General features: G+C 42.5%; 2 protein-coding genes across 3 annotated transcripts; one reads left to right on the top strand and one right to left on the bottom strand.

The window, feature by feature from the left end:
• The first annotated feature begins 169353 nt into the window (after positions 1 to 169353).
• Positions 169354 to 170728, top strand: BHLHE22 (basic helix-loop-helix family member e22). Its single transcript, XM_033932797.1, has one exon. It carries the CDS (start codon positions 169354 to 169356, stop codon positions 170209 to 170211), a length of 858 nt encoding a protein of 285 aa, XP_033788688.1. The 3' UTR covers positions 170212 to 170728.
• Positions 170729 to 192030: 21302 nt separating this feature from the next.
• Positions 192031 to 487332, bottom strand: LOC117355755 (cytochrome P450 7B1). Of its 2 annotated transcripts, XM_033934755.1 has the most exons (7): positions 487195 to 487332; positions 485829 to 485913; positions 322261 to 322397; positions 290224 to 290820; positions 289567 to 289773; positions 247776 to 247954; positions 192031 to 193894 (listed from the first exon to the last, which is right to left on the bottom strand). In XM_033934755.1, the coding sequence occupies exons 4-7, from the start codon at positions 290798 to 290800 to the stop codon at positions 193598 to 193600; spliced, it is 1260 nt and encodes a 419-aa protein (XP_033790646.1). In that variant the 5' UTR covers positions 290801 to 290820; positions 322261 to 322397; positions 485829 to 485913; positions 487195 to 487332; the 3' UTR covers positions 192031 to 193597. The 2 variants fall into 2 exon arrangements, with proteins under 2 accessions (XP_033790646.1, XP_033790645.1); XM_033934754.1 differs by lacking the exons at positions 485829 to 485913; positions 487195 to 487332 and adding an exon at positions 476529 to 477142.
• Positions 487333 to 576716: the final 89384 nt, after the last annotated feature.

Raw genomic sequence — 576716 nt, 5'->3', positions numbered from 1 at the left:
TCTTCTAGGCACTTTATGCTGTCAAAGAAAAAAATATTCTATACCTAATTTGATTTTAACACAAGACATTATTGTTATAAAGATATTAAATATACAAAGCAACTGAATAATGGAGTATGACAGGAAAGACAAAACGTCTCTAGACAATGAGAAAATCCATTAACTAAAGGCATTGTGCTGAAGAATAATGACAATAATATTGAAGTTTTGTTTATTTATTTTTAACTTCTTGAGCTATAGGGATAATATACTTTCATTTTCAAAACTAAGGTTAATAGATGAACCCCAGAGGGTGTAGAACTCAGATGGATGTCTTTGTTTAGTTTTTGTGGATTGCTTGAAAAAGAACAAAAGGACACATTTCTTAGGCACCGTGTGTCAAGTACCTGCAGTTGTCAGTGACTGGAGTTGGGGTGCTGTCCTTGGTGCTGATCGCAAAGCTTCTAATGTAAAACACTCTCCCACAGCCCTCAAATACAACTTATCTCTACCCAGCAGCCACCTTGGTGCTGTTGTGCAGAGGGCCATTGACTAGCATAAGATAAACTGAACGTAAGAGGTTCCGAGATAAGTAGCCAACATGTAAAAACAACGGAAGAGTCTCAATACTATAACAATTAACTTTGTGTTTGCATAGGTTACTGTGTTTAACAATGGTGCCATGCTATCTTATATTTGTTTCAGAAGTACTGTACTGTAGTTTCTCACTGAAAGATACATGTGTTTGCTGACATAACAGCGGGGGTTGCTGAAAAGTTCTCAGCCTAACCAACCAACTTCCTAAATTCTGAGCATTATTTTGCCACTGTACCTGAAGTGTTTAACTTATTTCGTTAAGTACCAATTTTGCAGAAACGAAATTATATGTGTTTTGCTGCTGTTGTTTCGTTTTACATTGTTTCAGATCATTGATTGAACCATATCCACCTCTTTCTCTTATTGGTTGGGCTGAGAACTTTTCAGCAACCCCTGGTAATGCAGAAAAAAAAGCAAATTATGAGCCAATAAAGGAGATCGTGTAGCTGAAGAAATGTTACTAGGTTTTCAGCAGAGCTGCAAAATAGAAGATCGTAATCGTTCGTTTAACAGAAGGTGAACTAAAGGCATTTTCAGAATGATTTAAATTAAAATATGTATATGGATAACCATTAAAGGCAATATAAGGAACCTGACAAACATTCATTTACTAAATGTAGGTAACACAAAGAAACTGAAGAAAATACAGTGACTACAGGGCCGCTTTAAAATCAGGAAGAAATTAAAGGTGACATTTCTGATGCAGGGTATTGTAAGATGACCTGACAATTATATATATATTTCAAGCTTCTGTAGTTTCAGATTTCTGTATTAAGAAAGTGTATTCTCTTCATATCCTGAATTCATTATTTTAATTAGATCTACATTTCTGAGTCAAAATTGCAAAAAACAATGCCCAAAATGGTCATACAGTACGGGGTGCTGTACAGTAGAGCAATAAGGCAAAGTTAGAAGATATCTAAACAGTTTATTTTTATTTTTTTTATACATTGATTTAAAAAGAAATCATGCGTGGCAGAGTTCAGTGGGTCTGCCATAGGAAAACTGGGAGAGGAGTGTTGCCCATTAAGGTATAGTGTGGATGTGAGCTCTTTATAAATTTAGACCAGTGCTATTTAGCAATGAATTTCAGAGTACAAATATACTGCATAAGCTTCATAAACTCATCTTTCATCTTAGCCTACATTATGATAAAATATTTATAACATCAATCCTTGCCCAGTTGCAGAATAATAATCTTCTAAGAAATAAGTACAAAGAAATTGGAAAGGAAGGAACTATTGAAAGAGAGAACTCAGTATAACAATATCGTATCACTTATCTACATATGTAATTTAATAGATCGCATCGGGGATTGATAACTGGACAAAACTGTGCTTCTTTTCATTGGCAAGGACGTGGCAAGTATTTTAGGCTCTAAATTGTCCTTCTGTCTGGCTTTAACGCATCTGTTTTTATCTTTGTGAACTTTTGGTATTCTGTACTTTGCAGGCCTCTATTTTCAATAGGAATAATTAGCAGTGGCGCAAAATCACATTTTAGTATGAAAAAATACCAACATTCATATCATAAAAGCAGATGGGGGTAGACAATTTATATTAATATATGCATACAATAACTGAAATTACTAGTGTTTCAATGTTTTAGTATTCCAACATTTATTATGTAAAACAATATAAGAGCACAATGAAAATATACTTTTCAACCAAAACAAATTATATTCAGCATTTCCTTTTCTCAGTAGAAAAGGCGATATTTTATTAGTCTCCATAACTACCAGTTTCCTCGTGGTTTTTTGTTTTTTTAAAAAAAGTTGCAAGTGGATTTGCAATTCTAATTTCCAAATCTGGAAATATTATATTGCCTACAACATTTAATTTAAGTAATTGACATGAGAAACTTACTCTGTAAAAAGTGGATACAGGGTGGACTTCGATTTCAAGGTTTATTAATAACTAAAATCTCAGAAATATGCAAATCATCCATGAAAGTTTGGAACTACATTGAACCCGCTCCTAAGTGTTATCAATAGGAGAATAATGGAAGGAGCGCCTTTGAAACTTTAACGCAGTATAACGTGTAAATGACTATTTTGATCTTGCTATCACTGAATTCGAATGCTTAATAAGGTAAAGCTAACCAGCCATCCCTATAGCAGTAATCAAATCTGAAACAAGTTCCTGCAAGGTCGGGTTCATGCTGCAGTATCCATTAAATTAGTATGTTTTCCTATTTGGGGAAAGCTTTGAGGGGTTTTTCAGGGAAGGGGGGGATGTTTGGTTAAATTTCTCAGTGCATTTTCGCAGTGCATTTTCAGTGAACATTTTAAATCAATAGGGTTTAATTGTGTTGGTCTTATGTTATTATTATTGTACTGATACACGTTCTGCAAACCCATTCATCCACTTTTACTGATAAAACAATTGATCTAATAATGTTTTACATATAGGTAAGATATGTAACCAAAATGAAATACAAATGTGGGTTATTGGTGAAATGTAATGAGATAATTCTTCATCATTTTAACAGAAGTCTTTCCTTCGTTGTAATAATATTATATGGAGGGGGTGCTGAAAAGTACTCAGTCCAACCGTGAACAATGTAAAAAAAAAAACCAAACCAACAAAAAACCTCATAGAATTTCATTTTTGCAAATTGGTACTTAACTAAAGAAGATAACACTCTTTTCAGCTACAGCGGCAGAATAGCATTTAGAATTTAGAAAGTTGGTTGGACTGAGAACTTTTCAGCACCCTCTGGTATGCTTTTGATGTGCTTCATATCCCTTGACGTGAGCACTGGGTTTCTTATTACCCTCTGCACGTCTGGTTTGAAATGAAGGGAAAGAGCCTGCTGTCAGCAGTTTTCCAGTGCATTATGGCTCCAGATCCCAGTTCAATCAAAGTTTCCCACTGAGACAGCAGTAGAGATATTTGCCTCCCTTCTCTCTCTGTAGCCAGAGTTAAAGCTGGAAAAAAAAAAGCCCTAGCCCTTGAGCTATTCTGTTGGAGATGGACTAACAGTTCACCTTTTTTTTTTCTTTTCTGTTCTTATACTTCTTGACTAGAAAGATTTACAATACATTAAATAGAACGAAGTTGACCAGTTGTAGAGCACCCTCTGCTGCCTGCAGGAAATACAAGTTTTCCATGCTTTGTTTTGTACCACGGAAAAAGATCACCAGCCAAAACTATTTTACCCAGTGAAGGAAGAAAACAAAGCTTTTGCTTTGATTTTAGTATTTTATAAAATCAATTTAATAAAGCTTTTAAAATGTATTTATGCATATAATTATTTTATTAGGTAACCAAAACACAGAAATTTATGGCGGATATAGGCCCATATAATTTGATGTTTATTTTAAGCCTAAATTATAAAGATACGTACACCTATGTGTCTTTATAAAATGGCATACAAAAACTGCAAAAATGATGGCTAATATGAATCTATGAATATTTACACCTGTTCAGTAGAACACATAAATATTTGTTCATAGAGTATGCAGAACACTTAGAGCTCCTTTTACGAAGGTGTGCTACGGGTTTTACCGCACGCACCAGATTAGCGCGCGCTAGCAAAAAATATACCGACTGCTCAAGAGGAGGTGGTAGCGGCTAGCGTACGCGCCATTTTCCACGTGTTAAGACCCTAGCGCCCCTTTGTAAAAGGAGCCCTTAATTATCCTTCCCTGAACACACCTAAACCTGAGTTGCATGTAATTCTTGTCATTGTATGCACTTTTATGTTAGGGGTGATTTTATAAGCTGTACTATATGTGTGTAGTATTGCATATACAGTACACTCATATGTGCAAAAACATGTTTCTAAAAGTTACCCTTTTGTGTGCATAGATTTTCAACTAGGTTCTAGCTTTACTCTTGTTTTCCCAATCACTTGTGCTTGTGCATGTCTTTTTAGATTCTGATATTTACATTGGGAGGCAGTTCTATGCAACTATATCCATCCTATGAAAAATATTTTTCTTGCTATGCCTCAGTTTATTCCCTTCAACTTGAAACCATCCCTTTCCTGAAACTTTCTTTTCCCTGTGTGTTATACATTTGAAGCATTTTAGGATGTCCATTGTGTTATTTCACATTTCCTTTTCTCTTTCAAGGTATATGTGTTGTTATTGTGTGTCTTTCATCTGGAGCTAGGCCTTTGAAAACTGGTGAAGTATCCTATATTATACATTATCAATAATTTTAACAACATTTTTTTCTTTAGGCTATACATCTCTCTTTATGAACCTATCATTCAATTGTTTTTCTCCGCTGTCTTGTTGCACTGTTTGACAACCTGGTACCTAGCCCAACCTGTTGTTAGTAATGTACGAGAGGCAACTGAAAAGTTCTCAGCCCAACCAACAAAGTTGGGGCAGTCTCCATCAAGGGCTATACACTTAGTCCAGTGATTTTCCATTTTTTTTTGTTCCATATTTTTCTGACGGAACAATAAAAAAATGGAGAATCACTGAATTAACCCCCTCTTCTATGAAACCGCGCTAGTGTTTTTTAGCGCAGAGAGCCGCGCTGAATGGCCCGCACTGTTCCCGATGCTCATAGGAACTCAATGAGCTTTGGGAGCAGCATGGGCCATTCAGCGCGGTTCTCTGCGCTAAAAACCAATAGCGCAGTTTCGTAGAAGAGGGGGTTAATTCAGTGACAGAGACAGCCTCAACTTTGTTGATTGGGCTGAGAACTTTTCAGTTGCCCCACATATACATCATGCAAAGTATGAAGTGTGTCCCTATATTCAGTGGCATAGTAAGAGGAGCGTGGTCTGCCTCGGGCACTGTCGTGGTGGGGGTGCCAGCTCATGTCCTCCTCTCCGCCCTTCCCAATTCTCCATCCCTCCACTACTGCACATGTGTGCCCCTTCCCTTCCCCTGTCCCTCTTTAGCATTCCTGGTGCGAACAGCAACCTCAACCTATCAGCTCTTACTCTGACATCACTTCCTGAACCCACACCTAAGATGTGACATCAGAGAAAGAGCCGATGCTGGCCTTAGCAGCAGGTTGGGGTTGCTGCTTGCACCGAGAACATTAAAGAGGTATGGGGGAAGGGAAGGGGCACACGCGTGTAGCAGGAGGGGGCTGGGAAGGAGCTGAATAGGATGTCCCAGGTGCCTCTCACCCTCACTACACTACTGCCTGTACTCTAAGCCCCTTTTTTTTATTGTGTTCAAATCACTTAAGAACATAAGAATAGCCTTACTGGGTCCATCAAGCCCAGTAGCCCGTTCTCATGGTGGCCATTCCAGGTCATTAGTACCTGGCCAAAACTCAAGGAGTAGCAACATTCCATGCTACCGATTCAGGGCAAGCAGGGGTTTCCCCCATGTCTTTCTCAATAATGGACTATGGACTATTCCTCCAGAAAATTGTCCAAACCTTTCTTAAAACTAGGTACTTCTTGCTCTTTTCTAAAACCCACAGTTTTTCCTGCTCCTTATAGTCTATCTGCAATTTCACATATAAACACTGATTAAAATCAGCCCTAGACTTAAGTGGTACTCCACTGATCATTTTCATCTTCCTAAAGAAAACTCTGTTTAGTACCATCTAATGTTATCTGTCACTCAGTCTAATTCACTACCATGGGACCATCCCAAGGCTATGCAGCTTGTTTTAGAGTTTCCTGTGTAGAATCGTGTCAAAGGCCTTACCTCAATTTCAGCAGACCACATCTATCGCTCCCCTTTGATTAAATTCTTTGGTTGCCAAACCAAAAAAATCAATTAGATTTGGTTGATACAACCTCTTGCTGGTGAGTTGAGTGCATGCTACCTCAGATTATCTTAATTTGCTAAAATTAAGATATGCCACAGTCCTGTCCTATGGGATTACTGTAAATCTATTTATTTTCACCCAATTGCATAATGTGAGAGTTTTTTTTCTGCTTATTGAAACAAATAATTGTTTTGCAGAGCTTCTGAGGAAAGGGCTTTTTGCCCTGAAACCAAGCCTGGTTGAACCATTGTATTTTTTTCAGTGGTGGAGATGAAAAATATTTTTAATGAATGGTTTATGATCGCTGTGGTGAATCAATGATGCAGTGCTCTACACAAGCTAACTACTATCTTTGCTGTTAGAAAGCATTGTTCTCAGTTTAACCTTTGGGCTGATATCACAGGGCTGTGGTTGTGGATACTGAAAAAATTATTTTGTTAATGTATTATATCTCTCATTACACATTAATCACAATTAATTTCGCACCCTTGTGAGTTCCTATGATGGTATGCAGATTAAAATGTGAGTAAGGTCTCATGCCTGTAAAGAGTCCGAAGCCAAGTTGAACACTGCAGTCTTGGCCTCTTTTTGAGGTCAACTCCGCATAACTCTTCACCTCACACTGAGGATTCACAATATCATTTAATACTACTTTATATGTTTTTTGTTGTTTTTCGTCAAGCACAGTTTCTCGTTGATATATATTGCACTTTGCATATTATATTGGATCTTTTGAAGTACCATAGCAGTGGTTTGGGTTTGTTATAGTCAATATTCAGAAGGCAGCTGAAGAAATCAAAGCTTTATTCCTCATCATTATAACTCAGACCCTGCAGCAGCAATCCTTTAGATTGTGGTTTATAGTTTGTGATTTGCTTTGCATCCCAGAACAAGTGGGGGCCTCAACCCAACCAATAAGTGCCGCTCTTCAGCAGTCACTTCTGCGTTTCTGGCTACGAATGTGATCTCCAACCTGCAGCCACACCCATACTTGGGTTATGACACTGAACTAGATAAAGGGATTTCTACACATCTCTATTTAAACTTCTCCCCCCCCCCTTTTACAAAGCCACATTAGTCTTTTTTTATCGCCAACCACAGTGGTATTAGCTCCGACGCTCATAGGAATAAAAAATCCTAATTCAGGTTCATAAAAGGGGATCTTAAATAGGTAGCAATATAACCCCCCTTTTACAAAACCTCAAAAGCATTTTTTAGCACAGGCTGCCACGCTGAATGCTCTGCGCTGCTCCCAACGCTCAGTGTCAGGAGCAGCGCAGAGCATTCAGTGTGCCAGCCAGCGCTAAAAACACTTTCTCAATTTTGTAAAATGGGGGTGAGGGGTAAGTTAGAGCACATTAGTGAAGAAACAATCATAATTTGAACATAAAAAAAACAAAAATTAATATTCCTCTGCTGAGTGAGATTATTTTTGTTATAGCTTTATATATTTATCAGAGATTGGGATACAAATTTGACTTGCTGATATCTAAGAAAGATGGTAAGTGGGATCAAATGGAAACAGTCCAAAAATACATATAAGGTGTGGATAAGAGAGGAAAAGGATCTCAAAAACCTGCTTGGTAATCAGGAATAAACCTCAACCACGTCTGACAAGGTTCCACGTTTCATTCATTGATCTTGAAAAGCCTCTCTCTCCTCTTTATTGAATCTCTTTTATTTTTTAAAAAAATATTTACCTTATTTTTCGGACCATAGGACACACCCTCCTGTAGAGGAGGAAAAACCAAGAAAAAAAAATTGGGTTCAGAATTTTTTTCTTCTTGGTTTTTCCTCCTCTACACGTAGGTGCGTCTGGTGATCTGGTGCGTTTGGTGCGTCTGGTGCTGGGAAGCCCACAGCCCAAAGCCCAAAGCCAATAGAAATCTCCCACAGCCCAAAGCCACCTGCAGCCGCCTGCAGCCCGAAGCCACCCACAGCCGCACAAATCCCAAAGCCGCCCACAGCCGCCCGAAGTCCCCCGGTACCTTTTAGGGACAGTGGTCCAGCACGATCTCCTTGATGGCTGCCTTTATCTTAGAAGAGTGCCGCACAATGCAGGAGCATGACCTTTGCGCTTCCTGCCTGGTCCCGCACCACTCTGTGATTGGCTGCAGTCAGTAACTGACTGCAGCCAATCACAGAGCAGCACGACCAGGCAGGAAGTATAAAGGTCGCACTCCTGCGTTGTGCATTGCTCTTCTAAGATAAAGACAGCCATCAAGGAGATCGCGCTGGACCACTGTTCCTAAAAGGTACCGGGGGACTTCAGGTGGCTGTGGGCGGCTTTGTCGTGCTGGACCACTGCCACTAAAAAAGGTACCGGGGGGGGGCAATAAGGCACCCCCCCCTTTTGCATCACCTTTTTTGGGGGGGTGGAAAAAGTGCATCTTATGGTCTGAAAAATAAGGTATTTGTTCTTTTTTAATATAAATGTTTCAAAATTGGATAAATATCCCATTCTTAAATTACCACATTCACTTATCTTAACTGATGCAGGCAGCCAAGGCACCCGTTTCGCCAGATATACCAGCAGCATGACTAAAAAAACATGAAGCAGCTGTTATGAACCCTTGAAAAAGCAGGTATATTGTATACAGAGGAAGGAGCCTAAGGCCCTGATTGTCTCAGATGCCTAAGGATCTTCCCAAAGGGAGGGTCCTTAGGTGTCTGAGACAATCAGGGCCATCAGCTCCTCCCCATACATCATATGGTGCATATGGAAGGCCTGCCATTTTCGAGAGGCGGGCCTCAGACCTGGAGGGACCGTGCTTTTCTCCAGCTTCCAAATGGGGGGAGGTTCAGGGGAGCATCCAGTGGTAGGAGGGAGTGGGTATCCCTTCTACCTTTTTTTCAGGAGGAAGGGGGAAGGGAGGGTATGGTTGTAGTGATCAGTGGTGCAGGGGTCCAGGACCGGATAGGGGCATGACGTGGGGGTATTTGGCCAGATAGGAGAGAATAGGCATCCCTCCTGCCATTTTTGCTGCCATAGGGCGTCATGGTGCTGGTTAATGGAGGTGGGGGTCATTGGGGAGGGTCCTTCAGCATGGGGGGCTTTTTTTTAATAGAGCAGATTGTGCATGTGTAACACACAATGTGCCATTAAAAAAGAAGAAATCCTAACAGCAGTGACAGGAGGCTGCTTCCCCTGTCACTGCTGTTAGGGCTCTGCGCATGTGTCAATCAATTGCTGGTTCACAATCGGCCATTGGCCAACAGCGATCCAATTGGTATGACAAATTATCTTTAGAGCATCCAGGCCTTTGTTTTAACTATGGGCTAGATTCACAAAGGAAACTGATTGTGTACCAATCGGTTTGCGAGCCCTTAGTGAGCAGATTTCCCTCCGGCCCAATTCACTAAAGTGTTTAGCGATCCCCTCCTGATCTGTCCATGCAAATGAGGGAAATGGCATGCAAATTTGGGAGGGCAGCGATTCACTAAACACTTTAGCTAACATCGATTGGGCTTGCTGAAGACCAGTCGCTTCTATCCTGGCTGACTCTCCTGCCCTCTTCTGCCCTTTAAAACCACGGGCTTGCAATGCTTTTTAGCAGAGCAAGCCCGTGGTTTTAAATCCGCCACTGCCGCTGCCATCGGGCCCAATGCTGCCCCACAAATAAGGCAGGAGGAATGCAAACTCCCTCCTGCCATCGCGAAACCACCATCGGCCCGACCCACCCCTTCCTGTACCTACTCGGGCTCTTTAAAATCATGGCAGGAGGGTTCCCACACCCTCCTGCCATATCTACTAGTATTCTCCCTTCCAACAAGTACCCCTAATCCCCACCCTCCCCAAACCCCCAAAATATTTGCCCCGCAGCCGCGTCAAAAATAATTATGGCAGGAGGGTTCCCACTCCCTCCTGCCATCGGTCCCACCCAAAAACTAATGTAACAACAGGAGGGATGCCAACTCCCTGATGCCACCCTACCCCCATACGCTTCTTCCCCACTCCCGGTCCCCTTCCCATCCCCCTCCCCATACCTTTAATGGAGCAGGAGAGGTGCTCAATCCCTCCTACTCCAATGCCTCCCGCGACGAGTCTGAGGCCTTAGGCCATGCCCTGGTGCATCGTGTGATGCACGGGGTGGGGCCTAAGGCCATGATTGGCTGAGGTGCATCCCACCTGCCGTTACCTTAGTTTTTGGGTGGGACCAATGGCAGGAGGGAGTGAGAACCCTCCTACCATAATTTTTTTCAACATGGCTGCGGGGCAAATTTGGGGGGGTTTGGGTCACTTGTTGGGGGGGTTAATTTTTTTTAATCGGGCAGCTGTTTTGCATGTTTAAAACACGCAAAATATCTACCTGATTAAAAAAAAATTTAAAAAGCCGGCAGAAGCCTTGACAGTAGTAACAGGAGGCTGTTTCTCCTGTCACCACTGTCAGGGCTTTAGCTATCCATGCAGTCTGTTGGGGGGGTGCCTCAAATCACCTCCATTTGCATGCAGATGGTTGGCGAATCGGTCGGCCTGCCTCCAATCGCACACGGATCACACACAGAGTGGAGGGTTAGTGAATCTAGCCCAGGGATCTCAAAGTCCCTCCTTGAGGGCCGCAATACAGTTGTGTTTTCAGGACTTCCCCAATGAATATACATTGAAAGCAGTGCATGCACATAAATCTCATGCATGTTCATTGAGGAAATCCTGAAAACCCGACTGGATTGCGGCCCTCATGGAGGGACTTTTAGACCCCTGATCTAGCCCTATATACCTATAGAATAGTGCCAATTACATGCATAACTTAGTTGTTAAATTAGCTGCTAATTGGCTTTAACTGCAAACAATTGGCTATAATTAGGGTTAATTGGTGCTAATTGTCTACCATCATTCCCATTTTCATGTTTTGACATTATGCATGTTAATATTGATATTATTAGTTTTTCCATCTGGCCAACGTTGAAAGGTACGGGGAAGGGGGGTGGGGGTGAGGGGGTCGTGGGGTCAGCCGGGGGGGTCGCGGGTCAGCGGGGGGGGACGATCGGTGGTTCGGGGGGGCGGTCGTTGGGGGGAGGTGGGTTGTGTCGAGGGCAGGAGGTCCTGGGATCCCTCCTGCCCGTTTTGTAGTGGGGTATGGGGGTAGGGGGTCGCCAGGGCCATGAGGGCTTGGGCTCCCACCTGGCCAGTTCTAGTCGGGGGGGGGGTCGCTGGGGCCAGGATGGCTTGGGCTCCCTCCTGGCCACATCCAATCGGGTGGGGGGGGGGGTCGCTGGGGCCAGGAGGGTTTGGGCTCCCACCTGGCCCGATTGTACATGAGGGGGGGGGGGGTTGCCGGGACCAGGAGGGTTTGGGCTCCCTCCTGGCCTGATCGTACTCGGCGGGGGGGTATGATCGCCGGGGCAAGAGGGCTTCCTCTTGCCCCGTTGTCGTCGGGGGGTGCCGCGGGTGCCCAGGGCAGGGGGGCTTGGGTTCCCTCCTGCCCCGATGTTGTATGTGTTTGGGGGTGGGGTGTTGGTGTGGATTCTGTAACCGGTGTTGTTTTTGACAGACACCGGTTACAGAATCCAGCTTTTAGGCGAAGGACTGGCTCCTCCTTCGCCTAAAAGCCCTTGTGTTGGACGTTTTGGGCTTATGCATTTTTTTTGTTCATTATGGGGTATAAGTGTAGACGTCGTGGGGGTGTACTTGTAGACATAGTGGTTGGCTGGGTGTTTAAACAGCTGAATGTAGAGGCAGGCCATTATCAAAACAAGGACATTTATTTTGGTTATGGACATTTTCCCTGCTTCTGCTTTCAACGTTTAAGGCCTTAGGCCAAAAAGGGACTTAGACGTTTTTCTTGATTATGCCCCTCCACGTGTATACTGCTCTAATTTTAGTTGAAGGGCAGTATAGTACAAGTATTATTAAGTATAATTTTTTACTCTTTCAAAAAGTACAAAGACTAGGAAACACTTAATGAAGTTACACAGTAATACTTTTGAAATGAATAAGAGGAAATATTTTTTCACTCAGTTAAGCTCTGGAATTCATTGCTGGAGGATGTAGTAACAGCAGTTAGCGTAACAGGATTAAAAAAGATTTGGATAAATTCCTGAGAAAACACCCATCTACTGTTAAGACAGTCATGGGGAAAGCCACTACTTATCCCTGAGATCGGTAGCATGGAATCCTGCTACTTTTAGGGGTCCTTTTACAGTAGCGGCAGTTCGGGTAGAGGAGTGATGGCATCGCGGTAGGGGAGAAGAGGCATCTCTCCTGCCACGATGGTTGCGGTGGGTGGGTGGGTAGGTTGCCGGGCCGCTGAACTGATCGCGCCAGCAGCCATCAGCTCAGCGGCCCCTTTTTCGGCACTTAGACCTGGTTTGACTTCGTCTAAGTCAAAAAGGTATAAGTGCCGACTAGGCAACCTGCCTACGGTTTTGCTTATACCTGCAGCACGCCTAGGTGTAGGTTGGCCCACCTCCCGCCCACCGCCCGCCCTTTCCCCTCCTCTAAACATGCCTCTTTTCTCTCTGCGTTTAGAGGCAGGGGAAAGGCCTAAGCTGGTTTTAGAAACGTCTAAAAACCAGCTTTGGTTATGGGTACTTGGACGATCAGGCTTTTTGATCGTCCAAGTAGCCATTTAGGACACTTTTTAGACGTGTTTTTTTTTTTATTATGAACCCCATAGGCACCAGCAGGGCCGGATTAATCACTAGGCCAACTAGGCACGTGCCTAGGACCCGAAACTGTGAGGGTAGCCCAGTGAAGGAGGGCGACTCATCTTGCTATTTTTCAACGGCAACGGGCCCCCCCCCCCCACGCAGTAATGGCAATGGGCCCCCAACACGCAGTAACGGCAACAGGGCCCCCCATGCAGTAATGGCAATGGGCCTCCCCCAAGCAGTAACGGCAACGGGGCCCCCCATGCAGAAACGGCAACAGACCGCCCACCCTCAGCAATGGCAAATGTGGTCGGATATGTTACTGGAAGGTCCCGTGATGGAAGAAGTGATGTCAGAGGGGGCTGGACCGGCAGAAGCAGTCATCGCAGGACTTTCCTGTAATACATTCGGCCGCATTGGTGTTGCTGCTGTTGCTGCAGGCGGGTGGGCCGTTGCTTGGGGGGGCGATGCTGTTGATGCGGGGAAGAGGCGTTGCCCTGGGGGAGAGAGATAGGAGGATGGAAGGGTGGTGGAGGGAGAGAAAGGGAGCAGGGTGCTATGGAAGGGTGGTGAGAAGGATGGTACGGAAGGGTAGTGGAGGAAGAGAAAGGGGGCAGGCAGTGGCGTACCTAGCGTATGTGACACCACGGGTCCATCATTTTTTTGACACCCCCGCCCCCATCAGTATGAAAAACATGATTTTAAGTAACAATCCACACGCCATACATGAATATCTAGGAAAAGGCAGGAGTGTGTGGCGCAGTTAGTAGGAGTGTGTGGCACAGTGGTTGAAGCTACAGCCTCAGCACCCTGGGGTTGTGGGTTCAATAAACCCATTGTAAAACTAAACAAGCCAGACTAGTACAGATCAATCCTACACAGTCAATCCTAACAGAAAACCATGTCTTTTCGAATACAGAAAACACCTTTGCCTAGTATGTAATTACAAACTAACCCCTCCCTCTTTTACAAAACTGTAGTGTGTTTTTTAGCCACAGTGGTAACAGCTCAGATGCCAATGCTAAAAAACGCTCTACAGTTTTGTAAATGGGGAGATAGAATAAAAATGCATAGACAAAGGTTAAACTGAAGCACCAAGAAGCTGGACTCTGCATACAATGCAACATCACAGAAACAGCGATGCATCTCACCTAAAGCAAAAATAAATAAATAAATAGAATTTTTTTTTCTACCTTGTCTTCTCTGGTTTCTGCTTTCCTCATCTTTTTGTCACTCTCTTCCTTTCATCCACTGTCTACCTTCTCTCTGCCCCTTCTATATGGCATCTTCTCTCTTTCTATTCCCGTTCTAGAAACTTTATGCATCCCCCTTCCATTTCTCCCTTCACCCCCATTAGTCTGGCATCCATCTTCCTCCCTTCCCTCCTCCAATGGTCTGGCATATCTCCTCTCCTCTTCTTCCCTTCCCTCTACTACACCCACATAGTCTGGCATTTCACTCTCTCCTCTCCCTTCCCCCCACTTCCATCAGCATCTGCCCCCTTTCTCTCCCTACAACCCAATTCCATGTAGTATCCTTCCCCCTTATGTCTCTTTCCCTGCAATTCCATCAGCATCTGCCCCTTTTTCTCCCTCCACCATGCTTCCATACCACCCTGACCCCCGTTCTCACCCTTCACCATGATTCCATACCACCCTGACCCCCTTTCTCACCACCATATTTCCATACCACCCTGACCCCCTTTCTCACCCTTCACCTTGATTCCATACCACCCTGACCCCCCTTTGTCATCCTTCACCATAATTCCATACCACCTGACTCCCTTTCTCACCCTCCACACCCTTCCCTTTCTCACCCTCCTATGCTCCTTTCTTTCTCCATCCCAAAGATCCTGCGATAACTGCTTCTGCTCCAGATCAAAGAGGTAAGTGACATTGGAGGGGGCTGGGCCGGCAGACGCAGTTAGTTGCAGCAAGATCCTGCGATGACTGCGGCTGATGGTCCACCCCCCACCCCCCTCACGACGTCACTTACCTCTTCCGGAACAGAAGCTGTAGACGGCGCAGTCATCGCGGGAACTTCGTTCACTTCAGCATGGCTGCTGACTCTGCTCTAAGTACGGCAGCCGCGCTTTGGTGCCATTTGGAGCAGCGTGGGAGGTTTTGGATCCGGCCGGCTGTGCACCCCCTTGGTATGCTACTGGGGGCAGGGTGGTATGGAAGAGTGGTAGAAGGAGAGAAAGGGACTGATGGAAGAGATATAAAGGGAAGGATACTGGATGGAATTGGGCTGAAGGGAGAGAAAGGTGGCAGATGCTGATGGAAGTGGGAGGAAGGGAGAGAAGAGAGTGAAATACCTGAACATGGGGATGTGGTAGAGGGAAGGAGAGGAGAGAGATGCCAGACCATTGGAGGAGAGAAGAGAAGATGATGGATGCCACACCAATGGGGGGAGGAAGAAGAGATGGAAGGAAGAGGCAGACAATTTCTGGAAGAGGCACACGATAGAAGATGAAAAGAAGAGAGTGACAAGAAGATGAGGAGAGCAGAAGCCAGAGAAGACAAAGGTAAAAAAAAATTCTATTTATTTAATATTTTGTTTTAGGGGACATCGCTGTTGCTTTAGGGGACATCGCTGTTTCTGTGGTGTTGCATTGTATGAGGAGTCCAGCTTCTTGGTGGTTTTATTTAACCTTTGTCTACGTATTTATATTTTATTCCCCTTTTTACAAAACTGTAGAGCATTTTTTAGCACTGGCTGTGGCTAAAAACCATACTACAGTTTTATAAAAGGGGGAGAGGTTAGTTTGTGATTACATATTCCATACTAGGCAAAAGTGTTTTCTGTGTTCTGTTTGTATGAAAGACATAGATTTTTTGTTAGTGTTGACTAGCTTTGTTTGGTGAAATGCATCAGGCATGGTTCTTGGGAGCACCTTGAATTAACCTGATTTGAATCACCTTATTTTTCTGCCAATCTTCATATGTTTCATATTGGATTCTTTGGTGGACTGCTTGCCTTGTTGTTTCATTGCAAGTTAACATACATGGAGTGGAACATGCTAGAGGAGTTACAGATTTGGTTGTTTATACATAGTGACATAGTAGATGATGGTAGATGAAGACCCGAATGGTCCATCCAGTCTGCCCAACCTGATTCAATTTAAATTTTTTTTAAAAAATTTCTTTTTAGCTATTTTTGGGCATGAATCCAAAGCTCTACCCGGTACTGTGGTTTGGTTCCAACTGCCGAAATCTACATCAAAACCTACTGCAGCCCATCTACACCCTCTCAGCCATTGAAGCCCTCTCCAGCCCATTCTCCCCCAAACTGCCATATACAGACCGTGCAAGTCTGCCCAGTACTGGCCTTAGTTCAATATTTAATATTATTTTCTGATTCTAGATCCTCTGTGTTCATCCCATGCTTCTTTGAACATATGGGTTACAGTTGGTTGATGTAGAGTGAGGCAGTTGAGAGGCATTGTAAACTTGGTTATTAATATAGACATATTTTGGATAGTATTACTGCTTTACACTTTTATATATGCATGGAAAGGGATCAGAGTTAAAGTCCTGGGTAAGTATGTGGGAAGGGAAGGAAGGGGGATTTGTTCAGAGATGTGCACTGGTATGCTAATCTTTGTTTTGAATTAAAAAAAAAAAAAGAAATATAAGGGAAAATAAAGAAGTAAATAAGAAAACAGATAAATGGGGGCGGGACAGGGGTGGGGCATGGATGGGGTGGGGTGGGGCATGGGTGGGGTAGGGGTGGGGCAGGGCCAGGGGGCCCCAGCATACTTGGGTGCCTATGGGCCCTCGAAGAATTAATCCTGCCCTGGGCACCAGAACAAGGGGGGGCTACAGGGGCCATGGCCTCCCCCAAAATTGGCATTGGCTCTGCTCCCCCACCTACCTCCACTTCTGGACATTGTAACTTTAAATTGTCGGCATGTAGCATATGTTCTTCTTTCTTTCTTTCCTTTCTCTCTCTTCCCTCCCCCCCCCAGAAACCTGTCTCATGAATTCAGCTCCCAACTCTCCCACACCTCCTCCCTTGTGTTTGTTATTTTAAATCTTTGGGCAGCATCAACGAGATCAGCATGCTGCCGTCAGCCTGCCCCGGAAGTCTTTATTCAGCAGCAATTTCCTATTTCCGCATAGGCGGGCTGCTGTTGAATAAAGGGTTCTAGGGAAGGCTGACGGCAGCACACTGATCTCGTTGATGTTGCCCGGCAGCTGCTGAAAGATTTAAAATAATAATGAGCAGGGAGGAGGTAGGTGTGAGGGATTCAGCAGCCGAAGAGAGAGGTCATGCCTTAGGGTCCTGCTGGGGGTGGGAAAGGAAGAAGAGCATATGGGCTGGCATAGGGGGCTGGGATAGGGGGTTGGGCTAGGGTAGGGGGTTGGGAAGGTAGGCAGGATAGATGCTCAGGAACTTGAGGGGGGTTGGGAAAGATAGATGCTGCACATACTGGGAGAGGGTTGGGGGTGAGAAGGTAGGGAAGGACAGATGTTACACGGGTTGAGAGGGGTTTGGGAAGGACAGATGTTGTGCGTAGTGGGAGAGGGTTGGGAAAAACAGATGCACGGGCTGTGGGATTAGGAAAGGAGGAAAAAAGATGTTGCACAGGTGGGGTAGTGGGAAAGGAGAAAAAGAAATGTCGCCGGTGGGGGAGGGAAAAGGAATGGAGAATTGGACAAAAGTGTGTGGAGTGAGAGGGAAAGAGAGATGATGTACATGGGGAAAAGAAGAAAGAGGGAGAATTGTTGGACATGATAGTGGTGGAGAGGAAGGAGGGAGAAATATTGGATGTTGAGAGGGAAGGGTAGGATAGATGGAAAGGGATGTAAGAGGGAGCAATGTTGAACCTGGTGGTGGAGGGAAGGGAGGAAGAGATGCACCATTGTGTTGGAGAGGGTTGATGGAAGGAGAAATTTTGGGTATGGGGATGGTGTGGAGGGACAAAAGATGCTGTTTCTATTCTTATGCTCTTTGCAGGGCTTTGTATTACTTCTTGATATATCTAGATGTTCTTGCTTGGCACTGAAGGGGAGTTTTCTGTAGCAGTTAGTGAGGTGCCCTTGCATATTTTAAAGTCATCTGCCTTGACCACAGAATATAAATGTTAATTAAAATTTTCTCTGTGCTTTATGTGGTATTAACATGCCATTATGTATTTTTAAAAAGATTATATTGTGTGTATGAAGAATGAATGGAAAAAAAAATGGCATTACAATTAGTATTATTATGGGGTGGGGTCTTGGGCAGAGCTTGGGTGGAGCTTTTGGGCCCCCTCCCCCAATAAAAATGCATTCCGCTATACAGTCAAATACTGAGGAATGGAAAGTAAATTACAATATGGTAAAAAAATAAGAGAAGTGAAGAATAGCTCTGCAATGTGTATCTGATATTAGTGCACACACATACACTCCATTCCTCAATGTACACCACTGTGCTGTCTTTCTCCTCTTCTCTTTCTGAGAGCAGAGTGGGGAAATCTTAACGATTTTTTGTTTTACCACTAATTGAATGATGCTAACACTTTGCAAGAGCTGCTGTTTGAAATTTTGATGCAAAGAGAAAAGTTTGAAGTTTTCCTGGTACAGCAGTTCCACTTGTGCGTTAGGAGACTTCTTGATGTGTTTCACTGAGCGTGGCAGCAAGATCAGCACAAGTTCATGGCTCTCCAAGGTACAGCTGCACAACCGGACTGAGCTACTGCCGAGACCTTCTGTGGCTGACAGATCAAAATGTGACATTCTCCAGAACTACAGTCAAGGCTGCTCCCGATTGAGATATAACAGTTGCAGGTCAATCTTTCTCTCATTGAACTGCAGGAAAAAAAACCCCTAACCTAGAAATCAAATCTATGTCTCTCCTTTGGCAATGGAAAGCAGCATTAAATTAACTCTCCTTGTCTCTTTTCACTTAATCAAGATGCCAAGTTATCCAGTTTCAGGAGGAAGACTTTAGACCTGGATTTTTGACAACACTAGCTTAATGCATCTACATAATTTCAGAGTCTAATATGATAGGTGAAATCATGTAGTCAGATTCTACAAATACCAGCATCCATTGAAATGCAAGTTCAGAAATAAAACTGGCTGGGGGTCAATATTTAAACAGGTTAAACCAGGCAGGATAGGCCTGTCGACCACGAGACGGTGCCATTTAGAGAATCACGGCCATGTCAAAAGTAGGCACCGGAAATGTAGGCCGGGGTTTTATAGCCTACATTTCTGGTGCCTTCTTACAAAAAGAATCGCAACCATAGAGGCATGTACTAGAGAGTTGTGTGGGGACAGAAATCACACCTGTCCCCACCCATCCCCACTGGAAATCAAATTTGTCCCTGCTCATCCCCGCTGGAAATAGAATCCTTCCCTACCCATCTCCACAAGTAATCTCTTCCATCCCCGCCAGTCCCCATAAACTTCAGAAGTAGTTATTTCATTTATGCTACTGAATTAAAGGCTCTGGTAGAGACCTATTTACAAATAAGCAAAGACACTTTAATAATTTGGAAATATTAATTGAGAAGAATACACACTTTGTAAATAGGTCTCTGCCAGAGCCTCTGATGGAAATGTAAAATATAAATACTCCAGCTGATGAGGACCTTCAAGCTATGTCAGTTGAAGAATTCCTCTGAAGGTGGCTGGGGGTCTCTTTTGCCAAGCTGGGCAGGCTGCAGAAGCATCCCTGAGTCACAGATTCTGGTACCTCAGTGGCTCAGGGATAATTCCAGTGACTGCTACGCTTGGTGGAGGGAAATTCTGGCCATATTTGGAGAAGGTCCTCAGCTGGTAGTGCTTAGGGATCCCCACCAGCCACAGCAAGGGTCAGCAGGTACTTCAACACTGGAGAAATAGAGAAATGTATTTCCTTTTCTGTTGGAACACAATACAAATACAACTGTTATATACATTTCCCAAAGCTAACATATTTCAGTCATAAATTCCTTTTTTAACCTTTGCTGTCTGTAGATTTATTTTTCCATCAAGTTGGTCCAGTTTCTCTTTTTTCTGCTTTCCTGTCTTCTGCAAATTCTTCTTCAAGCAATTGCTCCACATTGGTTCCTCCTACCATGGTCCAGCATTTTCCAGCATTTCTCTCTTCCCTCCCAACCATTGTACAATATCCTCACTCCCTTCTGTCCAGGATCATTCTCCCTTGTTTTTCCCTCCCCACTCCTGCACAGCATTTCTCCCTCTCTCCTCCTTCACCATGTGGAATGTCTCCCTTTCTCTCTCTCACTGTCGGTTTGGGGAGGGCTTCGATTGCTGGGATGGTTAAGATGGGCTGGAGTGAGTTTTGATGGAGACTCCAGTAGATAGAACCTAAGCACACTACCGAGCACAGCTCTGGGTTTCTGGCCCAGAAATATCTAAGAAAAAGGACCATTTAAATTAAATGATTAATTTATACAGCATGTACAATTGGGCAGATTGGATGGACCATTCAGGTCTTTATCTGCTATAATTTTCTATGCTATCATTTACTATGCTACTATGTTACATAGATGGATCAAAAATTGGTTGGCGGTTAGGAAGCAAAGGGTAGGAGTAAAGGGCCACTACTCTGACTGGAGGAGGGTCATGAGTGGTGTTCCGCAGGGGTCGGTACTCAGACCACTGCTGTTCAATGTATTTATAAATGATCTAGAAACAGGAACGAAGTGTGAAGTAATAAAATTTGCAGACGACACCAAACTATTTAATGGAGTTGGGACTAAAGAGGACTGTGAGGATTTACAAAGGGACCTGAACAAACTAGAAGAGTGGGTGACGAGATGGCAAATGAAGTTTTATGTAGAGAAATGTAAAGTCTTGTATGTAGGAAACAGTAACCCAAAGTACAGCTATATGATGGGAGGACTGGTAATGAGTGAAAGTACCCTAGAAAAGGACTTGGGGGTAATAGTGGACAAGACAATGAAGCCGTCGGCACAGTGCGCAGTGGCCTCTAAGAAGGCAAATAGAATGCTAGGTATTATCAAGAAAGGTATTACAACCAGAACGAAAGAAGTTATCCTGTCATTGTATAAGGCAATGGTGCACCCGCATCTGGAGTACTGCGTCCAGTATTGGTCGCCGTACCTTAAGAAGGATATGGCGATACTCGAGAGGGTCCAGAAACGAGCGACATGATTGATAAAAGGTATGGAAAACCTCTCATATGCTGAAAGATTAGAGAAACTGGGGCTCTTTTCCCTGGAAAGCGGAAACTTAGAGGGGACATAATAGAGACTTACAAGATCATGAAGGGCATAGAGAAAGTGGAGAAGAACAGATTCTTCAAACTTTCGAAAACTACAAGAACAAGAGGGCATTTGGAAAAATTAAGAGGGGACAGATTCAGAACCAATGATAGGAAGTTCTTCACCCAAAGGGTGGTGGACATCTGGAATGCGCTTCCAGAGGGTGTAATAGGACAGAGTACGGTATTGGGGTTCAAGAAGGGATTAGATGACTTCCTTAAGGAAAAAGGGATAGAAGGGTATTCATAGAGGGTTACTATACAGGTTCTGGACCTGATGGGCCACCGAGTGAGCAGACTGCTGGGCAGGAAGGACCTCTGGTCTGACCTAGTGAGGCACTGCTTATGTTCTTATGTTCTTATGTTACTGTCCACCAACTCTCTTTCTCTCATTCTCTCCCTTGCTGCAAAGAGTATGGGGAAAGAGAGAGAGAGAGATAGAGGGAGGATCCAGGGTGCATCTCTCCCCCTTTCAACTGCCATATCCAAATTTCTCCCTCTCTCATCACCCAGACTACGTGCAGCATCTTTTGCCCCTGCCCACCAGCCCCCTGCCCAACATTTCTCCTTCTATCACTCCTCTCTGGCACCATTGCAAATCTCTCCTTCAGTTCCTTCCACCACTATGTCCAATATTCCTTCTTCTTATATCCCTTTCAATCTGTGCCACTGTTCCCACTCTACCACCATATCCAACATTTCTCCCTCTCATCTTTCTCTTCCCCATGCATTTCTACCTTACTACTCTCCCTCCCTATTCCCAACAATTCTCCTTTTATTTATTTCCCCATGTGCACTCTATCTCTTTCCCTTTCACTCACACACTCATGCCTAACAATTCTCCCTTTCTATTCCCTCCCCTTATGTCCCAAGTTCGTGCCCCCTTCCTCCCTCCCTTCTGTGTCCGTTCATGCCCCCTCGCTTCCATCTGTGTCCAAACACGCTCCCTCCCTCCCTTCTGTATCCTGAGTTCATGCCCCCTCCCTGTCTCCTTCCTTCCGTCCAGGCTTTGTCCCAAGTTTGTGCCCCTCCCATGTCCCAAAGCACTTCTTCTCCCTACCTTCTTCCTTTCTCTGTCCCCCGTATCCTTTACATCACAACACGCTTGCTTGCTCACTCACTCCCTTCATTCTGTGACCAAGTTTGTGCTCCCCCTTCTGCGGGTATGTACCAGGGCCATCCAGGTGTGCTTCCTCCTTCCTGCCTTCAACCACACTTGCTTCTTCAAAGGGTCTCATGCAGCATACTCCTGTATGCTGCATGTGGCTGACCCGGAAGTCTTCCCTCTGATGTCAGCTCTGACGTACTGAAGTCTTCCGGTCAGCTTCAGTGGCATGCTGGAAGTGCTGCACATGGCTTTGTGGAGGGGTGAGTATGACTGAAGGGCAAGAATAAGGAGGTGTTTCTGAGGTAACATGTGGGAAACCCTCAAGGTGTCTTCACCACCTCTACCGGGAGATTATTTCACACATCAACCACCCTTTCTGTAAAAAAAAGTATTTCTTTAGATTATTTCTGAACCTATCAACTCTTAACTTCATCCCATACCCTCTAAGTTTCCTCAAGCATATTTATACCACATAGGTATTTAAACATGTCTATCGTATGTCCCCTCTCCTACATTTCCTCAAAAATATACATATTCAGATCTTTAAATCTGTCCCTGTATACTTTATGATGTAAACTACCAACCATTATAGTAACCTTCCTCTGGACCAGCTCCATCCTCTTTATATCTTTTTGAAGGTGTGGTCTACAGAATTAAGAACATAAGAAAGCCTTACTGGGTCAGACCAATGGTCCATCAAGCTCAGTAGTCCATTCTCACAGTGGCCAATCCAGGTCCAAAATCCTGGCCAAAATCCAAAGAGTAGCAATATTCCATCCTACTGATAAAGGGCAAGCAGTGGCTTCCCCCATGTCTTTCTCAATAACAGACTATGGACTTTTCTTCCAGGAACTTTCCAAGCCTTTCCTAAAACCAGCTACACTATCCGCCCTTACCACATCTTCTGGCAATGAATTCCAGAGCTTAATTATTCTGAGTTAAAAAAAAATTCCTCTTATTGGTTTTAAAAGTATTTCACTGTAACTTCATTGAATGTCCCCTAGTCTTTGTAATTTTTGACGGAGTGAAAAATTGATCCACTTGTACCCATTCTACTTCACTCTGGATTTTGTAGACTTTAATCATATCTCCCCTTAGCCACTAACCAGCTAAATTATGGCTCCAACCAACATCCACCCCCTAATCAAGCAGGTTAGGGAATGAAAGGTCAGTGGAAATATTCCACAATACTATCCAGTTAAGTGCAGCTGAATATTGGCCAGTTTAGTGGGGTTTAACCAGACAGGAGCCTCTGCTGCCTGATTTAACCCCTTTGAATATCAGGCCCTTGGTAGGGTTACCATATGGCTCCAGAAAAAAAGAGATGGATTGAGACATCTGGGTTTTACTTCCAGTGAAAGTAATGAAAGTAAAACCCAGATGTCTCAATCTGTCCTCCTTTTTCTGGAGCCATATGATAACCCTAGCCCTTAGAGACAAAAACACTTCAGCTTCACTCTTCTCCTGCTATTCCATGCAAAACAAGAAGGAAGAGAAAACAATTGGAGTACATGGATTAGGGCAGGGGTAGGTATGCAATTCAGGTCCTCAAGAGCCACAGGCAGGTTAGGTTTTCAGGATATCCAAAATAAATATGCATGAGATAGATTTGAAAACCTGACCTGCCTATAGCTCTCGAGAACCAGAATTGCCTTTCCCTGGATTAGGGAATAGAATGGTTCATTTATGCTTTCCTTTGTTCAACATCTCCCTTCTCTTTCTGTTTCCTGCATACTGTTGGAAAGGGAGGGGGCTAGAGCAGGAAGGAGAGGGCTGTTCTCTTCTTAAGTTTTACTGTCAACAGGCAGCGACTTCTGTGTTAATACACAGCAATAACCCTGATGCCACCCCCCAAAACTGCTGCTCTCTAAGCGATAACTATGTGATAGAAAAGTCATCCCTGATTTTGGAGTGCAATCAATTTCAAGAGCAAGAGTAAAAACTCACAATCACCTTTATCACTTTAACTTGCAGTTTGACCCCCAAACAAACAACCTGTTGGTGACTCAAGGAAGTCGCTTTCCTTTCTTTCTATAACTGAGTTGCCCGATTTCTGCAGAGGAGGCTTTTGCCATTTTTTAATTTACATCCCCATGTTTTTATATTTCTAGTTCTACTTTTTCTCATCTAAATCAGTGCTATAGAACATAAGAATAGCCTTACTGGGTCAGAGGTTATGGTAAAAGTGGATAGTGTAGCTGGTTCTAAAAAAGGTTTGGACAAATTCCTGAAGGAAAAATCCACAGTCTGTTATTAAGACATGGAGGAAGCCTCTGCTTGCCCTGGATTGGTAGAATAGAATGTTGCTACTCCTTGAGTTTGGGGTTTTGGACAGGTACTAGTGACCTGGATTGGCCACGGTGAAAACAGGCTACTGGGCTTGATGGACCATTGGGGCTGACCCAGTAAGTCTATTCTTATGTTCTTATCAACATGCTTCAGAAGAGGTGTCCAAAACACCAGGGCAGGTTGAAAACAATTTTGCAGCAACAGGGGCACTTGAAAAGTACTTTAGCTAGATTTCCCTGCTTCGTTCAGCCAAGTCTATGAACTGATCAGAAGAGGGAGGCACTAGTAACACAGGAAGCTGGGAAAGGCAGAGAAATGGGGGGAGGGAAACACTTCACCACTGCAAATAAATTTGCAAAAAAAACAACGGAGCTGCACCCTATAGAATCCAAAATAGCAACGCTTGTACTGTAGAAATTTTTTTTCTTTATATCTGTGGGCATAAATGTACAAATAGCAAACATCAGCTGGAAGTTCAGTGTCCTATAGCCATCTGGCAAACAGAACACAAATGTTGCTGCTATCAGCATGAAATGGGTAAATGCTAAAAAGAAATGGTATGCAAAATGACTTGGCTGGGTTCAATACAGATTTTCCAAGAAATATGTCAAAAAAACAAGAGATGCATCTTTTAAGAGCTGCTTTTATTACACACTACATGGTACTGTACAGGGTGCCCACAAAAACACTCCTTGATTTTAAATGGTTACAAAACCAAAATTTATTTGAATATTCTTTCACCTTTGAGGCTACAGTTTCATCAACTTATAAAGTTTCATATGGTATTGGTTAATTGCATACACTCGATGTGTACCCCATCTATTACTCGGCAAACATTGATGCGATAATCGAGCTCGGACCAGACTCTCCGAAGAATATCCGGCGTGATTGCGTTTATAACTTCAATGATGCGTTCCTGCAGATCATCCATAGTCACGGGTAGTGGAGATATGTACCCTCTGTCTTTCACGTACCCCTAAAGGAAAAAGTCACAAACAGTAATGTCGGGTGATCTCGGGGGCCACTTGAGGAACACCTGGTCATTTTGTAGCCTTGCATTCAGGGCAAGATTAACCAATAGGCCAAGTAGGCACGTATCTAAGGCCCAAAAAGGTCAGGGGGGCCCGATGAAGGAGGGCATCAACATTGTTTTTTCCAAACGGCGATGGGCCCCTCCAGCTTTGATCAGCAACATGGGCCCCTCCCCTGGATCAGCAACGCAGCCCCCTCCCCCCCCCCCAATCGACAAAGTATGACAAGCAAGCAACGCGGGTAAGAAAGGCAACGGGAACTGTAATTGTGCAAGCGGTGCTGCTTGCCAAAGCTTCCCTCTGACACAGCTTCCTGTTTCCATCTGGGCGCATGGTGGGGTGGGCTGTGGCAGAGGGCCCAGTGTACTTGTGTGCCTAGGGGCCCTCGACGAATTAATCCTTCCCTGCTTGCATTGTCTGAAGGTTGTAACTTCTGCACCAATTGCAGCTTATAAGGGTGAAAGTGAAAGCGATTGTATAAGATCTTGCTAACCATGCTTTTTGGGACTTGTGAGTCATCTTATTTATAAACATATTCCAATAAGTTTTGATTTTGTAACAATTTAAAATCAAGGAGTGTTTTTGTGGTCACCCTGTATATCCAAAGCCCTTTCTTGTTAAGGGGTCCTTTCACTAAACTGTTGTAAGCACTAAAGCATGTTTACCGCAGCTTAAATGTGCGTACTGTAGTCTGCTGAGGTGGCCCAAGATAAAGTTTCAAATGTGCCTTTGCTACCCCATATTTTTTAGTTTTTGGCTGAGAGGGTATGTCTAGGGGCAGACAGGGAGCATTTCTGTTCTAATCAGTTTCTCCATTGGGCACCTATAGGGCCTATAAAGCGGTCGCTGATTGTATGTCAATCACGTGACAGCACTTTATAGAAAATCACACCTCTGTGAAAGATAGACACCAGAAATGTAGGCCGGGGCAGTGGCGTAGCAAGGAGGGGGTAGCGGGCGTTCCGCCCTGGAGGTGGTCCGCCCCAGGCGCGGACTGTTCTTGGGGCGCTGGCATCCCTCCTGCTGTCTGCCCCTCTTCCCTTCCCTCTCCCCCCGTTATCATTTTTAACTTCGGTACACTCTCTGACGTAACTACCAGGACCCACACCTAGGAAGTGACATCAGAGAGCGCCGAAGCTGATGGTACTGGGGGGGGAGAGGGAATGGAAGGGGCGCACATGTGTCAGGGGAGCAGGAGGGGTGCGAGCACTGGAGAGGGAAGGGGGAGGGAAGGGGCAGGCGCGGCAGGGGTGTGGGAGAGGGGCACCTCCGCCCCGGGTGCCACTCACCCCCACTATGCCACTGGTCAGGATTTTCTAGGCCTACATTTCTGGCGCCTGCGTATGTCATGAATCGTGCCTGTGTAGATGTTTTACAGCACCTAACGCTACTTCCGGCATTAGCCATGTCAATAGTGGCTTTAAGTGCCATAAAGCACCTACATATGCGCAATTCTGGCACCTTTTATTTAGGCACCAGTAGGTACCATTTTTCACCAGCATTTTTAAACAGCATTTAATAATAATAATAAGAAGAATCAATTTATATACTGCAGGGCCATAAAGTTCTATGCGGTTTAAAAAAATTTTAAAAATACAATTAAGAGAGGAAATTAGATAACCATATAATTAGAAATAATACTAGGGTCCTCTTTTACTAAGGTGCGCTAATCGATTTAGCACGCGCTAAACGCTAACGCAAGCATGTTAGTCTAAGGACGCGTTAGCGTTTAGCGCGCTAAATCAATTAGCACACCTTAGTAAAAGAGGGGGGTATAATGATCTAGAAAGATGATCCATTACAATATCCATGTCAGTTAGTTGCCTAAATGTTTCAAGAACAAATATGTCTTTAAATGTCTCCTAAGTTCCACATTGGACTCAGAAAGCATAATCAGATGGTCCAGGTCTTTAGCCCATAATGCTGCCTGATATGACAGGCGGAAAAAACAAAATTCAAACGCGAATTTCTCCTGTGTTTATTGGTTGCAAAAGAGAAGAGCTCAATTAACTTAGGTGCTGGTAGAGTGCCTACCAGTGCCTAAGATTTGGCGCCTTTATAGAATATCCCCCTTAGTGCATTAGCATTAGAAAATGACACCGGGACAAATTTGTCCCCATCCCCACAGGAACTCAATTTCCCCATAAACATAAACATAAAAACTCACTTGTATACCGCAAATACCGTTAAGTTCTATGAGGTTCACAGAGATTAGCAATACAAATGAATAAACAACCAGTATCTAACTTCCAAAAGATTCAGTGTGAATATGTGAGTCCCTGTGAGTTTTTTCGCTGTCCTTGTCCCTTCCCCATTCCTATAAGCTCTGCCTTAACTGTACATGCCTTGAACACTTCTGATTTTAAAGTGTTTGTGGCTTGTGCAGATGAGGACAGAGCTTGCAGGAATGGAGCAGGGACAGGAAAAGAACTCGCCAGGACAGGATGGGAAAATAAGTTCCCGCATGGAAGGGGAAAAATTTGTCCCTGGGTCATTCTCTAATTAGCATTGCCATCGCTGTTCCCTCTAAGCCAGGAGTAGGGAACTCCGGTCCTCGAGAGCCGTAGTCCAGTCGGGTTTTCAGGATTTCCCCAATGAATATGCATTGAAAGCAGTGCATGCAAATAGATCTCATGCATACTCATTGGGGAAATCCTGAAAACCCGACTGGAATACGGCTCTCGAGGACCGGAGTTCCCTACCCCTGCTCTAAGCTGAGTAGGAGACCTCCACATATAGTTGTGCTAGTGGGTGGCACTGTTTCACTACCACATTTTCAATAGTAAGGGACAAGCGAGCTCTGCAGGACTCCAGGGAATCTGCCTGTCTCTAGTGATTGAATCACTGCCACTCACTGTCAGCAATACAGCTGGAAGACAACTGATTAGTGCAAGATTAGTGCTTTATCTCTTATAGCCTACAAAAGAGGAAGCAGTAAGGACTCACATACTATTTTTTGTTAATGACTGCATGCTAATGGCAACATTAGGTGCTGGCCACTAATTTGAAAAATGGAAAAGTGTCCATTTTCTGGTAGCAGTAGAAATGGCTTAATACATGGGAAAGGGTATTCTAAGGCCACTTTCTACTGCAACTTTGTAATGGGATCTCTAAAAGACCTGTGAGGTAAGAGGTGAGAAATTATCTTCCATCAATTCAATAGTTTGTTAAAAAAAAAATCAATAATAAGTCTATTAACATCCATTGACTTAGTACAAAACTGTGCAGGTCCATCTCATCACAAAAATTATGAAGATAGGGTTATGGTTCACCTCACTGCATGAATATTTCACTTGGGATAGACATTCAGAACTGATCCAAAAGGAACATTTGTTTCAAAAAGGGGTGGGGGGATTTTCTAATGGTGTTCATTAATGTCATTATTGTGTATTATCTATCACAGGGCCATGCTTCTCAATCCAGTCTTCCTTATGGAAATCCATCTTATGCATATTCACTGGAATAATCCTGAAAACCCTATTGTTTGGGTGTGCCCCATACCCCAAGAACTAGGTTGTGAAACACTGTGGTAGGTAATGCGTGATAATAGTATTAGGATAGATTGCTAGTAAACATAGAAATATAGAAAACATTGAAACATGATGGCAGATAAAGGCCAAATGGCCCATCCAGTCTGCCCATCCGCAGTAACCATTATCTCTTCCTCTCTCTAAGAGATCACGCATGCCTATCCCAGGCTTTCTTGAATTCAGACACAGTCTTTGTCTCTACCACCTCTTCCGGGAGACTGTTCCATGCATCTACCACCCCTTCTATAAAAAAAAGTATTTCTTTAGATTACTCTTTCTATAAAAAAAGTATTTCCTTAGATTACTCCTGAGCCTATCACCTCTTGAGCCTATCACCTCTTAACTTCATCCTATGCCCTCTCATTGCAGAGTTTCTTTCAAATGAAAGAGACTTGACTCATGCTCATTTATATCATGTAGGTATTTAAACATCTCTATTATGTCTCTCCTCTCAACCCTTTTCTTCAAACTATATAGATTGAGATCTTTAAGTCTGTCCCCATATGCTTTATGACGAAGACCATGAATTTATGAGTAAAAGGCTTCAAAATAATAAAGTCTTTATAGAAGGATGAATCATATACTGTACTTCAAAGGGCAGTTATAGATCAAACCTCCCTTGTACTCCTCCTATTTCTATGTGATTTTATCAGAAAGTTTCCCAGGCCCTCAGCGGTGCCACCATAGGTTCAATAAACTATCATAACCAATGGATTTATGCCCCTAATCGTCATCGGGTACCTGGTATTATAGAAGTCTGATATTTTGCCTATATTTGTGATTTTTCAATTTTTCAATAAGTTAAATAATTTAATAATTTAAATGCTTTAAATAGCAGAAGTGCTTAAATGATAAATGCTATGCACTTAGCTTGGGTGGTTAGCGACTCTGTCCCTCTAGGCTAACCACCCAAGCTAAGTGCATAGCATTTATCATTTAAGCACTTCTGCTATTTAAAGCATTTAAATTATTAAATTATTTAACTTATTGAAAAATTGAAAAATCACAAATATAGACAAAATATCAGACTTCTATAATACCAGGTACCCGATGACGATTAGGGGCATAAATCCATTGGTTATGATAGTTTATTGAACCTATGGTGGCACCGCTGAGGGACTTGGAAACTTTCTGATAAAATCACATAGAAATAGGAGGAGTACAAGCGAGGTTTGAACTATAACTGCCCTTTGAAGTACAGTTTATGACGAAGACCATGCAACATTTTAGTAGCCTTCCTCTGGACGGACTCCATCTTTTTAATATCTTTTTGAAGGTACGACCTCCAGAATTGTACACAATATTCTAAATGAGGTCTCACCGAAGTCTTATACAGGGGCATCAATCCTTTTTTTTTTTCCTACTGGCTATACCTCACCCTTTGCACCCTAGCATCCTTCTAGCTTTCACCATCATCTTTTCAACCTGTTTGACCACCTAAAGATCATCACATACAATTACACCCAAGTCCCACACTTCTGTCATTCATATAAGTTCTTCACCACCTAAACTGTACCATTCCCTTGGGTTTTTGCAGACCAAATGCATGACCTTGCATTTCTTAGCATTAAATTGTAGCTGCCAAATTTCAGACCATTCTTCAAGCTTCACCAGGTCTTTCTTCACATTATTCACCCCATCCGGGATGTCTACTCTATTGCAGATTTTGGAATCATCCACAAAGAGGAAAATCTTACCATATCTGACTGCTTCACCTTCTCTCCCAGAGCCACAAAGTCACTTTTGATATATTCGCAGGGGTACCTGGCAGTATAGTTAGTGCCAACATGGATGAGCAGCATCGAATAATAGTCATCAGGCTTGATGAGTCTCGGCAAACTCTCCGTAACATCAGATGCAGACAGTAGTTCAGAGGTTGCTGTGAAAACTCTTTTTAATGCTGAGCCTCTACAACCTCTCTCTTAGAACCAGGTTTACTGAGGGTTAGGCACTAGGCCAGCATTTCTCCCCTCAAGGGTCACCTGTGGACAGGGCAGGATTAATTTGACGAGGGCCCCTAGGCACACAAATCCACTGGGCCCCCCCTGCCCCACCCCCATTTATTTACCCATTTTCTTATTTACTTCATTTCCATTTTATTTATTTATTTCTTTTATTTAAAATTCAAAACAAACAATAGACTACTATACAATTTCTCTTCTATGCAACCCCCAAACATCTCTGAACAAATCCCCCCCCCCTTCCTTCCCTTCCCACCTACTTGCACAGGACTTAAACTCTGACCCCTTTCCATTATGTATACAAAAGTGTACTGCAACCTTGATGCATCCCACTTGAGCAAGCAAAGAAAGAGGGATAAAAGAAATAAAGACATGCAAATACCCACAGGAAGTCTTCTATTTTGGGTGAGCAAAGCCAGGACTCATGAGATAGGGGAGATAAAAAACACACCTGGCTACTGGAGAGAGAGGGTCTGGAGGTAGCCTGCTCGGGCAGTACAACTGTGAAGCTGCTGCACCCTGCAGGAAAAGAACTTTGGCGCCAGGAGACCAGGAGAATGCAAGTCAGAAGACAAGTCCATGAAGAAAGATGCCTGTCAGTGTAGCAACACCGTCGCCGACTTACAGCGGAACAGGCCGCACAGTCCAACCGACGCCTGATGGGAACAAAAAAAGTCACTCGCATGTGATGCGCTGGCAAAGAATGCAAGCAAAGCACGTGTGGAGGTGGGGCTGAGGCCGGGAGCTGGCTGCGGCTGTGCAGGACCAGGCAGGAAGCAGGTAGGAATCACCATCGCCAAATCGGATTGGGCAGTCCTCATTGGTGCATGACGTCATAGTACCACACCGGTGGGGCCCCTACTGGACCTACCCTTTAATCCGGCCCTGCCTGTGGAGTCATACTCTGGAATTGTTTTGTTATCCCAAAGAAAATGAAAATACATGCTTTTTGCTTGACCATATCAAACATTGTAGCCTGAAAATCCTGAGCTAAAGGTTCAACAATTCACTACTTTGAATACTCACTTTAGCTGTGCATTCACATTGTCAGGGTTATGCAGATGTTCATGACTGGACCACTGGGCTACAAAGAGCCCATCTGAATTGAAAAGAAAGCCCTTTGAGTGCTTCTGAGTCTCTTAGCTGAAATTGCTGATCTGAAAGTGGGAGAACAATCCCAGTAACAATTACACATATAAATAAAAACTTGCAGAAAAGAGAAAGAATTGCCGACAGCAACAATTAAAACAGAAAGAAAATCAGAACATCACAGTGTCTTCTATGCTTGTAGCAGGCTGTCAGCAGTATTGTATTAAGAGATGTTGATGCATTTTTTCATAGTATTTTAGATGCACTGCAATTTTCACGAGCAGCTCTTCATTTAGACTTTGCACATGATTCAAATTCTGATTTATGTTCCATTCCTTCAATGTGCACAACTGGAACATCTTTCCTAATTTAAAAGATAACACGACCACTTGAAGGCAAAGGTGCAACACAGTAGCCCAGAATCATGGCAATAGGACAGACTCAAGGGATAGCGGCACCCTGAGCCAACTTGCTTTGGCGGCGACCCACCCCTCCCCATCACATTACTTATGATGCCTCCTCCCTCTTCCCTCCTACCCCCCCCCCCAACTCTCCCTCCCTCCTTTTTTTTTGCGACGGCTCATTGCAGTGGCGAATTTTGACGTCGCTTATACTTTGTTGCTACTCTACAATTTTTTGTGACTTTTTTTGTTATCCCTTTTTTTACCATGGATCCCTGACGAAGGTTTGTCCAAAACACGGACTGTGTCGGGTCCCTTGATTGGTAAAAGGGTTTGCATATAATTATTTTGTCACAATAAATTTTGCCTACGTCTTGTACAGATCTGCAGTTCTGTTTTGTTTGCTCTCGGTTGTTTTTTACTGCAGTTTAGATTGGAACATTTTTTTTCTCTTTGTTCCATTCCTTCAATGTGCACAACTGGAACATCTTTCCTAATTTAAAAGATAACACGACCACTTGAAGGCAAAGGTGCAACACAGTAGCCCAGAATCATGGAAATAGGACAGACTCAAGGGATAGCGGCACCCTGAGCCAACTTGCTTTGGCGGCGACCCACCCCTCCCCATCACATTACTTCTGATGCCTCCTCCCTCTTCCCTCCTACCCCCCTCCAACTCTCCCTCCCTTCGGCCAGTGCCTTTTCATTCCTCTGCCCCCCTTCCCACAGGTCCAGCACTGCTTCCTCACCTCTCTCACTCCTCCACCGTCCTGAAGGGAGGGGGGAGATAGATGGAAAGAGATCAGATTTGGGGGGAGGGGAGAAGAGAAGGCTTAATCTGTAGACCAGGTGAGGTCAGAGGCTGGATATTTTGGCAGCCTTACCTGGTCTAATCATTAAGCTAATCCTGCATGGAATAAACACATAGGGACTGATATTCATATCGCAGAAAGCAGGCCACTCTCAGGGTCAGCACTGACCACAGACATTCAATACTGGGACATTTTGGATAACTGGTATTGAATATCCAGGGTTTTGGGCCACTACAAAGTTAACCATCTAAGTCAATATTCAGTGCTGGCCAGTTAAGTTTATGGGGGCCAAAGACAGGACTGCTATTTATGCAGCCCGATTTGGCCACTTAGCTGTTCTGTGCTGAAAATTGCAAGTTATTGTGTGATATAGTCAAATAACTTTTAGCCGCTAACATGGAATATTCAGCAGAGATAACTGGCTATCTCATGCTGAATATTTGCATTTAACCAGTTAAACCCCGTTTCTGGCTGGTTAAATAGTGCTGAATATCAGTTGGTTAGGTCTTACTGTCCTTTTTCCCTGTCAGTCCCAGTAGGCTCACAATCTATCTAATGTATTGGCATCCACTATCAAATAAGAGATGCAAGTTTGATTTGGGACATGTAGGTTACCAAATATGTATACTGACTAAGGCTAGGGGTTTTTAGAAACAATCTCCTCACTATTTAAAAACTATATTCAAGTGTTATGTTAAGTGCTGCAGTCAACATTTTAAGTCAACACTGATCAATCAGCAGTACCTGTGCACCAGCCCTGAAAATATGATATAAATTGCCCACAGGAAGGTATTGTGACAGGGAGAGTCCTGTCATGCTGGAAGAAACCCTGCAATGCTCTAAAACTATCCCTAAACTTATGCCTAGGAGCAGGCAGGTTAGTTATACTGCCCTGCAGAATTTATCCCCAGTGAAAGGTGACCTTGCCTAGTTCTAGTGTAGGGCATGCTAAAGACAAAGAACAAGTACCAGCATGCACCAGGCAAGGGATAGCAAAACCCACAAAGGGATTAGCTCCTGCAATCAGCTCTGCTGGGGGCAGGGTTAGGGAGCAGGGAAGCTATCCAGGCTCATTAGCAAAGCACCAGAGAACCACAGGTGTTTTGAGAGGCAATCAGCACCATGCTAGAGAAAATGGTGTGGTCTCTAGGCTAGGGAGGCAGCCACAAACTTACAACATTCTGGAATCTTTGGAGAGAGGCAGACCTATGCATGCCCGGATTCAGAAGGCAGAGACCAGCACTTCCCAAAGCAAGCAGGTAGAAAACCTCAGAACTAAAGCCTCTAATCATGCATCTGAAGATACTGAATATGATGTGGAAATGCCAGAAGAAATGTTATTAGGGAATATTGAAATGGAGCCTGAGGAATTAGGCATGTCTGAAGGCATGGTCACAGAATAATGTTTGAGGGAAGTAAAAGCTGTTTCTGATAATGTGGTGTTGCCTCATAAAACAAAGTAACAGAGAAATTAAGGATTACTGCTTCTGATTAACTAAGGGTAACCAAACAGTTAAGAAGCCCATGCTTTGGGTGAGAGGGCTAATTACAGCCTGAGAACTGCTCCAGAGACAAGCTGTTTGAAGTTGCCATATTTTCTTTTCTTGAACTGTAAAGTGAATAAGCATGGTGTGCTAACAGGCTGTTAGCCACCAAGGAGAGTTTTTGTTTGTATGTTTTGGAATTACACTACAATATGAAACCAGAAAATAAAGTCATCTTAAAATTCACACTAAACACCTGTACTGGACCTTTTTCATTCTGATGAACATAACCCTCTACCCTCCATGCCTCAATCAACTGCTCAGCTGAGGCTTGGGTGACCCAGGTCAGGGCGTGAACTACTCCAGTCCAGGTCTTACCCAGTCACAGTATCCACAGGAATGGATAATATTCAATATGGAAACATAGAGGAGAATTTTCAAAAGGCTGTCCAGCACATAATGTCCAAACATATGTCCATCTCGCATGTATTTTCCAACAGGGAGTGCATCAGGATTTCCTGTTTGAAAATACATGAGATGGACATCCAACATGAAAAGCCATTTTACACAATGGAGCATCTAACACAGGCAACATGGAAACACCATAAAATCAGGGGCAAGGACATCTGTCTAGCAGTGTTCTTAGGAGGAAGGAGTGGTGTAGTGGTTAGAGAAACAGCCTCAGCACCCTGAGGTTTCAGGTTCAAATCCCACACTGCTCCTTGTGACCCTGGGCAAGTCACTCAATCCTTCATTGCTACAGGTACATTAGATAGATTGTGAGCTCACAGGGACAGATAGGGAAAATGCTTGCATACCTGCTTGAAAACCCCTTAAATAACTGTGATAGGCAGTATATAAATAAGTAAAAATATTAAGGGGAAATGACCCACGAAGGAAGCAGTTGGATGGCCATGGAATAAATGGAGTGCTAAAGGAGGACAAAGCCATCGTCGACAAACTGAACACATTTTTTTGCGTCTGTATTTACTGAAGAAAATATACACAACATACATACATTTCCTGCATATAGCAGACAGGCTATGTGCAGGAAATGAATATGGGAAACTGACAGGGTTGATGGTCAGTCTAGAAGAGGTATGCAGGCAGATTGAAAGGCTTAAAAATGATAAATCCCCAGGACCGGATGGCTTCCATCCGAGGGTAATCAAGGAACTGAAAGGGGCTATAGCTGAACTGCTTCAAGTAATAGCCAATCTGTCGATCAAATCAGGAAGGATTCCAGAAGACTGGAATATGGCAAATGTTACGCCGATCTTCAAGAAAGGTTCGAGGGGAGTTCCAGGAAACTTTAGACCGGTGAGTCTGACCTCGATCCTGGGAAAGATGGTAGAGGCGCTGATAAAGGACCGCATCATTGATTACTATCTAATTATGACCAGCCAGTAAGGCTTCAGCAAAGGAAGATCTTGCTTGATGAACTTGCTGCACTTCTTCGAGGGAGTAAACAGGCAGATAGACAAGGGTCACCCGGTCGACATTGTATATCTGGATTTTCAGAAGGCATTCAACAAGGTTCCGCATGAATGACTACTTCGAAAAATTGCGAGCCATGAAATCGAGCGTGAAATACTCACGTGGGTTAAAAACTGGCTGGTGGATAGGAAACAGAGAGTGGGGGTAAATGGGCAATACTCAGACTGGAAAAGCGTCATGTATGGAGTGCCACAGGGTTCGGTGCTTGGACCCGTACTCTTCAACATATTTATAAATGACCTGGAATTGGTATGACGAGTGAGGTGATTAAATTTGCAGACAATATGTAGTTAATTAGAGTAGTGAAGACGCAGGAGGATTGTGAAGACCTGCAACGGTACATAAACATGCTCGAGAAATGTCCCGCGACATGGCAAATGAGGCTTAATGTGAAAAAGTGTAAGGTGATGCATGTCGGTAACAAAAATCTTATACACAAATATAGGATGTCTGGTGCAGTACTTAGAGAGACCCCCCAGGAAACAGACTTGGGAGTACAGGTCAACAAGTCAATGAAGCCATCTGCGCAATGTCCTGTGGCAGCAAAAAGGGCAAACAGAATGCTAGGAATGATTAAGAAGGGGCACCGGGCCATGGTACGCCCTCACCTGGACTACTGCGTCCAGCACTAGTTGCGGTACATGAAGAAGGACAGTACTACTCAAAAGGGTCCAGAGAAGAGCGACTAAAATGGTTAAGGGGCTGGAGGAGTTGCCGTACAGTGAGAGATTAGAGAAACTGGGCCTCTTCTCCCTTGAAAAGAGGAGACTGAGAGGGGACATGATCGAAACATTCAAGATAATGAAGGGAATAGACTTAGTAGTTAGAGACAGGTTGTTCACCCTCTCCAAGATAGAGAGAATGAGAGGGCACTCTCTAAAGTTAAAAGGGGATAGACTCCGTACAAGCGTAAGGAAATTCTTCTTCACCCAGAGAATGGTAGAAAACTGGAATGCCTCTTCCGGAGGCTGTTATAGGGGAAAACAAGACAGGGTTAGTCAAGTTCCTGCTGAACCAGAACATACATAGATGAGGCTAGTCTAACTTAGGGCACTGGTCTTTGACCTAAATGCCGCCGCTTGAGTAGACTGCTGGGCACGATGGGCCACTGGTCTGACCTAGCAGCGGCAATTCTTATGTTCATACAATGGCCACACAGACATCCCTGCAGAGCAGAGAAGCAGCCTAGTGGTTGGTGTGGTGAACTATGGATCAAGGAAAAATCCCATGTTAACTCTGAATTCATAATTGTGAGCCTGCTAAAAACTGAAAAATACCTACTGTACCTGAATGTACACCATTGCAATAGCTTGTAGGTGCCTTACATATTTTGGTACAGTAATAGGGGCATTTTCAAAACACTAAGATGTAAAAAAAAAACAGTGCCAGTTTCTGAAACCATTTTTCTGGACGTCTTGTGACACGTCCTAGCCACTGTGGCCCAGATTCTGTAACAGCACTGCTGTTGGCAGCCATCTTAAAAGCAGCCGATGATCGTATGTCAATCACACAATTGCTCCAGGTACACAATCGTGGCCCTGGCAAAGGTAGGCAAGGAAAGATGCAGCAGAGGAAAAGCCCAGCTGGGGGTGGCCGCATGCAGCCTTTTTACAGTGCTGCCTCTGCTGACTGGCTGCCGCTCCTGCTCTGGGAGAATTGCAGGTAAGAGATACCAGCTCTACAGGGACTATCGGAGGCCAGACCCACACAGAGGGAGGGAGGGTAAACTTGTTGGGGGGTAGAAGGTTGACCAAAAGTGTGGATCTGCATGGTGAAGGGCAGGGGAGGAGGGATGGATGGATGCTGGACCCATAAGTGTATGTGTATGGGGGGCGGGGGAGGAAGGGACATGGATACTACTCCTGCAGGGTGAAGGGCAGAGGAAGTTAGATAGATGGATGGATGCTGGGCCTATAAGTATGGGAGGGAGAGAAAGTGACCCAGACAAGAAAGGTAGGTAGGGGGGATGATAGAGAGTGGAAGAGAGAGTGACAGACCAGAAAGGGGAGATGGGAAGGAAGACAAAACTGCAGTTGGAGTGAGTGAGAGAACAGAAGAGGCTGGAACCTGAGAAGGAAAAGGCAGAAAGGAATTTCAGGCCTTAGGATATGGGAATTCTATTCAAAACACTACAAATAGAATTTGCAGAATTTTGTATTGTGCACAGAATTTTCATTTTGAACAGAATATTTCATTTTGAACAGAATATATATTTTTTTTAATGCAGAATTCTGCCAGGAGTAAAATTTTGGTTCTCATCCAACCCCAAGGTAAGTCTTGCAGTGTTCATGGAAGAATTTAATGTTGGTTTGTCAATGATCTATGACTTTAAGGCTCAGTCTCAGAAGATAAAGGAGTTTTATGTTAAGTAGGAGAGTGACAAGAATGCAGAAAAGAGTCATACTCTTCATACACTGAAAATGGAATAGCTTGAGTGCTTTTCGCTGAAAAGGTCCGAGGGTGGTTATATTTCTGGAACCATGTTGCAGAAAAAAGCGAGAGAATTTCATGAGAGAATGAATATTGAAGGTCAGTGTTTATTTTCAAATAGCTGGCTTACCCAATTCAAGGTTCATTATGGCATCCGTAAGTTGGACTCGTTAGGTGAGCAGAAATCAGATGATTATGAAGCTGCAGCTTCATTCTGTGAAGTGTTTAGTGAATTGGTTGCAGAATATGGTTTATTTTTATTATTTTGAATTAAAAAAAAAAAAAACCAACAACAAAACCACAGGTTACATCTGAAATTGAAAGACAATTACATCATTGAAAATTTTGAAGGAAAACAATTTTCATACAGGTAATTAAATACCAGTGCTTGTGTGAAACCACAATAAAGAGAACCAAAATGGAGTAAAAAGAAAAGAATAACAGAGAAAATATTTTCCAATAAGAAAATTAAAAAAGAAATGTTAGCTGGTATTCATATCATAAAGCGAGGATATATTAACCAAATATGAGCTAATCTAAGGGAGAAGAAATAGCCATTGGAACTGGAGCAATTCTAGCTTCCAAAATCTTTTTTTAATGTGATGGTTTTGAAAAAACATAAGTATGACTTTGATATTTAATGATACATTTACAAGAAAAGAAAAAAAAAAAAAAAAAAAGAAAAGAAATGAAGACAACAAAATGCCAGGATCTAAACTGCATATATACTAATGCAAGGAGTTTAAGTAACAAAATAGGGGAACTAGAAGCCATGGCCAATGCAGAGGACATAGACATCATTGGAATCTCTGAAACGTGGTGGAATGAGGAAAACAAATGGGATACAGCACTGCCGGGGTACAAGCTCTATCGCCGGGATAGGTCAGGTCAGAAAGGAGGAGGAATAGCCCTATACGTAAAAGAAAGCATACAATCGACAAGAATGGACACAGCGGAGATGATCAACAAACTGGAATCGCTATGGGTTAAAATACCGGGTAGGAAAGGGCATGAAATAAAGATGGGCCTATACTATCGTCCACCCGGGCAAACCGGAGATAGCGATAAAGAAATGGATGCCGAGATGAAGCGAGAATGCAAAAGCGGTTACACAGTTGTTATGGGAGACTTCAACTATCCTGGGATAGACTGGAGTCTTGGAAGCTCAAGATGCGCTAGGGAGACAGAATTCCTGGAGGCTATACAAGATTGCTTCATGGAGCAGCTTGTTAGAGAACCGACGAGAGGAAATGCCACTCTGGATTTAATCCTAAATGGACTAAGGGGACCTGCAAAGGAAGTGGAAGTAGTGGGACCGTTGGGAAACAGTGATCATAATATGATCAAGTTCAAGGTTGAAGTAGGCATACCGAACGGAAAGAGAACCATAGCGACATCTTTCAACTTCAGGAAAGGAAACTATGAAGCAATGAGGGAAATGGTAAGGAAGAAACTTAGGAACACTTCCAAAAAATGGCAAACAGTAGAACATGCCTGGTCTTTTTTCAAAGACACGGTGAGCGAGGCACAAAATCTGCACATCCCCAGATTCAGAAAGGGGTGCAAAAAGGGTCGAACAAAAGACCCAGTATGGATGACTAAAATAGTGAAGGAAGCGATAGGCAATAAGAAAAATTCATTCAGGAAATGGAAAAAGGACAAAACTGAAGGGAACCATAAGGAGCACAGGAAGTATCAAAAAGAATGTCACCGTGTGGTTCGAAAAGCCAAAAGAGAGTATGAAGAGAGGCTAGCCAGGGAGGCACGAAATTTCAAACCGTTCTTCAGATATGTTAAAGGGAAACAGCCAGCTAGGGAGGAGGTGGGACCGCTGGACGAAGGAGACAAGAAGGGAGCGGTGAAGGAGGAGAAAGAAGTCGCAGAAAGACTCAACATGTTCTTCTCGTCTGTATTTACAAACGAAGACACAACCTACATACCGGAACCTGAACAAATCTTCAATGGAAATCAAGCAGAAAAATTAACATCCATGGAAGTGAGCCTTGATGATGTACATAGGCAGATAGAAAAACTTAAAACTGACAAATCCCCGGGTCCGGACGGAATCCATCCCAGGGTTCTGAAGGAATTAAAGGAGGAGATAGCGAAACTACTGCAGCAAATTTGCAACCTATCCTTGAAAACAGGCATGATCCCGGAGGATTGGAAGATAGCCAATGTCACGCCCATCTTTAAAAAGGGATCAAGAGGTGACCCGGGAAACTACAGACCAGTGAGTTTGACCTCGGTTCCGGGGAAACTGGCGGAAACACTGATTAAAGAACACATCGATGAACATCTGGAAAGAAACAAACTTTTGAAAACAACCCAACATGGTTTCTGCAGGGGGAGATCGTGCCTAACGAACTTATTGCACTTCTTCGAAGGTATTAACAAACGGATGGACAGAGGAGACCCCATAGACATTATATACCTTGATTTCCAAAAAGCCTTTGACAAGGTGCCTCACGAACGTCTACTCCGGAAACTGAAGAACCATGGAGTGGACGGAGACGTACATAGATGGATCAGAAACTGGTTGGCGGGTAGGAAACAGAGGGTAGGGGTGAAAGGCCACTACTCGGACTGGATGAGGGTCACGAGTGGTGTTCCGCAGGGCTCAGTGCTCGGGCCGCTGTTATTTAATATATTCATAAATGATCTAGAAACAGGCACGAAGTGTGAGATAATAAAATTTGCGGACGATACAAAACTATTTAGTGGAGCTGGGACTAAAGAGGAATGTGAAGAATTGCAAAGGGACTTGAACAAATTGGGGGAATGGGCGGCGAGATGGCAGATGAAGTTCAACGTTGAGAAATGTAAAGTATTGCATGTTGGAAACAGAAACCCGAGGTACAACTATACGATGGGAGGGATATTATTGAATGAGAGCAACCAAGAAAGGGACTTGGGGGTAATGGTGGACATGACAATGAAGCCGACGGCACAGTGCACAACAGCCGCTAAGAAAGCAAATAGAATGCTAGGCATAATCAAGAAGGGTATTACAACAAGGACAAAAGAAGTTATCCTGCCATTGTATCGGGCGATGGTGCGCCCGCATCTGGAATACTGCGTCCAATATTGGTCTCCGTACCTTAGGAAGGATATGGCGTTACTCGAGAGGGTTCAGAGGAGAGCGACACGCTTGATAAAAGGGATGGAAAAACCTCTCATACGCTGAGAGATTGGAGAAACTGGGTCTCTTTTCCCTGGAGAAGAGGAGACTTAGAGGGGATATGATAGAGACTTATAAGATCATGAAGGGCATAGAGAGAGTAGAGAAGGACAGATTCTTCAAACTTTCGAAAAATAAAAGAACAAGAGGACACTTGGAAAAGTTGAAAGGGGACAGATTTAAAACGAATGCTAGGAAGTTCTTCTTTACCCAACGAGTGGTGGACACCTGGAATGCGCTTCCAGAGGGCGTAATAGGGCAGAGTACAGTACAGGGGTTTAAGAAAGGATTGGACATTTTCCTGCTGGAAAAGGGGATAGAAGGGTATAGATAGAGGATTACTGCACAGGTCCTGGACCTGTTGGGCCACCGCGTGTGCGGACTGCTGGGCACGATGGACCTCTGGTCTGACCCAGCAGAGGCATTGCTTATGTTCTTATGTTCTTATGTTCTTAAATAAGTAGCACCCAAAGACAAAACTTGCTAGCGCACACCCAGAAAGGTCTTGCTCCTGCTCTGTGTTGTCTTGAACAAATCTGGAAAAACCAGCACATTTGAACCACAGAATTTAACATCCTTATGTCGAAAATACAGTCTCAAAATCCAATTTCTATTGGGTTTTAAGGCAAAAATCACTATCAATGTTAATCTAGCAGCTATAATCACAGACTAGGAGTTTTGTAAGAACCCGTCAGATCTAAGTTAGATGTCTCATTCTTCTTTTTGCCTTTTTCCTTCTCCAACAAACCAGAGGTTAAATGAAAGGCTCTGGTTATTGGTGGCATAGAATCTCTAGGAATTTGTAGAATTTCCTCAAAATATTTTTTATCCATATTCATTATTGACAAATGAAGAGTTTTAGGAAAATTTACAAATCTCAAATGTAACCTTCTATTAAAATTCTCTATTGTCTCCAACTTTGAATGTATCCATAATTTATCTTTAACTAGCTGATCACCCGGCGTCGCCGAGATATCCCAATCCCAGGTATCACAATCTCAGCAGCAAGAATAGCCCTCTCTATAGGGCTGAACTTGGACATAAAGGGTATCTGGAGTGTCTCAGTGAACCCGAAAACTATGGATTACCTACTGCTTGCCCTGTATCAGTAGCATGGAATATTGCTATACCTTGGGTTTTGGCCAGATGCTAGTAACCTGGATTGGCCACCGTGAAAACGGGCTACTGGGCTTGAAGGACCATTGGTCTGACCCAGTAAGGCTATTCTTATGTTATCTTTCATATCCTGTAGTCGGGCCTTATGCTGCTGGACTGTCTCTGAAGCTCTAGATGTAGCTTTGATTGCACTTGGCCAATTACATTACGTTTCCTTGAAGGCATTGTTACAGCAATTGCAGCACAGTGTGACATCATTACCTAAGCTTCACACAATTGGACAAAGCAATATCAGTCTTTTCCCAGATAATAATTGATATGTATACCAAGTTTGGTTGAAATCTGTCCATGCGTTTCAGAGTTATGCTGGAACATACATACATACATCCGATTTTATATATGTAGATTAGTTCTTGCTGACAATCCAAAATTTTTTCTTGATTCTTTTTCCATTTCCTGTAAACTCCCAAAATATTTATCCAGTTGCTCTTGATGTTTCCCCATCTAGTTTTGGAAAGAAAGCAAACCTTCACCAATTTTATCCAAACATTGAGTCATCGAATGCTCCAATTTTTCAATAGTCTACAAACTTCCCCTAAGGAGGTAGTATCTTGCTCAAACCTCCTAAGAGTGTTAATTGTTCCATCCAAGACCATATAATCTGCTGTTAAAATACCTAGGGTCTCTCTTGACCTGACTAGATCATTTTCAATCTTCACCTCCTCCTCAAAAGGTACCAAAGGAGACCTCTGTGGCATAGTGGAACTTCATTGCTGTACACTGATTAGTGCATGATTAGTTCATGAGCTCTTATACCCTTCAAAATAGTTGGTGGTAAGCATCCATATGCTAATTCTTTTTAATAGCTGCATGCAAATGGCAACATTAGCGTGTGACCATTAATTTTTGTATTATCCATTCTACTGCTACACTCAAAATGGCCTCAGTGCATGGGAAAGACCTGTCTAAAGGCGCACTAAGGCCATTTGTAGCATTGCTTTGGAAAAAGGCTTCAGAGAAGTAAGATAGATCACAAGGTCAGAATTACAAAATTGCTCTGCAACAAGATTTTAACATCTTTCCATTCAGTAGGTGTCTCCAAAAGTTCCTCTTTCATGCATGAGGCACACCAAGAATATCCATCACAGGAAAATTGTCCAGCATTTTCAATAAATTTCTGCTGAATAAAGCATGACCAAGAAATGATTTCTTCAAGCTTACCCCACTTGCCTTTAGCAGTAAATGTTTTTATGTAAAGAATTCTCATTATCTTTTTAATGCACAGAGTTCTTGAGACACATTCTCCTTGGTATTCTGATATTGTAGTGATTTTAAGGTATGAAATTTATCATATTTCATGGTATTTTATTTATTGTTATATATTTATTTGGTTTAGCCTGCACTATTGTATGTACATACATATATATACATATAGGCCCCCTTTTATCAAGCTGTGTTAGAACATTTTACTACCAACCACTGCAGTAAAAGCTCCGACGCTCATAGGAACTCTAAGAGCATCTGAGCTTTTACCACATTGTCTGGTGATTTTAAAAATCCTAATACGGCTTGATAAGAGGGCCATAGATATCTATGTTTAATTCCATCCTGCCCGACGAGAGCAGGCAGTAGGGGTGGGGCTAGGGTGAGATTGGGGGGCGGGACTGAGGTATAACATGGTGGGGATGGGTGGAATTGGGCAGGCCTGGGGTGGGTCTAGGGGTCTGGATTTTCCAAACGGAAAATCTGGTAACCCTAAGCATGATTGCTCCCACACACACTCCCCCAGTGGTCATTGACCCCCCCCCCCCTCCCACACCCCAAAGATGTAGATGAAGCAGTACATACTTGTACTTATGACAGCTTCAGATGTTCTGGGCAGTCCTAGAAGAGCAGCAAACAGGTCTCTGGAGTAGCCAGGCCCATATTCCACTCTAACTACTACAGTTGTGGTGGAGCATGTGAACCCACCAAAGCCCACTGGATCATCATATAGGTGCCACCTACAGGCATAAGGGCTAATGTAGTGCTGTGCAGTTAAGTCCAGTAGGCTTTCGGTTGGTTTTGGAGGGGTCACCACACAATATAAGGAGGTTATGGTGAATGTGTACTTGGGACCTTTTATGCAAAGGGGTACTGCAGTGCACCCTGAGGTGCCTCACTGCTCTGCTGGGATGACTGTGAGGCCAGTCTACTAGAAATGATGGTCCCTCCTATTTTCCAATGGCTCATTTTATGTGTTTTTCTTTTGGACATGTTTTTTTTCCCCCAAAAAAATGGTTCAAAAAGATAGATGCACATCTGAGAAAATGGCCATAAAAAAAAAAATACACATTTTGCAATTTTGAAAACGGGCATGTCTGCTACATGATTTTTGTGCATGCTCTGCAAAATGTCTAAACTCGGATTTAGATGTCATATTGAAAATGCCCCTCCACATCATGTAACGGTAATATTTCTACCATAGGCTCCTATAATAATCCCAATGTGTATGTATGAGCTATGGCATTGTCCTCCAAACTGTTCAGCCGACGGCACACTAAACCCGGTGCCCCAGCCAGAAGGTACCCGGAAGTGCGTGGGCGCGATGACATCACGCACAAGCATGACATTATGAAGACGACATCCACGCATGCGCAGAGGCCCTCTAGCCGCGACCCTGAAGCTGTCTCTTTGGTGGGGGATCCTGGAGGAGGGTAGGTGCGGGGAGAGGAGGAGAGATGCCAGCAAGGAGGACAGTCATCGGTGCCGGCTGACTGCCTACAGGACGTTCCTCTCACCACAAGATGCATGTCCTATAAGCAGTCTCCTCCTTACCGGCATCTCGTTGGGGTGCACCTGGAATCTGCTCTGGCACACCAGTGTGCCACAGCACACAGTTTGCAATACACAATGATCAATGGGCTAATTTTATAAAAGGTAGCTATGTGAAAAGTCTAAAAAGGTGCCTGTTTTATAAAGGTATCTATGCAGCTTATAAAACAGGCATCTAGAGCTATCACAGTAAGAAGGTGTAAATGTATTAACATTGGCTCTCACGCCACCTCTTTACAGTGACAACAGGCACACATGATCAATAATAAAATTTAAAAAACACTGCAAAGCATACAGATCATGACAAAAACATTGGCTGCAACTTCATAACAATGCAAGTAAACAGGAAAATCTGCAAATATATTACCCCAGAACAATGCATCTCATAACCCATCACTTCAAACCAGTCAGTAACAAACTATCCACTTGCATGTAAACCAGAAAACTTTCAGTGTTACAGGGTCATGCCCACACTCATGGCAGTGCCACACAGAAGTGCCCCAAAACATAGATCAGGTCTCTCCTGAAGATTATTTCTACTGCCTAAACCCAATCATACCTGTATTCTACTCAAGCTGCGAAGGCAAACCAACCTCCAATAGTCCATATGGAAAGGAAGGGTGGAACAAAACAGTCTCCACTGCGTCAGTCTAACCACCAGCCTCCTGCTCTTCTCAATGTAACAAAGGGAGAGATTCACTAAGCCCTCTGATCCTGTCCTGACGATCACAAAACCAGTTTTATTGGTTTTGCGATCGTTCCCCGACTCCGACCTGATTCACTAAACTGCTGCCGATCAACTCTCCTACCCGATCCGATCCACCCATGCAAATGAGGGGAAATGGCATGCAAGAATAGGAAGGCATTGATTCACTAAGCAGAAGAAGAAACACTGATTGGGTTTGCCAATCCGAAGTGAAGCGACTGCTGAGGACCAGTGGCTTACTATCCCTGCCGACTCACCTGCCCTCTTCTGCCTTTACAAACCATCAAAATAAAATAAAAAAAACTGTAAAATATCTTTAAAACCACGAGCTGGCAATGTGCTTTTACCGGAATATATAAAAAAATTAATTCTTCCTTTTTTATATATATTCTGCAAAAAGCGCATTGCCAGCCCGTGGTTTTAACCTGGCAAAAGTGCCCCCAAAACAAAAAAATGTCCTTCCCCCCGCCATCACCACTTTCAAATTATGGCAGGATGAATTCCTGACTCCTTCCTGCCACCAGGCGCCCCCCTCCCTATTCCCAGTCTCCTCTCCACCCCCCTCCCTGTACCTGTAATGGTGCAGGAGGGGTGCTCAATCCCTCCTGCTCCAATGACTCCAGCAACGTATCTGAGGCCTTAAGCCCTGCCCCCTGCACGGGGAGGGGTCAAGGCCCTGATTGGCTCAGGTGCCTTGGGCTCTTCCCTTGGGAGGGGCTTGAGGCGTCTGAGCCAATCAGGGACTTCCTTAGTCAGTAACCTAAGGAAGTCCCTGATTGGCCATTGCTTTGCCAAAGTAATAGCCAATCAGGGACTTCCTTAGGCTACTGTCAGGGCTCTGCTCTGACTCAATCGCTTGGAGTCGGGAGTTTGCATGCAAATGATTTGTACCTCTGTGGAAATCATTTGCATGCAAAGAAGATAGTGAATCGATTGCTGTTTTAAAATCAACCAACAGCAATTGATTCCCTATCTTTAGTGAATCTGGGCCAAAGATCTTTCCTCTACAACAACTCCCACCACTACTAGATTTTCTTCACCTACCTATACCTCCAAACCAATTATATATGACGGATCTTCAAAAGTTTCCACACTTTTATTTTTTAAACACTATTTATTAAATATCTCAAAAGCAAATTACATCACTTTTCCATATGGTGAGATGGCTTGTCTGACTGACTAGTCACATGACATTATGTGACACACCCTCTTACCACTTCTTCCGCCCCCAACCATTTCCCACAAAAATATGAAAGTATGGAAACTTTTTGAAGAACCCTCGTAACTCCAGCTGCTGAGAACATCACATATCTTTAACCCTCAAATGCCCTCAATTCTACCACTTCCCATTACCACATAACACCCCCTCTAACACAGATCCTTGCCCCCACCAAAAAAAACCCAAACAAACACTCAGCCTCATAATTTGCCAGTACCACTGCTCATTATGGTATTCTCAGCCATGTTATATGCCCTCAGGGTTAGCCCGATTGACTGGTTAGACAGTGGTAGGATAGTCATCCGCATAAACCCAGACATTAATGCTGGTGCCCAGACATGGCCCATCATTGACTATCTAGGAATTATACTAAAAGGAGAGTGTGGCATAGTGGTTACCTCAGCACCCTGTAAATCATTTAATTATCCACTGCCCCAGATACATTACATAGATTGTGAGCCTGCCAGGACAGATGGGGAAAATGCTTGAGTACCTGATTTGTAACCTATTCTGAGCTCCTTTTAGAGGACAGGCAAAAAAACAAAAAGAATAAATAAGTAAAAATCACTTACCACCATCAACTTAATATGTTCACTTTAAAAAGACTTTGGAAATTAATCTGGATCCAAATATTTCACTTTCTATTTTGTTTTTGGCTTTCTGAACTGGTCAATAATAATGCTAATGATAAGTCAATCTTTTGTAAATGTCGTCCTAAGATTTATTTTTAAAAGATGGATTTTATCATTTGTACCCTTTAAACACACCACAATACAGTAGACTTTTTTTTTTTAAAAAAAAAAACAGGTTCTATTTGAGTTGAAAGAAAAACATAACGTGGAGTTTCAAAGTTGAAACCAGTCTTGTGGTGCCATCTAGAGGCTGCTCTGGAGTTAAACCTTAAACTATTGAAACCACATTATTATAATGTTCCCAGCAGCGCATCATTTACATTTCTGTCCCATCTAGAGATGCCTCTCAGCTATAGAAGAGCAATTCAAGTGAGGGATTTTCTTTCATGTCATCTTATACCATGGAAGTCATTTTAGAAGCATCTACATATGGAAATAGCATCATTTATAACTATTTTCTTGCTCTACACCGCCTTGAGTGAATTCCTTCATAGGCAGTAAATAAATCCTAATAAACAAATCCTAAATCTTAATAATGAATAAATATTGATTAGCTACACCTGTGAATGGCAATTTCAGAAAACAGCTATCTATATGTATGGATGGCTAGAATGCAAAGACTCCCACAAGGACAACCAGAAATCGCAATCTTTTTGCTTACCCGAAGATCACAGATTGCAAATACAGAACCTTTCTGGAAAGAACATTTAAGTTTCAAGCTAGCAGACAGCAAACCTGGCTAGGCGACTTCATTGATAGAGCCAGATGTACTTACTGTGCCTTTCGGAAAGTAATTAAGACTGCTCTGTTCAATAGATTTATTTCCTAGTCAAAATACTCCCTCCTTCAAAAACTATTACTCTTCATGCTAATTTTACGCTCCCTCTCCAATTGTATTCTTTACTCTCTGTCTGTTCAGTGTCTTCCTCTCCATTTGTATTCTGTAATTTGCTGGCCATGCAGCCCCTTCTCTGTAACATGTTAATACTATATTGTAGTTCGCTGATTGTTAAGATTATAATTCATTGGTCTTTAAGATTGTAATTCGCTGATTGTACAGCTCTCTTTATTGTGAACCGCCTAGAAGTCGTAAGATTATGGCGGTTTAGAAAAATAAAGTTATTATTATTATTATTATTATTATTCAAGAGGGTGTTATACGGGCAGGTCAAAAAAATGTATATGTGTTTTTTTTCTATTCTACAGTAGAATATACATATATGCACTGTAAATGTTATGGATATTTTAACTGCAATGTATACCTTTATCATTCTAGCATCATACAGTAGTATCCTGATTAACTTTAATACAGCTCTGAAAAGTAATACATTTTCATAAGAACATAAGAAGTTGCCACCACTGGGTCAGACCAGAGGTCCATCGCGCCCAGCGGTCCGCTCCCGCGGCGGCCCATCAGGTCTGTGACCTGTGAAGTGGTTCCTGACCATTTCTGTAACCTACCTCTACATCTATCTGTAACCCTCAATCCCCTCATCCTTTAGGAACCTATCTAAACCTTCCTTGAACCCCTGTATCATGCTCTGGCCTATCACAACCTCCGGAAGCGCGTTCCATGTGTCCACCACCCTCTGGGTAAAAAAGAACTTCCTCGCATTTGTTCTAAACCTGTCCCCTCTCAATTTCTCCAAGTGAGCCCTTTTACTTGTGGTTCCCCACAGTGAAGAATCTGTCCCTGTCCACCTTCTCTATGCCCCTCAGGATTTTAAAGGTTTCTATCATGTCTCCTCTAAGTCTCCGCTTTTCCAGGGAGAACAGCCCCAGCATTTTCAACCTGTCAGCGTATGAAAAGTTTTCCATACCATTTACCAGTTTAGTTGCTCTCCTCTGGACCCCCTCAAGTACTGCCATGTCCTTCTTGAGGTACGGCGACCAGTACTGGACACAGTACTACAGATGTGGGCGCACCATTGCACGATATAGCGGCATGATGACTTCCTTCGTTCTGGTCGTGATACCCTTCATTGTATACCTTTTTTATTTTCCCTGCATCATATTTTTCTTTGTCTAACTGCAAATGACTTATTTTTGTAACAACAGCTTGTTATTTGGGAGGAGGAAAAAGATAGCCCCCTCCTCGATATTCAGCAGTGTGTAGCTGGCCAGGAATGACTTCCGGCTGGCTAATTATCTCATAGCCAGCAATCCACCGACATTCAGCGGGAAACCGTCAGTTATCTCCACTGAATATGCAGATCACTGGCAAGCCTGGTGACTGGCTGTGTTATGCAACATAGCTGGTCACTGCTAATAGTCAGCGACATGGCTGGCTAAGAGGCGCATTTTCAAGAGAGAAAAACATCCAAAAAATGGCATATAATGGTGTTTGGATGTTTTTCATGCTAAAACATCCAAATCACTATTTTCAAAACCCATATTTAAGGTGTTTTTCTAGTCTGTTTGCCCCCGTTCATCTAAATTTCAAGGGAGCATGTTGAAGGCGTGTTTTGGGTGGGCTTAGGACTTAGATGTTTTGCAAGGATAATCAAACAAAAATATCCAGGGTACATAAGAACATAACAACTGCTACTGCTTGGTCAGACCAGTGGTCCATCGTGCCCAGCAGGCCGCTCACATGGCAGCCATTAGATCAAAGACCAGTGCCCTAACTTAAACTAGCCTTACCCGCATACGTTCTGGTTCAGCAGGAGCCTGTCTAACTTTATCTTGAATCCCTGGAGGGTGTTTTCCCTTATAACAGCCTCCGGAAGAGCGTTCCAGTTTTCTACCACTCTCTTGGTAAAGAAGAACTTCCTTACGTTTGTACAGACTCTATCCCCTCTTAACTTTAGAGAGTGCCCTCTCGTTCTCTCTACCTTGGAGAGGGTGAACAACCTTCATTATCTTGAATGTTTTGATCATGTCCCCTCAGTCTCCTCTTTTCAAGGGAGAAGAGGCCCAGTTTCTCTAAACTCTCACTGTATGGCAACTTCTTCAGCCTCTTAACCATTTTAGTCGCTCTTTTCTGGCACCATTTAAATGTTTGGAGCTAGACCTGTCTTAAAAACAAATAAGTGCCAAAAATGTTCAGACTGACTGGCCACTGGAGGGATTAAGGCATGACCCCTCTTATTCTCCCAGAGGTCACTGATCCCCTGCCACCACCCCAATATTGAAAGAAATGGTACATTCCAGTCTGTATGACAACTTTAGATGGGCACAAAGACACATCTGATTAGTGAGCATAATGTACAGGGAGTGGCAGGTACAACTCTGGTCACCTTTTTGAGTAGACCGGATGAGCCATGCTGATCCTATGACCTTGGGTGGGTCCATGGCCTCGGCTATAAATTTAGTGTGAGGTACAGTATACAAACATCTTAATGTGAGTTATGCATGTAGAGTATGTTATTATCTTACATTTTTATCATTTACTTTTACAGTGGCTCTAAGGCATGCATAAGTTCCACAAACGTCTTTGTTTCAGCCTGGCACTGAAACAAGTGATACAGGGGCTAAATTGTGCTTAACCTGTTTTGTTTTCTTAGTTCCGAATGTTACATTTCAACTTTTGGGGTTTGGGTCATTAATTGGCACCACTTCTACATGTATTTTTCTGAAACAAGGCCTCTCTATATAGGAGGAATTCTATACGTGAGTGCCTCCACTTAGGTGCTCCAAAGCCATATGAATGGAGTGCCCAGGTTATTTGGCTACTAGGTAATTTACATATTAGGGATTAGGCAACTCCTTTATATTTAAAATTTCATTGATTGCGGATAGAATATAGGATTAAATTTAAGATTTTTATGCTAGCTCATAAAGCTTTATTTGAACTGCAACCTCCATATCTTTCGACTTTGGTATTCCGTCGATTATTAAGATCATTGGATGACAATAGATTAGCTTTACCCCATATTTCTAAGGCCCATTTGGCATCGACTTAGAATTTAGCATATTTTTTTTATTTGGTTCCAGTTATATGGAACAGTTTGCTATTAGAGCTGAGGAAAAAAGAATCCTTAAAAACTTTAAAAGACATCTAAAGGCCCATTACTTTTGATTAGCTTTCCCTTGTTCAACTAACTGAAATCGTTTGTTATAATTTGCATAGTAAAGTATTTATAATGAGCAGGTGAGTGTATTCTTATCCTTGCTTTTCTCCTCTTTCTTTTCTGTTTTTTAATGGAGTTCTTTTCATTATTTATGATTCTATTGTAAACCGCTTTGGTCTCATTTATAGCCTCCCTGATATAATACGAGTTTTAATAAACATCCTCCCCCCTTTTACAAAAACCAAGATAGTGGTTTTAGCAGAGGCCGGCACGTTCAATGCTCTGCACTGCTCCCGACGCTCAAAGAGTTCCTATGAGCGTCGGGAGCAGCGCAGAGCATTCAGTGTGCCGGCCTGCGCTAAAAACCGCCATCGCGGTTTTGTGAAGGGGGGGAGGATAAACATTATACTGTAGAATATTAGCATAACCCAGTACCAGCATGTCTAACATTTAGACATCTACAATTATAGGGACATGTAATTTTCAGTATTCTGTAATTTAATGCATGGCTGGGAGCCCTACCCATTATTGATTTATTTATTATGCTTATAATCCACATATCAGACATCTATGTGGATAACAATACGTACATAATTAAAACAAAACATGGCATAATTCAACAAACAGAACATGGCGGATCATTATAAAATAACAGCATACAGTAAACAACTTCAAACCTATACCTTAAAATAATTAAAAACAAGCAGATACAACAGTACAACATGGCCTAATTTGAAAAGGCAATTTTATAATTTTGCAATTGCTTGGTTTTAATTATTTTAAGGTATAGGTTTAAGGTTGTTTACCTGCTGTTATTTTACCATGATCTGCCCATGCGCTGCCCAGATGTATCCCCCCTTGCAAACATGCTGTGGAAATTAAGACAGTATTTGCAGAATAGCACCTAGATATCCTGCTGGCACTCACATCCCCCCCCCCCCTGCTTTTACAAAACCACAGAAGCTGTCTTTAGCACAGCCTGGCAAGCTGAATGTTCTTGCTGCTATTGATGCTCATAGGATCTCTATGAGTGTCGGGAGCAGCGCAGAGCATTCAGCACGCCGGCCTGCGCTAGAAACCGCTTCTGCGGTTTTGTAAAAGGGAGGGTTAGTTATGCATAGGTGCTAATATTGTAGATAGTTACACACACAATATAGGCTGCATTCATTGGATGGTGCTCAAACTTTGGCACCCTTTATAGCGCATAGCACCGGGATCCATTTCCAAATTTGGGGCAAGGAGTTACACCAACTGAAACCAGGTGTAAATCCTGGCATGCAGGTTGGGGGGTGGAGCCACACTATTATATAACACTGCGTGCATTTTAAGGGAACGCCTGTAACCCACCATGCCTCTCCTGTGGCCACACCCACTTTGCAGATTTGTGTGGAAATACTTAGGCACCATTTTATAAATGTGTATGTGTGTTTTCACACTTATGTGCTATTTATGCCTTGTTTCAATGCCTTGCATCCATTATATTTTCCTGCACAAAATTTCAAGGCAGATGTAGCATCTAATATTTGGTGCTATGTATGTGGGATCCTAGATTATAGAATTGCCCTTTAAGTTGCTGGAACTTATATATTGAAGTGTCAAACATTAGTAATTCCATGTGGCATTTCCAGTATCTATACATGGAAAATGCCAAGTGATGCTGCTTTTTTTATGCATGTGTAGGTTTGTGAAATGGCTGCTCTCAATGTACATGCTAGCAAATACATGTAGATTTGCTGGTATCCTTATATGTATTATGCAAAAAGCTCCACATTCATCAGAGCTTTTTATAAAATCTAGGAGAACAGTGAATGCCCTAACTTGAATGGGCTGTCCTTTGAAATAAATGTCTTTTGCCGATAAGAGTGCACTATTAGGAAAGAGTTCACAATATGAATTACTCGTATGTTTACTAAGTTGCGTTAAGCAGTTAGCATGAGTTTTATGGCACACTAGCTGATGCCCCGGCGTTGCACGGGTATTTAACTATAGCAATAACACTGTAAATGGATTCAAATAAAGATACTTTATAGTGGTGAATGAAATGATTTTTTTTACAGCTTAATAAAAAGTACAATATTCAAATTATAATGTGAAATATTAGACAAAATGAATACAATACAACTAACGCAAAACGTGATTATAAACAACATTTTTAGTTTCACCTCCAGGAGCAAGAACATATAAATTCTTGGGTGAACCCACCCTTGAGCAAGCAACATAGAGTTGTGGGCCGAGAGACCCCCAGAACATATCACCCCAGGTAGTGAGGGATCTGCATACCAAGTTTCGTTCAAATCGGTCAAGCCGTTTTTGAATTACTGTGAGAATGGCAGCTTTTTACATTTTTTCCATTGACATGAATGGGTGAAATCTGATTTTCTGTTTGTAGCTCCGCCCACGTGTGCAGGTGGGCCGCGAGACCCCCAGAACATATCACCCCAGGTAGTGAGGGATCTGCATACCAAGTTTCGTTCAAATCGGTCAAGCCGTTTTTGCGTGATCGCGGCACATACACACACACATACATACACACATACATACCTCCGATTTTATATATATAGATTAAATGTTTGTGTAAACCCTTGATATGCAAACACAGGTTATGGTAAAAGTCTGTGTTAGGCTTTGTGGATAAGACAGGGGTAGAGCAGAGTTAGGGCTGTCCATGACATCTAGCACAGGTTACATACACACACCAGCCCTAAGAAGGCATAAAGATTAAAAAGTTGGAAACAGTATGAAAACATGCTAAACTTTAGCATTTTTTCCCCACATCAGGAGCATTTAGTTAGTCAGCAACTTGCATGTGTTTTGAATGCTAATGTACCATACCATGCAAGGGGACCATTTTATGAAGATTTTCTTGTACTAAGATTTCTTACTGCACTGGATTTAAGATAGAGTGGGAAAATCTTAAGTAAACAGTGCAGTTTAATCTATCAGATCTGTCTTTTAACTTTACTGTCACCTCCAGATTTTCTCCTGGAATTGAATCTCACTCTTGCTTCCCCCTCCCCCTTCTCTCTTTCAACTCTACACTTTTGTGTGTATGGGGAGGGGAGAATTTATTTTTTTTCATTTTCTCTCTGGTCATGCTTCTATGGGAAACTTATAAGAACTGTAATGGAAAAAGTGAAAAAAACGATCAATGTCTAACCAAAACACATTCAGTGACTGACACCTAGTGGTATGATTCAGGAATTGTAATTTCATTGATATTAAAGTATTCAATAATGACTTTCTGTCTCTTGATAAAACATGGCAAGTGGTTTCTGACATGTGCTTCTGTGACCTTCATAAAGTCCTGAAAGTTGCATCTCTTACAGAAACAGGACATTACTGTAATACTATGATTAGTACACATTCATCTGCATTAGTTAGGAGACAGAAGAAATCTTATATGAAGATTTATTAAAAACTGAAACTCACCTATCTTCCCTCCTCCCCTCCCCTCCCCCCCAGATAATTTAGCTACATAAATTGCATAGACATGCATGTTCTTAAATCTATGTTGTTATTTTCTATTCATAATGTGCATCCAATGTTCTATCTGCAATCTCTGTTTTAATGCGTCTCATGTATTCTACAATTCTTATCCAGAATTTCTTTTTTGATTTCCCCCTCCCCCCCCCCCCCCCCCCCATAAAGTAGATTACATGGACACTGAGTTAGCAGGTGAGGTTTCTCATCCACTTCAGGTTCATACAACTCCTCCACAGCAGCAGAGGCACATTCTTCATCTGAACTTTCGGCACATTGTGCTATAGATGTGGAAGGAGGGATTGGAACTGGATTCTCCGAGTCATGAGGAACGGGTTTAATTGCTGACGGGCAATCAGGATGCACAATTTTTTATTTATGCCTCTTTGTGAATCCAGCAATTTTTGTCATGCAAAAATAACAGTCTGAGTGTTGGTTTGTTGGTTCAAGCCACACCAGGGGTACAGCAAAAGGCATCTTCTGTTTCCCATTCAGCCACTGTGTTAATCCGAAATAGCAGAAAGTGTATGAGATGCTCGCGCTTTATCTTGGTCACCAACTTTACAGCCAAAATAATGCTTGTATGTACTTTGAAGTCTTCTGGCCAGATTCTTTCAACAATCTTGTGCAGTAAATTGTCCGCAGACATAACAGAAATTATCAGGATGGTTAACACAACCTCGCCTGTTCATAATAATTATATCTTAGACAAAACCAAACGAAATATAAAAATTCACAGGTAGAAAAAGCAGTAAAATCACTTTTTAGTATAAACTTTCAAATTACTGGTACAGTAGATGTGATCGATGAGCTGTCCTAAAATGCAAGATTGTGTTACAGAAAAAGTAAAATACTGATGCTTCACGGTAGCTTTATTAACGAAAATGATATAAACACAAACTGACGCATAACTTAAAAACAGTATGTGATAGATGAAAACTGATTTCAGATTTAGAGTCAGCATGTGACCCTTGTTAAGGTACAGGTGGCAGAACTCCAGTAGCAAAATGCTTGTTGACCAGTGTAAAGAATACTTTTATCTTCACTCCACCTCACTCCATGGAGCTCCAAGGGGCTCCCAAGAGGCAGGGCATGCCCTCTGGGCTCGTTCCTCTGGCCATGCCCTGCGTCTGCACACCACAGGAGCACCGGTCTCTTGTAGGGAACCATGAGACCCCCCTATGATGTCACTGGGGGCGACTTTAGTCTTGCCTGCTAATGTTGGCAACTTGGAGCAAGCCCAACAAATGCCAAAATAGCTGGAGAATTGGGCTCAAAGGTCCCCACTCAGGTATGCCGCGAAGTATGCTCTGTGACCTTTTGTCTAGGAAGGAGGAGAACCATTCTAACGTTACATCACAAATTCCAAAACTTCTTAGCCTGAATAAGCTATTAGAGCTAAAAGAGAATCCTTCAGAAAGTGGAAGAAGGATCCAACTGAAAATTATTTTCAGGCGGATCCTTCTTCCATTTTCTGAAAGATTCTCTTTTAGCTCTAATAGCTTCCTTCACCTCACTCAGTAACCACGCTGGTTGTCCATTTGGTCTTCCTTCCAAAGAGAGAAAATACAATAAAAAGACCATATGACCTATCCAGTATGCCCATCTATAACATTTATTATCTCTTCCTATCCCTGAGAGACCCTATGTGCTTGCTTCATTTTTTTATGAGGTTAGATTATATAGGGGACAGATTCAAAACGAATGCTAGGAAGTTCTTCTTTACCCAACGAGTGGTGGACACCTGGAATGCGCTTCCAGAGGGCGTAATAGGGCAGAGTATAGTACTGGGGTTTAAGAAAGGATTGGACAATTTCCTGCTGGAAAAGGGGATAGAAGGGTATAAATAGAGGATTACTGTACAGGTCCTGGACCTGTTGGGCCGCCGCGTGAGTGGACTGCTGGGCATGATGGACCTCAGGTCTGACCCAGCAGAGGCATTGCTTATGTTCTTATGTTCTTATGAGTGGATACTCCTATTATTATTCTTATCAGATAACGGGTGGAGTTTTTTCTGGCCAGTGACCGTTACGGATTTGCTTATTTGTTGAAGTACTATTAGCATTCCCTAGTCCTATTGGGATTTAACTGAGGCCTTTTTCTCCATTGGGAGGCCATTCCATGCACCCACCACTCTTTCCATGAAGCAGTATTTCCTTAGACTATTCCTAAGTCTGTCTCCTTTCACCTTCATCCTTTGCCCTTTCATTCCAGAACCTCCTTACATTTGAAAGAGCGTATATCCTGTGAATTTAGCCGTGGAGAAACATAGAAACATGATGGCAGATAAAAGCCAAATGGCCCATCCAGTCTGTCTATCTGCAGTAACCATTATCTGTTCCTCTCTCTGAGATCCCACGTGCTTATCCCAGGCTTTCTTGAAATCAGACAGTCTCTGTCTCCACCACCTCTACCGGGAGATTGTTTCACGCATCTATCACCATTTCTGTAAAAAAGTATTTCCTTAGATTACTCTTGGGCCTATAACCTCTTAACTTCACCCTATGCCCTCTCATTCCAGAGCTTCCTTTCAAATGAAAGGGACTTGACTCATGCGCATTTACATCACTTAGGTATTTAAACATCTCTATCATATCTCCTCTCTCCCGTCTTTCCTCCAAAGTGTACAGATTAAGATCTTTAGGCCTGTCTCCATATGCCTTATGACGAAGACCATGAACCATTTTAGTAGCCTTCCTCTGGAATAACTCCATACTTCTGATATCTTTTTGAAGGTAAGGCCTCCAAAATTATGCATAATATTCTAAATGAGGTCTCACTAGGGGCATCAATACCTCCTTTTTCCTACTGACCATACTTCTCCCTATGCAACCTAGCATCCTTCTAGCTTTCACCATCACCTTTTCAACCTGTTTGACCACCTTAAGATCATCACATACAATCACACCCAAGTACCACTCTTCTGTCATGTACATAAGTTCTTCAGCCCCTAAACTGTACCGTTCCCTCAGGTTTTGTAGCCCAAATGCATGACCTTGCATTTCTTAGCATTAAATTTTAGTTGCCAAATTTCAGACCATTCTTCAAGCTTCGCCAGATCTTTCTTCATGTTATTCACACCATCCTGGGTGTCTATCTATTGCAGATTTTGGTATCATCCACAAAGAGGAAAATCTTACTGGACAGCCCTGCAGCAATATCGTTTATAAAAATATTAAAAAGAATAGGCCCATGAACTGAACCTTGAGGCACACCACTGGTAACATCCCTTTCCTCAGAGTGATCTCCATTAATCACTATCCTCTGTCGCCTTCCACTCAATCAGTTCTTGACCCAGACTGTCACTTTAGGACCCATCCTGAGGGCACTCAGTTTATTTTATTTTATTTTTTATTTATATTTTATTAATATTTGTTATATCAATAACAAAAATCAGGAAAAGCAGAAAAAGAAACAATCAAAAAAACAACTTAAAATTCAAATTAAGACTTATGCCAAGTCCACATTAACAAGGGCCACTCAATACAGAAAGTACAAATTATATAAGAAACAATATATAATCATCCTTACATGCAAAATGACCAAATCCAATATGTCCTTAAACTTCTTCAACAATTACATTAGTATCTGAAACTTTCAGTGAAACCTTATCAGTCAAAAAATTCTCCAATTGTGACAAATCTACAAAAACAAATGCACTCAGTTTATTTATTAGACATCTGTCTGGAACACTGTCACAGACTTTACTAAAATCTAAATACACCACATCTAGCGCACACCCTCTATCCAATTCTCTGGTCAGTCAAAGAAATTGATCAGATTTGTCTGGTAAGACCTACTTCTAGTGAAACCATGTTGCCTCCAGTCTTGTAATCCACAGGATTCCAGAAACTTCACCATTCTGTTTTAAAAGCGTTTCCATTAAATTACTTACCACAGAAGTCAGACCTACCAGCCTGTTATTCCCTACTTCTTCCTTACTTCCACTTTTGTGAAGAGGGACCACATCCACCCTTCTCCAGTTCTCCGGTACCACTCCTGACTCTAGAGACTCATTGAAAAGGTCAGTCAGCAGAACCACCAGAACTTCCCTAAGTTCCTTCAGCACTCTCGGATGTATACTATCCGGCCCCATCGCTTTGTCTACCTTTATTTTAGCTGGCTCCTCACGAACACAACCCTCTGAAAATCGATCATGGTCTACCACTCCTCCATCCTTATTCATGTTTGTCTTCTGTGTCCCACTACCAACGCTGCAGCCGTGAACACAGAACAGAAGTATTTATTAAGCAATTTAGAGCACCAGATTCATCTGGTGTGATATAACATTAGCTGAGCTGATGTCACCGGCTGATAATATATATTGAATGATGGTGTGGGTAAAATGGGAGTGGGGGCAGAGGGTGAGGGGAATATATGATGTGTTGTTATAAGGATTGACAAGTTTATAAGAGCAGGTAAGAAACGGTTAATAGACAGAGCTTGTAAGAAAGAAAAATGATTAAGGAGGTTTCTAAGGTGATGGGGTGGAGCAGTCACGTGATTGGTTGGATGTTGTGGCAGGCTGGAGTGAATTCTGTGAGGAAAGGGGAACAGTAGAGTAGTCTCTTCAGGAAAAGATTATCCCACCCTCCCTCCCATTTGTGCTGGTGTTATGTTTTGTGTGGGGTGGGGTGGGGGTATACATGTTATATGTCGACTTGGGTGGGTTTGGTGGAGCTTATGGGGTTGGGGGGAGGTGGTCGCAGCTTTGGGTGAGGCGGAAAATGGGGTTTGTCCCAGTTGAATCTGGGAGATGAGCAGTTAATAAATAAATAAATGTAACCCTGGTATGCGATACCGCTGCGAGGAGAAGCATGGCTTTGCGTCACCGTTATTCATGTTTGGGGGAATGTTATAAATTTAAAGACTCAACGGGAGCTAGTTTCGACACTGAATAGCTCCCTGGGGGGGGGGGTGAAATATGCATTGGGGGTTTGTTGGTTTTTGGGCACAGATTGTATTGTAAGTGGAGATAATATTCAGATAGATAATAAAGCTGCGGCCAAATATTTATTCCAATAAAACTGAGTTGTATGATTATTGATTGATGGTGATTAGCTTTCAGTTGCAGGTGACGGGAATGCGAATGCTAATGTTAAGCCTTTTCTTTATCAGCATCTACATATTTCTCCCTTTCACCTTTGAGTCTCACAATGCCACTTTTACACTTCTTCCTATCACTAATGTATCTAAAAAAATTTCTTGTCTCCCCGTTTTACTGTGTCAGCTATTTTTTCTTCTATTTGCACGACCAGCCTCTCCTAACTTTTCCAGATATTTTTGCCTTGTCTTCCTCTTTCTGCGATCTTTTGTAGTTTATGAAAGCTAACCTCTTATTCCTTACCTTCTCAGCTACTACTTTTGAGAACCAAGCGGCCTTCATTTCCTCTTACTTTTATTTACATGCCTCACAAAAAGGTTTGTCGCTCTTACAAATACTCCTTTCTTTTTTGCTCACTGCATTTCCACTCCTTCCAGACATTCCCATCCAGACAATTCCTTGATGTAATCCCCCATAAATTTCTGTCAGGGAGTCTATAGGTTGCTACCACTCTCCCTGCTGGATAATTCTTCATGGTATTAGAATCACTTTAAGTTTCATAGCCCCTCCCAAAGGGAAAGTGACACAGGAGGGGAGGAACCAGGAAAGCAGCTTCCAGGAAGTATAATAGCCAGGGTCAGAGTTGGATTTAAGAGGCCTAGAGAAGTAAAAGTGATCTGCTGCATATGCCTTGACTATGTGGATCCAAATACTTTTCTTGGCTGAGGTAAGCCAAATTTTCTATTGAATACATGTGAGCCCTGTTCTGAGATCTAGCAGGGTCCAGACCTTGCAACCAGAAAGAGAGACTGTGTTTGGGGTAGGGATAATATAGAGGGAAATGAAGATCACAATTTTGAAAAAAGCCAAATTTTCAGATGTTTTTGGAATAATTGGAGAGAGCCCAGATCACGCAGCTAGACAGGAAAATTATTCCAGAGCTCAGTAATTTTGAAAAGAGACTTCCCTAGTTTTCCAGTATAGATGACGCCTTTCCTCATAGGAAAGGATAATTTAAGTTCATGAGTAGGTATGGTAATCTCAGATCTTGTAGAATTCCAAAATAGATGAAGTAAGGAAGTAAAGATGCCATGCAAGATCTTAAATGTAAAGCAAGCACATTTGAAATAGACTCTAGAAATAATTGGAAGCCAATGAAGTTTTAGCAAAAGCAGAGAAACATGATCAAATTTACTTTTTGCAAAGATCAGCCTAGCCGCAGTACACTGGATCAAATGAAGTCTTTGAATATTTTCCTTAGTCAGGCTTAAACCGCATAGAACTTAACGGTATTGCGGTATATAAACTGTTATTATTATTATTATTAAGAAGACAGCATTACAGTAATTCAACCTCGAAAGGATGATTGATTGTACAAGAACAGAAAAATGTTGTTGATGGAAGCAGGATCTCACTTTCCTGAACATATGGAGACTAAAAAAACATTTTTTCACCAGAGAATTAAGATGGTTATTGAAAGAAAGTGTTGAATCTATAATGACACCCAGGACTTTACTTGAGAATTCAGTCGGTAGTGAAGATCCTGAAGGCAACTTTTTCCAGCTCTGTCATTAAAGGGGGCCCACCTTCGCTTGTGGTCCCACAGTCTCTATCATATCTTCCCTCTCTCATCTTTCTTCCAAGTATACATATACTAGTTTAGGATGGGCTAGAAAGAGCTTCAACAAAAACTCCAGTAATTAGAACATGAGAACAGTGTTGGACAGACTTTTATAGTCTACTAGTGTTTAAGCCCGTTACAATAATGGGTGCTAGAGTAGATGTCTGTATGTCTTTTTTTGTTTTTTTATTTGTCTCTCTCTCTCTCCCTGGATGCTGTCTGTCATTCTTTGTGTCTGTGTCTCTCCCTGGTCCCCTGTCTGTGCGTCTTTCTTTCTGTCTGTCTCCCTGGCCCCCCTGCTTGCCAAAGCAGCCTCCTTTCCCTCTCCCCCTGTTGTGCCATGCCTGCCTGCTCTGTGGCCCCCTTATTTCCCTCCCCCATGATTGCTTTCTGCCCCCAGAACAACCATCCCCCCAAAGCAGCCCCCTTTCCCTCTCCCCCTGTTGTGCAATGTCTGCCTGCTTCTTGGCCTCCTTCTGTTCCCCACCCCATGATTGCTCTCTGCCCCCAGAACAACCATCCCCCCAAAGCAGCCCCCTTTCCCTCCCCCCCTGGCCCCCAGTTGTGCCATGCCTGCCTGCTCTGTGGCCCCCTTATTTCCCTCCCCCATGATTGCTTTCTGCCCCCAGAACAACCATCCCCCCAAAGCAGCCCCCTTTCCCTCTCCCCCTGTTGTGCAATGTCTGCCTGCTCCGTGGCCCCCTTCTGTTCTCCCCCATAATTGCTGTCTGCCCACAGCACAACTCTCCTCCCAAAGCAGCCCCCTATCCCCCTGTAGTGCAATGCCTGTTTGCTCCATGGCCCCCTTCTATTCCTCCCCCCCATGATTGTTTCCTGCCCCCAGCATAACCATCCCCCCAAATCAGCCCCCTTTGCCTCTCCCCTTTGTGCAATGCCTGCCTGCTTCGTGGCCCCCCTTATGTTCCTCCCCCCTCCCTGATTGCTGTCTGCCCCAGCACACCCCTCCCACCAAAGCAGCCCCCTTTCGCTCTCCCTCTGGCCCCCTGTTGTGCCATGCCTGCCTGCTCCGTGGCCCTTTTCTGTTCCCCCCATGATTGCTGTTGGCCCCCAGCACAACCATCCTCCCAAAGCAGCCCTCTTTGCCTCTCCCCCTGTTGTGCAATGGCTGCCTGCTTCGTGGCCCCCCTTCTGTTCCTCCCCCCTCCCTGATGGCTGTCTGCCCCCAGCACACACCTCCCCCCAAAACAGCCCCCTTTTGCTCTCCCTCTGGCCCCCTGTTGTGGCATGCCTGCCTGATCCGTGGCCCTTTTCTGTTCCCCGCATGATTGCTGTCGGCCCCCAGCACAACCATCCCCCCAAAGCAGCCCCCTTTGCCTCTCCCCCTGTTGTGCAATGCCTGCCTCCCTGCTTCGTGCACTCAGCACAACCCTCCCACCAAAATAGCTCCCTTTTCTGCCTGCTCCGTAGCCCTTTTTTGGCTTCCCCTCCCGTTCTTACCTCCGTCCATCCATCCATGGTTCCTGCCGCCGCTGCCGCTGCCGCTCCTGTTCCTGTTCAAAGCTGCCTGATGAGGTTCGCGGCCGGCTGTATTGAACCTTGCAGGCCGCTCTCCATATGGTTGCATGTTCCTTCTGACGTGATCACGTTAGAGGGAACGTGCTTCATGTGGAGAGCGGCCTGCGAGATTCAATACAGCCAGCCGCGAACCTCATCAGGCCGCTTCAAACAGGAGCGGCAGCGGTTGGTGCGGGAGGGGGGAGTCGTCGGGCTGTGGAGGCGATCGTTGGCTGGCTGCGGTCTCGGCTTGGAGAGGGCAGGGGTTGTCTGTCCAGCGTCTTCCGATTTGTGTTGCCGCTGCATCCGTACTCTTGCTGGCCAAGTAAGGCTGGGGAGTCGCGCATGCGCACTCCTGCAAGGCCACGGACCTACATGTCGGATCAGGGAAAACGGAATCACGCAGTTGAGTGCGCATGCGCGGCTAGCGTTTTATTATTTCAGATGGCCCATTAATACCAAAGAAAAACAATGATCAATTATTTTATATCACGTTGATTTAATCACGAATTGATAGAGTGTAATTGCTGAGCAGACTGGATGAAAATGGCTGTGAATCCTTACTTTGCCACTGTTTGTGCTTTGCAGAGTGATTTTTCTACTTTTTCCCCTGAGGGTTCTCCCGTAGGGATCTGAGGTTCGATTTTTGTGGCTGGCTGGCAACCTGAAGATTAACAAGTTTGAGATAAGTGATTTTTGGATATGTCTTATTACCTGCCTAAATTTGGACTCTGCATTTTCCTGGGACTTTTGAGGTGAAACTCTTATCAGATAATGGGTGAAGTTTTTCCTGGCCAGTGACCATTATGGGTTTGCTTATTAGTTTAAGTACTATTAGCATTCCCTAGTCCTATTGGGCTTTAACTGAGGATTGATTTGATTGGCCTAACATTGCTATTATTGTGCTCATTTTCAAATAGAATGGAGTGTTTATGAATTTTACATAGGCCAGGCCTTTCCGTTATCGTAAATTATAATAATTCTCCATGGGCTTACATAAAGTAGGATGTAACTCTGGTCGAAGCATTTTCTAACTATATACAGTGCTCCCCTGTGAATTTGCGGTCGGCGGTTCATGGTCCCGATCATTTGCAGTATTTTCCGACCGTGAACCGCTGACCGGGAGCGGACAGCTGGAGAGGCAGGAGAGAGCAGCCGGAGTGCCGGCGAGTGAAGGAAATCACTCGCTGTACACTCCGACTGCCTCTTCCTGTACTAAAGTCGGGCTAAGTCTTAATAATAATATTGTTATTTTTAGCTAAAGAGACATATGATCAAGAAACTGTTTTATTTTACTTTTGTGATTATGATAAACATACCGAGGGCCTCAAAATAGTACCTGGCGGGCCGCATATGGTCCCCGGACTGGGCAGGATTAATTCTTCGAGGGCCCTAGGCACACAAGCATACTGGGCCCCCCTGGCACTGGCCCTGCCCTGCCCCCGCCCTCACTCCACCATGCCCCGCCCATGCCCCACCCCCATTCATTTACCTGTTTTCTTATTTACTTCTTTATTTCCACTTATATTTCTTTTTTTCTTTTATTTTAAAATTCTAAACAAACAAAGATTACCATACCAGTCTCAGTGTAGTTTTAGTTCTATGCAAGCCACAAACATTTCTGAACAAATCCTCCTTTCCTTCCCGTCCTACCTACTTGCTCAGGATTTTAACTCTGAAGCCTTTATATACGTATATAAAAGTGTTCAAATGCATTATAAAGCAGTAATGCTATCTAAAACATAAGTCTATATTAATAACCAAGTTTGCAACTCCTCTCAACTGTCAACTTTAACCAATATGTACGTATAAACAACCAAATCTGTAACTCATCTGGTACATTCCACTCCATGTATGTTAATTTGTAACAAAACAACAAGGCAAGTGGTCCACCAAAGAATCCAACGTGGAACAAAAGAAGATCAGCAGACAATAAGGAGATTCAAATCAGGTTTATTCAAGGTGCTCCCAGGAACCATGCCTGATGCATTTCGCCAAATAAGGCTGATCAATGTTAACAAAAAACCATGTTTCATACACACAGGACACAGAACCACCCAAACCCAGTATGGAATAAGTAATCACAAACTAACCCCGCCTCCTTTTTTACAAAAGCACAGAAGAGGTTTTAAAAGTGCTGGCTGGCGAGCTGAATGTTCTGCGCTGTTCTACCGATCATAGGAATTCTATGACCATCGGAGCAGTGCAGAGCATTCAGCATGCTGGCTTGTGCTACAAACTGAAGGAACTGTACAGTTTAGGGGGTGAAGAAACAATGGTGCATATCCCCCAATATTGAACAAAATATAAAGATAGCAGATGTAAATTTGAAAAAAAGAGAAATAAGAAATCACTTTACAAATTAACAAATAAAAATAAAATAAAAAATGGAAAATAAGATAATATCATTTTATTGTACTAATACATTTTTTAATTAGCTTTCAGAGGTCAAACCCTCTTTCCTTAGGTCAGTAAAAGTATACTACTGTTACAGTATCCTGTCCTGACCTGAGGAAGGAGAATTTGGTCTCTAAAAGTTAGTCAAAAATGTATTAAAATTAGTCCAATAAAATGATCACCATATTTCCATTTTCTATTTCTAAACATGTATCAACACAGCTAAAATACTACTTTATCCTAAAGCAAATAAATAGAATTTTTTTCTACCTTTGTCAAGTGGTTTCTGCTCTCCTCATCTTCTTGTCATTCTCTTTCTTCCATCCACTGTCAACCCCTTCAAGAAACTGTTTGTCTCCCCCTGCCATCTCTCCTCCTGCCCCCCCCCCCTTTTGGTCTGGCATCCATCATCTTCCCTCTGTTCCCTCTTGGTCTGGCATTTCTCTCCTTCCAACTCTCCTTCCCTCCCCCCTGTGGTTTTTAGCATCTCTCTCTTCTCATTTCCTCCACTCAGATCTGATATCTCTGTCTCCTTCCCCGTTCTCTGGCATCTGTCTCTCTCCACTCACTTCCCTTTCCTTTTCTTCTCTAGTCTTCCTTCTCTATTTTCTGCCTTCATATAAATTAAATTATTTCTAACTATTCAGTCCTCAGTTTCCCTCTTTTCACTGTGTCTACCCACAGCATGTCACCTCTTTCCTTTACCCCTCCACTATCTCACTAACTCTATCTTCTTCCCCCATCCAGCATATGTCCTTTTTCTTTATCTCCTTCTTCCATCCAGTATGTGTTCTCTTTCTCCACTTCCATTCAGCATTTGCTCTCCCCTCTCAACTGACATCCATCTGCCCTCTTCTCTCTCTCCTTCTCCCCACTTCCATCATCTGCCCTTTCTCTATCCCCTCCTTCCTTCATCTGCCCCCTTCTCTCAATTCTCCTTTCCCCCCACTTCCATCATCTGCCCCCTTCTCTCAATCTCTCCCTCCACCCCAGGCCCATCTCCCTCATTTCTCATCACCTTTCTTTCTGATTTTGGCAACAAGTAAGATTGGCAACGGCACCCCCTTGCGATGGCACTTCAGATCGGCAATGCCCCCCCCCCAGCAACAGAACTCAAGATCGGCAATGACCCCCCCCCCCGGCATCCATAGCACTTCAGATTGGCAACGCGATGCTCAGCTCAAAGCTTCCCCTCTGACGCAGCTTCCTTTTTCCGCCTGGGCAGTTCGCATCAGAGGGACACTTTGGGCTGAGCATCATGTTGCTGATCTGAAGTGCTGTTGATGCCGGGGAGGGGCCCTTTGCTGATCATGCCTTCGCTGGGGGGGGGCCATTGCCGATCTGAAGTGCCGCCCGTCATCATTTGAAAAAAAAAAAAAGGCTCTCTCTTTGCCATCTTTCAGCGGACCCCCCTAACAATTTTGGGCCCTAGGCAGGTGCCTACTGGGCCTATCCTTTAATCTGGCCCTGCCCCCGGGTTGAGAGTTTGAGACCACTGGTCTAAAGCATTTATTATAGTATTGTAGAGAATTTCTGTCTGAATATCTAATTTTAATATATTGAAGTCAGTGAGAAACTCAAAGATGGTGAGATTAATTGTGGATCTATTTTGAATAGGCTACAAGATTTAAATGAGGGAATAGACAAATGGGAAGACATGGGTGTAGGAACAGTAAATGAGATCTTAACTAGGAGATGATCAGACCAGGGTATCACTGAAAGGGAACAAATAATTGGAGATAGTGATGTGTCTGATAACATCAAAATACAGTAGATATGGGGGGGGGGGGGTTCAATAATACTGACCAACACTTATTTTGGTGTCTCAAATGTTAGACCCATTTCTGGGTATATTTGACCTGCTGATTCCAAAAATGGCATCAGTTTACTCCTATAAACTTTGAGATATAGAACTCTTCGCTCTGCTCGTCCACTAAAAAATTAGGATATTTTAATATAGTGTTTAACCCCCCCCTCCCCCCTTTAACAAAATCATAGCACGGTTTTTAGCGTTAGCTATGGTTGTAATAGCGTCGATGCTCATAGAAATTCTATGAGAATCAGAATTGTTACCACTGTGGCCCATGCTTAAAACTGTGCTACAGTTTTGTAAAAGGAGGGGTAGATTAATATCTTTTAACCATGAAGGAAACATATAAAAAATTTAAAGAAAAGTGTACAACATGAAGTTCTACTTATTTCAAACCAAAAGCATAAGTGTATGATACAAACTTTCCAGTTATTCAACACACAAGAAGCTCCTTTTGTAATACTTCCAAGAGTGGGATCTACCAGGACAATCCCACATTCGATTACAAAAGTCTGCCATCATGTGTGCATCCCATCTTCCTTGCTATCTGGCTTCCATTGTTTTTATGTCTTGGTGAAATCTTTCACCTTGCTCTTTACTTAAGTCACCAAGGTTCTCTAGAGAGCGATCTAAGTGACAGTGCAGATAATGGACTTTAACACTCATGTTACAGCCAAGCCTGTTGAAATGACATAGCATATCCTCTACTAATTGTTGCCAAGAATGTTTTTCAATATGATTTGATTTAATTCATTGAGGCTATGAAATGTGTGTCATTTATAAATTGTCTGATCTGTGGACCATCAAAAATTCCTGCCTTCAGCTTTTCCATGGTAAGTCCAGGTAAGATATGTGCTATGTATTCAATGCACAAACCGTCTTTATTCAAAACATTTACAAATTGTTTCATTAGGCCTACCTTTATATGTAGTGGTGGCAGTATGGTTCTATCTCATGCTACCAAAGGTTCATTGATTACATTTTGTTCTCCAACCAACATATATTCCCTCAGAGGCCAATCTTTTTTTGCCCAATGTTCATGTTTGACTCTACTATCCCAAAGGCATATCTACCATCCCATAAACATATCTAAGAAACTAGTGCTGATGTGGTGGTCATCAGCGCCCCAGATAACCCCAAGAACAGGTAAAAACCCAAGGCACCAAGAAAAAAATGTTTATTTGATGGACTTTTGTAATCTATATTTTGTGATATGGCCAGTTGTGGCTCAATGTGAGTCTAACATTCCATGATACAAGATGTCAGGAGAGTCCTCAAGCAAATCAAGTAAGAAATGGAGCACCATTCAGTAATATGCATGTCTGCAATTTATGGTGAGTCTGCCCCACCATCCTGCAAAGTAAAATTTTGGAGCAAGTAGTTTAAGTGGGGTAGAGAGTCAATTGAAGATGACGCTTCCACTGGACGTCCTATGGAATGCAGATGAGGAATGTAGAGGTTCTAAGACTGGCTGCAGTTAGTAATAATACTGTCACAGCTTCAAGGTCTTCATAGCTACACTCAAGAATGAGAAGGTCTCGGGCACCTGTTTCACAGAATGTATATAGCAGAAAAACAAAGAGCACGGTATCCTTTGTTTTACACACAAGCAGCATGGCTAAGCTGTAGTATCAAGTCCAGAGTGCATTGCAATAGAATCCATGTTGGTTTGATTCTGGTATCATAGGAACACAAAAATGTGTTAGTCCTAGTTCTAGGGATCACAGTGGAACACTTTATCACACAGGGAGCAATTCTATAACAGGCCACAGTGCTCTATAATGAGTGGAGTAGATATGAACCACTTGTTCACTCTTTCCAAAAATACTAGAACTAGGGGACCTGCAATGAAACTACTAAGTAGTAGATTTAAAACAAACTGGAGAAAATATTTCTTTACACAATGTGTAATTAAACTCTGGAATTCTTTGCCAGAGAATGTGGTAAAATCAGTTAGCTTAGCGGGGTTTAAAAAAGATTTGGATAATTTCCTAAAAGAGAAGTCCATAGGCCATTATTGAGATGGTTTGGGGAAATCCACTGCATATTCTTAGGTTAAGCAGCATAGAATCTGTTTTACTACTTGGGATCTAGCTAGGTACTTGGGTTCTGGGTTGGCCACTGTTGGAAACCAGATACTGGGCTTGATGGACCTTCAGTCTGTCCCAGTATGGCAATTCTTATGTTCTTCTTATGTTCTCGGTCACATTCTCCTCATTTGAGCTCTTCATGTTCCTTCCCTTCATCGTCTCCAGTCCCCTCACTCACCCTAACACTCAAGCCTGAGACTAGGAGATGGACAGTAGGTCTGCTTCATATAGCATCCTCCCCCTCTTCTGAGGGGGAAGTCTTGTACATGCAGATTATGGTATGCTATACAATTCAGAGTAGATATGTCACTGACCTCTTAGATTCAAACCAGGATAGGAGGGTAAGGAGAAGAGAAATGTACTAGCACCATCACATCCTCTTTGTCCTTGCCCCTAGTATCACAGAGTGGGTTCATGGAGGACAGCGTGGCGTAATAGTTAGAACTACAGCCTCGACACCCTGAGGTTATGAGTTCAAACCCCATGCTGCTCTTTGTGACCCTGGGCAAGTCATTCAATCCTCCACTGTCCCAGATAGATTATGAGCCCACCAGGTCAGATAGGGAAAATGCTTGAAGTACCTGTATGTAAACTGTTTTGAATGTTGTGTAACTACAAAAAAGGCAGTATCCTAATCCCCTTTCCCCCTAGTCCAGGTGTGTCCAATGTCGGTCCTCGAGGGCCGCAATCCAGTCGGGTTTTCAGGATTTCCCCAATGAATATGCATGAGATCTATTAGCATACAATGAAAGCAGTGCATGCAAATAGACCTCATGTATATTCATTGGGGAAATCCTGAAAATCCGACTGGACTGCGGCCCTCGAGGACCGACATTGGACACCCCTGCCCTAGTCAATTAACAAGGTTACAACATTTCTGGTGATCAAATCCTGAACACATTTTCCCACAATGCCAGCAGTGAGTGGCTGAGTATTTTATAACAGTTCCAGGAGAGTCTTCACAGGGAAAAATATTTAATTTCAGAACATACAATTTGCTGATCCCTAAGTGGCATGTAATTAAAGATCATTTTTCTCCCAAAAATTATTAGGGTCATTGTATAACCTCTCCTATCTATTTAATGTGGTAAAGATAATTACACACTGTCAAATTCTAAATCAAATGTAGCTTTTTTTTTTTACTATTGTAAATTATTGCCATCAAGAAGAACTAGGCAGACCACAATCCCTTTAATGAGATACCAGGAGATTTCATGTTGATTAATATGTTCTTTTACCTAATAAAACATTTTTCTAACATTTGCACTTTCTAACTTTATTTCCACCCTCCTCACCTTACACACACACACACACTTATTAGTAGCTTAAGAATTTCTATGAGCTCTGAGAGTGGTGATATTAGTAACATGGAGGGGCATAATTGAAAGGGATGTCTAAGTCCGTTTACGTCCATTTCACAAGTCGTCCAAAGTCAAAAAGAGCCTAAGTCCCATTTTCGAAAGAGACGTTCAACGTCCTTTGACTTTCGAAAATCGTCCAATTATACGTCCTGAAGATCTGATCGTCCAAGCTGCTAAAACGTCGATCTTTAAAGTACATTTTCGTCCAACTGTCCGTCCAAGTCCAAAACGTCTAGAACAAGCCCTGTTGGACGTGGAAGAGGCCTGCAAAGTGATGGACAGAACACCCAGACAGGGCACCTAAATAGTGGGGTATCTTACAGGGCACTGCTGTGAACTTCACAAACAGGGTGCCATGTCTTCTCCTCACTACAGCTCCCTTATAGGTGACGGTGAGCCCCCCAAACCACCTCCAGAATCCCTAGACCCACTTATCTACCACCCCAATAGCCCTTATGGCTGCAGGAGTCACTTATATGCCAGTCAAAAGGGTTTTGGGGGTATATAGGGCAGTGCACATGTTTAAGTATCAATGCAGTGATTACAGGGGCTTATGGGCATGGGTCCTCCTCTCTATGGGTCCCTAACCCACCCCCAAGATGACTTAAGCTGCCTCTCTGCTGGACAACTAGGCTTTCCTATGCCAGGTGGCCAGGTGATGATGGTTTGGAAGCTGAATTTTAAAGTTGTGATTAAAATTTTTATGGGGGTGGAGGGGTCGGTGACCACTGGGGTAGTGTGTGGGGGTATTTTTTATGTGTTTTCAGTGCATATCTGGTGAGTTTAGGTGGGTTTTGTGACTTAGACCATGTTTCAAATGGTCTAAGTCACAACATCCAAGTTCCGTCGATCGTGGGCTGTATCACTTTTGGTTATACATGCTGTACGACTAAGTCTAAGCCAGCCCACGTCCCGCCCAACTTCTGCCCTCGACACGCCTCCCGAAACGCCCCATTTAGCTTTGGACGTTGAGCAGCACTATGAGGGCCTAAGTCGTTTAGAAATACGTCCAAAACCCGGTTTGATTATCGGTGCTTGGACATTTTGGACATCATAATCGAAACAGAAAAACGTCCAAAAACCGGCCTAAGTTGGCACTTAGACGAAATGTTCGTCTAAGTGCCAACTTAGGCTGGTTTTTGGACGTTTTTCTGTTTCGATTATGAGCCCCATAGTAAATGATGGCAGATAAAGACCCAAATGATCCATCCAGTCTGCCCAACCTTACCCTCTCTTTAAATTATTTTAATTTAATTTTTTCTTTTTCTTAGCTATTTCTGGGCCATAACCCAAAATTCTGGCAGGTAGAGTGCTTAGGTTCCATTTACAGATGTCTCAGTCAAAGCTCACTCTAGCCCATCTAAACCACTACAGAATTCAAAGTCCTCCCCAGCCCATCTTCAACCAAATGGCCATAGACCATGCAAGTATGCCCAGTACTGGCCTTAGATCTTCAATATATACCATTATTTTCTGATTCCTCTGTGTTCATCCCATGCTTTTTTGAACTCTGTCACTGTTTTCCTCTCAATCACCTCCCTCAGGAGTGCATTCCAGGCATCAACCACCCTCTCTGTAAAGAAGAGTTTTCTTACATTACTCTTGAATCTACCACCCCTCAACCTTAATTATGTCCTCTCGTTTTACCATTTTCCTTTGGAAAATATTTTGTTCTACATTAATAACTTTCAAGTATTTGAACATCTGAATTGTATCTCCCCTGACCCTCCTTTCCTCTAGGGTATATATATTCAGGGCTTCCAGTCTCTCCTCATATCTTTTGGCGCAAACCTCCTACTATTTTCATCACCCTCCTCTGGACCGCTTCAAGTCTTCTTATGTCCTTTGCTAGATATGGTCTCCAAAACGGAACACAATACTCCAAGTGGGGCCTCGTCAATGACCTGTACAGGGGCATCAACACCTTCTTTCTTCTACTGGTTACACCTCTCTCTATACAGCCTAGCCTCCTTCTGGCAACAGCCACAGCCTTGTCACACTGTTTCTTTGCCTTTAGATCTTCAGACACTATCTCCCCAAGGTCATTCTCCTCATCCATGCATATCAGCCTTTCACCTCCCAGCACATAAGACTCCTTCGGATTATTAATCCCCAAATGTATTACTCTGCATTTTTTTGCTTTGAATTTTAGTTGTCAGATATTAGACCATTCCTCTAACTTTTGCAGATCCTTTTTAATGTTTACCACTCCCTCTTTGGTGTCTACTCTGTTACAAATCTTGGTATTATCCACCAAAAGACAAACCTTTCCTTCTAACCCTTCAGCAATGTCACTCACAAACATATTGAACAGGATCAGCTCTAGCATCGATCCCTGAGGGATTCCACTACTCACCTTTCCTTCCTCCGAGCAAACTCCATTAACCACTACCCGTCGGGGATGAGGATTGATGTAGCAGTCATCAGATGCTAGCAGGCGTAGACTAAGATGTCCCACTGTGCTTGTTTAGTAATTCTCAAAATTAAGAGTTTTACATATTTAAACGATCAATAAGTTATTGGTTCAAAAAAAAACATTTTTAAAAGTAAAATAGGAAGATTAATTGATATAAAATATATAAATATATTAAAAAATTATAAGTGAAAAATAGTGAATTATCTGGAGGTTTTTTTGAGTTGATGATAGACATTGGAACCCCTTACTAACACGAACTTATATTGTCCTTTATGGCTGGTTCATGGGGTTACTGAGCCCCCTTTTCATCCATTTTAATTACCTATCTATGGCCTTTGGATCATATACATGTGCACATGCACGTGACATCGCATTTATGTCCGTGCATGTGCAGAGGTCCTCCCATGCTGCCTCAATGCAACTGAGGTTTGTGGGGGGGGGGGGAGTGACTGGGGGCAGAACAGGGAGAGGTTGAAGGCAAAACAGGGCATGGCAATGCATCCTGGATTTCAGCTAACAAAATCTGGTAACAAAATCTGGTAACTCTAATGTTGGAGGAGAAGAGGGAACAGAAAAAAAGTAAGTTTCTAATAACTTCTGTTTTAGATTTGGGCCTTGTCTGTTTTCTCCATTCTTTCTGAGGTATACTGGGATCAGGAGAAATGCCTATGCTCTAAGGAATGGGTCTCTATGGTCCAGGAGGGCCCAGGATTTAGAAGACAATCCAGAGATTTTGTCATTGAATTTAAGCGGTAGAAATGATTCACAATAGTTTTATCTAGGAAAAGGTGAAGGAAGAGAGGGTCAGCTAAGAATTATCTGGCACAGACCAAAGGATAAGTTTCAAAGGGTATGAAAATAGAAAAAGAGTTGAGGTCTGCCTGTTTACAGAAGAACTGGAGTCCAGTGAAGACATTATGGGGCTCATTTTCAAAAAGAAAAACATCCAAAAAGTGGCATTTGGACATTTTGGGCCAGATTCTGTAAAATACGTCTAACTTTAGGCGTCCAGAATGTGGATGTCCACTGACTTAGGTGTTCAATTAAAGTGGATAAGTCCAATTAATTACTTTAACAAGTATTAATTGAAACTTAGATGTGTAAATGTTGGATGTGATTCTACAAATAGACGTCCACAATTTTGTGGACACCTATCGGAAAAGTTGTGCCTAAAAATAGGCATGGGCGTGACTTATGCGTGGCATGGGAGTAGCTTCAATTTGGATATCCATTTACAGAATCACATGCCGCTCAGCACCCAACTGTGTCCACCTAACGCTTAAAATATAGGCATTGCAAAACCAGGCCTACTTTTGATCATGAGCTGGGTGCTAGGTAGACGTGAGTTAGGTGGATGTGACTTAGTTGGGTGTTCCATAGGCATCTGTTAATAGAAACATAGAAACATAGAAATAGACGGCAGATAAGGGCCACGGCCCATCTAGTCTGCCCACCCCAATGAACAAGACTTTTATTTTTGAGGTATAGAGGACTCCAGGTTAATATTAAGGTCAAAATATGTGTAATAATGCATCATTTAAACAAGGCACATGAAAAAATATATATATTGCATATTAAACCTTCTATTTTTGGGACCAAAGAGGACTCCAGGTTGATATTAAGGTCAAAATATGTTTTATAATGCATTACTCAAGCAAAGTACATGAAAAATATATATACACTGTATATTGCATACTAAACCTCATTTCCAAAAGGTTAAGAACATAAAAAGAAATACACTACTCACACAATGGCTGTAGTTCAGAGCAAGTGGACATGTCTGATGCACAATCTTGATATCATTGTGACATCATCAATATGTACCTAGATGGCAGAATGTTGCTAAAAAGTAATAGGAACCCCTGTCTAAAAGGAAGTACATATGGCTCAGTGGTTAAAAGCACTGCATCTATTTTTCAAAGGTTATGAGTTCAAATCCCCTATTACCTTCACAGCTTCTTATTTGCTCTAATTAGAGAGTATGGATTGTGGACTTTGCCATTTACATTAGCACTCTGCCCTTTCCAGGGTCCAGAGGGAAACTTATTTTTACCGAGGTGCCTATGATTGCCTAAGATATCATCTCACATGGCAGGAACTCCTGGCTAAAAGGAAACAGTGGTTAAAGGTATTGCTTCCACAGGTCATGGGTTCAAATCCCAAGTATAATCAGATACCCCAGAACATATTCCTATTTTTTAGTGGCATCCTGCCATCTATGTGCATCTTGATGATGTTACAATGATGTCAAGATTGTGCATCAGACACGTCCACTTGCTCTGAACTACAGCCATTGTATGAGTAGTGTATTTCTTTTTATGTTCTTAACCTTTTGGAAATTGGTTTAGTATGTAATATATATATATATATTTCATGTGCTTTGCTTAAGTAATGCATTATTAAACATTAAAAAAATAAAAGCCCCATTCACCTATATGCAATTTCTTCCATTCATTTTTCATAAACACACAATATAATCTTATTAACAATACATAATGGTAGCCACAAGATTTAAAAATGCAAAGCACACTAAACAGAAAAAATGTTAATTATTATTTATATTCATTTTTTTTTCAAAGAGGTCAAGGCAGATAACTTTAAAATATGCAATGTGTAGGGTGATTTCTGCTTCACCTAATGGTAGGCCTCAGACTCATGTCAAGTCATGAACCATCTTTGCTGCCCTGAAGCATTCTGGATGTGTTTACAAGAACTGTGTGTGTGCAGTCAAGGGCATTTGTCCATCCCAGCGTGTCCATCTCTTATGTGAACACGTAGGAGGGTTACTTTATGAATTATGCTTTGTGCTCTTATCATCTCTGACACATATCAAGGCCTCTGCACAAGAAGAAGACTATTCATTCTTGCTTCTCTGCTTTGATTGGTCCAGGAGGCTCATCTGACACAATCTAAGGATTGAGGTGCTTTCTTAGAGTTAATTTTGGATTTGGGTGAACTCAGATCTAAACTTGTGTTTCTCTTACTTTGCACTGTTTTACAATAAGAACTGATAAAAGATTCCCTCTTGTGACCAGCTCTCGGAGGAGAGTGAAGATGCAGAACTGTCTTATGGACATATCTGAAAGTGCTCTGGTTTACATCACAAAAAGGAACTCTGGCAAATATATATTACAGCTACACCAGTGATAAACAACCTTGTCTGAACGGATGAAGATCTACAACCTGCTAGAGGCTGAACAAAGAGAAATTCTATCATAAGAATTGCAACTTCTGGGTCAGACCAGTGGTCCATCGTGCCCAGCAGTCCGCTCATGTAGCAGCCCTCTGGTCAAAGACCAGCACCCTAACTGAGACTAGCCCTACCTGTGTATGTTCTGGTTCAGCAGGAACTTGTATAACTTTATCTTGAATCCCTGGAGGGTGTTTTCCCCTATGACAGACTCCGGCAGAGTGTTCCAGTTTTCTACCACTCTCTGAGTGAATAACTTCCTTATGTTCATACAGAATCTATCCCCTTTCAATTTTAGAGGGTTCCCTCTCGTTCTCCCTACCTTGGAGAGGGTGAACAACCTTCCCTTATCTACTAAGTCTATTCCCTTCAGTACCTTGAATGTTTTGATCATGTTCCCTCTCAATCTCCTCTGTTGGAGGGAGAAGAAGCCTAGTTTCTCTAATGCTTTACTGTACGGCAACTCCTCCAGCCCCTTAACCATCTTAGTCGCTCTTCTCTGGACCCTTTCGAGTAGTACCGTGTCCTTCTTCATGTAGGACGCAGTACATGCTGGATGCAGTACTCCAGGTGAGGGCGCACCATGGCCCGGTACAGCGGTATGATAACCCTCTCCGATCTGTTTGTGATCCCCTTCTTTATCATTCCTAGCATTCTGTTTGCCCTTTTCGCCACCGCCGCACATTGTGCGGATGGCTTCATCAACTTGTTGCTACTAAACTAACGCAATGTTCCAAGTCTTGGTAATTTCAAGTCAACTAATAAACAGACTGGATATTCAAAAGGATTTTAAAACTAGAAATAATTGTTAATGTACTCTCAGATATCCGCTGGGTTGATCATCAAAGATCTCAACAACCTCTTTCTGCGGAATCGAATATCAATCATCGAGTACCTTTGAATAATACCAAAGTGTTCCCAGGGAATAGTGGCTTTATTCAAAAGTCTCAGGGCACAGCGGCTACACCAAAAGCCTCACTAAGATAAGTGCATTATATTTATTTATTTATTAATTCACTTAGCACACTTTGGTATTATTCAAAGGTACTCGATGATTGATATTCGATTCCGCAGAAAGAGGTTGTTGAGATCTTTGATGATCAACCCAGCGGATATCTGAGAGTACATTAACAATTATTTCTAGTTTTAAAATCCTTTTGAATATCCAGTCTGTTTATTAGTTGACTTCATCAACTTGTTGATCAGAACTTCCAAGTCTCTTTCCTGGGAGGTCTCTCCAAGTACCGCTCCAGACATCCTGTATTCGTGCATGAGATTTTTCTTACCTACATGCATCACTTTATACTTATCCACGTTGACCCTCATCTGCCATGTTGATGCCCATTCCTCGAGCCTGATTATGTCATGTTGCAGATCTTCGCAATCCCCCTGTGTCTTCACTACTCTGAATAACTTCGCATCATCTGCAAATTTAATCACCTCACTCGTCATACCAATGTCCAGATCGTTTATAAAGATGTTGAAGAGCACAGGTCCAAGCACTGAGCTCTGCGGAACCCCACTGATGACGCTCTTCCAGTCCAAGTATTGTCCATTTACCCCCACTGTTTGTTTCCTATGCTCCAGCCAGTTATTAATCCATGTGAGTATTTCACCCTCGATTCCATAGCTCGCAATTTTCTGAAGTAGGATTCGCTGAGGCTCTATCCAGTGGTGAGACTGGAATTATCTTTTACAGTCCTGTTGGGTTAGATAGAATCTTGTTTTGAATGTACGGGAACTTTAGGTCCCCTTTGGTGATAAGCTCTAATAAATTGCTGCTAACTTATCAGGAATCAGTATTTTGTATAAGAATTAGTCATATATTGACTAAATTACTTAGTGATTACTGTGTACTAATTGTGTGCTGACATTTATATATATGTATTCAGAGATATTGTGAATAATTATTAATTTGTTATTTACTGCTGGCATATTTTTCTATCTTTATAATAAAACTATTTCAGATACTTTGGGTCTCTGTTTACTCGTATAAGGAGGCATAAGACGTAAACCGGCAGCAGTGGTGTGTATCCTAGACATGAGGTGCTTATGTGATAGATGTTTATCTGCACTAATTGGTTTATCACACCATAAATCTGCCTATAAATGTCACCTCAGGAACAGCTAGAAAAAAAAAAAGACAAATATAGTGCAAAATATAGACAGCAGGTATAAATTCTCAAAACTGATGCATTTTGATCACTAAATTTAAAATACAATAATTTTCCTTACCTTTGTTGTCTGGTGATATTATTAGTCTCTGGTTGCACTTCCTTCTGTCTATGTATCCAACACTTCTTTCTTTCTGCCTCCTGCATGCTTCCTCTCTTCTGGACTTCATTCCCTTCCCCAACCAACATCTCTCTCTGTCCCTCCATGAGTCCAAATTTTCTTCCTCTCTCCCCCCCCCCCCTCTCTCTCTCTCACTGTCCATCTGTCTTTCTCTCATTCCCTCCCTTGCTGCAAAGGGAGTGAGGAAAGAGAGAGAGAGAGAGATCCATGGTACATCTCTCCCACCCCCTCTACTGCCACATCCAACATTTCTCCTTCTCTCATCCCCTTGATCATGTGCAGCATCTTTCACCACTGTTGACCAGACCCATGCCCATTTCTCCTTCTATCACCCCTCTCCAGCACATACCACATAACTACCTCCATTCCCTCCACCACTATGTCCAACATTTCTCTCCCTTGCATCTCTTTTAATCTGTCCCACTGTTCTCTCTCCACAACCATATCCAACATTTCTCTCTCTCATCCTTTTCTTCCCAATGCTTCTCTACCTCACTCTTCTCTCTATGCCAAACTAAAATAAGCTAAACCTTAAGTTTATATACTGCATACTCTCCATAAACATAGAGCTCGGCACAGTTTACAGGTACTTTAATAAATGAGGTAAAAACATAATAAGAATTAGTGGCTATAAAGAGGGTAGTGAGCTTTACATTTTAGAGAAAAGCCAGGTTTTCAGATGCTTTCGGAATAATTGGAAGGAGCCCAGATTCCGCAGCAGGGCAGGAAGGTTATTCCAAAGCTCAGCGATTTTGAAGAAAAGAGATTTCCCTAATTTTCCTGCATAGATGACGCCTTTTAATGAGAGGAAAGATAGTTTAAGTTTTTGGGTGGATCTGGTAATGTCAGGTCTCAAAGAATTCCAAGATAATGGAATTAGGGGAGGAAGAATGCCATGTAGGATCTTGAATGTTAGGCAGGTACATTTAAAGTGAACCCTAGAAATCACTGGAAGCCAGTGAAGTTATGACAGAAGCGGGGAAACATGATCAAGTTTACTTTTTGCGAAGATCATCCTATCCGCAGTGTTCTGGATCCACTGAAGTCTTTGAAGACTTTTCTTGGTTAGACTTAGATAGATGGAGTTACAATAGTCCAGTTTGGAAAGAATGATTGATTGTACAAGGACAGCAAAATGTTGTTGGTGGAAGCAGGATCTCACTTTTCTCAACGTGAAGACTAAAAAAAACATTTTTTTATCAGAGAGTTGAGATGGTCATTAAAGGAAAGTGTAGAGTCAATAATGATGCCCAAAACTTTGCTTGAGAATTCAGACTGCAGTGTGGGACCAGAAGGTAGTGAAATGAGTGTGGGTAGCTGATCTAATTTTGGGCCAAGTCAAAGTGTTTTGTTTTGGACTCGTTCAGCTTCATTTGTATAGTGAGGGCCCAGGATTGGAGTTTCGTTATGCAAGCTGTTATATTTTCGGTGAGGTTAGTGAGGTTCGAATCTATCTCAAGAAGGACAAGGATGTCATCTGCATATGTATATAGTGTTTCAAAGTGTATATAAGAGTTTCAAAGAAGACATATAGACGTTGAAAAGAATAGGGGACAGAGATGATCCCTGCGGAACACCACATAACAGTCTCCAAGGAGAAGACATGATGCCATTCATGTTAACAGTATGAGCGGGATTGTAAAAATTTTGAGAACCAGTCTAAGACTGTGGAATCAATGCCTATCTCAGAAAGTTGGTAAATTAGGATATCATGGTGGACATCAAAGGCCGCAGATAGATTGAATTGTAGTAGGATAGCAAACTTATTACAAGATTGAAGTTGTTGAACCTTTGAGATTAATGAGGCCAGTAGGGACAAGATCAACCATTATGAAAAGCATCAAAGAATTCCAAAGAGCAGGTCTAGATAAATATAAGAGTCGTCTATTTATGATCCTAACAGGAATAGCCATTCAACTGATCACGAGTAACTGGAAGAACCATGATAGAATAAGTTACACTTTTTGTGGGTGAATTTGTGCACTACATACAGATATGAAAGAATTAATGCAGAGTGTAAGGGATTTAGTGATGCATTTAATAAAGTTTGGAGCCCATTGACTAAATTTGTAAAAATATTATAATGTATAATCTTATCTTTCCTTTGGTTCATTTATCTTTACACATCCATGGGGGATGTGGGGTAGGAGGGAGGGATGTAAATATTGATAGTGATATTTGGGTAACTCTATTCTTCATTTATATTATATATTATGTTATAATATGTTATTATTATATACAAGAAACAAAAATTTTTGAATGATATATATGTGTAATGATATGATAGATATTAGTGTAATGTATGTAATACATACTATTTCTTTCAATTGTATGACATTCTTTTAGATTAAAAATCAATAAACATTTGAAAAAAAACCCAACAAAGAGCAGGTCTAACATAGTAAAAGGCTCTTCTTCAGTTGCACGTAAACAGTTAGTGCCATTGAAAATAACCAGTTAGCACCGAACTCAAAATTGGCAATTTAGGGGGCATTCGGGGGGGAGGGGCAGAGTCAACGCTTGGTCAGTTAAGCACTGATATTCAGCACTTAACTGGCCAGCCCTATCTTTATGCTATAACTCATAGCCAATTAAATGCTGATACTTAACCAGCTATGTGTTAGCTGACTTCACAAAACCGGAAATTCAATGCCAGTGCCTGGACATGGCCCAACACTGAATTTCTGGGCTTAGTACCAGCAGCAGTCAGCACAATGCTAATTGCCGCCGGCTGAATGTCAGGCCCTCAGTTTATTGTTTTTATCAGACCCATTGATTCTAAGCCAGGAGGAAGTTGATGCTAATACTGTGTCTCTCAAGAGTTCTCAAGGTGGGAGCAACTGAGTGTTGGATAGACATAATTATTTTTCAGGACAGTTTGGGATTATCCCTTTTTGTCTCATTTGATTTTCTTTCTTTATGACTTCCTCTCTTTCCCTATGTCTGATTTTAGAGAGCTATGAGTTCAGGAAAGAATAGAGGATTAATGCATCATCAGTGTACAGAAAAGGATTAAAGCCTTGTGACTGAGGCCCCAATACGCAATGCTCTGACACCACGGTACAAAAAAAATAACAAAGTGGGAACAATTTTTCTAATCCGGGTGATGCTTAGCACAATAGCATGCAAATTATACTTCATGCATGCTAATGTTGCTTAGCAGCTCCGGTGAAAGGGGAAGGAACTGTGCCTGGTGCTTGCTCCCAAGGGCGATCACTAGGCCCGGATCCTCCTCCTGCCTGTAACCACCATTCTCCTTCCCTCTGCCCAGCTGATGGTGGCTCTGGAGCCACAATCAGGGAGCTGGCAGAGCTGATTTTCAGCTTTCCCCTGCCGGCTCCAGAGCTGTGATCAACTTCTTTTTATTTTAAGAAGGATGATGCTGTTGCACATGTGTTGGGTGAGCACAAAACGCACAACAGCTGCACCCATTAAAAAAAAATGATGGCTGCAGCCAGGGCCGGATTTAGATGAAAAGAGACCCTAGGCTATTCCGCTTATGAGGCCCTTTCACCTCCCATTTTTAAGTTTGTAAATTACATGAGAGATAATAAAATACATCATTACTGTGATATATATCAATATGTTAAATGAAACATGTTGTTATTGGTACTAACCTTTATAAAAAATGTGACATGGATAATTAATAAAAAAAAAAAGTCGAGAACATGTATTTGGACATTTATTCTCAGCACCATATATAGTACTTGTAACAATAAGTAATCAAACATAACACACAACATTGCCCCTTCCTATGTCCATAGTGCCCCCAGTGTGTCCTTCCTCACCTCACCCCCCCCTCTGATGCCCGCCTCCCTCCCATCCCCCTTCCATTGAACACCCCCCCATGCCATCCGGCCTGCCTGCCTTCCATTAACCACCCCCACCCCCTCCAATGCCAGCCTGCCTGCCTCCCATCCCCCCTTCCACTGAACCCCCCCCCCCGATGCCAGTCTGGGCCGCCCTGTCCTGACGGATCCATGTTTTGCCTCTCTCCCCGTGGGGCTGGGCTTTGCCCAGCTGTTTCCAGACTGACGTCTTTCCCTCCCCGATCCTCCTCCCAGGGCAAGAAAAAGAAAGGGAGAAGCCGAGTCGGCGCCCCGTTGCGGCCGGAGCCGGTTCTGATCCCGAAGCGTAGAATTTCTCCTTATTTTCGGTTCAGTGTTTTAGTGTTTACTGTTTTTAGAATAGTGTAATTTTAATTTTGCTAACAATTTGAATGTAGGCCCCTCTTGATCTTGAGGCCCTAGGCTGAAGCCTAGTTAGCCTATAGGAAAATCCCACCCAGGCTGCAGCTGAGCCATCAGCCCCTGCTCTCCCAGCCCAGCCCCAACAAATGTTTGCTTGTTTGTTTTATTGGATGCCGCTGTTGTGTGTCTCACACAAAACACACAGGACAGCCACCAGCAGGTCTAGACCTGCTAGAAAATTTTGCCCCATGGGGGTTTGGGAAGAGGCCTTTTGTGCATTGCAAGGAGAGCTCATTTAAATAATAAAGAGCTCCTTGTGATGCATTTGCATAAGTTTCTCGGTGGCCGCTATGTAGGGTTACCAGATGTCCAGATTTCCCCTGACAGGTCGTCCTTTTGAGGACATGTCTAAGGGTCCGGACGGCTTTTCAAAACCCGGCGCTTTGTCCGGGATTTGAAAAGCCTCCTCTCAATCGCGTCGGGCAGGATGCAGTCCGCACATGTGGGAATTGCCTCCTGCTTGACCATAGCAGGCAGCAGGGGGCAGAGCTGGGGCGGGACTGGAGATGGGTGGAGATGGGCACGTCTAGGGGGTTCGGATTTTACATTCGTAAAATCTGACAACCTTACCACTATGAGGATCAGTAGCAGCCACGGAGAACCCTTTTGTGCATCAGGAGGAGAGCTGTCCGCATCAGTAAGACTGCTTTAATGAGTCTTACTGCCAGGGAAAGCTTTTGTGCATCAGGGCCTGAGTGGAGGAATAACCTAATGGTTAGCACACTGGCTTGAAAACCAGGTTTAAGTCTCTCTGGAGTTGAGTTGTGGCCTAGTGGTACAGCTGTTGCCTCAGCACCCTAAGGTTGTGGGATCAAATTCTGGCACTGCTCCTTGTGATCTTAGGCAAGTTACTTAGTTTTCCATTACCCCAGGTACAAAATAAGTACCTGTACATATGTATAAACTGTTTTGAATGTGTAACCACAAAAAAGCAGTATACAAGTCTCATTCCCTTTTCTTGTGACAAGGCAAGTCACTTAATCTCCATTATCCCAAGTACTAAATTAAAAAAAAAGTACCTATATTTAAACTGTTTTCACTGTAACCACAGAAAGAAAGTATATCAAATCACATCCCCAGAGGAGAGTCAAAAGTAAAGAAAGATATTGAAGAGTGTTGATGACAGTAATGATCCCTGTGTAACCCACAGACTAAAAAATGTTCCTCAGACATGGACATGGGGGTTTGGGAAGGGGAAAGAAAGTGGAGGTGAATTCTCAAATATTTCTTTTTTTTTAACTTTATTTGGAAAAAGCAAGATTTAGGAACCTGAATTGAGAACTGAATTTACCACAGTAACATGTAAAGTACTACTTTACTTTCTCCACCAGGTGTCACTTTCAATCTTTTTTATTATCTGAAGTCAGAAGAGCTTTTGATACTGTTGCCTGAAAAAGGCTCATAAACTGAGCAGTCTAGCAACATTGTTCTCTCTGACCGAAAAGCTCCCAACCCAGTCTTCAGGCCACACTTAGCCAGTCAGCTTTTCAGGATCTCCACAATGAATAGCCATGAGATAGATTTGCATACAATGGAGTCAATGCATATTCACTGTGGATTGGGTGTGTTCTGAGGACTGGAATGAGAACTCCTAGAGTAAGCTGTGTGGGAGTTCAGCGGTCCACAGACATTTTTTTTTCCTGCTGCCTACAAATTTTTTAAAACCCATGCATTGGGCAGCTGCTCCAATGGGGCGATGAGGGTTTGCATTGCTGAACCAGTAAGAAAAATGATCAAAGGTGCTGAGCCTGATTTAACTTCTTCAGTGCAGCCCAGGCAGTAAGAGGCACCAATCCCAACTTGTTTTGTTTTTCCCAGATCAGCAGCACACAGTAGTCATGGCTGCATATCGCACTCACGTCTGGTGCACAGGCCATTGAGTTGTGCACTTGCTTCTGATCTGGTACATTGAACAAAAAAATTGCTTTTGAGATCAGTGGACCTTTGGTCTAACACTATATGGAACATATTATGTTATTCTGTTAAGATTTAACTCCTCTTTCCCTCATATACACAAATTATCAGGTGAACATCAGTGGTGTAGCCACAGGTGGACATAGGCACACCTACTTTGGTCTCAGGCCCACCCAGTAGCAGCACATCTACATGTAACTGGTGGGGAACCCCCAAACACCACCCCAGCTAAAAAAAAAAAAAAAAAAAAAACCCAAAAAACCTCCCAACATATCTCCTGCTGTATATCTTTTAGAGAGTTGATTTTCATTGGCAGTGAGCAGTGTGACCGATACACACTGCTTGCACCAACCCCACACCCATCGTTCTGATACAACTTCCTGTTCTACACAGACAGATTATGTCAGAAGGAAGGCTATGGGGTTGACATGAGCAGCATGTATCAGTACAGTTACCATATGTCTCCAGAAAAAGGAGGACGGATTGCATAGGCGCCAGAACAGGGAGGGTCACAGGGGCCATGGCCTCCCCAAAACTTTGATCCCTGATCCAGAGGTACAGCGGGCAGGAGCAAGCTTTCCACGCTCCTGCCCACTGCTAACCCAGTCAGTGGCAACTGATTTCTTCTGAACTGAAAGGGGCTATAGCTGAACTGCTCCATCTAATAGCCAATCTGTCGATCAAATCGGGAAGGATTCCGGAAGACTGGAAAATGGTGAATGTTACGCCGATCTTCAAGAAAGGTTCAAGGGGAGATCTGGGAAACTGCAGACCTGTGAGTCTGACCTCGGTACCGGGAAAGATGGAAGAGGCGCTGATAAAGGACCGCATCATTGAGCACCTAGACGGACACAATCTGATGAGAACCAGCCAGCACGGCTTCAGCAAAGGCAGATCCTGTTTGACGAACTTCCTGCACTTCTTTGAGGGAGTAAACAGGAAGATAGACAAGGGTGACCCGGTTGACATTGAATATCTGGACTGAGATCCAAGATGGCCGTGATGGAATGACTGTGGGTGAGACGCTCCCGGAATAGTTCCCCCACTTTACCTTTTTGCAAAAATGCCGAAGAGAAGGGGTAAAAGCGCAGCTGGAGCCTCGCGGCATTCAGATACCCCTCCTATGACAACTATAGATGAATTTCTGAGGCGCTTACAACAGGAGCCAGCCTTGTCGGGGATTCACCCGCTGGAAGAGGCGGCAGTGAACTTCCCCGGGCTTGAGTTGACGCTGAGCCTCGACATAAGATCCCCGCCTCCACAGCCCCAGAGAGTCAACTCACCGAGGGACGACAGTCTAACCGAAATGGTGGACTCTCTACACCGGGAGACTATTTTGAGCTTTGCCCCGGAAGAGCTTAATCCTGAGGCAGAAACAGCGGTGGAGCAGTCAGAAGAACAAGGCAGAGGAGAGAGAAGTCCCGTGACTGGAGGAATTCAATCAATACAATCAGGTACATTTGCTTCAATAAAACCTACTAATGTCACCCTGGATTCAATTTGGGACCTAGTTGCAAGCTTGGGACAGACTTTATCCCCACAAATATTAGAATTGGAGAAAAAAGTTTTGGAACAAAAGGAAGAATTTAAAGTTGTGAAAGAAGATACCTCTCTACTGAAAACTAAAGTGGATACAATTGAGAAGGAATTATTAGAAGTAAAACAGGTACAGGGTACTTTAATCAGAGATAATACAAATTTAAGAAGGAAAGTTGAAAGTTTAGAAAATACTTCTCGTTTAAACAATCTTAGAATTTTGAATTTTTCTAAAACTTCAACGATATCAGCAAAAGAAATATTGAAAAAATATTTAATTGAAATATTAAATATTCCTGAAGATATGCTTCCTCCTTTCCTACAAATATTTTATCTGCTGACTAAAATAAAAGAAGAATCTTCTCCGTTGGAACAAAATCAGAATTCTCGAATGGATGTAACAACAATTTTGGAAACATCCCTTAAGGAAATATTAAAACCTGCTACTCTTTTACCTAAGGTGGTATTAACACCTGATAAAAATTGGTTACTGAAATTGTTTTTCAAAAATAGAGACAAAGAATTCCTTGGACATAAGATACAGATGTTCCCAGATGTGACAAAGGAAACCCAAAAACGTAGACGACAGTTCTTGCTTCTTAAACCAAGGGTGTCGGCAGTGGGGGGAATTTTCTTTTTACGATATCCATGTAAATATATTGTAAAATATAGATCCAATACATACATATTTTTTTTGAACCATCTCAGTTAGCAGGTTTTCTCACCATGAAACGCCTTGAAGGGGTTCCAATAACATCAAGTTAATTAAATATTTACTCCTGTAACCACAGTCAGGAAATTGCTACCTTATTGTTTAATTGGATTATTCCATTTTCCTTTTTTCACTCATTAAGATTCTTGGATCTATAAATAATGGACTAAAGATTGATTAAGAAAATTATTTTCTTTGTATTATATATTCATTTATTATATATTGTAATGTCTTTCTCAATATTCTGAACAATAAGTTTTTTCTTGATTGTTTTTGTGTTAAATATAAATAAAGAATTAAAAAAAAAAAAAATAATAAAGAATATCTGGATTTTCAGAAGGCGTTTGACAAGGTCCCGCATGAACGACTACTTTGAAAAATTGCGAGCAATGGAATCGAGGGTGAAATACTCACATATATTAAAAACTGGTTGGCAGATAGGAAACAGAGAGTGGGGGTAAATGGATAATACTCGTCCTGGAAAGCATCAGGGTTCAGTGCTTGGACCCGTGCTCTTCAACATATTTATAAACGACCTGGAAATTGGTACAACGAGCGAAGTGATTAAATTTGCAGATGATACGAAGTTATTCAAAGTAGTGAAGACACAGAAGGACTGCGAAGACCTGTAGTTAGGGCACTGGTCTTTGACCTAAGGGCCGCCTCATGAGCGGACTTCTGGGCACGATGGACCATTGGTCTGACCCAGCAGCGGCAATTCTTATGTTCTTATGGGGGTGGGTTCTGGGGCAGAGTTCTACAATAAGATCCAAAAGATTCATCTTGAGCTCTCAACCAAGCTGCCTCCCCCTCCCCTCCTGTCACTTCTGCTAACCTCCCCTCAACACCTGTCACCCTCTTCTCCTTCTCTGGAATCACCGAGGAGGAAACTTCACATCTTCTTTCATCCTCAAAATCCACTACCTACTCCTCTGATCTGATCTCGCCCGCTGTCATTCCTCCTATTTGTCACATCCTCAACCTATCACTCTCCACTGCACCTGTCCCTGATGTCTTCAAACATATCACTGTCATACCCCTCCTCAAAAAACTCTCACCGGACCCCACATGCCCCTCCAACTATTGCCCCATCTCCTTCTTATCCAAGTTACTTGAATGTGCTATTCACCGCAGTTGCTCAGACTTCCTCACATTCCAAGCTATTCTTGATCCGCTTCAGTCAGGCTTTCACCTGCTGCATTCCAAGGAAACTGCCCTTACTAAAGTTTCAAAGGACCTGCTCCTGGCCATATTCAAAGGCCTCTACTCTATCATCATCTTTTTCAATCTATCTACCGCCTTTGATACTGTTGATCACCAACTACTCCTTGATACGCTGTTATCGATGGGATTCCAGGGTTCTGTTCCCATCTGGTTTTCTTCTAATCTCTCCTATTGCATCTTCGGTCTATGCAACGGTGGTTCCTCCTCCACAGCCATCCAGCTATCAATTGGTGTACCTCAAGGCTCTGTCCTGGGTCCACTCCTTTTCTCAATCTACACCTGCTCACTTGGAGTGCTGATCTCCTCCCATGGTTTCCAGTATCACCTGATGATTCCCAGATCCACCTCTCCGCACCAGCCATCTCTACTGCAACCCAGATCTGAATCTCAGCCTGCCTGTATGACATTGCTGCCTGGATATCTCACTGCCATCTAAAATTGAATATGGCTAAAATAGAGCTGCTCATCTTCCTGCCTAAGCCCACCTCCCTGCTTTCCCCATTCTCTGTCTCTGTGGACAACACTCTCATCCTCCCTGTCTTGTCTGTTCACAATCTCATTGTCATCTTTGTCTCCTCTCACTCCTTCTCCGCCCAGATACAACATATCTCTAAAACGTGTCTCTTTTTCCTGTATAATATTACCAAAATCTGACTCTTCCTCTCCAAATACACTACCAAAACCCTTATCCAAGCCATCATCACCTCGTGCTTAGATTACTACAACTCACTACTCTCAGGTTTTCTGCTCAGCCATCTTTCTCCCCTTCAGTCCATCCAGAATTTGGCTGCACGACTCATATTCATGTTACTCCTCTCCTAAAGTCACTTCATTGGCTTCCCATCCATTTCTAAATACAATTCAAACTCCTCTTACTTACCTTAAATACATTCACTTGGCTGCCTCTCACTATCTCTCTTCACTTAGCTTACTCCTATGTTCCCCCTCATAAGCTCCACTCAGCTTGTAAGTTCTTTTATCTGTGCCCTTCCTCTCCTCTGCCAACTCCAGACTCTGTCCCTTCTATCTTATTGTGCCATATGCCTGGAACAAACTGTCCAAATCCCTATGGCGGGCTCCATCTCTGGCACTTTTCAAATCCAAGTTAAAAACTCATTTCTTTGAGACTACTTTCAACTCCTCTCACCTTAGGTTCTTCATCCCCAACCCTATCTGTCTAAGTTAGATTGTAAGCTCTTCTGAGCAGGGACTGTCTATTAAATGTCATAATGTATAACGCTGCGTACACCTTTCAGCACTGTAGAAGTAAGTTTAAAACAAACTGGAGAAAATATTTCTTCATACAACATGTAATTAAATTGGTAAAATCAGTTACCTTAGCAAGGTTTAAAAAAGTTTGGATAATTTCCTAAAAGAGAAGTCCATATGCCATTATTGAGATGGCTTGGGGAAATCCACTGCTTATCCTTAGGATAAGCAGCATAAAATCTCTTTGACTACTTGGGATCTAGCTAGTGTCACAGGGCGGCCCCTATTCCTAGCGAGGAAGCCTTGCCAGAAAAGGGAAATGAGGTTAAAGCCCTTGAAAGTATTCCTAAGCCTGTTAAGGAGAGTCCCAAAGCAGCTCCTAGGAATACTTACAAGCCAAGCCTTCCAGCAATGAAATCTCCTAAAGCCCTGCCTAAAGCAGGCAGATCTGGTTTAGCTTTACCTAAGCCACTTATAGGAAAACAAGTGGAAAGACTACATCTCCCAGCAGGCATAGAACCAGGGAAAGGAAAGAGCAGGGCTAGAATACAAGCCATTCCCAATTAGGCTCAAACTGGTTTAGGCCAGGTGAAAAGGGCTCTGAGAGCAGGCTATCCTAATACACCTGCAGATCGTGTTTGACGAACTTGCTGCAGTTCTTTGAGGGAGTAAACAGACAGATAGACAAGAGTGACCTGGTCGGCATTGTATATCTGGATTTTCAGAAGGCGTTTGACAAGGTTCCGCATGAACGACTACTTCAGAAAATTGCGAGTCATGGAAATGATGGTGAAATACTCACGTGGATTAAAAACAGCATAGAAAACAGAGAGTGGGGGTAAATGGACAATACTTGGACTGGAAGAGCATCACCAGTGGGGTTCTGCAGGGCTCGGTGCTTGGACCAGTGCTCTTCAACATCTTTATAAACGATCTGGATATTGGTATGACGAGTGAGGTGATTAAATTTGTGGACGATACGAAGTTATTCAGAGTAGTGAAGACACAGAGGGATTGCGAAGATCTGCAACGTGACATAATTAGGTTCGAGGAATGGGCATCAACATAAGTGTAAAGTGATACATGTAGGTAACAAAAATCTCATGCACGAATACAGGATGTCCAGAGCGGTATTTGGAGAGACCTCCCAGGAAAGAGACTTGGGAGTTATGATCGACAAGTCGTTGAAGCCGTCCATTCAAAAAAATGCCACATTTCTAATCCTCTCTTCAACTCTTGCTCATAACCGGGAGACTTAGCCACTCTTTTCCCTTCTCTCTGTATCCTTCTCCCACTCACTACCAACACCACTCCAAACCCTCCAGCAAAACTGAGGTCTCGGCTTTGCCATCTTTAATGTTAGTTTGAAAAAAATCATGGGATCCTAAGGAAGGAGGTTGCTAGGCAAGCAGGAGGGAAGGGCGAGTTCTAGGGTTAGCAAGCCAAAGACACAGTAGATGGAAAGAGCTATGGAAACTAATAACTATGAGACTCCATCGGAATGCGAGGAGCAAGACAATGCAAAAGGAGAAACAAATGGTCACTCCTCACTGCCCACCACCCTAACCAGCAGATTAACCACGCCCCCTAACTGTATCCTTGGCAGTAGCGTAACGAGAGTGAGAGGCGCCCCCCCCCCACTCCTTCCCCCATTCCCGCCTGCTGCGCGTATCCCCCTTCCCTTCCCCCGTACCTCTAGTTGAATTTGTTGCTTGCGGCGGCCATTTCCTGTGTGCAGCACCCAGAAATGATGTCAGCAGGAGAGCCGATGGGGGTCGCGAAGAGCATGTTGTTGACTGTCGCAAACAACTTCAGCTAGAGGTACAGGAGAAGGGAAGGGGGGCACGTACGTGGAGGGGAGGAATAGGAAGAGGCGGGGAGGAGAGGAGGATGGGTGCCTGTGACCACCACCACCAACACGGCACCTGGGAAGACCTCCACCCCCTAACTATGCCACTGATCCAGGCATGCTGTTTCTTTGTCTTGTCTGTTTGGATTGTAAGCTCTTCTTCATGACTCTGGACAGCGCTGTGTATATCTGGTAGCGCTATAGAAATAATAGTAGTGAAACCCTATAGAATTAGTAGCTATAGAAATAACCCAAAAGAATAATAACCCTATATAAATAATAGCGCTATAGAAATAATAATAGTGAAACCCTATAGAAATAATAGTGCTATAGAAATAATAATAGTGAAACCCTTCTATTTTTCTGCTTTCCTTACATATGTACAGTGCTGTATACATTGAGAGCGCTTTGAAAAGAAATACTAAAAGCTCTAAATGATCCCACATCTCCAGAAGCCTAGACAGCCTGTGTTTTGCATATTGACATGAATACACTAACACAAATAAAGATTAGCAATTTTCTAACTGGACTGAACAAGCTGTAATCCTTGAGCTGTGTTCTACGATGTTTATTTCTCAAAACGCAACAGGACTTCATTATTTGAATTACTACATAGCTTTGGGATAGTCACTGATGGAGCACTATGTACGGACATAGAGATCCTAAATAATGCAGACTCAGGCTTGCTCACATCTTTAATAATTATGCCCACAAAAGAGAACAATTTTAAAGGACAAGATGTAAAATTAATGTTCTGAAGATTTTGCAGCACAAAATCTCTGTAGATATTCCTTTCAAGTTTTTTTTCCATAATCTCAAGAGATTTTTAATCACTTCAACAATCTGTGTTCTTCATGTAAAACGAGGCTAATTCTTTTTTAAAAAAATGAAAATATTAACAATGATATGATAGCTGTGTGCCTTTGATAGTGCTAGGTGTGAACACCATATCTCCCATGGAAGAATGTTTCAACCATACCCCACCATCCTTCAGCTTCCCCCCCCCCGGCCTCCTGGTCTTAGTTTCAACTAATTATGGCAGCTGAATAGAGGATTGCCGGTGCTGTAGTAGTCCTTACAGGCTGCCATTGTCCTCTATAGAGAATGACACGGTGGCGGTTTACCCGTGGCCACCGCATTTAGCATTTAGGTGACCCGCCGAAACGGGGAACGAAAACTAGCAGTCGCTGCGGTGACGAGGACAAGGCCATTCACCGCCCCGTGGGGCGGTGAATGGTCTTGTCCCCGCAGTGAGGCATGAAGGATCGCGCGGTCCCCGCAGCCCACACTCGCCTGCCCAATCATAGAAACATAGAAACATAGAAATAGACGGCAGATAAGGGCCCACGGCCCATCTAGTCTGCCCACCTTAATGTCCCTCCCCTACCTTTGCTCTGTGAATAGATCCCATGTGCCTATCCCATTTGGCCTTAAAATCAGGCACGCTGCTGGCCTCAATCACCTGTAGTGGAAGACTATTCCAGCGATCAACCACTCTTTCAGTGAAAAAGAATTTCCTGGTGTCACCTCGTAGTTTCCCGCCCCTGATTTTCAACGGATGCCCTCTTGTTGTCGTGGGACCCTTGAAAAAGAAGATATCTTCCTCCGCCTCGATGCGGCCCGTAAGATACTTGAACGTCTCGATCATGTCCCCCCTCTCTCTGCGCTCCTCGAGCGAGTATAGCTGTAATTTGTCAAGCCGTTTTTTGTATGGTAGATCCTTGAGTCCCGAGATCATCCGGGTGGCCATTCTTTGCACCGACTCCAGTCTCAGCACATCCTTGCGATAATGCGGCCTCCAGAATTGCACACAGTATTCCAGGTGGGGCCTCACCATGGATCTATACAATGGCATAATGACTTCCGCCTTACGACTGACGAAACCCCTTCGTATGCAGCCCATGATTTGTCTTGCCTTGGACGAAGCCTGCTCCACTTGATTGGCAGACTTCATGTCCTCACTGACGATTACCCCCAAGTCTCGTTCTGCTACCGTTTTTGCTAGGATCTCGCCATTAAGGGTATAAGACTTGCATGGATTCTGGCTGCCCAGGTGCATAACTTTGCATTTTTTGGCATTAAAGTTGAGTTGCCATGTCCTAGACCATCGCTCCAGTAGGAGTAGGTCGTGCATCATGTTGTCGGGCACTGAATCTTCGTCTGTTGTGCATTTGCCCACTACATTACTCAGTTTGGCGTCATCGGCGAATAATGTTATTTTACCTTGAAGCCCTTCTGCCAAGTCTCTTATAAAGATGTTGAATAGGATTGGGCCCAAGACTGAGCCCTGTGGTACTCCACTAATCACCTCCGTCATTTCGGAGGGGGTGCCGTTCACCACCACCCTTTGGAGCCTACCTCCAAGCCAGCTCCCAACCCATTTCGTCAATGTGTCACCTAATCCTATAGAACTCATCTTGCTCAGTAACCTGCGGTGTGGTACGCTATCGAATGCTTTGCTAAAGTCCAGGTACACGATGTCCAGGGACTCCCCAATATCCAGCTTCCCCGTTACCCAGTCAAAGAAGCTGATCAGGTTGGATTGGCAGGATCTCCCCTTAGTAAATCCATGTTGTCGGGGATCCCGTAGATTCTCCTCATCCAGGATCTTATCTAATTGGCGTTTGATTAGAGTTTCCATTAGTTTGCTCACTATCGATGTTAGACTCACTGGTCTGTAGTTTGCTGTCTCCATCTTTGAGCCTTTCTTGTGGAGTGGAATGACGTTAGCCGTCCTCCAGTCCAACGGGACGCTGCCTGTACTAAGGGAGAGGTTGAAGAGCGTGGACAGTGTTTAGCCAGCTCTCTCCCTTCTCCTCACCTTAGTTTGTAGGTTTTCTTTTTCGACAACCCGCACGCTATCAGAGAGCCGCGCACCCGCTGCTGCTCAGTTTCGATCTTCTGCTCTGATGCAACCGGAAACAGGAAGTTGCAGCAGAGCAGAAGATTGAACACTGAGCAGCCGCGCGTGCGCGGCTCTTTGGGAAAGCGTGCAGGTCGCCGAAAAACAAAACCTACAAACTAAGGTGAGGAGAAGGGAGAGAGTTGGCTAAACAGTAGGATTGATTGGGCAGGCGGGTGGTGGCTGCGGGGACCGTGCGATCGCTCGTGTTCCCGGCTCAAACTGGAAGGAGGGAGTGAAAGGGAAAAGGATTCTGGGCCAAGGCGATGAAGACGGAAAGAAAAACCCACAGCAGGAAAGAAAGGGAAGGACAGGCAGGTGAGCCAGATGCTAGAAGCAGGAGGGGGGGGGGGGAAGAAAGAGGGGAAAAAGCTAGAAGGGTTGAAAATAAGAGACACACTGGTATGGAAGAGGAAGATAGGGGAAATCTGGACACAGGAAGGTAACAGAAAGAGGGGAAATTATGTGCATGGGGCATAGGGACAGAGACATAAAGGGGACATGCCATGGGGATGGTATATGGACACAGGGGGGGGGGCAATGACAGATACATAGGGGAGATATTAGAAATGGAGAAAATAGGAGCACAGAAGCGAGATGGTTTGTGGGGATGGGACAGGGACCGAGCTCGCAGGCTCCAGTGGCTTGCACAAATTACATTGTAACGTGCCATGAAAATAAGAGGGAGGAAGGTAGATAGATAGGCCACGCGAGAGAAGCTGATGGGTAGTAGAAAGGAACAGATGGTAAAGGAGGGAGGGAAGGGTGGTGGTGGAAAGGAATAGGACAGACATTGAAGGAGGGTGGAGAGGAACAGACCCCAAAGGGAAATGTGGAAGACAGAGTGGGAAGAAGACAGATGCCAGACTATGGGGGAGCGGAGGGAAGAAGATGGGTGCTAGACCAATTGGGGGGTGGGTGAAGGGAGAGGTACAGTAACAGCAAATGGAAGACGCAGAGAGAAGACATACAGTGGATGGAAGGAATTGAATGAGAAGATGTGGAAAGCAGAAACCAGACAACAAAGGTAGAAAAAAAAATTATATTTATTTATTTATTTTTTGCTTTAGGATAAAATAGTATATTAGTTGTGTTGATAAAAATTTATAAACAAAACCCTGCCAGCTGAACATCTCTTTCTCTAGTTCAGCAGCAGGAACTTTGATTTATAAGAAAGGAATAAGCTAAATATTACAGTACTAAGGCTTATATGGATGCAGGGGGACGGTGACGGGGCGGTGAATGGGATGGCAGTGGCGGTGATGGGGCGGTGAAAGGGATGGCGGTGACGGTGACGGGGCGATGAAGGGAACAGCGGTGACGGGGCGGTGCAGAGGATGGTGGGCCGGGGACGGGGCGGTGACATGGACAGATTTTTTCCCCGTGTCATTCTCTGGTCCTCTGCAGCACTTTCCCTCTGTCGCGATCCTGCCCCTGACATCGGAGGAGGGGTGGGACCGCAGCAGAGGGAACATGCTGCAGAGGCTGATGGTAGCCTGCTAGGATCACTACAGCACTGGCAATCCTTTCTGCAGGCTGCCATAATTAGCTGAAACTAAGACTGGGAGGCCAGAGGTGAAGCCGGAGGATGCTGCAAAGAAGGGTAGAACATGCAGGCCTTCGGGGGGCAGGCCTTCGAGGGAGGGAGGAAAGGTGGGGGTTCAAAGAGATGTGCACATGCCGGACTGGGGAGGGAGGGGAGAAGAAATAATGGGTCTAAAAACAGAGAGGGAGATAGATGGTGGACAATGGGATTTAGGGACGGAAGGAACAGAAAGGGAGAGAAGTTGGACACAAGGGATAGTGTAGAGGGGGGATAGAGATACTGGATAGGAGGGTAGTTGGGAAGAGAAAGGGAGAGCTGGTAGACCCTGAGGTGGTGGGGAAGGAGGGAGAGATGCTGGATGAAAGAGTAATTGAGATAAGGAGAGATGGTGGATCTGGGTAGGGATGGAGTGATGCAGGGATGGAGATGAAAAAAAGGAAAGATGCCAGACCTCCAGGGGAGGTAAGGGAAACGGAAGGGGAAGACAGAGATGGAAGATGGATGGTTAGCATGGAGAAAGAAGAAAACGACAAATGGGCAGGAGACCCTGGCAAGCGAGATATCTGATTTGAATAATGACCACACAACAAAAGGTAGAAAAATAATTTTATTTTCTGTTTTGTGATTACAATGTGTCAGAACTAGTATTAGACCATGAATGTGAGCTAGCATTTAACAGAGAGAGGAAAAGTTTTTTTGTTTGTTTGTTTATATTGTTTACACCAAAGCACCAGTATGGTAGGAGAAGGCAAAGGGGGTGGGTGAAGAGGCTATAAAATAAACCTACCAGGATGTTTAAAAAAAACACAGCAGAAAAATAGAATCAAATTGAGAAATTGATTCAATAGGCTGAATCGAATGGAAATTTTTTTTTTCCTGAATCGGGCTGCACTAGTTACAGCAATGAGACGGGCAATGTTCCAGATCATAAAGTAACCATTAGAGGCAGTGCAGCTTGTGCGTGTGTATGTAATATCATGAACTCTTGTGAAATTCGGAACCTCTCCTGGCGGTGACAGCTTGATGTAAGATGGCGGTTAAGTCCAATGCTGGAAGAGGTGAGAGCTGAAGGCGGTTGCGGACATGGCCACCGGACACTTAAGGCACAAGTTTTCCAGGCACAAGTCAGATATTGATTCTCCCCTCTACAAAAAAAAGCCTAGATGATTCCATCATCCTCCCTTCCCTCCTCCAATGGTCTGGAATCTCTCCTCTCCTCTTCTTCTCTTCCCTCTCCCACACCCCCATGGTCTGGCATTTCACTCTCTCCTCTCCCTTTCCCCCACTTCCATCAGCATTTTCCCCCTTTCTTTCTCTTCAAACCAATTCCATCCAGTATCCTTCCACTTTATGTATCTCTCTCCTTTCCCTGCACACCAATTTCATCAGTATCTGCTCCTTTCTCTCCTTCCACCACTTTTCCATACCACCCTGTCCCTTTCTCTCCCTCCACCACCCTTCCATACCATCCTGACCCCCCTTTTTATCCCTCCACCACCCATCCATACCACCCTGACCCCCTTTCTCTTCCTCCACTACCCTTCTATGCTCCTCTCTCCTTCCAAACCAGCAAGGTCCCATGATGACTGCTTCTACTGCCTCTGCCTCCAGAAGACATAAGTGATGTCGGAGAGGGTGGGCCGGCAGACGCAGGGAGTTGTGGCAAAGTCCCACGATGACTGCGGCTGCCAGTCCATCTCTTCCGACATCACTTACATCTTCTGGAGCAGAAGCGGCAGACGGCAGTCATCACAGGACCTTCCTGCACTTCAGCGCGGCTGCCAACTCTACTTCAGAATAAGTATGGCAGCCGCACTGAGGTGCACGTGCCTTTTAGAGCAGAGCAGGAGGTTTCAGACCCAACCAGCAGGCTGTGCACCCCCCTAGGGTAGGCACCTGGGGTAGTCCGCGCCCCCACCCCACCCTTGGTACCCCACTGATAACAGTGACAATTAACGAAGTTGTCTTGACATGTCTATGTTATATGTGATAATCGGAGGGAAACAAGATTTTATGTATGTGATATGGAAACCGCACAGTTATATGCAGCATATAAATTTTTTAATAAATAAATAAAATTATCTTGCATTAACCTCAAGATTCCTGTTTCCTGTACTTTTAATACTATGCAGTTAATATGAGATATTAACCATTTGCACGGACCAGCTCAAACTATTAGCACATGTTAATTCACACATGTTGTTCATGAAATCTAATAAAAAAAGAAAAATAACAGACAGAAAGGAGATATTTCCATAACTAGTCACAGCTCTTTGACTGGAATTGTGGCCTATTTTTACATACAGAACTGTTTCAGCTCTATGATACCTAAGGGCCCTTTCTGAGTTCTACTGGTGAGGTCTGAAGACTGTAACAGAGAGCCAGAGAGAGAAACTGCCTGGTGAAGCCAAACACAGATGGAAAGATGCTTTGGAAGGAGAGACACTAAGGGCTCCTTTTACTAAGGTGCGTTAGCGTTTTTAGCACGCACTAAATGAAAAATACTAACGCAAGCTCTATGGAGGCGTTAGTGTTTAGCGCGTGCGGTATTGTAGCGTGTGCTAAGCGCACGCTAAAACCGCTAGCGCACCTTAGTTAAAGGAGCCCTAAGAGGCCGTCTAAGAAAGAGTTAGAGATGACCAATGCTAGAACCCATGCTGGAATTGCATCTTGTGCAACTAGAATTAAATGTGAGTACATGTGACAAGTGTGCAGATAGTCTTTTGTGTTTAGATAGGAATCCTGAACTATTTTTATCCTTTTCATAGCTAGTTCCCCAGTGATATCAAGGCTGCACAGATAGTCAACATGAGCAAGTGATACTCCATTAGAACTGAATCTTGGTTGTGTTAGAGTACCCCTTCCCCCCCCCCCCATTTTATCTTGTTAAGCTAGGTTAGTTGGTACCTGGTGTGAATTAAGAGACCCATGAAATGTAGCGATGGGGGATCAACACCACATGTCTAGTCCCAGTGGCGTAGCGAGGGTGAGAAGCGCCCAGGGCAGTGGCGTCCTCCCTCCACCCTTGTCTCCGATTCCCCTGCTCCTTCCCCGATCCTCCCTGACCATGTGCGCGCCCCTTCCCTTCCCCGGTACCTCTAGCTGTTCACTGCCATGAGCAACAAGAACTTCAACATGCTCCTCATGACCCCGTCGGCTCTCCCTCTGACATCACTACCTATGCGCGACACTCAGAAGTGACATCAAAGGGAGAGACGACGGGGTCGTGAGGAGCACGTTGAAGTTGTTACGGCGGTGAACTAGAGCTACAGGGAAAGGAAGGGGTGCACTCGCTTGGTGAAGGGAGGAGTGGGGGTGCTGGAGCCCCCACCAATATGGCTTCCAGGGCAGACCGCCCCCCCCACCCCCGCCCACTATGCCACTGGCTGGTCCAGTACTACCTATAGCAGGAAAGTGTGAGCTTCCTGGCTTGGATTATCACTGCCGCTTTAATTAAAATAATAATAATAACTTTATTCTTTTATACCGCAATACTCAAAAGTTCTAGGCAGTTTACACTAAAAAAGCTAGACAATCAGTGAAATAAAATAATATAGTAAAAATACAAATATTTGTAAAATAGAATTTCAATAATAAAACTCTCATTAAATAATAAACTTATCGAACAAAGTGGTCTTAATTAATTTCCGAAAACAGCAATAGGATAACATAGCTTGCTGAACTCTCAGGGACCCTGAGTAATTTTGAGCAACCTCAACAGTTGAGATCCCAGTAATCTGAGCTATTGCTTTACACTTACTTGGTAAACTGCTTTTATTTCCAGAAAAGCCTAGAAAACACAAATAGGCAAAAGATGTTGAAGAAAAGGACCTTGATCTTTTGAAGCTTTAAAATGATGCTGAGTGTTAGTGGTAAAAGAGATTCTTATCTAATGTTGAATTGTGGTACTGGAAAGCCTATTGAGAGGGGGGAAAAATTAGGAGCAGAGCAGTAATAGTAAAAGAATAGGATGTTAAGGGATTTATTTTCAAAGCATTCAGACTTACAAAGTTCCATAGGTTTTTAGTTTATTTATTTTTATCTGCACCAGGCAATTGTTCTAGGTGAATTACAAAGTAAAACATACATAATGTAACAAAATTTACAATACAAAAACATAAAATAAATACTAAAAACAAAAATTTATCATTTAAATCAGTGGCTCATACCTGTCCTGGTGGACCCCCCTCCCTCCAGCCAGTCAAGTTTTCAAGATGAATATTCATAAGGCAGATTTGCCTGTCATCTCTGTTGTAGGCAAATCTGCTGTTGTTATATGATAACATGAATTATAAGAGGTGAAATAACTCAGTGAAAACCTGAAGCAGTCGCAGCTCCTGAAGACGCTGATCCAGCGAAACACAGCCCTGTGTTGGGCCGACTGAACAACATGATTGTAGAGTCCAATGGTGATATCAGAAAGCATAAACTATAGTCATTGTGGTTGAGCAAAATGAGATTGTGGAAACAATTTGAAATACAGCAAGAGAACGTGTGATAATTGTAAAAACGGGACAATGTGGTTTAGAAAGGAACTGACACAGAAAAGGCTTTGTTCCAGTCCAGGTTTTTTGGCCCAATGGGGTACTCCCGTTGAGCTATTTTATAAAGAAAACAATAGTGTAGTGTGATTTGTTCACAGAGAGTGTGGTTTGGTAATATGTTATTTAAAATCAGTGTGATATAAATATATTTATTATGTGGTAATAAAAAATGATAAGTGCACTAGAAGGCTTCTTAAAGTTCATAGATATTTATTGTTGAGTTAGCTGAAGCTATTTTAAATAATTTAAAGCCCTGTTTGTACTAATGTATATTTGTTAGGGATATCTTGAAACCCAACTGACTAGGGGGTCCCCAAGACAGGTTGAAGAACCACTGATCTAAATAAATTGTACATCATCAAATTTAACATAATGACTCGTGCATGCTGATCTACAATAGTATATCTCAAGTCTGTTGGTCTAGAGCAGTATATCTCAAACTGCCATGGCACACTAGTATACCCTGGAGGATTCTGGGCGTGCCCCGAAATGCTGGCAAGGAGGAGAGGTGCCAGCTGACTGTGGCGCGAGGCACATCCTGTAGTCATTCAGGCAGTGCCTGAGCCTCTCCTCCTCACTGGTGCCTCTGTTCCTTGTCTTCACCTCTCTCTTCGGCAGCACCCCCACCCCCACCGACGGTAATAGGAGAATCAGGACTGTGGCTGGAAGACATCTGCAAATGCGCGGATGTCAAAGTGATGACATTACATATGCATGTGACATCATCCCATCAGCATCCATGCATTTCCAGGTGCCCTCCAGCCGCAGCCCCGAGATTAATGTGCCAGCATCTTAAAAAGTTTGCAACACATTGGTCTAGAGTAATTCACACCTCATGCTGCATAAACTTGTTCAAACAAGTATATATTGAGCTGTTTCCTAAACTGTAATAATCCTGTATTAGTTCTTAAATCCAATGGAAGAGGGTTCCACAATTGGGCTCCTTCAACATATATTATGGCATCATGATAACAAACCAATCTAATATGTTTAAAAAAAGGCACAACAAATAATAATCTGTCTGAAGATCTTAAATTATATAATGGTCTATAAAGTTGCAAAAGATACAGGAGCATCATTATGAATTACTTGAAATAACAATTCTTCGGAGATTTCCGGTTGACGCTCGAACATGATGGCAGCATGAGCAGTGAACTCTCACTTCCAACTGCAGAAAATCGATCCATAATCACACTTTGGGCACTCTTTATAACGCCAAAACTGCAATTTACGCTCGTCGTATATCGATCATATTAAATGGCTTCGATAAAAAACAAGTCATACCCACAACCAGCCCCTGGAATACCCCATCCTACATGACCACTAACAGGCCACTCTCCAGGGTCCCTTGCTAGGTCATTTCATTGCTGCCATTCCTCCTAGTGCTGCTTGATTCAGGGAAAAATATTTTGATTCAATTCAATTTGGCCTATTGAATCGAATTTTCAATTCATTTTGATCCACTTTTCCCGCCCAATCAGGTATTTTTATCAAACGTCCGGGCAAGTTTATTTTGTAGCCTCTTCAACCACAACCCCCCACTCCCCTTTGCCTTCTCCAGCCCCACACTGACACTGTGGTATAAGCAAAATAAACAAAAAGGCATTTTCCTCTCTCTGTTCCTAGTTCGTATTCGCTGTCTAACACCAGCTCTGGTAGGTTACACATTTCAAATCTGACATAATCACAAAATAGAAAATAAAATTATTTTTTTCTACCTTTTGTTGTCTGGTTATTTTATTATTCAAATCATGTTGGTCCCAGGCTCTGGTTTCTGTTTGTCTTCTGTTAACTTGCTCCCTTTGTCTCCTGCCCATTTGACATTTTCTTCTTTCTCTGTGCTCACCATCCATCTTCCATCTCTGTACCTTCCCTTCTACTGCAATATCCAACATTCTGTTTCCTTCCCACTGTCTACCATCTCTCTCTCTCTCTCTCTCTCCCTGCCTTATGCCCTGGGTCAAACCTATCTATTCCTCGCCATGCAACATCACACCCTTCCTCCCTTCCATTATCATGTGAAATATTTATTTCTCTCTTCTCATTCACCATTTCTCCCTGCCCTCCACATTATGTCCAACATTTCTCCCTCTCTTCCATACATGTCTCCCTCCCCTTCACCATATACGCAGTATTTATCCCCTCATCCCTTTTTACCTCTTTGTTGCATCTCCCCCTTCTCCTCCACCCCATGTCCAATACTTCCTCCCATCTCCTCTCTCCCCCATGTGCAGTAGCTTTCCATCCCTCCCATCCCCCTGTGCAGCAGCTTTCCATCCCTCCCTCCCTCCCTCCTATCCCCCTGAGCAACACCTTAGTATAGCTTTTCATAAACTGCACTGACATTGGGGTACTTGTGACAGCCAGCGAGGAAGGAAAATGCTAAGTGCTCAGCAACAGAAGTATCAATGCAAGGGAAATTCATTCTGGGGGGGGATACATGAGGGATAAAGAGGCAGGAAAGGAAAGAGGTTAGGGAGAAAGAATGACTGCTGGGGGAGTGTGAAGGTGTGTGTGAGGGGCAGAAGGGTCAGGGGGATGAAGAAAAGAGGCTAATTGGGAGACAGAAATATCAGATGGGAAGAAAGTTAGTGGTGTTGTCATCATGGTTGTTTTATAGCTTTATGAAATATATAGTTAAACATTCTTGTGTGTACTGTGTGCTTTTCAATAAAGTGTTCATTAAAGAGTATTTTGAAAAAAAGACATCTTTCCAACAAATGCATAGTTTACCTTCTTATTTTGGGGAGCAATGGCATAGTAAGGGGGTGCAAGAGGGAGCGGAGAACCCTGGGCACCATCTTAGCAGGGGTGCTGTCTCAGTGGGGTTGCTGGCACTTCTCCCTTTTAACCCCAGCAATGGGAGAAGTCTCTTAAATGCACCCCCACCCCATGTACCTCTTCAAACCTTCTCCGACAGTGAACAGAATCTCCTACCCGCTACTCACGCCAACCTCATCCATCCCTCTGACATCACTTCCTGTTCACTGGACCAGAGGGAGGCTCAGCTAGGAGATCCTGCTCACTGCCTGCAAAGAATTGAAGAGATAAGGGGGGTCAAGGAAGAGTGTATTAAGGGGTGCATGATGTGGCGATGCCGGGCACCTCAGCCCTTGTTGCAAACTTCCATTGCTACACAATTTTTAGGGGGCAAAGGGGAAGTAAGTCATATTGCAAAGAAGGGAGGGGGACCAGTTCAGTATTAGAACATGCAACATTTGAGAGAGAACCACGATCCCCCCACCAATGTCAAACCATACCTATGCTTCCCAACTAGTTAATATAGTTTTAACAAGTAATAAAGGGTGGAGGCTAAAATTAATCAATTTTATCTTATGCATGCTATAAATGACAGAACATGTTAAAATTGTAGAGAGCTAAGGATAAAAGAACTGCTTTCAAGAGGAAGGTTTTTTAAACAATTTCTTACTGTTTAGATAACTAATAGAAAAGGAATGAAGCCAAGCCATAATTCCATGACCATATTACAACTCCAGGATACTCTTAAAATTGAAGATGACAGAATTTATCAAACAAGTGATTTGAGCAATTCAGTGTGACCCATACACTCTAACCATGTTAAAAACTCATTCCTTATAATCCATTATCGGGAGAAATCTGCCACTTGTGTTGTCCACATACATTTTCCAAATAAATCTTTATATTATTCCATTTATTATGTAAATAGGAACAAAGTATATAAAGGTTTGCTTTTCATTCATCTCTGTTCCTACTTACATTATTGCCAGGTTTTAAGAGACAATTTTATCTAAGCTATAGATCATTAAGCTGAAAAAAAAAAAGTTTGCCCATTACTGCTGTTTTACCATCTTGCCCCATCTTGTCTCATTAGCAGGAGCTGATTGAGCATGAAGGTGTTCCCTAGCTGTCACTAGATAAAGTAGGTGCTCTTGGCTTTCATCTGTTCTGAATTCTCCTTGTCTCATTATCTTCACAAGGTCAGATTCTTTGACACAGGGATAGCTTGCTTAGCACTCCATCCTGGTAATTACTTGCCTGGGAACCTTAGCCATAAGGGCTGCGCAGAAAACATCAGTCCACAATTCATCCATCAGGTATTCAAACCATGCACAAACACCATTAGGATATCAATTTTATCATGAACTCTCCTAGGTTATAATTATATTGAACAAAATGTTGAAAACATTCAAATATGAGGGGGTGATGAAACGTTCTCAGCCCAACCAACTTCCTCAATTTTGAGCATTATTTTGCCACTCTACACAGGAACATAATAGCCTTACTGGGTCAGACCAATGGTCCATCAAGCCCGGTAGCCCGTTCTCACGGTGGCCAATCCAGGTCATTAGTACCTGGCCAAAACCCAAGGAGTAGCAATATTCCATGCTACCAATCCAGGGCAAGCAGTGGCTTCCCCCAAGTCTTTCTCAATAACAGACTATGGACTTTTCCTCCAGGAAATTGTCCAAACCTTTGTTAAAACCAGCTATGCTAGCTGCTCTTACCACATCCTCTGACAATGCGTTCCAGAGCTTAACTATTCTCTGAGTGGAAAAAATTTCCTCCTTTTGGTTTTAAAAGTATTTCCCTGTAACTTCATCGAGTGTCCCCTAGTCTTTGTAATTTTTGACAGAGTGAAAACTCTAGCCACTTGTGCTCGTTCTACTCTAGTCAGGATTTTGTAGACTTCAATCATATCTCCCCTCAACCGTCTCTTTTCCAAGCTGAAGAGCCCTAACCATTTTAGTCTTTCCTCATATGAGAGGAGTTCCATCCCCTTTTACCATCTTGGTCACTCTTCTTTGAACCTTTTCTAGCCCCACTATATCTTTATTGAGATAAGGAGTAAAGCCTACAGCACCTGGTATTCCCAGGCAGTCTCCCATCCAAGTACTGACCCTGCTTAGCTTCTGCGATCAGACGAGATCAGGTGTATTCAGGGTGGTATGGCCGTATCTGAAAAATTTTGTTAAGTGCCAATTTGCAGAAACAAAATTCTATGTTTTGACATTATTTCAGATTATTGATTGAACCATATTCACGTCATTGTCTTCTTGATTGGGCTGAGAACTTCTCAGCACCTCCTCGTATGTCCAAGGAAATCCCTCATGGATTTGGCCACCTTTTCAATGAAAGACTTGGTTAAACCTAAAACTTATTTCAGGCAGACATGCTGGAAAGATTCCATATGGTCAGATCATTATTTGTGTAATTTGAATTAGTATGTCAGGAGAGACAATCTTATAATGGTTCTGTGGACAAAAGGAAAGAGAAGATTATCACCAGCAGAGGAATTATCAATTCTGTGGGATTCTGGACACACTATGAATTATCCACCAAATTTGAACCAGATTCAAATTTCCCAAAAATGTGGAAAGATTTTAGCACTCAGATCTTAAACACTGTAGCTCCTTTAAAACAGAGACCTTCCAATGAATGATTTGATTCTGATTTACTAAAACTTAGGAATTAAGATAAATGAAAGGTTATGGTTAAAATCAGGCAAAGATGAGGTTAAATTGGAGACTTAAATTTAAAAAACTATAAAAATTTGATTAAAGAAAAACGCTCTAAGTACTACGCGCATAAAATAGGTTCAGCCAAAATCAATAGTAGAGAACTGTTTAAATTAGTCAATACTTTAACTGACACAGAATCTTTTCTGCGACCAGCCATGGAATGCCCTCCATCTCCTGAAGTCCTTGCAGAGTTTTTTAACAAAAAAATTTACAACCTGAGGGCAAACCTACAAGTTTCTATTAACAATCAAGAAGGTCCTCAATATGCTTATCCAAGAGACGACATGAGGGTGGACATGTTCTGGAACCAATTTAATATTCCATATTGGCAACAGTTTCTAAAACTGTTTAATAAATATACTAAATCTAATTGCATATTGGATTCTTGCCCCTCAACTATCATGAAAATGCTCCATTTACTTTCAAAGCTGAATTGTTCAAATGGATCATTGTTTCACTAACCAATGGAATGTTTCCAGATGAGATGGGTCAGATTCTGATCATGCCCATCTTAAAAGATCAAAAAGTTTCAATTGCCACCAAATCAAACTATAGGCCTATTGCAAGCATCCCTCTATTTGTTAAACTGATGGAAGGCTTAGTCAACTTAGAACTAGTAATCTATCTGGAAAAATTCAATATGCTTCATGACTATCAGTCGGATTTCAGACGAGGTTTCAGTACAGAAACCATTCTCGCATCACTGATTGACTATCTTCAATGATTTAGTATTGGCACAAGTGTTCTTATTCTCCAACTAGATCTAGTATGCAGTGCCTTTGATCTAGTAGACCATTAAATTTTGCTAGGCTGTTTAGATTCAATGGGACTTTCCTACAAAGTATTGAGTTGGTTTCATGGTTTCTTGACAAAAAGATCATATCAAGTTGTTAGTGATGGCAAATTTTCTCATACTTGGAGCAACCCATGTGGTACCCCAAGGAGTGATCCTTTGACACCTACACTGTTCAACATTTACATTGCTTCCCTTGGAACACTGTTGCAGAGTCTGTTAAAATTCCACATTTATGCAGATGATATTACTATTGTAATACCGCTTACCTCTTTCACTGCTGAAATCAAAAACCAGTTATCATCTATCTTGAAGCAGATCGAACATTGGACTAACAATTTTAAACTGAAACTTAGTACTGATAAAACTCTATCAAAATCCTGGGAGTTACGCTAGACCGTCATCTAACCCTGATCAAACATAGAGATTTAATAATAATAATAACAGTTTATGTACCGCAGGACCGTGAAGTTCTATGCGGTTTACAATGATTAAAAGGTATTACAGATTGAGTGGAATAAACAAAGTTCAGAGTTAGTGAATAACAGTTCTAAAGATCATTTGTTGAGGACTAAGATTGTATAGGTCAGTTACCTAAGTACATCAAGAACAGGTATGTTTTTAGGCGTTTCCTGAATTCCCTATAAGTAGTAGGTATGAGCAGTTGTTCCAGGTCTTTACCCCATAATGCTGCTTGATGTGAGAAAAGATGTTGGTGATGACTTTTAAGTTTACAACCTCTAACCGGTGGAGAAACAAAGTTCGGAAGTGAGGTTTTCCTGAATCTGTTGGTTGTGAAGGAGAAAAGGTAAAGAAATGCTTTCTTGCTTTGTGGAAATTGCGGACCATTAAAAAATACTTCGACTTTGCTTCGTTAAAACTGTTAGTACAGACAATGATTCTATCTATATTGGATTATTGTAATATAATTTATCTAGGATCTTTTAAAAAGAATTTATAAAGATTGAGAGTACAGTACTCCTCTGATATTTGTGAGGGTTCCGTTTCAGGAACCCCCGCGAATGCTGAAAAACCGCGAATATGGTTTTTAGCGGGGGGAGATAGGAGAGGGCACACAGAGAGGCAGGAAAGAGCAGTCGGAGCGCCGGCGAGTGAAGGAAATCACTCGCGATATGCTCTGCCTGCTTCTTCCTGCGTTAAAGTCGGGCCTCACCAATCAGAAGCTGCTTTGACACATAGCTCCTGATTGCTGAGGGCAGACTTTAGTGCAGGAAGAGGCGGGTGGAATATACTGCGAGTGATTTCCTTCACTCGCCGGTGCTCCAGCTGCTCTCTCCTGCCGTTGCGGCTGTCCTCTCCTGCCCGGTCATTCACAGTCAGAAAATCCGTGAATGACCGGGGGAACACTAATCCAAAATACAGCTGTCAGACTAATATTTGATTTGAAAAAGCAGGACCATGTTAGCCCGTATTACCACAATTACATTTGTTACCCATTGAAGCAAGGGTTTTATTTAAATTTGCTTGCATAGGCTTCAAATTGATATTTGGACTGTCTCCCATTTACCTTTCCTCCCATTTTGAGTTGTAAAGGCCTACAAAGGATACCCGTAATTTCCATCTTTTTCCCTATCCCAAAATAAAATCCTGCCGCTATAAGACATTCTTGGATCGGACACGTGCATTTCAAGCAGGCAAATTGCAAACTTGGTTAGATGAATGTATCCATCAAGCCTCATCGTTCTGTTCCTTGCGGAAAATAGTGAAGACTAATCTTTTTGATAAATTTATTATTTAAACCTGAAAGTCTTGAAACCTTAATTATGTATTTCACTACAGAACTATGTGTTAGGATCTAGTAAAGATTAATTGTTTTGATAAATTTATTATCTATATTAGAAGGTCCTGATGTATTTTTATTGTTTTTTGTATTGTGTTTTAAAAGATCATTTTTAATCATTATAATGTAAATTCCTCTTCGAGGAAGTAATCATGTATTTTATACTGTTGTACTCTTCACTGAATGTTCAGTATTCTTTTATGTAAACCACCTAGAACTGCTGGTGACAGCAGTATAAGAGACTAAAGTTATTATTATTATTATTCTACTGATTTTGCAATTATTTTCAAATGAAAAGGCCAGTTGTTAAAAAATACATTCAGCACTATATATAGGTGCCCAAATTTAAGAGAATGTCCAGCCGAACTTAGAATCAAAGTTTTCTGCCATAAATTCCATGAAATACCTAAATTTAAGTCCACAATTCTTCATCTAGATTTGAAGCTTTGTATAGGGCAGGGGTAGGCAATTCCGGTCCTCGAGAGCCGGAGGCAGGTCAGGTTTTCAGGATATCCACAATGAATATGTATGAGATGGAATTGCATACACTGCCTCCTTGAGATGCAAATATATCTCATGCATATTTACTGTGGATATCCTGAAATCCTGACCTGGCTCCGGCTCTCAAGGACCGGAATTGCCTACCCCTGGTATAGTCCCCACATTCAAGATAGTAACCTAACTATGGACAATGACCAACAATTTCTAAGTCACTCAGAAAGTGAAACTCTTCAAGGGGGGGACCGCACCCCCCTAGTGGTGAACCAGAGTTTGCCTTCCAGTCATTGCAACTGTTTCAATGCTGGTCACGCTCCAAGGGTGGTTACAAAAATAAATAAATAAAGATTGTTACAGTCTTTCAAATACTTGTATGAAGATTCTTTCTTTCTTTCTTATATTGTCAAACAAACATCACTTTGAAATGAATAAGTTATGACATAGTGACTTAGCTTTATGAAGGGTTAGGGGTCTCTACGTGGCCCCGTTTCGATTTCTTCTTCAGGAGACCCTATCATAAATGTAGTAAGAGTTGAAATCTGGCAGTTGAAATCTTTTGCACCGACAGCGTTCTTCGACGATGTTGCTACATCACGAAGTCAAAAAATTTCACAAGTATTGAAAAGGACTCTTACTACATTTATGATAGGGTCTCCTGAAGAAGAAATCGAAACGGGGCCACGCAGAGACCCCTAACCCTTCATAAAGCTAAGTCACTATGTCATAACTTATTCATTTCAAAGTGATGTTTGTTTGACAATATAAGAAAGAAAGAAAGAATCTTCATACAAGTATTTGAAAGACTGTAACAATCTTTATTTATTTATTTTTGTAACCACCCTTGGAGCGTGACCAGCATTGAAACAGTTGCAATGACTGGAAGGCAAACTCTGGTTCACCACTAGGGGGGTGCGGTCTCCCCTTGAAGAGTTTCACGTTTCTGAGTGACTTAGAAATTGTTGGTCATTGTCCATGGTTAGGTTACTATCTTGAATGAGAGGTCAGTTCACTTTTTTGGATCCTAGCATTTTCTGACTTCCACTAGTTTTTAACTAGTATTACCCCAGCGATTTCAAAAGGAAATTGATTTTTTACCCCTGATATATGGCATCCCGGTAAGAAAAAAGATATCAAGTCAGGACATTCACAATTTGCAGTGTGCTTTAAAAAAGACTTGCTGAAAACATAGAGTGGTATTTTCGAAAAGTTGTCCAACTTGGAATGTTTTGCCAATAATGTCAAAAAAATAACATCCATCTGGCAGCCATTTTTGAATAGGAGAAATATCCAGTTTTCCTGTTTGAAAATGAGCTTTTAAAAAGATGTCTTAGGGCTCCTTTTACTAAGCTGCGATAGCGTTTTTAGCGCACGCAGGATTTTAGCACATGCTAAACTCACACTACGCAGCTAGAACTAACGCCAGCTCAATGCTGGCGTTAAGGTCTAGGGCACACGGAAATTCAGCGCATGCTAAGCATGCACTAAAACCGCTATCGCAGCTTAGTATAAGGAGCCCTTAGTCCGAAAAGGTCTAAGAATAGCCTAGGGGGGGAGGGGAAGAGGGAATATTTCCTTCCTAAGGTCCAAATGAGCGGTTATGTGGGTCTGGGAGCAGAGGAAAATGTCAGTGGGGACATTTTTATTCAGGTATACCTGTGTTTCCATTGAAAATGAGAGAATGAATGTATATATTTTTTTTAGGTCTGCTCAAAACACGTGCCCTTCAAAATTATGCTTGCTCTGGGTACATGCATGTACTGTAAGTAGCAGCTTTTCAAAAACAGTTTCTTAGAAATGAAGAAACATGACAGCAGATAAAGGCCGAACGGCCCATTCAGTCTGCCCATCCAAACCATGTTTAGAAGAATTTTCAGCCAAACTTAGAATTCTAAGTTTTCTGCATACATGCACAGCCATTTGGATGTGTGCAACAGCTTTTAACATATGTGAATAGTACCTAACCCTTCCAAAATGGCCTTGTTAGACAAATAACTTAGGTGCCTCATGCTGAAAATCAAAGTTATGTACACAACTGGGTTTTTCCCCTTGTCCTAACTCCATTCTGTTCCACTTTTTAGGCACTTAACTTTAGGAGCTTACAGAAAATACTGTGGGTTAATACCTTTAGAAGGCAAGAGAATGCTGAAAGATTCCAGAGCTATAATGGTTCTCAAAATCTCAAAAGCATGAATTTGGAGGGCAACTATATAAAAGCCAACACACACCCTGGAACTCTGGATGCACAGCGGGCAAAACATCTCATTAGATGTCCAAAAAAGTGGCTTTGAAAATCAACACTTCAATGTTCTGTCAATTATGACCATTCAACAAATACCAAAATCATATTGAAAAAGGAATGTGTATAGCTCTGAGTTCTGGTTATTAGTGCATTCCCAAACAAATGTATTGGTTTGGTGGGACAAAGGCTGGGACTGGAATTATCCAAGAGGCCAAATAGTATAAGGAGTTCATAATAATAAAAAAAACCGTCTACCTACCCACTGCAATCATTGCAGCAGGAGAGATGCCCAATCTCTCCTGCCGCGATACATCACCCCCCCCCCCCCCGACAACATCAGGGCAAGAGGGAGCCTAAGCCTTCTTGCCCCGTCGTACCGCGCCTCCCCCTCCCCCCCCCCCAACAACATCGGGGCTAAAGGGAGCTCAAGCCCTCCTGCCCCGGGCACCCGCGGCACCCCCGATAACATCAGGGCAAGAGGGAGCCCAAGCCCTCTTGCCCCAGTGACCCTCCCACCTACACGAACAGACCAGGAGAGAGCCCAACCTCTCCTGGCCCCGGCGACCCCCCCCCCACCAACATGAACAGGCCAGGAGAGAGCCCAACCTCTCCTGGCCCCAGTGACCCCCCACCCCCCACTACAATGCGGGTTGGGCCCTTGTGCCTAAGGCCCCACCCACAGGAGGGGCCTAAGGCTCCTGGGCTATTCTGATTGGCCCAGGTGCCTCAGGCCCCACCTGTGGGCGGGGTTTCTGCTGCCTGGGCCAATCCGGCCCCATTCTGGACCCGACTGGCCTGCCGGACAGGCGGGCTTGGCACCCGTCCATCTGGCCAACATTAAAGGTACGGAGAAGGGGGGTGAGGGTGGAGGGGTCGTGGGGTCGGCTGGGGGGGTCCCAGGTTGGCAAGGGGCTCTCTCCTAGCCCGTTGTATCGGAGGGGGGTCACCGGGGCCAGGAGAGCTTGGGCTCTCTCCTGGTCCGTTGTGTTAGTCGGGGGGGGGGGGGGGGGCCAGGGCCAGGAGGGCTTGAGCTCCCTCCTCGCCATATCGAGTCGGGGGGGCATGATCGCCGGGAAAAGAGGGCTAGGGCTCCCTCTTGCCCCGATATCATCGGGGGTGCTGCGGCTGCTACGGGGCAAGAGGGCTTGGGCTCCCTCTTGCCCCGATGTTGTCGTGGGAGGGGGGGGTCACGGTTCAACAGGGCAAGAGGGCTTGGGCTCCCTCTTGCCCCAATGTTGTTGGGGGGGAGGAGGGGATTCATGGTTCGATATGGCCTGGATTGTTGTGGGCGGAGTATTCTGTAACCGGTGTTGTTTTAGGACTGGTTCCTCCTTCGCCTAAAAGCCCTTCTGTTGGACGTTTGGGGCTTAGGCATTTTTTTGGTTCATTATGGCCAAATAGTGTAGACGTCGTATGGGGTGTACTTTTAGACGTAGTGGTGATCTGGGCGTTTAGTAGAGGCAGGCCATAATCAAAACAAGGACGTTTGTTTTGGTTATGGACACTTTCCCTGCTTCTGCTTTGAACGTTTAAGGACTTAGGCCAAAAGGGACTTAGACGTTTTTTTTTTATTATACCCCTCCACGTCTCTACTCCATAATTCAGCCAATTCCAGATATTTGATTCAGAACAAAATCTTTACTTGATTCTTGTTTTGAAAGAGCTCAATTATATCTCCCCTCAGCCATCTCTTTTGCAAGCTTGGGAGTCCTAACCTCTTTAGCCTTTCTTCATATAAGAGGAGTTCCTTCCCTTTATCATCTTAGGCGCTCTTCTTTGAACCTTTTCTAACTCTGTTATATCTTTTTTGAGAAACGGCAACCAGAACTGAACATAATACTCAAGGTGATGTCACACAATGGAGTGATACAGAGGCATTATAATATTCTTGGTCTTATTTTCCATCATGTCCTAATAATTCCTTACATTCTGTTTGCTTTTTTGGCCACTATCGCACACTGGCAAAAGATTTATATGTGGAGGGGCATAATCAAAAGGAACGTCTAAGTCCTTTTTCATCTAAGTCGCAAGTCATCCAAAGTAAAAAACAGCATAGGATACATTTTCGAAAAATACGTCCAAAAAATATTTGTTTTCGAAAATCGTCTAACTATATGTCCAGCCACCTGATCATCCAGATCGCTAAATAATCCATCTTTATACCACATTTTCGTCCAAGTCCAAAACGCCTAGAAACAGACCTTTTGGACATGGGAGGGGGCTGCAAAGTGATGAACAGGATACTCACACAGGGCACCTAAACAGTGGGCTACCTTACAGGGCACTTCTGTGAACTTCACAAAAAGGGTGTCATATAATCATCTAACTACAGCTCCCTTATAGGTAATGGTGAGCCCCCCAAACCACTTCCAGAATCTCCTAGACCCACCTATCTACCACCCCTCAATAGCCCTTATGGCTGCAGGAGCCACTTATAGGACAGTACAAAAGGGTTTTGGGATTTTGTAGGGGAGTGCACATGTTTCACAATGCAGTCATTACAGTGGTTTATAGGCATGGGTCCTCCTCTTCATGGGTCCCTAACCCACCCCCAAGACCACTTAAGACACCTCTGTGCAGCTCGACTAGGCTTTCCTATGCCAGGCTGCCAGGTACTGATGTTCTGGAGGCAGAATTTAAAAGTTGTGATTAAGATTTTTATGAAGGGGGATCGGTGATCACTGGGATAGTGTGTGGGGGTCTGCACTATATGTTTGCAGTGCTTATCTGGTCACTTTAGGTTGGTTTTTATGACTTAGACCATGTTTTAAATGGTCTAAGTCACAACATCCAAGTTTCGTCTATGCTGTGTTATAAAACGTTCGGTTATACATGCAATACAACTAAGTCTAAGCCGGCCCACATCCCGCCCAATTCCCGCACTCGACACTCCTCCTGAAACGCCCCATTTAGCTCTGGTTGTTCAGCAGCACTGTGAAGGCCTAGGTCATTTTAAAATACATCCAAAACCCGGTTTTACTATCGGCACTTGGACGTATTTTGATTATGTTCGCCCAAGTGCCAACTTAGGCTGATTTTTGGCCGTTTTTCACTTTCAGTTATGAGCCCCATATTGGCTGCAATAATACCGAGATCTTTTTCTTGGGTGCTGACCCCCATGGTGGACCCTAGCATTAGGTAACTATGATTTAGATTATTCTTTCCAATATGCATCACTCTGCATTTGTCTGTATAAATTTCACCTGCCATTTGGATGCCCAGTCTTCTGATTTCCTAAGCTCTTCCTGCAATTTTTTGCAGTGCATGTGTTTTGTGTCATCTGCAAATTTAATCACTTGTTGCTCTGATTTCCAGTAGTGGAGTTTATTCGGCAATTTCTCCCTGCTGCCTGGAGACTACAGGTGAACCCAGAAACACTGATGTGCATTGCTAAAACAGGTCCAGGTAGAAACAAATGCGTGAAGCCACCTAAGACTCAGGAAACTGTTCAAAAGTAGTACTTCTCAACATAAGCAAGGTTTTTTTAAATTTTACAATGAATTTTAAATTGTTTTCTCTAAATGTTAATGGCTTCAATCATCCTGTCAAAAGAAAAAAAAAAACACTCAGTTTTTTAAAACAGCAAGATGTGGATATTTGTATGATTCAAGAAACTCATCTGTCCATAGGAGAATCTAAAAAACTGGAAGTTGGATGGGTCAAGCAATGTTTTTTTGCACTGGCGGTGGGTAAGAAAGCAGGAGTAGCTATTTTAGTCCATAAAAAATGTTCAGCTATATTTAATTTTAGCTCTGCAGACCCTTCAAGAAGGTGGGTTCAAATACAAATGACTTTGGGGAAACATGCTTTGACGCCGTTTTGTATATATGCCCCTAATTAGAATCATCCAACTGACCAATGCATAAGACATTTCTTTTAGGGCTTCAGACATGCCAATCGTTGTTCGCTATTATTTCTGCGATACAACCAAACTTTTTTTGGCTATGGCTCGATCCTATTAAGGAAAAGCTAAGTGAACTTTTTTATAAATACATATTTATTGAGAAACACTATAACAAAAGAAGAAAAAAAAGGTTAAAAAAATATTTAAAACAAAACAAAAATTATTTATAGAATATATGGGCAAATGAAGAAGCCACAGCCATAGCCAAAAAAAGTTTGGTTGTATCGCAGAAATAATAGCGAACAACGATTGGCATGTCTGAAGCCCTAAAAGAAATGTCTTATGCATTGGTCAGTTAGATAGAAAGTTCTTTGGAATTAGACTGATGTGAAGGAGGTGACTTTAATATTTACCTAATTAGAATCAAGCAGAAATCTTTAAGACTCTTCAACAGGTACTTCTGCCACTGGCTGCTTCTAATCTAGTGGTAACTGGGGACTTTAATGCTGTTATGGATCCATTGATACATAAACCTGTAGTTTAAAAGATATCTGGCGAATTCTCCATTTTAATGCTTGGGAATTTTCCTTTTGTTCATGAATCATTTTCAAGAATAGATTATGTATTTGTATCAGATCAATTAGTGCGGCAGATTACCAAAGCTGGCATAGATTCAATTGCTTTATAAGATCATGCTGGAGTTTAGATTGATTTATAATTTGTGGAACAAGATTTTAATAGACCTGTGAGGAGGTTCAATAATACATTGCTTGTATATTCTAACTTTATTGAAGAATTTCAATTAAAAATAAATGAATATTTTCAAATCCATGACTCAGAGGAAATCTCTTTGGAAACATTATGGGATGCTTTCAAAGCTACCATAAGAGGACAAATTATCTTGTATTCGACACATGTTAGGAAAAACGTAAATTGGAATTCTCTAAATTGGAACAAGAGATTAAGAATTTGGAGGCACAATTGGCCTCGAAGTGGGAACAAAATACTTTGCAGGCCCTCTTGAAAGTTAAATGCAAATATAATGAAATTTCCTCTCAAATGGCTAGGAAAGAGTTATTTTCTCAACAGGCCTTGTATTATGGAACTCGAATAAAGAAGGGAGAATGTTAGCTAATTACCTTAAAGCTAAAAAAAGGAAAGTAAAAATTGTGGCTATCACTGATGATAATAAGGAAACTCATTCTCAAACTGAAATGATTTTAAAACAATTTTTAAGATTTTATGAAGATTTATATTCTTCCGAGCCTTATTCAAATAAGGAACAAGAAGGATTAGAATTTTTAAAATTAATTGAGGGACCAAAAATTCCTGAGCATATAAAGGGAAATCTTGAGGAGCCTATATCACTGAAAGAATTACAGACAGCGTTGAAGTCCCTTAGAGTTGGATCCGCTCCAGGTGGTGATGGTTTCACTGCAGAGTTTTACAAATCATTCCAAATTATCTTATTACCTCATCTTTTAAATTTATATCAGGCTCAACTAACTAAAGGTTGCATATCAGGTACTATAGTTTTACCAAAGCCAAATAAAGATCCTAAGTTGGTTTCAAATTACAGGCCTATTTCTTTAATTAATGTAGTTGGAAAACTTCTGGCTAAGTTATTGGCTTTGTGCTTGGCCAAGGCTCTCCCTTATATTATTGGTGTGTATCAAACAGGTTTTGTTGCTCAAAGACATTCATCGAACGATACCAGGCTGGCCTTTCACATGTTAAATCTAACAAAAACTATGAAAAATCCGGCTTTCTCTGTATCCTTGGATGCAGAGAAGGCCTTTGATTGTGTAGAATGGCTCTTCATGTATCAGGCAATGGATTGGTTTGGTATTGGTTCAGGTTTTATACAAATGATACAAACCTTGTATAATTCCCCTTATGCAAGATTATACATTAATAATAATTTTTCTGAATGTTTTTGTCTTAAAAGGGGAGTTAGATAAGGGTGTCCGTTATCTCCTTTGCTTTTTGACATTGTATTGGAACCCTTGTTACTGGCTATTCAGCAGGCAAGGGAGATACAGGGTATTCCTTATACAGGTTGGGAATACAAGGTCTCAGCTTAAGCTGATGACATATTACTTCATTTGAGGAATCCTAAAATCACCATTCCGCATTTACTGGATCTGATTGATAGATTTGGAAAATTCTCTGGTTATAAAATAAATTGGAGCAAATCAGAGGTTCTCCCACTAAATGTATATTGTACAAAAGGATTATTTGATACGTTCCCTTTTCTTTGGAAGGAAGAGGGTATAAAATATTTAGGTATTTTGATAAAAAAATACACTGGAAGAAACTATGAAAGTCAATGAAAAATCTTTATTACTGAAGGTCAAAGAAATGTGTGAGCATTAGAACCCATTACATCTGTCTTGGTGGGGGAGAATTCAAACAGTTAAGATGATGATTCTTCCTGTAGTCTGTTACCAAATGGGTATGTTGCCAGTGTTTTTCCAGGGGTCTTTTTACAAGAAATTAAATAGTATTCTGACAAGATTTATTTGGCTGGGGAAAGCACAAGAATTGCCATGGTATCCTTACAAAAACCAATTGTGGAAGATGGGGTAAATTTTCCCCACTTTTATAGGTACCATCAAGCCTATATTATGCATCAAGATATGTATTGGATCCTCCCAGAGCTCATGGAAAAATTCCCAGATTGGTTGACGTTGGAATGGCAACTCATGTTTCCTCTAAGATTAAGCCATGTTCTCAGTATCAAAATGCCTAGGTTATATAAAGAAAATAGAATATTAGTAGATACATGGGAAACGTTAAGATATGTTAATAACTTAACCCCTATTTCAATACTTAAATCAACATATCAAACTCTATGGCTAAACTTCAAGATTCAAATTGGCGGTTTTAAGATTATCTGAAAATATTGGATGAAGGCAGGTATACATACTTTAGATTATGTTATTTCTAATGGTAAGCTGCTTGACTTTTCACAATTGCAACACAAATATGGTCTTAATAAATCACAAAATTATAAGTGGTTGCAATTGAAGCAGGCCATTCAGGTAGGGTTCCCTGAATGGAAAAATCTTATTGATAAGTATAGTTTGCCTTTCTTGTGTTTTCAGGTGGACTTTCTGGGACACCAGGCTGCTCAGTGATACAAATTGATATCTGGATTTATGAATAAAAAACCAAGGACTAGTCTTCGGGACATTTGGTGCATTGAGATTAAGTATCAAATTATTGCATCTCAATGGCCACAAATTTGGTCTTGGAAGATGAGATGTACAGTGTCTGCATCTATGAGACAAACTTGGTTTTTTTCTGTTACATAGAGCATTTTGGACCCCAGTTTGTTTGCAGAAGGTAGATAGCTCTAAATCTAATAGATGCTGGCACTGTCATCTTGAAGCTGGGACATTAGATCATTTGTTATTCTATTGTCCATTCATTCTTGCTTTTAGGAAAGCAATATGGGGTGAAATAATTTGTTAGAAAATCCAGTGGTCGGTAGACTGCAGGACAGGGTCCAGGAGCTGGAGGGACTCCGCATCTCAGAAGAACCGTGCTGGGCAACTGAGGACACCGCAAGAGAGAGCCACTTCGATGAACAAGTTAGGAAGCTCGAGAGATTCATCGAGGAGGCCTGCAGGATGGTGGAGATACAGGATCATCAGCAACACAGACAGGAACCAACAGATGGAAGACAGAAATCACCAGACACCGGGGGAGTAGGACCTTACGAAGAAACCGAGAATACAGAGGAGGCAAAGACTCACCAGAACCCTGAGGGAGAAGTGATGTATCACACTAAGGACACAGACCTGAGACCGAAAAGGAAGTTGAAGAAGGGAAATTCTGCTATCATAGTAGGAGACTCAATCCTGAGAGAAGTGGACAGTCATGTGGCAGGAGGAAGAGAGGACCGGCTGGTGACATGTTTCCCAGGGGCAAGAATGAAGGACATCACCGACAGAATCGAGAGGATCCTGGATGGAGCTGAGACGGAAGAGACAGCGGTGATAATCCACATTGGGACCAATGATGTCAATAGAAGACACTACAGCTGGACTGCACTAACTGACCAGTTCAGGATCCTGGGAAGGAAACTGAAGCTGAGGACACGGAAGATAGCTTTCTCAGAGACCCTGCCAGTACCGAGGGCGGATGCAAAGAGGCAGGCCAAGCTACAAGCAATAAATGCATGGCTGAGGAGATGGTGCGAAGAGGAAGGCTTCCACTTCATAAGAAACTGGACAACCTTCTGGGGAAAGAGCAAGCTCTACAGGAGGGACGGACTACACCTGAGCGCAGCAGGGACAAGACTGCTGGCAAACAACATCGAGAGAGAAATAGAGAAGGCTTTAAACTGAGGAGAAGGGGAAAGCCGACAGTTGACCTGATGTTTATGCTTCGGACAAGAGTATCCAGTAAAGATACTGAACAGGAAAAATGCGGGGAAGAGGTAAAAGTCAAACTACAGGGGTCAAGGGACCAAGTGAAACTAGAGATCAAAAAGAAGAGGAAACAGCAGGAGCTTGAAAAATGTTGGGAAGAACCTGAAAGCCAACTACAGGACAAAAAAGACGCACCAAAAGGAGAGGAGGATCAAAGCAAATTTCAGTGGATTGCAGCCCGTGAGGGGGACAGCAAGAAAAACAAATCACAAGAAAAAGTAACAGGAGTAAAAAAGAACCGGGACTTAAATTGCCTATACGCCAATGCAAGGAGCCTAAGGACCAAAATGGGAGAACTGGAGATCATGGCCAAAAGAGACGACCTAGACATAATTGGAATCACAGAAACATGGTGGACAGAGGACAACAAATGGGACGTGGTACTACCAGGGTACAAACTCTACAGGAGAGACAGGACTTGCAAGAAGGGTGGAGGAATAGCACTATATGTAAGGGACTCTATCCACTCGGCCAGGATGGATACGGCAGCAAAGGCTGAAGGATTGGAATCACTATGGGTCAAATTAATAGGGAAAATGGAGCTGACATTAAAGTGAGACTGTACTATCGCCCACCTGGAAAACCAGAAGCAAACCTCCATGACCTGGAAGCAGAATTGAGACGAGAATGCAAAAGCGGAATTGTGATGGTGATGGGAGACTTCAACTACCCGGGGATCGACTGGAGTATTGGTCACTCCAACTGCGCAAGGGAAGAGGAATTCCTAGAGGCTGTGAGGGACTGCTTCATGGAACAGCTAGTCACGGAACCAACGCGAGGGGACGCCACTCTCAACCTAATCCTCAACGGAATAGGGGGAAGTAGTAGGGCCACTAGGCAACAGTGATCACAACATGATCCGGTATAAATTAGAAGTAGGAACCTCAAGGGTGAAGAGAACCACATCGACAGCACTCAACTTCAGGAAAGGGAACTATGATGCTATGAGGGAAATGGTGAAAATAAACTCAGCAATAGCTCTAGAAAGATGGGGACCATAGAGGAAGCATAGTCCCTTCTCATAGACACAGTGCAAGAAGCATAAAACCTGTACATCCCCAGGTTTAGGAAGGGGTGCAAAAAAATCGAACAAAAGACCCGGTATGGACAACAAAAGAAGTAAAGAAGGCGATAGGTGACAAGAAAGTGTCCTTCCGAAAATGGAAAAAGGACCAAACTGAGGAAAACCGGAAGGAACACAAAAAACACCAAAAGGAATGCCACCGAATGGTTAGAAAAGCTAAGAGACAATACAAAGAGAAGCTTGCTGGAGAAGCAAGGAACTTCAAAGCGTTCTTCAGATACGTGAAAGGGAAGCAACCAGCGAGGGAGGAGGTGGGTCCGTTAGATGATGGAGACAGAAAGGGAGTGGTTAAAGAGGAAAAAGAGGTAGCCGATAGGCTAAACCGGTTCTTCTCGTCGGTCTTCACAAGTGAGGACACCTCCAATGTACCGGAACCCGAGGAGACCATAAGTGGGGATCAGGATGAAAAACTGGAGACCTTAGAGGTAAGCTATGAGGATGTCCTCCGACAGATAGACAGATTGAAAAGTGACAAATCACCGGGTCCGGACGGAATCCACCCAAGGGTACTAAAAGAACTGAGGATGGAAATAGCGGACACACTCCGACAAATCTGTAATCTATCCCTAAGCAATGGGAAGGTACCGGAGGACTGGAAGCTAGCAAATGTCACACCTATCTTTAAAAAGGGATCGAGGGGTGACCCGGGGAATTACAGACCGGTGAGCTTGACTTCGATTCCGGGCAAGATGATGGAAGCATTAATAAAGGATAGCATCTGTGAACACATAGAAAGAATGGACAGCTTAAACCGAGCCAACATGGCTTCTGCAAGGGAAGATCGTGCCAAACAAACCTACTGCACTTCTTTGAAGGGATAAACAGCCAGATGGACAAAGGGGAATCCATAGATATCATTTATCTCGACTTCCAAAAGGCCTTTGATAAGGTCCCCCATGAACGGCTACTTAAGAAATTGTCGAACCACGGGGTGGGAGGAGATGTACACAGATGGATCAGGCACTGGTTGGCCGACAGAAAACAAAGGGTTGGAGTGAAGGGCAAATACTCCAACTGGCAGAGGGTCACAAGCGGTGTTCCGCAGGGGTCGGTGCTGGGACCACTGCTCTTCAATATATTTATCAATGACTTGGAAACGGGGACGAGGTGTGAAGTTATAAAATTTGCTGATGACACCAAACTCTGCAGCAGAGTTAGGAACACAAAGGAGTGCGAAGACCTGCAAAGGGACCTAAGCAAACTGGAAGAGTGGGCAAACAAATGGCAAATGTGCTTTAACATAGAAAAATGTAAGGTCATGCATATAAGGAAAAGGAACCCGAGGTACAGCTACAAAATGGGGGGAACATTGCTGGGGGAGAGTAATCTTGAAAAAGACTTGGGCGTGCTAGTGGATACAACCATGAAATCATCAGCGCAATGTGCAGCGGCCTCGAAGAAAGCTAACAGAATGCTGGGCATCATTAAGAAGGGAATTACAACCAGGACGAAGGAAGTCATCATGCCACTGTATCGTGCAATGGTGCGCCCGCATCTAGAGTACTGCGTCCAATATTGGTCGCCGTACCTCAAGAAAGACATGGCGATACTTGAGAAGGTCCAGAGAAGAGCTACGAAAATGATAAATGGTATGGAGGACTGTTCATACGCTGACAGGCTGGACAAGCTGGGGCTCTTCTCCCTGGAAAAGAGGAGGCTTAGGGGGGACATGATTGAAACTTTCAAGATCATGAAGAGCATGGAGAAGGTAGACAAGGATAGATTCTTCAAACTACGGGGAACCACAGGCACAAGAGGGCACTCAGAGAAACTGGAAGGGGAGAAGTTTAGAACAAATGCCAGGAGGTTCTTCTTCACACAGAGGGTTGTGGACACATGGAACGCGCTCCCGGAGGAAGTGGTCGGGCAGAGTACGCTACGGGGATTCAAAGAGGGATTGGATGGATTCCTGAAGGATAGGGGGATTGAGGGATACAGATAAGGGTAGATAAGAGTATGGAAAGAGTATAGATGAAAACAAGGGGGCTATAGGGCTAAATCAAGATAACATGACAGGTCATGGACCTGATGGGCCGCCGCGGGTGTGGACTGCTGGGCGCGATGGACCTCTGGTCTGACCCAACGGAGGCAAATTCTTATGTTCTTATGTATTGTTTGGCATTTCAATGAGGGCTAAAAGCCAGGTATCCTCTAATAATAACAGGCTTTTGCTCATTATGACAGGGGTTGCCATACAACAGATTACGAATAACTGGAAAAATTGGAAGAGGCTGAATTACAGCTTTTGGTGGAACTCTTTATGCCACATATTCAAAATGGAAAGGATAATTGCTATACAGCAGGGAAATTTAAAAAAATTTCAGGTTATTTGGGAGCAATTAACAAAATATTGCAAAGATTGAAAGTATTGTATAGAATAAACATTAATTTTTTCCCTTTGGTTCATATACGTCCAGGGTGGGGTGAGGGATGGAAATATTTTATGATTCTTTTACTTATGAATAACTATAGGATACAAGGGAGAGGGATTATTGGATACAGTTTAGAATTTGAGGATATATTAAGTGTGATTTAAGTATAAATGATTGTATTATATGTTACACTTACTGGGGCTTTAAAAATGAAAAAAAGATTAATTAATATAACAAGTTATGGGGAGGGAGGGAAATTATTGTTTTATGTATTAATTGTGTATTTAAAGTGCCTTCTTTGTAGTGTTTATATCTAAATTAATTGTATGGCACTGTCAAAGTTTTAAAATCAATAAAGATTAATTTTAAAAAACATAAGCAGGGCTACTATACATCCTTTTTTAAGAGGACATGTTCTCCTTTTGGACTTCTTCAGATATCTTCTCCAGGTTTTTTAATTTTTTGGAAAACATCCTATTTTTCTTTTATATCCCTATGATCAACACATGTACCCACATAATGATACTCAAAAAAATGAGGGTAATCAAATTATCAAAGGTGATATATAATATATGCACTATCATTGATCACCTAAAAATATTTTATAAGTCTCAAAATATTGTGACCAGTCAGATGCAAGCCCTGCTAGAATTCTAGATAAACTAAAAAAAACCAGGGTAAAAGTAGAAACCCGGCATGAAAATTCCAGGATCTTCCAGGATGAGTTTGAGGAAGATAATATGAGCCACCACCAGGGGAGCTCTAGAGGCCCCTGGTCTGCTGACACTGCCAGATCAGGACACGCCCCTAGGGTTGATAAGCCAGCAGTGGCATTCAAACAGGGAAGCCGGTTAGGGAGGAAGTTTGGGTCTTGCCTCCCTAAAGATCCACCTAAGCCAAACAGGGACAACCGTCCTGTTCCCATGGATTGGACTGAGTCTGAATCAGCTAAGGACTTGCCAGGTCTCAGTGAGGAACCTATGCTGTGCTGGCTTGGAATGCAATTATCCTGAGAGTATGCAGGTGGACTTGGCTTGTTGCCACAAACAGTGAGTGTGATTGCTGTTGAACTGTTTATGTGCTGTTTTTCTTTTTCTTTTCTCTAAATTGTTGATTTTTGGTTTAGTGTGAGAAAGCTTGGAGAAGATTTGGGGAGAGGTTTTGCTTCCACCTTGGGAGGGAATTTTGAAAAGCTATCTGTATGCTTTAATTTGCAAAACCTAATGCTATCTCCTATTCCTGGCATTACCACCAGAGGCTTTATTTAGTTTTAAGCACTGTGGAACTGCTGAAACTAGTGCACTGAACTGTGTTGTTGTTGTATATTGCACAAACTACTTGGGAGTAGCCTTGTGCTGGCTGAGGAGAGCTGAATCCTCAGCTACTATTTGGGACTTTATTTTGTATTTTGCTTTGCTGGAATTTTGGCCTACTGACATTTACATCTTTTCTGATGAACTGTTTAACTTTATGTTTGAGATCAGTAAAGCATGAACCTGATTTGCATGAACCTGTTTGCATGAACCTGATTTGTGAGTTTTGATTTTTTGGTTAACTCCAGACCAGTCCTGCAGGGTGACTCCATGCCGGGTCACACGCCAATGAACTGTGTTTTGTAGCCGCCAGTATTCCTACTGAGCCCTGCTCTGGGCTACAGGGTGGGCCACATTATGTTCAATTCAGGAATATGACTTATACAAAGTGAACATTCAGACCCACAACTTTATCCCAGTGAACAAAGATCACGGAGTAGCTGTGCAGAGAGACCATCATAATGTTCACAGTCTCACCCACCAGAACCAGTACAGAGCATACAATAAACCAAATCTGTGTAGAAAAAAACTGTAATGACTTATCTTGGTTTATGGCGGGAAACAATCAACAGCTGCTCCGGGCACCTCCTTAAAGTTACAACAACATGCAAACAGATTCACCGACCCCCCAACCCGGGTTTCACCAGTTGGCTTCTTCAGGAGGGGTACTAAAAACAAAACAAACCAAACATCCTATCAGACACATGTTCACCGCCCCACTAAAATTGCTTCTAAACACTTTACCACCGCACAAAAAGACATAATAATCTCTGCTTTCAGCTTACCGGGACGGGAACTCCATCTTGCAAACAGAAAACACTACTGGTGTCAGGTCACATGCAGGCAGGCCACGCCCCTAAAATACTCCCACACATCCAAGTCATGCACACAGGGAAACCAAAACTCACAGCTTAAACCAATCAATTTCGTTGTTAAGACCATCAGGGGTCAAAGTGTGCCACTGAAATATGAATTTATGTTCATAATAAAGCAGAAATTGCGATACATCCCCTGTATCTTTATATGCATGCATTAAAACTGTGTATTTCAATTGTTCTGCTGTGTGTCTCTTCTCAAGCCAATGACTAACAAGGGGGGCTGACTGCCGTTTACACCGAATGTTGCTCAAGTGTTCAGCAATACGGATCTTCACCACACGCCGTGTATGACCAATATATAGGCCACAAGGGCATATAATACAATATATAACGGCGTGAGATTGACAGTTCGTCCCAGTTCTTAAATAGAATTTCTTACCCCCCCGAGTCAGGAATTACTAAATGGTCAGTATCCAGGACATGAGAGCAATAAACACACTGATGACAATTAACATGGGGACTAGTATGCAGATGACTCCTGCCCCCCTCTATGTTTAAGAATTTCAGCCATATTATGGCCCCGAGTGAAAGCAAACAGGGGGCTCTCTCTCATGCCCTCATGTACCTGGAGAACTGGCCAATGTTTTAAAACAATTTGTTTGATGACATAACTTTGACTGGAGTAAGGCAATCCACACACCAAGGCCCCTTGTGTTTTCTGTTTGCAAGATGGAGTTCCCGTCCCGGTAAGCTGAAAGCAGAGATTATTATGTCTTTTTGTGCGGTGGTAAAGTGTTTAGAAGCAATTTTAGTGGGGCGGTGAACATGTGTCTGATAGGATGTTTGGTTTGTTTTGTTTTTAGTACCCCTCCTGAAGAAGCCAACCGGTGAAACCCGGGTTGGGGGGTCGGTGAATCTGTTTGCATGTTATTGTAACTTTAAGGAGGTGCCCGGAGCAGCTGTTGATTGTTTCCCACCATAAACCAAGATAAGTCATTACAGTTTTTTTCTACACAGATTTGGTTTATTGTATGCTCTGTACTGGTTCTGGTGGGTGAGACTGTGAACATTATGATGGTCTCTCTGCACAGCTACTCCGTGATCTTTGTTCACTGGGATAAAGTTGTGGGTCTGAATGTTCACTTTGTATAAGTCATATTCATGAATTGAACATATTTTGAGACTTATAAAATATTTTTAGGTGATCAATGATAGTGCCCACATAATGATAGCCATTGCTGATCTCTCTGTCTTTTTGCTATTTCAGCTTGTCTGTGGTGTTCTTTGCTCACAGGTTTAAAGACAATAGACTGTTTTCAGTCCAATTCTTTATATGAGAGTTTGCAAACCATTGGACCACTGAGGAAGGCGTGTTCGCCGAAACACGGACCATGTAGGGCCCAGTTGGATTTTTATCACTGTATTTTTTATCATTGTACTTTTTTAATTGAATTTTCATGGTTTTATATATCAGTGTTTAATAAATTATCTCCAGAACATCTGTATCCACAGTTTTTGTTTTTGTTTTCATTGGTGGATTGTTTTCACTATGGATCATTGGGTCTCCCCATTTTTCTTTGTTATGCTGATCTCTGTCTCCCTGCTGGTTGAATCTGTCAAAGGAAGTTTGTTCGTGTAGCACAACTTTAAGCATATATCATGCAAAGACTTTCACATGAATCACAGAAGCCAGTCAAAGCTATTGAGGGATAGCCAATCTATTTTTTTGTGAATTTCTTTATTAACAATTACAAAGGAACATACAACCAAAAGGAGAACAGATAAAAGCAAGGCAAATCAGCCAGGTAATTCAACAAGCGAAAGAACATGGTAACAATGAGACAAAGTACAAAGTTCCCTCGATTGGATGCCCAACACAATTGACATTTTGAGTGATAGAAACCCCCAGACAAACTCAAACAAGCCCCACACCACCAGTCTTAAGTCACAAAAAGCACTCACCAGGCATCCCTACAGTCATACCCCCCACACAACGAAACCCCCCTTTTCCCCTGGGTAGATGTCACTCTGTTGATAAGTATGCTTGAGCTCAGACTCAATCAAACTCAAATCTGGAAGTTTTTGAAATTAGATTGTCTACTGCAGTACTGTAAGTCAGACACAGTTTCATGCATGTTCATTCACTAAAAGCCCTCTACACATTTCGTAGAAATTAAATATTTATTTAGCAAAGATAGCAATCAGTTTTACTTTTGTGTCCTCTTTTTTTCTCCACAAATATGGCAATCCTAAACATAAGCATATGATGAAGCAGGAGAAAACTTAAGACTTGTAGTTCATGTTGAAATTGGCAATGGCAGTTGAAATTCACTGTGAGCCAGAAACTGACCCCCCAATTTTTTTTCACGTTTGGATAGGGCTGCATTTCGATTAATCGTGATTAAAATTTTTAATCACATAAAGTGCTCCCATCACATTTCCTTCAATATAGACAGCAGAAGTAAATTCTCAGAAATGACATGTTTTATTTTAATTACTAAAATGAAAATAAATAATTTTTCTTACCTTTGTTGCCTGGTGATTTTAAAGATGGCAAACAAACAAAAGGGGAAGAAAACTTGCCTTGATGTGTAACAAACCAACAATAAAAGGCAAGAGAAATGTCTTAAAACAACCAATAGTCACATTTATTAGAATCAAAAGTTCTAGTATGTTTACTCGGCTGGATTACAGTGCTAAGGTCCCGACTAGGATCCCAGTTTTGGCAATCCAGAATGCTTTCTTCAGGGGACAGACAAGTAAACCAAGGTCACAGGAGCTGCAGTGGGAACTGAACTGGGCTTCAGTGGTTCTCATCACATGTTCTAAGAATTAGGCTACTCCACAAGAAAAAACAGCATTACAATCAGAAGTTGTCATCTCTCTCTGTAGTGCTCTTCCCAGCTGCTCGTTTGCTCACACCACACTGCTGTTATTCCTGGCGGAGTAGACTAGTTAAAACACGCAGCCCAGTCCAATTCCCACTGCAATTCCAGTGACCTTGGTTTACTTCTTTGTCCCCTGAAGAAGGCATTCTAGATTGCCGAAACTAGGATCCTAGTCGGGACCTTAGCTCTGTGATCCAGCCGAGCAAACATACTGGGACTTTTGATGCTCATAAATGTGATTGTTGGTTGTTTTAAGACATCTCACTTGCCTTTTTGTTGATTTTTAAAGATGGAACAAAATGTTTAGAAAAATAAAATCACGAAGCAACAAAGGTAAGAAAAATGATTTATTTTCATTTTAGTAATTAAAACATGTCAGTTCTGAGAATTTACTACTGCTGTCTATTCCCCTCCCCCCTTTTACAAAACCGTAGCGCAGTTTTTAGCACCAGACGTGGCGGTAACAGCTCCAATGCTCATAGGAATTCTAAGAACATAAGAATTGTCACTGCTGGGTCAGACCAGTGGTCAATCGTGCCCAGCAGTCCGCTCATGCGGCAGCCCTCTGGTCAAAGACCAGCGCCCTAACTGAGACTATCCCTACCTGCGTACATTCTGGTTCAGCAGGAACTTGTCTAACTTTGTCATGACTCCCTGGAGGGTGTTTTCCCCTATAACAGCCTTCGGAAGAGCGTTCCAGCTTTCTACCCAGCTTCTCTGGGTAAAGAAGAACTTCCTTACGTTCGTACGGAATCTATCCCCTTTCAATTTTAGAGAGTGCCCTCTCATTTTCCCTACCTTGGAGAGGGTGAACAACCTGTCCTTATCTACTAAATCTATTCCCTTCAGTACCTTGAATGTGTCGATCATGTCCCCTCTCAATCTCCTCTGTTTGAGGGAGAAAAGGCCCAGTTTCTTTAATCTTTCACTGTACAAGCCTTGGAGCTAATATCGCCTCAGCCGGCACTAAAACACATGCTACGGTTTTGTAAAAGGGGGGGGGGGGTATATTTGCCACTATAAACCGCTTAGAACCTAACGGATGTAGCGGTATATAAGAAATAAATTACATTACATTACATATATGAGTATAGAAGGAAATGTGAGGAAGGACATGCTTTATGTGATTAAAAATTTTAATTGCGATTAATCACAATTAATCAATGTGCAGCTCTAGTTTTGGCTAAAACTGAAATAGCTACTGAAACAGCTTAATTATTATTGGCTAAAACTGAAATTGTAGCCAAAACTCATCTCTTGGTTTCAGATAAATCCAAAACAATGCTAAAGTTGGTTATGTGAATGTAAACAAATGAGACCTGCTGGGGACTGTCAGAGCTTGCAGCCTGCAGACCTCTGTGTAACCCACGGAAGATTATTACCCTCTGGTCTCAGGAGGAAACTGGGAAAACAATATTTTCTCATGAACTACAAACACAGACTGACAACTGTGCAGTGGTGTGCGGTCAGGGCCCTGAGGGCACTGCTCTTAATTTGATTGGTTGAGGAGGCAGAAGCTGCTCAACCAATCAAATTAAAATCAGTACTGTCAGGGCCTTCAGGGGTTTAGTGAATCCCTTGAAGGCCCTGATCGCATGCCATTGCCCAGATGTCAGTATACAGTTCTTGAGAAAAGATTGTTTTCTGAGACTGGAGGGTAATAATCTCCTGTGGGTTTGGGAATCTAATGATACAGTATACAGTATTAGATTTAAGAAAAAGGATACTGTGGATTGAAATACATTATTGTGCCTAGGAAAGTCTGCCTCCTTCCGAATTCAGCATCACTCTTTCCCTTCCCTGGGTCCATCCAGCTTCTCCTCCGCTTCCCTACCAGCCTCTCCCACTGCCCCAATAGTCTCTTCATAGTATTCTACCCGGAAACAGCAACTTCTGTCTGAAGAGGTGGGAATGCTATTGAGAGAGGCTCTGGGAACTGGGAGAGGTGGCATGCCTTCAGCAGTGGTGCAGCAGCCTGTGCAGAAGGTATGGAGGGCTAAGGCAGGCAAGGAACTGGAGGTAAGAGTGGGAGGATGCCAATTGTGGTGGGGGGGGGGGGGACACTACAAAAGACTGTCAGGGCTGCATGTTGGAGACCCCTGATATAGAGCAATATACTTCTCAATGCATTTTCTAATATATTGTGGACCCCTTGTTGGTGGAGTGGTATAACTACATCTAGATAAGTTAGTGCAAATGTCACAGTACCTAGCAGGGTTCCCAAATAACTCCATGCAACCAAGGGATTCAACAAGAAAAGAAGTATAAAGTTTATTGAGCAATATTTTGTAAAGAATACTAGGTAAGTTCTTCAGAGTAGATACCAAGGCTGGATGGCATTCAGCTTTTAGTAAGCTTACAAAGGTAAACAGGATGTTGTATTTACCATTCATAGGAACTTAAGTTAAATGTTATAAGGCACAAACTATATCACACATCTACCCCTAAACTCGTATGACTTCTGAAATCTAGTGTTTCACCTGACCACATTTGGGGTTTCTTTCCTCAGATAAGTTAAAGTTCCCCATCTCATGTAGTGGTCACCCCTACGTGCTAGGACAATGGTCTCCTGTCCACAAATACTCTCAATCACTCCCCCCCCCTTACAGGTGTCACCGGGTATCCCTTAGGACAGATACACTACAATGCACACTATTGTTAACTTAAATACGCAGATCGAAAGTGTGTCTTAGTGCTGCCCGATTTCCGATTCAAATTGATTCACTTCCTTCCTCTGACATCAGGGGCAGGACCGGGGCAGAGAAAACATGTTACGGAGGCCGATGGCACGCTGCAAGGATCGCTATAGCACTGGCGATCCTCTCTGCAAATTGCCATGTAAGGACAATAATTCCAGCAGATCTGGAGATTTTCAGCTTTCCCTCCCCTTCTCAGTGGGATCAGCATCAGGTACAGAGATGGGAGAGAGGTGCAAGAGGTGGGGCGGGAGCAGTTTCTGGTCGGGGAAAAGGAGTCCCAGGGAGCTGGGGGAGCCTCTCATTACAGCGTCTCGTGTCCATATGATTGGTCCTGATCTTTCTAGACCGGGAGGCCATGGGGGAATATGCAAGCCTTCGGGGGTGGGGGTCCCGACCATGCCTTCGGAGGGGGCCGGCCTTCAGGGGAGGGGGGCCCTGGTGTAGAAGTACATGGAGGGAGGGAAGGGGGGTTCAAAGAGACGTGCATATACTGGACTGGTGTTGTGGTCTAAAAACAGAGGAGAGGGATAGAGATGATGGACAATGGGATTTAGGGAGGGAAGGAACAGAAATGGAGATAAGTTGTACACAAGGGATGGTGTGGTGGGAGGGTGGGGGATAGAGATACTGGATAGGAGAGTAATTGGGAAGAGAAAGGGAGAACTTGTGGACCCTGGGGTGGTGGGGAAGGAGGGATAGATGTTGGATGAAAGGGTAGTTGAGAAAGGGAAAGATGGTGGACCTGTTTATGGTGGGGTCCATCGCTGCAGCTGGGGGATGGAAATGAAAAAAAGGAAAGATGCCAGACCTCCAGGGGAGTGAAGGGAAATGGAAGGGGAGGACAGAGATGGAAGATGGATGGTTAGTATGGAGAAAAAAGGAAATGACAAATGGGCAGGAGACCCTGGCAAGCAAATTATCAGAAGACAACCAGAGACTGGTACCAATGATTTGAATAATGACCATACAACAAAAGGGAGAAAAAATAATTTTATTTTCTGTTTTGTGATTACAATATGTCATATTTGAAATGTGTATCTTGCCAGAGCTAGTGTTAGACCGTGAACGTGATCTAGGATTTAACAGAAAGGAAAAGTCTTTTTTGTTTGTTTATTTTGTTTACCCCACAGCGCCAGTGTGGGTAGGAGAGGTCAAAGGGGGTAAAGAGGCTATAAAAGGGGTGAAGCGACTATAAAATAAACCCACCAGGATGTTTAAAAAAAATACCCAATTGGGCAGGAAAATCAAATCGAAAAATCAATTCAATAGGTTGAATCGAATCAAAACATTTTTTTTCCTGAGTCGGGCAGCACTAGTTCAGAGTGTATAAGAGTATATTAGATCTGGTGACATAGCCATGGGTCTGTGGGGTGGGCAATAGCCCACCCACTTTAGGCTCAGGCCCATCCAAAATTCTCATGCCCTTGTTATAGCTGGTGGGAATCCTCAGGTCTCATTAGCACCATGGGTCCTCCGGAAGCAAGAACTCCTCCCTCTCCCACTTGCTCCAGCCTGCAGCACTGTCCAACACTACCCTCCCTCCTGCCACATATGCTCAATTTTGCACATGCACGAAAACATGTGCCAGAAAACCAAGGCAGTGGCGGCCACAGCACACAGCACACAGACAGATCCTCAGGCTGGAGCAAGTAGGAGAGGGAGGAGTTCTTGCCACCAGAGGACCCTTGCAGCTGGTGGGCCTTGGGGATCCCCACCTGCGCAGATATTTTTAATGCTTTGAATTAGCCAGGGGGAAGAGATGTGTCCACCAAGTTTGCTCACTAACCCACCCAAAATTTGAGGTCTGGCTACGCCTCTGATTCGATATCTATGTTTATGTGTGTATATTAGATCTATGTTTTATTGATAGCACTGTATCTAATCTAATGTTTCCTGGTCAGATCATTGTTTGATTTCCTGTAAGATTCCATCTATAGTTAGGAAAACACCCAATGATTTATGTCCAGCATTTAGTTTCAGAGGACATTTTGATTTAGAAAAATTGAAAGCATCTTGGATTTCTTTAATGGATGATTTGTATTCCTGTCCACTTGATGAGGCTGGTGATAAATGGCATGAAACTCTTGCTGAGTGCTTAGATTTGATTGCCCCTTTGAAAGAAGTGAAACTAAGATAAGTGAATTTTGTCCCATAGTGTTCTGATGAAATCAAGCCTTTGAAACAACAATTAAGATGAAAAGAGCACCAGTGGTGTAAGAATCTAGACTCTTATACATTAGTAGACTACTAATTTCACATAACAAACATTCAAATAATCCATATTAGATGCAAAAAAAAGAGTTTCTAGATATGGCAATTAAGGAATCAGCATCTTCTTCAAAAAATTATTAAAGGTGGTTAGGAAATTTACTGTTTCTCCTTCCCCTTCATCATATTTGTCTATTTCTTGTGAAAGCTTTTGTTTCTAAGACAAAAAAGATTTCCAATTCTTTTATGGATATTCCTTTTTATTGATTGAACTACCAGCCATTTCTAAATTTTTTGGCAGAATTTTCTTCTATGCCACCTAAGTAGATCGAATCCATTATAAATGGTCTTAACTTGCCTTTATGATCTCTTGATAGTTGCTCCTCTATCGTGTTAAAATCAATTAAAGAGATTTTCCTCCCTTTTTTTGACCTCACTGATCAACAGATCTTTGAAGGAGGGATTAGTTCCTAGTCATTTTAAAAAAGCTGCCATTCATCCTCTATTGAAAAACCAATCACTGGACCCTGAGGTGATTACTAATTACTAGCCTATTTTTAATTTGACGTTTGTTACAAAAATCTTAGAAAAGAAAGTGCTGGTGTAATTGCAAGTTTTTTTTATGGATTTGATATCTTGGATAGTTCACAATTTGGTTTCAAGCCTAAACATTCTACTGAGACCCTTTTACTGTCAGTATTTGATTCTATCCGGGCAGGATTTGACAGAGGTGAGTGCTTTTTTATGAGTTTTTTTAGATATGTGAGGTATGATTTTTGGTCATATGTTTAAAATCTCAAAGATAACCAGTTATGTGTTGGCTTGAAAAATGTCATCATTTTTCGAGTATATGTTTATATTTCTAAAGTTGATGTTTATGGTGCCACTTTTACAGGGAAATTATTTAAATGGTATCTAAAGATAGGCGCCAAATAGGTACCTAAATAAATAGATGTCTATCGCCCAAAATTAATTGGGCAATAGGCACCTATCTTCTCAAGGCATGATCCTACATAAGATAGGCACCTAACTCCAAAGTAGACATGTTTGGGGGGGACTTAGGCGCCTATAACGTGAGCTTTTAAAACCCTGGCCTACATTGTAGGTACCTAATAAATGCTTAAGTTTTAGTTAGGCATGATTCGGTAATGGATGCCAATGTGTGAATGCTCTAAAATAGTTGCCTGACATTAGGCGCCTATTGTTTTAGGCACCCGATTACAGAATCTGTCCCTTAGTGTATAAAAGTCCATTTCTCTGTATTTTAGAACAGTCTCTGCCAACAGTCTCTGAGAATGGTCACTATTGACCTGAAAGTCTCAATTCTAACTTCCATAGAGTTACCATATGGCTCCAGAAAAAGGAGGATGGATTGAAAGCAATGGAAGTAAGGAGGACTAATAGAGACATCTGGGTTTTACCTGCAATGAAAGCAATGGAAGTAAAATCCGGATATCTTAATGCATCTTCTTTTTTTGGAGCCATATGGTAACCCTAGACAGTACAAATAGCGCTGAGGTCCCCATATAGAACCATTTAATCAGATTAACAGGTTTCATAAAAATTACCCACCCTTCCTGTAAGTAAAGCTGTTTCCTGATGGTTCTTGGAGCTAGTGGAGCTGTCAGGACCTTAACTACAGTTGCTCATTGCCAACCCATAAGAACATAAGAATATCTATACTGGGTTTGACCAATGGTCCAGCTTGCATTCAATAATGACCAATCCAGATCATCAAGGGGCAAATTCTATAAACAGCTTCCCAATTGTAGGTGGCGGTAGGTGTCCTACAGCTGTCTAACCAGCCAGTCAGGATGCAAATAAAAATACTCCCCAAGGGAGGCTGCCTACATTGTAGGCATCTTCGCGAGCTTAGGGAAGTGCTTACGGATGCCTAAGCTTACCCAAGGCTAGGCGTGGACATGGTTTTGCCTGTAAGTGGCCTTAGGTGAGCTTAGTATGAAGATATAATCCATTAATTGTATTAGCTGCCACTCTGTTAGATACTTTCTATATAAAGCAGCTAGCAAACTTCTACTTATTGATTTTAAATACCTCAATTCTAAACATTTTTTGGTAAGCCTTAGGTAAGCTTAGGCATCTCCCTAGGGCTGTGATAGGTGCCTGAAATGTAGGCCAGCAAAATGCTGGCCTACATTTCAAATAGACATGGCCACTGAACTGATCGCAGCAAGGAAATATCCCTGCTATGATCAGTTTAGCTGCCGCAGTAGGGAACCCGTCCCACTGTGAAGTCGGCCAGCAGAGGGATGCCCAGTCCCTCCTGCTGCAAACCTCAAAACAATCCCCGGCAGGAGGAATGCCCAATTCCTCCTGCCACAAACTACAAAATAATCCCTGGTAGGAGATATGCCCAGTGGCTCCTGCCAGAGCCACCAAAGCCACCTCCCCACCCCCGAATGTCCATGGCAGGAGGAGTGCCCAATTCTTCCTGCCGCCACCCCCCCAAAGACATCCACCTGTAGGAGGGATGCCCAGTCCCTCTTGCCAGAACCCGCTTCCCCCCAAGCCATCCCCGGCAGGAGAAATGTCCAGTCCTTCCTGCTGGAAACCTCCCCCACCCACCCAAGATATCCCCCAGCAGGAGAGATGCCCAGTCCCTCCTGCCAGAAACCCCCTACCCACCCAAGACATCCCACGGCAGGAGAGATGGCAAGTTTTCCAAGTTTTATTTAAAATTTCTTATACTGTTCAATCAGACTTCTGAGTGGTGTACAATAAAAAAATTTTTTTTACAGCATTCAACAACAATACTACAGGTTAAAACCTGACAAAAATTGACGACTGGGGGAGTTAGTTAAACAAAAAAAAGACTCAAAACTAAGATGGATGAGAACAGAAAGAAAAAGGCAAGGATTACAATATTTTTAAAAAAGAGAACAAAAAAGGCACAAACGATAGGAAGGGGTCTATGTATGCACTTACGATAAGGATTTCGCCCTGATAAGGGCAGTTAAATATCAAAAGCATCTTGAAATAGGACAGTTTTTAGCTTAGTTTTGAAATGGGGTAGGAACCCCCCTCCCCTGAGACATCCCCGGCACCCCAAACCCACCTACCCCAAGCTCATCTGGACCCCACAAATACCTTTTTAGTTGGCCTACAGAGGGATGCTTACTCCTTCCGGCTGGCAGGCCCGCTTCCACTGAATGGCAGGCCTTCCCCTTCCTGGTGCATTGTGGGATGCATTGGGGAGGAGGCCTAAGGCCCTGATTGGCCCAGACACTTAAGGCCTCATAGGAGGGGCCTTAGGCACATGCGTCAACCGGAATATTAGGACTCTCTCCCAGTGCATTCTGGGATGCACTGGGAGCGGCCTAAGATTCTGATTGGTCAGATCCCTTAGGCCACTCCACATGGGCAACCCGATTCTCTAACCGGCGCCTGTGACATGGACGTCATTTAGAGAATCGTGGTGTTAGGCAGGCTTAGGCGTCTGTCTTGAGGACAGAAGCAATTCTATTTAGGACGCATGTGTGTGATTCTCAAAAGCCATTTAGGCAGCTTCTGAGACCAGGCGTCCTATACAGAATCTGGCCCTGAGTACCTTGCAGAAGCCACTCCCCAAGAAGCTGCTACCCTACCAACTGCCTAGTTTACCTAATGATTATGCTGGCCCTGAGAACAAACCATGCATGTGTTAGACTACACAGAGATACAATGATCCAAAATAAAAATAAATGTCAGTGAAGTTGAACTTAGTATTAAAATCAAAGTTTTTCCACACAAAGATAAATGAGATTTGATTGAATGAATGAAAGCTTAATAAACTTGGAAACATGATCTTTTACTTTAATAACGAGGGATTTTCTGTCAGATTTGTTATTTTGGTAGGATGTCATGCCCATGTCCTCCCCTTGAACCCAGGGAGAAACAGTTTTATATATCTGAACATAAATCAATAAATCAATAAATAGGACAACCCTGTAACCTCCAGAAGGTCTCTCTAAAACTGCTGCACTGCACTGTTCTTCTCATCGCCACCGCTTTTATTACTTACTACTCAGATTCAGAGGAAAGTTATTTTTCATGATTTTGCAGAACTCTGACTATTACGTTTACTAATGCAGCAACTCAATTTTTTATTCTTGCAATTTCAAGGTGTGCTAGTAAAGTGGTATGGTAACCATGTTCGTCCACTTTTAAAGGTAATAAATAAAATAAAACAAGGAAAAGAAAATCAGATGATATCTTTTTTATAGGACTAACAAACATTTTTTGATTAGCTTTCAAAGGCAATACTAGATAAAAGAGTCAATTGTAGAAGAATTACGAAGGGTTGATGAAAAGTTCTTAGCCCAAACAAGATGTGCAGCCATGAAACTTACAAGTTATTCCTCAAAAGATGACCAGAACTCCCTTCTACCAAGCTCTGCAGTTGGCGACAGCATCCTTCAGCCACCAACATCAGTGCCTTAGGGATGTTGCTGCTGCCTGCTAAGCTTGGTAAAAGGGAGTTCTAAACTAAACCTTAGGTTTATATACCGCATCCTCGCCACAATCGTAGAGCTCAGCATGGTTTACAAGAGTTGAGAGAGAAAGGAACTCCAATGAGGTTAAAGGGTATAGTGAGAAGGATATTTGGGGGGCTTAGGATGCCAAAGATGGAGTAAGTATTACATTTTTGAAAAAAGCCAGGTTTTCAGATGTTCTGGTCATCTTCAGAAGAAGTTTGGGGATCCTCATTAGCTAAAGTATTTATATTTTGAAGTAAGAGTAAGGCATGACAGAGAAAATTGTGTGCCCACCCACCTTAGGTCCAGGTCCACCCAAAACTGGCCGTCTGCTTGGTACTCACACTTCTGTTACTAATGTCATGCCTTTGCTTTTTTGTTTTTAACACGTTTGATCTTTGTACACTGAGTTCTATATTGGATGGAATGATAATGTCCCAGATGAGCACAACTTTTTTATTTGCCAAAATTCTTTCAGGATCATCATGCTCCAAGTGTTTTTCTGTATAATAACACTAAGAATCAATCTATGACTGCTGTTCTTAATCAGACTTTTAAATACGCAAAATCATTCATATTTTTTTTTTTGTAATTCTTTATTGATTTTTAATTCAAGTACAAAATGCAAAATATTTTACAAACCAGTATATATCTATCTATATATAGATATAGATAGATATCCTATATAATAAAAGGCTAACTCGCGCATGCGCACTCCTATTTGTGTGCTTCCATGATCTGTAGTTCAGTGGCCGCATGCGTGAGTCCCCAGCCTTCTTCCCAGCCTACCTTGGCCGTCAGCAGCGGCGGCTCATCTCCTGTGGGGACCTGATGTGTCCTGTGTCCATCCGTGGCCGCGGCTTGAGGCGTATACGCCAGTTAGGTGCATCGGGCGACAGGAGCGGCACTGAATGGCGGGAGGAGGGTTCATGGTCCTGCCGCCGCTGCCGCTCCTGTTCACAGCACGTCGCCGACTCCCCCCCTTCCCGCAACAACCGCTACCGCTCCTGTTCAAAGTGGCCTGCTGAGGTTCGCGGACGGCTGTAACGAACCTCGCAGGCCGCTCTCCACATGGTAGCACGTTCCCTCTGACGCGATCGCATCAGAGGGAACATGCTACCGAGTTGGAGAGTGGCCTGCGAGGTTCGTTACAGCCGGCCGCGAACCTCAGCAGGCTGCTTTGAACAGGAGGATCAGCCACCATGGGGATCATGAGAAGAGTCGCCGAAAATAAAACCTTCAGCCGCAGCAGGCCAGCACGCGGGAAGGGAAGGGGGAGGGGCCGAATGGAGCAGAGCAGCTCACGGTAAGAGAAGGGAATGGGGGGTGGGGGTAATGATTCTACTGCTTCAACAGGGACCTGGAGGGTAGGGAAATACCGCTGCTGCTTCTGCAAAGGAAAGTGGTGGTGGGGGGGGGATAGAAGGGAATGGGGGTGGGTGGGAGAAAATGCTGTTACTACTTCACAGGGATCTGGAGGGGAAGGGAAATATCATTGCTGCTTCTGCAAAGGAAAGTGGGGGGGGGGGAGAGACAGAAAGAAATACAGACAGACAAAGGAGGCTAGGGAGAGAGACAGACAGAAATAAAGACAGACAGGGGACCAGAGAGAGACAGAAAGAAAGACAGACAGACAAAGGGTGCCAGGGAGAGAGACAGAAAGAAAGGAAGAAAGAGACAGGAGCAGGGAGAGAGACATAAAGAAAGAAAGACAGCCAGCCATATATTCTAGCACCCGTTAATGTAACGGGCTTAAACACTAGTATAGATATATATATATTGAAGAGCACTTACATCAAATCAAATAATAATACAAAATATATCTCACCCTCCACCCTCCCTCCTTTCCTGGATGTGTGTGACAATCAAATAGAAATTAAAGCCTTATACAATTAATCAGATTTGACAAATTGCTTTAAAAATTGTATTATGTCCCAGTATTTCTGAATTCATTTTTTCATATCTATAACATTAACACAAAGGGCTCCTTTTACGAAGGGCGTTAGAGCTTTAACGCGCAGAATAGCGTATGCTAAAATGCCGTATCCGCTAGCCGCTACTGCCTCCTCTTGAGCAGGCGATAGTTTTTCGGCTTGAGTGCGCTAATCCGGTGCGTGAGTTAAAAACGCTAGCACAGCTTCGTAAAAGGAGCCCAAAGTTTCCCACCAAAAGGAAAAGTTTAGCCTGTCCCAGTTTTTCCAATTCCTGGTGATCATTTGCATGGCAATCCCTGTCATGATTATAAGAAGTCTGCTGTTATACCTGTTTTTAACTTTCAACAATATCCCACATATGATCACATCATAGGACAATGGAATTGATGTTCCCAATATCATAATAATTTGTCCCCATATCGATTTCTAAAAATTGAGTATCAAGGGACAATAAAACAACAAATGATCTAGTGTCCCTACTTCAAGATGACAATACCGGCGGCATCTATTAGACTTTGAACTGTCCAACTTTTGTAACCGAACTGGGGTCCAAAAAATTCTAGGTAACTAAAAAAACCAGGTTTGTCTCATCTTCCAAGTCCAAATCTGTGGCCATTGAATAGCAGAAATCTGCTGTTTTATCTCAATGCTCCAAATGTCTTTTAGACTTGTTTTTGGTTTTTTATTCAAATATTCAGATAGTAATTTATACCACTTGGCAGCCTGGTGCCCTTGCAAATCTGTCTGGAAACATAGGCCCGGCAAACTATACAGATTTTTTAAATTTCGCCAATCAGGCCTGAATAGCCTGTTTCAACTGCAACCATATATAAGCTTGAAACTTTGATATGCCGATATATTGCAGTTATAATAACTTTACCATTTTCCCATTCTGAATCACATCATCTAAAGTTTGAATGTCTGCCTGCAACCAATGCTTCCAAAGGATTTTAGACTTGCCGATTTGTATATTGGAGTTTAACTATAGGGATTGGCACGTGGATTGTTGTATTGGCGTAGACATTAAATTATTAATAAATTTTAATGTATTCCAGGTGGCAAGAAGAATAACATTGTCCTTGTATATTCGAGAAAGCTTGATACTCAAAATATGGTTCTCCATGAGTTCAGGAAGGATCCAATACATACCCTGACACAAAATGAAGGCTTGATGATACCTATAAAAATTTGGAAAATTTATCCCCCCCCCTGCCAATTTGTGATTTTTGCAAAGATACTAAGGTCTCCTTTAACTAAGCCGCGTTAGGGCATTAACGTGTGGAATAGCGCGCGCTAGACAGTAACACCAGCATTGAGCTGGCATTAGTTCTAGCCATGTAATGTGGGTTTAGCACGAGCTAAAATGCTGTGTGTGCTAAAAACGCTAACGCAGTTTAGTAAAAGGAGCCCTAAGGTTATTCTAGAAGTTTTACCCAGCCAAATAAATTTTGTAAGAATCCCATTTAACTTCTTATAAAAGGAACTTTGAAAATAAACTGGTAACATACTCATTTGGTAACAAACCAGAGGCAAAACCATCATTTTGATGGTTTGGACTCTCCCCCACCAAGAAAGATGTAGTGGGTTCCAATGCTCACACATTTCTTTGACTTTCAATAATAAGGATTTTTCATTTACTGTCATCGTGTCTTCCAATGTTCTTTGAATCATGATACACAAATATTTTATACCCTCTTTCTTCCAAAGAAATGGGAATGGGTCAAATAAACCTTTCACATAATGCACATTTAATGGAAGAACCTCTGATTTGCACCAATTTATTTTGTAACCAGAAAATTTGCCAAATCGATCAATCAATTCCAGTAAATGTGGGATGGTAGATTCAGGATTCTTCAAATGAAGCAAAATATCATCTGCATAGGCCGAAACCTTATAATCTCGACCTGCATATGGAATTCTCTGTATCTCCTTTGCCTGCTGAATGGCCAACAACAAGGGTTCCAAAACAATATCAAAAAGCAAAGGAACTAAGGAACTGGAGTTCTGTACATGATATAGGCGCCTCAAATTTTTCTTTCACATACTCAGGAATTTTTGGCCCATTAATTAAGTTTAAAAATTCTCTTCCTTCAATTTCTTTATTTGAATAAAGCTCAGAAGAATATAAAGCTTTATAATAATCCAAAAATTGGCTTAAAACATCTCCAATGTGGGTATGAATTTTACTTTTTCCATCTTTAATGGCCACAGTCTTTACTTTTCTTTTTTTTGCTTTAAGATAATTAGCCAATAATCTTCCTGCTTTATTCAAGTTTCCATAATACAGAGCCTGCTGCGAAAACAAATCTTTCCTAGCCAATTGTGAGGAAATCTCATTATATTTGTATTTAGTTTTCAATAAGGCACTCAAAGAGCTCCTTTTACGAAGCCGCGTTAGCGGTTTAACGCGCGTAACAGCACGCACTAATTTGCCAGCCGTGCTAGCTGCTATCGCCTCCTTTTGAGCAGGTGGTAGTTTTTCGGCTAATGCGGGGGTTAGCACACATTAAAAAGGTGCATGCGATAAAGCCGCTAACGCGGCTTCATAAAAGGAGCCCAAAGTGTCTTGTTCTCATTTCGAGGTCAATTGTGACTCTAAAGTCAAAATAGTTTTAAATTAAGAAAATTCTAATTTTAGCAGTTTCCTAATATGCACTGAATACGAAATTATTTGCCCTCTCACTGTAGCTTTAAAATCATCCCAAATAATTTCCAAAGAGATTTCCTCTGAGGTATTGAGTTGGACATACTCATTCATTTTTACTTGAATTTCCTCAAGAAAGTTTGAGTCTGCAAGCAGTGTATTATTGAATCTACATACAGGTCTAGTAGAATCTTCTTGATTAAACTGATATTCTATCCAAATTTCAGCATGATCCGACAAAATGATCGGATCTATGCTAGCCTTTGTGACCTGTTGAATTAAATGACCCGAAACAAAAAAATAATCAATTCTTGAAAACGATTTATGAACTTTGGTAACAAAAGGAAAATTCCCAAGCATTAAAATAAAAAATCCACCATATATCCTTTAAACCACATGTATGTACCAGATTATCCAGATCTAATGATTTTATTTGTCTACTCAGTTGTTTGTCCATTATTGGATCTATGACCGCATTGAAATCTCCGGCTACAATTAAATTAGTCATAGCCAGTGACAGAATTATTTGTTGAAGTTTTTTAAAGAAATCAACCTGATTAGTATTCAGTGCATAAATATTAAAAAGTGTCAGAATATATTTTCCTCAAATCATATTAACATAGAGCCATCTACCCAATGGATCAGCTCGAAAATTAGCAAAGTTAGCAAAGATATGCTTGTTAATCAGGATTGCCACACCTGCCTTTTTACCTACTGGTGGGGCACAAAAAACAATGCTTTACCCATCCTCCCTCCAATTTGGCCACCTCTAAAGTGGATAGATGAGTTTCTTGAATAAAATAGATATCTACTTGCTGACTTTTCAGGAAATTAAGAACCTTTTTTCTTTTGAAAGGGTGATTGAGTCCATTTACATTTAATGAAAATAATTTTAAAGCCATTTCCTTTTATATATAAGTACTATCAAATGGAACTGTAACCTCTTTTTTGCCGAAAAGATAACTAATTTTCCCACACAAATCAGGAATCCTAAACTACCCCCCCCTCCCTCCCCTAACCCATCCCATTAAGTATCTCAAAAACTTGGGTACGTGCATACAGACTGGCAATTACCATCCTCCCCCAGGCATCTTCCCAATAATTTATCCTCCCCATTTAATAAATAATACAAATAAATTATGATTTCCAACTATATTAAACTAAAATACAATTATACTATTAAGCATTAATATTCAGTATAATTCATTTAGCCCCTCTAGCATTTTAAATTAGAATAATTCATTAAACAAAATAGTATAACATTCAATGTACAATTTGTTTAAATAACTCAACTTAATAAATTACATGCATAGAAAAGGAAGTAACCCATGAACCACTACAACACTCCTAAATAATATGCATAAGTCTTACCAACAAATAAGGTAAGATTAAAACCTCCAATTCATCATAACTGAAGTGAATGAACTGACAAGTTAATTCATTCATAAGAAATCAAATTCACACACCATCCCATAAATAATAGATATCTGTCAGTAATAATTAAAATGAATTAGTCATTAAAAACTACCTCAAATGTAATAAATATGGCAAAATCTCAAATATTCTATTACTGAAATTATAATGCTTATGAAAATTTTGTGCTACTGTAAAAGAAATATAATATAATTATTCATTTAATACTATATTCAATCACACAGTAACTGACCACTCAACTGTACCCATTCATTCCTTTACTTTCCATTCACAACCACCCTGAAAATTAAAACTCCCACCCCAAATAACTACATATCCATTTGCCAATTCAAACAACCAGTTACCACCACAATCTATCCATGAGATGGAAACTTGGACTTCGCCTACATTCCCTTTCATGTAGTGTAGTATTTGGAAGTTTCTGCTGGTGGAGATTGCTGGTGACAGATTTTCTTGGATGAGTTCAATAAGCAAAAGCTGAAAAAAGGATAGCTAGCTGCCCAACTGTTGATGTCTAGGTAGGCAACATTTCATTTTATTTCCTCATAATTTCGTTTTAAGAAGCTCTGTTTCTCAGGACTGCTTTTTTCCAGGAGACCTGAAGGAAGTAGAGTTCCAGCAGGACATATGTCGCTTAAGGAATGAAGCTGGTGTTGCTTTCAAACTGTCCTGAGTGTATCATCTATGGCTTTTTCTCATTTACTCTTTATCAGAGCTTTGTGAATCCCAACACTGCAACTACTGTGCCCAATGCCACCCAAAGCCAGAATGATGCCGCAGTGAACTTTCTGCTTAGGGTTACCAGATGTCTGTGAAAACCCGGACATGTCCTCTTTTTAGAGGACTGTCCAGGATCCCAGATGGACTTTCCAAACTGGGCAGTTTGTCCAGGTTTTTGAAAGCCCCAACCTCTGGCCACATCTGGAGGGCCTTCAACAAGCATGCACGGATGATATCACATGCTGGAAGCCCTTCAGACGCAGCCTGGAGGTCGGGAAAAAGATGAGGCTTTTATCGGAGTGGGTCTAGAGGTAGAATGGGCCAGGGCTGGAGGTAGGACAGTGCGGGGCTGGAGGCGGAACAAAGTGGGGCAGGGGGCAGATGAAGTGAGGCTGGGGGGCAGAACAGGGCAGAGCCATGTGTCCAGGTTTGTCCATTGTTAAATATGGCAATCCTACTTCTGCTGGAGCCTACTGCGAATCTGACTAATCCCAGAGAAATAAAATATAACTTTAGGGAAACCCTAACTAGAATCCCAGATTCCAATTCCTTGCGAGCCAGTGCTCTCATATACTGCTTTCAATCACTCACTCAGGCTCAGTCTTTCATCCATCAGCACATCTGCCTTCACTATTCATTGCAGGTAAATTTAAACTCTTCACTCTTGAGAGTGCTGCAGCCTTTATCAGAGTTCTACGGCTGCTTTCTCTCCCTGCTCTACACTAGTACAGCTTTACTCAGCAGAAAAAAAGAGAATTCAGTTTCCAAGATCAGCTTTGGATAACTATTTACACACAGAATCAGACTCCAATCTCCAAAGTTCTTTTATCAGGAACAGTCAGTCCATCGCTACAATTATCAAGAATCTCACAAAATTACTCAGACCTGCATCAAAATAGGGTCAGGGGTGCTTTCCAGGCAAAGGAACCCTTCGGTCCCCTTTCCCTAGCTGCCTGGGCTTTTCCTGTAGACCCTCACCACACAAACCATTTTAAGAGAATCACTAAAAATGTTCTAACGCTTCAAATTTACACAGACAGCTCCTAATACCTAGCCTCTTACAGCTCTACTAAAAACTAAGGGGTTCATAATCAAAACGGAAATACGTCTAAAAACCTGCCTAAATTGGCACTTAGACAATCAGTGAGACAGGTCGTCCAAGTGCCGATAATCGAAACGGGTTGTAGATGTATTTAAAAATGACCTAGGCCTTCACAGGGCTGCTGAACGACCAGAGCAAAAAGGGGTGTGTCAGGAGGATTGTCGAGGGAATTGGGCAGGACGTGGGATGTCCCAGACTTAGTCATACTGCATGTATAACCGAAAGTTTTACAACACTGCCTAGACGGAATCTGGATGTTGTGACTTAGGCCATCTAAAAACAGGTCTAAGTCCACAGAAGGTATCCAAAGTGACCGGATAAGCACTGCAGACACAAAGGATGTGGACCGTCCTAGACTTAGTCGTGTCAGGAGGAGTGTCAATGGCGGGATTTCAGCAGGACATGAGCTGTCCTAGACTTAGTCATGTCAGGAGGAGTGTTGATGGTGGGATTTCAGCAGGACATGGGCCGTCCTAGACTTAGTCGTACTGCATGTATAACCAAAAGTTTTACAACACTGCCTAGACGGAACCTGGACGTTGTGACTTAGGCCATCTAAAACCAGGTCTAAGTCCACAGAAGGTATCCAAAGTGACCAGATAAGCACTGCAGACACAAAGTACAGACCCCCACACACTGCCCCAGTGACCCCATCCCCATAAAAATCAAAATAACAACTTTACATATCTGCCTCCAGAACATCAGCACCTGGCAGCCTGGCATAGGAAAGCCTAGTAGAGATGCACACAGGTGGCTTAAGTGGTTTTGGGGGGTGGGTTAGTGAACCATGGAGAGTAGTACCCAGGCCCATAAGCCACTCTAATCACTCCATTCATGGTGAAAAATGTGCACCCCCTAAAAAAAAAAACAACTCCTAACCCTTTTGTACTGCCATATAAGTGGCTCCTGCAGCCATAAGGGCTATTGGTGTGGTAGATAGGTGGGTCTAGTAGATTCTGAGGGTGTTTGGGGGGCTCACCATGACCTATAAGAGAGCTGTAGTAAGATGTTTATGTGCCCTATAAGGTACCCCACTACTCTGGTGCCATGTCTGGGTGTCCAGTCCATCACTTTTCTGGCCCCTCCTGCGCCCAAAAGGTATTTTTCTAGGCATTTGTGACTTGGATGAATTTTTGGATGAAAATGGGGTATAAAGATGGACGACTTAACGGTCTGGGCGATCAGACGGCTGGACGTACAGTTAGACGATTTTCAAAAAAAAAAAAAAAATATGTTGGACGTATTTTTCGAAAATGGACCTTTTCCCGTGTCCAACTTTGGGCGACTTGCGACTTAGACCCAAAACGGACTTAGACGTTTCTTTTGATTATGCCCCTCTAGTTGTTTTAACCATAGACAGTGGAATGCCTAGACTCTACATACATTATAACACCTGAGAAACAGAAAGAAATTAATTTCTTCCTGAACAGTGCAAAATATAGACAGCAGATATAAATTCTCAAAACTGACACATTTCAATCAGTAAATTGAAAATAAAATCATATTCCCTACCTTTGTTGTCTGCTTGCCCTATATTGGTAGTATGGAATATTGCTACACCTTGGGTTTTGGCCAGGTACTAGTGACCTGGATTGGCCACCGTGAGAATGGGCTACTGGGCTTGATGGACCATTGGTCTGACCCAGTAAGGCTATTCTTATGTTCTTACCTTTTCCCAATCTCTGGTTGAACTTTCGGTCTGTGTTCTTGTGTTTCCATGGCCTTCTTATCCATTTGCTGTTTTTCTCTCCTTCTTCATTTTCTGCCCTACATTCCCTACATGTGTACCATCTTCTCTCTCTTTCTTCTCCCCTATTCCCATCTATCCCATAAAAAGCATTTCTTCTATCTCTCTTCCCGCTTCCCCTCCATCCCTGTGTACCATCTCCTCCCTCTCTCTCCAGTGGTCTGACATCAATCTTCCCCCTTACACCCTCATATGGTCTGGCATCTTTCTCCTCTCCTTCCCACAGTCTGGTATCTCTTTCTTCTCTCCTTCCTTTCTCTGGTCTGGCGTCTCTCTTTCCCCTTCCAGTGGTAACATAGTAACATAGTAGATGACGGCAGATAAAGACAGGAATGGTCCATCTAGTCTGCCCAACCTGATTCAACCTAAAAAATTTTTGGTTTTTTTTCTTCTTCGTTATTTCTGGGCAAGAATCCAAAGCTCTGCCTGGTACTGTTCTTAGGTTCCAACTACTGAAGTCTCCATCAAAGCTCACTCCAGTCCATCTACACTCTCCCAGCCATTGAAGCTCTCCCCAGCCCATCCTTCACCAAACGGCCATATACAGACACAGACCAGTCTGCCCAGTACTGGTCTTAGTTCTTCAATATTTACTATTATTTTCTAATTCTAGATCCTCTGTGTTCATCCCACACTTTTTTGAACTCTGTCACCATTTTCATCTCCACCACCTCTCTCGGGAGCGCATTCCAGGCATCCACCACCCTCTCCATAAAGAAGAATTTCCTTACATTGCTCTTGAGTCTACCACCCCTCAATCTCAAATTATGTCCTCTGGTTTTACCATTTTTCTTTCACTGGAAAAGGTTATGTTCTACTTTAATACCTTTCAAATATTTGAACGTCTGAATCATATATCTCCCCTGTCCCTCCTTTCCTCTAAGGTATACATATTCAGGACTTCAAGTCTCTCCTCGTACATCTTTTGTCGCAAACCTCCTATCATTTTCGTCGCCCTCCTCTGGACTGCTTCAAATCTTCTTACGTCCTTCGCCAGATACGGTCTCCAAAACTGAACACAATACTCCAAGTGGGGCCTCACCAATGACCTGTACAAGGGCATCAACACCTTCTTCCTTCTACTGGCTATGCCTCTCTTTATACAGCCCAGCATCCTTCTGGCAGCAGTCACTGCTTTTTGCACTGTTTTTTTCACCTTTAGATCTTCGGACACTATCACCCCAAGGTCCCTCTCCCCCTCCGTGCATATCAGCCTCTCCCCTCCCAACATATACGGCTCCTTCTGATTGTTAATCCCCAAATGCATATCTCTGCATTTCTTTGCATTGAATTTTAGTTGCCAGATATTAGACCATTCCTCCAACTTTTATAGATCCTTTTTTATGTTTTCCACTCCCTCCTCGGTATCATCCATCACCCTTCTCCAGAATCTGACATCTCTCACTTCTTTGAGTCCTCTGTCCTTTCTTCCAGTGTAATGTTTTTCTTTCCCTCCTCTCCCTCTTCTTCCTTTCCTCATGTATACCATCTCTCTTTCCCTCGCACTCCATGCACCTATGTCCAACAATTTTTTTTTCACTTCTCTCCCCCACTGGCAGCATCTCTCTTTCTTTCATTTCCCAGCACCCCAACCATGCATAATCTGTCCTTCCCAACCCCCTCCCAGTCTGAGCAACATCTGTCCTTCCCTGTCTCCCCCAAGCCCGTGCAGCATCTGTCCTTCCCAACCCCCTCCCAGCCTGAGCAACATCTGTTCTTCCCTGCCTTCCCACCTGCCTTTCCAACTATCCTCCCATGCCATATCTCTCCCTTTCTAACTATCTTATCCTCTTATTCTATACATCTTCCTCTACACCACCCCCAGGTCTACCATCTCTGCCTTTCTCTTTCCATTTTCCCTTCAAGTACTGTATCTCATTCCCCTTTCCTTCACAGCACCCCATGTCCAACTACTCTCTTTTTCTATCCCTCCAGAACATTTCCCACTATCTCTATCACTAGTTCCCCCATGTTTCTGGCCCTATAAGTCCTTCCCCTTCACTCCCCATCTGGTACGTCTTTGAAACCTATCCCCCATTCTACTTTTAAAAAACAAAAAAAAAAAACCAGTCCTGGAGACTTACTGGTCCTGTATGTCCTCCCCCTTCCCCTACGCTCGCATTTTTATGAATGCTGGCTGCAGCAGCAACTCTGAAACGCATCCTGCAGCCTTCCTCACCGCGTTACTTGTGCCATGGTGAAAAAGTAAGTTGCATCATTGGGGCTGACCGCAGCACAAGGAATGCAGGGAGGGAGGTCACAGGCTTCGTTTCAGAGTCACTGCCGCAGCCGGCATTCCCCTGTAACGAAAATGTCAGCGGTGTTGAAGGTGACGTTGAACCGGCACACTTAGCTGCCCTGTTCACACCTCCCTAATGCTGGCCTGCAGCTCTGAACTTCCCCCACTCCCCCTCCGCCTCCCCCAGGCTGATATTATTTTAAATGTCCGGTAGTCACGGCACAGCGTCCATCAGATGAGACTTCTAACGTCGGCCTGCCCCAGAACTCTTCATTCAGCTGACACCCGCCTAGGCGGGAACAGGAAGTCTGAAGATTTTCGAGGCAGGCTGATGACAGAAGTCTCTTCTGGTGGTTGCTGCGCTGTGGCTGCCGGAACATTTAAAATAATAGCGATCCGGGGGGGTGGGTGTGGGGAAGTTGAAAGCTGATGGAGGAAGGGAGGGAAGAAGGAAGAGGAGGAAAGCTTGGGGAACCGAAGCATCTACAATTTTTGGGGAGGCCACAGCCCATATGCCCCCCCCCCCATTCTGATGCCTATGGTTTTAATTCAAACAAGCCTAGAAGATTCCCCAACTGCTAAATGGTTCTTCCTGGACTTGGAACACACACCTCTCCATTCCATGCATGGCACACTCAATAGTCATCCTACACATGTGCACACTCACATTTCCATACTCACACACACATCTACTCTCCCCAGCCTGCCTGCACCTCAGAAACTGCCTCTGGGCTGCGTTAAAGCCCAGGGGACTTGAAAAATTCAGCCACGGCTGACTCCTGTACTTTCTGCTCTTGTGTCTCAGAACACGAGAGCTGCTGGGATTCTGCTGAAACCAGCTACGCTATCCACTCTTACCACATCTGGCAATGCGTTCCAGAGCTTAACTATTCTTTCAGTGAAAAAAATTTCCTCCTATTGCTTTTAAAAGTATTTTCCTGTATTTCCCCTAGCCTTTGTAATTTTTGACGGAATGAAAAATCGATCCACTTGTACCCATTCTACTCCATCTCTTCTGGGAGACTATTCCACGCATCTACAACCCTTTTGGTAAAAAAGTACTTCCTTAGATTACTCCTGAGCCTCTCACCTCTTAACCTCATTCTATGCCCTCATACTCTCGAGGTTCCTTTCAATTGAAAGAGACTCACCTCATGTGTATTTATGCCACATAGGTATTTAAACATCTATCAAATGTCCCCTCTCCTGCCTTTCCTCCAAAGTATACATATTGAGATCTTTAAGGCTGTCCCCATATACCTTATGATGTAGAACATCAACCATTTTAGTTTCCTTCATTTGGACCGACTCCATCCTTTTTATATCTTTTTGAAGGTGCGGTCTCCAGAATTGTACACAATATTCTAAATAAGGTCTCACCAGAGTCTTATGCAGGGGCATCAGTACCTCCTTTTTCCTACCAGCCATTCCTCTCCCTAGGCAACCAATCATCCTTCTAGCATTCACCATCACCTTTTCAACCTGTTTGACCACCTTAAGATCATCATGTACTATCATACCCAAATCTCGCTCTTCTTTCATGCACAAAAGTTCTTCACCAGCGATCTGTGTAGTCGGTGGTGGGCTTGCCTCCGATCGGCCTACTTTGTATGTGGGCACATTGTGAATTGGGCGCCCGGCCATGGGTCGCCTATGGACTGGATGGGAAAAGGGAGGTTAGTGAATCTGGCCCTATGTGAGCCATACACATAGACTTACACCCTAAATGGCGAGATCCTAGCAAGGACTGTTGCGGAACGGGATTTAGGGGTAATCATCAGTGAAGACATGAAGACTGCCAATCAAGTGGAGCGGGCTTCATCTAAGGCTAGGCAGATCATAGGATGTATACGTAGGGGTTTCGTCAGCCGTAAGCCTGAAGTCATTATTCCGTTTTATAGATCCATGGTGAGGCCCCATCTGGAGTACTGCATACAATTCTGGAGGCCTCATAACCGCAAGGATGTACTGAGACTTGAGTCAGTCCAGCGAATGGCCACCCGGATGGTCTCGGGACTCAAGGATCTCCCGTACGAGGAACGGCTGGATAAATTACGCCTATACTCACTCGAGGAACGCAGAGAGAGGGGAGACATGATCGAGACGTTCAAATATCTCACAGGCCGTATCGAGGTAGAAGAGGATATCTTCTTTTTCAAAGGTCCGACGGCGACAAGAGGACATCCATGGAGAATCAGGGGCGGTAAATTGCACGGCGACACCAGGAAATACTTTTTCACCGAAAGAGTGGTTGATTGCTGGAATAAACTTCCACTTCAGGTGATCGAAGCAAGCAGCGTGCCTGATTTTAAGAAGAAATGGGATTGTCACGTGGGATCTCTACACAGAGTTAAATAGGGGAAGGTCATTAGGGTGGGCAGACTAGATGGGCCGCGGCCCTTATCTGCCGTCTTTTTCTATGTTTCTATGTAAAGAAATAGCACAGCAGCTGCAGCAGGAAGAGTGGCAAAAGAGCATTGGAAGTATTGGGGATAGGGTAGAAGGAACATACTGTCTCACAAACTCTCTGTTTCCTAGTTTGGCTACTTGGCTTTCTTCTTGCTTAGTTGCTGGATCCTTGCTTGCTTAGTAAAACTCTGCAACCACTTCCCAGGTCTCAGCTTAGCTCCTTGAGCTGGATGTTTGTTCCTTGGCTACCGGAGCAATATTCTGCAGGCAGCCCAGAACACAGTGGCTTAGTATGAGTGCATTCTCCTATGCCCTGATCTGCTAGAACATGTTCTCCAACTCAGCACATAATCTTTGATGTTTCATACCATGCAGTGGCATACCAAGGGGGAGGGGGGGAAGTCCACCCCGGGTGCACGCCCCAAGGGGGTGCACAGCTGGCCACCCACCAGGGAATAGGCTGCCGCCGGGGAAAGGCTTCCACTGCCGCCATCAGGAACAAGCCGGCCGAGTTCTCATTTCTTTTCTTCCCTGCGGGGCCGACCAACTCTCGCCACCCGATGTCAATTCTGACGTCGGAGAGGATGTTCTGGGTCAGCCAATCACTGCCTGGCTGGCCCGGAATGTCCTCTCCAAAGTTAGAATTGACTTCAGGCGGCGAAAGTTGGTCGGCTCCGCGGGGAAGAGAAGAAGGGCAAACTCGGCGCCAGCCTATTCCCGATGGCAGCAGTGGCAGCCTATTCCCCAGCGGCGGTGGCAGCATTTTCCCCAATGGCGGTGGCATGGGGGAGGGGAGGGAGAAAGAAAGAAAGGTGGGGGAACAGGGAGCCAGAAAGAAAGGGGGCATAGTGAAACAAAGAAAAAGAAAAAAATGGGGCACAGAGAGAGAGAGAGAGAAAGACAGACAGAGAGAAAGAAAGGGGGGCATGGAGAGAGAAAGAAAGAAGGGGGCAGGATGAAAGAAAGAAAGAAATGGGGCACAGAGAGAGAGAAAAACATAGAGAAAGAAAGGGGGCATGGAGAGAGAAAGAAAGAAGGGGGCAGGGTGAAACAAAGAAAAAGTTTGGAGAGGGAATGAGGTCTGGAGGAGAGGAAGCATACAGGAGGCTGAAAGAAGGGAAGAAATATTGGATGCACAGTCAGAAGAATAAAGTGCAACCAGAGACTGAGGAAATTACCAAACAAAGGTAAGAAAAATGATTTTATTTTCAATTTAGTGATCAAAATGTGTCCATTTTGAGAATTTATATATGCTGTCTATACTTTGCACTATGGCCCCTTTTATTAAACCACAATAGTGGTTTTTAGCGCAGGGAGCCTATGAGTGTCGAGAGCAGTGTGGGGCATTCAGCGCAGCTCCCTGCGCTAAAAACCACTATCGCAGATTAGTAAAAAGGGAGGGGGTATATTTGTCTATTTTTGTATAGTTGTTACTGAGGTGACATTGCATAAAGTCATCTGCCTTGACCTCTTTGAAAACCCGCGGAATATAAATGATAATTAACATTTTCTCTGTGTACAGTGTGCTTTGTGTTTTTAAAATTTTATTGTTGGTAGATCATTTTGATTTGGCCACGAAGGTAAGGGGGAGGGAGGATGCTGCTGAAAGACATCTAGTAATCCTTGCAGACTTGACTGTGCAGGGAATTATCTTTGTAAAATCATGTTTTGTTATGTGACTGGCATTATTTAGACTTTAATTTCTATTAATGAATAGAATGAAAATGATATAAAATTACTTGCTTGTTTTTATGTGTGGCATTTAAGGAAAGTGGAGAGAGAGTGGGTTGAGGACGCTGAAGGGAAATGGGGAAGAGAGAGTGGGAAGAAGACGCTGATTTATAAATTGACAATTGTACAGAATATTGTTTCTTTTTATACTTTAATATAATAAGTTCAATATAAAACAATTCAAGGCTTATGTGGATGGAATCAGAGGGTTTTTGGGGATGGGGATCGAGCTTACGGGGATTAGTCCAATAAAATAGTATTTTCTTATTTCTCATTATTTGTTTTATTTTTATTTGTTAATTTGTAAAGTGGTGATTGTTATGTATCAGTTTTTTCAAATTTACATCTACTGTCTTTATATTTTGCACAGTATTAGAGGACATGTATTACTGTTTTTGTGGTGTTGTAGTGTTGCATTGTATGCAGACGCCGTCTTTTTTCAACATCAAGTGTGTACACCAAAGGACTCAGGTACTGCACACTGCAAATAAAATCAATATAAAAAGCTCATCCTTCCGGTTTCCTGATGCAGCGTAGCGAAACACAGACTGTGTTGGAGCCGTGAACTGACCTTTTCAGATAAGTGGTCTACTGTTAAACAACTTTTGTAGAGCCATAACATTTGCCACTCCAGTAGAAGCAAGTATCCTTGCTCCATCCAATGTGTTATGATTAAAATTCAAGCACCTTTCCTGCAACATTATACCGCTGCTGTGGCGCCTTGCTGAAGAGTTTATAAGCACATTTAAATATTTAAAAGCCTTTAAATGTTATATGAAGATAAGCTCAGCGGCAACCTGATTCTCTAACCAGCACCTGTAACTTGAATGTCAGTTAGATAATCGGATTCTTAGGCGGACTTAGGTGTGATTCTCTATAGGATGCCCATGTGCGCTTCTCAAAAGCACCCAGCCCGCTGATTAACCGTTCCCCATAACTGTATCTATGACATCCTGTTTGTCTGTCTTGCCTGTTTAGATTGTAAGCTCTTTCGAGCAGGGACTGTTTTCTTACTCTTTGTGACTCTGTGTAGTGCTGCGTGCGTCTGGTAGCGCTATAGAAATAATTAATAGTAGTAGTGGAATCCAACCTAAAATTATAACAGGAAACTATGAGATAACAAAGCCCTGAAATCGTTTATAGTTTATTCTTTATATTCCACCTTTAAACAAGGCAGATTATAACCATACATATATAATTAAAATAAATAGCAGCAAAAGCCAACACAAAATAGACATGTCAAAAACATCAAAATTATCAGTTCATATAGAAAGAATCAACCATCATACTTTATTTTACAAAATAGATGATGCTTTAACAGTTGTTGGTTTGTTTTTTTTATAACTACACAGATCTTTTTGTTGCCTGATGTATACTGGAAGCTTATTCCATTCTACAGGTCCCACACATGAAAAAGTACTAGTTTTCACCATTTCTAAACATAATTTCTTATAAGTAGGAATAACCAAGTCCCAATGTACAGCAGAACGTAATGGTTGAGAGGGCACATAGGATGTCACACAATCCTATACATATTTTGGTGATTAGTGATGTACATTAAATAAACCAACAGTAACTTGTACTTCACTCTGTATTCCATAGTCAGCCAATACAACAATATAAAGTATGAAGTAACATGTTCATATTTTCCAATCCCAAACAAAGCACTAATTATAGAATTTTAAACAACTTGTAATGCACCCATATCAGAAGATGTCATTCCCAAAAGCACAATATTACAGTAGTCCAAACCCACCAACACAACAGATTGAAGAATTTGTTGAAAACAAGTTTTCTTAATCACATTTTGCAGATGTAACTTAAAAGTTAACTGGGGATCCAGGATCACACCCAAATAAAAAAACTTCCATGGAAAAATGCATAACTGTGTTCAATACATTCAATACAATATTAGAATCAGGATCAGAATGTTACAAAAAAGCATTATTTTAATTTTAGAGATATTCAGCATTAGCCTGTTAGCATTCATCCAGTTCTTGATGTTGTTCATTACATCATTCAATCTTTGCATTGCAATCGACAATGAGCCTTCTATAGGGAAAAAGAACTGAATTTGCATTTATGCAGAAGATATCCATTTCTTTTTCCCTGTAATGGAAGGTGTAGAATATGTGTAGAGAAAATTAGCAGTGTATGGAGAAGATAACAGTTTGGATGCATGAGAACAAATTGGTTTTGAATTTGAAAAGACAGAAGTGATGTTTGTTGGGAATGATGAATCATTGTTGAATTTGGGGGAGCTGAGGGTACAAGATGTGACTTTCCCTACCTCCTCTCATGTTAGGATGTTAGGGGTACACTTGGATGCACAGCTTACTATGCAGATGCAGATTTTGCACGTGGTTAAGGGAGCTTTTTTCCAATTGAGATTATTGTCTGGAGTGAAAGCTTTGATGTCCATATCATATTTTCGGACTGTAGTGCATAGTATGCTGGTGTCCAAGTTGGATTTATGCAGTGCAAATGATTACAGGAGTAGCTTGGAATGATCATTTTACATCGATCCTGAAACATCTTCAATGGTTGCCAATTGAAGCGAGAATTGAATATAAAGTCTTGGCAATTGTATAGGGTGACACCATGGTATTTAAAGCAGACGTTGAAACAGTATACCCTTCCCCCTTCCCATTCACGGTTTCGGCAATCGCGATTTCACATATTCACAATTTTTTGGGGAGGGGGTAAAAAAGAAAAAAAAAACATAGTTTAGCCTTCCTCCCCAGCGTCCTGGCCTTACCTGGTGGTCTAGCGGGCTTTCGGGGCAGGATCAATCTTCCTACGCTCCTGCCCCGTGTAGATCGCCAATAGGAAATGGCTGTGGGGAGTTCCCGTTGTAGTCTCGAGAGACTATGGGAACTCACAGCAGCCATTTCCTATTGGCGATCTGCACGGGGCAGGAGCGTAGGAAGATCGCTCCTGCCCCAAAAGCCCGCTAGACCACCAGGTAAGGCTGGGATGCCGGGGCGAAGGCGGGAGGGAGGCAGGGGTGGGTCAGAGCAGGACCAGAAGATATTTGCGGTATTTCACCATTCACGGTCTGGCTCTGCCCCTATCCCCCACGAATCCGGAGGGAGAAGTGTACACCTCCCAGATCTCTGTCTCAATAAGCTATGAGGTTATCAATTGAAGCACTTGGTGAAACCCACTATATTTCTGCAGCAGGTCTACACTTCTTGAATGCATTGCCAGGATATTTGAGACTGTGTAAGATGTCCTTTAGAAAGCAATTAAAAACATATTTATTTGTTAAAGTTTTTCATTAGTCTTTTGTGTTATGCCTATTTTATAGTTTGTATTGTGCAAACTTTTCATTAGCTTTATGCTATTTTTTTTTAGCAGATGTGCTGAGAGCTAGAGGGGAGTTGGAAGAGATAATGTTTGTTATTATAATATGTCTAATTGTATTTGATTATGTATGTTTATACTGTAATCCGCTTAAGCAATAAGCGGAGAAGAAATGTTTTAAATATAATCTATAAGAAACCTTAAGCTTTTTCATTAATCTCCACAATGATAGAAGATAGAGGTTAAACAAGACTGTCGAAAATGTTGATCCTTGTGGCACTCCTGTATTAACATCCCTACATTTTGAGACACAGCCTTTAACATAAACCTCCTGTTTTCTACCATGCAAAAATGACCAAAACCAATAAAAAACATTTCTACAGGGGATTCAAGATGGCGATGAGAGCGGACGCCTGAGAGTGAGGCTCCCTCTCTTGTTCTCGGCCGGCGTTGCTTTTTCTGTTGAATTAGCAGTTCTCTTACCTCAACATGGGTAAGAGAAAAGGAGCCCTCCGCGGCAACCCTCCAGCGGCGGCAGCGGCACAGCGTCTGGTGCAGAGCACAATCGAGGAAGCTTTGGCCCGATCGGGCGAATCAGCGGTGGCTACTTCAGGGGTGAGCCCAAATTCGTCGGGCGAACTCAGCCAGCAGCTTCGGGCGATGTTAAGCCCGGAACAGAGGCATCCACCCCCACAACCTGGTAGCAGTGCAGTACTGGGAGTTCCTGATGCATCATGGACCCGGAAGGAGTCTTTGATCCTCAGTGAAGGAGGGCTGGTAACTCCAAGTTCACCTGGAGCCGAAGAAGAAGCTGCAGTACACCGACAGCTTACCATACTGCAGGAGAGGAGAGAGGAGCATCGGGAGATCACTTTTGGGGTGTTGGAGAAGCCTAAGGTAATTGATATGGAGGCTTTATGGCAGGCTATTTCAGTTATGGACGCTAACCTCAAAATGTCTTTTTCCACTTTAAATACTGATTATGGGACAATCCACTCTAAAGTGGAGCAACAGGGTTTGGTCCTTAAAGATTTAAGTGAGAAAGTGGAAAAACAGGAGTCAAGAATTTGTGGAATGGAAACATTGGACTTGGAATTAGTAAAAGAAAGAACATTTATTGCTAGAAAAATGGAAAGTTTCGAGAACCAATTAAGGAAAAATAATTTGAGACTCCTAAATTTTCCAAAATGTCCCTTAATCTCACCAATGGAGATGGCAAGAAAGTATTTCAAGGAAATTTTGCTTATTCCTATTGAAAGTTTGCCACCTATTGTTAGAGCTAATTATTTTCAAATCAAGAGACCTGTGGAAGTTTCCACTCCTAATGAGATTCAAGGGACCAACAATGAAAATATGAACTTAACAACTTTTCTGGAAAACTCCTTGGAGGTTATAACGGAAAGGAAAACCCTGTTAATAACTCTCGCTTTGGAAAGTGATAGAGAATATATATTGTGTTTGTATTTTCGTCATATCAATGATCAGTTTTTAGGTTCTAATGTTCGAATATTTCCTGATATGTCTTTAAGATCCCAGAGGCGTAGGAAAGAATTCTTGGCATTAAGGCCAAGAGTCCTTGCCTTGGGGGCAAATTTTTTATTGAAATTTCCTGTAAAATGTTTTGTCTCTTATCAGAATAAGAATTACTTATTTTTTGAACCTAAACAACTAGTAGGATTTATAGAATCCAAAGAGCAAGTAGTGCCTATGACTGAGAATGTATAACCTGCCATGAATGGCTGTAGCACCGCAGATAATTGCCGCTTTCTAGGTTGGATAAAGATTGTTTCTATTGTTAATTTTTTGCTAAGAATCTCCTTTAAAAGATTGTGGACTAAATATATTGGAAGTATAAATGAATAACCAAAACACTGATTTAAGTGGAATTGGTTTATAAGTTTTCTTTTTAATAATTTATGTTAATCTGAACACAAGTAATGTATTGCTTGTTTGTATTGATAAAATTGAATAAACAAATAATTAAAAAAAAAAAAAAAAAAACATTTCTACAAAGTCCACGAGTCTATAAATCAGTATACTATGATTTAACATATCAAAAGCAGCTTTGATATCAAGAAATACCATCAAAAACCTCTTCCTCTGATCAAAACATGAAAACTCAACCAACGTAGCCACTAACAATGACTGAGTGCTATGATTCCTTCGAAATGCTTACTGATATGTATCTATTATATCATTCTGTTGTAAATGATCTTCTAATTGGAGATAAACAGCCTTTTCCACTATCTTTGATAAAGTTGTCAATGTTGATATAGGCCTAAAATTGGCACTCTGTGTAACCCCCAATTTTTGATCTTCAATTATAGGTTGGACTGTTGCCATTTTTAGCTCATTTGTTTCTTTTACTTCTGATACTTACCAATAAAAAGATTGGAACTTAAAAAAAAGAAGCACACCCTCTTTCAAGATCAAATTTACTGTGTTATCATAGATACTACTTCATCCCCCATACTTCTTAACAAATCTGGGGTACACAGATCACCAGAAGAAATTGTTGGTCAGCAAGATTGCAATAACATTTGGATCTTGTTTTTGCACTACTCTATCAAAATCCCCCCACTGGATGACATTATTTAATTAACATAAGAACATAAGCAATGCCTCTGCTGGGTCAGACCTAAGGTCCATCCTGTCCAGCAGTCCGCTCAAGCGGCGGCCCAACAGATCCAGGGCCTGTGCAGTAATCCTCTATTTATACCCCTCTATCCCCTTTTCCAGCAGGAAATTGTCCAATCCTTTCTTAAACCCCTGTACTGTACTCTGCCCTATTACGCCCTCTGGAAGCGCATTCCAGGTGTCCACCGCTTGTTGGGTAAAGAAAAACTTCCTAGCATTCGTTTTAAATCTGTCCCCTTTCAACTTTTCCAAGTGTCCTCTTGTTCTTTTATTTTTCGAAAGTTTGAAGAATCTGTCCTTCTCTACTCTCTCTATGCCCTTCATGATCTTATAAGTCTCTATCATATCCCATATGCTTTCTTCTTTCTCAGCAACTGGAATAGCCTAAAGAATAGTGTTCACTTGGGACTTAAAAAATAAACCAAATTCTTCAGCAGAAAATGGAACTAAAGGTGACGACTTACACTTATCCCTTGTCAAATTTTTCATTATAGTAAACAATTCCTTAGGTCTATACAATGAGGATAGCATATTAATGGGTAGGCGGTGATCTACAATGTCAAACACCGCAGATAGGTCAAAGAGGATGAGGACGGAAAGTGTTCTTTGGATTTGCCCACTAGAGACTCTAGCGAGGGCAGTTTATGTAGAATGGGCAAAAGTCCGACTGAAGGGGCTCAAGGATAGCTTGAGATGAAGGAAAGTCAAGACAATGGTGGTGAACAGCGCATTCAAGTAGCTTGGATAAGAAGGGGAGGAGGGAGTTGGGATGATAATTGGAGGAGCAGGTAGGGTCCAGTGAGGGTTTTTTGAGGAGCAGTGTAACTATGGCATGTTTAAAGGCTTTGGGTACAGTCACAGTTGAGAGGGATAGGTTGAGGATAGTGGGGATGATAGTAGGTGATCAGAAGATGGGAGGGGATGGGATCAGAGGAACAGGTTGTGAGTTTGGAGGAGAGAAAATGTGCAGTTTCCTCCTCTGTGATTTCAGAGATGGAAGAAAAGGTGGCAAGGGCCAGCAGAGGGTCCATAGGGCAGACGGGAGGAAGGAGAGGCGGAGGTTAATCTTGCTAATCTTGTCATGGAAGTACTCATCTTTGTTCTGGGAAGAAATTGAAGGAGGAGTTAGAGGTGAGAGCACTTTGAGTAGTGACAAAGAGATGGTGAGGGTTGGATCCAAGAGAATCAGTCAAGCAGGCATAGTAGTCTTGTTTTGCAAGTGAAAGAGCGGATTGGGTCAGCAGGAATTTGAAGTGAACAAAGTCAACGTGAGTGTGGGATTTTAGCCACTGACATTCTGCAGAATGGGCACAGAAACATAAGTAGCCAATTTTAGGCTTATATCAACATTGCCAGCTTTATCGAAGATAGTGGAAAAGGCTGTTTACCTCCAATTAGAAAATCATTTACAACAGAATGATATTCCCATAGTGTATGATATAGTTTGATCTTATCAGGAGTCATAATACAAAATGAAATTAAATAAGATAAAACTACGAAAAAGTACCTACCAGTGGAGTTTTTTCACCCATGTGGAACACAGCTGGTATGTTTAAAACGACGTTTCTTTTAGGTTTGTGAAGCTGTTCAGACATTTGTCAGAAGATGGCGCTGTGGAATTTAAATCACGAGTAGAAATAGCTCACACACCAAACACCACCTCAATAAAAACCTGCTTCATTTATCAAGCTTCTTTATTAAATATATGATGTTGCATATATTACATTGAGATCATACCAGACTATAGGCTATATTTGTCATCTGATTTTTAAATCTAATTTACAGTGTTATTTGCTTTCTGACCTCAATGGGACTGACACTTTTGGATAACCACTTACTTTTTTTTTTTTTTTAGCCATAAACGTGTAATCATTTTTTTTAAAAAACTGCAGTTCTTACAACAGAAATGTTATTTGACATTAATTATGAGAAATGCAATTGTAAACATAAAAACATTACTTTTCCTTTATGTATATATACCATGTTGCTGCCTCAACGTGGACTTTATACATATGGTTATTTAAGACTGTATTGTTGATTGATAATATCTTGTGGAATATTATTTGATGTATTATTATTTCGTAATACATAAGATTTATAAATCTTAATTTAAAAAAAGAAAAGAAAAGCGTGACTTGATGTAACCTAATGCTAATGTTTTCTCTTAAAGAGAAAATATAATTTATAACTTAGAAATCCTATAAAAAGAAATTTACATTATGAAGAAATTAACGCATGCTTTTCAAGTAAAGCACTAGAACGTTGCAGTTGCTTCCGACTGAAAAACCGCCACTGCTTTTACCGATTTCCATGTCATAAATTGTCAAAAAAAAGTCCCCAACTTTTAATATATTTAGCAGTGGAAGGGATGGCTAATGTTTTACAGCCTTGATTAATCCAATTTAAGATAGCTGTCACAGAGATGGTCTGTATCCATTTCTAATACCATAAAATGACCTGTCTCCCAAACCTCGCAGAACCTCATTCACTTAACCACTACTTGGGAGACAACTCTCTAAGATGACAGTTCTAAAAGATATGGCTGACACCTTCTTGGCATATTGAGAATAAACGAATGATGCTTGTTGTTGCCAAATTGATTTAAAACGTTTTAAACGTCACATTAGCATGGCCCTTTAGAAGCAAAACGTCTACAATCGTACAAAGCACAGAATAATTACCGTTTAACTCTATTCTTTTTTTAAAATGACATTATTAAAGAAAAGGAGAGAACTCTTACTTTAAGTTGTGTGTATGTGTGTTCATTTAAAACAGCTCCTGAGGCTGTAACCCTGGAACTGCTAAAATGATATAACAATTTTATGAGTTTAAACAGGTCTTTATTCAAGGTTGATTCATGCTGACAACATTTTGCGGCTTTTCTACTGCAATCCCTTTCAGCACCTCTAAGATATTCGTCTGTCAGTGCTAAGTATTGTCCCCGGACACTGCGCCTTCACTAAAATATGCATGATCAAGAGTTTAAACAGATAACCATTTAGAGAAGCAAGCCAAGAAAATATGTCCCGGATAGACAGGAATTAAATATTTGCATTCGGGCTGATCCACAGTTTAGTAACTACGCGAATGTGGCAGTAGCTGTTAGATACATCGATTCTAATTTTTTTTTTTTGAAAAAACTTTATTAATTTTCAAACTTTGACAGTGCCATACAATTAATTTAAACATAAACACTTCAAAGAAGGCACTTTTAAATACACAATTAATACATAAAACAATCATTTCCCCTCCCCCTCCCCATAACTAATAGATGAAGACATATTATGGAATTGGAATGTTATAATTAAGTCATTTTCTAATTTTTTTAAAGAGATGTTTAATGCAAATATTTGTCAGGTATGATGCAGCCTAGGCAATATTAATCCATTCCAACTAAAATTCCACAGCAAAGGAAAAGAAAAAGAATTTTAAGCATTTTCTCAAGAGATATACTGTATTTTCACAGGTTTTCACTCATAGCCTTGCAAGTTTCTAAAGGCACAGAAGACAGCCCGCAGTTTAGGACGACGTTAGCTTGCTGCTTTTCAACAAGGTTAAAGCTAGGAACATGTACAGATTGGACAAGTTTGAAAGAGTAAAAGGTTACAAAAAAAAAAAAAAGTGCTTTCCCATCAAACTTCACATGCACTGGAATAATGTTATATGCATTTTGCCTTTTAATACTGATCGTCTACCTAAACGCATATGTGAAAATCCGTGTCCTAAAACCATTTTTTTCTTTCTTATGTAATTAGTTTCCTTGTGTTCTTCGGATGCTCTTCCAGGAGACGAATCCTCTGCGTTGAAACCTTCCAAGTTGATCAGAAAGGAGAGCTTGAATAGCTCACAGAGATCATCTGTCAAAAGCATGCCAGGTCGATTTCTCCGCAAAATGGTGCACTTCGAGATGATTGCAAAAAGCAGAAGCCCCTCTTTTAGTGAAACAACCTGAAAATATTTTTTTTAAAGAATATGGGGTGGTTTTTTTTTGTTTTGTTTTTGTACCGCTGGGATTCCTCTATAGGCAAAAGAGTGGAAGATCTATCCAGCCTGAAAAGGACAAAACTAGATAAACATGGGGTTTACAGATGGTGGGGGGTCATTGTGACAAAGATGATTATCTTTGTGTGCACAGAAGAGATAAATGCATACGCATCTTTGCAAATATAAGCAGACGTGGCAGTGATTTACCCTTACTGGTTCATGAAAATTACATTTACATTTAGTTCTAAACTGGTAAAGAGTTGGTAATGTGTTTGCTTGTGATTAGACTGTGGTGTGTGACATCCAGCTGTATGTATGTGGGACTTTTTTTAAAGACAGTAGCCAGGTGCAAACATTTAGATAACGCTTTGTCCAAAACTAGCCTCATAATCCTCCAAGTTGTAACAGCTTTCCAAAACGACTATTATAACGCCATCTTCAACCCTGTAATTTACATAATACTGTGAATTTATTTTATTATACAGATACGTTTGTTACTACATCTTATGTGTTTTGTTTTTTTTCTCTCTCTATTTCCTTCTTAATTCCAAACGTTTCCTCTAAAATAGTGATAATGACTGGGGTGGGGGAAGGGAGATGACCTACAGCTGCATAAGAATTAAAACAGGTAACTAGGCACGGGACAGATGTGTTTTCCCTGCAGGGCTGAATGCCTGACAACTTCCCAGAAGCAATCAGCAATAGTTTACCGAGTTCATAAAATCTCAAAGACAATTCCCGGCATATAAACGATTATATCAATGATTCTACCTTCTACCAAAGTTACTGGAGATGTCAATGGAGAGCTTTTCATCCTAAAACATCTCTGGACAGTCTCGGTACTAGACACACACTTCAGGATTTCTTTCCCTCACAGTCAGTGTTCGATATGAGTGAGTTAATGCACAGATTGTCTGCTCTGTGGGTACAGTGGGTGCTAAGCATTCCTAATATTGAACAAGCTCCTTCACTGTGTCCACTGAGGCGTCATTTATATTGTATATAAGCACCCCCATCAATTTTTGGAAAAGTTGGCTCCTGTGCTCCCGTCAGTCAAGAACTAGAGCTCTACACTTTGCCCAAATTGTATTTGACGGGTCGTCTACCCAGAGGATATGCAAGAGTTGTCCCTTCCACTGTCAATCCCTTCCACGTTTCTCTTAAGCCAGTGACCTCAAACTCAAACCGTTTGAAGGGCCACATTTTGGATTTGTAGGTTCTTGGAGTGCCTCAGAAAAAAATAGTTAATGTCTTGTTAAAGAAATGACAATTTATAGTTTATAAATCTTTCCTTAATAATAATATTGTAATTTATAGCTAAGGAGACATATGATCAAGAAAATGTTTTATTTTACTTTTGTGATTATGATAAACATACCCAGGGCCTAAAAATAGTACCTGGCGGGCCACTTCTTAAGCCAATCTCTACCATAGGTTTCCTTTAGCCCTTTAGGCAATAACTCCTTACAAATAGCACTCCTTAGAAGTAGTGCGCCTGCCTCCCGCATTATGGGACACTGTACCTGTTGGGGGAAGGGGGCACTGCCTTCATTGTCATTACAGAGATGAAATAATTACATCAGCCGATGTAAAGGAGAGAGGAGACACGCCGAATCGTCACCAATTAGCCCTGATTATGATTTCAGAATCAATAAAAGCGCTGTTAAGAACAAGTGCCCTGGTGCTAGAGTCCACCAGAAGCACAGAAAGGACAGGGCATTCATCAGCGTGTAAACATTCAATTATTGCCAGCAAAGTAGCCACCGCCACTTTTAGTCTCTGGCTCTGACAGACCCGGTTCAAGTTTCAAGTTTCAAGTTTCAAGTTTATTTAGGTCTTGATAAATCGCCTATTACAGAAATTCTAGGCGATGTACAAAATATAAAAAAACAGGTTTAAACTTATTAATCCAATAATAACTAACATGACAAGAAGGAAAGGGGGTGAAGTTACAATTAGGGAATGTGAAAGAGGAAAAAACAAAAGGTAGGTGACATTTTAGCGCTGACGGATCCTAATACTTTTCCCTCCCTAAGCTGAGACGGATCCGTCAGCGCTAAATTGTCATCGAGGTCTGTCAGAGCCAGAAACTAACTACAAGTGGCACGGACCTCAGATTTTTAAGGACGTGCGGGTTTAGATCCGCGAGGTCTGTCAGGTCCGTGTTTTACCCCTCCCCTACCCCCCAAGTTCTTCCTAACTGGCCCTTGCCAGCACAAATCTAAATAAATGTGGCCAATGCTTCTACGTTGATCCTTAGTCATTTAAGTAGGCAGTGGCATAATGGCACCATGCAAAGCAGGGGTGTCAAAGTCCCTCCTTGAGGGCCGCAATCCAGTCGGGTTTTCAGGATTTCCCCAATGACTATGCATGAGATCTATTTGCATGCACTGCTTTCAATGCATAGTCATTGGGGAAATCCTGAAAACCCGACTGGATTGCGGCCCTGAGGAGGGACTTTGACACCCCTGATGTAAAGGATTATTAAAGCAGAGAGGACTCAGAAGGGGGGGGGGGTTTACACACACCATTCATTGAAAGGAATGTAACCAATATAAAACATGAAATTCACCAGGGGAATAAAAGAAAGGAGGCCGATAAGCAAAGCCGCAAAGTGCAGGAAAGTGGCACTGCTGCTTTCACCGGGGGCTTCACGGCTATCCTCCCCCCCCCCCTGGGAAGAGCTTTGCTGGTTCGCTTCTTTCTTTTGAGTGAATCCCTGGAAACCTCCCTGAGAACTGCCTTGCACTCATGATACACGTGTGAGATGAAATCTCGCTCCATTACTTTTGATACTCTGCGGCTTTTAGAGGATTTGGTTTCTCATTGTTCTTTCCAGGTGAAAAATCTAAAAGGTTTCTGCTATGCCCAGCTCTCACTTTATATATATATATATATTAAAGAAAAAAAAAAAAAAATCCTAGGTCTCCCAACTGCTCCGACATTATCATTCAAAAACAGGTTCTGTGGCAAACCTCATTTGTGAATCTATTACAGAGATTAATAGATTATTTCTCCCTTTTCAACTAATTCTCAGAGGGGAAATTTAACCATATGGTAAGGAGAGAATTAGAATTTCATCACATTACAGCAAAATGTAATGAAAAGAGGCCAACACCTGGGGCCAACTCTGAAAGACACAATTAAAAGGTTTTTTTTTTTAAAATGAAACCAGAGAAAACCAAAAAATTCATAGCCTTCAGTAATTCTGCCACATAAGAATGATTTACTGGTGGTGTTGGGAAATATTGTTTTTACAGATGTCACAAAAATGAAAACCTGCTACTAAGTGCTGTGTGCTTTCCGGGTGATTAAAATCAGATGAGAAAGAAAGCTTACGCCCCCAGTACTGGAGGAACAGTTAGAAAAAAAAAAAAATAGAGTCTCGTTTCTATATTAAAGGGCTCATAAGAGGGTCAGGGCTTAGTTAACAGGAAACAGAAAATGAACTTGTACATAATCCGCAATAATTAATTTTCAGAAATGACCCGATTCACATTTCTGTAGTATTGCTGGAACTTCTTTGGAAACTCGCTTTTCTCCCCAGAGAGGAGGAAATGGATTTACACAATAAACCGTTTCCACAAACAAACCTTGCAAAGTAGGTAGCAGGAGCCGGGCATTTGATGTGGCAGACTCACATGATAGCACCTTGTGCATTTGTTCATTTGTGACAATAATAAGGAGGGGGGGGGGGGATGCTGAAAAGTTCTTAGCCCAACCAAGAAGAGAATGAGGTTCAATCAATGATCTTTTTATTTTTTTAATCTTTATTGATTTTCAAACTTTGACAGTGCAATACAAATAATTGAACATAAAATAATGCATAAAACGCACTATTAATTACACAAGTAATACATAAAACAATCATTTTCTCCCACCCTCCTTCCAATTATTAATACAAGAAAACATATTATGTGACTACAATTATGTGACTTTCAATGATCTGAAACAATGTTTAAAAAAAAACAAAAACCCAGAATTTCCGCTACAGTAGCAAAATAACGCTCAAAAATTAGAAAGTTGGTTGGTTGGGCTGAGAACTTTTCAGCACCCCCTCTAAGGTACAGGTAACAGTTAAAAGCGCCTGCACGAGCCTAAGGGTTGATCTGAAAGACTGAGTCTCCCCCCACCCTTCAATTAGGCTATCCCATGTTGTAATTCCCCCATTAGGGTTGAATCTTTACTGCCCGTCCCCAGCTCAAACCAAAGTAAACTTTGCATCGGATACCACTGACCCAGTAGCGAGCATCCCCTCAAAGACTTCTGACGAGTGGAATACTGTATATAGACTAGAACTGGGTTAATGCAAACAGGGGAGGGCTGCATATAATTCCCAGGCAGAGACTGAAGAACTCGTGGAAGTCTAGAAGCAGCAATTGAGAAACTGTTCCAAAAAAAAAAAAAAAAAAAAAAGGGGGGGTGCATGGGGAGGATGGGGGGGGGGGGTTACTTCTGCAGTGCAGAGCTGTGTTAATCTGCCCAAGCAGGCAGAGAACATCCTCCGATCCGAGCGGGGCTTTTAGTGTGCTCACTCAAGAGTGAAAGTCGCCACACATGTCAAGCGAAAGGCAGTTGTTGGGTTTCCTAACAGGACACAAACGTCTTGCAAACATATGCGCTAAGCTGTGTATACAGATGGCAGGGAGAAGAATGGAGCAGGCGCCTTTTTATAAAGCCCGGGCTGCCGCCTGTCTGAGCGCGAGCGGCTGGAAATGAGAGGAGTCGCGCGACTCGGGGGCCAGCGAGCGCCCGCGACTGTTTGTTACCGTTTTTAATCCTATTAATTAGAACGTTAACCTGATTGGGCGGCCGGCTCCGTCCCAACAGGCGAGTCGTCTTCATAATAACCTACTCAGCGCTAATGAGGTAAAAGACTCCCCCGGCTGCGGCCGCAGAGCTCCTGAAGGGGGGGAAGACGAGATGCCCGGGCGCAGCACCCCAGCCGGACGACCAGACCGAGGCAGAGACGCTGCAGCGGGATTTTGATTTCTTCATTAGCCATTTCGTGTTGCCGTTGGTTGTTTTTTTTTTGTTGTTGTTGTTGTTGGGGGGAGGGAGGGGGGAAGAGACTTGATTTTTGTTCCCTTTTTGTGGTGCGCGTTCGCCGCCCCGGAGCGGGCTATGGACAGGGGGCTACACCGCGCGCCCGACCAGCAACCGCTCTTCCCGCCCCAGCACAAGAGCGCGCGCATGGAGCCCGCCTTCCGCTCCCCGCCGCCGGGGCTCGAGCTCTCAACCGCCGCCGCCGACCTCCTGCACCAGGTCCACCAGCAGCAGCAGCAGCAGCCGGGGGCGCCCGTGGGAGTCCTGGCGGCGGGCGCGGGGAGGGAGTCCCTGGCGCTCGCCGCCTCCCTGTACGCCGAGAGCCGCGGGGTCTCCATGGCCGAGAGCAGCGGCGGCGAGGACCAGAGCCCCGACGAGGACAGCGACGGCCGCTGCGAGCTGCTGCTGCGCGCCGGGGACGGGCGCGGCTCGCTCCACGGGGACGGAGGCGGCGGGGCCAGAGCCGACGGCGGGGGCTCGGGTGCCGGGGCGGCGGCGGCGTCGGCCACCGGAGGAGGCGGAGCGGGCGGCGGCGGCGGCAAGAAGTCGAAGGAGCAGAAAGCGCTGCGGCTGAACATCAACGCCCGCGAGCGGCGGCGCATGCACGACCTGAACGACGCGCTGGACGAGCTGCGCGCGGTCATCCCTTACGCGCACAGCCCGTCCGTGCGCAAACTCTCCAAGATCGCCACCCTGCTGCTGGCCAAGAACTACATCCTCATGCAGGCGCAGGCCCTGGAGGAGATGCGGCGCCTCGTGGCCTATCTGAACCAAGGGCAAGCGCTCTCGGCCGCCTCCTCGCTGCCCAGCTCGGCGGCCGTGGCGGCGGCCGCAGCCACGGCCGCCTTGCACCCGGCGCTGGGCGCCTACGAGCAGGCGGCGGCGGCGGCGGCCGGCTACCCGTTCAGCGCCGGGCTGCCCCCGGCCGGCTCGTGCCCGGATAAGTGCGCTCTCTTCAACAACGTGTCCTCGAGCCTGTGCAAGCAGTGCACCGAGAAGCCTTAAGGCGCAGGGAGCGCGCGGGGACGCCGGGGGCAGCGCCTGCTGTGCCAGCGCCGAGTGCGGGCTCCTTCCCGTCCGGGTGCCAGGGGGCAGCACGGGAGCGCAAAAACGGGAAGGAGGGCGAACTGAGGCCAGCGGTCACGCTAGTTTGCAAAAGAGACTTGGGGAGCAAGAGGAACTTCTGATGGTGCTTCCCCCCCTCTTTCAAAATGTTTTATGCCGAAAGCTTAAGACTTTACACGCAGACTTCTAGCCAAAGCGGACTAGAAAGTTACGATTGATGTCATTAATGCTTTGGAGGGGGAATGAGAGATACAGTGAGACACCTTCAATCGATTTTGGGTGGGGGGTGGACTGATGATTTCTGCATTCGAAGGAAAACTCCATTTAAAAAAATGAGTAGTGGAAAAGGATGGGACTGCAATGATTATGCCGATAATGACTAAATAATCAGAGAAGGGGTCCTTTGAAAACAAGGTCGTAAAAAAAAAAAAAATCTGAGCCAGGAAATAAACTTGAAGTTATAAACTTATTTAATCAAAAAAAAAAAAAAAAAAAAAGACTTGATTACTATGAAATAAAGAGACTCATATTTTTTATTGCCTCAATCTTAATTATGTGGCTGTGCACAGTTTGGGGGGAGAATGTTGGGGAAATGAACTGTGTGACTGCAAGTATTGATTTTCTTAAGTATTTATTCTCACCTTCTTACGTTTCACTTTTGTAATGGTAGATGACACTACATGATATTTGTTCTTCAATGACACTTCCACGCTTACAATACTTATGTATTAAGGTCATTCTTTTTCGTATTGCTTTTAGTCTGTTCCATGAATTTAACTTATGGTGCGTGCCGAGTGGTTCAAATGTTTATCTGCCTATAAGGTATATAAAATAATGGTAAAATGTTGGAGCTGCTTGATTTACTGAAGGCCATTTTTTTCAGCTGTATCATCCCTGTAATTTAAAATTTTGAGCTTTAATAAATTGCTTCAGTCCAAAAAAAAAAAAAAAAAATTCAGAGAAAAGATGCATTTTGAATAATTACCTTTCCCCCCTTTGTAGATAGTGGATTGTAGGTGAGGATATTTTTAACACTTGCTTTTAATTCTGGGCAACACCTCTGTTAGAAGCAATTGCTGGTGCAGTGGTGCACATACCATTTATCTATTTTAAGATGATCAGCTTGATTTTTAAATTGTACAAATGCTGCTTTTTTTTGAAAAAAATTTCCAAAATCAATAATTAATGATGATTATACTGTTTAGGCCAGATGAAATTTTGCAACGCATTTTCGAGGGCTCTTTGCCTGTATTCTTTTATTATACCAGATTTAAAAGTTCACATTTGCCACCTTATCAAAGATGTGTTTAGTGGTACACAAATAGGCCAATCAGATTACCACAGTTCCCCTGGACCCTATGTGTCAAATAATACCTGTTAAAGTATATGTATCTGAACTTGCTGATATCCTACTTTTCTCTGTCCATAAGGGCAAAGTTGTTGCCAAATCTTTGACCCTTTCTTATTGCCTTAGAAGGGAAGCAAGCGTCTTGTACCTGTTTTTAGTGATTTTCTGTTATGTTGTGTGTAAATCATGAAAAAACCCCTGCTTCCTGCTTTTTTTTTTTTTTTATTGTAGCTGAGACTAGGTGAGGTGTGAAACTACCACGGTTATGCTCTTTGTATTGGCATCAGTACCGGTAAAGTCTGGTAGGATAGGTAGGACACAGACAGGCTAGCCCAGCAATTCTGCTTCATTGATTCACCTTCTCTATTTTGGTCTGATAAATTATATCATGAGTAAGTCATATACAAGTTCTGTAACTGCTACATTCTTTGTCATAAAGGGTCTGTCGCGTTCCTTTACAGTGCAATAATGCCAACTACGTCCCTATTCTATATGCAATGTATAGTTCATAATCATTCTTACTTATTAATTGAGATTTTTGGTTCGGTAAGTTTCTACTTCTTTTCTTGGCTGCCTTGTTTAGTGCTGGTTGCCTGTCTTAAGACGCTCTATGGAAAGCCAACTATCAAATGTTATTACATAAATAAGTGCAGTAGAAGTCTTCCTCTTAATGAGATTCATTAACAATACTGATCGAAACGATCTAACAGGTTCGGTTTCGGTACTAAGATGCTGGAGAGTTGCCCAGCATGGATAGGCTAAGCCTTAACACGTTTCCTTTTCCCTGTTATGCTAACGGGTGAATTTTTTCTCTCTCCTTATTTGATGGGGTAACATATCCTTCTCATTTTACTCTGTTTAATAAAGGTACCGGATCTTCTTGTTCATGCTGTTCACTATGTTTGAAACGATGGGAGACAAACATTTTCTGCTCCACTTCCCATCCAACGAGATTAATGTGAACCTGTAACTTTTCGGGAGCCGTAACTGTAACGTGGCAGGGCGCTGGGGGAAGACTAAAGGGGGGGGGGGAATGAGGGGGTTTGAGCAGCCCCCAGGCCAAAACAGAGCTGTCTCTCAGCATTACTAGACAAAAGCGTGGGTGCGTCTAATTATGATTATTAAAACAATTTCCATGACGATGTCTAATATTATGTTAATTTGAAAACAACTGTGTATGAAAACTGTCGACTATAATACCTAAATTCATTTAATGAAACACATCGTTAAGGCAATTAAACCTCCTGGATGTGATTAAGGAACATAATTACGACACTGTTCTGCGCTATAATTGGGTGTCTTTAATCAAGGGGTAAAGTGATCAGCAACACAGCCATTAGTTTGTATTGTTCTCTCTCTGCTGTCCATCACTCTGATTAGAAATTAACCGCAGGCACCAGCAGCGGGGAATTTTTTTTTTAGCATATTAACACGCTGGGACAAATTTGTGGCAAGATTTACTTAATATTTCTCTTTAGAGGAATGCTGCCTTGAAATTTTTCGGCTGTAGTGCCAGGTTTTTCAATTATCTTAAAGAGCAAGTTTAAAAATATTAATTGTTTAATACTAGTAATAACCGAGAACCAGCAATTCCCTTGTATGAAAACAAATGTAATCATGTTATGGAAACATAACAAATGTGAGCAATGTCTGTAGGATTCCTATATTAATGACCAACTTCCTTTTTACATATAACTCGTTTTTCTACTATTTGCCATTTTGTATGGGCTAGTGACTGTCGGTCTGTTAATAAAGGTCAGAAATAGCAAGAATCGCATCTTTTCTACAGGCACACAAAAAAGGCGAGAGCGGATAACATCCGTTCTGCAGAGACAAGAATGTATGAGTCCATTCCTGCAAGTCTGGCCTTTAACCACTGGCCAGCTGTATTCCACTGACAGTCATTTGTAGGCACTTTTAAGCGTGTGACCTCCACTGCTTAAATTGGTACATTTTTAAAGAGGAAACCATTTTACTCAAATCATTTCAGCCAGCCTAAGTTGCCACCAACAACGTCATCGTCCAGATAGTTTTAACCCATCTTTCAACTGCTCCATAATGATCAATGCTATTGAACATATACGCTAGCTTCTCTTTGAACATATTCTGCAACCTGACCCCCATACACTTTTTTTTTTTAAGCCGAGCTCATGAGTATTTTTCCTCATTCCTGAGAAAACACCTAATCAGATCTACATAGAGAAATTAAGAAATACTCTCGATCACCTAGTAACCTGACCTTCAGATGAAGGTTGTGTGTGTGGGGTGTTTTTTTTCTTTCCAGTTTTGTGATGAACCCAGAACTGGGGCAGTAGAACATCTTTCCTTGGGAAAGTAATCAAGTTCTGATCCTCTCCTCTTAGTTCCCTGGGAACTGATATTGTGTGGGGTTCAAAAAGGGCAAGGCCCATCCCATTCTGCTGCCTATGCGCCAGAATGTGTGAGATTGACTCCCCCCCCCCCTTAATATAATAACTTACGATATGAAAATATAAGTATGTGTTAAATTGAATTCTCAACTGTTAATATTGTTCTCCGAGCACATTCACCTATTAGAAGGTATGGTAACTAATTACCATTAGAAAAAAATGGGATAATACACTTGTAGACTTTGACATGCAATTACAAAGGTTCGCATGCACAACATCAACAGTTGCAATAGATCTTCTGGAAAAAGTAAGGGAATAAATTAATGGGGGAGGGAGGGGTAAACTGGTGTGCACGGAAAGGATAAGAAAAAAAATAGCTGGCAAGCGTGTTTTCTTATTAAAAACCTTTCATCTCAAGATGATTTGGGTGGGAAAAGCGTATCGCCCATTTCTACATATAATTAAATCTTGCAAGGCAAACCTCAGAAAGAAACACATTTTAATTACAATGCAATAGTCGCACCACATAATCCGCTACTAGGTAGGTATCTACTGCAATTAGCATTTCCCGTGTAAAATTAAATAGGACAATAAATGCATCTATTTGCATTCTCCTTTAACAAGTAAATTCTAACTGCACGTCGTTCCCAGGCTGCAAGGTTAAGGAAAGGTTCCCCCCATCCCCCCCACACACACACACTCACATCACCTGAGACTGAAAGCAGCTGAGAACAAATGTACCAAGCATAACCCGAATCTCCTCTCCCCTCCCCTTACACAAAATAAACTGTTTTCTGTACCATTTTCCCCTTTGGGACTTTGAAAACCAATATTTGAATGACTGATATGGATGCCAAGTATCGGCCCGGATCGTATCTTACAGGTAGCACAGGTTTATGATCGTTAGGTGGGAATTTCTTATCCTATCTAGAGCGCTACTAGACGTACGCAGCGCTGTACATCCATATGTTTCTCTCAAATCATGATTATTCTTGCATTGGGGTAATAAAGTGATCAGAACACTTAACTGGGCTCTTCTTTTTGCCTTTGATGCAAAAACTTGTGCACGTCTGTTCTTTGTTCCCTATTTAGAGTATCAATGTTGCCTCTAAGAGTCGATGTATTGGGAAATTAATTTATATAACCTATAAGCCTTTCTGTGTTTTCTAACATTGGAAAATGATGACTTGGGTGACGTGGTCAAATGGAGGAGGGATCTCTTTCCCCCAGGAAGTATACCACAGTTTTCGTCTTTCAGTTATAAATTACTTTGGAAAGAAAAGCTTCTCAGCTTTGTTAAAAAGTGATACCTGATTCTGCCTAAGAGGTGTGGGGGGAAGAAGCGCCAACATCAAAGCTTCAAATTTATTTTCCAAACTTTATAGCAGCCCATGCTTTAAATAGATTCCAATACATAAGATTTTAAGAATATTAAAATTCTGAAACAGGAATGAAAGCAGATTTAACTACAGAGTACGATAAAGCACCGTCTTCAGTATTAATGCCATTTCTTATTGATCTTCCTACGGAGTAAAATGAGGAACATTTTTAGCTGTCAAATCTGAAATGGGACAATTGTGGTATAAACAGAAACGCAGCAAAATCGGATTGGAAAGTGCTTTCGGACATGTGTCTGGCAGTACGTTAATTATATATCTGTGTACAGTCCTATCTTTATTCAGAGCTGGAAAGAGTTAAATCTTTCACAAAAGAGTGCAGCTGCCCTTGTCCTTTCAACCTGATTGAGAGACATGCAATAAAACGAGACACATTTATGATCTTTCAAGCATTTCGCTGCTGCATTTTTTAAAATTCATGCATGCACATGTAAGTACGATGAGGTGGTAATCATTTGAAATGCAAAGAAAGATATGATTTAGATAAAACGTAATGATATCCTTATATAATAGCCTAAGAGAGAATGAAATGTGTTTTAGTTTGTCATTTTAAAGCTGGTCAATTTAAGTGTTAGCCAGACACAAATTCCTTGTCAACTTCTTTGCAATACGTTAAAACCTGCCGTTCAGATCTTATTAAAAACTATTAATTTAAAAGTAGAAAGAGAGAACAAAGTGCACTATTTTATTTTCTATTTTTTTTTTTTTAAACTCATTACAAATAAATCATTCACAATTCCAATTGTGCAGTAGAAAATGGGTCTTCTTTTAAAATTATAAAGGTAAAAAATATTTTATGAACAACTAGAGGAATGCACCAGAAACATTCTCACAGACTGCTTATAATGTATATCTCCATTCGAGTTAATTTCTATACATAGAGACAGACACAAAGCATAATCGAACAGTGGTGTAATAAAGTACTTTTAACTCTAAGCTGTAGTTCAATAAATTCACATATATAAATATACCCATTATTCTTCCTATTCCAGTGATCCTGTATCTGCTTCTGATGTTTTTACTAAATAAGATTAAGCAGTAGGAAGGTCCCCTCCCCCCCTCTCCCCGGAAATGAAAAACAAGATTATTTTTATGTGATTAGAAGTGAAGGCCACTGTTCTATCGTGTCTCTCTGCTCTCTACCTTTGCAAGTAGGGCTACGTATTCTTTATGGTACATGCTTATCTATAGTTCAATAATGTTAAACAATTGGGGTACCGTAAAGACGTGTACATTAAACTTTTTTAAATAGCCAAATCACTATCAGGAAACCAAGATAAGTCTAAATGCATAATGTAAAAGAAGAAATGCATGAATTGTTTGAAATAGAATATTTTATTGTGGTGCAAATGTATTTACCTTCAGTGCACCTCCTTATATAATCTTCGTGCCAAGTAACTTTAAAAAAGGGTCTACTTCACAAAACTAGAACTACAATGGAAGACCTTTTTCTCTAGTCAGCTATAGTGTAAAATGGGTAATAATAATTAAAAAAACCCAACAATTCAGAGCAATTTAGTAATGCAACTTTTTAATCAAGAGATCATCACATTAAATTTCACATTATAATGATTGCACACAAACAGGTGGATTACGCTCATTGTTAAGATTTTAGATTTACAGATCACTCTTTAATCCAGATCCAGTGGTATTTTGGTCTGTCATTAATCAAGTACCGTTTATTTCCCCAGGTCGTGCTTTATCGGTTTTTACAGAGGAAAATTTCAAACACTCTATTCATCAGTTGTTGTTGGTCTTAGGATCAGGTTATGCCAAGGCAGAGTCCTGAGTTGCTGAGTAAACCCAATTGCAAATACTTGGTGAATTAAAATACGGTAGATGACAAAGTCTAAACACCACAGTCTCTTTCAACTTGTGTTCCCTATCTCCATTACATAACAACAGTAATCTGGGTGATTAATACAGCAAGTAAGTTTTGTAAACAAATTTTATACTTATTATTTTGAAAGAAAATAATGCCAGATAATTTATATACATAATTAGTGTCATAGGAGTTAGTAGATTTACACACAATTGCATTTTTGCCAAGGTCATTGAAATATGCTGGATTTTGAATCAAAGCCAAGAAAGCCATTTCTACCAGGTTCTGTCCTAAATGCTCCTGTTAAATAAATGAAGGCACAGATTATAATACATTAATGAATTAAGAGTCCATTTCCCAAAGATAAAAAAGCCCTCGCCAAAAAGTGTGAAACACAACTTTGGAAAACGAGATCCTTGACCAACTAAAGATTTTCTTGTTAACAGCTTACATAACATGACGACATTTTTTTCTGGCCACAAAACAGATTTTCAAAATGCTTATGACAACCTGTCATAAAACCACTTCCTTCTGTATCATGGTCAGATCTAGAACCTTTTTTTTAGTTAGAGCTTGTTGTCTGCCTTGCATAAGGGAAGCTGCACGGAGAATGCCAGTTAAGGACAGGGTTTGTAAGGAACGCCAAGTCTCACAGTGCAATGCCATATGTTACAGTATGTACAGCAAGAGCCCAAACCCTTGTTTTTCATTTTATTAGTGATCTATAAGATTTCCTATTCTCCAGTCTCAATCTGCTTCATAGATCAGAATGCCTATCTCAGACGATTAACACAGAAATATGCGTTAAGTGTTCTACTTGAGGATTATGCAAACACAAAGAAATCAAAATGCGAACTCTGCATCACTCTCCAGCACTGCCACTATATAGCCTCAGCTTTTATACTCCAAGGGGGTGGGGACAACAATAATAAAAGGCACTATTTTATTTTGCTTCAACAGTTATAAAACTGCTGCCATGTTTTCCTTTCCTTCACATTTTGCAAACTTTCTGGCAGGGCACGAGCAATGAATCCCACTTTTAAGGATAACTTAAGTACATGTGGATCGCCGGACTTGATGGACCAAAGGTCTGATCCGGAGATGGCGGTTCTTATGTGTAGTATACAGAGCAAAAATGTATACAGAAACTGCCATGTTGCTTTTCCTAGCTTCAAAACAGTTCCGTCTTTGGGGAAAAGAAAACAGAAGCAGGTAAATCAGACCCTCTGTTTCAGAAAGCAGTTTCAAAAAGCTCAAACATATAAACTTGACTTTCTAAGCTCTGACACAATCAGAATACAATCCTTCCAAGCAGTGATTTTAAAAGGGAACGTGCATATGAGTTCGGAAGCCTGACGCTTATATTGCCCCCAGCAGGCACAGGTATATTCAAACCTGCTTTTGGAACCCTGCTGGGTTATGAATGTATACTTTGCATGTTGTAAAATATACGTGCAAGCCCCACATTTAGTTCAGTTCTATCACCAGAACACCTAGTGCTACTTTTATCAAGGTGCGCTACGGGGGTTAGCGCGTCGGACATTTCATCACGCGCGAACCCCTGCGGCAAGCCAAAAACTAACGCCTCCTCAAAGGAGGCGTTAGCGACTAGGGCGGCAGGCAGTTGAATGCGTGGTATTCCACGCATTAACCACCTACCGCACCTTGAGAAAAGGAGCCTATAAAATATGTGTACTTTTATGCTTGCATATAATGGAGAATTTTGCAAAGCCCACTTTTTACATGAAAAACTGTTTCACACACAGAAAGCCTAGCTAAAATTGATTTAAAATGCCCATGGGATAGTAAGATCAGGTTACCGTCTGTTTAGAGAATAAGGGGTCAATGCACTAAAAGGTGATGTTTGGTCAAATATTGCATTTATTTAGTTACTTATAACACCTTAAGTTGGCATTATTTCCACCCTATTATTACTAAGTGAAACTGCTGCCCTAAAAGTAGCACACTTGCAAAAAGTGTGCTCAAATGTACAGAGTACCTCATTTTTCCCCTTCCCCAAAGTACACACACACTTGTCCTGGGGCCCCCACAGCTGGCCATGTTTTGGGGATGTCCAGGTTGAATATGCATACAATATGATAAGTCTCCAGTATATGCAAATTTATCTCAAGTATATTCATTGTGACTATCCTGCAAATGAGACTGGCTGTGGGGCTACTAAATAGGTGAGGGAAGTCCTGAAGTAGATAAAAATGAAGAGAGCAGGATACAAGGATTGACACCACCTTCTTTTCAGCACCACTCCAGTAGCTTGATAGGGAGAGTAAGCTTATCATTGAGAAAGGACCTGGAGGTCCCTTGATGGGCCTGAAAACTTATTTGAATGTGTTTTGAATAGATTTGAATGACATTTACATTAAGTCAGGAAAAATCTGCATATGTAAAAAAAACAACAACCCAAAACCAGGAGGAAAAGCAGGAGAGGGGAGATTATGATAGAGATGTTTATACATGTCAATAATGCAAATGAGGCAAGTCTCTTCCATTTGAAAAGAAGCTCTGGAATGAGAGGGCATAGGATGAAGTTAAGAGGTGATAGGCTCAGGAGTAATATAAGGGTGCATGGAATAGTCTCCTGATAGAGGTGGTGGAGACACAGATTGTGTCTGAATTAGACAATGACATGAGGATAAATGTTTCCCCATCCCTGCAGGAACTCATTTTCCTGTCCCGTCCCCCGCCCCATTTCTGCAAACTCCGTCCTCATCTGCACAAGCCTCAAACAGGATTGTGCAGTTTAGGCAGAGCTTACAGGAATGGGGGAGGGACAGGCACAGCGATAAAACGTACGGGGACGGGATGGGGAAATTGAGTTCCTGCAGGGACAGGGAAAAATCTGTCCGTGTGTCATTCTCTAGACTGAATTCAAGAAAGTGTGGGGCAGGTGAATGGGATCTCAGGGAGAGGAAGAGAGTGGATACTGTAGATGGGCAGACTGGATGAGCCATTTGGCCTTTGTCTGCCATCATGTTTCTATTTTACTGCTGTGAACTTCACATAAAGGGTATCAGGTACATATTTCACCAGAATCTCCTTTTAGGCCCTCTTTTACAAAGGCACGCTAAGCGTTTTAGCGCGGATTTAGTGCATTCTAAATCAACATGTGCGCTAACGCATCCATAGGAAAACATGCATGCACTAGCGTTTAGCACGTGTTTAGCGCACGCTAATATTTAGCCTGCGCTAAAAAGCTTACCGCACCTTTGTAAAAGAGAGGAATGGTGTTTGGTGAGCCCACCAAAACTCCCCCCAAACCCATGTGTACCACTGCAATAGCCCTTATGGTTGCAGGTGTCACCTATTTGGCAGTTTTGGGTGGGTTTTAGTTAAGGTGACCATACGTCCCGTTTTGAACGGGACCATCTTGTTTTCAGACCCCCTGTCCTGTTGTCCCCACACACATCTTCAGGATGCCGAAATGTTCCGTTTTCAGGGACAGCATCCCGAAGCTGTGCTCGGGGACAATGGGACAGGCGATCACTTCCTGTCCCTACCTGCCATGCAAAAAAAAAAAAAAGTCTCCCTTCTTTTCCACCGGTCCGCTGCTATCTTACCGCCCTGCTGCTGCTAAAGCCGACACGAAGTCTTTCCGACGTCAATTCTGACGTCGGAGAGGACGTTCAGGGCCAGCCAGGCAGCGATTGGTTGGCTCAGAATGTCCTCTCTGACGTCAGAATTGACGTTGGAAAGAAGACTTTGTGTCGGCTTTAGCAGCAGCAGCAGGGCGGTAAGATAGCAGTGGACCGGGGGAAAGGAAGGAGGGAGGCTTTTTTTTGTGTGTGTGGCAGGGAGGGAAGGAGGTAGGCAGGCAAGCAGGCTGGCTTTGGCCAGGGAGGGAGGGAGAGAGGTAGACAAGCTGGCTTCGGGGGTGGGATAAAGTGTGGAACGCAGTGAGAGGGACATAGGAAGGAGGCACTGGGGGCACTAAAGACATGGAAAGGAGGCACTGGGGGCACTAAAGACATAGGAAGGAGCACTAAGGACATGTGAAGAAGGCACTGGGGGCACTAAGGGCATAGGAAGGAAGCACTGGGGGCACTAAAGACATAGGAAGGAGGCACTGTGGGCACTAAGGACATGGGAAGGAGGCACTGAGGGCTCTAAGGACATGGGAAGGAGGCACCGGGGGAACTAAGGACATAGGAAGGAAAGAGGGAGGGAATAGAAAGGGACAATTCTTGGGCCTGAGTGCAGAAAGAAAGAAATGAAAGAAAGGATGTACAGTCAGATGGAAACGCAACCAGAGATTCATGAAATCACCAGACAGCAAAGGTAAGAAAAATGATTTTATTTTCAATTTAGTGATCAAAATATGTTAGTTTTGATAATTTATATCTGCTGTCTATATTTTGCACTATATTTGTGTATTTTTCTATAGTTATTGAGGTGACATTGCATATTTTAGTCATCTGCCTTGACATCTTTGAAACCCCCCAAATATAAATGATAATTAACATTTTCTCTGCATGTAGTTTTTTTTAAATTTTATGAGTACCATTATGAATTAATAAGATATTATGTGTACATGAAAAATGAATGGAAGAAATTGGGGGCGGGACTAGGGTGGGATTGGGGTGGGGCTAGGGCGGGTTTGGGGGCGGGACTGACAATTAATAGATGTCCCCTTTTGATGAAAAAAATAAATGGTCATGTTAGTTTTGGTGTGCTCCCACTTTCCAAATAGTATGAAACAAGAGTTTTGAGTGGTAATATCTACAACAATGTTTTATAAATAATTATTTTGAATATTTAATATATAATTAAAAATTAAGGATGAAGGTTTGATCAATGAAAGAAACCACATGCTACAATTCCCTTTCGGACAATAACAATATTATCCTGGGAGTGGCAATTCTGAGATCTATACCTTCACTAATTATAAAATCACCATTAGAATTAGTGGTTTGTTGTTTTCAATAGATTAACCTTTTTTGTGGTGCTCCCACTTTCCACCATAAATGTAGTTGGTAGGGTGAGATATGGGCCTGTATCCTCCTCTCTATGGTTCATTACACCACCCATCAGACTACTCCAGATAACCCGCTTGCTGCTCTAGTAGGATTTCCCATAATATCTGCAGCTGTCATAGAGGCTAGTATGCACTGTTTCTTTCACATCTTTGGGGAATGGCAGGGGGATCAGTGATCACTCTGGGAGTGTGGGACTATCTCCAGGAGTCATCTGTCAGTTGGGGCATGTAAACGCTTTGAAAACAGGTCTAACTCCAAATGTTCAAAAGCCCATACAAAACATGCCTCTTACCCCCCCTCCCCAAATACACACTTAACATTTAGATTTCCTGGAGGGTGAATGCCTTGCAAGACTTCTAAAAACATAGTTTTGAAAATTGGCACTTGGTGGTTTTGGCAATTTAAACACCTAAATGCCTGTTTATACCATTTTTTGAACATCTGCATTTTTTGAAAATGAGCCCCGTAGTATTTTAAGATATTTTGTCTTGACAAAGGCATTTCTGGCCAAAACATCTGGATGTCAGGCATCTTTCTATAAAGCTCCTTTTTTGTTATACATGTGGTGTTTTTTGTAAAGGGTGACTATGGGATTTTTTATTTTTCTACAGTAACAAGGTAAATGATTATCTCCTTCCTTGTAAGCTGCAAAGCTTTATTCTGACTAACTCGAATAACTTAGACTACAATCACCATCCTATATAATAAAAGGCTAGCCGTGCATGTGCACTCCTATTTGCGTGCTTCTGTGATCAGTCTGTGGTCGCAAGAATGCGCATGCGCGCTTATACGTCACCAGCCGCCGATCGCCTCCACAAGCCGGGACCGCAGCTAGCAGCCGATCTCCGTTCGTCCAGCGGGGGGGGGGGGGGTGTCTGGGAGGAGAGGGATCACGGCTGCTCAGCGCCCCCACCGAGGAGCCCAGCAACTTTCCGCTGCCCGGGACCCGAGTCCTTTGCCGCCCCCCCTTCCCTTCCCGCAGGCCCGACTGGCGATTTAAGCAGCGTGTGCAGCAGTCTTCACATGCTGCTTCGGGCCCTTCTACTGCCCTGATTTGCTCTGCCATGTCTCTGATGATGTCATCAGGGAAGTGCCAGAGTAAATCAGGGCAGTAAAAGGAACTGAAGCAGCGTGTGAAGACTGCTGCACACGCTGCTTAAATCGCCAATTGGGCCGTGGGAAGGGAATGGGGGGGGGGGGCGGCAAAGGACTCGGGACCGCGTTTGTAGTCGGGACCACGGGAAGGGAAAGGGGGGTAGAGGAAATGCTAATGCTGCTGCACAGGGAACTGGTGTGGGGGGAAGGAAATGGAGGGGGAGGAAATGCTGCTTTGGACAGACAGACAAAGGGAGGAAGGGAGACAGAAAGAAAAGAAAGACACAGGGGCAGGTTCACAGGGAACTGGTGTGGGGGAGGGAAATGGAGGGGGAGGGAGTGCTGCTTCGGACAGACAGACAGAGGGAGGAAGGGAGACAGAAAGCAAAGAAGAAAGACACAGGGGCAGGGAGATACATAGAAAGACAGACAGACAAAGGGGGCCTGGGACAGAGACAGACAGAAAGAAAGACAGCGGGAGTCGCATCAGGAGGGGTGTGGGATGCGGCAGAGGGAACTATTCCAATGGGTGCAACTGGGCGGCTGTCGGGAACCTCTGATCAGGGGCAGAGCAAGGTAAGTGTATCATAGGGATAAGAAGGAGGAGGGGGGGAGAAAAAGGAAGGGACGCCTACTGCTGGACAGGGGGAGAAGGAAAGAGGTGCTGATGGACGGGGGGGGGTGAAGAAAAAGGAATGGAGGCCTAATGTTGGACAGGGGGAGAAGGAAAGAGGTGCTGCTGGACAGGGGGGAGGTAAAACAAAGGGAGAAGGGCTGCTGCTGCATAAGGAGAGCAGTGAAGGGGTGGTGGTGGACACAGGGGAGGTAAAAGGAAGGGACAATGGACAGGGGGAGCAGGCAAGGGGTGGTGATGGACAGCCAAGGAAAAAGAAAGACAGAAAGAAAGAAAGCGGCTAAGGAGAGAGAGAGAGAAAGAAATAAAGACAGACACACACACATATATTCTAGCACCCGTTAATGTAACGGGCTATAAGACTAATAATGTATAATACCTTCTAAATAATTTCTCAGGTAAGCTTTGCTATTATAAAAATGAAAATGTGTTACTGATGTCTATTCTCTCTTTAATGCCTAACCCCCTCCTTTACAAAACCACATTAGCGTTTTTAGCACCGGCCTCAGTGGTAATAGTTCAGACGCTCATATTCTATGTGCATCGGAGCTGTTACCACGGTGACTGACACTAAAAATGCTAGCACGGCTTTGTAAAAGAGGGGCTAAGTTGCCCTTTTACTAAGCTGTGGTAACAATAGGCCTTAGCGCACTCTTAAATGGGTCTTTCCTGCACACTAAGGTCATTTTTACTGCAGCTATAAAAACCTTGATTTTTTTTTTTTTTTTTTTTGCATTAATGACCACATGCTAACAGCAGTTTGACAAGGTTCCGCATGAAAGGCTTATGAGAAAACTACTGAGCCATGGAATAGGAGGAGAAGTGCATAGATGGATTGGCAAATGGCTAGAGAACAGAAGTAGAGAATGACACGGGGAAAAAATGAACACGTGCGGCTCGGAAAAAAGGAAGCCGGAAAACTCGAAATTTAAGGTGAGGTGGAGGGAGGGAGCTGGCTAAATGCTACGGGCGGGTGGGCGGTGGCTGCGGGGACCGCGCGATCCTTGATACCTCACTGCGGAGACAAGACCATTCACCGCCCCGCGGGCGGTGAATGGCCTTGTCCCCGTCGCCGCAGCGACTGCTAGTTTTCTTCCCCGTTTTCGGCGGGTGACCCGCGGCTAAAATGCGGTGGCCGCGGGTAAACCGCCACCGTGTCATTCTCTAAACAGAAGGCAAAGGGTAAGCATAAATGGGCAATTCTCGGACTGGGAGAGAGTGACTAGCGGTGTGCCCCAGGGTTCGGTTCTTGGGCCTATTTTGTCTAATATTTTTATAAATGACCTTGAAGAGGAAACAACATGCAATATAACGAAGTTTGCAGATGATACAAAACTATGTCGGGTGGTTAGCTCTCTAAGGGACTGCGAGGATCTCCAGAAGGATCTAAACCAGCTGGAAACTTGGGCGAAAAAATGGCAGATGAGTTTTAACATAGACAAATGTAAGATGATGCATCTAGGAAAGAAAAACAAAGAACATGAATATAAGGTGTTGGGGGTGACATTAGCCAAATGCGAACAAGAAAGGGATTTGGGGGTACTGATAGACAGAACCCTAAAGCCTTCAGCTCAATGTGCGGCGGCGGCGAAGAAAGCAAACAGGATGTTAAGCATGATTAAGAAGGGGATCACGAGTAGATCGGAAGAGGTCATAATGCCACTGTACAGAGCAATGGTTAGACCTCACTTGGAGTACTGTGTCCAGCACTGGTCTCCATACCTTAAGAAGGATATAACTCTGCTGGAGAGGGTGCAGAGACGAGCCACGAAACTGGTCAAAGGTATGGAGAATTTGAGCTACGAGGAACGTCTCGGAAAACTGGGTCTGTTCACCCTAGAGAAGAGAAGATTGTGAGGGGATTTGATAGAGACTTTTAAAATATTAAAAGGATTTGATAAAATAGACCATGAAGAAGCATTGTTAACATTTTCGGAAGTCACACGGACACGGGGTCAAAGCCTGAAACTGAGTGGCAGCAGGTTCAGGACAAACGTCAGGAAGTTCTGTTTCTCACAGCGAGTGGTTGGAGCTTGGAATGCTCTCCCGGAGAAGGTTGTGGCGGAGACTACTGTTCTGGGTTTCAAGCGCAAGTTGGATGCACATCTTCTTGAAAACCATATTGAGGGATACGGGAAATCCGGGTCTCCCAAAAGGTGTACTTAAATGGGCCACCGCGTGCGCGGATCGCCGGACAGGATGGACTTCGGTCTGATCCGGTGAAGGCATTTCTTATGTTCTTATGCTAACGACAGTCTGACAACCAGTTCTCTGAGCACTCAAGTTAATACGTGCATTAATTGTGTTGTGAACCAATTTTGGTATCCTCTATGTGGGAAAATTGGGGAAATCTCTCTTCTTCAGAATCACAGAGCTTTGGAATAATCTTACTACCCCACTACGGAATCTGGGCTCCTTCCAACTATTCCGAAAGCACCTGAAAAATAGGCTATTCACAAAAATGTAATGCTCTCTTCCCCCCTATACTCAACCTCCAACCCATTATGCTGTTCCTTCCTATATTAAGCTCTTGTAAACCGTGCCGAGCTCTATAATTATAGAGAGGATGCGGTATATAAACTTAAGGTTTAGTTTGCTAATTTTATTAGTGCCACTTCCAATTTTTTGTTTTTGTTTCTGCATATGCTAATGTTGCCATTTTTCAAAATTATCATGGGAGCACTTACCAACACCTATTTACTTATTTTGTAGGCAGGTAAGGGCTCCTGTGTTTTCTGTGCACCAACCAGTTACTATATCTACAGTCCATTACCAAGCACTAACTGGCTAGCACAGGAATGCCCAATCTCCACCCTCAAAAAAATAAAACATTTAGTGCATGGTTAGCATACACACATTCTCAAATTTCTGCATAATGCAACACATCCTACATTTTTGCTACATTAGGTGCATGTCAGCAGCTTAGTAAATAGGCTGATAAGTCAGGGCTTGAAAAATCCCAGGAACCAGGTCAGTATTGTGCTTAGAAATTGCACCTTGGTGCCCGGCATTTCATACACCAGAGCTGCCTCAAACTGCTTCTCTTCACTCTGCACAGTGATCAGGCTCTCGTATATTTGAGCTGTAAAGTGCAGGTTAGAAAAGTCTTGTGGTTTCAGGTCTTGCAGGACTTGAACCATGAGACTTCCCGAATTTCCTGCACATGGGATTCAAGTAAATGGAGAGCCTGATCACTGTGTAGAACCAAGAGAAACATTTTCTGAGATAAGAGCTGGTGGCTGCTATAAGACAGAGACCAAAAAATAGGTAAAGGCTGGGGGTGGGGTGACAAAATAGGTGAAGACTGGGGAAGGGACATAAGACAGACAAGTGAAGGGGGTTATGACAGACTGAGCTGCAGGCGGGGGAAGAGGGGAGCGGTATGAGAGCGACAGACTGAGTGAAGGCTGTGTGAGGTGGGGGGAAGTATGAGACAAACAGGGTGAAGATTGCGGGCAGGGATGAGAGAAACAGACTGGGTGGAAGCTGGGAGAGGTGGTATGAGAGAGAAGCTGATGGAACTCAACCTATGGTGATAGGTGAAATGTAGTCAATTACCTCTTTGCTTCACCTACTGTATCTAGAGCAGTGGTCTCAAACTCAAACCCTTTGTAGGGTCACATTTTGGATTTGTAGGTACTTGGAGGGCTGCAGAAAAAAATAGTTAATGTCTTATTAAAGAAATGATAATTGTCATTTCTTTAATAAGATATTAACTATATTTTCTGCGGCCCTCCAAGTACCCTATTTTTTCTGCGGCCCTCACAGTTAAAGTTTAACATATTTCCTTTCTCAAAACTGACATATTTCAATCACTATATTGAAAATAAAATCATTTTCCCTATCTTTGTTGTCTGGTGACTTTATTTTTCTGTGCTTTTAACTATATTTCCAGGACCTTCTTGTCCTTTGACTTTTTTTCTCTCCATCTTCACTTTCTGCCTTGCATCCATCTTAACATTCAATTTTTCAGCTTTTTTCTCAAAATCTACTTTTCCATGTCTAACCTTCCCTTCCTATCTCTCTCTCCTTCCATCCCATTTCCATGGTCTGACATCTCTTTCCTTCCTTTCTTTCTTTCCCCTGATCTGGCATCTGTCTCTTTCCCTCCCCCTCTATGGTCTGGTATCTCCTTTCCTTCTTTCCTTTCCCTCCCTTCCATCTCTTATTCCTCTCCTCTCCCTTGTCTTCTTCTCCCTCTTCCCCCATCACTTGCTTTTAATGCACTGGTTATCCTTTGAGATATTTGAACGTCTCCATCATATCTCCCAACTCTTCCTTTCCAATAGTTACATACTGTGGTCATTCAGTTTCAGTTCAGTGGGCGTATTGTGCAACATTTGTGCAAAGTTTCCACAATTTTGGCAACAATACTTTAGTAAGACATTATTTATATAATTATGGTCTCCCGACACGGAAAGCAGAGTGGTGGAAAATGTTGGTGTCATCCAGGATGTGGAGGTGAATAATTAAAAGGAAGAATCCCCTAGTCTGTTTTAGAGCAAGTCAGGCAGGAGCCTAAAGGTGTCCTCAGGTATCTGCATTTGTATATGGAAATAAGGCTAAATGGACTACCTTTGAAAGTCTTATTTTTCAGTGGAGGAGGGAGAGCAAGAGATGAAGGGATTGGTTAGAGGTCATGAGGATGCTTTCTTAAAAGCCAAAGTGATGTTTTGGTGGAAAGCGGTGATTTAGGTTTTTTTTGGGTTTTTTTTTTTTTTTATAACATCATCCTGAGTAGAAGAGTATAGAGAAATAAAGACTACAGGCAGGAATGGCTATTGTAACAATATCTGTCTCTGAACTTTCTTCTTAGAGGCAAAGACTCACACAGTATACAACAGGCCATTTCTACCTAGAAGCTGCTAAACTAGTCAGCCTCTAAAAAGGTCCTGGAAACCTTTATCCAATTCAGACTTGTTGCCTTCCCAACTTTGAGGAGTATGTCCAGACTTTATCATGCTAGATACAAAGACTTCTCTTATTGCTCTATTTTTCCTAGTTATTAGCCTGCTTGCCCTTTTCTGCTTCTCACACTCATTCCAGATATTTATCCCACTCCTATTTCTGAGATATCTAGCTTTTCAGTCCTAGTTATTATCCTTACTTTTTCATTTACCTCTCTTGAAAACTATGAGGTTCATAATCGGAACAGAAATACGTCTAAAAACCCGCCTAAATCGATACTTGGATGACCTAAAACACAGGTCATCCAAGTGCCGATAATCGAAATGGGTTTTTAGATATATCCAGAGGCATTTTAGGCCTCTGACTGCCGCTGTGCATCCAGAGTGAAAAGGAACGTTTTTTGAGGAGTGCTTAGGGCGGGAGGTGGGTATGATGTGGGACGACCTAAACTTAGTCGTCCTATAGGGATAATCAAAAGTTTAACGAGACTGCCTAGATGGAACTTATACGTTGTGACTTAGGCACAACACGTATAAGTGCCCAGAAGGTATCCAGAGTGACCAGATAACCACTGCAGGGTCAAAGTACAGATCCCCACACACTCCCCCAGTGATCACTAACCCCGCTCAAACTGCCATAAAAATCAGAATAAAAACATAGAAAAGCCTAGTTGAGCAGAACAGAGGTAGCTTAAGTAGCCTGGGGGGTGGGTTAGTGGACCATAGAGAGGAGGACCCAGGTCCATAAACCACTCTAACCACTGCATTCATGGTGGAAAATATGAGCCCACCACCACCACACCCAACTCTACTGTATTGCCATATAGGTGGCACCTGCAGCCATAAGGGCTATTGGGGTTGTAGACAGGTGGGTATAGTGGGTTTTGGGGGTGTTTGGGGGACTCACCATGACCTGCAAATGAGTTGTAGTGAGATATTTATGTGGCACCCTTTTTGTGAAGTTCACTGCAGTAAGGTGCCCTACTACTCTGTTGCCATGTCTGGGTGTCCAGTCCATCACTTTGCTGGCCCCTCCCACATCCAAAAGGTCTTGTTCTGGGTTTTTGGGACTTAGATGAATTTGATATAAAGATAGGCGACTTGGTGGCAAACGACTGGACATATAAGCAGACGATTCTCAAAAAAATATATATATATATATTGGACGCATTTTTCAAGAATGGACTTTGGACACTGCCGACTTTGGGTGACTAGCACCCTAGTACCAAAACAGACTTAGACATTTTTTATTATTATTATGCCGCTCCAAGCTTATGTTTTCCTCTTTCACTTATTTTCCTAACAGAATTATTTGTTGCCTTTTCATTGGCTCTATTTATTTTTTTTTTTTCAGTTATTTCTTATGTCCCATCTGCAAGTCCAACAGCTTTCAAAAGAGTGTACATTCAGATACAGTAGATATTTTTCTCTCCCTAGAGGGCTCACAATCCGAGTTTGCACCTGAGACAATGTTTATGTTTGAACTTTACTTGATGTCAGTGGCATAGTACGGGGGAGGGGTGATTCACCCCCAAGCACCATGTTGGTGGGGGCGCCAACACCCTACCTCTTCCCACTCCTCCCCTCACCGCGCATGTGCCCCCTTCCCCTGTACCTCTAATTCAGGGCATGGGAAACTCCAGTCCTCGAGGGCCGCAATCCAGTCGGGTTTTCAGGATTTCCCCAATGAATATGCATTGAAAGCAGTGCATGCAAATAGATCTCATGCATATTTATTGGGGAAATCCTGAAAACCTGACTGGATTCCGGCCCTCGAGGACCGGAGTTTCCCACTGCTGCTCTAGTTGTTCACCGTTGTAAGCAACAAATTGAACATGCTCCTCATGACCGCATCATCTCTCCCACCGAGGTCACTTCCAGGTGCCGCACATAGCGGGAGAGACGACGGAGTCGTGAGGAGCACATTGAAGCTCTTCTTGCTCATGGCGGTAAACAACTAGAGGTATGTGGGAAAGGAAGGGGTGAGCGTGCATGGTGGGAGGGGGGGTTCCAGGGAAAGGGTGGGGCACCACCGCCCCGGGTGCCTCACCCTTGCTATACCACTGCTTGATATACTGTATTTTCATCACAAAATTCAAAATGAAAAGAGCTACAAAGGTACCAATAGAAGAGAGGAAGAATAGAGAGGAGAGAGAGAAACAAACAAAAAAAACATTAACCCTTTACAGTAAAACCTTGGATTGCAAGTAACTTGGTTTGCAAGTGTTTTGCAAGACAAGCAAAACATTTTATTAAATTTTAACTTGATATACAAGCAATGTCTTGCAATACAAGTACATACAAAATACACACATCACAACTGAGCTGATGGTCTTCTCTCTCTGACGCTGCAGGAGTGTAGTGACTGTTCTAAATGAGCAAGGTCTTGTAATACAAGTACGTATAGTATTTTGTATTAACCTTTTCCTATCGTAATAAATTTTACGTTACGCTGGTTCCAATCGTAATTATTTTAGCAAAGTTTTGTATTATTCACCATTATCATTTACGGCTATTGTAAACACAATGGCCCAATAGATGGGACAAATGATAGATAGAAGGTGTACTGTATGTCCCATGCCATGGGACATACGATGGCACCGACATTTTTTGGAATGTCCCGTCATCCGGGACACACGATAGGAAAAGATTAAAGTTTTTGGGTTGTGGAACGAATAGTCTTGAGTTTCCATTATTTCCTATGGGGAAATTCACTTTGATATACGAGTGCTTTGGATTACAAGCATGCTTCTGGAACGAATTATGCTTACAAACCAAGGTTTTACTGTATTTCTTTAAGAGTAAGATGTCTAGTTATCAACCAACAAGATCACTGCGTTGTTGAAAACAAATGTCAACCCACAATATGCGGAAACCAATGCAATGGCCTTTTCATGTGCAGGGGTAAAACTATGAAATGCCCTTGTTAGCTAAATTCGGAAATGCAGTGATAGGAGCTCATTTAGAAAACTGTTAAAAACACAATTATTTGTTGATACATTTTTTCTGAGTACTGATTGTTGTTAAAACTAATGCTGTCTGTTTCTAGTTGTCCAGATTTGTTTTAACACTTTATGTATGTAATCATTTTTGTAAACCGTTTTGATATAAAACGGTATAGAAATTTTTAAAATAAATAAATAAATTTGGCATTGCTGCTCAGAAGCAACATGTGTTTTCTAAGACTCTTTATGGGAGATCTGCATCTCCACATGCCTGTTACTTGGCACTGTTGCTCACTTTCAACATCAAGTTACGTAAAGCAGCCGGTTTCACCATCTGCCAATTAAAGGGTTAAGAGAAAATTATCTATAGCTGAAGCCAGATAAATCATCTGGCTATTTAGCCCCTGGGAAAAAGCCAAAGTGAATAAATGGGACTTCAGCGTGACCCCCAAATTTTGGGTAGCTCCTCTCACCTTGGGTTCTGCATCCCCAACCCTATATGTCATGTCTGTCCAAGTTAGATTGTAAGCTCTTTCAAGCAGGAACTATCTATGGAATGTCAAAATGTACAGTGCTGTAGAAATGATAAATAGTAGTAACATAATAACATGGCAAATGGCGGCAGATAAAGACCTGAATGGTCCATCCAGTCTGCCTTGAAACTACATGCATTACAATTTCATGACTTTAATTCTCTTTTTACCTTTGTTTCTTCTGGGCCACAAACTTTAGAAGTCCACCTGGAACTGTCTTTAGATTCTAACTACTGGAGTTGCCGTTGAAGCTTACTCTAAGCCTATCCAAACCATCTCCTGTGTGGGATTCAGGCTGTGAAAGTTTGCCCATTCACATTCTAGTTAGAGATTCTCTGTATTCATCCCACACCTTTTTGAATTCTATCACCGTTTTCCTCTCCTCCACCACCACCCTCGGAGGGCATTGCAAGGCATCTACCACCCTCTCCTTGAAATAGAATTTCCTAACATTACTCCTAAGTCTACCATCCCTCAATTTATGTCCTCTAGTTTTACCAGTTTCCTTTCTCTGGAAAAGTTTTGGACCTATATTAATACCTTTCAAATATTTAAACGTCTGTATCACAGTAATACTAGTAGGATTGTTCAGCCTGAATGTGAAGGGGGAGCATTCCAAAGGAAAGGATCAAGGCAGAAAAAATGCAGGTTAAATGACTTGCCTAAGATCAGAAACATCTAATCTGCACCATTACATTTTTAACAGTAGAATACTATTTCTGTCCACCCCCTCCACCCCAGTTACTGTTTTTCATAAATTTCCATTAACATACATATGACAGCAAACAATGCACCAAGTTGAAAAATCCCAAATGGTAGCTAATGCTAATTAGAATTTTATTCAAACATTTATCCAAAGGAAATTCTGATGCATTTGGTAATCATGTTACTTCAACAACACTGAAGCAGCCACTTCTGAGGCAGATGCCACACAGCTGTCTTGGCATAAGGACAATGCGTGACATCTGCTGAAAAAGAAAGTGAGGAAGAAATTATAGTGTTATTAATACTCAATTACAATTCTGTAAACTAAGGGACATGAAGGTAAATTTATTTCCTTAGTGTCACCCAACATCAACGACAGAGAGTGGGTATGTGTGTGGGAGTTTGGGGGGGGGGGTCATAAGAGTTCTCAACCTTTAGTCCAATGCCAACACTTTTGTCCTCCCAAGAGATTTTAAGAGGAGGCAAATGAACTACACTGCTGTCTAGTTTTCTTTTCTTTTAACAGGATGGAAGAGGGCTGGCAATTTCTTGGTGCAAGTGTAATGATATCAAGCTAAGATCAACCACTCTGAAATCTTTGCTTATAACGAAAGTGGATATCAGAATCAGGGAAGAGAATGCCAAGGCCTGAGCGACTATTTTCAGTTCTTAGGTTTTTGTCTTCAATAAATTCCATGTCAAAATAAGACACCACTAAGGCCAGAAACTGCTTTATCTCATTGACTGCAAAGAATCTGCCTGGGCATTTGCTGGCTCCGGATCCAAATGGCATCAGATAGTACTTTAGCTTCTTTCCTCTCTTATAAAAGGAGTTTTTCTCCTTTCCATTTTCCACAAAACGATCAAACTTGAAGTCCTGTTAAAAACAAAACAAAAACATAATTAGTATATGGGAGGTTTTCACCACAGGTGGATTCCTTCTCCTACTATTCAAGAACCCCTGGACAAGTGAGAACCAGAACATTGTGATGTTATATCCATTTACTCTATAGGAATCAGTACTATGACTACAAAGGTGACAAAGATTATCCTAGCCTACAACCAGATCGCCATCCTAGGAGACTAACTTCACAAACTACCCAAATGAGACTGGATCCCCAGCGGATTTCCTCCTATCACTCTCTGACCTGGGCTTCTACCAAATAGTCTCCTCACCAACCCACTCAGCTGGTCATGACCAAAATGACTCATCTATTAACACAACAACCACCAACCTCAAAGCCCTCACCACCTTCAGAACATCACACTATTTCCGGCGCTTACCTGAACATTCGTTCGGTTCGGAACAAAGCCCAATTAGTCAAAGACTGGCTAGAAGAAACCCACTTAGACATCCTACTCTTAACCGAAACATGGCTAATCTCCGATCAGGATGCTATCATTGGTGATCTACTACCTCCAGATTATAAAATTATCCCTCTATCTAGAAACTCAAAGAGAGGAGGTGGTTTAGCAATAATCCTCCGAGACCACTTTCATTTCCAAATCCTTGATTCTAAACTAAACAATGACCTGGAAATTCTCACCTGCAAAATATCCAAAGAGGACCGAAAAGATAATCTGATCATCACGGTATTTTACATTCCCCCTAATAAATGGAACCTAGCTAAAGAAGATTTCTACGAATTCCTCCTTACAAACTCGGCAACCAGCCCCTACAATCTTATAGCCGGCGATGTCAATCTCCACCTCGAGCAGCAAGAGAACTCCAACGTTGCAGATCTACTTTCCTTCCTCACAACACTAGGCTTTTCCAAACCAACCCCGACTAAAACTCACAGGAAACGTCACCACTTAGATCTGATCTCATTTCTTTCCAATACTCCCACTACCCCCAGTGTAAATTTTAAAGGCGAAACCTGGGCTAACATCCCCTGGTCAGACCACCTTCTATGCAAGTTTGAATTATACTGGCTCAAAAAACAACCCCTAAAAAAACCAAAGACCACTCATAAAGAGAAAATGATATGGACAAGAGGACAACTAAACCTTGCAGAATTTTGGTCACACTACAGCTTAACATCCATCCCTGACTCAGACCCTAATTTCATCCTAGGCTGGAAAAATTTCAGCAACCAGGTCCTAAATGACATTGCACCACTGAAAGCCTGTAAGAAAAGACACCATTCATCAGCCAGCTGGTTTGATGCAGATCTATTAGCATTAAAACGAGAAGTACGCAAACTAGAAAGAATATGATGTAAATCAGGAAAAGATAATGACAGATACACTTGGCGACTAAAGGTCAAAGAGTACAAAACATTGATTAAAGATAAGCGCAGTAATCATTACTCCCAAAAAATTAACTCTCCCTCACTGGATAGCAAAGAACTCTTCAAATTAGTCAATTCCTTATTTGATATTAACCTACATTAACGCTCCCACACAGATCTCCCACCCTCCTCAGCAAACATAGCCGACCACTTTGCCACAAAAATTTGCACCCGGAAAATGTCTCTTGTAATTACCAGCACAGACCTTTCAATCAATCTACCTTCCCTAGGAAATGAAGGCTCAACTGCTGACATGACCTGGATTCATTTTGAAAACCCAGATTGGAACCAATTCCTTAAGCTCTACTCCAAATATGCAAAATCCAACTGCCTACTAGACAACTGTCCTCCGATCATTATGAAAACAGCTCCCCCCATTCAAGGCCGAACTCTTCACCTGGGTCTCTCACTGCCTGTCCAGTGGCTACTTCCCGTCGGAACTAGGCCACATTCTAGTGACTCCCATTATCAAAAACTCCAAGGAAACAGTCTCTTCAGTTTCCAATTACAGACCCATCGCCAACATACCTCTTTTTCTTAAACTGATGGAAGGTCTAATTAATCTTGACCTCATGAAACATTTAGAGAAGTTCAACATTCTACACGATTCCCAGTCAGGATTCCGCACAAACTACAATATGGAAACTGTCTTAGTGTCACTGACTGATCATCTCTTCCACTTGTTTTCTCTGGGAAAAAGCGCACTGATACTCCAGTTTTGACTTAAGCAGTGCCTTTGACCTAGTTGACCATGACATCCTGCTCAACTGCCTTGATTCTATTGGCATTTCTGGACAAGTACTAACCTGGTTCACAGGTTTCCTAAAAAACCGCACCTACCAGGTCCACCGCGACGGAGCCTTCTCCCAACCTTGGTGCAATCCCAGCGGAGTTCCACAGGGCTCTCCTCTCTCTCCATCTCTATTCAACGTCTACATTGCACCTTTAGGACATATGCTGTCTGACTTAAAACTGAAATCTTTCATATATGCACATGACATTACAATCATCATCCCCATAACCTCACTGACTCATGAAACTGAACTATTCACCTCATCCGTTCTCACTAAGGTAGAGCAATGGACCACACAATTCAGACTAAAATTGAATCCTGAAAAAACCAAGCTCTTCCTGGCAAGCCCTAACCACAAGCTAACAAATACCTCCTTGAAATTAAACGGGCTTGTTTACCCAATAAACCCTACCATCAAAGTCCTTGGAGTCATCCTGCACCGAGGCTTGACCTTTGAAGATCATACCAATGCTCAGGTCAAAAAATGCTTTAGCACCCTCTGGAAACTCCGAACTATCAAACACTATTTCGATTTCCTTTCCTTTCGCTTGCTAGTTCAGTCTCTAATCCTAAGCACCCCAAATTACTGCAATATCAACTACCTGGGATCCTTTAAGTAGATCACTAAGTGCTTGAGACTCATTCAGAATACTGCCGTCCGTCTCATCTATGGCCTAAAAAAGTCAGATCATATAAGCCCATTCTACAGAAAACTTCATTGGTTGCCGATCGAAGAAAGGGTCATCTTCAAATTTGCCTGCCTCTGCTTCAAAACCCTAACAGGCTTATCCCCAATCTACATGTCATACCACTTTGTATTCCCAAGCACCACTCACACACACAATGCCTATCTGTTTGCCTTCCCCTCCCTAAAGGGCTGCATCTACAAGAGATTCCTTGACAGAACACTGTCATTCCAAGCAGGCAAATGGAATAAATGCCTAACCACCCTCATCTTAAATACTCCCTCCTACCGATCCTTTAGGAGATCAATTCAAACCTATCTCTTTGATAAATTTATCTGACTCCTTCCGACCTTGTTGTACCTCAGAACTACTTATTGCATCCCTGACACCAATGTAATTTGAATCTATTCTTTGTAACATTCTCTGTAACATCTCCTCTGAAATACTTGTTGCACCCCTGACACCCATGTAACTCGAAACTACTCTCTGTAACATCACTGGCTATGCACAGTCTCTTCCTCTGTAAACCGCTCTGAACTTTTTGTGGTACTTGCGGTATACAAAAATAAAGTTATTATTATATTAATGAACTCTAGAACCTCTCAGACACCACTCAGCCTCATTAAACTCATTGTCCTAAGCTTTATGTGCCATCTCCTCACTGGTTCCATCAAAATTTGCAACAATGTAAACTTTATAGCATTTTACCAAGAGTAAACAAACATTTAGTTTTATGGTCTAGAAAGTAGGGAGAAATCAACATGTTTTGCTTTCTACTTTTTCAAGGCTAATCCCCTGCAAACATACAAGTTCATCGATTTAATTTTCATATGTCTACCTCAAAATTTAAGCATAACTCTTATAAAAGACTTAAAATTGCTAAGCTTTATCTTGCTGACATCCGTCTTAACTACATCTTCATTCAAGATGGCGGCAGTATTCTTACTACCTCATTTTAAAGCCAGACGTTTCAAGACCACAAGCGCTAGTGTCGGCCCACTTTGCATCTTCAAAGGCTTAGTACTTGACTTTTTAAGTCCTTACATGATATGGCACCCGTCTACATATCAGCCAAATTCCCGTCTTGTATCCCAAACAGACCCCTCCGCTCCCAGGAGGAAAAGTTTCTTCAAATACTCCCGGTTGGCATTCCAACTAGAAAGTGCCAGATGAAGGTCATACTCTCACTTCTTGCTGAAGTACTGGAATTGGCTAACTCCTAACATCAAATCCTTTGATGGAATTTTGAGCTTTAGGAAAGCAATAAAAACCTACACAAGCAATAAAACCTACACAAGCAATAAAACCTACACAAGCAATAAAACCTACACAAGCAATAAAAAACTACACAAGAAAGGCTCCAGGGTGGATATGGCAAACTACAGACCAGTGAGTCTCACTTCAATAGTGAGCAAACTAATGGAAACCCTAATCAAACACCAAATGGATAGGATCATGGACGAGGAGAATCTGCGGGATCCCCGCCAACATGGATTTACTAAGGGGAGATCGTGCCAATCCAACCTGATCGGCTTCTTTGACTGGGTGACGAGGAAGCTGGATGTTGGTGAGTCCCTGGACATCGTCTATCTGGATTTCAGCAAAGCATTTGATAGCGTGCCACACCGCAGGTTGCTGAACAAGATGAGTTCTTTAGGTTTGGGCGACACTTTAACCAAATGGGTTGGGAACTGGCTTGGAGGTAGGCTTCAGAGGGTGATGGTGAATGGCACTCCCTCCGAGATGTCGGAGGTGATAAGTGGAGTGCCACAGGGCTCCGTCCTGGGCCCGATCTTGTTCAACATCTATATAAGAGACCTGACAGAAGGGCTTCGAGGTAAAATAACATTGTTTGCCGATGATGCCAAACTGTGCAATGTAGTGAGCAAAAGCACAACAGACAAAAAAGCAATGACAGACGATATGGTGCATGACTTACTTCTGCTGGAGCACTGGTCTAGGTCCTGGCAACTCAGTTTCAATGCCAAAAAATGCAAAGTCATGCACCTGGGAAGCCAGAATCCATGCAAGATCTACACCCTAAATGGCGAGATCCTGACAAGAACTGTAGCAGAAAGAGACTTGGGAGTGATTGTCAGGGAAGACATGAAGTCGGCAAACCAAGTGGAGCAAGCTTCATCCAAAGCAAGGCAAATCATAGGTTGCATACGCAGGAGTTTCATCAGCCGTAAACCTGAAGTCATTATGCCACTATATAGATCCATGGTGAGACCGCACCTGGAGTACTGTGTGCAATTCTGGAGGCCGCATTACCGCAAGGATGTGCTGAGACTGGAGTCGGTCCAGAGAATGGCCACCAGGATGGTCTCGGGACTCAGGGAGCTCCCGTACGAGGAGCGGTTGGGGAATTTGCAGCTCTACTCACTCGAGGAGCGTCGAGAGAGGGGAGATATGATCGAGACATTCAAATATCTCACGGGCCGCATCAAGGTGGAAGAAGACATCTTCTTCTTCAAGGGTCCCGCGGCAACAAGGGGGCATTCGTGGAAAATCAGGGGCGGGAAACTGCACAGTGACACTAGGAAGTTCTTCTTCACTGAAAGGGTGGTTGATCGCTGGAATAGTCTTCCACTTCGGGTTATTGAGGCCACCAGTGTGGCGGATTTTAAGGCCAGATAGACATGTGGGATCTATCCGCAAAGATAGATAGTGAGGATCACTGGAGTGGGCAGACTTGATGGGCCTTGGCCCTTATCTGCCGTCTATTTCTATGTTTCTATGTTTCTATGTTACCTCTTCACCTGACCCCTCAAGACAAGCTGATATTCAGACTACTCCAAAACACATATATTCCTAATAGATGTCCCTCCCTGGGCACACATTAACTCTCTCCCTTTGCATGCTTCAGGTTCCAAGTGTCTGCTAATCCAGAACAATTGAACTATACACACCTTATGCCCTAGGTCCTTAGTCTTCTGTTCCCTGTTGTTAATTGTATCTTCTTTGCTGCTATGTATGTAACCATGTAGCCTGTTCTGGGCTCCCTGGGGAGGATGGGATATAAATCAAATTAAATAAATAAATAAAGCTGTTAACTATTAATAATTGGCTGTTATCAACCAATTACTTAAATTAATTGGTGCCCATTAGAATTTGCACACATATCTGGCTGTGCACTATTCCCTAAAGCAGTGCACCTAACTCCCATATGTCAAAAATGGGAATGGCCATGGGTGTATCAGCGCGTTCCAAAAGTTGAACACACAGTTATAGAATACTAGCTAAGCACACTCAACTTGGGAGCCAGCATTTACACCTTAGTCTCAGCAGGCATTCTTAAAGATTTGACATGGGAATCGGTGTTAAGTTTGATTTTATAAAGGGCATATGACTTTTATAGAAATTCACTTAGCACCAATTTTCTCTGGCACCCATTTTGGAGTGTGATACATAGAATCCAACCCTATGGTCCTGATTCTATAAGGTGTGCCTAAGTTAGGCACTTTAGGGTGAATAAATTGAGGATGCCTAGTGATACCTAACTTAGTTCTGTGCAGATCTAAATTGTTTTTAATTGGTTTGCTAATTGATCATACCATTAAAAATTGATTAAAAATACATTAAAAAATTACCTAACAACTTCTATCTGAAAAGTAGGCTAGGGGTAGAGAACAGACGTGGTTGACTTACAGTGGTGTCCAAAAGTGAATTTTGCATTCTTTCAACTTTCTGACCTTTTATTTTAATTTCTTTGTTGACCCAATAGATTTGGCTGTGTACCTTATTATAAGCGATACATTTGGCTATTAGGACATATGAATAGCCTTACTGGATCAGACCACTGTTCCACCTAGCCCAGTATCCCGTCTTCACGGAGGCCAATCCAAGTCACAAGCACCTGGCAAAAAACGAAATAGTAGCAGTAGTCCATGTCACCGATCCAGGGCAAGCAGTGGCTTCTCCCATGTCTGCTTCAACAACAGTTTATGGACTTTTCCTCCAGAAACCTGTCCAAACCTTTTATAAAACCAGCTATATTAACTGCTCTTACCACATCCTCTGGCAACACATTCCAGAGCTTAACTATTTTGTGAGTGAAAAAAATATTTCCTCCTATTAGTTTTAAAAGTATTACTCTGTAACTCCATCAAGTGTCCTCTAGTCTTTATAAATCTTGATGCAGTAAAAAAAAAAAAAATCGATCCACTTGTACTGTTCTACACTACTCAGGATTTTGTAGACTTTGATCATATCTCCCCTCAGCCATCTTTTCCAAGCTGAAGAGTCCTAACCTCTTTAGTCTTTCCTCATATGAGAGGAGTTCCATCCCCTTTATCATCATGGTTCAGGTTTCAGGTTTATTTAAAAATTTGATATACCGCCTTATCAAAATTCAAAGCGGTTTTACATAATATAAAAACAAAGAATAAAAAGAGCATGAGTAAACATAAATTACAATTAATATTACAAACAATCAAACGCACAGACAAACATTAACAAACCGATACAAAATGGAAAAGGGCAGAAATACATTTGTATAATAAGAAAGAGAGGGAGAAGGATCAAAACAAAAGGGAGGGGAACAAAAAAATAAATAATCTGGTACTTTGTAAAATAGGTTAAAATGATTAAAAAATGGCAAGGAACAAGATGGTAGGGGCTGTAACAGAGAAGATATTAGTGTGCTTAGTGTTAATATGTCTTAAAGAAGGAATGGATAGCAGGTTTTGATTAGATAAACATAATGTACAATGGGGGGTGTGGGGAATTAATAAACTGTTGATGAAATCAGGTTGGCCGGAAGTTATGGTCTTATATGTCAGTAACATTATTTTATAGGAAATTTGATGATCTATGGGAAGCCAATGGGCGTTGATCAAAAGTGGTGTGACATGATCGAATTTTCGAGCTTTTGAAATAATTTTTTTTTAAATTTAATTATTTATTTATATATTTTTAAAAATTATTTATTTATATTTTTTTAATTATTTATTTATATGAAATAATTTTAATGGCAGTATTTTGAATAATTTGAAGACGTTTTATTTCTTTCTTAGTGATTCCTTTATATAATGCATTGCTGTAGTCTAAACATGAAATGACAAGCGAATGAATAAGAATATTTAATGAAGATTGATCTAATAAAGTGGCAAATGACTCTTCTTGGAACCTTTTCTAGTGCCGCTATATCTTTTTTGAGATAAGGAGACCATAACTGAACAAAGTACTCAAGCTTGGACTTACATTTCTGAGTTTGTTTGTTAAAGTTGCCATGTTAATCATTTTTCTGCATTAATCAAGTAATAATAATAACTTTGAGCGGTATAATCAAAAAATATGTCTAAGTCTGTTTTGGGCCTAGAGTGCTAGTTGCCCACAGTTCGCAGCGTCTTAAGTCCGTTCTCAAAAAATACGTCTACTTCTATATCCAACCGTTTGATCATCCAGACCGCCAAGTCGTCTATTTTTATATCGTATTCTCATCCAAAAAGATCATCCAAGTCACAATCACTTAGAAAAAGACCTTTTGAACGTGAGAGGGGGTCAGCAAAGTGATGGACTGGCTGCCCAGACTTGGCAAAAGAGTAGTGGGGCACCTTACAGGGCACTGCTGTGAACTTCACAAAAAGGGTTCCACATAAACATCTCACCACAACTCCCTTGCAGGTCATGGTGAGCCCTCCCAAAACATGATATGGGGAAAAGTTTGTTGGAATAAAATTTGTTTTCAGTTCTCTTTTAAATAATTCCAAAATCTTCATTGTTCGCAAATTCAATGGTAAGCCATCCCACAACTTGGGTCCAGTTACTTTAAAAATCATAGAAATTTAAGTTTATAAAGCCCTAGAATCAAAAGCCTTACATGTGTATGACCATTTACCTGATTAAATCAGCTTTTTGACATTTTAAACTGTACATAACCTTTCTGCAATTACCTCCTAAGCCTCACAAAATCTAGCAATAGAAAATAACAGAAAATATTTAGTTATAACCCTCTTAATAAGGGTCCTTATCTATTCACTATCTCATTAGCTGTTTTACCCTGGCAATTCTCTCCTAAAAGCTTCTACAAACAGTCATGTTTAGAGCATGCTGTGAAAGATAAATAAGCTACTCTATATGCAGATGTTTTGGCATAGAGTTCTACAACACTGGTACAGCACATAAAAAGGCCATTTTCCTAGGCCTTTTACTGTTTCATAATAGGAATAGATATGTGTACCATCAGAAGACCTGTTAGAAGTGACCCGGTATATACCTATACAAATACTCTTGCAGGTATAGATAGTATGGACCAACATCATCTATGTATTTAAAGTGATTTTAATGTTAAAAATGTAATGTTAATAATCATTCAGTACTGTATTGGTTAGTGCTGCCCAATTCAGGAAAAAAAAATTCAATTTGATTCAATTCAGCCTATTGAATCGATTTTTCGATTCGATTTTCCTGTCCAAGTGGGTGTTTTTTTTCAAACATCCTGGTGGGTTTATTTTATAGCTTTTTCACCCCCCTTTGGCTTCTCCTATCCACACTGTTGCTGTGGTGTAAACAAAATAAACAAACAAAAAAGACTTTTCCTCTCTCTGTTAAATCCTAGCCCACGTTTGCGGTCTAACACCAGCTCTGGCAGGATACACATTTCAAATCTGACATATTGTAATCACAAAACAGAAAATAAAATTAGTTTTTCTACCTTTTGTTGTCTGGTCATTATTCAAATTTTGTTGGTTCCAGGCTCTGGTTGTCTTCTGATAACTTGCTTGCCAGGGTCTCCTTTCTTCTTTCTCCGTGCTAACCATCCATCTTCCATCTCTGTCCTTCCCTTCCTTTTTCCTTCCCTTCCCCGGAGGTCTGGCATATTCCCTTTTTTCATCTCCATCAACACAGCTGTAGCGATGGACCCCACCATCCCCAGATCCACCATCTCTCCTTTTCTCAACTACTCTTTCATCCAGCATCTCTCCCTCCTTCCCCAGTGTAACATTTCTCCTTCCCTCCTTTCTGCCTCCCCCTCCATCTCGCCCTCTCCATGAGCCCAATACTTTCTGCCTCCTTCACGCTTTCTCTCTCTGTCCTTGCATCTTCCCTTGAGTGGCAACCCTCCTTACCACCCCCATCCCAACATGCTCTCTCCCCATACATCATTTCACCCGCACCTCCAGTATGTAGCACCTTTCCTTTCCCTCCCTTTCTGCCAGGTTCAGCAGCACCTCTTCTCCCTTCCTTTTACCTACCCCCTGTCCAGCAGTACCCCTTCTCCCTTCCCTGCTCCCCCCTGTCCAGCAGTACCCCTTCTCCCTTCCCTGCTCCCCCTGTCCAGCAGTACCCCTTCTCCTTTCCCTGCTCCCTCTGTCCAGCAGTACCCCTCCTCCCTTCCCTCAGTGTACTTATAGATGAGGGACCCCCCTCCCCCCGAAGGTCTGGCCTGCCCCCCCGAAGGCTTGCATGTTCCTCCTCTTTTCAGGTCCTCCGGCTTCCCCCTGGGCCTCCCACTCTTACCACAGCCTGCAGAGAGGATCAACGGTGCTCTACGCAATCCTTGCAGGCTACCACCATCCTCAGAAGCACGTTACCTCTGAAGCAATCCTGCCCCTGACGTCAGAGGAGGGGTGGGACCGCGTCAGAAGGAACGTGCTTCTAATGACGGTGGTAGCCTGCAAGGATTGCATAGAGCATTGGCGATCCTCTCTGCAGGTTGCGGTAAGAGGAGGAGGCTAAGGGGAAGCTGGAAGATGCAGTAAAGAGCGCCAAAGCACGGAACAAGGTAAAACCAGGATTTCTGCAACTCTTCCCGACTAACCTTCCTCCCTCGCCCCCTAAAACAGGAGCGGCAGGCCAGGAAGAGGCAGCACTGCCGCTCCTGCTTTAGGAAGGCATGGGGAGGAGGGTCAGTCACCGAATCGGCCAGGCCAATTTAAAAAAAAATCAAATCGATTTGAATCGATTTACCCGAAGTGAATTGGTGAATCGATTCGAATCTGAAATCGGGCAGCACTAGTATTGGTAACCGATATAATTATTCTAAAACTTAATGTGTTATTTTCTTCCATAGGAAAGATGGGCTTCTCGATTTTGTAAAATTTGGAAGCTAAAGTTCAATTTTTGAAGTGTACGTGTGGAGGTGGAGGGGGGGGGTCAAAGAAGGCCCTGTCTATGCTTCCAGAAAATTTGGGAATCTGGCTCAAAGATCTATACCTGATATTTCTTTGGTTCTGTTGGATATTGACATTGGTGTCTTCTCTCACATTCCGTAGATTCTTTACTCGTGTCTGCTGGGGCCCATGGTGCTTTGTCATTCTTTTCTCATTACATTTTACACATTTTGTGTGGGAGTGGGAGGAGGCCTGGGTAGTGCTGGGCTTACAATGGTGATACTGGGCATTGCTCTTGCAGTGATGCTTCCATGGTAAAAAGAAATACCCTAACTTCATAAGATGCCATTCCCCTTAGCCATAGAGGATGTGATTGACCTAAGGCCAGCTCTGGGCCCAGGTCTTATATGGGGAACACTCTTCCTATTACTGAGACTGTCTTTGGCTCCTTTTAGACCTAGTGGTCACCAAGAACAAAGGAACTGGGCCGGTCCTTGCAGAGCATAATTGGATAAGGTTGCCTTCTGGCACCCTCCACTTCCACTGCGGTTTTTGGTAGGGTTACCAGACATCCGGATTTTCCCAGACATGTCCGGGAGTCCGGATGGCTTTTCGAAACCTGGCACTTTGTCTGGGTTTTGAAAAGTTTTCCTCCACATCGCATCAGGCAGGAGGCCTATATTTCCGGCACCTATCTTTGACGGAGGCACAATTCTCTAAACGGTGCCATTGCATGATTGACATATGATCAGTGGCTGCTTTTAAGGCAGCTCCCTGATAACGGCGCTGTTTAGAGAATCTGGCTGTTAGGTAGAAATTCTATAAATGGCATCTTAACTTAGGTGCCGGTAGGCATCCTACTGGCGCTTATGTTAAAAGGAAAATGTCATTTTAAAAGTAATTTAAATGAAAATTCAAAGCACCTACTGGTGCCCAAACAAATGACTCCAGAATTGCACCTCTGGAAGTGCCTACAAGTATCTAATGCTAATATAGGCCTAGCTAATGTCAGAAGTGGTGATAGGTGCTGTAAAGCGCCTATATAAGTACGATTCACGCCAAAGATAGGTGCCAGAAATATAGGCTTTGAAAACTGTGGCCTACATTTCCAGCACCTATCTTTGCCGGAGAAGCGATTCGCTAAATGATGCCCTCAAGTGATTGACACGCAATCAGCAGTTGCTTTTAAGGTGGCTGTTGATAACAGCACTGTTTAGAGAATCCATCAGTTACTGCCTAATTTTAGGGTCCATTTGTTTATAGAATTCTCTAGAAAATGTCTGTGAATTAGTGAATCTTGTAGTAAAACTTCCTATGTTAAAATAGCACTCAATACACTGATTTACTGCAGGTAAGTAAATAGGTCCCTTAGCCCAGAGTTTCTCAACATGGGTATGCAAGCTGCTTATTGAGTGCTCTCCTTCCTGAATTCCCCCATCTGCAGAAGTCGACCCAAAAAGGCTTCCCTCTGATGTCAGAGCTTATGAGAGAGGGAAGCCTTCTGGGTCAGTGGAAGATCCCAGTTACCTCCTTCAGAGCTGCTCCTTCCGGCCTTCAGCCACACAGGGACGCGTCGCGGGCAATGGCTTTTGCATGCTGCACATAGATGACCCAGAAGCCTTCTCTACGACGTCAGAGCTGATGTCAGAGGGAAGGCTTGTGAGTCAGCCACATGCAGCATATAAAAATCACTGCCCGCAACGCGTCCCTGTGCGGCTGAAGGCAGGAAGAACCAGCCAAGCTGGATGGCATTGTAGCAAGTAAGGGACAGAGGGGACATGATCGTGGGCCAAAGGGAGAAAGGAGGGGGGAATTTGGGACAGAGGCTGGAAGGCAGGGAGGGATGCCCAAACTCAGGACACAAAAGGAAGGGAGGAGGTATGAACATGGGACACAGAAGGGAGGGAGAAAGAAATCATTAACTTGTGAGAATTGTTGGGCATGAGTATGTGAGTGAGAGGGAAAGAGATGGTGCACATGGGGAAAGAAAGAAAGAGGAAAATTGTTGGGCATAGAGAGAAAAATGATTGAGGTAGAGATGCATAAGGAAGAGAAAGATGAAAGGGAGAACTATTGGATATGGTGGTGGAGAGGGAACAGAGGAATAAATTGAAGGGGATGCAAGGGGGAAGAATGTTGGACATAGTAATGGAGGGAGAGATGTAGCATGGTGCTGGAGAGGGGTGATAGAAGGAGAAATGGACATGGGGCTGGTAGGCAGTGGTGAAAAATGCTGCACATGATCCGGATGCCAAGCTCAGCGAGTTGGATGAGGAGGATGTCATGGTCAATGGTGTTGAATGCTGCGCTGATGTCTAGTAGCACCAGTAGGACATTGTTTCTTTTGTCCATGAGTTTCTAGCAGTTGTTGATGATATCAAGGAGGACAGTTTCAGTGTTATGAAATTTCCGGAATCCTGATTGGAAATGGATAGAACTTTTTGTTAATAAAGGGCTGTAGTTGGTAAAGTACCATTTTTCCAGGATCTTTGAAATGAAAGGTAGGTTGAAGACAGGCCTAAAGTTACTGGGTGTGTCCAAGTCAAGTGTGGTTATCTTCAAGAGTGGTCTAATGATTGCTGATTTCCAGCTTGTAGGTACAGAGCCTGTGTGTAGTGAGGTATTGAAGAGGGAGGACTGAGCATGCAAAAGCATCCTTCACCTCAACTAGGAGATATGATGGACAGGGATCTAGGATAGAGCTGGATGGCTGAAAGGAGTCAATAATTTCAGTAAGGTCATCAAGTGGGACTTTACTGAAGTGGGTTAGTTTTTCAGTTGTGGGTTTGGGGGAGTCTGTTTGGGCAGAAGGGTACTGGTGTCGATTGTGTGACAGTGTCCAGGTGGGAATGTATATTGTCTATTTTTTCAGTGAAGTAGTTAGAGTGATTCACTGTTGAGGCTAGTGTTCAGATGTTGATTGTCTCCTTATAGTGCTGAGAATATCTTTTTGCATAATGCAAAAAGGTTTTCTGATCTGTTGGGGGGTTTTAGTAGTTGGGAGTAGTAGGCCTTTTTTGTGTCGAGTATAGCTAGTTTGTATTCATTATGCAGTTTCTTCCAGTTGGATTTGTCGCCATTCGTCCTGGATTTGTACCATTCCCTCTGTTTTCCTTAGTTCTCTTTTCTTAGTTCTTAGGTTGTCAGTGAACCAAGGGGAGGAGAAATTGCAGGGGGTAGCATTTAATTTCTTTGACAGACTAGGCCCTCGTAGCTGCTTTTCACATGGATGTGCCAGGTTGTGGTCGCTTCATTGACCAGATTGTGATTAGAGTTCAGTGTTCTTGCTAGGTTAAAAAGGTCCGAGGAGAGATTCTTTATGTCAATTGAGTCATTTTATAGACTTTCTTCTACTGGAGTTGTTTCTTAGGTGGTGATTGATTTGTTGTGTATGAGTGGTTGAATGTGATAATATGGTGGTCAGACCAGGGTACTGGGTCGATGGAGCAGTTGGTGGTTGTTGTGTTGGTAGATGAGACATTTTGGATGAAGACTAGGTCTAGGACAGGATCCACCAAGTGGGTCAGTGAGGGAAGTATTTGGTGAAAGCCCAGGTCGGAGAGTGATAGGTGGAAATCTGCTGAGGATATGGTCTCGTTTGGGTAGTTTGTGAAGTTAAAATCTCCTAGGATGGTGATCCGGTTGTAAGATATCATCACCTTGCCAAGGATGGCTAGAAGGGCAATCATCGTTGAATGGGTAGCTCTGTATATCAAGACTATTATAAGGTCTCTGTTGTGTCCTACTGAAAAGATGAGGCATTTAAGTGTGGCATTCAAGTATGGCTCCTACAGCCACTTCATCCCATAGCTTTGGAACCAACTCCCCCCACAAATCAGATCACAGAACTCATTAATGACCTTCCGAAGAGCTGTGATGACCTTTCTCTTCAACTAAAGGTCCAGCTGCAAACAATCCCCCCAAAACTCTCTCCCACCAACAACCACTAGTTAGTAATCCTCTGGCCCAATCTACTGTATTACCTCCTCAGGAATTTCCCATGAATGTCCCTACTCAATCTGTCCTTAAGTTACTGTACTGTTCAGCCTTGTCATTGTGTTACTGTATTGTATTGTAATATATTGTATTGCCAAACGTACTGTCCAACGTAACATACTGTGAATGTTAGCTTGTAACCGTTCTGAGCTCCCGGGATGACGGGATAGAAATAAAATTAAATAAATAAATAAGTGTGATAGCATCTATTAATCTTGGGTTGAGATTGGATTTGATGATGAAAGCTACACCTCCACCTCTGCTGTCACTGCGTGATCATGCTAGGGCTAGGTAGCTGGGGAGAACAGCATGCATAAGGTGGATTCATCTTTGCCTTTAAGCCACGTTTCCGTAATCAGGAAGATGTCCCAGCTATTGTTTGTGAGGAGGTCACTTAGAACTTTATCTTTGATGTTTATGAATCTCGCATTTGCAAGGGCAATTCTGAGGCTTTTTTGTATGGGTGATGTGGGGGTGGTAAGGACAGGTCTGTGTAATAGGGGTTTGTTGTGGGGGAGGTGGCTTAGCTCTCCATATCTGCCCTGGCCCGTGATGACTGGGATGGGGAAATACATGTTGGTAAGGAGAGATGTTGTCCAGAAGTAGAAGAGTGGGGTTTGCAACATTTGGGGTTAAGCAGGTATTGGGAGACTAAATCTCTGTTGTAACATTCTTAGAGCTATGTTCTCTGTACTGTAATGATATGTGATAGTGAGACTAGCTGAGTCCTTTAGTGCAGCATTTCAATGCTTCCTTCAAAGTTAATGCTAAACAGTACTACCTTAAGACTCTATATGGCTGTAGGTTCTATAATGGATTCTCTGGTTACAAGGACTACTAAACAGGATACGTCAAGCAAATTAGATTGTAAGCTCTTCTGAGCAGGGACTGTCTATTGTATGCTAAAATGTACAGCACTGCCTTTCAGCGCTATATAAATAATTAATAGTAATAGTAGCAGTGGGAGAGGTGTGCCTCCTCAGTGGCCCTTTAACAGGGTTGATGAGGGCAGGAAAATTGCTGAGGAGGGGCTTACAATCTCAGAAGAGGTAAAAGAGAGGGGAAAACTTCCAAAGACAGGCTGCTACCTTCATGTTGACTTTCTTTTCTAAATTAGAGACCTGCCAAGGGGGCTGGATTGCTGAAAGGGAGATTTTAGTCATACCCCCAGCCTTGCCCCCCAGGTTTGCCCACTCATGCTTCCAATACCTTCCCACTCTATCTCTTGGCTTCACCCCCCGACATACCTTGCATGGCACCACAAAGCCACCTCTCCCTCAGGCGGCAGGAGATGGCTTAATAAAACATCTCCTGCTACCGGAATACCAGTCTTGCAATAAGAGCTGTGAGATTTTGCAGCTCTTGTGAGATATGTCCCTTGGCAGCAAGAGAGGATATTTTATTAACACATCTTCTGCTGCTGTCAAAGGAGTAAGCTGTTCAGTGGAAGTGTGGGAGATGACCAACGATAGCAGGTCTGAAATGCAGTTCTACGGCAATACAGATCTACAAAACATTTCCTTCCATTCTGTCTCTTTGTTTCCTCTCCAAAGCAAGAGTTTGTTTGCACATGACGACCTTGTACACAGCAGTCTTTTGGTCTTAATAAGCTAAAGATTGAGATGCATCATCTTTATTTCTAATGGTTGCAATGAAGTGTATGCAAAGAGAAATAGAGCGATGCCTCATGATAGAATATTCTATTCACCCCTTCTTTCTCTATTTCACTAGGTCATTATACTGCCAGAGTCTGCAGGCTGTGCCATTACTATCTCTGTCATAATGAAAAACTGTAGGCCTAACCTTTCCCATTCGCATAGAAAAAAAGACATAGATATACTATAATTTTTACTTGAGTCACTGGAGAATAAGAAGCTATTCTTTTAGACAGCATTATCATCTCAAGTTTGTTTTAGTTCAAACTGCTTTTTAGGATTTATTATTGATAAATTTATAAGATGACAAAGTTAAAGTCCTCTGCCTAGGGACTCTTATCTGAAAAATGACAGGCCAGCATTTATTCCACTGATTGCCACGTGAATGCCAAGATAAGCCAAGAATGATGAATTGTAAGAATCCTAAGCCAGATCTCATAAGAACATAAGAATAGCTGTACTGGGTCAGATCAATGGTCCATCTAGCCCAGTTTCCTGTGTCCAGCAGTGGCCAATCCATGTAACAGTACCAGGCAGAAACCCAAATAGTAGCAACATTCCATGCTACTGATCCAGGGCAAGCAGTGGCTTCCTCTAAGTCAGCGGTCTCAAACTCAAACCCTTTGCAGGGCCACATTTTGGATTTGTAGGTACTTGGAGAGCTTCAGAAAAAAATAGTTAATTTCTTATTAAAGAAATGACAATTTTGCATGAGGTAAAACTCTTTATAGTTTATAAATCTTTCCTTTTGGCTAAGTTTTAATAATAATATTGTCATTTATAGCTAAAGAGACATATGATCAAGAAACTGTTTTATTTTACTTTTGTGATTATGATAAACATACCGAGGGCCGCAAGTTTGAGACCACTGTTCTAAGTCTATCTCAACAGCACCATTTGGAAATTTTCCTACAGGAACTTTCTTAAACCCAGATATTCTAAATGCTGTAACCACATCCTCTGGCAACAAGCTCCAAAGCTTAAGGGGCTCATTAAAAAAAAAGAAAAAAAAAAAAGAAAAAGATAGACATCCAAAAGACAGCAAAAACTAGAACTTGGACATCTTATTAGTGAAAGCATCCAAGGAAGCATTCTCAAAACAGACTTTCTAGACATCTTTCTGGTCATTTTGTCTCTAGTGTTATGTTTTTTTGGGGGGGCTTAGGACTTGGAATCTCAGCAGGCATAATCAAACCTTTAACAAAACATCCTGGGGTATTTTTTAGACGTTTGAGCTAGACCTGTTTTAAAAGTGTCTAAATGCTAAAATGGTGCCCAAACTGACCAGATGACCACTGGCGGGTTTAAGGCATGACACACCCCTTACCCGCCAATAATCACCGAACCCCCTCCCACCACCCAAAGATGTGAAAAACAAACAAACATGGTACATTCTAGCCTGTATTATGAAGGGGTGCTGAAAGGTTCTCAGCCCAAGTAACCAATTTCCTAAATTCTGATCGCTATTTTGCCACTGTAGTTGCAGAATGTTATCTTATTTCATTAAGTGCCAAGTTGCAGAAACCAAATTCTATGTTTTGACATTGTTTCAGAACCTATATTGAACCATATCCATATCAATCTCCTCTTGATTGGGCTGCGAACTTTTCAGCACCTCCTTCCTACAGCTTTAGATAGCCAAAACAGACATCATTTTGAGGCCTAGATTCTTAAAAAAACTGTGTTAACAAACGATGGGCTGCTACTGCAGCCGTTCTGGTAGCGAATTAAAAAAGCGAGTCATTCTCCAAAAAACGCTCATGTAAATGAAGTTGGCGGAGAGTAGTGAAGACTCGCTAAATGTGCATGTGCCCATTGCTGGTGATAGCGATGCAAACAGACAGGCAGAAGAACACCTTACCTTTGAGTATAGACAGTCAAACAGAAAAGACAAAGAAGCCAAGAGAGAGATACATCTGGCAAAAGCGCAAGCGGAATAGCAAATGGCTAGAAATGTAAAAAAGGGAGACAAAAATTTTTTTCAGATATATTTGTGAAAGGAAGAAGAGATGAAGTGGGAAACTAAAGGCTGGTAAGCCTCACCTCAGTTATTGGAAAAATAATGGAAGCATTGATGAAAGAAAGGATAGCAAAATTCCTAGAATCAAATGGGTTACAGGATCCGAGGCAACATGGTTTTACAAAAGGTAAATCAAGCCAGACGAATCTGATTGAATTCTTTGATTGGGTGACTGGAGAATTGGATCAAGGGCATATGCTAGACATAATTTACTCAGATTTCAGCAAAGTCTTTGACACCGTTCCTCATGGAAGACTCTTGAACAAACTTGAAGTTAGGACCCAAAGTGGTGAACAGGATTAGAAACTGGCTGACGGGACAGATGCCAGAGAGTGGTGGTTAATGGAATTCGCTCGGAGGAAGGAAAGGTGAGTAGTGGAGTCCCTCAAGGATCGTTGCTGAGGCCGATCATGTTCAATATCTTTGTGAGCGACATTGCTGAAGGGTTAGAAGGAAAAGTTTGTCTTTTTGCAATGATACCAAGATTTGTAACAGAGTAGACACCGAGGAGGGAGTGGAAAACATGAAAAAGGATCTGCAAAAGTTAGAAGAATGGTCTAATATATGGCAACTAATATTCAATGCAAAGAAGTGCAGCGTAATGCATTTGGGGATTAGAAATCAGAAGGAGCCACATGTGCTGGGAGGTGAGAGGCTGATATGTATGGATGGGGAAAGCAACCTTGGGGTGATAGTGTTTGAAGATCTAAAGGTGAAGAAACAGTGTGACAAAGTGGTGGCTGATGCCAGAAGGATGCTAGGCTGTATAGAGAGAGGCATGACCAGTAGAAGAAAGAAGGTGTTGATGCCCCTGTACAGGTCGATGGTGAGGCCCCACTTGGAGTATTGTGTTCAATTTTGGAAACTGTATCTGGCGAAGGACATACAAAGACTTGAAGCAGTCCAGAGGAAGGCAATGATACTGGTAGGAGGTTTATGCTAGAAGATGTATGAGGAAAGACTGGAAGCCCTAAATATGTATACCCTAGAGGAAAGGAGGGTCAGGGGAGCTATGATTCAGACGTTCAAATACTTCAAAGGTATTAACGTAGAACAAAATCTATTCCAGAGAAAGGAAAATGGTAAAACCAGAGGACATAATTTGAGGTTGAGGGGTGGTAGATTCAAGAGTAATGTTAGGAAATTCTTTACGGAGAGGGTAGTTGATGCGTGGAATGCACTCCCGAGGGAGGTGGTGGAGAAGAAAACAGTGACAGAGTTCAAACAAGTGTGGGATGAACACAGAGGATCTCTAATCAGAAAATAATGTGTATACATTGAGGGAACTAAGACCAGTATTGGACAGGTTTGCGCAGCCTGTGTCCCGTATATGGACATTCAGTTGAGGACGGGCTGGGGAGGGTTTTGATGGCTGGGATGGTTAAGATGGGCTGGAATATGGAGATTCCATTAGATGGAACCTAAGCACACTACTGGGAAGGGCTCTGGGTTTCTGGCCCTGAAATATCTAAGAAAAAGGACCATTTAAACTAAATTAATTTATGGAGCATGTATAGTTGGGCAGACTGGATGGGTTTTTATCTGCCATCATTTACTATGTTACTATATCTTTTCAACCAATGATAAAGTCTTTATTGAAAAAGTGGTGGTCCTAACAAGGATCCCTGTTTGACTGGTGATAGCGATGGCCACATGCATAGAAAAAAACGCAAAAAGAAAAACCACAATAACAGACTGGAAAATGGCTCATATGGCAAAACTAACTGAAAAGATAGTATTTAATCAACTAACTCTTTTCTTTGAGCAAACTAATGCTATGCATCCAAATCAAACTGGCTTTGGACCACACCACTCCACTGATTTTTCTCTTCTAGGTCTAGTCACTACAATTAGCAACTACCTGGACCAAAGAAAATCAGTCCTTTTAATGCCACTGGACTTAACAGCAGGATTTGATACAATTGATCATTCAATTCTTTTAAACAGACTCATCTCTAGGTATCTCAAGGACCGCTTTAGAATGGTTCAAGTCGTATTATTCCAATAGGCAATATCAGGTTAACCTTCCAGGCTCCTCACCTGAGCCATTTATGAAATAGTATGACCTAATTGGAAACCTAGATAGGTAAGCGAAAAAAATTGGATGAGGGCAATGAGAGAGTTGCATCCAATGGAAGAAGAACTCTGTAGCTGGAAGGCCAAACTTCCCCATAAGTTGAGAAAAAACAGAGAAGTACACCATCCAGCATGATATGTTCTAGAGATATTTCGGTTTATCCATTCTTTCCAGTGGATAGGATGACCATCTATCAAGTTATGGGTGTCATTATAGATTCAATACTTTCATTCACCGACCATCTTAATTCTCTGGTAAAAAAAATGTTTTTTTAGTCTCCATATATTGAGGAAAGTGAGATCCTGTTACCATCATCAATACTTTGCTGTCCTTGTTCAATCAATCATCCTTTTGAGGCTGGATTATTATAATTCGGTCTATTTAAGCTTGACCAAGAAAAGCTTTCAAAGATTTCAACTGATCCAGAATACTGCTGCTAGGCTGATCTTTGCAAAATGTAAATTTGATCATGTCTTTCCACTCCTGCAAAAACTTCATTGGCTTCCTATAATTTCTAGGGTGTATTTTAAATGTGCCTGCTTAACATTTAAGATCTTCCATGGCATCCTTCCTACTTTAATTCCCTTATCTTGGAATTCTGTAAGATCCGACATTACCAGATCTACTCAAAATTTTAAATTGTCCTTTCCTACGCTGAAAGGCATTACCTACATTGGCAAATTAAGGAAGTCTCTGCTTTTCAAAATTACTGAGCTGTGGAATGATATTCTTATTTATCTGCGCGATCTGGGCTCTTTCCAACCATTTTGAAAACATCTGAAAACTTGGCTATTTTCAAAAGTTGTAAATTCCGCTCCTCTCCATACTATTCCAAATCCATATTGTATCTGTTCTCCTTTCTAATTTTCTTGTAAACCGTGTCAAGCTCTACTGTTATAGAGAAAATGCAGTATATAAGCCTGTTTAGTTTAGTTTCAGATTTGAGCATTATTCCATATAGGAGCTTGAGTTGACGACCATTTATTATGGAGATGAAGTCAAGGTGTTGCATGGCATGAATGATGGCTATAACTGTCACTGATTTGTCAGACACAGTATGTAGTGGGGTGTAGGGAAGGCATTACATGGGTATGGGGTGTACTAGATATACTTCTATAGAGAGCCATGCAGGATGTCTATTTATAGGGACTAAGTCATGGGACCAAAAAACGCTGTATCGGATTAGAGCAGCAACATGATATAAAAAAAAAAAAAAAAAATCAGGGAACCCCATACTCCATCCTCTTTGGAGGCTTTCAGAACAGTCTTCAATCAAATTTCAGATTTTGTAGAAAAAACTAATGTGTTACATCCTAACAGACGGGCTTTAGACATCACCATAGTACGGAAATTTCATTGATTGGTATGACCACCGCTATTCAATACTTTCTAGATCACCACCAATCAACTCTGTTAATCTCTATTGATCTTTCTGCGGCTTTTGATACGATTGATCATCAGCTTCTTCTTGGCAGACTTCAATCCATTGGCATTACAGACCAAGTTCTTTCTTGGTTTGCATCGTATTTAACAGATCGTACCTCCGCTGTTTTCTTTAAAGACTCAACTTCAAACTCTTCGTTAACTACTCATGGGGTTCCTCAAGGATCTATTTTTTCTCCTTTATTATTCAATATTTTCCTTGCCCCGTTAATTACCTTATGTCAATCCGTGGGTTTTCAAGTTTATGCATATGCAGACAATATTCAGCTTCTGCACTCAATAGATACTAATAAAATGTCTGATATCCAAGAGATTAGTGAGAAACTTGACCTAGTTTATCACTGGCTAAATATGAACAAGCTGGCACTTAACATCAAAAAATCTAATGCTATGTTATTCCCATGGAAAGAAAGTTCCACTCTCATTGCCCCTATTACTATAAAAAATGCCCCCCTACAATTAGTAAACAGTATAAAAATTTTAGGGGTGACTTTTGACATCAAACTTAATTTTCATGATCACATCAGTACTATTGTTAAAACCACTTTTTATAGATTATGTAAGATTCGAGCAATCTCAAAATTTCTATGTTCAAAATCATTAAATATTCTTATTCACTCTTTGGTGATTTCTAAACTAGACTACTACAACACACTCTTTAAAGGAATATCACTGAATGAAATCAAACGTCTTCAAATTGTTCAAAATGTTTCTATTAAACTTATAACTAATTCTAGAAAGTTTGATCATATCACACCTCTTTTAAAAGATGTGCATTGGCTTCCAGTTACTCATCGGATAACATATAAACTTTGCCTGCTCACCTTTAAGTCTCTTCTCAATAAAACTCCAGCATTTATATATAAATTATTAATCCCATACAATCCAAGCAGAGCTTTAAGATCTAACAAACAAAATTTATTAACCATTCCTTCGCTTAAGATTATCAATACAAGACGGCAGTTTATTTTTTCAGTAACCGCTCCACAGATTTGGAATCCCCTTCCAATTTATCTACAAAACGAGCATGATCTAGGAAAATTTAAAAGTAATCTAAAAACATTCCTTTTTAAAGATGCCTTTGATATTTAATCCATTAATCCTTAGGCCAATGTTTTTATTATTATATTATACTGTTATTTGCCTCCCTCATGTATTTTCCTTTTTTTGTTCTGCTTTTCTATCATGAATTGTATTTCGCACCCCTTTTTTACCTTATGTTACGAATATGTTGAACTATTTTTAATTTTATGTTATTATTTAAGTTTGTATTGTATTGTTTCCCACTGAATGTATTTTAAATTGTTCATCGCTTTGAATTATGATTAAGCGATTAATCAAAAGAATCATTAAACTTAAACTTGATAAGGAAATGCGGGGGGGGGGGGGTGTTGTAATTCCAAAGGTAAGATGTTGGGATTTTTCAATTAATTTATAAAAATCTCAGGGTGCTAGTCTCAGTAACATAGACATATAATAATTGATAATGGGCGTGATCGTCATTTTGATCACCTCTAGACGACCCCACTATGAAAGGGAAAGTAGATACCATCGTTTCACTAATGTTGCGCCTTGGAAGTAATATTTGATAAATTCAGATCCATCATATTGTTTCTTTCTCTATGAAATAAGATGCTGAGATATTTGAGATGAGAGGAGGCCCATTGGAACTGGATCGAGCCACAATTTGCAAGGGTGGTCAATGATCTGTGTGGTTTTTATACAAAGGATATACACTCAAACCCACCACAGAAAAACACAGAGCAGTCCTCACTTCCTGAGACTACTAACTGCCCTTCCCCCACCCAGAGGAAAAGAGAAAACAAAACCAAAAATAGTTCTTTTAAAGTTCTTTCAGATGCCATCAAGCACCACAGTGAGCTTATCATAAAAACATATCCAGTTCTTCATAAGCAAATCCAAAAACAGAAAAAATAATAAGGCCCTTAGTGTAGCAAATCTCCATAGGCAATGTTCTATTGAGCTGCTCGTGGTATGGCTCCTGCTTCATGGCTTGAACTACCTGTTAAGCCAACTACTGTCCCCAAGAGGATATTGAGGCCCTGATTCTATAAAGTCTGCCTAAAGTTAGGTGACCATGCCCCAGCTGCTCTGAACCAGCCTCTAGCAGGCCATGCATTCTGGTGGTTCACTGCCACTCAGCACTCTCAGCCCTGAGCATTCCTGCTTTCCTTGCTGCTCCTTTTCCCTCTGCCTCTCTAGCTGTTCTGCTCTCTGGAGTAAAAGCCTGTAGCTACGCCCCAAACCCTTAGGTGCAAAGGCTTTCCTTCTGGTTCTAGCCTGCACATGACTGCTGTGAATTAAGCCAGAACTGTGTGTGTGATGTGGAACAGGCAAATCTGCTGTCCTGCTCCCACTAGAGGCCAAAGAAGAAAAGTTCTCAAAATGGTCAGTTTGAGGTTTACAGTGAGCTGTTTCCAGTGCATCTGCTTCTGGTTTGTGCACTGCTCTGGGGACAGACCTAACAAGCATAAGCTGAATACCACAATAGCAATTTTATAGTATAGCGGTTATAGTATAGCGGTTATAGCATAAGTCATTAGACTTTGATCACGAAATGATTTTTGGTTAAATGCAGCAAATTTTAAAGCATAGAGGTAGTCTTTTAGTTCATTATCAGGGTCATATTAAATTGTCAGGAATTGTTGGCTTAATAGACTTAATCAGTGCTGATATTGGCAATCTACACCTCACAATCGGTTTTAATTGGACTTAATTGAAAGTTAGGCAACTAACTCGAAAAACTCAATTCTATAAAAAGTGGGCATGGTTAGAGGTGGATCATGTTTTTGAGTTAGGCACCTCTTTTTGAATTAGGTGCTGTTAGGCACCACCTAAGCATGCTTAGGCGACATTGAGCATGATTCTACAACAGGTGCCTAAGTTTTATAGAATCAGCACTGATATCAGCACCTAACTTTAGGCAGACTTTATAGAATCAGGGCCTCAATATCCTCTTGGGAACTGTGCAACAACATGGCCTTGACTTGATAACAGAGCAGATGTGCTCTCTTTTCAATTCTTGCCCATTGTTCTTAGGGTGCTTGAATACTTGGGAGAACTCATGCAGCCCATGTTATGTGTACAAATGGACCTACATCTTGCATCTGAGAAGTGGGGACTCTCTTTATGCTGGTGAGGCTTTGGACATTGTATGGATGGTGTGTGTGGGTGTAGGTCACACACAGAGATAATGAGAACATTATCTAAAAGTCATTTACCAGATCATGACAGGAGTGTGAGCTCCACACCTCCTGCAGTCCGCTAGGAAGATCAACTGCTTTAACACCTAAGTAGCAGCATGACCAGCTGCCTATAATAGGAGCCCTTGCCCCAATCCAACCAGGCATGTGAGCTCCTCCCCCTATATCCCGTTTAAGAGATCAATCTACCTGCTTTAAATATCAGCAGCAGTAGAAAAACAACTGCTTTTACATACAAGCAGCAGCGAGACCTACCGCAACCACCAAGAGCCCACAGACCCGATCCTGCCAGGAGTGTGAACTCCTCCCCCTGCAGTCCATTGGAGAGATCAATCTGCCTGCTTTTAAATATCAGCAGCAGTGGAGATCAACTGCTTTTACACCTAAGCAGCAACGAGACCAGCCACAACCACCGAGAGCACACAGACCCGATCCTACCAAGAGTGTGAACTCTTCCCCCCATGCAATCCGCTAAAAAGATCGACTGTCGGCTCCGGGTGGCTTTCCCGCAGAGGAGAGAATCCTGCATTCACCGTGGGCCTCATCTGGGGCAGCCTCCTTGGAGCGGCTGGGGCACGGGCAGTGTGTCTGGGAGGGAATGCATGGATGGGAGAACATCGCAGGGGAGGAGACATAGGCATCCTGGGACTGTCTGCCAAGTCTCTTCCCTGAAGAAGCCCTTTCTGGAAACGTCAATCGCTCCTCCTAAACTTACTTGCTCCACTTCATCACTGACGCTGAAACCGTGGATTGAAGACAAAGTTTTATTTTATTTTTCTTTCCAGCTTATGATTTATCTTTAATCTTATCTATTGTTTTGCCTTTTGTCTTTGTTTTGTTCTATTTCTATCATTTAAATTTCTCCAGAATTCTACTGTTCAACGACTCCCCCTTCTGCTTCTATTCCTTTCTCTCCTCTCTTCTACCTTCCAAAGTATTTAGATCAATGCTGTCTTGTTAAAATGTTTATTTTATTTTTATTTTTCCTCTAACTCTACTTTTCACTTCTCTATTACCCTCCAGGTACTTTAGTTAGATTGTGAGCCTTCGGGACAGTAAGGGAATTTTTCAAGTACCTTTCTTATTTCTAATCTTAATGTATATTTTCTGTAAACCGCTTAGAACCTAACGGATGTAGCGGTATATAAGAAATAAATTACATTACATTACATTTACCAAAGTAAATGACAATGTGAAAATTGCTCAACCTTCCTACAGGTAAAAGTATGAATTGATAGTTCCTTGAGTATGTGTGTTTTACAAAATATTTTTCTTCGATTGAAGCTGTTCTTTGCCCTTGCCCCCCCACCCCCACTCCCACTGAACTTGCTTCCCTAGTCAAGAGACTAGTATTGCCTAGTAGTTGGGATGACCCTGTACTCAATCAGGCTCACATTCAGATTGCGAGAGATCACTGGCAAAACTGTAAATTAAATGCCAACGTCATATCCAGCCACCGGCACTGAATTTCTGGTCTATGTTTGGCTGGCTGAGACAGCCGGCTATGCCAATATTCACTGGCTAGCTAAGTCTCAATGACCAAAGATAACCCACCCTTTCAGGTAGTTGTCTTTGGCAGCTGAAATTAGCTAGCAAGCTGCTGAATATTGGTGGTGACTAGCTATGTCGCGCAGCATAGCTGATTCAGACACTGGGATATTCATCGTGAGATAGCCAGCTAAACCCCGCTGAATACTGGCAGATAGCTGTCTATGTGCTATTTAGTGAGCCAGGAGCCATTCCTGGCTGGCTAAATAATGCTGAATATTGGACCAATTTGTTCATCTTTCATAGAAGAGCATTTCCAAAGTTTAGTTCAGGCATTGATATCGCATTTGAACTCTTGTGATCCTTTGTATGCTGGTCTGTCTGTATATCTATGATATAAGCTACTAAATTGAACTTCAAAAAGACAATCATGTACAAACCTTATTAATTCACCTTCACTGGTTACCTCTTCAAGCATGAAATATCTTTAAAGTGGCTTGCCTGGTAGACAAGATATTTGAAGGTATGATTCCTGAGAGCTTTACCCAACTTTTGTCTTTTCTTAGATCCTTTAAAGCTTTGAGGACTTTCCATCAGTATAGGACTTATAGTGTGGGAAATAATTTAATGGTCACTTGCCTGCCTGGTGCATAGGTAGCAGACTTCATGCATCACCTAGATAAGATTTTAGACAGTGCTGGGGTCGAGCCTGCTGTGTTGGCACATGTGGGTACATGTGGAAACAAAATTTAAGTTCTTAGGTAGGAAATTAAAATCCAGAACCTCCAGGGTAGCATTTTCGGACGTGCTCCCTGTTCCACACAGAACCCAAGAGACAGGCAGAGCTCCAGAGTCTCAATGCGTGGATGAAGCGATGGTGCATGGAGGAGGGTTTTAGATTTGTAAGGAACTGGGCAACTTTTGTGGGAAGGAGGAGCCTCTACCAGTGTGGCTGACTGGTAGAGCTGCTAACTCTGCACCCAAGTCTCAGTGCTGCTCCTTGTGACCCTGGGCAAGTCACTTTGAATGCCCACCACTTTGAATGTCAGCTTTGAAATGCCAAAGCCACAAAAAGATGGTATACAAGTCCCCCTTCTCTTTCCCCTATTCTACAATGATGGATTCCACCTTAACCAGGGTGGAACCAGGCTTCTGGCGTCAACATTTAAAAAGGAGATAGAGCAGCTTTTAAACTAGAAACTGGGGGGAAGGCCAACAGTCACTCAAAAGAGCATGGTTAGGAACAAGGTATCTTTAAAAGATATCACTGTAAAAGGGAAGACAGAGCATCCCAATAGCATTATTGCAATACAGGCCACAGTAGGCCAGGTTTCCTTAAATATAGAGCAGGCTGATTTTAAAGACTGCAAATTATCTATGTCAACTGCTGAACAAACTGTAAATAGATATGTTTGTAACGTCTGTATGCAAATGCCAGAAGCTTAAGAAACAAGATGGGAGAGTTAGAATATATTGCACTAAATGAAAAGATAGATATAATAGGCATCTCTGAAACATGGTGGAAGGAAGATAACCAATGGGACACTGTCATACTATGTCGCAGTGACAGGGTAGATTGAATTGGTGGAGGCTTAGCGCTATATATGGTAAGGAGGGCCTTGAAATAAATGGACTGAAAATTCTACAGGAGCCGAAACATACCTTAGAATCCCTATGGGTAGAAATTCCATGTGTAAAGAGGAAAAGGATAGTGATAGGAGTGTACTAACGTCTGTTTGACCAGGATTAATAGAAAGATGCTGAAATGGTATCAGAAATTAGGGAGGCTAACAAAATAGATAACACAGTAAAAATGAGTAATTTAAACTACCCCGATATTGACTGTGTAAATGTATCATCAGGGCATGCTAGGGTGATAAAATTCCTTGAAATAAAGGACTGCTTTATGGATCAGCTGGTTCAGGAACTGACAAGAAGAGAAGCAATTCTAGATCTAGTTCTCTGTGGAGTGAATGAATTGATGAGGGAGGTAATGGTGCTGGGGCCGCTTGATAACAGTGATCATAACATGATCAGATTTGATATAATCCCTGAAATAAGTTTACACAGAAAATCCAATACAACAGCACTTAACTTTGAAAAAGGAGTCTATAATAACATGAAGAGAATGGTAAAAAAGTAACTTAAAGGTGCAGCTGCAAAGGTCAAAAATATACATCAGGAGTGGCTGTTATTTAAAAATTCCATCTTGGAAGCCCAGACTAGATATATTCCATGTATTAAAAAAGAAGGAAGGAAGACCAAATGGCAGTCAGCAAGGTTAACAAGTGATGTGAAGGAAACTATTAGAGCTAAAAGAAAATCCTTCAGAAAGTGGAAGATGGATCTGACTGAAAATAATTGTAAACAGCACAAGGAATGGCAACTCAAATGCAATTTTTCCCCCTTGTCATTTTCTAATGTACACTCACTAAGGTCCCCTAAGAATGCTAGTTATATGTTAGGCTATGGTAATATTTAATTTTTATTATTATTTTATAATGTTATAATGTGTGGTGACTGACTGTGAAACTAAGCATCATGTAGCTATAATTTGAATTATTATTCGCTTGTACATCATTTTATACTTTTTGTGGACAGCAGAGACATGTTTTCCTGGATATAACCAAGCCTACACAATTGAAGAAGAAGGGTTTTCTGGCTTTAAACTTAGAGTTTTGCCCGTAGGAGCTACATTCTTTGCAAGTGCCTAGTCATATTTGAGAATAAGCATTTCAGTTTTATGGATCCAATACATTTGGAGAATTTTCTGCTAGGTCTGTTACGGTTTAATGATTTAGATTAGTTTTTCTCTGTTTCTTGATAAGCTGGAAAGATAAATTGGTGTCATTAGTATTAATTACCAGTAGTATGAGCTTGAAGGATGCTTGGGTGCATAGGGGGAGGAATGGCCAGTAGGAAGAAGGAGGTATTGATAAGACTCTGGTGAGACCTCATTTAGAATATTGTGTACAATTCTGGAGACCGCACCTTCAAGATGATATATACAGTCAGTCCAGAGGAAGGCAACTAAATTGGCTGATGGTCTATGTAATAAGGCTTACGGGGACAGACTTCAAGATCTCAATATGTATACTTTGGAGGAAAAGCAGGACAGTGGAAATATGATAGAGATGATTAAACACCTATGTGGCATAAATACATGAGGCAAGTCTCTTTCAATTGAAAGAAAGCTCCTGAGTGACAGGGCATAGAATGAGGTTAAGAGGTGATAGGCTCAGGAATAATCAAAGGAAATACTTTTTTACCAAAAGGGTGGTAAATGCATAGAATAGTCTCCTAGTAGAGGTGGTGGAGAAAAAGACTGTATCTAAATTCAAGAAAGTATGGGACAGGCACGTGGGATCTCTTGGGGAGAAGAGGAGATAGTGGATACTGCGGATGGGCAGACTGGATGGGCCATTTGGCCTTTATCTGCCATCATGTTTCTATGTTTTATTTCAATTTTTTTTGGAATGTGCATGTTCTCATGATTTGGGCTTTTGAGTAATAGATGTGATTTTATAAACATTATTTTTCTTTTCATTTTCATTGTAATAATAACATAATATAAGAAGCACCATCTCCGGATCAGACCTTCGGTCCATCAAGTCCGGCGATCTGCACACGCGGAGGCCCTGCCAGGTGTACACCTGGCGTAATTTTTAGTTACCCATATTCTTCTATGCCTCTCGTAAGGAAATGTGCATCTAGTTTTCTTTTGAATCCTAGGATGGTCGATTCCGCAATAACCTCCTCTGGGAGAGCATTCCAGGTGCCAACCACTCTCTGCGTGAAGCAGAACTTCCTGATATTTGTTCTGAACTTGTCCCCCCTTAGCTTCATTCCGTGTCCTCTTGTCCGTGTCAAATTGGATAATGTAAATAATTTTTTCTGCTCTATTTTGTCGATTCCTTTCAGTATTTTGAAGGTCTTGATCATATCCCCTCGCAGTCTCCTTTTCTCAAGGGAGAACAATCCCAGTCTCTTAAGTCAATCCTCGTTTTCCAGTTTCTCCATACCATTTACTAGTTTCGTTGCTCGTCTCTGCACCCTCTCCAGCATTTTTATATCCTTCTTTAGGTTGGATGCAGTATTTCAAGTGGTGTCTGAACATTGCTCTATAAAGTGGCATTATGACCTTCTCCGATCTACTCGTGATTCTATTCTTTATCATGCCCAACATCCTATTTGCTTTCTTAAATATTGTTATTATTGATCATAAAAGTGAAGTAAAAAAAACAAACAAACCATGGACACCATTTTGCAGTTGGAACTCAGGGGCCAGCATAGAAAGCTTCTAATGTAAACGTAACACTAAAGTTTTGCATATAAGGTTACTGCATTGACGAGGAAATCTGAAGTGCACAGAAACATGTGCGCTAATCAAGGCAAGTAGAACGGATGCAAGCACATAAGGTTCTAAAGGCAGCTAAGACTGTGTGTAGGTCTGAGCAAAATGAATGTGACAGAAAACATCTATGCACACACTAGAATGTTATTCTGCAGATAAATTATTAGCATCACAAAAATTGTGTGTGCATAAAATTTTTGCAATGCTGATATTTATGCGCAAAACAGCATAGTAATGGTAATAATGCTTATATCCCTCCAACTCCCTGATACCAGGTTCAAAGCAGATAACATATAATTTAAATTTGTATAAAGAGAATTCAGTAAAAAAAACCAAAAACAACCCAAAACCTTTTTAAACAAATACTTTTTCAAAGATTTATGAAATAATAAATAAGATGAAATAGATCTCAGATCAACTGGAAGAGAACAAAAAGCTGTAACTGCCTGAAACGGAAATCAAATAATCATACTTGATCAATGATGGAAAATACATCAAGCGAGAATCATTAGCCCGTCAGGTCAGTGGAGAGTGTGTGAAAGACATAAGGAAATCAAATATTCTGGACAAATTCCTGCGAACATCATGTAAATCCAACCTGATATCTTAAAAATAAGTCAGGCCTTAATAGGAAACCAATGAAGTCTCATCAACGGAGCTGTAACATGAGCCAATTTTTTTTTTTTACCCCAAAATCATCTTTGTGGTATTTTGGACAGTCTGTAATCAGAGGATCAAATTAGTAGAAAGAAGACAATAGAGACAATTACGAGGGGGTGCTGAAACGTTCTCAAACCAACCAACCGACTTCCTAAATTCTGAGCGTTATTTTGCCACTGTAGCTGAAAACAATGTTATCTTATTTCGTTAAGTGCTAATTTGCAGAAATTAAACTCTGTTTTTGACATTATTTCAGATAATTGATTTAACCATATATATCCATGTTATTCTCTTCTTGGTTGGGCTGAGAACTTTTTTCAGCACCCGTTTGTACAACCGTCTACTTTAAAAGAGAACTAACATTTGAACTAATATTATAAAAAATTTTTTTTCAAACGATGGACAAGTCTTCTAAGAAAATGTATCATTCCAGTGCAGATGCAGATAAAGTTCCAACCTGTGTGGTACTGTAATGCTCACAGCATGAAGAAGAAACTGGTATTAAATCCTCACAGACTACTTCTCAGACCTGGCATTCAGGTTCTTGCATTATGTTAGCTTTAATGTCTTTTGCATACTTCTCTGCACTGGAGCTGAATAGCTAATAGCCTCATTATTATTCATTTTAATATGCAGTGCATGGTGTCTCACACTAAGGTTTTGTGCAGAGTTAACTTGGGCAAAACCCTTTTCTGTATTATGCATCCAGAAACTCGTGTGCAGATGTCACACAAACCTACTGTCTGGGTTAGCATTTCACATCAGCCCTTAGAGGGAAACGGTGTGCTAAAAAACCCTGCTAGTTTAAGAGTTTGCTGGTGAAAGAGGTAAAAAAAAAAAAAAAAAGTAGCTTCAGAGAGAGAAAAAGCAAAAGAGTACCAACAAGGTTACGGTAATCTTTTTATTTGATATACCACCTTTCCTTCACAGATATCAAGGTGGATCACATTACATTGAATAGTACTCTAAGTATGTTTAAATGGTCCTTTTTCTTAGATATTCCTGGGCCAGAAACCCAGAGCCCTGCCCAGTAGTGTGCTTAGGTTCCATCTATTGGAGTCTCCATCAAAGCTTACTCAAGCCCATCTTAACCATCCCAGCCACCGAAACCTTCGCCAGCCTGTCCTCAACTGAATGTCCATATACGGGACGCAGGCCGTGCAAACCTGCCCAATACTGGCCTTAGTTCCCTCAATGTATACACATTATTTTCTGATTAGAAATCCTCTGTGTTCATCCCATGCTTGTTTGAACTCTGTCATTGTTTTCTTCTCCACCACTTCCCTCGGGAGTGCATTCCACGCATCAACCACCCTCTCAGTAAAGAAGAATTTCCTAATATTACTCTTGAATCTATCACCCCTCAACCTCAAATTATGTCCTCTGGTTTTACCATTTTCCTTTCTCTGGAATAGATTTTGTTCTACGTTAATACCTTTGAAGTATTTGAACGTCTGAATCATAGCTCCCCTGACCCTCCTTTCCTCTAGGGTATACATATTTAGGGCTTCCAGTCTTTCCTCATACATCTTCTGGCATAAACCTCCTACCAGTATCATTGCCTTCCTCTGGACTGCTTCAAGTCTTTGTATGTCCTTCGCCAGATACAGTTTCCAAAACTGAACACAATACTCCAAGTGGGGCCTCACCATCGACCTGTACAGAGGCATCAACACCTTTCTTCTACTGGTCATGCCTCTCTCTATACAGCCTAGCATCCTTCTGGCAACAGCCACCGCATTGTCACACTGTTTCTTCACCTTTAGATCTTCAGACACTATCACCCCAAGGTCCCTTTCCCCATCCATACATATCAGCCTCTCAACTCCCAGCACATATTTCAGATTCTAATTCAGATTTCTAATCCTCAAATGCATTATGCTGCACTTCTTTGCATTGAATTTTAGTTGCCAGATATTAGACCATTCTTCTAACTTTTGCAGATCCTTTTTCATGTTTTCCACTCCCTACGCTGTTAGAAATCTTGGTATCATTCGCAAAAAGACAAACTTTTCCTTCTAACCCTTCGGCAATTTCGCTCACAATGATATTGAACAGGATCGGCCCCAGCACCGATCCCTGAGGGACTCCACTACTCACCTTTCCCTCCTCCGAGCGAATTCCATTAACTACCACTCTCTGGCATCTGTCTGTCAGCCAGTTTCTAATCCTGTTCACCACTTTGGGTCCTAATTTCAGCCCGTCAAGTTTGTTCAAGAGCCTTCTATGAGGAAGCATGTCAAAGGCTTTCGTAAATTATGTCTAGCATATGCCCTTAATCCAATTCTCCAGTCACCCAATCAAAGAATTCAATCAGATTCGTCTGGCTTGATTTACCTTTTGTAAAACCATGTTGCCTCAGATCCTGTAACCCATTTGATTCTAGGAATTTCACTATCCTTTGTTTCATCAATATTTCCATTATTTTTCCAATAACTGAAGTGAGGCTTACCGGCCTGTAGTTTCCCGCTTCATCTCTTCTTCCTTTCACTAATATATCTGAAAAAATTTTTGTCTCCCTTTTTTACATTTGCTCTTCCGCCTGCGCTTTCGCCAGACGTATCTTTCTCTTGGCTTCTTTGTCTTTTCTGTTTGACTGTCTATACTCAAAGGTAAGGTGTTCTTCTGCCTGTCTGTTTGCATCGCTATCACCAGCAATGGGCACATGCACATTTATCGAGTCTTCACTACTCTCTGCCAACTTCATTTACACGAGCATTTTTTGGAGAATGACTTGCTTTTTTAATTCGCTACCAGAACGGCTGTGGTAGAAGCCCATCATTTGTTAACACAGTTTTTTAAGAATCTAGGCCACCAAAGCTTACAACAGTTCTCAGCGACTAACAATTAAAATCAAATGCATGGAAAAAGAAATGAACTGTGTACAACTCTTTACGAGAGATTCAGTTGTCTATGTTTATATCGTCTGGGAAGGAATTGGATTGTCTTTCAGACATGGGTATAGAAGGCTGCCTAAACAAGAAAATAAGTGTCTATTAAATGTTGGAAATATTCCTTGATTCCAGCAATGATGAATGAATCTTTTGCAGTAACAGTAAGATGCTTGAGCAGCTGGGCACATGATGGAAGAATGGTGCAGATGGCAGACAAGACACAAATTATGTCATTTAACAATTGTTCATTTAAATCCAAAAGCAGCTTCTGCAGTTTTTTCTAATCAATTAATTCAGTTGCCAATTGTCTACGATTTGTTAAGATTTTACATATTGAATACATTTAGGAACCTTCGGGTTATTGATCTTAACATGCTTTCCACCAATGTCTCATCCCTCCTTTCAACTTCTATGTCATATAAGTCTGTTAGTAAAGCTGTCCTTTTCTATAACTCCATTCTCTCTTCTTCTATTGATACCTTTGTCCCTCCCATTTCATGTCCTGTAAGACGTGCCAAACCCCAACTGTGGGTGATCCCCCAACATCTGTTACCTGCGCTCATGTGCCCGAGCTACTGAACGTTTTTGGCTTAAATTCCATACACATGCCAACTTCATACATTTCAAATTCATGCTGACGTTCATTCAATTTACCCTCTTGCTTGTCAAACAAGAATACTACTAACTCTCTTAGTGCCAACCCTTGACGTTTCTTTGCCACACTCAACTCTCTAGTCAAAGTACTCCCACATCCTATCCTCTCTTCACTTTCCCCCAGATGATGGCAGAGTTCTTCCATGACAAGATTCACAAGATCCACCTTGAATTCTCAACCAAGTCACCTCCCCCACCACCCCTTCCAGCTGTCCACTCTTCCAGCCTCCCTTCAACAACTACTGCCACCTTTTTCTAGATACGAGGGTCATTTTATAAATAATGCACACAATTTTTTTTAATTTATATGTTGTTGTTTTTTTCAAGTGTTTCTTTACATTCCTTCAATATAGTCTCCCTGCTTTGCAATGACCAAGTCCCAACGTCCGGGAAGCTTCATTATTCCATCCAAGACACCATTTTGTTCAGTTGCCGAATGGCTTGGGTACCGGCAGAAGAAAGCTCTTCCAGAGATGCAAAACGATGTCCACACATAGGTTGTTTCAACTTTGAAAAAAGGTCAAAGACTGGTCGACTCATATCTGGACTGTAGGGAGTATGAGGTAACACCTCCCAGCTGTATTCACGTAGTTTTTCAATGACTACATTCCTTATGTGCGGGCGAGCGTTGTCATCAAGAATGAGTGGCCCAGCCAAGAGCAACTGAGGTCGGGTTTTGTGCACTTTCTGCATATTTTTTTGCAAAAAATCACGATAATACACTGCTGTGATGTCTGTGATGATGATGCCTTCATGATCATAAGTAAAAATCATTATTTGTTTCACTTTTGATTGAGCTTGTCAAAATTTTTTTTGGTCATGGGGAAGATAGAGCTCTCCACTCGTTATTGAAAAACTACGCAAATATGGCTGGGGGTGTTACTTCATCTCCCTACAGTCCAGATATGAGTCCACCAGACTCTGACCTTTTTCCAAAGTTGAAACAACCTATGCGTCGACATCATTTTGCATCTCTGGAAGAGCTTTCTTCCGCCGGTACCCGAGCTATTCAGCAACTGAACAAAAACGGTGTCTTGGCTGGAATAATGAAGCTTCCCGGACATTGGGACTTGGTCATTGCAAAGCAGGGAGACTATATTGAAGGACTGTAAAGAAATACTTGAAAAAAGAATAAAACATGTAAATTAAAAAGAATAAAACATGTAAATTAAAAAAATTAGTGTGCATTATTTATGAAATGACCCTCGTAGTTCAATGCAAAAGAGCATGATTTAAAAAACCCCAAAACCATGCCACTCTATCCTTTGGTTCAGTCCATTTGGTCATATGGTCTTCGTTAGTTTGAGGCTTGTTTTTTTAATCTGCAAAGCTTCTGGTGTAGTACCTTTCAGTGATCATACAGTATATCTTTTATTAGTTACTTTATCCTCTTATTTTGATGTACAAAATGTGAATAACCAATCATTAGCCGAGCTAAAAAACTTTGGGCTAACCCAAATAAACGGACTTAAAAAAAATGAAGGACAGGAAGGATCAGTACCTTTACTATCATAGTAACATAGTAAATAACGGCAGATAAAGACCCGAGAGGTTCATCCATTCTGCCCAACCATACATGCTCCATAAATTAATTTAGTTTAAATGGTCCTTTTTCTTAGATATTTCTGGGCCAGAGCCCTGCTCAGCCGTGTGCTTAGGTTTCATCTACTGGAGTCTCCATAAAAGTTCACTCCAGCCTATCTTAACCATCCCAGCCATCGAAACCCTCCCCAGTCCGTCCTCAACTGAATGTCCATATACGGGACACAGGCCTTACAAGGCTGCCCAGTACTGGCCTTAGTTCATTCAATTTATACCCATTATTTTCTGATTAGAGATCCTCTGTGGCCACCCGGATGGTCTCGGGACTCAAGGATCTCCCTTATGAGGAACGGCTGGATAAATTGCAGCTATACTCACTCGAGGAACGCAGAGAGAGGGGAGACATGATCGAGACGTTCAAATATCTCACGGGCCGTATTGAGGTGGAAGAGGATATCTTCTCTTTCAAAGGTCCCACGGCAAGAAGACGGCATCCGTGGAAAATTAGGGGCGGGAAACTGCACGGTGACACCAGGAAATACTTCTTCACCGAAAGGGTGGTTGATCGCTGGAATAGTCTTCCACTACAGGTAATTGAGGCCAGCAGCGTGCCTGATTTTAAGACAAAATGGGATCGTCACATGGGATCTCTTCACAGAGAAAGGTAGGGGAGGGTTATTGGGGTGGGCAGACTGGATGGGCCGTGGCTCTTATCTGCTTTCTGTTTCTATGTTTATGTTTCTATGTCTATCCCACGCTTGTTTAAACTCTGTCACCGTTTTCTTCTCCACCACCTCCCTCGGGAGCGCATTCCAAGCATCAACCACCCCAAACATGGACTGAATCTAATAAAGGTTTTAAGTTCTTATACTGTACTGGTACAAAGAGACTCCATGGCCCTGTCCTGAACCTACATATCAATAACAGCAGAAAAACAGCAAGGCTTTTCCACCAGTGTGAAGAGTAGGCATGAGCAGTGGCGTGTTAAGGGGGTGGAGGGCGGACCGCCCTAGGAACTGTCATGGTGGGGGTGCCAGCACCTCTCCATTTCCCTCGCCCCATGCCATGCTCGTGCCCTTCCTTCCCCCAACCTCTTTAAATCTTCCCCAGCTTGAGCAAATTCTCTGGCCTGCTGCTCGCACCAACCTGGCTCCCCTCTGAAATCACTTCTGGGTCGCAGGGCCAAGAAGTGATGTCAGTGTGAGCAGCAGGCTGGAGAAGCTGCTGACACTGGTGAAGATTTAAAGAGGTACAGGGGGGAAGGGAGGGTGTGAATGTGGTGTGGTGAGTGGGGGCAGGGAAGGAATGGGGGAAGGGAAGGAGCGGGAAGGGGGGGACAGATAGAAGGGCCACCGCCCCTGGCACCTCCTACCCTCACTACATCAGTGGGCATGAGCAGCATCAGAACCAGGAAGCAGTGGTGGCACCTGTATATCAGCTCATTCAAGATGTTGGCACCAAGTAGAATGCCACCTACTGAGTGCTGGAGAGATTAAGAACATAATAATTGCCATACTGGGTCTGGGACAGACCAAAGGTCCATTAAGCCCAGCATCCTGTTTCTAACAGTGGCCAACCCAGGTCCCAAGTACCTAGCTAGATCCCAAGTAGTAACTCAGGTTAGTGGAGCAATGGGTAGCCCTTCATCAATTACCATTGAAAACAAGAGAGATGTTGAATTCCTTTTGGGGAATCAGGATTTGACAAACATGAACTAGGTGACAGAAATCATGAAGTTTTTCAAGACTACTTCAGAGGATCTGAGTTCAAGGAAAGTCACCCTGGCTGAGGCCATCCCCAAAGCAAAAATCCTGGAGCAGAAGACAAGGGGGCTTTGGCAGCAACAGGGATTGATATCAAATATATTGATGCTGGTGGAGTCTTTGTGATTGCAAGTGCACCCATGTGCACATTTACATTCCAGCCACCCTGCATAACTCACAGGTGAAAGGTTTTAGTGCTCTCCAGTCTAATTTGATGTAGGGATTAAGTTGATGGGCACTACTATAGTTACATAGAAATATGTGGCTAATTGCCCAAATGTGCACCTCACATACCTTTACACATGAGGTAATTTTATGAGAGGACTCTTAAATAACAGAAATGTTTAAATATCTATGTGACATAAATGCACATGAGGAAGTCTCTTTCAATTGAAAAGAAGCATTGTAATGAAGGAGCATCGGATGAAGGTGAAATGGGATAAATTCAGAAGTAACTTCAGAAAATACTTTTCCATGGAAAGGGTGGTGAATGTGAGGAATGGCCTCCCAGTGGGAGTGGTGGAGATGAAAAATGATTCTAAATTCAAGAAAGCTTGGGACCAGTATATTGGTTCTCTAAGGGAAAGAAAGGCTTAGTAGATGGCATGGTCAGGCAAACTAGATAGGCCATATGGTTTTTATCTACCTTCATTTTTCTCTGTTTCTCTGTATACTGGTAGATACGCATGACAAATTATTTTCATAGTGGCTACATTCAGCCACTCTCCATATAGCTAAGCAGTTTAATTTATGACTGCCTTTTTTTGTCTACATTAAAACGCTTAACTATATAGATTACTCTCCATTGTGTATGTTCACTTGTAGACCGTTCTGAGCTACTGGGAGGACAGGATAAAAATCTAAATAAATAAATAAATAAAAATAAATAAATAAATAGATTACTAGATCTCCATACAGATCAGCACCCATATAATTATGTAGTTAATGGGCTCCAATGATTTAATTATTGGAGCCAACAAGCCCTTACATGGCACTAATTATGATATGTGTGCCGATCTGGCTACATGTTATTCTGTAACAAATGTGTGCCTACATTGGATTGCATGCAACTCAGAAGGGGCTATGGCCCTGAGAGGCGCATAAGCAGGTCATGGGCATTCCAAAAAGATGTGTACTGTGTTACAGAATAGCGGGGATCTGTGCCCAGTTTGCACACCAGAATTTACACTAGGCTTCAGCTGGCATACAGTAAAAGTCCTAGTGCCCAAAGAATTCAGCACTGCCATAAGAACATAAGAATTTCCGCTGCTGGGTCAGACCAGTGGTCTATCGTGCCCAGCAGTCTGCTCACGCGGCGGCCCTTGGTCAAAGACCAGCGCCCTGAAACTAGCCCTACCTGCGTACGTTCTGGTTCAGCAGGAACTTGTCTAACTTTGTCTTGAATCCCTGTAGGGTGTTTCCCCTATGACAGACTCCAGAAGAGCGTTCCCGTTTTCTACCACTCTCTGGGTGAAAAACAACTTGCTTACATTCATACGGAATCTATCCCCTTTCAATTTTAGAGAGTGCCCTCTCGTTCTCCCTACCTTGGAGAGGGTGAACAACCTGTCCTTATCTACTAAGTCTATTCCCTTCAGTTCCTTGAATGTTTCGATCATGTCCCCTCTTAATCTCCTCTGTTCGAGGGAGAAGAGGCCCAGTTTCTCTAATCTTTCACTGTACGGCAACTTCTCCAGCCCCTTAACCATCTTAATCGCTCTTCTCTGGACCTTTTCAAATAGTACCATGTCCTTCTTCATGTACGGTGACCAATGCTGGACGCAGTACTCCAGGTGAGGGCGCACCATAGCCTGGTTCAACGGCATGATAACTTTCTCCGATCTGTTCGTGATCCCCTTCTTTATCATTCCTAGCATTCTGTTCGCCCTTTTTGCCGCTGCCGCACATTGCGTGGACGGCTTCATCGTCTTGTTGACCAGAACTCCCAAGTCTCTTTACTGGGAAGTCTCTCCAAGTACCGCCCTGGACAGCCTGTATTCGTGCATGAGATTTTTGTTACCTACATGCATCACCATACACTTATCCACATTGAACCTCATCTGTCATGTTGATGCCCATTCCTCGAGCCTGATTATGTAAAAGGAGCCATATCTTTTTAAAATCTGAAATCATTCTCCAATGCAATGTTTTTAGCACCACTTATAGAATATGGCCCTAGGTGGATATACATATTTGGAATGCTATTATGAGCTTACATATTATTGGTATGGCATTAATTACATTTCTGCAGTCAAATACTTTTCATGTTCTCTTAGGTTTCTGCGACTGGCGTCATGATTGTTGCTGTTTTCCGTGTCTTCATGCATCTGGGTAGGTAGAACCGACATTTCAGCCATTTCAGCCATCATGCTTTGGCTTTCTTCAGGATATGCTGTGAGATTAACCATTTGTTTTTACATATATAGTAGGTTCACTGACCTGATTGAGAACAGGGAAGACTGTTGGCGGGAAAGTTCGTTGGTCACAAATTTGAAATGTGGCGGGAAAATTGGTCACAGATTTGAATTCTGGAGGGAAATTTGAATAAAGCCATAGTATGATAGCTGAAACATCGGTTCTACCTATCCAGATGCTGCAAGACTAGGAAAACATCAACAATCAAGTACTTTTTCATTTCACAACTGCAGCACAACCTCTGTAACCCTGCACTGGGAAACGGGATTACGTCAGCCCTTCATCCCTCTGCCATTTTCTTTTTCATTGACCCATCCCCTTCAACAAAGCAAGAAAAAAAAGTTGTGGGTTCTTCATGAAATCTTCACTAATGCTAGCCATGAAAGAATTAGCTAATTATGTACTCCTCCTCAGACCCCGTGCTAAAGCTCCAGTATTAGAAAAACGTGTCTTCAGGTCTTCAGGTCTTCTGCACACTTCTTTATATTTTGGTTTCATAGCTAATAAACGAATACCATTGGATTTAAATGAACAGTGCACTGATGTCTATGCAAGTCTTTGTGTATGGTTTACTTGTGAACTTAACTCCTTTCTCCATAGGGTGGCCATAAGAGTCCCACAAATTTTATGCAGAACTCCACTCTGCTCTGTGCTTAGCTTCTCACCCTTTATCGAACTTTGACGAAAAAAAAATAACCCTCCTTTGAGAATACCTGTTTGTCTGTGGTTGGTTTTCTAAAAGATCACCTTTGATATATTTATATAATTGAATTAAGTCTCCTCTTAAAAGTTTTTTCAAATTTAAAAATAACCTCCAGTTTGGATCATTTTTCAGCATGTGTAAGCCTGGTGTCTCTATTAGCTTCACCATCCCTTTTCTAACAATTGAACATCCTTCTAGAGCAGAGGTAGGCAATTCCGGACCTCGAGAGACGGAGCCAGGTCAGGTTTTCAGGATATCCACAATAAATATGCATGAGATAGATTTGCATCTCAAGGAGGCAGTGCATGCAAATCCATCTCATACATATTCATGCTGGAGATCCTGAAAACCTGATCTGGCTCCGGCTCTTGAGGACCGGAATTGTCTGAATTTCAATGGAACTGTTGTTCTGAGAAAGGTCTCAAGAGAGCGGTAGGATTTCCTCATAGTTTGCTTCAACTCTTCTCTTTAATATACACTAGCATGTATCCAGCTTTGGCTGCTACTATTTGGTTTTACACTTGTTCCCAATTTATCAATTAATAAACTGAGCTTTCTCCTGATTAAGGGTAACAACTGTTATCTTGTTCACTGTATACTGCACCTGCCTATTTCTGTGCCACAAATACACTTCTCTACATTTATCCGCACTGAATATCATCTGCCAGCTATCTGCATATTTGTCTAAACTAGTATGTGACCTTCATAAAACTCATGAGCTCTGCTGTGCATTTCCAACACAACAGCTTGTTGCCATTTGCAAAAATGACAATATTATTGCCAGAATCATTACCAGGCAGTAGGAGAGTGATCCAGTTCGTCAGCCTGTCCCCTTCCACAGTTGCAGGAATGCCCAGGCAGACGCTTATGTCCGCAGCCCCTGTAGTAACTGCACTGCTCTGACCTCATGGGCAGTCACCCATCTTCACGCACCCTGAAATGGCATGGATTGCTCTTTCTTTCTTCCTTTACCATCAATAAATATCAAGAGACCTTTACGGAAACTCGCTAGTCACTTTATTCCAATTAAAATACACGCCATTAATTGTGACTGCTATTTATTTCTGCAGCATAAAATAACATTAAATTTAAATTGTATAACGCAATACACTGTGAAGTACAATGCGGTTGACAAGAATTAGGTAGGGGACCATACATGAGAGGTGAGGATACAAGTACAAATAACTTAGGAGCAGGACAAGGTCAAGATCAAATAAAGTCATGGCACGGTAATACGATAAAAAACACTCAGTTAAGTGAACAGCTTTTGATAACTGATACGGATATGGATACAGAGACCCAGAAGCGGGTGGCGAGAAAGGGAGGGGATGCTAGAGAGTATGGGTCTGTGCATGGGGCTTTTTGCCCTCTTCTTGAAGAGTGTGCGAAACACGCGGAGAGAACACAGGGTTTAATGCTCTACTAGGAATTTATTGAACAAATATGCTTTCAGTCCTCTCCTGAAATTCATGACGAAGAATACCCTATAATGGGGAGTAGTTCCCAACTAAGGTGCGCTGCCTGATTGGATGGTGGTTATGTAATGTAAGCACTACCAGACAAATACAGCACTACAGCCCCTTCTTTGGCTAGTTTACAACCCACTTCTAAATGTGATCCTTAAATCATACGGGCTTCTTTTACAAAGCGGCACTACTGATTCGTGGCACGCTGAACGCAAAGAAGTCCATTCAATTCCCATGGGCTTCTCTGTGTTCAGCACATGTTAATTGGTAGCGCCGCATTGTAAAAAGAGCCCTATTTTAAAATCATGCTCCCAAGCAGTATTTTTTGCACTACAGTAGCAAAATCCAGATGTCATTTGTGTTTTGCATGGTTTTCTAGTAATCCGGAACAAGATGCAGGCTATGGGCCTGATATTCAGCTGGCTGGGAATATCTCCCAGCTGGCTAAACAGCATATATCAAATTACAAAAACATATAGACAAACTCTACAACTAGAGAAGTACAGCTGCCCTTAAATCATCAAAATTATGGAGAAAATCATCAAATCATGGAGAAAAAGAGACCTCAGAAATCAACAACCCTTATATTAAGTCCAAAAAGACGTAGTCAAATCTGGGATTCTGTGAACATAAGAATATAAGAATAGCCTTACTGGGTCAGACCAATGGTCAATCATGCCCAGTAGCCCATTCCCATGGTGGCCAATCTAGGTCACTAGTATCTGGCTAAAACCCAAGGGGTAGCAATATTCCATGCTACCAATACAGGGCAAGCAGTGGCTTCCCCCATGTCTTTCTCAATAACAGACTATGGATTTTTCCTCCAGGAACTTGTCCAAACCTTTCCTAAAGATATGTGAAGAATTAGCCCCGTGCTCTTGAAGTAGCATGACCGCAAAACAGGTTTCCAGTGCGCAGTGAAGTACAGTGTGTGTAGCCACCCACTTGAGGGGCTCTTTGCGGTGATGGCCAATATACATGTGGCGAAGCTCCTGAAAGTGCGCGCTTGCTCCAGGCTCTCTTTGCAGAAACAGAAACAGCAACAGCACCTCTGACTTCTCTTTCTTTCTTTTAAAATTAAAGGGGCAGGGGGTGCTGGAGAAAGGATCCCTTCTCAACCATCACTTTCTAATCACAGCGCTGCCTATGGGAAAGATCCCAAACTCGCTCTGTCAGCGGCCAATCGCCTGGTGCCCTTCCTCCTCCTCCCCAGCCTCAACTGGCCTCGCACCTCCACAACCTCGCTGTTCTGTGTCTCTATGGGAGCCCTGGCAAAATCCTTGCAGCGCGTTTAAAAGAAAACAAAGCCACGCACCTTTCCAATTGCCAGCCTGCAATTAAATAATAATAAAAATAGAGATTTGCCTTGTTTCCGAATGGGCATGTCTAGGAGGGTAGGGGTCGTGTTCTCTCAGGAGTCACCACCTCTGGCTCAGGATGAGAAGCCGTGCTAAAATAGGGGGTTGGGTGGTGGGTTAAGGTTCAGCCACTCGTCCCAAACCCTAAAACAAAGAGGTTTTTGCCTCCAGTGGACTTTGCTTTTAAGGTTACATTGATTGTGGACAAGCCAGAGTTAGACAGGAGAGGGTCAGCTAATGGCTTCAGTAGCTAGATCCCACTTGGAAACTCGCGGGAACTGGCAGCCATTCAGGATGCAGCGCGGGGCCAGGCTGGAGCATGAAAAGCTCGTGCCTGCCTTGTGTACCGCTGGCCCTGAAGAAGGAGAAAGGAAAGTGGCTGGCAAGATGTCACTCTTGTTCCCCGGTGCTTGCGGAGACCCGAGGGGGTCAGCAGAGGTTTCCGGACTCGGCGCAGTTCCCAGGGAGGGGCAGGGCCGTATTAATCAATAGGCACACTAGGCACGAGCCTAGGGCCCGAAACTGTGAGGGGGACCCGCTGAAGGAGGATGACTCACCTTGCCATTAACGGCAACGGGCCCCCCTCCCGGCATTAACGGCAATGGGCCCCCCTCCCGGCATGAACGGCAACAGGCCTCCCTCCCGGCATCAACCGCAATGCAGCCGGATCTGTTACTGGAAGGTCCCGCAATGACTGCTTCTGCCAGTCCATCCCCCTCTGACGTCACTTCTTCCGGAGCAAGTAAGTGACGTCGGAGGGGGATGGACCAGAAGAAGCAGTCATCGCAGGACCTTCCAGTAACAGATACGGCTGCATTGCGGTTGATGCTGGGAGGGGGGCCCGTTGCCGTTGCTGCAGGGGGGGGCATTGCCATTGTTGCGGGGGGGGGGGGCTTCAGCTGGTATAATGCTGCTTTTGGGCAAAGGAGCTCAGAGGGCAGAGCCAGCAGCAATGTTTGGAGGAGGAGAAAGGAGCATGGAAGGGTGGTGGAGGAAGAGAAAGGGAGCAGGGTGGTATGGAAGGATGGTGGGGCAGTGTGGTATGGAAGGGTGGTGGAGGGAGAGAAAGGGGGCAGATACTGATGGAATTGTGTGCAGGGAAAGGGAAGGATACTGGATGGAATTGGGTTGGAGGGAAAGAAAGGGGGCTAATGCTGATGGAAGTGGGGGGAAGGGAGAGGAGAGAGGGAAATGCTAGACCATGGGGGTCTGGGAGAGGGAAGGGAAGAAGAGAGGAGAGAAATGCCAGACCATTGGAGGAGGGAATGGAAGAAGATGAATGCCAGACCAATGAGGGTGAAGGAAAAGATGGAAGGGGGAGGCATACAGTTTCTGGAAGTGGCACAGAAGGACAAAAGATGAAAGGAAGATATTGGCAAGAAGATGAGGAGAGCAGAAACCAGACAAGACAAAGGTAGAAAAAAAATTTCTATTTATTAATTTTTTTTGCTTTAGGGGGACATGCATCGCTGTATCTGTGGTGTTGCATTGTATGCAGAGTCCAGCTTCTTGGTGGTTTTATTTAACCTTTGTCTACATATTTCTATTTTATCCCTCCTTTTACAAAACTGTAGAGCATTTTTTTAACACGGCCGTGGCTAAAAACCATACTACAGTTTTGTAAAAGGGGGAGAGGTTAGTTTGTGATTACATAATCCATACTAGGTGAAGGTGTTTTCTGTGACCTGTTTGTATGAAAGACATGGTTTTTTGTTAGCGTTGACTAGCCTTGTTTGGCGAAATGCATCAGGCATGGTTCTTGGGATCACCTTGAATTAACCTGATTTGAATCTCCTTATTTTCTGCCAATCTTCTTTTGTTTCATGTTGGATTCTTTGGTGAACTACTTGCCTTGTTGTTTCGTTGCAAGTTAACATACATAGAGTGGAACTTACTAGAGGAGTTACAGATTTGGTTGTTTATACATACATATGGATTACAGTTGGTTGATGTAGAGTGAGGCAGTTGAGAGGCATTGTAAATTTAGTTATTAATATAGACTTATATTTCGGAAGTATTACTGCTTTACAAATATTTGAACACTTTTATATATGCATGGAAAGGGTTCAGAGTTAAAGTCCTGGGTAAGTAGGTGGGAAGGAAAGGAAGGGGGATTTGTTCAGAGATGTTTGGGAGTTGCATAGAAGAAAAAATGTGCACTGGTATGCTAATCTTTGTTTGTTTTGAATTAAAAAAAAGAACTACAAGTGGAAATAAAGAAGTAAATAAGAAAACAGATAAATGGGGTGGGACATAGGTGAGGCAGGGGCGGGGCAGGGCCAGGGAGGCCCAGTGTACTTGCGTGCCTAGGGGTCCTCAAAGAATTAATCCTGCCCTGGGGAGGGGGGGCTAACGTCTGGAGGCTGGTGCAAGTGCTGCTGAGTGGAGGAGCTCCATGGGGGTTCACCCTCATAGGGACAGGGAGCATGGGGAGTCCCTCATTATCAGTAAGGTAAGAGTACATTGTCTGCTAACTTTGGAAAGGTGTGTTGGGCGCTAGTTTGGGAAAAATTGTTAACTTTTCTTCTGTTGTTGCCATGTTAGTTTTTTTTTCTTGTTTTCCTCCTCCAAATCTAGGGTTCGTCTTATGGTCAGGTGCATCTTATGGAGCGAAAAATACGGTAACCTTTTATGCTATGATGTTTACATTTAATTTATATTAGTTCACACAAACACTTCATCCATCTGCTCTTGGTCCGGCCCCTCTGTCAAATTTAAGAACCCATTGTGGCCCACAAATCAAAAGGTTTGCCCACCCCTAATCTAAAGTGTCCATAATCAGTTCTTTAAAACTAAACATGATGAATGAGCTACTACTAGTATGTAGTACAGTGGTAGCCTCAGCACCCTGAGGTTGTGGGTTCAAATCTCATGCTTCTCCTTTTGACCCTGGGCAAGTCACTTAATCCCTAGTTGCCTCAGGTACATTAAATAGAGTGTGAGCCCACTAGGACAGATAGGAAAAAATGCTTGAGTACCTGAATGTAAACCACTTAGGCTATTAGTGGTATATAAATGCTAATAATAAGTAATTATATTTAGCACTACCAGACATATGCAGCATTGCACAGAAATATGTAAAAAAACCAATGCTTTCTCAGTGGCACTAAGGGGGAAATTCACCAAGGGGTGCTAACTCAACATGCTAATGGATTTAGTGCCCCTTGATGAATTCCCCCTTAGTATCTAATCAAGATACACAGACAAGATAAATAAGAGATTTCTAGAACTTCATCTTTAACAGAAAATATGCCTAAAATTGACAAGGTTATGATCTGGAAGTGCTAGGATTTAAGATTTAAAAGTGGCTTTGAGGATTGTCCCAGTCACCAGACGATTCTTTACCTGCAATTCAAGCTCTTCCCAACCATGAAAATTGTAGCTTTTTGGCATAAGCACTACATGAATATATATCTGCATTTGGAGATTCTCGACAAAGGCAGAATTGCCAAAACACCGTCAGTTTCAAGTTTACTTGTTCACATTGTGCTGTTGATCAATAAAGTGCTTATTGGATAGTCCACTGCTGAGTGATCGACATCTTTTTCTCACGGCTCTTTCATTTAGATTAGAAAAAGACCCACATGGTCCATCCAGTCTACCAAACAAGGTAGCTAAAACTGTGCTCACTACTCTGTACAGGCACCAGACATCTCATACTTAAACACCGTGGCCCTTATCCTATAAAAGACACCTTCCAGTAGGCGTCTATATTGGGTTATCTACCGATTTAGGTGCCTAACTTATTTTTTTTTTAACTGGCTTAATCGGCACTGTTAATTGAAACCACTACTAAAGCCCAATTAAAAATCAATAAAACAAATTAATTAGCCAGTAGGCGCCTAACACGGTAGGAATCTACACTGAGGCATTTACCAGCGGCTACAGGGAAAGTAGGTGTGGTTTGGGATGGAGATTGGGCATGGACTGACTTAGGCACTGGTATATTAGGCCAAGAAAACTCTGGCGTAATATATCAGTGCCTAACATTATGACACGATTCTACAATTGGCACCTAACTTTGATTGACATGCAGTAAGTGCCACTTGTTAGGCGCCCATTGAGTTATAGAATCTGGCCCTGTTTGTCTAGTCTCCACCATGCCAATCATAAAGGTGGCCAAACATAATGGAGTCTTGGTCGAACCCATGGCTAGCACAGATGATACTCGAGGCCCCCACTTACCTATCATTCAGAAAACTACTAAAAACGTACCTTTTCAGCAAACACGACCCTTAATAATCCATTCACCTCACATGACACTTACCCCACCCCTGCCCCCTTCCTCCTTCACCAGTCCCTCCCTCCCCCACTCTCTACCTCCCCTACCTAGCTCGATCAAACCTGCAATTTCTGTAATATTGTTGTAAACCTGCCCTCTTTGCAGACAGTTAAGAATCGCTGTAATTCCACGGCTGACTGCGGCAAATCACTGTAATTTATCGTAATTCAGCCTGCAATTTGCTGTTAAAAATACTTCTAATTATGCTGTAAATCTGCTTCTAATTTTGTAAACCTACTTCTAATTTTGTTGTAAATCTGCTATTCAATGCAGATCATTTGCTAATTGATGTAAACCGCCTAGAACTCACTGGGTATGGCGGTATATAAGAATAAAGAATAATAATAATAATAATATCATCCTCAAGTTTTACTGACAGTATTCAACTTCGAACTGCATAGCACAGCATCCTCACTTGCAACACATGACAATAAAGTGATCTACAGTCATCTTTCTTGCCTTTTGGTTTGTTCTGTTTCCACAATAAGGCAAGTTTTTCTCTTCTTGCTATATTAATACAGTGATATACAACATTGGAGTTGCTGAGGTTTCATCTGCCTTTTGCCATTTGCAGGACACAGACCATAGAAGTAGGCTACATGCAACAGGTTGCACAGAATTCTGTTATCCGCACATTATTTAGGTTATCAATGTGCGATCAGGTATCAGAGTTTTACATTAAGCTGTACTAGCTTAAGGTAGGAGTACAGAGTGAGATATAAATAGTTTTTGCTAACCTATTTAGCACTACATAGATTGTCACCGCGGTACCTGTCAGAGGTAATCGCATACCAGACTTCACTCCTAAAGTTACGTTCTGCTGGTAACGGTGATTTGGAGATATCATCTAGAAAAGAGTTGTGGTTGCAAACCATAAGGGCTAGACATTTTCATGTGCGGGCCCAGCAGAGTGGAATAAACTCCCGGATTACATATGTCAGCAAGGGAATCTCACTTCATTTAAACGTTTGTTGAAACATCATCTGTTCTGTCAGATGAAATATGGGTGCTAAGAGAGAAGACAATACAGTTTTACAACTTGAATGAATAAATGATATAAAGAGATAGGGGTGGGTATTTGTGGCATGTGGGTGAGTATTGCATGTGAGGGTGGGGTGGATTGTTTTTGATGTGTATTTAATGTAGGACAAGGCAGTTATGGCAAGTCTGTGCCTGTATGTATGTGTTTTTGGAACCCGCTTTGTATAAAAAGGGATATAAATAAAAATCATGTATCCTTGATGCAATTCTTTAGTTTTGCAAGCAAACCTGGCTGATTTCTCTGAATGATGAGAGAAGCAGAATGACAGTGGTCTACTTGGATTGCTGCAAAATATTTGAACTTAACTCATCACTAAACTGAATGGCCAGGGGTAAGTCTCAAGATTATGAACTGATAAGAAACCAGTTGACTAATGGATGACAGAGGGTAGAAGTAGGTGGAATTAATTCGGAAGCAATGAAAGGCAAGTAATGTAGTGCCTCAGGGATTGGTCCTGGAGCCAATTCTGTTTAGCATCTTTGTGAACATTTTTTGCTCATTTTTTTAAAAAACACATTGTTTTCATTTATTTATTTCTGCAGTATGTATCCCTGTAGCCAAAGAAATGCTAAAGACCTTGTGGAAAAGCAACAATTTACTTCCTTGCCTTTCGGAAATTTTTGGAATGTATCCTTGGCTAATCTGACATATGATATTTGCTAAAAGGCCTGATTAGTATCAGGGAATATCTTATGCACGTTTAGCAAAGCTCTTCTTCTTGCCAAATGGTGAAAGCTTCATGGAGAATATCTCCTCAAAACAGGCTTTACTGGTCAAGTTTGGAGAAAACTGCCATGCAGGCTATGGGGATACTGTGAATCTATACAGCAGCCTACAAAGTGGGCAGTACTATTTTTATTGACTTTCTGAGTCCTACCTCAAGCTCCCTCTCTGGCTGTATGCAGATCTAGGCTAAGCCCACCTTTTGGAGACTGCTTTTAACTCCTTGTAAAGTACTCATGTCTGTTTCAATCATTCCCCTACAAGCAATTCTTTAATCCCTTATATGTCCTGTTTGTCTGTTTTGATTAGATTGTAAGCTCTGTCCAGCAACAACTGCCTCTTATATGTTTAGTGTATAGTGCTGTGTACATCTTTCTTGCTATAGAAATGATAAGTAGTGCATAGGTTTCCCATGTGCTGAGTGCACCTTTTTGCACAGCTCTAAAATGACCGCAAGTTGATCTTTCCTATTAATGGCCACACACTAATTTTAAAATTAGAGCATGGTATTTAGCACATAAGCCCTTACCGCCACCAATTTTGTAGTTACTAAGGGCTCATGGATTAAACTTTTGCTAAACGTTCAGTGCACGCTAATGCTCATGTGCTAACCAATTAGTACAGGGTACGCCTGCTCCAAACCTGCCCCCAATGCTAAAAAATAAAAAGTATTTTTAGCATATGGTTGGTGTGCACCAAACCTGAAATTAATGCATCATGCCTGAGTGCGCCCTGCGGCCATGGATTTTAGCGGCAGTAAGCTGTACCTGAATTCAAGATAGCATGGGACATGCATGTGGGATCTCTTAGGGAGAGGAGGAGATAGTGGATGCTGTAGATGGACAGACTGGACGGGCCATTTGGCCTTTATCATGTTTCTATGTTTCTAAGCATGGATTAGTGCTTACCTCTGCTTGGTAAAAGGGACGCTTAAATAAGATCCCACAAGCTTAAAAATATTTAGTGGGTTATGGTTATTATTTAATCCTAAATTATGTTTTACAAAAGAGAATTCAGGATATATTTTAACAAAAGAGCATGGAACCTGCTTATTATAGTAAAGTTAATTAAAAGACTAATTATACATGGATAATTTGTTTCAAATCATAATTTTGAAGTAGGTTCATGACCAACACTGTCATATAAAGCATAGTAAAATTATGAGTATAGCTGTACTCAGAGAAATTTAATTAAATCTAAAGTTGGCCCACAGGGCTCTATTGAAATGTGTTTTATATGTCTATTATATACCTATTTTATCATTTATTTTCAAACAGGAAAAGTTGCATGAACTACACACAAAAATCTACTTAACAGGTCCTTACACTTTTTGTGGCCTTTGGGATAGACTAAATTCATGACTGGCCCTTCTGCCTCGCAAGCAAGAAAATAAATTGACTAGCATGCTTACATTTCTAATCACCCACTCAAAAAAAATGTTTTTTAAAAAACTTTCATGAAAAATTATAAAGAAATATCCCTCTTTTACAAAACTGTAGCGTGCTTTTTAGCGTCGGAGCTGTTAGCGCCGCAGCCGGCGCTAAAAACCGTGCTACAGAAGATTAAGGGCTCCTTTTACAAAGGCGCGCTAGCGGGGTTAACGCGTGCGACTTTTCATCACGCACCAACCCCCGCGCTGGCCGCAAAACTACCGCCTGCTCAAGAGGAGGTGGTAGCGGCTAGCGCGTCCGGCGGTTTAGCACACGCTATTATGCGCGTTAAACCGCTAGCGTGCCTTTGTAAAAGGAGCCCTAAGTAATTTGTAATTCCAGTTGTAGAGAAATTCATCTTTATGCTGGTCTCATTTTGAACTATTTCAGAAACAGGCAGCGATTCGTTTACTAAAGTTAACTGCTAAGGGAGAATAAGACTATTCAATCTGCACGCAGGAGGTGAACTTCTGAAGCCGCATTAAGGCTGAACCAGGTTGCATTAATTTCTGGTCTTTGATATTCATTAACTCTAGCTTCAGAAAAACTAAACGGAGATGATACAATTAGAGCTTCAAGTGAAGAGCAGCAGCTCTACAGCCTCGTCTCCAGTGCAGCACAAATCGGTCACGTAGGGCAGTGTTTTTCAACTTTCTACACCTATGGACCGGCAGAAATAAAAGAATTATTCTGTGGACCGGCATCGGTCCGTGGACCGGCGGTTGATGAACACTGGGCTAAGTGGTGGGCCAGACCCCGCCCATCTCTACCCAATCTCCATCCCTGCCCCCGCCCCCATAATAGTACTAATTACACCTTGCACGTCCCGTGCCTCATCTGGAAGCCTTCCCTCTGACATTGCAACATCAGAGAGAAGGCTTCCGGTTCAGGCGCAGGATGCCCGTGGCTTTGTGCACTGAATCAGTTAGGAAGAGGGAGCTGGCTCAAAGATAACGCCGCATCGATCGCACCGTGGACCAGCGGTTGAGGAACACTGTTTTGGGCCTGATGCACGTGCTGGCCCTGTGGACCGGCAGGAAATTTCTGTGGACCGGCACTGGTCCATGGACCAGTGGTTGAAGAACACTGACGTAGGACATAAGGACCTATACATGGAGGCAACAAGCATGCAACTCAAATAAAGCGCTGCTTCAACAGGGGTTTGGAGAGTCAGCGTACTTTGGGGGGCACTTAGGTAAATTAGAGACATTATTTGCTCTTTAAGCCCACCTGATATTGTTCAGCTTTCCCTGGTTAACAAATGACACACTGCCACACAAAATCCACATTTAGCTTAAGGTTTGCATAAGTCAACCTGCAGTCTTAGGGCCCCTTTTACGAAACCGCGTTGGCGGTTTCACGCGCGTAATAGCGCGCGCTAATTTGCCGGCCGCGCTAGCCGTTACCGCCTCCTCTTGAGCAGGCGGTAGTTTTTCAGCTAGCACGGGGGTTAGCGCGCGCTAAAAAGGTGCGTGCGATAAAGCCGCTAACGCGGCTTCGTAAAAGGAGCCCTTAGTTCTTTTCAAACAGCTAGCTTTCAGTCTCATCATTAGCTTAGCATGCTCTTTATATCAGCAGTTCTTGAACTTGCAGGAACCTGAGAAAAACATCCCAAAGAAAGAATATTTGTTCCCCAAGAAATAAGGGTAAAAGAGAGAGAGAGAGAGAGAAATATAGCTAGAAAAGCCCTAGTTGCTTGTGACAAGCTTGAAGTCTGGTGAAAAGCAGAAGCTCTTTACCTCAGGATCCTCATAGATCTCAGGGTCCATGTGCAAAGTCTGAGGATAAAGGACTACCCAGTCTCCTTTTCGCAGACTGACTTCCAGATCTCCCTCCAGTTTCAGAATGAAATCTTCTTGGACGACACGAATATTCATAGAAGCAGAGCACATGCGCAAGCTTTCCTGTACAGCACTGCCTGAAATATACCACAAAAAAATGGCAAAAAAAAATTATGACGATATTTTAAAATTATATAAATATGGAACAAAACTGGAAGGTGATGCACACAAGTACAGGCCCCCTTTTATCAAGCCGTGTTAGGGGTTTTTTTTATCTCCAGCTGCTGCGGTAAAAGCTCCGACGCGCATAGAATTCCTATGAGCGTCAGAGCTTTTACCACAGCGGTATAACCCTTATGCAGCTTGATAAAAAGGGGGATGGTTAACAAATCTTTACAGTTTTAGTAAGCTAATAACAACCATCCACATTTATATAAGGAGGTAATAGTAATCCCATCTCCTCCTTCCTCCCCTCTCTGTCGAGAGAGTAGTACTTGATCCTTGAAAAGTAATTCTTAGAAGGGATCGTTGAAAAGTTCTCAGCCCAACCAAGAAGAGAGTGATGTGGAGCCATGAAACTTAGGGCTCCTTTTACGAAGGTGCGCTAGTGGTTTTAGCGCGCGCTACAATGCCGCTAACGCCTCCATAGAGCTTGCGTTAGTATTTTTCATTTAGCGTGGGGTTTGCACACGCTAATCTTCAGCGCGTGCTAAAAACGCTAGCGCACCTTAGTAAAAGGAGCCCTTAGAAGTTATTCCACACTTTTCTTGACCCTTTTCATTTCAAAGATATGAAATGAAACAAAGAAGTGTCAAGAAAACTGTGGAATAACTTGTTCATGGTTCCACATCATTCTTTTGGTTGGGCTGGGAACTTTTCAGCAGCCCCTCATATTAAACTGGTCTCCAGTGGCTGTAAATAAAACCAACCCTTGCTCAATGGTGTCGAGCACAATGTCTAATTGTTCAGATATTAAGACATATGTCCAACATGTCTGGGCACATTTAGGGCTAAATTTAGTAAAAGGCGCCCAAATTTGGACACTGAAAAAAATGAGCACCAATTTTCTATGCCTTCTCCCAAGGGAGCTCAGAACTGTTTACATGAATGTATTAAGGTACTCAAGCATGTTTCCCTGTCTGTCCCGGTTGGCTCACAATCTATTTTTATATACACGTAGTCCCCTGATAACTCCATACATTTTATCCACTTTTCTTGCAACGACTTTAACCCCTTTGAAAAAAATCTAGGTTGGCCCACCTCCCGCCCTATCCCCTCCTCTAAAAACGCCTCTTTTTGCTCTAGGTACTTGGACGATCTGGCTTTTTGATCGTCCAAGTACCGATTTGGGCAACTTTTTGAACTTTTTATTTTTTATTATGAGCCCCTCATATATTAAAAAAAAAAAAAAAAAAAAAAAGGTGACAGTTTTTTTGTAAAAAGTGGGGTTCCCCAGGTTGTCTGTGCTGGGACCACTGCTTTTTATCATATTTATCAATGATTTAGAGATGGGAATAACTAGTGAGATAATTACATAAGCTGATGACACAAAGTTGTTCTAAGTTATTAAATCACAAGAGGATTGTGATAAATTGCAAGAGGACCTTATTAGACTGGGAGACTGGGCATCAAAATGTCAGATGATGTTTAATGTTAGCAAAGTGATGCATGTGGGAAAGAGGAACCCAAACTATAGCTACGTGATGCTGGGTTCTATGTTAGGAGTCACTGCCCAGGAAATGGATCTAGGTGTCATTGTTGAGGATACGTTAAAACCCTCAGCTCAATGTGTGACTAAGAAATCAGTCCCGAGGGAACCGGTCACATGACAGCTATGCTGTGACCGGCGTCTCACTATGATTTTAAGACGCTGGAGCGCCATTTTTTCCTTACCCTGTAAGACTCTCAGCGTCAGTACACTTAAGGTATTGCATGCGTTTTTGCATTCTTCACTAAGAACATAACATAAGAACATAAGCAATGCCTCTGCTGGGTCAGACCTGAGGTCCATTGCACCCAGCAGTCTGCTCACGCGGCGGCCCAGGACCTGTGCTGTAATCTTCTATCTATACTCCTCTATCCCCTTTTCCAGTAGGAAATTGTCCAATCCTTTCTTAAACCCCAGTACTGTACTCTGCCCTATTATGTCCTCTGGAAGCACATTCCAGGTGTCCACCACACGTTGAGGAAAAAAGAACTTCCTAGTATTCATTTTGAATCTGTCCCCTATCAGCTTTTCCGAGTGCCCTCTTGTTCTTTTATTTTTCGAAAGTTTGAAGAATCTGTTCCTCTCCACTCTCTCTATGCCCTTCATGATCTTGTAAGTCTAAGATATGAACAATGCTTTGATAATGTTTTTCATGCTTTTTTTTGCTTTTCATACTCTTATAATTTAATTTCTGTCCTTTTAGAGCCCTGATGAAATGATTGTGCAATCATGAAATGTTGGCCTTCGTCGGCTATTTTTGTGAGGACAGTCTTTAGTGCTTGCATCCTGCCGAGAAGTTTTCATGCTGATCTTGAAGTTTAAGTTAAGTGATGCTTGCATTTTTTTGAATTATATTTATCTATATTAAGCTTGAATTACTTCAACAGGGTTTTGGGTTTTTTTGCCGATGATAGAATGTTGGAGGGGAGCTAATGAGCTATTTAGGCTCCCCTTCATAGCTCTTGAGAATTGATTGCCCTGTAGCTTCTGAGGCATTTCCCCCAATAAGTATACCTATATATTCAATTGAACTGAATGCACAGAACAGAAAGGGGTTAAGCTATGAGATTTTTTTTCCAGCGTTTATACTGGAGATTATAGATTTGTGGTGACTAAGAAAGCAAACAGAATGTTAGGAATTATCAAGAAAGGAATAGAAATCAAATATGAAAATGTTATAATGCCCTTGTATCGTCCTATGGTACGGTCGTACCTTGAATTCTGCATGCAGTTCTGATCGCTGTATCTCAAAAAAGATATATAGTGGAATTAGAAAAGGTAGAGAGAAGGGTGACAAAAATGATTAAATGGATGTGTCGACTTCCCTATGAGGAAAGGCTCAAGTGGCTAGGGCTCTTCACCATGGAGAAGAGATGGCTCAGGCGTGATATAGTAGAGGTCTATAAAATACTGTGTGGAGTGAAAAGGGTAGATGCAAATCACTTGTCTATTCTTTCCAAAAATACTAAGACTAGGGGGCATGTGATGAAGCTACTAAGTAACAGATTTTACACAAACTGGAGAAAATATTTCTTCACACAATGTGTAATTAAACTTTGGAATTCGTTGATGGAGAATGTGGTGAAAACAGTTAGTTTAACAGGTTTTAAAAATTTTTGGATAAATTCCTAAAAAAGAAGTCCATAGGCCATTATTGAGATGGCTTGGGGAAATCCACTGCTTATTCTTAGGATAAGCAGCATAAAATCTGTTTTATTACTTGGGATCTAGTTAGAGACTTGGGTTGGCCACTTTTGGAAACAGGATACTGGTTTTGATGAACTTTCGGTTTGTCCCAGTATGGCAATTCTTATGTTCTTAAGGGTGACCTTTTAATGTTGAGGTTAGTGCACACTGGTCTCAGGGAGCCCTCTGTAGGGAGCCCTCTGTAGGCAGCCTTTAGAACATTTAGAGGGAAAGTTATCTAATGTGGGCTACCATTAAGACCTGCCATTTTACTCCAACTTATGCTATTGTAATGCAGGATTCAATTTTATGTAATGAGACCCAATTAATGCTACCCTGGGTTAACTTAGATGCATCGTTAATTTGCCCCACCAGTCAGGCATATGTCGTAACATCTGAGAAATTGGACATTGTGATCTACACCATTGTGCAAAGGTAGCTTCTAGAATAAAAGTTGCTTTTATTTACAATCACTTGGTGCTACTGTGCTGCTCTTGTTTCCTGGCCTATATGTAGTAGGCTATTGTAATATATGACTCAATGGTCCAATCAATAATCTATAATACAACTATAACTCAACTGGTGAGTAATGCCAATCATTATAAATTTCCGAATGTTATAGTATATTATCTCAGATATCTAATTTAGATACAGTTGTTAATATAAGGCAGGGGTAGGCAATTCCGATCCTCGAGTACCGGAGCCTGGTCAGGTTTTCAGGATATCCACAATAAATATTCATGAGATATTGCATCTCAAGGAGGCAGTGCATGCAAATCCATCTCATATATATTCATGATGGAGATCCTGAAAACCTGACCTGGCTCCGGCTCTCGAGGACCGGAATTGCCTACCCCTGGTCTAAGGGGAAAACAAGCCTCAGAATTAAGAGCCTCTTGAGTGAACTGTTCCATTATAGCTGGTGAATGAGAATGCTAACCTTAACTAGAAGAAACAACTAGTAGATCTCAAAAATAGTTTTATAACTTATACGAGATAAAAGTATTACAAAAAAATAAAATAGAATTAAAAATTAATATAAGGAAGAAATTAAGAAATCAAAGGGGTTTTTCGCCAATGACTGTTTGTATGAGCCAAATCAGCAGTCTTGCCAATCTATGTGACACTGATCAACTGTGCAAGAAGCTCTTAATTCTGAGGCTTTTTTTTCCCCTTAGACTAACAACTGTATCTAAATTAGATTTCTGAGATAATATATTATAACATTGGGAAATTTATAAGGATTGGCATTACTCACCAGTCAAGTTATACTTTATGTTGTAGGTACCAGTTTATAAAATAAGGGGATTAGACTATAAACCCTCCAGGGACAAGAAAATACTGATTGTACTTGAATGTAATTCATCTTGTGCTACTACTAAAAAAGGCATGAGCTAAAGCTAAATCCAAATCCAAAATCTAGTACCAGACATATAAAATTAATACAAAACTACAAAAGTCACTTGGGACATATAATTCCCAAGTCTTTCACTAGCTCTTTTTCTTCCCTTTAATTTAATTTAATTTTTATATACCGCTAATCACCGTGAGGTATCTAAGCCAGGAGCCAGGAGCCAGGTTTCTGTCCAGGATCTCTTCTCTCAACTCCATCTAGCATCTCCTTTCTCCCTCTCTCCCCCCCCCATTTCCATCCAGTGTCGCCTCTCCTTTTCTTCTTTCCCTTCCATCCAGTGTCTGCTTTATCTCTCTCTCTCCCTTTCCATTCATTGTCTCTTCTCTCACTCTCAACCTCTTAGGTTTAGAAGGGAAAATGTGCCTTTTTATGGATGACATGAAGATTTGCAACAGATGGAAACCCTGGAGAGAGAGGACAACATGAGAAGTGATCTATAAAGATTAGAAGAATGGTCTGATGTTTGGCAGTTAAAACTTTAATGCAAAGATGGGTAGAGTGATGCACATAGGCTTTAGAAACCCAAAACAGTTGCATTTGCTGAGAAACAGAAGGGAGACAGAGCTTTGGGGTGATATTGTCAAGTGAAAAAGTGTGACAAGGCAGTGGATGTATCCAGAAAGATGCTAGGCTGCATAAAGAAAGGCATATCCAGTAGAAGGAAGAGGTGTTACTGTCTTTGTGCAAGTTGTTGGTAAGGCTCCATTTGGAGAAATGTGTTCAGTTTTGGAGACACTCTCTTGCTAATGACATCAAAAGTCTTGAGGTGTTTCAGAGGAAGATGTCAAAAGGGATATGGGGCTTGTGCCAAAAGGTACATGAGAAGAGATCTGAAGACCTCAATATGTATACCCTAGAACAGGGTCTCTCAAACTGTGTGCCAAGGCACAGTGGTGTGCCCCGAAGAGATTACGAGTGTGAAATGAGAGATTCCAGAATTTTACTTTATTTTTAAAAATTCCCTTCATATGTATACACTAGATAACATGTACATTGCATACGCAAGAGTCTGTCAATGTTATGAGTGTCTGGGTGTGTAAGGATACAACTGCCCAGACAAGCATCATTCTTTGATGTGATTGGTCCTTGAAAACTAATGGCAAGTACTTTTGTTTTTTATGCAGTAATTATCCTAACTTGAGCAACAAAACAATCCAGGCTTTGTTAAGAGTTTGGATCTTCTTATCTTTTAGAACTTGGATTTTCAGCTCTGACATAAATTTTAAAAAAGAGAACGTCAGCTGGTGGATGATGAAATGCGTGTTTGCTTGTCAGCTATCAAGCTACATTTTGAGTTAATTTGCACTCAAAACAAGCACATCCATCACATTGATTAGCAATTCTATTCTGTCTACTTTAGTTTCACCATTGTTACAATTACCCATACATAGCTTAAAGAACTTTAAAAAAATTACTCTCAGATTTAATGTTTTGGTTTTACAATTTTATCATTTTAATTATAATGTGCCATGAGAAACATTTGCTCCGTTTAGTGTGCCAGAACGAAAAAAGTTTGAGAGACACTGCCCTAGAGAAAAGGAGGGAGGGGGGATATGATACAGGTGTTTACTTAAAAGGTATTGATATGCAAACTAATCTTTTTCAGAGATGGGAAAGTGGTTGAACCAGAAGTCATAAGCTGAGGTTGCAGGGTGGAAGACTTAGGAATAATGTCATAGTAACATAACAGATGACAGAAAATAAAGACCTGTATGGTCCATCCAGTCTGTCCAACAAGAAACTCTGCATAAGTCTGATATGATACTACATATACATATTGATCTTGATTTGTCCTTGCTATTTTCAGAGCAGAGACCACTGAAGTCGGCTTGGCTCACCTTATTTTCAGAAAATACTTTTTCACAGAAAGGGTGGTGGATGCCTGGAATGTCCTCCTGTGGGAAGTTTTAAAGACAAAAACGATGATGGAATTCAAGAATGTGTGGAATAAACACAGAAAAAAGTGGAATCCAGTTAACACACAACTTAAATGACCTCATAACTAGAGCTTCAGAAGTTGGGAAGTAAGGTCAAATGCTGGTCAGTTTTCTAGTCTCTGCCCCAAAATTGGCAGGGTGAGATAGAGATTAAGTATAGCAATGTTTAATCCTGAAGAAGTGGAACCTGTGCAGAGTGTCAAATTCAATTTTGGCCACCTTGTTGGGTAGACTGAATGAGGAAGGCGTGTCATCCGAAACACGGACCGTGTTGGGTCCCTTGGTTGGCTATAAGGTTGTATATGTTACTGCATTTACTAATAAACAACGCCTGCATCTTGTACATTGTCTGCAGTCTGTTTGTTGTTTTCGGGTAGACTGAATGATCCATGAAAGTTTTTGCTGACATTTACTATGTTATTCTTACCATCCAGTGTCTCCTCTCTCTCAATCCCCTTCTAGCCAGTGTCTCATTTCTCTCCCTCCCCTTCCATACATCTCCTCACTTTCTCTAAACCTATCCAGCAACTAATCTCTCTCAAACTCCTTCCATCCAGGGTCTCATCTTTCTCCCCCTTTCATTCATCAGCTCCCCTCTCTCTCCCTTCCATCTAGTATATCATCTGTCTCTTTCCCCCTTCCATTCTACCTCTCATCTATCTCCTTTCTTTCCCTTCCATGCAGCAGCTCTTCTCTCTCTCAATCCCTTGCCATTCATCATCTCATCTCTCTTTCAGCTCCCTCCCATCTCGCATCTCAGGTCTCTCTCTCTCTCAACCTCCTTCTATTCAATGCCTCATCTTTCTCCATCTCCCATATTCCATCCAGCAACTCTGCTCTCTCTCTCTCTCCATCCCATGTCCAATATCCCAATTATATCCCCTCATGCCCACTATCCTCACTCTGTTACACTACTCCCCCCAATGTCCATCCACCCCAAGTCACCAAACCCTGTTCTCCTTCACTTCCTCCCATCACCGCAACCTCCCAACGCTCATGCTACTACTGTTTCCCAAAAGCAAGAAAAGAGACACATAGTGAATTCCTCTATGTGCAATGCTGTTGGCTCTGCCTGACTCACTCCCTTAGAAACAGGAAATCTATGTTAGTAGGGACGAGACTGAAAGAGGAAGCAGCAGCGCAAAGAGAAGAAGTGGTTCTGTGCCTTTTTTCTTTTTATTCATCACTGCTGCTGTACCTGTTAGTTACAAGAAACTAGGACAATGAAGTCCTCAAGCAATAAGAACAGATATATGAACTGCCAGATGAACAAGACTAAACTACTGCTTGATCTCCCCTCTATTTACCCACAACATGCTTTTCAGTCCGTGCCCTGCTATGCTCTCTATGTTTCCAGATTCTCCATCCTTAAACTATTCATGCTCTTGCTCCACCCGATTCCCTTCTGTACATGATAACATGCTAGCTTCACTTTGTACCTAGATCCTATGCCTACGGAATCTGTACATTGTTCCTTGATGATCAATTGCTGGCCTTTAATATTGTACTTAGATCCCCCTATTATTCTGTTATCCTTCCAGTTTTCCTTAAAGCTCGTTCTCAGAATCTGTGTTTGTTTTTCTGTTACCTGCCCTGAGCTTTCTGGAAGGGAGGATAATAATTCTAAATAAATAAGCAGCAGTGATTTTGGCAGAGGTGGGGGTAGATTGTGGTTTGGGTTGGAGAGGCATGCAGGGACATAATCAAAAGAAATGTCTCTGTTTTGGGACTAAGTCGCAAGTCACCCAAAGTCGGATACGGAAAAAGGTTCAATTTTGAAAAATACGTCCAACATATTTTTTTTCGAAAATCGTCCAACTATACGTCCAGCCGTCTGATCACCTAGACTGCTAAGTCGGCCATCTTTATACCCCATTTTCATCCAGAAATTCATCAAAGTCACAAACGCCTTGAAAAAGACCTTTTTGGCACGGGAGGGGCCAGAAAAGTGATGGACTGGACACCCAGACATGGCACTTCTGTGAACTTCACATAAAGGGTCCCACATAAACACCCACAGAATCTACTAGACCCACCTATCTACCACCCCAATAGCCCTTATGGCAGTACAAAAGGGTTAGGGTTTTTTTTGGGGGGTGACCATTTTTCACCATGAATGGAATGATTAGAGTGGCTTATGAGCCTGGGTTCTCCTCTCCATGGTTCACTAACCCACCCCAAAACCACTTAAGCCACCTGTGTGCATCTCTACTAGGCTTTCCTATGCCAGGCTGCCAGGTGCTGATGTTCTGGAGGCAGATATGCAAAGTTGTTATTTTGATTTTTATGGAGGTGGGGGGGTGGGGGGGTCAGTGATCACTGGGGCAGTGTGTGGGGGTCTGTACCTTGTGTCTGCAGTGCTTATCTGGTCACTTTGAATACCTTCTGCGGACTTAGACCTTGTTTTAGATGGCCTAAGTCACAACGTCCAGGTTCCGTCTAGGCAGTGTTGCAAAACTTTTGGTTATACATGCAGTATGACTAAGTCTAGGACGGCCCACGTCCTGCTGAAATCCCGCCATCGACACTCCTCCTGACACGCCCCTTTTAGATCTGGTCGTTCAGCAGCACTTTGAAGGCCCAGGTCGTTTTTAAATACGTCTAAAACCCGGTTCAATTATCGCACTTGGGCGACTTGTCTCACTGATTGTCCAAGTACTGATTTAGGCCGGTTTTTAGACGTTTTTCTGTTTCAATTATGAACCCCCATAGCCTCCCCAGGTCACTTATATCACTAAATGTACTTGCTAAGCTCCATGCATTTATCTGTTAGCTGTGTGATATGAAAAATACAAGGCCTGTTGAAAAGGGCTATATTCCAGCAGTTACATAAACACATGGAGGGGCATAATTAAAAAAAACATCTGTCCCCTTTTGGCCTAAAGCCTTAAACGTTGGAAGTAGAAGCAGGGAAAATGTCCATTATCAAAAAAAAGTCCTAAGGGAGGTTTTTAAAAAAAATAATGGCCTGCCTCTACGTTCAGCTGTTTAAACGCCCAGACCACCACTACGTCTAAACTTAAACCATATAATCAACCCCCCAAAAGCCTAAGTCCCAAACGCCCAAAACAAGGACTTTTAGGCAAAGGAGAAGCCAGTCCTTCGCCTAAAAACTGGATTCTGTAACCGGTGTCTGTCAAAATCAACACCAGTTACAGAATCCAACTCCCCCCCCAACTACAACGATTGGGCTAGGAGAGAGCCCAAGCCCTCCTGGCCCCGCCGAGTATGAATGGGGCAAGAGGGAGCCCAAGTCCTCTTGCTCTGTGGCACCCCGACTCGATGGGGCAAGAGGGAGCCCAAGCCTTCTTGCCCCGTGGCACCCTGACCGTCCCTGACTACGATTGGGGCAAGAGGAAGCCCAAGCCCTCTTGCCCCAGCGATCCTGGAACCCTTCCCCTTCCGATAACGATTGGATCAGGAGGTAGCCCAAGCACTCTTGACCACGCGACCCCCCCCCAAGAAGATCAGGCAGGAGGGAGCCCAACCCCTCCTGCCCAGGCGAACCCCCTACCCCCCATCCCCACTAAAATACGGGCAGGAGAGATCCCAGGTCCTCCTGCCCTCGACGCACTCCCCTCCCACGCTCACCCCCCTGAACTCCCGATCACCCCCCCGCCGACCCGCAAGATCTCCCTGCCAATCCCTTGATCCCCCCACCCCAATCCCCCTGTATCTTGAAATCGTTGGCCGACCATCCCAGGAACGGGGCCGGATTGGCCCAGGCAGCTCAAACCCCACCCACAAGTGGGGCCTGAGGGCTTGGGCTCCCTCTTTCCCCTGCGAGTCGAGGAAGGTCGGGGTGCCGCAGGGCAAGAGGGCTTGGGCTTCCTCTTGCCCTGATCATTGTTGGTGAGGGGCTTGGGTTCTCTCCTGGCCCGATCAGATTAGGGGGAGGGGTGGGTCATCTCTTCTGCCGCTTTAGCGATCCCAAGTGCTGTGTTTGCAGGCACTTGGTGGTATCGCTATTGCGGCAGGGGATATGAGGCATCTCTCCTGCCCCGATGGTTGTGGTGGGGGGTGGGTAGGTTGCCAGGCCGCTGAGCTGATCGCGCCAGCCGCCATCAGCTCAGCGGCCCCTTTTTCGGCACTTATACCTGTTTTGACTTGGTCTAAGTCAAAACGTATAAGTGCCAACTAGGCAACCTGTCAAAAGTTTTGCTTATACCTGCTGTACGCCTAGGTGTAGGTTGGCCCACCTCCCGCCCACCCCCCGCCCTTTCCCCTCCTCTAAAAACGCCTCTTTTCGCTCTATGCATTTAGAGGCAGGGGAAAGGCCTAAGCTGGTTTTAGATATGTCTAAAACCAGTTTCAATTATGGGTACTTGGACGATCAGGTTTTTTTAATTGTCCAAGTACCCATTTAGGCCACTTTTTAGACGTTTTTTTTTATTATGAGCCCCATGACCTATATACAATATAAACATTTGTATGCACACAAATGGAAACATATGTGCTAATAACATGATAATTTTGTGATGTTCTCTTGACAATATGTAGAAATAAAACAAAAACATAAAGGAAAAAAATACCTTTTTATTGGACTAACTTAATGTAGTTTATTATTAGCTTTTGAAGGTAACACCTTCCTAAGGGTTCCTTTAACGAAGGCGCGTTAAGGCCTTAACGCGTGTAATAACGGATGCTAAACTGCCACACACGCTAGCCGCTACTGCCTCCTTTTGAGCAGGTGGTAGATTTTCAGCTAGCGCGCACTAATCTAGTGCGTGTGCTAAAACGCTTAGCGCACCTTCGTAAAAGGACCCCATTATCTTGAAGAGTAGACTGACCTTTTCACTCGTGATGTTCTCTGAGACTTGAATCAAGGTATACCAGGAGGGTGGGGGAGGGGTTGGAATAGGCTTTCATATGATTACAAATGTTCTATTTAGGGATTTGTGCAGCATTTTCCTTTTATAAATACTCTTTTCCATTCTAGGATCCAGACACAGTCACATCCTGGAAGACTTCAGAAGCTGAATGTCCTTGCTTTCCCAGTGGCCTTCACCTTTTGCTCCTTGCATGACAGATTTTATGGCTAATTTCCGGCAATTTATCCTGGCAGTTTGAGGAGGAATTCCTTTGGGAATAATATGCATAATTTGCATAAATCATTCTGATAGCATGCAGCTCCTGACTAGAGCTGCATTTCTCATTTTGTAATCAAAACTGACTATTTTTCCACTAGTGTGAATGGATGCTATATGACTCAATTTTTCTCTAAGCTGCAGCATGAAAAATAATTTAAAAACAATGAAAAAGCTAAAGAATTGTATTTTTTTAAATCAGTGAACAATAAATTTGTATTGTTTACTATATAAGGAAAACCTGCAATGTTCACACAAGCTTCTATAACCCCTCTAAAGTTCACTTATTTAATATTATTGTGTGGATGGATTTTAATGAATCTTAGATATGAATGATGAGTCTAGGTCTGCTCTTTATATTATGGCATTCCTTTTAGTTTCTATTTATGTAATTTGAATGTAATCCGCTGAGAACTTTTGATTTGGTGGAATGCTTTACACTCGAACCAAACAGTATTTCGCTCCAAACACTCAAGAGAACTATCCCTACTAGGTCTCACTACCTCTATCTTTTACTATCACGACCATGGAAAATCAGTTCTACTCATCTCCCTTGATCTATCGGCAGCCTTTGACACAATCGACCATGACTTACTCAATCATCTTAAAGACAGCAGAATAACTGATTCAGCTCTCCTCTGGTTCTCTTCTTACTTTGCTGATTGGAACTTCCAAGTTCACTCTAAAGGAGCTTTCTCTGTCCCAGTCTTCCAAGCCTAAGGTGTTGCACAAGGCTCTATCCTCTCCCTTCCATTATTCAACATTTTCCTAGCCCCTCTTCAGACATTAGCACAATCTATTGGATTCATTCCATTTGCTTATGCTGATGACATTCAACTCCTTCACCCTCTCAACCCAGCCAATACCAATGATATCCAAGAAATCAATCTCAAACTCGACAAAATCAACTCTTGGCTCTGAATTAACAGACTATCATTAAACGTAGCTAAATCATGAGGGATTCTCTTCCCCTACAAAAATAAAGACACTTTAACTGGACAAATATCTATTAATACAATTCCCCTCCAAATAGAACCCAAATTAAAATTACTAGGAGTTATCCTTGATAAAGATCTTACTTATCATGATCAAATCAGCTCCATGACCAAAAATTGCTTCTACAAACTTCGTCTAATTCGCTCCATAACTTCTGTTCTTGAACCCTCTTCAATCCAAATTCTAATTCACTCTCTAATCATTTCACACATAGACTACTGCAACTCTCTTCACCATGGTATAACTCAAAAAGAAATACGTAGACTACAACTGATCCAAAACACCGTAATCAAACTCATTTTCAAGGCCAAAAAATATGATCATGTCACCCCACTTTTTCGAGAGTTACACTGGTTACCGGTCTCCCATCGAACTACATATAAAATCCTCCTCCTAACTTTTAAAATCAAGACCTCTCACCTTCCCGTCTTTCTAGATTAATATCTTATTCCACATGCTCCTTCTAGGGTCCTTAGATCTACGAATCAAAATCTATTGACAGTGCCTTCAATCAGTAGTTGCTCCCTCCCTCTGGAATGCAATGCCATTCCATCTTCACAATGAAAATTCCTTAAGTAAATTTAAAACTAATCTCAAAACATTTCTCTTTAAAGATGCCTACCATTAACTGGGGGGGGGGGGAAGCTTTTAAGAAGCGGCATCACTGTTTCCCTCTCGTTACTTCCCTTCCTTCTACCCTTCCTTTTATTTTCATTTATCATTGTAATTAAAACTTCCCTATCCCCCAAAACATCTCGTTTCTACTCAGTCTTAATTTGTTATAGTTATAGGTTTATCCTCTTTTTATTTTACCCCACTCAAATCACAAATAATATTAGACCTTTTTAATTTTTAACATTGTAAACCGCCCAGATATTTGTGATGGTCGGTATATCAAGCCATGAATAAACTTGAAACTTGAATATCAAATTTTAATAGGCAAACAGAAACACTTATGAAAAGCACTAGGACAGACAATAAACATAATAAACAATGCTCTTTCAGTAAATAATTCAGTCTGCTGCAATGTGCACAACAAAATGGTATTGGAACAGGATTTTCATTTAGTGTGCATTTGTCAAAAGAACTTAATCTGTGGTCAGCTCTGCATGGCCACTGCTGTGATTCGACATGACGTACAGTGGGCTCATGCATACTGTTTTGGACTGTCTTGCTACTATAATCTGGCAGAGTCAAATTGGCTTGTTTGGTAATGAAGCAAGAAGCACAAAAAGTGGAGTCTCAATGTTGCTGCAACCGTTGTAGTCAAGAGTACTTAATGAATAAGGAGGAGTCTCTGTCTCAAAGTCTTTAGTCTTACGAATTCAAGTTTTATTAGTATGACCCTTTATGTACTGTATGTGACCCAACACAGGCTGTGTTTCGGCTATGCAGAGCCTTCTTCAGGGGTCATGTAGTCAACAAACTTGATAATCTTCTTTCTTGTAGATGTTATCTATTGATCTAGGGCAGGGGTAGGCAATTCCGGTCCTCGGGAGCCAGGTCAGGTTTTCAGGATATCCACAATAAATATGCATGAGATAGATTTGCATCTCAAGGAGGCAGTGAATGCAAATCCATCTCATTCATATTCATTGTGGATATCCTCAAAACCTGACCTGGCTCCGGCTCTTGAGGACTGGAATTGCCTACCGCTGATCTAGGGTTTGCAAATTGTTTGCATTCCACCTCCTTCCCAGGGAGCTGCTCCTGCCCTCTCAGTGTACGAAAGCAATCAAGTAGCAGCAGCGCTTTCATATTTGGCAAAAACCTGAGTAAAGACATGCAATGAGAGAGAGAAATGGAGAAACGTCTATACTCGGGCTTTTGCTGAACATGAACCCGCTGCTGCGATTTGATTGTTTTTGTATGAACTGAAGGGGCAGGAGCAGCTCCCTGGGAAGGAGGTGGAACACAAACAATTTGCAGGTTCAGATGCAAAACCCTACAGTTCAGGATCACTAGACATGTCTACAAGAAAGAAGATTATTGAGTTTGTTGACCACATGACCCTGAAGAAGGTTCTGACTAGCTGAAACACAGCCTGTGTCGGGTCACATACATAAAGGGTCATACTAATAAAACTTGAATTCATAAGGTTAAAGACATTGAGACAGAGACTCCTCATTTATTAAGTACTTTTGACTACAATGGTTGCAACAGTATTGAGACTCCACTTTTTGTGTTTCCAGTTTATGTGGAGATTCCTGTTTTCTTTTGTTTGTTGTAATGAAGCAAGAACAGGGACCGTGGTCCCAGAATGTGGCCTTCTTTTGTGGATAGCCACAAGGCACCTGACTCAATAGACTTTGACTGATAGCACTCTGGGAGTTAAAAAAACAAAAAAACAAAGGAAAAGAAAACTCCCTGTTATGCAAGAAATTGTCCAGCTTCTTCTTTTTTGCTCTGTGTCCTAGCAAATACAAAGCCGATAACATAATTCAATTGCACCATTTGAAAATGGTAGAATGCATTTGTGGTAACCCAAAATATTTCTGCAAGAAGGAAAAAAAACCCCACAACACCCTAAAGATAACATCACTAGCAGGTTGATGTTTAATAACCTTATCAACATGTTTGCATCCTATTGGCTGATGTCTTTGGCAGTCTGCACCCAATACAGTATCTCAAATGACAATTGGGCAAGCATATCTTATGCAGAAGTTAATCAAAATAATGGAGCACAAAGTGTGGCTTAGCGGTCAGATCACAAATGACAAATCTGTTTTACTTTCCAGCACCAGTTGTGTGCGGAAGATGAGCTTGGCTCCAGCTCGGAGCAATCATGCCGATAATTATCAGATGACAAAAGTAATGAGTCACATTACGATCAACAAAGGAGAATGAGACTTACATCGGTCTGCTGTCTAATGTTAAAAAACAAAACAAAACATAAACATACAACAAAAAAAGACGCTCGACTGTCTCAGAACACTGCCTGACTGTGGGAGCTATATGCGTTGAGAAAAATGACAACTGCACAATTAAACGGCAGTCTTTATTTGCAGTTGTCATAGTTCAGCAGACAGCAGCCAGTACTGCTAACGGAGCAGCTGGGTAGCTTGGGAGGCCTTCCATTCTGTGCCATGAGGTACAGTAAATTATCCAGCACGGTAGAGCAACATCTGTTTCTGTGCTAGTGCCGAATAAACAAGGCAATTTAAAGCATACCAAGGGATAATCCAGCAGCAAATGAATATGACCCTCATTCTCTCCCCCCCCCCCAATACATACACTATGTTAAACTTTATTGTATACAGTTCAAGTAAAGAAGACTCCTGGTTGCCATCAGATAAGGTGTTCTCTGAAAAAAATATTTTGACATCTTTGCTTTAAAGAGAGAGATCATTCACTATGCTACTGCTATTCCTGGTGTCATCCTGAGTCAGTGAGTCAGTCCCCACTTCTTCACCAAAGCTAGTGCTTAGCTTTCAATTCACTCTACATGTTTTTTGTTCTAAAAGGAACACAGTTTCTGTGTACTTATAAATATTCAGGCCTTAAACCTAATTTGACATACTTAGTTCACATGCCTTCAAGCATTTGTCTTCCAATTTCCACTGAATAAATGTGTACTAATGAGAGGGAGATCATGCTGCTGAGGCAAGGCTGGGTGACTTGAGCCTGGCCTACCACCAGCTCATGATAGGCAGGCAAATTGAGTTAAAATGAAAAGTCTTGTCAGCTAAAACACAACATGGTAGCCAAACAGCAAGCTGTCAATCACCCAGCCCAAAACAAGGGAGTGCATGCAGGTAATGAAAGGTCACCATGACTCATTAGTGGATCTGGCTTTCTCTGGCAAGTAAATTTTAATTAAACATGATCTTGACCTGTACATGTTTTATAAAATGTATTACACATAATTGATTGCTAATGTTAGATAATTTTGCTGGTGGAGAAATGGAGGAAGCTATAACTTTGAGAATTCTAATGTTTTATTGTAACTCGTTCAGAATTGTTGGATGTTTGTGAGTAATACATTTTTAAATAAAAAAAATAAAATAAATATTTAACACATATTTTGTTTCCATTTCTAGTACTGATTTATGGCATGTGTCACACTATACTAAGATGCATCATATCATATATGCATAGTAAGCACTTTTGTGAAATGGGATGCTTTATGGAATGGGATTTTGATTTTAGGGATTTATAAATCATAAACTTCTCCATTTACAAAACTGCGATAGCGTTTTTTAGTGCAGGCCAGCACACTGGATGCTCTGTGCTACTCCCAACGCTCATAGAGTTCCTATGAGCATTGGGAGCAGCACAGAGCATTCAGCACACCGGCCTGCACTAGAAACAGCTATCATGGTTTTGTAAAAAGGGGGGGAATTTAGGTGTTTCAAGCTAATTAGAGGGTTTGGAGGAGAACAAAAGTTCTGTGTATTTTGGTGTTTTCACATTGTAAAATTAATTTTTTAAAAAATGCTTTTAGGTGGATTACAGTTTTTTACATGGGCGTCAGAACGGGGAAAACCACAGGGGCCATGGCCTCCCCAGATGGTTATGGCTCTACTCCCCCACCCACCTCCTCCCAGCGATGTACTTTTAAATCTTCGGACAGCCACCGTGCAGCAACAAGGAGGCCAGCCTCGGAACCCTTCCTTCTACTTCCAGGGGCAGGCCTGCTCATTGACACTGTGCAGCAGTTGGAGGAGGTGGGTAGGGGAGTTGAGAACTGGTGACAGGTCATGCCAAAAGACTTCGCTGGGGCCTAGGGTGGAGCCGCAGGACGCCCCCCCCCCCCCAAACAAAAGAGTGTTCCGCTGCCTATGGGTTTTTTAACATTTGAAACCTGACTTTTTGAATGGGCCTATGGAACTTCAGTATAGGGTCTTAAGCTAATCCTTTGCTACACCATCCTGTATTGACTGAGTGCTATCTTGGATGAGTACATACTTTCTATGTTAAGTTGTATTTCCCTTTTCTTTTCTATTTTATTAGTTTCTACACCACTTTGTACCACATATGGTATTGCAAGTTTGGAATAAATAAACTGGTATATTCTTTCTCAGTTCCTGTTATCATCCCTAGCAGCCATGCTTTTTATCCAGTCTCTCTTGCTCTCATTCCCCAATACCTATCATCAAAAGACTCCCTTTCTCATTCCCAGCTCAGATCCTACCATCTCTTATTCTCTTATTACTCTCTCTCCCCCCACCCCCTTTCTAAGCAGTCTCCATCTTGCTCAACGTGTCTGCTTATCAGAGTCCTGCCTGGGTTCTGGTATCATTTTTACCCCATGCCACTCTAGCCCCCCCCCCCCTTTTTACGAAGCCACATTAGGAGTTTTTATCACTGGCCATGGTGGTATTAGCTCCAATGCTCATAGGAATTCTATGAGTGTCGGAGCTAATACCTTTGCAGCTGGCGATAAAAAAGCCTAACACAGTTTTGTAAAAGGGGTGGTAAGAGTCTGGACCATGTATAAATAAGTGACTTCAGTTTTGGGGCCTCTCTGAGTTTCATCTGACATGTTCTGTGTTTAGAATCTGGCCTCTGGAGATCTCTCAGCTGTTATTTTAGAGTTTTAGGAACCATAAGGTAGACTGCTGTACACAAGAACCAGGAGAGATACGCAGGACAACCTCTCATACTAGGTCTTGGACTAGGAGGAACAAAATAAGGACTGGGAGAAGGAATAAAATGGGTTTGGGGAAAAAAAGAGAAAGGGCATGGGGTAGAGGAAGAGGGAATGAGAGCAACTAAGGGGTGGAGGTGCAGAGAGAGATTTGGGAACTTGTTGAGAGATCTGATTCCCCACATTGAAATTCTTTAAAACTTCTATTCTATTGCCTTCATGCTCAAAAGCTTCATCGTTTTCCATGTTCATGATATTCGTTTTGTTTATGTTTAGTTCTAATCCTATGTTATGACTTTCAGTTTTGACTTTTCTCAGTAGATACAGCAGGTCTTCTTTGCTGCTGGTGATTAGCATTGTATCATCTGCATAGCATGGGTTGTTTATATTTCAGCCACCGAGGATTTCTAAAGATCGGAGAACTAAAGGCAAAGGAGAACCGGCATGGCTTACCATACAGGTGAAGGAAGCCATAAAAGAAAAGAAGGACTCTTTCAAAATATGGAAATGCACGAAGACAACCGAAGCCTGGAACAAACATAAAGATGAGCAGAAGAAATGTCACAAAGCGGTGAGGGATGCAAAACAGGACTATGAGGAAAAAATAGCCCGGGAGGCCAAAAACTTCAAGCCCTTTTTTAGATACGTGAAGGGGAAAAAACCTGCAAAAGAGGCAGTGGGACCCCTGGACGACAAGGGAATAAAAGGGTACATCAAGGAAGATAAACAAATCGCAGACAAACTAAATTCCTTCTTTGCCTCCGTCTTTACTAAGGAGGACACCTCAACAATACCTGAAGCGGAGAAACTGTTTACAGGAGAAATAGAGGACAGCCTCACCACAGTTGAAGTGAACTTGGATCAGATATACTACCAGATCGACAAACTTAAAAGTGACAAATCCCCTGGACCGGATGAAATTCACCCGAGAGTCTTGAAGGAATTGAAGGTTGAAATCGGAGAGTTATTGCAAAAACTTGCAAACCTGTCAATCAGAACTGGACAGATACCAGACGACTGGAAGAAAGCAAACGTCACACCAATTTTCAAAAAAGGATCGAGAGGAGAACCGGGCAACTATAGACCTGTGAGTCTTACGTCTGTCCCCGGCAAGATGATTGAATCACTGATCAAGGATAGCATAGTTCAGCACTTGGACACACACGACTTGATGAAACCCAGTCAACATGGATTCAGGAAAGGGAAATCGTGTTTGACGAATTTACTCCAATTCTTTGAGACCGTGAACGAGCAAATTGATAGTGGAAAGCCGGTGGACATAATATACTTGGATTTCCAGAAAGCGTTCGACAAAGTTCCACACGAAAGACTTCTCAGGAAACTACAAAGCCATGGCATAGAGGGAGATATACAAAGATGGATAGGCAAATGGCTGGAAAACCGAAAGCAGAGAGTGGGCATAAATGGGAAGTTCTCTGACTGGGAGAAAGTGACTAGTGGTGTACCCCAGGGCTCGGTACTTGGGCCGATCCTTTTTAATATTTATATCAATGACTTGGAAAACGGAACATCCAGTGAGATCATCAAGTTTGCAGACGACACAAAACTCTGCCGGGCAATCAGATCGCAGGAGGATAGTGAGGAACTCCAGAGCGATTTGTGTCGGTTAGAAAAATGGGCGGAGAAATGGCAAATGAGGTTCAACGTGGAGAAATGCAAGGTAATGCATTTAGGCAGTAAGAATAAGGAATACGAGTACAAAATGACAGGTGCAACTCTGGGAAAAAGTGAACAAGAAAGAGACCTGGGTGTACTGATAGATAGGACCCTGAAGCCGTCGGCACAATGCGCGGCAGCGGCAAAGAAGGCAAATAGAATGTTGGGCATGATAAAGAAAGGAATCTCGAGTAGATCGGAGAAAGTAATAATGCCGCTTTATAGGGCAATGGTCAGACCTCACTTGGAATACTGCGTCCAACATTGGTCTCCCTACCTAAAGAAGGATATAAAACTGCTGGAGAGGGTGCAGAGACGAGCAACTAAACTAGTGAAGGGTATGGAGAAACTGGTATATGAGGATCGACTTAAAACACTGGGATTGTTCTCTCTTGAGAAATACTGAAAGGAATCGACAAAATAGAGCAGAGAAGATTATTTACATTGTCCAAATTGACACGGACAAGAGGACATGAAATGAAGCTAAGGGGGGACAAGTTCAGGACTAATGTCAGGAAGTTCTGCTTCACACAGAGAGTGGTGGACATCTGGAATACTCTCCCAGGGGAGATTATTGCGGAATCGACAGTCCCAGGCTTCAAAAGCAAACTAGATGCATATCTCCTTGAGAAAGGCATATAAAGATATGGTGGCTATAAAATAAACCAGGTGTACACCTGGCGGGGCCTCCGCGTGTGCGGATCGCCGGACTTGATGGACCGAAGGTCTGATCCGGAGATGGCGCTTCTTATGTTCTTATGTTCCAACACTATCTTCTTCCAAATTTGCTTTTCTGTAGATGGCTTCGCCGTAAAGGTTGAACAGGTAAGATGACAAAATGCATCCTTGCATAACACCACATTTACTGGAAACCAATCAGTATTGCCATATTCTGTACTCACTGCAGCTTACTGATTTTCATAGAGTCTTTTTATCAGCTGAGTTTTATCAGCTTGGGTATTCCCATTTGTGGTAGTTTATCATGATCCACACAGTCAAAAGCTTTGCTGTAGTCGATGAAACAAAAAGTATAGGGGAATTTGGTATTCTTTGCTGTTCTCCGATATCCATCTAACATTGGCAATAATGTCCTCAACCCTATTTGAAACCAGCCTGAACTTCAGGTAGTTCTTGCTCAACGTATTATTGTAGTTTTCATTGTATTATTTTCAGCAATATTTTGCTGGAGTGTGGAATTAATGCAATTGTCCTATAGTTGTTACAGTCCTTGGCATCACCTTTCTTCAGTATAAGTATGAATAGTGATCTTCTCCAATTGGTTGGCCATGTTTTATCCTTCAAAATCTGTTAACACAGTTGAGTGAGGGCCATGATAGCACCTTCTGATCCTTTGATCAATTCAATTGGGACACCATTGATACTAGGTATCTTGCTTTTCGATAAAGCTTTAATTGATGCTATTTTTTTCTTTTAAAATATCTGGTTCTTCTTCAGCGTCTGCTTCAAGTTCAATTTCCCCAATGTTATCCTCATTGCCCTTTTTGTATAGATTTTCTATATATTCTTCCCAACTGTTTTTAATGCTTTCTGGATCATTCAATATCATTAATAGCCACACTAAATGATAGTCATATAATAATGCTATCAGAAATCAAGTGCTACACCTTCTTCATTTGTGAAAACGGTAAAGACCTCAGTGTTTCCCAGGGTAAAACCTGTGAAACAAACTATGCCAATAATAATATTGACATAGAGAAATACATCCTTGGTCTTGTATTTTACCGTTACACTTAGCTCTTATATTTTCAGCTGTTTAACGTTTTATTAGCTTTTGTACTTTTTTACTAACTTTTATATTTTTATAGAGAAGTAAGCACTTATCTTGTTGCCTTCTAATAGCTCAAAATCACCGCAGCTGCAGTTTTAGCGGTATCCATATGCCGCTTTTCAACAGTTTCAAATTTGTTCAATTATATCCCAACAGGCCCTGTTTCGCCCTACGGCTGCATCAGGGGATTTATCTATAAAACAAAACATATTGTTACTTTCCAAATATATAGATTCCATACAAACTGCCTAGATTTTAAAACTACCTACTTTTTAATATGAGCTACTGCTTCAATGATTTTCTCCCAGCGAAATGGCGGCTCGGCGTACTGCTGGGTTTATAAAGGAAAATAAGGGACAGCACCGCACCAATCAGCGACTGAGAAACACGGAATCACAGCCAATCACCATGACTTTCGGGTTTCTCTTAAAAAAACGCGCGCCATTCAATCCTGACATTTAAGCCATATGGAGTAAAAGTCTTTAATCTAAATACCCATTTTTGTTCTTTTTGTCTCAGGTATAATTTAAAATCACCCCCTTTAGTTGAGGGATACAGCTTTTCTATGACCCAGCAACGCATCTCAGAAAATTTATGGTTGGTCTCTAAGTAGTGCTGCACCATCGGTGCCTCTGTTTTACAACAGGTCAAGCAAGACCTGTGTTCTATAATTCTGGTTCTAAACTGTCTAGAGGTCTGACCTATATATAATAGGTTACACGGGCAACTAATGGCATAAACAATCCCACTAGTATCACATGATGTCATTGAAGTCAATTGATATTCTCTTCGATTGTACAGAGCTCTAGTGTATGCTTTTTTAATACATGTAGACGGATATCCACGAGTCTGAAATTTTTCACTTAAAACATGAGCTTGTTTCTTAAATTCAGCTTTAGACGAACATATTCTCCGATAACGGAGAAATTGTGAGTATGGGAGGCTTTCTTTCAAGTGAGTAGGATGGGAACTAGAAAATTCTAAAAGGGTGTTTTTATCTGTAGCCTTCCTATGTACTGATGTCTCAAAAAACTCTTCATTCTTGGTAATCGCTACATCCAAAAATGAAATTTTTGACATATCAAAAGTAACATCAAACTTAATTGTGGGCAGACAGGAATTCAAAGAATCTACAAATAATAGTAAATTCGAGACTGTATCCTCCCACAATATAAAAATATCGATGTAGCGACACCAAAGAGTTATCTTTGCAAACCATTGAGATGTATACACAAATTTCTGTTCAAAATTCGCCATAAATAAATTGGCTAATGACGGTGCACACGTAGCCCCCATAGCTGTACCGCTTAATTGTTGATAAAAAACTCCTTGAAACATAAAGTAGTTTTTCTTCAGCGATATGGCTAGTAATTGGATTAGAAATTCAGATGGTACTACGTGCGGACGCTCTCTTCTCTCCAGATAGTCTTCTATAATAATCAAGGCCTGATCTTGAGGGATGCTCGTATACAATGACTGCCCATCCAAGGTAACTAATACTGTGGTTCTCCTAGGCTGAGATGAGGATAATATCCGTAGAAAATGTGTAGTGTCCTGTACATACGATTGAATCAAAGGAACAAAAGGCTTCAAAAAAACATCCAAATATTCGTTAACACGTTCTAACAAAGATCCACACGAAGATACAATAGGACGGCCTATTGGATGTTTTTTTGAAGACTTTTGTTCCTTTGATTCAATCGTATGTACAGGACACTACACATTTTCTACGGATATTATCCTCATCTCAGCCTAGGAGAACCACAGTATTAGTTACCTTGGATGTCCAGTCATTGTATACGAGCATCCCTCAAGATCAGGCCTTGATTATTATAGAAGACTATCTGGAGAGAAGAGAGCGTCCGCACGTAGTAACATCTGAATTTCTAATCCAATTACTAGCCATATCGCTGAAGAAAAACTACTTTATGTTTCAAGGAGTTTTTTATCAACAATTAAGCGGTACAGCTATGGGGGCTATGTGTGCACCGTCATTAGCCAATTTATTTATGGCGAATTTTGAACAGAAATTTGTGTATACATCTCAATGGTTTGCAAAGATAACTCTTTGGTGTCGCTACATCGATGATATTTTTATATTGTGGGAGGATACAGTCTCGAATTTACTATTATTTGTAGATTCTTTGAATTCCTGTCTGCCCACAATTAAGTTTGATGTTACTTTTGATATGTCAAAAATTTCATTTTTGGATGTAGCGATTACCAAGAATGAAGAGTTTTTTGAGACATCAGTACATAGGAAGGCTACAGATAAAAACACCCTTTTAGAATTTTCTAGTTCCCATCCTACTCACTTGAAAGAAAGCCTCCCATACTCACAATTTCTCCGTTATCGGAGAATATGTTCGTCTAAAGCTGAATTTAAGAAACAAGCTCATGTTTTAAGTGAAAAATTTCAGACTCGTGGATATCCGTCTACATGTATTAAAAAAGCATACACTAGAGCTCTGTACAATCGAAGAGAATATCAGTTGACTTCAATGACATCATGTGATACTAGTGGGATTGTTTATGCCATTAGTTGCCCGTGTAACCTATTATATATAGGTCAGACCTCTAGACAGTTTAGAACCAGAATTATAGAACACAGGTCTTGCTTGACCTGTTGTAAAACAGAGGCACCGATGGTGCAGCACTGCTTAGAGACCAACCATAAATTTTCTGAGATGCATTGCTGGGTCATAGAAAAGCTGTATCCCTCAACTAAAGGGGGTGATTTTAAATTATACCTGAGACAAAAAGAACAAAAATGGGTATTTAGATTAAAGACTTTTACTCCATATGGCTTAAATGTCAGGATTGAATGGCGCACGTTTTTTTAAGAGAAACCCGGAAGTCATGGTGATTGGCTGTGATTCCGTGTTTCTCAGTCACTGATTGGTGCGGTGCTGTCCCTTATTTTCCTTTATAAACCCAGCAGTACGCCGAGCCGCCATTTCGCTGGGAGAAAATCATTGAAGCAGTAGCTCATATTAAAAAGTAGGTAGTTTTAAAATCTAGGCAGTTTGTATGGAATCTATATATTTGGAAAGTAACAATATGTTTTGTTTTATAGATAAATCCCCTGATGCAGCCGTAGGGCGAAACAGGGCCTGTTGGGATATAATTGAACAAATTTGAAACTGTTGAAAAGCGGCATATGGATACCGCTAAAACTGCAGCTGCGGTGATTTTGAGCTATTAGAAGGCAACAAGATAAGTGCTTACTTCTTTATAAAAATATAAAAGTTAGTAAAAAAGTACAAAAGCTAATAAAACGTTAAACAGCTGAAAATATAAGAGCTAAGTGTAACGGTAAAATACAAGACCAAGGATGTATTTCTCTATGTCAATATTATTATTGGCATAGTTTGTTTCACAGGTTTTACCCTGAGGTCTTTACCGTTTTCACAAATGAAGAAGGTGTAGCACTTGATTTCTGATAGCATTATTATATGAATATCATTTAGTGTGGCTATTAATTTTGGATATTCGGCTTGTATCTTACATAGTCATTCAATATCATTCCATTGGCATCTTTAAGCATTCCCAATAGAGGCTGGAATGTCTACTGCAATCTTTTAACCTCCTGATATGCTAATCTTGTTTTTCTGTTTACATGTTCTGATTCAATTTTCTGACAAATACCCTTTAGTTATTGTTCTTTATCTTGCCGAACTTGACATTGAAACACTCGGTTCAATTGTGATACTTTTTCTCTATCACTTTGTCTTCTTTGTTCTGCTACTTTTCTGGTTTCTTATGAGATCCAAGGCCATTTATTGGCTCTCTTTCTGTTCTGAAATATTTTTTTAGCTTCATCACTAATTACGGTTTTGATGTCATTTCATAACTCTTCAGGCTTTGTACCACCTATATCAAGACAGGCAAATCTGTTGTCTAGTTTTATCCAATAGTCTGATGGAATATTTTCAATGTCATATTTTAGGAGGCCTCTAGTGATCTTCTTCTTGCAAAGCTTTACTTTGATCTTATACATCAAAATCTCATGGACGCTTCCACAATCAGCTCCTGGTTTAGTCCAGTCAAAACAGTAGATTTCCATCTCTGTCCTATGAAGATGTAGTCAATTTGATTTTGATACATGTCATTTGGAGAGGTCTATGTGTACTGGCAATGTTTATGTTGTTGGAAATGCATATTCATGATTGACAGTTGGCTCATTTTGCAAAACTGTATTAAGTTATTACTACTACTACTATTATTTCTATAGTGCTACCAGATGCACGCAGCGCTGTACAGAGTCACAAAGAGTAAGAAAACTGTCCCTGCTCGAAAGAGCTTACAATCTAAACAGACAATTCAGACAAACAAGATGTCATGGATACAGTTAAGGGGAACGGTTAATCAGCTGGCTGGGTTGGAGCTTCATTTATTTCTCCTGTACCATGCTTTCCAACCACATCTTCAGGTGTACTTCCCACTTTTTCATTGAAGTCCTCAATAATGATCAGTAGATCTTGTTTTGGCATTTGATCTATTTCATTTTGTAGTTGTTCATAGAACAACTCTACATCCTCAACTTCCATGTCTGTCGTCGGAGCATATAATTGGATCAAGGTGACATTGATCTGCTTTCCCTGCCTTACAGCTGGATATAACAAGGGGACCATCCTTACAATATTAATTGGTATTTAATATTTGTCTAAACATCCCCTAATGCTAATATTGTGCTGTACTAGACGTCTAATCACCACAAAATGTTAATTTTATTTATTTAAATTGCCTATATTCATTGTCAGTATATTAAATGTGGTTTCCAAAATCATGCACATGACAAATACACTGTACTCATAAAAGCTGAAAAATGCCCCAGCTAACTTACTGACTACTCTCACCTCTCTCTACTAAGAGACACATTTGTATCATCTCATTCCACCAAATGGATGGATGAGACATTCAAAATCTCCAAGAAAACTCGGAAGAAAACTGAAGGTCAGGGAGGTGAAAGTGGCCTTCTCCGAGATCCTCCCAGTACCGAGAGCGGATGAAAAGAGACAGGATGAACTGCGAACAATCAACGCCTGGATGAGACGATGGTGCGATGAGGAGAGATTCGACTTCGTGCGCAACTGGACAGCGTTCTGGGGATGTGGCAGATACTACAGCAGGGACGGCCTACACCTCACCAAGCAAGAGGCAAGAGTCTTGGCTGAAAACATGAAGAGGGCCATTGAGAGGGCTTTAAACTAAAGGCCAGGGGAGAGCCGACAGTCGACAACCAGTCGATGGCCCGGGCATCAGGAGACCCCAAAGAAGAAACTACAAGCTCAGATAAAGGGGAAGAGCATGCTGAAATCAAAAGTAACAGAGATAGAGCGCAAATGGATACAAAAAGGGTTGTGAATACTAAAAAATCCAAGAAGGTACCACCAAGAGAACTAAATTATATGTACACAAATGCGCAAAGGGAGCTCAAATGTATGTACACAAATGCCAGAAGCCTGGGAAACAAAATGGGGGAACTCGAAGCACTAGCAAGACGAGAAGATCTGGATATCATCAGAATAACAGAAACATGGTGGAACGAGGACAATGAGTGGGACACAGTTCTACAGGGATACAAACTATACAGAAGAGATAGAATAGGGCAAAAAGGGGAAGGTATTGCCCTGTATGTCCAAGAAGGAGTAGAGTCTATCAGAGAAGGGAAGACAGATGGGAAAGGAAAATTGGAATCCCTCTGGATAAAGATTCCTAGAGAAAATGAGGCTGACACAAAAATTGGCCTCTATTATCGACCACCAGGACAGAAGGAAGAAACAGACATAGAAATGATAGAGGAAATCAACCATGAATGTAGAGCAGGTAATGTAACGATCATGGGAGACTTCAACTTTCCCGGGATAAACTGGAACCTGGGAACCTCAAACTGCTGCAGGGAATCCAAGTTCCTGGAAATGATAGGGGACTGCTTCCTAGAACAAATGGTGGGAGAACCGACAAGAGGGACCGCCACCTTGGACTTGGTCCTAAATGGCATAACTGGAAGGACAACAAATGTAGAGGTCACAGTCCTGTTGGGTACGAGCGATCAATTTTAAAATTGGCATCGGGAAGGAGAAACGTACCAAGACTCAAACCACAACCTTTAACTTCAGAAAAGGCAAATACGACAGCATGAGAGTCATGGTTAAAAAACGGCTCAAGAAAAAGGCAGCCAAAATCAGAACAGTCGATCAAGCATGGTCCCTACTAAAAAATACCATCACCGAAGCGCAAAATCTCTACATTCTGCAGATATCCAAAGGAAGGAAAAATAAAAACAAAGGAGAACCAGCTTGGCTAACTAAAGAGGTGAAGGATGCAGTAAGGGATAAGAGGAACTCGTTTAAAAAATGGAAATGCGAACACACAACGGAGGCCTGGAACAGTCACAAGGTCAACCAGAAGAAGTGTCACAAGGCGGTAAGAGACACTAAAAAAGCATATGAGGAAAAGATAGCGCAAGAAGCCAAAAACTTCAAGCCCTTTTTTAGATACATAAAAGGGAAAAAACCAGCTAAGGAGGCAGTGGGCCCTCTCGACGACCAAGGAAGAAAAGGGTGCATCAAGGAAGACAAACAGATTGCGGATAGGCTAAACTCATTCTTTGCGTCTGTCTTTATTAAGGAGGACACTGCATCAATGCCAGAAACAGGGAGAGCATTCAAAGGAGAAATTGAGGATAGCCTAACCACAGTGAATGTGGATTTGGACATGATATACTATCAGATCGACAAACTAAGAAGTGACAAATCCCCTGGACCAGATGGAATTCACCCAAGAGTGCTAAAGGAGCTTAAGGTAGAAATCGGAGAACTTTTACAATCCCTAGCTAACTTGTCAATCAGAACCGGGCGAATACCAGATGACTGGAAGATAGCGAATGTCACTCCAATCTTCAAAAAAGGATCGAGAGGAGAACCGGGCAACTATAGACCTGTGAGTCTTACGTCGGTTCCTGGGAAGATGGTTGAAGCACTAATAAAGGATAGCATAGTGCAACACCTGGAAAACCACGACCTGATGAGAGCTAGTCTGCATGGCTTCAGGAAGGGGAAGTCATGTTTGACAAACTTACTTCAATTTTTTGAGGAGGTGAACAAACAAATCGATAACGGTGAACCAGTGGATATAATATACTTGGACTTCCAGAAAGTGTTCGACAAGGTTCCACACGCAAGGCTTCTGAAGAAACTACAAAGCCATGGAATAGAAGGAGATATACTAAGATGGATAGGCAAATGGCTGGAAAACAGATTGCAGAGGGTGGGCATAAATGGGAAGTTCTCGGGCTGGGAAAAGGTGACGAGCGGTGTACCCCAGGGTTCGGTCCTTGGGCCCATCTTGTTCAATATCTTCATAAACGACCTGGAAGAAGAAACAACAAGTAATTTAATCAAGTTTGCAGACGACACAAAACTATGTAGGGTAGTTGGGTCACAAAAGGACAGAGAAGAACTCCAGAGAGATGTGAACCAGCTAGAGAAATGGGCAGAAAAATGGTAGATGAAGTTCAACATAGACAAATGCAAAGTGATGCACCTGGGTAAGAAAAACAAGGAACATGAATATAAAATGTTAGGTGTAACATTGGGCAAAAGCGAACAAGAAAGGGACTTGGGGGTACTGATAGACAGGACCCTGAAGCCATCAGCACAATGCGCAGTGGCAGCAAAGAAAGCAAACAGGATGTTGGGCATGATAAAGAAGGGGATCACGAGTAGATCGGAGGACATCATAATGCCGCTTTACAGAGCAATGGTCAGACCACACTTGGAATACTGTGTCCAACACTGGTCTCCCTACCTAAAGAAGGATATAACCCTGCTGGAGAGGGTGCAAAGATGAGCCACGAAGCTAGTTACAGGTATCAAGAACTTGAGCTACAAAGAACGCCTCGGAAAACTGGGATTGTTTTACATTACATTGTTCAGCCTCGAGAAGAGAAGACTGCGAGGGGACATGATAGAGACTTTTAAAATATTAAAAGGATTCGACAAAATAGAGCAAGAAACATCGTTATTCACATTGTCCAATGTGACTCGGACAAGAGGTCATGGATTGAAGCTGAGGGGCACCAGGCCTAGGACAAATATCAGGAAATTCTGCTTCGCATAAAACGAGTGGTGGACGCTTGGAATGCACTCCCGGAGGAGGTCGTGATGGAGACCACCATTCCGGGATTCAAGGGCAAGTTGGATGCACACCTTCTCGCAAATCACATTGAGGGATACGAGTAAACAAGGTTTCTCAACAGGGAACACCTGGTTTGGCCTCCGCTGGTGCGGGTCGCCGGACTGGATGGACCTAGGGTCTGATCTGGCGAAGCCATTTCTTATGTTCTTATGTTAAGGTACCTCCAGTGCCTCTGTAACAGAAGAGACTACCAACAAGTTATTTTCGATAGATATGAACAGTTGACTAGGACAGTATTTCCACAGTCTAAGTTCTCTGGATGTAAGACCTGGAAAGTATCAGCACTTTAAACATTGCCCTGGCCTCCATTAAGAGTAAGCGTAAAGCAATAAACAAAGGGACCCTAGACTATTGTAATGCCCTCTACCAAGGAATTATCCAGAAAGAAACCCTACTAATACAAAACACTGCTGTTAAACTTCTCTACCACGCAAAAAAATATGATCATGTTACTCCCCTTCTTCGCAAAGCTATAAGTGGCTGCCCATCACTCAACATTCTACCTATAAAATATTACTTCTTGCTTTCAAAACAAAAAACACGCATCAACCAGCTTTCATTGATACATTTTTAATTCCATATGCATCTTGCAGAACTCTCCAATCTAGTAATCAAAACCTGCTCACCATTCCTCCAATAAGAGAACTCTTTTACGACACCACACACAAATCTATCTTCTCTGTCACAGTTCCCACACTGTGGAATGCTCTCCCCACTGATCTTCGTCTAGAAAACTCTTTAGATAAATTCAAAACCAAACTTAAAACGGTCCTCTTTAAAGACGCCTTTACCTTGTAAATACTATTTCCTTTGAAATTCAATTATCCTTTACAGAATTCTTAAGGCAACCAAAATGTATTTTTTTAGAAGCAACCTCCCAAGCCTAATTATACCTCCCTCTCCCATTTCCCTCTTTTATTTTTATTTCTATCTCGACGTATTTATTACCTTTTCCTTCCCATTCTTTCCTAATGTATCATGTACGGTTATGTGTAAATGTCTCCCCCCCTTTTATTTTTTTAGCTTAGCCAAGTTTTTATTCTTTTTTTTAAACTTTTACTACATATTATTGTAAATCGTTTAGATACTTGTATGATAAACGGTATATCAAAAATAAAGAAAACTTGAAACTTGGGATTGAGCTCTCTCTTTCATTTGGATTTACTATGAATCACCTTTGCCACTGTATTATGCACTCCCATCGATAGCACATTACAATAATCCAGATGGGATACAACTAGGGGCTGATTCTATAAGTGATACCTGTAATGGCAGGCATCTAAGAAATGGCGCCTGACAAGTGTCAATCATGTTCAGACACCAGTGTCAATCACGTTCAGACGCCATTTAGAGAATCGCAACCAACGGTACCTAATGACAAATTTAGGCACTGGTAATGTAGGCCAGGATTTTAAAGACCTACATTTCTGGTGCCTAGGTTCATCAAAGAATCGTGCCTAACGGCGCTTAGGTGTGCAGCATCCTAGCACCGCTAGGCACCTGGGTATTAGCCATTGGTCCTGGCAGTCACCTAGGTTTTTTTTTTAAATTGTTTTTAAATCAACTTTTAATGGCACAATCAATTATACCACTTACAGCTGATTAAAACAATTAAGCTAGGAGTCGAGAGATGCGATCTAGATGCTTGCCAGTGCCTAACTATGCAGCCCTTACAGAATTTCCCTCCTAGTACCTGGGTCACCGTTTGTAAAGCTGTTACACTGTCCTTTGGCCCCTTACAAGCCTCAATTTACTAAGTGCACTAGATGTAAAACAAACCAGAGAAAATATTTCTTCACACAATGTGTAATTAATCTCTGGAATTCATTGCCGGAGAATGTGGTGCAATCAGTTAGCTTAGCGGGGTTTAAAAAAAGGTTTGGATAATTTCCTAAAAGAGAAATCCAGGCCATTATTGAGACGGCTTGGGGAAATCCACTGCTTATTCCTAGGACAAGAAGCATAAAATCTGTTTTACTACTTAGGATCTAGCGAGGTACTTGGGACATGGGTTGACCACTGCTGGAAATAAGATACTGGCTGGGCTTAATGAACCTTCGGTCTGTCCCAGTATAGCAATTCTTATGTTCATATTTTTCTAAACTAAATTCCATAGCAAACTCTAACCCTAAGGAATTAACCTTTTCACCAAAGCACAACTCATCCCTTCAATGTTATCTGAATTCACCTGTAATATTTCTCTTTTCACACTATTCAAATTCAGTTTACTCCTACAGATCAAAACATATACTTTTTTGTCATTCAATGATCCATATACTACAATACATGACTCTTATCTCCCCTCTATCAGGATCACCTAGTGGTAAATTCCTAAGAGGCTTTTCCAGCAGACTTATGGTGAATTTATGGCAGGAGTGACTGTGGGAATTTAATACAGATTAGGTTTTCTTACAGTTTGTTTTTAAACGGCATGCAGAATTGAGTATTTAAGGAATGTTTGATACAATATTTTATTGCACTGTTGATCTTATTTGTGCCAGTTGTTGATATCAATTATGTATATGCTGTTTGTACTCCACTACGGTTGAAAGATTGTGTGGATTAAAAATACTAAAAGAATTACATAAATAAATAAACCTAGGCGCAAAGGCCCTGATTCTATAAATGACACCTAACATCTAGGCGTCAAGGAGCACAATTGTCAATCATCCGTTAGGTTAGGTGACGAGTAATTGGAAATACCATGAGAGAATAAGTTACACTTTTTGGTGGGTGAATGTATGCATTACATACAAATATGAAAGAATTCATGCAGAATGTAGGGGATTTAGTGGTGTATTTAATAAAGTTTGAAGCCCACTGACTAAATTTATGGAGGTATGATAATATTTCTTTTATTCATTTCCTGTACATATCCATGGGGGGAGGGGGGTGGAAGGGAGGGAAATAAATAAATACTGATGGTGACATTTAGGTAACTTTATTACTTATTTAAATCATAAATATGTTAAAATGTATTATTATTTAATATTTGAAATTTGAAAATCCTGAATGATATATAAGTTGCCTGCACAGATAATAGTGCATTGTATGTATTACCTACTGTTCTTTATTTGTTTGGCACTGTTTTTAGTTAAAAAATCAATAAGATTTATAAAAAAAGAAAAAGAAAAAAAGAATCGCATTTAGTGGTGCCTAAGTCATCTGAAGCACTAGCAGACACTAAAACTTAAGGTGCACTCCCATTTAGCTTTTCAGTGATTTTGGTTACTCTGGCATATTAGTTGGACCGAGCTTTGTTTTATCCCAGACCTGTCATCTGTGAACATACACGCCACAGGTTTGGTTCCACTTTTAGTGACCCCCCCCCCCCCCAGACACAGGCATTCCTCAGACGCCGAAACACAGTGCTGTGTCGGGTCCACAGCTTCTGCTTGTGTCCTTTTATGAAATTAACAAGTTGGTTTTACATCAGTGATCTTCAGTGGAGTGCTCATTGTCCGTTCCCACTTCCTTTTGTACCGCCTAAGTCAAACCATGCCCAAATTCTGCCCCTAACCATACCCGTTTGCTGGTAAGCACCCTGGAGTAGATGCCTATCTCTTAGTGGTAGGAACCTACCCAGTTAGACACCTACCAGCTAATTGGTTTTAATTGCTTTTTAATGGTGCTTTCTAATTAACGGCGCTGATTAAACCTAATTGAAAAATTAAGTTAGGCATGCCGATCTGGGCACTTAACTTCAGGTGCCATTTATAGAATCTGGGCCTAAATATGCATTCTATGATTTTTAAAAAAAAATTGCTCGCACAGCTGCTGGAATACTAGCCTAAGTGTATATTTTCGCACCATAACTTTAGGTACAAGCACTTCTATCAGCTCAATAGCATTCTATATCCTGTGCGTGTAGCTGCCTGTCATGCCCCCGACCCACTCATGCTCCTCTGGGTCCATCCCCACTTGAAGTTGCGTACTCTGGAATTTGAGCCTGTGCATAACTGCTAATTCGTATAAATTAACCCTATATAAAGACATTTATAGCCAATAATTGGCTGTTAACACCAATTAGCCACTTATTTATTGACAGAACATGCATAGCAGATGTTAACTTGCACCCACACTGGTTGGAAATTTGAATGTGCAAGTTTTAGAATTAGGGGGCACTGTACATTATCCGCATTAAGACTGAACTTGGAGCCAAAACTCTTAACCAATGCTCATAGTGGCTATAGAAAGATGTTAAACAATAGTGGGGACAAGGCCACTCCCTACGGTACCCCTATTACTATCTCCTAGGGCTGTTACATAAGAACATAAGAATTGCCATACTGGGACAAACCGAAAGTCCATCAAGCCCAATATCCTGTTTCCAACAGTGGTCAACTCAAATTCCAAGTACCTAGCTAGATCCCAAGTAATAAAACAGATGTTATGCTGCTTATCCTAAGAATAAGCAGCGGATTGCCCCAAGCCATCTCAATAACGGCCTTTGAATTTCCCTTTTAGGATTTATCCACACCTTTTTAAAACCCTGCTAAGCTAACTGGTTTTACCAGATTCTCGAGCAACAAATTCCAGAGTTTAATTACATGTTGTGTGAAGAAACATTTTCTCTGGTTTGTTTTAAATCTACTACTTAGTAGCTTCATTGCATGCCCCCTAGTCCTAGTATTTTTGGAAAGAGTAAACAAGCGATTCACATCTACCCTTTCTACTCCACTCAGTATTTTATTGACCTCTATCATATCACCCCTGAGCCATCTCTTCTCCAAGCTGAAGAGCCCTAGCCACTTTAGACTTTCCTCTTAGGGAAGTCTTCCCATCCCTTTTATCATTTTTCTGCACTTCTCTGTACCATTTCTAATTCTGCTATATTTTCTTTGAGATATGGTGACCAGAACTGCACACAGTATTTGAGGTGCGGTCATACAATAGAGCAATACAAGGGCACTATAACATTTTCATCTTTGTTTTCTATTCCTTTCCAGATAATTCTTAATATTCTATTTGCTATCTTAGCAGCCGCTGCACATTGAGCTGAGGGATTCAATGTATTCTCAACAATGACACCTAGATCCTTTTCCTGGGCAGCGACTCCTAACACGGAACCCAGCATCACACAGCTCGAGCTTGAGTTCCTCTTTCCCACATGCACTTGCTCACATTAAACATCATCTGCCATTTTGACACCCAGTCTTCCAGTCTCACAAGGTCCTCTTGCGATTTTTCACAATCCTCTTGCGATTTAAAAACTTTGAACAACTTTGTGTCATCAGCAAATTTAATTATCTCACTAGTTATTCCCATCTCTAGATCATTGATAAATATGTTTTAAAAAAGCAGCGCTCCCAGCACAGACCCCTGGGGAACCCCACTATTTACCCTTCTCCATTGAGAATATTGACCATTTAAACCCATTCTCTGTCTTTCAACCAGTTCTTAATCCATAATAAGACGTTACCTCATGTCCCATGACTTTCTAATTTCCTCAGAAGTCTTTCATGAGGTACTTTGTCAAGTGCCTTTTGAAAATACAAATGCACAATATCAACTGGTTCACGTTTATCCATATGTTCATTCACCCCTTCAAAGAAATGCAGTAGATTGGTGAGGCAAGGTTTCCCTTGACTAAAACCATGTTGGCTTTCTGTCATTAATCCATGCTTACATACATGTTCGGTCTTTTTGTTCTTTGTAATAGTCTCTACCATTTTGCCTGGCACCGATGTCAGTCTCACCAGTCTATAATTTCCCGGATCACCTCTGGAACCCTTTTTACAAATCGGTGTCACATTGACCACTTTCCAGTCTTCTGGTACTATGTAGGTTTTTAAAGAAAAATTAGAAATTATTAACAATAGCTCTGCACTTGTAATGTAGGCCGGGGTTTTAAAGGCCTACATTATAGGCACCTAAGTCCTTCTCTGCCACTAAACACGCCTACTTTGGTGTTAGGAACCGCTAGGCGCTGTGACATAGGCACCTACCTTTTGCAGAATTGTACCTAAGAAAGGCACCTATCACCCATTTAATTTTTTTTTTTTTTCAAATATGAGCTTATTAAAGCTTATAATTGCAGCCAATTTACTAATTAAATTAGGTGTCTAACTTTAGGTGTCTATTTATTTAGGCGCTTAACATTAGGCACTTCGTATAGATTTTGCTTCTCCAAATTTTGCTAGACAAATGCTGGGTTGCATCAGAAGGAGCTTTATCAGCCGAAAGCCTGAAGTCATACTACCGTTATACAGATCCACGGTGAGACCTCACCTGGAGTACTGTGTCCAGTTTTGGAGGCCACATTATCAACAAGATGTGAAGAGAATGGAGTCGATCCAGAGAATGGCCACTAGGATGATCTCAGGACTTAAAGACATCACATATGAAGAACGTCTAACCAGACTGCACCTATATTCTCTCGAGGAGCGGAGAGAAAGAGGGGACATGATAGAAACATTCAAATACATTACGGGTCGCATTGAAGTGGAAAAGGAATTATTTTTTCTTACGGGCCCCATGGCAACAAGAGGGCATCCGCTAAAACTTAAGGGTGGAAGATTTCATGGTGACACCAGGAAATACTTCTTCACCGAACGGGTGATTGGTCGATGGAATAAACTTCCACGCCATGTGGTCGAAGCTAGTAGCGTGCTCGACTTCAAAAGTCGAAGGGGGTGCTACAGAGTTATGCATAAAGGATGGGTACATCAGGGAGGGAGGGTTCTCGAGTGGGCAGACTTGTTGGGCCGCCGGCCCTCTTCTACCGTCTTATTCTATGTTTCTATGTTTCTATATTGGAGACTAGGAAAGTTTTCAGAACAGTCTCATATGTTTGAAGACTTAGATGCAATGGGAGCTGGTTCCAGAGCTCGGGTCCTTGCACTGAGAAAATCGCACTCTGTGTTATGTCAGAGATGATTTCGTGAAACAACAATGTGGTTTTGATCTTTGATCTGAGTTTTAGTAGGGCAGTAGAGGGTCAAATATCTGTTAAGGTAGGAGGTGTTTCGGCAAGGAATATCTTCAAGACAAGTAGGAGTATCTTATAAATTATACGGTGTGAAATTGGAAGCCAATAAGCTGATCTGAGTAAAGGGGTATCATGAGCAGATTTGCGATGGCTGGTGATAAGTTTTATAGCAGTGTTTTGAATGAGCTGGAGTTGTTTTTTGTCCTTCATTCTGATTCTTTTATAAAGTGAATTAGATTATGTCCCTTCTTTCTCTCTCTACCTTTCTATTCATTTTCTCCCTCTTCCTCTCGACCCCCTCCCTTTCCATCTGGTGTCTTTCCCTTCCTGGGTCTATCTGCAGCCACCGCTGCTGCTTCTAACCAAAATTGGCAGTGGCAGTAAAATAAGAAGAAACAGGCATGGAGCCAGTCTATCAGGGAGGGTAGAGGACTAGCAGAGCTGACACCACGTGTCTAAAGACTGTGGCCCTTAACCTGCTTCTTGTTTTGCCACCACTGCTGCTGGTTGAAAAAAGCAGCAACAGTGGCAGTGGTGGCAAATTGCTTCTTTACATTGCAAACCTTTATAATTATGCAAGGTTAAACAGACACTAAATTCTATCAAAAAGGCACCATTATTGATAAATGATGAGTGATTAAAAGGGTGCATGAGGGAGTTAAGGGTGGCATACAGGTAGGCAGTAGCTAAAGGAAAGAAAAAATGAATGCCTTGCCCCTTTAAACCCTCAAGACTATATCTTATCCTTGGCAGCCAATTAGCCTAGACCTGTGTTTCTCAACTCATTCCTGGAGTACCCCCTTGCCAGTCAGGTTTTTAGGATATCCACAATGAATATGAATGAAAGAAATTTGCATATAATGGAGGCAGTACATGCAAATCAAGTTTATGCATATTCATTGTGGATATCCTAAAAACCTGACTGGCAAAGGGGTACTCCAGGACCGAGTTGAGAAACACTTGAAAGCAGATGATGTGGTCCATGCAACATGCTAAACTGAACCCAGAAGTTATTCTGTGGCCACAGGACCTATAAACCATACAGTGACAAGGGGGTTGGGGAGGAGTGGCTATCAGATCAGCTGTGCAACTGATCCTAGAATTGCAGTAGTCTCTTCCCTCTTTCACTCCTCTCTCTATCCCCTCTCACACACCTCTCAGCATCTAGAAAGTTGCGCCTCGGTGACTGTGTCCTTAAAAAGGGACTAAGCTTGCTCTAGCGTTTTTACAGTGCTTATTCTCTTCTTAATCGTCTTCCCTACCATGAGTCTCATCCCTTCGTAATTCCCTTTTCAGAAGTTCAGTATCGTGGCTGTCATTTTGGACCGATGTTTCTCCCCTGCGTCCAGATCGAAGCTGATCATATTGTGATCGCTGTTTCCCAGCGTTCCTTCTATTTCTACATCTTGTGCTGGACCTCGCAGGCCATTTAGAATTAAGTCCAGGATTGCATTTCCTCTAGTATTTTCCTTTTTCAAGTTGTTCCAGGAAGCAATCGCCTACAGCATCCAAGAAGTTGGTCTCCCTAACGCAGCCGGAGGTGCCTAGGTTCCAGTCTATTCCCGGATAGTTGAAGTCACGCATGATAACTGTATTGCCTCCCTTGCGTTTAATCTCATCCGTCATTGCTCCGTCAATTTTTTCAGGCATTTGTTCAGGCCAATTTGTTTCAGGCCATTTGTTCAGGCCAATTTTTTCAGGCCATTTGTTCCCGGAATTTTGACCCATAGAGACTCTAACTTATCCGTCAGTTGTGGCGTGTTCTCTCCAGCAGATTCAATTCCATCTTTGACGTATATGGCAATGCCCCCACCTTTTTGAGCCACTCTGTCTCTGTGGTATAGTTTATATCCTGGTAGCACAGTGTCCCAGACGTTTTCCTCAGTCCACCATGTTTCCGTGATGCCTATGATGTCAATGTTAACTTTTTGTGCCATGGCTTCTAATTCACCCATCTTATTCCTAAGGCTCCTTGCGTTCGTGTACATACACTTGAGTTTGCGGCCTGTTCCTTTCTTGCATTTCCTTCCCTCTTGTGTCCTTTTCGATCTATCTTGCCTGTGATCCGATGAGTCTTTCCCTCTATTTTCTTGCACGGTATCCTCCGGGTATACCGATTCCCGAACCATCAACTCTCTCTCTCGGTCGACTGTCGTCTTCCCCTTCTTCCTAGTTTAAAAACTTCTCCACTTCTCTCTTAATGTTGCTTGCAAGTAGCCTTGTTCCGTCTCTGCTGAGGTGGAGTCCATCCTTCCTATATAGCTTGCTCTTCCCCCAGAATGTCGCACAAAGTTATGTCTGCTGAAAATTCAGTTGAATTTACAAGAGAAATTTAGTCAGGCTCCAGCCCTATGAGTATTGATCCTAAACTAAAATAAAACTTAGCCTTATATACCGGGTCTTCATCCATGGGAAGCTCGACACAGTTAACAATAAGTTAATTAAAAAAATGTTAAAGTACATGAAGATTAATATTCAAAGTGTTTAGCAAATAGAAAAGTTTTCAAGGATTTACAAAACAATTGGAAGGAACTGAGACACCTCAAAATTAAAGGAAGATCATCCCATAATTGGAAAAATTTAAAAGCCAAAGAAAGGCTGAAATTCTTGACTCCTTTAATTCCTTTCTTGGAAGGGAGGGAAAGTTTAAATTGTTGAGTACCTCTCGCATATGAAAATCTATAAACGTTCCATAGAAGAGGAATAAGAGGGATAAAAATACCATGTAAAAATTTTTAAAATAATACATATACATTTAAACTGAATTCCGAGATAAACTGGGAGCCAATGAAGGCTCAAAAGCAAAGGAGTCACATGGTCAAATTTGTTTTTGCCATAAATCAACTTTGCAGTGGTATTCTGAATCAATTGTAGTATTTGAAGACAGGTCTTTGGGATGCAAAGATAAATAGCATTACAGTAATCTAGCCGAGAAAGTATAATTGATTGGACCAAAACAAAAAAGTGACGTTGATGAAAAAGAGATCTAACCTTCCTCAACATTCGTAAGTTAAAAAAACATTTCTTAACCAGAGAGTTTATTTGATCCTTAAAGGTAAGGGAAGAGTCAAAAAGTATTCCCACAATCTTGGAGGAGAACTCAATTTGTAAGGAGGCCCTAAAAGCATACTTTACTTACAACTTTACATATTTACTATAGTATCTTCTTATTAAAAAAAAAAAAAAGCAAGATCTTTCAGTAACGACAAAAATACCTATACTCTTTATTTACCATCTAAAGCAGGGGTGTCAAAGTCCCTCTTCAAGGGTTGCAATCCAGTTGGGTTTTCAGGATTTCCTCAATGAATATGCATGAGATCTATTTGCATGCACTGCTTTCATTGTATGCTAATAGATCTCATGCATATTTATTGGGGAAATCCTGAAACCCCGACTGGATTGCGGCCCTCAAGGAGGGACTTTGATACCCCTGATCTAAGGGGTCCTTTTACTAAGCTGCCTCAGCATGCTATTACATGGGCTTTTCCCATGCACTAAGGCCATTTGTACTGCAACTGTAAAAAATGGCTTTTTCTCTTCTTTTTTTTTGTATTAATGGCCATGTGCTAATGTCATTAGCATGTGCCCATTTTGTCAAATTACCATGTGTGCACTTATTGCCGCTCATTTTGTAGGTAGTAAGGGCTCATATGCTATCTGTATGTAGGGCTACCAGGTGGACAAGTTCTCTTTTTAGAGGGACAGCTTTTCAAAACCTGGCGCTCTGTCTGGGTTTTGAAAAGCTTCCAGCTAAGGACTGCGTCGGGAGGGCATCTGTGCATGCACGGATGCAACACAATGACGTCACACATGTGTGTGCATGCGTATGATGTCATCACATCACACCTGCACAAGCGCAGATGCCTTCCCGAAATGGCTTTGAGCATGAGAGCAGGTTGAGGGGTGGGGCTGAGGGGGCGATGCTGGGGCAGAAGGGGGCGGGACTTGGGCACAACAGGGCGGGACTTCAGGGTGGGGCCATGCGTCCAGATTTTACAATAGTAAAAGCTGGTAACCCTATCTGTAGGTTAACCAGTTACCTTGAACAGTAATGTAGCTGCTCTAACTGGTTAGTGCAGGAACGCTCACTCTACACCTCCCCTGACACAGCCCCTCAAAAATTTTTTTAGAGCATAGCTAACACACAGGTACTACAGGATGCCTCGGCATGTCCTGTTTTATGCCTTTTTAAGCTGTTTTAGGCACACGTTAGCGCTTAACGCAGACTAGTAAAATGGCCCTGAAGAAAATCTTGCCCAGCGCAGTATCTTAGATAGCAACCAAAAGAGGAAATTGATCCTGTCTTTGAAAAAAAACTTACTTTAAGCACAAACTGATTTTCCTACGTACCGGTACTTTCTTTTTAATGTGCAAAAGAAATCACTGGCAGTTCTAGTTAGAATTATTTGAAATGCATTAACACTCCAGCAGATGCTTAGAATCAAACAACTTAATAGGCATAAACTTTTTTTTTTTTTTCCAAATAATTGCAAAGCTCAGATTTAGTCTTTTGCCTACCTTGCATAGTTAATTACCTAGGTTTTAGTGTTTACATGCAATGAGTGTATCTACAGCTATAAACTACATAATTTATAATTGATGTAAATGGGTGTTATTATGTCAATTAAGCAGCTGTGTCCTCCACCTTCTCAGTAAACAGAAATGAGTAATAAACTGAGTTTGTAGAGATGTATCCTTTTTTTTCTCTTCATAACAGATAAAAATAAATTACCCAGGTAGACCAGGTTGTCCAATTGTTCTCTAGTGAGGTGGATGATGTGTCCGGGCTCTTTCCTTTGACCTGTCGACTGCAGTAAATGGTCAATTTCGCTACGCACTGCTGCAAGAGCTTTTGGGTGCCTCACAAGGTAATACATGGTCCAGAATGTAGCCGGCATCGTGTTTGCTACAGAGGCCCACATGAAGGCAAAGTGATGTGCTGGGAGAAAATAAGTGAAAAGGAAGATTAATAGCGTTTATTACACTGATTAGATTTGCAGTGTGCTAATTAAAAGATGTTAGGACACAGACCCAGCCAAGGATCAGTGAATGCTAATGAGGACCAATAGGCTTCTGAAGTCTAATTTTCTGCTTAATGAGAATAGTTTAAAATCTAATGTTGGGGGGGAGGGGGAGGGAGTAATAAGGGGAGTAAATGCTTCTCAGTTATAATCTCTTTCTCATTATCACCATTAAGTATCTTGTTTTACCACCTCAGCAAAAAAGAAAATCAATTATCATAGAGGGTTGTTTGAGAGTAAAACATTTTATCATTAGCCAATTAGAAAGAGCATTAAAAGATTTCAAGGTCGCCATTTTGCCTTTTATTTCAAAGGTCCTCAGTAAATTATTTTGTTTGAGACAAGTAATCATTCACAAAGTTTCCTACCTGCTTTGTCATAGTCCTTGAGCAATTCATATTGCTCTAGCACATTTTGCCTTGCTTGGACCACTTCCGACACTTCCTTCCTGTCCAGTATGTTGTTCGGGAAGAGAATATGTATAAGTTCCTCACGAATCTTCCTGGTATCTCCTAGCAACGCTATTGGTATGTTTATGACAAGATAGGGGAACTTGGCATCAAACTTGATAAATTTGTCTTTGATTTCACTAATAACTTTGTGGCCATCTGCATCAGAATCTCTTCCATAGAGTGTCATAAAACTGGCTTCAAACATTACAGAGCAGCAGAACTGGTACATTTTTTCTGTTACCCAATCTGTTGCTTGTGAGAATTTCAATTTGAATACATGCTGAAGATTTCCCATCATGCTGTCAGTGAGCTTGTCCAATCCTTTCCCCTGCATAACCATGTAAATTCTGTGCAAATTAACCCTCAGCTCTGGGAACTTTGCTTCCATTAAATACGGGTAGTCAAAAGTTCTGGATGACATTTCATCAGCAAATTCACTGAAGTCAAGTTGCCGCGCCTGTCTAATCACATTGTGGAACTGGAATGGATCCATCAGGAAAGTGATATATTTGCCTGAATGTAAAAACACACAAAAGAAAAAAAAAAAAAGCACACACACATTTTAATTCAAGTCATTCATCTCTACATCACTGTCAAATTCTTCACCACAAACAAAGCACCAAATGCACTGAGGTCAATATTCAGTAAGACAGTTACAGCTTAAATTATCTGCATAAGTTATCCACATAGCTTTAGGTGTATTTTCAGCTACACTATTTAAGTAAGATCATGGAACATGCTGTCATAAACTTAAATGGATAAGTTATCTATTTCTGCAGTTCTGCTTATGGTTACTGTAAGGCTTGAAACATCTGGGTTTTACTTCCCTTTATTTATTTTTAGTATTTATATATCACTTATAATCTAAGTGGTTTACATTCAGGTACTCAAACATTTTCCCTATTTGTCTATAAGGGCTCACACTTTATCTAATGTACCTGGGGCAAGTGTACTTGCTCAGGGTCACAAGGAGCAGTGGGATTTGAACCCAAAACCTCAGGGTGCTGCGTCTATATCTCTAACCAATCTGCCACACACTCCATTGCTTTCAGACGTTTAGATTTGCCTACTTACTTCCATTGCTTTCAATGGAAATAAAATCTGGATGTCTCAATCCGTCCTCTTTTTTTTGGGAGCCATATGGTAACCTTAGTTCTGCTTAAATGGAAAAAAAAAATTGTACACAGGCTGCCCACTGTTCAGAGCTCTTCGCCAGCCAAATAGCACATAGCTTCCTAGGCATTATAATTCAGAGCGAGATGGCTGCAAATATTAGCAGTTAGCGGCTAACGGATAGCCAGCTATGTTGTGTGACTTAGCTAGCTGTCTGCAAAATTCAGACAACTGGCTGGCTAAGTCCAATGGCCATATTGGGCTACTAAGATAGCTGGTCTACCTTTGGCCACTATTAACGTAGCCATGGCTGGCTAAGGTTTTAGTGTCCAAAAATAGATTAGATAGTCAATACCAGTCACCGGAAATGGCCCTGCATTGAACATCCAGGCTCAGCGATGATCATGGGACTCAGCCTGGCTAACTCCTGTACTCTGAATATCGGGTCCATAGTGGCTGGATTTTGCTGCTATCCTCTTACTGCCTGATATTCAGCAGCGGCATTTGGTGTTGAACTCAGCCCCAAACTACCTAAGAGAAAGTATATCACTTAACACCGTAAAATCCAATTTGAAAACATTCCTGTTCAAAGATGCCTTTGACTTATGATTAACCTTTTAAGGATGCTATACTTGCCTTTTACCAGCACTAATGCCGGCCATAAGTCTCCCCGCCCCTTCGTTCTTTCCTTCTTTACTATCCAAATATTGTAGTTCTTCCCCTTTTTCCCTTCGTTCCTGTTTAGTCCGTGACTTGTGTATATTTGTATTGCGTATGTTTGTTTATTTTTATACTTTTTTATGTTATCTCCTTTTGTAAACTGCCTTGAAGCCTGATGTGGCGGGATATCACATTTTTAATAAACTTATAAACTTGTTTGATTTAGAAACCGATTGTTGCTTTGTTGTTTTTTTTCTCCAGATATTGAGCACTGGTATCCAGATACTGACCAATGCTGAATATACAAGTTTAACTTGGCCAATGGTAGTTATTCAGGTACTGATGATATTCAATCCAGTACTTGAATAACTAACTGGATAGAATTTGGATGGCCTGCTTATCATCCTAACTTTATCTGATTACCCAATTAGCAAAATGAATATTGCTGCTCCCTGGGTAACTGGATACTCTATACAGAATCCACCACCAGACTAACCAACAGTACCCAGATAGTGCAGGGGAGGGGGGAGGGGTAGGAAAGACTCTTTTTTTAGCCATGCCTCTAGAATGTCATTGACTTGTCCTCTGTCTGTATTAACTTTTGGCCAGACATCTTTGCTTTGTATATCAACTTCATTGACTATAGCCATGAGGGCAATGGTATCTGTTGAACATGGCTCCAGAATGACCTTGTTACTATGAACTCACACCCAGAGCCAGATTAAAGGGTAGACTCAGTAGGCATGTCCTTCAGGCCTGAAGAGGTCAGGGGGCCCCCATGCGCTGCCCCAATGATTGAGTAGCCCTCCTGCCTTCTCTCCCTGAGCCAGCACCACCTCTGCCATTCTATCCACTCACTGTCCTGAATCACTGCAGATAGCGGCAGCCCAGTGATTTTAGGCCATGCCCCACCTCCTGATGCAACTTCCTGTTTCCTTAGAGGTAGGGCACAGCCTAGCAAGGTCATGAGTCTGCCTGTAGGAATTGCAGGGCTGCTGTTATCTGCAGCGATTCAGGATGAGAGGACAAAATGGGAGAGGTGGTGCTGGCTTGGGGGGGAGAAGGAAGGAGGGCTGCTCAGCAGCAATCCAGATGACTCTGGGTTAGGGAATAAAAAGGGATGCTGCTGCCTGGGGATAGGAGAGAGATGGATGTCGTTGGACCAGAGAGAGTGGCTTTTAGACTTGGAATGTGTGTGTGTGGAGGTTGGGGGGGGGGAATAAGAGAGAAGGGTGCTGCTGGAGTGGAAGAGGGAATGGTGATGCTGGAGTAAGAGATGGAAGGGTGCTGCTGGACGTGGGAGGGCAGGTGAGAGGGAAAGGGGTTGCTGATCCTGGGTACAAGAGAGGGAGCAGTGCTGCTGGACTTGGGAGATCAGGTAAGAAGGAAAGATGCTACATATCCTGAGGGAAGGTGAGAGGGATGGAGTGCTGCTAGAACTGGAGAGGAAAGTGAGAGGTGCAGCTGTTTAGGGTACCCTCTGTCTTCCAATTTTCTTTTCAGATCACCAGATGTCTGTTTGTACACTTGAGTAGAATCACAAATCTAACGGTAGCATATGAACTGAGAGAAAGGAATACTAGTCTTCACATGCCATAGATGCATGCTGTCAAACGCCAATAGAGTATTCCGGTCAGTTGGTTTTACATATACAGAAGTGGAAAAACCACCATTCTGGAGCTCCACTTTCACATCCAAAAATGTAATACAGTGTCTATCTGCTGTGCAGTCAAACTGGATAGTAGGATGTTGAGCATTCAATTCCCCAACAAATTCACGTAGATTTTGTTGATCACTTGCCCAGATGACAAAGATGTCATCAATATGTCATCTGGGCAAGTGATCAACAAGATCTACATGAATTTGTTGGGGAATTGAATGTTCAACACCCTAATTTCCTGTTTGACTGCACAGCAGATAGACACAGTACATATTTAGCTTATTATATAGTCATTTTCTTAATTAGTTAGTTTGTATTAGTATTGTTATTATCATTTTATGATTCAATTTGTAATGATTGTATTAAACTCATAAAATAATCTTAAAGTGGCCAAACAGGTTGAAAAGGTGACGGCGAAAGCTAGAAGGATGCTAGGTTGCATAGGGAGAGGTATGGCTAGTAGGAAAAAGGAGGTATTGATGCACCTGTATAAGACTTTGGCGAGACCTCATTTAGAATATTGTGTACAATTCTGGAGGCCGCACCTTCAAAAAGATATAAAAAGGATGGAGTCAATTCAGAGGAAGGCTACTAAAATGGTATGTGGTCTTCGTCATAAGGTGTATGGGGACAGACCTAAATATCTCAATCATTATACGTTGGAGAAAAGGCGGGAGAGGGGAGATATGATAGAGATGTTTAAATACCTACGTAATGTAAATGCGCATGAGTCGAGTCTCTTTAATTTGAAAGGAAACTCTGCAATGAGAGGTCATAGGATGAAATTGAGGTGATAGGCTCCGGAGTAATCTAAGGAAATACTTTTTTACAGAAAGGGTAGTAGATGCATGGAACAGTTTCCAAGAAGAGGTAGTGGAGACAGTGACTGTGTCTGAATTCAAAAGGGCCTGGGATAGGCATGTGGGATCTCTCGGAGAGAGAAAGAGATAATGGTTACTGCGGATAGGCAGACTAGATGGGCTATTTGGCCTTTATCTGCCATTATGTTTCTATGTTTGTAATCAATAAAGGAATTTGTTGGTATTTAGTATTATGGCTTGCGTTCCTAGATAAACCCAGCACTTTCACATAGTCTGCAGAGGGCTGCAATTCTTGTCCATATTTTGAGGATGAGTGCATGCTGAAGATAAGCTGGGAAGTGTTCATATTCCAGGTGAGATTTTGTCTCTGTCACTGGCCGGGTTCATGTTTGTGGTGTTGGCAGTTGATGAAAGAGAAAGAGCTCGGTAAGTGAAGGAACAAACTCTCACTGCCCTTCCCACAAGTGACAGATGCCTATGTTCCTTGAAATGACACACTTAATATGTTCAGCTGAAGAAGCAAGAGATTCCAACTACAGCCTGCCAAACTGCATGGTGTTATATGCATGGAAAAGCCTTTCAGTGAAAGTGAGAGAAGCAAAATGTATTTAACAGAATTCAAGAGAGGATAGGATAAGTACCATTTCTTCCAGAAGAAAAAGAGACACAACCCATGGTTTATCATAGTCATTTTCCTTGGCTTTTCAGGAAGATAATGGCATACCCAGCGAAGTAGGCCCATCCCTTCTAATGCTTATGGCAGCATCTAAGTTTGGCTTGAATACTCAACTTTGTGGCTTGCCATCCTATTTACCATAAAAATTTTTTAAAAAATCTGCAATGAGTTTATCATTGTCAAGACTTGCTCAATGGCAATATAGTAACATTTACAATTGAATACTGTTCTTCCTGGGATGTATCCTGATTTAGTTTAGAACCATATTTAGAGAATAATTTTGTATAGGGCACAGAAGTTTAGCTCCATACATTCAAAAATTCTTTAATATTGAGCCTTTTATAATATACTGCTTACAATACAACATCCCATAATTCTATAAAGGATGTGTCCTGGGGTCATTTATGCACATAACTTAATTAGTTAATTGGCACAAAATTGGCATTAATTAAAGGCACCTAAAAAATCAGCACTGGAATCATGTTTCCAAAAGTCATTTAGGCCGCCTAATGCAACTGTGTGCATGGCTAATACTGGAATTGGTGTTAGGCAGCCTAAAGTGCCTACATAGGCCCGATTAATGACAAAGATAGGCCCTAGAAATATAGGCCTGGAAAACCCTGGCCTACATTTCCAGGGCCTATCTTTCCCAGAGGCACAATTCTCTATATGGTGCCTCCTTTTCCTTTCAGCGTGATTGACATGCAATTGGCAGCTGCTTTTTAGGCAGCCATCAATATCAGCGCTATATCGAGAATCCGAACCATAAATTTTAATTAAATCATGTTAGCACTGATAAAATTGCTTGTTAGGATTCCAATGGTTAGTGCTAATTGGCTCATTATTCAATTAAATTTCACACATAATTTATAGCAATTTTTATAGAATTAAGCCACAAATGTAATTACGTGTATACAAGATTATAGAATAAGGTTGAGAATCATTAAAATTATGTACTTTTTCCCATATAATGCGTGGGCAAATTTATAAAAGCCCATAGTAAAAATACTGTTTTACCCACCTAAATAGCTTTTAAAATTGTCCACATAATGACATTTTTTTTCACAATTTCTAAAACATCTGAAAGAAAACAATACCCCACACCATGGGCTCCTTTTACTAAGATGCACTAGCATTTTTAGCGCACCCAGCAGATTAGCACGCACTAACCCCGCGCTCAATGCTGGCGTTAGCGTCTAGAACGCGTGCTATTTCACGTGTTAATGCCCTAATGCAGCTTAGTAAAAGGAACCCCAGTTTTCTTGGAGCCATAACACAAGATTCTTGAAAAAAGTAATACTGTCGTAGAAACACAATTATGGACTGTGACAGCAGATACCCATTTTCCATAGCTACTACAATTCCATTGGATATTCAGAATTCCATCTATTACATCAACATCTGAAACCAGGTAAAGAAAATACTCCGAGTATGATAAGGCTGTTATGTCAGCCAAAAATAAAGACAAAGTTAAAAATACTTGTCCACATGTCAATTTATCAAACAGTCTAATTTGAAAACTCCCAAATTCATAGATGACACAAAACTATTCAAAGTTGTTAAATCATAAACAGATTGTGAGAAATTGCAGGAGGACCTTGAGAGACTGGGAATCCAGATGGTAGTTGAAATTTAAAGTGGACAAGTGCAAAGAGACGCATATAGGAAAAAAATAATCCATACCGTAGTCATACACTGCTAGGAATTACCACCCAGGAAAATAATTTAGGCATAATCATGGCCATTACAATGAAATACTCAGTTCAGCATGTGGCAATAGTTAAAAAAAAAAATAAAAGGAAAAAGTAGGAAAGGAATGGAGATCAAGTAACACACAATGCTCCTTGAATGATCTCCAGGATGTTAGAGATATAGCTAACACATCTTATTCTTTAGGAGTTAAGAGTGTATTCCTTTCTAGGGGCACCTTTTATGAGGAGCTGCTAAAAGCTTCTCAGTTCAACCAAGAAGAGAATGATGTGGCGTCATGAAACTTACAAGTTATTCCACACTTTTCTTGATACGTTTCTTTACAATGAAATGGAATGAATTCTTAAATTATCATTATGGAATGTTAAATTATCATTATGGAATGTATTATTAAATTATCTTAGAAACATAGAAATAGACGGCAGATAAGGGCCACGGCCCATCTAGTCTGCTCACCCTAATGACCCTCCCCTACTTATCTCTGTGAAGAGATCCCACGTGACGATCCCATTTCTTCTTAAAATCAGACACGCTGCTTGCCTCGATCACCTGAAGTGGAAGATTATTTCAGCGATCAACCACTCTTTCGGTGAAAAAGTATTTCCTGGTGTCACCGTGCAATTTCCCGCCCCTGATTTTCCATGGATGTCCTCTTGTTGTCGTTGGACCTTTGAGAAGGAAGATATCTTCTTCTACCTCGATACGGCCCGTGAGATATTTGAACGTCTCGATCATGTCTCCCCTCTCTCTGCGTTCCTCGAGTGAGTATAGCCGCAATTTATCCAGCCGTTCCTCGTACGGGAGATCCTTGAGTCCCGAGACCATCTGGGTGGCCATTGTTGTTCTTGATTGCTATGATTGGAGTTGAAAGTCGAATAAGATCAACTAAAAGTTTGCTAACTATGGGCTCCTTTTAGCCTGCAATGGTAGCGCTTTTTACCGCAGGCCAGCAAGGTAAATGCTCCGACATTCATTCAATTCATATGAGCATTGGCGCATTTACCTGGCCAGCCTGCAGTAAAAAGCTCTACTACTGCTTGATAAAAGCAGCCCTACATTTATTTCCTCATTTCTACCCCACTTATAAGTAAGTGGGTTTTGACCAAAACATTTTTTTGGCTTTTGAATGATGCTTCAGAAACCACCGTCTTTTTTTGAAAGGCACGTTGCTTCAGGGATATTATCCTAGGCCTAGCACGAATGATACATACTGGTGGTTGCAGGCATAAGAAGGTTGCTTTGGTGCCCCCTCTTCCAAAGGGGACAAGTACAAATTTTGTCAGGTTGCATGTCTGAATTCACAAGCTGCCTGTAGTATTTGTATGAAAATGGACTGCTTTTTCTTGTTTGTTCATCTTAATTTGGTCGAGCTGTTGGGTGAGTATTGAAATGGATACATGTCAATGTACTGTTGGATTCAGTCATTCTGTTCATGTTCTGGTTTTCTTTTACTCCATGGAGACACAGTAGGGTACCACTGGCTAAAGTATTGCCATTTTGTGAAATGTTTCCAAATTCTACTACCTCTTAACAGTATTTTTCCGGAAATTTCCATGAGGAGGCGTGGCATGGGTGGGGATTGTAGGTGTGGAAGCATTAGCCAGTTAGTATGATACACATACTGTAAGGAAGCAGTAAGTGCTTCCATGTTAACTTTCTGTAGGTACACATGCTAATGCTTACCTTACCCTCCTTTACAAAACCGTAGTGCAGTTTTTAGCACCGGCTACGGTGATAACAGCGCCAATGCTCATAGAATTCCTATGAGCATCGGAGCTGTTACCGCTGTAGCCGGCGCTAAAAACCACACTACGGTTTTGTAAAAGGTGAGGAAGGGTTAGAGTGCAATCTGCAAAAAAAAAAAAAAAAGTGGGAAAACCTTAAAATTTGCAGGTATCATGCAATAAAATCCCACATTTAAAAGCATGCTAACTGCAAAACTTACCACACTAGTAAAAGGGCATTTGGCTACTCCCATCACCTGTTTGCTTTTTTTCTCCTTCTCTTTTAAGATGTCCATCGTATTTAAGATATCTTGCGGGAGGTAATTTTATAACAGATTGCTTATGTGTGAAAGCTACTTAAGTGCCTAATTTTAACCTATGTGTCTTCATTCAATATTAGGGACAAACCAGCAGAAATTGTAGCTCAATTAAAGCATTGGACTTTTATGGTAGGTCAGGAGCAGGGATAAATGTTAACTCACAACCCCGCTCACCCTTTTTTTTTTTACAAAACTGTGAAAGTGGTTTTTAGTGCAGGCCAGTGCGTTGAATGCTCTGCGCTGCTCCCGACACTCAGGGCCGCCATCAGGGCAGTACTACCAGTCCTGCATTCAGGGGCCCAGAGCTGACAGGGGGCCCGGGCTCCCCCAGGGTCCTAGGCCACAGTCTAGGAAGGGGGGTGGGCCGCCCCAGGTGTACAGGAGAGAACTGGACGGTGAACCCGCGGAGTTCAATACATCTCGAGCCGCGAGGCTCGTCTTCTGTTCCTACCTGCCCTGCCGCTCACATATAGCTGATCGGAAGTGTTCCCCGATGTCAGCACTGACGTCGGAGGGAGGACTTAAGCAAAGCCCGCCCTCCGACATCAGCGCTGACATCGGAGAATACTTCCGGTCGGCTATTTGTGCGCGGTAGGGCAGGCAGGAAAGAGATGACAAGCCTCGCAGCTCGAGCTCCATTTTGCTGAGAAAATTGCAAAGATGGGCTGGGAGGCAAACGCGGAACACAAAAGGGGGGAGGGAGTGCGTTTTTGGACACAGAAGGCATGGACTTGGGAGAGAGGAAGGGAGGGAAAGAGATGCTGAGGTGGGGGAGGGAATGTGTTTTTGGACACAGAAGGCATGGACTTGGGAGAGAGGAAGGGGGGGAAAGAGATGCTGAGGTGGGGGAGGGAATGTGTTTTTGGACACAGAAGGCATGGACTTGGGAGAGAGGAAGGGAGGGAAAGAGATGCTGAGGTGGGGGAGGGAATGTGTTTTTGGACACAGAAGGCATGGACTTGGGAGAGAGGAAGGGAGGGAAAGAGATGCTGAGGTGGGGGAGGGAATGGGTTTTTGGCACAGAAGGCATCGACTTGGGAGAGAGGAAGGGAGGGAAAGAGATGGTAGTGTACACGGGGAATAGAAGAAAGGAGAATTTTTGGTCATAGGGAGGGAGTGAGGTACAGATAGTGGCATACCAAGGTGGGGGAGGGTGGGGGGGCGGTCCACCCCGCCCCGCCCTGGGTTTATATCCCAAGGGGGTGCACAGCTGGCCACCCTCCAGTGTTCTCCATAGGCCGGCAAACTGCGGCTCTTTAGCCACTTGAGTGCCACCGCCGCCATCGGGAACAGGCCAGCGCCGAGTTCTCCCTGCTTTTCCTTGTGGGGCCGACCAACTCTCGCCACTCGCGTCAATTCTGACGTCGGAGAGGACGTTCTGGGCCAGCCAATCGCTGCCTGGATGGCCTAGAACGTCCTCTCCGACTTTAGAATTGACGTCGGGTGGCGAGAGTTGGTCGGCCCCGCGGGGAAGAGAAGCAGGGCAAACTCGGCGCCGTCCTGTTCCCGATGGCGGCAGTGGCAGCCTATTCCCCAGTGACGGTGGCAGCATTTTCCCAATGGTGGTGGCATAGGGGAGGGCAGGGAGAAAGAAAGAAAGGGGGGGGGGACAGGAAGTCAGAAAGAAAGAAAGGGGGCAGGGTGAAACAAAGAAAAATGGGGCACGGAGAGAGAGAGAAAGACAGACATACAGAACGAAAGAGGGTGTGGAGAGAGAAAGAAAGAAGGGGGCAGGGTGAGAGAGAGAGAAAAACAGACATACAGAAAGAAAGGGGGTATGGAGAGAGAGAAAAAGAAAGAAGGGGCAGGGTGAAACAAAGAAAAAGTTTGGGGAGGGAATGAGGTCTGGAGGAGAGGAAGTATACAGGAGGCTGAAAGAAGGGAAGAAATATTGGATGCACAGTCAGAAGAATAAAGTGCAACCAGAGACTGAGGAAATTACCAAAGGTAGGAAAAATGATTTTATTTTCAATTTAGTGATGAAAATGTGTCTGCTTTGAGAATTTATATATGCTGTCTATATTTTGCACTATGGCCCCCTTTTACTAAACTGCAATAGCGTTTTTTAGCGCAGGGAGTCTATGAGCGTTGAGAGCAGCGTGGGGCATTCAGCGCAGCTCCCTGCGCTAAAAACTGCTATCGCATTTTAGTAAAAAGGGAGGGGGAAAATTTGTCTATTTTTGTATAGTTGTTACTGAGGTGACATTGCATAAAGTCATCTGCCTTGACCTCTTTGAAAACCCGCGGAATATAAATGATAATTAACATTTTCTCTGCGTACAGCTTGCTTTGTGTTTTTAAAATTTTATTATTGATAGATCATTTTGACTTGGCCACAAAGGTAAGGGGGAGGGAGGGGAGCTGCTGAAAGACATCTAGTAATCCTTGCTGGCTTGACTGTGCAGGGAATTATTTTTGTAAAATCATGTTTTGTTATGTGACTGGCATTATTTAGACTTTAATTTCTATGAATGAATAGAATGAAAATTATATAAATTACTTGCTTGTTTTTATGTGCGTGCGCTGAAGGAAAGTGGAGAGAGAGTGGGCTGAGGACGCTGAAGGGAAATGGGGAAGAGAGAGTGGGGAGAAGACGCTGATTTATAAATTGATAATTGTACAGAATATTGGGTTTTTTTTATATTCATCCATAGCTGCATGTTAATGATGTGCTCATATGCACTTATTTATCATCATAACATATACATAATCATTAACATGCAGCTGTGGATGTGTAAGGACAGGCTGAGGAGGATGGATGGGAAGGAAGGAAGGTGCACATATCAACATATCATACATTTTTAACATGCATGATGCAGCTATAGGCAAGCTGAAGAGGATGGGATCATACAGATGTGTATGTTCAGATATGCGCTTAGATGTGTAGTTTTTTCTGATATATTTATTAAGCTTACAGTATTTATAAAAACACATTTAATACTTGTTACAAAAAATATTGTGCAATTGTGATCTAGTTCTGGCCTACAAAGGTCATAAGAAATCCTTTAACTGAGATTTTACATTCAAAAGTGAATTATAGCTACTAGCACTATTATTTATTAGTTATTTATTATGCAGATGTTTGTTAGTTTGTTATTAGTTCAGAATTAGACATATGTTAGTTTAGAATAGATAGGTATAGATTAGTTTAGGTTAGGTTAGGTTAGGGCCCTGCTGAAAAAGTCTACCTTGACGTGGTTGCAGGCTTACAAATATTTTGGTCAAAGAGTGCGGCGACAGAGAAAAGTATGTGTGTATTCGGCCCATGGAAGAAGGGGGGGTCGGGGGGAAAGGGGTGCGTGGGGGGCCCAATAGGATTGCTCAGTAAGGGGCCCAGAAATTTCTGATGGCGGCCCTGCCGACACTCATCGAATTCCTATGAGCGTCGGGAGCAGAGCAGATCATTCAGTGCACCAGCCTACGCTAAATACCGCTTTTGCGGTTTTGTAAAAGGAGGGTAAAATGCACAGATAAATTGCAACTCCATCTGTGTTCCACCCACATTCTACCTTAGAACACTCCTATATATAGATTATGTAAAATTAGGCATCTTCTTGCCACTGTTCCTAATCTCTTGTAATTTAAGATACACCCTTTTATATACCTAAAGGGTTTTTATGTGTGAAAAATCCTTTACAAAGTTATCGCCATACTGTTTTTTTACATTCACACACACACAAACTGCTTCTGTGAATGCAGGAGCAAAACCAGCCTTTGAAGCAGAAGCCCAGCCGCCTCCTCACCATCCTGCCTAAAAAAAAAAAAGAGCTGAGGGCACCATTCTATTTCTATTCAGTAAATCAAATGCATATATTTGAACTGTGCAGAGTCACTTTCGGTATAAACTGTTTTTATTGCGATTTGTATGCATCACACAGAGATGAGTGACAGACTGTCAAGGGTGGTATTGTGTGAAAGACATGTGACTGAAATGTGCACTGTAACTTGTTTGAAAATTATATTAATGTATGTACTAGTGCTGCCCAGTGCTATAAATATCAATAAATATGCCATGTGCTTGTCATGTAATAAATACACCAGTGCAGTGTCATATTGCTGTACATATATATATATATATATATATTGGTATCCAGATATTGCCGTGCATATTTGATCTGCTGAGGGTGGGTTTCTTTGTGTGTATGGTGGAAAACAGCGTGTGTGCATGTATGTCAGGGAATGAAGCATGTATGTGGGGGGTATATGTAGAAGGGCAGGGGTGCATGTGGACTTTGTGGGATGTAGAGGAGAATTAAATTTCAAAAATTGATATATTATAATCATTATACTATAGGTTAACAAATACAAATAAAACAAAATTTTGGTAATATGATACCATTTTATTAGATTAAGTAACATTTTACAATTATAAATAGCTTTTAGAGGCCAAAATGTCTATTTAGGTCAGGACAGTATAAAGCAGTTATAATACCTTGTTCGGACATAAGGAATGAGGGTTTGGTTTCCAAACATTTATTAAAATGTATTAAAATTAGTTCAATTAAAAAATATCACCTTATTTCCAATTTCATTACTTATTAATGTTTATTAACAGAGCTAGAAAAACACATTCACAAAAGCAGTGCAGCAAAGGAACACAGGTAAAACACAAGTCAGGATAAAGCCCACACGGGAGGAAAAAGCCTCCGACAAAGGCCCTCCCACCACCATTTTTTGATATACAGTTGTACTGCATTGCACAGAGTCTAGAAAGGCTCCACGGGAGTTTTTTTGTGCCGATGAGGTTTTCCGCCTGAACACCTTATGCCACTGCTGCGGCGGTAGGAGGGCCTTTGTCTGAGGTTTTTTTCCTCCCGTGTGGGTTTTATCCTGACTTATGTTTAGCTGTGTTCCTTTGCTGCACTGCCTTTGTGAATGTGTTTTTGTAAATCATTATTGGCTTTTCACTTCGTCTGAGTTACTCATATTAACACAGCTACCACATTACTTTATCCTAAACTAGAAATAAAATCCATTTTTCTACTTTTGTTGTCTGGTCATTTACTTTTTCTAAATATGTTGGTCCCAGTCTCTGATTTCTGCATTCCTTGCTTTCCACTTAACTCTCTTGCCAATTTGTCACATTTCTCTTCTTTCTTCTCCTTTTCCACTCAGCTTTCTTCAACTTATTTTTCTGCCTCTGTCCAGATTTAATTTTTTCCTACTATATAGTCTACATTTTCCCTTTCTTTTCGTTTTTTTTTTACTGTATCTACTTACAACCTGCCATCTCTTTCCCTCAATCTGGCTCTCCTATTTAACTTCCACTTATTTCCCAATCTCTCACTAACTATAACCTCTTTTTTCTCCCCCATTCAGCATTTGACCCTGTCTTCCACTTCCATCCAGCATCTGTCCCTCCTCTCTCTTCCCCTTCCATGTAGTGTCTGCTCTCTCTTCTCTTTTTCCCCTTCCACTCAGCATCTGCCCCCTCTCTTCCCACCTTTGCATCCTGCAACTGACTTCTTCTCTCCCCTTCCATTCAGCACCTGACCTCCCCTCTCTCCCTTCCATCCAGCATCTGTCTTCTATCCTTCCTTCCATTCAACACCTGCTTCATCTTCTATTCAGCATTTGCCCTCTCTCTCTCCCTCCTTTCATCCAGTATCTGCCCCTCTTTCTCCCCTTCCATCCAGTGTCTGCACCTTCTCTTTTTCGTCTCCCTTCCATCTAGAATCTGTCCCTTCTCTCTATCTTCATCTTCCATCCAGCACCTGACCTCCTCTCTCCCAGTTTAATCCAGCAACTGCCTTCTCTCTTCCCTTCCATTCAGTGTCTGCTTCATCTCTCCCTTTTATCTAGTATCTGCCCTTCTCTCACACTCTCTTGTCTTATTCTCCCCTTCCATCCAGTACCTTACCTCTCTCCCCTTCTACCAACATCTGCCTCCTCTCCTTCCTTCCAGCATCTGTTTCCTCTCCCCTTCTATTCAGCAGCTGCCCCTCTCTATTCCCCTTCCATCCTGTATCTGCACCATCTATCTCTCCTCTATTCCATCCAAAGTCTGACCCCTCTCTCCCCTCCCATTCTATCCAGCACCTGACTCCCTCTCTTCCCCTTTCCTTCCAGCACCTGATCCCTTCTCTCCCCATTTCTCTCCAGCACCTGATCCCTTATCTCCCCCTTTCCATCTATTGCCTGACCCCCCTCCCTATCCCTTCCATCCAGAGTGTCTCTTCACCTCTCTCCAGTGGTGGTAAAGGCATCGCAGGATCACTATATTCATCCTTGCGGTTGCTAACCTTGCCCCCTTCTGACATCACTTTTATTTCTGGGGCAGAACCGGCATCTGCAAGGATGAATAGAGTGGCCCTTTGACACCTTTATCTTTGTTTTGCCGTTGCTGAAACAGCAGCAGAAATAATAGGGATGGGGAGATTTGGGGGGGTACCATAGCATAGTGCAGGGGTATGGAACTCCGGTCCTCGAGAGCTGTATTCCAGTCGGGTTTTCAGGATTTTCCCAATTAATATGCATTGAAAGCAGTGCATGCAAATAGATCTCATGCATATTCATTGGGGAATATCCTGAAAACCCGACTGGAATACGGCTCTCGAGGACCGGAGTTCCCTACCCCTGGCATAGTGGTTCCCCCGGTTCTGATGCCCATGACCGTGCTTATCCTTCTCCCATAGCTCCCCTCTATCTTCAGCATCTCTTTTCTGCATCCTTGTTCCTATCCTCTCCTCATGTCCAGCATCTGTCCTCAGGTCCAAAACATGTCTGGTCAGACTTGGATATTCACAATGGCAGGGCTCAGGTGGGGCATGGAATTGCATATCCAGGCTCAATTTAATCTCTACTCTACTCTACTCTACTCTACTCTATTGCCATAATGTATAGATGACACATGCAGCCACAAGAGCTATTGGGGTTGTAGACAGGTGGGTATAGTGGTTTTTTGCAGGCTCACCATTATCTTTATGGAAGTTCTGGTGAGATGTTTATCTGGCATCTTTTATGTGAAGTTCACAGCAGTGCCCTCTAAGATGCCCACTGCTCTGTTACCATGTCTGGGTGGCCAGTCCATCATTTTGCAAAAGTCTTGTTTTAAGCATTTGGAGCTCAGACAAAATTTTGGTCAAAAATGTGGTATAAATATAGACGTCCTGGTGGTCTGAGTGTTCCAATGGCCTGGACGTCCAGATAGATGTATCGTGGTTTGCCTTTTGAAAATAAGCATTTTCTTACTGCCGACTTTGGATATCTTGCGCCATATGTCCAAATTGGACTTAGATGTATGTTTTGAACATGCCCCTCATAGGCTTTATCTGCTTACAATTTCCCCTGTTTCTGTTAACCATGAATGGAATTTAAACATGCTACTAAAATCTAAAAATTTAGGGCTCCTTTTACGAAGGTGCGCTAGCGGTTTTATCGTATGCACCGGATTAGCGTGCGCTAAAATGCATGCTAGCTGAAAATCTACCGCCTGCTCAAAAGGAGGGCATAGCGGTTAGCGCACGCTATTCCGCGTGTTAAGGCCCTTGCGCACCTTCGTAAAAGGAGCCCTTAGTCTTGTCTTTTTTACATTTTCGCTTGAACATCATTGCCCAAGACTCTAAAATATCTAACCTATTTTTAATATTAGGTATTATCTCTGAAAATATCTTATTAATATCATCCACATAAATAAGAGATAAAGCTCATTTAGACGGGGTTAAGAGAATGTTGAACAAAATTGGCAATATTGGTGAATCTTGGGGAAATCCACAAGTGAGGACCCAGGAAAAAGAGCAAACTGTTAATTTTTACTGGATAAGAACAATTCATCAGGAAACTTTGGAACCAATCTTCTACGTCTACCTCTAAAAGGGGGAATCTGCACTAAATATGAAGTACATGTTTTCAAATTATATATGCCTCTATTTATATTGGAATAAATAATTTTACAATATATACAATATATTACTGAATAAGTAAATGGCATATTAGTTTGTTCTTTGAAGAGTTTCATAATACTGTACAGTATATTTAGATTTTTTTAAAAAATAAACTCTTTGTGAGCAATTTGTTTTGATAGTTTTTTTTAATAAGTGGATTTTGGAGTATTATTAACCTTAGAGACATTAGCTGGCTTTCCAACTTTGAGTTTACAGTGTAAAAAAATTTAAGTTAAGTTTTAATATTATTATTAATTTAAACCATCTGTCCACCATCTGTTAGTTTCAGATGCAAAATAAGTGCCTCTTCATGATCTTTAATCAGATATTTAGCAAAACAGATGCAAATTTTTGTACTTTTCAATGTAAAAACAAGCTCGATGCGATTAAGTTTCCTACAAGCAGAAAAAATATCAGTGTAAATAAATCTGAATTGCAGTGATAAGGCACTCAAACTCTCAGTAATCTTCATGAAGATAATATATTCTGAGTCTTTGAAGAAGGCAGTCAGTGATCAATGTACATTACTTCTAGCATGAAGGTTCAAATAGGCTTGCAGGAACATAATTTCACCTTGCAACTAGCAAGAAAACAAATAAGTTCCAAAAATTGTTGCAAAGGATTTTCAATAAGCCAAATCACTGACAGTCAATTTTCCAGAGTCTGGAGATCCACCATTTGATTTATTATCTCCCACTTTTTCAAAACCAAGATAATTACAGTAATTAGAGCAGCAGAAGCGCGTTCAGAGTATAAGCAAGAAGTTCAGCAACAGTTATATTATCCTCCGAGGAAGGCTTGTCTTGGTTGAAATGCTCTTGACAAAGTGGAGCATCGGGTGTTTATTGAAACACTCACCAACGCTGGAACTGACGAACAGCCATTTAGATAAGTGATGCTGCTTCTTCTTATATATACACAACATTTTTTTTTCTTTTTCAGACTTGAGGTTGTTGTCCCTTGTTTTTTATATGAAAATTAACTTATAACTCTGGTTAGACATAAATAAAGTTTACATGTAAGGGTGGGACGGAGGTTCAAATGTAAATGATTATATGGCAGTTAACCTATTCAGGATAAGGACCTGAAATAACATAAATGTTATAAGAGGTTCTATGTACTGAGCCTTTTGCCTCTATATGATACTTCAACCTCCTAGTGAATTTATTATTTGGGAGAGTTTTCTTCAAATTAGGATGTCCGTATTAATGGTTTTGAGCAGGATGTCATCTATATTGCATTGATATACATATGTCGCTACACTTGTGTGTAATTAAAAATGTTTTTAAATGGGGGGCGTGGCTTAGCGCGCACACAAAATGGACATGTGATCGCGGCGCTCCTCTTACCTAGGCAACGGTTGACTAAAAAAAGATTTCCCTTTTAAACCGATTTCGGCGAAAAATATCGGAGAGGAGAGCGGGAGCATGGCGAGCACCCGACAGAGTAAAAGTGAAACTGGTGGGGCGGCGAAAAGGCAGAAGCAGGATCAAATTACCCCGAGTAAGGTTCCGCTTCCTGCTGATGAGTCGGAGGAGTTAAGCAAAGCTGAAGTTATGGGGGAACTGAGGCAAATTAAACAAATGCTGACAGAGAATGTGAGTAATATGGCAGAAATGAAGGAAGAAATACTGAATATACACAGACAAATGGAAGTAGCTAACAAAAGAACAACAGAGTTAGAAGTTTAAAATGGAGGGTTTAGAATGTGAAGGAAAAAGATGTAAAAATGATAGTTTGGAAATAATTCAATTGAAAAATCAGCTGGAAAATTACGAAAACCGTTGAAGAAGAAAGAATATAAAACTTTTTGGAATACAAGAAAATTTGGAAGGGAAAAATGCCATACAGTTTTTAGAAAATTTAATTCCTAAATTACTGCAGTTGGATTTCAAACAGCCTTTGGAAATAGAACGGGCACACAGGATTCCAATAAAGAGTCTGGAAAATCAAGGGAGACCAAGACCATTAATATTTAAGATGTTAAGATACCAGCAAACAATAGAAATTTTAAATGCTGCCAAAAAAGATAAACATTTAAACTATAAAGGGTCCAAAATATGGTTTTTACCAGACTTTGCTAAAAATACAGCAAACATTAGGAAGAAATTCCTGGATCTGAGACCTCAATTAAAGGAAAAAGGATATAAGTATGGGTTATATTACCCAGCAAAAATGAGGGTATCTTGTGGGGATAAATCTTTGTATTTTGTTGACCCGGAAAAACTAAAGACCTTTCTTTCAAAATCAGAACCTATGTCATTTTAGCATAATGGATGTTGAAATGAAGGGATAAATATTAAGACTGGATTGATGGATATTGAACAAAAAGTTTAATATAAAGAACTATGGGACTTTTGTTTGTTGGAGAAAGAGGAATATGCAACAAAGAACAGGAAATAAAAATGGACAAGTGAAAAAGAAAATGAAAGAATGTAAAGAAGAAAGAAGAATGAAGGATGGACTGGAAAGACATTAAAGTGAAGTTATTTGACTGAACTTTAGGAGACTGAAGGACGGATGGATGGAGTAAAGAATGAACAAGAAGGAATAAAGGACTTGACAAATTAACAAAAAGGGAAAAGTGAAGAATGGATAAGAAAAGAAATTGATGTGAAGAAGAAGAAAGTAGGACTGATAGACTAAAAGGATATTAAATAAAATGACAAATGGCAGTCAAGAGTCTTAAGAGTGGATGGATGGAGATAAGAAATAAATATGAAAGTTCAGCTAATTTAATAAGTCAGTAAAGGAGAAAATAAAGAATGAAAGGACAACAAGAAGCAGATTGCAGAATGTATTAATGAGAGACAGGATAAGTTATATGACATTTAGATGCAAGTAAAGGAAAGGAAAATGAATAATATAAAAGAAAGATACATAATAAGAATTTATTGGTAGCTGAAGGAATGTAAAGATTGATGATGTGATATTATAGTTTTAAAAAGATAGGATTTATTTTGGAAAAGAGGAAATATTAAAAAAAAATAAAAAAAAATTATAAAGTGAAAATTTTATTTTTGAAAATGAAATAAAAATGTATAAATACAAATACTTATAAAATTGAAAGCAATTTTAACAGAAATATATGAAGATATGGATATTTGCTTTTGGATATTAAAAGAATGATAGGAGTAGATGGAATGGATAGTATAAGATATAAGAAAATGATACTAATTTATTAAATATATGATTATGATAGAATTTTGTTGAATGAAATAAAATATTGGGGGAATGAATTAGAGATTGGTGAAAAGATAAAAATGTGTTAATGGAAGGTTAGGAAATAAATATGGTTATGTGACCAAAGGTTAAATAATAGATAGAGAAATTAATTACTTTAAAATGGTATTTAAAAAAAAAAAGGTTTTATGATTAGAAGAGAGATATAATTAGATACATTGTGGAGGGGTAATGAGTTTGTCTTAATAAATGATAAAGGGGTTATTAATAAATATTGGTTGCCTGGGGGGAGGGGGGAAGTTGGGATTACTGGTCCAATGTGTGTCCTTAAGCAGTCATTATATTGGGGAGGGAGGGGTGGGAAGAAGGTGGGCATTAAAGATATTACTAGGATGATTAAGGAAAAGATTAATAAGGGATTGGGTAATTTAGGGGTAAGAATGTGTGCCATTGGGAGAAGTTTTTTAGATCTTAGTTACGGAAGAAGGGAAGAGGAAGATTATGATGAGGAGTTTAAAATATATTATGTCTTTTAAGATATTTTCTATTAATGTCAATGGCCTGAATCATGTAATCAAAAGGAAAAAGGTATTATCATTTTTAAAAAAGCAAAACGCGGATGTTTATTGTCTGCAGGAGACTCATCTTAATATAAAGGAATCACAGAAACTAGCGGGTGGGTGGGTGAAAGAATGTTTTTTTGCTCCAGCAGCAGGTAAAAAAGCAGGGGTAGCAGTTCTTATAAATAAGAAGTGTATGGCCAATTTTAAGGTAGTTAATTCAGATCCAAATGGAAGATGGTTACATGTTGATATGAGTATGGGAAATAATACACTGACGTTGTTCAATATATATGCCCCTAATTCGAATCATTCAGAATTCTTTAAAAAGATGCAGAGTATGTTGTTACCACTGGCTGCTTCTAATTTAGTGGTGGCTGGAGATTTTAATGCTGTAATGGATCCATTAATGGATAAAAAACCAGGTAAAAGTATAAAATCTTTAGGTTTAGATAATTTGGTTCAATCATGTGATTTGAAGGATATATGGCGTATTCTTCATTTTAATGATCAGGAATTTTCATTTTGCTCACAGGTTCATAAATCATTTTCAAGAATAGATTATATTTTTATTTCATCACATAAGGTGCAGCAAGTGATTAAGGCTTCCATTGATCCTATTATCATTTCGGATCATGCGGGAGTATGGATAGATTTAAAATTAGATCAATTAGAAAATAGAAGACCTCTTTGGAGATTTGATAATGCATTGCTTGTGGATGAAAAATTTTTGGAAAATTTTAAACACAAATTAGTGATTTCTTTCAAATTAATTTAGTGGAAGATACATCTATTGAAAATGTATGGGACGCCTTTAAAGCGACTATGAGAGGTCATATTATATCATATTCGGTTTTTGTTAGGAAACAGATTAAAATGCAGTATATAGAGTTAGAAAAAGAAATTAAAATACTAGAAACTAAATTGGTAAGTAAATGGGAACATGAAGTATTGCAAGCTCTTTTGAAAGCAAAAGGTAAATATAATGAATTAGCTTCAAAAATGATAAGAGATTTGTTTTCCAAACAGACAATGTATTATGGAAATTCTAATAAGGCGGGAAGATTATTGGCAAATTATCTTAAAGCAAAAAAAATAAGAACTAACATTAATGGGATAAAAGATGATAATGGTATAATAACCAATCAAACGGATATAATTTTAAAACAATTTCTAAAATTTTATAAGGACCTGTATTCTTCCGAGCCTTATTTGGAGAGGCAAAAAGATGGTAAAAATTTTTTAGATTTAATTAATGGACCTAAGGTTCCTGATCATATAAAACGGAGTTTAGATGAACCTATATCATTAAAAGAATTAGAAACAGCATTGAGATCTCTTAGAGTTGGTGATGGTTATACAGTAGAATTTTATAAAACATTTCAAAATGTCCTTTCCCTATATTTACTAAATTTATATCAGACACAACTTATAAAAGGTGATATTAAAGGTACTATGGCTGAATCAGTAGTAATTGTTTTGTCTAAGCCAAATAAAGATCCTACTTTGGTTTCGAACTACAGGCCTATATCATTAATAAATGTGGATAATAAACTTTTGGCGAAAATTTTGGCTTTGAGATTAGCCAAAGCTCTCCCACATATTATAGACACGCATCAGACTGGTTTTGTTGCTAAAAGGCATTCCTCTAATAATTCTAGATTATTGTTTCATATGTTAAATTTATCAAAAAAATGGATGAACTGGCTTTTACAGTTTCATTGGATGCAGAAAAAGCATTTGATAGGGTAGAATGGAATTTTATGTATCAGGCTTTTAGAATGGTTTGGTATAGGTTCTGGATTTATACAAATGGTAAAAACATTGTATAGCTTCCCAATTGCAAGATTAAATATTAACAATATGATATCTGAAGGTTTTCAATTGCAGAGGGGAGTTAGACAAGGTTGTCCTTTATCTCCTTTGTTATTTGATGTTGTATTAGAACCCTTATTGTTAGCAATACAGCAAGCAAGGGGGATACAGGGTATTCCATATTCTGATATGGAATATAAAATTTCGGCATATGCGGATAATATTTTACTTTATTTGAGAAATCCAGAGTCTACCTTATCTTGTCTATTGGAATTAATTGATATGTTTGGCAAATTTTCAGGTTATAAAATTAATTGGAGTAAGTCTGAACTTCTACCTTTAAATGTTCATTGTGTAAAAGGATTATTTGACGCTTTTCCATTCATATGGAAGGAAGAAGGATTTAAATATCTTGGCATTCAAGTTAAAAATACAATTGAAGATACAGTAAAAGAAAATGAAAAATTTGTATTAAAAAGAGTTACGGAGTTGTGTGAGCAATGGAATCCTTTACATCTTTCTTGGTGGGGGAGAGTTCAAACTATTAAAATGATGATTTTGCCTGTAGTTTGCTACCAAATGAGTATGATACCTATTTATTTTCAGGGGTCCTTTTATAAAAAGATAAATAACATTTTAATGAAATTTCTTTGGCTTGGTAAAATGCATAGAATAGCTTTAGTAACTTTGCAAAAATCAATTAAGGAGGGAGGGATAAATTTTCCAAATTTTTATAGGTACCATCAAGCCTATATTTTACGTCAGGGTATGTATTGGATCCTCCCAGAACTTATAGATAATGCACCGGATTGGTTATATTTGGAATGGCGCTTTATGTTTCCCCTAAATTTAGTTCATCTTCCAAGTATCAACATGCCTAGAAGATACAGGGAAAATAAGATATTAATGGATACTTGGAAAACATTGAGGTTTATTATTAAATTAACACCTATCCCAATAAACAAGTCAACTAATCAGTCGATATGGATAAACTCCAAGATTAAAATTGGCGGAGCTCAAATCCTTTGGAAGGACTGGATTATTGCAGGCATTAGATCTCTGAATGATGTTATTTCGGAAGGTAAACTGCTGGAATTTTCACAATTGCAACATAGATTTGGTCTTAGTAAAAAACAAAGTTTTAAATGGTTGCAATTGAAGCAGGCCATTCAGGTTGGGTTCCCTGAATGGAAAACATTGAATAATCAATATAGTTTAGAGTTCTTATGCTTCCAAGCAGACTTCCTAGGGCATCAAGCCGCATTGTGGTATAAATTAATATCTGGATATTTGAATAAAAAACAAAAAAATGGTCTAAGAGACATTTGGAGCATTGAGATTAAGCACCAAATTACTGCATCTCAATGGCCACTAATTTGGTCTTGGAGAATGAGATGTACAGTGTCAGCATCTATGAGACAAACTTGGTTATTTTTGTTACATAGAGTGTTTTGGACCCCTACACGTTTGCAAAAATTAGATAGTTCTAAGTCTAATAAATGTTGGCACTGTAATCTGGAACCTGGGACATTGGATCATTTATTGTATCATTGTCCCCACATTAAAAGTTTTTGGAATGCAATTTGGCCACAAATTAATACATTGATGGAAAATCATGTAGCACTATCATATGATACCGTGTTATTTGGAATGATGATGAGAAAAAAAAGTCAAATTTCACCAGAGAATAACAAGCTTTTATTAGTCATGACAGGAGTTGCCATTCAGCATATAACCAATAACTGGAAGAATCATAGTAACCTTAATTATACATTTTGGTGGAATACAATTTGTCATATATTCAAAATGGAAAGAGCAATAGCAATACAAAGAGGGACATATACTAAATTTATAAAAATATGGGGGCCATTGACAAAATATTGTAGTGAATGAATAGTAGGATTTCTCTTCTTCTTTTCTTTTTTCGTGGTCTTCTTTGTGGCACATATGGAGGGGTGGGTAATGAAAATAATTTTACATAATATGTTATAATATGATATATAATGTGTATAAGGTGATTGGAAAATACTTGAAGGGTGGGGGGTGGGGGAGGGGATAAAAATATGTTTAAAGTTTTATGTAGTAGATATAAAAGTGATATAGTATATTCATTTATTGTAATTCAATATTTTGTGCACTTGATGTAAAATATGAAAATGAATAAAGAATTTAAAAAAAAAATGTTTTTAAATAATTTCTCTGTGATCCAAAGAAACCCCCTTTTTTCATGATTACTTCTAAGTCTACCACCCCACAATCTCAATTCATGTCCTCTAGTTTTACCATTTCCCCTTCTCTGGAAGAGATTTGTTTCTATATTAATACCCTTCAAGTATTTATCCATTCTTAACCTCTAGGGCAGGGGTGTCCAATGTCGGTCCTCGAGGGCCGCAATCCAGTCGGGTTTTCAGGATTTCCCCAATGAATATGCATTGAAAGCAGTGCATGCAAATAGATCTCATGCATATTCATTGGGGAAATCCTGAAAACCCGACTGGACTGCGGCCCTTGAGGACCGACATTGGACACCCCTGCTCTAGGGTATACAAACTTGTAAGAACATAAGAATAACCATACTGGGACAGCGATGGTCCAACAAGCTCAGTATCCTGTTTCAAATAATAGCCAAAGTGGAGAACAAACAGCAAAGGAGACTGCAGAATGTATAACTGTATGATATTTTGATCCAGTGATTATAGTTTACACCATTCATTATCATTAATTTTATCATATTTTATTTTTTTAATTCTTTGATATGAATTTTTGGATATGTGTCTTTTGATGTTTATTTATTTATGTTATATTAAATTTTAAGTTGTTTTATGTTTATTCTTAATTTTATCTCACTATAATAGGGAGAAAATTCATAATTTTATACATGTTTATTTAGACTCCTGAGGCAGGCCCATTTGGGCTGAAACTCGATCGTGTCAAGTCTTGACATACAATAAAAGGCATTGAACACCAGAGTCAACTTCGCTGTTCTCCACTTGCCAAGTTTTGGGGAAGTTGGTATCTCCTGTTTTCCTGGGTCCAATAATAGTAAATCCAGGTCCCAAGTACCTTGCTAGATCCCAAGTAAAAAAACAGATTTTATGCTGCTTATCCTAGAAATAAGCAGTAGATTTCCCTAAGCCATCTCAATAATGACCTATGGACTTCTCTTTTAGGAAAATATCCAAACCTTTTTTAAACCCTGCTAAGCTAACTGATTTTACCACATTCTCTGGCAATGAATTCCAGAGTCTAATTACATGTTGTGTGAAGAAATATTTTCTCTGGTTTGTTTTATATCTGCTGCTTATTAGCTTTATCTAATGCCCCCTAGCCTAGTATTTTTGGGAAAAAATAAACAAATGATTCACATCTACCCTTTCCACTCCACTCATTATTTTATAGACCTCTAGCATATCCCCCCTGAGCTGTCTCTTCTCCAAGCTAAAGTTCTTCCAGTCTCCTCTCATATGTATTTTTCGCATTTACATACCAACAATTAAGGACACCCACTTACACTATGTCAATAACAACTGTTCAATGCACACACCTAAATGCAGAACTTTAGTAACTTACAGTATTTATAAGTTATGTGTGTAATTGTTCAACATGCCTATGCCCCTTGCCCATACACTGTGATGCCATTATGTACTTATAGCACCTGAATCTGTTTTGAGAAACCTCATTAAACTTGTGACTGTAAGTCATTTTCCCCCATCCCCAAAGCAGACAATGAAACTCAGTGCAGAGTTGGGTGTGCTTTGATCTCCATCATAGAGAGATTCAGCATCATTCTTAGAGACATTTAGATAAGTTGGAACCCCCCCTGAAAACATGCCCCCACCCAGATATCCCCAAGCCCTCCCACGATACCTATTTCTTGCAGGTTCTGGCAGGAGGGAGTGGGCATCCCTCCTGCCAGTGATCTTCGGGGTTGGCAGCAGGAAAAATTGGGCACTCCTCCTGCCACGTACATTCGAGAGCTTGGGCTCCCTCTTGCTCTGATAGTGTCGGGCAGTTTGTGGGTGCTGCGGGGCAAGAGGGCTTGGGCTCCCTCCTGCCCCGATAGTGTCGGGCAGTTTGGGGTGCCGCGGGGCACGAGGGCTTGGGCTCCCTCTTGCCCCGATTGTTGTAGGGTGCGGGATTCTGTAACCGGTGTTGTTTTTGACAGACACTGGTTACAGAATCCAGCTTTTAGGCGAAGGACTGGCTCCTCCTTCGCCCAAAAGCCCTTGTTTTGGACGTTTGGGACTTAGGCTTTTTGGGGGTTGATTATGTGGTTTAAGTTTAGCCGTAGTGGTGGTCCGGGCGTTTTAAACAGCTGAACATAGAGGCAGGCCATTATAAAAAAACCTCCTTTTGGACGTTTTTTTTGATAATGGACATTTTCCCTGCTTCTACTTTCAACGTTTAAGGCCTAAGGCCAAAAGGGGACTTAGACTTTTTTTTATTATGCCCCTCTATCTTTCCAAGCAGGCAAATGGAACAAATGTTTAACCAACTTCATCTCAAACGCACTCTCGTACCAAATGTTTAGAAAGTCAATAAAAACCTATCTATTTGACAAATTTTTCTGACCCCATCTCAATCTGATGTACTCCCAATACACTTCCAGATAAACCTGTCTAAACTTAACAAGCCAATGTAAATTCGAAAATTCGCTGTAAAGTCGCTGTCTGTATACAGTCTCTTCCTTTGTAAACCGCTTAGAACTGTTTGTGGTATGGAGGTATATAAAAAATAAAAGTTGTTATTATTATTAGCATTTATGTGCATCCAGAGTTTATTTTTTAAAACTGCTGAAGACACATTTGTTTGTGAATGCTTTTATATAATGTAACATATGCACAAGAGATGAGAAGTGTAGCAGGGTGTGAATAGAAATGGTTTTGTGATGATATGTGTAAAAGTTTGCTCTCAGCTGTTTAAAAATATTAAGGGCTCCTTTTACTAAGCTGCAATAACGTTTTTAGCGCGCGCTGAATTGCCACGCACACTAAACCCACGCTACATGGCTAGAACTAATGCCAGCTCAATACTGGCATTAGCGTCTAGCACGTGCGGAAATTCAGCGCGTACTAAAAACGCTATCGCAGCTTAGTAAAAGGAGCCCTAAGGATTTATTTGATTGTTGATGCTCTTATAATAGGGAGATTTGGAGTAGATGTGATTCTTTGATGATATGTATATAAGTTTTGTTTTTATTTATTGTGTATGTTGTTATGTAAACTGCCTAGGTTTTTAGGCGGTATAAAAAATTTTAAAATAAATAAAGGGCTCCTTTGATGAAGCCACGGTAGCGGCTTTAACGCGCTTGACTTTTAATCATGCGCTAACCCCCGCGCTAGCCAAAAAAATACCGCCTGCTCAAGAGGAGGCAGTATCGGCTAGCTCGTCTAGCAGTTTAGCGCGCGCTATTACTCGCATTAAACTGCTGCTGCGGCTTCGTAAAATGAGCCCAAAATGTATTAACATTTATGAAATGTTAAATATATATGACTATTTTACCATTTCTGGATTAACCTGTATGAAAGAGTAATTTTTTTGTGTTCTTTATAAAATAAGTGCATTTTCCCAACTTTGACATACGCCTCCTGTATAGAATAAACTCCTATGTGTGTAGTGTTGCCCGATTCAGGAAAAAAAATTTTGATTTGATTCGATTCAAACTACTGAATTGGTTTTTCGATTTGATTTTCCTGCCCAATTGGGTGTTTTTTTTTTCAAACATCCTGGTGGGTTTATTTTATAGCCTCTTCACCTCCTTTGCCTTTTTCTAACCACACTGGCGCTGTGATGTAAAAAAAATAAACAAATAAAAAAGACTTTTCCTCTCTCTGTTAAATCATAGCTCACATTAGCGGTCTAACACCAGCTCTGGCAGGATACACATTTCAAATCTGACACACTGTAATCACAAATTGGAAAATAAAATTAATTTTTCTGCCTTTTGTTATCTGGTCATTATTCAAATCTTGTTGGTCCCAGGCTCTGCTTGTCTTCTGATAACTTGCTTGGCAGGGTCTCCTTCTTTCTTCGTGCTAACCATCCATCTGCCATCTCTGTCCTCCCCTTCTGTTTCCCTTCCCTCCCCCAGAAGTCTGGCATCTTTCTTTTTTTTCATCTCCATCCACAGATCCACCTTTTCTTAACTACCCTTTCATCCAGGATCTCTCCCGACTTCCCCACCAGCCCAGGGTCCACCATCTCTCCCTTTCTTTTCCCAACTACCCTCCTATCCAGTATCTCTATCCCCCCATCCACACCATCCCTTGTGTCCAACTTCTCTCCCTTTTGTTCCTTCCCTCCCTAAATCCCATTGTCCATCATCTCTCTCCCTCTCCTCTATTTTTAGACCCATTATTTCTTCCCTCCCCCAAAGTCCGGCATATGCACATCTCTTTGAACCCCCTTCCCTCCCTCCAAATACTTCTACACAAGGGCCCCCTCCCATGAAGGCCTGCACCTGCCCCCTGAAGGCCTGTACCCCCATCTCTTAAGGCCTGTCCCCCCCTTGAAGGCCTGCCTGTCCCCCCTGAAGGCCTATGCCACCATCCTTGGCCTGTCCCCCTTTGAAGGCCTGTCCCCCCTTAAAGGTATGCACCCCCCCTTAAGGCCTGTTCCCCTTTATAGGCCTGCACCCCCCAAGGAATGTCCCATCCCCTTAGAGGCCTGTTCCCGCCCTTAAGTGCCTGTTCCTCCCTTGAAGGCCTGCACCCCTCCAAGGTCTGTCCCACCCCCTGAAGGACTGCCCCCTCAAAGGACTGCCCCCCCGAAGGCCTGCCTGTCCCCCCTGAAGGCCTATGCCACCATCCCTGGCCTGTCCCCCCTTTGAAGGCCTGTCCTCCCCCTTAAAGGCCTGTCCCCCCCTTAAAGGCCTGTTCCCCCCAAGATCTGTCCCATCCCCTGAAGGACTGCCCCTCCCGAAGGACTGTCCCCATGAAAGACTGCACCCCCCCCCGGGAAGGCCTCCTTGTTCCGCCTTCCCGCACAGTTTACCTTATAGCTTCAGCCTGCAGCAAAGATCGCAGTTACAGCGTCTTTGCAAAGTGCTTTAAGCTGTTTCTTCCGCCGCGATCCTGCCTCTGACATCAGAGGAGGGGCGGGACCGCAGCAGAGGAAACAGTTCAAAGCACTGCACAGACGCTGTAACCGCGATCTTCGGCAGCAGGCTGAAGCTATAAGGTAAACGGTTCGGGGAGGCCAGGGGGAACACGGAGGCCTTCCCGGGGGGGCTGCACAGTCTTTCTGGGGGTAGTTCTTCGGGGATGCCAGGAGGGAAGCTGGACAGCAGCACTTCCCGACTGACCCTCCCTCCTCGCCCTCTAAAACAGGTGCAGCAGCGGCCAGCCAGCAAGAGCAGCGCTGCCGCTCCTGCTTTAGGGGGCGAGGGAAGAGGGTCTGAATTGGGAAGCCGATTTTTTTAAAATTTAAATCGATTCGAATCGATTCACCCGAAGTGAATCAGTGAACCGATTCGAATCGGGCAGCACTAGTGTAGGCATTCCTGGCGGCAAAAAACATTTACCTTCAATTTTTTAATTAATTTTACTTTGATGTATTTTAAACAACCTTTCCCTCCCCAACTTCCCTTTTGTTCCATGTACGTTAATGTGAATTCATCTAGAATTTTTAATATTTGATAAAATATTGCTTTTATTTACCTATTTTAATTGTTTTCTTCAATCTTTTTATATTGTACACCGGATTAGATACTTGTTTTGATAGACAGTATATCAAAAATAAAGAAACTTAAACTTGAAACAGGTAGAGGAAGGGCTGGATTGACATCATTTATATGCATATTTTATTAAATGCATGCACCAATTCTTATTAGCATATACATTCACATAATTATACCTGCCTCAGCCCTGGAATAAAAGTGGGCACCTACTTTTTCTGCACATTAGATGCACCTAAGGGCCTTGAAAGCCCATTATAAAATCATCCTCACTATCTGCTATCTGTTCTTGAGCACTTGCTAAATGTAAAATGCCAACTTTTTTCTTTTAAAGACAATCATACTTAGGAAAACTCTCTTATTAGGAAGATTTTGCTGAATTGCTGAGCATGATGTACAGTGTTGCTCGGCTGTTATGACGTCTGAGGTAGAGGTCTGTACAGGAACGGGGAGTGCGGGAATCTCGCGGATCCCGCGGGAATCACCTCTAACCCATGGGACTCCCACGGGGACTCCCCTCTGGCCCACGGGAGTCCCACGGGGACCCCCCTCTAGCCAACGGGACTCCCACGGGGATGGAAGGCTTTGGAAGCAGGGTTCGTCCATATAATATAATGGACACGTCAGCCTTAGTAAACGAGGGGGTTTTATAAGTTAAGTACCTGAACAGAAAACAAAAAAAGGGTTCCACCAAAGAGATTCCACAAGATAAACAGCAGCGCAAACACAAAAGAAACTGTTGAATTGATGATCCAGTCAGAAGTAATTGCTGCTTTTTATGGGGATGGGGGGGGATGGAGGTAATTCCTTGCGGGGACGGGTGGGGACGGAGAGGATCCTGGCGGGGATGGGTGAGATTTCTGTCCCCGCGCAACTCTCTAGTCTGAGGAAAGGGATGCTGCTGCACCACCACACAACACCAATTAGAGAACTATTTTCTGTGACAGTCAGGAATTTAAATTGTTCCTCATGAAAAGGTGCTTTTTCATGACATTCATATCCCATCCCTTGTTACATCATGGGATGACAATCACTTGTTCATCATATCAAAAAGAAAAATAAGCAAAATTATGTAACCAATATAAGGTAATGCTACAAATGCCCATGTCTACATTTTCTAAATGTACTAGTTTGGAAACTGATAATTTGAACTATATCTACTGCCCCAATTTTTTAATAGGACTTTTAGTTCCACATCAAGAGGAAAATCATGAGTGAGTAAACACTGGGGATAAATGACTGAGTATCTTAGACTTGTTGGTTTTTTGGGGACGGTATATAGACGGGTACGTTAGATAGATTGTGAGCCCACCGGGACAGAGAGGGAAAATACTTGAGTACCTGATTGTAAAAAACCGCTTAGATAACCTTGATAGGCGGTATATAAAATCCTAATAAACTTGAAACTTGAAACTTAAACTTGATCCAATTATGGCATGCAATCTTAGGCCATCAATTAGATGTTGGTTTTAATATTAATGACCTAATTTTAATAGTAATGAGGTCATTTGCATACCAGAATCAAAGAATGTACGACCGCACGGAAACAACGCAGTGAGCCGTTTTCAACATCGGGTCAGCAAATTTTGTCAGTCGCTAAACCAGTCAAACTGGTTCAGCGACCATCAGTACCCGATCAGAGAGTTTAGTGCAGCTATAGCCCTGTGTTCTGAAAAGTTAAGCAGTATAGTAAATTCTAATAAACCTTAAACCATTTTTAGAGGAGGGGCTGTTATCACTCATGGTTGGGGCCTAGATCCAGCCTGCTATCTATGTGTCCCAGGCTATAGCAATGTAAATCAAAATTTACTGCAGGAGGAGGCTGGTGACTCCTCTGGTATATTTTGCTGTGGTAAATTACTGTAGCTTACTATAGGAGTCACTAACTTGTGGAATTGAGATACCACAGGGTGGTTATTTCCATGATAAATTTTACTGCAGTAATTTACCACACCTTAATAATTACTGTACCCTCTGAAATTGTTCCTTTACAATATCTCTAAGGATTTAGAACTATAATATTGAGGGATGGAAGTTATTTTATTTTTTTATAAAAAAATATACACAAACATTGCATTTCACTTTGGGGGAAAATATAGGAAATAGTTTTAAAAGCATCAGGTTTTAAATCTGTAAGGCAGAAATAATCTTACCAGCAATTTTCACAGTAAAGATATCACCATGCTTTCGCTGACGAGAGAGCAGAAATCTTAAAGGATCACTGCTATACTCAAAGAGTAACCCAAGGTAGGGAATCCAGCCACTTTCTATTGGGGGTTCACCTGGTCTCCTATGAAAGAAAGCATAGAAAATCATCATTCTTGTCAGGATTCATTTTTTCCAGCTTTCAGTAAATATGCAAAATATATATTTTACAAATGATGAAATCTATATTGCAGATGCCAATCAAAACCATTTTCTCCCCATTGTGCCTAAAACCAAACCTGCAACTGAATTTTGTTGCTCGGTTTCAGGTGAAATGGAAACCACTGAAAAGCGCAGGGGGTGTAGCAGATGCATTCGCCCCTGCTGGCTCTGTTGCACGAGAGAGTGAGGTGTAGTGGTTAAAGCTACAGCCTCAGCACCCTGAGGTGGTGGGTTCAAACCCACGCTGCTCCTTGTGACCCTGGGCAAGCCACTTAATCCCCCATTGTCCCAGGTACATTAGATATATTGTGAGCCTGCAGGGACAGACAGGGAAAAATGCTCAAGTACCTAAATAAATTAATGTAAACTGTTCCAAGCTCCCCTGGGAGAACAGTATAGAAATTTAAATAAATAAAACACAACTGCAGGGACTTCCATCGGCAATCTCAGAAAATTGTCTCCAGAATTCAAGGCAGCTTTGTTGAGATTGGTGCCAGCATGGATAAGCAATCAGTCCTACCCGTGCAGGCTCCAATCTCAATATGGCTGGCAATCATGCCAGATTGTTGCTGGAAGTGCCAGCAACCACGTTGACAATGGAACTGGCCTCCCACTGCAGCACCAATATTTTCAAGGTGAGCCTGAGGTGAGAGATCTGGCCCTGTGGGGTCCAGGGAGACTTCTGACCTCGAATAGAAGCTTCACTGAGGAGGGGGGGGGGGGGGAGTAAAGGAGCAGGGTCTGGACCAAAGTTTTGGTTTCAGCTAAAAATACACTTGTATTTTTTTGTCCAAAACAAAAATAAAGACCAAATTAAGATTTCAGGTCAGTTTCAGCATCAAATCCAAAACTCAGCTGAGCTCTATTATATTGTAACAGAAGTTGATGAAATTATTTTCAATCTACACATCCCCCTTCGTATTCACGGGGGTTCAGGGCAGAGCCGGCCCGCAAATATGAAAAAAACCGCAAATAATATTCGGGCCGGTTCTGCCCCTAACCCCCGCTTCCCCCAGCTATTTTAAGCCCTAAAAGCCCCCCCTAAAGCCTTACCTGGTGGTCTAGCGGGTTTTCGGGGCAGGAGCGATCTTCCCACGCTCCTGCCCCGTGCAGATCGCTCACAGGAAATGGCTGCTTTGAGCTCCCATAGTCTCTCGAGCCATTTCCTGTGAGCGATCTGCACGGGGTAGGAGCGTGGGAAAATCGTTCCTGCCCCGAAAACCTGCTAGACCACCAGGTAAGGCTTAAGAGGGGGGGGGGGGCTTACAGGGCTTAAAATAGCCTGAAAAATTAAAATGTATTTTTTGATTTAAAACCGCAAATAAGCGAATCCGTAGATACGGAATTCGCGAATACGGAGGGGGAGTGTATATTAAATAACATCAATGAACCAGGAAGAGATCTGCTTGATTATTATAAAATAGAGCAAATCATCCGCTTTCCTTTCCTTCACTGCCTTGAGAAACAACTTCAACGTGCTCCTTGTGACCCTGGCAGCTCTCCCTCTGACATCACTTCCTATGTTTGGCACCCAGAAGTAAGTCAGCGGAAGAGCTAACGCGATTGTGAGGAACACGTTGAAGTTGTTGCTCACAACAGTGAACAACTGGAGGTATGAGGGAAGGGGGCGCGCGCGTGGCAAGGGGAGGCATGGGAAAAGGCAGAGGGGCAGAGCGGAGAAGGAGTGCTAGCATCCTCACCAACATGGTGCCCGGGATGGATCGCCCCCCCCCCCACTTGACCCCTCTTTACTATGCCACTAGGGGTGATGGACAAACTCAGGTAGTTTGATGAAATGAACAAAGTCTGGAATTGGTAGTAGAGGAGAAGGGTACAGATAAAAGCAACTTCTCTTAGGAACGGAGTTCTCGGGGAGACCTATAAGGAGAGATACTACCATTATTTATTGAATTTTTTATACTGTTCTCCCAGGAGAACTCAAAACGGTTTACATGAATTTATTCGGGTACTTAAGCATTTTTCCCTGTCTGTCCCGGCAGGCTCACAATCTATCTAATGTACCTGGGACAATGGGGGGATTAAGTGACTTGCCCGGGGTCACAAGGAGCAGCATGGGTTTGAACCCACAACCCCAGGGTGCTGAGACTGTAGCTTCAACCACTGCACCACACTCTCTCCTTACTATTACTATTTAACACTTCTATAGTGCTGAAGGGCATATGCATAAGAACATAAGAATAGCCTCACTGGTTCAGACCAAAGGTCCATCAAGCCCAGTGGCCCGTTCTCAGGGTGGCTAATTCAGGTCACTAGTACCTGGCCAAAACCCAAGGAGTAGCAACATTCCATGCTACCAATTCAGGGCAAGCAGAGGCTTCCCCCATGTCTTTCTCAATAACAGACTATGGACTTTTCCTCCAGGAAATTGTCCAAGTCTTTCTTAAAACCAGCTCTTACCACAACCTCTGGCAACGTCTTCCAGAGCTTAATTATTCTCTGAGTGAAAAAAATGTTCCTCCTGTTAGTTTTAAAAGTACAGTAATCCCCTGATATTCGCGGGGGTTCCATTCCAAGAACCACCGCGAATCTTGAAAAACCACGAATACGGTTTTTCGTGGGGGAGACTGGAGAGGGCAGCAGGAGAGAGCAGCCGAAGTGCCGGCGAATGAAGGAAATTATTTGTGGTATGCTCTGACCGCCTCTTCCTGTACTAAAGTCGGGACTCACCAATCAGGAGCTGCATGTCAAAGCAGCTCCTGATTGGCGAGGCCCGACTTTAGTACAGGAAGAGGCGGTTGGAGCATACAGGGAGTGATTTCCTTCACTCGCCGACGCTCTGGCTGCCCTCTCCTGTCTTTCCAGTTGTCCTCTCCTGGTTGGCGGTTCGCGGTCGGAAAATACCGCAAATGACGGGGACCGCGAACCGTCAATCGCAAATTCGTGGGGGAGCACTTTATTTCCCTGTAACTTCATTGAGTGTCCCCTAGTCTGTACATTTTGAGATCTTGGAAGAGCATACAATCTAATTTGGACAGACAGACAGACATGATAGAGAGGGTTGGGGATGCAGAACCCAAGGTGAGAAGAGTTAGGAGTTGAAAGCAGTCTCAAAGAGGTGTTGCAGCATGAAGACACTTGTAGGTTAGTAACAGGAGTTTGAACTGTATGCAAAGGCGGATGGGGAGCCAGTGAAGTAGTTTGAGCAGAGGGATGAGGTGAATGCAGAGAGGTTGGCAGAAGATAAGTTGTGCGGCAGAGTTTTGCACCGATTGCAGGAGAGAGAGGTGGTTCAGAAAGCGACCCATTAGAAGTAAATTGCATTTAAACTGGTTTGGGGCCCGTTGACATCTTTTATTACTTCTCTATAGTTGTCTTTTGTCTTTAATTTCTGGTTTATTTCCTTACACATCCAGGGTGGGATTGTATTACTATTTTAAATAAGGGTAGGTTATGTAGGCATTTGTGTTGTTAATGATTAATCAATGGGTGGGTGGGATAAATGGTTGCTTATGTATATCTGTAAGATGAATGCACTTTTCTTGATTTGTTATATGTTCATATACCTGTGTATTGCACTGTTATTATTTGAAAATCAATAAAGATTTTTTTTAAAAAGAAGTAAATTACAGTTGCTTAGGTGTTGAGGTTACGAGAGTGTGGACATAGGTACGCACTCAAAATTGTCTTAAAGGATGGAATGACATGCATAAACACACACTAAAGCAACTTTTTTTAAAATTATTTTTTTACCATAGCTAGTAAAAGGGCCCCTAAATTATTAATATACTTTTTTTGAAACACATAAAGCCTCCAAAAAGAAGTTCAGCACAACAAACAGTACAAACAAACCCTGTTAAAAACCAGGAACAGGCCTATACACATTCTGAATGATATTCAGCTAGTATTTTTCAAAGTGTTTACCATCACCGATCAAATTAGACCCAGATATTCAGAAGCACCAGGCCATATCAGGGCACCAGCATTTAATATCCGGGTGAGAAAAGGTACCTACAACTTTTGTGCATAGCACCTAGAATCAGAGCCTCTCCTCTGGGGTTAAACCCTTTTGAATATCGGCCCATAGTTTTGTATAAGAATCCTGCTTTACCTTTACCAAATCAAAGAGTTACAACAAAGGATGTCTTTTTGTTGCTGTTTATTATCGATCTATTCTAGTCTATTGTCTCATTCTTTTGGAGTCACAGTGTCATTCAGACAACAAATTATAAGTGTCTTCCTAACACTTATAATTTGTTGTCTGAATGCCATTTAAACATAGTGGCATACAGAAAGTCTGCTCTAAGCAAGGATTAATACAGATATTCATGAACAGCTCTTCTGCTGTATCCCATCTGTGAAGGTGACTTATACAATGCAGAGCAACCCATTTGATTAATCAGAAGATATTTACTAGCTCAGCTCTAATCAAAAATCAAAAATCAAGGGAATCATCAGCTTTACTAGTATCTTACATAGCAAATTTATGTACTTAGATTATCCCTGTCATAGTCTGCCTTACCTCTCAAAATCGTTGTATTGAAATTCAAAATGTAAAGACAGAACCACATCTTGTCCTTAAACTATTAAGCTGTTTGCATTTGAAAGCTGGAAACAGCAAGAGGTTTACGGCTGTCTGGTTGGTTTATTTTTCCAACCCATTTGTGAAAACATACCTAACCAGTCATGTTTCTGCATAATCATAATAAATATGGAAAAGATATATTTGAATGCCTTATGGGTTCAAACCCTGTGCTGCTCCTTGTGACCCTGGGTAAGTCACTTAATCCTTCACTTGCCCAGGTGCATTAGATAGATTGTGCGCCCACAAGGACAGATAGGGAAAATGCTTAAAGTACCTGTATGTCAGGGGTGTCAAAGTCCCTTCTCGAGGGCCACAATCCAGTCGGGTTTTCAGGATTTCCCCAATGAATATGCATGAGATCTATTTGCATGCACTGCTTTCATTGTATGCTAATAGATCTCATGCATATTCATTGGAGAAATCCTGAAAACTGACTGGATTGCAGCCCTCAAGGAGGGACTTTGCCCCCCATGCTGTATGGAAACCGCTTTGAGTGTGGTTGTAAAACTACAAAAAGGTGGTCTACAAAGTGGTTCTCAACCCTGTCCTGGAGGACCACTAGGCCAATCAGGTTTTCAAGCGAGCCATAATGAATATGCATGAGAGAGATTTACATATAATGGAGGTGACAGGCATACAAATCTGCTCCATGCATATTCATTAGGGCTAGACTGAAAACCCGATTGGCCTGATGGTCCTCTAGGACAGGGTTGGGGACCACTGATCTACAAGTCCCAAACCTTTTCCCTTTCCCTTGTGTGTTCAACACATATAAATAATATCATGCATTTCATTCTAGAGATCCTGAAAGTTAAGACCACTGATGGGTGCCATCAACATTGTACAGAACTAGAGATAACAGTTTTAGCCTATGATATGCGTGGGCCTCATGTACTAAACAGTGAAGATAATTCAAAGTAATACATTTTTGCAGTAAGTTCACATCATATTAACATTTATTGAAATTTGGCATTAATGAGCTGCTGAAATGCAAATTCATGCAAAGTAGTTCATAATTCTGAAGAGTGTGAAATGAGCATGTGAAAAAAAACCTTCACAGGCCCATTCTCATGAAAAACAAACTACATTTTTGAAAGTGTAATTCATTCCAGCCTCCTGCAATTTCACACAGTATGTATGCATTTTAACAGCTTTGATTAGTTTCATGTTATCTGCAGATCTGATCACCTCACTCTGAGCTAGATGCTGTAAAATCAGCAATCATCTAACTATCATCGCTAAACCAGTTTTGACTGGTTTAGTGACGATCAAATTTGCCAATCTAATGCACAAAACAGCTCATCGCGTGTTTTTTTTTTTTTTGCCCAATCTAACTCAGCCATGCAAATAAGCTCTTTAATATTAAAATGTCATGCACACTAGCTGAGCGATTGATGCACTAACATCACCTCCCAATGCACAAAAAAAGTTGATCTCTTTTAGCAATCCGAAAAAAGCGACTGGTCAAGATACACTGGGGAGAGGAAGGCCCGTCATTTTGGACTGGTGGGTCTCGGAGCTGGAGGGACCAAGCATCCCTCTTGCTCTCAACTGACAAAGGTACGGAGGCAGGGGAGCACTCAGTGGCAGGAGGGAGTGGGCATCCCTCCTGCCTTTTTTGGGGAAGAAAGGGTAGGGGATGGTTTGGGGGAGCGCCTGGTGTGGAGGGGGTCTCCATTGTCAGGTGGGAGTGGGCATCCCTCCCACCATAATTGCTGCCACGGTTTGCTGAGGCAGGAGGGAGTGGGCATCTCTCCTGTCTCTTGCGCAGGTGGCCATCATCATCGGGAGGGTTCGTGGACCCACGGTTGTTATCGAGGGGGGGGGGAAGTTACAATGGATGTAGTCGGGTGGGATGGCCGGCATGACTTTTTTTATTAATGGGCACAGATATTGTGTGTGGGTAACACACACATCTGTGTTCATTTAAAAAAACAAGTTTTCCTTCTACGAACAGCTGAGTGGCAGGAGGCCACTTCAGGGCTTCCCCTGCCTCTTAGCTGTTCAGGCTTCCCCTGCTAGCTCTGCGCACATGTGAGAGATGCTCTCACAGCGATCCAACAGACAGGAGATACAGGGATTATGGTGAACCTCAAAGCAAATCATTTGCATGCAAACTTGTTTGTACATCAATCGCTCTTTTGGAATCGGCCAAAAATCTGATTGCAGAGGACCCATATGGTATTACCGACCCTGGGAAACTACAGCCCAAATAAGCCTAAACTCAGAGCTGGGAAAAGTAACAGAGATGTTGCTGAAGGAGAGGATAGTAAAAAATTTTTACAATTCAGTGAGGTGAAAAATCTAAATCAACATGGTTTCACCAGAGAGGGATTGAGCCAAAGAAATCTGATTGATTTCATTGACTGGGTGACTACAGAACTTGGCACAGTGCATGCGCTGGATGCAGTATATTTAGATTTCAGCAAACTTTTTGATACGGTTTCCCACAGTTTGACTGACTGATAACAGAGGGTAGTGGTCAGTGGTTTTCATCTGGAAGAAAGAATAGTGGCGTGCCTCATAGGATCAGTCCTGGGGCTGATTCTATTTGACATCTTTGTAAACAATATCGCTAAAGGAACAGAAGGAAAAATTTGCTTTTATGTAAATGGCAAAGATCTGCAATAGAGGGATTAGGCAAAGTGCAAAGTGATCCACAAAAACTAGAAGTCTGGTCAGAAGTTTAGCAGTTAACCTTTAATACGTATAAAGAAATGCAGAGTGATGCATTTGGGAAGCAAAATCCCAAAGGGACTGTATGTGATAGGAGAGGAAAGACTAATGAACAGATCCAAAGAGAGACCTTGGGGTGATAGTGTTTGAGGATCGAAAGGTATTGAAACCATACAATAAGACAGTGGTAAAGGCCAAAATAATGCTAGGTTGCTTAGTGAAGAACATAAGCAGACAGGAGGAAGTCATGATGTTTTTCAGTTTGAACTGTTTTGCAGCCTGCATCTCACTAGGGATGGAGTCAGTAAGAAGGAAAGCAACCAAAATGGTAAGAGGTCTCCATCGGAAGACATATAAAAAGAGACTGGTGATTCTAAGTATGTTTATCCTAGAGAGAACTGTCAGAGGGGATTTGATACAGATATTTAAACTGTTGAAAGGAATTAATGAACAAGAACAAGCTCTAGAACTTGAAGGCAGGAACTGTATGAAAATACGGTGAGACAGAATCAAAAGCAATTTCAGGAAATATTTTTTCATGAAAAGGGTAGTGGACGTCTGGATTGTTCTCCCATTAAAAGGTAGCAGAAGAAATATTAGTCCTGGAATTTAAAAGGAGTGAGAAGATGCTTGAGGACCTGATTGTAAATCGCTTAGAAACTTTGATAGGGGGTATATAAATACCTAAAATAAATAAATAGAAGGATGTAAACCAAGCATAGAGCACTTAAGGTATGTAATGTCATTTGCACTTCTAAGAAACCTTGGGAAAAGTAGCCTGCACTGCATGGTAAGTTAAACCTTGACAACACAAGTGTAGAGTAAGTAAAATAGGGAGTGGAGGAGTGGCCTAGTGGTTATGGCTACAGTCTCAGCATCCTGAGGTTGCAGTTTCAAGCGGAGCACTGCTTCCTGTGGCCCTGGGCAAGTCATCTAACACTCTTGTCCCAGGTACATTAGTTAGATTGTGATCGCACCAGGCCAGATATGGAGATATACTTTACCTGAATGTAAACTGCTTAGGCTATAAGCAGTGCATACATACTGAAATAAATTGGGCCCTGTTAATCTTTCTCTGACATTTGTTACTATATGTTCATGTGCTTGTACTTTATAAAATCTGTGCATAAACCATAATGCAGCCTTGCCCCTAGGAACACCTTAATTCAGTTCAGTTAAATTGATGGATCATTCACTTCTACTTTCTCAACTTCAACAAATTGGTATATCAAACAGAGTGTACTTAACTGGTTTACCTCTTACCTAAAAGACGGATGCTACTCTGTGTTTACACCAGTGTCTCTCAAACTTTCTCGAGCCGGGGCACACTAAAGGTAGTGGCTATGGCTCGAGGCACTCGGAAGTACGCGGACGTCACCGTGATGACATCAGTCGCATGTGTGACATCATCACGTCAACACCCACACATGTGCAGAGGCCCTCCGATAGGCCCTGAAATGCCAGTAGGGCGTGCCAGCAGGGAAGTCTAACAAATATCAATTGAGTACCCCCAACCACAGAACTCGGCGGCGGTGGCTTGGGGGGGCATGGAGAAAGAAAGACAGATGGGGGCAGGGAGAAAGAAAGAGGGCAGGCAGGGAGACAGAAAGACAAAAAGAAACAAAGGAAACAGAAAGTGGGCATGGAGAGAGAAAGGGGACATGTAGAGAGAAAGACAGAAAGAAAGAAAGGGGGCAGGGAGACAGAAAGAAAGAAGGGGTAGGGAGAAAGAAAGAAAGGGGAGGATGCAGGGGGAGAGGAAGAAAAAGTTGGGGGAGGGAGTGAGGTCTGGAGGAGAGGAAGCATACAGGAGGCTGAAAGAAGGGAGCTCAGAACAGTTTACATTAATTTATTTAGGTACTCAAGCTATTTTCTCTGTCTGTCCTGGTGGGCTCACAATCTATTTAATGTACCTGGGGCAAAGGGGGGAATTAAGTGACTTGCCCAGGGTCACAAGGAGCAGTGTGGATTTGAGCCCACACGATGCTCAGACAGTAGCTTTAACCACTATACCGTACTCTCTGATTAACCTATTAAGCTGGAGAGAGCATATGTCACAATTTCATAATTATTTCATAATCAATTTCATTTAAATCAAATCTACCATTTATTATTGCTATATTTTTATATTGCTATATTTCATAGCTTTAAGTTAAGGTAGTTGATCTATTTTATAAAGGCTCTTTATTAAGGTATAGTATTTTCATTTACAGTATATACTCTATTTTAATTTCCTTTTGTATCAATTCTATCTAGTAATATCTATTTTTAATTTACATTGGGCTCTTTTACTAAAAAGTATTAAGGCCTTGATTCTATAAATGGCATTTAAATCCAAAGCGCTGTTTGGTGCTGTTTTCAATCAATGGCTAAACGCAGTTTAGAGACATGTGCCTAGTGGCACCTAAGTGTTATTAGGCATCAGTAGACATTAAACCCTTAGGCACAGGGTTTTCTTGACCTAAATGAGTGCGCCTAACTCAATCCACACCCAAACTCAGCCCTGAATCCATCGCGAATCTGCCCCTTTCCAGTAGATGCCTCAGTGTAGATGCCTACTGGCAAATTAATTTTTTAAATCATTTTTTGTTTTATATTAGCACTTTCAATGCTCAGAGTCAAGTTTTAAAAATGAATGCTTGCTTTTACTAAACCACATTAGAGGTTTCTACCGCAAGCCGGCGAGGTAAATGCTCCGACACTCATAGAGTTCCTATGAGCATCGGAGCATTTACTTTGCTGACCCAAGTTAGAAATTGAATTTGATCCCTAAAATAGATGCCTACATTGGCTACATGCACCAATCTAGATGCCTAACTGTAGATAGTTTTTATTATAGAATCAGGGCCTAAGTGCTAACAAATGCTTAACATGTGGAAAAACGGCAAGTTAAAGAATTTTTGACATAGTTTGCTAATTCACATGTTAGCTATTTTTAAAAAATATTTTGTGTTGGGAGTGAGTCATGGGTGGAGAGTAGGTATGGAAGCATTTACCAGCTAGCACATCCACATTAATAATAATAATAATAATAACTTTATTTTTCTATACCGCCATAGTCAGGCGACTTCTAGGCGGTTTACAATGTAAGAAGGCTGGACATTCAGCGAATAACAAAGGTCTTAGTACAGTACAATGCTAATACAATACAATAAGTCCACATATAATACAATACAGTAAGTCTAAATACAATACTATACAATAAGTTTAAATACAGTACCGAACAAAGAGTCTAGATGCCGTACAATAGTCTAAATGGTGGATGCCAACAGGTCAACACAAGAGTTAACGCTGGAGCACTCCCGCATTTGCTTTTTTCAGGTAACACTTGCTAATTAATACTTGCTAATTAACCGCTGATTGTTCCCCATGACATCCTGTTTGTCTGTCTTGCCTGTTTAGATTGTAAGCTCTTTTGAGCAGGGACTGTCTTCTTTGTGACTCTGCAGCACTGCGTGTGTCTGGTAACGCTATAGAAATATTTAAAAGTAGTAGTAGTAGTGCAAACATTAGTGCATGATCTAAAAAATAATGTTGAAAAATGTTTGCAATATTGTTGACTTAGAAATAGGCTTAGCATGCGGGAAGGTCTCATGTTAAAACGTTCTAAGCCCATATTCTAATTTTTTGATTACTTTCCGCTTTTCCATGGTTTCCTGATGTCCTTTTATAATGCTAGGACACAAGTCCATACAAACTAAATTGTTTGTAACTGAAGTACGTGGGAGTGTTGAAATATGTTACGAACATAAGAATAGCCTTACTGGGTCAGACCAATGGTCCATCAAGCCCAGTAGCCCGTTCTCACGGTGGCCAATCCAGGTCACTAGTACCTGGCCAAAACCCAAGGTGTAGCAATATTCCATGCTACCAATACAGGGCAAGGAGTGGCTTCCCCCTTGTCTTTCTCAATTAATAGACTATGGACTTTTACTCCAGGAACTTGTCCGAACCTTTCTTAAAACCAGCAACGCTATTCGCTCTTACCACATGTTGGACATTTTTTAAATGATATGACTATTTGACTAGACATGTTTTGTGATTGAAGCTATTTACTGATTTTGGGCTATTGGGATGTTTTGTTTTATTATGTTGAATTTTTATGGAATAAATATATTATATGTTTGAGGTGTCCTCATTCTTTTCACTTCCTTATGTCTACTTTTACAGTTTGGGTACTGACAATATAAATAAAAGTCAAGAAAACAAAATATAGTATGCATCTTTAATGCTACAAGAAAGTAATAAACACTTCTCTGTTCACCTATACACACACTATCAAAATGGTTAGCCTGTCTCGGAAGGGGTAAAACGTGGACCTCACGGACCTCGTGGATCTAAAACTGCACGTCCTTAAAAATCAGAGGTCCTTGCATTGACAAGCCCGCCTTTTAGCTTGTGTTACCCAGACCCTTATTCCACCGCTTTTCCTGCAGCTCAGGCCCCTGGCTCTGCCTTCCCTAATGGCTAAGGAGGGAGGAGGCGCACCATGGCTTTTGCTAATTAGCCCGATTGTCCCTTCCTCCAGATCTCTCCCTCCGCACTGATTCTGAGAGCCCCCGCAATATGTCACTGGATGGCAAATAGCTGGGTTTGGGGGGGGGGGGGGTTAAAAAATGTGTGCAAAGGTCTGCAGTGCATCTGACCTCACGGACCTCACGGATCTGAACTGCACAATGTACATCCTTAAAAATCTGAGGTCCGCGCCACTTTCAGTCTCTGGCTCTGACAGACCTCTATGACATTTTAGTCGCTGACAGATCCTAATGCTTTTCCCTCCCTATGCTGAGACTAAAAGTGGCACAGGCCTCAGGGAAAAAGTTTTGCTGCTAGTCTCAGCATAGGGAGGGAAAAGCATTAGGATCCGTCAGAGTTAAAATGTCATAGAGGTCTGACAGAGCCAGAAACTACAAGTGGCACGGACCTCAGATTTTTAAGGACGTGCGGTTTTAGATCCACGAGGTCCATAAGGTCCGTGAGGTCCGCGTTTTACCCCTTCCCAGCTTGTCACATTGATAACCTTACTCATAAGAGGTGTTATCATCAATGTGGGCTACTGTTAAGACAGGTTGCTTGTTTGTTTGTTTTTTACCAAAGGTTGTGTTACTTTAGCACAGGATCTCATTGCATAAAATGGGACCTATACTAAAATAGCACGAGCTGTAGTCAAATAGCCCATCTTAACGGTAGCCCATATTGACAAATTCTCCCCTTAGTGCATATGAGTGGAACAGCTTAATTTTTCTTCCTGAACATAATAAATCGTACAATTTTAGCACCGGTAGGTGTATCTCATAAGCATGAACCTTCTGTTTAATAACGGCCGTTTACATCTAGAATCCAACATATTGTAATCTATTCTTTGAGATAAACATTAATCAAGATTTGTCTAGAAAAAACATTATACAATTCATTACCATAAGTAATCTCCATTGTGCCCTGTGTTTAACCTTCATTTTCTTTCCTGTCCTGTAATCTTTCAAATCCATTGATAGTGTATGATTGATATTTGGTATTAAGCACAACTTTCACTGCAAGTGGTGAAGGTTAAAAACAGGTCCCCACATAATGACACTTGCCTACAGGAGTCTATTAATGGTCAATTTCTCTGCAACGTTCACGAGACAAGAAATGAAAAGAAAGTAGACCACTGTAGGCCTAATGTTAGTAGTCAAAAACAAGAGATTTTTCCAGTCCATAAAATCTCTGACTCCAACTCCAGGAGCCCAAAAATTGCTTTCCACTCTGACTCCTTTATTTATATATCTATACAGGAAATGAATACAGTAATTACATATATTCTGTATCGATTGCAAGCACGTAACATACTGTACAAGGTATTTCATCACTGTCAATGTAAATATTCAGGCTACTCTCCAGAACCCAAACCTGTTGAAGCAGGGATCGCAAGGCTATAGCTCTGCCATTGTAGCTCATTTTATTTTATTTAGTAAAGAAATTACAGTCACTCAGGGCTCCTTTTACAAAGGTGCGTTAGGGCCTTAACGCGCGGAATAGCGCGCGCTAAATTGCCACGCGCGCTAGACCTTAACGCCAGCATTGAGCTGGTGTTAGTTCTAGAAGCATAGCACGGGTTTAGCGTGCGCTAAAAACGCTAGTGCACCTTAAGGAGCCCTCAAAGACTATAAAGTGCAAAATAATAGGATATAAAAGAAAAGCATCATCATCTTGTGTAACTAATTCAAAAACATATAACTTAATAGCTTTGGGGTCCTTTTACTAAGGCACGCTAGCCATTTTAGCGTGTGCTAAACGCTAGCGCATCCATAGGATATAATGGTCGTGTTAGCATTTAGCTAGAGTGCCTTAGTAAAAGGACCCCTATAACAGCATGGTTTAAATATTTAAATCAAAAATAAAATATATTGTTCTATGGAACAGAATTGCTTCTGCCAAATCCTCTCTCACAGAGAAGCCCTTAAATATGACTTCAATATTTTTAGTACCGAAAACAGTCTCTCAGCACTGATTTGGGTGGGTGGCATTGCTGTTATATTTCTAGCTGCATCACTAATAACCTCTGGATAAACAAGAATGGCTTCTTCTATGGTCAGTTTTAATGAGCGGCCATATTTTTCCACTTCCTTTAATCCTTCCCAAAAACTCTTTATGAAACGTCTTTAATGGGACATCAGCTGGTTGTTCTCCAGTGATTAACCCCCTTCTTTTACGAAACTGCGATAGCAGTTTCTAGCGCGGGGAGCCATGCTGAATGGCCCGTGCTGCTCCCGACGCTCATGGGAGCTCAATGAGCGTCGGGAGCAGCGTGGGCCATTCAAATATCTGAATGTGCGTGATCCCAGCACATTCAACAGATGTTAACTGTTGTACCTTCTAGCAACTTAATACTTCTTTTCCTGAGTTGTTAAGCTGTTTGGAGTTGTTAAGTTGTTTGGAAGCGCGCAATAAACTTTGACATCGATCCATAAAAATAGGACAAACTTGAAGAATTCCACAGCTCGCTCACAAACCTCCGATGCTATTTCTCCTTAAACCTCTCCAACAAATTGTTCAAAAAGCTACGGTCACAGCTTATACAGCTTGCAACAGCACTTAAGAAAAAAAGAGAGGTTAATAAAAACTACAGTTCTTATATTGCATTTTTTACGACAACAATGCTTTGTGGTAGGTGCTTTCGGAGCCCGCCAATGACGTCCGTGACTGGGTATCCATCCTGCTGCGATCATTCAGGGGGGGTCGCGGCAGATGTCAGCAGGAGAGATTGGGCAAATCTCCTGTCGCGATCATTGGGGGGAATTTGCGGTGGGTGTCGGCAGGAGGGACTGGGCATCCCTCCTGCTGTGATCGTTCGGGGTGGGGGTTTACGGCAGGAGGGATTGGATATTCTTCCTGCTGGTAGTCTTCATGGGGAGGAAACGGCATCTGAGACCAGGTGTCCTAAACAGAATCCAGGCCTAAATGTCCAAATTCTGACTTTCCAAAATCAGGATTTGGACATTTTAGCAGATGGACTTTTTATTAGGCATTTTGAGGCATCTGTTTTGAAAATGAGCACAATGGTAAATTAATAGAAATACTTCCAAAACAAAGGATAGTGCTGATTCTGGAATCAGGTACATTGCAGAATCCGAGGCAGCATGGCTTTATTAGAGACAGGTCTTGTCAAAATAGTTTGATCATTTCTTTGACTGGATGACCAGAGAGTTGGATCATGGAAGAGTACCAGATGTGGTTACTTAGATTTTAGCAAAGCCTTTGATACAGTTTCCCATATATGACTTATAAACAAACTGAAGTAGAGCACAACACTGAGTATAGTGAAATGGAATAATTTTGCCAAAACAACTTTGAATAACTTTTAATCTCCTGAGTACAAAGATAATTAAATTGCTGTTTCTGTAAGAGTACATATAAGAAAACATTATTGCTTGGATCCATGAATGATAGGTGAGGGTGCCTGGTAACAGCTAAGCTTCACTGTATGTGCCTTGTTGACAGCCCCCCCCCCCACTTCCCTAACCCTACCCCATCCCCCACCCCTCCAACCCTCCCTGATACCTTATATCTGAAGGTCCGACCAGAGGGATGCTGCCACTCCAAAATAGCAGGCATCCCCTTCCCGGTGAATTCTGGAAAGCACCGGGGAAAGGCCTAAGGCTCCGATTGGCTCAGATCCTAAGGTAACTCCCATATGAGGGGCCTTAGGCACCTGGGCCAACTGGAGTCTTAGGCAACTCTCACTGCATCCCAGAATGCACCGGGAAGGGCCTTATACAGCCACCTGGCACCTTAGTAATTTAAGACAATGCTGTTGCCAAGAGCTACCAGTCTTAGTTTGTATTACACCCAGTTGGCAGCAGTTAAATACAATTTAATTAACATCACAAAACAGACTTGTGAACACTGCATTCCTTGTACAAGAAAAAAAAATAAGAGTTCCAAATTCCCACATCTTACTAAAAAGAGCTCTTTGTAAAGCTGAGTTCATATTGTAACAATCAGGCTATTCAAGTTTGAAGCTGTAGCTGTAGCTGTTCTTGGTATATTTAAAAAATTACTGTATGAGAAGATGCTAAACTGATATATATTTAAGAAATAAACAGGCATGATTTAAATATGTACCAATAATTTAAGGTAGAACAGTTTCTTTAAAGAACTGAAAACTGGGGAGATGTTGAATGTTATATATACTAATAAATGTCTAACCGCAATGATTTTAGGGCATGATCAAACTGATGAAGGCCAGCTCCATGGCAGAGCTGTATTTTGCCTGGTTTGATTTCCAGGTCAGGTCTCATTCTCCTCGTGGAGCAGTGGTCTCACAATTTGAGCAATGAGCTGAGACTACCACTTGGCTCAGGATGGCCATTTTGAAACCCAGATCGGAATGGAGGGGCACCCAGGAAAAGATGGGGACAGTTAGGTCTTTGCTGCAGGACTGCGCTTGAAGTGCTAGGGAAAGTGATGGGTGGGATTGGAAGTACCTGTACCAATTCTCCATCCTTCCTTCTATCTCTCACCAATGCCTCTACTATGTAACCGACCCTAAATTGTAACTTCCTGGAAATGTCCAGCTATCTTCTACTGTAATCCGCTTAGAACTGCAAGGTACAGGCGGAATAGAAGTCACTAATGTAATGTACTGGGCTGCTGGTAGCCGACTGCACTTTTAACTGCAGCTATGCTGTCATGGCCAACCATGCCTCATTACTACTTCCTTTCCATCCATGAGCTGCCTCTACCTGGGCTATGCAGCTAACGTGGGATTTTTACAGAATTTTACTCTAGATATTGTTCTCTCTGTCGCAGCCTGCGCCTAATATCACTCCTACACAGGCAGTCCAAATCATGGAGATGTCATTGATACAATGCCACCAGCAGAGCTCAGATGAAAAACAAGAGGCAAAATATACTACCACTACTACTTATCACTTATATAGCACTGAAAGGTGTAAGCAGCGCTGTATATTCTGACAGTTATAGACAGTCCCTACTCAGAAGAACTTAAATCTATCTTGAACAGACAGACATGACCTATAGGGTTGGAGATGCAGAACCCAAGGTGAAAGGAGTTAGGAGTTGAAAGCACTCTCAAAGAGGTGGGCTTTTAAAAGATTGATATCAAATTACTGTAAGTCTTGCAATTATTGGGAGTTCTTTCCCTTCCATCCTAATGTTTCCCGTTGTATTTTGTCTATGTTTAAAGTTTTTATCTTTTTATTCAATTTTGTTCTTGTTTACCCAATATTAATATTTTATGTACATCGCTTAGTAATTATTGATAGGCGATTGATCAAATAATGAATAAACTTGAAACTTGAAACTTGGCACAGTGGTTAGAGCTACAGCTTCAGCACCCTGAGGTTGTGGGTTCAAATTCCACGCAGCTCCTAGTGACCAGGGGCAAGTCACTTAATCCCCCATTGCCTCAGGTACACCAGATAGGGCGTGAGCCCACCAGGACAGATATGGAAAAATGCTTGAGTACCTGAATGTAAACCCCTTAGGGCCTCTTCTATTAAACTGCGCTAGCAGTTTCTAGTGCAGGATCCGCACTGAATGGCCTGCGCTGCTCCCAACACTCATCCAGGGTAAGCAGAACTGCCTGGTGGACAAATTGAGCCGCCTTCTCCAGCCACACGAATAGACGCTCCATTCCTTCACTCTGCGTCAGGTGTTTGCTCGATGGGGGACTCCACAGATAGATCTATTTGCCTCCTCCTTAAAACACAAGTTGCCTCGTTTCTGCTCCAGGATTTATTCCCCGGACCGTCTCAAGGCGGATGCTTTCCTTCTGGATTGAACAAGTTGAAATCGCTGGGATTAGGGGAAACACTAGCTGCATGGGTTAAGGATTGGCTGAGCGGTAGACTTCAGAGGGTGATGGTAAATGGTACCCCATCCAAAACATCGGATGTGACCAGTGGAGTACCGCAGGGCTCGGTCTTGGGTCCAATCCTATTCAACATATTCATAAGCGATATGACCCAAGGGCTCAGAGGAAAAATATCATTGTTCGCCGACGACGCCAAACTGTGCAACATAGTAGGTAAAAGCACTATTCCTGACAGTATGACGCAGGACCTACTACTATTAGAACAATGGTCATCGACTTGGCAGCTCAACTTCAATGCTAAAAAATGCAAAGTGATGCACCTGGGTAAAAGAAATCTGTGCAGGACTTACACGTTAAATGGTGAGACCTTAGTTAGGACCACGGAAGAACGGGATTTAGGAGTAATATTTAGTGATGACATGAAAACTGCCGATCAAGTGGAAAAGGCTTCCTCCAAGGCAAGGCAAATGATGGGTTGTATCCGTAGAGGTTTTATCAACAGGATGCCAGAGGTCATAATGCCACTGTACAGGTCCATGGTGAGACTTCATTTGGAATATTGTGTTCAATTCTGGAGACCACATTACCGGAAGGATGTGCTGAGAATTGAGTCGGTTCAGCGGATGGCCACCAGGATGGTCTCGGGGCTCAAGGATCTTCCGTATGAAGTAAGGCTGAATAAATTGCAGCTGTACTCGCTTGAAGAACGAAGAGAGAGAGGGGACATGATTGAGACATTTAAATATATCACGGGTCGTATCGAGGTGGAAGAGGATATCTTCCGTCTTATGGGACCTTCGTTCACCAGAGGGCATCCGCTGAAAATCAGGGGAGGGAAATTTCATGGTGACTCCAGAAAGTATTTCTTCACTGAGAGGGTGGTTGATCATTGGAATGAACTCCCACGGCAGGTGATTGAGGCCAACAGCGTGGCAGATTTCAAAAATAAATGGGATATTCATGTGGGATCTCTAATGAGGTAATGGGCAAGGGTGGTGAGCAAACTCAAGGAGAAGGGTCACTAGAGTGGGCAGACTTGATGGGCTTTGGCCCTTTTCTGCCGTCATTTTTCTATGTTTCTATGTCACCCACATGTTGAGAATATGCTGCCTGCTTGTCCTGGGATAATGTCGGCATTCATCTTTTCATACCTGTAACTTAAACATAAGCTCGCCTACCAAAAGGAAAAATTAAGACGATCACAGTTTTTCCAATTTCAAGTTATCATCTGTATGGCTACCCCAGTCATAATCAGAAAAAGCCGGCATTTATAATGATCCACGTTAGCATGTTGTTGATTTAGATAGTTGTTGGCAGGGACCTTAGCAACTTATAAAATAATTTGGATTATGGAAACATTTGGTTTTTCCATATTTTTCTTCACTACAGAATCTTAAACTACTGGTCATTGGGGCTGATAGCTGTCAAAGAAGTTGAATTTGAAACACAACCCTGCCAGTAGGTATCACATCAAAGAGGAGTTCGTTGAATGAACAAAAACACCTTCAGGCTGTGCCATTTTGCAACCCTTTTAAACTGTCAACAGCTGTTTCTTTAGTGAATACAGATGCAAAATAATTATATGAAATGTTTCACATTTCCAATATTTACACAATATCCATGTACAACACATTTAAATTTGACAGCCCTTTCAACTGAGTGTAGGAATACTGGATTAAACGTATGTGTATGTATAAACATAAAAGTTACTTTTACAGAATAAAGTATGAATTGTTTAGAATTGATACACATGTTCTCAATATATGTATCTGTGACTAGGTGTCACTAAAGCCTGGTGTTAGCCCCTATCTCTAGACACGCTAGGCGTTGCAGGGAAATCTATGCCCTGAAATCAGCATGAGTCAACATCTAGTAATTTTCTGTAGTGTAGCTATGAAAGCCAAGTAGCAGGGACTAGAAGGGTAATTGTTAAGATTATACTGTATATACCCCTGAATTTGGAGGGCAAATATCTTTTTCCAGAATCCCAATAGCCAGAAGATTTGCAGCTCAAACCAATCTGTCTTGCTATCATAGGTGCAGGGCTAGGGATAGAAATATACTCTGTTCCCTAAAAAGGAGGAGAAACAGTAAGCAGTATGCTAATCAAAAGATACATCTAAATCCCCCTTTGGCCTAAGTCCCTAGGCGCATAAAGTACGCAGCAGGGAAATGTGCATTCTCAAAAAAAGTCCAAAATAATTTTTTTTTTAGAATGGCCTACCTCTACATTCAGCAATTTAATCGCCTAGACCGCCACTACATATATCCTTACAACACATTCCTGACCAAAAAATTGCCCAAGTCCCAAACGCCCAAAACAAGACCTTATATGGGCAGGGCCTTAGGCACCTGGGCCAATTCCAGTTGGCCTATGTGCTTAAGACTCCTCCTATGGGTGGGGACTTAGGTGCCTGGGCCAATCAGGCCCTAGGCCCCTCCCCGTACATCCCACAATGCACAGGGAAGGGTCAGGCCTGCCATTCAGAGGAAGGCGGGCCTGCCGGCTGGAGGGAGCACCTGGCCGGCCAGCCATCTCACCAGGTTATGGAGGGTTCAAGGGTGGGGGTGAAAGGGGGGCTCCAGGGGGGTGGGCGCATAGTCTGGTAGGGGTTTGGGGGAAGGGGTGGGGGATGTGTCTGGCAGGATGGATTGGGCACCCTCATGCCAATGATATTGCGGGTATTCGAGGTGGGGGGATTTGTATCTGATAGGAGTGATTGGGCAACCTCCTGTCATTGATCGTGCGGATGTTTGGGGGTAAGGGAGTAGAAACATAGAAACATAGAAATTGAAGGCAGAAAAGGGCCTCAGCCCATCAAGTCTGCCCACACCAATGACCCACTCCCTGACTTTTATTCCCCTAGAGATCCCACGTGAATATCCCATTTTCTCTTAAAATCTGATACGTTGTTGGCCTCAATCACCTGCTGAGGTAGCTCGTTCCAATGATCAACTACCCTTTCGGTGAAGAAGTACTTCCTGGTATCACCATGAAATTTCCCTCCCCTGACTTTCAGCGAGTGCCCTCTGGTGACCGAGGGCCCTGTAATACAGAAGATATCTTCTTTCACCTCTATACATCCCGTAATATACTTAAAGGTCTCAATCATGTCTCCCCTCTCTCTTCGTTCTTCCAGTGAGTACATCCACAGTTTTTTTAGCCTTTCTTCGTACGTGAGTTCCCTGAGCCCCAAGACCATCCTGGTAGCCATTCGCTGAACCGACTCAATTCTCAACACATCTTTCCGGTAGTGCGGTCTCCAGAATTGAACACAATACTCCAGATGAGGTCTCACCATGGATCTGTACAGCGGCATTATGACTTCAGGTTTTCTGCTGACAAAACCCCTACGGATGCAGCCCATCATTTGTCTTGCCTTGGACGAAGCCTTCTCCACCTGATTGGCAGCCTTCATATCATCACTAATGATCACTCCTAAATCACGTTCTGCCGTGGTCTTGGACAAGGTTTCTCCATTTAGTGTGTAAGTTCTGTGTGGATTTTTTTTACCTAGGTGCATCACTTTACATTTTTTAGCATTGAAGCTTAGCTGCCAAGTTGACGACCACTGTTCCAGCTGCCGTAGGTCCTGCGTCATAGTATCAGGCACACTGCTTTTACCTACTATGTTGCATAGTTTGGCATCGTCGGCAAACAGTGACGCTTTTCCTCTAAACCCGTGGGTCATATCTCCTATGAATAAATTGAATAGAATCGGCCCTAAGATGGAGCCCTGTGGTACTCCACTCATCACTGCTGATGTTTTGGAGGGGGTACCGTTTACCATCACCCTTTGAAGCCTACCGCTTAGCCAATCCCAAACCCATGTAGTGAGTGTATCCCCTAATCCCATAGATTTTAGTTTGTTCAACAGCCTGAAGTGTGGGACGCTATCAAAAGCTTTGCTGAAGTCCAAATAAATCACGTCCAGGGACTCCCCGGCATCCAGATGACTAGTCACCCAGTCAAAGAAGTCAATCAGATTAGATTGGCAGGATCTTCCCCTGCTAAATCCGTGTTGGTGTGGATCACATAGATTTTGTCCGGCAGGAGAGACTGGGCATCTCTTCTGCCACAGAAATTTGTGGGGGGGTGGGGGGGTCACAGGGGATTGCAGCAGGAGAGATTGGGCATCTCTTCTGCAGCAATTGTTACCGGTGCGGGAGGACGGGTTACCTGGGCAGCCGCGATTGGCTCAAGGCCCGATTCGGAACTTATACCTGTTTTGACTTGGTCTAAGTCAAAGTGTATAAGTTCTGTCTTACAACCTGTCAAACTTTTTTGATTATGGCTGCCAGATGACTAAGTCTACACTAAGTCTGCCCACATCCTGCCCTATCCACTCCTCCAAAAATGCCCCTTTTCACTCTGGGCGTACAGAGGCAGTGAAAGTCCTAAGCTGGTTTTAGATACGTCTAAAATCAGTTTTGATTATCGGTACTTGGAAGATCTGTGTTTTTGATCGTCCCAAGTACTGACTTAGGCCACTTTTTGGACTTTTTATTATTATTATTATTATGAGCCCCTTAGGAACTGTGTCTTGGCTCTCTCACCCAGATAAAAACACTAATTCAGATGCACTAAACTCTTTGTACAACGATTGTTCCTAAACCAGTTTGACTGGTTTAGCGATGACCTAATTTGCCAACCTCCTGTTCCCTCCCATTCCCTGATGTTTCTTCCCATCCTCCTCTTATTTTTATTTTTTTGATATAATTATTACTCTACCCATCCCCTATCTCCTTTTGTATCACTTAAGTCAAATGTAATCGTCTTAACTTTGTTCCCACCTCCCCTTTTTTATTTTAAAATTTTATGTATTATATCATTTATTTTTTAGAATTGTAAACCGACCAGATACAAGTCGATGGTCGGTATATCAAAACTTAAATAAACTTGAAAACTTGGAAACTGAGGTACACAGTGGCCCACCACGTGCTTTTCCACACGTTCGTACATTCTCCGACTCTGCCATGCAAACGACCTCATTAGTATTACGAGGTCATTAATATTAAAATTAGCCCACTGAGGAGGGGGTGGGATTTGTAGTCTTTCACTAGTGAAAATTCATAAAGAGGAGCAACAAATGTTTTGCTTAATAACATTAGAAGTGATTGAGCACTGCGCAGTACTCTCAGACATCTCGCTACTTTACCTGGAGAGAAATATACACTGCTTATTCTGAGTTGCTGCTGATGCCCAGACCATGTCAAAACCACTATCCATCAAGCATGTCACAAAGTATTACAAAATGACAGATCAGAATGTTTGAATAGATGGAGCCCCAGGAAAAACAGAACAGACAGAAAATTCTTGACTTTAAACCAGTGTTCTTCAACCTTTTTACACCCGTGGACCGGCAGAAATAAAATAATTATTTTGTGGACCGGCAAACTAATAGGACAAAAATTTTAAAACCCCATTTACGCTCCATCTCCGCGAGCTCGGTCCCCGCAAACCATCTGATCCCATCTGCACAAGCTGCAATTATGATTTTATATTGAACGTATTTTATTAAAGTATAAAAAGAAACAATATTCTGAACAATTGTGATTTTATAAATACAAATATACAGAGCACGGACCAACAAAACCCCTGTCTCCCCTCCCCTTCACATATATCCCCTCTACTATCAAGAAAACTGAACAAGCCAAGTTCATAGAAATATCATGCTAACAGAATACTGCAGTCCCCAGTTATGTCTCTAGCAGGATATATATTTCAAATCTGATATATTCTAATCACAAAATAGAAATAAAATTATTTGTTTCTACCTTTTGTTGTCTCTGGTTTCTGCTTTCATCTTCTTTTCACTCTCTTCCTTCCAGCGTCTGCCCTCTCTGTCTCTTCAATCCAGCATATGCCCCTTCCATCTACTGTCTGACCTCTCCCCCTTCCATATGGTATTTGTCTTCTTTCTATGCCCCTCTCCCCTTTCCATCCAGCCTATGCCCCTCTCTCCTTTTTACACAATTCACTCCAGCTTCACTGCTCTCTTCATTTTTATCTCTCCTACACCAGATCTAGCATCTTTGTCCCTCTCAATTTCTCTGCTGACCCCCCTTCCCATCTCATTCCTATCTCTCCCCTTCCCTTCCTCTAATCTCCCTGCAAGCTGTTTCCTTCCTTTTTTTCTTCTCCCTTCCCTCCTCCCCCTGTCCAGCAGTAACTCTCTTCCTTTTCCTTTCCCTCCTCCCCTCCCAGCAGCATCTCTCCTTCTCCCTATTCAGGTCTAGTAGCAGCTGTCCCTTTTTCCCCCTTACCCAGCAGCTTCCCAGACTCCTTTCCCTCCCCCCTCCCAGCAGCATCTCTCCTTCTCCCTATCCAGGTCCAGTAGCAGCTGTCCCTTTTTCCCCTTGCCCAGCAGCTTCCCAGACTCCTTTCCCTCCTCCCCTCCCAGCAGCATCTCTCCTTCTCCCTCTCCATGTCCAGTAGCAGCTGTCCCTTTTTTTTTTTTCACCATGCCCAGCAGCTTTCTCCCCTCCCAGCAACTCTCCTTACTTGCCAGCGCTGCGATTCAGTAAGGCAGCCTCGGGTCCTTTGTTGGGTCGCACCGCCTCTGAGGAAAACGGAAGTTGCATCATCAGAGGCGACCCGACTCAGCAAAAGCTCCAAGGCTTCCTTCCTGAATCGCTGCACTTGTAAGGAGAGCCGCTGGGAGGGAAGAAAGCACAGTCTGAGGCTCCTCATTATCTCTCCGGCCCTGCGCTCCTCGATCTTGCCGGTCCTGCGCGGACAGGCAGGAAATTGAAGAACTGTGCTTTAAACTATATCAAAATGACTTCTGTCAACATCATGTCAGAAGAAGGGGAAAAACTTCATTTTTAAAGATTGTTCTTGTTTATCATCTTCTGATTCTGATAGGAATACTCTTTTCAAGTTGGGGAAGGCAGCAATTAATAATGGGAAAACAATTTTGGATATACTAAAATTGTCTAAACATCTTACTAGATGTGTCCAGAAGTTTTAGTACTAGCTGGTGCTCTGCTCATTATTGTTGGTTAATATCACTGATACATTTAATAAAAAAAATGGATCAACTGATAGCTTTGTGGTACTGCGGTTATATAAAAATAAAGTTATTATTATTATTATTATTAAAATTATAAATTATCACAAAAAGCACTTTTCATGCAAACTTCTTGAACTTTCAGGGTATCTATAGCTGCAATAGCTAAGTAATTTCCCTATAGGATGACCTAAGTGCTGAATAATGTATTCAGGGTGCACAAATGCATGGAAGTTGGATATACTAATACAGTATTGTATATTGTGGGCTCAAGACCTTGTCAGCAATGGGAACTAAAGCTAGGAGAGAGTATAAGAAAAGGCAGAGGCAGCCAGAGGCCAATCAGATCACAGCTTTATTAAACAATGACTCAGCATAGTGTTTCAGCAGGTGTGCCTGCGTTAGGTGTCTTGCAAATCATGTAAGCAATAAATTGCCAGCAAAGTGACAATCAACTAGTTTATACCATTCAGCACTGTACAAATACATTTTCTTCTTCATGCAATCATGTGACAACCGGACGAAGTACACACAGCTTGCAAGAGGAATCAAATGAGCTGTGCTCCTTATCTGCTATGGTCTTTTCCTCTGCCAGCTTCCTCCTGAAGCTAGATCTCTGCAGGTCCCCCTAGTCTTGCATAACCTGCTGGTTCATGCAGTTTCATGCATCAGAAGAAAGCTGGCAGAGGCATGGGCAGCGGAATGCTTTTATGTTTGGGGGCCCCGCAATCTCTGCTCCAGACCCCGCACTATAATAGTACTCCAGCCTCCAGCCCCAGCCATTTTTTCCATTCATTTTCCATATATACACTTGCATAATCTTACAAGTATTTAAGCCCGTTACATTAACAGGTGCTAGAATAGATTAGTCTGATCCAGTATGGCTATTCTTCTTATGTCTTACCCCCATATTGAGGCTCTCATTTCCCCTTTTAGCTTCCCTATTTCCACCTTTTTTTCCACCAACTTAAAAATCTGTCCCCTTTCTCTGTCCTTCACCTCCATAGAACTCTCTCTCCATTCCCCCTTTCCCCATCAACCTTTGCTTCTGCATCTTCGCTTATTCATCCAGCTCCTATCTTCAAGCCCCTTTCTCTCACATGCCCCCTTTTAAGCCCCCAGCTTCAGTCCTAGTCCTTTTCTCTCACATGTCCCCTTTTGTAGCCCCCTTCTCCCACCTCCCCGTTTTTTCATCCCCAGCTCCCTTCTTTCACACATTCCATTTTTATAGCCCCCAACCATAACCCCCTTCTCATACCTGCTCTTCCAGCTCTCAGTTCTAGCCCCAGTCTCCTTATCACACTTGTCTTCCTTTTCAGCCCCCAAATCCAGACCCAGACCCCTTCTCTCACAACTCACCTTTTGCAGTCTCAAGCTCTAGCCCTCTTCTCCGAACCGTCTTCTTTTAACTGCCTCCTACATCAGGTCTCTTTTCCCAAGAACCCCCCTTTAAAGTCTCCTTCCCTCACATGTCCCCTTTTTTCAGCCCCAGCTCCAAACCCCTTTTTAGCCCCCCAGCCCCCTTCTCCCATCTTTTCCCTTTCAGCCTCCATCCCCAGCCTCCTTTTCTCACATGTCCCTTTTGCAGCCTCTTTTTCACACATATCTCCTTTCCTGCCCCTAGCCCCCTTCTCTTACATATCCCCATTGACAGCTCCCAGCTCCTTTCTCTAACATGTTCCCTTTTTACAATACCGACCCAGCTCCAGCCCCCTTCTCCCACCTACCCTTTTTTCAGCCCCTAGTTTCCTTCTCCTGTTTTCTCCTTTTGCCTCTGAAGTGTGGCTTGGACCCTGGTCCAATGAAATCAGTTCCCATTCGCTCTGGAATAACGACAGCATAACGTGCGCTGAGATGCTTCCCTGCTCGGTGGTTCTATTGTGCTGCACATGCGTTTTAATGTGGCGCGGAGGCATGGAGTTTTAATCGTAGTGCGCATGCGCTAAGGTATTATTATTATAGATTAACAATGCATAATTGTTAACCACAAAACTAAACTACACAAAGCACACTGTATGCTTCTCAACATTCATTCCTACCAGAACCCCTGGCCTTGGTCACACATGCAGAACACAGATAACCCCTATGTAAATAAAGGGCCACAAATTAAAAGTATTAATATAAACAAACAAAACCCTAAGATGCAAGACTCTGCATGCAGTACAACACACAGAAAAATAGAAACAAATGCATTTCTTTCTGAACAGTGCAAAACATAGACAGCAGATGTAATTTCTCAAACCTAACACAATTCAATCACTAAATTGAAAATAAAATCATTTCCCCTACCTTTGCTTCCTGGTGATTTTGGTTTTCAAACCATCTTTCCCAGTCTCTGGCTGCACGTCCTTCTGTCTGTGCTCTTAACTGTGTATCCAGGGCAACCTTATCCATTTGCTGCTTTTCTCTCCTTCACTTTCTGCCATACATCCGTCTTTAGAAACTTTTAACATTCAACTTTCTTCCATTTTTCTGCTTTCTTCTCAAAATCTACTTTTCCATGCTTTCCCTTCCCATCTATCCATGTGTACCATCTCCTCTCTCTTTCTTCTTCCCTACTCCCATCTATCCATAAGAAGCATTTCTTCCTATCTCTTCCCTGTTGTGCCCATCACTGTGCACCATCTACTCCTCTGTCTCCCCTTCTCCTCCATCCCTATGCACCATCTCATCCCTCTCCCATGGTCAGATATTTCTGTCTTCCCCCTTCTCCCCCTCTTATGGTCTGGCATCTTTTTCCTCCCCTTCCCATAGCCTGGAATCTCTGTCTTCTCCCATGGTCTGGCATCTTTCTCTCCTTCTCTCCCTCTTCCCAAGGTTTAACATCTCTCTCCTCTTCTTAATGCAATCTGGCATTTTCTCTTCCCTCCTTCCCTTCCATTCTGTGGTCTGGCATATCTCTCTCTCTCTCCTTCCCATTCCAGTGGTCTGACATCTCTCCCTTCTTTGAATCATCTCTCCTCCCTCCCAGTATAATATTTCTCCCTCCCTCCTCTCCATCACTATCATGTCCAACAATTCTCCCTCTTTCTTCCTTTTCCCATATACATTATCTCTCTTACCCTCTCACGCCACACACCTATGTCCAACAATTCTCCATTCCTTTCCCTCCCCCACTGGCAGCATTTATTTCTCTCTCTTCCCACTACTCTACCTGTGCAGCATCTCTCTTTTCTTCCTTTCCTAACCCTACATTTTTTGCTTCAGTCTTTACAGAAGAAGATGGTTTTCCAGAAATCTAACTGGTTTACAAGGGTGATGAGACAGAGGAATTGAAAGAAATCGCGGTGAACCTGGAAGACGTACTAAGCCAAATTGACAAGTTAAAGCGTGATAAATCACTTGGACCGGTTGGTATATATCCCAGGGTACTGAAAGAACTCAAACATCAAATTGTTGATCTGCTGTTAGTGATCTGTAACCTGTCGTTAAAATTGTCTGTAGTATCTGAAGATTGGAGGGCGGCCAATGTTACGACAATTTTTAAAAAGGATTCCTTTGGAGATTTGGGAAATTACAGACTGGTAAACCTGACCTCAGTGCTGGACAAAATAGTGGAAACAATTATAAAAAATAAAATTGTGAAACATATAGGCAAACATAATTTAATGAGACAGAGTCAGCATGGGTTCAGAAGAGGGAGTCAAATTGGGTCTTCAGACAGACCCAATTTGCTTGACTTCTTTGAAGGTGTGAATAAACATGAAGATAAAGGCGAGCTGGTTGATTTAGTGTATCTAGGTTTTCAGAAGGCTTAGGCTTTTGACAAAGTTCCTCATGAGAGGCTCCAAAGAAAATTAAAGAGTCATGGAATAGGAGGCAATGTTCAATTGTGGATTAGGAACTGGTTATCGGACAGAAAATAGAGGGTAGGAATGAATGGCCATTTTTCTCAGTAGAGGAGGGCAAATAGTGGTGTACCGCAGGGATCTGAGCTGGGACCAGTGCTATTTAACTTATCTAGAAATGATCTAGAAATTGTAACTTTGAGCGAGGTAATTAAATTTGCAGATGACACTAAACTGCTCAAAGTTGTTAAAACACATGTGGACTGTGAAAAACTGGATGCTAGAAAGGAAGATGAAGACCAGAACGCTAAGGGTAGCGTTTTCGGAGATCCTGCCGGTACCCAGGGCCGACAAGAAGAGGCAGACGGAGCTGCAAACAGTCAACGCATGGATGAGGCGCTGGTGTGAGAAGAATTCCACTTCGTGCACAACTGGAAGACGTTCTGGGGGAAGAGCAAACTATATAGGAAGGATGGACTCCACCTCAACGGAAATGGAACAAGGCTACTTGCAAATAACATCAAGCGAGAAATTGAGAAGTTTTTAAACTAGGAAGAAGGGGAAAGACGACAGTTGACCAAGAGTCAATGGTTCAGGAAACGGTATACCCAAAGGCTACCATGCAGGAAGATTGCACGGAAGACTCACCGGATCATAGGCAAGATAGAAATCCTGACGGGTCGAAAGGGACACAAGTGGGAAGAAAATGCAAGAAAGAAACAGGCCGCAAACTCAAGTGTATGTACACGAACGCAAGGAGCCTTAGGAATAAGATGGGTGAATTAGAAGCCATGGCACAAAAAGATAACCTTGACATCATCGGCATCACAGAACATGGTGGAACGAGGAAAATGTCTGGGACACCGTGCTACCGAGATACAAGCTATACCACAGAGACAGAATAGAACAAAAAGGTGGGGGTATTACCCTATACATCAAAGAGGGAATTGTGTCTACCGGAGAGAACATGCCGGAAATGAAAAATAAGGTAGTCTCTATGGGCCAAAATTCCAGGAACAAATGGAATGGAAATGAAGATCGGCATCTAATATCGACCCCCAGGACAGTCCAAAGAAACTGATGGAGAAATGATGAACGAGATTAAACGCAACTGCAAGGGAGGCAACGCAGTTATCATGGGTGACTTCAATTATCCGGGGATAGACTGCAGTAGGCTGCAGAAGGGAGAACAAGTTCCTGGATGCTGTAGGCGATTGCTTCCTGGAACAACTTGTCAAGGAAAATACGAGAGGAAATGCAATTCTGGACTTAATTCTAAATGGACTATGAGGACTGGCGCAAGGTGTAGAAGTAGAAGGTAGAAAATGACACGGTGGCGGTTTACCCGCGGCCACCGCATTTTAGCCGCGGGTCACCCGCCGAAAACGGGGAAGAAAACTAGCAGTCGCTGCGGCGACGGGGACAAGGCCATTCACCGCCCGCGGGGCGGTGAATGGTCTTGTCCCCGCAGTGAGGCATGAAGGATCGCGCGGTCCCCGCAGCTCACACCCGCCTGCCCAATCGATTCTAGTGTTTAGCCAGCTCTCTCCCTTCTCCTCACCTTAGTTTGTAGATTTTCTTTTTCGGCGACCCGCACGCTATCAGAGAGCCGCGCACCCGCTGCTGCTCAGTTTCGATCTTCTGCTCTGACGCAACCGGAAACAGGAAGTTGCAGAAGAGCAGAAGATTGAACACTGAGCAGCCGCGCGTGCGCGGCTCTTTGGGAAAGCGTGCAGGTCGCCGAAAAAGAAAACCTATAAACTAAGGTGAGGAGAAGGGAGAGAGCTGGCTAAACACTAGGATCGATTGGGCAGGCAGGTAGTGGCTGCGGGGACCGTGCGATCGCTAGTGTTCCCGGCTCAAATTGGAAGGAGGGAGTGAAAGGGAAAATGATTCTGGGCCAAGGGGATGAAGTCGGAAAGAAAAACCCACAGCAGGAAAGAAAGGGAAGGACTGGCAGGTGAGCCAGATGCTAGAAGCAGGGGTGGGGGGGGAAGAAAGAGGGAAAAAAGCTAGATGGGGTTGAAAAGAAGAGATACACTGGTATGGAAGAGGAAGATAGGGGAAATCTGGACACAGGAAGGTAACAGAAAGAGGGGAAATTATGTGCATGGGGCATAGGGACAGAGACATAAAGGGGACATGCCATGGGGATGGTATATGGACACAGGGGGGGCAATGACAGATACATAGGGGAGATATTAGAAATGGAGAAAATAGGAGCACAGAAGCGAGATGGTTTGTGGGGATGGGACAGGGACCGAGCTTGCAGGCTCCAATGGCTTGCACAAATTACATTGTAACGTGCCATGAAAATAAGAGGAAGGAAGGTAGATAGGCCACGCGAGAGGAGCTGAAGGGTAGTAGAAAGGAACAGATGGTAAAGGAGGGAGGGAAGGGTGGTAGTGGAAAGGAATAGAACAGACATTGAAGGAGGGTGGAGAGGAACAGACCCCCAAGGGAAATGTGGAAGACAGAGTGGGAAGAAGACAGATGCCAGACTATGCGGGAGCGGAGGGAAGAAGATGGGTGCTAGACCAATTGTGGGAGGGGGTGAAGGAAGAGGCACAGTAACAGCAAATGGAAGACGCAGAGAGAAGACACACAGTGGATGGAAGGAATTCAATGAGAAGATGTGGAAAGCAGAAACCAGACAACAAAGGTAGAAAAAAAAATTATATTTATTTATTTATTTTTTGCTTTAGGATAAAATAGTATATTAGTTGTGTTGATAAAAATTTATAAACAAAGCCCTGCCAGCTGAACATCTCTTTCTCTAGTTCAGCAGCAGGAACTTTGATTTATAAGAAAGGAATAAGCTAAATATTACAGTACTAAGGCTTATATGGATGCAGCGGGGACGGTGACGGGGCGGTGAATGGGATGGCAGTGGCGGTGACGGGGCGGTGAAAGGGATGGTGGTGACGGTGACGGGGCGGTGAAGGGAATGGCGGTGACGGGGCGGTGCAGAGGATGGTGGGCCGGTGACGGGGCGGTGACGGGGACAGATTTTTTCCCCGTGTCATTCTCTAGTAGAAGGGACGCTGGGAAACAGTGATCACAATATGATCCACTTCAACCTGGACACAGGGGCAAAACATCAATCCAGAACGACGGCCACGGCACTGAACTTCTGAAAAGGGAATTACGAAGGGATGAGAATCATGGTGGGGAAGAAGATTAAGAAGAGGATAAGCACTGTAAAAATGCTAGAGCAACCATGGATCCTTTTTAACGACACAGTCACCGAGGCGCAAAATCTCTATATACCGCATATCGACAAGGGATCCAAGAGGAAAAAGAACAAAGAACCGGCGTGGATCACTGTAGCAGTGAAGGAAGCGATCAGAGACAATAAGACTTCGTTTAAGGAATGGAAAAGGTAAAAAAAAAACAGACGAAAACTGGAAAAAACACAAACAACATCAAAGCAGGTGCAATAAGGCGGTAAGAGGGGCCAAAAGAGTCTACGAGGCAAAAATAGCCAAGATGTTCTTTCGATATATTAATGGGAAACAACCGGCGAAGGAAGCAGTGGGGCCGTTGGATGACCATGGAATAAAAGGGAGTACTAAAGAAGAACAAAGCTATCGCCAACAAACTGAACACATTTTTTGTATCTGTATTTACTAGTGCTGCCCGATTTAGGAAAAAATTTAGATTCGATTCAGTCTATTGAATCGATTTTTCGGTTCAATTCGATTTTCCTGCCCAATTGGGTGGTTTTTTCTAAACATCCTGGTTGGTTTATTTTATAGCCTCTTCACCCCCTTTGCCCTCTCCTACCCACACTGGTCCTGTGGTGTAAACAAAATAAACAAACAAAAAATACTTTTCCTCTCTCTATTAAATCCTAGCTCACGTTTGCGGTCCAACACCAGCTCTGGAAGGATACACATTTCAAATCTAACATATTGTAATCACAAAACAGAAAATAAAATTATTTTTCCTACCTTTTGTTGTCTGGTCATTTTTCAAATCTTGTTGGTCCCATGTTGGTCTGGTTGTCTTCTGATCAGGCTCTCCTTCTTTCTTCTTTCTCCGTGCTAACAATCCATCCTTTCCTCCCCCGAAGGTCTGCATCTTTCCTTTTTTTCATTTCCATCCCCCCCGCAGCTGCAGCGATGGACCCCACCATCCCCAGATCCACCATCTCTCCTTTTCTCATCTACTCTTTCATCCAGCATCTCTCTTCTGTGTCCCTATTTTCCTCTCTAGCACTGTCCCCCCCCTTGTGTCCCTGTTCCTATGCTCCCTCCATGCCCAGCATCTTATCTCTCCCCATATCCAGCTTCTTCTTTCTCTCTTCCTTACCTCCTGTATCCCCTTCCCCAGGTACAAGCTTTCTCCTACTATCTCTCCTGCCATCCTGCACCCTGCCCACCTACTTTGGAGCAGTATCTGTCCCTCTTGTACCCTTCCCCTTGTGGTCTTGCATTTCTCTCTCCCTCTCCATCTCTCCCCCTCTCTCCATTAGTCCAGCACCTCTCCTCTGCTTTCCTCCCCCTCTTTTTGGTTTAGTCTCTCTCTTCCCTTCACTTCATCCCAGGTCTGGCATCTCCCCTCTACCTCTTACTTCTTCCTCCTCCTCCTCCCTCTGCACAGGCCTGCCTCCCCACTGCCAAAGGAACTCTCCCGCCTCCTCCCTCTGCATAGGCCTGCCTCCCTGCCCTGAAGGCCTGCTCCCCGCCGCAAAGACTTGTTCCCCCCACGAAGGCCTGCTCCCCCCCGCCGAAGGCACTTTTTCTCCTCCTCCCCGCCGTGAAGGCTTGCTCTCCCCGCCTCGAAGGCACTCTGTCTCCTCCTCTCTGCCGTGAACGAACGCCTGCTCCCCCAGCAAGCCTGCACCTTCCCCGCTCTTACCTCCTTAAGGCTAATAGGGCAGTCTGCAGGCTCGCTGGTGTTATAGCGATCCCTGCAGCTGCTCGTGGTCCTCAGCAGCACATTCTCTCTGTCACGATCCTGACCCTGACATCAGAGCAGGAGTAGGACGTAGCAGAAAGAATGTGCTGTTGAGGACTACGGGCAGCTGCAGGGATCGCTATAACACGCGTTGCCCGCGTTGCCCTATTAGCCTTAAGGAGGTAAGAGCGGGCAAGCTGGGGGAGGCCTTTCTGACTGACCCTCCCCCTTCAAGCAGGAGCAGCAGTGGACGGCCAGCAAGAGGCAGCGCTGCTGCTCCTGCTTTAGGAAGGCACGGGGGAAGGGTCGGACATTGAATCCGGAGGCTGATTTTTTTTAAAAACTGAATCGATTCAAATAGATTCACCTGATTTGAATCGGTGAATCGATTCAAATTGTGAATTGGGCAGCACTAGTATTTACCGAAGAGGATATACACAACATACCAGAAGCCGACAGGCTATACGCAGGAAACTAAGATGGGAAACTGACAAGGTTGACGGTCAGTCTAGAAGAGGTATGTAGGCAGATTGGTAGGCGATAAATCCCCAGGACCAGACGGTAATCAAGGAACTGAGAGGGTAATCAAGGAACTGAGGGTAATCAAGGAACTGAGAGGGATTATAGCTGAACTGCTCTAACTAATAACCAATCTGTCGATCAAATCAGGAAGGATTCTGAAAGACTGGAAAGTGGCGAATGTTACGCCAATCTTCAAGAAAGGTTCGAGAGGAGATCCGGGAAACTACAGACTGGTGAGTCTGACCTCGATACCGGGAAAGATGGTAGAGGCGCTGATAAAGGACCGCATCATTGATCACCTTGACGGACACAATCTGATGAGGATCAACCATCACGGCTTCAGCAAAGGAAGATCTTGCTTGATGAACTTACTGCACTTCTTCGAGGGAGTAAACAGGCAGATAGACATGGGTGACTCGGTCGACATTGTGTATCTGGATTTTCAGAAGGCATTTGAGAAGGTCCCGCATGAACGACTACTTCAAAACATTGCGAGCCATGGAATTGAGGGTGAAATACTCATGTGGATTAAAAACTGTTTGGAGGAGTGTGAGGGTAAATGGACAATACTCAGACTGGAAAAGCGTCACGAATGGAGTGCCGCAGGGTTCGGTGCTTGGACCTGTGCTCTTCAACATATTTATAAACGACCTGGAAATTGGTACGACGAGCAAGGTGTTTAAATTTGCAGACAATACAAAGTTATTCAGAGAGTGAAGACACAGAAGGATTGCAAAGACCTGGAATGTGACATAAGCACGCTCGAGAAATGGACCGCGACATGGCAAATGAGGTTTAATGTGGACAAGTGTAAGGTGAAGCATGTCGGTAACAAAAATCTTATATACAAATACAGGATGTCCGTGCAGTACTCCGAGAAAACCCCCAGGAGAGAGACTTGGGATACTTGTAAAGTCAATGAAGCCATCCACGCAATGTGTGATGGCGGCGAAAAGGGTGAATAGAATGCTAGGAATGATTAAGAAGGGGATCACAAACAGATCGGAGAAGGTTATCATGCCACTGTACCGGGCCATGATATGCCCTCACCTGGACTACTGTGTCCAGCACTGGTCACTGTACATGAAGAAGGACACAGTACTACTCGAAAGGGTCCAAAGAAGAGTGACTAAAATGGTTAAGGGGCTGGAGGAGTTGCCATACAGTGAGAGATTAGAGAAACTGGGCCTCTTCTCCTTAGAAAGGAGGAGACTGAGAGGGTACATGATCAAAACATTCAAGATAATGAAGGGAATAGACTTAGTAGATAAAGACAGGTTGTTCACCCTCTCCAAGGTAGAGAGGACGAGAGAGCACTCTCTAAAGTTAAAAGGGGATAGATTCCGTACAAACGTAAGTAAGTTCTTCTTCACCCAGAGAGTGGAAGAAATCTGAAACACTCTTCCGGAGGCTGTTATAGGGGAAAACACCTTTCAGGGATTCAAGACAAAGTTAGACAAGTTCCTATTGAACCAGAACGTACGCAGGTAAGGCTAGACTCAGCTAGGGCACTGGTTTTTGACCTATGGGCCACTGTGGGAGTGGACTGCTGGGTATGATGGACCATTGGTCTGACCCAGCAGTGGCAATTCTTATGTTCTTAAGACCTTAGGAAATTGGAAGACTGGGCATCCAAATGGCAGATGAAATTCAATGTGGAGAAATGCAAATTGATACACATTGGGAAGAATAATCCAAAGCTTAGTTATCAGATGCTAGGAACCACCTTGGGGGTCAGTACTCAAAAAAAGGATCAATATACTGAGGATTTCCGCCCTATGTGTGGTGGAGGACAAGAAAGTAAACCTAGTAAAGATGCTACAAATTATTAGAAAAGTGACGGTAAACAAGACTAAGAATGTTATAATGCCTCAATGGCAACCTGACCTTGAGTATTGCATTCAGTTCTGGTCTCCTTATCTCAGAAATAAACATAGCAGCACTAGAAAAGGTTCACAGAAGACGACCAAGATGATAAAGGGGATGGAACTCCTCTCATATAAGGAAAGACTAGAGTGGTTAGGGTTCTCCAGCTTGGAATTGAAATGGCTGAATGGAGATATGATTGAAGTCTACAAAATCCTAAGTGGAATAAAACGTATACAAGTGGATCAATTTTTCACTCCGTCAAAATTTACAAAGACTAGGGGACACTCGATGAAGTTACAGGGAAATGCTTTTAAAACTAATAGAAGGAAATATTTTTTTCACTCAAGAGAATAGTTAAGCTCTGGAACGCGTTGCCCGAGGTTGTGGTAAGAGTGGATAGCGTTGCAGGTTTTAAGAAAGGTTTGGACAATTTCCTGGAGGAAAAGTCTGTTATTGAGAAAAACATGGGAGAAGCCACTGCTTGCCCTGGATTGGTAACATGGAACGTTGCTACTTCTTGGGTTTTGGCCAGGTACTGGGAACCTGGATTGGCCACCGTGAGAATAGGCTACTGGGCTTGGTGGGCCATTGGTCCGACCTAGTAAGGCTATTCTTATGTTCTTATGCTTTACATCGTTAATTATCTTTTCTTCAGTGTGTGCTTTTACCATCTTTGATTTCTCTTTGTCTCCTTCAGTTTTATCTAGTATTCTTTTCTTTGTTCTTATTCTGACCTAGTATTGTTTGTTTTTGTGAATTCTACCTTTATTTTTGCAGCCACTCCTATACTGATTTCTGTTTCCTCTTGATTTTATTTATCTTCTTTACATAAAGATCTGTTGCCCTTTTTATAGTTCCTTTTAGTTCAGCTCCCAGACTTTCCATTTCCTTTACCTACTCTCACCCTGTTAGTTCCTCTTTCACGTACTTCCCCATTTTAAGTGAAAGCGGTGCATCAAAACAGAGGACTTTTGCATTCAGTGTGAATGAATTCACCTTAGCCTTTATACTGAACCACAATGCGTGAGCATCACTGCTTACTAACTGGGCACCCAAACAGACATTAGGCACACTTTCTCCATTTGTGAGTGCTAGAACTAGCGTTCACTCTTTTTTGGTTGATTGCACCGCTATTTGTCTCAGCAAAGTCCCCTGTGAGGAATCTTTCTATCTTATTATCACTGTATTATTGTAGTAGTAATAGTACTTTTATACCAGTTTTGAAAAGAAAAGAAATAAATTCCACAGGAAAATCTTGTGCTCTGGCACTTGTAGCCAGTTCCTAAATATTGAACTTGCATGACTTTTTCTTCATGTTTTTCTTTCCTCAAATTACACGTTAGAGGATACAAAATCCGCACATAAAATAATTGCCTTTTTTGCTCAACTTTTACCTAAAACTTAACTTTGGACCTAAAGACTGCAGAATGTAGAACAATAACTATGGTGACCACATTCTTAATTCTGCAAATTTATTATTTGCTGTCAGTTTCTTTAATGAGAACAATCTCTTTTGAGCTACATTATAATAGCTATAGGCTAGAAAGTTTATTTAGCTTTAAAAAGTCACAGAAAAAAAAATGATGCAAGAAATAAACGAGCACTAAAAGCAAAAAAAAATACAGAGGAGAAATTAAAAGCACGCTTCTAGATGTCTTGCTACATTATACAGGTATGATTTGCAATCTATTACTCCTAAAGCAGAAAAAAAAGTCATTTATTTATTGTAAGCACAACTCAGTATGACTCTATTCCTACTTACTAAAATATTTTTATTAGCGGTAACTATACGGAGGGGTGTGCTTCATAGCAGCAGTGATTGTAATAAGCTTCCTCTACTCATTTACATTGATAGTAGGCATTAGTGAAGATATATGCATTTCATTTCATGGTTCAGAAAGAACAAAGTATATGTATATGTGAAAGCAGTAGGTGGTTAATGAAACGGTCTGACAAACATAAGCTAATACATAATCATAGTATATTCAGGATGGAAACACCTGTTCCTGCTTCACAGAGTTGCCATTCTTAAAGCAAACCTACCATTCATGCAAACTAGAATCGTTACTATTTAGACATCAATATGCTCTAAGGAAATTTTAGTCTTTCTAAGAGATACTATAAGGGGAATTTAACGATATCAGGTTTTTTTAAACTTATGTCCTAAGAGTAATGAAAACTTCACACATGCATGAAGCTCCAGTAATTATTTTAAACTGCCTTCTGTTGTCCCCCAGAGGAACACAGTGGTATTTGTTTGATGCAGTTTAATTAGTGTCAGGGTAATTAATGCTATGCTAGCTACATGAGATCAAAACCCTTCCTTTTGTAACATACTGGTAAGTAAGAAATAAGAAGAAACAAAAAGGAAATATTTTGAAAACACATTAACGTGGTCCTTCACATTTTGATTTACTGAGCTTCATCTTCTTACGCTAAGAATGTTAAGCCTATCCAGCGAAGTTCACATCTTCCCTCGGGAGATCAGGATGCCTTAGATCCGAACCACATTAAAATACAAGAGCTGTGGTTGCAGGCAGGAAAGAAGGCATTAACTAGCACTGGCTGTCTTAAAATGCACCATAGTCATGGAGTTCAATGACTTACACTACAGTGTGATAAAATCACACTTTGTTCTAACAGTTAAGATTATTTATTAGCAGTATACAGAGGGGGGAGGGGGGGGACACAACATGGGCCCACAAATACTTCTAAATATCCAAATACAATTAGTATTTAATTTTAAGCACAAGTTTGAGAACAATGCTTTTGCTTTAAGGATAAAATGAAGAACTATAGTTAAGATACGAGGGCGAATCAAAAATTTAAAGCAATTGTTAAATTATGCGATAACTGGAACAGAGCTAGAGAAATGCAACATTGCCTGTTGGATAGTTCGTCCACACATAGTGCAGCGCTCGGCCTTTACTCTTAACTCCCACTCCCCATCAGATACCTATTGTATCATTCCATCTGCTAAAAAAAACTCCCCAACCCTATATGTCCTGTCTGTCTGTCCAAATTAGATTGTATGCTCTTCTGAGCAGGGACCGTCTATTGAATGTTAAATGTACAGTGCTATAGAAATGATAAATAGTACTGTTTTAGCCTTTATGACTTACCTATCCTATATTTATTGTAGTTCTTCCCCATCTGTCCTTTTGTTGCCGTATGTTTGTGTAAGTCACTTGTCTTCCCTGTTTTAATATGTTTAACCTGTTTTTGTGTAATTTAATTATGTTAACCGCTTAGAAATTGGATTAAGCGGTCAAACAAATCTTTAATAAACTTGAAACTTGGTAGCAGTCATGTGGCAGCCACGAGGTCAGAAACATGGACGCTCCATTACAAAATTGCACCATCGAAGAACAACATGCAGAAGCGCACTTTCTTTGGGCAGAGGATATGCTACCTGTGGAAATTCACCGTCGGATATTGGCTCAGTGTGGACATAGCAACATAAATCAACAAAAGGTTTATGAGTGGGTAAAAAGGTTTAAAGCGGGAAGAACAGGTGTAACTAACGAAGCTCGTTCTGGTCGCCCATCAACATGGTGCACACAAGAGCACATTGACAGGGCGGATGCCTTGATTAGAGAAGACTGACCGATATCAGTGTTTTAATTGGATGATGGATAATGGATATCAGCTATGCCATAATGCATGATGACTTGGGATACAGGAAAGTCTGCGCACAATGGGTTCCCAAATAAGTTACTGATCTGCACAAGCAACAGTATGCGGAGGTTGTGACCCAGTTCCTGAGACGGTTTGAAGAAAATCCAAGTATTCTGGAGAGAATTGTCATAGGCGACGAGACATGGGTATATCACTGTGATCCAGAACGCAAAAGGCAAAGCACAATGAAGTAAAGGAAGTGGTGCTCACTTGGTTTCGGGAACAGCCCCAAAACTTCTTCTCTGCAGGAATGCAGAAGCTAGTTAGAATGATACAACAAATGTGTTGACTTGCATGGGGACTATGTGGAAAAGTGATATGTTCAATTGCTCATAGTTACTACTATTAAAGCCGTTAAATGTATTTTGCCTTTACTTTTTGATTTACCCTCGTATATAAAAAATATATCAACACTTTAGATACATACAACATATAGGGCTAGATTCAATACATAGTACCCAAACTAGGCACCGGGATAATCTGTGTTAAACTAGCATTCTGGAAATGACACTCTTTACAGAGTACTAGTTTTTTAGCCTTTCTTCCTTACTTTTTTCTCCCCCCTGTCCAGCAACCCCCCCCCTTTCTCTAATCCCACTGTCTAGGATTAGCCTTTTCCCTTATTTTTACCTTCCCCCTCTCCAGCAGCACCTCTTCCCTTCTCCCCCTGTCCAACAGTCACCATTAACACTTCCTTTTACCTTATGTGGAGCTATCTCCAATGCTCACACTCTCTCCCTGTCCTCATGCTCCAGAGTGCTTGATTTCCCCCGATTTCCAGTCCTTCGCTTCCTGTTTGTCTCCATGGGCAGCGTGTATTTTTTTTCTTAGTGTAACCCACTGAAACCGCCGCACGCCGCAAACAGCCACCTGCGCCGCAATAGAATACGGCCACGGAAGCACAGATCATGGTGGCAGGGATCATGGCCTCCTAAATGCTCATGCGCGCTTAGGATTTTATTATAGAGGATTAGCTTAGCGTGCATTTCTCACCTCAGTTCGGGTGCAAACATTTATGCATTCCAAAGGTTGGTGTAAATGCTGCCACCCAACTGATGACAGGCACACAATTGCAGCTATTCTATAACACTGCGTCTAATTTCTGGGAAGCCCCTACCTTACTCATGCCCCTCCCTAGGCCACACCACCCTTTGGAGTGGCACACTATGAAATTTAGGCACACGTTACAGAATAGGGAATAAGAAAGAACCACACCTAACTCCTATTTACTGCCAATTAAGTGCTTGTTATTTCCAATAATTATTTGTTCCTAATTGACTAATTAGTTTACATACAAATCTGAAATCGAGGCCCAAATTTCAGTGAACTACACAGAAATTGGGGGGGGGTGGTACTGTATAATTCCATTTACAGTAAAACCTTGGATTACATGTAACTTGGTTTGCAAGTGTTTTGCAAGACAAGCAAAACATTTTAATAAATTTTAACTTGATATACAAGCAATGTCTTACAATACAAGTACATACAGTATACACACATCACAACTGAGCCGATGGTTCTTCTCTCGCTGACGCTGCAAGAGTGTAGTGACTCCTAAATGAGTGAGGTCTTGCAATACAAGAACGTATAGTATTTTGTATTAAAGTTTTGGGGTTGTGCAATGAATCGTCTGAGTTTCCATTATTTCCTATGGGGTAATTTGCTTTGATATACGAGTGCTTTGAATTACAAGCATACTTTTGGAACGAATTATGCTCACAACCCAAGGTTTTACTTTAGTTGTTTCTTTGGTTATAAGCAACTGTATTATAAATCTCACAGCACAAATTCAGAACAATTGCGACCCAGAATGCTAGAAGTTCCAATGCTGCTCTAATGCTCATAGAATTCCTATGAGTGCCAGAATAGCGTCGGAGCATGTATCGCCCTGGGCTGTGGTAGAAACCTCTACCGTGGCTTAGTAAAAGATGGCCTAAAAGCAGCATGTATATAAATAGATACTATCTAACATTTACAAATATATACCATATACTTCTACGTATATCTTCTGCCCATATCTATAAATACTGTACAATGAGTGTACATAATAGCTTCCTAAAATGAAAGCAACATATTGTAGCAGAATTTCATAATTACTTGAATTCATTGTCATCTTCAAAGCCTTTGGAGGAAAATGAAATTCTGCTACTTCAGGCTGCCAACACATCCCGTGAAATCTGTACTACACTGAGTGCTTCTTCCTGGAGTCATTCATTACTAAATACCTGCTGGGATCAGCTGACTAGCAAAATATGCCTTTTACATCTTCCGCTCTGCTTACCGCAATGTGGTTATTTATCAATTAACATGATAAACATAAGCAAAGGCATAAAGCAGTAACCTCTAGACACCCTGCAGTAAGAAGTGTAGGCAAAGTTCAACAACTGTGAAAGAACTATTAAAGAGGACACGCAAACAAGTGACCTTGACTGACAAGCACACTTCATTCTAGCAATAAACAGCGGTGGTGCTGATAAGTGTTCATTGGCGCAGAGAGTAATTACCTATCTGTCAGCGTTGCTGGTGTGTGCGAAATAGTATAAATGAAACATACATAATGTACGGCAATAATATCGGGCAAGCAGAACCTAATGTATTATCATCATTCTCAGGTCCCAGGTTTATGTGGCTGCCACCACTGAGTAAATGCCTTCTAGCCATGATAATTTCATTCTAATCTCTGTTCCATATTATAATTTTCATAGCCAAAAGATACTGAGGAGCAATACGTTTCAATCAAGGGCTAAATAGAACACAACCTATAATCTGGGTATTTTATACATCTATCCATCTATATATATATATATTTTTTTTTTTTTTTTCCAGAGAAATTTAGTCAATTTATGAAGAGCTTGAAATGAGCTGTAAATTTCCAGATGACAAACCCTGTCTGAGGCAATGTCAACGTCTGTAGAAAAGCTTTACATTTCTCACAAAAGAGGCAGCTGTACCAACAATAAACAATCAACTAAATTTAACCATTTTTTTTCTACTGCAACCTTTCTCTAGACAAAGAATTATTTTATGACAATAGAAGGATTTTATTTCTCAAGTTACCTCAGAGTTCTTTATTATTATTATTCTTTAATAAAGTTACCTTTATTTCTCAAGTTGGCTCAGAGGACATGTGGTTTTCCACACACAGCTAAATTTTACAGAATCACAAGCCTCAGGAATAAGGCTCTAGGAGTCTTTTTGTAGTAGAAATTATCATTCAGTGATCAGGCTTGAATTTAAGCATAGGCAGCTGCCTTGGGTGCTAAATTTTGACAGAAGCCAAGGATTTTGGTCACTCTGATGATAGGCACCAGCTCTGTGGGTACTAGAGTACTGTCCAGACATCAGAGCTTTTCACTTTCTTAGTCATTTATATTCTGCCTATCCTACAATTCTATGCGGATTACAAATTATTCAGGTCCTCAAGCATTTTTCCCTAGCTCTCCCGCTGGGCTCCCACTCTATCTAATGTACCTGGGGCAATGGGGATTAAGTAACTTGGCCAGGGTCACAAGGAGCAGTGCGGGATTTGAACCCACAACCTCAGGGTGCAGAGGCTGTGCACCATACACTCCCACTTCCTCATATAGACCTACAGGGGAAAGCAGAAAGAAAGGGAGTGTCTCTATAGCTACTGCTCCCACACTAGGAGCCAACTTTTGAAAATGATTTGGGGTGCTCAACTCATAAGTCACAACAAATTTTCCCTCATCTAACACAGGAAAAAAAAAAAGGAAAAACAAACTATATCTGGTAGGAAATGGTAGTGAAGACCAGCCTGTATCTAAATGTCAAAGCAGGGATAGGGAACATGGATAAATCAAAAGCTAGGGTCCAGCCACTCTCTCCTTCCCCTCCCAGCATGTCAGCATCATTCTCTTTCCCTCCCTTCCTCCATTTATAGCACTTTTCTCCATCCAGTCCATCTTTTCCCTCAGCCCTTCTACACCATACTCTATTATCCCAATTGTTTTTCAATTTCCCTAATTTCATTCCCCACCCTCATCTCCATCCTCCCTCCTCCCTCTGTACTTTTTAATTTTTTTCTCCTCCTGCATAGGCATAATTTGGTGCTTTATATTTGGAGACAGGGAAATTGAATTGCTCTTGGGCTACTCTACTCCCTAAATCTGTTTCACCTGTTCTGCTTCTCATTTTTCCTTTTCCCAGCCTTCTATTTCCCTCTGCTCCCCAGCAAGATCCAAAGCACTTTTCCCCAGCCGGTTGTCGTTCCATGTAGGTTTGGCTCACCCATCCCTTTACTAATTCACGCTTCTCACTCCTCTACAAGTGAGACTTCATTTTGTTAGTAGATTTAACTCATCTTCAATTTGTGACTTCCCATTGACCACAGACTTGAGTCATTTCCTTGCTCTGATCTCCCTGTTCCAGGCACATTCCTGTTTTCTGGGACTGATTCCTTATCCCCTTTTGCATTGCAGCACTTACCCTGGCACTCACAGATTACAGACCATTGACCACCTTTCTTCCTGCAGAGTCCACATCATATATTCTTTGCCATTTGCTCACCCTGACCTCTGGAAGCCCAGAAAGGATCACAGTTTGAAACCTCAAAGATTATATGCTCAATGGGAGAACATGTTTTAGCAGCCCAGGGCATAGGAGCAAACACTAAGAACATAAGAATAGTCTTACTGGGTCAGAACAAAGGTCCATCAAGCTCAGTAGCCCATTTTCACGGTAGCCAATCCAGATCATTAGTACCTGGCCATAACCCAAAGAGTAGCAACATTTCATGCTGCCAATTCAGAGCAAGCAGTGGCTTCCCCATTTCTTTCTCAATAACAGACTATGGACTTTTCTTCCAGGAAATTGTCCAAACCCTTCTTAAAACCATCTATACTATCCGCTGTTCCAGAGCTTAACTATTCTCTGAATCAAAGGGAGCTGACACCGACGTGGACTAACATGATGCTCACGCTGGAGAAGTTTAAAAGGTATGGGGAAAGGGGTCAGGGCGCACACAAGGCAGTGGTGGCTGGGGAAGAGGGCAGGGTAGGGGCACCACCACGCCGGGCACCGCTAACTCTTACTACACCACTGGATCTATCTACTTTTCCATGTCTTCCCTTCCTATCTATTTGTGCACACTATCTCCTCCCTCTCTCTGCCCTTCCCCACCATCCATGAGTGCCCTCCCCTATTCCCATCTCTCCATAAACAGCATTTCTTCCATCTCTCTTCCCTTCTCCATCCCTTTCCCAAGCAAGCACCATGTCTTCCCTCTCTTTCCCCTTCCCTCTATCCCTGTGTACCATCTCCTCCCTCTATTTCCTTCTATGGTCTGACATCTGTCTTCCCCCTTTCCCCCTCTTATGGTTTGAGATCTTTATCCACTCCTTCCCCCAGTCTAGCATCTCTCTCCCTTCTTTCCTTTCCCTCTTCCCTCTTTGTGGTCTGGCATATCTCTGTCTTTCCCTTCGCCTCCCCCTGCCTTAGTCTGGAATCCCTCCCTTCTCCTTCCTTTCCTTGGTCTGACATCTCTCTTCTCCCCCCTCACTTTCCCTATCCAGTGGTCTGACATCTTTATCTGTCCCTTCCATTCCCTCCACTGGTAATCTAGTATGTTTCCATCCCTTTTCTCCCCATCCCCATGGTCCAGCAACTCTCTTACCCTCCACATGCTATCTCCCCCCCCCCCTTCCCAGGATCCGGTGCTTGCTCACTTGGTGCTGCTGTAAGTCTTTGGGCAGTTGGCAGCATGACTGAACTAAATATGCTGCCTTCAGTGACCTGGAAGCTTTCTTTCTGCTACTGCTTTCCGCCTATGTGGGGACAGGCAGCAATAGCAGAGGAGCTTCCAGGTTACCAAAGGCAGCGTCTTTACTTCAGTCACGCTGCCAATGGCCCAAACAGTCACAGCAGCACTGAGTGAGCAAGCACCGGATCCCGGGGGGGGGGGAGGGGAGGGAGACTCTGGATGGGTGTTAAAAAGCCGCCCAGACTCCCAACTCAGACCTCAAAATGAGGGCATGTCTGGGGAAACATAGACATCTGGTAACCCTAGGATGGGGAAAAGGGAACAAAGGTTGTGGAAGTATGGAATTCCATGAACTAGAAATCTCCCTTTTAAAACTTACTTTCTCTTCCCAGATCTGGTATTGAGAGGGGGCTATGGTCAGGGACTGAAATGAGGGGGAAAGGAGAGTAGTAGCAGTGTTCCATTTCCTCATAAAAATAAAAAATATAATTTCCCATTATATCCCACAGGAGGTCAAAATGGGCACTGGGCTATGTGAGCCTAAAAAAAAGTAGCTCAGTAACAGCAAGAAGTGGCAGGAGATCATTGACAAAGTTGGAGGATGGGGGGATAAGGGATATATTGTTTCATATACTCTGTGTTTCTTGGTTTGGCTTCCTGGCATTCTTCGTGTTTAATTGCTAAATCTGTGTTCTTGGCTCTTAGTAAAACTCTGCAGTCATCTCCCAGATCTCAACTCAGCTCCCTGAGTTGGATGCTTGTTCCTTGGCCACTGGAACCATATCATGTAGGCAGCCTAAACATAGTGGCTTAGTATGAGTGTATGCTTCTATGTCCTGGACTGTTAGAATATATTTTCTTACTCAACATGTAATCTCTGAGGTTTCAAACTGTGATCCAGAACTCAGGGTAAGCATGTGGCAAAGAATCTCATGTAGGCTCTACAGCAGTGTCTCGTAAACGTTTTCGAGCCGGGGCACACTAAACCTAGTGTCCCTAGCTTGAGACACATGGAAGTGTCATGACATCAGGCGTCGGTGTGATGATATCATGCGCATGCATAACGTCAGTGTGCCACCGTCAGCGCATGCGCAAAGGCCCTTCAAACGGGCCTTGCGCCGAAAGACCCGCGCTGGAGAGAAGGGCCAGCAGAGAGAAGAGGTGCCGACTTTGGGAGATTGCTTACAGGACGTGCCTCTCTTCGCTAGAGGCATGTCCTGTAGGCAGTCAAACGGCGCCGGCACCTCTCCTCTTTCCCAGTGTACCGTGGCACACCAGAAATCTCAGGAGGCACACTGGTGTGTGTCAGCCCAGCCTTAACTTGCTGGCCTTACCAATGTCAGCAAAGGCCTATGGGAGATCATATCATTCATAGGATTTGTCAGTGCAAACAGCCTCGGATTGCCCCAGACAGCCTAAATTACATCAGTGCTTAAAGGATTTTGGTACAGCTAAGAGGTGCGAAGAGGTGTTAATGTCTGTGCTTAAGATATACAGTAAGCCCAGGTGCATGGTCTAATACAGATAGTTAGGTCAATCAGAAACCATTGTCTCCCTCTCTTCTTCTCCAGTCTCTCACACCCCACTCACCTTATTCACCATTGTTTCAAACAGTTTACAAATTATAAACAGAAAGATACTGGGACATACAATAGTTTATAAGACTCCAACATATAAAAGCCCCCTCTCTGCAACACCCCCTCTCTTCTCTGTCTGGAACATCACCCCTCCTCTATCTCTCTGGATTCTGGACTCTGGATTCTGTAAGGCAGGTAAACTGTCTTTTCTCTCTCATTAATTGTAATGCTTGATGTATCTTTATAAATCTTGCTTTTCTGTAATATTAAGCTTATTTCTGCACAATATATATACCGTATTTTCTCGCATATAACGCGCGCGTTATACGTGGTTTTTACGTACCGCGCATACCCTCGCACGTTATACGCGTGAGCGCGTTGTACAAAATTTTTTTTACATAGTTCCCCCCCCCGACGTCCGATTCACCCCCCGCAGGACCGCTCGCACCCCACCCCGAGGGACCGCTTGCACGCACCCCCACCCCGAAGGACCGCTCGCACGCACTCCCACCCGCACCTGCACAGCCTCCCGACCCCCCCCCCCCATCATGTAGAAGCTCCTACCGGTGTCCTGCTGCTTCCTCTTGGCGGTCCCGACACCCGACACGATCGGGGCAAGAGGGAGCTCAAGCCCTCTTGCCCCAGCCAACCGCGGCACCCCCGACACGATCGGGGCAAGAGGGAGCCCAAGCCCTCTTGCCCCGCCGACTCCCCAACTCACCGACAATATCGGGCCAGGAGGGAGCCCAAGTCCTCCTGGCCCTGGCGAACCCCCCCCTAGTTGTTCGGGCCAGGAGGGAGCCCAAACCCTCCTGGCCACGGCGACCCCCTACCCCCACCCCGCACTACATTACGGGCAGGAGGGATCCCAGGCCCTCCTGCCCTCGATGCAAACCCCCCTCCCCCCAACGACCGCCCCCCAAGAACCTCCGACCGCCCCCCCCAGCCGACCCGCGACCCCCCTGGCCGACCCCCACGACACCCCCACCCCCCTTCCCCGTACCTTTGTGTAGTTGGCCGGACAGACGGGAGTCAAACTTGCCTGTCCGGCAGGCAGCCAACAACGGAATGAGGCCGGATTGGCCCATCCGTCCCAAAGCTCCGCCTACTGGTGGGGCCTAAGGCGCCTGGGCCAATCAGAATAGGCCCGGGAGCCTTAGGTCCCACCTGGGGGCGGGGCCTGAGGCACATGGGCCTAACCCGACCATGTGCCCAAGGCCCCGCCCCCAGGGCTAAACCTTAGAATGTGCCATGGCACAGGGTGGTCATTGGCCTGGAATCTGTGAGTAGCAGGGAAAGTGCTGCAGTACAAAAGGGGATGGAGAAGCAGTCCCAGAAACAGAAATGTGCCTAGATTCAGGGAGAGCAGAGCAGGGAAATGATCCACTCCTGTGGTCAATAGGGAGTCACAAATTGAAAATGAGTTAAACCAAGGAAAGGAAATGTTACCTATAGAGGAGAATGAGAAATAGAAAGCAGTAAAGATAGGGTTACCATATTTGGAGCCTCAGAAACCCGGATGCATGGTCCCGCCTCATTCCGCCTCCATCCCCACTCGGTTCCACTTCAAGTCCTGCTCTGTTCCTCCCCAGTCCCGCCCCCTCAAAGCCTCTTCTTCCCTGATGAGCTTCGACCGCGCATGGAGGGCCTTGACTATGTGTGGATGTGTGTGACGTTATCCGCTCATGCTCAGAGGTCCTCTAGATGCGGACGAAATCGTCGGGGCTTTCCAAAACCTGGACAAACTGCCAGGTTTTGGAAAGTCCATTCAGGAACTTAGACAGTCCTCTAAAAGAGGGCATGTCCAGGTTTTCCCAGATGTCTGATAACCCTAAGTAAAGGGATGGGTGTGCTAAATCTGTATCAAACAGCAACTGGTTAGGGAAAAGTGCACTGGAGCTTGCTGGGGAGGATAGGGAAATAGAAGTCTGGGCCAAGAGGAAATGAGAAACAGAATAGGCTAAAAACAATTTAGGGATTGGAGAAGGAAGAGAGCTATTAAACTCCTTGCCCTCAAATATAAAACATCAAATTATACCTGTGCAAAAGGGAAAAAAATTAAAAAAGTGCAGAGGGAGGGAAAGAGGACAAGGAGCAAGAAAGAAAAAAAACTAGGGGAAAGTGGAAAAAATTGATGGAAAAAAGTGTGGTATAGAACTGGAGATGATGGGCTGAGGGACTGGTTGGACAAAAGTGCTATAGATGGCCTGAATGGAGTGTGAGTAAAAGAAAGAGAGAGAGAGAGTAGGATGCTAACAAGCTGCGAGGGGGAAGAGAGTGGCAGGGTCCTAACTTTTGGTTTGTCCACATTGCCTGCCCTGCTCTTGAAATTTAGATACAGGCTGGTCATTCACTATCAAATGTATTTTTTTTTTTTCTTCTTTTCTTGGTGAGGGAAAATGTGTTGTGAGTTTTGAGTTCAGCACCCCTAATTGTATTTAAAAGTTGACTCCTATAACTGTGATGCCTTGATTCGGGCCTATTATCAACAAAAAGCTAGCCGCACCTGAATCCTGAAAATAACTTCAGTGCAGGACCTGCCAGCCTGTGTGCTGATAGGCCCTGCAGTGCCCCACCTCCTTTTTTGCACCATGGAAACCAATGCAAAGGGCAAAGTTCTGCAGGGTTAGTTCAGCAGAAGTTACTTGCAGAAGAGGAAATGCTGCTATAGAGCTAGAATATCAACAGTGGTAGGAGATGGGCGGTTGTGTGTGGATGATCAAGGCATGTGTGTGTGTATGTATGGAGGGGGGACTTTATATTTTCCTCCTTCCCTACAGATTGCCTTTGGGCATTAAAGTAAACACACTTAGCTGAACACTGTAGAAAACCTGCCCCAACACATACCTTTATAATGCTGCTATTTTTAAGGGCAAAACATTAGAAACACCAATTAGTTCTTCCTGCTACAGACTTTCCAAGTCTCCCACATTAGCAGAAGTCAGGTCACCATCCCCTCTCCCACTGAGCAGCCTCCCCTTCCATCAACAGCAGGCAATGCATTAATAAGATGCCATCTCCTGCTACTGCAGGACCTGTCTCACAATAAGAGCTGCAAAATTTCACAGCTCTTGTCATAAGATTGGTCCTGCAACAGAAGGAAATGGTGTTTTATTGCCATAACTCATTTTTGCTCAATATTCTAAAATTGGTTTAGAAATCTAGGGTGGAAAAAAATTGAGAAAAACAGGTTAAGGCTTCCCCTGTTGCTCAAGGGGGAGGTGGCTTGTTGGTGTCACGGCCAAAGTCTGTCAGGGAACGGAGCCAAAAGGTGAGATAAGTGGGCAGAATGGGGCACAGCTGGGGGCATGGATTAATATCTTCCTTTCAAAGACAGCTCTCTTGGAAGTCTTCTGCTACCTTCATATAAGTACATTAAAGGAAATTTAAATATATATATACAGTCAAACCTTGGTTTGCGAGTAACCCGGTTTGCGAGTGTTTTGCAAGACGAGCAAAACATTCTTGCAAAACTTGTCTCGCAAACCGAGTGCTGACTCGATTGCGAGCACCCCCCCCCCCGATAACCGGCATCGCTCCCCCCCTGCTCGCAAAGGCCCCCCCCCCCACTCAACCCCCCCCCCCCCGTGTGAATTGGCATTCCCCGTCTGAACAACTTGAACTTACCTCCCCGTCTGGCATTGGCACACAGCCCACAGGACATGCCGGTGCCGCTAGAAGATCTTCCTGCCTCTGCCGGCCTTGAGCATGCATCTGCGCATGCTTAAGGCCTTCTAATTCTCCCTCTCGCCGAGATTCTCGGAGATCTCTGAGAATCTCGGCGAGAGGGAGAATTAGAAGGCCTTGAGATGCATGCTCACCCGGGAGAGGCAGGAAGATCTTCTAGCGGCACCGACACGTCCTGTGGGCTGTGTGCCGGTGCCAGACGGGGGGGGTAAGTTCAAGTTGTTCGGGCGGGGGGTGCCAATTCGCGCAGAGGGGGGCCTTTGCGAGCAGGGGGGGGATCACCGCTGCTGGCCTCGGGGGGAGGGGAACATATCAAAGCGAGTTTCCATTATTTCCTATGGGGAAACTCGCTTTGATATACGAGTATTTTGGTTTACGAGCATGCTTCTGGAACGAATTATATATACACAGTAAAACCTTGGATTGCAAGTAACTTGGTTTGCAAGTGTTTTGCAAGACAAGCAAAACATTTGATTAAATTTTAACTTGCTATACAAGCAATGTCTTGCAATACAAGTACATACACATCACAACTGAGCCGATGGTTCTCTCTCTGATACTGCAAGAGTGTAGTGATTGTTCTAAATAAGCAAAGTCTTGCAATACAAGTACATACAGTATACACGTGTCACATCTCCACAACTGAGACGATGGTTCTTCTCTCTCTGACACTGCAGGAGTGTAGTGACTGTTCTAAATGAGCGAGGTCTTGTAATACAAGTACGTATAGTATTTTGTATTAAAGTTTTTGGGTTTGGAATGAATCGCCTGAGTTTCTATGATTTCCTATGGGGAAATTCACTTTGATATACGAGTGTTTTGGATTACAAGCATGCTTCTGGAACGAATTATGCTTGTAAACCAAGGTTTTACTGTGTATATATATATATATATATATATATATATATATATATCTCAAAGATACTTACCTGTAGCAGGTGTTCTCCAAGGATAGTAGGTATATATTCTCACATGTGGGTGGTGTCATCTAAGGAACCTAGTACAGCCACTACCAAATGCATTGTCGCTATAAATCTTTAGGCAGTGCCCATACCGCATATGTGCCGGTGCCTTTCTGCCCAACGTTGGCTAATGGGACCATCAGTTCAATAACAAAGCTAAGAAGTCAACTAGGGAAGGTGGGTGGGTTGTGATAATATATGCCTACTGTCCTCGCAAAACACCTACTACAGCAATATCTCTGCTTTCTCTGAGGACATACAGGGATAATATTCTCATATGTGGGACTCCTAAGCTACCAGAATCATGACCCCAGATGAGATAATGGATATATAAACATGAGCCTGATGAAAGAGGGTTGGAAGGAAATTTGGTGATCAGGAAGTAAGAAGATTCTGCAGAACTGCTTGTCCAAACAGACTATCTCTTCTGGAGTTTTATTCTAATCAGTAGTGAGAAAGGTATGGATTGAGGACTAAGTAGCCACATTGCAGATGGCCTCAATAGATGAAGAACAGAAATTAGCTAACAAGACTGTCATAGCTTGGACATTGTGGGCTGTTACATGGCCCTATAGCGTCGCCTCAGTCCTCTAGCCAAGTGAGATAATTTTCTTGGTACAGGAGCTTTAAGTCTATTAGGGTCCAGGTAGTATGCTAGAGCACATTTGTAGTCCAAGGTATGAAGAACTGCTTCTCCAGTATGGGAATGTAGCTTTGGAAAGAAAACACACAAAACTATGGATTGGTTGAGATGGAATTCTGAGACAACTTTGGGTAGGAATTTTGGATGAGTTCAAAGCACTACTCTGTCATGGTAGAATTTTGTGTAGGGAGGAACTGACACAAGATCTTGAAGTTCACTCACAGAGAGTGCAGAGGCGAGGTCAATGAGGAAAATCACTTTCCAAGGGAGAAGTTCCGTCGAGTTCTGTCTAGGGCACTATTCAAACTCAGACTCAAAGCCCACTTTTTTGAAGATGCTTTCAATTCCAAACTCCAACCCACCTTCTAAGCACCAATATCTGTCTTATCATTCCCTACCTGCTAAGTACTAATACGAGGGGGCGCTGTAAAGTGAGAACTTTCTAAATTCTGAATGTTATTTTGCTACTGTAGCTGAAAAGAGTGTTATTTTATCTTGCAAAGTGTCAATGGGCAGAATCGTAATGCTACATAGGCTTTGACATTGTTTCAGATCATTGATTGAACCATGTCAACAAAAAGTGTGGAATTTTCAAGCGTGGAGTACTTTTTTTGCAAGACAATGCACCTGCTCACAAGGCTGGCAAAATGTTGGATAGTTTGATGCAGTTGGAGTTTCAGTGCATAAACCATCCACTCTGCTCACCAGATCTTGCTCTCTCTGGCTATTTTCTGTTTCCAAACCATAAAAAGAGTTTGAAAGGGAACAGTTTTCAAGTGAGTCAGAGGTGATTAAAGCAGCGGAGCAGTATTTCAATGATCAAACAACAGAATATTTTTTGGAAGAGTTACAGAAACTTCACACACGATGTGCCAAGGGTGTTGAACTTAAGGGTGAATATGTGGAATAACTTGTAAGTTTCATAGCTCTATATCATTCCCTTCTTGGCTGGGCTGAGAACTTTGCAGCACAACCTCATATCTGTCATATCCCTCTATAATTCCCCCAGCACTGTGTATTAACATAGTAAATGATGGCAGATAAAGATCCAAATGCCACCTTCTTGTCCAGTTTGTCTGTCTTGACTAAATTGTAAGCTCTTGAGTAGGGACTGTCTCTTCTATGTTTTGATGTACAGTACTCCATATGTCTAGTAGCACTATAGAAATGATAAGTATGAGAAAGCAAGATATTAGCGGCTTAAAGGGAGAGCCATAAAAGGAGGCATAAAAGGAGGCGAGCCATCGGGTGCCGCTACTGCTACAAATTGCTTTTTTGCAGCGAGGCAGCAGGGGAGCAGAGGCAGGAGAGCTGTGCGAGGCGCAGGGAGAAGGGAGAAGCGCCCGCACAGACGAGGAGACTTCGGGGCAGCGGCGAGTTAGCTCCGCCCACCCCACCGCATCAGTAGCGTGCGACCGGGCTCCTCCATAAAAGGAGGCGAGCCAACGGCGCGCAGCCGTTCGGCGCGCGGCGAAGGCGAGAAGGGCCTCTAAACAGAGCCCTACCACTTTAAGCCAGATACACTCCACTCTTCCCACACAAAGACAGATACTCCCCTTTATCACACGCAAGCAAGCGCACAGGCAAACACACTCTTTCCTTGACTCACATTTGTTTTCTCTTTTTCTTTTCCTTGTTGAAATGGCAGGGAGAACAAGGAGCGCCAAGACTACTATCAAGCTCAACACTCCAGCACCTGGAGAGACCCGGGGGATGGCCAAGGACTCTACACAGAGGGCAGAGAGTGCCACTGAGCAGGGAACAGACGTCTCAGTGCTGACCGAGGCCACCCCCCTCCCACGGTATGCTTCAGTCTCTACGCAGACAGACGAGATGAAACAGGTAGAAGCGGACGAGGACGTTATACAGGAACTACAGAGCCTCAGGGAGGAGGTGAAACGCCTGAGATGCATCAGGGAGGATGAGGCATTCATCGACGAAGCCATCCAGGAATTGTCTCAGATCGCAGAACGAAGCATCGACAAGACCATCCTTGGCACTCCCAAACCTACAGCTCTAAACTCAACGATCGGAATACAGGAAATGATTGGAGATGCCGGTCCCTGGCAGCTGGTAACCTCTTCTACTGGCAAGCAAAGAAACCCCCCCCCCCCATTCTCACCTTCTTCTTCTTTTTCTCTCAAACAGGGCAGTTCAACACCAACGTCACAACTTTCCCTGAAAAACAGATTTCACGTCCTTCAAGAAGGAACTGACGAGGATGAAGCAGAGGAAGATTCCGAACACAGAACACCGGCTGCAGTTCTCGCTGCTCGATCCACCCCCCCTCGGAAGGAGCGTAGAGTGGTGGTCATCGGAGACTCCATGCTAAGAGGCACCGAAGGACCAATTTGCAGACCAGATTTGCAGTCGAGGGAGGTCTGCTGTCTCCCTGGAGCCAGGATCCGCGACATCACCACCAGTATAGACAAACTTCTGAAACCGACTGACCATTTCCCTATGTTTCTCATTCATGTAGGTACCAACGATACTGCCAGAAGCACATCAGACAACATTCCTAAAGACTTCGAGGCCCTGGGAAGGAAGCTAAAGCAGACAGGAGCACAGGTGGTCTTCTCATCAATTCTCCCGGTAAGAGACAAAGGCAGAGAGAGGGAAGAGCGCATCCATAGGACCAACGAGTGGCTTCGCGAATGGTGTTTAGAGACGAACTTTGGATTCCTAGACCACGGAGCGACGCTACAAGGACTACAGGGACCTGACGGACTTCACCTAACAAAGAGAGGCAAGAAAGTTTTTGGACATCGACTAGCACATCTACTTCGGAAGGCTTTAAACTAGGTAAGTTGGGGGAGGGTTCACACATACATACCAGAGCAGTAAGGATCCATCCTGGGGAAGCAAGTAAAACCCACTCTTCTGAGCCTAAGGTAAGTATCCATAATATACACAAAAAAACAAGAGCCACACTAACGGGGAAAGGCATATCATCACAAATTTGGAGAGCAATGTATGTTAATGCACACAGCTTGGGCAACAAAATCCTGGAACTAGAAACAGAAATAAGGAATGCTGACCTTGACATAGTAGCAATATCCGAGACCTGGTTCACAGACTCGCATGGGTGGGATATGGTTATACCAGGCTACAATCTACTTCGTCGGGACAGAGAGGGCAAATTAGGAGGGGGGGTGGCACTATACACTAAGGATAATATCAAAACTACCAGGATCACAGAGGTTAGATACACAGGGGAATCACTTTGGGTAAACCTGGCCAGGGGAAACGAAAAATGCCTTTACCTCGGTGTGGTATACAGACCTCCAAAACAACAGGAAGACAAAGACAAAGAATTGATTGAGGACATAGAAAACATCACTTTGCGTGGTGACACAGTACTGTTAGGCGACTTCAACATGCCAGATGCGGACTGGAACACCCTCACAGCAACTACGAGCGGTAGCAAAAGAATAATAACCTCCATAAAGGGTGCACAACTCAAACAACTGGTATTAGAGCCCACCAGAGAAAAAGCAATACTGGACCTGGTACTCACAAATGGAGACAGTGTCTCGGAAGTATCAGTGGGAGACACGCTGGCCTCCAGTGACCACAACATGGTATGGCTCAATTTCAGGAAAGGCTTCTCTAAATCAAACACAGCAACGAGGGTCCTCAACTTTAGGGATGCAGATTTCGACCACATGAGAGACTTTGTCCAACAAGAGCTGCAAAACTATGCAGAAACTGACAATCCGGAAACTATGTGGACAAATCTAAAATCCATCCTGAACGAAGCATCTAGCCGCTACGTAAAAACAGTAAGCAAACGCCGGAGAAACAAAAAACCACAATGGTTCAACAAGGAAATTTCGGACCTCATTAAAATGAAAAAAGAAACATTTATCACCTACAAACATCTTGGGAAAAGGGAGGCAAAAGAAGAATATCTGGCCAGATCTAAGGCTGTCAAAAAGGCAGTCAGGGATGCCAAACTTCAAACAGAGGAAGATCTAGCACGGAACATTAAAAAAGGGGACAAATCCTTCTTTAGGTACATTAGCGACAGGAAGAGAAACAAAAATGGAATAGAACGCCTTAGGCAATCAGATGGAAACTACGCAGAATCTGATACTACCAAGGCAGAACTGCTAAACGAATACTTCTGCTCAGTATTCACCTGTGAAGCACCGGGAGATGGTCCACAACTACAAATAAGAGACAGCCAAAACGACCTGTTTCGTGATTACGAGTTTACACCTAGTAGCGTCTACCACGAACTTTCAAGACTCAAAGTAGACAAAGCCATGGGGCCAGACAATCTACACCCCAGGGTACTCAGAGAACTGAGTGAAGTCCTGGCTGAACCACTATCCGTACTCTTCAATCTTTCCATGCGCACGGGAAAAGTACCCCTAGACTGGAAAACAGCTAACGTAATTCCACTCCATAAAAAGGGCTGCAGAACAGAGACAGGAAATTACAGACCGGTGAGTCTTACATCCATAGTGTGCAAACTCATGGAAACAATGATCAAACAGGAACTTGACAAAATTCTAGACGAAGAAAATTTACGTGATCCACATCAACACGGATTTACCAGGGGAAGGTCCTGCCAATCTAATCTGATTGACTTCTTTGATTGGGTGACCAGTCATCTGGATGCCGGTGAGTCCCTTGACGTGATATATTTGGACTTCAGCAAAGCTTTTGATAGCGTCCCACACCGCAGGCTGTTGAACAAACTAAAATCGATGGGATTAGGGGATACATTCACTACATGGGTAAGGGATTGGCTAGATGGTAGGCTTCAAAGGGTGATGGTAAACGGTACCCCCTCGAAAACGTCAGCAGTGATGAGTGGAGTACCTCAAGGCTCCGTCTTAGGGCCGATTCTATTCAATTTATTCATAGGAGATTTAACCCAAGGACTGAGAGGAAAAGTATCACTGTTTGCAGACGATGCCAAACTATGCAACATAGTTGGCAAAAACAGTGTGCCTGACTTTATGACGCAGGACCTAAGACAGCTTGAACAGTGGTCATCAACTTGGCAGCTAGGCTTCAATGCTAAAAAATGTAAAGTAATGCACCTAGGCAAAAAAAATCCACACAGAACTTACACACTAAATGGTGAAACCTTGTCCAGGACCAAGGTGGAACGTGATTTAGGAGTGATCATTAGCGACGATATGAAGGCTGCCAATCAAGTAGAGAAGGCCTCGTCCAAGGCAAGACAAATGATGGGCTGTATCCGTAGGGGTTTTGTCAGCAGAAAACCTGAAGTCATAATGCCACTGTACAGATCCATGGTGAGACCTCATCTCGAATATTGTGTTCAATTCTGGAGACCACACTACCGAAAAGATGTGTTGAGAATTGAGTCGGTTCAGCGAATGGCTACCAGGATGGTCTTGGGGCTCAGGGATCTCACGTATGAAGAAAGGTTAAAAAAACTGCGGATGTACTCGCTGGAGGAGCGAAGAGAGAGAGGGGACATGATTGAGACCTTTAAGTATATTACTGGGCGTATAGAGGTGAAAGACGATATCTTCAGTCTTACAGGGCCCTCGGTAACCAGAGGACACTCGCTGAAAATCAGGGGTGAGAAATTTCGGGGTGATACTAGGAAGTACTTCTTCACCGAAAGGGTGGTCGATCATTGGAACGAGCTGCCTCAGCGGGTGATTGAGGCCAGCAGCGTATTAGATTTCAAGAAAAAATGGGATATTCATGTGGGATTTCTAGAAGAGTAAGAATCAGGGAGTGGGTCATTGGTATGGGCAGACTCGATGGGCTATGGCCCTTTTCTGCCGTCATTTTTCTATGTTTCTATGTTTCTATGTTTCTATTTAAGAGCAGATAAACTCTTGAAAAAACTTATCTATTTGACAAATTTTTGTAATATAAGACTAGGATTTAACAATCTTTCATCTGTTATAACTCCTGATATTGTCTCAGACTCTTAAATTGTGAACTAAAATATGCGGTATACAAAATAATAATGTCATGTAATGTAATAGTATCACGTTAAGATCCTAAGCAACAGGTGGAGGTTTGATAGGTGGTTTTGTGCGGAATAGGTCATTCATGAAATGGGCTACCAAGAGATGTACAGATTTAGAGATGTAGAGATTTAGAGGAGCATAATCAAAAGAAACGTCTAAGTCTAATGTGCACGTAGGGTGCTAGTTGCTCAAAGATGGCAGCAGCAAAATGTCCTTTCTCAAAAAGTACATCCCCCAATTTTTTTTTTTTAAATCATCTACCTATACGTCCAGGCGTTTAAGCACCCAGACCACCACTACATCTATCTTTATACCGCATTCTCAACCAAACATTTGTCCAAGTCCCAAACGCCCAGAACAATACCTTTTAGATGTGGGATGCCTAGTCTCTCCTGCTGGAACCCATGAAGCTGGCTCCCCACACCCGAATATACCACGATCAGCTCAGCAGCAACCCGATTCTCTAACCAGCACTTATGACATAGATGCTGGTTAGAGAATTGTGGTGTTAGGCAATTCTATATAGGACGCCCATGTGTGAATCTCAAAAGCTGCTTAGGCGGCTTCTGACACCAGGTGTCCTATACAGAATCCAGCCCTTAGACCGGGTTTTACATCATCTAAGTCACAACGTATAAGTTCCGTCCAGGCAGCCTCATAAAACTTTCAATTATCCCTGCAGTACGACTAAGTGTAGGTCGGCCCACTTCCCACCCTAACCACTCCTTCAAAAATGTCCCTTTCAGCTTTGGGCGCACAGCGGGATTCAGAGGCGTAAAATGTCTCTGGATACATCTAAAAACCCATTTCAATCAGCACTTGGATGACCTGTCTTTTAGGTCATCCAAGTGCCAACTTGGGCGGGTTTTTAGATGTAAGGAAATTCTTCTTTATGGAGAGGATGGTGGATGCCTGGATTGCGCTCCCGTGAGAGGTGATAGAGAGGAAAACGGTGACAGAGTTCAAAAAAGCATGGGATGAACACAGAGGATCTAGAATCTGAAAATAATAGTAAATATTGAAGAACTAATGCCAATACTAGGCAGATTTGCACGGTCTGTGTCTGTATATGGCCACTTGGTTGATGGGCTGGGGAGGGCTTCAATGGCTGGAATGGTATAGATGAGTTGGGGTGAGCTTTGACAGAGACTTCTGTAGTCAGATGTATGACTGCAGTTTAGTCTACAGTATAGTATATATACTATAGTATATAATATAGTACTGTATATATACTATAGTCAATAGTATAGCTGGGTCCCTATGCTTTTCTTCTATAGCATGTACCTTTGAATTTTCTGGAATTATTCCATTCCCTTTCTTTAGAAAAAAATTAAGATATATCACATGAATATCAAAACTTATCACTGAGATTACGCATTGTCATATTTTATAGCTTTAAAAAAGGGAGTGTTCCAATATTCAGTGTATGGATAGGAAATGTTTAGAAACCAGAGGGATTGTCAGTAATTTCTACCCCTTACCATCCAGAAGTGTTCCAGCTGACATAAGCAGCCTCTCTGCCTTTTGTTATGTCTATGCTTCACCTCAGAAACTGTCAGTGACCTGTCAGAATCAAAGTCTAATGTGGTTTCCTAATGATAAACAAGCTAGACAAAATGATTTTAGATTCCTAGTACTATGTACTGTGAACTGATGCCCACCTTATACTGCTGTTTGGCTCTAAGAAAATATTATATCTTACCTTTCTGCCCTCCATTAAGACATGGTAAATTTGTACAAAAAAAAAAGCAAGCAAAAGAATGTCTCAAATTTGTCAAAGAAATATATAAGTTTAGTTCTGTGAAATCCTAAGCGTATTATCAAAACAAAATATTATTTTTTATGTAAGTAAGATAGAAGTAGGGATTTCATTTTCCTAAGAATTATGTTTAAAAATATGTATAAATTGTATATTAATATTGAAGTTAATAGTCAAACTAATAGATTTTTGTCACTGGCAAAAATTTATATTACAGAGGAATTATATACATGAAGAACTCAAGTATCTGTGAATAAATATAACAGTCTTATAATGCACTTCTGGCCACAAGGGGGTACCAACAGGAACAAAAAATGTTTTATATGAATAGATGTTGCTTTTATTCCTTAATAATTGGCTTTATTAGAAAGCTAATGATTACATGACTGTCAATCAGAACCATTTTGGGGCATATCTTTTTATCTTACGAGTACTTTAGGTTATGCAGTAATGATGGGATTGAAATTCAGCCGGCGGCACTCCGTGCGGCCATCGTTATGCCCAGAAATTCATAATTGTACCATGTCCAAGCTCTGCCATTGAACTTCTAGACTTACAAATCTGGCTAAACCATAGCCAGCTAAGTTCCATATTGAGCACTTAAACGGCTTTTGGGCACTGCATAAAGATAGAACTGACACCAAAATACATATAAGAGATAATGTCAATTGCAACCCACCTCAAACTCCACCTAAGGAGGATTTGACAAGATAGAAGCCTGCATATAACACAACATAACATGTGGTTCTATTTATGTGGTTACCTTGGCTGGTTAGGTGTTGAATATTGGCACTTAAGAAGCCAAGTGCTCTGCCCCTGGAACATCCCCAAAATAGCAAGTTTTGAGTTAGCTGCTAAATTGGTTAAGTGCTGCTGAAACAAGTGATTAGCCCTGAACAAGTTATCTAATCATCCAGGAGCCATTTCTGGCTGGTTAAATCGATTTGAATATGGACTCCAATGTGTTTAGAAGTTTACATTTTAAACAACTGGGAAATGCATTAAGGGGGGGATAGGACATGGCAATTCTTGAATGTGGGCTTCTGATAAAAGGCCCCACACTGGTTCTGAGTACTTTTCAAGCAGCCAGGGAAGAGATAGGGTGACAGCAAAGGCAGCAGCGGAAAGGGACGAAAAGTAAAATGCTGAACTTAAGTTTAGGGTATAGAAGAGGAGATCAAATAATATTATTTTGCTGTGCTGCTGCTCCCCAAACTCTGCCACCTTAGACAGATGCCTACTCTGTCTAGTGTCAGGGCTGGCTCTGGAAACAGCAGCATATGTATTTAATTAATAGTCATGATTAAGAAAGAAGTCTTGGTGGCAAATGCAATCATTCTAGAGAGAAGGGTAACTCATTAATTGGTCGAGGGACTGATTTTCTTCAACATCTCTATTTGCCTCTGTGGAAACAGGAAACTGGGCTAGATAATAATAATAATAATTTTATTCTTATATACCGCCATGCCGACAAGGTTCTAGGCGGTTCACAACAAATAAAATTGATACATACAATGTTGATGAAATACAACAAGTAAAATGAAAAAGAACTTATTAAAAGTTAAAACAAATTGCATTAAGATACCAACCTATCAAATAGTGCATCTTTAGCAGTTTTCTAAAATCAGCATAAGAAGGAACCTCTAACATATTGGTCTGACCCAGTATGGCTCATGAGTCATATTGCTGAGAGTTTAAAACAAAATGTTTACCTTTCTGAATATGATATTAAGATCACAACAGAGTTTTTACAAAACCAATAACAGAGTGGAAATTCAAGAGACATTAAAAAAAAAAAAAAAATGAAATGCTAAGGAAACTCAATGCAAGATATAATATAGGCTTGTCCAACCTTTTCTATCGAGGGTCACATTTATATTTTAGAACATTTAGAGGGCCAAAACACGTCGTATTGTGTTACCTGTTTTGTCCAATAGTGGCAAAATATGACAGTGCTTTGTCCCCTCCACCCAGTCTTGCTCTCTCTCGTTCATATGCTCCCCGGTTCTTACCCTAATCTTCACCCAAACTCTATTGTTCATTCTCATGTACCCCACTCCTAGCCTTTACCCACTCTTTTCCCTCAGCTGGCTTCAGCTGCAGAAGTAACAACAGCATTCTTGCTTCCCCACCGCGACACGATCTCTGCAAGCTTGAACTGCGTGATGCCAGAAGTTTAGACTGGTCATGTGGGGGCGCAGAAATCCTGCTCTAAGCACCACAAGAATTATCAAGCTTCTGAGGGCCATAAAATAACACTCAAGGGCTGGATTCTGGTCTGTGGACCATAGGTTGGACAAGCCTGGACTAATGCTTGTACTCTTTGGAATTCTGTGCAACTGCACAATACACTGAATTTGCATAGAATTCTCCTTCTGCACAGAACTCTGCATTTGCTCTGCAGATTTTGGTGTGGTGACCAGGAAATAAGCATGTTTGAAAATACAAGCAGATAGAAACAAAGCAATGGCAACAGTTGTTTAGCACCTGCAAGAGATGCAGCATCACTGTTTTCCCTTGAAGGTAAAAAAAAAAAGCCAATGTCCGCAAAGATCATTCACGCAGGCAGGAAGGGAGGCAAGAGTAAGCAGTGGCGTAGTAATGGAGGAGACAACAGTTCGCTCATGGCGCCAACTCGTCTTCCTCTCCGTCCCCGCTCCTTCCCCCCACCACCACTACTGTGAGCGTGCGCCCCTTCCCTTTACCCCTATCACTTTAATATTGCCCCCGATCGGCAATGCGGGCCACCCATCGATGGAAAGTAAGACAAGCAAGCAACGCAGGTAAGAAAGGCAATGGGAACTGTAATTTTGCAAGCGGTGCTGCTTGTCCAAAGTTTCCCTCTTATGCCCCCAGGTGGAAACAGGAAGCTGCGTCAGAGGGAAGCTTTTGGCAAGCAGCACCGCTTGCAAAATTACAGTTCCCGTTGCCTTTCTTACCCGCGTTGCTTGCTTGTCTTACTTTCCTTCGATGGGGGGGCCGCATTGCCCCTCGATGCTGGAGGGGCCCATCGCCATTTGGAAAAAGAATGTTTATGCCCTCCTTCATCGGGCCACCCTGACCATTTTGGGCCCTAGGCCCATGCCTACTGGGCCTATTGGTTAATCCAGCCCTGACATCATCAGAGTAAGCAACGTTGGACCCCCCTGAACTCTTCGGGCCCAAGACAAATTCCTACTTGGCCTATTTTTAATCCAGCCCTGCCTCCACCCCAAGTAATCATGGGTCGTAGTCTTCAATTGTGCAGCTCTTGGCTCTACCAATCCCCTGCCTCTGACCAACTCCCCTCCAACATCATCTCCCTATTCTGAGGCAGGACACTAGAAGAGTCAACAGTGTACACATGGAGGAGGGGGATGATATGCTCAGGGTAGTAAATAAGCTAGGTACATCACTAGCCTTTTCTTCTCCCTTTTCAAAATGATACCTAGAACGTTCTTGAAAATAAAAAAAAATAAAAAAAAATCCCCAACTATAAAACTGCCACAATTACTTCAAAGTTGAAACTGAAAATGATAATTCTGCCATGGGAAAAACTTTGAATTTCCAAAATTACACAACACACTATGGTTGGTTCATATCCAAAAGAAGAACTCTTTTAATGGCTGATATAGAATCTGCAACAGTAAAGGTTCACTTATTCTGGCAAACATAAATAATGTATTCAGCCAGATAATTAAAACAGAAGTAATCTACTTCCTCTGTCGGGTTACTCCCAGCTGTACTGTAACCTATCATTAAAATCAGCAAAAGTACCTGAGAATTGGAAGACAGTCAATGTAATACCAATCTTTAGAAAGAGCTCAAGAGTGAAACTACTGATCGGCAACCCTGAAGTAAACACTCATGTAGAAAATGCTTAGAAGTTATTCTGAAAAACAAAATTACTGGCTGAATTCCTAAACAACCTGACTCCAAGAAGACCTGCCTGGATGGAATTTAGATGTTCTGAGCTAGCCTGTTTTACAAGTGTTTAAGTGCCAAAAGATTCCCAAGCTGACCAGATGACCACTGGAGGGATTAAGTAATGACCCCCCCCCCACACACACACACACTACCTCAGTGGTCACTGGCCTACCCCCCAAATCTGAATGAAACAGTATATACCTGTCTCTAGAACAGCAGAACCTGGTATGGGAAAGCCTAGTAGAGCAGCACACAGGTGTCTTGAGGAGCCTGGTGAGTGTGTTAGTGAGCCATAAAGAGAAGGAACAAGGCCCCTAAGCCACTCTAACCACTACATTTATGGTGGAAAGTGTGAGACCACCAAAACCCACCACAACCCTACTATACTGCCATATAGGTGCCACCTGCAGCCATAAGGGCTACTGGGGACGTATAGAAGGTTTTAGGGGAGTTTTGGAGGACTCACTATACATTATAAGGGGGTTATTTGAGATATACTTCTGGCATGCTTTATGTGACATTCACAGCAATGCCCTCTAAGGTGCCCCACTGCTCTGTTGGCCTAGGATGGAGGAAGACCTAGGAATGATGAAACTATGTGGGAGATGAGGTCCAGTAGGTGGCAAGGAAGTGAATAAGATAGTGATTACAGAGGGCAGAAATATGGTAATGGGGGAATAGATTAAAGATGAGGGCTGGGGAAAGAGTGAGATGGGGAATGGGAGAGCTAATAGGTGAAAGAAGAAGTTATAAATTTGACAAGGAACTGAAAAGGAGGAGTAGAGTGACAAAGAGGGTGAAATTTGAGTTGACAGAGGCAAAAAAGAAACATCCAATATGTCAGAGGTAGGTATAGTGAGAAAATAGACAGAAGAGAGAAGAAAAGACAAATGGACAGTAGCCACTTGAAGAAGAATTAACAGAGAGACAAGACATCAGAAAAGATAAACTGGAATCAAAATGATGGGAAAATAAAATGTCCAGACAACAAAGGTAGAAAAAAGTATTTTATTTTGAATGTTTTAAATGGAATATGTTAGTTTTGGGAAATGTGCATAGCAAATGTCTACTATGTTCAGTAGAAAAGGAAATACATTTCTATTTTTATTTCTCCAGTATTGCAGCATATGCTAAATTTAACTTCTTGAGGTTCTCAGTCAATTTCTTGTCTAAATATTTTTATTTCGAATTTGTGAACCCTTATTTAGCACAGCATTTTGATACAAAAATTAAAAACCTAAAAAATAACTGTTCAACAAATGACATATACGAGCATCAAATAACTAACATACAAGGAACTGAAATACCAGTGGACATGACTTGGAGTTCCTTTCAAGATTTAGAATGGAATAATTATATCAAATTATATAACAAGTACTCTAAATCGTACTGTGTTTTGGACCCATGTCCCCCAGAAATTATGAAAGCAGCTCCATTAGACTTTAAACTATCTTTGCTGAATTATTTAACCGATAACTTAAAAAATGGAAAATTCCTCACTAATAACGGTCATATCATAATAACCCCAATTCCAAAGAATCATAAAGAATCATCAGCATTAGTAACCAACTACAGACCAATAGCATCCATCCCTTTTATTGTAAAAATCATGGAAGGATTAGTACATGCCCAATTGATGGAATACCTTGATCAGTTCTCCTTTCTACATGAAACTCAATCTGGCTTCAGACCTTTGTTCAGCACTGAGACAGTAATTGTAGCTATCTTGGATAATTTACGGTTCCTGTTTAGTAAGGGCCTTAATGCCCTGGTCATGCAATTTGATATGAGCTCTGCCTTTGACTTAGTGGACCATGGGAAACTGTTACAATGCTTAGATGCAATTGGTATCAGAGAAGAAGTGTTAGACTGGTTTCGAGGTTTCCTTATGTCCCACACATATCAAGTACATTTTAATTACGATCTCTCTGATACCTGAAGCAATCCATCTGGTGTACCGCAATGGTCACCATTATCCCCACTGCTTTTCAATGTCTACATGTCGTCATTAGGTGTACAACTAATCCAGCTGGGGATAAAATTATTTAGTTACGCAGACGACTTTACAATCATTATCCCATTCGCTACCTCTCTCTCGGAAGTCACTCCTAAGGCAACAGAAGTATTAAACTCGATGGAGCAATGGATGACTGAATTCAAACTGAAGCTTAATTCAGAAAAAACAAAAATTTTTGTAGCTTCATCACACACGCTTGACACTAAAACATCACCCCATCCAACCCACTATGAAGATATTGGGTGTAACATTGGACCAGAGTCTAACCATGAAAGACCAGGTAGACTCCTTAGTTAGAAAGGGTTTTTTTACTCTCTGGAAGCTTTGGTCCATTAGAGCATATTTCGATGTTTCATCATTTAGAATCCTAGTACAATGCCTTATGCTGAGTCAACTAGATTATTGCAATATCGCCTACCTAGCAATTTCCCAGAAGAATATGCGGCGATTACAATTGGTGCAAAATGCAGCAGTCAAGCTAATTTTTGGGTTGAAGAAGTTTGATCATATAACACCTTCCTACCAACTTCTACATTGGCTACCGATGGAGGCAAGCGTGAAGTTTAAGTTCGGATGCTTTTGCTTTATGTACTATTATCTTTAAAACATTAGAAAATAAAACTCCAGCATTTTTATTCAGACTACTTATCCCATATTCTGTTAAAAGAACTTTAAGATCTAGTGAACGGAATCTTTTATCAATTCCTACTTTGAAAGTAATAGGCACAAGAAGACAATATATCTTTTCATGTACAGCCCCCCAGATCTGGAATGCGCTTCCTATGTTTTTACGGGAGGAGAAATTGTTCGGGAAATTTAAATGCGAATTAAAAACCTTTTTGTTCAAGGATGCATTTGCAAATTAAGTAAAATTTTTTATACAGTGTTATTTTAGTAAATTATTTTTCAGCCAATTTTAACTTCCTTATGTGTTTTCCCTTTATGTTCTTTCTTTACTATAAAAAATGGAGTTCTTTCCCTTTTTACCCTTTTTTTACGTTATAATTGAGAAATTGTATGTAATGTTTTTGTTTCCCTTCATTTATATTTTATTGTACATCGCTTAGAAGTTTGATTAAGCGATTCAACAAGCAACCTAATAAACTTGAAACTTGAAACTTAAGCCCCTAAATATATAACTGTTCACTTCTCTTTCTCAAACAACAGACATAAGAGAAGCTCACACTCGAATTTTGTTTTCCCACCGGTTAAAGGATGTAAATTTAAAAAACACCATCAACATCTTCTCTCACATCAAGCGGCATTATGGGGCAAAGATCTGGAACAATTGCTCACGCCTACTACTTATGGGGAATTTAGGAAACACCTAAAAACATATCTGTTCCTGAAGTATTTAGGCAACTAATCTGTACAATCCTACTCTACAATAACTGATCTCTAGAGATGTTAATAACTAGCTTCTAACCTTGTCAATTTTAATTAATTTGTAACATCTTTTAACCATTGCAAACTGAACCGCATAGAACTTCACGGTCCTGCGGTATATAAACTGTTATTATTATTATTATCCTGTTTTTGGTGAGAATCTATCAGTGTGATAGTAATGGCAGGTGGAGAAATCAGAGGGGGGGCACTGTAACGGGGCTCTTATCCGTATCCCCGCGCCATACAGCGCTACTCCGACGTGCTTCTTAAATGTAAGAAGTCCTGCTGGGTCTTTCTCAAAGTATAGAACAAAACAAAACAAAAGTCAATTTTCATAATCATTCAAACCCACTTTATTCAGTGGTACTGGTGTTGTTGCTTTACAGGCAGTCCAGGATCTGAGCAACCCAACACAATCCAATTCAAATAAACAAAAATAGAGTTGAACCGTGAGACAAGGTTCCCACTCTTACCTTCATTCAGGCAGTTCAGGTAAGTAAAGTTCAAACATGAAACAAAAACTGAAGTGCAGTTGTCTAAACTTTCATCTAGGTAACAGAACCAATAATCACTTTGCTTCACTCTGTGTCCAAGCCCTACAGACTTCCAGGCTTGTCTCCAGCCAGCTCCAAGAGGAGTTGGTGGGGGGAGGGGAGTAAATGAATTCACTAAATATCTTTCTGATTAACAGAATGCCAGTAAAGGCCCCACAAACCCAACCTAGTTGGTAAGTGAATTCTCCCCAATTACTTCCCTCAGGTATTCATACCAATCCTGGCAAAAAAACTCCAGTCAGCCTTACTCTAGCTAACTGCATCATAAGCACACAAAAAAAAAACGTTTTTTTTTTTCTTCACACAAGCAGAACCAGCACAAGTCCTGCAAGGGCATTCAAAACAAACCCTCTTTCTCACAGCTTGTGCATTTAACTACAGAAGGATTAACCAACCTTCCCACCTCTCAGCCCTGCCACTTAGCTGATGTCCATTTCTGTGTCTTCAGACAGATTGGCAAGTTCTCCAAACTCCATAGGTTCTTCCCCAGGGTCTGTGTCAAGTTCCTGCATTTCCCAATCTGGCAGCTCTGAAGCACTTTGGTGGGGAGAGATCCTTCCACTGGCTGGTCCTGGGCAGACTGCCCTTTTCCTCCTCAAAGCAGCCTCTAACATACTCAGGTGAACCTGCCCTGCCTTTTTAGTGGGAGGAGCTTTCAGCTTACTTTGCCTGCTTGGCTTGGGAAGCCTAATTATTCCCTCCAGCTGGGAGAAGCCAGGGAAAGGGAGCTCTCTCTGGGGCTGTTGTGGGTTGTCCCAACTTTCCTCTTCTTCTCCCTGGAGCTCAGACCTGACTGAATTAAAGGGCAAGCTAGGTTTTTCCTTAGGCTTGGTCACAATCCTATCCCCATGATTTGCCCTCTGGATCAATGGACCAGGCTTGACAATAGCCTGTCCTGGTGAAAGCTGCATTTTAGGGATAGGATTGTGACATACCCTCACCCTTAAGGGCTGCCCATCCTGGGATCCCAAATCTCTTTCAGTCACAGTTTGCATTCTCGATAGACTGTCCACATTCGTACTCAACCGCCCTGGCCGATGCAGTACCCGGAACCGGAACGTCTGAAGGGCTAAATACCACCGAGTGAGGCGAGAGTTGTTGTTCCTCATGGTATTCAGCCACTTCAGTGCAGCATGATCGGTTATCAAAGTAAACTCCCGTTCTTGTAAATAATATTCCAGGGTCTGCATCGCCCATTTCGCAGCAAGACACTCCAATTCTACCGTCGCGTAATTACGCTCATTGGGGTGTAGCTTCCGGCTTAAATACAATACCGGGTGTTCTACCCCTAGTACCTCCTGACTCAAGATCGCCCCTAATCCAGTGCCAGAGGCGTCTGTTTGCAGGATCAGAGGTTTGGCTAGATCGATGGACCTCAGGACCGGGTTTGTACACAAAGCCTTCTTGAGGTCCTCTAGTGCCTCTCGGCCCGCCACCTCCCATCTCAGTGTGTCTGGCCTATCTTTCCTCAACATATCAGTGAGGGCTGAAGCCCGGGTGGCGAAGTTGGGTACAAATCGCCTGTAGTACCCGACAAGGCCCAGGAACCCTCGGAGCTGTTTCTTTGAGGTGGGACACGGAAAGTTTCTCACACATTCAACCTTATCGATGAGGGGCCTAATTTGCCCTCTGCCCACCATGTACCCCAGATACTTCACCTGTCTTTGTCCTAGATAACATTTTTTTGGGTTGACAGTGAATCCCGCCACCCGCAATGATTCTAAGATGGCCCTGACATGCCTTAGGTGTTGGCTCCAATCCTGGGAATGTATCACTATGTCATCGAGGTAGGCATCAGCATAGGCCTGGTGCCCTCTCAGTACCTCCATGACCCCTCTTTGACATGTAGCCGCGGCCCCATGAAGGCCGAACGGCATGCGCCGAAACTGATAGAGGCCCCCAGGGGTGCTGAATGCGGTCTTAGGCCTTGCACTGGATGACAGCGGAATTTGCCAATATCCTTTTGTGAGGTCAATAGTGGAGAGGTATTGGGCCTGTCCTAATTGATCTAAGAGCTCATCCACTCTGGGCATCGAAAACGCATCAAATTGCGATATCTCATTAAGTTGCCGGAAGTCTATACAAAACCTGGGGGTGCCATCGGCCTTGGGAACGATCACAATAGGACTTGACCAAGGGCTCTGGGACGGCTCGATCACCCCCAGGGTTAGCATTTCCTCCACCAAATTCTGCACCAATTCTTTCTTTTTTTCTGCTAACCTATAAGGTTTTACCCTCACTATCTTCCCCGGGGTAGTGAGTATCTCATGGGTCACCACTTTGGTGCATCCCGGTACTGGGGAAAATACATCCTGGAAGTCCCGGACCAGGGTCTCAAGCTGTTTAGCTTGGTCCCCCGACAAACTGGTCCCAATATTGACCCCTTCGGACTGCATTAAATCAGCTATTTGAGGCCCTAAGTCCTCGTCTTGCTTTTGTTCAGCTATTACTGCCAACACCTCTCTTTCCCGCCAGGGCTTCAGAAGATTAACATGGTAAGTCTGTACCCTATTCTTCTCATCTCTGACTCTATAGTCTACCTCATTGAGCTTTTCCACAATCGTGACGGGCCCTTTCCATTCGGCCAGGAATTTGTGGGGGTCCGAGGGTATGAGGACCAACACCCTATCTCCTATTTTAAGTTGACGGGACTTAGCAGTCCGGTCATAATAAAACTTTTGCCTATCTCTACTCCACTCCAAATTGTCCTTCCCTATCCGCGCCACTTGTGCTAGTCTCTTCCTTAACTGAGTCAGGTAGGATATAACATTAGTCTCCTCCTGCTCCTGGGCCCCCCACTGATCTCTAATAATGTCCAGAACTCCGCGGGGGGTTCTCCCATACAGCATCTCGAAGGGACTGACCCCAAGGGAGTCTTGCACTTTTTCTCTGGCCGCAAACAATACTAACGGGATGAACAGGTCCCAGTCTTTCCTATCCGGGCCGGTCACTTTTTTTAACATCTGTTTAAGTGTCTGGTTGAATCGCTCGACCAACCCGTTGGCTTGTGGGTGGTAGGCTGAAGTTTTTATGTGTCTAATTCCGAACCCTGTCCAGAACTTCTCCATTTCTCTTGACAGGAAATTACTCCCCTGGTCAGTAAGTACCTCCTTGGGGAATCCTACAGTACAAAACAGCCCTACCAATTCTCTCATAATAGCCGCCGAGGAAGATTTCCTCAGCGGGAAGGCCCATGGATGCCTAGTGGCCACATCCATGACGACTAGAATAAAGTTATGCCCCCTAGGAGTCCTCTCTAGCGGTCCCACCATATCCATGGCTAACCTTGCTAGCGGTTCCTCTACCCTAGGGACCGACACTAACGGGACCCGTGGGGGTTTCTTGAGGGATAGTTTTTGGCAGATGGGGCAAGACTGACAAAAGCGTGCCACCTCCTGGGATATGCTCGGCCAAAAAAACCTCCTCAAAACCTGAATTTCGGTGGCCTCTGCCCCTTTGTGACCCGCTAGGGGATGGTCGTGCGCAGATTGCAATATCAACTTGCGAAATCCTTGAGGTACCATTAGTTGTTCCTGGGTCTCTTTCGAGGGTGGCCCTCCCCCCAGCCTATATAACAGTCCCTGCCTTATGCGAAACCGAATCTTCCCCGGGATAGGTACAGAGACTTGCTGCCAAGCTTCCTGGAGCGAGGCGTCGGTCTTTTGTTCGGCCTGAAACGTGGGGAAAGCCTCTCTAATATCCTGGGGAAGCCAGGGTATTTCCTTTAAACTGGTAACCCTCCTTAAGGCCTGACTCCTCTGATGTTTCTGTAGTTTCTTCTGGGCTGAGGTTTGACGAGACTGTCTCGAGGAAGGACTTCCTACCACCTCCCCTCTAAAGGGAAAAATATGGTCTAGCCCTTCCTCCTCCTTAGTCTTCACCGGACCCTGGGAGCGTGTCCCCACCAAGCCTTGTCTGGCCCTTAGGCACTCCCCCAAACCTTCCCAATCTCTACCTAAAATCAGGGAATAGGGAGCTTTGGGCACAATAGCTAGATCTACCCTGTAGACCCTATCTCCATACAACATAGTCGTTGGCCGGAGAACATACCTGAGACTATCTCCATGCACACACCTAATGACCACCGTTCTTTCCTTCCCACTTATCTTTTCCCCCGGGAACAGGCAGCGATACTGATCAGCCGCCAACATAGATTGGTCTGCACCCGTATCTATTAGAGCCATAACCTGTTTTCCCGCAATTGAAACAGGAAGTTGGTATTCCCTAGGGTTATATTTATCTGGCCCCCATTCGGCTACTGGGTCTTTCCTGGTCCCACAACTTCTTTGGACATGCCCCTTTTCCCCACAGCTCCAACACCGCAGAGGGCTTCTCTTAAGGGTCTTCCTAACGCGGGTGTCTCTTCCCCCCTCCTTAGGCTGCCCTGAGTAAGGAGCGGAATTTACTTCAACCTCGGGAGAGGGCCACAGACTGTCCAACCAGTCACCCTCTACATCGTCTCTAACTCTTGGCCTTGAGTATGGAGCGGAATTTACTTTAACCTCGGGAGAGGGCCACAGACTGTCCAACCAGTCACCCTCTACATCGTCTCTAACTCTTGGCCTTGAGTATGGAGCGGAATTTACTTTAACCTCGGGAGAGGGCCACAGATTGTCCAACCAGTCACCCTCTGCATCGTCTCTAACCCTTTTCCCCTGGGGTTCGGTCCTTGGAGCAGCGCCCCCCCTGGGCCTCCCTAACCCTAGGTTGGGCTCAGGACCATCCCTGCCTTCAGTTATGTCCAGCAAAGGAAAAAGGCTCTGTCCTACCGCAGAGGAGCTGTTCTGGTCCATTGTCGACCTAGTGGGAGTTTCGACCCACGGTGGTTGTAATAACTGTCTCAGGGACGCGGCCTGGGTGTTCATCACCCTCATCAACTCCTCATGCTGTCGTACTTGCCCTTCTTGCTTATGAGTCCATTCGTCCTGGCTTGCTTTCAGGGCGGCCTGTAGGTCCCTGGACTGGCTTTGCCTGTCTTCGCTCAGGCACGACATCTCCGGCTGTGGCTGGTCCATCTTGGCCCGACACCTGGGAAAAACAAACGGAGAGACCAACCCAAGTGCGGTACCAAAATAACTGGGTAGCCAATCCCCTCACCCCCCCTGGTTTAGTAGCTTACCAGAGAGCAAGGTGAGTCTCCGCCTTTGGTTTGTAGGCCTCCTTGGCCCCCAGTCGCTTACTGCGTTTCTGTCCTCTTATTCTTTTCTCCCGTTCTCCCGATCCTTCTCGGCCTCCGATTCTCCACGGACAGACAGGATCACTCTGGTCACTCCAACAGAAACGTCTGGACACCGGATCCTCCAGGACAGGAACTCAGCTCCTCGCAAACAGGAACCAACACAATAAACTAAAAAAACAAGCTAAAGAAATAAATCAGTCAAAAGTCCCAAACTTTTTTTTTTTTTTTTTTTTTTTTCCAACTATATCCAAAAAAAATTTTTTTTTTTTTTTTTCCAAAAAAAAAAATTTCACCGTATGTCCAGCAGGAGGCGCACAATCCCACTCCTGATACCACTTGTAACGGGGCTCTTATCCGTATCCCCGCGCCATACAGCGCTACTCCGACGTGCTTCTTAAATGTAAGAAGTCCTGCTGGGTCTTTCTCAAAGTATAGAACAAAACAAAACAAAAGTCAATTTTCATAATCATTCAAACCCACTTTATTCAGTGGTACTGGTGTTGTTGCTTTACAGGCAGTCCAGGATCTGAGCAACCCAACACAATCCAATTCAAATAAACAAAAATAGAGTTGAACCGTGAGACAAGGTTCCCACTCTTACCTTCATTCAGGCAGTTCAGGTAAGTAAAGTTCAAACATGAAACAAAAACTGAAGTGCAGTTGTCTAAACTTTCATCTAGGTAACAGAACCAATAATCACTTTGCTTCACTCTGTGTCCAAGCCCTACAGACTTCCAGGCTTGTCTCCAGCCAGCTCCAAGAGGAGTTGGTGGGGGGAGGGGAGTAAATGAATTCACTAAATATCTTTCTGATTAACAGAATGCCAGTAAAGGCCCCACAAACCCAACCTAGTTGGTAAGTGAATTCTCCCCAATTACTTCCCTCAGGTATTCATACCAATCCTGGCAAAAAAACTCCAGTCAGCCTTACTCTAGCTAACTGCATCATAAGCACACAAAAAAAAACGTTTTTTTTTTCTTCACACAAGCAGAACCAGCACAAGTCCTGCAAGGGCATTCAAAACAAACCCTCTTTCTCACAGCTTGTGCATTTAACTACAGAAGGATTAACCAACCTTCCCACCTCTCAGCCCTGCCACTTAGCTGATGTCCATTTCTGTGTCTTCAGACAGATTGGCAAGTTCTCCAAACTCCATAGGTTCTTCCCCAGGGTCTGTGTCAAGTTCCTGCATTTCCCAATCTGGCAGCTCTGAAGCACTTTGGTGGGGAGAGATCCTTCCACTGGCTGGTCCTGGGCAGACTGCCCTTTTCCTCCTCAAAGCAGCCTCTAACATACTCAGGTGAACCTGCCCTGCCTTTTTAGTGGGAGGAGCTTTCAGCTTACTTTGCCTGCTTGGCTTGGGAAGCCTAATTATTCCCTCCAGCTGGGAGAAGCCAGGGAAAGGGAGCTCTCTCTGGGGCTGTTGTGGGTTGTCCCAACTTTCCTCTTCTTCTCCCTGGAGCTCAGACCTGACTGAATTAAAGGGCAAGCTAGGTTTTTCCTTAGGCTTGGTCACAATCCTATCCCCATGATTTGCCCTCTGGATCAATGGACCAGGCTTGACAATAGCCTGTCCTGGTGAAAGCTGCATTTTAGGGATAGGATTGTGACAGCACGGAGGCGAGGGGATTGGGAGGGGGTCCTTCCTTTATTTTCTGCCCTAGCATATCTAACACTAGTCCTGACCCTTGCCTTATAGTTAGTGGGGATCCCCAAGCGTCCTCAACTATGTACCTCCTCCAAAAATAGCTGGTACTCCCTCCTAAGAAACTTGGCTGTCAGAGACAGCATCCTTGAGCCAACGAGCCGCCATCAGTGGCTTAGGGATGTTGCTGCTGCCTATCAAGCTTGATAAAATAATAATAATAATAACTTTATTCTTCTATACCGCCATAGTCGTGAGACTTCTAGGCGGTTCACATTGAAGAGAGCTGGACAGTCAGCGAGTTATAATATTCAGATAGTCAGAGAATTACAGTATACAGAATCTTAAAAAACAGCAAATTACAATATACAGATTGTTAAAAAATTTCAGACTTATACGCAGGAGTGGACATATTTGAAATAATAGAATTGGATTTAGTGTTTGGTATAGATACTTTTTAGGTGATATTTCTGTCGAATAAGGCAGTTTTTATGGCTTTTCTAAAGGCGTCATAGGTCAGTCTAGCTCCATTAATGTAGTTGTCCAACCAGTGTTGTTGTTTGTTTGCTTGGTACATAAAATTTCTATCCAGAAAGGTTTTGTATTTACAGCCGGTAATGATTGGGTATGCAAATAGATTGCAGTTTCTGGTTTGTCTTGTAGGGCTATATAGTACGAAGTGAAGTAGCAGGTAGGTAAGAGCTAGTCCCCAAACCAGCTTGAAACATATGCAAGAGAACTTGAATATTATTCGCGCCTCCATTGGCAGCCAGTGCAGCAGTCTGTAGTAGGGGCTAACATGGTTGCTTTTTTTCAATCCAAATATCAAGCGGACCGCCGTGTTCTGAACAGTTCTAAGTTTCCTCACTGTTTTTTGGGTATACCCATATAAATTATATTGCAATAGTCCAGTGTAGAAAGCACTAGCGATTGCACTAGTAATCTAAATGATAATGGGTCAAAGTAGTTTTTGATGGTCTTTAACTTCCATAATGTCAGGAAACACTTTTTTACCACTATGTTTGTGTGCTCAACCATTGTCAAATGTGTGTCTAATGTGACTCCCAATATTTTTATTGTTTTAGTAATCGAGTAGTCGTGATCTTTTATATGTAGCATTGTTTTGGTAATTTTGTCTGTTGGGCTTGCAAGGAAGACTTTTATTTTTTCTGTGTTTAGTTTCAGTTTGAAGTTGATTGTCCAATGTTCTAGTTCGGTCATAATATGAGAAATGTATTCTGAGGTTTCGTTTGTAATGCTGTTCACTGGGATTAAAATGGAAATGTCATCTGAATATATGTAGTAGTTTAAGTTTAGCTTCTGCAGAAAGTTTCCTAAGGATGATATGTAGATGTTGAATAGTATAGGTGATAGTGGTGAGCCCTGTGGTACTCTCGAGGGGTTTTTCCAGGAGTTTGAGAATGTCCCATCACTAATCACACGGTATGATGTCTTTGTTAGGAAACCCTGTATCCAGTTCCTTACTCTTCCCGTAATTCCTATTTCATCTAGGCAGTGTAGCATTATTTCACGATGAACAAGATCAAAAGCACTGCTGAAGTCTAGTTGTAAAATCAGAGCACTTGTTCCTTTGCTGAATAAGCCATATAGGTGATTAAGGATCGAAGCTAGGACTGGCTTACTGCTAAAACCTTTTCTGAATCCTGATTGGTGTTCACTGAATATGTTAAATTTGTCTAGATAGTTCACTAGCACTAAGTTGACCAGTCCTTCGAGCAGCTTGGTGAATAAGGGGATGCTTGCTATGGGTCTATAGTTGGTTTTCAGGGCTAGTGAGTTTTTTGGTCTTTAGGGATGGGTGTGATCAGTATGTGTCCCATTTCCTCGTGGAATGTTCCTTCAGTGAGAGTGGTTCTTATCCAATTAAATAGATCCTTTTTAAAATTTAGTGTAGCTGCTTTCAAGGTCTTGGAAGGACATACATCTAATAGGCAGTTTGATTTAGTATATTGAATAGGGTTAGAAATTGGTGCCAATTTGGAGGTTCAAAATGGTTCCAGAGTATGTTTACTCTGGTTTCTTTTTCGTGGGGTCTGAATTGGAATTCGAAGTTGGGTGAGGGTGAAGGTATGGTCGCTCTTACATCTAAGATTTTATTGTTGAAAAAAGTGGCAAGGGTTTCTGCTGAGGGCATACATTCATTATCCTGTAGCATGATTTGGGTAGTGTCTGTTAATCTGTTTACCAACTTGAACAGTTCTTTGCTATTTGCTTTGGGTGTCCCTATTTTTTGTGCGTAGTATATTGTTCGTTTTTTTTCTAATCAGATTTTTGTAGTTTTTCATTTTTTTGTTTCCTGTGTATTTTGTCTTCCTCTTTCTTTGTTTTTTGCCAGGTTCTTTCTAGTTTTCTCAGTTCCTGTTTTAGAGTTAACAATTTTAGAGTTCTGGACACCTTCTGAGAAATCCTTCAGCTGATAGAGCTTGGGGGATCCTCATTAACTAAAGTATTTATATTTTGAGGTGGGAGTAGGGCATGGCAGAGAAAATTTTATTTCCACCCACATTGAGCTCAGGTCCACCCAAAACTAGCTTTCTAGCTACACCACTGACATGGAGATGACATAAAATATTCAAAGTTGTTAAATTGTAGGCAGACTGTGTGAAGCTGCAGGAAGATTTTGAGATGAGTGTCTAAACAGCAGATACATTTTAATGTACTTAAGTACAACATGATGCATTTAGGAGAAAGAAAAAATAATCCTAATTATCCCCTATAATAAAACCCTAAGCACGAATGTGCACTTAGGGTTTCATGATCCCTGCCGCCGTGTTCTCTGGTCAGTGGCCGAATTCTATTGTAGAACACGGCAGCAGGGAACACTCTGGAGACTCCTCCCCTCCCGCCCTCACTCACCAACCGCTGCCGATGCTGCTTCTCTTCAAAGGAGCCTGGTGAGGATCGCGGCCGGATGTAGCAAACTTCGCAGGCCACTTAGCACCTCGGTAGCACGTTTCCTCTGACATACGCAATTGCTACAGGGCAGAGCAGAGAGGCCTGCGAGGTTTGCTATAGCCAGCCGCAATTCTCACCAGGCTGCTTTAAAAAAGAGGAGGGCAGACGCAAACGACTAAGTAAGGAGTGCTGCTGGACAGGCGGAGCAGGTAAGAGGGACAGGGGGAGCAGAGAAGAGGGACATGGGGAGCAAGTAAGGAGTGCTGCTGAATAGGAGGAGCAGGGAAGAGGGACAGGGGGCGCAATAAGGAGTGCTGCTGGACAGGGGGAGAAGGAAGAGGGACAAAGGGAGCAATAAGGAGTGCTTCTGGACAGGGGGAGCAGGGAAGAGGGACAGGGGGAGTAAGTAAGGAGTGCTGCTGGACAGGGGGAGCAGGGAAGAGGGGCAGGGGGAGCAGGGAAGAGGTGCTGCTAGGCAGGGGGAGCAGTGAAGGGGTGCTGCTGAGCAAGGGAAATGTAAAACAAAGGGAGAAGGGCTGCTGCTGGACAGGGGGAGTGGGAAAGGGGTGCTTCAGTGAGAGTGGTTCTTATCCAATTAGATCCTTTTTAAAATCTAGTGTAACTGCTTTCAAGGTCTTGGAAGGACATACGTCTAGTAGGCAGTTTGATTTAGTATATTGAATAGGGTTAGAAAGCTGGACAGGGGCAGCAGGCAAGGGGTGGTGGTGGACAGCGGAAGAAAGAGAGACAAAAAGAAAGAAAGACAGACAGACAGAAAGCGGCCAAGTAGAGAGAGAGAAAGAAAGAAAAAAAGACAGACACACACACATCTATTCTAGCACCCGTTAATGTAACAGGCTTAAAGACTAGTCCATAGATAATTTCAGAGTGTTTGACCAAGATACTCTTGGCGGGTAACATGGAGGCAGATTGAATCATCACAGGTTACAAGGGGCCAATGGTTTACATAAAACTCAGCCTACCTCCTACTAGAAGATTTTCCAGCAAGGATACTGGAACACTTGTAGCCAATTTTGGGATGAAAAACAAATTGTAATTTTTGGGATCTCTACTGCCTGGGACAAGAGCAAGATCCTTGTTGAATTTGACTGGAATGAGTAAGAGGAGACTGGGTTGAAGGCAGGCCAGGAGAGAGACTTAAGGGTCTCACTGTTCTTTAATGAAGCAAACTTCCTACTTTATCTCTTCTCCAAAGAAATTTTCTCCCTAGCAAAGCAGGTTGGCAAACTTCTGCACATCATAATTTGCTTGACTTCTCTGAAAGTGTAACTAAACATGTGGATAAAAGTGAGTTGGCTGATGTAGTGTGTCTAGATTTTCGGAAAGCTTTTGACAAAGTTCCTCATGAGATGCTCCTGAGGAAATTAAAGAGTCATTGGATAGGTGGCAAAGTTCAGTTGTGGATTAGGAATTGGTTATCGGATAGAAAACACAGGGTAGGGTTAGTTAGCCATTTTTATCAATGGAGAAGAGTAAATAGTGGAGTGCCACAGGGATCTGTACTGGGACCGGTGCTATTTAATTTATAAATGATCCTGAAATTGAAACAAGTGAGGTGATTAAATTTGCAGATGACACTATTACAAAATTATTATTAAATGAATGGAACTCCACCAATAAGTTATATCACTCTCAAAGAGAGGAATATAGCTTATAAAGAAATATCAATATGGGGAAAATTAGCTTGTTGATTAAAATTTAGCTCCATAACAATAATTAAATATATATATGTGAATATTTATTCAAGAACTAAGGTCTCCTTTTACGAAGGTGCATTAGCGATTTAACACGCATAATACCGCGCGCTAAACCACCGGACATGCTAGCTGCTACCGCCTCCTTTTAAGCAAGCGGTAGTTTTTGGACAGTGCGAGGGGTTAGCACGTGATGAAAAGCTGCGCGCATTAACCCCGCTAGCACACCTTTGTAAAAAGAGCCTTAAGACTCAGAACATTTATAAGCAAATAAAATTTATTTAAAAGCATTAAAATCAAGCAGGTAGAGCGGATACAGATAGAATTTTTAAGCAAAGATAATAGTATTACACAAGACAAATGTTGCTAAAGCAGAAGGATCTATTTATCTGGATTCAAAAAGTTGCTCATGATGTGAATAGTCTTTAAAATGGAGAAGAGGCCGCATGACATAGTTGGGCACATGGCTGATAGAAGCACTTGGCCTGGAGAGATGTTGTAGCATGGTGATCCAAGAAAAAGAGGAGTTGTTGCAGCTTGATCCAGGCTGGTTCCAGAGAGCGAATGGATTCTACTTCATATTTATAGGGTTGAGACCTGTTCTAAACATAGAATCCTAGGTGGACGACGTCATGATTAAATTTTCTGGACCCATGATGCATATCAGTCCAGTCTTTTTCTCTGTTCCTAGGTGGTGTCATGATTGAATCACAATGGCTTAAAATGGCATCCCAATACAGAGTATTGTTACTGCCCTTGCTGGATGTGGTGTGAATCTATGTCTGAGTTGTTTAAAATGGAGGATAGGCAGATGAGGTCATCTGATTAATCTTCTTTGAGTGGCTTAAAATGATGTGATGAGCTTCTATTGTTCTTGCTGATTGGAATAGTCCAGAGATGAATTTGGTGTGAAGAGCTTCTGACCTACATCCTGTTCCACTGTTTAGCTCTGGTATCCACCCTGGCTGTCCTTTTTCTTATCTGAATAGGTGTACTTAACACTTTCTGAAGGTCGGTCTTCCTTTTTGTACTCCATTGAATGGGTGCATTTAACACTTTTCTGAAGGTAGATGGCATTAACATAACACCTGGATAAGATGGCTGGAGGCAGGGCTGGCTCAGAAACCAAATCAGAAATTCACTTTTAAATCCATCAAATTAATATACTTTATCTTAAATTCAAATAGAAGTTCACTTTACTATAAATCCATAATTTAAATCATATCCTGTCTTGGGTCAGGCTATAATTCCAGCAAACTTATATAATTTATCTCCAACAAAACCAAATACATCCTGCTACATATTTTAAGATCATATCAGAATTATAAAATCATTTCATGCTACAACACAAAACTGTTCAAAGTTGTTTAAAAGCATGCAGATTGTGAAAAATTGCAGACAGACCTTAGGAAATTGAAAAACTGGATATCTAAGTGGCAGATGAAATTTAATGTAATCAAATGCAAAGTGATGCACATTGGGAAGAATAACCCAAATCACAGTTACCAGATGATAGGGTCCACCTTGGGGGTTAGCGCACAAGAAAAAGATCTGGGTGTCATTGTAGACTGTACGATGAACCCTTCCACCCAATGTGTGGCGGAGGCCAAAATGCAAACAAGATGCTAGGAATTATTTTAAAAAGGGATGGTTAATAAGGCTAAGAATGTTATAATATATCTGTATCACTTCATAGTGTGACCTCACCTGGAGTATTGCTTTCAATTCTGGTTGCCTTATCTCAAGAAAGATGTAGCAGAACTAGAAAAGGTTCAAAGAAGAGTGACCAAGCTGGTAAAGGGAATATAACTCCTCTCATATGAAGAAAGACTAAAAAAGGTTAGGGCGCTTCAGCTTGGAAAAGTGATGACTGAGGAGAAATGTGATTGAAGTCTACAAAATCTTGAGTGGTGTAGAACGGGTACAAGTGGATTGATTTTTTTATTCCATCAAAAATTACAAAGACTAGGGGACACTAGATGAAGTTACAGGAAAACACTTTTAAAAACAATAGGAGGAAATATTTTTTTCAGTCAGAGAATAGTTAAGCTTAGGAACACGTTGCCAGAGGTTGTGGTAAGAGCGGATAGCATAGCTATTTTTAAGGAAGGTTTGGACAATTTCCTGGAGGAAAAGTCCATAGTCTGTTATTGAGACAGATGTGGGGGAAGCCACTGCTTGCCCTGAATTGGAAGCATGGAATGTTGCTAGTCTTTGGGTTTTTGCCAGGTACTAGTGACCTGGATTGGCCACCATGAGGATGGGCTATTGGGCTAGATGGACCATTGGTCTGACCCAGTAAGGTTATTCTTATGTTTTTATAGTTGAGATTGGAAGTCTGGAACCATGAGAGTCTTAGGCTCTAGTACTTACACACAGAGCTGGTAGTCTCAATGCCGTTTCAAAAGCATCATAGGTCACTTGAACTATGAGTTTTCCACATTCCATCCCCCTGTCCACTAGTGACTAGTTGGGTAAGGAAGAGTCTGAACTCCTCAATTTTGTGCACAATTTGACTTTTTGAAATGAGTCTATATTTCTTTCAACCTAGCAGTTTCATCTTCCTTCTTCTGGTTTCCAGTTCAGCTGGAAATGGCCTCTTACTAGGCTATAGGAACATGAAACTCTATTTGCAACCACCCAAAGATTTTTCCTATTTTAAATCTCTTCCTAACACACTGACTTATGCTGGCTTTTACAAAGCTTCAGTGGAGGTTTCTATCACAGGCCAGTGAGGTAAATGCTCTAACACTCAGAGAATTTCTATGAGGATCAGAGCATTTACCTCAATGGCCCGCAGTAGAAACCTTTACCACGGCTTTGTAAAAAGAGCTCTTAGTCACTGAAAAGACATTCTAACTGATAACTATGAGTTCTAGAGTGCCTTCACAAATCCTGCAATCATGGAATCTAAATCTACTGCACAGTGTCAACTCTAGGTAATTACTGGGGTTCCCTTCCCTGTTGGGGTTGTGAAAACCTCCTCTGCAGCATCCTAGTAATGGCAAAACTGAGAAGCAGAAGACTTGACCCAAGAATCAAGATCAAATTTCTATGTATGGGAATGCACAACACTGCCACTGATCCATGAAGCTGCCCCCCCCCCCATAATAAATCTTTCACAACACTGATTTATATATAATTAGCAGTAAAACTATTTTAGCAATATTTTCCTGATAGCGTAATTTCCATAATCATGATCTTTCCCTGGCACCATAGCAGATTCATACACTTTAAAGTTAATAGTCTGATAAAATTCTTAACTATACTGTTTAATGGGGAAAGGTTGACAATTTTAAGTCAGATCTGTATTTATTAAATAGGATAGACTGTTACTTGTCTGACTTAGCTTGTGGGACAGAGGTATGAGCCGCCTTTGGGTTCATAAGTCCTTCAAAACCAAACATTCATGACAATACAAAGCTTTTCAGCGTGAAACATCCAACAATCAGAGTTAAAGTTTTATTTATTGGCTTTGACCATCCACTTCTGTTATCAACCATAAGGGCCTATACACTTCATCAACTCCTAACAATAGCCGCAAGCTTGGACAATCTGTCTTGTGTCTTCATTGGGTAGAACTTCAATAGAGCAGCATCAATTAAAGAACCACCCATGCATAAAATGGAATCTCATTCAAATAAACTTTTTGAAAAGGGGAAGCTTCAGTTCAAATTGAACTAAGCCTTTTTTATTTAAGAGATGAAAGGTCCATTACCCAGTCATACATTCATGTGCCCATGGATGAAGTGCTTTTTTATATTTGACTAACTTTTGGTTCCTTCCCATGTCTTTTCGGATGCATCTGAAGCATAATGGAAATTCAGTTCTCACTGAGCCTGTTTGGAACACATAATATCTGCTAATATTAGTAGAATCTATATCTATATATAAACTGTACATTTTTCATATAGACTCACAAAACATTTTTTTAAAACTTCATAAAACTGAGTATTTTCTCTTTAAGTAACCAAAAATATATCAGGTGAACTCATTTACATTATACAACTTGATATCGAGTTTGTTATTAAAAGCACTTATATAAACTGATTTAGAAAAATCTAACTTATTTAATCAAGATAATAAAAACAATAATTTTTTATCAACAACCTACACATTATGGAAACCTCAATTTATTATTGCAAATGTGGAATATCATTCATGTTTTTATATCAAAATGCCTTTATTTGAGAAAGCAACACAAAATAAAATGAAGTATACAGTTATGCTTGCATACATCAAATGTCAAGAAACATTTGCTTTAAATAGTGAAGCTGCAAGGTACAAGTACAAGGGGGCACTCAGAGAAATTGAAAGGGGACAGGTTTAGGACAAACGCTAGGAAGTTCTTTTTCACCCAGAGGGTGGTGGATACATGGAACGCGCTTCCGGAGGCTGTGATAGGCAGGAGCACGTTACAGGGCTTCAAAGAAGGTTTGGATAGGTTCCTAGAGGACAAAGGGATTGAGGGGTACAGATAGGAGTAGAGGTAGGTTATAGGGATAGGAGTAGAGGTAGGTTAAAGAAATAGTCAGGGACCACTGCTCAGGCAATAGGCCTGATGGGCCGCCGCGGGAGCGGACCGCTGGGCGAGATGGACCTCTGGTCTGACTCAGCGGAGGCAACTTCTTATGTTCTTATGCAAAGAAATGCCAGCAAAACAATCCTGTTCTTTGCATTACATAAAACATATACAGGTAGTCCCCTAGTTAGAGATACCCTACTTAAGTACAACTTTTACCTAAGAATGCGGTTGCGGCTTCATTTGATTTCACTGAACAGTATTTTCCAATGGCATAGACTCCTACACTTCTCCTGCAGCAGAATCAGGACTGATTCAGGGTCACATTTTATATATATATATATATATATATTTTTTTTTTTTTTTTTTTGGTTGTGCATGCTGTACTTTAGAGGGAACGCTGGTAGGGACAGTTGGCCCTTTTGTCAGCTGGGAGCAGAAGTAAACAGCAAGAATCTTAAAATCTACAAGTTTTCAAGTTTTGAGTTACATATAAATCTGACTTACAAACAGCTTTAAAAACGTAACTCATTCTTAACCCGGGGACTGCCTGTATGTGGATATATATATATACACACACACACACATACCGTATATATATCCCACAGTTGCTTATCTGTAACAGATGTTATCCAAAGACAGCAGGCAGATATTCTCACATGTGGGTAACATCATCCATGGAGCCTGTTACGGATAGTACAAAAATGTACTGTCACTTTAGAAGTCTCGCTAATGCCTGTACCATGAATCTGCGAGTGCCTTATCGCCCAATGTCGGCTTGTGGGACCTTTCAAACTATTATTTAAATTTATATCATGCTTTATGAAGCAGCTTATAATACTTTTAAAAGACACAAGGGGAATCTCAGAATGCCACTTGTCTGCTTGTTGGTTCCTGCTTGTAGGACCAACAGTTCAGTAATAAAGCTAAGAAGCCAACTAGGGGAGGTGGCAAGGTTGTGAGAATATCTGCCTGCTGTCCTTGGATAACAATGTTACAGGTAAGTAACTGTGGTTTATCCCAGGACAAGCAGGCATATTCTCACATGTGGGACTCTCTAGCTGTCAGAATCATGTCTCTGAGAAGATGTGTTTGAATCTCTCAAAGGAGGGAAGTTGGCATCTAAGAGAATAAATTTTATAGAACTGATTGGCTGAACATACTACCCCATCTGGAACGATTCTTCAAACAACAGTGAGATGTGAAGGTATGAATTGAGGACAAAGTGACTGCTTTACAGATGTCCTCAATGAGAGTGGAACATAAGTGAGCTACTGAAGTCGCCTTTGCTAGAACTTTATTTGCAATGCATTCCAGCGTCAGCCCAGTCTGAGTATAGCAAAAAGAAACTAAAACTAAACTAAACTAAAACTTAATTTTATAGATCGGGTCTTCAACCAAAAGGTGCTTGACTCAGTTTACAATAATGTAAATATAGTACATAAATATAGAAGAATGTAATCTAGAATGGCTTAGTTTTCAAAGTGTTTAGTAAACAAGAAAGTTTTCAGAGCTTTCCAAAATAAAACGAAAGGGCCTAGACTTCTAAGTGAAAGCAGTAACTCATTCCATTAGCCATGTTGAGATTGTTCTCTTGGTGACAGGAACTGCAAGTTTATTTGAATCGAATGAGAGGAACAGCTGAGTAGAAATTCTGTGAGATTTAGTATGATCCAAGTAGTAAGCAAGCGCACATTTACAAAACTTCACGGTATAGCGGTATATAAGAAATAAATTATTATTATTATTATTATCCAATGTGTGGAGTGCTGCTACACCAGGTTGAGAATGTGGTCTTAGAAAGAAGACAGAAAGAACTATGATTGAGATGAATTTCTGAGATGACTTTTGGGAGGAACTTGGGATGATTAGGGAGAACTAACCTATCATGGTAGAACATTGTGTAAGTTTCAAGTTTATTTAAAATTTCTTATACCGCTTAATCAAAAGTTCTAGGTGGTATACAAAAATGTAAAACCATCTATTGACTAATATACAGTTTAAAAAACACACAACAATATTAGGACAAATACTAACTTTTAAGGACTAATAAACTAACAAAAAAAAAAAAAATTAACAAACAAAGACAAGCAGGAAAGGGGGCTGGAACTACAATATGTGGAGAAAAAGAGAACATGTAAGGGAGAAGAACAATAGAAGAGGAACAGGTATTAAGATTCCTTCTAAAAACTGGGTAGTCCTTAAAAGGACAATTAGGAGTCAAATGCGTCGAGAAAGGATCTGACACAAGTGCTTGAAGTTCGTTGACCCTTCGGGCAGAAGTAAGAGCTATAAGGAAGACTACTTTCCAAATGAGATGCTTGAAGGATGAAGTCAAAAACGGTTCTAATAGAGGTTTCATGAGAGTCGAAACGGATAGCATTACGGTCCAAATGGCCTGGTATGGTAAAGGCCTTTCATGAATCTGGATACCAAAGGATGTATTGACAATGGTTTGTTGTTTTAAGGTGTATGAATAACAGTAATAGCACCAAGATGGACTCTGACTTAAGTAGTTTTGAAATAGAATTAGAGAGGTGTAGAAGATTGTCCAGAACCAATGGGAGAGGACACATGATTGGATTCAGTGAGTTAAGATTACATCATATTGTGAAGCGAGTCCATTTAAAGCAGTGGTCTCAAACTCAAACCCTTTGCAGGGCCACATTTTGGATTTTGAGGTACTTGGAGGGCCTCAAAAAATAGTTAATGTCTTATTAAAGAAATGACAATTTTGCATGAGGTAAAACTCTTTATAGTTTATAAATCTTTCCTTTGGGCTAAGTCTTAATAATAATATTGTCATTTATTTTACTTTTGTGATTATGATAAACATACCAAGGGCCTCAAAATAGTACCTGGCGGGCCGCATGTGGCCCCCGGGCTGCGAGTTTGAGACCACTGATTTAAAGCAACAACAGCTTGTATGGAAGGTTTTCTAGAAGCTTCAATGATGGCTGACACTGGTACATAGTGTAAAAGCATCTACTTAATGAGAGAGAAATACCATGCTGTTATAGCTAATGAATATAGACTGATATGGAGAAGAGATCCTTCATTCTGTGTCAGAATGTTAGAAAGATTTGAAGTGTGATGGATTTCCATACAATGAGTTGAGGAACGAGAGGGAACCATGGTTGTCACAGCCACCAAGGTGCTATGAGAATCATGGTGGCCTCAAAACAATCCCCGGCAGGAGGGCTTTCTTTAAATTAAAAAGCACCAATGGCGCCCTGCCTTTCCCGCACCAGCAACCGGCGGGCAGGCAGGCCGAGAGGAGGCAGGAGCCCGATCCTGCGGGGCGTGTGAGCCGATCCGCCCCTCCCCCGAACCAGCAGGGGCTTTCTTTAAATTAAAAAGCACCAACGGCGCCCTGCCTTTCCCGCACCAGCAACCAGCGGGCAGGCAGGCCGAGAGGAGGCAGGAGCCCGATCCAGCAGGGTGCCTGAGCCGATCTGCCCCTCCCCCAAACCAGAGAGGGCTTTCTTGAAATTAAAAAGCACCAACGGCGCCCTGCCTTTCCCGCACCAGCAACCAGCGGGCAGGCAGGCCGAGAGGAGGCAGGAGCCCGATCCAGCAGGGTGCCTGAGCCGATCTGCCCCTCCCCCAAACCAGAGAGGGCTTTCTTGAAATTAAAAAGCACCAACGGCACCCTGCCTTTCCCGCACCAGCAACCAGTGGGCAGGCAGGCCGAGAGGAAGCAGGAGCCCTATCCTGCGGGGCGCATGAGCCGATCCGCCCCTCCCCTGAACCAGCAGGGGTGGGCCGTTCGGCACGCCAGCGAAGGCACATGGTAAAGGCACCTGCGCCCTAGTGCGCGCCTTTGTGAAGCGATGATCCTGATTGACTTCAAAGCCTTCTGATAAGTATAACAATCTGTTATAACTGTTACAACTGATTTTATTATATTGCACCCTCACAGCAAAAGTCTATCACCCAATATCCTACTTCTCTCCTTCCCAAACAGATTAAACATCAGCCAAAAATGGCGACTTTAAACAAATACCTACCGATACTGGGGATTCTGTATTTAAAATGTTATAGAATAATAATAATAACAATAACTTTATTTTTGTATACCGCAGTACCAGAATAGTTCAGAGCGGTTTACATGGCAAGAGACTGTACATTTACAGCGAAGTTACAAATAAGTCAATCAATCAATACAGCTTAGCAAGTCGGGAGCAGGCAAGAAGGAGATAGCGAGGTTATAAACAAGTCAATCAGCGTAACTTAGGAAGTCGGGTGCAGGTAGGTAGGAGGTGCAGGTAGGTGGGAGGAACACGGCATAGTTAAAGGTAGAATTGCAAGGAGGGCAGGAGTCAGAGATAGAAGCTGGTATAATGATGAAAAAAAAACTCAAACCAATCTCTATTCATTTTTCCTGGCACAGGCCAACTAAGATGAGTAAACCAACTGGCCCACATCAATTTCTATATGAATTTTCAAAGCTAGGCCCATTACAAATACCCGTGGTAAACAGAGCTCGCAACTCTTTCAAACACCATAGTAGCAAGATCAAGGAAAGAAAATTGAAAAAAATAGAATGCTCTAGTACACCGACTCCAGCTAAATATGGTAATTTCAAGGGATATTACCTGAACACCCGTCAGTAAGAAACAAAGCTCAAATACTGCACGATTGGCTGACATAAACGAACCCCGACTTCCTATTTCTGACTAAAACATGGATAGTTTCAGACACTGATACGATTATGAAAGAAATGCTACCCCAGGGTTACAAAATAATACCACTATCTAGAAACTGGAAAAAAGGGGGTTGTATAGCGATACTTTTAAAAGAAACCTTTGAGTATAGCAAAAGAGACACAAAAAACACAAAAGACCTGGAAATATTAACTTGTAAGGTCACCAACACCCAACTGGAAGACGCATTAACCGTGACACTATTTTACATTCCCCCCAAAAAGTGGGCTAGTACTAGAGAAGAGTTCTTCAAATACCTCACTATTAACACCCTAAAAGGAACATATAACCTTCTACTGGGTGACATAAACGTTCATCTAGAGCAAGTGGAAAAACCAAACGTGATAGAAATTGACACTTTCTTAACAACTCTCAGTTTCACAATACCAAAACCAGAGAAAACACATGAAAAAGGCCACCAACTAGACATAGTTACCTTTTTGCAAAAAGAAATACCTGACCCAAAGATCCAACATAGCATAGGGGCCTGGAAAAAATGCATCTGGTCAGACCACTACATATGCAATTTTGATCTATATTGGCAAAAAAAATCACCCCAACCAAAAAATAAAAGAAAAAACGCAAAACCAACCACAATCACCAGAAGAGGAACTATAAACCCAATAGAATTCTGGGCCCACTATGAACTGCAACCCAAAACTGAGGAAATTTATAACTTCCCAACTAGATAGGCAAGGTTTAGCAAAGAAGTGTTTGATCAAATAGCACCGTTCCAAACATACAAAAAGAAAGAAAGGGAACTAAATGAATGGTTCAACTCTGAATTACTAACTCTAAAACAGGAACTGAGAAAACTAGAAAGAACCTGGCAAAAAACAAAGAAAGAGGAAGACAAAATACACTGGAAACCAAAAATAAAAAACTACAAAATTCTGATTATAAAAAAACGAACAATACACTACGCACAAAAAATAGGGACACCCAAAGCAAATAGCAAAGAACTGTTCAAGTTGGTAAACAGATTAAAAGACACTACCCAAATCATGCTACAGGATAATGAATGTATGCCCTCGGCAGAAACCCTTGCCACATTTTTCAACAATAAAATCTTAGATGTAAGAGCGACCATACCTTCACCCTCACCCAACTTCGAATTCCAATTCAGACCCCACGGAAAAGAAACCAGAGTAGACATGCTCTGGAACCATTTTGAACCTCCAAACTGGCACCAATTTCTAACCCTATTCAATAAATATACTAAATCAAACTGCATACTGGACGTATGTCATTCCAAGACTTTGAAAGCAGCTACACTAGATTTTAAAAAGGATCTATTTAATTGGATAAGAACCACTCTCACTGAAGGAACATTCCACGAGGAAATGGGACACATACTGATCACACCCATCCCTAAAGACCAAAAAACTCACTAGCCCTGAAAACCAACTACAGACCCATAGCAAGCATCCCCTTATTCACCAAGCTGTTCGAAGGACTGGTCAACTTAGAACTAGTGAACTATCTAGACAAATTTAACATATTCAGTGAACACCAATCAGGATTCAGAAAAGGTTTTAGCACTAAGACAGTCATAGCCTCGATCCTTAATCACCTATACGGCTTATTCAGCAAAGGAACATGTGCTCTGATTTTACAACTAGACTTCAGCAGTGCTTTTGATCTTGTTGATCACGAAATAATGCTACACTGCCTAGATGAAATAGGAATTACGGGAAGAGTAAGGAACTGGATACAGGGTTTCCTAACAAAGACATCATACCGTGTGATTAGTGATGAGACATACTCAAACTCCTAGAAAAACCCCTCGGGAGTACCACAGGGCTCACCACTATCACCTATACTATTCAACATCTACATATCATCCTTAGGACACTTTCTGCAAAAGCTAAACTTAAACTACTACATATATTCAGATGACATTTCCATTTTAATCCCAGTGAACAGCATAACAAACGAAACCTCAGAATACATTTCTCACATATTGACCAAAATAGAACATTGGACAATCAACTTCAAACTGAAACTAAACACAGAAAAAACAAAAGTCTTCCTTGCAAGCCCAACAGACAAAATTACCAAAACAATGCTACATATAAAAGATCACGACTACTCGATTACTAAAACAATAAAAATATTGGGAGTCACATTAGACACACATTTGACAATGGTTGAGCACACAAACATAGTGGTAAAAAAGTGTTTCCTGACATTATGGAAGTTAAAGACAGCAATGTTACTTACCGTAACAGTTGTTATCCAGGGACAGCAGGCAGCTATTCTCACTAGTGGGTGATGTCATCCGACAGAGCCCCGATACGGACATCTTGCAAGCATGTCTTGCTTGAAGAAACTCAGAAGTTTTGAGATGCCCGCACCGCGCATGCGCCAGTGCCTTCCCGCCCGATGCTCCGGGCGTGTCTCCTCAGTTCAGGTATCTAGCAGAGAAGCCAACCCAGGGGAGGTGGGTGGGACGTGAGAATAGCTGCCTGCTGTCCCTGGATAACAACTGTTACGGTAAGTAACATTGCTTTATCCCAGGACAAGCAGGCAGGTATTCTCACTAGTGGGTGACCTCCAAGCTAACCTCAATGGGATGGAGGGAGAGTTGGCAACTTAGGAGAACAAATTTTGTAACACAGTTTGGCCAAACTGTCCATCCCGTCTGGAGAAAGTATCCAGACAATAATGAGAGGTGAATGTATGAACCGAGGACCAAGTGGCAGCCTTACAAATCTCCTCAATCGGTGTCGATCTGAGGAAGGCTACAGAGGCTGCCATTGCTCTGACCCTATGGGCCGTGACCTTACAGGGAAGGGGTAATCCAGCCTGGGCATAGCAGAAAGAGATACAAGCCGCCATCCAATTGGAGATGGTGCGCTTTGATACAGGTCGTCCCAACTTGTTTGGATCAAAGGAGACGAAAAGTTGAGGAGCAGTTCTGTGTGGTTTGGTGCGATCCAAGTAGAAAGCCAAAGTACGCTTACAGTCTAGAGTGTGTAGAGCTGATTCTCCAGGGTGAGAATGAGGCTTTGGAAAAAACACTGGAAGCACAATGGATTGGTTGAGATGAAATTCAGAGACCACTTTAGGCAGGAATTTCGGATGAGTGCGGAGAACCACCTTGCCATGATGGAATACTGTGAAAGGTGGGTCCGCCACTAAGACCGAAGCTCACTGACCCTGCGAGCAGATGTGAGGGCCACCAGAAAAACCACTTTCCAAGTGAGAAACTTTCGGGGAACCTTGCTCAGAGGCTCAAAAGGAGGTTTCATAAGCTGAGAAAGGACAACATTTAGATCCCAAACCACTGGAGGCGGTTTGAGAGGAGGATTGACATGAAAAAGTCCTTTCATAAATCTGGAAACCACAGGATGAGAAGAGAGAGGTTTCCCTTGCAGAGGCTGATGGAAAGCCGCAATAGCACTCAGGTGGACTCGTATAGATGTCGACTTGAGACCAGACTGAGACAGGTGTAGAAGATAGTCCAATACAGAGGAAAGAGAGGCTCGTTGAGGCTCCCTAGAATTTGAAACACACCAAGAAGAAAATCTAGACCACTTCTGGGAGTAGCATTGACGAGTAGCAGGCTTCCTGGAAGCCTCCAAGACCTCCCTCACCGCCTGGGAAAACTGGTGAGGGGTTACGTTGAGAGGAACCAAGCTGTCAGGTGGAGAGACTGCAGGTTGGGATGAAGCAGTGAACCTTGATGTTGAGTAAGCAGTGAAGGAAACACTGGAAGAAGGACCGGCTCCCTGCTGCTGAGTTGAAGTAGAAGGGAGAACCAAGGTTGTCTGGGCCACCGAGGAGCAATCAGAATCATGGTGGCATGGTCCGATCTCAACTTGACCAGAGTCTTTTGAATGAGAGGAAATGGGGGGAACGCATACAGGAAGCGATTCCCCCAATCCAGTAGAAAGGCATCTGCCTCGAGACGATGAGGAGTGTAGATCCTGGAGCAAAAAAGAGGCAGTTTGAAGTTGTGGGGGCCGCAAAGAGGTCTATCTGAGGCATTCCCCACTGAGCAAAGATCTGATGAAGGGGCATGGAATGGAGGGTCCATTCGTGAGGCTGGAGAAGCCGACTCAGCTTGTCCGCCAAGACATTGTCCTTCCCCTGAATGTAGACAGCTTTGAGGAAGATGTTGTGGCGAACCGCCCAATCCCAGACTCTGAGAGCTTCCTGGCAGAGGGAGGCCGAGCCCGTGCCCCCTTGCTTGTTGACATAATACATGGCGACCTGATTGTCGGTGCGAATGAGGACCACCATGTCGTGCAGCAGATGTTGAAAAGCTTGAAGAGCATTGAAGATGGCTCTGAGCTCCAGAAGATTGATTTGATGGAGTCGGTCCGCACAGGTCCAGAATCCCTGAGTGCGAAGCCCATCCAGATGCGCTCCCCAGGCATAGGTCGAGGAATCGGTTGTGAGAACCTTCTGGTGGGGAGGAGAATGAAACAGCAAACCTCTGGATAGATTCGAAGAGGTCATCCACCAGAGCAGAGACTGCCGAAGAGCAGGAGTGACTGTGATGTGTCGAGTCAACGGATCCGATACCTGAGTCCACTGAGATGCCAGGGTCCACTGAGGAATTCTGAGGTGGAGTCTGGCAAACGGCGTCACATGAACTGTAGAGGCCATGTGGCCCAGGAGGACCATCATATGTCTCGCCGAGATGGTCTGGCGAGAAGATACAGACTGGCAGAGATGAAGAAGAGCATCCATGCGCTGAGGAGGAAGGAATGCTCCGAGACGAATGGTATCCAGGACAGCCCCGATGAAGGGCAGAGACTGGGTCGGCTGTAGATGAGACTTGGGAAAGTTGATCTCGAATCCCAAACTCTGCAGGAACAGAATCGTGGACAGGGTCGCCGAGAGGACCCCCGAGGCCGAGGGAGCCTTGATCAGCCAGTCGTCGAGGTAGGGGAATACCTGAAGACCCTGGTTCCTGAGTGCTGCGGCCACCACCACCAGACACTTCGTGAAGACTCTGGGAGACGAAGACAGGCCGAATGGAAGCACTCGGTACTGCAGATGGAGATGTCCCACCCGAAATCTGAGGAATTTGCGAGAGGCCGGATGAATGGGGATATGAGTGTAGGCCTCCTTGAGATCCAGAGAGCATAACCAGTCGTTCTGCTCGAGGAGGGGGTAGAGAGAAGCAAGCGTCAGCATGCGAAACCTCTCTTTGACAAGGAATTTGTTGAGGACCCTGAGGTCCAAAATGGGTCGCAGATCGCCCGTCTTCTTCGGAACAAGGAAGTACCGAGAGTAAAACCCCTGGTTCAGTTGGTCCATAGGAACCGGCTCCACGACGTGAAGCCGGAGCAAAGCCTGAGCTTCCTGAAGAAGAAGGGCGGTCTGATTCAAGTTGGAAGGATACTCTCTTGGAGGGTGGTCCAGAGGGACCCGATGGAAATGAAGAGAGTATCCCTCCCTGATGATAGTAAGGACCCAGAGGTCGGTTGTTATGGTCTCCCAGCGATGATAAAAATGATGGAGACGCCCTCCGATGGGAAAAACAGGGGGAGGCAGAACGAAGTTGGTTATGCCCTCGACGAGACAGTCAAAAAGGCTGAGTGGTCTTAGGGACAGCAGGCGACTGAGACTTAGGCTGACCCTTCTGGGGAGGCTGACGCTTCGCCGGTTGCCTCGCAAGAGGAGTTTGCCTCGGCTGATAACGCCTCTGATAAATCAACAGTGGACGAGAAGGTCGAGACTGCTGAGGCTTAGGCTTCGGCCGAAGGATAGATTGGAAGGACTTTTCGTGGTCAGACAATTTCTTCGTGACAGTCTCGATGGATTCGTCAAAAAGATCCGCCCCAGCACATGGGACGTTCGCCAGGCAGTCCTGAAGATTCAGGTCCATATCAATGGTCCGCAACCAGGCCAACCGGCGCATCGCCACCGAGCAAGCCGCCGCTCGGGCTGAGAGCTCGAACGCATCATAGGCAGATTGCATCAACTGAAGCCGGAGTTGGGACAACGAAGCAACCACTTCCTCAAACTCAAACCTAGCCTGGGACTCGATGTATGGAGTGAACTTTCAAAGCACAGGAAGAAAAAATTCCAAGTAGGTTGCAAAGTGGAAGTTGTAATTCAGGACTCTAGACGCCATCATCGAATTCTGATAGATGCGTCGCCCAAACTTATCCATGGTTCTGCCCTCGCGACCCGGAGGCACGGAAGCATAGACCTGGCCAGGATGAGACCGCTTGAGCGAGGATTCGACCAGGAGGGACTGGTGAGAAAGCTGAGGACCCTCGAAGCCTTTATGATGCACCGTGCGGTACCGCAAATCCAATTTGCCAGGGACCGCAGGGATAGAGTAAGGAGACTCGAAGCAGCGCATGAAGGTCTGGTCGAGGAGCTTGTGCAGGGGAAGCCGCAAGGACTCCGCCGGAGGTCGAGGCAAGTGCATGGTATCGAGATACTCCTTGGAATATCGAGACCCCACATCTAGAGTAATGTCCAAGTCATCCGCCATCTGCCTGAGAAACGATGAAAAGGACAGTTGGTCCGCCGTCGTCGGTCCGCGAGACGGACTAGAAGAAGACGAAGCTTCAGGCTCCAAAGAGGCCTGTGAGCAACAGGACGAGTAGAAAACCTCGTGGTCCTCGAACTCCGGGCCCGGAGGGGGAGACCCCGTCGAAGCAGCATACCCCAACCGAGGCAACTTCTTCTGAGGCGAGACGGTTGAGTGTCGAGAGGAATGCTTCGAAGAATGCCTGGACCGATGCCCCTCTCGATGCCTGGAAGGGGATCGAGTCCTTCTGTGAGAGACTGGGTCAGACGCTTCCAAGAAGCAAATCGGACTCGATGCCGTCGATCGCAAAGGTGGAAGAGTCGGTGCTTCTCTGGACGTCGCCCAGGTTTGATAGGGAGTTCGGAAAAACTCGTCCTGCTTCCTGCTATGCCCCGGACTGGATGGCCCCGAAGGTGGACGCCACACTGAATCATGGGGCGGAGTAATCGGTTCCAAGGGAGGCAGGTCAGTAAACGAGGGTTTCCTCGAGGGAATGGGCTCCAAAGGAGGCATATCACTAAGTGAAGCCCTCCTCGAGGGAATCGGTTCCAAAGGAGGCACAGCACTATCGGAGGACCTCCTCGAGGACCCGGACACCGCTCGCCGCTCCTCCTCGCCGAGCAACGAGGTCGTGCGGCGAGGAGGAGGAGAGGGGGGCGGTCCGCCCCTCGAAGCCGAAGCAGGGAGGTCACCCTGGATGGTGGCAATCAGTCGAGGCCCCATGGTTTGCATGAGTTCTACGAACTGAGCCTCCAGAATGGACTGCAGCGAAGCCGATATGGATGGATCCGCACCAAAAGGGGGCCCTTCCGCACGGTCTCCGCGCTCCTTCGGTGCAGTGTGCTTCTGCTTGCCAGCTTTCGGCACCTTGAGCACCACCGGTGGAACTGTAGGGGTCGATACCTGCTCCGAGGAGACGGAGGAAGGCACCGGCGCCGAAGCCTGGGCCGAAACCGGGGTGAATGATGCCGGCTTCAGGAGGCCCGAAGCAGCTGGGGAGGCAGCGGGCTTCGCTGAAGGAGTCGAAGCCCCCGTCGATGTCGATGTCGAAGCTGCAGGATCTGACGAAGCTTCCATCTTGAACATGGACTCCCAGAGCAGACAGCGGCGCTTAAACGCTCTCGCCGTCAGAGTGGAGCAAGGCCGGCACGATTTCGGGAAGTGATCCGGTCTCAGACACTGTAAGCAGCGTCGATGAGGGTCCGTGAGCGAAATCGCGCGCTGGCACTTGCAACACTTTTTGAAACCGGTAATCGGCCGGGACATAGGCCGGAAAAGCTCTGCCGCAAGGTCGAAGGCGCGGGGCCTCAGCCACGCGGCCGACCCGGAGTCGGAAGGAAAAATTTTTTTTTTTTTTTTTGAAAAAAGAAATCAAAGAAAGAAATAAACGCACAGGAGAGCCCAAAAGAACTCAACCCGTGGCAAAAAGAAGGCAAAAAAGATATTCAATGGGCGCAAATTGAAGATAGACTTCTCAGCTCCGCGGAAGAAAAAGAACTGAGGAGACACGCCCGGAGCATCGGGCGGGAAGGCACTGGCGCATGCGCGGTGCGGGCATCTCGAAACTTCTGAGTTTCTTCAAGCAAGACATGCTTGCAAGATGTCCGTATCGGGGCTCTGTCGGATGACATCACCCACTAGTGAGAATACCTGTCTGCTTGTCCTGGGATAACATCAAAAACTACTTTGACCCATTATCATTTAGATTACTAGTGCAATCGCTAGTGCTTTCTACACTGGACTATTGCAATATCATTTATATGGGTATACCCAAAAAACAGTGAGGAAACTTAGAACTGTTCAGAACACGGCGGTCCGCTTGATATTTGGATTGAAAAAAAGCGACCATGTTAGCCCCTACTACAGACTGCTGCACTGGCTGCCAATGGAGGCGCGAATAATATTCAAGTTCTCTTGCATATGTTTCAAGCTGGTTTGGGGACTAGCTTCTATCTACCGTATTTTCACGCAGATAACGCGCACCCGTGTAAAACGCGCACACGGGTATAGCGCGCAGAAAACACGATTTTATGTACAAAAACTTTTGTATACCGCGCTCACAGGTATACCGCGCATGCAGCCCGACTGTCCTTTCGCCCGCCCCGACTCTCCTCTGGCCACCCCGACTCTCCTTTCGCCCTCCCCGACTCTCCGTGCGCTGTCCCGACTCTCCGTTCACCCTCCCTGACTTTCCGTGCACTGCCCCGACTCTCCGTGCACTGTCCCGACTCTCCGTTCACCCTCCCTGACTTTCCGTGCACTGCCCCGTCTCTCCGTGCGCTGTCCCGACTCTCCGTTCACCCGCCCTGACTTTCCGTGCACTGCCCCGACTCTCCGTGCGCTGTCCCGACTCTCCGTGCGCTGTCCCGACTCTCCGTTCACCCGCCCTGACTTTCCGTGCACTGCCCCGACTCTCCGTGCGCTGTCCCGACTCTCCGATACATCCCCCCCCCCCCCGGCAGGACCACTCGCACCCCCACCCCGAAGGACCGCCGACTCCCCGACAATATCGGGCCAGAAGGGAGCCCAAACCCTCCTGGCCACGGCGACCCCCTACCCCCACCCCGCACTACATTACGGGCAAGAGGGATCCCAGGCCCTCCTGCCCTCGACGCAAACCCCCCTCCCTCCAACGACCGCCCCCCCCTAAGAACCTCCGACCGCCCCCCCAGCCGACCCGCGACCCCCCTGGCCGACCCCCACGACACCCCCACCCCCCTTCCCCGTACCTTTGGTAGTTGGCCGGACAGACGGGAGCCAAACCCGCCTGTCCGGCAGGCAGCCAACGACGGAATGAGGCCGGATTGGCCCATCCGTCCCAAAGCTCCACCTACTGGTGGGGCCTAAGGCGCGTGGGCCAATCAGAATAGGCCCTGGAGCCTTAGGTCCCACCTGGGGGCGCGGCCTGAGGCACATGGTCGGGTTGGGCCCATGTGCCTCAGGCCGCGCCCCCAGGTGGGACCTAAGGCTCCAGGGCCTATTCTGATTGGCCCACGCGCCTTAGGCCCCACCAGTAGGCGGAGCTTTGGGACGGATGGGCCAATCCGGCCTCATTCCGTCGTTGGCTGCCTGCCGGACAGGCGGGTTTGGCTCCCGTCTGTCCGGCCAACTACCAAAGGTACGGGGAAGGGGGGGGGGGGTGTCGTGGGGGTCGGCCAGGGGGGCCGCGGGTCGGCTGGGGGGGCGGTCGGAGATTCTTGGGGGGGGGCGGTCATTGGAGGGAGGGGGGTTTGCGTCGAGGGCAGGAGGGCCTGGGATCCCTCCTGCCCGTAATGTAGTGCGGGGTGGGGGGTAGGGGGTCGCCGTGGCCAGGAGGGTTTGGGCTCCCTCCTGGCCCGATATTGTCGGGGAGTTGGGGAGTCGGCCGGGCAAGAGGGCTTGGGCTCCCTCTTGCTCCGATCGTGGATGCGGGTGCGGGTGGGAGTGCGTGCGAGCGGTCGTTCGGGGTGGGGGTGCGAGCGGTCCTGCTGGGGGGGGTGAATCGGGCGTCGGGCGGGGTGGGAACTATGTAAAAAAAAATTTGTATACCGCGCTCACGCGTATAACGCGCGAGGGGTATGCGCGGTAGGTAAAAACGCGTATAATGCACGCGTTATATGCATGAAAATACGGTACCTGCTATCTCACGTCGTACTATACAGCCCTACAAGACAAACCAGAAACTGCAATCTATTTGCATACCCAATCATTACCGGCTGTAAATACAAAACCTTTCTGGATAGAACTTTTATGTACCAAGCAAACAAACAACAACACTGGTTGGACAACTACATTAATGGAGCTAGACTGACCCTTGACGCCTTTAGAAAAGCCATAAAAACTGCCTTATTCGACAGAAATATCACCTAAAAAGTATCTACACCAAACACTAATTCAAATTTTATTATTTCAAATATGTCCACTCCTGCGTATAAGTCTGAAATTTTTTAACAATTTTTAACAATCTGTATATTGTAATTCGCTGTCTTTTAAGATTCTGCATACTATAATTCTCTATCTGCATTTTGTAACTTGCTGACTGTCTAGTTCTCTTCAATGTGAACCGCCTAGAAGTCTCACGACTATGGCGGTATAGAAGAATAAAGTTATTATTATTATTATCCCTCCTGCCACAAACCTCAAAACAATCCCTGTCTGATTGGCCAGATCCCTAAGGCCATTCTCATAGTATTTGGCCAATCAGAGTCTTAGGCCTCTCCCAGTGCAACCCAGAATGCACTGGGAAGGAGGCCTAAGATTGTGGTTGGCCCAGGTATGGTACGGGTCTTAGGTGCCTGGGCCAATCAGGGTCATAGGCCCCTCCCCAGTGCATCCAAGGATGCACCGAGAAGGGGAAGGACTGCCATTCTAAAGAGGTGGGCCTGTCGGCCAGAGGCAGTAGGCATCCTTCCAGCTGGCCTTGTTGTTAAAGGTACGGGGGTGAGTCCAGGTGGACTTTGGTGGGGGATAGTTTGTGGGGGTCATGTGTTTGGAGGGGTACCGGCAGAAGGGAGTGGGTATCCCTCCTGCCGCAGATGTGTGTGGGGGGGGATGCCAGCAGGAGGGAGTGGGCATCTCTCCTGCTGAGGATTGTTTCAAGGTTTGCGGCAGGAGGCATTGACCATCCCTCCTGTCAGGGGTTATTTTGGGGGTTCCGGCAGGAGGGAGTGGGCATCCCTCCTGCCATAGACAGTGGGTGGAGGTGGTTTCAGGGGTGGCAACAGGAGGGATTGGACGTCCCTCCTGCTGGCTGACTTGAAGTGGGGTGTGGGGGTTCCCTGCCATGGCTGCTCAGCTGATCATGATAGGGAGATTTCCTTGCCACAATCAATTTAGCAGCTGCATCTATTTGAAATGTAGGCCAGCATTTTGATGGCCTATATTTCTGGTGCCTATCACTGCCCTAGGGACATGCCTAAGCAGACCTGGGCCTAAGGCCACTTCCAGGCAAAACCACGCCCAGCCTTGGGCAAGCTTAAGCGTCCCTAGGCACCTCCCTGCATCCACGACAGAAGCTTACAGTGTAGGCATCCTGCTTCTGGTTGTTGTAGGTTTTTTGAAAACATCTGTCACAATTGGCTGGTTAGACAGTGGTAGGACACCTACCACCCCCTACAATCGGGATGCCGTTTATAGAATTTCGCCCTATGTGCCTACTGAAAATATGAAGAAATTATAGAACTGAAATGTAATCATTTATCTTCATTTACTAAGGATTGGAGTATTTTAGATACATATTGCTCTCAATTTTAGTATAATCTGAGCTTCGTATCTATTAGTAATGCAGCCACTTGTTGCATTTGTTGATGTTGCTTTTGTGTTTATTCTTTTCTTTTGTATTTGTATTGACAAATTTATAAATAAAATGTTAAAAGAAACATGCATCTGCAAATTAGTGCCAAGTAATGCTTATCAATGTCAATTGGCACTAAACTGATGATAAATAGCTGCCCTATTTTTTATCCATGTGCCCAATTGCACACCTAACTTTGGAGATTTGGGGGATATATGGATAGTGCCCGGCATTAGTCCTTGATTCTATAAATGGAACCTATAGTTAGGTGTTCAATTGCATGCACAGCTACAGAATAGGATTAGTTACATGCATAACAATTAATTGATGCTAAACTGGCACTTAACGAGATAAGAACCAACAATTGACCTTAACAAGCATCATAAATAATTAGCAGTTGCATGTGTAACTGAAAAATCACACAGCTATACCTATAGCAGCTGAATATCACTGTTGTATGTATAGTCAGCAGCAATAACTATAATATTAGGGCTGCACATTAATCATGTTAACACATTATTAGTTGGGATCAATATATACATATATATATATATATAGTAACATAACATAATAAATGACAGCAGATAAAGACCTGAACGGTCCATCCAGTCTGCCCATAAGTTATACCCATTAAAAAATACATGATTAAAATATGTTTAATAAAATTAATTGTACCGCAGTATCTCCTGCATGATCTTCTCATCTGTCTCCTCTCAATATCTATTGCTCTCTCTTCCACCCCCTTGCAAAATCTGGCATAATCTCTCTCCATTCATGGTTCTTTCCCCACCTACCCCGTCCAGGTCTACCTCAAACCTAGTCTTTTAAAGGTACTTGGCAGCAGAAGTGATGGCGATACACATGCGTACACTGCCCGTGTCCTGCTCCAGACTTCCTGCTTCTGAATGGGCAGGATGGGTCAGAGGGAAAGCTCTGGAGCGAGATGCAGGCAGTGTATGCATATCACTACCACTGCTAGGGACCTCTAGATCAGTGTTTTTCAACCTTTTTACACCTATGGACCGGCAGAAATAAAAGAATTATTCTGTGGACCGGCATCAGTCCGTAGACCGGCGGTTGAAGAACACCGGGCTAAGTCGTGGGCCAGACCCCGCCCATCTCTATCCAAAATCCACCCTAGACCCCGCCCCCATAATAGTACTAATTGCACCTTGCACGTCCTGTGCCTCATCTGGAAGCCTTCCCTCTGACGTTGCTTAAAACCTATTCAAGCCTTCTTTAAGTGAATATAAAACATCTTTTGAGCAATGTTTTTATTGAAAAACAGTGTACTAAATTGAAGAATGGTGTTACTTGATAATTAGTATGGATGCAGTCTTGTCGAGGGCACGATGATATAATACTGTGACTTTGTATTTTCCTCTAACTGATGTATGTCTCCTTTTAAAATGTTTATTTTATTATGTATTGGAATTTGTGAGCCACCTTGGATAAAGGCGGATTAAAAATGTCTTAAATAAATACACTCTATGATGTTGTGCGGAGGAGTGGCCTAGTGATGAGGACCACTTACCTCAGCATCCTGAGATTACAGATTCAAGCCCCCGTTCCACGCCTTGTGACCCTAGGCAAGTCACTTAACACTCCTGTGACCCAGTAAGTATGTGGACACCATGAGGGGCATAATCGAAAGGGACGTCTAAGTCGTTTTCGTCTAAGTCGCAAGTCATCCAAAGTAAAAAAACAGCCTAGGACACATTTCAAAAATACGTCCAAAATTTTTTTTCTTTCGAAAATCGTCTAATTATATGTCCTGCAGATCTGATCGTCCAAGTCGCTAAATCGTCCATCTTTAAACCACATTTTCATCCAACTTTTCATCCAAGTCAAAAACACCTAGTACAAGCCCTGTTGGACGTGGGAGGGGTCTGCAAAGTGATGGACTGAACATCCAGACATGGCACCTAAATAGTGGGGTACCTTACAAGGCACTGCTGTGAACTTCACAAAAAGGGTGCCAGGTCTTCCCCTCACTACAGCTCCCTTATAGATCATGGTGAGCCCCCCCAAACCACCTCCAGAATCCCCTAGACCCACTTATCTACCACCCCAATAGCCCTTATGGCTGCAGGAGCCACATATATGCCAGTACAAAAGGGTTTGGGGGGTGTATAGGGGAGTGCATGTTTCATTATCAATGCAGGGATTACAGGGGGTTATGGGCATGGGTCCTCCTCTGCACGAGTCTCTAACCCATCCCCAAGACGACTTAAGCCACCTCTGTGCTGGACGACTAGGCTTTCCTACGCCAGGTTGCCAGGTGATGATGGTCTGGAGGCTGAATTTTAAAGGTGTGATTAATATTTTTATGAGGTGGGGTCAGTGATCACAGGGGTAGTGTGTGGGGGTCTGTTTTATATGTTTGCAGTGCTTATCTAGTGACTTTAGGTGGGCTTTTGTGACTTAGACCATGTTTTACATGGTCTAAGTCACAATGTTCAAATTCCATTGATCCTGGGCTGTATAACTTTCGGTTATACATGCTGTATGACTAAGTCTAAGCCGGCCAACGTCCCGCCCAACTCCCGCCCTCGACACTCCTCCTAAAATGCCCTGTTTAGCTTTGGTCGTTCAGCGACACTATGAAGGCCTAGGTCGTTTTTAAATACGTCCAAAACCCGGTTTTAGTATCAGTACTTGGACGTTTTTGACTTATGGTCATCCAAGTGCCGACTCAGGCCGGTTTTTGGATGTTTTTCTCTTTCGATTATCAGCCCCCATGTGTCTTTATAAAATTGCCACTGAAAAGTCATAGAACTTGCAGCTAAAATGAACCCATGGAATATGAAAACTAGCTGAGAAAAAAGTGTCAATGGTCACTTGTATTTTATAAACTATACAACTAAATCATGGCTCAGTTCATGCTTTGCCCTAAACCTGCATCTATATACGCCTACAATAAAGCTATGTACAAGTAAGAAGGAAAGTGTTCAAGCCTATAATCTGGTATTGTAGAAGCTGGGCCTATTTTTAACCACATCTGCATGGGGCACTTTTTAATCAGGCCATTCTAGCCAGGTCCATACCTTCTGAAAATTGCCTTTCTGAAAATATGAGCTGCTAATGATCAGACTTGGAGATTTTAAGGATAGAATTGTGCCCAGGATAAAATGTCTTAACTTTTGCACCTGTATAGTAAAAGTAACTCCCACTCACCATAAAAAAATTATCTGTGTCCATCCTATCATTCTCTGTAAAATTCTCCCCAATCTCCCCCCCCCCCAAACACACACACACACTTTATGTTCTGTCTGTCCAAATTAGATTGTAAGCTCTTCAGAGCAGGGATCGCCTATTATATGTTGAATGTACAGCGCTGCATACACTTTTCAGTGCTATAGAAATGATAAATAGTAGTAATAATAGATTGTGAGCCCTCCAGGACATATAGGGAAAGATACTTAGGAGCTCATTTTCAAAAAAGATAGACGTCCAAAAGACAGCATAAATTGGCACTTGGACATCTTACCAGTCAAAACGTCTAAGTGGACATTTTTGAAATTGACTTTTTAGATGTCTTTCTGGTTATTTTGTCTCCAGTGCATCTAAATCTTAAAGGGGCATGTTAGAGGCATGTCTTGGGTGGGAATAGGGTGGATAGCACTTGGATGTTTTAATTTTACAAAATGTCTAGGGTACAATATATGGATGTTTTGGGCTAGACCTGTTTTTAAAATGAATAAGAGCCAAAAAGCTTCCCAAACTGAACAGAAGGATTCTGGAAGACTGGAAAGTGGCGAATGTTACGCCGATCTTCAAGAAAGGTTCGAGGGGAGATCCGGGAAACTAATTGCAACATTTCCTGCTACTGATCCCACCATATTCTATAAATGGCACCCTGTTAGCTCCAAACTTATGCAGCAAACATGTTTTAAAACTGATTTTTAAAAAAATGTTTAAAATAGAAATGTAGGTGCCTATTGGCTCCTAAATAAGTGGCACCTGCATCGCGGTTACAGAGGTGCTTTACAAAGCCTAACACCGGTATTAGGTGTTGTAAAGTGCCTCCATAGCAGTGATTCACATGAAAGGCAGGTGCTGTAAACGTAGGCCTTAAAAGCCCTGACCTACATTTCCAGCACCTATCTTTCACGAAGCCATGATTCTATAAACGGTGCTGTTGCATGATTGACACGCGACTGGCAGTTGTTTTTTATGTGGCCTCCACCAACGGCGCTATTTATAGAATCCGGAGTGCAGTGGCTTCCCCCTTATCTGTCTCAACAGCACCATGGACTTTTCCTCCAAGAACTTGTTCAAACCTTTTTTAAACCCAGGTACTCTAATCAATGTCACCACATTCTCTAGTACCATGCACATACTGTCTCATGCAGGGTTACCATATGGCTCCAGAAAAAGGAGGACGGATTGAGACACCCGGGTTTTACTTCCAGTGTTTTCAGTAGAAGTAAAACCCGGATGTCTCAATCCGTCCTCCTTTTTCTGGAGCCATATGGTAACTCTATGTGAAGTTTCTGGAGCCATATGGTAACTCTATGTGAAGTTCACATGGATGTGGTGTATTGTCACGTCCTCAAAAGGGAGTGGTGCATCCATGCTAGTTACAATTTTAATGTGCAGGAAGGAATATTTCAATGCAGTAACTGCAGAGGACATGCTGCTGTAGAAGTGTGGTTAATGCAAATCTTACTGCACTTTAGTAAAAGATTCCCTATGTTTATACAGCTGAAGAATATATTTTACATTTGAGCATATTTTGTGAGTTTATTATTCATGGGTTTTAACGACCAGCATTTTTAATCAATTTCAAAGACTGCAGTCGTTTCCATACTGTAGGACGCGCAATAGTATAGTTTTTCTTTAGATCCTTTATAGATAATGCAAAATAAATGTTGCTGCCCAATATCTTATTCAGACAACTAATGTACAATTTAAAAGTTTTTGTTCATTCTTTAATGCTCCAATTTGGTTTTGAAACATAAGGCGCTGTTCACTTCATTTAAGTTTCACAATAACCGGGAGCCTGGTCAATCTGTCTTGTGTCATCTTATGGTGAAACTGCAATTGAGCGGAAGCAACAGATGAACAAAGCCCACATTCAAATCTGTAGCTCATTAAAATAACGTTAAAATAGGGTAAAATCTCAAATGTCAGTGAATTGTAGTTGGCTTCTTTCAGCTTCACACATGTGATTAATAAACCATACATTCATTAGCCTTGAACCAGTGGCTTATAAAGTGAATTTAAATAGCAGTCCTTCCCTTTGGTCTCTTAAAAGTTTTGAAAACTATTTAAATAGTAATGTTTCTTTATACAAAGATATACTTTGGGGAAAACAAGGTGGCTTGGTATTTGCAACATGAGGCTAAACAGTTGCTTAATGTGTATGCCAGAAGTGACTCTAACTTACAGTTCTGCTCATGACTGAAAATCAATACTGCATGTTTACTGACATAATTTGAGACATATATTTCAAATAGATCCCATTAACCATTATTTAGGGTGATAACCGTTTAAGGGGAAAAGAAGCTAGAGAACAGCAATATTGCTCCCCCCCCCCACACACACCCCTTCAGATCAAGTGTTTTGGCTGTCTAAATATTTAACAGAACCTGCAAGTTCTGCTTCCACACATCAATAATTTCATAAGCATAGGGGTCGATATTCAAAGTGATTTAACTGCCCAGAAAAGGCACCTGGCCAATTAAATTTATTGTTCGGGGCTAACTAGTTATATTCAGTGGCATTCAACTGGTTAGGACCGGATTCTCGAACCGGCACTGATTTTTTTTTTAGGTGCCACTGATTTTTTTAGGTGCTGGTAGGTGCCCAAACTCAATTAAAAACACTTTTCAAATGGCGTTTTTAATTGAGTTTTAAGGCACTTACCAGTGCCTACAAAATTTGTGCCAGAATCGAAACTACAGAGGTGCATTAAGCCACTGAATGCCACTGTGACTAATGGCAGAAGTGGCATTAGGCAGCTTAAAACGCCTCCGTAGGTGTGATTCACATCGTAGGTAAGCCTACCTTAGCTGGAGACAAGATTGTGTACCCGGCACCGTCGTGTGATTGACACGCAATCAGCGGCCAATCACAGAGCGGCACGGGACCAGACAGGAAGCGCAAAGGTTGCGCTCCTGCATTGCTCTGCAGAAAATGACAGCCATCCAGCAGGAGACCACGCTGGGCCACCACTACTTTAAAAAGGTACCGGTGGGGGGCTTTAGGCTGCAGGTGGCTTAAGGCTGCAGGTGGCTTCTTCAGGCTGCTTCAGGCTTTGGGCTGCAGGCAGATTCAGGCTTTGGGCTTCAGGCTGCTTCGGGATGCAGGCTTCCCAGCACCAGAAAACCAGGCGCACCTATGTGTAGAGGAGGAAAAACCAAGAAGAAAAAAAATTCTGAACCAAATTTTTTTTTCTTGGTTTTAACTCCTCTACAGGTGAGTGCATCTTATGATCTGGTGCGTCTTATGGTCCGAAAAATACGGTAGCTTGCTCCTGACGGAACTAAGGCCAGTCTCTTTCACTCCTGGATGGCTTCTTCAGGGGAAGTGCTTATTAGATATGAATGGATTGAAGTCTGCTTCTACTGCATTGTTCTATAAAGCACCTGTTACTGCTCTGTTGTTTGCCTGACTGCATGTTAATTGAGCAGCACAGAATTAGGCACTTAAATGTAGGTATATTTTATAGAAGCAGGGCTTTACTGCCTAGAAAATAGGTGGCAGTAAAGCCACATACTAATTTTTGGTAATGGGCACATATTAATGGTAACATTAGCATGTGACCATTAATTCAACAAATGAAAATCGGCCATTTCTACTGCCGCATTGTAAAAGAATACCAAAAGCACCTATACTTTTGCTTCATCAACTACAGCAAAGCTTTTGACTATCTGGATCATGATAAACTATAGAGAATGGGGGATTGCGAAGATCTGCAATGTGACATAATCAGAGGTTATTCAGAGTAGTGAAGACACAGGGGGATTGCGAAGATCTGCAACGTGACATAATCAAGCTCGAGAATTGGGCATCGACATGGCAAATGAAGTTCAACGTGGATAAGTGTAAAATGATGCATGTTGGTAACAAAAATCTCATGCACGAATACAGAATGTTTGGGGCGGTACTTGGAGAGACCTCCCAGGAAAGAGATTTGGGAGTTCTGATTGACAAGTCAATGAAGCCGTCTGCGCAATGTGCGGTGGCGGCGAAAAAGGCAAACAGAATGCTAAGAATGATAAAGAAGGGGATCACGAACAGATCAGAGAAGGTTATCATGCCGCTGTACCGGGCCATGGTACGCCCTCACCTGGAATACTGTGTCCAGCACTGGTCGCCGTACATCAAGAAGGACTCTAAGAGCAACTAAAATGGTTAAAGGGCTGGAGGAGTTGCTGTACAGTGAGAGATTGGAGAAAAGAGGAGATTGAGAGGGGACATGATCAAAACATTCAAGATACTGAAGGGAATAGGCTTAGCAGATAAAGGCAGATTGTTCACCCTCTCCAAGGTAGGGAGAATGAGAGGGCACTCCCTAAACCTGAAAGGGGATAGATTCCGTACAAACATAAGGAAGTTCTTCTTCACCCAGAGAGTGGTAGACAACTGGAATGCGCTTCCGGAGTCTGTTATATGGTAAAACGATTCTGGAAGAGATAAAAATGGCTATGTCACTCAAAGCCCAAATGATGAAGTTACAACTATCTTATTTTGGTCACACTGTCATTGAGTCAGAAGAGAAAGATCATTGGCAAAGGACGTTATGTTTGGAAAGATCAAAGGATCCAGGTGAAGAGGCTGGATGTGTTGAAAACAACCATGGAGATGACGTTGGAGGTTCTTACTAGACTAGCACAAAACCAATCTTTTTAGATCTGCAATTTATCAAGTCGCCAGGACTCAAACATGAGTTGATGGCGCTTAACTACTACTTGTAAAAGAACCCCATAATATTTATTGAACACTTTGGACCACATTCTATAAAAGCAGTCCTGATTCTAGGTGGCAGTAGGCATCCTACCACTGTCTAATCAGCAAATCAGGACATAAGTTTTCTTAAAAAAAACAAACTGAGGTAGGCCACCTACACTGTAGGCGTCTGTCACAGTTGAAGGAAATGTGGAGAGATGCTTAAGTTTGCCCAAGCCCAGAAGTGGCCTTAGGCAAGCTTAAGCAGCCCTAGGCGTCTCCCTAGGGTTGCAATAGGCACCTGACATGTAGGCCATTGAAACGCTGACATACATTTCAATTAGACACAGCCGTTAAACTGATCTCAGCAAGGAAACTCCCAAAACCCACCACAAGTTGGCCGGCAGGAGGTATGCCCACTCCCTCCCTCTGCCACTCCCAACCCCCCCCCCCCCCACTGTCCGCGGCAGGAGGGATGCCCAATCCTTCCTACTGTAAACCCAAAACAATCCCCAGCAGAAGGGATGCCCACTCCCTCCTGCCGGCACCGCCCCCTCCAACATCCCTGGCAGGAGGGATTCCCACTCTCTCCTACTGGAATCCACCCCCACACCAAACACACACACACAACATCCGAGGCATGAGGAATACCTATTCCTTCCTGCTGGCAAACACCCCCACAATATCTCCGGCAGGAGGGATGCCCACTCCCTCCTGCTGGCACTCCCTGAACAACCCACCCCCCAAAGCCCACCCAGACCCCCCTCCTTACCTTTAAAAGAAAGGCCGGCCGGAAGGATGCCTATTCCTTCTGGCTGTCTGGCCTGCTTCTTCAGAATAGCAGGCCTTCCCAGTGCTTCCCGGAAAACATTTAAGGCCCTGATTGGCCTAGGCACCTAAGGACCCTCCCATAGGAGGGGCTTTAGGCACTTGGGCCAATCTGAGTCTTAAGCCTCCTTCCCAGTGCATTCTGGGATGCACTAGGAGTGGCCTAAGACTTTGAATGGCCAGATACCTAAAGCCACTCCCATGATCAACGCAATTCAAGTTTAAAGTTTATTTAAAATTTCTTATACCGCCTAATCAAGCTTCTAAGCAGTGTACAATAATCATAAAAACATACATTGACTAAAAATACAGACTTCAAATTACAAGATATCTTTTAGGGATAACTAGTACATTAAAAGACCTGGACAAGCAGGAACTAGTACATTTGAAACCTGGACAAGCAGGAACGGAAAGAAAAGATAAGGGAAGGGTTGCTCTAAATGACATCTGTGACATGGATGCCGGTTAGAGAACTGGGGTGGTTAGACGGGTTTAGGCTTCTGTCCGTTAGGACAGACATGATTCTTTATACATAGGATTCCCATGTGCGATTCTCAAAAGCCGCTTAGATGGCTGCCGAGGCTGGGCATCCTATACACAATCAGGCCATTTATGTTTGTTTAGTTTGCTTGGAGACAAAGGAGTCCACTGTGCAATAGTCTTGGAACAGGGTTACAACATGTATGTCAAAACCCTAAAACATCTGATGCTATAAATGATATACTTTGAAAATGGGGGCGCAAAATAAACACAAAGGAGGTGATTTCATTTTGTTTTTTATAAGCTTATATATAATTATATTCCAAGATAACTTATTTTTATAAAGAAAACAAGAAGTGGTTCCATAAATATAGAAAAGAAAGAAAATAGGAAAATAAATGAAGAAATATATATCACTTCACCATCTCAACCCAGTTGACAAATAATTGGGATGGGGGGGGGGGGGTGGAGGAGAGCAAGGAATTCTCAGGAAATTATCTTTTCCAAGATATAACCTAATGAAAGGTATTTAAGTGGTGAATTATAACTATGGAGTAGAAGTTTTTGCTGGTTCAGGAGTTGGAAGAGGGTCTCCCTACTCTTAGAATTCAAAAAATTAAACAGAGAAAATGCATTTAACAGATGGATATTTAATAACACATTTACAAGGGTAGGTCAGCTAAAATAAAGCTCCTAGCTGTATTGCCAGGGGTCTTAGTAAAAAAAAAATTGTTGCCTCCTCTTTAGTATAGGATGTGAAACAGTGCGTGTTCTAAGGGGGAGGCAGGGCAGGCAATACGTCCCTGGTGCAACCCATAAGGGGGTGCTCCCAGGGCCAGTGTCCTCCCCTTCTGGCAGAAGTAGCCCCAGCTGCAGCCTTCACAACTTACTTCTTTGCCAGTGTTGAGCCTTCTTCTCTGCCAGGTACTGCCTTTGCGGAAGCAGGATGTAGGCAAGACCAACAGAGAGGAAGGCCCAACCTGGCCAGAGTAGTGAATTCTGAATGCTGCAACTGCCGACAATGGAAGGCAAGTTTTCAGCAGTGGAGGGGGGGGGTGACAAAGAGAGGAGGGACCCATCTGGAGGGGGAATATAGAAAAGAAAGACCAGGGAAGGGAGAGGAGAGGAGGGGAGAGAGAGAGATGTCAGACCATAAGGAAGGGAAGGAAAAGAAGGATTGGAGATGCCATACCATGGAGGGGGAGGAAGAGGGAAAGATGGAAGGAGAGGAGAGAGAAAGAGATGCCAGGACATGGGGGGAGGGAAGGGATGGACACAGATGCCAGACCATGGAGTGAAGTGGGGTGGGGTGGGGTGGGGTGGAAAGAAAAAAGGAAGGAAGGAAAGGAAAGGAAAGGAAAGGAGAAGAGAGAGATGCTAGAGCATGGGGAAGGGGTAGAGACAGAGAGGAGAGAGAAAAATAGAGAGGGGGTAAAGCTGAATTATGTATAAAGGAGAGAAGGGGCACAGGCCAGATGGAAGGGTAAGGGGGTAGACAGTTTATGGAAGGGGTATAAAAAGAAGGAAGATGCCATATGGAAGGGGAAGAGAAGGAAGACATGAATGGAAGGGGCAAAGAATAAGGGCAGAGGCCGGATGGAATGGGCAGAGAAAAAGGGCAGACACTTGATAGAAAGAAGAGAGTGAAGAGAGGATGAAGAAATAAAAGCTTTTCATTATACCTTTCAAGAGTGTCCAGATTGTGTATGTGTGTGTGAGTACACAAGGTTTACTGGAAAACCCGGCCAGAAATCTTACAGGCAGAATATACAAAAAATATACAAGGTTGTAAAGACTCACAATGCACTGTACTGACAAACAGCAGAGTGTGTACCTCTTTTGTGGTGTGCTTTTAGATATTACCTTCTGAGGAATTCGATAAGATGCTTATATTTATTAAAACTTGATATACTGCTTAATCTTTGGCAGTACAAAGCAGTTTAAAACAAAAGCAATTAAAACAAAATAAGAGAACTCCATAAATCAAGATAGCAAAGCCTAACTCAGTTACACAAGGGACATTCTTATCTATAGTAAGTGTCATATCATGGTATGAAAGACAGTCATAAATGAAGAAATTTGAATATAGAATCTAGTTATACTTAACTTATCAGCATTGATATGAAATACCTTCTTCACTGAACTAAGACATTAAACTAGTTTGAAGGACAGCCAGAAGATCATGTACCATTTTGTCTAAATTTGTTTTACTATATCATCCCAGGTAACAATTCCAACAACTGTAGCTCAAGAGAATACACTCTCCTGTGCCACAAAAGGAAACTGAGATATGAGCAGGATATCAGCTAGGTAAGTTGGGAGATATGGGTGATAATATTGAAACATTCAGCTTTTAAAAAAAATGTCCTCCTCCTTTGAATTCTGAGAATATACATACCTTGATTATATAATTTTAATTGAAGTGAACCAAAGAGTAATACCAATATCATTACTGACGCCTGAATCCAATGCTCAACCTCAATATGTCTAATTTTTTATCCCGATGCTGTGTGTAAGAACATAAGTGAAGTGGACTGTAAACTAAGAGACCTAGCTTCAAATTCTGCACTAAGAATGTCTATAATACATGAAGCTGTCATAGAGCCTGGTAGCCCCTTCTGGTTACACTTTCAGGGGAGAGAGAGGGGACAGCAACCACTGGGAGTTTAAAGAGGTATCATGCCTTAATCTCTCCAATGGATGGCTGCTGAATCAGCAGGTTTAAATAAGGACATCCTTCCTTTTAGATGTGGACATTTCGCACCCTTCAGTAATCACTGCTGGACATCTAGATTTCAAGCCTTCTCTAGTCCTGCCTAAAACACAACCCTATGCTATTTGGACATACTGTACTACAGTCCCTTTGATTTGATCATTTCAAGCACATGGATGTCCATTTTGGCTTTTTGAGACATCCACATTCTTCAAAAATGAGTACCATAACTTAAAGTAGTCTATAAGTTACGTGCATGCGAGTCCTACTCATGCTGTGTCTAGATTCTGCCTATGTGAATATATACCTGTAAAATATGGACAATGCAAGAAACATGTACTATATACTGTATTAACAAAATTTTGGCATTTCTGTGTGTATATGCTTGCTATCACAGATACATGGTTTAATAAGTCCCATCATGGGATGCAACCAAACTGGGCTATAATCTTTTTTAGAAGGATAGAATTAGACAAAAAGATGTAGAAGCATTACTGTATGTGAAAAATATAAAAGCAGCTGAAATTCAGAGCAACTGGGGAAAAAAGGAAGTGATATGGAACACCTTATAGATAGAAGATAGAACCTCTGTTAACACAAGTGTCATCTATAGACCTCTGACACAAATTAAAAACTTGGACAAAGATTTAGGCTAGGAATAAAGAGGGAGGTGCTGTTGGGAGATTTCCAACTTGGTGGATACAGATTGGAGTGTTCCATTTGCAAAATGTCTGCAACTTTCTCAGCAGACATTAAAAGATGTTTGGGCTGTTGTTACAAGAATGGACTCTAGTCTTCCAGGTACTTTGGATCACATTCATTTGAGCTCACAAGCTTTATTCTTACTCATTAAATAATCTCTTGAAATGCATAACATTTCACCCAAGTGTTTGAGTGTTCATCCCTCAAGTGCATAATTTGCATATGGAGCTACCCTCTCCTTTGCACACTCAGCCATGTAACATTCATAAATCGGTACAAATCTCTTGTAGTTAGTTAAGTGCAGTGGCGTACCAAGGGGGGGTGGGGTGGGCAGGGCAGTCTGCCCTGAGTATAGCCCATAAGGGGGGGTGCTCCGATGACTCCTCTGAGGGCCGGCGCCAAGAACTTCTTCCCAGCAGCAACAGCGTTCACTATTTGCTGCTCATGCTGGCGTTGGGCCTTCCTCTCTGCCGGGTCCTGTCTACTTCCTGTTTCTATGAAGGCAAGACCCAGCAGAGAGGAAGGCCTAATGTTGGCAAGAGCAGCAAGTTGTGAACGTTGTGCTGCCGACTGCAGAGAGGGGGGTTCATCTGTTATACAATAATCTCACATTTTCAATACCATCAGATGACATCATACATGGGTGACTTGTTCACCTGCTTGTCTTAAAGAAAAAAAAACAAAAAACTACCTATATATAATATGCAACATGCATTAAAAATTAACTAATATGTTACAGTTTGGTCTTTTATAACATTCCTCATCAAACAACACTTAGGGCTCCTTTTACTAAGGTGAACTAGAGGTTTTAGTGCGTGCTACAATACCGCACGCGCTGAACGCTAACGCCTCCATAGAGCTTGCATTAGTATTTTTCATTTAGCGCGTTATTAGCGTGCACTAATCTTTAGCGCACGCTAAAAACACTAGCGCACCTTAGTAAACGGAGCCCTTACAATAAGTCTTCCTTTCTATCACACAAAAACACATTTGTTATAATATAGGCCAAAATATTTCAAACAAAACTCTTTTTCATATGGATTTTAAAATTGCTTTAACAGAAGCTTAGGTGTTCAAAAAAGAAAATGAATAAAAACAAACTCATTTTACCAGAAACTTCTGCCCTCAAAGATAAAGCAATCAGCTATTACAAATACTAGTTCGGTCATGCATATTTTTTCAGGATAGCATGAAACAAACAACTTCAAAGCATAAGATTTAATAAATGTAATTTGTCTTATCATACAACAAATTATTAAATATAAATACATATGCTTTTGTAGATTTGTTGGAAGAATTTGTTAATTGCTTAATGAAAGATGTGTTTCAGATACTAATGTCTTCATTTAATTGAACAGATCCTGTTGTATATGAGGAGATATTAGCATTCATACAATGAAGTGGTAAGGACAACCAAAAAGCTTAAATGTTAATGCTTGAAAGGGTGTTTTCACAGTTATTCTAGAGTAAATGCTAAGATCTTTACTACACATGCTGCAAATTACCCCTTTTCTTCCTCTGGGCACAAATGAAATGGTTATATTTCCAATAAAAAAATAATGACAATATTGCATGCTTTCAGGGTTGTTGTTGGGTTTTTTTTTTCTGAACAGTATTTCTCCAGCATGCTAATTAAATTATACAGACTTCAAATTAGGTACAAAACACACCATTTTCTCACACTATCTTACTAGTGATCCTTAAACGAAAAAGGTCAGTCTTTAAATTCAAATGAAAAATTATCCATCTCTGATAGCTGAGGTAGCACACTAATTTTCACTGCTAGAAATTTTAAATTTATAAGAGTCTCTCACTTGGCATTTGTTTCACATACAACAAAAACATGTTAATTTTAAGGCACTCCACAGCGCTGCTAATGTCAATTTAGATACAAAAGAAATTACCAACAGTATCAAGAGACCCCATGTTTTTTTTTCTCTTCAAAGTTCTTTTCTTCTCTGCCCCCCCCCTCCCCCAAATAGGGTGCAGAGAGCCCTCTAGCTTCCAAATGTGAATCCTACTGTGGTAAATATTGGACCTTATACAGCTGCTCTAAGCAATCTATTTGCATCGACAATGGGGGTCATCCCACCACCTTCTATTCAGATCAATATGATTGGTACAAACAATAGTTTGATTTTGATTGCTCTATAGTATGCTTGAGTAGAGCTGCTGAATGCAAGTGAATTGCTTAAAAACAATAGGCTGGTTCATCATCCAGAGCGTCTCTTTTCAAACAGCTGCCTCTGCCACACTCACTCTGACAAACGTCCAGAAAAACAGATGGTTTCAGCATTCATGACCAGTTTAGCAAAGGCTCCAGAGTCAGCTACTCAAAACACTTTTTCTGATACGTATTTGATAATGATGCTCTATAATAAAAATTTAAAAATTGTTAAAAAAGTAAAAGAGGTAAAGTTTTTAGTTCTAAGTAACAGTGTCTCTAAGCACCAAATGTGCAATTTTAACAAGAGTATTTTATCATGAATGTAGTTCAAAAAAGTGGATATTTTATATATATATATATATATATATATATATATATATATATATGTGTGTGTGTATAAATCTTTTTAATTAAAAGATTAATTGGAAAATGATAGTGCTATAAGTAGGATTTTATGTTTTGCGGTCATTTTAAGGAAAAAAAAAATTTTTAAAGTGCTTAAATAGGGTAATTAAGGTTTACATGCAAATAATAGAAGAGTGATTTGTCACTGATACTGCACTGCATTGATTAATGAATACGGCTCATAGTTCATTTCTCATTTAAGGTATAATTTCATATTGGGACAATCTCCACATACGAATCATATAAAAGACCATTTTAAAGGTATATATTTATTGAATTAATGTAATTTGCTATTATGTAGGGGAACAATTTATTTGTGCAGTTTTAACTGTTATTTATATTTGATATGATGATTGATATGAAGATTTAGGGGTCCGTTTATTAAGGTGCACTAACTGATTTAGCGTGTGCTAAAGATTAGCACGCACTAAATGCTAAGGCGCCCATAGAATATAATGGATGCCTTATCATTTATTGTGCGCTAATCTTTAGCATGCACTGAATCGGTTAGCACACCTTAATAAAAAGACCCCTTAGATATTATTGGTTAAATATATAATTTATTGACAAAATACATGGAAAAATGTACATACATTTTTCATAATTTTGATGCATGTTTAATTATGATATATAACTTTAAATGTATGGGTTTGTATAATGTTTTTACTTAATTTTTTTGTTTTATATATATATATTTTTTTAATTCAATTGACTCTTCTCTCTCTTTCTCTGCACAAATCCAACAGACTGCCAAAACCTGTTTCTTTCTCTTTAATATCGCCAACTTTGTCTTGAATCCCTGGAGGATGTTCTCCCCTATAACAGACTCCGGAAGAGCATTCCAGCTCTCTACCACTCTCTGGGTGACGAAGAACTTCCTTACGTTGGTATGGAATCTATCTCCTTTTAAGTTTAGAGAGTGCCCTCTCGTTCTCCCTACCTTGGAAAGGGTGAACAACCTGTTTTTATCTAATAAGTCTATTCCCTTCAGTATCTTGAATGTTTCGATCATGTCCCCTCCAAGTAACCATTTTTCTCCCCTTCAATCTGTTCAAAATTTTGCCACATGACTTATATTCCATGAGAGTTGCCATGCCCACATCATCCCTCTCCTCAAGTCACTTCATTGGCTCCCTATCCATTTCCACATACAGTTCAAACTCTTCCTACTGGTTTAGAAGTACATTCCCTCTGCAGCTCCTCAACATCTCTCCTCTCTTATCTCTCCCTATACTCCACCCAGTAACTATTCTTTGGACAACCCTCTTTTATTTGTACCCTTCTCCTATACTGCCAATTCCAGACTATGTTCCTTATCCCTTGATGCACCATACACCTGGGAACAGACTGCCTGAGTCAGTACGTCAATCTCCGTCCCTGCAGTATTCAAATCCTGACTAAAAGCCCACCTTTTAGAGATTGCTTTTAACTCCTAACTTCCACTCGCTTGTAAAATACCCATGCTTTAGAAATGCCCTAACCCCCCTACTTGTCCTGTTTGTCTATTTGATTAGATTGTAAGCTCTATTGAGCATGGACTGTCTCTTGAATGTTTTAATGTACTGAACGGGGCTGTGTACATCTAGCAGCGCTACAGAAATAAGGAGGAGGAGGATGTGTACTTTTGCAAGATCCGCCACCTTTGGTGACCAAAGTTAAGTGCACAATTGGGTCTCCAGCTATATAACAGGACCAGTTACAAGCATAAAATAATTAGCTAATTGGCACTAATTTGACAATAAAAAGCAATAATTGGCATTAGCAAACATTAACTGGGCATGTAAAGAACAGACCCACCTATGCCCCATCCCTGTGAATTCTAACTCATAATTACATGCTAAGTCGTTTTAGCACAAAATCATGGACTACTGGTTAGGCACATTACTGCATATTACAAGCAGGTGTACACTATCTGTGTAAATGAAAGTATTCTTTAAGTTTCATCACCCAAATGACACTTTAATTTTGGTGATCTGTTATAGAATGAGGGTGTATGAATCTAGAACCTAGAATCCTACTTATTTGTGTAACTTATAGAATACTTACAGCTTTGTAAGGACAAGAAGCCATTTTGTGAGGAAAGTAAGTAAAAGAAGGCTGCTCAGGTTCTCAAAAGTAGTAGCTGAGAACGTAAGGAAAAAGAGGTTGGCTTTCATAAACTACTAAAGATTGCAGAAAGAGGAAGACAGGCAAAAACATCTGGAACATTTAAGAGAGGCTGGTCGAGTACTTAGGAAAGCAAAGGTGCAAATGGAACAAAAAATAGCTGACATAGTAAAATGTGTGTGTGTGGGGGGGGGGGAAGACATTTTTTAGATAAGACCATAAGAATAGCCTTACTGGATCAGACGAATGGTCCATCAAGCTCAGCATCCCATCTTCATGGTGGCCAATCCAGGTCACAAGTACAGTACCAAATTTTAACAACACATTCCATGCTACCAATCCAAGGCAAGCAGTGGCTTCCCCCATGTTTGTTTCAATAGTAGACTATGGACTTTTCTTCCAGGAACTTGTCCAAACCTTTCTTAAAATCAGCTACGTTAACAGTTCTCACCACATCCTCTGGCAATGTGTTCCAGAGCTTAACTATTCTCTGAGTGAAAAAAATATTTCCTCCTATTAGTTTAAAAAATATTTCCCTGTCACTTCATTGAGTGTCCCCTAGTCTTTGCAATTTTTCATGGAGTAAAAAAACAATCCAATTCTACCCATTCTATACCACTCAGGATTTTGCTTCAATCATATCTTCCCTCAGTGCAAAAGTGACATTGTGAGATTTGAAGATGAAGGGGAGAAATAAGTAGAATCCGATAAAGATAAGGCTGACTTGCTTAACAAATATTTGTGTTCTGTGTTCACTGCTGAAGTGCCAGAAGCAGGACCGACCATTATGCAAATAGGTATGGTAGACCCTGATCAATTTTCAGAGGATTGTGTTCATGAGGATCTAGCTAAACTAAAGGTGTATAAAGTGATGGGGCAGGATGGTGTACGTCCAAGGGTAGTGAAGGAACATAGGGAAGTTCTGGCAGCTGCACTGGCTGACCTTTTCAATGCTTATCTAGAGTCGGGAGTGGTACCAGATGACTGGAGAAGGGCGGATGTGGTCCCTCACCACAAAAGTGGAAGGAAGGAATAGAGAACTACAGGCGGGTAAGTCTGACTTCTGTGGTAAGTAAATTAATTGAAATGCTTTTTAAAAAGAGAATAGTGATGTTTCTGGAATTCAGTGGATTACAGGACCTGAGGCAACATGGATTCACTAGAGACCGGTCTAGTCAGACAAATCCAATCAATTTTTTTGACTCGGTGACCAGAGAATAGAGGAAGTATTGGATAAGGAAATATGCTAGATGTAGTGTATTTAGTTTTTAGCAAAGCCTTTGACAGTGTTCCACAGGTGTCTAATAAATAAACTGAGTGCCCTCAGTATGGGCCCCAAAGTGAAAGACTAGGTCAGGAACTGGTTGAGTGAAAGGGTAGTGGTCAATGGAGATTGCTCTGAGGAAAGGGATGTTACCAGTGGTGTGCCTCAAGGTTAGGTTCTTGGCCCGTTTTTGATATTGCTGAAGGAAAAATTTGCCTCTTTGCGGATGATACCAAAACTTGTAGTAGAGCAGACACCTCTCATGGTGTGAATAATATGAAGAAGAACCTAGCGAAGCTTGAAGAATGGTCTGAAATTTGACAGCTAAGATTTAATGCTAAGAAATGCATTTGGATTGCAAAAACCAGAGGGGACGGTACAGCTTAGGGGGTGAAGAACTTTTGTACATGAAAGAAGAGCGGAACTTGGGTGTGATAGTATATGATGATTTTAAGGTGGCCAAACAGGTTGAAACCATGACGGAGAAAGCTAGAAGAATGCTAGGGTGCATAGGGAGAGGTATGGCCAGTAGGAAAAAGGAGGTACAATTCTTGAGACCGCACCTTCAAAAAGATATAAACAGGATGGAATCGGTCCAGAGGAAGGCTACTAAAATGGTCGGTGTTCTTCATTATAAGGTATATGGGGACAGACTTAAAGATCTCAGTATGTATACTTTGGATGAAAAGCGGGAGATGGAAATATGAGAGAGATGTTTAAATATCTACATGGCATAAATGTATATGAGGCAAGTCTCTTTCATTTGAAAGGAAGCTCCAGAATGAGAGGGCATATGGTGAAGTTAAGAGGTGATAGGCTCAGGAGTAATCTAAGGAAATACAATTTATTTTTTTTTTTAGTTCAAAAATTTTTATTGAATTTTAAAATGACATTACATTTTTACTGAAAGGGTAGTAGATGTGTGGAATAGTCTCCTGATTGAGGTGGTGGAAACAAAGTCCCTGTCTGAATTCAAGAAATTGTGGGCCAGGCACATGAGATCTCTGAGGGAGAGGAGAAGAATGTGGATGCTGTGGATGCGCAGACTGGAAGGGCCATTTGTCCTTTATCTGCCATCATGTTTCTATGTTTCCAAATTATGTACTTACTGTATCTGCCATACATGGTGCTTGCACTTAAACCAGCTTTATGCCTGCATACATGCTTGTGCCTATATGTTAGGGAAGTGGTCTCTAATCTTTTTCCTGTAGAGGGCCCAATGTGAATACAAGAAAGCTCTAAGGGTCACCAAAAGATTTCAAGGATATACATACTACTAGATTTGTAAACCACCTTGATCTGCTTGCTTAGGCTGGGTATTAAACATAACAAATTAAAAATTAACACTAATATTGATTCTACAATACTTCAAGGATATATTTAAAAAACTTTATTTTGGATGGTCTACAATAACAAATTCCAAAAATGAGACACCTGAGTAACACACTTAAATTGTTTGCAATTACTACATGAAGTGGGCAAGATGTCCTTATTTTTAGGTTTGGACATTTCTTCCTGTTCAGTAATCACTGTTGCCATAACTAACAAAATTTTTTTATTTTTTTTTAAATGGAGGAAAAAGACCTCATCAAAACAGGGGGGGGGGACTGGCTATCAAGATAAATCTTTTAGCAAACCCTACCCAAGGAAATAACCTCAGTCGTAGGCCAAAAAACCTCCAAAGACACCGAGTTCATTGAGCCTTATGTGGACCTAGTTTGTATCTGTATAGTAATACAATACTCCCCCGATATTCACGGGGGTTCCATTCCAGGAACCCCCGCGAATGTTGAGAAACCGTGAATATGGTTTTTATCGGGGGAGACAGGAGAGGGCAACCGGAGAGGGCAGCCGGAGCGCCGGTGAGTGAAGGAAATCACTCGTTGTATGCTCTGACCACCTCTTCCTGTACTAAAGTCAGGCCTCACCAATCAGGAGCTGGATTGGTGAGGCCCGACTTTAGTACAGGAAGAGGCAGTCGGAGCATACCGCGAGTGATTTCCTTCACTCACCAGCGCTCCGGCTGCCCTCTCCTGCCCAGTCATTCGCAGTCAGAAAATACCATGAATGACCGCGACCTTGAATCGCGGACCGCGAATTCGCGGGGGAGCACTGTAAATTCTTGTGGATCCTGTCCTCTTCTTGGTTGACGTACAGTAATCACTGTTGGCCATCCTGATGTTGGACCCTCCCTAATCCTGTCCAAATCATGTCCCCTTGCTACTGGATGTACAGCAGTGTTAAGACATCCCTTCTTTGCCTTTGCTAAATTGGGATTTGGACATTTCAAGCACACAGATGTCCATTGCAGACTTTTGTGACATTCCTATACTTCGAAAATGAGTGCCATAATGGCAAACTTATTGAAACACACAAAACTATTGCAAGAGGTTAATACATATTAAAAATTATTCAGAGCATAGACAAGCTATTTGGTATTCATTAACAGCACTGCTAACAAGGATAAAACAGCTTGTTATAGTTTTAGCAGGAAATCTATGGCAATGAGTTAAAGAAATACATAACTAAGCAAAATAGCTCACTGTCTATTAGAACTGCAAAAAATGTTTCAGACACACTGCTTGTATGCACATACTTTACCATAATACCTGTTATTTTAGCATTAGTGAGCATAATCGACATCGCATTTACATGCATTAACAGAGATTGACCTCATAATGGATGCTGAAGATGGACTTTTATTTTTTGGATACTGGAAATAACAATAAAAACAAATATGTTTTCTTGGAGACTGGTTAAGTTACGATTTAAAACCCTGAAAGTTCCTGACAAGTATTAGTGTGGCAGAACTGAGTGTTTACACATTTTGAATCTAAATTGAGTGAGCTGTTTGTTAAAATTAGAAGAAACTGTGATGTTGTGCTGACATAAAGCATACTTCTACCCATTTGATGTCTTCAAATCATTAGCATGTGTCTGTTCAATTTAAGGTTGATTTTAAAAGAGGTCTGGCAACTATTTTTGCAATTATTTCTAGGCATTTATAAATTAGATAGAGCTTCTCCTTTCTTTTTGAAACTTCATTGGCTTCCAATTGAGGCCTGGGTGCAATTCAAGCTCTGTATCATAATATTCAAAATTTTGTATGGCATTGTTCCACCTTATTTGATGCCTCTAACCTATCGGAAGGCAGAAACTCCCATTCTTCTTGTAATCAAATGCTGATCCATTTTCCAGTAAAAAAAAGATACGTCTTATAAGCAATTGACTTCTTTCATCTTATATCAAGCCCCTTCTGCATGGAATTCCCTGCCTACTCATAAAATATGAGAGGAATTATTTACTATTTAGGAAACATCTGAAAACTTGGTTATTTTAATTGCAAAACTTTTATCTAGATGTTATTAGTCATGGTCACTTCTTATTGAATCAATTTGTTTATTTGATGTTCACCTGATCTGTATTAAAAATGTTCAGGTAAATGCAGAATACACCTTTAAAGTAACACTGAAAAAAAGATTTCAAATTTGCTTTTAAACACCTTCAAGTGAGAAAGCATGTAGTCCAATAATCAAAGCAATAAACTGCTCAATTTCTGAGACTCCTAACATTCAAATCCTGCACTCCTACTGAGTCCTGACAGCGGAAACTTGTACAAATTACTCAAACTAATAACTTCACTATTCCTTCTTCCTCACCAGAATTCTTAGCCAAACTTGCTACCCCAAAGGTAGCTGTATTTATGCTTCTAATATGCTAAAATTTCTCAGGAAGTTTTTACGATAAAAATGTTATAACTAGTGGTTGTTCTGCCCTTGGCAGCCTTATACTACGGTAGTTTATGATATAACTCTAAGATATGTTAATACTATTCTCACTTCCTACAACTTTAGTACTGCAGTCACTTCCTGCCATGATATGTGAGCAGTGCATTGTGTATAATGTAGTCTCTTATATGCTGCAACCACCTCTGCTTATCTGCAGTGGCGTACCTAGGGTATGTGGCACCCAGGGCCCATCATTTTTTGGCACACACCCCCACCCACCCCCCATGTAAAAAATATTTTTTGTAATAACCATGAAACGGTATAAATGGTCAGAATGGAAACAGGTAGTGAAAATTTTCTTTTATTGAACCTCATAAATGTAACCATTATTCCAAACATAACATAACATAAATTATGTCTGAATTGTCATGACATCAGAAGTACATATGGAGTAGTTGCAGGTGATGCTTGGGACAGTTCTGATTGTGTTAGTTCGGTTTTATGTGTTTTTTGAATAGAAGGGTTTTTATTTCTTTTTTGAAGGTTTTGTAGTCTGTAGTCGAGGTCAATAGGTTGTAGAGTTGGGGGTCGAGTGTTGCAGCTCGAATGGCTAGGTGGTTGTCGAACTGTTCTTTTCTTTTGACGTTTTTGGTTGGAGGGTGTGTGAATGGTACGTGAGTTCTCCTATGTCTGGTTGAGGTGGATTGAATTATTTAGTTGAAGAAATTAGTTACCACCCCCCCCCCCCCATTCCACACACATTAATTCTCTTCCATTTTTGTTCCCATTAAGTTCCCAGAAAAAAAATACATTAAAATAAGAAGTGAAAACAAAGGCCCCTACAGATGAGAACATAACATAAGAATAGCCTAACTGGATCAGACCAATGGTCCATCATGCCCAGTAACCCATTCTCATGGAAGCCAATCCAGGTCACTAGTACCTGGTCAAAACCCAAAGAGTAGCAACATTCCATGCTACCGATCCAGGGCAAGCAGACACTTCCCCCATGTCTTAATAACAGACTATGGACTTTTCCTCCAGGAATTTGTCCAAATCTTTCTTAAAACCAGCTAAGCTATCTGCTTTTACCATAACTTCTGGCCACTTCATTTTTAAGCTTAGATCTTTCCTTCCAAACAGAGACCTTGCTAGATGTCAAATACAGCACAAGGGAACTTCACACGGACTTAGCTGTGCAGGAAATGTGAATCTCCTCATACACCCACCTATAGTGCAAAAATGTGCAAAGGTCTGTTTTTTTCTTTCAATCACTACAATGCCACACAAGCAGCACTGTTACAAAAGGTCAATGCTAAGGTTAACAAAGTTTCCTTCCTTGGACCACAAGGAGATACTGACAAACCACTGGAAGAGATCCCAAAACAACTACCTAGGCACAATACCCAAAGACCCACTCAGTGTGTGAACCAGTTGAGTGGAGTGGACTAACTGGGGGGTGGAAATGGGCCCAGAATTTGCTCAGGAGAATTTCCCAGACCACCTCTTCCTCTCAACACATTGACACACTGCCACCACTACCACTAGGAACACCTCACCGGGTAGGCCACCAATGCTTATAAACTTTATAAAATACATTATTATATTTTCTTATAAAGCACATATTTTAGCTGAACTCTCTGACATCCTCAGCCTTTCCATTCACAAAAATAGAAGGAAGAAAAGTTTCCATTTCCTGCTGTCTCATGTCCCCGGCCTATACAATATTTTTCTTCTGCAGACCCTTCAAAAGTCTGACCAAATCCTCGTTTCACTTGCATTATAAAGTACTGAGGATGCCATCTCTCCCCAATCCCAGGTCCTAAAGTCTGAGACAGTAGCGCAAACTGCCTGATTCAGGAAAAAAAATTTCGATTCAGCCTATTTAATTGGTTTTTCAATTCGATTTTCCTGCCCAGTTGGGTGATTTTTTTCAAAAATCCTGGTGGGTTTTATAGCTTTTTCACCCCCTTTGGCTTCTCCTAACCACACTGGCGCTGTGGTGTAAATAAAATAAAGAAACAAAAAGGACTTTTCCTTTCTCTGTTAAATCCTAGCTCACGTTTGCGGTCTAACACCAGCTCTGGCAGGATACACATTTCAAATCTGACATATTGTAATCACAAAACAGAAAATAAAATTAATTTTTCTACTTTTTGTTGTCTGGTTATTTTTTCAGATCTTGTTGGTCCAAGGCTCTGGTTTTCTTCTGATAACTTGCTTGCCAGGGTCTCCTTCTTTCTTCTTTCTGCATGCTAACCATCCATCTCCCATCTCTGTCCTCCCTTTCCATTTCCTTTCCCTCCCCAGGAAGTCTGGTATCTTTCCTTTTTTTCATCTCCCTCCACATATCCACCTTTTCTTAACTACCCTTTCATCCGGCATCTCTCCCTCCTTCCCCACCATCTCTCCCTTTCTTTTCCCAATTACCCTCCTATCCAGTATCTTTATCCCTCCTCCATACCATCCCGTGTCCAATTTCTCTCCCTTTCTGTTCCTTCCCTCCCTATATCCCATGGTCCATCATCTCTATCCCTCTCCTCCATTTTCAGACCCATTATTTCTTCCCCCCAAAGTCTGGCATATGCACGTCTCTTTGAACACCCCCTTCCCTCCGTATACTTCTACACCAGGGTGCCCCCCAAAGGCCTGTCCCCCCCTTAAAGGTCTGCCTCACCCCTTGAAGGCCTGTCCCCCCCCCTTGTAGGCCTGTCCCCCCTTTGAAGGCCTGCCTGCCTGTTCCCCCCTTGAAGGCCTGCACCCCTCTTGAAGGCCTGTCCCCCCTTAAAGGCCTGCACCCCCCCCGAAGGCCTGTACCCCCTTGAAGGCCTGCACTCCCTTCAAGGCCTATCCCACCCTTGAAGGCCTGCACCCCCGAAGGCCTGTCCCCCCTTAAAGGCCTGCACCCCCCACCAAGGCCTGCACCCCCCCGAAGGCCTGTACCCCCTTGAAGGCCTGCACCCCCTTGAAGGCCTGTCCCCCCCTTGAAGGCCTGTCCCACCCCCTTGTAGGCCTGTCCCACCCTTGAAGGCCTGTCCCCCCTTAAAGCCCTGCCTGCCTGTCCCCCCTCCGAAAGCCTGTCTCCCCCCATGAAGGCTTGTCTCCCTCCCCTTTAAGGCCTGCATCTCCCCCTGAAGGCCTGCCTGCCCGCCCCACCCCGAAGGACCGCTCGCCCCCTCCCCCCAACTCGACGTCCGGTTGTTCTCCTCTGGCCTCCCCGCACCATTTAGAGTAGCGAAGCAGCCTGCAGCAAGATCGCGATGTCAGCGATCTTGTGCTGTCCTCCGCCGCGGACCCGCCCCTCTCCTCTGATGTCAGAGGAGGGGGGCGGGACCGCGGCGGAGGAAACAGCATCAAGCAGCATAAGATCGCTGACATCGCGATCTTGCTGCAGGCTGCTTCGCTACTCTAAATGGTGCAGGGAGGCTAGAGGGGATGGTGCAGGGAGGCCAGAGGGGAAGAACCGGACGTCGGGGGGGGGAAAGGACACCAATGACCAGGCCGGGAGCACCCCCTCAGGGCATGCACCCGGGGCGGACCTCCCCCCCCCCCCCCCCCCTTAGTATGCCATTGCTTATCTGTATAAGCCTTGCTATCAGTGGTCCTTTCTCTTGCAAAGACTTTCTCTTTCTCTCATCTAAGTTTGATTCTCTCTCTCTCTTTTTTTTTTTTTTTTTTTTTTACCTCTTCTATACCTGGTGCCAGGTTCTGTTCCCTACTGGGCACTTCACTCCTCTGACCTTGTGGGCATTTCTTTGGATTTTGTGCCTGATTGAGCTTCACCTTCTCTAGGAAGCACATATGCTCCTCCACCTCCCATGGAAATGGACTTGTCTTTTACCAAACATATGCACACATATAGCACATATATGAACAACTCAGCACTGCACCTTTGGAACTACTTTAATCTATCTGACAACTCTCCGACCTCTGCAATAAATCCTCTTTCTCTTCAAAATTTCCATCTTCACCTACTATTATGAAGTTTCTTGCCTTAGGGTAGCAAGTTTCTGAGAATCTACAAAACAGAGTAACTAAATATACTTATTCAATACATTTCAGAATGGGAGGCTGGGTAAATTTGGAGGGTTATACTTAAAGCTGTACTTGTTGAACCATGTTTTGAAAGAAGGATTGTATGCACTGTTGTGTTCTCTGATATGTTCAACAATAGATTTAAACATTTAAACATATGAGGGTCATTTCATAAATAATGCACACTATTTTTTTTAATTTACATGGTTTGGGGTTTTTTTTCCAAATGTTTCTTTACAGTCCTTCAGTATAGTCTTCCTGCTTTGCAATGGCCAAATCCCAACGTCCGGGAAGCTTCATTATTCCATCCAAGACACCATTTTTGTTCAGTTGCCCAATAGCTCAGGTGACGGCGGACGAAAGCTCTTCCAGAGACGCAAAGCGATGTCCATGCATAGATTGTTTCAAATTTGGAAAAAGGTCAGGCATTCTTGAATCGCATTGTTGCTATTGATGAAACATGGGTCAGAGACTTTGAGCTGGAGCTGAAATCACAGTCCAATGAGTAGAGAGCTTCATCTTCTCCATGACCAAAAAATTTTGACGAGCTCAATCAAGTGTCAAACAAATGATTTGATTTTTGCTTATGATCATGAAGGCATCATCGTCACAGACAAAGTTCCATGTGGAAGAAGTGTCACAGCAGTATATTATCGTGATATTTTGCAAAAAATGCACAGAAAAAATGCACAAAACCCGACCTCAGTTGCTCTTGGCTGGGCTACTCATTCTTCACGACAACGCTCGCCCATACATAGGGAATGTCGTCATTGAAAAAATATGCGAACACGGCTGGGAGGTGTTACCTCATGCTCCCTACAGTCCAGACATGAGTCCACCAGACTTCAACCTTTGACCAAAGTTGAAACAACCTATTCGTGGACATCATTTTACATCTCTGGAAGAGCTTTCTTCCGCCGTTACCCGAGCCATTTGGCAATTGAACAAAAACTGTATCTTGGATGGAATAATGAAGCTTCCCAGACATTGGGACTCGGTCATTGCAAAGCAGGGAGACTATATTGAAGGATTGTAAAAAAATACTTGAAAAAAAAAAAAACCCAACAACATGTAAATTAAAAAAAAAGAAAGAAAAAAAAATAGTGTGCATTATTTACATTACATTACATTAGTGACTTCTATTCCGCCTATACCTTGCAGTTCAAGGCGGATTACAAAAGAGCTAACTGGACATTTCCAGTAACGTTACAATTGTTTTTTGGTTATAAAAGAGGTAAGATGGCTGGATAATTTCCAGTAGAACTTGCAAATTGGATAGTAAAAATGACTGGACATTTCTAGGTAATATTACAAATAGGTTACAAATAAGATTACATTACATTTAGGGATCTGTATTCTTGGTTGGTATTTTGAGGAGGAAGAGATTACCAAAGTGGAGGCTTTGGGAGGGGAATTTACCAGGGAGGAGAGGGAAGAGGGGGAGGGTTAAGGTATCTGGATAAATTTTTTTGAATAGCAGGGTTTTGATTTCTTTTCAAAATGACCCTCGTAAATTTAAGAAAAGAACAGAGTTCTTGTGCATTCTGGTGTGTTAAGGTTATTACTGAGAAAACTCTAGTGGTGGAGTGGTGCAATTACCTCTAAATATAAATGGATGGAAATGTCACGGTTTTAAGTGTGGTCCCCAAATAACTCCACACAACCAAGGGATTCAACAAGAAAAAGAACAGTAAAATTTATTAAATAGAGCTAGAAGAGCAGATACCTGGATGTTGGACCCTCCCTATCATTCTCTCTGCAAGAAACTTCCCAACCCTATATGTTCTGTCTGTCTTTCCAAGTTAGATTGTAAGTTCTTCTGAGCAGGCCCATCTATTGCTTGTTGAATGTACATCGCTGCATATGCCTTTCAGAGATATAGAAATTATAAATAATAGTAGCAGTGGTAGAAGTAATAGTAATAGTGTTAGGTGAATTCTTCATATAGGTACTGATTTGTATTGCTAGATGGTATTTAGCAGGTGGTAAATTTATAAAGGTAACATGATGTTAAAGTTACCACTTAAAGTTCATAGAAGTTCAAGTTAAAATCAAAACCATTCCACACGTTTACACACAAACTTAATTATTGTTTCATTCCTACAGTAATTCAATTACTGGTACTCAATTCTGCAAATAACAGCTGTTAAAGACTATATAACGTCAGAAAGGATGGGCATTCAATAATTTATCTACCTGAGTATGACAGACAGTAGCAAGCATGTTGAAACAAGTCTGTGCATGTTGTGACATGTCTCAAGGTTACTCATGCACAGCTGCGACTCATTGCAAGTCTAAAATTCTAAGAGACATTCTTTCTGAAAAGAGAGGAGGAAAGCAGACATCTTTCTGAGAGGAGAAGAGTAGAATACATATCTTTCGATAAGTATACATTATTTTGCTCTGAGCTTTGATAGGTTTGGGGAGAAAAGCTCAATTGTAAGTTCCCTTCTATAGACAGCTTAGATCTTAAAAGAGCAAACTTTACTTAGCTAGTCTCTATAGACTATAGTCACTATAGTCTTTTATAGTAATACAGTTTTGTAAGCTTGAACCTTCTGCTAGAGATAGTTTCTGGCAGGCAGAGCAGGGTATGGCTTAGTCACCATTAGAATTAGTTAATAATACAGTATACAACCCTTTCCAGTAGTTTTAAAAGTAAAGAGGGGCATAATCAAAAAAACGTCTAAGGCCTAAAACGTTGAAAGTAGAAGCAGGAAAAATGTTCATTATCAAAAAAACATCCAAAAGGAGGGTTTGTTTTGTTTATAAGGCCTGCCTCAACATTCAGCTGCTTAAATGCCCAGACCACTCCTACGACTAAACTTAAACCATATAATCAACCCCCCAAAAGTCTAAGTCCCAAACGCCCAAAACAAGGGCTTTTAGGCGAAGGAGGAGCCAGTCCTTTGCCTAAAAACTGAATTCTGTAACTGGTGTCTGTCAAAAACAACACCGGTTACAGAATCCCCCCCCCCCCCCAAAAAAAATGATCGGGCCAGGAGAGAGCCCAAGCCCTCCTGGCCCCGCCAAGTATGATCGGAGCAAGAGGGAGCCCAAGCCCTCTTGCGCCACAGCACCCCGACCTTCCCCAACTCGATGGGGTAAGAGGGAGCCCAAGCCCTCTTGCCCCGTGGCACCCCAACCTTCCCCGACTACAATCAGGGCAAGAGGGAGCCCAAGCCCTCTTACCCCGTGGCACCCCGACCTTCCCTGACTATGAGAGGGGCAAGAGGGAGCCCAAACCCTCTTGCCCCGGCAATCCTGGAACCCAAGCCCTCCTGGCCATATGACCCCCCCTAGAAGATCGGGCAGGAGGGAGCCCAACACCTCCTGCCCAATCGAACCCCCTACCCCCACTCCCACTAAAATACAGGCAAGAGGTATTCCAGGCCCTCCTGCCCTCGACGCACCCCCTCCCACGCTCCCCCAGAACCCACGATTGCCCCCCCGCTGACCCACGAGACCCCCCTGCCGATCCCTCGATCCCCACTCCCAATCCTCCCGAACCTTGAAATAGTTGGCCGGACGGACGGGTACCAAGCCCGCCCGTCCGGCAGGCCAGCCATCCCAGGAATGGGGCCGGATTGGACCAGGCGGCTCAAACCCCGCCCAAAAGGTGGGGCCTGAGGCGCTGGGCCAACTAGAGTAGGCCCAGGAGCAAATGGGCCCAACCCGGCCCTATCCCCTCCTCTAAAAATGCCTCTTTTCACTCTATGCGTTTAGAGGCAGGGGAAAGGCCTAAGCTGGTTTTAGATACATCTAAAACCAGCTTGATTATGAGTACCTGGACGATCAAGCCACTTAGGCCATTTTTAGACGTTTGGTTTTTTTTATTATGAGCCCCAAAGTGTTTTACCAGAGGAACGCCCTCACCTGGAATACTGCGTCCAGCACTGGTCGCTGAACTTGAAGAAGGACACAGTACTACTCGAAAGGGTTCAGAGAAGAGCGACTAAAATGGTTAAGGGGCTGGAGGAGTTGTCGTACAGTGAGATATTAGAGAAACTGGGTCTCTTCTCCCTTGAAAAGAGGAGACTGAGAGGGGACATGATTGAAACCTTCAAGATAATGAAGGGAATAGACTTAGTAGATAAAGACAGGTTGTTCTCCAAGGTAGGGAGAACGAGAGGGCACTCTCTAAAGTTAAAAGGGGATAGAGTCCGTACAAACGTAAGGAAGTTATTTTTCACCCAGAGAGTGTTGGAAAACTGGAACACTCTTCTGGAGGCTGTCGTAGGGGAAAACACCATCCAGGGATTCAAGACAAAGTTAGACGAGTTCCTATGGAACTGGAACATACGCAAGTAGGGCTGGTCTCAGTTAGGGCGCTGGTCTTTGACCTAGGGGCCACCGCGGGAGCGGACTGCTGGGCATGATGGACCACTAGTCTGACCCAGCAGCGGCAATTCTTATGTTCTTATGTTCTAAATTGAAACAGTTTGAAGATTTAAAGTTAGGAGCAGAGCTCAAACTCTCTTTTTAAAACAAACAGAAAGTCAGTTTCTGTCTTGCCCTAAGGAATAGAAACTAGTGCTGCTGACCTGAATTGGGTATTAATTAGTTTCTGAGAGCATCAAAGGTCTGTTTAGAGCACATAATATCTATATAAAGAGAGAAAAAGTCCAAGTTAGCATTCTTTTTGAGAGGAGAGAAAGAGGGAAGATGACATTCTCTTTCTGAGAGACGAGTAGAAGACATATCTTTGGGTAAGTATACAGTACATTATTTTGCTCTGAGCTTTGATAGGTTTGGAGAGAAAAGCTCAATTGTAGGTTTCCTTCTACAGACAATTTAGATGTTAAAATAGCAAACTTTACTTATCCAGTCTTCATAGAATAATAGCCTTTTATAGTTCTACAGTTTTGTAAGCTTGAACCTTCTGCTAGAGATAGTTTCTGACATGCAGAACAGGGTCTGGCTTAGTCTCCATTCCCTCCCGTTCTCCCCTCTCACATCCACTCCTAGCTCATTTCTTTACTTATAGTCATAATTTATTGTCAATTATTCTAATTAGGACAAAAGGAGAACTCTTTATATTTCATTACCTGCAAAGAATCAAATGCTAAATAAGCATACAATATAACCCTAAGATTATCTAAGAAACAAACACTAAATAAAGCATATAATAAAATCCTAAGGCTCTCTATAATAGTCTAATACACTGTTCTTCAACCACCGGTCCACGGATCGTGCCGGTCCACAGAAAATTCCTACTGGTCCACACAGAGCTGGCGAGATCGACGCCGTTAAATTTCCTGCCCCGGTGGTGTTGGTGTAAATCTGCTGTTCCTCCCAGCCTCGGGCAATCAAGACAGGCTGCCGACGTCGGGCATTCCCTCTGTGAGTCTTGCCTATGTGGAAACAGGAAGTTGAAACAAAATAGGCGGGACTCAGAGAGGAAAGGTCCCAACGTCGGCAGCCTATCTTGATCGCTGCCCCTGCCGAGTCGCCGAAGAGGGCCGTGGGGAAAGTGCAGGTAGAAGGGAGATGGTCAGCCTGCATGGGGAGGGGGTCTGCGTGTGGATTGGGGCCATCAGCAGTGTCTGTGCTGAGAGTCTGCCCACATGCAGGATGCGGCGGGTAGGGGCCTCCGGCTCGTCTTGGGTGGCAGGGCCTGCGGTGCAATGCTGTTTTTGCCGGCTTGAAGGGGCCGCGAATGCGCAGGGCGTGCAGGAGCAAGATCATGGGGAGCCTTTGACAGTGGCTGTCTCCCCTCCCAGCAGCTCTCGTACTTACCAGGGCAGTGATTCACTTCAGCAACTTCCCATTTCCTCGGAGGCGGCAACGGACCCAAGGCTGCCTAAGGAAATCACTGCTGCAGGCAAGTACTGAGAGCTGCTGGAAGGAGAGGAAGCCACTGTTGGAGGCTAGAAAGCTTCTGGATAAAGGGAAAGCTGCTACTGGACCTGGAGGGAGGTAGAAGGAGAGATGCTACTGGGAGGGGAGGAGGGAAAGGGATGGGATGAGAGTTAATGTTGGATAGGGGGGGAGGAAAGAAGGGAGAAGGAAAAAAGGAAGGAAACAGATGGCAGGGAGATTACAGGAGGGGAAGGGGGGTCAGGGGTCAGGGTGGAATGGAGAGATCAGATGAGGAAAGGGGAGAGAAAGAGGAATGAGAAAGTAGAGAGAGATTGATACTGGAAAGGGGGTCAGCAGAGAAATGAGAGAGGGATAAAGATGCTAGATCTGGTGTAGGAGAGATAAAAATGAAGAAAGCAGTGAAGCTGGAATGAATGATGTAAAAAGGAGAGAGGAGGCACAGGCTGGATGGAAAGGGGAGAGGGGCATAGAAAGAAGTCAGATACTTATGGAAGGGGGGGAGGGCAGACCAGACAGTGGATGGAACGGGCAGATGCTGGATTGAAGAGACAGGGCAGACGCTGGAAAGAAAAGAGTGAAAAGAAGTAGGAAATAATCCTGTAGCTAGGACCTGCCCATCAGGGGATGCAATATCCCGTCGCACTGAGGATGTATCTCCAGTGGCTTCTACCCAGGAGGAAAAGGTTAGGACAACTGTTGTAGTTGGTGATTCAATCATTAGGCATGTAGATAACTGGGTGGCTGATGGATGTGAGAATCACGTGGTCACTTGCCTGCCTGGTGCGAAGGTGGCAGACCTCATGCGTCACATAGATAGGATTTTAGATAGTGCTGAGGAGGAGCCAGCTGTCTTGGTACACTTAGGTATCAATGACATAGGAAAATATGGGAGGGAGGTTCTGGAAGCCAAATTTAGGCTTCATGGAGCAACTGGTCCAGGAATCGACAAAAGGGAGAGCTATTTTAGTTTTGGTCCTTAGTGAAATGCAAGGCATAGTACAGGAGTTAACAGTGTTGGGTCCGCTGGGAAACAGTGATCATAATGTGATCAAATTTGAGCTGATACCGAGCGTGACATCGCAAAAGAAATCCACTGTAGAGGCATTTAATTTTCGAAAGGGCAACTATGATAAAATGAGGACAATGGTTAAAAAGAAGCTAAAAGGATCAGTTGCAAAGGTTAGGACTTTAAACCAGGCGTGGATGTTATTTAAAAATAAAAAGCAAAAAAGTGGCGAAGGGACACCACATGTCAGCCGCAGAAACAATCTATTTATTACAAACATATAAATGATAAAAACATATACAAATGAATGGCTAAAAATAAAAATAAAAACATAAAGCAAGCTTCACAGGGAGTCCTTAAGTCTTTTTTGTGTTGGTCCAGCAGATCAAAGGTGAAGTGAAAGAGGCTATTAGAATCCAAAAAACATCCAGCAGGCCAGTTGAGAGGAACAGCAGGCCAGTTTGTTTGTTTTTTTCTTCTACTCCTCTGCCCGTTTGCTCTTCAGTGGCTTCCCCTGTGTCTGTGTCAATAGCAGACTATGGACTTTTCCTCCAGGAACTTGTCCAAACCTTTCTTAAAACCAGCTACTTTTAACCACTATTACATCATCTAGCAACGAGTTCCAAAGCTTAACTCTTCTCCGAGTGAAAAAATATTTCCTCCTATTGGTTTTTAAAGTATTTCCCTGTAACTTCATTGAGTGTCCCCTAGTCTTTGCAATTTTTGATGAAACAAAAAATCAATTCATTTGTACCCATTCGACACCACTCAGGATTTTGTAGACTTCAATTACTAAACGGTGCTACAGGTTTTTAACAAGGACCGGTGAGGTAAATCCGTCAATGTTCATAGGAATTCTGAGTGTTGGAGCATTTACCTTGCTGGCCTGCACTAAAAATCTCTAGCGCCATTTAGTACAAGGAACCCTTAGCTTAGAATATTGTGTACAATTTTGGAGACAGTACTTTCAAAACGATATAAATAGGACGGAGCTTGTCCACAGGGCAGCTACTAAAATGAACTAAAATGCTCAGGAGGTCAGGCTATTTTACTCAATTATAAAGGAAGCTCTCAGGCATGAAGGGGCATATAGTATGAAGGTGAAAGGGGCAGACTCAGGAGTAACCTAAGGAAATACTTCTTCGCAGAAAGGAGTGATGAATTTGTGGAATGGCCTTTCAGGGAGGTGAAGACTGTTTCTGAATTTAAGCAAGCTTGAGACAAATACATAGGATATCTAAGGGAGAGGATGGGATAGCAGATGGTATGAATGTGCAGATTGGATAGGCCTTATGTTCTTTATCTGCCTTTATTTCTATTAATTCCTTCCAACCCCTCTATATGTACATGTGTGTAGCTGTGTTGTCTCTGTGGGCATTTCAGACTTGGAAGAGGATAGAAAGGGCAGTTTCAATGGGACAGTATCCAAGCATTCTGTTGTCTTGGAAGGAGCAACAAAATTAAATCAAGTGTGTGACTATATGAAATCATTAGATGTCGCGGGCAACAGATTTGAAAAGATGGATTTTACATTTTCATTTTTTAATTTTAATAAACCAGAGCTGAGACGTGGTATAAGTAGTATTAACTGAAGTACAGAAAAGGCTAGCACTGAAACACAATCCTCCCACTAAGTACTATAGCTCTTCAAGTTCTGGGAAAAGCAAATCCCCCTGATTGAAATGCTTCGAAATAGAGAATTCTCAAAGCTAAATGCCTCAGAACATCTCTCTGATGAAAAAAACCTAACAGCCACATCTATAATTCATTTCTGTGCCAGGGCAAATAATGTTCCAGTACCCCCAGTGATGGCCATGGTGATGATGTACCATATGGCTTCCAGTTGCCATGGCACAAAATGTTGCTGCAGGGAACAGCAAAGACGTCATCATAAATCTTAGTAACAGCTTTAGAAGAGGCACTCAAACCAAACTGACTTAAAGAGTGTTTTACATGCATGGGTTAAAATGACACCCAAGGGACAGATGTATGAACAATTTTCTCCCAGTACAGTTTTTTAAAAATTACTTTCTTCTAGCTACAGTGCATCATGGCTTGACTACACTGTACTGCAGAACAGGAGACTTGCTTTATAATCTCAGTGCCTATGAAGCTCAGATGAGATCACCATGATCAGGATGGGCCCCAATCAAGAGGAAACAGGTCCTCTCCTACAACTTCTACGAGCAAAGGGAGCTGTTTTGGAAAGGGGTTGGTGTGAAAATGAGCAGTAATTTTTCTCTTTATAAAGAGCCTTTTCTTCTCCTTCTAAGGGCGTATAGTATTTATACCAATGTCATACACTGGGAGCCTTTTACTAAAGGGCATGCAGCTCTGATGCATGCTTAATGTGTAAAAACATTTCCCCTTTTCAATGTGCTAACCATGCGTGTTTTGAGTAGAAAATGGGTGTGGAAGCACATGTTCTGATTAGTGCAGAATTAGAAACATAGAAACATAGAAAGGTGACGGCAGAAAAGGGCCACAGCCCATCAAGTCTGCCCACTCCACTGGCCCACCCCATTAAGTCTGAGTGCTGATGACTTAGTTCCTTAGCTCGACCCTCATAGGGATCCCACGTGGATATCCCATCTATTCTTAAAGTCGAGCACGCTGGCGGCCTTGACCACCTGCATCGGAAGTTTGTTCCAATGATCCACCACCCTTTCCGTGAAGAAGTACTTCCTGGCGTCACCACTAAATTTCCCTCCTCTGAGTTTAAGCGGGTGCCCCCTTGTAACCGAGGGTCCCATGGGAAAGAAATTGACGTCGGGAAGAAGGCTTCTGGGCTACAAGCAGCAGCAGCTGTGGACCGGGGAGGAGGGGTTGAATTGGCGCTAGAGGGAGGTAAGGAGAGAGGCTGGCAAGCAGCGCCGGTGGACCCGGGGGAGTGAATCTGCCGCTGGAAGGGAAGCTATCACCTGTCCTGTTGTCCCTGCGCACAGCTTCGGGACGCTGTCCCTGAAAACGGGACATTTTGGCGTCTCGAAGCTGTGTGTGGGGACAACGGAACAGGCGATCACTTCCCCTCCAGCACCCGATTCACCCACCCCCTGGGACTTATGATCACCTTATGTATACTATAAACCGTGCCTCACTCTAGAAGCAGTTTACAGAATAGCGCTAAGCGTACATTTTTTCGGCAACATATATTGAATTTGGTCCGCTGTTACAGAATGCTGCCTCAGAGTACCTAACATAGGCGTCAGCATTTACGTACAACTAGGTTCAGCAGGCTTAAGTCTGACACCCAAAGTTAGGCATGAGAATCATCACAAAGCATGATTGTATAATGGGTTTGCACCTTTTATAGAATCATGTTTGATCACCATTAGAGAATTTTTCTCTTAGGGGGAAATTCTACAAACGGTGCCTTAACTTAGGCGCTGCCCTACCAGCACCTATGTTAATAGGGAAATACCGTTCAAACAGCAAATAGCTTTAAATTTAAATCGCCTAATACCACTATAGGCGTGGCTAACGCCGGAAGTTGTGTTAGGCACTGTAAAGCGTCTACATAGGCGCAATTCACGACAAAGATAGGCGCCAGAAATATAGGCCTGGAAAACCCTAGCCTATATTTCCGGTGCCTATCTTTCCTAGAGGCGCGATTCTCTATATGGCGTCATCACATTATTGGCACATGATCGGTGGATGCTTTTTTAGGTGGACGCCAATATCACTGCCGTATAGACAATCTGGGCCTTTAATGCCCATAATGTTTATTACCATGCGTTTAGCTTTAGTAAAAGGGCCCCTTTGTTCTCAATTTTGTTTCAGTGGCTTTGAGAGCAGTTTTCAAACTCCCTTTGGGACTGCAAAATCATTTTCTAAGAGAAATGCCTTGTGGCATTTCCTTTTGAAGACCCAGCTGGCACACAATGCAGGAGCAAAACTACCTGTGTAATCTGCACCTGAACAGAAGCAGCTGCAAAATACACACATGAAAGTATAAAGTATGCAAAGATTATAAAATTCAGTCTATGTATGTACTTTCACTCCTGACACCACGCTACCCAATTTTTACGGTAGGCAAAAGTACGCATACTATTGAAATAGCACAACCCTTTCACATAACTTACAAATTTCCTCAGTTCCACAGATTTGGTTCGGAAGATATTCATTTAAATTTTCTGTATTAAATGCACTACATGAGTGACTAGTGGCCAATTTGAAACATAGCAAGTCCCTGAAAACCTGTGTGGGCCAGCCCAGTAACCAAGCTGCACACTGCCATATATCAGAGCACCTGAGTTTCACTTCCAGGGCTGAACTTAGTTCCCCAAGCTGGCCAGAATTAGGGATACAGCAAGGACGAGTCCCAGCTGTGCTTTAAATATCACTTTAGAGCAGTGGTCTCAAACTCGCGGCCCGGGGGCCACATGTGGCCCGCCAAGTACCATTTTGAGGCCCTCGATGTGTTTATCATAATCACAAAAGTAAAATAAAAGTTTCTTGATCATATCTCTTTTTAGCTATACATTAAGCCCCCCCAAAATTTATAAACTATAAAGAGTTTTGCCTCATGCAAAATTGTAATTTCTTTAATAAGACATTAACTATTTTTTTCTGAGGCCCTCCAAGTACCTACAAATCCAAAATGTGGCCCTGCAAAGGGTTTGAGTTTGAGACCACTGCTTTAGAGCAATAATTTTAAAATAAATGTTTGCACATAAAACACTGCATAATCAAATAAACTTTTTTAGTACAGGTTCTGTTTTATGCAATGAGACCTAGTTACTAATACTTCAAGTTAACAGTAAAATAATCTATCTTAACAGTAGCCCACATTAGAGAATGACACAGTGGCTATTACCCGCGGCTAGTCACGAATAGCCGTGGGTAACCCGCCGAAACGGTGAGGGGGGAAAAGTGCTCACTGTGGGTACCGGGACAAGGTCATCCACCATCCCGTGGAGCAGTGAATGGCCTTGTCCCCGCAGTTAAGGGAAGAAACGCGCGCTGTCACCAAATCGTGTGCAGCCCCACTCCCTCCTTCCTACCTACCCGAATCTATCTATCTCCCTCCCTCCCCCTTACCTTTGCTGCGCTTTTTGTGTAACTTTCACAAAGCTGTCTGAGCCTGCAAGCAGTATCATGCGTGTGTGGGCAGAAGCTTCTCCTCTGACATAAGTTCCGGTTGCGTCAGAAGAGAAGCTTCTGCCCACACATGCACGCTACTTCTTGCAGGCTCCGACAGCTTTGTGAAAGTTACTCAAAATGTGCCGCAAAGGTAAAAGGAAGGGAGGGAGATAGATAGATAGATTTGGGTAGGTAGGAAGGAGGGAGGGGGGCTGTGCGAGGGGTGCCGAAGGGTGGTGAGGTGGCGAGAGGGAAAGGTGGTGGAGAAAAGGAACACACTGAAGGGGTTGGAGAGAAACTGACGCTGAAAGAACATGGAGAAGACAAAGTGGGGAGGACGTTGAAAGGAAATGGGGAAGACAGAGTGGTGAGGACGCTAAAGGAAATGGGGAAGACAGAGTGGGGAGAAGGACGCTAAAGGACATGGGGAAGACAGAGTGGGGAGAAGGACGCTAAAGGACATGGGGAAGACAGAGTGAGGAGAAGACGCTGAAAGGGCATGGGGAAGATAGAGTGGGGAGAAGACGCTGAAAGGAAATGGGGAAGAGTGGGTAGAAGGACGCTGAAAGGAAATGGGGAAGACAGAGTGGGGAGAAGGACGCTGAAAGGAAATGGGGAAGACAGAGTGGGAAGAAGACGCTGAAAAGACATGGGGAAGACAGAGTAAGGAGAAGACGCTGAAAGGGCATGGGGAAGACAGAGTGAGGAGAAGACGCTGAAAGGGCATGGGGAAGACAGAGTGGGGAGAAGACGCTGAAAGGAAATGGGGACAAGAGAGTGGGGAGAAGGACGCTGAAAGGAAATGGGGACGAGAGAGTGGGAAGAAGGATGCTGAAAGGAAATGGGGACGAGAGAGTGGGAAGAAGGATGCTGAAAGGAAATGGGGACGAGAGTGGGGAGAAGGACACTGAAAGGAAATGAGGAAGAGTGGGGAGAAGGACACTGAAAGGACATGGGGAAGACAGAGTGGGGAGAAAACGCTGAAGGGAAATGAGGAAGAGAGAGTGGGGAGAAGACGCTGGAAGGGAAGAAGACAGAGATGCCAGACTAAAGAGGAGCGGAGGGAAGAAGATGGATGCTAGATCAATTGGGGTGAGGGGGTGAAGGGAGAGACACAGTAGCAGAGCAAATGGAAGACGCAGAGAGAAGACAGACAGTGGATGGAGGAATTGAATGAGAAGATGAGGGAAGCAGAAACCAGACAACAAAGGTATAAAAAAAATTATATTTATTTATTTTGCTTTAGGATAAAGTAGTATATTAGTTGTGTTTATAAAAATTTATAAACAAAGCCCTGCCAGCTGAACATCTCTTTCTCTATTTCAGCAGCCAGAACTTTGATTTATAAGGAAGGAATAAGCTAAATATTGCAGTACTGAGGCTTGTATGGAGGCTATGGGGACAGGGACAGTGGTCGCGGGGACAGGGCGGTGACAGGGACGGTAGTCGCAGGGACGTGGTGGTGACAGGGACAAATTTTTTCCCCATGTCATTCTCTAGCCCACATTGATAACATCCCCTCTAAGGGGGAAGATTCTCAAAACTTTGTGGTATAATCCAACGGGCTCCTCTCACAGCAACTCCTGTGGCACCTGTCGCAAGTGTACATATAATGCTTTGCAAAAGATGAGTCATTCTCAAAAACCCACGCATGCAAATGAGGTTCACGGACAATTATGGAGGGTCGCTATATTTGCATGTGACGAGTTGCTGGTGATAGCGATTGGCACATGCGCAGAATACACCCGCACATTAAACAACCCCCCAAAAAAAATTAAAGGACGGCAGAAGGGATGCCCACTCCCTCTCACTGCCAGGGTCCCCATCTTCCCCAGCAAGAGGGATGCCAACTACTTTCTGCCAATGATTCCCACCCTCTGACAGCTCCCAACAACCCCCCTGGCAGGAGGGATGCCCAACTTTCCTGCCACCAGTGATTCCCATCCCACGACACTCCCCGACCATACCTCCCCAGCAGGAGGAATGCCCATTCCCTCCTGCCGTCGGCGATGCACCCCCCCCCTCCATACCCCTGTACTTCTCATTCCAAAAATGGCCGACCTTCCCCCTGGTGTATCCTGGGTTGTGCTAGGGAGGGGCCTAAGGCTTTGATCGGCCCAGGCACTTAAGGCTCCTCCCATGGGAGAAGCCTTAGGCATCTGGGCCAATCAGAGACTTAGAGCCCTATCTGGTGCATCCATAGGAGGGACCGTAAGCGCCTGGACCAATCAGAGCCTTAGGCTCCCCCCGGCACATCCTAGGATACGCTGGGGAGGGGATGACCCGCCATTTTGAAGAGGTAGGCCTGCCACCGGGAGGAAGTAGGCATCCCTCCGGCTGGCCTATGAGTGAGAGATATAGGGGTGTTGGGGGAGTGGGCATAACCAATGGCAAGAGGGAGTGGTCATTCCTCCTTCTAGGGGAGTTGTCAGGGGGTGTCAGGGGTTGTGAATCACCAGTGGCAGGAGGGAGCAAGCATCCCTATTGCCGGGGGGGTGTTGTTGGGGGATGTTGATGGGTGGGAATTGTCAGGGGGACAGGACAAAAATTTTCTGGCAGGTATGAGCTGTCAAAACCCTTACTTTCCTGTCAATGCCTGAGCCAATCAGCGCTCAGGCACTCACCAGAAATTAAAGCTACAACAGCTCAGACCTGCCAAAAAATTTTGCCCGCAAATGTAGGACAGCAAGGTTAGGGAATCACCCAGTGATAAGAGAATCGCCCAGAGTGGTTTTTAAAATATTAATGACCTCATTGTAATACATTTGCATGGCAGAATTGGAGTCTGCCAGGAAGCTTGGAAAAGACCAAGGAAAGCCCTTTTGAGAATTGGCCAGTAGAATACAGTACTTCCATGCTAAACTGGCTGGGTTTTAAGAATCTTCCCCTAAATATGTAAGTACATAAGCCTTGCTGTACTAGGAAAGACCAAAGTCCATCAAGCCCAGTATCCTGTTTACAATAGTGGTCAATCCAGTTCATAAGTACCTGGCAGGACCCCAAAAAAGTAAAACAGATTTCATGCTGCTTATTACAGAAATCAACGGATTTCTCCAAGTCCACTTTAAACGGTTTATGGACTTTTCTGCCAGGAGCCTGTAAAAACCTTTTTTTAAAACCCCACAGCACTCACTATCTGCTTTTACCACACTGCGTAGCAACAATTTCCAGAGCTGAATTATATATTGAATGAAGAAATATTTTCTGATTTGTTCTAAATTACTACTTAGTAGCTTCATTGTATACATCTGTATCCAGTTTTTTGTTTTTGCTTTCATCAGTGGATTGTTTTCACTGTGGATCATTGGGCCTACCCATTTTTCTTTGTGGTAATCAGAACTGCACATAAAATATTTTGAGGTGCGGTTGCATTATATAATGATACAAAGGCATTATAATATTCTCTGCTTTGTTCCTCATTTCTTTCCTAAAAATTCTAACATTCTGTTTGCTTTCTAAGCTCCTGATGCACACTGGACAGAGAATTTCAACACATCAACAATGACACAGATTCCCACCCACCCCCCTACACACACACACCCCCCCGGGTGGTGACTGCTAATATAAACTTTGTATTATGTAGCTATAGTTCAGGTTGTTGCATGTGCCACGTGGCTGCCCAAACTTATAAGGTCCTCTTGCAATTTTTCACAATCCTCTTGTCCCCTCCCTAGCCTTGCTCTGCATATGCTTCCACAAAGTTATTCAAAATTGTTATATCACAAGAGGACCTTACAAGACTGGGCAAACAGTTGACACATTATCATTAAATGTCATCTAAGGATCAGCAACTTGAACTATATAGCTACATAATACAAGGTTTCATATCAGCAGTTAATGATATTAGAGTAGCTTTACCTCGTATTTCTAAGGCTCATCTTGCGTCAACTAGAAAATGTACATTTTTTTTTATTTGGGCCTTGTATTATAGAACAGTCTACCACTAGAGTTCAGAAAAAAAGATATTTAAAGACTCATTACTTTCAATTAGCTTTTTCTTACTGATATGACTGAAATCCGCAGATACAATCTGCATTGCAAAGTATGTGTGCATTGTAAAGTATATGTGAATTACCGTATTTTTTGCTCCATAAGATTTCCACCCAAAAGTGAGTGGAAATCTCAGAGCATCTTATGGAGCGAAGATACAATTTTTAAACCACCCAACACACCGTTTTAAAACACCACCCTCCCCACCGCTGCCCCTTCCTTTTAAACATGCTGCTGCCACACATTTTAAAACACCTTTCCACCTGCTGACGTAGTACCTGGTGCCCAAAATACGGGCACCCACCCAGCCCTGTAGGAATCTCTCCCCCCCAGTACTTTTAAATCATCTTCCCATACCCCTCAGTACTTTTAAAATACACCCCTTCCTGCTGCTGCCACACCTTTTTAAAACACGCTGCTGCCGCCCCTTTTAAAATGCCCTCCCGCCTGCTGCCACTGTAGTACCTGGTGGTCCAGTGTGTTTCCCTCCCTCGCTAGCAGCGCACAGGTCAGGAGCGCAGAAGTCAGGAGCAAGCTTTTGCACTCCCACCTGGCCCCTTGGTGCTATCTGAACGGATGCCATCAGTTCTCGCGAGTCTCCAGCATTCCAGTTGTCGGGAACTACGATCAAGGAGTTCCTGAACATTAATTGAGTAAAGGCGACCGGGAGAAGCTGGAAGTTGGATCCCAAGATAACAAAAGGAACCAGTTGCCCAGCGAAGTGGGAATGAAGCCCCCCAATGAACCCATAACTCCAGTAAAAATAACAAGGCCTCTGATTTGCCCATATTGAAGCGTAAGCCCACAAAATCCCCATATTCGTGTATTGTTTCCAAGAAAGCCGCTAAGGAACATTGGGGATCCATAAGATAAATAAGCAGATCATCAACGAAAGCCGCCACCTTAAAGCAAAAAGCACCGATGGACACACCTTTCACCACAGAATTCAGATGGATGTCACAAAGCAGGGGGTCTAACGACAAGATAAACAGTAGCAAGGACAAGGGGCATCCCTACCTCGAACCTCTAAAAATCTCAAACAAAGAAGACCTATAACCGTTCACCATAAAAAGCGCTGCCGGGGACACATATAATGCCTGCAGTGCTGAGACAAATCGCCCCGTAAACCCATAACTGCTCATGGTCACATATAAAAAAATCCCAACGCACCCTGTCAAATGCCTTTTCCACATCAAAGCTGATAAGAAGCGAAGAAGTACGATTACATGTACAGGATTCCAAGGAGGCAAGAATCCGCCGGAGATTCCTTTCAACCGAGCGACCCTTAACAATCCCGACCTGGGCCTCATGAAGGATCTCGGGGAGAACACGAGCGAAGCGATTGGCCAAAACCTTAATCAACAACTTCACCTCACAATTGAGCATGGAAATTGGACGATAAGATTCCAGCCTAGTGTGGTCACGCCCCGGCTTGGGAAGAACAATGATTTGGGCCACATTGAGATAGGCCGGCATGGCCTCTGCAGCAATCATCATATTAAACATGGCCGTAAGCGGAGATACAATCTCCACTCTCGTCAACTTATAAAACTCAGCCTGGAATCCATCGTTACCAGTTGTCTTCAAGGTAGGATTCTGACGAATAGCTAAGTCCACCTCCTGCTTCGAAAGCAGGACATTCAGCAAAGTCAAGTGAGCAGTAGTCAGGCGAGGCAAGTCCAAGGTGTTCAAATACAACTCCCCAGGCAAGCCCTGAGTTGAAGGCTCAGCATACAGAGTGGCATAATTGTCCTGAAACACCTGTCAGATGGCTTCATCATCAGTGACAGGCCTGGAATCATTCAATTTAAGAGATACAATTTTCTGCCTGCCCTCCCAATGAGAAATCAAACGGGCTAAGAGGCGACCACACTTATTACCATATGCATAAAGTTTATACTTATAGTAAGCCATACTTATAGTCGTACGCTGGTGAAGCCATTCATTCAAAGTGACTTGCACATCCAGCAAGGCTTGGCGATTAGCTGCAGTAGGGTGGCGTCCATACTCTCGAGGAAGAGCTACCAAATGCCTGGATAAATGCAAAATGTTCCCAACTTTTCTGAGCCTGCGTAACATAGCTAATAATGTGACTGCGGAGAACCGCCTTGGCAGCTTCCCAGAAAAGGACCGGGTCATCCCTATGTTGTCTATTACGATAGTGATAGTCCCTCCAACAAGCCAGCAAAGAATCATAAAACTTGGGATCATGATCGAGCCAAAGAGGATATGTCCATTGACAACTGTGCAGTGCCTGACCAGCGGGAACCCACTCCAACCACACCCAAGCGTGATCAAAGATTGCATAGGGACCGATCTCCATCCGTACAACTTGAGAAAAGATGGCCCGCGAAATCAACAAATAATCAATACAGGGTTGAATAGAATGTGCCCAAGACATATGAGTAAAGTCCTTCTCTGAAGGGTGCAAAATTTGCCAGACATCTTCAAGCTCCAAGAACTGATAGAACGATGGGAGCCCATTACCATCCTGAGCATGATGATTCGGGAGCGTGGTGGAGCAATCCAGTGAAGGGTCCCAGGGAGTATTAAAGTCCCCCCCACCAGCATTGGAAGGCAAGTATGGGGCGAAAGAATCGCATGCAAGCACTGATAAAATTTATGGTTATAGGAGTTTGGGGCATAAATACTACCCAAGAGAATAGAGTGTCCCGCGATCTGGCCCTTACAAAAAATAAATCGACCTTCAGAGTCAGTTACCACAGTAACAAGATGGTCAGCCACCCCTTTCCGAACTAGGATTGTGACCCCACATTTTCTCCATGAGCCTGCTGCCGCGACACAGGTACTCACCCAACCCTGCTTAAATTTGGAATGCTCTGCCGTGGTAAGGTGTGTCTCCTGAAGTAGTACAATGTCTGCCTTAAGAAAATTTTTGTACGCTTCACCCCCAATATTCTAGGTCACCACTCTAACCATGGAAAAGAAGAAAAGAAAAAGGCCATAAAATGGTGAAAAAATTCCTGTGTGATCCCAGAGTACCATCCCAGCAAGCGGTCTCCAGAATACAATCGTAACCAAGCACAGATGGCCATGCCACTGGTCTGACCCCTCCACAGCCACTCAGGATCAAAAAAATGATGCGTATCTCCCTGCTCTGAAACCAAAGGCCCCCAACCCAACCCCCTCCCCCCTAAACCACACTACACATCTCCTATCCCCAAACCCCATGATCCCCTTACTGATCCTCAGAAGAGAATCTGTCATGTCATGATGCCTATTCACCCGAAATATCCAAACAGGAACAGCACCTATTCCACCACTAAACAACCCCCCCCCCCCATGAGCCCTAGCAACCATCCCCAAGAAAGGCCCCAAACTCCTCCAACATAGAAAACAACAGCCAATAGCCCACTAGCCCATGGGCGGACCCCCCCCCCCCTTTTTTTTTGTGTTGTTGTTTTTTTTAGCCAAACCAAAGAATAGCAAAGAATACCGGAAGAAACCCCCCCCCCCCTTTCCAACATCCCAGCAAGAAATACAGAAATCATTCAACCAATGTCAAGGCTCTATCACTCGGAAGTGGGTCAGAAGGGAAGAAAAGCATACTGCAACATGTCTGGCTGAACCTGATGACTGGAGAGGAACCCGCCGGCCCAAGGCCTGCAAGGAACCGCAAAAACACACCACAAGCACACACCCCCAGCACACACTCCCTTCCAATCATGCTCAAGGCTGTTTAGCAAAATCCACCACAATGGCTGAACAGACTAAAAAGATAGAAAAACAGACCACCACAGGGAAAAAAGGCAAGACAAATACAAGGAGCTCTGAGGCACAAAGCAAGAAACAGAAAGTAGCAAAAGAGAAAAGAGAGAGTACACACAAAACACCCCAAACATACCAAGACACCCAGCCAACACATCCTAATCCAGCAAGCGCACTCCTCCCCCCCCAACCAACAACCCCAAATAGGCAACAGAAAAATAATGGTCAATTAAAGACTGGCAGTCCGCTTCAGGGGCCAACCAGACAGAGGCATGAATCGGGAGCAAGCTGTTCTCCATGGAATCCATGATATGTCCAGTCAAGACGGTCCACCAGAAGTCCATAGAGAAGGGGAGGCCCCCCTCCAAAGGCTCTTCAAGCAGGTCACCACAGGACAAGCAGATATTCCAACTTCAAGGCAACGCTGGAGCAACAGGGGACCCCCCCCCCCCAAACTCAAAAGGCAAAGGCCAACCACAAAGAGTCCAAGACAGCAGCAAGAAAGCCCAACCCGATCATGGGGCTGTGGAAGTTGGAAGGACACTACCACCATCCAGCTGGGAGAGAAAATCCTGGGCCGCCAACAATGAATCAAACATGCGAGTGGAGCCATTGTGGGAGACTCGAAGATGAGCGGGGTAGAGCAGCGCGAATCTGATCTGACGAGCAAACAAGGCGGAACAGATATGGCTAAACCGCCGTCGCTGCTGAGTCATTCAAGTGGAGTAATCCTGAAAGCAGAGGACTCTGCGGTTCTCGTAGAGCAGCTGATGCCCCCTCTCCCCCCCCCCCCCGAGCGCTTGCAAAATTGCCATCTTGTGCGCAAAGTTAAGCACCTGAAGGATTACCACCCTGGGTCAGGCTTCAGCCTCCCTCCGAGTCCCAAGCCAATGGGCCCACTCCACTCGAAATCGGCCCAACGCCTCCGAGAGCCCCAGAGAGTCCGGGATCCAGCGCTCAAAAAAGTTCCAAAGCTCCAACTCCACCAATGTTTCAGGCAGCCCTATAAAGCGGAGGTTGTTCCTCCGAGCCTGATTTTCCAGTTCATCAAGCTTTTCTTCCAGGGCTTCCAGGCCCTTCAGCTGCTGCTGGTGAGTATGCTCCACTCCACCTACGCGGTCCTCCACATCGCTAACTCGTTGCAGGAAATGTTCTAAGTCCCGGCCAACTCCGTCCAGCTTCCCCTGTAACCGGTCCAGCTTGTCATCTATAGGTTAGAGCTGTTTATCCAGAATGGAATCTAGGGCCGCGGTAACTTCTGATGTGATCTCTGCAACCCACATAGGAGCAGCGGAGGGCCCCGCCAGGTTTGAGGCAGTCGCCATTTCTTGCTCTGCTCTCGTTGTGTGCGCATTGATTTTGCCGCCATAAAGCACCGCACACTCTCAACTATGCCTCGTCAGTGGTGCAGGAGCCCCAAGGCAGCAAAGAAATAATTCAAAATTGGTGAGGAGCTGATAAAGATGGGTAAATTCTGGCGGGTTGCAGGAGAGACGATATTCACCGTCTACCCCTGACGCACGTGACTCCCTACTGGGCATGCAGTATTTCACAGCTTCTCAAATAAACTCATGAAATTTCTGAACTGCTAAATGGCTGAGATTTTGATAAAAGCCGTCATGCATTTTTCCTCTTGATAACACCCGCTATCTAATCATTTAGCAACCAAACCTCACTCCCCCATTTCCCATTTCAAAGATCACATGCACTCATCCACTGGGCAGATAATTTATCAGATAACTTACATACACTAATTCTACTTTCCTTCATCTGATCTTACTTTATGTAACTAATGCTTTATTTTAATTAATTTAAAATTTGCCCCTTAACAGTCTACCCCTACATCATTGTTCTCATTAGTAAACCTCAAAAAAGGCAACTGTTAGCTCTAAATTTAAAAAATGAAATAAAGAAACAGCAACAAGAAACAGAGTAATGCAAAGATTAGACTATAACCAATGAATAATAAGCAGTACTAACACAGGATTTGAGACATAAACAGACACACTGTACATTGAATTAGACTGTACAGTATTGGATCAAAGGCTGTGAATTTCATCACAACTGTTTCTGGCAGTCACACAAGCTGACTTCCTACTTTATGGGAAGTTTACATGGCCCAAACACAATTAGCACAAGTGTCTTGGAATAATACCTTTCAGCTGAACTCAAGATCATAGTAATAACCATTTCAAGATGAAGCAACAATAGAAATAATCATGCTCAGTCTCCAATGATTGAGAAATCCATGCATTGAGAAAAGGCTTGTAATGATTCCCCAGAAAATGATGTCAGATCACAGATTAGTCACTGTCTAATTATATGAGCTTGTGAGCCAAATTCAAATTCATTTGATTGTGCAATTATAACATTAGTAAAACAATGCCTGTTAATCTACCAATTGAGAAGCAGTCTGAAACTAAGCGAGCCACCTCATATTCATAAACATATTTTACATTTTTTTAGGGTTTAATTTTATAAGGGACTTAGGCATGTAGAACTTGGGCATCTTACGTGCTTAAACAGGCATTCATAAAATTGCCCTTAAGTATGTGCACATCAAAGTAAGAGTTCAGACAGTACCAGTGCTTATGCAATATACTCATAGGGGTTCCTGAGGTGGACAATAGATTCAATTTAGTAAATAGCACCCAAATTTGGATGCCAAAAATAATGAGCACTGTTCTATAAATGGCGTTCTGAGTTGGGCCCTGTTTATAGAATAGCCCTTAACTCAGGGATCTACGCCCAACATTTAGGCACGAGGATTTACACCAGCTGAAACCTGGTATAAATAAATCCCCATGCCTAATTTAGGTGCACATCCCCTGAATTACATTACATTACATTACATTAGTGTCTTCTATCCCGCCGATATCTTTCAGTTCTAGGCAGTTTACAACAAGAGTTGGCCTGGGCATTTCCAAGGAGAATACATGGTTAATAGATGTATGCGTCAGGGTCTGTGGAGGGTCGAATTCTGTAATATACATCCTTAGTGAACACCCCTGACACTTGAAGCAGAAGGGGGGGATTTGGAGAGCATACTCACACCCCATTTTCAGTTGTAACATGTCTAGCCAATTATTGGCGCCAATAGGCTCATTATTCAAATTGCACATGCAATTTTGGGATGCCATATAAGGAATTTCCCTGTATGGGTATAAAGGGATGGCAATAGTATTTTTGTGTATTATAAAATACAAAAGTATGTTCACTGCTTTAATTGTAACCACAAAAAGGCAGTATATCAAATTCCATCTCCCTTTCATTTTTAAATATAGAAAGACGAGGTTCTTATCTTGGTAATCTTCTTTCTTGTAGATGAGTCTAGTGGTCCTGAATGCTAGGGTCTTGTATCTGAACCAGCAAGTTGCTTGCAGAAAATGTCAATCATGTTTTCCAACTCGACCTCCTTCCCAGGGAGCTGCTCCTGCCCCCTCAGTTTGTACAAAAGCAATCAAGTAGCACTGTAATAAAATACATAAAAAGAAGGAGGAAAACTGGGAAAAATCCCTGACACTACAATTGTAACAAACATAGAAAATAACATTATAACATTCAAACTTCTACAACCAGCACCAAATGTGTATAGAGCTTGTAGTTACTTGCTTGACCTGCTAACAAGCAGCGACAAACCAGACTGTATGGTCATGATGATTTACCTATGCATCATCTTTCTTTCTTTTTTTTTTCTTAGCTCCTCTGAGAGACAGAAAATTCTTCCAATCCAGATTGATCCTTAGGCAGAAAGTAGGCAAAACCCATACAAAGGTCAGGGATTCAGGACCACTAGAAACATCTACAAGAAAGAAGAAGTAATCTTTCTTTCTAGTGCAATGTGTCTAGTGGTCCTGAACACTAGGGATGTACTAAAGCAGTTCCTAGGGTGGACCTGCAGTGCCTGCCTTTAAGACTGAGGTCCCAAAAGCAGTGTCCTATGACCACCCTATAGAATTTGGCAAAGGTATGAAGGATAGACCATGTAGCCCCTCTACATATCTCCTTGGGACCTAGTCTCCATTCACGAGACTGCAACTCCTCTAGTGGAGTGTGCTTTCATTGTGATCAGTGGGTGTTTACCACAGCCCACATAAATGGAGGAAACAGCCATTTTAATCCATCTGGAAATCAAGGCTTTAGACACCAGCCTCCCTTTCATGGCATGACTGGTCAGAACAATAAGGTGATCCGAAAGACTAAACTTGTTGGTAACTTCAAAGAAACACTCACTTCACATCCAACAAATGTAACACTTTATCCTTTTTCTTAGATCCCATAAGGCGAAAAGCAGGCAAGCAGACTTCCTGATTGACATGGAAGGCTGAGACTACCTTTGGTAAGAAAGATGGGACAGTGAACCTAAGGAACAGCTCCCTCAGGAAAGAGTTTGTAACTCAGAAACCATCTTGCCAACATAATCACCATCAGGAACACTGTCTTGACTGTTAGATCCAAGAGGGAAGCCTCCCATAAGGGCTCATATGGAGCTGTACTGAGACCTTGCAACATGATGTTAAGTCCAGGATGGGAAAAAGGGAATGCACCAGAGGTGCAACTGCAGAGCCCCTTTAAGGAACTGGGCAACATCTGGCTGAGAGGCAAAGGAGACTCGTTCCCCTCGAACTTGGAAACAGGTAAACCTTGCTACCTGCACTTTGAGAGAACCTACCAAAAGCCCCTTCTGAAGTCCCTCCTGCAAAAAATCCAGAAATACCAAAATCAGAGCTTACCAGGGCTCTATATCCTTCACCACACACCAGCGCTGAAAGGACTTCCAGGCTTTAGCATAGGCTACCACCAGGGATGGCTTGTTCGTTGTGAGTAACATGGTAATGACCAAATCTGAATAACCCTTGCATGTCAGGGTCACCTGCCCAAGAGCCATGCCGTAAGCTCAAAGTGTTACAGATTCTCGATAGTAACCAGTCCCTGAGTGAGAAGATCCTCTTGGACCAGAAGTCTGAGGCCTTCAGCCCTCTGGAGATGAACTAGGTCTGCATACCATGGTCTTTGGGCCAATCAGATGCCACCAGGTCTGCCAAGCTGGGATGTGTCACAACTGTGGATGACTTGACCGAGAATGGGCCGGGGGGAAACACATACAAGAGTGTCCAGCCCCTCGCTTCCGAGTTAGGTATTCGGCTGTAAGACAGTATATAAGTCCCTAACATAGTAATAATTAGCCACTCTATGTTACAGAGTAATGAGATGCAAAGCAGCTCTTTATTAAGTAAACACTATACCAATGTCTCTCAAACTGTGTGCCATGGCACAGTGGTGAGCCCTGAAGAGATTTCAGGTATGCCATGGAAGATTCCAGAATTCTTTTTAATTCCCTTCATAAGTATACACTAGAATCAATGACATATCCCGTACACAAGAAATCAATGGTATGAGTATCTGTGTTCATAAGGATACAACCACCCAGACAAGCATCATTTTTTAATTTGATTGATCCTTGAAAATTTTATTTATTATACAGTGGTTATCCTAACTTGAGCATCATGTGCCCGCCCTCTTTCTCTACCACTTCCATCCAGCATCTTCTCCTCTCTCTGTCCACTTCCATCCAGCGTCTGCCCCTCTCTCCACTTCCATTTTCTGCTCCCCTCTTTCTCTCCTCCCCACTTCTTTCCTGCATCTGCTCTTCTCTTTCTCTCTCTCCTCTCCAATTCCATCCAAAATAGGCTCCCCCTCTACCCTTCCCACTAATATCCAATGTATGCCCTTTCTCTCTCTCCATCCACCCTTCTTCCATCAACATCTGCCCCTTGTCTCTCCCTTTTCCCCACTTCCATCAGCATCTGCCCCCTTTCTTTCCCTCCAACACAATTCCATCAAGTATACTTCCCCTTTATGTCTCTCTCCCCTTTCCATGCACACCAATTCTATCAGCATCTGCCCTCTTTCTCTCCCTCCACCACCTTTCCATACCAGTATCCTGCTCCCTTCTCTCTCCCTTGACCCCACTTCCCTCTCCCTCCACCACCCTTCCATACAAGTATCCTGCTCCTTTCTCTCTCTCCCTCCGCCCAAATGCCATCCAGTATTTTGCCACCTCACTTCCCACCACTGCTGTATGCTTTTTGAACCAGCAGCAGTGGCAGTAAAACTTTTAAATGCAGTCATCCCAGGACCTTGCTACATCTCCCCGGCTGCCGGCTCAGCTCCAGAACAAGTAAGTGATGTCAGAGGGGGTAGACTGGCAGCCGCAAGGAGATGCAGCAAATTCCCGCGATGATTGCAGCTCGGCGATGACTGCGGCTCAGTAGCTGCAGTCATCCCAAGACCTTGTTGTACCTCCCCGCGGCTGCCGATCCACCCCTTCTAATGTCATTTATTTGTTCCGGAGCAGAGCCGGCAGCCGCAATCATCATGGAACCTTGCTTCACCTCCCCACAGCTGCTGATTCTGTTCCAGAATTCCAGAACAAGTAAGTGATGTTGGAGGGGGTGGGCCAGTGGCCGCAGGGAGATGCAGTAAGATGCCCATGATAACTGAATTGAAAGTTTATTGCCGCCGCTGCTGTTTCAGGAAAGCAACAGCGGCAGAGAATGGCAGTAGGTTCCAGACCCAGTGTCAGCTGTGAACCCCCTTAAGGCGTGCACCCGGGGTGGACAGCTCCCCCCCTCCCCCACTGGTAGGCTAGATTCTCCCAGACATTGCTTATAAGGTGCCTCACGAGCTGCATTGTTTATTTACCACTAGTGGCATAGCGAAGGTGAGAGGCGCCCGGGGCGGGTGCGCCCACTTCCACATGCTCCTTCCTTTCCCCCATATCTCTGTAACATTCCTGGCGTGAGCAGCAACCCCCAAGCTGTTGTCATGCCAGCGTAGGCTCTTCCTCTGATGTCACTTCCTAGGTGCAGGTCTAGGAAGTGATGTCAGAAGATGAGTCGATGCTGGCGCGACAGCAGCTAGGAGGTTGCTGCTCGCACCAGGAATGTTACAGAGGTACGGGGGAAAGGGAAGTGGCACACTGGCAAGCTAGTTGTGTTACTGTGTAATAGGAAATGGGCTGTACCAGTGGTCGGAGCATGAGAGTGAAATGGATGTTCCACCTTGTAGTGCCATAGAATACTATCAAGCAAATGTATTCCAAAGCACACTAAGGTGTATCATTTTGTACCTGCCGTTGACCTAACGTAAGCTTTGGCATCTAAGTTTCAGCATACCTAGTGTTACCAGATTTTACTTTAATAAAATCCAGACTCCCTAGACCAGGGATCTCAAAGTCCCTCCTTGAGGGCCGCAATCCAGTCGGGTTTTCAGGATTTCCCCAATGAATATGCATGAGATCTATGTGCATGCACTGCTTCAATGCATATTCATTGGGGAAATCCTGAAAACCCGACTGGATTGCGGCCCTCAAGAAGGGACTTTGAGATCCCTGCCCTAGACCCGCCCCTAGGCCCGCCCAATTCCACCCACCCATCCATCCTGTTATGCCCAAGTCCCATCCCCAAGCCTGCTCTAGCCCCGTCCCCACACTGCCTGCTCTCATCGGACACGATTTTGAGGAAGCTTTTCAAAAACCGGACAAAGTGCCGGGTTTTGAAAAGCCATTTTTGTATCCCCGGACATGTCCTCGAAAAGCAGGACAATGTCCAGGTAAATCCGGACATCTGGTAACCCTAAGCATGCCACAGTGGCTTTGCACTAATTCATTTACTAGGTTAGGTACACCTTAACACCACTATAAAATGGATGTCTTTGTTGCGCTTTATTTTGGTGCCACTTCAAAGAATTGCCCCCAAAGTGCTTTGGGACAGGGCTACTGTAATACTACGAAATTAAACAAATACTGTCACTGCTAGCATTCCATGATATCCAGAATATCTTATTTACACATCAGATATGAAATTTCTCCAGAATAACTTGGTCAATACAGCAGATACACAATCACTTACAAGTACTGGGTGCAAGAACAGTTTCGCAAATCGAATTAAGAATCCCAAAATAAAGTCACGAAGATTTCTCTTTAATAACAAACTAAGAATTAACTTTTTAAAAATTCAGAAAATGCACCCGCACTGCTACCTCATTCATTTAATCGCGCAGATGAATCTGGGGGGCAGCATTCAGAGCAGAAACACAACAAGTGAGCCGTGAAACCAGGTCTGCTTGGCTAACAGGTCACGTCTACACTCACCTCCTGCGTTTCCCGTAGAACAGAGAGGCGACGAGCAGCAACAGGGCAACAGTGACCAAGCTAGGCAAACTGAGCAGCGTCTGTAAGTACTGCAGCATCGTTTACCCCCGTGCCACCTTTCTAACGTGAGAAGACGTTTCTCGGGGAAGACGGCGAAAGCTCCACGGGAACAGTGTTTACTCGCAGCCCATCAGGAAGTGGCTTCCAACTTTTACAGAGAAAGAACTTTTTCCGAGACTAGGGCTGTGCGGGGAGGGCGCTGTTGAGTCACAAAGCAAGATTCCCGCGCTGCTCTCTCTCCTACCAAAAGGATCACAAAAGGGAAAATAAGCAATGTAGAACTCCGAGTAAGCGAGTCCTCTCACACACCCTGAAGGGTGCTTTCACATGGGAGCAACAGGAGGCGTGAAATCAACACTTAAGTTAAAGTACGCATGACTCTCGCACTCTCTCCTATGACATGCAAACATGTCTATTCAAATGATAAAAGGAGGGCGAAGTGTTTAAAAATTAAACACATTGGAAGATATTGTGAAAAAAAGAGGGCTGTAGTTGAGAACGAGAAGTGTGTCCTGTGGCTGGAATGCTCCTGCTTTCCAGCATAGTTCAGTGTCTTTCAGAACAGATTTTGGTTTTCCTGCATTAGGTTCTATTTAGGGCCTCTTCTGTTTGTAGCGTGGGGAGCCACGCTGAATGGCCCGCGCTGCACCCGACGCTCACTGAGTTCCTATGAGCGTCAGGAGCAGTGCGAGCCATTCAGCGCGGCTCTCTGCGCTCAAAACCGCTGGCGCAGTTTACTAGAAGAGGGGGTTCGTTTTCCTCAGCTTATTTTATGGCTGCAGCATCTAAAAACAGTGTTTATTTTCGTTATGGCTTTACTAGAGTTACCAGACGTTTGAATTGTCGGTCCTCTTTTTAGAGGTCATATCCGGGCATCAGGACGGCTTTTCATAACCCAGCACTTTGTCCACGTTTTGAAAAGCTTCCAGTTCGGGCCATAATCAGGAGGGCATGTGCGCAGATGCTATGCAATGATGTCAAGTGCATGTGTGTGATGTCATCACTTAACACATCTGAAGCGCAGATGCCCTCCTGACGTGGCACTAAGCACTTGGGGGCGTGGCTGGGAGGTGAACCTGGGGCAGAACAGGGCATGGTGTGGGCAGAATGGGCGGGCCTGGGAGGTGGGACCATAGGTCCGAATTTTATAAACATAAAATCTTGTAACCCTGGACTTCACTATGTTATATTACATGATGACGGGTCAAAAGCGCGCAAGGACAAAGGTGCGCCGACAACTGAGCGCGGACAACTGAGCGCAGGGCTTAATTGCGCCGAAGAAAAAAACGTATTTTAAAGGGCTCTGATGGGGTTCCCCCCCCCCACTCTATTTAATAGGGATCGTGCTTCCTCACGCTGCCATGTGTGGGGGGTGTAACCCTCCACATTATACTGAAAACTTAACTTTTTCCCTAAAAAACAGGGAAAAAGTTAAGTTTCCAGTTTAATGAGGGGGATTACAACCTCCCAAATCCCCCACAACACCAGCGCAATCTCTATTAAGTAAAGTGGGGGGGGGGGTTCCCCACCAACACCCCACGTCGGAGCCCTTAAAATACGGTTTTTCTTTGGCGCGATGAAGTCCTGCGCTCAGTTGTCCGCGCTCGGTTGTCGGAGCGCCTTTTTCCTCGTGCGCTTTAGACTATGAACCGAAAGATCTGTGGAAGCATAAAACTGAGGCCCATGCAGAAAGCTGCAGATGGAGTTCCTGCAAAAAAGTTGCCACAGTATGCAAATTAATGCTGAGATATTAATCGGCAACTCATTGCCAAAGTTAGGTACACCTTAATACCATTGTAAAATGGGTGCTAAGTGCATGCCTTTGTTGTGCTAATATTTTGGTGCCATTTCAAAGAATTGCCTCCATTTGGCCCCAATTCGCTAAAGTCTGTAATTGTCGCTACACCTGTTTTTACAGGTTTAGTGATCGCTGCTATCCGACCTGCTATCACTAAGCAAACCGATCGTCTACCGATCGGTTTGCGACCCCTTTGCGACCAAATTTCCCTCCTGCACTATTCACTAACCTCTCCTGCGATCCGATTCAAATCCGTGCATGCAAATGAGGAAAAACGCATGCAAATTGGACAGCGAGGCAATTCATCAACCAAAAATTTAAAATCGACTGGGCTGGCCGATCAACCCAAGAAGCGACTGCTAGAGACCAGTCGAAAACATCTTTCCGACTCAACAGCGCCATAGAAGCCCTGCTCTCTGCCCTGATCTGTCTCCTGCCTGCTCGCCCTGAATGCCGCCCTGCTCTACCCCGATCTGTCTCCTGCCTACATGCTCACCCCAAATGCCCCCTGCTCTGCCCTGCACTGTGAGCACCCGCACCGATGCCCCACCAATGACTCCTGCCCTCCCTTCCTGTAGCTAAGCTAGCCCAGCCTGCTGTCCGGCCCGGGCCACCCTCTCCCCGCACCTTTTAAACTCCTTGGGAGCAGGAGGGGTGGTCAGTCCCTTCAGCTCCAGGCCTCCTCCGATGCTGGCTGGGCCGGGCCCACCCCACCCTACCCCATACCATTAAACTCATTGGGAGCAGGAGGGGTGGTCAGTCCCTCCTACTCCAGGCCTTCTCCGATCTTCGATCCTATTTATTTGGGACTTTAACATTGATTAAATAAATAATTTTCTTTGTAATTAGATTTTTCTTTTCTTATTATATTATTGAATGTCTTAATCAATATTCTGTACAAGAAGTTTATTCTTGATAATTTGTTTAAATATAAATAAATAATAATAAAAAATGTCGCTCAAAATTGTGTTGTACAATTTTATTTTATTGAGTAATAAACCAATTAGTGCTGATAATTGAGTGATAATAATTATTGGCTCTAATTCTATTAAGCTGTGTTTGTAAATTCTATTAAGCTGTGTATGTAAATTTTTATGTGTGGATCCAAAAATGGGTATGGCCATGGGAGGGGCTTGAATTTCTATGAGTGTCGGAGCTGTTACAGTAGGTGGCGCTAAAAACCACGCTACAGTTTTATAAAAGGAGGGGGAGGTTATGTTGGTGGCAACATAATTAAAAAGGTACCTTTTTCCATATGCAATGAACTTGTTCCTGCATGCAAAATTTTTAAGAAACACTGTAATAAGCAAACACTTGTCTGCTTGTCATCAGAAACAAAACAGGTACATATGTGTATCAGAAACACTAATACAGGGGCACTATAAGAGAAACAGAGCAGCCAATAAAATGAAAAATAAGGAGGAAAAAAGCCTCCGATCCCAACCTTCACCCTACAGAGACATGTGACAGTATAGCAGGGTAAAAAAAACCATAATACCAATTAAAAAAAACCTTCTCATATACAAATTAAATTGGTGCTCTCTGCAAAGCACAAAAATCCACTGAAATTCCAAAGATTAACAAATGGCAGTACATTTTATTTTCATTGTTCATATCCTTCCAAACCAAGAAAGTTGAGAGGGAGAACAGAATTTTGAGCCTTAGCTGATTTCTTTAAGCAGGTGTAAAAATGATTTTGTTAGCCAAAATCATTGCCAGTTCGCAAAAGGTAGGGTTGGACTAATGGCATTAACAAGAAAGAGGTGCTAGAGGTAAAACCAAAAATATTTTATTGAAGGTACAAAAAATAAAAATAGAGCAATTCTACCAAGGATTTGGACAGAGCAAAAGAGACCTGACACAGATTTGAGTTTCGGCACAAAGGCCCTGATTTTATAAATGACACCTATAAGATATGCACCAAGGAACGCTGCCATCCCGACGCATGAACGGGCTAAAGGGGTGGGACATGACACGGATGGGGCTGGGATGGCCTGAGGGTGTGGCCATGGGTCCAGATTTTATTGAAGGAAAATCTGGTAACCCTATGCATAGCACTTGTCAATCTTCAGTTAGATGCCGTTTATAATCGTGCCTAACAGCACCTAAACTAGACTTAGGTGCCAGTATGCATCAAAATCTTAGGTGCCCCCTATTTATGCCAATTTTCTTGGCCTAAATACCAGTGCCTAAGTTAGGCACCTAGACACAAAACATGCCCAAGATCCGCTCCTAACCATGCCCATTTTCTGGTAGGTACCTTATAAGTTAGGCACTTACCACCCAACTAATTTTAATTTTTGCCAATTATGAGCTCATTATTGCTCATTAATGGCACCAGTTAAGCTCATTTCAAAATTGACATTGGGTTTTACTAAACAGCGTTAGAGGTTTCTAGCGCAAGCCGGCAAGGTAAATGCTCTGAAACTCATAGAATTCCTAAGAGCGTCAGGGCATTTACCTCGGCGGCCCGTGCTAAAAACCTCTAGCGCCGTTTAATAAAAGCAGCCCTAAGTTAGGTGTCTATATTGGCTAGGCGCACCAATCTAGGCGTCTAGCTTCAGTTGCCATTTATAGAACCTGGGCCAAAGTGCCTGCCTCAGGAGTCACAATATATGTGCCCTACGGTATTAAAGACAATGTAATGCTGAACACCTTAGTAGCTGCTACAAATGACTAATAAGTCAGTAATCGAGTCCAGTGTCCCTTACCGCAGTGCACAGGTTTCACTTCCAAAGGTAATGAAGAGCAATAAAGCCAAAATCATTATACCACCTACTACTAATAATAGAACTTTAAGGTCATGTTGAGTCTGGTCCTCTTCAGGGTGAGGAAGCTGTTAAACTGGAGCTTTTAGTTCTTACTCAGAAGGAGCCAGTCTTGTTCTTTATGAAGATTGTTCAAGGAAAGCTGGGAAGAGAACCTTGCCCCCCCTCCCCCGATTGTGCCAGAGGAAGACTAATTTGCATAATAGGACTACAGTCTATGAGAGCAACTAAAAACTAATTTGCAAAAGCAAGGCTCTCTAGTATGGCGTTTCCCTGTCCCTCCTCTGGCAGAAGGAAGTTCAGAAAGTACTGAATAATAAAAGCATTATCTTGTCTTGCAAAAGGAGTAGTAATAAACTTGTGGGTCTAGTGATGTTAATGGAACAGTATGTGGAGATTGTCTTTGATCTTTTATATTAGAGGCAAGTCCCTATCTTTCACTCTGAAGGACCAGTGACCAGCTCCATTCACTAACCAAAGTAAAGCAAGACCTTAAACTGCCCCCTGAAGCACTGAAGACCCAGGACTTTGTGATAATATACCTCTTTAGTCTAAAGATATTTCTAGTGCTGTTTAGGTAAATAGCCTCAACCTCTTAATGTGAAAACACAGTTAGCCAAATATTCAAAGCTATTTATTCATTAAGCAAATCTTGCTGTCTGGATAATTAGTATTGACCTGGGTCATGCTAAAATTTTTAGCAGCATTATCCAGATAATACCATTGAAAATCTTGGCAGACTAACAAATAGTTTGGTGGTAGAGCTTGGGCACATCCTGGGTGGAGCCAGAGTTTTCCCAAAGACTAGCGATTTTCAGTACCAGTATCCAGATAACTCAGGACAGTAGGCTATTCATTAGCTGCACTGAATCACCATTACCCAAATACTCACAGTTCTTTCCATTACAAAAGGATATTCAGTGCCCCTCAATACCCAGATACTGGCACTGGATATCCAGGTATAACTTGACTGCAATGAATGGAATTTAAAACAAATGCTTTCTGCTGTGACTGAAAATCAGGCCAAATGCCTTATGTTAAAGAGAGGTTTCTATCAGTGAGATTTTTCTTAAATCTGGATTGTGTACTGTAAATTCCCTACTTAACTGTTCTATTTTGGTAAACTTCCCAGGAAACTATTTTCTCTTTATCAATGTTTATACATATTTTTTCTAATTTGGAGCCTCTGGATTGTTTGAAGTTGAAAAGTAGAGTCTGCCTAAACTACTATAACAAATGGACACAAATAGAATGCTTTAAACCACAGGAATTTTAGAAGTGTGAGAACTGATGGTAAGGTCAAATAGTGGAGAAATCTGCTTTATTGCAGGCATTTTCTCATTATTCTTAATAAAAGATAATGTTGAGACATAAACTTGTATTTAACATTCAGTGATCAAGTGTCAAAGAAATACTTATATAAAGCATAAAGATAGAAAGTATAAAAACATGTGAAAAAATGAAATATCAGAGAAGACAATAGTTCAAGTGAATGCCATAGAAGTTGGAAGTGTGTGGCACAGTGGTTAAAGCTACAGCCTCAGCACTCTGGGGTTGTGGATTGAAACCCACACTGCTCCTTGTGACCATGGTACATTAGATAGATTGTGAGCCTGCTAAGACAGATGGAAAAATGCTTGAGTACCTGAATAAATTCATGTAAAAACCATGGAATAGAACAGTGTCTTGCAAACTCTCCGGAGTTGTGGCACACTAATCTCAGGACTACAGCTGGAGGGCATTCGGAAATATGCAGATGTCATGCACATGTGTGACATCATCACATAGATGTATGTGTCTTAAAAATTATTAATCTCAACCAATAAAATATATCACTCTCATAGAAAGGAATATCTTTTATAAAGAAATATTAATTTGGGGAGAAGTTAGCATGCTTGATTAACACTCAGCTCAGTAATAACAAATATACAGTGGTACCTTGGATTACGAGCATAATCCGTTCCAGGAGCATGCTCGTAATCCAAAATGCTCGTTTATCAAAGCGAGTTTCCCCATAGGAAATAATAGAAACTCACTTTGATACGTTCCCCCCCCCCCCCCCCCCACCCCCATGAGAACCGGAATTGCTCCCCCTGAAGGCCCCCCTTGCAATCCGGCACCCTCCCCCCGCGATCTGGCACCCTCCCCCCATGATCTGGCACCCCCCCCCCGACGTGATTGGGCACCCCCTCGCCGTGATTGGGTACCCCCCGCCGCTTCTTACAGTCATCTGGGTACCGGCACCGGCATGTCCTGTGCTTGGTGCCGGTGCCCGAAGTTCGGCCTCCTCTTCTGCTGGGCCTTGAGCATCTGCGCATGCTCAAGGCCCAGCAGAAGAGGAGGCCGATCTTCGGGCACCGACACCAAGCACAAGACATGCCGGTGCCGGTGCCCAGATGACTGTAAGAAGCGGCGGGGGGTGCCCAATTGTGGTGGGGGGTGCCCAATCGCATCGGGGGGTGCCGGATCGCATCGGGGGGTGCCGGATCGCGAGGGGGCGCTCGTTAATCAAGCCACGCTCGGTTTCCAAGGTGCCGATTTTGCAAATGTTTTGCTTGTCTTGCAAAACACTCGCAAACCGGTGCACTCGTAAACCGAGGTACCACTGTATACGAGTAGTTATTCAAGAACTAAGACTCAGAACATTTATAAGCAAACTGAAAATTTAATCAAGCAGGTAGGCAGCTGTTACAGATAGGATCTTTAAGCAAAGAATTAACAGAAATACACTAGACAAAATTTATCGCTAAGATTAAAGGTTCAGAAAAAGAATAGAGACGTCAAGCATCAGATCCCATATATTTTACTAATATATGTTCATCAGGATTCAGGCTGACTGGAAAATGGATATAAACAGTTAACAGTGATAGATTAGAACAGGGAAAGATGGGTCCACATGGCATTTAAAAAAAAACAGCCCCAATACAATTTCAATACTTTCTATTTTCTTTAAAGCACAAAAATACCATTCTAATTACTTTTAAAAGCAGCACAATACAGTTAATCAGCATAATAATAACCGTTTTCTGTCCCAGTATTTTAACTTTTAGAAAAGAAATTTTATCTGTGCACCATTAATTCTTGCCCACATTCTCCACCATTTAAATATGCTATAAAATTATTATTAATCTCCAATAAAATATATCACTCTCATAGAGAGGAATATATTGTATAAATAAATATTAATTTTGGGGGAAGTTAGCTTGCTTGATTAACACTCAGCTCTGTAATAACAATTAAATACAGTGGTACCTTGGATTACAAGCATAATCCGTTCCAGGAGCATGCTCGTAATCCAAAATGCTCGTTTATCAAAGCGAGTTTCCCCATAGGAAATAACGGAAACTCGCTTTGATAGGTTCTACCCTCCACCCCTCCCGAGGCCAGCAGCGCTGCTCCCCCCTGAGAACCAGCATTGCTCCCCCCAAAGGCCCCCCCGCAAACTGGCACCCTCCTCCCATGATCCGGCACCCCCCCCCCCCCCGCTGCCATCGGGCACCCCCCAACCGCCATAGGGCACCCCCCCACACTGTGACCTGAGGTCCCCCAACCCACCCGAACCCTCTTCTTACTTCAGTGTAGCCTCCGCACCAGCACTGGCACCAGCATGTCCTGCCGGTGCCTGAAGAGCTGCCTCCTGTGCTGGGCCTTGAGCATGTGCGCAGCACAGGAGGCAGATCTTCGGGCACCGGCAGGATATGCTGGTGCCGGTGCCGGTGCGGAGGCTACACTGAAGTAAGAAGAGGGTTCGGGTGGGTTGGGGGACCTCAGATTACGGCGCATGCTCACATGCTCAAAGCCCAGCACAGGAAGCAGATCTTCGGACACCGGCAGGACATGCTGGTCCCGGTGCCGATTCGGACGCTATACTGAAGTAAGAAGAGGGTTCGGGTGGGTTGGGGGACCTCAGGTCGCAGCAGGGGGGTGCCCGATGGCGGCAGGAGGGGTGCTGGATCGCTGGGTGGAGGGTGCCAGTTAGCGGGGGGGCACTCACAAATCGAAACGTGCTCGTTTTCCAAGGCGCCGATTTTGCAAATGTTTTGCTCGTCTTGCAAAACACTCGCAAACCGGTGCACTCGTAAACCAAGGTACCACTTTATATGAGTACTTATTAAAGAACTAAGGGCTCTTTTACAAAGATGCATTAGCGGTTTTAGCGCACGCTTAGCATGCACTAAAATTCCACGCGTGCTAGCCGCTACCGCCTCCTTTTAAGCAGGTGGTAGTTTATTGGCTAGCGTGCGCTAATCGTGTGCATGTGCTAAAAACGCTAGCACACCTTCGTAAAAGGAGCCCTAAGACTCAGAACATTTATAAGCAAACTGAAAATTTAATCAAGCAGGTAGGCAGTTGTTACAGATAGAATCTTTAAGCAAAGAATTAACAGAAATACACTAAACAAAATTTCTCTCTAAGAAGACAGGTTCCAACCTTTTGGCTTCCCTGGGCCGCATTGGCTGAAAAAAAAATGTTTCTGGGGCTGCACAAACACGCAAACACTGCAGCAAGACAGAGGAGGGAGCCAGCAAGACAGTAAATACCCGGGGCCAGCAGAGGAAAATACTGCATCGCCCTCGACCGGGGCTGCACAAAATACTTCACGAAGCCACATGTGGCCCTAAGGCCACAGGTTGGACACCGCTGCTCTAATATTAAAGGTTCAAAGTTACTCACACTACTGGTTGAAAAGTCCTTAGAAGGCTGCAGGATAGGGCCCACTACATATTTGCAGAGGTTGCAGCTTGGTCCAGCACTGGTCCTAAGGAAGATAGAAAGAGAGCAAACCCCACATGGTATCCATGCTCTATAGATATGGGGATGATTACCAGGATGTATCAAAACTCAGTGGCAGTCTCTATCTCACATCCAATCATATAGCAGAGCATCACAGAGCAGGGTAGTCTTTATCATGGTGAGGTCATGATGAGATTTTCTCCAGCCATGCATTTGTGTATTCGCCTTAGCTGTATCTGTCTGGCCATGTCTTTTGTCCTTTTACTTAACACTGTCTGAAGGCAAACTGGCTCAGTCCTTTTTCTGGCACACCCAGACATGCCCCTGCAATAGGTGCTTTCTAGCACAGCATCTGGACAAGATGGCTGGGGGGGCAGGGCTGGACTCCTAACTTTTCAGAATCCCAATTAGAAATCATTTTTACTTTAAATCCATCATTTACTAATTGGGAATAAAAGCACAATCTACTAAGGATGCAATTACTATATATACAATACTTAAACCTTGAAAGAAAGGAAGATAAACGAAAAAGTGGGCAAGGGAAAAAGAGACCATTTGGTGTATGGAGTGTGGCATTTAACACAAAGAGAGACCACTCTGTGTATGGAGTGTGGTAACATATAATATCACGTTACATATTATGATCGGGCGTGGCCAAGCTGGGCTCAGCAAGTGACCTAACCCAGTACACACAAACCTCAGCCGAGTGGTTTGTGAGGTTGTTATGGTAGCTTGGTAAGGCTCAAAATAAAAGAGTTCAAAACTTTGGGTGCAATTTTCTTAGGTACTGTTTATTGTTTCACCAGCATAACAAGGGTCAAATAAATTCTCAGGTTTGTATCACCTTGTGCTTAAGTCCAGCATTCACAAACCAAACACAATTGCAGTTTAAGCCAAAAATATGCCAAAACATAAAAGCCGTATTTCAACAAAATGAAAGTTTTTCTTCTGCCAGGCAAAACTCCCTTGGGGTTAGGCTTAATGCCCCAAGGGTGGGATCCTCTTCAAATAATTTTCCCTCAATGGATCAGCTTGGAAAAATCCCCTCCCCAGATCACAACAAAATGGCTGCCTGTGGCTTGTATTTAAAGTTCAAAATAAAACTTCAACATTTCCAATAAACTTGAGCAAACTTTACTTTTCCTTCCAGCTCCCTTATTAGCAATGGCCCTTAGCCTATGTCCATACCTTCAGAGCTGGGCAAATCAGAACATTTCATTTCCATATCATAGGTATTGTCATTATCTGCCATTTCACTATCCTGCACAAACCCAGAATCAACCTTATCATTAGCCTCATCACAAACCTCTGCCTGAGTTTGTTGCCATGAGGTGGACTGTTGCTTTCTGGTTCTCTTTGGCTGTAGTCTGCTGCTTTCTTTTTGCTATGTGGCTCTGGCTTGCTGAGTCTGGAGCAGGTGGGCACTCTGAGGCTGGCCCTTGAATGGTCTCTGTGTGAAAACTAAACCCTTTTCTTTCATTGCAGGGAGCTGATTAGTCCTCCCTGCAGGTGTGTTAGGGTAGCCTGCCCTTAGAGAGCTTCTTACCTAGCCTAAACCAGTTTGAGCTTGTTTGGGTGTGGCCAGTATTCCATTCCTGCTCTTTCCTTTCCCTGGCCCTATGGCTGCTGGGACATGTAGTCCTGGCTGTTTCCTTACAGCTGGCTTAGGTAAAGCTAAACCAGATCTGTCTGCTTTAGGCAGGGCTTTAGAAGGTTTCATTGCTGGAAGGCTTGGCTTGTAAGTATTCCTAGGGGCTGCTTTGGGACTCTCCTTAGCAGGCTTAGGAATAATTTCAAAAGGCTTTAACCTCATTTCCCTCCTCTGGCAAGGCTTCCTCACTAGGAACAGGGGCAACCCTGTGACAATATGTACGGAGGACCTCCAGACAGGGTTCTGAGCTGCTAGGGAGGGGGTGCTGGAAGAGGAGAAGCATAGAGAAGAGAGGTGCCGGTGAGGAGCAGTGGCACCAGCTGACTGCCTACAGAACATGTCTCGCGCTGTGAGAGGCACATCCTGTAGGTAGTCAGCCAGTGCCTCTCTGTCTCGCAGGGCACCAGAAATCTCACCGCAGCACACAGTTTGCGATATACCGTAGCCATCATTTTGTTACCTGCCAAAAGTGAAGACCAGAGTCATCTTTAAAAGCCAATTCAACAGATGTACTGACTTCATCAAATGAATCAATAAATTATATACGTGTAACAGCATGTGATCCAGAAAAGTATTGCATCTAAAAAAAAGTATAAAAAAAGAAGACACAAGACAACAGTGTCCTCAATGAAAGCAATCCCCCTAATTCTATAAACTTATGACTAGCATGCAAAATTATAGAATAGCATCTAATTTAAGTGGGGGCTAATTGGTTTTAACTGCCAATAATAACCCTTAAATGGCATTAGTTTGCAGTTACACACTTAACTGCACTTAGGCACTGTTCTATAAATGGCCACCCAAAGTTAGGTGCCAGGAAGATCCTTGCTAAAATGGTATTCTGCAAAGGGCACTCTACATGGAATGTCCTTTACAGAATACCAGCTTAGTGCGGATCTCGCACCTACCACGGCACTTATGCCTGCTGAAACCTGGTGCAATTACTGGCGTGCAGCTAGTGGCAGATGGGTGCATAAATGGCTCTATACTATAACAACATGCCTAATTTCTGGGAGCGACCCTGACCCACCTATGCCCAGTCCATGTCCACGCCCCCTTTTGAGTTCTCTTCATTAAATGTAGACAAAACTCATTAAGGAGGAAAGGAGGTAAAGTTACAGCACAACAAAGCTGAAAAAACACCCCATTAATTCATAATTTGCTAAGCACCTCAGTACTATTTAAAGGCGAAAGAAAAAGCCTCAGATTACTGATGAGGTTACAATAATACTCTACCAATCCAACATCACAGACATAAAAATACTTATTCCAAAGAAGTTTATCTATATATAGCGAGGAATTCAAGAAAGCATGGGATAGGCACATGGGATCTCTTAGAAGAGATAATGATTGCTGCGGATGGGCAGACTGGATGGGCCATTTGGCTTTTATCTGCCATCATATTTCTATGTTTCTATCTGACTCTCTGGGCAAAGCTGCGAACAAAACAAGTACATGTGGCAAACAATTTGCAGGTTTCGTATTTGTAACCAAAAACTCTTAAAGCCTTATCTCTCTATTCTACTTACATGTACTCGATGTCCCTACATTGTGACTATTACTCTGACTTTCTCCCTTTCTACATGTATTCTCCCTCTCTACACATATTCGACGACTTCATTGTAATTATTTTCACTGATTGTCCAGCTCTTCTTATTGTAAACCACCTCGAACTACTATGGCTTTGGCGGTATATAAGAATAAAATTATTATTATTATTTAATGGCTCCCTAACGTCCTGTACTTATATCTCCCATTATTTCCCAGTGTAGATTTCTTATGTGGCAGTGGTGGCTCTAAGTCCTAATGGGGATCAGGTGGTTTCATGTTAACAATGGAGCTGTTTGTTACTGTTAAAATCACTCAAGTTGTAGAGGAAAGGTCTAGTTGCCCTCTTAACAGCAATAGGAACTGTGGCCCTTTCTGTGCTACCAACTGCTTCTTTGCATCAGCCAGAATCATGGGACTCTGGGTGGAAACAGGGCTGAGACTCTGTCATCACTAACTGGAAGCAGAAGAAGTACCTACCTTATGTTCTTCCCCATTTGTTCTTTTCTATCTGAATAATGTAGTTAGACAAGTTCCTGCTGAACCGGAACGTACGCAGGTAGGGCTGGTCTCAGTTAGGGCACTGGTCTTTGACCTAGGGGCCACTGCGGGAGCGAACTGCTGGGCACAATGGACTACTGGTGTAACCCAGCAGAGGCAATTCTTATGTTCTCCCTATTTCTCCTTTCGTACCAGTTCAGTCATTGTTATTAATATGTGCTTCATGTTTATCTATTGTCCGTTTTTAAAAATTTTATATACATTTTTGTTTCCTCTTTTATTTTAACTATGTATAATTGCCTTCAAGACTGATTAGGCGGTATATCAGATTTTTAATAAATTTGTAAACTTATTTAAAACCAGGTGCTAGCCACAGGTGTGTGGCAGAGAGAGCATGGCCTAAGGGCATGCCACTTTAGAGCTCCTTTGAAACTCAGATGAGAACAAAGGGAGCAGAGAACTCTGTTGGTAGGGTTCATAGACAGTGGCGCACAGTCTTTGTAGCTCAGCCTCTCCTTCCTGTGACTAGAGCAGCCTTCCTTTTGGCTGGAGCCTACCACAGTCTCAGAACTGGAAGGGGGGGGGGGATCGACAAGAGCTGTAGTGGGCTAAGCTCTGTAAAATAGCCACACTCATCCATCATTCTGGCTTTGAGACAGGTAATGTACAACTTTTATGAATCCTGAAAAAATCCAGACAGTTAGCAATCCTAGTTTCTTGAATCCAGACAGTTGGCAATCCAAGTTTAGGCCCCCCTAAACTTTTGGTCCTAAGGCACGTGCTTAGTTTGCCATGCCTTAATCTGTTTATGTAGCATCACATAGAAAGCGTTTTTGTTTTGTTTTTTTAATATTTTTTATTCATTTTCAAGATTACATTAAGTGTTAAAATATATTCAATCACATAAACAATAAATACATCACTTAGAAATAATCATTGACACATCTTACAAATTCTTATACCCTTCCCTATCCCAACCCTCCCTCCCATATATTTCATTATCATATAAAACATGTGATATTAAAATACCCCCCTCCCTGCACCTTAAATTAACAAATAATATAAGGGAACCAATTTTAAATTAATCTTTACAATATTTTGTTAATGGTTTCCACACATCCTGAAACTTTTTAAGATAACCCCGCTGTATTGCAATAAACCTTTCCATTTTATATATATGGCATAAAGAGTTCCACCAGAAGTTGTAATTTAATCTCCTCCAATCCTTCCAATTAAATGTGATTTGCTGAATGGCAACTCCAGTCATTATAAGTAATAATTTATTGTTATTTGCAGAAATCTGACTTTTGGCTCTCATTTCCATACCAAATATCACAGTATCATAGGATAATGCCACCAGGTTGTCTAATAAATTATTAATTTGGTCCCAAATTGATTTCCAAAAATTCAGAATAAATGGGCAATGAAACAATAAATGATCTAAAGTTCCTGCCTCTAAATGGCAATGCCAACATCTATTAGACAAAGAACTATCTATTTTTTGTAACCTAACAGGGATCCATAATGCTCTGTGCAACAGAAAAAACCAAGTTTGTCTCATAGATGCTGACACCGTACATTTCATTCTCCAAGACCAAATTCGTGGCCATTGAGATGCAGTAATTTCATGCTTAATCTCAATACTCCAAATATCTCTTAGACCAGTTTTTAAATTATTTTTATTAAATCCACTTAATGTTTTGTACCACTGGGCGGCCTGGTGACCCAAGAAGTCTGTCTGAAAACACATAAACTCCATACTATTATGTTTATTAAGGTATTTCCATTCAGGGAACCCCGCCTGAATGGCATGCTTCAGCTGCAACCATCTAAAGTTTTCTGAGTTTTTGAGACCAAATTTATGTTGCAACTGTGAAAACTCCAGCATAGTACCATTAGCAATAACATCATCCAATATTCGTATTCCTGCTATCATCCATTGCTTCCAGACTAGTCTCTCCCCGCCAATTTGTATCTTGGAGTTTACCCATATAGACTGTTTTGTAGATTTATAAATTGGAATAGTTGTTAGGTTGCTTACATATCGCAATGTTTTCCATGTATCTACTAGTATACTATTATCTTTACTATAGCTAGGCATTTTGATACTGAGTACATGGTACAAACGCAAAGGAGACATGAGTTGCCATTCTAACCACAACCAGTCAGGGAGTTTTTCCATGAGTTCTGGGAGGACCCAATACATACCTTGGCGCAAAATATAGGCTTGATGATACCTATAAAAATTTGGAAAATTTACCCCTCCCTCCGAAATTGATCTTTGTAAGGATACCAAAGCCACTCTAGGAGTTTTACCCAGCCAAATAAATTTTAAAAGAATGCTATTTAATTTTTTATAAAAGGACCCTTGAAAATATACCGGCAACATTCCCATCTGATAACAAACCACAGGTAAAATCATCATTTTAATAGTTTGGACTCTCCCCCACCATGAAAGGTGTAAAGGATTCCATTGCTCACACATCTCCGTAACCTTCTGTAATAACGATTTTTCATTTATTTTCATTGTTTCATCCAATGTATTTTTAATCCAAATGCGTAAATACTTTATTCCATCCTCTTTCCAAAGAAAGGGAAAAGAATCAAACAAACCTTTTGTACAATGAACATTGAGTGGAAGAATTTCTGATTTATTCCAATTTATCTTATATCCTGAAAATTTTCCAAAATTCTCAATAATTTCAAGTAAGCAAGGAATGGTTTTCTCAGGGTTTCTCAAATAGAGCAATATATCATCCGCATAAGCTGAGATCTTATATTCCCTATCTTTATGAGGAATACCCTGTATCTCCTCTGTTTGCTGAATGGCTAATAACAAGGGTTCCAATACAATATCAAAAAGCAAAGGAGATAAGGGACAACCTTGTCTAACCCCCCTTTGCAGCCTAAAACCTTCCGAGAAATTATTATTAATATATAATTTAGCAATAGGGGAGCTATACAATGCTTGAACCATTTGTATAAATCCCGAGCCAATACCAAACCATTCCATCGCTTGATACATAAAGGTCCATTCAACACGATCAAAAGCCTTTTCTGCATCAAGTGATACAGAAAAAACTGGATCTTTTAAGGCTTTGGATAAATTCAACATATGTAATACAAGCCTAGTGTTGTTAGAAGAATGTCTTTGAGCAACAAAACCTGTTTGATGCATACCAATCATAAAAGGGAGAGCCTTGGCCAAACATATAGCCAAAATCTTAGCTAAAATTTTCCCATCAACATTAATTAAAGAAATAGGCCTGTAATTTGAAACCAGTGTGGGATCTTTATTTGGCTTTGGCAAAACAATAGTTAATGATTCAGCCATGGTACCCGTAATATATCCTTTAGTAAGTTGGGTCTGATATAAATTTAATAAATCTGGCAACAGAGTAATTTGAAATGATTTATAAAACTCTACAGTAAAACCATCTCCACCTGGAGCGGATCCAACTCTAAGGGACTTCAATGCTGTTTGCAATTCGTTTATTAATATTGGCTTTTCTAAACTTTCTTTTATATGCTCAGGAATTTTTGGTCCCGTAATTGACTCTAAAAATTTTAAACCATCCCTTTCCTTATCTAAATAAGGCTCAGAAGAATACAGGTTTTTGTAAAAACTTAAAAATTGTTTTAAAATCGGTCCAGTTTTAGAATAACTATTTCCCTTTTCGTCTTTTATCATCGCTATTTTTGTTTTTCTTTTTTTAGCTTTTAGATAATTTGCCAGTAATCTTCCCGCCTTATTTGAATTTCCATAATACAATGCTTGTTGAGAAAATAAGTCTTTCTTAATTAACTTAGAAGAAATTTCATTATATTTCCCTTTCGCTTTCAAGATGTCTTGTAATGTAGAATATTCCCATTTTTGAACTAATTTAGATTCCAATAACTTTATATCTTTTTACAAACTATAAAATTGTTCTTTAATTTGTTTTTTAAGATATGCCGAAAATGAAATAATTTGACCTCTAATGGTTGCCTTAAAAGCATCCCATAACGTTTCTATTGAAATATCCTTCGTATTATTAATTTGAAAATAATCCTTCATTTTCACTTGAAATTCCTCAATAAAATTTGGTTCCACAAGCAAAGCATTATCAAATCTCCATATAGGTCTACAATCTTCTTTATCAACTATTTTAATTTTAATCCACACCCCACCATGATCAGACAAAATAATTGGATCTATGGAGGCTTGTGTTACTTGTTGAACTAATGAATTTGAAATCAAAATATAATCTATTCTCGAAAAAGATTTATGAACATGGGAACAAAATGAAAATTCCCGATCATCAAAATGAAATATTCGCCAAATATCTTTCAGATCACAATTTAGTACCAAATTATCTAATCCTAATGATTTCATACTTCTACTAGGTTTTTTGTCCATTATAGGATCTATAACAGCATTAAAATCCCCAGCCACAACTAAATTAGAAGCAGCCAGTGGTAACAACAATTGTTGTAGAGATTTAAAAAATTCAATTTGATTCGAATTAGGTGCGTATACATTGAAAAGCGCCATTGTAGTATTTCCCAGAACCATGTCCACATGTATCCACCTTCCTGCAGGATCAGCAGCAATAAACTTGAATGTAGCATTGCATCTCTTATTTACCAATATTGCAACACCTGCTTTCTTCTTTACAGCTGGGGCATAAAAGCAATGTTTAATCCAATTTTCTTTCAGTTTTTGAGACTCTAAGGCTGACAAGTGAGTCTCTTGAATATAACAAATATCAATATTTTGTTGTTTTAAAAACAAAAGTGTTTTCTTCCTTTTTATTGGATGATTTAAACCATTAACGTTTAGTGAAAATATTTTAAGCTCCATTAATTATCCTTCAACAAATACTTCAACATATAATTTTCCTGCACATATTTCAATTCCCTTAATTTACTATAAGGTGCAACTCTCTCCTCCCTTAATTCCTTAAAGATTATATTACTAAAAACCCCAAAACCCTCCCCTATTCCCTCCCATAACCCTCCCCTTCTAATCATACGATAACTTGAAGACAAAATATCAGGCCAGCACCCTCCCCCCAAGCATCTTACTTCACTGTTTCCTCTATATTATAAAAATTGATCCATTCATATATTTAAATCCCTTAAATTCCACTCTATATATGTCCCCAGTCTAGTACACAGACCTCTACCTAAAATCATACCAAGAAAGGACTGTATATTTTAATATTTTATATTAAATTTTTCCATCCTAAATGTCAAAAACTTTATAATTTTCATTATCATTCCCCTTAACAGCATTAAATTAGTTTTAAACTATAAATGCATTATAATATTCAAATACATCAAAACCAAGTAAAATAAAAATTCAATTAGCTCAATTATAAAATATGCAGTTTAAAAATTTTCTAAATAAGACATTCCACTTATCTGATCCTCCATTACTCCTTCCTCCTTATGTGAAAGGTCACTTACTATTCCAAATAACCTCTAGCATTCAATGCATAAAATTGAAAGAAACACTTTAGCAGAAAAGATAACACATCTATTTATGGGAATAGAATTAAATCTCTCATGCATTTACACAAAAACTGAATGGCCAGGCAAATTAAATTTCACTCCATCACATAAAAGATGCAGAAGGGAGGAACCAATGAACAATATAATTGTGGAGAAATTTAAAATGATAGAAATAAACAAAACAAAACAAGTGGCAAAACAATGAATGATATTAAAAGTAAATCATAAACTTGAAAGAAAAATAAAAATAAAATCAAAACATTGACTTCAATCCACGGCTTCAGCATCAGTGATGAAATGGAGTAAATCAGATTTTGGAGGAGCACTGACATTCCCAGGAAAAAAAAAAACAACTTTTTCAGGGAACAGATTTAGTTGATAATATCAGGATGCATGTCTCCTCCTCTGCGATGATCTCCTCTATGCATTCCTTCCCACTACACACTGCCCAAGCTCTATCTGATTCCCTGAACAGCTACACCAAGGCCCATGTTAATTATAAGAATTCCTAGTCTGTGCGAAAAGCCATCCGGTACAGTTATTGGTGTGTGATGTTTCCACTGGAGCTGGGGCTGTCAGGAGACCTCTGCTTCGCCACCACCGCACCCACCACGCCACACGGACCCTGCGACACCGGCGAGAAACCCCGGAGAAAAGCCAGGCCGATGAATGACAGGACTCTGGGCCGGGCGAAACACCAGTCTGGCCGCTGCCACTGGAGTTAGGTGCTCTGGAGACAGGCGGAGGCGGCGAAGAGGTCCGTACAGACTATGTGGTGCTGAAGCCGAGCATTGTGGGTGAGGCGGAGCTACCCAGGGCCGGGGGACCGACCATCTCCCGTCTCGGCAGTCCGCCAAAACCAGCGCTTCCCAAGCCCCCATCGCCACAGCTCAGCAATAGACTTCCGGTGGGCCTTAAAGCAATTTTGTCTGTAGCCTGTAGCTAGGCAACAGCGGCGGAGGACTCGTTGGTCGGATGCGACAGCAACCTGTTAGAGCCATGCAGCCCCAGCTCGCCGCTATGTTCCGGATTGGCCAACAGGCACTGCTGTTCAGGTGACCGAAGTCTCTCGGCTGCTGCTGTTACAATGAAGACGATTTACTGCTAAACCCCAGTCGCTGCCAACTTCCGACCCCGACCACAGGAGAAGGCCACCATGACCATGCAGGCCTCATTCAATACTCCTCCCACAATCTTTCACATTCCTTTGACGTCAGGTAAATTTGAATATTAACTGCATGTTTGCTTTCACCATTCTTTTGTAGAATTTTATTTATTTTAATTCGAAACTATTCCATTCATTCCAAAACAGTTAACAAATCAATTTCAACAGCCATCTTTGTATCTATTAAAGTATATGGAAAAAATTAAATTCCTCTTTATATTCCCTCTAAAACTTTTCTTCTCCTATTAAACTTATGTAAATAAAAATTTAAAACACCAATTCCATCCTTCCAAAATCAATTAAACTTAATTCATAGGTACTTCTTGAGATGTCAAAAATTCTTTAAGTTTTCCTGGATCATCAAACTGATGAAATTTTCCCTTGTACGTAACTCTCATTAATGCAGGGTAATATAGTCCATATTTAGCACCTATTTCTTTCAATGGTTGTCTCAGTTGTAAAAATTGCTTTCTGATTTGAACAGTTTCTTTAGCAAAATCCTGAAGGAAAATCAACTTAGAATCTTTATATGCAAGATTTTTAACTTCCTTTGCAGCTTGTATAATATCCAGTACTTGTTGGAATTTTAGTAGTCTGAATATTACAGTTCTTGGTTTTTCTCTGTTTTGATCTTTCCTCATTCCAACCCTATGTGCTTTTTCAATTTCCAGTGATCCTTTTATTTTTAATGGAAGAATTTTTGGTATTAACTCTTCTAGGAAAGAGATCATGTCTTTCCCTTCAATTCCCTCTTTTAGTCCAATAATTCTTAAATTCTGATTCCTAGATCTGTTCTCCATATCAATCATTTTTTTTATTCATCTCCATTAACATTTTATGATCTTCTTTGTATTTCTGTTGAATGTTTTCAATTTTTTCCATTTTATTTTCAATCTTATCCATTCTGTTGTTCAAAAGATCAAATTTGCTGTTCATGAGATTCATCTCTTGTTTCACTTCCATTATATTTGTGTTAATTTTCCTCAATTCCTCCATAACTTCAATAAAATCCAATGCGTCCATAGGTAAGGGAACCTCACTGGAAGATTGTGAGTCTTCTTTCAGCCTTTTGGTTTTTCCTGTAGATTTTGAAGAAGCTTCTTGCAGCTTTTGTTTATTTGAAGCCATTCCCAGGAATTTAATTTTAAATTCAGAAGAAAATTAGTATTTAAGTTTAATTACAAACTGCCTTCAGGAGGAGCTCAGCAGTTAGCCAGCCATTCTCTCTGGCTTCAAGTTCCGGAATCCCCATAGAAAGCGGTCTTAATAAATTTATTACCCACACATAGAAGTCAAAAGAAAAAAGAAGGGTAAATTTATAAATCAATTCCTTTGTTATATTATTAGTCTGTTATTTATGTTTAATATTTCAATCATCAACACTGATATGTACTAAAACCACACTAATATGAAAAATTATTAAAGGAGGAGAAGGACATCATAGAAATTCAGGGATCAGATCATGTGATCTCTTATAACCCAATGCTATTCCAGATCCTTATCCTGTTTGACAAGTTCTAATCATCTGACCTTAACCTCCAACCACCTACAGGTGAATGTGCAAAAACTGTACAACCTCCTCAAGTTAACAAAAATCCAAAATATGAATATAAATCTGTTCTGAAAAAATTAAATAGTTCAATAATGATTCAAAACTCTAAAAAAATATATAAATATATTTCTTGTCCAGGAACAAATGCACTTTTCTCAATAATCCCATAGGGTTCTTTTGCTGAATACCTGTGTGTGGCGGAAGAAAAACTGTTACAAGACTGTGTTTGGGGTAGGGTTACCAGACATCTGGATTTACATCCAGACAGCTTTTCAAAACCTGGCACTTTGTCCGGATTTTGAAAAGCTGTTGAAATTGGGGCCGAATCTGGAGTGCATCTGTGCATGCGTGCAACATCATCACACTTTTAAACAAACAGACTTTTCCTTGTATGCCTGTGAAGTAACAGGGTGCAGGGCTTTGCTTTTGAATTCATAAAAAAGTTTTCCTTTACTGCATGGGATTGTGTCTGGCTGTTTGGGCGCAGACTCAACTCAAATCCCGCTTGCGCTGTTTGTTACATGTTGTGGTAGGAGTGGGATTCTACTCAACCAACCAGAAGAAGTGGACCCCACAATCTTCAGGATCTGGGCCTATCTCTTTTGTAATAACAGAATATATCATAAATGGAAGTTTATTAAATTTCTAAAATTGGGATCCTTTTACTAAACTGTGGTAAGCGCTAGTGTGTGCTTACCACACATTAAAAAGGTTTACTGCAGGATGTGCGCTGGCATCCCATGATAAATTTGCATATCTGCATGCTTAAATGGCAGTGGTCTCAAACATGCAGCCCGCCAGGTACTATTTTGAGGCCCTCGGTATGTTTACCATAATCACAAAAGTAAAATAAAACAGTTTCTTGATCATATGTCTCTTCAGCTATAAATTACAATATTATTATTAAGACTTAGCCAAAAGGAAAGATTTATAAACTATAAAGAGTTTTTACCTCATGCAAAATTGTCATTTCTTTAATAAGACATTAACTATTTTTTCTGAGGCCCTCAATGTACCTACAAATCCAAGATGTGGCCCTGCAAAGGGTTTAAGTTTGGGACCACTGATATATGGTGTGCAAAAAATTGTTTATTTTCCTCTAAGGGGGAATGTTAGGGTGTGGAGAGTAGGCATAGTAGCACAAATCAGATAGTACTTGAGGCATTTGCCGTGCACTAAATGATTAATTTTATAAAATTGGAAATGTGCCATTTTCCTGCTGAGGCACAAGCGGTCTTAGTGCTCAGGACAGACCCATGTAAGGGATGTGCTAAGGCCCCTTTTTCTACGGCTTTAGTAAAAGGACTCCATTATGAGCTGTTGCAATTTAATATCATTAATTAATCCATCATTATGTAAACATCACTAAGGCTCAACGGCTTGCTCTGGAGGCTCTGAAGAACGCCCCTGACTTGGACATTAAACCCGCCGATAAGGGCGGGGCGGTGGTTGTTCAGTCCACTGCCCAATATGGAGCCCAGGTGGCGACTCATATTTCCAACGTTGACTGGTATACCAAACTGGAGAGGGATCCCTCTCCCGGTTTGCGTATGGAAATAGCGACTTTGGTCCAGGGGGCGGTACTGGACAATATTATCACTCAATCCGAAGCCAGATATTTATCCCAACCTCCCAGTCGCAGCCCTCGCTTTTACACGGTACCCAAAATTCATAAAACCCTTTCTAATCCTCCGGGCAGACCGATTGTCTCCCTCCGTGGTACCATTCTTGAGCCCCTGTCCAAAATGGTCGATCATTTTTTGAAACCCAGGGTTGCTCAGGCACGTTCCTTCGTACTTGACACCACCAATTTTTTGAATAAAATCGAGTCCATCCAGGTTCAACACTCTGACCTTCTGGTTACTATGGATTTGGAAGCCCTATATTGCAATATCCCTCAGATTGAGGCCTTGAAGATTGTGGAACAACAGTTATCTGAAGGTCTCTTCCATCATCGCATAACCAAGGCTTTTTTGATGCAACTAGCCACTTTGGTCTTACAGCGGAATTTCTTTGAAGTACGAGGGGAGTTTTATCTGCAGACTCACGGGGTAGCCATGGGGACGGCCATGGCCCCCAGTGTGGCCAACCTCTACGTTACGAATTTTGAAGAACAGCTGTTATATCCATCTATGTGGATGTCGGATATTGGTACATGGCTCCGGTACATCGATGATGTGTTCCTGGTTTGGACAGGTACTAAGGCCAGATTTGATGAATTCCTTACCTGGCTGAACACTCTTGACAGACACCTGAAGTTCACTGCTACGGTGGATGGAGCCAGGGTCACTTACCTGGACACTATGGTTAGCAAGTCTGGTGGGCGTTTGGTTACAACGGTCTTTCGGAAAGCTACCGATCGTACCTCATATTTACACTACACCAGCTGTCATCCAGCCAGGCTGCGCCAATCGTTGCCTGTGGGGCAATTTCTTAGGATCCGCCGAATTTGCTCCTCCTTAGGGGAGTTCAGGACCCAAGCCAAGTTATTATCGCAGCGCTTTAGGGCACGCGGCTATCCAGATTGGACCATCAAGAGAGCCTATCGCAGAGCGCGTTATGCCAATCCTGAGCTTCTGCGGGCTCCTGCCATCAGGCCGCCTATGGAACAGCAGGTGTGTGTCATTTCATTTTCTGACCAAGCCCACCAGGTAGCCGGTATCGTGAGAAAGCATTGGCATGTTTTGGATCATCATGCCATCTTCAATCAGGCTCCTTGCATAGCTTTCTCCCGTCCCAAAAATTTGAAGGAATTGTTATCCACCAAAAGCCGAGTAGTCACCGGGGGGAGGCATGGTCCGTGCGGCCATTGTGATATGTGTGCGTTGTCTCTATCTATTTCTCAATGGCAACACCCCCGGACTCAGCGCACGTACCATCTTAGATCCCAAACGTCCTGTGATTCTGCTTGGGTGGTATATATCATCATCTGTCCTTGCGCGTTACATTATGTGGGGCGCACAAGCAGAAAGATTAGAACAAGACTACAAGAACACAGGAGTCGTATCAGAACGGCATCTTTATCTGCCCCTCTGGTGCCTCATTGTTTGGAAGCTGGTCATCAGTTTACCGATTTGGTGTGGTTTGTGCTTGAGCAAATTCCCTGGGATTTCAGGGGGGATAAACAATTTCATTTAAACCTTAGGGAACAATATTGGATTTTCCAACTTCAAGCTGTTTCTCCCCACGGTCTTAATGAAAGTGTGGAATGGAACACCATCATATAGGGTTCCATTCTATTTTTTCTGGGTGCCGTGTCATCGTGTAGGTTTCCTGCGCTGGGTTGCTTCCAGCACTGTCGGGTTTCTAGCACTGAACGGGTTTTATCGTTCCCCTTCTGTAGCATTGGGGTCTCTTTTTTCCGCCCCGGTGTGAGTGATTGATGACGCGCCGCGCGTTCTGTATGATTGGTTGGTTTGTGTGTGACGTGTATCCTGGTCCTCTTTTTAGGCGCGAGTGCTCTCCCGCTCGGATACCCCTCCCTCCAGCCGTCCCGCTCCGCATTTTGGCATTTTTTCTTTTCTTTTTGGTTTGTGGTCGGGGGCTAGGTTCCTGAAGAAGGGCTCCTCCCCGAAACCAGCGTGGTTGAACTTTGGCTCCTGGCGTTTTCAATTGTGGTAGTTTTGTTCAGATAAGTATCATTTTGATTAAATTCGAGTATTTTTTGATATTGCTTTATATCTAGCGTGGCGGGTTTCGGCTGGCAGGGTTTGTGTGGGGGTCGCTCAGTTCGTAATTCCACCGTTCGAGTTTTTGATTTGCTCACGGGGTTGCTTAGATTGTATTATTTATTCAGGGCTCTATTGCAGGTGTTTCTTATTATACACACATAGGGGGCTCAATGATGGTGTGGTGGTGGAGGCTTCTTGCCTCAACCCAGAAGTGAATTATCGGAGCTTCTGCTCCCATTGCTGATGGTTCACACTGAGAGCGCCCTTTACTTCTCAAGTGGAGTTGTTTCAGGTCAGGACTGTAGCTTATTCTGGGCGTCCCCCATCCAAACCCTGTTGTGACTGGTTGTGCCTCTTTGTTGTTACTATTTTAGGATTTTTGGCATATATATTGAGTGTAGTGTTGTGCCTGCTTTTCCGTAGAGCAGTCTCCTGTCCATTTTCTTAAGCTGCGAGTACTGTGTAAGTATTGCCTCCTCTTTTCCCAATCCTGTACATTCTTTTTGGCACTAAGTCACAATAACTAAAGAAGAATGAAAACTCCTTGTTCCCTGAAGTGCTCCCAGTGGACAGCTTTGTGGTTTTCAGATCATTTTTTTGGCAAGCCAATGGGAATTCTCTCACTCCAGATGAGATTCTCTATTTCTCTGGAAAACCCCTAAGGGGAAGAGTTGTTATGCATGCATAAAAAACTCAATCCTAATGTCCAGGACCAGAGAATGGAAAGCTTTAGACTTCCTTTCTCCTCTTAAACTCTCCAAAAAGAGGGAAGTGCCTTCTCCCTTGCTCATAACAGCCCCTGTGTCTGTGTGGATCCTGGTTTCAGAAATATAAGTTTAATAGAGAACTAAGATGTTCCTACATAAAGAGCAATAACACAAAACAAGGTTTTCTTTGAATTAATTGCTAACTCTCAAGTTGCCACAAAGTTTTATACGCAGCTGTTGTTCAAAAATACTGCGTATACATTAAAGTCTCCTTTTAATAAGGTGCGTTAGGGCCTTAATGCGCGGAATAGCGCACACTAAATTGCCGCGCATGCTAGACCTTAGCATTGAGCTGGTGTTATTCTAGAAGCGTACCGTGTGGAATAGCGTGCGGTAATTTGGTGCGTGTGCTAAAAACGCTAGCGCACCTTAGTAAAAGGAACCCTAAGTAGCTAATACAGCAGTGTGTCACAAATGTTTTAAGCTGCGGCTCTCTAATCTTAGGGCTGCGGCTGGAGGGCACCCGTAAATGCTTGGACATGGACCCGATGATGTCACATGCGTGCGTTATGCCATCAACATTGATGTCTGCGCATTCACAGATATCCTCCAGCCACTGCCCTAAGCCTTCTATTACCGCTGGTGGGGGGGGGGGGTGTTCTGCACAAGGAGAGGTGAGAAGAAGGAGCAGAGGCACCGGCGAGGAGGAGAGGTGCAGGCACCGGCTGACTGACTACAGGACGTGCCTCTCGCCGCGAGAGGCATTTCCTGTAAGCAATCAGCCGGTGCCGGCGCCTCTCTTCCTCGCCGGCATCTCACGGCACACCTGGAATCTGCCAGGGCACACAGTCTGCGATACGCTGTAATACAGGGTTTTCAGCACAATAGACAGTAGCATAGGCCTGCGCTACTATCAACGGTGCAATAAAGGAGGCCTGTGCATTAAAAAAAAAAAAAAAATCCCATGTTAGCTGTCTAAAACGGGACTGGTTTGTCAGTATGGGCAGTATAGAAAATCTTCAAGAAATATAAACATGAACATCTGAGCATGACATGGGCAGGTGGAGTTGTGGTTGACTATGATAGCTAGTGTACAGATCTGTACTGCACACTAGCCATCATATCTGCCTATAGTTTTTTATTTATTTATTCATAAATACTAAGGGGTATATTCTCTATTAGTACGTCTAACTTAGACGTGCTTTAGACATCCGGGAAACGGAAGTGCCAATTAAACGGTACTTAGGCGTGCGGTAGACGTCCCTACAACCTCTTCGCGCAAAATAGACGCAGGTTTCTGAAACGTCATTAAGACGTCTCCAATGGACCCGTGATAGACGTGGGTACGGTTTTTTTATTTTATTTTTTTTTTTTTAATTATACTTTATTTATACTCTTTATTATCACACATTCAGCATTGTAAGTATAGGATGATGAAAAAGATAACTAAAACACAGTATACCATTTTGTAAACTATATATTAGTTAATCTAGCAGAGAACACTTCTGTGTTGTATCTTTTTCCTCTAGGATATCAGAATTGTACAGTTTACCATTAATACAAGGAAAAAAAATATGTTATGTTTCAAAGGAGAACTAGAAGTTGAAACGTACCGAGTGGGTGTTGAACTTACATTATCAGTATGGAAGGTGGGAACCGGTAGATGTGTGCTACACAGAAAGCTGTACAGGAATGTCATACTCACCTCCTATTAGAAGTGGAAAGGATAGGACTTTGAACACCATATAGACTTTTTATAAACTTCGTTTAACTTCCACAAAGACTGGCAGGAAAGGCACCCTAAGTCATCCAATAAGCTTTCTCTCGATTTCACAGAGACATTATTTCAGAGAGGATAGTTTAGAAGTGATATCTTGCTCGAAAGAACACTCTCCTGGTCTTAAAACATTGCAACAATCAGCTCATTCTTCAGAACAAAGGTAAATCCCATAACTTACACTGGCCCAACTTAGAAACAGAATCAAAACACAGATTAGACCTGAATGTGGCTTCCAGTTCACAGGAAGAGGAAGTAGCAAGCAGCACAATGCTGATCTCATTGTGACATCATCAAGGTGCACTTGGAAGGTAGATATGCCACAAGTAAAAGACAAGCCAGGAGTTGAACTCACAACCTACAGATGATCGATATAGTGCTTTTACTCACTGACCTACACCTGTGTCTCTGGTTCCCCTGTCATAGTATACCTTAGTGATGTGCTAAAGTATACTCTACTTAGCTATCATATCACAGTCAGTTGAGGCAAAAGACTGGTAGCTCAATGGTGTAAAGCACCATTGTCATGGATGCAACACCCATATTCTTAAGTATGATTCAATAAATGTAATACAGAGTCAAAATTATGCTGTTTATTTTATCAAACCCAAGCTCAACTTTGTAATGTATTGTGTATAGTCTCGCTAATGTGTTTGTGATGAAAATGAGATGCGATAGGTGTATATCCTATATAATAAAACCCTAGCCACGCATGCGCACATACCTGCATGCTTCTGTGATCTCTGCTCTGTGATCAGTAGGTCTGTGGCCAGCAGGAGTGCAGATGCAGCAGCCAGGTGACTCCCCCCTCCCGCCCTCACTCACCACCAAAACCACCACCGCCAAAGCCTCCTCCTTCTGCCCAGCCGGGTGGAGGGCTCCGAGTCGCTGAAGACTTTCCCAGATCAGCTTACACGTTCCCTAAAAAATGAACCTTTTCATCTGAGGCGTGAGGTTGCGGTGACCTCCCTCCCCCGGCTCACTAAGGTTTTGTCTTAAGAAATTCAAATGCGTTGTTGAAAACGCAAGTGACTGTTCTCTGTCATCCTAGACACCCCTGCAACACCCCAACAACACACTCCTGCAGCATAAACCCCTCATGTTATAATCAAGTAAAAGACAAGCCGGGAGTTGAACTCACAACCTATGGATGATTGGTATAGCGCGTTTTACTCACTAAGCTACTGAGCTACTTAACTCTAGCCCTAACCCTAACCATAAAGTAGCGTCTGACATCATAGACGCCGTTAGAATTTTGAAATCGTTTTAGACGTTCATTGGGTGTTCTCAGATCAAATACACCTGTAGATACTTGCAATGATTACCCCTTGTCAAAGCTTGTATATAAAGCCATTTCTGGAGACTCCCATTCCCAAATCCCCAACATAGCTCAGTGCTTAAAAGCACTGCATGTATCTTCCAAAGGTCAGGGGTTCAATTCCTGACTAAGGTTACTAAAGACATAATATTATTTTTTTTTCCACCCACCTAAACATGCATAGCTAAGCTAAACTATGTGAACCTCACTTCCCAATCTTCATTTATTTAATTTATAACTTGTCATTTTGTTTGTTCAAATGTAGATAGTGTGAACCTAAATACATGGGGGGAGGTGAAATTTCATTAGGTTTACATGGTAAGCTTCTAAGCTTGTACCTAAAGTCATTTCTGGAGACTCCCATTCCCAAATCCCCAACATAGCTCAGTGCTTAAAAGCACAGCATGTATCTTCCAAAGGTCAGGGGTTCAAGTCCTGACTAAGGTTACTAAAGACATAATATTATTTTTTTTTTCCACCCACCCAAACATGCATAGCTAAGCTAAACTATGTGAACCTCACTTCCCAATCTTCATTTATTTAATTTATAACTTGTCATTTTGTTTGTTCAAATGTAGATAGTGTGAATCTAAATACATGGGGGGAGGTGAAATTTCATTAGGTTTACATGGTAAGCTTCTAAGCTTGTACCTAAAGTCATTTCTGGAGACTCCCATTCCCAAATCCCCAACATAGCTCAGTGCTTAAAAGCACAGCATGTATCTTCCAAAGATCAGGGGTTCAAGTCCTGACTAAGGTTACCAAAGACATAATATTCTTTTTTTTTCCACCCACACATGCATAGCTAAGCTAAACTTGTCATTGTGTTTGGGGGAGGTGAAGTTTCATTAGGTTTACATGGTAAGCTTCTAAGCGTTCTGCTATACTTTTTTGTATAACAGTGATATCGGCGTGGTTTAGGATGTAATCAACAGTGTTGATGTAGCGCGGATCGGCCGCTGCAAGCACGCCCAAGCGGCACAAAAATGTCATCGCGTTGTTTTGCGTTGTGACGTCATAGAATCACCCGTTCTTCATACGCAGTTATTTCTCCTAAAATGGCTGCCAGGAGACAGCCCAACTTCAGCACTGCTGACAGTAAACTCTTGGCAAGGCTGTTTTTGGTGCGCGAGCACCATTATTTTGTGATGCCGGGACATCGCAGGACATATCTGCAATATAGAGAGTCCTGGACCCGCCTGACCCGGCGGTACAATCGAAGAGCCTCATATCCCAGGGAAGTAAGTATTCCAAGTCAGGCCCTCACAAATAATCATGTCAAATGTAATGATGATTGAAACCTGTCTCAATCAAATTGTCATGTTTTTGTGGGTAAATCTTGATTCCTTTTAAAAACTACAATTGTGCATAATAAATCTTTTACATTGAATACTGAAATTAAAGCACATCCCAAAGGAGCAGTAGTAGGATTTCAAATGACAAATTCAGCTCCTAGAACGCATCTATTCCATTCACAACATGCACACAACTAATTTTTGGGTCACAAGCTTCGCATTTGTAATAGAAACATCTTGAAATCAACTTTGCCAAAGGAAAACAAATACCTTCACCTTTCCTGTATCAATCTGCTGGTCTAGGGAGATAGTGGCATGACGTTTAAAGTGACAGCGTCAGTACCCTGACGTCAGGTGTTTCAAGCCACGCTGCTCCTTCTGACCAAACTATTTTATTGCCCCTGCTGCATGATTGTAAGCTCAACAGGACATGCTGTAATGTGGGGCAGTGCTGATAGGCTGCAGCCTCAGCACCCTGGGGTTGTGAGTTCAATCCCACACTCCTCCTTGTGATGCTGCCCATGTCACCTCAAACTCCCCCCCCCCCCCCCCCCCCCACTGTCCCAGAGATAGCGATGCCTCCAGCACAGAAAGGGGAAAATGCTGGAGTACGTGAATACATTCATGTAAAACATGTGGCAGAAGGGGGTGGAGGCAGGCAGCAAAGCGGATAGGTGCTCTTGGAGGGCAGTATACTCCATTTTTATGTGCTTATAGAGGTCAATACTTAAGTAAACATGTTATGCCACAGTGCTAGATGGCACTCATCATATCCCTCCCTCTCTCTATTATCCAGGTTGAGGATCTCAGGAAAAGGGGGCGGCTGCTGAGGCGCCAGGAGCGGGCCTTCCTTGAGGGGGTGATGGAGGAATTGCGCGCTGAAGCCGGTGAGTAATGAGTCCAGCGTGTGTTTCTTTGTGATCAGCCTACCAGAATAAATAGATGAAAATGCTTGAGTAGCTGTAAACCATTCTTAATCATAAAATCTGCAGTAAAGCTGCTATTGTGATATCATGTCACAATGGCTTTATGGTGTTCTACTTGCCTTACTTACTTACGCTACATTTTGATGTTTACAGTGGAGTAGGTGCTTTGCATCCTGTTATTAGCATTTGAAGAAAATAACGTAGTAAAGAATGTCATGTTCAAAAGTGTTGTGGACATATCTGACTGTATCCTGTTTCCCTCTTGTCAAGCAGCAGCGCAGGCACCCCCTCAGGAGGCACCGCAGCTGATGGAGGGAGCCCCACCCTGGTCCTCGGCGGAGGAGGAGGAGAGGGAAGAAGAAGAAGGGGAGGAGGAGGAGGGGGATTATTCTCCCTGGAAGCCCTCAGGACCACCCACACCGCCTGCCCCACCACTGCCCCCTGGACCTCCACCGCCTGCACCACCACTGCCCCCTGGACCTCCACCACCTGCACCACCACTGCCCCCTGGACCCCCACCGCCTGCACCACCACTACCTCCAGGACCCCCACCACCATCCCCTGTTGGACCTTCCCCTTCCCCCACCCATAGCCCTTCCCCTCACTCTCCTGCCCTTCCTGTTCCCATCCCACCCCCTTTCCTTGCTGTTCCCCCCTAGGAGCAGCCCGACCAGCCTCAGGAGGGGGCGGTCAGGGAGATAGAGCCCTACTCTGCCCTCTTGGAAGAGGTGCAGGTATTGAGAGGGTGTGTTGAGAGGATGGAACATGCCCTCTTGCGGCTGGTAGCCGAAAGAGGGCATGGTGCCAGCAGCCATACACCCTCTCAATAACTGCACCTCTTCCGCCCCCCTCGCCTGAGGTAGCTCAAGCTGCTCTTGGGGGGCACCCACCCACTTTCCCTGTGTTATGTGTTATATGTAAATAGTTATATTTTTCAAAAGTTTAAATTTTTAAAAGTTTTATATTTGAATTAAAAATTTTTTTATAGTTTAAACTTTCCTGTGTGGTTTTAACCTTGTAGCATCAGCAGTTTAAACTAAACTAAACTAAACTAAACCTTAGGTTTGTATACCGCACCATCTCCGCGTGCGCAGAGCTCGGCACGGTTTACAGAGGTTGAGAGGAAAGGAACTACAAGGAAGGGATATAGGAGAGGGACTGAGGAGATAGAGGGGGACAAGATACTAGAGCACGGGAGGTGATTAGGTTTTTGAAAAGAGCCAAGTTTTCAAGTGTTTGCGGAAGGATTGGAAGGAGCTAGAATTTCTGAGCGGGGATGAAAGGTTGTTCCAGAGTTCTGTGGTTCTAAAGGGGAGGGATGTTCCAAGTTTTCCTGCACGGGATATACCTTTTATAGAAGGGAAAGATAGTTTCAGTTTTTGGGAGGATCTAGTCGAGAGCGGGTTTGAGGAGTTCCAGAAGAGTGGGATAACAGGAGGAAGGACGCCGTGTAGAATCTTGAAGGCTATGCAGGCACATTTATAGAGGACTCTGGAGTAAACTGGGAGCCAGTGAAGCTTGGAGAGGAGTGGGGAAACGTGGTCGAACTTGCCTTTTGCGAAAATAAGCTTGGCCGCGGCGTTTTGAATTAGCTGAAGTCTATGGAGGTTTTTCTTTGTTAGGCTTATATAGATGGAGTTGCAGTAGTCCAGTCTAGAAAGGATGGTGGATTGAACGAGGATGGCGAAATGAGAATGATGAAAGCAGGATCTTACTTTCCTCAACATATGGAGGCTAAAGAAGCATTTTTTTACTAGGGAGTTGAGGTGATCGTTGAAGGAGAGAGAGGAATCTAGGATGATGCCAAGGACTTTGCTTGAAAACTCAAGCTGAAGAGTGGGGCCGGAAGATAGAGGGATGGAGGTGGGTAAATGGTCAAAGGTTGGGCCGAGCCAAAGTAGTTTGGTTTTGGACTCATTCAGTTTCATTTGTACAGATTGGGCCCAGGATTGGAGGTTCGTAATACATGTGGAAATGTTCTCAGCGAGGTTCGAGAGGTTCGAGTCGGTTTCAAGGAGGATGAGGATGTCATCGGCGTAGGAGTAGAGAGTTTCTAGTGGGGATAAATGAAGGAGTTTCAGAGAGGACATGTAGATGTTGAAAAGGATAGGGGAGAGGGGTGAGCCTTGAGGGACTCCACATTTTGGCTTCCAGGCGGGGGATGAGGAACCGTTTGTGTTAACGGTGTAGGAGCGGAAGCGTAGGAATTTCGAGAACCAATCCAGAACTGTGGAGCTTATGCCTATTTCGGAGAGTTGGAAGATTAGGATGTCGTGGTGAACGACATCGAAGGCTGCGGAGAGGTCGAATTGAAGAAGAACAGCAAATTTGTTGCGAGAATGGAGTTGTTGCACCTTAGAGATTAGTGAGGCCAAGAGGGATTCGGTGCTAAAGTTGGGTCTGAAGCCAAATTGGTGGGGTAGGAGGATAGAGAATCGTTCTAGGTAGGATGAGAGTTGGGTGGATATGATGGATTCTAATAGCTTGGTTAGGAGAGGGATATTTGCTATAGGACGGTAATTTGATGGAATGGAGGGATCGAGGTCGGCCTTTTTCAGTAGAGGGGACAGTGAAATGTGTCCCATGTCAGGGGAGAAAAGGCCTGATGTTAGGGCGGAGTTTATAAGTTCGGTAAGGGAAGCGATGGCCTGTGTAGGGATATTCTCGAATAGGTAGGAGGGGAAAGGATCCAAAATGCACTTGCAAGTTTTTAGTTTGAGGCAGAGTTTGGAGACTTGCGGTTCGGAGACAAGCTCGAAGGTGGTCCAGGATCTATCGGCAGGAATGGATACCGGTAAGGTAGAGTTGGGAACAGTAGAGGTCAGGGAATTGTAGGAGACTGAGGGGGGGAAGGAGCATCTTAGGGTGGTAATCTTTTCATTAAAGAAATTTGCAAGGGCCTCGGCTGATAGAGATGGCGGAAGCAAAGACGGGTCTTTTTTTATAGTTAGGGAGCGCCAGATGTTGAACAGCGCACTGATCTGGTTGTTGGATCTGGAGATCTTGTCTCCAAAGAAGTTTTTACTGGCTTTTTTTAATGTTGAATTGTAAAATTTAATATTAGCCCTCCAGGTCTGTCTATCAGAGGGGGATTTGGATTTTTTCCATTTGCGCTCCAAAGCGCGACACTTCTGTTTCAATTCTCTGTGAAGGGGTAGATACCAGGGGGCTTTTCGGGGATAGGAGATGGTTTTGGTGGTTAATGGAGCAAGGGAGTGGTAGGTGGACTCTGAGAGGATGGTCCAGTTGTGCCAATGTGATTCGGGGTCTATAGGTCTAGGGTTGGAGGAGAGTTTGTTGAGAAATTTGGACCAGAATAGGTTGCTCGAGGTTTTTTTGCGGTAGGTTATGGAATGAGAGGAGTGGGGTGGGGGGTCAAGATGTGACATGAAGACGGGGAGACAGGTAGTCCCTAAGAAGTGGTCTGACCAAGGGACTTGTTCCCAGCGAGTGTCGTCGGTTGAGGTTTTGAAGGTGGTAAGATCAATGAAGGTGGTGAAGTCTAGAGAATGCCCTTTTTCGTGGGTTTGGGATGGGGTGGGTGAGGGGAAGCCGAGAGAGGTAAGGAAGTTGTTGAATTCGGATGTTTCATTGTTATTTGTGTCGTCGAGGTGGAGATTGATATCACCAACAATCAGAAGTCTTTGGAATTTAAGGAAGGCATTTGTTATGGTCTCATAGACGAGATTTGAAGATTTTGCCCAAGGGGTGGGTGGCCGGTATAGTAGTAGGATGCCCAATGGGTGGGTGCGGAGTTCATCATTGACTGAAGCAAGCAAATATTCTAGAGAAGGGTGGGTGCCCGTCTCAAGGAGCTGGACGTTGAAGAAAGATTTGTAGAGGAGTGCCAGGCCACCTCCTTTTCGATTGGGTCTGGGGGAGAAGAGGCCTTGGTAACCGTGGGGGAGGAGTTCGTTTTGTGTGAATAGGTCGTCTTTGGCGATCCATGTTTCTGTGATGCACAGAAATCCAGGGTCGAGCTCGTCTAGAAGGTCTTTCAAGATTTGGGTCTTGTTGCACGCGGATCTGGCGTTGCAATAAAGTGTCGGGACTGGGGTGAGAGAGTCCGGGACAGTGTTGAGAGGATTGGCAGTGGGTAGGGGCTTTAGGGAATCTTGGTTGACTTTTCGGGGGTTTTTCTTGGGAGGGGAATTTCTGGTGCGTATCAGTGTGGGGATTCTGAGTCCGGGGCAGATGGTATTGGTGTTAGCGGGGTCGAGTAGGTTGGGGGAGGGAGGTTTCAGTTTAGTGGACAGAGTCCAAGGTAGATAGGGGTTCAGGAGGGACTGCTGAATGGGCCCTTTTCAATATAACAACAAGGTGACATATAGAAAGTTTAACAATCTTTATTGGGGTCTGTCATTCATTCTATTACCTGCTAGCCACTCTGATGTCAAATCATTGCAGAATCTAGGAAAGAAGCAAGTGAATGCAAGGGTATATGCAACTGTAGGTAGATGACAACATCTCAGCTATGATGTGCAAAGTAAGCCAGTCCCTGTTCCAAAGTAAATGGCTACATAAGGAAGAGAATATAAGTCACTGTAGTAGATTTGTTGTTGAGGAATAGGGTTACTGCTAGTAAGAGTTGGCTTCACACCAGGAGAATCCAAATGAGACATGTGGGTTTTTCTTCCTTTCACGGAAGGTGATGGAAGTAAAGGCCACATACCTCAATCTATCCTCCTGGTTCTTGAGCTGCACTATTTTGGTTAAGCAGGTGTGGAAACCACAAAGATGCTCACAGCTGCACTGCTCTCAGTAATACAAAACTCCATCTGACAATACTGCAGTTGCCTGTCTTAGACACCTGAAAACAGAAAAGAGGAGAAGCTGGTTTACACAAGGTTCACAAACAGGGGGTTCAACCCCCAAGGTCCATATCTGTCCTCCCTTCCCTGAAGCAATGTGTTAACCTCATTTATGTTGAGCTGCTTAGATGTCACCGTGGTATAGTTGTTAAAGCAATAGCCTTAACTCGCTGATGGTGTGGGTTAATATCACCTGTAATTCTCCACTGCTACTGTTTAGAACTCATGTGAGGGAATAGACTAACTGAAAACAAAAAGTTTGTGTGCATATAACAGCAGGAATGCGTGCCATGGTGTTCTATGAGGCCAACATTATCAATTTACTATTGTTCCTGAAAGTCATCAAGGATACCTGTGTGAAGAGAACAATAGAAGTGTGAAACATTTATTTCACTCATCAGAAGAGTGACTCAAGTGAAGAATAGTAGAGTAAGCAAATAAAGGTTACCCTATATCATTCTCACCTACAACTGTTTGGCTAGGTGCAAGCTGGTGTGCTGAGCTGCTCGTCTGGTCTCTCTCTGGCAAACACATAGGTGATGAGCAGAGTTAACCTGAAATGAAGAATAGAGAGAAACTGTTAACAAAGACCTATGTCTCCAAAATTAAACACTGAAGTTGTGGCAGAACACACACCTAGAAGTAACAGAGGTGCTAACATACCTTTAGACTCCTTATTAAAAATGGCAGCCATTAGGCACTCATTAGGAGTTTTCCACCTGAACCATGTACACTGATTGGATGTCCACTGAATGGCAGTGTTTCCCCCCCAACACACCCAACCTATTCTTATCAATGAGTTAGTACACAGAACCATTCCTCACCTGATTTTAACTTGCCTGTAATTTGATTCTACAAAGAATTAACTTTAGCTCTATGAGTAAACCCTCTCAGATGTATGAACACATCCATTTTACTTACATATCCATATTTCTACCAGCAAAATTTCTACCAGCATGGTCTTTATCAGTCTTCTCAGTCATTTTTGTCAGCCCTGTGGAATGAAGAGTAAGAGATATCAGAAATAAAATAACTATTATAAACAATAGCACACAATGAAAGCCCATAAAGAGAAGTCAGTTTTTGCTGGTTGGTTTCTTTAGTTCTATCATAAGGACACCTAAGTAGCTTACAAAATATCATTCTCACCTGGACTTACTATCTGAGCTGCTTCTAGAAAAGATAAAACAACATATTAGAATGACATGTAGCTTGTTAATGGCTCTGTGGAATAGAGAGAAATGGGAGGCAGAGATAGGAAAAAAATGTAAAAGACTAAGACAGAGTAAAGTCTCAAACATCTGCATAAGCAATAGGACAGAATAGAAAGGAAACACTGCTCACCTGGACCTTCTTATACCCATGCACGCCTATGTAGCGTCTGACGTCAGTAGGGCGGGAAAACTTTCTCAATGCCTATTGGGCGCCGTTCGGGTGCGGTTCCTTGGCCCGCTTCCTAACCACGCCCATCACACCTCATTGGCTGTCCTATGGGGGTGTGTTTGAACGTATTCTACAAGTAGCCTGAAAAGATGTCTTCACCTTACAACATGGCTCCAAAACGGAAATCGAATTTCTTGCATGGAGAGTTGCAGATATGGAAAATGGAGGTGGGGCAGACCATGACATTATGAAAGCAGGGAGAGTGGTGGGTGTGGGCATCTGTGTGTAACCTGACCTGGCCCCTTCTTTTCCCTAACAATTGATTCCCCTCCACACTTAACACAAAACCTAAGTCCTCAACAATCCCTCACACCAACACCCAGAAAAATCCATAAACTAAAGAAATACAGATAATGGGGGTGGGGAGGAGTGTCAAAGGCAGAAGGGAGTATAAAGGAGAACAGGCAAGTCATAGCACAAAGTTTCATCATTGAGGAAACAGAACACCACAAACACCAACTCACATGAGGGGGTCTTACATAGGAAAAATGGCTGTGCCAAAGCTTTCTATATACTAAAGCACACCTAATTAGCGTCTGACATCACAGGAACCGTTAGGATTCAAATCTAATTGGATGTCGTTTTGCAATATACAGCTGTAGTGACGTTGTAGTCATTTCCTTCACATCTCTAAGCTTTGATACGAAGCTCTATGCTCTAAACAAAGTTACCTCTATAGCTCTATGCCTTAAGGCATTGCTTTTCATCTTCCATACATCAGGGGGTTCAAGTCTTGAGTAAGGTTAGCAAATAGGTTATATTCATTTCTCAGCCAGGACACCTGGTAACTCTTTAGCCTTGCCTTTACATATCAATATTTTGCTTCAGCTTTTATTATGTGCAGCCCATTGTCTAATATTTAATGCAACCTGTTCTCTCTCATGCTGAACACCCTCCCCCACCAAAAACATCCCCCCCTAACTGGATCATTCTTCAACACCTGTCCAAGCCCTCTGAAGTTTGATTTAACTCATAGCTGTTGGCCAATGCCTATATTGCATCAAAAGAAACACATTCCTACTAGAATGGCTTGTAGTTAGGAGTAAATGAAAGTATCTCATGCACCTGTGGCTGCAGAATGCTGTGGAGAAACAGCAAATTCCACCACTTCTGAGAACTGTTAGGATGCAAGGAAACAAAAGTGAACAACAAACAGCACTGCAATCGGCTCTCTTTTGAAAGCAAAGAAAAAACAGCACACATTATCAGCACTTAAAAAGAGAATAAACAGATACACACCTTAACATTCAGCTTCCCTCATTGCAAAATGGAGGTCTTCAGTTGCACAAAACTGACCTCATTGTGACCTCATCAATCTGCACCTTCAAAGTAGTATGCCACAATTAAAAGATGTGCTGGGTGTAGAACTCACAACCTCTGGATGTTAGGAGCACAGGCTGGCGCCTAACACATAGAGCTACAGCTACTTCTACTAAGGTCCATCTCACCACCCGTTCATATCATACTTAAGAACATAAGAACATAAGAAGTTGCCTCCGCTGAGGCAGACCATAGGTCCATCCTGCTCAGCGGTCCGCTCCCGCGGCGGCCCATCAGGCCCATTGACTGAGCAATGGTCTATACCTATCTATACCCCCCAATCCCTTTTTCTTCTAGGAATCTATCCAAACCTTCTTTGAAACCATTTAGTGTTTTCTTGTCTACAACAGCCTCTGGGAGCGCGTTCCATGTATCCACCACCCTCTGAGTGAAAAAGTACTTCCTAGCGTTTGTTCTAAACCTGTCCCCTTTCAATTTTCCCCAATGCCCCCTTGTGCTTGTGGTGCCCCTTAATTTGAAAAATCTGTCCCTGTCTACTTTTTCTATGCCCTTCAGGATCTTGAAGGTTTCTATCATGTCTCCTCTAAGTCTTCGCTTCTCCAGGGAGAAAAGTCCCAACTGCTTCAATCTGTTGGTATATGGGAGATTTTCCATTCCCCTTATCAGTTTGGTTGCTCTTCTTTGTACTCCCTCAAGTACCGCCATGTCTTTCTTGAGGTACGGCGACCAGTACTGGACACAGTACTCCAGATGCGGCCGTACCATTGCACGATACAGCGGCATGATAACTTCCTTCGTCCTGGTTGTAATACTTGACTGAGCTGTCTATGCTCATTAGCGATCATATCAGGATGAACTCAAATAAGTTTAAGCAAAGGAATGCCTAAAGATTTGGAAGGTTTTCAAGTAGAAAACAAATATCAACTATGTATTAAAGAATTGCAGCACAAATGACGCTGATCGGCAAGGGCAAAAAAACACCACTTTTCCGGTATGACGCCTAAATGGAAAAGATTACTTACAGTCATATATGCATTAGTACAGTGCTTAGAATGAAGATTAGCGTGTGAGAAAAATGGAGCTCCACCTCACATGTATTCAAGCACACTTGGGAATATGGGTTTGGGGCTCAGTGAAAGCAGCGCTTTTAACCATTGAGCTACCACTCTTTTGTCTCAGCCTACTATGACATTATAGCTAAACTCCTTTTCCCTTAGCACTTCACTAAGATATGATATGACAAGGGAGCCAGAGGCATTGGAGCTGTAGGTCAGTGAGGAAAGGCACTCTCTACCAATCTTCTGGCCTTTGAGGGTTCAAATCCCAGCCTGTATTTTACTTGTGGCATATCTACCTTCCAGGTGCACTTTGATGATGCTTTCCACTTCTTATAGGAGTTGAATATAACATTACTGTACAACTTTGCTGTGTAGCAGAAAAATAAACTTTTCCCCCTTCTATGCTAAGAATTTGAGTTCAACTCATCTTATATTTCTCCTTTTAAACATGGCATACTTTATTAGTTTATATCATGGTAAAGTATACATTTCTGAAATGGTGAAGAAACAATAATATACAACTGCAGTGTTTTGTCTCACCAAACTGCTATAAGCACAAGAAAGCATTTGTAGCTCAACACGGTAATGCTCCTGTTCCGAGCTTTGACCTCTGAAACTCCCTGGTTCGACTCCCACCTTTTTTTTCCTATTAGCTCTTATAACAGGGTCTACATGGTGGACTTTGCCATTTGTAAGGTGCACATTTCCCTTTCCAGGCAAACCTATTTTCAACTTACCATGGCTCGGACATCCTAAGCAGTGATGAGAGCACATTAACCAGGCGATCCACAAATGTCATCTTGCTGTCAGAGGAAAGGTTTCCTCTCATCACTGCTTAGGATGTCCGAGCCATGGTAAGTTGAAAATAGGCTCACTCACCCCTCACACCCCACAAAGATCAAAATACAAAAGTACATACCTGTTTCCAGAACAGCAGAACCTAGTATAGGAAAGCTTAGTAGACCTACACAAAGGTGTCTTAAGTAGCCTGGTTGGTGGGCTAGTGAACCATAGAGAGGAGTAGCAAGTCCCATAAGCCATTCTAATCACTACATTTAGGGGGGAAAGCATGAGTCCACCAAAACCCCGCAAAACTCTACTCTGTTGCCATATAGGTACCACCTGTAGCCATAAGGGCTATTTAGGTGGTAGACAAGTAGGTATAGTAGGTTTGGGGGGGCTCACCATAACCTATAAGAGGGTTCTGGAGAGATGTTTATCTAGAACCCTTTGTGAAGTTCACAGCAGTTCTCTCTAAGGAGCCCCATTGCTCTGTTGCCATGTCTGGGTGGCCTCTCCCATGTTTAAATAGCCTTGTTCTGGGTGTTTGAGACTTGGATGAAATTATGGTCCAAAATGCAGTATAAAGATAGATGTCCTGGCAGCCTTGGCACTCCAGTGGCCTGGATGTATAGATAGATGATTTTCAAAAACAAAACTATTTCTGGACATATAGCGGTTTGCCTTTCAAAAACAGGTATTATCTCACTGCTGACTTTGGACATCGAGCGCCATGCATCCAAAGTCAGACTTAGACACACTATTGAAAATATCCCTCCATGTGTTAATTTTGGCCATTAATGCACAGTAACTGTAAAATGTTAACACAGTTTACTGAAAGGGGGCCTTGGAGTCTGTTTACATGGTAGAATTTAAAGAAATCAATAAGAAATTTACTTATCAGAGGACCTGATGAAGCAGTTTTGGAATAGACCTAGAGAATTTTCAAATTAATACAAAGAAAAATTCCATGTCAGTCTTTCCCAAATAAATCCTGAAGTACTCCTTTGCCAGTCAGGTTTTTAGGATATTTACAATGAAAATGCACACACTGCCTCCATTCTATACATATCTTCATCATGTAAATTAATTGTGGATATCCTGAAAACCTGACTGGCAAGGAGGCACTTCAGGACCCACTTGGGAAACACTGTCCTATGTATATATCAATTGACTCATTTCTTAAGAAATCTCTTAGGAAATCCCTCTCTTGAGCTATCCATTCCTATGGATGCACAGTAGACATTAGAAACATAGAAGAAACATAGAAGACGGCAGATAAGGGCCATAGCCCATCAGGTCTGCCCACTCTACTGACCCACCCCCAAGTCTACCATCCTAGGGATCCCACTCCTGGTGACAGGTTCCCTTGGCTTAACCCTCTAAGGGATCCCACTGGGCATCCCATTTGCTCTTAAGTTCTTGCATGCTGTTTGCCTCGATCACCTGCACCGGGAGCTCGTTCCAAGGATCAACCACTCTCTCGTGAAGAAATATTTCCTGGTGTCGCCATGAAATTTCCCGCCCCTGAGTTTGAGCAGATGCTCTCTTGTGGCTGAGGGTCCTTTGAGAAAGAGAATCTCTTTTTCCATCTCGATACAGCCGGTAATATACTTAAACGTCTCGATCATGTCTCCTCTCTCCCTACGTTCCTCGAGTGAGTACAGCCGCAAATTTTTCAGCCTTTCCTCGTACGATAGATTCTTGAGCCCCGAGACCATCCTGGTAGCCATCCGTTGCACCTACTCTAATCTCAGCACATCTTTTCGGTAGTGTGGCCTCCAGAATTGCACACAGTATTCCAAATGAGGTCTCACCGTGATTCTGTATAATGGCATTATGACTTCAGGCTTCCGGCTGATGAAACTCCTGCGGATGCAACCTAACAACTCTCTTGCCTTAGATGAAGCCTTCTCCACATGATCAGCAGTTTTCATGTCTGCGCTGATGATCACTCCCAAATCTCGTTCTGTTGAAGTTCTAGCTAAGGTCTCACCATTAAAGGTGTAAGTTCTGCATGGATTTCTGCTGCTGAGGTGCATGATCTTGCATTTCTTAGCATTGAAGCCCAGCTGCCAGGTCGAGGACCAAAGCTCCAACAAATGTAGGTCCTGTGTCATACTATCGGGTGAATTGCCGTCTCTCACAATATTGCATAGTTTGGCGTCGTCAGCGAATAACGTTATCTTACCTTGAAGCCCCTGAGTTAGGTCCCCTATGAATATGTTGAAAAGGAGCGGGCCCAAGACTGAGCCCTACGTAATGAGCTCCTATTGGAGAGTTTGGGATTTTCTTGTATATGCAATTAATAATTAGCCAAAACATTTTGCTTCCTATTGGAAACAAAATTTTCTAATCATAAGGAAAGGAGAGAGAAAACTCCCAAACTCCCTTGTCCCTGGGAAATTCTAGCCATGTTAGGGTAACAAAAAATTCTGCTCAATCCCATGAACAAAGCCAGGATAGTTTTGCTTCTATACAATACAGTGCTATAAGCTATTTTTGTCCTTTATTGCTCATAACTGCAAAGAATATTGCACTGCTACATTGTACGGTGCCTTTAACATCTGGTATCAATAGAATAAACAACAAGAAAGGCAGGATTATACTGTCAGACTTAATAATTCAGAAATATTAACCAACTCTCATAATTCGTAGCAATTTTTCATCTGTAATTACCCCTCGATGTGTATTTTGTACTTATGCGGCTCTCTCTGCAAAGTAATAGAAAGATAATAGTGTTCAATCTTTCATGTGACTTAACATAGCTTCTATGGTTAAATGAAATCAGCTCATTAACAGTATTCTCTCTTTGCTAGTAGATCTTAGTTATTTGTTAAAACCTACCAAACAGCTACTGGAAAAATTAAGAAAAAAAAATCTCCTAGTTCTCTGCAATAACAGATTAGAGAGGTTATTTAGCCTTAAGCAAACCTGAGAGCTATGGAGAATGAACCATGTATAAGACGACCATAAAGCTCCTTGCCTGTTCAGTAACCAAATGGCTGCTGCTTGGTTAGCTGTAAGCTTTGGTTGGAGACCTTTTGTTCCCATATTTAATTAAAATATCGTTATCATCCTCTGTGAGTATTGAGCTGTAATACTACTGGACTATTTAAGATCTGCTTCTTAATTGGTCCTAAATGGGTTAATTGCAATTCAGTGAGCAAAGCCATTACCAATGGGAAGCAGGATTATGAGACCCTGATAAAGACAGAACTTTGTCATTGGTTTTAACATCTGATGACCTGCAAACTTTGTTTCAGAATTGCAACTAGGAAAAATGTGAAAATTGTACTTTCTGTAAATCGTTATAACGGGCAAAATTCAGCTGAACGGAGATGTGTGAAGAATTTACAGCAAAGCATATTTGTTAGCTTGATCAAATACATTTTTTGGCACCCACTCTGAAATTCTTCTCCTAGGACCAATTTGATGGCTCCATGCTGTTGTACAGGAGACCTTAGTTCAGTTTCTGAGCTCAAATTCTGTGGCTCTGTTAACATTTTGAAGAAAATGTCTTGATGCCAGTATCAAAGGACATGATGACCTACTCATATTTTAACTCAAAATAAGGTTAGATATTTTTGAATATTGCATTTGGTAATATTTGCACATCCAGGGTGGGTGGGAGGGTGGTTTATTACTGGAAGGGGGTGGGATAAGATATTTTGTTCAAACACTTGTAAATTATATGCGCTTTTTCATGCTTTATTGTCTGTTTACAAATTAATGCTTTGCACTAAGTATTTTGAAACTTAATAAAATAAAATAATAATATATTTGCAAATGGGGAGGAGGGTCAATTAAAGTTTTACTATAGGTTTAATCAATAGTAAAGAATATTTATATTTGTATATTTTTGATTGAATGCTAAAGGAAAGGGTGGGTGGGAAGGGAATAAATTTATTTATTTGATGTTATACTAGAAAGAAATTCAAGTGATGTATTTAATTTTAAATGTTTTATTATTTGTACACTTGTTGTAAGATTAAAAAATGAATAAAGAATTTTAAAAAAAAGAAACTTAATAAAATATAATTTAAAAAAATATATTTTGTAATAAATAACCAAAATGAGGGGGGAGATAGTCAAATTTTGATACCTATTTTAAAACAAAGCAAAACCCAATAACATATACAACTTTAGAAAAGACAAAAAGCAATCATACAAGAGACTCAACAATCATCACAACCGAAATGGTTATCTTATATATATAATGGTAGAGAGAGATATATTCATTTGAGCTTTTTATGTGACAAACCCATTTATTAGCTCATATTCTTTTAACAGAGAAAAATAATCAAAGTCAGCACATAGACACTACCCTATTCCATCCATTCTACCAGACAAGATGTTTAAGCTGTAGCTGCCACCATAACAGTTTTTCCCACCTCCTCCCATGCCTTTTGTTTAAGGTGCAACTGAAGAAATGTTAACACAAGTTACTCCAGTACTTCATTTCCAACTTCTTGCCTCTAGGGCCCATCTGTGGTTATACCACAGATACTGTTATCACTTTAGTACCCATCACCTCATCAAGAAAGGCATTCCAGGCGCACAGTACTCTGTGAAGAAGTATTTCCTGGTATTGTTCCTGAGTTTACATCCTTGAAGCATGACCCCTAGTACACAGTGAGCTGTGAAACCTTAGTTCTTCTCTTTTGAAGTTCAGATTGATAATTAAGAGGTTAATTTTTAGAAAGCCCTTTTCACACATAAAATGCCCATGCATGAGAAGTATCCACCTACTTTTAAGGGGGGGATGAGACTTGTATGTATGCTGCTTTCTCTGTGTGGTTTATGCAATCAAAGTGGTTTACATATTTTAGACAGGTTTTTTTGTACCTGGGGCAATGAAGTGTTAGTTGATTTGCCCAGGGTCACAGGGAGCTAAGTTATAAGTAGATAGTTCCTTCCCCAAATTAACAATTATACAATAGTCCACCATTATATTTTTATTGGTGGCCATATTTTTATATGTGGCTAAGGTTAATAGTGCACAAGATAATATTATCTTCCTAAGAGTTGAATTATGCCCCCTTTTAAGAAGCTGCATTAGGGTTATTTATTGCTGTCCGCTGCCGTAAAAGCTCCGATGCTCCCAGAATTCCTGTCTTCTCTGTATCAATGTGTGGATTAGTGAACTTGTAGAGGCTGATTCTGTATAGGACGCTGGTCTCGGTGGCCACCTAAGAAGCAGCTGAGAATCATAAACTGGCATCCTTTACAGAATTGCATTTGTCGTAAAGAACCGCACCGATTCTCTAACCGATGCCCATGTCACCGGCACTGATTAGAGAATTACGCCTGGCTGATTGCAAAGATAAAGACCCCTAATTTCCCACTAGGTATGAAAGAGTGCAACAAATATCATTAACTAACTGGAAGGGCCTCAGTAATAGAGCCTACGCAAGTCATAGACTCTGACCGTACAAGTCTGCGTACATTTCCGGCTCCTTAGCTCTAATCATCGGCAACCTTCCAGTCCCTTACCTCAACTAAAAAGATTTTAAATTTATTCCAAATAAATTCCTAAAAAATTTTTTTAATCTTTTAATTAGAAATAACTTATTCTAAAATGTCAGCTTTCTGAAAATCTAAGTTCTATAAATCGATGCACTATTTCTTTATAAGAGACTTAATTTAAACATCCAATGTCCATTGAAATTACTTAGCTTTCAAATGCTATATCCCCAGCAAACTGCTTCAGACCATGCCAACGTGGCCAGCGTTTCGTGGAAACTTATTTAAACCCACTGCATCAGGGCCAGTTAGTCAAGCATGCTACTAAAATATATTGACTCGGATCTAGTCTCTAAACCGTACGCAGACTTGTACGGTCAGAGTCTATGACTTGCGTAGGCTCTATTACTGAGGCCCTTCCAGTTAGTTAATGATATTTGTTGCACTCTTTCATACCTAGTGGGAAATTAGGGGTCTTTATTATTGTGAATATTATTCTCACTAAGGGATTTGAGTATAGTGTGATTGCAAAGATAGTCAGCTCAGCCCCCTATCTTTGCCGAAGGATCCCTTACCATCAACTGATCGTGACAAGGGAATCCCCAATCAGTTGAGCCGGAGACCTTCTGGCTCAGCTGATCAGGGGAAACATCGCTGCCACGATCAGCTGAGCTAGCAGCAACAGAGAACCCTGCCACATATATGCACAACAGGAGGAATATCTACTCCTTCCTGCCTAATATCCTGACACACACACACACACACACACACACATCCGCTCTGCAGGAGGGATGCCAACTCCCGCCTGCCAAACATCATGACACCCCTCCACACATCCAATCAGCAGGAGGGATGCCTACTCCCTTCTACTGATGGGCCCCATAAATCCCTCAAACCCCTGACAGTCTCTGACACTATCCGACCCCCCCGACACTCTCTGTCCCCTGCCTCCCCTTGTCACTGTTTCACACCCCTGCCACTCCTCTACATCCTAACACCTACCCTGCCACCCTCAACTCCTGACACTCCCCCCACACCCCAACATCCCATGTCACCACTCTCCAGTACCCCCATCACTCCTCAACATGCCAATATCCTACCCTGCCACACTCAACCCCCCCCCCCCCCCCAGTACTTTTAGAAGATGGCTAGCAAGAGGGATGCCCCACCCTCCTGCCTCTTCCAAAATGACAGGTCTTCCCCTTTCCGGTGCACCAGGGAGGTCCAGATACCTAAGGCCCCTCCGCCTTAGGCCTCCTTCCTGGTGTATTCTAGGATGCACTCAGTGACCTTATGTATTTACATTACATTACATTAGGGACTTCTATTCCGCCTATACCTTGCAGTTCAAGGCGGATTACAAAAGAGCTAACTGGACATTTCCAGTGAAGTTACAACAGTTTTGGGTTTTGTTTTTATTTGACCAATCAGAGTCTTAGGCTACTCCCAGTTCATCTCAAGATGAAAAGGGAAGGATGCCTAAGGTCCTAAATGACCCAGGTGCCAAAGGCCTTTCTTATGGGAGGAGCCTTAGATAGCTGGACCAATCAGGTCCTTAGGCCTCTCCCCAGTGCATCCTGCCAGCAGGAGGGAGTGAGCATACCTCTTGCTGGCTATCTTCTAAAGGTATGAGGGAGTCTGTGGGTGGCTGAGTGGGATGTTGTGGTTTGGGGGGAGTGTCAGGGGAGATGGGGTGGGGTGTGTGGGAATGACAGGGTGCCAGAGTGGAGGGGGTGGCAGGTGGAATATTGGGGTGTGGAGGAGTGGAGGAGGGGTTTGGGGTGTCAGAGAGTGTTGGGGTATTGGAGAGTATCAGGGAAAGTTGGGGGGGTGTCAGAGTGTCGGGAGTTTGGGAGATCGATGGGGCCCATTGGCAGGAGGGAGTGGGCATCCCTCCTGCTATGTGGATGTGTGGGGGTAGTGTCAAGATGTTAGGCAGGAGGGAGTGGGCATCCCTTCTGACACACAAATGTGTGTGGGGGGGGGGGTGTTGGAATGTTAGGCAAGAGGGAATGAGCAGGGGTATTTTCCCCCAATCAGCTGAGCCAGCAGGACTTCTTGAAGCTGAGGCAACTGAGCTGGCAGTGGCATCTATTTTTAGGATCAAATCTAAGCCAGCATTTTGCAGGCCTACATTTCAAACATCTGTTGCAACTCTAGGGAGACATATAGAGATGCTTAAACTCGCCCAAGGCCACTTCTGGGTAAAACCACACCCACGCCCACGCCAAGAATCCCTATGCATCTCCCTAGACCCGCAACAAATGCCTACAGTATAGGTGTCCTGTCTATGGGAGGAGCTGTAGGCATCTGAGCCAATCAGGGCCTTAGGCTCTTTCCCAGTGCATCCCTGAATACGCCATTTTCCAGTGACGGGCCTGCCGGCTGGAGGGTATATACCTCCCTCCAGCCGGACCTTCTGTTTACAAGGTATGGGGGGGAGGAAGTTGGGGGGGATGGTGTGTTCTTCCCTTTAAGGGGATCACCGGGTGGATTGGGGATTGGTGGGTGGAGAGTTGGTCACCGGGTAGGGGGTGTTTTAGGGGGTGTTTTGGCAGGAGGGAGTGGGCATCCCTCCTACCTATCGCAGTTGGGTGGGGTGGGGGTTTGTGGGGTTCCGACAGGAGGAATTGGGCACTCCTCTTGCTGGGGGGGTGGGGAAGGCTCTGGCAGGAGGAATTGTGCACTCTGCGATTCCAGTGCCTTTAATTTTTAAATATGCTTTTAAATGGCGTTTTGGACTTAACTTAGGTGCCGGTAGGGAAAATATGACAACACCTCTTTACATGAAATTATCTCATTGAATAATGCAGCTTGTGAGGGTTCATACAAGCTGCATTAATAATTTTGCATAACAATGACTTGATTAGCATACATTTTTATTCTGTGCATCTCATGATTAACATGTCTTCTGTAAAATAATTCTCCATTAAGGTCAATGGAAGTAAAACCCGGATGTCTTAATCCATCCTCCTTTTTCTGAAGCCATATGGTAACCCTATATAGGAGAGGACAGCATTTGTAGTAGACTGGCCATACAGACATCCCAGGAAAGCAATGGGGCACCTTAGGGAGCAATGCAGTGAACTTCACATAAAAGGTCCCAGGTACGCCTCTCACCATATTATGTGGTAAGCCCTCCAAACCCCACTCAAAACCTACTGGACCCAACTGTATACCACAACAGCCCTTATGCCTGCAAATGTCACATATATGATGATCCAGTAGGTTCTTGTTGGGTTTTGATGGGGTCACACACTCTACCACAAGTGTAGTAGTTTGAGTGGGATAGGGGTCTGGGTCCCATTCTCTGCAGTTCACTGCACTGCCCACCAGGCTACTCCAGAGACCTGTTTGCTGCTCTACTGCCTGGAACATCTGAAGCTGTCATACAGACAGGTATGTACTATTTCATTTACATTTTTTGGGGGGGGAGGGAGTGGTCAGTGACCACTGGCAGAGTGTGTGTGTGTGTGTGTTGAGGGGAGGGGGAGGTCATGCTTACATCCCTCCAATGGTCGTCTGGTCAGTGGGAATTTTTTTGGCACTTATTCATTGTTAAAACAGTTCTATCCCCAAATGTCCAAACTGTGCCCTGGACGCAGTCTAAAATGTTTGATTATGGCAAAAAAAAAAAAAACCATCCAGGTCATAAGCCCGCCCTAATCCCATCCACCCCATACCTCTAACACACCCTCTTGAGATTTAAACAAACTGCAGATGAACAGCATAGAAATCCATCTAGAAAAAATAGGTTTCAAAAACTGAATTGAGAGGGTATAACATGAAAAATATCCACCTGCCCCTTTATGCCACTTTTTGGACATTTTTCTTTTTTTAAAATGAGCCCCATAGCCTCTTGACTGAGAACCATCACTGTGATGACCAGACTGAGTAAACTGTGGAAAAGGTTGGTATAGCAAAGAAAAGCTCCATGCAGAGGCTCATGCCATATTCCAAACTTGATTCCAATTGAACTGAAAGTATAAAAGGAGAAGTGGGAAACTATGAGGCCAGAAAAAAAAAAAAAAAAAAAAAAAAAAATCGAAAAAAGTAATGCATTTTTATTGATATAGATCTTTAAATATGAGACCGCAGTGGTTTTCTGTTGGCATAAATCACAATGAAAAGATATCCTTTTAACATAGCATAAGCTATCTAAATATTTTAAATAATTTGCTCACTCTAAATGGTCTGTAGAGGGGCTTTTTGGTCCTTGACATTCTAGTTTGCATAGCAGACATCGGTTGACCCTTTTAACGAGATTATGAATTCACAAAATAATTATGGTACCATTTACAATATTATACAGCTGCCTAACAAAACAAAACAAAAATCCCTGTTCTAGATGTCTTGCAAGCATACTTGCATCCAGTAAATAATTAAGCAGAGAAGCAGCTTGTGGTGTATGCTTGGAACACATTTTATTATATGTAGTCAGTAACGACAAGAACGTCACGAAGATGCAGCTAAAACCTGGTGACATTGAAATACTCAGTGCTTCCTCTGTTACCTTGACTAGTGTAAAGTTGGCTCCCATGGTAAAAACTAAGTGGTCAGCTGGCATATGGCATAACCTCCATCTAAGCGTTAAAATCTGGATCCTGTTTTTGTGAAACAGATGTTGCTGAGTGCAGTAATGCACAACTGACGGTCTAACAGCTGGGAATCCTTCATGACCCACACAGCTAGGAATAAACACAGCCCTATGGTTGGCAAAAACAAAAAAAAAATACAAGAAAAGCAAATTTTCATTTGTTAAGGGCTTATCGAAATGAAGAATAAATGTTTTTTAGGCAGAAACTGATTTCAGCCACAGGAGAAATCTTTCCAGCAGCTTGCGTGATGGCCTCATATTATTACGAGCTCTCTTTGCCAGAGGAAGGCTGCTGCAGTTGCGCTGACAGATAGAGCAAATGTAAAATAAACATCTGCCTTAATCAAGAGACCAAAGACGAGGTTGACGAATATTATCTGGTATAGCTATCTTTGCAGGGAAGCGTATAACTGATAGAGGATCAAAACCACTGGCATCGTCTGGTGTTGTCCTTATGTGGTTACTTATGTGGTTACTGACCATGAAGAGAGATGATTAGTATGCGTCCTCCAAGGAGAAACAGTGCAGATGCTCATGATGATCTGATTCCAACTCACTAGTAGAAGCTTTGAAACAGCATACTCTGCTACCAGCTTGATATTGTTTTTCATGGTTCAACAGTATTTAGTACCTAGAAAAGTTTGTTATTGTTGATGCTTAACAGTGGGACAAAAACGGGGTGAGGAGAACTCGGCGGCAATTGCCTGAGACATAAAACTTTGCTTAGGCTTACTTTTTAAACAGATTTGTCATTCTGAGAAGTAATTGTGGCATGTAGAAGTATATTTTAACTAGCGGTTGAAATCAACTCAGCGGGAAAAAATTCAAATAAAAATAAACTTACTGCATGGACATGTAGAAAGACATTTTAGAAGTGACTTGACATACAAACAGCATATTAGTCTGGCGGGAACTCATCAACGGGCGCTAAGCAATTTAGCATGTGCTAATTGGGTTAGCATGCACTAACGATTAGTGTGCACTAAATTCTAAGATGCCCATTATAGTCATATGAAATGTGTACTAAATTGCTTAGCACCCATAGTGGTACTTAAAAAATGTTAGTGCTATCAAAATGATTCTATTAACATAAATATATATATTGTGGCCAGGCCCCAGGTGAGTGGACAAACCCGGCTCGGACCGCAGGCAAGATTTATTTGTGCGCCTTTTATATGGTGGGTGGAAGGAAAACCCAGACACCGGATTTCAGAACTAAAACTTAACCGGGTTTATTGAAGCACAAGAAAAAAAAAAAACCAAAATTCCAAAATGAACAATTATTCCACACACCCCCCCCCCCCCACTCCGGTATCCCTTATGCCATTTTTTTGGCTTAAGTCCAAACCCTCTCTCTGGGCTTTAGTTCATGCACTGGACAGTCCTTGTCAGTGAGGAAAAAAAAAATATAAATTCAAAACCACAACGACCTATCAGTCTCTCCCAGGTTCCCTAAGTCACCCTCCTTAGGGCTCCTGGCTTACATTCATTCCAGTTCTTGCCAGCACTGGCGGAGCACTACAGGTGCCAGTCTATCTCTTAAATACTTCTCAGGCAAAGAGAAAAAAAAAAACATTTTCTCTGCTGTGCTTTCTCTCTCTATCACCGTGGCGGCCGGCACTAAAAATGCTAGCACGGCTTTGTAAAGAAGGGGGTAGGGTTTTTTAATTGCCGACTTCAGTGGTATTAGCTCTAAAGCTCATAGGAATTCCATGAGCACTGGAGCTAATACTGCCATGGCCGGTGATAAAAAAAAAGCCTAACATGGCTTTGTAAAAGGGGGTAAGTTTCCATATATAATATAATCCAAATCATTATTCTCAATCCGTAAATCTTAATTATATAACGGAAATAAAATTCCACTTATCTGGAAAGTTCTACCAAGAGGTCATGAGAAATAAAATGCAAAGACCCTTATCGTAGGTGCTGGAAAGTCTTAGTTTTCTTTTAAAGGCAAATGTGGAAAGTTCACAGATCTTCATGAAAGGTTCCCACTGATATCAAAGTCCACAATGTGCAAGCAAAAACTAAAAACCAAAATAAAAAACCAGCTGTAATTTTTTTCTTAAAATCCACTTTGTGATTCCCCAATTCAGACCGAGTTTCTCATCTGCTTCTTCAGGAGGAATACATGTAAAGTAATTGTGAGTCTCAATTTCACATTGTTAAATGCAAGTGTCAATGTCTCAAAGACGGTTTGGTTTGATTGACTATGAGACATAACTTACTGCCCTTTTATACCATACTGAAAAAAAGATGAACAAATGTCCTTGTGTATGTAAAGCACACAAAAACAAATTAGCACATATATCCAAGTACTACTCTATAAGAGCATATGTAAGAGCTATAGGACTAGATTGAACAAATGGCACTGAAATTTGGGTGCTGAAAAAAATGAGCACTATGGTCCAGATTCTATAAAAGACATCTAAAGTTAGGTGTCTAGATTGGCACATCTAGCCGATCAAGGTGCCTGACAATTATTTAAAAAGCTTAATTGGCACCAATAACAAGCTTATGCTGGCTTTTACACAGCTGCGGTAGAGGTTTCTAATCTAATCTAATCTTCCATTTGTGATTCGCACAAATCTATACAAGTTCAAGGTGACAGATCAAAGAGGAAGGGGAAATTAGAGGGGGAGGGGAACATGGAGAAGTAAGGTGAGGGACGTAGAAGTAGGGGGTGCAATACAGAAGCTAAAACAGTTAAATGTCAAAGAGGTAGGTCTTTAGGTTTTTCCTGAATGCGGTGTAGTTTGTCTCTTTCCTGATTGCTTCTGGGAGATTTCTACCATGGGCCGGAGAGGTAAATGCTTCAACACTCATAGAATTACCATGAGTGTTGGAGGATTCACCTCACTGGCCTGCGGTAGAAACCTCTACTGCGGCTTTGTAAAAGGAGCCCTTAATTGACTTAAATTAAAATTAATTGGTTGATAGGTGCCTAACTTAATAGATGCCTACAACTTTCAGGTAGGTACTTAATCCAAGTTGCTTACCAGAAAGTAGGCATGGTTATGGGTGGACCTTGGATGTGTTTTTCATGTAGGTGCCTAAATTGAACTTAGGCAGTGGTATTTAGGCCAAGAAAACCCTGGCACAAATAGGAAGCACCTAAGCTTGCCATATATGATGATTCAAGTTTACAAGTTTATTTAAAATTTGTTAAATCGTCCATATGTAGTTTCTAGGCGGTTTACAGTTATAATTTGCGAGTAGCTTTACAATATCCAATACACTTAAGGACAAAAAATGTGACATACTGACTTACTTGTACAATAGGATAAGAGGGGAGAAATACAATTTTACATAGGAAAGAAACAATTAAGGTAAAAAAAGGTAGGATAAAAAAGAAAAATGTTCAGCTTTGCTAAAAAAAGATCTTAGTAAATTAGAATGGAATATCATCCTGATAAGGACGTTTAGATGTTATAAGCATCTTTATATAAAAATGCCTTTAGTTTAGATTTGAATTGAGTCATTAATGTTTCTTCTCTCAAGGTAATAGGAGCGGAGTTCCACAGTGATGGAGCGGTTACTGAAAAAATGGATATACGCATAGTATTAATATAAATTAAAGATGTTATGGATAATAGATGCTGCGAGGTAGATCTCAGTGATCTTAATTGTGTATAAATTCTGGACTGTGAGAAGCGTTAGTTGTGAAAGTCAGCAAAATGATTTTGTAAGTGATCCTATGTCCGATTGGTAACCAGTGTGCTTTTAGTAATGGGGGGGTCACTTATGTGATCGTATTTTGGGGAGTTACTTTGCAATGTTCTGAATGATTTGTAACATTCTCGGTTCTTTTTGGGCAATGCCCTTATAAAGTGCATTACAATAATTGATGCAAGACATTACCAGTGAATGTATTAGGATGTTAATTGAAGATGAGTCCAAGATTTTTGATAGAGAGCGAATCAGCCGTAACCTGTAAAAACATTTACTGACCACTGTACTAATGTGTTCATGGTATAACAGGTTAGAATCAAGAGTAACACCTAGTAGTTTTAGGATGGGCTGGGGAGGGCTTCAATGGAATTGACAGAATGGTTAGGATAGGCTGGAGTGAGCATCGATGGTAATTCCGATAGTAGGAGCCTAAAGACAGTACCAGTAGACTTCTTTGGTCTATGACCCAGAAATATTAAAAGAAAAAAGACAATTTAACCATGAATGTATTATGCATGTGACTATTGGGCAGACTGGATGGACCTTTCAGGTCCCCCAAGCCTACTTGAATCCCTAATAGTCTAGTGGATGTTGGGACAGGAGCAATGCTCATTCGATCCTGCCTAAATAGGGTGGCCACAATAGTCTCGTGTTACTACCAAGACCCTTAGTGGTACCATAAATCTGTGGTAAAATTTGCAGCTGCCATATTGGATGCAACTGTGGCCATAGGCAGGAGTGAATGGGCATCACTCCTGCCCCAATTACACCTTTTAGATCATCAGGAATATAGGTCCACAGTTTGTGTATGTCCTATAGGGTCCACAGTTTGTGTATGTCCTATAGGGTTCACAGTTTGTGTATGTCCTATGGGTCCACAGTTTCCGTATGTCCTATATTGGAATAAACGAGACCTTTTACATCTCTGATCTCTTGTGAAGTGTTCATTGTCTGTTCCCACTGGTTTTTGATGATTTTGAACCCGTGGGTTTGCTGTCCTGTTGGACTTTTGGTGTTCACCCCTATTAGTCCCATGCTTGCCAAAAACCCTCCAGAACCTATCTCTCGCTCTTCTGCCGTTCCTGCCTCTATGGAACTGGATCTTATTTCTACTGCAGCTCTTTGTGACTCTGATCAAGTTCCTTACCTCTCCATTGCCCCAGGTAGAAAATAAGTACTTGTAAGCTACTTTGATTATAATCACAGAAAAGGGATCTCTTTGAGTGGTAAGATGGTGCCTGAATGTCTGTTCTGTTCCACAGTGAGTGAATCTGGGTGTTAGTGGTGGGGAGCACTGTGGTAATGGTGGGCATAGGGTTGCCAGACATCTGGGAAAACCCAGACATGTCCTTCTTTTAGAGGACTGCCCAGGGTCCCAGATGGACTTTCCAAAACCCAGCAGTTTGTCTGGGTTTTAGGAAACCCTGATTAACTCTGGCCACATCTTGAGGGCATCTTGGCATACACAGATGACTTCACACACTTCTGCCATATTGTACTGGCAACTTGTTCAATAAAGTTGGGGCCACCAGTGAGAATACCCCTGACCTAGCAAATTGTACCCATTGAGAATTCTCAACAAAATTTCCTGTGCTGATCATAGATTCAAATTTGGTACATATGGAACCAGATGATCTGTCAGACAGAGGGAGCCTATCCCATGTTGTAACTTAAACACCAAAGTCAATATCTTAAACCAATCTCAAAACTCTATCAGTAACCAGTACATTTCTTGTATCAAGTGATAGCTAGGCAACAGTATTTTGAAGAAATTGAATATGCTGCAATGAGCAGGCCGACTTGTAACACATGTGCACAATCCACCCTTGTCAAAATCAGTACCTGAATCACACTACTACTACTATTTAACATTTCTACATCACTGAAAGGCATATGCAGCACTGTAAATTTACACTCCACAACCTATCTTTACTTTAAAAATAATTTCAATATCATTTATCAGGGCCTGCCTGTGTCTCCTTTGAAATTCTTGCAGATAGCACAAAAATATAACAGTTCAGCTCCTGTTAGGGTACCCTAAAAAAACCTCTCAGATTATCTTGCTGCTTATTCAGTTTCACTGGCTTCCTGTAGAAATGAGGACTTGATTTAAGGTACTCCTATTGATATTCATAGTTGCGTGTCCTCATATTTCTAATAGGTCACTGTTCTCAGAACACTTATGTAATCCGCTCTTTGGCTGTGGGAAAGAAGCAGAGTACATGTTATAGAATGTATTACCCAGTGACCTTTTTGCCTGACTAACATTGCTGCCTTCCATAAGGGTCTGAGACGTTATTTGTCTCAGCTGACATTTGAACTCTACTAAATTTGATTCTTTGAGTTTGAGTTTGTATTATTCATATTTGTTTATGTGTCATTGTATACCACATAGTACAGTAACATACACGTTTTCTATAACTTGCTCTGAACCTTTGGCTACTACTACTACTACTACTACTACTACTACTACTACTACTACTACTACTACTAAACATTTCTACAGCACTACTAGACACAGGGTAGGATTAATTTTTCGAGGGCCCCTAGGCACACAAGTACCCTGGGCCCCACAGGCCCTGCCCTGCCCCATCCATACCCCGCCCCCATTTATCTGTTTTCTTATTTACTTCTTTATTTCCACTTGTATTTCTTTAAAAAAAAAAAGTTCAAAACAAAGATTAGCATACCAGTGCACAGTTTTTCTTCTATGCAACCCCAAACATCTCTGAACAAATCCCTCCTTCCTTCCCTTCCCACCTACTTACCCGGGACATTAACTCTGAACCCTTTCAATACATATATAAAAGTGTTCAAATACATTGTAAAACAGTAATACTATCCGAAATATAATTCTATATTAATAGCCAAGTTTACAGCGCCTCTCAACTGCCTCACTCTATGTCGACCAACTGAAACTCATATGTATGTATAAACAACCAAATCTGTAACTCCTCAAGTACGTTCTACTCCATGTATGTTAACTTGTAACAAAACAACAAGGCAAGTAGTCCAAAGAATACAACATAAAACAAAAGAAGATTGACAGACAAAAAGTAAATTCAAATCAGATTTATTCAAGATGCTCCCAAGAACCATGCTCGATGCATTTCGCCAAACAAGGCTAGTCAACGCTAACAGAAAACCATGTCTTTCATACACACAGAACACAGATATACCCTCACCCAGTATGGAATAAGTAATCACAAACTAAAAATAGAAATATGTAGATAAAGAACAAGAAGTTGCAAAAGCATCAAAAGGTTTTAGGAGTGTACATCTTGATCTCCTCAGAGCATCTTTCAAGATCACACATCTTTCATTCTTGACAGACAATTGTTAAAATCCTCCACGTGATGCTTTGCCTCTCTCCTCTTTATCAGTCATTCAGTTATATTCTAGCTTCTGGGCATAAGCCAAGACCTGAACTCTCCTCTCACTATATTTTGAAAGCTCCAATCTCTCTCTCTCTCTCTCTCTCTCTCTGTCTTTCACTTTTTGTCTCTCCTCCTCCTCTTCATTTCCCCATTCCCCAGTGCTCCTTTTCACTTAGACCAAGCACATCAGGCAGCACCCAAGACTTGGACCCACACCTCCTCTCTCTTTCAGCAGCATCCATTCCTTTCCTTGTAAGGACTGTAGGCTAGAAGTAGCTTCGCTCGGTTACTTTATGTTTTCTGAAACTCAGGATCAAGTCTCCCTATTGAGCTATCCCCAATCAGTTTAGTTTCTTTGCAGGCCTCTCTCCTTACTCTGTACACTTTCCAGAATAGAGCCTTGTGGTGCCCACTTCGCACTGTTCCCTCTAAGCTGAGCAGGAGTCCTCCACCCACAGTCTCACCAATAGAGGGTGCTGTTTTACTGTCACATTTTTCAATTGTGAGGGACAGGCAAGTTCTGCAGGACTCAGGGAACATACCTGTCCTTAGCGACTGAAAATATTCCACCCCCTAGTGGTAGCAATGCAGCTGGAGGACACCTGCTCAGCTTAGAGGGAGAGGGAAGTTGATGGGCATTAGGCCGTGTGGAACCAGATGAGAACAGCAACAGATATCCCCAAGTCCTGTAGCCTGGAGTGAAGATGGGTCATAACATCTCTCTGCCATTCAAAGTTACACGCACACACACTCACTCATACTCACTCTCCTCCAGTACAAACCCTCAAACCTTTTCTCATAGACACATATTAAGGATGGGTAGCCAAAACTTTTTCACTTCATATCATTTCTTGTGTCTTCATTTTGTTTGGGGAAGGTGGGGGGTTATCTGCTCTTGGAAGAGGGACCCTGAAAATTATTGTTAGCAACAAAAGGGTGGTGGGGGGCCTTAGTCCTGCACCCTCCACACAGGTCCCCCAAGCCTACTTGAATCCCTAATAGTCTAGTGGATGTTGGGACAGGAGCAATGCTCATTCGATCCTGCCTAAATAGGTGGCCACAATAGTCTCGTGTTACTACCAAGACCCCTAGTGGTACCATAAATCTGTGGTAAAATTTGCAGCTGCCATATTGGATACAACTGTGGCCATAGGCAGGAGTGAATGGGCATCACTCCTGCCCCAATTACACCTTCTAGATCATCAGGAATTTAGGTAGGGAGGGGGACTGGAATAAGGGGCCTAGGATGGTCAGGGAGGGCCTTGGATTGGGGTGTGTGGATCATTGGGCAGCCTCCTATCACTGGCAAACAAAACCCTGCCCATTTTCATTTGCTGGCAGTTGCAGACGATTGCTTTTAAGTGAAACGTGCCTGCCATCCCCATGATATTTTATTTTCCCGTATCACCTTCCTCTCTGTCAGTTAAAGCTCCTTTCCCTGCACAGATCTGAACCGGGAGCCCCAGCAGCAGCAGGAAGGCGGGTGCACTGAAGCACTGGATCCCACGAGAGCAGGTGGGGATGGGTCTTGTCTGCCCGCCATCTTTTCTGACCTGAGCGGAGGCATGTGCAGCGGAAGCACGGGCAGCATCGTCCGGGAGGTTCCTTTTCAGAAGGGTCCGAAATGGCAGCATTTCTCACAAGCTGCTGGCGGCTGTTCCAAAGTTTTCTCTCTGCCGCAACTTCCTGTTTCCGACAGGACAGATCGCTGCAGAGAGGGAAAGCTTCGGGGAAGCCGCAGTTTGTGAGAACGGCTGCCGTCTCGGGCCCCTCTGAAAAGGAAAATTTAGCTTTTTAATAAAGCACTTCAGACTGTGGGGGCCCCTGGATCTGTGGGGCCCAGGGCAGCTGCCCTGTTTGCTCTCTAAAACGCCGGCCCTGGGGCCCCCCTGACAATGTCGGGCCCTAGGCATGTGCCTCTTAGGCCTATCCTTTAATCCAGCCCTGACTAGACATATGCAGTGCTATACATGTTTCCCCTAATTCTATATATAGCACTTAAAATTGCGTATGCAATTTTGGGTGCATGATCAATTTGCATGTGCAATTTAATTGCACAACCAGACAATTAGCACCAAAATTGGATGCTAATCAATTATTGTGCTAATTGCCAATGACTGGAATGTACGAGTGCATCTTTCTAGTCACTATTCTATAAAGATGTATTCTTAAACTTTTAGACATGGATCTGGAAAGGGGGTGTGGCCATGGCGTGGTCAGGGGCATTCCTAGAATTTGCACACAGTTTTATAGAATAAGGCAGATCTGGGTTCAATTTAGGGATGAGGAATTTACTCCAGATTTCAGTTAGTGTAAATCCGCGTGCCCCAAATTGGACACAGACTCTGGTTCTACAAACCGTCCTATAAATGGCACACAACTCAGAGTGTCCTCTTGTTTAATTTTAACTTGGAAGATGTTTGGTACTGCTATCTAGCTTAACTTATTTTTTTGAGTTTGTGTGCCCAACTCACAGTGCCATTTATAGAATAGCATTTTGTGCTTATTTTTTGCTACCTTATACAGAATCTAGCCCAGGTAAGAAGGAGCCAACCCATCATTTTATTATGTATGTTTTGATGGAAACCACCTAAGTAGTCCTTTTACTAAGGTATGGTAGCCGTTTTAGCGCACGCTAAAAATTAGCGTGTGCTAAAACGGCTAGTGCACATTAGTAAAAGGACCCCCTAAGTGTAGACTGTAAATAAATTTTTTAAATAAATAAATATGTGCAGGTACTTTCTCTGTCCCTAGTGGGATCACAATCTAAGTTTTGTATATGGGGAAATGGAGGGTTAAGTGACTTATCCAGGATCACAAGTAGCTGCAGTGGATCTTGAACCCAGTTCCCCATAATCTCAGGCCACTGCACTAACCATTAAGCCACTCCTCTACTTTGAAGACTAGGCAAGTCATAAATTCATTAAAATAAAATAATAAAAAATAATCAAATGCTGGAAGAACAAACTCTGTTTCAATTTGTTGGTATTCACATCAAATGTTAGTTCAGAATCCAACGAGACATCCCTAATTATGCACACATGCCCTAAATAAGATAGCTTTACCCTCTGCCCGAAGTACATCCCCTGTATCTGAACTGTTCCCGCCTAACCACAGAGCTTCTGACTTCCTGAAATTCAGTCTTAACCTATTCACTCAGCGCCACTGAGCAACCCTTCCCAGGCCCTTTATCAGCTTCCATAAATCAGCTTGCTACTGTAAGAAAAATCTGGATGTCATCACAAAAATAAAAGTGGAGCCCAATAGATTTTAATAGCTTGCACAAACAGATTGAACAAGACTGGGGACAAGATTAACCCCTGTGTATTTTTATGTTATTTTTTTATTACGCTTATAGCTTGCATATCAGACATCGATGCGGATAACAACAAGTACTGTACATAATTAAAACAAAAACAAAACGTGACATACATCAACTAACAGAACATGGCAGATCACTATAAAATAACTGCATATAGTAAACAACCTTAAACCTATACCTTAAAATAATTAAAACCAAGCAATTACAAAATGGCCTAATTTGAAAAGGCACATTGAAAGAAGTAGGCTTTCAGAAATGCCAGGAAATCAGAAATCAAACGTATGGAATCTGGAACCGAGTTCCACAGTAAAGGTCCAGCTACTTGAAACGATTTACAACTTTAGTGACAGAACGAATTGTGGGATCAACTAAGAAATCTGTGATCTCAAAGAATGAGAGGGTATATATATCTGCAGAAGAGAAGCAATCACCTTAGGCAATAGGTCACGTACAAATTTGAATACCAAAGTTAAAAGCTTAAATTGTATTCTCCATATAATCGGCAACCAGTGAAGTTCGGCCAGTACAGGGCAGGTCTTTTGGGAGAACTCTTCCCTCCATACAGCTTTTTGCTTCTGATTCTCCAAAACAGAAGAAAACCACTTCAACACAGACTCTCCTAATCCTATACTCCAGCCAATTCATCAACATCTGTGTAGCCCCAATCCTATGCTAACACAGTCAAAAATGTGTGTGTGTGTTGTACAGATATATAGAAATACCATACTGGTTACATTCAATGAAAATTTTAAGTAGTGTGGACAAAGGCCCAGTGTTTCACTTTTTGCTTTTATGATGCACTGACGTATATGTCACACTTGGCCTTTGATGATGATGATGTTGATAGAAGGTAAGGACAGCCTCAGATTGATAGCATTGTTCATCGGCAGGCTAATGAAAATGAATGAAAAATTAGCAGGCTGGATAAAAATACCCATGGGCCAGAAATACTGGTAGGACTTTATTCTAGTGGAACTGAATAGCAGTGTGACTGCCTTTTTTTGTTGCTTCATGCCACCAGGGACAGAGTTACTACACTAGACTGAGATAATTGCTTATGATAATAATGATGATGACAGATTTAGAGTTCATCTTATGAGATACTAAATCTTCTGGATAGTAGAGATGTGAATATTCTAGTTTTAATTTAATCTAAAACTTTTCTGCATATCTAAAATAAGGAAACCCATTCAAAGCAAATAAGTACATACATAAGCACCGCCATACTGGTACAGGCCAAGGGTCCATTCTAGACCAAAATCCCATTTCCAGTAGTGGTCAATCAAGGTCAAAAGTACTTGGCATGATCCCACTGGAGTAAAATAGACTTCATGCTGCTTATCCCAGGAACAAGTGATGGACACTAGGGAGATAAAAAATAAAAAAAGGCTAATTCTTCCCAAAGCTGGACCGCTTTGAAAGCAGGCAGTTTCACCACATAACTCGTTTTGATCGACACCGGACTACAGGGAAAGCAAAAAGATTGGTTCTTCGAGTGTTTCAAGGATAAACAGCATACTCAAATCTCTCCATCAGGTAAGAAGGAGCTAACCCATTCAATACCTTGTAGAGTACACAAGCGAACTTAAATTGCACCCTTGCCCATACCAGTAACCAATGCAACTCAAGATGGCAATTAGTTACATGATCACATTTCTTTAAAGAAAAAAATTAAACACAGTGCTGTATTTTGTACTGTTTTTAATCGAGTCATCCATTTCTGTGAACAGCCTACATATATTAGATTAAAATTCTCCAGGAACTAACGCTTGCACCAATAATCTAAACTGAATAAGTGGAAAATATTTCCAAACGGCTCAAAGTCTTCTCATTACAAAAAAAGGCATTCCTCACTAACATATCCACCTGAGACTGCATTGTGAAACCCTTATCAAAAAGCACACCTAAAATCCTAATGGGCACAAAAGGAAGACCTGATAGACATTGACACCAGTATCAACAAAGGAAGCTGACCAAGTAGCCTGAAAAACTTTATTTAGATTTAAATTTTGTTAATGGTCAGACATCCACCCTTTTACTAGTCCCAAGACAGCTTCCACCTCAGCAGAAATTGAAGCAACCAATAGAGGAACTGAAATTACCACAGTGATATCATCCAAGAAACTAAACGTGGTAAACCCACTTTGGGCCAGCAGAAATCCCTGTGAAGCTAGAAACACATTAAATAAAGAAGGTGACAATGGAGAGCCCTGAGGTACTCCACAAGGATTCTGCCAATTCAAGGATAATGTGCCCTGCATTAAAACCTGATACGGTAGGTCCGGGACCTGAGAAAATCATGAAACCAGCCCAAAACCTTCCCCCAAATTCCCAAGGTATCCAATTTTGGCCCACAAGGTCAAAAGTACTGGACAAATCAAACTGAATAACTAACTAATAAAGGTTAACAGTTTATGGATTTTTCTGTTAAGGCCAAACCTTTTTAACACCCAGTTACGCTAACCACTTTTATCATAGTCTCTTGCAGTATATTCCAGAGCTTAATTACATGTTGAGTGAAGAAATATTTTCCCCAGTTTGATTTAAATGCATTACTTAATAGCTTCATTGTATGCCCTAGTCCTTGTACTTTCAGAAAGAAAAAGCAAGTTATATATGTCTACCCATTCCATCAATTCGCCAAGATGAACAGCCTTAGCCTCTGTAACCTTTTCTCACAGGGAAGTCATCCCATCTCCATCGTGGGACTAGGAAGTGATAACAGAGGAAGAGCAGAGGCCAGCACGAACAGCAAATGGAAGATGCTGCTCACTGCCAGTGAAGATTTGAAGAGATATATTGGGGGAAGGGGACATGCATGGCAGAGAAGAGTACAAGGAAGTGGGAGCACACGGCATGGTGATGTCAGGCACCACCACCGTAGGTGCCTCCTTCTCTCGCTATGTTGCTGAGCCCAGTCTCCCAGGCTCATAAGGTCCTCCTGCAATTCTCAATTTCCTTGTGTGATTTAATAACTTTGAATAACTTTGTCACCAGCAAATTTGATCACCTCACTCATTATTCCCGTTTCCAGGTCATAAGAACATAAGAACATAAGCAGTGCCTCCGCCGGGTCAGACCATAGGTCCATCCTGCCCAGCAGTCCGCCCCCGCAGCGGCCCAAACAGGTCACGACCTGTCTGATTCCATAGAAGGGGCCCCCTTGCCACCTTGGTTTCCCATTGAGTCCTATCTTCCCATCGAAGTCCTAACCCTTCGGTCTTGCACATGCACGAGCTGGTTGGGTTTCTATACTTATTACCTGGTTAGCTTTCTATACCTATGTTACATCCCAGCACCTCTCTCAGTATCCCACGATCCCTTTATCCTTCAGGAATCCGTCCAATCCCTGTTTGAATCCCTGTACCGTACTCTGCCTGATCACTTCCTCCGGTAGCGCATTCCAGGTGTCTACGACCCTTTGGGTGAAAAAAAACTTCCTTGCATTTGTTTTGAACCTATCTCCCTTCAGTTTCTCCGAATGCCCCCTCGTACCTGTTGTCCCTTTCAGCCTGAAGAATCTTTCCCTATCCACCCTCTCTATGCCCCTCATGATCCTGAAGGTCTCTATCATATCTCCCCTGAGCCTCCTCTTTTCCAGAGAGAAGAGCCCCAGCCTATCCAACCTCTCAGCGTATGGGCAGTGTTCCAGCCCTCTTACGCTGAGAGGTTGGATAGGCTGGGGCTCTTCTCTCTGGAAAAGAGGAGGCTCAGGGGAGATATGATAAAGACCTTCAGGATCATGAGGGGCATAGAGAGGGTGGATAGGGAAAGATTCTTCAGGCTGAAAGGGACAACAGGTACGAGGGGGCATTCGGAGAAACTGAAGGGAGATAGGTTCAAAACAAAAGGTCATTACATTACATTGCATTAACTCAGTTCTGCAATATACCTGATTAAAGAGCTCAGTGCAGTTCACGTTTCCAAGAGCTGGGCATACCCAGGAAATACATTATCTCACTATTCTACTAACATTAAATAAAACATATCTTATAAAGAGTAATGTTTTTAGTGTTCTTCTGAACTGATCATTACAAGTGATCCATCCATCCGTCTGTCTTAGAATGATACATTCTCTTTCTAAACTACTAGACCCAGCTTCTTTGAATACACTGATCCATTCCTTGTATAGATTATTGTAATGTACTTTATAAGGGCATTACAAAAAAGGAAATAAGATGCCTTCAGATAGTGCAAAATACAGCTATCAAGATTATTTATGGCGCAAAGAAATACGATCATGTTACCCCTCTTCTGTTCAATGCACATTGGCTACCCGTTGAACATAGAATTAGCTATAAAATCTTACTCTTAACTTTTACAACTCGCTCAAACAATCAACCAGAATTCATTGATAGACTTTTAATTCCTTACAGTCCCATTAAATCGCTTCGCTCCACCACACAAATCTCCTTGTGGTACCATCATTAAAATTAATCAATACGCTGAGATCCAACAATTTCGCTGTCACTGCACCCTCTCTCTGGAATTCGCTACCTAATCATTTACGAATCGAATCCATACTAAAGCAATTTAAAGCAAAATTAAAAACATTCTTGTTCCAAGATGCTTTTGGATAACAACTGTCCTTTTAAGGACTAAAACCAGTTTTATAGCCTTTTACCTTTACCTATTGTTTTTCCCTTAATTATGCTCTTTGTCGTTAAGTTTGTAGTTCTCGCCCTTCTTCCCTAATTGTTTGTAGTTAGTATATATGTCTGTATGTGTTTACTAACCTAACCTGATTCTGTTTAGTAATTAATTTTAATTTGTTCTTAAGATACTTTTTATTTCTGTACACCGCTTAGAAATTTGATTAAGCGGTATAAATTTTTTTTTTTTTTTAATAAACTTGAAACTTAATAATAAACTTGTAGGGGTAATAAAGTCCATAATTTAGCAGTTTGAAACTGAAAAGCCAACATGGATTTAGCCCATTAACTAGGGATTGCTGCCCTGTGACTTCCAAGCCAGAGACCTATTTTTGGATTTTTATAAGCCATGTAAACTTGGGAAAAGCTACTGCTTATCTCTGGGTATGAACCATAAGCACTAGATCTACCCTTAGGTCAGGGGTGTCAAAGTCCCTCCTCAAGGGCCGTAATCCAATCGGGTTTTCAGGATTTCCCCAATGAATATGTATGAGATCTATGAAAGCAATGCATGCAAATAGATCTCATGCATATTCATTGGGGAAATCCTGAAAACCTGACTGGATTGCGGCCCTCGAGGAGGGACTTTGACACCCCTGTCTTAGGTCATAAGCACCCCATGGGATCCTAGATTGGTTACTATTGGAGCCCGTACACTTATGTTCAACCCGTACGCTACGTTCAAATTATCAAGATTTGCTTGTTGTCCCTTCCATTCGAGAAATTTTTTTACGACACCACTAGAAAGTCCATCTTCTCAGTTATGGCGCCCTCACTCTAGAACACTCTTCCTTTGCATATAAAACAAAAGTCTTCTCTAACACTATTCAGGACTAAACTCAGAACCTTTCTATTCAAGGATGCTTACAATACCTAATCTTGAATACACCAAACGGTTCTTTGAGGCAAATTAACTCCTAATGTTTTATCCATCCCCCTCCATCTTTTTATATTTTATTTTAACTCGATGATTTTTTGCCACCTCTTGTACCTCCCTCCCTCCCCTGTCACGTAAGTCTTGTATGGTATCTGTAACCTCCCCCTCTCCTCTACATTTAGGGCTCCTTCTACTAAGGTGCGCTAGCGTTTTTTAGCACGCTAAAGATTAGCGCGTGCTAAACAAAAAATACTAACGCAAGCTCTATGGAGGTGTTAGCGTTTAGCACATGCAGAATTGTAGCACGCGCTAAAATCGCTAGCGCACCTTAATAAAAGGAGCCCTTAATTGTCATGTGGTTACTATTATTATTTCTATTTTTTTATTGGCTATAATATAGTCAATAGTCTATAGAAATAATAAACTTGAAACTTGAAGCCTATTGCCCTGGGAACCTTTAGTTATAGATTGGAAAGTGGCACAACCCCCAAATCTATCCTTTTCATCTGCTAAACCCCCTGTTTAGACAATTTATCCCACTCAGTCAAGCCACTCATTTATCCTAATCCCTAATGCAGTGTCTCACAAACTTTTCCAAGCCGCAGCACACTAAACTCGGGGCCGTGGCTGAAGGGTCTCCACACATGCGCAAACATCAACATGATGACATCACATGCATGTGTGATATCATCACATTGACATCCGCACATGCGCGGAGGCCCTTAGCTTGTTAACCCTGAAATGATTGTGCCGGTGAGGAGGCGCTGAGAGCAGGAGAGGCGCCTGCATGGAGAAGAGGTGCATGGTTTGCGATACACTGCCCTAATGCATCCCACACTCAGCGCAACAATCTACTGAGCCCAAAACCCATTATCACACCAACTGACCTGTAATAAGTTTGAGTGAGCAGGTGAGGTTTGGTAATGGAATAGGGGTGTCAATAGGTCAGATTCTCATCAATGAATTCAGTAAAGTAACATGCTCACTCCCAAATCTTGTAACTCATTTTACTGATGTATCATTAATGTACCCCATAAAACCCACTTATGTATCCCATTGGCTCTCAAGCCTAACATACTCCACTGAAATCCCTCAAATTCACTGACCTTTCCCACTGACCCTTTAACCCCAAACTATAATGCCCTATTGAACACAAAAATGAGTAACATATAGTAACAAACATCTCCACCTATTCCTTTATCCTATTAAATCCTAAAATCCACTAACATTCCCCACTGACCTCTAAATATACCCTGCTGTGCCCCCAGCCTACCATCAAGCCTCCCCCAACAAGCCAAAACTCCCCCATAATTCCCCACTAATGTACCCCCACTGTGTCTACCAGTGCTAAACACCATTCCCTGAGCACAAACACTGTTCATTCCTTGAAGGGCTTAAAAAAAAATTAAAAATGACACCAGCTGGCTAGACAGGTGCAGGGTAAGCCCAGCTGAATAGTTAATAATTCTTACCACAGATTGTTCCTGAAAGAATACTTCAAGTGGTTCAGCTAAATGAACAGTAGTTGAACCACTTGATTTATTCCAGTTTGTGGTTAGACTAATTAGTTCAACAGCTGTACTAATCTTGTACCCTTCTAGCCAGCTAGTACAGACGCTTTAATTTTTTAAAAGCTCTTCAGAGAATGATGTAGGGGGAGGGGGAGGGGATTACAATGATTTGCTCCAGTTGCTCTGAATCATCACCCCTAAAGAATGGTTCTAGTCTGTACATCTCTCCAATATTTTTGTTAGCAAAAATTAGGGTTTGATTTAAAACATCTACATTTAGGGTTTGATTTAAAACATCTATATTTATTTTTTTATAATAACAAAAAAAAAAAAACCCAGTCAGAAAGATTGTTCATAAACAAATCCATTGCTTTCAGTTTACACAGAGTGATACATTGCTCAAAGATCGGTCTTGAAAGAATGCCATGACTAATTAAAGAAAAGATGAGCAAAAAAGACTAATAAACACAACAAAGTGTGGACAGTGAGTAGCAGAAGGACCCCTGAAGTGACATGCCCGCCCTAAAGGGTATGAAGGGGAGGAGGAAGAGGAGCCTCGGGGTCCCCCAACATTGGTCCATGTACCAGCTACTATGGCAACCCCTACTGCTCGGCCCAGCCACCCTGAGCCTCTCCTGCAGCTCATCTCCCTCATGCACAGAAACTTACTGTAGGAGCTCAGTGCACACAGGCAGACCATGGTGCAAATGGTGGATCTGCTACAGAAGCTGCTTGAGTAGGGTTATCATTTTTCGGGCCACAAAAATCCGGACACTTGGCCCTGTCCTGTTCCACCTGTGCACCCTGCCCCGTTCTGCCCCAGCCTCGCCCCCGCAAAGCCTCCTCTCTTCTTCCCCCACAAACTCTGGCTATGTCTGGAGGGCCTGGAACATGTGATGTGTGCGATGTCATCCGCACATGCTCAGATGCCCTCCAGATGCAGTTGGAGCTCGTTGGGGCTTTCCAAAACCCGGATAGAAGCCAGGTTTTGGATAGTCCATCCGGGAGCCTGGGCAATCCTCTAAAAAGAGGGCATGCCCGGGTTTTCCTGGATGTCTGGTAACCCTATGCTTAAGCAGTGCTGGCCCTTACATTGAGGGCCATGGTCACAGGACAGAAAAGTGGCCATACTGGGACAGCCCAAAGGTTGGTCCAGCCCAATATCCTGTTCCCACCAGTGGCCAATCCAGGTCATGGGTACCTGGCAAGATCCAAAAGAGTAAAACAAATATTATGTGGCTTATCCACAAACTATAGACCGGTGAGTCTCACATCAGTATTGAGCAAACTAATGGAAACCTTAATCAAACACCAATTAGACACAATCCTTGATGAGGAGAACCTACGGGATCCCCGTCAACATGGATTTACTAAGGGGAGATCCTGCCAATCCAACCTGATCAGCTTCTTTGACTGGGTGACGAGGAAGCTAGATGTTGGGGAGTCCCTGGACATCGTATACCTGGACTTTAGCAAAGCATTCGATAGTGTACCACACTGCAGGTTGCTAAGCAAAATGAGTTCTATAGGATTGGGCGAGCCATTGACAAAATGGGTTGGGAACTGGCTTGGAGGTAGGCTTCAAAGGGTAATGGTAAACGGCACCCCCTCTGAAATGACGGAGGTGATCAGTGGAGTGCCCCAAGGCTCGGTCTTGGGCCCGATCCTGTTCAATATCTTCATAAGTGACTTGACAGAAGGGCTCCGGGGTAAAATAACATTATTCGCCGATGATGCCAAGCTAAGCAATGTAGTGGGCAAAAGCACAACGGACAAAAACTCAATACCCAACAACATGATGCACGATCTACTCCTACTGGAGCGCTGGTCTAGGACCTGGCAACTCAGTTTCAATGCCAAAAAATGCAAAGTTATGCACTTGGGTAGCCAAAATCCATGCAGGACTTATACCCTTAATGGTGAGATCCTAACAAGAACGGTAGCAGAGCGAGACTTAGGGGTGATCGTCAGCGAGGACATGAAGGCTGCCAATCAAGTGGAGAAAGCTTCATCTAAGGCAAGACAAATCATGGGTTGCATACACAGGGGTTTCGTCAGCCATAAGCCGGAGGTCATTATGCCATTGTATAGATCCATGGTGAGGCCCCACCTGAAATAGAAACATAGAAACATAGAAATAGACGGCAGATAAGGGCCCACGGCCCATCTAGTCTGCCCACCTTAATGTCCCTCCCCTACCTTTGCCCTGTGAAGAGATCCCATGTGCCGATCCCATTTGGCCTTAAAATCAGGCACGCTGCTGGCCTCAATCACCTGTAGTGGAAGACTATTCCAGCGATCAACCACTCTTTCAGTGAAAAAGAATTTCCTGGTGTCACCTCGTAGTTTCCCGCCCCTGATTTTCAACGGATGCCCTCTTGTTGTCGTGGGACCCTTGAAAAAGAAGATATCTTCCTCCGCCTCGATGCGGCCCGTAAGATACTTGAACGTCTCGATCATGTCCCCCCTCTCTCTGCGCTCCTCGAGCGAGTATAGCTGTAATTTGTCAAGCCGTTTTTCGTATGGTAGATCCTTGAGTCCCGAGACCATCCGGGTGGCCATTCTTTGCACTGACTCCAGTCTCAGCACATCCTTGCGATAATGCGGCCTCCAGAATTGCACACAGTATTCCAGGTGGGGCCTCACCATGGATCTATACAATGGCATAATGACTTCCGCCTTACGACTGACGAAACCCCTTCGTATGCAGCCCATGATTTGTCTTGCCTTGGACGAAGCCTGCTCCACTTGATTGGCAGACTTCATGTCCTCACTGACGATTACCCCCAAGTCTCGTTCTGCTACCGTTTTTGCTAGGATCTCGCCATTAAGGGTATAAGACTTGCATGGATTCTGGCTGCCCAGGTGCATAACTTTGCATTTTTTGGCATTGAAGTTGAGTTGCCATGTCCTAGACCATCGCTCCAGTAGGAGTAGATCGTGCATCATGTTGTCGGGCACTGAATCTTCGTCTGTTGTGCATTTGCCCACTACATTACTCAGTTTGGCGTCATCGGCGAATAATGTTATTTTACCTCGAAGCCCTTCTGCCAAGTCTCTTATAAAGATGTTGAATAGGATTGGGCCCAAGACTGAGCCCTGTGGTACTCCACTAATCACCTCCATCATTTCGGAGGGGGTGCCGTTCACCACCACCCTTTGGAGCCTACCTCCAAGCCAGCTCCCAACCCATTTCGTCAATGTGTTACCTAATCCTATAGAACTTATCTTGCTCAGTAACCTGCGGTGTGGTACGCTATCGAATGCTTTGCTAAAGTCCAGGTACACGATGTCCAGGGACTCCCCAATATCCAGCTTCCCCGTTACCCAGTCAAAGAAGCTGATCAGGTTGGATTGGCAGGATCTCCCCTTAGTAAATCCATGTTGTCGGGGATCCCGTAGATTCTCTTCATCCAGGATCTTATCTAATTGGTGTTTGATTAGAGTTTCCATTAGTTTGCTCACTATCGATGTTAGACTCACTGGTCTGTAGTTTGCTGTCTCCATCTTTGAGCCTTTCTTGTGGAGTGGAATGACATTAGCCTTCCTCCAGTCCAACGGGATGCTGCCTGTACTAAGGGAGAGGTTGAAGAGCGCGGACAGTGGCTCCGCCAAGACATCACTCAGCTCCCTAAGCACCCTGGGGTGCAGGTTGTCCGGCCCCATTGCTTTGTTAACCTTGAGCTTTGACAGCTCACCGTAGACACTGCTGGGCGTAAACTCAAAGTTACTAAACGGGTCAACTGAGCCAACCCTTGTCTGTAGCTGAGGGCCGAGCCCTGGCGCTTCTCGGGTGAAGACTGAGCAGAAGTATTCATTTAATAGTTGGGCTTTTTCCGAATCCTTTTCCACATAGTCTCCGTCTGGTTTCCTAAGACGTACAATCCCGCCTGAGTTTTTTCTTCTATCACTGATATACCTGAAGAAGGATTTATCTCCCTTCTGGATGTTCTTTGCTAGAGACTCCTCCATGAGGAATTTAGCCTCCCTGACTGCTGTTTTGACGGCTTTTGATTTGGCCAGGTAGTCTGCTCTAGAGTCCTGCTTCCCTGATTGTTTGTAAGAGATGAATGCTTTTTTCTTCTCCTTGATCAGGTCTGAGATCTCCGCAGTAAACCACTGTGGCTTATTGTTCCTTCGCCGTTTACTTACTGATTTTACATAGCGGTTTGTTGCTTCTTGTATGGTTGCTTTCAAAGTCGACCACATGTCTTCCACGTTATCGGTTTCTTCTTGGCTTTGTAGCGCCTGGTGAACGAAGTCTCCCATTTCTTTGAAATTTGTGTCCTTGAATTTGAGGACTTTGGTTAGTGTAGTAGATTTAGTGAAACCTTTCCTGATATTGAACCATACCATGTTGTGGTCACTGGAGGCCAACTGTGCAATTTTGGAGGCCACATTATCGCAAGGACGTGCTGAGGATGGAGTTGGTCCAGAGAATGGCCACTCGGATGGTCTCGGGACTCAAGGATCTCCCGTACGAGGAACGGTTAGAAAAATTACAGCTATACTCACTCGAGGAGCGCAGAGAGAGGGGAGACATGATCGAGACGTTCAAATATCTCACGGGCCGCATCGAGACAGAGGAAGATGTCTTCTTTTTCAAGGGTCCCTCGGCAACAAGAGAGCATCCATGGAAAATCAGAGGCGGGAAACTGCGAGGTGACACCAGGAAGTTCTATTTTCTGAAAGGGTAGTTGATCTGTGGAATAGTCTTCCACTTCAGGTGATTGAGGCCAGCTGCGTGCCTGATTTTAAGGCCAAATGGGATCGACACGTGGGATCTATTCACAAGGTAAAGGTAGGGGAGGGTCATTAGGGTGGGCAGACAGGATGGGCCGTGGCCCTTATCTGCCGTCTATTTCTATGTTTCTATGTTTCTATCCCAGGCATAATCGGTGGTTTTCCCAAATCCATCTTCATCATGGCTTATGAACATTTCTTGGACATTATCAGAATCCATCTTTTAATGCCTGCTATGCTAACTGCTGTTATCACATTCCTTGCCAATATATGCCAGAGTTGATGTAAGTGGTGACATGCTGTTACAATTGGGGATTTCAGGGTCAATGTATAAGTTTCAATGTTTTGCATAACAATGGGTGGGTCTCCACTTTGTAATAAATCTCTGGACACCCTCATAGGCAAGGCTGATGGATGGCCTCTGGTCCCCACTCAGCAAAGGCCACATAGTGGTGTAGCGAGGGTAAGAGGTGCATCTCCCCCGCCCTCGTCTCCGCCGTTCGCTCCTTCCCACGATCTCCCCTGCCGTACACGTGCCCCCTTTCCCTCCCCTGTACTTCTAACTGTTCACTTCCACGAGCGACAAGAGCTTCAACGTGCTCCTCATGACCCTGTCCTCTCTCCTGCCAACATCAGTTGTTGCTCACGGTGGTGAACTAGAGGTTTGGGAGAGCAGGCATTTGATGGCGGAGGGAGGAGTGGGAAGAGGCTGGGGGAGGGAGGAGTGGGAAGATGCTGGGGTTGAGAGGAGGGGTGCCGGTGCCCCCACCAACATGGCACCTGGGGCAGACTGCTCCCCCCCCCACTCTGACCCTTACTTTGCCACAGGAGTCACACTACCCTCTCCAAGCCCTTCAGTGCTTCTTCGCAGGAATAGGGATAGGGTATGTAGGTGAACATTGCAGCAGATGGTATCACACTGATGTTGCTTCACTAACCTGGACACAGTGATGTAGTAAGGGATGGCGAGGGTGCTGGGTGCTGTCTTCATAGGGGCACTGCACCCATCCTGCTCTCCGACTCAGTGAAAGGGTGAACCAACACCGACGTGGGCATGCTGCTCATGCCGGAGAAGTTAAAAAGGTATGGGAAAAGGGAAGGGGGTGGGAAGGGGAGGGGCAGGGAAGAGGGCAGGGGAGTGGTGCCACTGCCCAGGGCGCCACTCACCCTTACTGCGTCACTGACAGAGCTTGCAGGGATGGGACGGGGGCAAGTATGTCCCTGTGCCATTCTCTAAGGTTCAGTTGTTCCCAGTTTTAATAAGTGATAGCAGAGTAATTAGTGAAAAAAATGAAGAGTTAAAGGGATTTTTAGAGCACTACTTCTGGAAAGGATCCCAAGATGTTAGAACACATAAGAAGAAAAATCTTTTAAACAATGTTGGTCTCTAGGATGGCAAAGCCAAAACCGAAGAAAATTGACTCCCAAAAAATCCACAGAGAAGAAAATCCAGAAGAAACCAAAACAAGCACTGTGGAGTGGCGATGTTCCTTAAATGGACTTTATTAAAAAAGGTCAAAGTTCCAAATATACAATAGAATCATTCACATAAAATAAGATCATCCACATAAAAATAAGATAATCCACATAAAAAACCAAAGGACCTAGTCCACTGAGGACAAAGAACTCTACATGGTCCGTGTTTCAACAAAAAGTCTTCTTCAGGGGTCCCTGAGGGTCCTATAATGGTGAATACGTGGAAAAACTGAAATGTGGAGAGCCATAAGTGAAACACTGCTTATAACCAAAGCAAACCAAAGCTATTATAGGACCCTCAGGAACCCCTGAAGAAGACTTTTTGTCAAAACATGGGACCGTGTACGGTCCTTCGTCCTCAGTGGACTAGGTCCTTTGGTTTTTTTGTGTGGATTATCTTATTTTTATGTGGATGATCTTATTTTATGTGAATGATTCTATTGTATATTTGGAACTTTGACCTTTTTTTAATAAAGTCCATTTAAGGAACATCACCACTCCACAGTGCTTGTTTTGGTTTCTCTAGGATGGCAGCTCATCAAATCTATACTTTGTAATATATAGATATATACTTGCAGAAAATACCATCAATTTGCATCTCTTAACCAAATGAAATGAAACAGAAGATTCAGTTGCAAATAAATGAGATAGAAAAGTGCAATAAGCACTTAATCAGATGCACTTGTGCCATATTTGATACATCATCCAGAGATTCAGCACAGCAATCACTATACATAGGCTGGCATGGCTATTTGCTGATAGACTGTGAGGTTGTACATCACAGACTGGCTGATGGTCTCTGTACGACGGATAATCTGCAGACACTATGAAAGACTATGGGACAATTCTATAAAAGGGCACCTCCATTTAGGCACTCAGTTCTGCATGGAAAGCCCTTATTCTATCATGGCCTCTGGGTACTTTGATTCTGTTATAGAACACTAGCGTATATACTCACAGTGTCCCTAAATACAAGGTGTGACCATTTATGCCAAGTCAATAGCAGGCATAAATTGGTGCAGCTAAGTGCACCATGCAACATGGATAAGGCCTAATTCTATATAAGGTGCTCCGTGTTGGGGTCCAGTATATGTTTTATTACAAAGAACTTGATATGCCTGCCACATTTTATTTATTTTTATATCAGTGTGATTTTAATTGAGATTTGTTTGACATTTTAAATAAATGTATTTGTCCACACAGTGGTTTGACTTGTGTCTCTTCCCCACTCCATATAATTATTCCATGCCTGACCTGGATTTCCTGTAACAGGAAATTCAAGTGTTGTTAAGAGTGAAGCAATAAAATCTCCATCCCTTGCAAAACAATGAAGATGTTTTATTTCCAATACGTCTTCATTCCAAAGAAGACAGGTCTCTAGGATGTCAACAAATTTCTTTTAAAAGAGAAAATTACATTACATTACGTTATCATTATATACCACATTACCTTCCAGTTCTATGTGATTTACAGCTTAAATGGTTGGATAGGCTGGAGTGAGCTTGGATGGCAACTTCAGCATTTGGAACCTAGACAATAACAGGAGGACTTTACAGTCTGCGACCCAGAAATATCAAAGAAGAGACAAGTTAATTTAATCATGTATTTTTAATGGGTATAACTAATGGGCAGACTGGATGGACTCTTCAGGACTTTATCTGGGTGTTATATTGGACAGCCACTTAACTTTGGATGATCACACAGATCTATTGACAAAAAAATGTTTCGCAATTTTGTGGAAACTTCAAATGATAAAAAAATTTTGGACAGTGTATCATTTAGGTTACTGGTACAATCCTCCATTTTATCTGTTCTGGATTATTGTAATGTAAAATATTTGAGATCTCATAAAAAGCTTCAAAAAAGATTAAGACTCATCCAGAACATGGCGGTCCGTCTGATTTTTGGTCTGAAAATTATGGCCATGTTACTCCATCTTATCAACAGTTGCATTGGCTGCCTTTTGAGACTAGAGTGTTGTTTAAATTCGGTTGTATCTGATTTAAAGTCTTGTTTGGTATGGTGCCTACTTATCTGTCCTCATGCTTTGAACGATATAAACCTAATAGGATTACTCAAGGGAATTATATATTTGTTCATCCGACTATTAAATCTTGCCAATACAAGAGATTTTTTGATAAATTACTCGGTTTTCAGGCAGGTAAAATGAACTTATGGCCCATTCATATTGTAACCCACTGTAGCCCAGGACAGGGCTCAATAGCACTCCCAGTGGTTACCACAAAATAGCACACTGACGTGTGACCCAAAATGGAGTCACCCTGCAGGACTGGACTTTAAACAGGAACAAAAATCACAAAACACCACAAACAAAGTTCAGGAAAAAATGCTTCAACTTTACTCATTCCTTTCATGAAAGTAAGTAGTTCATCATTCAACTTGTAAACTTGTCAGAATTCTCCCACAGCAGCAAAACCAAAATATCAAAATAAATAAGTGAAAACAGTACAAAATAAAGTTCTTGGCTTGTTCCCAGCCTTAACTCAATCCTCGCTGCAGGTGAGGATTTAGCTCTCCCTAGAGCTAATACTACCTGTGCCCAAGCAGGCAGTTTCAAAGAATACACAAACACAGTTCAAGGCATTTGTTCAATAGCTCTAGTGTCCAAAAGTTCCATTAAAGCCTCTGGCCAGTTCAACTCACTGCCAGGATAGGAGAGTGTCAGGTTTTGCAAACGAAAGGCCTCGATACAGGCTTTCAAAATTTCCCTCCCAGGATGATAGCAAAACCTCTCCCAAACAATACACACTCCCAGCTTATCAAAACAAAATTAGTCCCAAACAGTCCAGAGCAAAAATCACAACTCACTATTTGCTGGTAGAGACCCAGTCTACCTGCATGGCTTCAGGAAAATCAGGAGCGTACTCTGACAGACTTTCCTCACACTCCATGGGCTGTTCTTCTGGAAATAGCAGCTCCTCAGCTTGTCCAGCCTCTAGCAGTTCCATGGGAGTAGGCTGGTTGCTCCTGCTTGGCCCCGGGGACTCCCTAGGGAGAAAAGGTTTAAACCTTCTTCCTAGCTGACCTCCCTGTCAACTGCAGGTTTAAATACTTTGGGGTAACGCCCTACCCTAGTTGAGTCAGCAGAGTTGCTGGAACCTCTTGGGCTCCCCCGGTGGTGGCTCGGGGATGAATCACCCAATTCTTCATCAAATAAATCAGACTCCCTCTGGTGGTCACAGGATAAATTATCAGTCTCAGGATTTACATGCACCTTCCTGGTTCCACCTCGGGATTTCATTTTTACTTTTTTCCCTGAACTAACAGGGACCCTGGCAGGCATCGTGTCTGCCTGGTCACAATATATGTCTTTTAGGAAAATGCTAAAAACTGATTTGTTTGATAAATTTGTAAACTGATGTTTTAGAATCCTGATTGGTAATAGTATATTCTTCTTATAGTGTGTTTATTTTAGTTGATTTTAACACATTTTTAATCAATTGTATTTTACTTACTGATTTTTAGTTAATTGCATTTTATTCACTGTTCGTATAATTTTTATTGCATGTGAACCGCCTAGAACTATGTGGTATAGCGGTATACAAAAATAAAATAATAATAATTATTATTATTATGTTGCTATGTTAAAGAAGCTGGAACATTCTCAGGAATTACAATTCAAAATTGTTCAATACAGATTAGAGAATGACACGGGGAAAAAATCTATCCCCGTCATTGCCCCGTCACCGGACCACCGTCCCCTTCACCCCCCCTGTCCCTGCCCCCGCCATCCCCTTCACTGCCCTATCCCCGCCGTCCCCTTCACTGCCCCGTCCCTGTAGCATCCACCCTTCCCTCTCGCCACTTCACTGCCCTTCGGCACCCCTTGCGCGGTCCGTGCATCTCCCTCCCTACCCTTACCTTCTCGGCGTGTTTTAAGGTTTCAGAATTGTTACAAGCCGCTGGAGTGTTCATGCAGTCACGTGCGTGTGTGGGTGGAAGCTTCTCCTCTGACGCAACCGGAAGTTGCCCAAACACGCACACGACTGCATGTACATTCAGGCGGCTTTCAACAAGTCTAAAACCTTAAAACATGCTACGAAGATAAGGGGGGAGGGAGGGAGATAGATAGATTTGGGTGTGTAGGTAGGAAGGAGGGAGGGGGCTGCGCGCAATCAGTGATTTTGCACATTCCCTCCCTTAACTACGGGGACAAGGCCATTCACCGCTCTACGGGGTGGTGGATGGCCTTGTCCCCGTACCTGTGGTGAGCATCTTTCCCCCCTCCACCATTTTGGCGAGTTACCCGCGGCTACTCGCAGTTAGCCGCTGGTAACATCCACCATGCCATTCTCTAATACAGATCATCTCTTATAAGAATTTATCAAATAGGTACATTCTCAGGAGCTTTCTGAAATGTTTATAGGACGCTGCACTAGCTATTCACTGGCTTAATTCTTTATCTCTGACTGCTGCCTGAAAAGAAAATAATCTGTTAAAGTACCTTTTGTATTGACAGACCTTGACAGAAGGAAAGGCAAAGAATGTCAAAATTCATTGGTAATGTTTTGAGGTGGCCAGTACAAAATGTTCCATGAGATAGTCAGGTATAAGGCCAAATAACACCTTGTAATATAGCAACCCGAATTTGAAAATGACCCTGGCCTCAATTGGCTACCGATGTAGCTTACAATAGAAAGGAGTGACATGGTCTGACTTTTTCAGGTTAAAAAGTAACCTTATTACTGTATTCTGGACCAATCGCATTCTATGAAGATTTCTATGGAGACCTGCATAGTAGACAATATTGCAGTAGTCAAGCGATCAGCTCTGTCCTTCGTTTTCAACAAGGAGATTAACCCCAAAGATGCTTACACACACATACCCATTTACTGAAGCTTCCATAAGTGTATTGTTTCACAGTTCCAACAAAATTACATTAATAATCCATTCTAAATCCCTTCCAAAAGGTTTCAATTAGTAAACCTACCAGTTTTGTATCCTAAACCCTATTCTCATCCAAAAGAGAAAGGCTCTTCATACCTTGCCATGCAAAAAGGCACTCATGCTATATTTAAAATGTAGAGAAACCAATAGAATATACAACTCTGTATCTTACATGATCCAAATCTTATGAGATTGGCTGCGACCCAAAGAACCATATACAACTAGTTCATGAACAGCATCTAATTTAGCTATAAACAAGCTATACTCTATGCAAGACAAAGTATAAGCGCCCATTGTGGGAGGAATTCAAGATGACAGCAGCATGTTACTCGTGCTCCTGAATGGATCTGAGAGCGTTTTGTTCAATTTTTTTTACCTACAAACAGATGTCGCACACAAAGCGCAAGGGGATAGTTTGGGTAGATCCCTTGACACCTCGAACTTCCTCCCCGATGCAGTGATCGATCTGGGAGTTTGCGACTACTCAGAATCCCATTGAGTTGCCTGGGGTGTTGGCGGCGCTATCCTCCACAAGAGGAGAAGTGGAGGACTTTGCCCTGGAGACATCTTTATCCCACCAATAGCTGTTCCTCCACCGCAACTTGCTCCTACCGCGGCACTGACTGAGGAGCCCTGCTGAATGGGAACTGCAGGGAAGACCCCGGATCAAGGGACAGAACCCACGAGTGTATTGGAGGAGCAGTGGAACCTGGGAGCTGTAGGAAAATTCAGCTCTCAGTTGATCAAGCCACCGGTGGTTACATTGGAGAGCATTTGGGATGCTCTCTCTAGCCTGAATATGGCAGTGGTCAACTCTTCACAAGAAATAGCAATTTTAGTAAGTACTATTGACTCTTTAGGTTTAAAACTTGAGGGGACGAAAGAAGATTTTTCTAAAGAACTAAAACAAGTAAATGACAAAGTCGAAAAACTTCAAGATTTATCTTCTGCTTTAATTAAGGACAAAACTCAATTGAATCGTAAAATTGAATAGCTTGAAAACTTCAATTGGCTGCTGAATATTCATCTTTTGAACTTTCCTAAGACCCCTGGAATATCTCTTATTGAGATGTTTAAAAAATATCTTATTGAAATTTTCTTCTGATGGTATACCACCTGTTAATAAGATTTATTACCTACCATTAAAAAGAAGACCAGGGATGGACCTAGATTCTGAACAAGTTAATTTGAATAATAAAGGAGTCTTAAATGTATCTGATCTATTACAATCAACAGTATCTGAATTATCAGAATGACTTTATTAGTTTCGTTAGTCTTTGAACAAAACGTAAATGCTATTTTTCGTATATATTTTTTTCTTCACAGATGTTGTTCTATGGGAAAAAAGTTTATATATACCCTGACGTAGCAAGACAGACACAGGAACGTAGGAAATTGTTTATTTTAATGAGACTTGAAACTGTCTCTCTAGGTGCTACATTTCGTTTAGCCTACACCTGTAAATGGCTTATTAAATATCTAGGGGGTTAAATATGTGTATTATTCTCCTGAACAACTCCAAGCTTTCTTGGATTTGAAGAAGTTGACCACAGGAAATGTTTAGTCTAGTTATGGTGAACAGTAGTTAGGATAAGGGATTCTTAAGAATGCTGTTAAGTCTTTCTTTTGATTGTTTATTTACATGAATAATAAGTTTCTCTTCACTTTTCGTAATTCCTCACCAATTGATTGAGGTCTAAGTTGCTATTGATTGTTTCCTTCAATGTATAAAGATTTTCTTTCTTCATTTTTGTACTTAATTCCAAGCAGTGTTGCTGTAACAAGAGTTAATTCTTGTAATTTAATTTGAAAATTGATAAATAAAAAAAAGGACAAAGTAAAAGCATATTGGATTAAAGCTATATCAGTATCCATATCCCTTTTAAAACAAGTCTTAATGTTAACATCTTTAGAGCTGCCACATGGTCCTTGCTACGTTACTGTGTACTCTTACCAGGATCAGACTTTAATAACTGACAGTGCAGTGGGAAAAGCAGAATTAAAAAATCTTTTTGCTTAGGTGGCATTAACTATCAAAGCTAGAGAGCCTAGGTTGCTTCAAATTCTGCCCGAGTTTCACCTTTAATAATCATTTCTTAAAAAAAATAAAAAGTTTTTTGCTCTTTAAGAGTAGACATCTGTTAAATTTAACCCATGGAAGGCCACTTTCAAAAAGGACGTCTAAGTCTGACTTGGACGTTTCCTGCAAGACATCCAAAGTCAGAGGGAGGGGGGGAGAGGGCGGAGAAAAATCCATTTATGAAACTGCTGGCTGTCCAAATTTATTTTCTGAAAATCACCTACTTGGACGTCTTGGCTGCTAGGATGTCCAACCTTAGAACGTTCGACTTTGTTCATCATTTTCGACCACTAAAATGTCTAAGTTGGAAATGTACAAATCCAGATCATTTAGACATGGAAGGGGTCACCATAGTAATGGACTAGCTGCATATACATACCAATAGAGAAGCGGGGCATCTTAGAGGGCACTGCTGTGAACTTCACATAAAGGGTGGCATGTGTACATCTCACCATAACCCCTTATAATTTATGGTAAGCCCTCCAAAATTCCCCCAAAACCTACTATACCCAACTGTCTACCACTCCAATAGCCCTTATGGCTGCAGGTGGCACCTATATGGTAGTATAGTATGATTTTGGTGCTCTCATACTTTCCACCATAAATGTAGTTGTTAGAGGAGCTTATGGGCCTGGGTCCTCCTCTCTATGGATCATTAGTCCACCCACCAGGCTACTTAAGACACCTTTGTGATGCTCTATTAACCTTTCCCATACCAGATGCTGATGTTCTAGAGACAGATATGTACTGTTCCATTCAGATTTTTCAGGAGTGGAAGAGGGTTAGTGACCATTGGTGGAGTGTGGAGAGCAGTAGCTTAGTAAGGGGGGGGGGAGACAATCCTGGGAGCTGTCTCAATGGGGGCACCAGCACCTCTCCATCCCGCCATGCTCGCTCCATCCTTCTCCTTCACCCCGTACCTCTGTAGATCTTTGCCAGCACAAGCAACTTCTGCATGTTGCTTGTGCCAGCCTGGTTCCCCTCTGAATCACTTCTGGATTGCAGGGCCAGGAAGTGACATTATAGGGAAACCCAACGCTGGCTCAAGTGGCATGCTGGATAAGTCACTCGCACTGGCAAAGATTTACAGAGGTACAGAGGGGAAGGAAGAGCCCCCCGTGTGGGAAGGAATGGGGGGAAGAAGATCGTGGGGGGGGCATCACCACCCCAGGTACCTCCTACCCTCTCTATGCCACTGGTGGGGAAGTCATTACTTAATTCCTCCAGCAATCATTAGGTCATTTGGGTCCCTTTATAGCACTTAGACGCTTTGAAAACAGGTCTAGCTCAAAACATCTAAGTTCCATCCTGGACATCTTGATAAAGGTTTGATTATAAGTGCAGGACATCCAAGTCTAAGCATGCTCAAAATCCGCCTATAACACGCCTCCTAAGATGCCCATTGGAACTATGGATGCACAGTGGCTACAACACCTTGCAAGATATCTAGAAATATGATTTTGAAAATTGGCACTTGGATGTCTTGGCAATTAGGACGTCCAAGTGCCGATTTATGATAGTTTTTAGATATCTTTATTATTTTATTATGAGCCCCTTAGTTTGGAAGAATCCATTAGTGTGGCTGATGGCAAACTATGGACTATCTGAAATATGTCCATAGGGGTGTGATGTGTAGGAAGGTACAAGTATGTTCAAAACCCTTTTTCTAGTTGAACTGTGAGAGAACAAATCTGTTTCAGTGCTATCAGATGATGTGCAGTTCATTTATCCTGCTGTCTACAAAGAAAACCTGTTACAGTTAAGCCACTTCATTATTCTGTAAAACAGAACTGGAAATGGATACACATCTCACTTTTGACTGTGATGTGCTGATGTCGGAAGATCTGTATACAAAAAAGCACAATAGGATAGTTTCCCCTATATACTGAAGGCCTGATATACAGCCCGTGGCAGTAAGCAGCTTGTAAGCTGTTCATAGCCATGGACTGAATGAAACCCAGATATTCATTGCCAGATGACTAAGTGTAGGTCGGACCGCCCACCTCCCTCCTTACCCACTGCTCCAAAAACGCCCCTTTTCGCTCTGGGCGCACAGAGGCAGGGAAAAGGCCTAAGCTGGTTTTAGATATGTTTAAAACCCTGTTCGATTATTGGTACTTGGACGACCTATCTTTTTGATCGTCCAAGTGCCAATTTAGGTGGTTTTTTTAGACAAATTTTTTTATTATTATTATTATTATTATGAGCCCCTTAGCCTCCTAAGTTGTACTGAAAATAATGCACAACTTTAGAACATGCAGTGGTTATTTTAGAAGCTTTATTCCTGTTTTGGACATCTGAAAACTGGTGTAGATGTTCATTTTTGCATGGATGTCCAAATCCAGATTTTATAAAGCCAGGATATGAATGCCTAAAACTTCCGTATGGCCATATGGCAAGGAGGCATGGTCTAGACGTGCTTTGGGCAGTATAAAGGAGGGGCCAAAATGCTGGACCTCCAACTTCAATTGCAGAAGGAGTAAGGACATCCATGTCTAAAAACAATGGATGTCTAAACTAAACTAAACCTTAGGCTTATATACCGCATCTTCTCTATAAAGATAGAGCTCAGCATGGTTTATAGAAAATTTAATAGGATACAATAGGGATAGGGATAATATAGAGGGAAGCGAAGATCACAATTTTGACAAAAGCCAAGTTTTCAGATGTTTTTGGAATAATTGGAGAGAGCCCAGATCACGCAACTGGACAGGAAACTTATTCCAGAGCTCGGTAATTTTGAAAAGAAGAGACTTCCCTAATTTTCCAGTATAGATGATGCCTTTCAGCATAGGAAAAGATAATTTAAGTTTTTGAGTAGGTCTGGAAACCTCAGATCTTGTAGAATTCCTAAACAAAGGAAGGAAGGAAAGATGCCATGCAAGATCTTAAATGTAAAGCAGGCACATTTGAAATATACTCTAGAAATAATTGGGAGCCAATGAAGTTTTAGCAAAAGTAGAGAAACATGATCAAATTTAGCCCTGGAACTGGCATGTCCATATTACTGGAAGGTGCTATGAATGAGCAGTTTTCTACTGGAGGGAAGAAGGAAAGTCACAGCAAGCATTTTCCTGTCCTTAAAGGATTCATAATAATAATTTAAAAAAACAAACCCTGAACAAAATAAACAAAAATTATGAAAAATTACAGTGGTACTTGAGCTGATAACCTTTAGCTCTTTGCCCTGATTCTCATCAGGCAGTTCTAAGAATTAGGGTACTTTACGGCCATTTTAGAATATGGGTGTTCCTCTGCTGCTACTCAAGGTTCATGTCCCTTGTTTTGCCCCTTTCATAATTTAGACATTTCAGTTTATAAAATGGATGTTCATGCTGAAAGTAGCCAGTACGTGGATGTCCATTTCTCATGTATTCTAGAGCAGATTCTGTTCAAAAATTCATGAGAAATAGATATCCATATAACTGAGTTTGATGTCCTTTCTATAATGCCCCTCCGTATGCTGGAGCTCAGCTGTTTCTGAATATTAAGCCCTACAGCTTTTCAGTGGTAGAAAAACATTGGGGTTCAATTTCAAAAAATAAAGACATCCAAGTGCCGAAACCAACTTTCTGGACTTCTTGTTAGGCTTCCTAGCTGTTGTGCACCCAAAATTTGAGGGGGTTTGTTGGAGGTGTGTCATGGGTGGGCTGTGGGTGTGTTTAGCAGTTGGACGTCTTGTGATGAAAATCGAATCCTTCCCAAGACATCCAGGATGGAACTTAGATGTCCGGAGCTAGACTTGTTTTAAAAGTGTCTAAGTCAGGGTTTAAGTAATGATCCCCCCATGCTGCCCCACTGGTCACTGACCCCCCTTCCACCATGTAAACATCTGAAATAGTACATATCTGCTATTGAACAATAGCTCCTGACATGGGAAATCTTAGTAGAGTATCACACAGCTGTCTTAAGTAGCCTGCTGGGTGGGCTAGTGAACCACAGAGAGGGGGACCCAGGCCCATAAGCCCCTCTAACTACTACATTTGTGGTAGAAAGTGTGAGCCCACCAAACCCCTACTGTACTGCCATATAGGTGCCACCTGCAGCCATAAAGGCTATTGGGATGGTAGAGATGTAAGTGTAGTAGGTTTGAGGGGAGTTTTGGAGGGCTCACCATAAATTATAAGGGGTTATGGTGAGATGTGCACATGGCACAGTTTATGTGAAGTTCATAGCAGTGCCCTCTAAGGTGCCCCACTTCTCCATAGGCATGTCTATGTGGCTAGTCCATTACAATGCTGACCCCTCCCACATCCAAATAGTCTAGATATGGACATTGCAACTTGGATGTTTTTGTGTTCATAAATGGCCAAAAAAGTTAGGCATCCTAAGGCTGGACATCCTGGTGGCCAAGGTTTCGAAATTGGTGATTTTCAGAAAAAAACAATTGAGATTTGGAATAACCTTCCTGCCCTGCTGCGGAATCTGGGCTCATTCCAATTATTCCGAAAGCATCTGAAAATTTGGCTATTCTCAAAAATGTAAATCTCGCTATCCTCTTTATAATCACTAATTCTTATTATGTCTTTCCTTCCTTATATTAAAGTTCCTGTAAACCATACCGAGCTCTATCTTTATGGAAAGGATGTGGTATAATAAGGTTTAGTTTAATTTAGAAACATAGAAACATAGAAAAAGCAATAGAAAAGGGCTGTAGCCCACCAAGTCTGCCCATTCCAAGTATCCCCTACCCTGAATTTACTCCCTTAAAGATCCCACGTGAGTATCCCATTTTCTCTTAAAATCCGTCATGCTGCTGGCCTTTATCACCTGGAGTGGGAGTCTGTTCCAATGATCCACTACTCTTTCGGTGAAGAAGTACTTCCTGGAGTCGCCATGAAACTTCCCTTCATCTTCTGACTCGATGCGTCCCGTGATGTACTTATACGTTTTAATCATATCTCCCCGTTCTCTTCTTTCCTCAAGTGAGTACAGCCGCAATTTTTTTAATCTTTCTTCATACGTGAGATCCTTGAGCCCCAAGACCATCCTGGTGGCCGTTCGCTGAACCGACTCGATCCTCAGCACGTCCTTTCGGTAGTGTGGTCTCCAAAACTGAACACAGTACTCCAAGTGAGGCCTCACCATGGCTCTGTACAACGGCATCATAACTTCAGGTCTCCTGCTGACGAAACCTCTGCGGATACACCCCATCATTTGTCTTGCCCTGGAGGAAGCCTTCTCCACTTGATTGGCAACCTTCATGTCCTCACTAATGATCACCCCTAGGTCGCGTTCCACCGTGGTCCTAACCAAGGTCTCACTATTTAGTACATAAATTCTACGCAGGTTTCTCTTACCCAGGTGCATTATCTTGCATTTTTTAGCATTGAAGCCTAGATGCCAAGTAGTTGACCATTGTTCCAGCAACAGTAGGTCGTGTGTCATATTATCAGATAATAAGCTTTTGCCTACTATGTTGCAAAGTTTGGCGTCGTCGGCGAACAGTGATACCCTTCCTCTAAGTCCTTGCGTCATATCTCTTATGAATAAGTTAAATAGAATCGGGCCCAGGACCGAGCCCTGCGGCACTCCACTGATCACGTCCGATGCTTCGGATGGGGTACTGTTCACCACCACCTTCTGAAGTCTACCGCTCAGCCAATCCCCAACCCATGTAGTTAGAGTGTCTCCTAATCCTATCGATTTCAGCTTGTTCAGTAATCTTCGATGAGGGACGCTATCAAATGCTTTACTGAAGTCCAAATATACCACGTCCAGTGACTCTCCGGCGTCCAGTTGTCTAGTAACCCAGTCAAAAAAGCTAATCAGATTAGATTGGCAGGATCTACCCTGGGTGAACCCGTGTTGGTGTGGATCACACAGTTTTTCTTCGTCTAGGATTGTGTCAAGATTCTGTTTGATCAGTGTTTCCATGAGTTTACACACTATAGACGTGAGACTCACTGGTCTGTAGTTTGCTGTCTCTGTCCTGCAGCCCTTTTTGTGGAGTGGGATTACGTTGGCGGTTTTCCAGTCCAAGGGGACCCTTCCTGTGCTTAGGGAAAGATTGAAAAGAACAGATAATGGTTCTGCCAGGACTTCCCTTAACTCCCTGAGCATTCTGGGGTGTAGGTTATCCGGTCCCATGGCTTTGTTTACTTTGAGTCTTGATAGTTTGTCATAGATGCTACTGGGCGTAAATTCAAAATCTTGAGACGGGTCTTTCTGGTTATCTCCCGTCTGCAGCTGTGGACCAGCTCCCGGCGCTTCGCGGGTGAACACTGAACAGAAGTATTTGTTTAGTAGTTCTGCCTTCTCGGAATCTGATTCCGCAAAGTTACCGTCCAATTGCTTCAGGCGTACTATCCCATCTTTGTTTCTTTTCCTGTCACTAATATAGCTGAAGAAAGATTTATCCCCTTTCTTAATTTTCCGTGCTAGCTCTTCCTCCATTCGGAGTTTGGCTTCTCTGACTGCTGTTTTGACAGCTTTAGATCTGTCTAGATAGTCCTCTTTCGCCCCCTCTCTGCCTAAATGTTTGTAGGTGATAAATGCGTCTTTTTTCTGTTTAACTAGGTCTGAAATTTCTTTACTGAACCATTGGGGTCTTTTGTTTCTCCTGCGTTTACTTACTGTCTTTATGTATCGGTCTGTTGCTTCGTGTAGGATGGACTTCAGAGACGACCACATATCCTCCACATTGTCAGATATTGCTTGTTTATGTAGCTCCTGATGAACAAAATCTCCCATGTGGTTGAACTCTGTGCCTCTAAAGTTGAGAACCCTTGTTGCTGTGTTTGTCATAGGGAAACCTTTCTTGAGGTTGAGCCGTACTATATTATGGTCGCTGGAGGCCAGTGTGTCTCCTACTGAGACTTCCGTGATGCTATCTCCGATGGTGAGAACTAGGTCTAGTAACGCCTGGTCCCTAGTGGGCTCCAATACCAATTGCTTGAGACGTGCACCCTTTATGGAGGTTAATATTCTTTTGCTGCTACCTGTAGTCGCGGAGAGTGTGTTCCAATCTGCATCTGGCATGTTGAAGTCTCCTAGCATTACTGTGTCCCTGCGCAGTGTGATGTTCTCTATGTCCTCGATTAATTCCATGTCTTTGTCCTCCTGTTGCCTGGGAGGTCTATATATCACCCCAAGGTATAGGCATTTTTCATTCCCTCTGGCCAGTTTTCTGCCCCCCTCCCCCCAACTTTGGACATCTTGCGGGAAATGTCCAAAGACAGACTTAGACGTCCTTTCGAAAATGGCCCACTACGGGATCATAGTCTAAATTATGGAGAATGAAGAGGTTATATTCACCTGATGTAAGAAAACTGGTTCTAGAGGTAAAAGAGAAAAGCAGGATGATATTGACAATATATTCTGACTACGAATGACCAGACAGAAGATTTTCAGATATTAAGAAAAGCAAACATCAAGAAACTGTGGCAAAAAGATACACAAATAGCATACCTCGTATTATCTGTACATATTATATCCGAGGAACTCCAGAAAAGAAACTTTGTGTGGCATAATGCAAGCACTAAGCACTGGTAGTCAGTTTCAGCAATTGAGAGAGGTGACATAATAGAGACGTTCAAATATGTTACTGGCCGTATTGAGGTAGAAGAAGACATCTTTTTCCTCACAGGACCTACGACTACAAGAGGGAATCCGTTAAAAATCAAGGGTGGGAGATTTCATGGTGACATCAGGAAGTATTTCTTCACCGAAAGAATGGTTGATCGTTGGAATGATCTTCCACTTCAGGTAGTTGAGGCCAACAACGTGCTCAATTTTAAGAAAAAATGGGACAAACATGTGGGATCACTTCGAGGGAGTGTTTAGGGGGAGGGTTATTCGAGTGGGCAGACTTGTTGGGCCGATGGCCCTTTTCTGCCGTCATACTCTATGTTTCTGTGTTTCTATCCTCTGGCTAAGGAGTGGAGTTCATTATTGCCACAGTGTGTGTGTGAAAGGAACCCATTTGAAGGTGCAACTCTGAATGGAATCTAGAGGAGCTGAGCGATGTCCTTTTCAACCAGGCGAAGTTCAATTTCTGATTTGGAGAAGAGAATCAGCAGCTTTACTTAGGTACTAATAAAAGGAAATGAAGAATTGGCTTATGCCTAAAATGTATCCTGCTAGGTTCAGTAGTAGAGAGTCAAAAGTAAATTCTTTTCATATTTTAATATTTATTGAAATTTTTTTACATCAATCACAAGAATATTCCTCTTGCTCAAGTAAAACAGAAGATGAAACAAATTAAACAAATTCGCATTTACTGCTTCAAGAAGAAAAGAGTCCTTCTTTCTTAGATCACTAACTCACAGGAGGGAGGAGAATTGAATATATTGAGGAGATAACAAGTAAATTCTTTATATGATGCCTAGCAATCAGTGCCCCCTAAAATGCACTATTCTATAAGTTACACTTAAAGTTAAGTGTGGTTAATAGAATAATGCTTATGCCTGGAAACCGTGCCTAACTTTGGACAAGGCCCGGTGGCATAATAAGGGGGATGTGTGGGGGTGTGGGGGTGTAGCACCCCTCTTCCTCTCCATCCCCCCTGCTCCTCTCCTTGCTGCGACACGTGCCCCTTGCTTTCCTCCATACCCTCCAGGGATTCAAGACAAAATTAGACAAGTTCCTGCTGAACCAGAACGTACTCAGGTAAGGCTAGACTCAGGGCACTGGTCTTTGACCTAAGGGCCGCCACGTGAGCGGACAGCTGGGCACGATGGACCACTGGTCTGACCCAGCAGCGGCAATTCTTATATTCTTATGTTCCCCGGCATGAGGTTGCTACATCAGCGTTCTTTTTATATCACTTCTGGGACCCGTGCTTAGGAAGTGACATCAGTGGATGAGCTGACAACGATGTGGGCATGCTGCTCACACCGAAGTTAAAAAGGGAAGGGGGCGTGGGAGAGGGGTGTCACTGCCCTGGGCACCGCTCACCTTTACTACACTGGTGTGGCCATTTGCACCAACAAAAACACGGCACAAATGTCTGAACCTAAAGTTAGATGCTACGTGCATAACTTAAAGGAATGCCCCATATCTACCCATGACCCACCCATTTCTGTGCCCCTTTTTTGACTCACATGTAAAATTTAGGCCCGTAACTTGTAATTCATTCTAATTATTGCTAATAATTGTTGAAATACCAATGATTACTAATTAGTGTGTTATTCAATTAAATTGTGCACACAAATTGGACATGTGTCCAAAATTTGTGCATGAAATTTTCAGCACTTTTTATAGAATTAGGGGGTCAACGTGCAAGTTGTAGACTGTGACTATATTTCATTTTTCTCTGAATATCACTGTAAAGAAACACATTCAGTACATTGTTCCATTATTCGCTCGCACCTAATAATGCAGTAAACTTTAATTTTGGAACAATCCTAATAGGTGTTGAAGCTTAGGGCCCTTTTTACAAAGCCACAGTAGCGATGCTGGCGCAGTAAATACACTGAAGCTCATGAAAATTGCATGGGCTTCGATGGATCTACTGTGGCAGTATCGTTATCTTGGCTTTGTTAAAGGGGCCCTTAGTTTGGTAAGGAATTCAAGGCTGATATGGACAAATGCTTTTGAATATTGACCATCTTCATCTGGATAGCAGCCCCTGCTACTTAGATAAATGTCACCAAGAAAGATATTCAGTGGCACTACCCAAAAAGTGGCACTGAATATCTTTATAGTTGGGATGGAGTTGGGACAAAGGCCAAGGTTATCTAGAAGTGGCAATTTTCAGCACTGCTACCTGGATACTACTTGGATAACTGTGGGCACTGCCACAGTAGCCACTCTCCAGGCACTTCTGCTGAAAATCCAGATTTTTTTGCTCAAAGCAGCTGGCATTTAAAAAATAAAATGCTGACTGCTGTGGGCTGTGGGCTGAATATTGTCATTCCTCCCTGTCAGAAATGATTTGGGAGTTCCATGGGTTGTTTGATAACCTCATGGCTCTCCAATGTTCCCTGACATAAGGCAAAACAGGAGGAGGAGAAGAAGTAATGGAGGATGTGGACTGACAACCAGGGAAGCCTAGCTTAATTCCCACTGTTGCGCCTTGTGATCTTGAGCAAGTCTTCATACATTGTAAACCTTCTGGGCTATCGAAATGCAATTTACCGCAAGCTTCTTCTGAAAAAGTATGAGCTAAATGCAAAATAAATAAAGAATTTTTAAAAATGGCCATCCAACCTTTCATTCCCCTTTAACCTCTTATTCATGAATGGGGACACGGATAGTAGTAATATTTAGGTTGTCATGACTGTGGCAGTGATAGTAATATTTAGGTTGTCAAGGCACACTAGTCCAGGGATGGTGTTAGTATGCACTCCTTTGTGATGCCACTCTTCCCATATGGAAGCCAAGATTGGTGGGTCATCAGGATGGGAAGAGGTGAGACAGATGCCAGGCTCAGAGGAGGGGGAAGGAAGGGAGAGATGCTGGTAAAGAGCAATGTGACTTGACATGTCTGTAGGAGGCAGCTAACAAGACAGAGAGGGAATGATGTATGTGACTAGATGAGGAGGAGAGAAAAGAAGGAAGTGCTGGACCTGGAGAGGAGGGGTATGGAGGGGAAATACAGGGCATGGAGGAGGATTGGGATTGTAGTTGGAGGCAGGATTGGGAGTTGGAGCTTCAACCTCCCCCCTAACAAAAAGGTGTTCCTCTGCCTCTATAACCATTATGCTTTTCCCACACTCTATTCAAACACTCTAAACAAAAGGGAGGGGGATAGTGTCGTAGATCAGTGTTTTTCAACCTTTTTACACCTATGGACCGGCAGAAATAAAATAATTATTCTGTGGACCGGCATCAGTCCATGGACAGGTGGTTGAAGAACACGGGGCTAAGTCGTGGGCCAGACCCCGCCCATCTCTACCCAGACCCCGCCCCCATAATAGTACTAATTGCACCTTGCACATCCTGTGCCTCATCTGGAAGCCTTTCCTCTGACGTTGCAACGTCAGAGAGAAGGTTTCCGGTTCAGGCGCAGGATGTCCGTAGGAGCCACTGCCCGTGGCTTTGTGCACTGAATTAGTTAGGAAGAGGGAGCTGGCTCGAAGATAACGCCGCATCGATCGCACCATGGACCGGCGGCTGAAGAACACTGTTTTGGGCCTGATGCACGTGCTGGCCCTGTGGACCAGCAGGAAATTTCTGTGGACCGGCACTGGTCCATGGACCGGTGGTTGAAGAACACTGTCGTAGATGTATTAGCAAATATATTTATCAGTTCAGTATTTCTGCAGCTTATTGAGCCAGAGAATTTTGAAATTCCAGAATCTGTGAGGAAGCAGTAAGTTCATGGACCTCTGATCAGCTCCTAAAAGTAGTTGCCTCAGCCAATTCACCCATATAATAGGTTGAACAGGGACAAAAGTAGAATATTGCCTTTATACAGGGCTGTGATATATCGCCCTTGGGGTTAAATGATGCAGTTTCATGCTTTGGAAACAAATGTTGAATTTGGCTTACAGCAAGAGATGAAACAAATGTTTTAGAAGTTGATTTTGATCTCATCATTGTGGAATTCAGTAAAAACATGATCTGTTTACTTTAGAACTGAGACACTGATGAAAGCTCTCCCTTTCATCTGTAACTGGCAAATGAAAGCATTCCATGCCATAGGGTAGGTCTGGGCAAGTGAAATCATTACAGATTGAAAGAACCATTGATGCTGTGAGGATGGATAAGTTTAGAGGCATTCTGTGTACGCTGCACTTTGATATTTGATAAAACATTCCACCCCTTCATCCATAAACAATGTTTTCTAACAATATTGAAAACTCAGGCTGCTAAGAGGCTACTAAAACATGTCATCAACTATATGAGGATTATCAAGTTTCATATTTCTCATTTTACATTTATTTATTGAAAAATAATTGCAAAAAAATATGTTTTAGATTTTAGGTAAAAAACAAAAGAAATTGACCCCTTAGATTTTAGGTAGCAGTTTTCAAACTGTGGGTTGTGACTTTTAATGAGGTTGTAAAAATTTTATATAGGATTGTGATAATAGCAGTAAAATAAAAAAGCATGGTGTACCCACCCATGCAGGCTGACAGTATATTGAACAAGGTTCTGGAGAAATTTAAGAGTAATTTAAAAACTTTTCTTTTTAAAGATGCCTTTGATAATTAATTAACCAATTTTCTGGCTAATTTTATTTCTGCTGTATAATATTATGGAAATTTTCTGTTTCCCCTGCCTTATGTATTTTCCTTGATTGTTCAGCTTTCTTTTAAATATTTTGTAGTTCACTTCCCTTTCCTTCCTTGTGTTTATGGGTTTGTTAAGTTTGTTAATAGTCCTGTCGGACTTAATTATTGTTAAGTATTGTATTGTTCCCCAAATATTGTAATTTTATTATGTTCATCGCTTAGAAATATGATTAAGCGATCAATCAAAAACCTTATTAAACTTGAAACTTGAAAGCCTACCCTACTGCTCCTGAAGGAGTCTGGGACTGGTTTTCCTAAGTGTTGAACTAAGTTTTCTCTTTAATAAAATGCTGAATTATGTTTAGCTGCAGACCTAACTTATCTCATGTTCTAGCCTGCCTGCCTTGGGTGTTAGCTTGGACATTCTAACTTCTTATGGCTATCTCAGCATAAACGACATGTAACAGAAAGACTGTAGGGCCTAGATAAGTGACCTGCTAGTGTGAGCTTAGCACCAATGATTGTTAAGAAAAGTAACACGTGAACAATTTTTTTCTAGAATTCAGTTGTTTAGCCAGAAGAATGTATAAATATCTCTGTAACATCCTGGTTTCGGCACTTCTGAAGCCAGCTTGGAGCTCGGGAGTCGCATACATATGCTAATAAACCATCTATGCTTTCTTCAAGTCTCTAAGTTTTGTGGCTTCCCAAAGTGACCTTTCACTACTACTATTTATAATTTCTAAAGCCCTGCTAGACATATGCTGGTCAGAAGAGCGAATAGAAAGGCTATGTGCAGGGCAGGCTCGAGAAAGGCAGAGACAATTTAATGGTGGAGAGGTGAAGAATGGAGGACGAGGAAGAAATGATTGTAGCAGGTTTCTGGGCCTTTCCTTGGAGCAATCTACTCAACCACTTCCTGATCCATTTCATTTGGGGCCCATACCGAGGGAACTCTGTTTATTTATTAGATGCCTTTGTGGAACACTGTCAAAAGCTTTGCTAAAATCTAAATACACCATATCTAGCGCTGTTCCTCTATCCAATTGTCTGGTCACCCAATCAAAGAAATTGATCAAATTTGTCTGATAAGATCTGCCTCTAGTGGATCCATGTTGCCCCGGGTCCTGTAATCCACTGGATTCCAGAAACTGCACTATTAACTGTTTTAAAAGTGTTTCCGTGCATTTACTTACCACAGAAGTCAGACTCGCTGGCCTGTAGTTCTCTGCTTCTTACTTACTTCTACTTTTGTGGAGATGGACCACATCTGCCCTTCTCCAGTCCTCTGGTATCACTATCGACTCTACAGAAGCATTGAAAATGTCAGCCAGTGGAGACGCCAGAACGTGCCTAAGTCCACTCAGTACCCTCGGATGTACACCATCTGGCCCCATTGCTTTGTCCACCTTTAGCTTAGCGAGCTCCTCATAAACACAATGTTTTGAAAATTGATCGGGGTCTACCGCACCTCCAGCCATATTTGCTTTTGTCTTCTGTGGTCCCATTCTCGGTGCTTCAGCTGTAAACACAGAACAAAAATATTTGTTAAGCAATTCAGTCTTATCTTTAGCAACTTCTACATATTCCTCCCCTTTACCTTTGAGTCTCATAATGCCACTTTTCTTTCTTTCTTTAATTTGTTTTCTATCCCATCCTCCCCTAAGAGCTCAGGACGGGTTACAGGTTAACATGCATAATATATAGTTAACAGGTTTCAATATGCCATAGTTACAGTATAAGGTTTTTTTTCCTGATACATGTTTTTATCCTAACTCGACACATACTAGGGGTCTAATACCAATATCCGTAACATACAGTTTACAGGTTAAATCTCTGTGGAGTGACGATGTTCCTAAATGGACTTTATTTGAAAGTGTCAAAGTTCCAAAGGTACACTGAAATCATCCACATAAAATAATTCCATCCAAATAAAAATAAATCATCCACATAAGAGCCTTAACGGACCTAGTCCTTTAGGGATACAGGACCCAACATGGTCCGCGTTTCGACAAAAAGTCTTCTTCAGGGGTCCCTGGGGGTCCTATAAAGGTGAGTACATGGGAAATGCAAGCAGTGTCTCACTTCCGACTCACCACACAATTGTTTCCCACATACTCACCTTTATAGTGTACCTTTGGAACTTTGACACTTTCAGTAAAGTCCATTTAGGAACATTGTCACTCCACAGGGTTTTTTTTGGTTTTCTCTGGATTTTCTTCTTTGTGGATATTTTGGGGTCAATTCCTTTTGTTTTTTACAGGTTAAATCTGTCACAGTTACAGTACAAGATTTTATAATACAAGTTTTTATCCTAACGCGCCACATACTGAGGATTTTGTATCAATATACATTACTTTGTAATCTATCAGTTGTGGGAGTTAGGTGAACAGGTATGTTTTATTTCTTCCCTAAAGTTGAGGAGTCCTTCAAGGGATCTTATCTTTGGGGGCAGTCGATGCCAGTGGGTCGGTGTGAAGTAGGAGTAGGAATGTCATTTGGCAGTTTACAGTTGAAGGGCACAACCAGGGGGGGGGGGGGCGTTTTGAGGCATATTTCATCTTGGGAGCGGAGGGACCAGTTCAGCATGTATGGAGGAAGCTTGGCGCCATGTCGTGCAAGGATTTGAACTTTAGCATCAGGCCTTTGAAGACACAAAGTTTGGCTATGGACAGCCAGTAAGCTGACAATAGAGCTTGAGAGACCGGGTCATGGGTATGGAGGTTTTTTAGTAGTCTAATTGCCGCATTTTGTACATACTGGAGATGTCATATGTTCTTTGTCGTGAGACCGTTGAATAGTGCCTTGCAGTAGTCCATGCGGGAGAGGACTAAGGCATAGAGTAGCTAGTGAAGTCACTCAGAAAAGTAGTTCCTTATTTTTCTGAGTTTTACACTTCTTCCTATCACTAATATATTTAAAAAAATGTCTTGTCTCTGTCTTACCTTGTCTGCTATCTTTCTTCCATTTGCATTTTTGCTTTCCTGACTACACAACCAGCCTCTTAACTTTTCCAGATGTCTTTCTTCTTTCTGCAATATTTTGTAGTTTATGAAAGCTAACCTCTTTTTCCTTACCTTCTCAACTATTACTTTTGAGGACCAAGGTGGACTTCTTTTCCTCTTACTTTTACTTACTTTTCATATAAAATGGTTTGCTGCTCTTATAATAGCTCCTTTCAGTTTTGCCCAGTGCTTTCCTACTTCTTCCAGACATCAATTCCTTGATGTAATCTCCCATTTCAACAACGTTAGTTTTTGTAAAATATAGAACCTTCATTTTTGAATGAGCCCTCTCTACACCTGTATTAATATTAAACCATACCATGTGGTGGATCACTGGATGCCAAATGATCACCCAATATAACATCAGAAACATTTTCCCCATTTGTAAGCACTAAATCCAATATGGCCTCATTGCCAACTGCTGGAATAGTTCTCCTTGTAGAGAATCCAGGATCTACCTACTTTTAGGATATCCTGCAATAGGGTTACACCAATAAACATCTGACATATTGAAATCTTCAGTCAGTAGTATTTCACCCTGTACAGCTATATTTTGAATGTCTTCTATTAAATTTATGTCCACTTCTGTCTTTGAAGGAGGCCTATATATCACACCAATGTAAATATATTTTCCATGTCCTCTTTCCATTTTGACCCACAGTGCCTCTTTCTTACCTTGTAGATCCTGCAATTGTATGGCTTTAATATGACCTTTATGCCAATAGTGCTCAAAACCTAAATACAGAAGATCACAATGATATATCAAAACAATATAGCCATTATTTTGCAGATGCTTATGAATGCAGGTATGTTTTAAGTATTTTTTCTATGGGTTTGGGATTGACATGGTTGTTTCTATGGATATTGACAAGAGTTTTTGTGGTTTCTGATTGTTTATAGCGCATCCACACCATGAGGCAGCTTTGAAAGTGAAACGCTGGCCATTGTCAGTGTGATTGATCTTCAGCACAAATAAGCACAATTATTATTGGTCTGTTCTATTATTCAATTACACTGCACACAAAATTAGACATTTTTTCACTTGAAGGGTTTTTTTTTAATGCCAATGAGGTGTTTTTACCAAAGATATCTTATCACACAGTCAGAGATTTAATAGTAGACATTCACGAATATATCTAAAAAAGAGGAAGTTTTACTAATATGTGATTTTAACATGCCGGATGTTGATTGGGGTATCCCTATTGTGGGGTCTTCTAGAAGTAGGGAGATCCTGGAATTTTTAAAAGAACTGTTCTAGCAGTTGATAATGGAACCCATGCAGGATGGGGTCATACTGGACTTAGTGCTTACAAACGGGGAAAGTGTTTCTGATGTTACAGTGGGTGATCAACTAACATCCTGTGATCACTGCATGATATGGTTTAATATTAAGATGGGTATAGAGAAGGATCATTCAAAAGTAAAGATTCTAGACTTAAACAAAACTAATTTGTTCAGATGGGGGATTATGTCAAGGAATTGTTGTCTGGATGGGAACATCTGGAAAGAGTATAAATGCAATGGGCAAACCTGAAAGGAGTTATTGTAAAGGTACCAAACCTTTTTGTGAGGCAGATTTCAAATTAAAAGTAAGAGGAAAAGAATGCCGTTTTGTTTCTCAAAAGTAGTAGCTGAGGAGGTAAGGGATAAGAGGTTAACATTCATATACTACAAAAGATCGCAGAAAGAGGAAGACAAGAAAAACTATCTGGAAAAGTTAAGAGAGGCTAGTCGAGTAGTCAGGAAAGCAAAGATACAAATGGAAGAAAAAAATAGCTGACATGGTAAAATGGGGAGACAAGCCATTTTTTAGATATATCAGTGACAGGAAGGCTGCCAAACAAGTAGAGAAGGCCTCATCTAAGGCAAGGCAAATGATGGGATGTATCAATAGAAGCCTCGTCAGCCGCAAACCTGAAGTAATAATGCCACTCTACAGAACCATGGTGAGACCTCATCTGGAATACTGTGTGCAATTCTGGAGGCCACATTACCGGAAAGATGTGCTTCGAGCTGAATCGGTCCAGCGGATGGCCACTAGGATGGTCGCCGGACTCAAGGGTCTCTCATACGAAGAAAGACTAGGCAAACTGCAGCTCTATACCCTGGAGGAGCGCAGAGAAAGGGGTGACATGATTGAGACATTTAAGTACGTCACTGGTCGTGTAGAGGTGGAAAACCCTCGGTCACAAGGGGGCATCCGCTCAAACTCAGAGGGGGGAAATTTAGTGGTGACACCAGGAAGTATTTCTTCACGGAAAGGGTGGTAGATCACTGGAACAAACTTCCGGTGCAGGTGATCAAGGCCACCAGCGTGCTCGATTTTAAGAATAAATGGGACATCCACGTGGGATCCCTACGAGGGTCAAGTTAAGGAACTAGGTCACTAGCACTCAGACTCAATGGGGTGGGTCAATAGAGTGGGCAGACTTGATGGGCTGTGGCCCTTTTCTGCCGTCATCTTTCTATGTTTCTAAGTGCAAAAATGGCATTGTGAGACTCAGAGGTGAAGGGGAGAAACATGTAGAAGCTGATAAAGAAAAGGCTGAATTGATTAACAAATATTTCTGTTCTCTGTTCACAACTGAAGTACCCGGAGCAGAAGACAACGGGAATAGGGATGGAGTAGTGATAGACCCTGATTGATTTTCAGAGAGTTGTATTCATGAGGAGCTAGCTAAATTAAGGGTAGACAAAGTGATGGGGACGAATGGTGTACATCCGAGGGTGCTGAAGGAACTTAGGGAAGTTCTGGTGGCTCCACTGACTTTATTTTACCCCAGGGGGACTCAGCAGTTTATTCTCATGAAATATTGGTGGATGCAGTAGGAAGGTTAATAGAAAAGTCTTTACAGTCACACTGTGATATCAGTCCATGTAATTCCTCATGGTGAGGAAAATTTTGAACAATGGATAATTGTAGCTTTACAGATGGTACAAGAATGGCAGTGGTAGGAAGGTGAAAAGATAATGATAGGCTGGGTGATAGAAAGTTTGAGGACTCCTGCCTTTGATGTGGTAATGTCACTGACTCTAGCTAACCCTGAAGCTACTCAGAGAGATATTATATTGTATAGAATGTAAACAAAAGGTGTGGAGGAGTGGTCCAGTGGTTAGATCACTGCCTCAGTCCCCTGAGGTTATGAGTTCAATTCCTGCTGCAAGTCACTTAATACTTCATTGCCCCAAATACAAAATAAGTATCTCTCAAAAAAAAATATATATATATAAACCACACAGAAAAAGCAGTATATCAAGGGGATATTCAGTTCAAAACTACTGTGCAGTGGGCAGGAGAGAAACTTTGCAGATGCTACACAAAATCATCCCCCTGACTGGAATGTTTGCGGGCTGGGGATCCACAAATAATTTTCTCCTGCAGGATCTTAGCAATAGTCTCTGCCCTCAGATCCCAGGTAGGATATGTCTGCACATATCTAGTGAAATAACTCTTACCACTCGAATATGCTCCTTATGTTGACAATCAAGTTTCAAGTTTATTAGGAGACTTGATCAATCGCTTAATCAGATATTCTAAGCGATGTACACTTTAAAATTTACAATTATTAAATATAAAAAAAATAAATAAAACAAACAATACAGTACATACAATTACTTAAAAAATGGGTAAGAACTTTTGATTTTAACAATGATAAACATGGGAAAGGAGGGATGAACTACAATTCATAAAGTAAAGAAGAAACATTGAGGGAAAATACAACGGGAAATAGTTAACACAGGTATCATATAGGAAAACATGATACTGAAACTAAAATTATGTTGTAAAAGCATCTTTAAAAAGGAAGGTTTTAAGTTCAGTTTTAAATTTTCCAAGTTCTTTCTCCTCTCGTAAAAAAATAGGGAGGGCGTTCCATGTTTGCGGTGCAGTACATGAAAAAATAAATTGTCTCCTTGTATTGATAATTTTTAATGAAGGGATAGATAGCAGATTTTGTTCGCTAGAACGTAGAATTCTCTTTGTAGAATATGGAATAAGAAACCTATATAAAAATGCAGGGGTCTTATTGATCAGAGTTTTA

The sequence above is a fragment of the Geotrypetes seraphini genome, chromosome 2 (genome assembly GCF_902459505.1).
Source record: "Geotrypetes seraphini chromosome 2, aGeoSer1.1, whole genome shotgun sequence".
Taxonomy (NCBI): Eukaryota; Metazoa; Chordata; class Amphibia; order Gymnophiona; family Dermophiidae; genus Geotrypetes; species Geotrypetes seraphini.
Note: the sequence above shows the minus strand (reverse complement) of the source record. Positions and strands in the feature narration are given on the sequence as shown.

Excerpts from the sequence above, each read along its gene's own strand:
- BHLHE22 (XM_033932797.1), top strand. The coding sequence starts at position 169,354 with ATGGAGCCCGCCTTCCGCTCCCCGCCGCCGGGGCTCGAGCTCTCAACC.
- LOC117355755 (XM_033934754.1), bottom strand. The coding sequence starts at position 476,626 with ATGCTGCAGTACTTACAGACGCTGCTCAGTTTGCCTAGCTTGGTCACT. Across the intron at positions 247,955-289,566 it reads GGACAACCTGGTCTACCTGG|GCAGTGCTGTACAGGAAAGC; the intron begins GTAATTTATTTT and ends GGTATATTTCAG. Across the intron at positions 193,895-247,775 it reads AGATCTATGAGGATCCTGAG|GACTTCAAGTTTGATCGTTT; the intron begins GTAAAGAGCTTC and ends TGTTTTTAACAG.